Source organism: Pelophylax lessonae (genome assembly GCF_965119305.1).
Source record: "Pelophylax lessonae genome assembly, chromosome: 6".
In the NCBI taxonomy this organism is placed as follows: Eukaryota; Metazoa; Chordata; class Amphibia; order Anura; family Ranidae; genus Pelophylax; species Pelophylax lessonae.
In genome coordinates, this window is record NC_138773.1 from 222,633,159 (window position 1) to 223,209,874 (window position 576,716).

The 576,716-nt window shown below is 42.1% G+C and overlaps 3 protein-coding genes across 3 annotated transcripts in view; all 3 read right to left on the bottom strand.

The window, feature by feature from the left end:
• Positions 1-54,942, bottom strand: part of BARD1 (BRCA1 associated RING domain 1) — a 141,784-nt gene extending 86,842 nt beyond the window's left edge. The window contains exons 1-3 of the mRNA XM_082260583.1: positions 54,780-54,942; positions 48,009-48,065; positions 46,674-46,822 (exon numbers count right to left, since the gene is read on the bottom strand). Coding sequence (XP_082116709.1) covers positions 46,674-46,822; positions 48,009-48,065; positions 54,780-54,913 — 340 coding nt within the window. The 5' untranslated portion in view covers positions 54,914-54,942. The remainder of the gene's footprint in view (positions 1-46,673; positions 46,823-48,008; positions 48,066-54,779) is intronic.
• A 16,358-nt stretch (positions 54,943-71,300) lies between these two features.
• On the bottom strand, positions 71,301-72,077 carry LOC309558717 (uncharacterized protein; the record flags this gene model as incomplete). The annotated part of the gene is made up of 1 exon (XM_082261770.1): positions 71,301-72,077. The coding sequence occupies one exon, from the start codon at positions 72,075-72,077 to the stop codon at positions 71,301-71,303; it is 777 nt and encodes a 258-aa protein (XP_082117896.1).
• A 17,724-nt stretch (positions 72,078-89,801) lies between these two features.
• ABCA12 (ATP binding cassette subfamily A member 12) lies at positions 89,802-344,955 on the bottom strand. Its single transcript, XM_082262043.1, has 58 exons — positions 344,712-344,955; positions 322,637-322,730; positions 269,150-269,276; positions 263,516-263,613; positions 261,894-261,952; positions 259,009-259,155; positions 257,408-257,541; positions 251,023-251,126; positions 249,402-249,508; positions 247,646-247,757; positions 245,511-245,628; positions 238,337-242,161; positions 229,725-230,900; positions 218,319-225,569; positions 216,397-216,518; positions 216,030-216,127; positions 209,942-210,180; positions 205,956-206,032; positions 202,159-202,283; positions 201,110-201,265; positions 195,806-196,003; positions 194,528-194,720; positions 194,298-194,437; positions 192,377-192,505; positions 191,767-191,857; positions 190,137-190,316; positions 182,678-182,975; positions 180,040-180,154; positions 178,435-178,764; positions 178,222-178,291; positions 172,497-172,631; positions 172,228-172,374; positions 171,523-171,703; positions 171,098-171,316; positions 168,414-168,610; positions 167,549-167,706; positions 163,675-163,911; positions 162,486-162,621; positions 160,914-161,166; positions 159,683-159,766; positions 156,298-156,391; positions 152,601-152,728; positions 150,295-150,376; positions 144,398-144,503; positions 135,118-135,169; positions 132,863-133,040; positions 124,232-124,347; positions 120,858-121,029; positions 116,889-117,142; positions 114,455-114,665; positions 113,481-113,590; positions 113,242-113,392; positions 109,900-110,034; positions 106,822-106,925; positions 103,575-103,667; positions 101,274-101,379; positions 92,521-92,658; positions 89,802-90,401 (listed from the first exon to the last, which is right to left on the bottom strand). Exons 1-58 carry the CDS (start codon positions 344,778-344,780, stop codon positions 90,309-90,311), a joined length of 20,052 nt encoding a protein of 6,683 aa, XP_082118169.1. The 5' UTR covers positions 344,781-344,955; the 3' UTR covers positions 89,802-90,308.
• Positions 344,956-576,716: the final 231,761 nt, after the last annotated feature.

A 576,716-nucleotide genomic window follows, 5' to 3' on the forward strand; every position in this document is an offset into this window, starting at 1 on the left:
TTCTTTAACTAAGTCTGAATATACAGTACCTCATCCATAGGTACCCCTGTCCTTCAGTCTTGGCTACCACATATTTTCTAACAGATACTCTTGTATGCTGTCCTTTACCAAACCTTTAAATATCTTCCCTAAAATGGCATAAACACTTACAGGTCTTTCGTAACTGGATAAAAGCATGACTTCCTTTTTAATCACTTTGCACTGAGCCATCCATTAAAGAGTCTATTTGATAAACTATGACTTACAGGTAATTGAGGTAAACTCATAGGACCCAAGTAACCTAGGCTCTGAGGAAGAGGTTGAACCTCGAAACATGTCAGTCAATGGAATCTTCACCTCCTGTTTTGCAATTGTTGGACTATGGACTGAATATCACATTCATACTATGCATGGAATCTTTATGTTTTACCTTGTGATGAGCTTTTATTCAATTGTATATTTGGGGGTATAATGCATACCATTTTCTATATTAAAATATGGTTTTAGGATAATGCACTAGGTTATTGTGCCCCTTCTTTCTTTTGGTTTTTTTTTTTTTTTAATATGTTGTCTAATGGGTTTGTGACCATTGCAGAGCAGAGCTTCCTGAAGAACCTTACTGACATCGGAGAAAACCTGCACATCCATCTGGTAAAACTTTGTGAATGTGTGAACAGAAGATCAGATGGCAGCCTTGCAAATCTGAAAAACAGATACTGAAGCCCAAGAGACACTCTAATCTACAGGAGGGCGCCTAACACGAAACTCCCCCATAAAGATCTGAATGATAAGCTGTCTACGTCACCTAGTAATAGAGGAAAAGGGGGCAGGGTGTCCCTTATGGGGACCTACAGGAACTGTGAAGGGGGGGGGGGGGTCATTCCATGAAAAGAAGCCACTGAAAGATCGACTCAAACAGCTCTCACCACATCCAAACAATAGAGGGATATCGCTTGGAATGTATTGGCACAAGACAGAGAGAAGAAAGCACAATGTCCCGGTTAGTCATGAAAGAGTCCAACCTTAGGAAGGAAAGCAGGTCTTTGGCCTCAAGTCAACCTTTTGTGTGTAGTACCAAAAAATGGTTCTGTCTAGGATAAAATAGCTAGCACACAAACTCGCTTCACAGAGGTGATGTCAACAAGGACAAGTGTATGCGAGAAAAGAGGAATTGCTCTGATAGGTTGAAAGCTTTTAAGTAACCTCATAATTAGATGGAGATACCCTGAGGGATGTACAGATGAAGCTATGCGAGTGACACCCTGGACTATGGCTTTCACCAAAGAATGAGAGTCAATTGGTCTTGAAATAAATCCTGAGGGCCAGACTAACCTTTATGGGTACTTAAAGGCATTTGTTGGTCCAGACCAGAGAAGGACCAGGATGGTATCCTAACGCGTACCTTCCTGGGATGAAATATCCTTGCCTAACACCACGCAAAGTATACATACAAAGTGTGATGGTAGACCTTGCGTAGGAATAACGGAATCAGATAGACCATTACCTTTTAGTGCTTCAAAAGCCACTCATAAACACTAAGAAAAAAGGCATCCAAACCACTTCATCTAGAGTCCCCAGTAGACAAAATACAAGACCAAACCACCAAACAACTACTGTCAATGGGTCACCATGGAGATCATGTATGGCCTGAAAGAATAGGTTATATATAACAAAACACTTCAAACATATAAATAATGCCAGCAGCCAAATTCCAAAAAGACAATTTATAATATAAAGACTAAAAACACATAGGTTTACCTATCCCCATCTAAAACTACCCACTAACATTCCTCAGTCTAATATACAACTACTTCTATGGAGCAATAAAAATAGGAAGCTCAGTGTCACCAGCAAAACTGCCCAGGCACCCACCATCTTTTATCCATCTATGACAGCTACAGTCATTTTCATTATGCCGAAAGTGGCTGTGATCAATGCGCACACTAGTATGTGAACTTGCAACATTCTTTTGTGGGATTAAGACAAGCTATCTTTTGCACATCAACAATGATTCAACCACTCTGATCCTTGTTATTTGAAGGAACTAGTGAAGCATTATTTTAATATATTGGAGTGGTGTGTGACTTTGCCAGGGTTCAATTGGCTTGATATTAAGCAAATCTAAAGTCTGAAAGCATAGTGAAATATTCATATCGCAGGGTAAAATCTAATATGCATTTATGTTTTTTTACTCTATATAAGCAGGCATATATTACATTGAGAATTCTTGGTGGCTAGTTTTAAATGAGGATAGGTATACCCATGTGTTTTTAGTCTGTAAAATAAATGGTCTTTTTTAATTTGGCTGCTGACACAATATTGTCCAAAGGCAATTAAACAGGCAATTTACAGGTCATCAGTTTAAAAGTTAACTGTACATCATGCCCATAGGATAATTGCTCCCACTTCGGTGTGCATGACGATATATAACGTGCAACACAATCGCCATTTTCATAGTTAATGATACTGCTGCACCATGCTACAAAATATATCAAACAATCCCTAAATAAACCAACGTGATAATAAATGGAAAAAAAAAAAAGCAACACTTAAAATACACAAAATAATCCAACGAAAGCGAATATTTTAAGACTCTCATTAAGTACAGAAGGGGGTCAGAGATGATCTGTGGCAATTTTTGCATGTAGAGATTATTCATGAGGACACACTGAGGAGTGCTGCATTGAGAAGTGACACTGGTATATGGAACTGGATACTTTGTGTTATCTTGATTCATCGGTGGGAGCTTTGATCACTTTTGGGTGTGTGTACGATAAATTGTAAGGGCTCATGCACACTGCATCTCAAAGAAGCTGCTCCTACAGGCTTTTTAGCTTTTTTGAGCTTTCATTTGTTTGTCTGGAAACTCCCCTCCATGTTAGCCAATGTGTCCATGCACAGTATGGCTTTTTCAGGAGTTTACAGCCATATGCTCTTACATAAACAACTCACTCTAGCTCCACCGCACTGTGAGAAGATAAAGAGCTAAGTGTTGGTGCTCTGCTGAATGTCCAAACCAAATGTTATATAAATAAAGCCGGCACACGAAAAAGCTTCTTCCAAGTAAAATTCTTTATTCCAGCATGGATAGCGGTGACAACATGACAAAATCTGACGCATTTCAGCTTTACGCCTTCATCATAACATGATGCTATGACGAAGGTGTAAAAACGAAACGCGTCAGCATTTGTCATGTCACCACTATCCATGCTGGAATAAAGAATTTTACTTGGAAGAAGCTTTTTCGTGTGCCGGCTTAATTCATATAACATATGCTCTTACAGGCAGAAAAAAAAAAAAAAACCACCACCAAAAAACTCGTGCTTTTGAGATGAGCTTTCAAACAGAAAAGACGCCTAAGTGCCTAAAATTGCATGAAAAAGCTAAAACAAATGCACAAAGAACCTCAATAAAAACGTGCAAAAGAGCATAAAAAAGCACAAGCTTCTTCAAGCTGAAATAAAAGCATTTTTTTTAGAGCTGCAATGTGCATGAGCCCTAAGACTGAAGCGCTGATTCATGTTTATTTTATTTAAAACATTTGTTGGAGTTATTTTCATTATGCTTGGATTGTGTACACAGAGGAATGGTGTTTATATATAGTGCTGTACTTGATGAAAATCTTATCTCAATTATTGTATTTTTGTAGTTAGGTGCCCCTGATGTATGCATTTACATTTTCACGTACATGTACAAAAGGACATGCTCTTCTTTTTATTGGGGTGGGGGGTCTGGGTTGTGACTAACCTATTACCAAGTGAACAAGCTCCCAATAGGGACCTGTCCCTTCCTCTTACATTGAGAAACCTTCTCTCACTGCGTTCACTGCTTGTAACACGATCTGTGAATAGGGAAGAGACAATCCTGTGAATAATCAGATCCTCCTCCATTCACAGATCGTATTGCAGACAGTGAAATGAATGAAAGAATGGTTCTCGATGGAGGGGGTGGGTCCTGGTCAGAACCTTTTGCACAGAAGACCTGAAGCGAATATCTACTGCAGGAGAAACAGCTTTTACTACTAAAATTAAACAGCTTGTTGGGGTTAGGCCAGTCACCATACGAAACAGGTTCCATTAATGAGTGTAATGGGAAACTTTTGACAGGTTGGGGATTTCTGGAGAACCAAGATTGGTTACCTTAGAGCAGGGGTCTCCAAACTATGGCCCTCCAGTTTTTCATGAACTACAATTTCCATCATGCTTAGTCATGTCTGTGAATGTCAGAGTTTTACAATACCTCATGGGACATGTAGTTCTGCAACAGCTGAGGGGTGTAGTTTGGAGACCTCTACCTAGAGAATTTGGGACACACGTAGTTCCACAACTAATACAAGCAGGAAAGATTTCACTCTTCTGCTGAGTGCACGAGGACAGCTACAGCAGCTGGAAAATTAAAGAAAGACTCTTAAGGAAACATTCTCACACCCCCTACACATTCCAAGTCCACTATCACAGTGATTTTACTCATGAAATTCAACAAAAGTGCAGAGGCGCTACCATGTTTGGGGGAAAATAGGAAAGTCTCCAGAAGCATGAGGATTCCAGCAGGGGACAAATGTCCTGGCTGATGTAGTTGGGCCCTTAGGCAGGGACACTGTAAACCATCCTGGAGCTGGTAGTGGATCATGAAGACCAGGAAGGCCCACAAGACTGCTCCCTCTGCTTCTATGATCCAACATACTGCAAGCATGCCGATTCCCACAGGGGGTATGAATAGATGATCTGCAGATGCAGGGGTCCTTGTATGGCCATCTATTACCTAGTCACTGGTAAGGTAGCAGAATGGAGACCATGGCTTATGTTTTGCAGAGGAGCATGGTGAAAGTGATGCAGGCTTTGAGTAGGAGACCATAAAGCTGTGCGTGCAACATAACAGGTGGTGAAGCTCACACACACTGAAAAGACACTATGAAGAAGCCACACAGGCTCAACACAGCAAGCCCAAATGAGTGGGACACAATCATGAAGTGGAACGAAATTTATTGGATATTTCAAACTTAACAAATAAAAAACTGCAAAATTGGACGTGCAAAATTATTCAGCCCCTTTACTTTCAGTGCAGCAAACTCTCTCCAGAAGTTCAGTGAGGATCTCTGAATGATCCAATGTTGATCAAAATGACTAATGATGATAAATAGAATCCACCTGTGTGTAATCAAGTCTCTGTATAAATGCACCTGCACTGTGATAGTCTCAGAGGTCCATTTAAAGCGGAGAGCATCATGAAGAACAAGGAACACACCAGGCAGGTCCAAGATACTGTTGTGGAGAAGTTTAAAGCCAGATTTGGATACAAAAAGATTTCCCAAGCTTTTAACACCCCAAGGAGTACTGTGCAATCGATAATATTGAAATGGAAGGAGTATCAGACCACTGCAAATCTACGAAGACCTGGCCATCCCTCTAAACTTTCAGCTCATACAAGGAGAAGACTGATCAGAGATGCAGCCAAGAGGCCCATGATCACTCTGGATGAACTGCAGAGATCTACAGCTGAGGTGGGAGACTCTGTCCATAGGACAACAATCAGTCGTATACTGCACAAATCTGGCCTTTATGGAAGAGTGGCAAGAAGAAAGCTATTTCCTAAAGATATACATAAAAAGTGTCGTTTAAAGTTTGCCACAAGCCACCTGTGAGACACACCAAACATGTGGAAGAAGGTGCTCTGGTCAGATGAAACCAAAATCAAACTTTTTGGCAACAGTGCAAAACGTTATGTTTGGCGTAAAAGCAACACAGCTCATCACCCTGAACACACCATCCCCACTGTCAAACATGGTGGTGGCAGCATCATGGTTTGGGCCTGCTTTTCTTCAGCAGGGACAGGGAAGATGGTTAAAACTGATGGGAAGATGGATGGAGCCAAATTCAGGACCATTCTGGAAGAAAACCTGATGGTCTGCAAAAGACCTTAAACTGGGACGGAGATTTGTCTTCCAACAAGAAAATGATCCAAAACATAAAGCAAAATCTACAATAGAATGGTTCACAAATAAACATATCCAGGTGTTAGAATGGGCAAGTCAAAGTCCAGACCTGAATCCAATCGAGAATCTGTGGAAAGAACTGAAAACTGCTGTTCACAAACGCTCTCCATCCAACCTCACTGAGCTCAAGCTGTTTTGCAAGGAGGAATGGGCAAAAATTTCAGTCTCTCGATGTACAAAACTGATAGAGACATACCCCAAGCGACTTACAGCTGTAATCGCAGCAAAAGGTGGCGTTACAAAGTATTAACTTAAGGGGGCTGAATCATTTTGCACGCACAATTTTTATTTGTTAAAAAAGTTTGAAATATCCAATAAATTTCATTCCACTTCATGATTGTGTCCCACTTGTTGACTCTTCAAAAAAAAAAAAAAAAAATTTGTTTTATTTCTTTAGGTTTGAAGCCTGAAATGTGGCAAAAGGTTGAAAAGTTCAAGGGGGCCGAATACTTTCGCAATGCACTGCAATATCCCTCCCCCATTGTGTTTAGCTGGTATAGTAGGCATGGAAGAGAGAGGGGGGGAGTGAACTTCCATTTATCACCGTGTATGCACCCACATGAGATGAACTGAACAAGTCACACCAACACAGGGCGGTACTTTGGGTGCAAAAAAAAAAATAAAGCGCCACGTCCAACTAATTATAATGTGTAAGAAGCTACAGGTTGGGAAACAGACTTTGAAGGCACGATTATTATAAAAGTACAAACTTTATTTAAAACCATTAAAAATGAAAACATACATGTATACACGATAGAACATAGGGACAGATGGAAACCAGAAACAACCTTAGGAAGGAAAGACTGACAAGGGCGGAGCACCATTATCTCTGTGAGCCACCAGATTAGGTGAATGACAAGACAACGCCGCCAGCTCCGACACCCTGCGCGCAGAAGTAATAGCCACCAAGACGGCTACCTTCTGGGATAATGTAAGCAGAAGAAGCTCACAAATATTTTTAAAAGGCAGGTTACTGGAGAACCGACAGCACCAAATTGAGATCCTACGGAAGTAACAGAAACTGTACTGGGGGAGCCAAGAGGCGAACCCCCAGAATAAAGGTGCGAACCAAAGAATGCATAGCTAAAAGATGGTAAAAAGACTGCCAAGGCCGAAAACCTACTGAACACCTCGTTGGAGGAATGACAAAATCTGAGCCAGCAAAAGGGAACAAGGATGACCCCCAAGAGACCACACCATGCAATGTACGTCTTCCAGGAGCGATGGTAAATTTTCCTACAGGTAGATTTTCTAGCCTTTAACAGCATGGGAATCACAAATTCAGAAAACCCCCTATCCTTCAGCACCTGGCTTTGAATAGCCAAGCCGCTAAAGGGATGGAAGATTGGCCCTTGGGCCAGTAGAACCTCTCTGAGAGGAAGTCTCCAAGGGGCATCGGAGGCCAACTGTACCAGATCGGCATACCAAGACTGGCGAGGCCAGTCTGAAACCACTAGGATGACCAGATCCCTTCTGCCTGGAGCCTTTGCAGAAGACTCGGCAGAAATTTTAGCATGGGAAAGGCGTATATAAGATAATACTAGCCCCAAGGAGCCAACAGTGTGTCTGTGGCGTCGGCCAGAGGATCCCTAGACCTGGTCACAATTTTCTGTACCTTCCTGTTGAGACGAGAGGCCAACAGGTCCACCTCAGGAGTTCCACACCAGACACACAGCTGAACTTTAGAATGCGGGCTACCTCCCGAGCCGCCAGGACACTTCTTGTGCCCCCTTGGTGATTGACACATGCCACGGCCGTGGCATTGTCCGATTGAATCCTTATCGGGCACCCCTCAAGGATTTGTACAGTGAGCCAGTCAAATCTTATCGCCGAAGTTCCAGTATATTGATCAGTATTCTTGACTCCTCCAGAGTCCAGACCCCTTGAGCACATCCGTGCCCAAAACCATTCCCCACCCGGCAGGCTGGCAACCGTGGAGACCACCGTCCAGTACAGGGGAAGGAAGGATTTGCACTGTCAAAGAGCCAGAGAGTGAAGCCACCAGATCAGGGACCCTCTCGTATCCCAGCTCAACAGGATCAGATTGTCTAGAGACTGAATTCTTGTCCCACTTGGCAAGAATCTCTCTTTGCAGAGGTCTCGAGTGGAACTGTGCAAACAGAACCGCCTTGAAAGGTAGACACCATCAGGCACAGCACCCGCAGGCAAGTCCTGAAAGATGACCGACTGCTGGACAACAGGAGCCAAATTGCATCCTCCAACTTTTGGAGTTTTTCCTCCTGGAAGAAACACCCTAGCAGAAGCCGAGTCCAAAATCAGACCCAGATAGTCCCTGTGGTGGGTAGCTGGCTGGCTGGCACCCTGTGGTGGGTGACTGGCTGGCACCCTGTGGTGGTGGGTGGCTGGCACCCTGTGGTGATGGGTGGCTGGCACCCTGTGGTGATGGGTGGCTGGCTGGCACCCTGTGGTGGTGGATGTCTGGCTGGCTCTCTGTGGTGGGTGGGTGGGTGGGTGGCTGGCACCCTGTGGTAAGTGGCTGGCACCCTGTGGTGGTGGGTGGCTGGCATCCTGTGGTGGGTGGCTGACTGGCACCCTGTGGGGGGTGGGTGGCTAGCACAGGGGCTGTGGGTGACTGGCTGGTACAGGGCCTGTGGGTGGCTTGTACAAGGCCTTTGGGTGGCTGGCTGGCTGGCTGATACACTGCCGGCGGCTGGCTGGTACAGGGCCTGTGGGTGTGGCTGGCAACGGCCTGCTGTGGGTGGGTGTATGGCTGTGTTATACATTTCCGAGAGACTAGTCCCGACTCAAGACGAGGCTGTCCAAGGCGAGGGAGGCGGCCTAAGAAGGCAGAAGTTAAGGCCCAGTGCGCGGAGGCGCAACATACGCAATGACGTCACAACAATATCAGTAATATTGGCAAGTTCCATGGCAGATACCGATATATCAGGAAAAGTGAATATCGGCTTTGCCGATAATCGGTCGATCCCTACTTCAAAGCAATACCTACCACTTTATCTGCCTGATCTTCCAAAGCATTCAGTGACTTCCTTTTACTGACCTCCACATCACTACAGTATCCTGTAAAGAGTGGAGGTAAGCAGGAGGAACCACTGTTAGATGCAGGGAAACCAATGAGATCAACACTCCTGGAAGTGTTTGTCTTGAAAGAAACGTCAGCATCAGATTCATCAGCAATAAAGCTGAGCAGCAGCAGAAGTAAGTATTCCTTTGTAAATATTCTATTTTTTAATATACTTCAGATAAGTGACAAGAGTTGCTTTCAAATGCATCTGAAGCAGCCAGCAACCTCTACACAGGGGCAAAACCTATCCATAGTTCATGCTAAAATCAGACTTGAATGACTAAGATGAGGGTCATACAGCTACATTTATTCTGATTCGTCTAATATGGGGACTGGCATGGTTAACCTCCTCCTGAAAATGCTAGGTGTCTGGCTTCAATATCTTTGAGTCCCTGAGCTAGAATAGTACTACTGTCAGGGCCTGGACTTGAACCTGGGACATCTGCTGTGTCTGCCAAGGACTCTTCTCACTGAGCAACCAGAGATGCTGGACAGCACCCAGTCTGATCCATTGGACAACGCTGCCTTGTGTCTTGACTTCTGCAGGACCTTGAACTCTTTGCTCCTCCCATGAACTTCCTGATTTAAGCCATGTCTCTGCACTACCTATTTGCCAGATTATTTAATGATTAAGCACAAGATGTATGTGTGAAACGCGTCTACGAGACTTCATGTTGGTGTCTTTGGTGTCATCACTTGCAACATTTTGGAATTAAAAGGTATTTGAAACTTATTGGAATCCCTGGATGTGCGGCTATTTCTTTTTCTGCCAGATTATTGTGCTCGCTTCAGCCTGCATCTCACTCTTGTCTTCCCTGTTGTCCATATTTTGCTACCACTCATTATTGACCCTTGGCTTGTTTCTCAACTACGCTTCTGCCTGATCCCTGACCTTTGGCTTGTTTACTGACTATGCTTCTCTTTGATCATTACCTGCTTATCTGCTACTGGACCCCAGCTTGTGTACCTCCTGGTAGGGCGATCCTGAGGACCACAAACTGATAATAACATGCAGCAATATCCATATCCACCATCAGGAGCTCTGGTGAACACTGGTTAGTACTTAGACTCCGCACCTCAGATTAGTCCACGTCATCCATCAGGCTGACTGCCTATGAATCTACCCTGCTGGTCCCGCTACTGCTATAGCAACTGGTCTTCAAGCTTGACTCCTGATTGGGACAACTACACACTTCTGGGTCACTAACTGAAAATGACAGAGCATAAGGGTAAATAGGACAGCCAGGCAACTAGCGTCTGCAGACTGTAATATCTTATTCTCAGAAAAGGTTTCCTTTAAGATGTAACGGAATACAATACGGAATCCTATGAAGAAAAAAACACTAAAAGCAACAATGCCACTTGAAAGATGAATGGATTTTTCTCTCAAACTGGCAGACATCCAAATCTTTCCTTCATGTGCGTAAAAACTATAAGCCTAAACCAGAGTTCTCCCACCATCGTAATGTAACAAAGGAAAAAAAAAAAGTCTATGGCAAAATGAAGCAATTACAAAACTCTGCTTTAGCTGCCATTAATCTGCATCAAAGAAATATAATGATCCACACTGTGTGCCTTTCAAATTATTTCCCATTACCAACAGTAAGTTGAGAAATCTCTTTGATAAACGCGTCTCTTATTAAAAAATCAAAGGAAAATGGTTTGGTGCCATCTGGGTAACAATTTTTGCAGTCACTGTGGAATGATTATTTTGCATTAGAGAAAAAAAGGAAAAGGCAGCCGTTTAAACACTCATCTTAAGCTATTATGCGGAATGCAACACATGCAAAATAAGTCATATATAACCAAAACAAACGTTAAGTACTGCCTGGAGAAAGCAGCATATCTGAACAGAAGGGGCTATTACAATCTACTTGCTTTCAGCGCCACTAAGGCAGGATAAGTCAGGTTACAGTAACGTGGTGAAAAGTAACCAACATTTAATAGCCAATCAATACTAAAGAACTGAAGTACAACATTGCCTTCTTAAATCAAGCTTTTATTTTTCTTTTAGTACTTTCACCACAATCTCCAAAAACAATTTAACAAATGTAAATTATTCACGCACTCAGAATGACTTGTATACACAGATGCAGGCCCTGTAAGGACAGAAATACGGAAAAAACCTTTGCCGATTTATTTTAAAGCCACAAACTCCACGGCTGTCCATTCTATCCTTTTTTGTTTTGAGTGAGTAACCCAGATCAAGTATCCTGACATTTCACTGGTTGCAGGCAACTTTGATAAATTGCTCTATATTTTAGCCTGTAACCGTGCAATAAATAAGCGTGCCTAGATGCAAACCTGGCAATTTGGAAGAAAACAGCAACGTGGTCGATGTGGGATTGAAGTTTTACCTATGAGGTATTCCAGGGCACAGCGTGCGCATTTGTTACTTTTTAGAGTCTAACTCCAGCCAATTATAAAAAGAGTTAAAAGTTATTTTGGATTTTTTTGTTTCTCTCGGTTTGGCCCCACTGGGAAGATTAGACTCTTGTTGCCGTTTTCGGAGCAAGAAAACCGACAGGACAGAAAACTAAAAAAAATTTGGTACAATTAACTGTCCCTCACTGCTCTATTAAAATGTGTTTTTGGTTTTGCACCTCCTGAAAAGATTCCCCATAATTTCCTAACAAGAACAAGGCAGCAAATCAAACCTGGCAGGGTTTTAAACCCTTCCCCACTGTATCCAAGACAGAATAAAAACGTTTAGGATAAAAGGTTGGGCTTTAGGAAGAATCATTTGTGAGGCCATCCAAACCCAGCCAACTTATTATTTCTCTCTCTCCTATTTGACCACTTCAATTTCCAGGCACTTTTATCCCCTTCTTGCCCAGGCCAATTTTCAGCTTTCAGCACTGTCGCACTTTGAATGACAATTGCGCGGTCATGTAGCACTGTACCCAAATTACATTTTTTAATCTTGTTCACAAAACTAGAGATTTCCTTTTTCGTGGTATTTAGAGTTGCATGAAAAATCGTTAAAAAAAAAAAAAATCGCGATCTCGATCCCCCCCACCCCCTCACGATCCCCCCACCTCACGATCCCCCCACCTCGATTCTTTACAGAGCTGTTCTGCTCACTCACAGCTGTCAAAAAAAAAAAAAAGAGCCTCTGGCAAATGTTTATCAACAATAAGGCTGATAGATAACTATAAGTGCCGGTTCACACTGAAGCGGCACGACTTCGGGGGCGACCTGTGAAGTCTCGTGCACCGCGACTTCGGCGTGACTTGCACGAACTTCACAGAATGATTGTCTATGCAAGTCGCTCCAGGTCGCCCCGAAGTAGTACAGGAACCTTTTTCTAAGTCGGAGCGACTTGTGTCGCTCCTATTAGAACGGTTCCCGTACTACACAACGGACCGCGACATGTCAGGCTGACAAGTCGCCTGACAAGTCGTATTAGTGTGAATGGAGACTTAACAGAATGTTTTGCAATGTATTATTTTGTTCTTTTAGATCAACGGAATGAACTTCCGTCTGTAAGGGAGGGCAGTTTAACCTCTTAAAGGGGAACTTCCCCCAAAAGGGGAGGTTCCGCTTCAAGGACTCATTCACCGCTCCTCTTACACAATTGGCACTTTTGAGGAGCGGGGGTGGGGGGAGCAGGTACCCCATTTTGACAGGTACCGGCTTCCACTTCCGTTCCCAGAGCCGCTGTGACAGGTTCCAGAAGACTGCATCCACCAATACAGGATGCGCCACGTGACTCGCTCATGCGCAGTGGGTGCCGGGCTGTGAAGCCACAAGCTGTTGCAGCCGGGTGCCTATAGTGAAGATGCCGGTGCCACTGAGGGACAGGTGAGTGGCTGTTTTTTCAAAGTTAGCAGGTACACTATATGTAGCTGCTGACATTTTTTTTTTTTATTATTATTATTATTATAGGTGCCTGGAGTTCCTCTTTAAAGACCAAGCCTTTTTCTGACAGTTGCTGTTAAATTAAAATCTGTATTTTTTGCTAGAAAATTACTTAAAACCCCCAAACATTATACAGATTAGCAGAGACCCTAGAGAATAAAATGGCAAACGTGGCTATCTTTTATGTCACACTGTATTTGCACAGAAGTCTTTCAAAACAGTTTTTTGAGAAAAAATACACTTTAATGAATTAAAAAAAAAAAAAAAAAAAAAAAACAGTAAAGTTAGCCCAATTTTTTTGTATAATGTAAAAGATGATCTTGTGTGAGATCCTGCGGATGTGAAGTATCTCAAAATACCGCAATTAGAATTGTCTGTGTGTGTGTTTATACTTTATCACTGCATTATGGAGGCTACCTTCTTTTTACGCCTTTCTTGAGGAGAGTCTATGTTTGTGATGTATTTTAAGTCATGTATCAAAAAATTGTTATATTTTAATATACTCAGTGCCTTTAAAGTCCATGTTTCTCAAACAACCTATTTCTAGTCTATGTAGGATGTGGCACTTATTTACACTCATGTGCGCTCAGTATACTGCTATCTGGTAGCGCATACAAATTGAAATACCTAAAACAGATTCATAAGCACATGCCTATTAAAAATGGCTTATAAGTAAGGTTTACTTTTCTGTAAAAAAAAAAAAAACAAAAATATTCTTTAGAAGATAATGAACTGGTGTAAGTTAGTAAGTTTTCATGAAAAAAAAAGTAATATGTAAACCGATTCATCAGCACATGCCTATTAAGTAAAGTCTAGAGAAATAAAGTTCGCTTTTCCGATAAAAATTGCTTTAGAAGATAATGAACTGGTACGAGTCGACTAAAAACATGTTTCTACTGCCTTGGTTTGCATCAGGCAGCTCATCTGTATGGCATGCCCTACTGTCTCCTAATCTAATTTTTTTGTTCTAATTACCAATGTAATTGCAGTAATGATACTTTACAGAAAAAGTGGTTAATAACAACCATTTGCAGTGCAGAGTGTCAAAAAACTTCTGTGAAAGAAGGCAGAACTGCAATAGAAATTATTAAAACAAAGAAAATGAAAAACAATACTTGTAGGGTTCCGAAGTAATTATGTTATGTGCCTTTATCGTGTAAAGGCTAATTCCTACACTGTGAATTTACTGTTTAGTCTTAAAGGTACACTCCAGTCAATCATGGTTCTGCAAGATCCTTTTATCATCTGTACTGCAACTTCAGGTCTCAGACTGGCACAAATACTTACAAATGGTGCACTACCCCCATATCCCAATGCCTACCACAGTCTAGTTTCTCAACTCCGGTCCTCAGGGCACACTAACTGGCCAGATTTTAAGTATTACATTGGGGAGATGCAGACTAGAATACTGCAATCACCAAGCAGCAAATTATATCACCTGTGATGTATTTCAGTTTTCTTGCAAACCTGGCCTGTTAGGCCCCTTTCACACTAGCGGACCGTTCAGATCCGCCTGGAAAACCCATGCATCTCTATGGGGCATCGGATATCAGCGGAGACATGTCCGCTGAAATCCGATCCCGTCCATCAAATCTGGACGGATGGAAACCCTATTTTCCATCCGTCCATCGGATGGGATCGGATGAGAACAGACAGGCAGTCCATTCTCATCCGATTCCCCCATAGAGAACAGCGGGACCTGACAGCTCTGTCTCCACGCACAACGCGGTGACAGAGCTGCCATCCCGCTGCTCAGCGGAGGATCGGCGGATCGATCCCCCGCTGAGAAAACCAAGTTACGGACTCCCAAGTGTGAAAGGGGTCTTCATGTGCCCTGAGGACCGGATTTGAGAAACTGGTCTAGAAGAGCAGCTAAATCCCACTGGTTGATATCCTTGTAAATTAAACTAAAAATCGATTCCCTCCCAAACCACATTCATTTATCAGCTGCTCCCACTCTGATAATATTCTCCTTCTTTTCCACTCTCCAAACAGAGCTATCACTTAACTATATTATTATTATTATTATTAAGGATTTATATAGCGCCAACAGTTTGTGCAGCGCTTTACAATGTGAGGGAAGACAATACGGTTACAATACAGTTCAATACAGGAGGAAATAGAGGGCCCTGCTCGTTAAAGCTTGCAATCTAGAAATGTATTAAAACTTCTCTCAGCCAACCTTAATGAACTACTCAACTGATTGGTCAATCAAATAGAGTACATCTCCGAACCCAGAATATGAGGAAAAAGTCTTTATCTCACACAAACTTTCACTGGCATGTAAAGCACAGGAGAATGTATTTCCAAAGCCTGCCTAGACAGTATAGGTGCACTCTATTCCTACTTTCCCTTGGCCCCAGATACATGTTGAGGTATGCATGTACAAAAGGAAACATGACAAAAATCTGGTGGGAATGTGTTCTTATCTAACCATTTTCACCAAAGTAACAGGATCAACTACCCCGCATCCCCCACCCCCCCCAAACTAGACTGTTGCCTATGATCCCGGGTTTCTTCATACCCACTGAAAAGACATTCTCCACCACCAGTTAACAGAAGCTTATCCCTCCCCACTGAACTGAATGGATTATGGAACTACATTATGAGAATTAAACACTTCATTGCAGTTGAACACAATAGGCAACCCTTCCATACACACACTTAGGCTGCAGGGATATCTTTAGTCACATCCCCGAGTTCCAAAGATCTTTCTCAACTCAAACCCTACTGCTGTATAGATATGGCTAACACAGCCTGGAGCTAGAGAAGCGGTCTCCAAATTGCAGCCCTTTGCTTGCCTTTATTCGGCCTATTTCATCCAATTACACCAACAATGGGGCATAATTCCTGTTGCCAACTCCAACAGAGGCGCACTATTCTTCCCACTGACAAAATCGAAAAAGAGCGCAATTCCTCCCACTGGCACCAACGGGGCACAGTTCCTACCATTGACACCAATAATGGGGCACACTTTCTTCCATTGACACCAGCAATGGGGCACAAATCCTTCCATCGACACCAACGATGGGGCAAAATTCCTTCCATTGACATCAACAATGGGGCTTCCATTGATCCCAATGATGGGCCACTATTCCTCCCACTGGCACCAGCGAAAGGGCACAATTCCTCCCACTGATACCAAAGATGGGGCAGAATTCCTTCCACTGCCACCAATGATGGTGCAATATTCCTCCACTGACATTACAACATAGGGTATTGTTTACTCCCACTGGACGCCAGGACATTTTCTACTCCCTCTGTGTCCTAGTCCGGGGCTCTTCAAGTCTAAGGGGCAGTAAATTGGCTCTTTGTTTACAAAAAGTTTGACGACCATGAGCTACAGTGAAAGCTGTGCAATTAAGTTTGTTACCCAATCATGCTGGAGCATAGAAATAAACAGCCCAAACTAAAAATCTTGTTAGAAAGCAATCTCACTGGAGCATTTCAGGCTATGGGTACAATTGAAAGCTGAGCAACATAAGAAAAATGTTCTGAATGATAATCAATCTGGAAAAAATTAAAAACAGAAATAAAGATGGCCCTTCTGGACACTTAAGGGATACAACACATGGACACAAATATCACACTGCATACAACAATTCGTTCTAACACCAAATGTTTAAATTAACTAGAAATAAATAACATTATGTTGTATCATTTTTACGCTTAAAAAAGGATTCTTGCTGTGCACTAAAATTCCAAAGAAATTAGAATGCAGATTCAGTTGAATGAATCCTGAAACCTTCAGCGCTAAGCTAAATTCCAGAAAGAACCCCGCATGCAGTGCATTACTAATTGAAATATGCAAGTTTTGGCTCACAAAGGAAGGACACCACTATTTTATATAATGCTACAGAAAAGAGACTCCGTTTTCTCAACGAAGCATATGGACACATAGTAGGGTCCATTTACTAACTAAAAAGAACAGTCAGGACTGAGACATTCATCTTATCGCCAACATGGTTAGTTGTGCAAATCCCAAAATGCTAAACAAGTTTTAAAAAGGCATCAAATTTGTGACCCTGGCAGATAGACATGGAAGATCTCCTGGATGAAGAAATAAACATTAAGGGCTCATTCACACTGCGGAGCATTTAGCATGCAAGCAGCTGTCGGTTTTTAATTACAGTGTGCTGTGGTGAGGGGGTGGTTTGATGCAGATTTCATTACAGTGCACGTTTGTTTGTTTTTAATTGACGTGTCAAAAAGAACACATTATTTATATGTCTGCAATATGTGGTGCAGCTGCATTGCAGTGTGAACTGGACATATAGAAAACAATTGTTGGCTGCGGCGGGTGGCTGCAATTGCAGACATGGAAGAGCTTATCCACGTTGCCAATGACACCCCCACTAAATATCATAAGAAATGGGCGTGCTGGACTCACTTCACGACCACAGCGGAATTCTCTACTCTCAACTCTTAGTGAGGTTGGGCTTTACTGGTACTCCTTTTCTTTGACTTCCTTGATGGAGTCTGCCTTGTCCTGGTCTTCTGAATCCTGCCCTCCCTGCTTTCCTTAGTCAGCTGCTGTTGACTAAAGTCCTGCTTTTGTATGTCTATCCCACCCCCCCCTTTTTTTTTTTCTTTCCCCTTTTCTCTTCTCCTCCTTTTCTTTCCTCTCTTTTTCTCCCCCCCCCCCCTTGTCTTCCCCCTCCTTTTCTTTCCTCTCTTTTTCTCCCCCCCCCCCTTGTCTTCCCCCTCCTATTCCCGATTCCCCCCATTACCCCCCCCCCTTCCTAGGTGCTATCTAGCTGTCTGGCTGGTCCACACAGTACGCACCCCCCCCCCCCCCACTGACACCACCGCCTTACTCAGGATCTCCCCTTTTTTTTGTGACACCCCGCCCTCGCCGTGCCTGGGGCGGTTGTACCAGGAGCGCGGATACGTGCTAGGCCATGCCCCTCCTGATTAATGGGTCCAGATGTAGGGCTTGTTACCGTTTATGGTTTCTCTGATCCTCCTTGTAGTTGAGGTTCCTTCCTACTTTAGAACCCCAGAATATAGGACTATTCCCCCTCATTTATGGACATTTTTCAAGTTTGCACATGCTCTACATGGGACGCACGATACACCTTGGCCACCCTGTGTACATTGGGATTCACGTTGCCATTGGTTGGTCCTTGCTCTTTTTGGCCTTCGCATATCTATATATGCTGGTGGGGCTAGCCCCACATTACATTGTTTTACTTACTGTTACTTTCTGTTCATGCCTGTATACTTGTATGTGGTTACTTCTTTTTTCTGTATTGCTTTTTCCCTTTCTCAATAAAATGTTTTGGAAAAAAAAAAACAATTGTTTTCCATGTGACCTAGTAGTGACGATTATCCATTATGGAAAAACATCAGTCATCAGTGTGACCCAGCCCTTACTCCAACAATGTAAAGGTGACCATAGACATGAGTTGATTAAGACCAAATCCATCCAATTTTAGTCTGACTAGGTAACAATCATAGGTCTATGTTACCCTGCAGACACCAGTGGCTAAGAGATCTCATAGAAAGAATGGCTGGATTCAGTGGCGGAACTACCAGGGTCGCAACAGTCCCACTTGCGACCGGGCCCTGGCATTCCGTCATGGTCAGAGCCCCAGCAGGGTTGCTATTCCAAGCTCAGAGCCAGCATTGACAGTTTTCCCTCCTCCTTCACACGGAGGGGAAAGGAGACAGCCAATCTGCTCCTTCTCCCTCCGTCCCTCCCCTTCCTTCCTGTGTGCACTTAGGGCAGTGTGCTTCCTTCATCAAATGCAGCTCCTTAACTTCGCACTTTCCGCGGGAAACATCCCTTGTAATAGGATTATATGCAGGACAAGGCCTCTTTAATGTCAGATCTGGGGCCAAAAAGACCTCAGATCTCACATTTACATTTAAAAGCAATAAAAAAAAAAAAAAAAAACTAAATAAAAATTTCATAAAAAAAAAAGAAAAAGAAAATTATCCTTTTAAGCTTGTTGGGCTGAAGTGACGTTTGACGTCGCTCCGGTCCTCCAAGGGCATAGAGTTGAGTGGGAGCCGACTTCCTGCCCATTCGCACAGGGCATTGGATCGTTTTCCCCACTACCGAGGGATCTGGTAAGCGGGGAAAATGACTGAAGCGGAGGGAGGGGGGTGGGCACCTCTCCTGCTGACCATAAAAGTGACTCCGTGGCGAATCCGCCACTGGGACCACTTTTATGTTGAAGCGGATTGTCTGTTGTGTAAAAAAAATACCAGGGTTATGGCAGCTATCTGTTGCCATAACCCCAGCTTTTAACGTCAAAGTAGCAACGAAAATACATGGTGGGCGGTCCAGCAGAGGTTAACAGCTCGCCTTTCCTCACACAGACACAGCATTGGAGGAAAGGACTGCTGATAACCAGCAAGAAGTCTGTTTACATGTGATCACATGGTAAAGGGCCGCTGTGATTTGCCCTTTACCTTGATCATCCAAAGGACAGTCACAGAGTGTGCTGGATGCGCGACCCAGGGGGCACGTGGGAGGCAGGTTTCTAGGAAGATGTTCATGTATGCCCTCCCAAAATAGAAAGCCCGGGGCTCGGATGGAAGGGCGGGGGGTTGTTTGGTAAGGGGAGCCCATCATGGTTCTTGCACCGGGGCCCTGAAGGTTCTAGTTACGCCTCTGGCTGGACATCTTATTAGGTCGAAATAACTCCCAAAATAGTACCCAAAAAAACTCCATAGGCAACGCTTTAAAAGCCTTTACTGCTCATCAGTTTATGATTAACCATGAGCTATGGCACTAAAGTTATTGCTCTCCCTCCAACATTTGCAGCGATATATCATATGTGATGCAATTGCAATGTAGGCCCTTTTCACACTTGTGCAACTTGGGACAGCAAAGTCGCATGACAAGTCGTATCCCATGATTTCCAATGAGTACATTTAATATCTGTGCAACTTCAAAGTAGTCCCTGCACTACTTTGGTATGCCTTTGATGCGCCTTGAGGTCCATAGACCTCAAGATTATACAGGCACTGCTTCAAGTCCAGTCAAAGTCACGTCAAAATGGAAGGCAAAAATGGCACGACTTTCAGGTCGCACAAGTGGGAAAGGGGCCTTTCATACATGCACGCACTGTCTGCATTTGTAGGTTTGTGCAGGGCTATGGGTGTTTCTTTTATCAATTTTGGTTTTCTGCAGATGACAGAAATGTTGGCAGGAGTGGCACTGGGGATAACAGCGTTTTTTCTTTTCTTAGTTAAAAACACACAGTATTTTTTTATTTCTTTTTAATAAAAAGGGTAGCAACTGCATTGACTTACACTATGCTGCCTACTGTATATATGCACTGCAGGGCCGTGTTAAAGCGGAGTTCCGGCCTCAAAATCGATAAAAATCGATTTTGGGCCATCCGTTTGCTAAGGGGAACCTGAAAAAGAAATGGATACTGGCGATTTTTTTTTTGGTCACTTACCTCATTATATTAGAAAATATACTCACCTTCCTTCCACTTCCTCCCTCTGCGGTCGCGGCCTGCGTCGTCACTTCCGATTTGCGATGATTCCTGGGAGCTGAACGTCATCGCTCACAGGAATCAATGTGCCTGCACCGGCCCCGCTCGTCACTTCCAGTGCAGGCGCAGCATTCACTGCTAAACAGCTTCTGGGCATGCCCAGAAGCTGTGCAGGGAATGCCGTGCCTGCACCGGAAGTGAGGAGCGGGGCCTGTGCAGGCGCATTGTGGGACTCCGACGTCACGAAGAGGACTCAAAGAGGGACGGCACGGCTTCAGCTGCCCACACCTGAGATGGCAGTGCCGGAGATGAAATTTTCAAGGTAAGTATTTCTTCTTACAGGTAAGTTCGACCCGGGACAGTTCAGAGGCTATCCATTATGGAATGTACTAGCCCTGACTGTCCCGGGGGTATTTTTAGCTCAAATTGACCCCCGAGACCGGAACTCCGCAAAGTAGACATATTCAAAGAATATGTAGCAGGGTCCTTTACCTTCTCACAGACTGTTGTATGTCACTAGAGGCCATCTCTTCCTGACAGCTTTCTAGCAATAGATTTCAGTCTAAACCGAAACAGCCACAGCAATTTACCTCTATGAGATAGCTACAGGAATCAGACACATGCCAGCCTAGGGAGTCTGTAACAGATACAACAAACCCATGAATGGGAGCTGAATCCACAAACTTAAATTTGAGCAGCTGGAGCGGGGGGGGGGGGGTGTTTTGGGGTCTTTTTTTATTTTGCTGTGAGAGAGGCACCTGCTTTGGGGAAAATGATGGAAATGGCAGGATAGGTGTAGGAGTTTCCAGCCACTACTTGACCCCACCCAAACCATTCAGCATGACCTCCTGACACTTTTCCATGCTTGATGAAGAATATCCCAAGCCTCTGAAACCTGTTGAGGACTTCCCTCCCAAGTCACTAGAGCAGGGATCCTCAAACTATGGCCCTCCAGCTGTTGCGGAACTACACATCCCATGAGGCATTGTAAAACTGACATTCACAGACATGACTAGGCATGATGGGAATTGTAGTTCCTGAACAACTGGAGGGCCATAGTTTGAAGACCCCTGCACTAGAGGCTGCAGTAATGAGAGATGCAGCAGGAGAATGGCATATAGGGGAAGCGATGACCAGAAAGTAGATGGGGCCTTTTATTGCCGTCTTGTCTCATTGAGGTGCTGCTCCCACCAAGCTCTGTGAGTTAATTTTTGCCTACACACATAAAAGTAGTCCCAAAAAGAGACTGTTGGGTCCGCCAACAGTTGTGTGACTGGTCAATATGTATGCAGATTAGTGCTTTAGTTTTGTTTTTAAGAGCAAGCTTTGGCATACAGGGAAACAGCCTGATTTGCAACGAATTGTGCAGCGAATTTTCTTGATAAATGTTTTACAAAGGAATAGAAGCTGCATAGGTATATCTGCATAGTTAGTTCTGCACAAGGTTGGCAATCCACTATATCTGCTCCACTTTTCAGATATAACAAGGAGTAGTTTAAAGAAGAGGCATAAATAAAGTAGGCAAAAAATAGAGGAAATAGGAATGTTCTATATGCAGGAGAGGGCAAGTCTGACTTCAAAACCATAGGGACGTCAGAAAGTAGAAGACAGGTAAAAGTGTTCAATTTAAACTCTGTTCCACCTTTGTTTCTTACTCTTTTTTACTTCTAATCATTTAAAAAATGATGGGCTCATTTACATGGGTACAGAGGGTTTTTACACTATCAAGAAGGAGCATATATCTGCATCCAGGAGCCACAAGTGTTTGGGTACAACTGCGGCCAGCAGCCTGTACAAATCAATAGCAGGCAGACAGATGCTGTGACTGTACACATGTAATTGCACATCTGAGTGGTTACATACATGGAGGGATGAATGAGCAGGCCTGGATACAAACTGCATGTAACCGCCCAGATGTGCGACTACATGAGCACAGCCGCAGCGTCCGTCAGCCTGCCATTAATTTGTACAGGAAGCTGGGGTACGGTTGTACCCAAACACCTGCTACTCCGGGAAGAAGAAATACTGTTCTTCTTGTCAGTGTAAAGTCCTCTGTGCCCATGTGCATGAGCCCTACATCTCCCTCCCCTGAATGATGCAAGCGTAACTGGTGATGACTAAATAGCTAATGTTCCTAACTGAAGTAATTAAAGTGAAATTATAACATACTTTTAGGGAGCACTTTTGCTACTACTGTATTGTAGTATTTATCTCAAAATTTGTGAATTTTTTTTTTTTTGTAAAAATATTTTCAATAGTGCACTCTGCAGTAGGCTCCGTTCACATGTCAGCGTAGAGATCGCGGACAGAATCACATCGATTCTGCCCGCGATCCGGAAATCATTGCAAATCGCGGGACGCCTGTGCGTTGCCCGTGATTTGCAATGGCACCCCAAACGCTGTGCGATGTTGCCGTGATTTCCGCCTGCCGAATCGCGGTACCATCGCGCAAAAAAAAAAAAAATCGCGGGACGCATGACGCCCCAAAGAAGCTCTTGTACCTTTTTTGGGCGTCATGCGTCCCGTGATTTTTTTGCGCAATGTTACCGCGATTCGGCAGGCGGAAATTGCAGCAACATCGCACAGCGTTTGAGGTGCCATTGCAAATCACGGGCAACGCACAGGCGTCCCGCGATTTGCAATGATTTCCGGATCGCGGGCAGAATCGCTGTGATTCTGCCCGCGATCGCTGCGCTGACATGTGAATGTAGCCTAAGTTCCTGCTGCTAAAACTAGGATAATGATGATGGTAAACATAACTCCCCAGCATTTTCCTTACCATTACATAGCTGAAGAAGGCTAGGCATGATGATTAGGCAAGTAAAAATATAAGCAGCAATTTAAAAAAAAAAAATTAAAATTTTTAGGTTATGCTGTGTGAAATGGAAAAAGTAAAATTTAAAAGTAGGCGTTATCTCAACATGGCTGCAAAACAGAAAATATCCTCTAAAGTAAAGAAAATATGTCACAACATACGCTAGCTGTGTGAGAAACCTCAGATGAAGATGCCATTCTCTTGACTCCTGAGCTACATGCTGGCCCATGGAAAATGTACTTCATAAATCCCCCCCAAACAACTACTCAAATCAAAAGTCAGAAAAAGCAGCTTCAATTTGCTTTAGAGAGATTTCTTTTAAAAGGAAAACATTGCTTATTTTTAATGCAAATCCAGAATCAAATATTTTGTCCCAGGTTGGGTGATGCATGCTTAGCAAGTGTAACAATTATGTTTGCCACTTCCCGCGCAGCATATAGACAAATTACGGCCGGGAGGTACATTCACCGTTCCGGGTCGACAACATATGACATCCTCCTTGAACGGGCCGCTCGTTGGCACGCTCTGTCACCCGTTGGGGAAGGCGGACTCAATGGATGACTAATCAGTGTACTGGCCGCTGCCGGTGCCATGTGATCGCTGTGACCAATCACAGAAGATCACATAACAAGTGTACACAATTGATGGCTTTCATTAATGCCATCCACTGTATATTATTGTGGTGATCTATGGGATTGGTCACAGTGATCACATGCTACAGACAGGGCCAATGACAGCTAACCACAATAGCAAACACTGAATGAATCGAATAGCTGCTTAGAACAGTGAAATTTTCTGGTATAAGCAATTATAAAAAATCCTGATAATTTCCCCAGAGTAGTGTAGTGTTACTATGGTAACATTGTATTGCTCTGGTCACAGTGTTAAAAAAATGTTCTTTGTTACATTTTTTTTTTTTTTTTTACAAAGTAAAAAAGAAAAATTTGTAATAAAAATAGAACATTTTTTTTCTATGTACCATCACCAGTCAGTGTCCCGGATCACTGCCTCACCAGTTATTTGATGATGCTGTAACTGCACTGGTGACAGTATGTGAAAAGACATTTTCCAAAAAACTGTGACAAAAAAATTACAACTTCAAAAAACTCACCATGCTTCTTACTAAATACCTTGGACTGTCTACTTTCCAAAAAGTCTTAGTCCGTAGGGTTTAAATATTGAGTTGGCCTACCCTTTTCAGCTATAACAGCTTCAACTCTTCTGGGAAGGCTGTCCACAAGGTTTAGGAGTGTGTCTATGGGAAGGTTTGACCGTTCTTCAGGCACTGATGTTGGACGAAAAGGCCTGGCTCATAGTCTCCGCTCTAATTCATCCCAAAGGTGTTCTCCTAGGACTCTGCAGGCCAGTCAAGTTCCTCCACCCCAAACTTGCTCATCCATGTCTTTATAGACCTTGCTTTGTGCACTGGTGCGCAGTCATGTTAGAACAGGAAAGGCCAACCCCAAACTGTTCCCACAAAGTTGGGAGCATTAAATGTCCAAAATGTCTTGGTATGCTGAAGCCTTAAGAGATCCCTTCACTGGAACTAAGGGGCCAAGCCCAACCAAATGATTTGGACAAGTGCACAAAGCAAGGTCCATAAAAAAAGACATGGATGAGTTTGGGGGTGGAGGAACTTGACTGGCCTGCAGTCCTGTCCTCAACCCAATAGAAACCCTTTGGGATAAATTAGAGCGCAGACGGCGAGCAAGGCCTTCTCGTCAAACATCAGTGCTTGACCTCACGAATGCGCTTCTGGAAGAATAGTCAAACATTTCAATAGAGAGACACGCCTAAACCTTGTGGACAGCCTTCCCAGAAGAGTTGAAGCTGGTATAGCTGAAAAGGGTGGGCCAACTCAATATTGAACCCTATGGACTAAGATTGGGATGCCATTAAAATTCATGTGCGTATAAAGGCAGGCGTACCTCCAGGGGAGTCCGGAACTTAGCCGCAAGAAAAGCCCTCTTTCCTTCAGCCTCCAGCACCCTGTACCTGATAGTTGTGCCCGGCTTCGCCCCCCATGCTAGCCACTGGGGCTGACAACAACCTAGATGCCAGGCCACATTTTCTAGTCGCTATTGGGACCTGGCGCCTGGGGTTTGTTGAGGTATGTATGTATGTATGTATGTATGTATGTATGTATGAATGAATGAATGAATGAATGAATGAATGAATGAATGAATGAATGAATGAATGTATGCACACACACCATAGTTTGTGGACTTTACAACTTTCCTATATTCTAAATATTAAACACTGATTTGGCTTATTTTCACCAAAGAAATGTAGCAAAATACATGTTGGCCTAAATTCAGGAAAGATTATTTATTTTCAAAATTTTCAGAAACAAAAAGAAAAATGTGGGGTTTTTTTTTCCCCCCCAAAATGTCCAGTTTTTTGTGTTTTTTTTTTAGTTTAGCAAAAAAATGAAAAACCCAGTGGTGATTAAAAACCACCAAAATGTAACATGGGTACAGTGTTACATGACTGCGCAATTCTCCCCCCTCCAATTCTCATTCAAATTGCGAAAAACACTGAAAGTTGAACATTGGTCTGGGCAAGAAGGGGGTGAAAGTGCCCTGTATTGAAGTGGTTAATACTCTTCAAAAGTTGCAATGTGCAGTCTTCAGTTTAAGAAATAACTAGGGGAAGGGAGACAGAGGAAATATAATGTCCTGCCTGTAGCAGACTGATGACAACATTTCCTCTCACTGGAACCCAGGGACAGTGACAGTGGCACTTTATAACTGGCTTATGATGCTAACCTTTCCTCTCTAAATAAGAGTAGTGATTTTTTTTTTCGAGGAATGCATGACTGCTTTAAAAAAATATTTTTTTCTTATCCCCCCAGAGTTTAGACTTAAAGGAGTATTACACAAATTAAATACAAGCTGTAAATCGCATACAGCTATGAAAAAGACGATGCTTTTAATTGTTCTGTTATCACAACCAAGACCTTTTACAAATGTAGCGGTGTTTAATATGCCTGAAAGATGATTGTTTGACATTTGAGAGGAACTCGGCTCCATCTAGTGGCCAAAACGACACACTGCAGCTACTATGGAATTTCTTGTGATGTGATTTTCCTTTCAGGAAGTTGAGAGACTTCATCATCCATAGTGCTCTTGGACTACCAGGATGCACTGCTTCACCGCACAGCCTTCTGGGGGAAGCTTTATAAAGGAAGGGAGGAGCCAGGCTCAGTCTCTTGGGAGAGACACAGTGAGACAAGCAGGAAGCCAGCGCTGTGGGCTGATGCTGCATGCTAGGCCGAAGCCTCTGGGCCTGAAGTGACGACGCTGAAACGTTCCATGCAAAGCAAGAGACCCTTCCCAGAGGTCCCATCGCTGTTTGCAGAGACCGGAGCCATCCACCCCAAACACCTCGCGCGGCTGGGGACAGAGAACAGAGACTAAGACAGCCGTGGAGAGTTCTAAGGGAAAATCCTGTTGGTGAGAGGGCACTTGCCCAAACCTGACTTTATCTACCAAAAGAAGTAACGTTATCCACAGATAGCTATAGTGTAACAGAAGGTGATAAACCCCGGGGTAGATCAGCATACTCTCTCAGGAGATTCATAGACAAACAATAATATCTGTAAAGGAGTCGCCAGAGGCCCATCTCTCTCACAGAAGTTATTGCTCAGCTACACAGATACCCTGTGGTGACAACCAACAGCTCACTGCTCTTTTTTCTCTCTCTTGATCTTCATTCCTAATGCGGATTACAAATATATCTGCGCAGTTATCTTGCTAGCGAAGATTCAAGAAGAAGAAAGAAGAGGACTTTGGGGAAGGGACTCAGATAGGCCTATCTATCTTGTACTGTGTCTAGCATCAATGAGGGAGTAGTGTGGGATATTTCTTTTATCTTTTTAAAGCCGATTTAAGTAACCCTTTAAAATAACCGTATTTCATTGTATCTCACTTGCTTAATTTGATATACAGTAAATTAAGCTTTGGTTAATTACAATCCTGTGTGCTGTTCCATTGTGTCACCCAGAAAGACTACCATTGAAGAAGGTAATAAGTCACTGTTGCATATTGAAGTATTGTAGTCCAATCTGTGTATCCATTTGAAGGTCCAGTCCTATTCTGGTCAGTTGTGCCTGAGGAGGGATCGAGCCAGTTCTATAGGGTTGTTAGGCAGGGTGTAGACCCAATAACATAATCAGCAGCTCCTGCGGGGGTGGTGCTACACGTGGGGGCTCGTCCGGGATCTCTACAGTCCTGCAACACAACCCTCTCAGCCACAGAATCCCCCTCAACGCAGAAATGGATCCTACCGCTGCAGCCGAGTGGTGCAGGGAAGAGAATGTCGTAGTGGAAAATGGCCTGGTGGTTGAAATCAAGGGAGAGGTCTGGACTGAGGAAAAACTCCTCCCAGTTTTAAGGGCACTGTCCACAGACAGGAAATTCTGGGTGACTGACATAAAGACAGACACCACCGTTCCACACACGTATGCATTGTGTGAGTGGAGGAAGGGGGTCCCCGATTACTTTAAGGGAACCAGTGTAAAGACTACTGACCAAACAGAACTTTTTTTAATACATCCAGAAGTCCTTACTGAAGGTCCCTCATCCACCACTCCTGGGGGATCCAGCAAAGAAAAAGGTGTCCAAGAAGGAAGTCCAGAGTCACCACCTTTGTCTACCTTTAGCTCAGAACTGTGTGCTGTTCTCGGGGAAATCGTAGCAAAATGTAGTAAGGACTCCCCAAACTATCTGATGACTGGATATAGGAAGCTCAGGACATTCTCTGGGAAACAGCCTGTGCCTTCAACAGAAGATGGGTTTGAAGAGTGGTTAGATACCGCCACTCAGGCTTTGGAAGAGTGGGAGGTACCAGAACAGCATAAGAAACAGAGAATCACAGAAAGTTTAAGGGGACCTGCACTAGAGGCCGTACGTAATCTCAAGCTAAGCAAAAAGAACTGTACTGCACAGGATTATCTAGACATTCTACAAGATGTATTTGGTCGGACGGAGAACGTGGCTGAACTTCTTTACCAGTTAGACCACTGTTACCGAGAAGAGGAAGAGAAGTTGTCCGAATTTATTAGACGCCTGGATAAGATCATCCACCAGATCCTGTTAAAGAAAGGGATAGACCCCCGGAAGGTAGATGAGACTCGTGCACGGCAGGTGCTGAGAGGGGCTCAACCTTTAGATCCCATTGCCATACTGTTGCGAACTCGTCAAGACGGTGGCATTCTAGAATACCCTGACCTGATTCGAATGGTCAGAGAGGAAGAGGTCATGTTGGACAACAAAAAGAAGAGTCGGCAGTTTGACTCAACTGCTCGAGTCAGAGTGATAAGTGTAGAAGAAGGTGATTCGCAAGTTGAACTCCTAAAGACCCAGGTGTCCCAGTTGATAGAAATGGTGTCTATCCTGACTAGTCAGGCATCCACTCTACCTAATGGGAACATATCAGAGAAGCCAGATGAACCTGCTAACCTTAGAGCAGATCCGGAACCGAGACCTACAAGATTGTTAACTTGTTTCAACTGTGGGGGAGTAGGTCATGTTAGAGGAGTATGTCCCAGCCCAGGAAAGGTTGTCTCAAAACCTCGCAAGCCAGCGGAAAACTTCAGAGGGCCCCCGGTGAAGGAGTCAACCGGGTGCCCGCCAGTTTCAAGGGACTCCAGGAGGCTCACTGGTTCAGGGAAACTGAGTCAGGGAGTAAGATCTAGGTACAACGTCCCCGCGTTCTATACTCCAGGCTACTGGGGGGAGGAAAATCAATGCACACCGTGCCCAGCGGGGACTGAATCCAAGAAAAAAAAGAAAGAAGAAAAGAGCTTGGGTGCAGAGAACTGAATCAGACAACAAGGCCACTTCAAGAGAATTCCCAACTAACTTGGTCGGGCCTTCCCCTGTAGTCTCCGTCCAGGTAGAAGGAATTTACACAAGAGCCCTCCTCGACACTGGGGCCCAAGTGACTCTTCTGTATAGAGACTTCTATGATAAACACCTTACCCATCTACCTCTGCAGAAGTTGGAAGATCTGGAGATATGGGGTATCGGGACTCAAAGTTTTCCCTATGACGGGTATCTGCCAATCAAGTTGACCTTTGACCCATCAGTGGCTGGTGAAGCTGAAACCTTTGACACCCTAGCGGTGGTCTGTCCTCGTCCGCCAGGGGCCAACAAAAGCTCTCTCATTGTAGGGACCAACACTGACCTAGTAAGGCGCCTCCTGACACAACTGGTCCAGGGACAGGATTCTCCAGCGCCAAGGATTCACCCCATGCTACGGCAGGCCTATCAACGACTAGTATTGGAGCAAGAGACTCCTGCAGAAGGAGTTGGAAGACTCTGGAAGTTGGACAGAACAGAAAAGGTCTTGCAGCCAGGAGAGGTGGCTTGTCTGAAAGCTTCAGTTAAACTCACATGGAAACAGCCTGGCCCTTTTATCATCTTTGAATCAGGTCCACAGGAAGAGGAGAGAGGGATAGAAGTAATCCCTGAAGTGATCCCTTTGAAGGTGTTACAGAAAAACCGTGGAAGGGTTTTAGTGAGTGTCAGAAACACCTCTACTACACCGGTGAAGGTACCGGCCAGATTGCTGTTGGGCCAAGTTAACCCGGCTACCCCAGTTGTCCCATCTGATCTTAAAGAGGAGGGAAGTGGTGAAGTTGTCATAGAAGAGCTCTGCTCTGGAAGCGCTGCCCTCCCACCGGAATGGGTGAAGAGGGCCAAGGCACAACTTGCTCGATGGCGAGGAATATTTTCTAAGGATGAGTTTGACGTGGGCTGCGCCAGGAGTGCCACTCATAAGATCCGCCTGAGTGAGGACAAACCTTTCCGAGAAAGAGTCCGGCGAGTTCCCTTGGGTGACTTAGAAGATCTACGTCAGCAGCTGGCGGAACTCAAGAAGACTGGGGTTATTCGAGAATCCAGGAGCCCATATGCTTCTCCGATAGTGGTAGTCCGGAAGAAAAACGGATCTTTGAGGCTTTGTATCGACTACCGAACACTGAACAGAAGAACCATCCCAGACCAGTATACCACTCCTCGAATTGAAGACGCCCTACAGAGCCTGTCAGGGGCGAAGTGGTTCAGTGTGATGGACTTAAAGAGTGGGTACTATCAGATCCCCATGCACCCTGAAGACCGGGAGAAGACAGCCTTCATAACCCCCGTGGGGTTCTTTGAGTTCAATCGCATGCCGCAGGGGTTGTCAGGAGCCCCTGCTACTTTCCAGAGGCTGATGGAAAGGACTGTTGGGGATATGAATTTGATAGAGGTACTGGTATACTTGGATGATGTTATCGTGTTTGGCAGGACTTTGGAAGAACACGAGGAGAGGTTGGAAAAGGTCCTGAAGAGGCTACACGAAGAAGGCCTGAAACTTTCTCCTGAGAAGTGTCAGTTCTATCAATCCTCGGTCCATTACCTGGGCCACATCGTGTCTGCAGAAGGGGTAGCCACCGACCCGGACAAGCTGGATGCTGTCTCCTCCTGGCCGAGACCTACAAATGTGACCGAACTTCGGTCGTTCCTGGGCTTTTGCTCCTATTACAGGAGGTTTGTGGAGGGGTTCGCCAAGATTGCCCGACCCCTCAATGAGCTACTAAAGAACGAGGAAGATGACGTTCCTGAACTGGTCAAGCCGACGAAGTCCACCATGGGACCCCGGAAGGCTAAGGAATCCATCCAGGATCAGTGGACCCCAGAATGTGAAGGGGCTTTCATTCAGCTGAAAAAGAATCTAACCACTGCCCCTGTGTTGGCCTATGCAGACCCCATGAAACCATATGAACTGCATGTCGATGCCAGCCGAGATGGGCTGGGTGGGGTACTCTACCAGGAACATGAGGGTCACTTGCGACCTGTCGCCTACGTGAGCAGGAGTCTACTACCTGCTGAAAGGAATTATCCTACCCACAAACTTGAATTCTTGGCCTTGAAGTGGGCAGTGGTTGACAAATTGAAAGATTACCTGTACGGAGCTGAATTCATTGTCAAGACGGATAATAATCCCCTTACCTATCTGTTGACTACAGCCAAGCTGGATGCCACAGGACACAGATGGTTGGCTGCCCTCTCTAGCTTCAACTTCAGCCTGAAGTATCGGCCAGGAATCGGGAACAGGGATGCAGATGCCCTATCCAGAAGGTTGCATGCACCACACGAACCTGATGAAGAATGGACCCATTTGGCTCCAGAAGGGGTGCGTGCCCTATATCAGGGAACTGAACTTCGATCCAGAGGAGGATCAAGAGCCGAAGAGATTGGGGTTTCGGCTGTCGGGGTACCCAAATACTATTGCAGGGGGACCCAGGTTGAAGGGGAAGATTTACCCCGGCTATCCAAAAGGGACTTGAGGAAGGAGCAGCTGGAAGACCCTCTGGGAAAACTTCTTTTGGAAGCCTTGGAGATCCAGCGCCCTGAGTTGCTTCTAACCGATTCTCCTCAGGGGGCCCGCCTGTTGCATAGAGAGTGGACCCGGTTACAGATCCGAGAAGGGGTGGCCTACCGAAGAGGCCCATCTGAAGATCTGGAGGAGAAGTGGCAACTGTTCTTACCAGCTAAATACAGGGAGAGAGTTCTGGCTGCTCTTCATGATAATCATGGCCATCTGGGACCTGAAAGAACTTTTCAGCTTGTCAGAGACAGGTTCTACTGGCCCTGTATGAGGGCCGAAGTTGAAGGATACTGTCATTCTTGTGTCCGATGTATACAAAGGAAGACTCTGCCACGTCAAGCAGCCCCAATGGGCCATCTGCAAAGCCAGGGACCCATGGAACTGGTGTGCATTGATTTCCTTTGCCTAGAGCCTGATCTGAGTGGCCAAGGGAATGTCCTTGTGATAACAGACCATTTTACCAGATACGCCCAAGCATTCCCAACAAAGGATCAGAAGGCCTCTACAGTAGCCAAAGTTCTTGTAGAAAAGTTCTTTGTACACTATGGGTTACCACAACGCCTCCATTCAGATCAGGGAAGAGACTTCGAAAGCAGACTGATCAAGAGACTGTTAGATCTGTTAGGCATCCAAAAGACTAGAACTACTCCCTACCATCCACAAGGGGATGCCCAGCCGGAACGATTTAACAGGACTCTTTTGGACATGTTGGGGACTTTGAGCTCAGAGAAGAAACAGCATTGGGGCAAACATGTAGCTGCCATTGTGCATGCCTACAACAGTACTGTCAGTGATGCTACTGGATATTCCCCTTATCGTCTAATGTTTGGACGAGAGGCTCGGTTGCCAGTGGATTTGGCCTTTGGCATCTCGCCCGATCACACCTCTTCAGCATCGCACAAGGGATATGTGGACCGACTGCGGAAGAGTCTGCAATCGGCCTATGATAAAGCTCAGGCCACATCTGATCAACGTGGACTGAGGAATAAAAGGAATTTCGACTTAAAAGTTCGGATCCAAGACTTGCAACCAGGGGACAGGGTATTGTTGAGGAACTTGGGTGTCCCGGGGAAACACAAGTTGGCAGACCGCTGGAAGTCCCAACCTTATGTTATCTGCAAGCAACTACCAAACCTCCCTGTGTATCAAATTCGGCCTGAAGGAAGTGTGGGTCCATTGAAGACTTGGCATAGGAACCATTTACTGCCTCTCTCTGAAGCAGTTCGCATGCCTCCTGTCGTAGATTCGCCAGAGACCCCTTCGACCTCTCACCTGTCCAGACCAGTCACCAGATCTCAGTCGACACTCCCAGATGTGAGGGAGGGAAATTCTCCATCTGAAGATCTGGAAGATGAAGAGGAGGTACCTGACTGGATGTGGTCATCTCAGTTACCAGAACCCACACCTGCCTCTCTGTCTTCATCCGAATTGGCTGACAGAGGAACCCTTCGGGCGGAAGCCCCCGAATTCATACCTTTCCACATGCTTCCAGAAGAAGTAGTTGATGATGAAGATCCTGAGGAGGAGGTTGCACCTTTCTCTGAAGAAGAACTGACCACTCTTGAAGCATCAGATTCCTGTGTGTTGGAACATGAGGAGGAGGACATTGAAGAATCCCCAGAAGTGGCTGGTCCTAGTACCTCTGAGATCGTGCATCCCAAAGAACAGAGGGAAAGAAGAGTCATTCACCCACCCAAAAGACTGACCTATGACCAATTGGGTGAATGCTCGGAAGAAGCTATCTTTACTTCCAAACGATCTCTTGATCAGCCTAGTTCTTCCACCGCAGATTTGGTGGAGGACAACCCTAGCTCACCCCCAGGCACATCTGTACAAGCCACCCAAGTGTCGGGGGTCTGTGAACAGAATTACCTTCCCTCCCCTGACAATTGGTGGGAGGTTCCTATGTCGAACCTGTGTTGTAATATGCAGTTGTTGAGTTTGAATTCTGCTTATGAAAAGGAAGATAATTCCCTGTTATGCATATGTTAATGTTTTTGTTGTGTACTGCCAACATATGCACTGGAGTACATGCTGTTGTCCTCTTTGGGGACCAAAGTTTCTTAAGTGGGGGGAGTGTGTAGCGGTGTTTAATATGCCTGAAAGATGATTGTTTGACATTTGAGAGGAACTCGGCTCCATCTAGTGGCCAAAACGACACACTGCAGCTACTATGGAATTTCTTGTGATGTGATTTTCCTTTCAGGAAGTTGAGAGACTTCATCATCCATAGTGCTCTTGGACTACCAGGATGCACTGCTTCACCGCACAGCCTTCTGGGGGAAGCTTTATAAAGGAAGGGAGGAGCCAGGCTCAGTCTCTTGGGAGAGACACAGTGAGACAAGCAGGAAGCCAGCGCTGTGGGCTGATGCTGCATGCTAGGCCGAAGCCTCTGGGCCTGAAGTGACGACGCTGAAACGTTCCATGCAAAGCAAGAGACCCTTCCCAGAGGTCCCATCGCTGTTTGCAGAGACCGGAGCCATCCACCCCAAACACCTTGCGCGGCTGGGGACAGAGAACAGAGACTAAGACAGCCGTGGAGAGTTCTAAGGGAAAATCCTGTTGGTGAGAGGGCACTTGCCCAAACCTGACTTTATCTACCAAAAGAAGTAACGTTATCCACAGATAGCTATAGTGTAACAGAAGGTGATAAACCCCGGGGTAGATCAGCATACTCTCTCAGGAGATTCATAGACAAACAATAATATCTGTAAAGGAGTCGCCAGAGGCCCATCTCTCTCACAGAAGTTATTGCTCAGCTACACAGATACCCTGTGGTGACAACCAACAGCTCACTGCTCTTTTTTCTCTCTCTTGATCTTCATTCCTAATGCGGATTACAAATATATCTGCGCAGTTATCTTGCTAGCGAAGATTCAAGAAGAAGAAAGAAGAGGACTTTGGGGAAGGGACTCAGATAGGCCTATCTATCTTGTACTGTGTCTAGCATCAATGAGGGAGTAGTGTGGGATATTTCTTTTATCTTTTTAAAGCCGATTTAAGTAACCCTTTAAAATAACCGTATTTCATTGTATCTCACTTGCTTAATTTGATATACAGTAAATTAAGCTTTGGTTAATTACAATCCTGTGTGCTGTTCCATTGTGTCACCCAGAAAGACTACCATTGAAGAAGGTAATAAGTCACTGTTGCATATTGAAGTATTGTAGTCCAATCTGTGTATCCATTTGAAGGTCCAGTCCTATTCTGGTCAGTTGTGCCTGAGGAGGGATCGAGCCAGTTCTATAGGGTTGTTAGGCAGGGTGTAGACCCAATAACATAATCAGCAGCTCCTGCGGGGGTGGTGCTACACAAATAAGATTTGATATGACCAAGTTAAGTCAGTTTTAGAGATGATACGACAACCATGACAAAAATATGACGGTGAAAAAGAAGATAAAAGAACATAAAGAGATAACAAAGGAATAATTACCATCAAAGCATATTTACATATTCTTCAAATTAATTATCTCCTTGTGAATAAATGAGTTAACAAAAAGGTACTGCTGATCTAGACACTGCCTGCCATCACAATAATTATAGCTGAAAAACCACATACAGTTTTAAGTTTAAAAAAAAAAAAAAAAAAAAATTGGTTTCTAAAGGCATCATATTTGTACAAAGAATAATAATTTTCAATATAAACAGACTACACTGTAACTAGTAATTTATCTTTAGTGTGGTTACGTTTAAGTCTCCCTTCACACTAGCACGACTTGTCAGGCAACTTGGTCAGCCTGACAAGTCCTGCACCGTCGCGGACCATTGACTGCTACAGGATCCGTTCTAATAGGAGCGACACAAGTCGCTCCGACTTAGAAAAAGGGTCCTGTACTACTTCGGGGCGACCTCGGAGCGACTTGCATAGACATTAATTTTATGAAGTCTGTGCAAGTCATGCCGAATCGCGCTGCATGCGACTTCACAGGTCGCCCCCTAAGTCGGAGCGACGTAGTGTGAACCGAGCCTAAAGTTATTGATTGCATACTTGGTCATACCTTATGTGAATCAACATAAAGCAAAGTAATATCAAGGTTTTAGGTGACACACCCAGTCTGCAAACCTAAATTCCACTGCACTAATGATGTGCCTGATCAACTTCTGAGATCTGGTGGTTCAGGCTCAGTTCTGCCTTTTTTTTTTTTAACTCTATTCACTCTTTCACACTGTGTTTGTGAAAGCACTCAGGTTTTTTTAACACGTGAGATTGGGGGGCAGTAAAACCCCAGGATTGAGCCTCACTGACAATCAACACAGGGCTCTGCACAAAGGGAATGATCTCTCTGTGTTATTGTCCCTGCAAAGCAGGGAGAAGAAACAAAGATCTTTAGTAAAAAGCAGCACACAATTCACAAAAAACACTTGTTGTTAGGCACATATTTAACCCGTTAATTACCCGAGATGTTAACCCCTTTCCAGCCAGTGTCATTAGTACAGTGATAATGTATTGTATAATGTGAGTGGCAGTCGGTGTCAGATTGCTCGCCACGCTATCACAGTCTCAGTTACTGATCGCCATTAGCAGTTTAAAAAAATAAAAATTGCATACACAGTATATTTAACATAGTTTGTAGACAATAAATGGATTTTTGTAAAATCTTACCGTAAAATCCTTTTCTCTTAGCTCATTGACAGACGTAGTCCTCGGTGATACACCACCTTCGGGTTATGTTGCCTCCACAGGAGCAGGACTAGACAGGAAATTAAAAAGCTCTGGCCACACCCCAGGGGCAGTCCCAGAGGGTATATCCTCTCTCTCTCTGCCTCAGCAAATCAGTTATGTGAAAAAGCAGTCTTTAGAGATTTTAACCCAACTCAAAAAAACAGAGGGGCGGGGACTACGTCTGTCAATGAGCTAAGAGAAAAGGATTTTACGGTAAGATTTTACAAAAATCCATTTTTCTCTAGCGCTCATTGACAGACGTAGTCCTCGGTGATACACCACCTTCGGGACGTCCCAGAGCAGTATCACAACTGAGGGGTGGGAAAATGGAAATCAAATCCCAATCTAGAAGGCCCAACCGGTGCCAACTAGAAGTTTACAATGCTCATCCTTAATGATGAGACTCAACAAAAAAAGAGAAAACAATTTTTTTTTTTTTTTTTTTTCAAACAGAAAAAAACCCTCGAGGTAGACCACCGGTCTCCTCAAATTGCGGCCTGCAAAACCTTGCGGCCAAATGAGGCATCCGCCGATGCCGTCACATCAATTTTATAGAATTTTGTAAAGGTATGTACTGACGACCAGGTGGCCGCCTTACATACCTGGACCAATGACGCCTGATGGCGAAAGGCCCAGGAAGTACTGAGCGCTCGAGTGGAGTGCGCCCTAACAGGGAACGGAGGACTCTGACCCTTAATAGAATAAGCCTGTACCACCGTTTGTCTAATCCATATGGCAATGGTCGCGGCAGATGCAGGCAAACCCTTTCTGGGGCCATCCGTGATCACAAAAAGTGAATCCGTCTTACGGAATGATTCCGTAGCTTTCAGGTATACCCTGATTGCCCGAACCACATCTAAGGAATGCAACGCATGTTCCCGATGATGCTTGGGCTGAGGACACAAGGAAGGTAGTACAATATCTTCATTCAGATGAAAATCTGAAACCACCTTAGGAAGAAAAGATGGCTTAGGATGAAGTACTACCTTATCCCTATGAATCACTAGGTATGGGGACTGGCATGATAATGCAGCCAGTTCTGACACCCTGCGAGCAGAAGTAATAGCCACCAAGAAGGCCACTTTCTGGGATAAAGTAAGCAAGGGAATCTCCCTGATGTTTTCAAAAGGAGGTTTCTGTAGAACCGACAAAACCAAATTAAGATCCCAAGGCGGTAAGGGCGCGCGGACTGGAGGAGCCAGGTGCCGCACCCCCTGGATGAAATTCCGCACCAAGGATTTGGTAGCTAAAGGCTTCTGAAAGAAGATTGCTAATGCTGAAACTTGACCCTTGATGGTGCTCAAGGCTAGCTTCTGCTCAACCCCTTTGGCTGGGTTGGTCCTTTGCTTGTCCGACCAGCCCCTCTTGAACCCTCCTGGAGGAGTCTTGCCTTTCCCGCTAGTACCAGCCGGGCGCCCTTTATGGGCGGTAAAGAAAGGTCCTCGCTTGTTGCGAGGTCCCTTAGCTTTAGCAGCCTGTGGCAAAAAAGTGCTCTTGCCCCCAGTGGCATCCTTAATGATTTCATCTAGGTTGGCCCCAAATAGACGATTCCCCTGAAAGGGGAGATTTGTCAAGGTCTTCTTGGAACCTAGGTCAGCTGACCAGCATTTTAACCACAGCACACGTCTGAGGATCACCGCTGTCTTAGATGCATGCCCTAATAAGGGAGTAGTGTCCAAGGCTGCGTCACAGATAAACTGTAGCCCTTGTATAATCTGTTCCATCAAATCAGATGTCTCCTGGGGAATATCTTTTCCCCTAAGATCTTGGCGTACCATTTTCGCCCATTCCGTAAGTGTCTGGGAAACTAGACCAATAACAATTACTGGTCTAAAAGCTGACCCTATCAGAGAGAAGATGGTGCGGGACTCTGCTTCCATCTTTCGATCCACCGGATCCTTAAAGGACGAAGTGTCCTCCACTGGAATAACCGTGGCTTTATTCAGCCTGGAAATAGGCGGATCCACGACTGGTGGTACCGTCCATTTCTTAATGATGGATTCCTCAAACGGATAGCGTCTAGCAATACGCTTGGAAATAGTAAAGGTACGTTTAGAATGCTCCCATTCTCCTTTAATCTGATTACCGAAACATTTAGGTACAGGAAAAGCCTTCATCGTCTTGATGGGCTTATTAGTACCAAAAGGAATCTCTGTTTCAGTTGCCTCTGCCGGTAAAGCCTCAAGTTTTAAGGTTTCCTGCACTGCCACAACTAGTGCGTCCACCAATGCTTCTTCCTGAATAATAGCAGGAGAAGAAGCGTCCTCCTCACTGTCTGGGGGGGCTTTACCTGGGATAACAGCCCTTGCAGAGGAACCTGCAACTGCCGTGACCACCTCTGAATCTGAGTCAGAGGTGTCAGATGGTATAGGGGTAGGCGGGGGTCGCTTCCTTGACCCCCGTCCCTGACAGGCCGCCTCCACCCGAGCCACCATAGACTCCAAAATTGCTGTAAATGACTCTATACTCTGTGCACCGGCGGGTCCCGTGGCCCCCTCGAGGGAAACAGGTGGGGGAATATGTGTGGCAGGGTCCATGATAACTCCAGTTACTTCCTGGATAATATAATTCAAAAATAAAACTTTTCTTTTTTTTTTTTTTTTTCGACCCCCAGCGCCACAAAAGCCCCTTAGTGTTACCTGCTAGGGATCCCTATCGATCGAGAGAGAGAGAGAGATAGACCCCCAGGCTCACCACTTGATGCTCAGAGTTTAACTGCAACAGGTTACAGCGCTGTCTTAACAAACAGGAAGTCTTTTGGCTGGCTGCCCAGGAAGAAAGGAGGCGGCTCCGCCCCTCTGTACGCCTTCCGGCGCCTCCCCCAAGCTCCACGAGGTGTTTGGATCACCTCAAACATGGCCGCCCCCATGCTGGAGACACGAGGCTACGCCAAAATGGCGGCTCGTGCGATCCAGCAAAAAAAATGGCGGCGGCCCGTACTGAATAGCGGTGTGCTGCAGGGCACACAACACTCTCACTGCATGGGGATATGGCGTGGTTGGCGGTACCGGCCCTGGCGGACCGCATGGCCGTTCGGGAGGCCTGCTGATAGCTGGAGATCTGATTAGGAAGGCAGTCTACATGTCCGTGGCTTCTGACTGGTAGGTAGCTTATTCTTAACCCATAAGATTCCCAGAATGCCACAGATTACATCTTTAAAACATGTATACAATTAGATTGTTGGCTCCCAAACCAAGCCTCCTGGCTTTTTGCACACATATACCCTCTGGGACTGCCCCTGGGGTGTGGCCAGAGCTTTTTAATTTCCTGTCTAGTCCTGCTCCTGTGGAGGCAACATAACCCGAAGGTGGTGTATCACCGAGGACTACGTCTGTCAATGAGCGCTAGAGAAATAACTTTTACGCGAACTAATAATATACAGTTGTGCTCATAAGTTTACATACCCTGGCAGAATTTATGATTTCCTGGCCATTTTTCAGAGAATATAAATAACACAAACTTTTCTTTCACACATGGTTAGTGTTTGGCTGAAGCCATTTATTATCAAATGAACTGTTCTTACTTTTTTTAAATTAGAATGACAACAGAAACTACCCTGATCAAAAGTTTACATACCCCAGTTATTATCGTGTATTGCCCCCTTTAACATTAATGACAGCTTGAATTCTTTTGTGGTATTTGTGGATGAGGCTCTTTATCTTCTCAGATGGTAAAGCTGCCCATCCTTCCTGGCAAAAAGCCTCCAGTTCCTGTAAATTCTTGGGCTGTCTCGCATGAACTGCACGTTTGAGATCTCCCCAGAGCGGCTCAATGATATTGAGGTCAGGAGACTGAGATTTCCACTCTAGAACCTTCACTTTATTCTGCTGTAGCCAATGACAGGTCGACTTGGCCTTGTGTTTAGGATCATTGTCATGTTGGAATGTCCAAGTACGTCCCATGCACAGCTTCCGGACTGATGAATGCAAATTTTCCTCCAGTATTTTTTTTTACAATTTACTGCATTCATCTGACCAAATTTCCTGTGCCTTTGTAGCTCACACATCCTCAAAACATCAGCGATCCACCTCCGTGTTTCACAGTAGGAATGGTATACCTTTTATCATAGGCCTGGTTGACTCCTCTCCAAATGTAGCGTGTATGGTTGTGGCCATAAAATAAATTTTGGTCTCATCACTCCAAATGACTTTGTGCCAGAAGGTTTGAGGCTTGTCTCTCTGTGCTGTTTGGCATATTGTAAGCGGGGCATTTGCGTAGTAATGGCTTTCTTCTGGCGACTCGACCATGCAGCCCATCTTTCTTCAAGTGCCTCCTTATTGTGCATATTGAAACAGCCACACCACATGTTTCATTTTCAACTTCTTGATTAGAGTTCGAACACTGCTGATTGGCATTTCCAATTCCTTGGTTATCTTTTTATATCCTTTTCTGTTTTATACAGTTCAACTACCTTTTCCTGCAGATCCTTTGACAATTATTTTGCTTTCCCCATGAATCCAGAAACGTCAGTGCAGCACTGGATGAAAGATGCAAGGGTCTGTCAGGAGTCCAGAAACTCATTGACCTTTTATACACACACACACTATTAACAAGCAAACAGATCACGGGTGAGAATGGTTACCTTGATTAGCCATTCAAACCCCTTTGTGTCAACTTGTGTGCATGTCATCAGGCCAAAATTACCAGGGTATGTAAACTTTTGATCAGGGTCATTTGGGTAGTTTCTGTTGTCCGTATGATTTAAAAAGAGTAAACAGTTGATTGATAATAAATGGCTTCAGCCAAACACTAAACCATGAGTGAAAGAAAAGTTTTTGTAATATTTAGGTTCTCGGCCAAGAAATCAAATTCTGCCAGAGTATGCAAACTTAGGAGCACAACTGTACACTTATTGGGATTTTTGCCAAAGAAATTTAGCTTTTTTCATTTATACAATAAAAATCCAAGTGGTAATCAAATACCCCCTAAGTCCCAGTTTACACTACCGCGACTTGTCAGGCGACTGGTCAGCCTGACAAGTCACGGTCCATTCTGTGCTAGGGGAACCGTTCTAATAGGAGCGACTCAAGTCGCTCCAACTTAGAAAATAGTTCCTGTACTACTTCGGGGCGACATCAGAGTGACTTGCATTGACTTCCATTATGTAAAGTCTGTCCGCGGTGCACACAACTTCACAGGTCGCCCCCGAAGTCGGATCGCCATAGTGTGAACCGACACTTAAGAAAGCTCTATTTGTGTTAAAAAAAATTGATATAAAATTTTTTCGGGTACAGCCAAAAAAAAAAACATGCAATAACCAGTTAAAGTAGCGCAGTGCTACTTGTCACAATTGGTGGAGGCAATGCAGTGGCCATGAACGCACACTAATCATTGAAGTATAGTTTTCTTTTACCTACAGCTGTTCTGTCTACAAACACACCAGGTGCGAAGTTTTAGTAATTTTATGTGAAATTTTTACTTTTAACCACTTGCTGACCATATAACTTAGATATATGGCGGCAAAGTGGCATGGCTGCGCTGGATCACGTTCCTTGCACATTACCTGGTAAGCGGTGAGAGGGGGGGGGGCAGAGACAATCAGACTCCCGTCGGTCACCCTATATAATGGGGGTTTTTCTGTCGTCCAACAGGGAAGAATTCAGACAAGGCTGACAACACTACTGGGGATTCCAGTACAGGAAGTTAGGAGCTTACTGGATTTCTAGCAGGATCAAAATATTTTTATAACTGCCATTTTTAGAGCCAAAACAATGGCAAATGTGCATGTACATTGATGTTCTGTAACCTCTTGCTGCCCACATAATGCATATATATGCAGTGGAAAAGAGGGTGGGCTTCAACACCCACACACCTCCCATAGGTGTTCATAGGCTACTGGGGTTTCTGTGCTGAAAGCACTCCCAGTACAGTGACCGAGCTGTCAAAAACCACTCCTGAGCGCTAGTTATTAATTGTGATAGCCAATCACAACGTAGCATACAAGTATTGGCACACACCGTATTCAACTCTGGTGTGAAGTATGAAGTAAATAAAAGACATGGTTCAACTCAAATCCCCGCCCATTTGTGAGCTAATGACAGTGGTCACATGACTGGGCAGACCTTAGTCCTTCTCTCCTTTGCTCAGATGTAACAGCCCAGCTAAAGAAACACTGACGGGGCAGGTAGATGTTGAATAATTGAAAATGCGTAATTTTTTTTTCTCTCTTCAGTGAATAAAGTAAATCTGGTATCATGAGCTTCTCAATGTGAGTTTATTGCTTGACAGGAAGCACCTAAAAGCTTCACTGCCCTGGGGAGCCCTATCCCAACAACATTATACAGGTAAATGTCAACTTCCAAAATATGTTAATAAATTCTGATGAGACCCTTTACTCTGGGGTATCCCATATTTCAGAAAATGTATAAACTAGGCCAAAAGTCCACGAGGCTGTTTTTTGACCAAGTACAGAGTGCACTCTCTTTGCGCTCTTCCCTACTGCACAGTTCAGCAATATATCTAAGCAATGAAAGACAGAGAAAACAAAACACTTTTTGCAGTATCTGGGGAAGGAGGGGAGGGAGAGTCACATGCAACTGAAAGTCAAGTGCTACTGCTGTAGCTCGCCCTTGGATCAGGGGTCCCTGCGGCAAGGTACAAACTCTTTTATAGTGAAAGTAAGCCCAAAGTAGTATTTTCCAGCCTTTGCTTTTCTTTTTTCAAACTTAAAATAATTCTGAGACCACCTCAAATCTTTACACACTAATTACAGTGAATGTGAGACAGTATGGCAATCGCATAAAATAGCTGCATTAAGAAGCTGCTAAAATAATCACCTCATTAGATCTAAATTGGGTTGATTTACCACACAAATTACAGGTCTCTTCTGTTGGATGTTTCTCTATTTTGTCCTCTATCAGAATAATTTATTGAGATTATGTTTTCAATACAACACACACATTATATATTATATATATATATATATATATATATATATATATATATATATATATAATAATAATAATAATAATAATAATAATAATAATGTTTTTGCTAGCCCATCCCCCTAAAGCCACCTCCACCCAAGACACAAAGGACTCCAGGACCGCCGTCAGTGCATCGATGGATGGTTGGGACCTGGAGGGCCCCTGCAGCTTCAGAGAGGGGATCAGGTGGGGAGATGTGCTCAAAAGACTCCATGTCCCAGGGGGACTCTACAAAAAGTGTAACACACTGCAAAAGGGACAACCCCCACTGTGCTGGTAGCATCATTTTCCAGCCTTTGCTTTTCTTTTTTCAAACTTAAAATAATTCTGAGACCACCTCAAATCTTTACACACTAATTACAGTGAATGTGAGACAGTATGGCAATCGCATAAAATAGCTGCATTAAGAAGCTGCTAAAATAATCACCTCATTAGATCTAAATTGGGTTGATTTACCACACAAATTACAGGTCTCTTCTGTTGGATGTTTCTCTATTTTGTCCTCTATCAGAATAATTTATTGAGATTATGTTTTCAATACAACACACACATTATATATTATATTATATATATATATATATATATATATATATAATAATAATAATAATAATAATAATAATGTTTTTGCTAGCCCATCCCCCTAAAGCCACCTCCACCCAAGACACAAAGGACTCCAGGACCGCCGTCAGTGCATCGATGGATGGTTGGGACCTGGAGGGCCCCTGCAGCTTCAGAGAGGGGATCAGGTGGGGAGATGTGCTCAAAAGACTCCATGTCCCAGGGGGACTCTACAAAAAGTGTAACACACTGCAAAAGGGACAACCCCCACTGTGCTGGTAGCATCACCTGGTCGCCAGGCACAAAGCACCAAGCAATCCACAGCAGAGAGAGAAAGGACCCCACCAGACTCACCACCCAGCACAAACAGGCACCTGCAGCCACCAGGATAATCTGCACTCCACGCGCGCAGGAAGTGAAAAGATCCAGGAATCAGCACCAGGGGATGAGGAGGGGCTTCCACTGCCAAAATCGCCGCCCAGAGGGCTCCACTGTCATGGCTGTTGCTATTTTTAATGGCAAACCACCACAAAATGGCAGCTTTGAGCGCACAGGCTACAAGGAAATGGCGGTTCCACGAGGCTCCCAGGGATGCAGGCGGGATCCCTAGGCCTCAAAGACAGGCCCAGGCAGGAGCCCCCACCAAGTACAACTCCCCCCCCCCCCTCGATCATCCGGTCACAGGCGGCACACCCCCGTGCCCCATCTCCAGCATAACGCCCTGCCCCCACCACCCAAAGTGAGCCAGACCACCCACATAGCCCCAGCATAAGCGGAGGGGGATTGGGGGTAGGATGGGGGACAGATGAAGGGGGTTGCCTAACGGGAAGGAGGGGAACCCGGGGGACTTCCTGTCAAAAGGAGAGGCCCACATCCACCCTAAAACCCTCCAGGGGGGAGACAGCTACTTACTATACCAGAAACCAGGCAGGCACCGCTCCAGACAGAACCTCCTCTCCATTGAAATGTGGGGGGCTGTCGGCCAGGAGGAACGCTGCAACTTGGACCAAGACCCAGTTGTATGCGACCTCGAGAGGCGTTTAACTGGCAGGCAAGCCCCTGCACAGAGCTGAGGTTTGCGCATGCTGGCCAGACTGGGGTGACCACTGGATCTAGATAATCCAGACCGTCGCCCAGTCTGGCAGTTGACTGTAGATCTAGCAGGAAAAAAACAGGAGAAAAAGAAAAAAAATTGCCAGGACCAGAGATCCCAGCAAGGAACTTGGTCCTTACTCCTGACTAGGCATAAAAAAACTATACCTATAGCCGAGAAAGAGAGGACACCCCCTGGGACTGCCCATAGGCGTAGCCAGACTAATTTTCTGCCTAGTGTTCTACTCCTGTAGGGGGCAGTATAACCCAATAGTTAAGAAGATCAGGAGCTGTGTCTGTCAATGAACGAAAAAGAAAAGAAACCAGGGGGGAGGGGATGCTACAGTGAATACAAAAATCCAAGGTGAGAATGGTATACTGCAGCCTGCAGGACCGTAACATCTAAAACCAGCATTTGAAGATGCCAGAATATCAACCTTGTCAGACTTTGTGGGGCAAAAATCCGGGCTCTCCTGTACTGAAAGGGGTTTGGTTACCAGCAGGGCCTGCCAATAGGCATGTTTATGTTTTGTACCTAGGGCGCTATTCCTAAAGGCAGAAGTATAACCAAATCATGAAAAATAAAGAGCTGCATCTGTCAATGAACAAACGAGAAGATTCTGTTTTTAAAATAAAAAGGTGTACAAGCACAAAAGTTTGTATCACCCAAGCATGTGAGTTCATGCACTGTGCAGATAGTCTAAGTACCAGCACCGCTGCTGTTGCTGACCTTTTATAGAAAAGAAATGCTAGTTATCTGCTGGTCAAGCTGACCCAGAGGCTTTTATATTTGGTGAATAACTCCAAACAAGCAGGCAAATCAGGAGTTCTGACTTTGCTGCATGTTTGTGCTCAGTAATTCAGGCACAATAGCAGTTGGCGGCAGCAGCAGCTCCCAGATCTCTCTCTCTGCATGTTTCCTTTTAACCAGGAAAACAGCACTGACCAAGGCCTCTTATGAGCCGAGGAGAATGGCCCACATCTATGACGGGGCTCCTTGCACTTGGTAGCCTACGGAAAAAGAGTACTCTTCCCCCCTGAGAGTGCCTACAGCCGACAGTGGGTGTATACCCCCCTAGGGCTGCCCATAGGCATAGTCAAGCTTTTACCTGCCTAGTATCTTACTCTTTCAAAGGGCAGTATAACCCAATGGAGCTGTGTCCGTCAATGAACGAAATAGAAATTAATATTTGTGTCATTCTCAAAACTTTTGGCCACGGCTGTACACGCAACTGCTAATCAATCCTCTAGATGAAAGGGGAACTGATCCCTATCTGTCTGTTTTTAGAAGACCCATTTCCTTTTACACCCCCTGCTTCATAGCTGACAATGGAGGGTCCAATTTGGTCCGACTGAAAAACTGACAGGTAGACCAAATTGGACTACTAGTGTGAAAGGAGCCTTATTCAGGTGTAATGTATAACAAGCTCCAGACCTGCCCTCCACATCCCCGATCCGCTCCCTTCCTGGGAGAGGAAGTTGGGGATCTTCTTCCCGCACAGTGATCTGTGAATGGGAGTCAGTGTCTGGAACTAAGAGTCCAAGTCCAACCCCTGAAAAACAACCCTACACCCTAATCCCCCTCCACCAAATGTTTTGGATCACTGCACAAAGCAAGGTCCATAAAGACATCAATTCCTGACCTCACAAATGCGCTTCTGGAAGAATGGTCAAACATTTCCATAGACTCACTCCTAAAACCTTGTGGACAGCCTTCCCAGAAAAGGTAAAGCTGTTATAGCTGCAAAGGGTGGACCAACTCAATATTGAACCCTACGGACTAAGACTGGGATGCCATTAAAGTTCAAGTGGGTGTAAAGGCAGGTGTCCCAATACTTTTGACAATATAGTGTGTGTGTAAAATATATCAATGTTCGTAACTTTAAAAAAAACATTTAACACAAAACTCACCATCTTGTTTTCCTTTATCCAGTAGGCTGTTTAGCTTACTACATAGCTGAATAATATTATCGAGTTGCCTGTTGATCTGCACATCTTTTACCCAGGCTGGTGTGTGGCACAAGGGGCATTCATTTCCAACTTTGTTATCCACACAAGTCCTAAAAAAAAAAAAAAAAAAAAAAAAGGGTTGTTCATAGCTCAAAAATACCCAATCAAAACATTTAATATTTTGCACTCTGAAATATTGATGTTATACTGTAGCTAAATTGAACAAAGCATTGCTCTGTCACTTGTAAATAACCGGATTCAAATACATTTTACTCTATATTCAGGAGGTTGGCTTGTGTTACTTATACCAACATAGGAACTTCGAAAGTCCTGCTGTCAAGGGAAACTTGTCAAATATGGCATCTATGATTGCTGAATTGTTATTGAATGTGCAAGCTTTGGGGTTGGCAGCTTTGTCCTTGCTTCACTACTTGGTGATTCACAGAGCTGAAGTTGGAATTCCTGACCCATATAACTCCTGGTCAATGACTCATTAAAGAGAACCAGTCACAAATGGCCAACTTCAATATTTTGAATTACTATCCTTAAATGGGAAAGTATTGTAAATTTTCACTGGCACATACATTTTTGCAGTCTTGAACAAAAAATTATTAAAAAAAAAAAAAAAAAAATTGCATGGAACCTCATTAAACTAGTATGACCTACCCTAATTTAGAAAATGAGGGTTTAGGAGAGTTAGTCAGTGCACTTAAACTCTGCTGTCACTGCAACGTCAATCAGTGTTCAACCCAGGACTAAAATCCCTGACGTCACTGTAGACAAATTCGTTCAAGACACGGGATGCATTTCAAAGCCAGTTGGTTTCTTCATTGATCTCAAGGTAGTGACAGCGGCATCCTCCATCTTCAGCACACTTCACCCCTAGCCGGTGACCAAGACTGGTGGTTCTCTGGCTGCTCCCAAGTCACCTTAAGGCCCCTTTCACACATACACCATGATTTCCAACGAGCACCGGTCATATCTGTGCGCCTTGAAGTAGTTCCTGCACTACTTTGGTCCAACTTTTGATTTTTGAGGTCCATAGCCCTCAAGAATACACAGGCATTGCTTCAAGTCCAGTCAAAATTGTGTCAAAATATTGCGCGACTTTTAGGTTGCACTAGTGTGAAAGGGGCCTTATGATATGTTCTACATGTGAATGCATTTCTAGTTTTCAATAAATTGTATTTTATGTTACACTATGGGGTTTTGCTATTGTTTTTTTTTTTCTCAGGGCTAGAAATATTTACTTTTAATTACCTATTATAGGTCAGATGATAACAAAAACTTACTTACCTACAAAACACATGTTCACATCCTCCCAAGCATACAGGCTGCTTCAACATCAACAAGCTGTAGGAAAAAACAAAAAAAATAGTACATAAAAAAAGACCACAGATGCGGTATTCCACAGCTATGCATAGCAAAATAAAATCAAAAGTCATATTGCAAAATAAAGATCTAATATGGCTGCATCTATAATCCCTCTCTTTAGCTATGCTAGTATAGCCGATTTACACCTTTTCTCTCATCTCTTCAAAGCAAGCACAAGTTTGCCAAAATGCTAAGCTTCTTGACAGCCCACTTGACAAGACACATTGGATACTCTAAGCTTTCCGCCATCAATTTTTATTTGTCCTTACTGTGCTTAGAGTGAACCAAGAAACTGGCATCTAGTTGTTGCTCTAGTTATTAGCAGGCATACAAGGACAACAACGCTAGCAATATTTTTGACGGTAGCATGATCTATAGGTAAAGCTTAAAGCATTCCTCTAGACCAGGGCTAAATAAATGTGCTTGAAATCTAGGAGCCAGCTAAAAGTTAGGAGCCATTTTTGTTTTTGCGCATGCCGAATGGCTGGCTTCTGTCGGACCGGCTGCCGTACACACAGCCCAATGGCGGACAGTTTTTAATGAACCGGCCAATGTTGCCCAGCATTTGACCCGTGTGTACTTTGTTTACTTCTTCTGAGAGATATTAAAGGAACACACCAACCACCATGACTAGTGAAAAATGGTGAACAAAATAAACAACTAGCCGCGCACATAATAGATTGATAAATCGAGCACAGTGATATGTGTATAACTAATCAAATGCCATAAAATAGTGCATAAAAAAGTCAAATTCCACCGTGAAAGACCTAATGAAAAGAACAAATTAATACAAAAACAGTCTATAAAGAATAGCGATAAATGATGATCCGGTCACTTCATTTCGCCATGTTGGTGTCACCGGTAACGAGGATTGTGAGAGGACCTGTCTCCAGAATTTTTGCTCGGTCGATGTTTACAGCAAAAAAATACGACCCTTCAAAACCAAAACTTGTTTAATGTCAGCCTAGCGTTTGGAACTTCATTCGCTCTTTGGGCTCTGCTATTCAAGCAGCACAGTGAAGATGTTGCAGAATATAAAAGAAGAAATGGGTTGGAATGAACTAATGATACCATGATGTATTATAGGATGAATAGAGCTCCTTGCTTTGATGGATTTGTATGCTGTGCAGCCCATTTTGTTGTTGTACTCTTCAATAAATATTAAAATATCAAATGATGATCCGGTGAGATTCCAGTGACTCTTGAAATGAAGAACCACCCAAAAGGTCCTCCACCTCTGTGCTCCACACCCCTCAGCCAAGCCACTCACCTCCACTTATTGACTAATGCGCTTGGATGTTCCAACTCTGCACTCAGGACGTAGCTGATATAAGGTCCCTGGTGACTAGTTAGCCTTCCTTCCACTCATAGCATGTAAAAAACAAAAGAGCCCCACTAGTGCAATAACGTATGAGACCTTTAATCTAATTAATCATCCAAGAAATGCACATACATGACACAATCCTTTTTAAAAACACATAAATCAATAGATGTAATAAAAGCGGGGATTGGGGTGCGCACTCTCGTCCCGATGCCGCGGCACAATAGTAATGAGAAGCTAGAACCCAGGAGACACCTCCGCTCACCCGACCGATCCTCCGGTACGGGACTTGGCCACACGACGTTGGAACATCCAAGCGCATTAGCCCGGTCCATGAGAGTGTAGGGCAATAAGTGGAGGTGAGTGGCTTTTGCTAGAAAATTACTTAGAACCCCCAAACATATATATTAGGGATGCACCGAAATTTCGGCCACCGAAATTATCGGCCGAAAATGAGCCTATCCCATTTCGGCCGATAATGGGTTAACAATGCCGAAACTAATGGCCACCGTGAGGAAGGAGGAGGGCGCAGCGCAGGTTTTAAAAGTGCCGCCTCTGGCCGGCAGCCCGCCTCTCAATGACGTCCCTACTACTACGATGTGTGTATGAATGAACTGACCTGACACCGGGTGGGGGGGAGTGGACGCTAATAGCTGTAACTATGTGAGCCTTCACTTCCCTGTCAGGCATGTATCTCCGCTGACAGGGAGGTGAAGCGCTCACATAGTTATTAGCGGCCGCTCCCCCGCCCAATGTCAGGTCAGTTCATTCATGTACAGTCCCGCTGACAGTGAAGTGAAGGCTCACATAGTTATATCTATTAGCGGCCGCTCGCCTGCCCTCCCGCCCGGTGTGTCACTTCATTCATACACACATCGTAGTAGTGACATCACCAGGGGCGGGCCGCCGGCCAGAGGCGCTTCTTTTGAATGAAGGACACCGGAGGAGCACTCGGCAGAGTGACAGTAAGGAGATTGAATCGTTGGGATGGGGAGGGACGCTGAGGCAGCGGGGGGGGGGGGGACGCTGAGGCGAGCTTACCATTGGTATTAGTATTATGCAGCATGAGGGGGTTAATGTATTGTCACTGCTGGTCACTGATGCATGATGCATTAGTGACCGACCAGTGGCAGTTAATTAACCCCTTTGTGCTGCATTAGTGCAACCAGTGTTAATTAACACTGATACTGGTTGCACTACTGCAGCACAAAGGGGTTAATTAACTGCCACTGGTCGGTCACTAATAGATGAGTGACCAGCAGTGACAATACATTAACCCCCTCATGCTGCATAATACAAATACCATTGGTAATTAAATTAACCTCTTGCCAACCCATCACAGTACATATACTGTGACAGGGTGGCAACGACAGGTGTACGTTGCTACCTGTTTTTGGTGTATGCCCCTCTTCTATCTATTTTAAAATTTTTGGGGGGAAAAAGTCATTTTCGGTTTCGGTTTTCGTCCAAAGGGCATCCTGCATTTTTGGTTTCGGCCCAGAATTTTCATTTTGGTGCATCCCTAATCTATGTTTTTTTTTTTCCCAGAGACCTTAGAGAATAAAATGGCAATCGTTGCAATCTTTTATGTCACACTGTATTTGCACAGAAGTCTTTCGAAGTTTTTTGGGAAAAAATACACTTTAATTAATTTAAAAATAACTAAACAGTAAAGTTAGCCCAATATTTTTTTTATAATGTAAAAGATGATGTTATGCCGAGAATCGTGACTGAAAGTGCACTGCTTCTTTTCAGGAGAAATTCAAGGAAAAAAAAAAAAGGCAAATCTTTTAACCACTTAAGCCCCGGAAAATTTTACCCCCTTCCTGACCAGGGGGTATTTTGCGATTCGGCACTGCGTGACTTTAACGGACAATTGTGCGATCGAGCGACGCTGTACCTAAACAAATTTGACGTCCTTTTTTTCCCCACAAACAGAGCTTTCTTTTGGTGGTATTTGATCACCTGTGCGATTTTTTGATCATGCGCTATAAACAAAAAAATAGCGTCAATTTTGCAAAAATCTTGGTGTGTTTGTGGTCCTATAGACCCCAGATCCCTCCATAAAAAGTACCTGTCACATGCCTATTGCTGTCACAAAGCATGTTTACATTCCTTGTGACAGCAATAAAATTGGTCAAAAATAAATAAAATTAGAAGCAATAGTGCTAAAAAAAAAATGTAAGTGTCCCGACCCCCTGTGCTTGTAGGCAAAGGTACAGGTGTGTGTTGGTCCCGCGCATGCAAAAATCGATAGTCCCACACATGTGAGAGGTATTACCGTGAAGTCATCATGATATTTTACATTTTACAAAAATGAATAATGTTTTGCGCTTGTTTGCATTAATATTCAAAAAAAGTGTATTTTTTCTCAAAGTTGCGTTTAAAAAAAAGCTGCGCAAATACTGTGTGACCTGAAAAATTACAAACCCACCAATTTATTCTTTAGGACATTTGCGTTAAAATATATATGATTTTTGGGGTTCTAGGTAATTTTCTAGCAAAAAAAATAAAAAATCTGATTGCTACATGTAAACAAAAAGTAGCAGAAGAAGCCCTTCAACTCCCCCCCCCCATGCTGTGTGTTATATAGTCCTGACCCCCCCCCCCCCCATATTGTGTGTTATATAGTCCTGACCCCCCATGTGTGTTATATAGTCCTGACCCCCCCCCCCCATGTTGTGTGTTATATAGTCCTGACCCCCCATGTGTGTTATATAGTCCTGACCCCCCCCCATGTTGTGTGTTATATAGTCCTGACCCCCCATGTTGTGTGTTATATAGTCCTGACCCCCCCCCCCCATATTGTGTGTTATATAGTCCTGACCCCCCATGTGTGTTATATAGTCCTGACCCCCCCCCCATGTTGTGTGTTATATAGTCCTGACCCCCCATGTTGTGTGTTATATAGTCCTGCCCCCCCCCCCCCCATATTGTGTGTTATATAGTCCTGACCCCCCATGTGTGTTATATAGTCCTGACCCCCCCCCCCCCCATGTTGTGTGTTATATAGTCCTGACCCCCCATGTTGTGTGTTATATAGTCCTGACCCCCCCCATATTGTGTGTTATATAGTCCTGACCCCCCCATGTTGTGTGTTATATAGTCCTGACCCCCCCCCCCATATTGTGTGTTATATAGTCCTGACCCCCCCCCATGTTGTGTGTTATATAGTCCTGACCCCCCCCCCATGTTGTGTGTTATATAGTCCTGACCCCCCCCCATGTTGTGTGTTATATAGTCCTGACCCCCCCCCCCATGTTGTGTGTTATATAGTCCTGACCCCCCCCCCCCATGTTGTGTGTTATATAGTCCTGACCCCCCCCCATGTTGTGTGTTATATAGTCCTGACCCCCCCCCCATGTTGTGTGTTATATAGTCCTGACCCCCCCCCATGTTGTGTGTTATATAGTCCTGACCCCCCCCCATGTTGTGTGTTATATAGTCCTGACCCCCCCCATGTTGTGTGTTATATAGTCCTGACCCCCCCATGTTGTGTGTTATATAGTCCTGACCCCCCCCCCCCATGTTGTGTGTTATATAGTCCTGACCCCCCCATGTTGTGTGTTATATAGTCCTGACCCCCCCATGTTGTGTGTTATATAGTCCTGACCCCCCATGTTGTGTGTTATATAGTCCTGACCCCCCATGTTGTGTGTTATATAGTCCTGACCCCCCCCCCCATGTTGTGTGTTATATAGTCCTGACCCCCCATGTTGTGTGTTATATAGTCCTGACCCCCCCATGTTGTGTGTTATATAGTCCTGACCCCCCCATGTTGTGTGTTATATAGTCCTGACCCCCCCATGTTGTGTGTTATATAGTCCTGACCCCCCCCCCATGTTGTGTGTTATATAGTCCTGACCCCCCCCCCCCATGTTGTGTGTTATATAGTCCTGACCCCCCCCCACCCCATGTTGTGTGTTATATAGTCCTGACCCCCCCCCTATGTTGTGTGTTATATAGTCCTGACCCCCCCCATGTTGTGTGTTATATAGTCCTGACCCCCCCATGTTGTGTGTTATATAGTCCTGACCCCCCATGTTGTGTGTTATATAGTCCTGACCCCCCCATGTTGTGTGTTATATAGTCCTGACCCCCCCCCCCCATGTTGTGTGTTATATAGTCCTGACCCCCCCATGTTGTGTGTTATATAGTCCTGACCCCCCCCCCCCATGTTGTGTGTTATATAGTCCTGACCCCCCCCCCATGTTGTGTGTTATATAGTCCTGACCCCCCCCCATGTTGTGTGTTATATAGTCCTGACCCCCCCCCCCATGTTGTGTGTTATATAGTCCTGACCCCCCCCCCCATGTTGTGTGTTATATAGTCCTGACCCCCCCATGTTGTGTGTTATATAGTCCTGACCCCCCCATGTTGTGTGTTATATAGTCCTGACCCCCCATGTTGTGTGTTATATAGTCCTGACCCCCCCCCCCATGTTGTGTGTTATATAGTCCTGACCCCCCATGTTGTGTGTTATATAGTCCTGACCCCCCCATGTTGTGTGTTATATAGTCCTGACCCCCCCATGTTGTGTGTTATATAGTCCTGACCCCCCCATGTTGTGTGTTATATAGTCCTGACCCCCCCCCCCATGTTGTGTGTTATATAGTCCTGACCCCCCCCCCCCATGTTGTGTGTTATATAGTCCTGACCCCCCCCCACCCCATGTTGTGTGTTATATAGTCCTGACCCCCCCCCTATGTTGTGTGTTATATAGTCCTGACCCCCCCAATGTTGTGTGTTATATAGTCCTGACCCCCCCATGTTGTGTGTTATATAGTCCTGACCCCCCATGTTGTGTGTTATATAGTCCTGACCCCCCCATGTTGTGTGTTATATAGTCCTGACCCCCCCATGTTGTGTGTTATATAGTCCTGACCCCCCCCCCCCCATGTTGTGTGTTATATAGTCCTGACCCCCCCATGTTGTGTGTTATATAGTCCTGACCCCCCCCCCCCCATGTTGTGTGTTATATAGTCCTGACCCCCCCCCCCATGTTGTGTGTTATATAGTCCTGACCCCCCCCCCATGTTGTGTGTTATATAGTCCTGACCCCCCCCCCATGTTGTGTGTTATATAGTCCTGACCAGAGTGTTTACTTCCTGCTTGAAGTAGACGAATCGGTAAGCAGAGATGACAGGAGGTGATGGATGTAAGGCGCTCTTTCCTCCCTCCCCGGTGACCTCATAGAGGTGTATGGAAGAAGTGTCCGCTCTGAGGAGTCACGTGTACACTCTGACTGCAGTAACCAATCAGAATCCCCCCCAATGCACACACACACACACAGCACAGCGATGTGTATGTCCTCCCTATGACAATACACCGAGGAACAGATCACACACGGGACCTCCCCGGGAATCTCCTACCATACAGAGCAGTGCAGTCTCCCCTCCAGCTCCCGCAGTGCCGCTCGGGTCCGGCTCCATTCAGCCATGTGTTGCTCTGTGCCGGGCTCCCCGCTCTCCGGAGGACGGTTCCCGGATCGGACACGTAAAGCCATGGCGGGCGAGGCGCACAGCAACTCAGGTCCGGGCGGAGACTTCAAAAATGGCGGGAGATGGAGGAGAGGAGGGGCTTCTAGGAGGACATGGTGTGTGCAGGCTGTGGGGAGTCTGTGTATGGAAGGTGACAGAGCAGGGAGGATGTGCTCGCCCCATGGGAGACAGAGCTGGGTTTGATTTCCTCATCTACCTCAAACCTTTCTGTTGTCTGCCAGACTCAGACTCCTACAGGCTTCCCTATCCTGACCCGTCTCCTACAGGCTTCCCTACCCTGACCCGCCTCCTACAGGCTTCCCTACCCTGACCCGGCTTCTACAGCCTTCCCTATCCTGACCCGACTCCTTCAGGCTTCCCTACCCTGCCTCCACTCCTACAGGCTTCCCTACCCTGACCCGGCTTCTACAGCCTTCCCTATCCTGACCCGGCTTCTACAGCCTTCCCTATCCTGACCCGGCTTCTACAGCCTTCCCTATCCTGACCCGACTCCTTCAGGCTTCCCTACCCTGCCTCCACTCCTACAGGCTTCCCTTCCCTGACCCGACTCCTACAGGCTTCCCTTCCCTGACCCGACTCCTACAGGCTTCCCTTCCCTGACCCGACTCCTACAGGCTTCCCTTCCCTGACCCGGCTCCTACAGGCTTCCCTTCCCTGACCCGGCTCCTACAGGCTTCCCTACCCTGACCCGGCTTCTACAGCCTTCCCTATCCTGACCCAGCTTCTACAGCCTTCCCTATCCTGACCCGCCTCCTACAGGCTTCCCTACCCTGACCCGGCTTCTACAGCCTTCCCTATCCTGACCCGGCTTCTACAGCCTTCCCTATCCTGACCCGGCTTCTACAGCCTTCCCTATCCTTACCCGACTCCTTCAGGCTTCCCTACCCTGCCTCCACTCCTACAGGCTTCCCTTCCCTGACCCGACTCCTACAGGCTTCCCTTCCCTGACCCGACTCCTACAGGCTTCCCTTCCCTGACCCGACTCCTACAGGCTTCCCTTCCCTGACCCGACTCCTACAGGCTTCCCTTCCCTGACCCGACTCCTACAGGCTTCCCTTCCCTGACCCGGCTCCTACAGGCTTCCCTTCCCTGACCCGGCTCCTACAGGCTTCCCTACCCTGACCCAGCTTCTACAGCCTTCCCTATCCTGACCCGGCTTCTACAGCCTTCCCTATCCTGACCCGCCTCCTACAGGCTTCCCTTCCCTGACCCGGCTCCTACAGGCTTCCCTACCCTGACCCGGCTCCTACAGGCTTCCCTATCCTGACCCGGCTCCTACAGGCTTCCCTATCCTGACCTGCCTCCTACAGGCTTCCCTACCCTGACCCGGCTTCTACAGCCTTCCCTATCCTGACCCGGCTTCTACAGCCTTCCCTATCCTGACCCGACTCCTTCAGGCTTCCCTACCCTGCCTCCACTCCTACAGGCTTCCCTACCCTGACCCGGCTTCTACAGCCTTCCCTATCCTGACCCGGCTTCTACAGCCTTCCCTATCCTGACCCGGCTTCTACAGCCTTCCCTATCCTGACCCGACTCCTTCAGGCTTCCCTACCCTGCCTCCACTCCTACAGGCTTCCCTTCCCTGACCCGACTCCTACAGGCTTCCCTTCCCTGACCCGACTCCTACAGGCTTCCCTTCCCTGACCCGACTCCTACAGGCTTCCCTTCCCTGACCCGGCTCCTACAGGCTTCCCTTCCCTGACCCGGCTCCTACAGGCTTCCCTACCCTGACCCGGCTCCTACAGGCCTCCCTACCCTGACCCGCCTCCTACAGGCTTCCCTACCCTGCCTCCACTCCTACAGGCTTCCCTTCCCTGACCCGACTCCTACAGGCTTCCCTACCCTGACCCGACTCCTACAGGCTTCCCTACCCTGACCCGCCTCCTACAGGCTTCCCTACCCTGACCCGCCTCCTACAGGCTTCCCTACCCTGCCTCCACTCCTACAGGCTTCCCTTCCCTGACCCGACTCCTACAGGCTTCCCTACCCTGACCCAACTCCTACAGGCTTCCCTACCCTGACCCGACTCCTACAGGCTTCCCTACCCTGACCCGACTCCTACAGGCTTCCCTACCCTGACGTGACTCCTACAGGCTTCCCTACCCTGACCCGGCTCCTACAGGCTTCCCTACCCTGACCCGCCTCCTACAGGCTTCCCTACCCTGACCCGCCTCCTACAGGCTTCCCTTCCCTGACCCGACTCCTACAGGCTTCCCTACCCTGACCCGACTCCTACAAGCTTCCCTTCCCTGACCCGACTCCTACAGGCTTCCCTACCCTGACCCGGCTCCTACAGGCTTCCCTACCCTGACCCGACTCCTTCAGGCTTCCCTACCCTGACGCGACTCCTACAGGCTTCCCTACCCTGACGCGACTCCTACAGCCTTCCCTACCCTGATCCGGCTCCTACAGGCTTCCCTACCCTGACCCGGCTCCTACAGGCTTCCCTACCCTGATCCGGCTCCTACAGGCTTCCCTACCCTGATCCGGCTCCTACAGGCTTCCCTACCCTGACCCGGCTCCTACAGGCTTCCCTGACCCGACTACTACAGTCTGACCCGACTCCTGCAGGCTTCCCTACACTGACCCGCCTCCTACAGGCTTCCCTACCCTGACCCGACTCCTACAGCCTTCCCTACCCTGACCCGCCTCCTACAGGCTTCCCTACCCTGACCCGCCTCCTACAGGCTTCCCTACCCTGACGCGACTCCTACAGCCTTCCCTACCCTGACGCGACTCCTACAGCCTTCCCTACACTGACGCGACTCCTACAGCCTTCCCTACACTGACGCAACTCCTACAGCCTTCCCTACACTGACGCAACTCCTACAGGCTTCCCTACCCTGACCTGACTCCTACAGGCTTCCCTACCCTGATCGACTCCTACAGGCTTCCCTACCCTGACGTGACTCCTACAGGCTTCCCTACCCTGACCCGGCTCCTACAGGCTTCCCTACCCTGACCCGGCTCCTACAGGCTTCCCTACCCTGACCCGCCTCCTACAGGCTTCCCTTCCCTGACCCGCCTCCTACAGGCTTCCCTACCCTGACCCGACTCCTACAGGCTTCCCTACCCTGACCCGACTCCTACAGGCTTCCCTATCCTGACCCGGCTCCTACAGGCTTCCCTACCCTGACCCGACTCCTTCAGGCTTCCCTACCCTGACGCGACTCCTACAGGCTTCCCTACCCTGACGCGACTCCTACAGCCTTCCCTACCCTGATCCGGCTCCTACAGGCTTCCCTACCCTGATCCGGCTCCTACAGGCTTCCCTACCCTGACCCGGCTCCTACAGGCTTCCCTGACCCGACTACTACAGTCTGACCCGACTCCTGCAGGCTTCCCTACACTGACCCGCCTCCTACAGGCTTCCCTACCCTGACCCGACTCCTACAGCCTTCCCTACCCTGACCCGCCTCCTACAGGCTTCCCTACCCTGACCCGCCTCCTACAGGCTTCCCTACCCTGACGCGACTCCTACAGCCTTCCCTACCCTAACGCGACTCCTACAGCCTTCCCTACACTGACGCGACTCCTACAGCCTTCCCTACACTGACGCGACTCCTACAGCCTTCCCTACACTGACGCAACTCCTACAGGCTTCCCTACCCTGACCTGACTCCTACAGGCTTCCCTACCCTGACCTGACTCCTACAGGCTTCCCTACCCTGATCGACTCCTACAGGCTTCCCTACCCTGACCCGACTCCTAGAGGCTTCCCTACCCTGACCAGACTCCTAGAGGCTTCCCTACCCTGACCAGACTCCTAGAGGCTTCCCTACCCTGACCCGACTCCTAGAGGCTTCCCTACCCTGACCCGACTCCTAGAGGCTTCCCTACCCTGACTCGACTCCTACAGGCTTTCTTTCCCTGGCCGGACACCTGCAGGCTTGCCTGCCCTGGCCGGACACCTGCAGGCTTGCCTGCCCTGGCCGGACACCTGCAGGCTTGCCTGCCCTGGCCGGACACCTGCAGGCTTGCCTGCCCTGGCCGGACACCTGCAGGCTTGCCTGCCCTGGCCGGACACCTGCAGGCTTGCCTGCCCTGGCCCTGCAGTTGTAAAAGGTGGTAACAGGCAGTCGGCCTGGTGAACCTGAAGGTGTTGCTGAACACAGAGGTCCAGTGGATGCTGACAAGGGGAGTTTGGAGGCAACGATGACTCTGGAACTTGCCCAGGGGTCTTCCAGGAAGGGGACCACTCCAGCAGCTAGGGTCAGTGGACGGGTGTCAGCACACAGGCATTGAGAGAAAAGGTGGTGCCAGTTTCAGAACACTGAAGAGAATATTTACACTTAAATTAATAATTCACATTTAAAGTACCTTCATTTTGTGACAAAGTGAAGCAGCGGCCTTGCCGCATTCTACAAGTAAGCTGTCCCTCAGATTGTGAATAGTTAATAATTGGAGTATCCCACTCATCCCTTCTCCTATCCAAGTTCTCAATAAAACCACAAAAACCAACATCCCCTGGATTGATTATTGACTGAGCCAAGAACTTTTAATGCTGTTATCTGCTGTCCGTTGCTAAGGGTAACCCAGGGCAATCCAGAAGGTGTAATTCTCAGCAGTCCTCTAGGGGGCAGTGCTAAATATTAAAAAGTTATAATCCCATGTGCAATCAATCCTATTAGGTAGAAAGTCCTTAATAGGTTCCAAAGATTAATTGTGCCCGTGTGGTGTGCCAATAAGAGGAAATTTTGAAACCGCATATAATCATAAACTTGAACATCCGAGTATTGCTCAGTGCTCCTTAAGAGTGATATCCCTTGACCATTGTATGCACTCACTAAATATCAAATCACTATGAGCCTTGTATTAATATCCTTGAGCCAGGTGACATCCCATTCAGAGTTGTAATCAGCAGGGTGAACCTCATGGGAGTCTGGCACTGTGCAAAACAAAGCTCATACGTTGGGAGCCAAACCTTTGCTCACAAAGTGTAGTATTTATTAAAATTGGAATACTTAACCACTTACTGCAAAGTGATGTAGGGCTACATCGGCTCTCTTTGCGGTGTTATACTGGGGTGATGCCTCTAGCTAGAGGCATCACCCCGGTACCGTTGTTTAGAGCCGGAAGTCGGCTTTCCGGTGGTAATGACCGATGCGGCTTGGGAGCCGCTCGCTCGTTACCCCAGGCGAGCGGGAGGGGACGTCTCCCGCCGCCTTCCGCGGCTTTCCCCGGGTCTCCTGGTGGGACAAAATAAATATAAATATTCAATGTTACTGTAAAATTACACTGGCAGTGAAGGGGTTAACTTTTTTTGAGAGGGAGGGGTTATGCGTGTCCCTAGGGGCGTGATTCTAACTGTGATTGGCTGTGGCTTGAGGTGTAGGAACAGTGATCAACGGTCCTACATAGTAGAACCATATGATCACTGTTTCTACACAGAGGAGAATGACAGGCGGCTTGTTTACACTAGCCGCCTGCCTTTCTCCCTCTCCCCCGACGATTGCGAGTGACCGGCGGACATCGGGTCCGCCGGTCACACGCGCGGGGGGGTTCGTGACCACGTGGGAGCGCGCCTCTGGCGGCGCACGCTCGCTCCCTAGACCCTCACAGGCTAGCGACGTAGTACTACTTCGCTTTGCCTGTGAGGGGCTGACCGCCGCAGTAAATAGTCGTGCGGCGCTTCGGCAAGTGGTTAAGGGGTGAAGAATTCACAAAAGAAACATTTACTACTGTATTACAAAACTTGAATATGAGAAGCATACCAGACTTTGTTTTAAATTACTTAATAAATATCGGTTTTAATCAAGGCAGCATACAATTTGCCATATATAATCAGTTAGTGTTCACATGATGCAATAGATATGGCCCGTAATGCCCGTGTATGTCCAGAACCCGGAACTTACAGCAGGAGTAGTAAGATGTCTTCCGTTTAGCTCCAGTAGGTGTAGCAACATGGCGCCTGTTAATTACTGGTTGCTAGGACAGGGGCGGCTATATATGAACCGGGAGGACGCTACGATGGCGCCGCTCTAGATGATGTTGATGTGACGAAACGCGTAGGGCGGAGTTCACAGCGTCACACATCACTTCCAGTTAAGGGGACTCGGACCGTCGAACGCAGAAGCATGCTGGCGTCCCCGAACTGATTGGTGAACTACTGTAACGTTCATGCGTTTTTGTTTGTGGATGGATTTACAGCTGCAGAATTATTACACTCAGTAGCCTTGTAGAGAATCTGTTGAACAACATATCCAACTCTCAGGACTTCATCACCGTGTACAGCCTGTTATATACTATATATATATTAATAGATGTTTAATGGAGGGATAGAGTATATGAGGATATATAGATGAGAGACAGGCTATTGTATGGTGAGCACTAGAAGTAGTATTAGGAGAGTTGCAGGTGATGGTAAAGCAGATAGGTTCTGATGTCAAGTATAGTGCAGATGGTAAGAGGACACAGATGGAGTATACTTAGACAGAGTAACCTAGTGCAAGGATAGTTCAAGGTAGTCCCAAGAGCTAACAGTCTTATGCAGATGATAGTGAATAGATAGATACAGATAGTCTTGGTAATTGCAGTAGATGACAGTAGGAGATTGGTTAGCAAGAATCCCCTGCGGGGTACTTATCACTTAGATAGGTTTAGGAATAACAGTGTCCATTGGAGAGGGGTGATCCCGTAGCGAGATAGGGATCACCAGCGAGGTTTCCGGCTTCAGTTCAGCAAGGGAGGTATGTCAGCAGCTCCGACTTCTCAGGCGTAGGTGCGATGAACATGTGGGTTTGAACGAGCGATGAGTGAGAGCAAACCGGCGATTGAAATAGCCGCTCATAGCGGCGCTCGGCAATGATGTCATGCGGTCTTAAAGGTATATGCGTCCGTTGTTACACAAGATGGGACGCAATTAGGAGAGGAGAAATATGGAGACAAGGGTACCAGAGGTACCGGAACATTACAACTACTAACTGTGAGTTTATCTGCACTCGTTTTGCAATATACAGAACGTATTGCACTATGGGGCAATGTCTGCTTGTATCTTAAGTCTGCCAGACCCAGTGGATTGTCGGAAGGGGACTCGCAGCCACAGATAGTCCAGACATCAAGGACCCCGTGGAAGCAAGCACACCCAAAACCTTGCACACACAGTTAGCACCCTTGTCGCAAGGGGACGTCTGTGGGGTGAGTGCAATACCTAGTGGGGGGCCACAGGTAGTAGCACCTCAGCATGGGCACCTGGCTTGTTCCTACTATGGACTAATTGGCACACTTCACTGCCTTACACCAAGCACATCCTATATGTGTTTTTAACTGGTCAGCACCACAGCTCTCACTAATCAAATCACTACACCCCCACACAATGGGGGTATCACCCAGTACTGGTAAATAGTTACAAAGTAAATAGATGTGATATTCCTCAAACCACAGTGAGCATGAATATTTATTTATTTTATTTAATTTGTGTATTAATATAACAATATTTTATTAAACAGCACAGTTCATGAGCACAAAGAAATCTTTTATTAATTGCACAGCTGCACTTGCACCTAGCACTTTTTAGGAGGGTATTATCAATTACCCAGAATGTTTTTTACTTAGCAAGGTGCACTTTAAATGTTTATCTTTTATTACATATGGTCACTAAAAGGATGGTATACAATATATGCACAAGGGATGTACGTTCAGAATTGATAAAAACCATATGATTTAGGTACACATATATACACACAGTGCACTTAATCATTTTCAATTTTATATTCCCCTTGATCAGGTAGCGCCACATACCAACTTCTCATTGCACCTATTTTCCATACCCCAAGTCTCTAGGGGTAGGTTGGTGGCAGCTTACACCTGACTCCTACACCTAGGCTCCCCATAGCGTTGGTCATATCTGGTTATTACATTAACCAGGACTACGCATTGTAATATATTTTCGTATAAGTGTAACAGCACAGTAAAGATGTGCTGATCACATATTTGGCTGCAGAGAGATTAAGGACTCTTCTCCGCATCTTCCACTTGAATAAAGCACGTGACTGACAGTTAATTTGCTCTGAGGTTGCAGTCAGTAAAGGGGGGTTCAGTCTCCTCTCGACAAAATTCTGCATCCTGGCTGAGACTGGCACAACCCCTATTCCTCTACCACAGGCCACGCTACTTGTGCTGTGCTATTAAATAAGCCGGAATGTGTGCAGTAATCAATAATAGCTTACCAGGTTTTATGGTTGATTGCTCCTGGTTATTGTGCCTTCCTTTCTGTATTTTTGTCTTGTGATGATCCCCTAACACAGGCTTGATATGGACCTAAAAAGGAACAGAAAGCACTATAAAAAAAAAGCATGATTATAGTTCATTATGTATACCGGATATCTTCTAGGCCAAATGAAAACATATGGAGTTCTGTACCCTTTAGCTGTAGGGCTGATTGTGCTTGTTGAAGGCATGTATCATGCGTGCCTTGGTTTCGCTATAGAACAGTGATGTAGTGTTGGCAGGTGCTGTTACTGTATTTATACTGTATCTTTTGCATGGAAGGTTATAAATGACAAATGAAAGGTAGCAAACAGATAATATGCTTTGCCTGGTATTATACAAGCAGTCAATTTCTGTCTTCTCGTATTGTGTGCAGATTCCTTTCATACTTGTTCTTTTGTTTCTAGAAAAGTGATGAAGCTCCCTAATTCTGCAGTTCTCCAATATATTTAATGCCATTTATCACGCACCCTGTGCAGCTGATATATTCCTTGGCTTTTTTTCAATCTATTACACTCTTTTTTTTTTATTTTTTTATCTTGGCTTGTCTCTGGAGATTCTGCTTCAGGAATTCTGTTCCTTTTGTGTGTGTGGTGCAATTGCCCAAGCGCATAAAATGCTTATGAGTAAAATTTATCTCTTTCAGGTTCGGTAACGAAATCCCTCACCGAACAGAAGAGTGTCAGTGTTAGACACAATTTATAAAACATCATTTGACATTTTATGTCTCAAAGCAAATAAGCATCTTGCCATAAATCTGGAAGTAAATGTGATTAAGAGATCGCGATTTTTCTATGAGGAACTTAAGGATAAAAGACTGTTCAGATTCAGAGCAGTCACAATGGCTTAAAAATGATCAAAACAGCTGTCAGTAAAATGTACTAACAGCTTGATTCTCTCAGTAGGTACTGCAATAAAGCATTAACCCTTTTGTTAGGATGTAATCATTATACACCTGTCATCAGGGACCTGCGTCAGTTTGGGTTCAGTTTTTTTTTTTCCAGTGCCAATGGATAAGCTTCTGACGTACGTAATGATGGAACGGTAAGTTCTCTAACCTGTCAGGGTACGTATTGAGTCAAATTTTATTAATGAAACCCTATGCAGGACACAGTATGTGATCATGAGATCTAAGCAGTGTGTAATGCCCCGTACACACGTACTGATCGTCGGCCGAACGATCGGCCGTCTTTTGTCCAGGGCTGTCGTGTCTGTTGAAAACTGCAAAAGACTGCACACGAATTTTGTCGGCCAACAACAGCCGACTGCAGAAGTGATGTCATGTGATGGTTAACTTTCCTTGTCTTTTTTCTTTTCTGAGCATGCCCAGTCTTGCAAATCTGCTGTCTGTCGGCCGAAATCTGTACTGACTGGCGAACAATCGGCCGTTCTGGTGTTGGCCAACAAAAATTTTAATGCCTGCACGACAGATTCTGTTCGGCCGAAAATGCGCTGTCGGCTGTCGGAAGCATTATACTAACAAGCCTACAATCGGCCGATTGGTTGTCGGCCAAATATTTACGGCCGACAATCGGTACGTGTGTACGTGGCTTTGCACTTTCCATAGAGAGGCACCTTTGGAGGAGAGTTGGGAGACAAGTTTATCTTGGTATGTAATGGAACATTTTGTAGGCAAGCCTCCCTAGAGGGAAAAATAATGCAACCACCTACCCTGGGTCCCAATGCAAAATCTGAATATTTCCTTCCAGTTAAGAAAATGTTTTGCAAAGTTAGTAATCCCTTGTTTGGGACCCCTCTGTTTTCTGTCACACAGGGTAACCCAAATCAACCTTATGTTGCCAGCATACCCCAATCTTCTGTGAAAAGAATTGTCTTTATTGATGTTTGTTCAACATGTCATACAGCATAGCTGCAACGTTGCAGAACCAGCAAGGCAATGACATTAAACATCATTAAAGTGATTCTTTTCACAGCAGAGATTTATTTTGGACAATTACAGATTTAACTTAAAGATCCACCTGCTGATGTTATCTGCCATTGTGACACAGCTATTAAACTGGTGATACATGTAGTAATTTGTTTGAGAGGTAAAACTGTTAATTCTATTGTAGAAACTGCAAAGCTATTGAAAACATTCAATTGTGCTTTCAATCTATTGTAAGGTGATGGTGGAGACAAAATTACCCCAGTCAGTGAAAAAAAAAAAATACAATAGATTTTTCTAAAATCGGTGTAATTTTTTTGTTACCATTTTAATCTAGTCAGAATTTTCCTTTTTTATTAAAGCTGTCAATTTATTGCTGAGAGTTGACTTCACTAATGAAGCAATCATGGTGGCTGACTGAACTTTTATATGGTAAATTGCTTAGTTTTCAGTGATTACTTTCCATTGTGTTTGCAACTCCTGGTGGATGCAATAATTGAAAATCGACACATACGTTTTTAGCTTTAAGTCTAGGTTCACACCTATGCGGCTGCGCTTGATGTGTTTTGCATTTTTAAACCTGTGTTTTTTATGCGTTTTTGCATGCACTTTTCATGCGTTTTGTGTTTTTTTTTCTCTTTAACAGTGTATAGCTGGTTGCTAAGGAGCGGGCCAGGAAGCTGGCTGCCATGTCCTTAACAACCGATGAACGTACACTGGTCGATGACCTCACAGGGGGCGGTGCCACTAGGTGACCTCACCTGGTGGCTCCGCCCTTTAGCTATTTAGGAAATGACACAGGCAGACCACGGTAGCGTTCGTTGCGAGTGGGGCTTTTTTTTTTTTGGGTCCAGCACTGGCGGCGGGCGTCAGTTGACAATGAACCTACATCGGGGGACTTTTTTTTTTTTTTTTAATAAAGTACCTTTCAAAAACTCTTGTACTGTCTTTATTAACTTTTACACTTTTTTTTGGTGAATGGGTAGGGCTACTGGGATCTGGGGGCCCCCTTGTTAAAGGGGGCTTCCAGATTCCAATAAGCCCCTCACCTGCAGACCCCCCACAACCACAGCCCAGGGTTGTGGGTAGGAAGCCCTTGTCCCCATCAACATGGGGACAAGGTGTTTTGAGGTGGGGGGGGGGGCAGAGCCCACCTGCCCCAAAGCATCCACTATGTTGAGGTCATGGGTCCTAGTATGGTTTCCTGACCTGCATGCTCGGATAAGGGTCTGGTATGGATTTTGGGAGCGGGGAGGAGCCCGCTGACAGCTGATGACTCATCAGTTGTTAAGAATGCAGCAGCCAGGAAGCTCCTTAGCAACCAGCTTAACACAGGGGAAAAAAATGCATGTAAAAACGCAGCACTTGGTACGGGTCCATTGAAGTGTATTATGTGCAAAACCCAATCTGCTGGGGGAAAAAAGTCCCTGACCCTTTCCAAAAGAGGATAGATGTGAACGGTACCATATAAAACCATGTTAAATGGACTGTAGTGCGTTTCTGCAAGCTGCAAAACGCACTAAAATACATAGGTGTGAACGTAGGGTAAAGCTGACTTGGATAAACTTGTGTTTCACTGGTTGGACTTTTCACAAAGTGTGAGAGGGGACATGTTATTGTAAAGTGGACCCCTATTTATACTGCCACAAACATCTGTAACCACTTTGTCGCTCACACCTGTTCACCCCCTATAGACCAGAGCAACAATTTTTACAATTTTGCTATGGACTGGTTTGTTTGGCGATAACTTTGTCATTATAACTGAAGAAGAAAGTGCGTTGTCTCTTTAAGTGTCTCTATCACCAGAAAGTGAACAATTAAAACTGAAATTTAAGCACAATAGTTCATCATTTTATAGTAAAAAGTCCATCCAGGTGCTGGAAAAAGTGCTTAGTGCTCAGAATACTTAAAAAGGGCTTCAGTGCTAAAAGGTGATTGTTAAACCAAGAGGTCTCTTTAGAAACAGATACGATCTCATAGTAAGAAGATCAATAGCGCTTTATGTATTCCACCTTAGAGAGCCAATGCTCTCACCATAGGATCTCACAGGAGCTTTGTGACCCCATCAGTCAATTCCAACAGCAATGTCCCCGCCATGAGAGTGTAATATTTGGCCTCTATTCTGTCATCAAGCTCTGGCACAAGTACTGTACATATCAAAAGTACAGGAAGAAATCATGTAGTGCTATATTGTAGCAAAATAGATTTATTTAAAAAGAATAGCACTTACAAATATAGAGAAATATGAAGCAGTAAAAATCTCTCCAGCATGGTCGTGATGTCCTTGCCCATGCGTGATGCCATCACAAAGTTAGCTCCGCTCAATACGTTTCCACATACAATGCGTCTTCTGGGATTGGAAGCCTCCAATCCCAGGAGACGCCTTGTGTAGGGAAACTGTTTTAAGGAAAGGGGGGAGATCCTGGAAAACAAGCAGAGAGACTGGATGTGCTACACACATCCTGTATAGAATCCTGATGTTTTTATGGGGCATGTGTACCATGCACAAAGGCTGTAACTAGTTAACCACTTGCTGACCAGCGACGTACTGGTATTCAGTCATTTCTGTAGCAATAATCAAGATATAATTTTTTCCTGCTGGCAATTCCCTTCACTGTAAAAGTACCCCTAGTGGCTAAGACGCTGCTGGATTACTTTTACAGGCAGTGTAAGGGAGTCCCACCCCCCTCCTGCCACCGCCTTTTTCGGGCTCTCTCTTGCCAATGGGGAGCCTGCTAAGGGTACGACCGGTGGCATCGGGTTCCTGGGACAAAGCGAGAGGTAATAATGTTGCTGCTCCCACTGTGTGACATCAAATGCGACAAGGATTTTGTCACTTCCGGTTTCGGTCTGATGTAAACGGGCGAAAGGAGAAATATTAGTAATCAAAAAAAAAAGGAAAGACAGTGTAATTTAAAAAAATAAATAAAAAGAAATGATAAATATAAAACATTTTTATAGCCCTATTCCCCGTGCTCATGTACAAAAGCGAATGTGCACGCAGGTCCTGAACGCATATGTATACAGCAATCGCACCATACATGTGAGATATCTCTGCGAATGTCATTGCAAAGGAAAACATTTTAGCACCAGACCTCCTCTGTAACTCTAAACTGGTAACCTGTAAGAGCTTTTAAAGCGGAAGTACAGCCTAATACCTTAAATTCTCCCCTGAAATCATTGATGTAAGCGGAGTTCAGCCTTATGTATCAAAATGAAAAAATCCCAGTTTTTCTACTTTTATTTTGCAGTTTTCAGTGCTGTCACATAACTTCAATTTCTCTTCCTGCTGAGTTCAAAAGCAGCAAGTGGGTGTGGTTACTTAAAGCCAGTGAAATCTCTTCCAGGGAGGGGCACTGTTCCTGTGTAGCCAGTGAGCGTATACAGAATGGGAGGAGCTGAGTAAGATGTATTGTATATCTTAATTCTTGAATTCTTGAGAAAATTAAGAAATAATTCACACAGGACAATGGGGGGGGGGGGGGGTGCACATATACAGTATAGCTGTGCTGGGCTTTGAATGAAGACTACCATAGAAGAAGGAAGCTGGACACGGGGGAGAGGGCTGTCAGTGTAGCTGGAAGTGCTCTGGGGTCTCTTCTCTTAGTCTACAATGATCATAGTACAAGCAACCACACTAAGTCTATGTTTCCACTAGTGAGACTAATCAATGGCACCCGTTCCCATCTATGCAACTTTAAAAATGAGCGACTTTGAAAAGGTACCTGCACTACTTTGATGCAACTTTTGATACGACTTTCATCCAGATAGTGTAAAGTTGGATCAAAGTCACATGACAAGTCACACTCTAAATTGCAACAGTAGAAATGTAGACTAAAGCTTCATTTTCCACTAGTGCGACTTGCCATCCGACTTCGGACACATAAAGTTGCTTGACAAGTCACAGCCCATTGATTTCAATGGCACCCATTCCCATCTATGCAAATTAGAAAATCAGCGACTTTGAAAAGGTACCTGCACTACTTTAATGCAACTTTTGACAGGGATTTGTAATGAGCAATATAAATCCATCTGTATCCTTCTAAACTATATTGCACCGGTCATGTGACCCCCCCCCCCCCCTGCTCTCTCGCTCTCCCTCTCTCTCAGGAAAAGCTGTTAATCTAAGGTCCTGTTCACACCTGAGCATTTTTCAGCTCGTAAAACTCTCATCCCTTAACCACATAACGACCACCCACCGCAGATATACTGCGGCAGGGTGGCGCTGCTTTGCAAAGTGACGTAGGGGTACGTCACTCGCTCAGCCGCCTGTGGGGGGCGAGCGCGTGCCGCCGGAGACGCGCTTCTGCCCCCTCCTCGTTCCCTGGGGAGCTAGCGCGAGTGACCGGCGGCTCCGATGGCCGCCGGTCATTCACGATCTCCCGCTGCAGAGGGAGAAAGACAGACTGCTGATGTAAACACAGCCATCTGTCATTCTCCCTGATGTAAGCACAGAGGCTATGCAATCCTGCTATGTAGGATCGTATGTCTCTGTGATTACATCACAAGCCACGCCCCCTACAGTTAGAATCACGCCCCTAGGGACACACTTAACTCCTTGATCACCAATAAAGTTAACCCCTTCCCTGCCAGTGTCATTTTGACAGTAGCAGTGCATATTTATAGCACTGATTACTGTAGCAATGTCACTGGTACTCCCAAAAGTGTCAAAAATGTCAGTCAGGGGTCCAATCTGTCTGCCGCAATGTCGCAGTCCCGCAAAAAAATCGCAGATCGCCGCCATTACTAGTAAAAAAAAACAATAAAAATTACATAAATCTTTCCCGTAGTTAGTAAACGCAATAACGTTTGCGCAAACCAATCAAAATACACTTATTGCTATTTTTGTTGCCAAACATATGTAGCAGAAAACAGATTGGCCTAAAATGTTAAAACATTTTGATTTTTACATTTTTTTTTGAGAATTTCATATAAAAAAATGTGAAAAATATTGTTATTTTTTCAAAATTGTCGCTCTTTTTTTGTTTATAGTGCAAAAAATAAAATCGCACAGGTGATCAAATACCACCAAAAGAAAGCTCTATTTGTGGGAAAAAAAAGGATGTCAATTTCTGTTTGGGTACAGCATCGCACGACCGCGCAATTGTCCGTTAAAGTCACGCAGTGCCGAATCGCAAAATAGGGCCTGGTCTTTGAGCAGCCAAATCTTCAGGGGCTTAAGTGGTAAATTGTCGAAACGCACAACAAGCAAAATCCCATTCATTTCAATAGTCCCTGTTCAAATATTAGCATTTTGTCGCCTGAAGCTCAAAAAAGTACATGAGCTGCTTTTTTTTGGCAGATTACATGCTTTTTGGTAAATGTCAATGCCTGCCTCCAAACACCTGCAAAAAAATACCTGAAAAAAAACATGAAAAATGCCTGAAAATTACACATTCAGGTGTGAATGGAGCCTAAACGAGGCTATGAAGACAGGAGGAGATCATGGTGAAGGATAGGAGGGATGGGGGAGGGGCTGGGCAGATCTAGGCATGTCTAACTAAGAAAGACTGACAACCTTTTCAGGAAGTGAAAGACAGCTTAGCAAATTCAGATAAAGGGAGATAGCTTTGTCGGTGAAGAACAGGAAGAAGCTGATTGTCCAGCTTAAATAAGACTTTCTAAGCTATACAAGCAGCTACCCAGAAATATAATAATATCAAAGATAAAGATATTTAACATACTTATAATGTCTCGGCTGTGTGTTGCTTGAGGTACACAGCTTCACTTAAAGTAATAACCAAATCCCAATGAAAGAAGCGCTGGTTTCTTTGATGCAACCTTTACTGAGATATAATCCATACATGTGCCTTTACATATGAATAAGCAGATATGTGGTGGACATGAGAGGACATAAAAGTATGTGGTAAAACTGTAAAACAAACATATGAAAGACAGGTATAAGTATGGCTATTCAACATCATACATTATACATAGTTATGCAGAAGATAGGGACTAACTAACATGTGCTTACTACATACTGGAACACATATTATCTATACAAAGGTCTAACATCCCTCTATACAGGCTGAACTAGCAAATCCTTTACTTACAGGCTTTTGGTGTTCATCAGATTTGCAATAGATTAGCTTGAGAGGTCCTATGTCTGTTCCCTATGGTGGCTCACGCTGGAATGGATAGACAAGTTTAGACTTGCCCAAAGCAGAAGGGAGAAGACCCGCCCCTAGGCTACAAGAAAATGGAGGGTCTTAAAGGGACAGACACTGCTGAGTGCCAGGTACAAGATATACAGTGCGAAGGCAGCACACTCCCCACCTGGTATACTTTTTGTTATGCCACTAACCATTGGACAGAAGTAAAACGACTTCAGAAATTGGCCTAGCATACACCTTGGGAGTGCCCTGTCTAACAACTCTAACTTCAACTTTTCTAACTTTAGCATCACTACTAGGATCAGTTCCCACAATGAGTCCAATAGGCCACTCGTTCCTGTGGGCCTGAGTGTCTTTTAGTAAGACAACTTCTCCAATTTGTAAGTTGGGCTTGTCATCTTGCCATTTCTTGCGTGACTGCAGTGTCACCAGGTATTCTTGTCTCCACCTCTTCCAGAAAATGTCCGCAAGACTTTGAACTTGTCTCCATTGCTTGGTGTACAAGTCCTTGAGGTCAAAGTCTCCTGTGGGAGCTGTCACTGGTTCCATCTTCTGGAGCGAGCTGTGTCGAGAAATCTCTTCCTTTTTCAGAAGGCTTTGGATTTCTTCTTTAAAGACTTCCTGCTGGATGCATCTGATGAACGTGACCTTGGCTTGTTCAAGGTGGTCTTTGCTACGCTGATCAGTATTGGTAGCTCTGCAGGAGTATCTGGCTAGACATATAAGTTTTCTGATTGCACGGGTCAGCGACTTCCAGCTGGAAAACCTTTCAAATCTATGGGCGCCCAGACTGTCTCTTGTAACTAAAGTCTTGCAAACTGCAACTTGAGGTCTTACCTCTTTGTCTTGATCTGGTTCTATGAGCTGAAAAGTCTCTACTTGAGTAGTCTCTTTGGTTTCTGGCTTACCAAGAAAGGAAGGACCTACGAACCAGTTAGTTTGCTTGAGTACAGCGGCTGACATCAGTCTTGTCCCGTGATCAGCTGGGTTCTTGTCCGTGCTGATGTGATGCCTCTGTTCTGGACTTGTAGACTTTCTGATACGTGTCACTCTGTTGGTGACATGTATAAAATCTTCTTGAAGCGTTGTAAATATATCCTAACACAATCTTGCTGTCTGTATAAAAGTTCACTGCATGGATCTCAATGTCCAGTTCTGTCGTAATCATGTCTGCCATCTCTACAGCTAAGACAGCAGCACAAAGTTCTAGACGTGGGACAGTATGAGTGGGTCTCGGAGCCAGTTTAGATTTTCCCATAATGAACCCGACATGGCTTTGTCCCTCAGTGTCTATTACCCTAAGGTAAGTTACAGCTGCGATAGCCATAGTGGAAGCGTCAGAGAATACGCATATTTCTCTTCTCTTTGTAGCAGATAAGGAAACAGGTGCGTACGGTCTTGGGATGCTGAGTTGTTCAAGCTCTAACAATGAGTCTTTCCACAACTTCCACTGCATTTCCTTCTCTTCAGGTAGAGGTACGTCCCAGTCACTTTGTTCTTGCTCAATAGTGAACTGTCTCAAAAGAGCTTTGCCTTGCATGATGATAGGTGCTACGAATCCCAGGGGGTCATAAAGACTGTTGATTGTAGATAGGACACCTCTTTTTGTAAATGGCTTCTCTTCTCTGGCGACCTTGAAGGTGAAACTGTCAGTCTTCAGGTCCCAGCTAAGCCCAAGACTTCTTTGCAAGGGTGGTGATTCTGTTCCTAGATCCAGGTCTTTGAGGTCTTTAGCATGGTCTTCCATTGGAAATGCTTCCATAACTCTGCTGCTGTTGGAAGCTATCTTATTCAATCTTATGTTGGATTCTGCCAACATTTCTCTTGTACTTTTCAAGACCTTAATAGCTTCTTCGTTGCTGGAGAAAGAAGCAAGTCCATCATCTACGTAAAAGTTCTTCATGACGAACTGTTTGGCTTCTTGACCATGTCCTTCATCTTGCTGTGCTGCTCGTCTCAAGTTGTAGATAGCTACAGCTGGAGAAGGGCTGTTTCCAAACACATGTACCTTCATCCTGTACTCTGTGATGTCTTTGTTAAAGTCATTGTCTGCATACCACCGGAACCTTAAGTAGTCTCTGTGATCTTCTCAAACAAGGAAACAGTAGAACATCTGTTGTACGTCTGCTGTTACTGCTACGAGTTATTTTCTGAACCTGATGAGTACTCCCAGGAGTGTATTGTTCAGGTCAGGTCCGCTGAGAAGGACATCATTTAGTGAGATGCCTTCATGCTTCGCACTAGAGTCAAATACTACACGTATCTGACCTGGTTTCTGAGGATGGTACACCCCAAATATTGGTAAGTACCAGTGTTCTTGGTTTTCCTGTAGCGGTGATGCCCTTTCTGCTTGCTCGTTGTCAAAGATCTTTTGCATGAAGGCTTGGAAGTGTTTCTTCATACTTGGCTTTCTTTGTAGAGTGCGTTGCAATGACGTGAAGCGTTTTTCAGCTTGTACCATGTTGTCAGGAAGGCGATGGCGTGGTGACCGGAAGGGTAGAGGGGCTACCCAGCTGCCTGACTTGTCTCTGAAGACTTCTCTGTCCATGATCTCAAGGAAGAGTGTATCTTCCACCGAGGGTGCTGGCTTGTCGTCATCTCGTGTTCTTTCAAACACTTTGCAGCCTAGTTCATCTGTATCTCCAGTTGAGGCTAAGTCTTCCATGCACCTCTGGATACTCCGCTGATGTGTTGGGTTACCTAATCTCTCTTTAATGTGTAGACTGTTGGTACATGGGTAAAGACAAGATGTACGACCATTCTGTAACAGATGTGTTCTGTAAACATTTACCTTTGCTGGTCTGTGCAGTTCGTCTAGACATACCTCTCCAACGATGACCCATCCGAGATCAAGGCGTTGTGCAAATGGTGCGTTGTGTGGCCCATTGTACTGTTCTCTGACTTTGTGCACTCTGAGGATATCTCTTCCAAGTAGAAGGGTGATTGCAGCATCTGGATCTAGTGCTGGTATCTGGTCGGCTATTCTCACTAGATGAGGGTGATGACGAGCAACTTCAGGTGTGGGAATCTCTGACTTGTCGTCTGGTATCTCATCACATTCTATGAGGGTAGGAAGAGTCACCTTTGTCTTTCCATCTAATGACTCGATGATGTAGTTGTTTGCTCTTCTCCCTGTCGTCTCTACAACTCCAGAACAAGTCTTCAAGGTGTATGGAGTTGGACTTCCTTTGTCACCGAAGAGGTCAAAGAACTCTGTTTTTGTCAGAGATCTGTTACTCTGTTCATCCAAGACTGTGTACATCTTGATTGCCTTTTCTCTGAAACCTGCAGGATACACCTTGACTAAGCATATCTTGGAGCATGATCTAGGACGGCCCTGCTCTGTACAGATCTCTGTGCACTTGGAGGATACTGCTGGCGTTGTACTCTCGTCTTGCTCCCCACCATGATCTTCTTGAGTTGCTGGAACTTCTTGCTTCCATGGTGGTGGTCCTGGGTGCAGTGTTGACAGGTGTCTGTCACTGTTGCACTCTGTGCATTGTATGGTTTTTGTACAGTCTTTTGCAAGATGTTGAATTGAAGCACAACATCTGAAACAAATGCGATTGTCTTTAAGGTAAGCTTTGCACTCTTCTAATGTCTTACTTCTGAAACTGCAACATTTTCTTAGTGGGTGAGGCTTGTTGTGGATCGGACATATTTTGCCTGGCTCCTCCACTTTCTTACTTGCGTAGTCTTCCTGATTGGCTGCAGATTCAGTAGGGACTTCTGTCTTCCGTACAGAAACTGTTGCTCTGCGTTCTTTGTAAAGCGCTGAAGGTTTTTGTTCTACCTTTGGGAAGCTTGCCGTTCTCTTGTTCAGGAAAGCAAAGCTTGGATCATTGCGTGTTTCTGCTTGGTCTATGATGAATTCAGCAAGGAAAGCAAACGGTGGAAACGCAACTCGACAATCTTTCTTGTATCTTGATGCTTGAGTGACCCACCTTTCTTGCAAGTTGTAAGGAAGTTTCTTGATTATGGGATCAATTCCACGTGCTGTATCCAAGTATGGGAGACCTGGCAGATATCCACTAGACTTAGCGGCTTCTATTTCTAAGAGTAGGTCCCCCAAACCTCTCAGCTTCTGATTGTCCTTGTTTGTTATTCTTGGATAGTTTTCTATCCTCTCCAGAAGCGCATCCTCAATCACTTCAGGTGATCCATAGCATTGTTCTAGTCTCTGCCACACCATTGCAAGTCCTGCTGCTGCGTCATGAACATGTACTGACCTGATTCTTTGGGCTTGCTCAGTGGACTCTGGTCCTAGCCATTTGACGAGCTGGTCAAGCATTTCTCTGTCTGTCAGATCTAAGTCTTGGGTACCGCTCAGGAAAGAGGACTTCCAGGCCCAGTAGTTTTCTGGACAGTCATCGAATTTCATGAGACCAGCGCTCACTACCTCACGGCGCATCAGGAATCTTGCGACTTCTGTAGCTCTTTCTGCGTTTGGTGAATACTTCCTGGGTGTAAACTCAGGGTATGGCTGCGGTTGGTAAGGCTTATTAGACGCTTGACTAAGTCCACTTTGGTTAGGTTGTTCTCGTCTGTTGTAAATCTTTCTGCTATAATCCAGGCTTGTATTTGCTTGAGGAGGGATTACGTCAGCATCTGCTTGCACTCTTGGAGGGTTGGCAGATTGGTCTCTGAGCATGCGACCACTTGACTCCTCACGCTGAGGTTCTGATTCAGTCTTGCAGTGTTGCGTAGTATCAAAGTTGCTTACTGCTGGTGGAGTCAATGATGACCTAGGTATGTCATTGGACGGCTGGTCAGTGTACATGGTTGCTTGTGACTGTACATACTCATGGGTGCTTTGGATTGCGCTGTGGGTTGACGTCTGGGTTTCTATGCCAGCGAACTGAGATTCGGCAGCCCTTGCAAGAACTTCTGCCTCTGCTAAGGCTGCTGCAGCGTTTTTCTGCTGTTTGAATAAGTGTAAAGATGCTTGCACTTCTGCTTTTTTCCTAAGTGCCTCAGATTCACTTTCTGCTTTTTTTCTAAGTGCTTCAGATTCACTTTTTGCTTGCTCTCTCATCAATTCAGCTTTCTGTTCTGCATAAGAAGCCATCGCACAGGCTGCTTCTGCTTTTGCTCTTGCCTTGGTTGCTTTGACGCTAACTGATGACAGACTGGTGATGCTTGAATGTCTAGAACTAGTGATGCTTGAATGTCTGGAACTAGTGATGCTTGAATGTCTAGAACTAGTGCGTTTAGATCTTGCTGCACCGGCGCTAGCTGGAGTCAGATCTGTTTGACTGGATGTTCCGGACAGTGTTGTGCATCTAGACCTAGTTCTTGGCAAGCTGCATGTGTCTTCCTCTTTACAGGAGCATTGAGGGTTAACTGACAGAGTGTTGTTCTCTGTGTCCTGTTTCTCCATTTTGCTAACAGCGTGGATGATAATGATGACTGAACACACAGCCTTGTGAAATTAGTTTCACTTTCGTTTTGCTCCCACACAGACTGGATTTATGAGTCCTTTTACTGCTGTGGACGATTCAAAGCTGTTTAACTGCTTCTGATAACGTTTTAAAGCCTTTTTACTATAATGTCTCGGCTGTGTGTTGCTTGAGGTACACAGCTTCACATCAAGTAATAACCAAATCTCAATGAAAGTAACGCTGGTTTCTTTGATGCAACCTTTACTGAGATATAATCCATACATGTGCCTTAACATATGAATAAGCAGATATGTGGTGGACATGAGAGGACATAAAAGTATGTGGTAAAACTGTAAAACAAACATATGAAAGACAGGTATAAGTATGGCTATTCAACATCATACATTATACATAGTTATGCAGAAGATAGGGACTAACTAACATGTGCTTACTACATACTGGAACACATATTATCTATACAAAGGTCTAACATCCCTCTATACAGGCTGAACTAGCAAATCCTTTACTTACAGGCTTTTGGTGTTCATCAGATTTGCAATAGATTAGCTTGAGAGGTCCTATGTCTGTTCCCTATGGTGGCTCACGCTGGAATGGATAGACAAGTTTAGACTTGCCCAAAGCAGAAGGGAGAAGACCCGCCCCTAGGCTACAAGAAAATGGAGGGTCTTAAAGGGACAGACACTGCTGAGTACCAGGTACAAGATATACAGGGCGAAGGCAGCACAATACTATTAATAGGAAAAATTACATTTTGACTGGAGTTTCCCTTTAAAGAATCACCTATAGACATTTTAAGGTACCGTAGTTTGCCAAAGTGTGATATGTTTGGTATCTATTTACTCGGTGTAACATCATCTTTTATAAATATGGGGAAGTTTCACACTGCAAAGAATACTTGATCACATGCAAAAAAAAAACAGCAGAGCTTCCCCTCATTTGCTAAGGGGATATGATAGAAACTTTTAAATACATAAAGGGAATCAACTCGGTAAAGGAGGAGAGCATATTTAAAAGAAGAAAAACTACCACAAGAGGACACTGTTTTAAACTAGAGGGGCAAAGGTTTAAAAGTAATATGAGGAAGTATTACTTTACTGAGAGAGTAGTGGATGCATGGAATAACCTTCCTGCAGAAGTGGTAGCTGCAAATACAGCGAAGGAGTTTAAGCATGCATGGGATAGGCATAAGGCTATCCTTCATATAAGATAGGGCCAGGGACTATTCATAGGATTCAGATATATTGGGCAGACTAGATGGGCCAAATGGTTCTTATCACATTCTATGTTTCTATGTTTCTAAGGTAAACTAGAGTGCAACTGCATTTGCAAAGTGCACAGTCTATTTCCCTTTAGTATATCAACTCCCTCCCCTCAACTGCATATCAAACCTAAAGCTTGGTACACACCAGTAGCTTCCTTTTGCTCAACCCAGCAGGGCTGAATGAAAAGACAGCTTAGGTGGAGCAGCTGTACTAACAATCTGATGTTAGTACATCTATCTCCCCTGCTGTTCTATTGTGTTCTGACAGGGGACGGCCCCCCGCCAGACCACTCCGGTCAGGGCTGGGCTCTCAGCCAATGGCTGAGAGCACTAATCGGGACTTGGGGCACACTGGCAGACCTTTTTTGGTCTTCCCCTTCAACAAAAGCCGGACCGACTGCAGCACACACGGGCTGAATGTCAGCCGGTTTCTATTGAACTGACCAATGCCGTCCAACATTCAGCGTTTGTGTGCTAGGCTTTACTTTCTGCCTGCTGACACATGCAGCAAGCAGTTACACATGGCTATCAAAGGAAGGACAGATGTCTTTAATGTATGGGCTGTGATTGACAACCTGGCTTCACTTTCTCGATGCTAGGTGAGAGGCAAATAGGTGGCACCAAATGGAAAAATAATGGAACACATAGGTTGATTTACAACTGTAGTGCAAAATCTGGTGCAGTTGTGCATGGTAGCCAATCAGCTTCTAACTTCAGCTTGTTCAAATAAGCTTTGACAAAAAATCTAGAAGCTGATTGGTTTCTATGCAGAGCTGCACCAGATTTTGCACTCTCCAGTTTTAATAAATCAACCCCATAAAGCAGATATTTTGCAACACTGAAAAAGAAAAGGGTTCATTAATAATGTGATAGTTCCTTCTAGTTACCTGTTGTTCCTTCACTCATACATGTTATTCAGCGTGAAACGAAATCCTTTCACATACTGTACTATGTAGCCTGTTCTTTTTATACCTGTTCCCATAACCCAGCCTAAAAATATACAAAATTGCTCTGTGCTAAAAACTAAACTACCACTGCTGTGTACTAGGGTGTCCTCCTTTATCTACAATTGATATGTGATAAAGATAAATAGGATTGTGCACAGCACTGAACCTATCAATATATACAGTACAACCCTTTTCAATGACAGCTCTTAAACAAGCGCTTTCTAAAGTAATAGATCATTCCTAATTCAAACCTCATCACTCCAATGACTGTAAATCCCTTCAGCATATATTGTGTATCACACATATGTGAACCATAAATATGTAAAAGTAAAACAAAAGTGCAAATACACATGCACAGCAGAGCTTTAAAACTGTGTAGCAGGATTCCCAGCCGTTTTGCTGGATGTGGGTCTGCCATGGTTACCACTAGCACATTTAAGCATGTTCTCAAAAAGTGAGCACTGAGACAGTAAACAGTCCAGCATCTTGGGTTTTTATATTTATTTAGGAACTTGGATGGCAGAAGGGATGAGTGGGATACTCCTCTGGCTGTGAGGATGTGCAAAAGAATGGGACACTGCGAAAATGCCTCTTGACGCTGGCTGGATGCCGGTCAACGCCGGTTGGCGCTGGTTAACACTGGCTTGCTGTCTGTTAACTCTGAACTGACTTTGACACTACCAGGTGACACAAAGTCCTCTGTACTGCTTCCTTTAGCCCTCCTGTCCAAGGTAGCTACTTGTGAACACTGCTGCAACTCTCAACGCTTCAGGGCCCACACCGGCACCCTCTTTACACTGACTTCTCTTCACGACTTAGACTCTGGCACCCCCCCTTTCTAAGCCTTTTCTACTGGTTAGCTGGCTCCTGGATCCATCTGACCTTCCATGAGTGGTCCCCTATCCTAGGCAGACCCCTGGGCAGTTTACAGTACTCACGACACTGCTTTCCTGGAAACTCCTGCCCCAGCAGCTCTGCTTGGTCATCAGCACACTGGATCCCTCTCTGCAGCCCAGCTCAACCTTCCGTTCTCAGGCTGACTGCCCAGGACACTCTCCTCGCGCTGACAGGAGGAGAGACAACCATTACCCTCCTCCTGGAACTCTGCTTCCCGCCAAAGACACCCTGTCATGTGCTCCCCTCATACTTATATCCCATCCCAGGATGCATTGCAGCATATTCTGCCCTCTGGTATAGATACAAGCCCTGGTGTGCTATTGGTCAGGTTTCCTCACTGTCCAATAGGAGCCCTTGTTGGACACAGTGGGGAGACTCCCCAAGCTCAACAGGCACACCTGGAAACAAATGACAGCCTAGCTGACGGATTGTCCCTGCTTTAGTGAAGGCTCTCTTGCTCCCACCTATCTTAGGGAACAGACGCTGCAGGTTTGGAATAACTCATTCCCTTCACCTGTCTAAATAATCCCCTTTTTGGCAACCCGTCCTTTCCATCAGCCCTACGATCTTCCACCTTTGGTCCTTGGAACAAACATGACCACAGAGAGCTCTCTGAACTCCTCCAAACAGACTCCTTCTTGATTGTAACTAACCCACCTAGTAGCCCCCTGCTTACCTCCCTATAATGGCTACAGAGGCAACAAACCTTATCTTTTATTTGATCTCTCTATCCAATAATGGATACCAATGCTGGGCCAACCACATTCCAATCCCTACTATTACAGAAAGAACCACCGACATACTGTATATTTATATTGCATATTCAACTACCCTGTTTCTATTAATGTTAAACAGAAAAAGAGGGGACAGCGCTCAAATATTAATAACCAATAATCAAAATTCTGTGAATATAAGGATATCAAATAAATATCAAATTCAAATAAAGTGACAGTGCACAGTGCAAATTGCAATGCAAACAAAGTGACAATGCATGAATTCTGTGTATATCACATTCAAATAAAGTGACAGTGCACAGTGCAAAAACGCAATGCAAACAAGTGACAATGCATAAATTCTGTATAAAATAAAGTAACTTGTAGACAAGAATAACAGTCCTTATGTGCAAAAAAATGCAGGTGCAAAATATGCAGCAAAAACAGTTCGGTGCCTTTTAAAGTGCTCAGTGTCCTAAAAAGGAGTGCTTCCTTATGCCGAGATGGAAAAGGAGGAAAGGGAAATCCACCACCAAATGTTCTACACACTTTCCAGATGGCCCCTTGGGGTCTAGCATTGGTAAGTGGTGCGCTGTGTACAGGATCCCAGTATGGATGGAATACCAGCCCCAGCCTGTGTATGGATCTATCCGCTTGAAAAGATCGGTAAACTTCCTCCAATGCCTCTCCTTAGACCACACTCAGACCGATCATATAAAGAAAAAGGACTTAATGGTGTAATACGTAATTGCAGTTTAATTAAAAAGAAATGGAGCCACTTACATCAGGTTGTACAAGGAATAGCATTCAAAGCATCGCGCGCCGGTTTGCGTTCCGGCAGCGTTCCAAGGAACCGGGAGTGACGTGGGCGTAATGTGTGAATTTTTCTTTATATGATCGGTCTGAGTGTGGTTATCAGTATCTTTTCCTCTTTTGCCAAACCTATCTCAGATCTCACCAAGGGCAGCGATTCCCACAATTGGACAGCTGCTGCCATCCAAGCTTTTGAGGCCCTCAAGTCTGCTTTTGCTTTGGCTCCCATTCTGTCTCATCCCAATCCTGGTTTGCCCTTTGTCCTAGAGGTGGATGCATCTGAGACGGGAGTAGGCGCCCTCCTGTGTCAGCGTCGGACACCTGATGGACCCTTACTTCCTTGTGGGTTCTACTCCAAAAAGCTGTCTCCAGCTGATTGCAATTACGAGATTGGAGACAGAGAGCTCTTAGTCATTATCCTGGCTCTCAAAGAGTGGAGACACTTGCTCTAAGGTTCTGTGGTTCCAGTTCTCATTCTCACTGATCATAAGAATTTGAGGTATCTCTCAGAGGCCAAGAGGCTCACACCCTGTCAGGCCAGATGGGCCTTATTCTTGTCTCGTTTTATATGTGTGTATATATATATATATATATATATATAGTCTCCTATTTGCCCAGTTCCAAGAATGTAAAGACTGATGCCTTGTTTCGCCAGTATTCTGAGTTGTCCAAGGAGGTCTCTGTGCTGACAACGGTCATACCTTCAGATCATATCCTGGCTGTCATCTGCACCAACCTATCCTCTCCTCTTGGAGAACAGATCTTGGCTACCAACCTGATTTTCCCACTGAGAGACCTGCTGGCAAATGTTTTGTACCTGAGGAATTGCACAGACTTTTGTGCACGTACCACAATTCCAAGACTGCCGGTCATCATGGTAAGAACCAGTTGTCCTGGGCTATTTCCCATCAGTTCTGGTGGCCATCAGCTCTCACTGATGTTGCTGTGTATGTGGCTGCTTGTTCGGTCTGTGCCCAGAACAAATCTCCTTGGCACCTTCCCTTGAGCCTACTGCATTCCCTGCGTCCCTGGTCTCACCTGGCCATGGATTTTATTGTGGAACTTCCTGCATCTCAAGGTTACACGGTTATCTTCATGGTTGTTGACCAGTTCTCCAAAATGTGCCACTGTGTTCCATTTAAGGGACTGCCTACCGCTCAGAAGCTTGCCTCGTTGTTTAACATGGAGGTCTTCCGTTTACACGGATTGCCTAAGGAGATCGTCTCAGACCATGGGAGCCAGTTTGTCTCCAGGTTCTGGCACACCTTTTGCTCCCAGTTGGGTATTGGACTCTCCTTCTCCTTGGCCTACCATCTGCCGTCCAATGGTGCCACTGAGCATTCCAACCAAGCTCTGGAGTAATTTTTCTGCTGCTATATCTCTGACCATCAGGAGAATTGGGTTGATCTGCTACCAGAGTTTGCCAGGAACTCTGCTATCAACTCATCTTCCCGGAATGTCTCCATTTATGGCCAATTATGGGTTCCAACCCTCTGTGTTGCCCGAGGACATTCTAGCCACAGGATATCCCGGCTGTGGAGGATCATCTTCGTACCCTCCGCTCCTCTTGGGTGCAGATTCAAGAGTCTTTACAGGTCTCTGCACAGCGTCAGAAGATCCAGGCAGACCAGTGACATTTATCTTCCCAAAACGGCACCCCGTTTTGTTGGGCCTTTTCGCATCCTCCATAAGGTGAACCCGGTATGCCCTTGGTCGTGCGTATCTCCAATGTCTTTCAGGTGTTACTTTTTTACTGGTTTGCAATCGCTATACTTTTTCACTTCCTTGCCCTCGTCCCATTCCTGTGGGTAATCATGCGAAGTATGAGGTTAGCAGCATCTTGGATTTTCATCTGTTCTGAGGTCAGGTTCAATACATGGTGCACTGGAAGGGTTATTGCCTGAGGAGCGCTCCTGGGTTCCCACCGCTGATGTTCATACTCATACTCCCGCCCATCTCCGCACTTTTCATGCTGGCTCTCCTCAGAAACCTTTTTTAGCTCCGCAGAGGAGGGGCTGTAAAGGGGAGGGTACTGTCAAGGTCTTACCTTGCCCTCCTGGTGGCAGCCATCTTGGGCAAACTGATGTGGCACAGATGAGCCATGGATGTGGCACGAATGAGCACTGATGTGGTATGGATGTGGCACGGATGAGCACTGATGTGGAACAGATGAGCACTGGTGTGGCACAGATGAGCACTGATGTGGCATGGATGAGGCACGGATGAGCACTGATATGGCATGGATGGGGCATGGATGTGGCACAGATGGGCATGAATGAGGCATGATTGAGGCACAGATGAGCATGATTGAGACACAAATGAGGCACGATTGAGGCACAAATGAGGCACAATTGAGGCATGAATCAGGCAGGGGTGAGAGGTGCTGCAGTCTCTCTTCTCTCCTCGCACCCTGTACCGTAGATCTACTTGACTATATGCACGTGGTTTCGCCGGAGCCGCGCTCCCGCTGTGATTAGACACAACAGGAGGCAGACCGCGGGAGGAGCGGGCTCGATTACCGCTGGCCTCCCACGTTATTAGGCAATACTGACAGGAGAGCCGTCTGGAATGTAAACAATGCAAGACAGCTCATCTGTCAGATAGGCAGGGAAAGATTGTGTGATTCAGCTAAGCTGAATCACAGATCTCTCTCTGCCTCTGTTCAATCCTTCACCCCCCGCAGTTAGAAAGCACAAATAGGGAACACATTTAACCCCTTGATCACCCCCAGTGTTAACCCCTTCCCTGCCAGTGTCATTTATACAGTAACAGTGCATATTATTTAGCACTGATCACTGTATTAATGTCACTGGTCCCCAAAAAGTATCACTTAGTGTCGGATTTGTCCGCCGCAATGTCGCAGTGCTGATAAAAATTGCTGATCGCCGCCATTACTAATAAAAAAATAAAAAGTCCATAAATCTATCCCATAGTTTGTAAATCCTATAACTTTTGCGCAAACCAATTGTTTGTTATACGCTTTTTGGGATTATATTTTACCAAAAATATGTAGCAGAATACAAATTGGCTTAAACTGATAACAAAATTAGATTTTTTAAATTTTTTTTATTGGGAATGTTTTATTGCAGAAGTAGAAAATATTGGTGTTTTTTCAAAATGTATGCTTTTTATTTGTTTAGCTCAAAAACAAAAAAACACAGAGGTGATCAAATACCACCAAAAGAAAGCTCTATTTGTGGGAAAAAAAGGAAATCAATTGTATTTTGGTACGGCATTGCACGACTGTCCAATTGTCAGTTAAAGCAACGCAGTGCCGAATCGCAAAAAAAATGGCCTGGTCATTAAGGGGGTAAAACCTTCCAGGGCTGAAGTGGTTAAAGCTGAACTCCAAGTAAACAAAACATTGACATTTAATCTAGCTACGTATTTATAAAAAAATGTCCTTAATTAGACTCTATCACAACCTCTTCTTTTTAATTTAAGCACAGGTGCAAGAAGTATAAATAAATATATTCTCTAGTACCCCTGTCTTGTCTTGAAATAACATCTCCATGCTGATTTATTGCTGCTGTATTACTGAAGTTAGAAACAACACTTTCAGGACTCTCATCCCCTGTTGCTACATTCTTATCTTCCAGAATATGAATGTACACAAAATTTAAATGAATGGAAATCTATCCAAAAAACAGACATATACTGTTTACTTAGCTCTATGCTGCAGCATCTGTGTAACATTGCAGCTTTCCCATGTTGGCTCCAAGTGATTACCTCCATGGACCAGGCAATTTTCCGCTCTGTGCTGAAAGGGGGATCCCTCCGTCAATTAAGCAGATACAGTGCCTTGCGAAAGTATTCGGTCCCCTTGAACTTTTTGACCTTTTGCCACATTTCAGGCTTCAAACATAAAGATATAAAACTGTAATTTGTTTTGAAGAATCAACAACAAGTGGGACACAATCATGAAGTGGAACTAAATTTATTGGATATTTCAAACTTTGTTAACAAATAAAAAACTGAAAAATTGGGCGTGCAAAATGATTCAGCCCCTTTAGTTTCAGTGCAGCAAACTCTCTCCAGAAGTTCAGTGAGGATCTCTGAATGATCCAATGTTGACCTAAATGACTAATGATGATAAATAGAATCCACCTGTGTGTAATCAAGTCTCCGTTTAAATGCACCTGCACTGTGATAGTCTCAGAAGTCAGTTTAAAGCGCAGAGAGCATCATGAAGAACAAGAAACACACCAGGCAGGTCCGAGATACTGTTGTGGAGAAGTTTAAAGCCAGATTTGGATACAAAAAGATTTCCCAAGCTTTAAACATCCCAAGGAGCACTGTGCAAGCGATAATATTGAAATGGAAGGAGTATCAGACCACTGCAAATCTACGAAGACCTGGCCGTCCCTCTTAACTTTCAGCTCATACAAGGAGAAGACTGATCAGAGATGCAGCCAAGAGGCCCCTGATCACTCTGGATGAACTGCAGAGATCTACAGCTGAGGTGGGAGACTCTGTCCATAGGACAACAATCAGTCGTATACTGCACAAATCTGACCTTTATGGAAGAGTGGCAAGAAGAAAGCCATTTCTTAAAGATATCCATAAAAAGTGTCGTTTAAAGTTTGCCACAAGCCACCTGGGAGACACACCAAACATGTGGAAGAAGATGCTCTGGTCAGATGAAACCAAAATCAAACTTTTTGGCAACAATGCAAAACGTTATGTTTGGAGTAAAAACAACACAGCTCATCACCCTGAACACACCATCCCCACTGTCAAACATGGTGGTGGCAGCATCATGGTTTGGGCCTGCTTTTCTTTAGCAGGGACAGGGAAGATGGTTAAAATTGATGGGAAGATGGATGGAGCCAAATACAGGACCATTCTGGAAGAAAACCTGATGGAGTCTGCAAAAGACCTGAGACTGGGACGGAAATTTGTCTTCCAACAAGACAATGATCCAAAACATGAAGCAAAATCTACGATGGAATGGTTCACAAATAAACATATCCAGGTGTTAGAATGGCCAAGTCAAAGTCCAGACCGGAATCCAATCAAGAACCTGTGGAAAGAACTGAAAACTGCTGTTTACAAACGCTCTCCATCCAACCTCACTGAGCTCGAGCTGTTTTGCAAGGAGGAATGGGCAAAAATTTCAGTCTCTTGATGTGCAAAACTGATAGAGACATACCCCAAGCGACTTACAGCTGTAATCGCAGCAAAAGGTGGCGCTACAAAGTATTAACTTAAGAAGGCTGAATAATTTTGCACGCCCAATTTTTCAGTTTTTTATCTGTTAAAAAAGTTTGAAATATCCAATAAATTTCGTTCCCCTTCATGATTGTGTCCCACTTGTTGTTGATTCTTCAAAAAAAATTACATTTTTATATCTTTATGTTTAAGCCTGAAATGTGGCAAAAGGTCGAAAAGTTCAAGGGGGCCGTATACTTTCGCAAGGCACTGTAGATGGATCCCAACAACATTATGAGGATACTTCTGATTCTACTTGAAGTGACTCAGCTGATGGCAAGCAATAGCCTGTTATCAGCTGACTCTAGGTCACATGAGGACAAAAGTAAATGTGACCCAAAGTATGGCCAAAAAAAGGTTTGTTCATACTTCTCTTTTAAATATTATATATGAAAAAATCTTACAGTATACGAAACAGTTCACATGCTCAGATTTATAACAGTTAATGTTTGGCACCCATACCCGAATATACCTTATTCGTACATTTACTATTTATTTTATTTACGCATATATATATATATATATATATATATATATATATATATATATATATATATATATATATATATACACATATATATACATATACACTGTTCAGCCATAACATTAAAACCGAGTCTTTGCCTCGATGGGTCAGGGCTGTTTTGGTAAGACCTACTCAATATTAGGTGGTTAATCGTAATGGTATGGCTGGTATGTGTGTGTATATATGTGTATTTATATATATATAAATATATATATACATATATACAGTGTATGTATATATATATATATATATATATATATAAATATATATATATACAGTGTATGTATGTATGTATATAAATATAGTGTATATATATATATATATATATATATATATATATATATATATATATATATATATATATATATATATATACACACAGTATATGTATATTTATATAAAACTCTTCTAATTTACTTGTTGCTAGTTATGTGTCAGAATGCAATGATCAAATCTACAAAACGAAAAGAGAACAACCAGGTAACAGAAAACATTTATTGTAAACATTCTGCTTTTTAAAAAATAAATTTTGTTTTAAAACAATAACAATGGCACTGTTAACATAATTTATAAATAAGTATGCCTGTCTTGAAAATATTTGTTGCTGCTCACATTTTAAGTCCTTGTGTCACTGCATTTGCCATTTTAATCAATGGCCTTTAAGAATAAATATTGGAAAAAAAGACATTGAATAAGTTAATTTTAATGAAAATTTTTCAGTTTTATTTTAAATTTTACTAAATATATTACAAAGCAAATCTGAAATGAAATAGAGTATGTTAAGTAGTGAATTTTCTGCAAAATTAAGTGTTTTTTTTTTTTTTTCTTCCTGGCATTATTTTGATGCCATTAAACAAGATCATGTAACAAGTTTAAACAAATTAGTTTAGTGGTAGTGATAGCAGAATCAAATCATAGAAATGTAATAACACGTGTATTTTCTTCATTTTTTTACAGTATAATCATCCTAAATGTGCACAAAAATTGCATTCATAATGCTAAACACCAGCACAATTTTTTTTTTTGGTACAATCATTAAATAGAAAATGACTGAAATTGAAAGACCAGTAACAAGGTATACCTTTACAAATATGTGATGCATGCTATGGGGTATACTATTAAGACAACAAGAAATCTTTGGTAGTAGAACATGATTATATCTTTTTGGTTTTTAGCTGCATTTATTTTCTTTATCTTAAAATGTTAAAATGTTTTTTACAAAAATGCTGGGGTACCCATTAGGGCACATCATTGTGCTCCAGCATTGTTAATGCATAACTTTTGCAGGGCTACTCAAGGCACATGGATAAAACATGCAGTTCACAAAAGGGTATATTAAGCCTTAATAGAGTGTTAACTCTTGTCATGTTACCATTTTTTCCTGAGACAGATAATTGCAGACCAAAGAATCATATTTGTGCAGCATTCTTCACATTTTCTCTCTCAGCAGTGGGACTTTCATAGGAGTTCAGTGCAAATCAATAAGCAGCCGAGACCCAACATACAACATGAGCCCAAGTGCAGCACATAGACATGCCTGGTTAATGCCTGGGTAATGCTGTTCAGTTCGTTCTTCAGCACTCTGGGGTAGTTATGTGTCGAACAGAAATTGGTGCCCTGATAATTCACCACTTATGTAAGAAGGGTTTCTAGGACTAAATTAGAGATATCATATTTATACCTTAACTATTCTTCTAGTAGGTCTGACATTGAGCACAGCTGTATCTGATAACAACTGCAGCACGTGTGAGCTCTTGTGAGTTGTTCATCCTTAATCAGCCCCAAGTCAAGATAAGAGCAAATGGGGATGCTGCTAATTTATTTTAAGTAGCCAGACCTTATTATTATACTACAATTGGAAAAAGTGCAAATACATAAACAGCTGTGGACTTTCTATGCAGTGACAATTTTTAAAGTGAAACTGTAGGCAAAATGGTGTATATGATGCAGTCTGTCAATATTTACTAGTGACATAGTTTTATTACTTGTTGAACCTGCCAGTAAGTTTGTTGTTTTTAAACTTCGCTTAACAGACCAAGCTGTCCAGAAAAAGTAGAGGGTTGAGACAAACCATTTAACACCAACAGATGCGTTTTTATTCATGTAAAGCCTTTACTTTAAAAGGAAAAAGTTTTTTGGTTTAATGGCTTTACCTCTTGGCACTGGCCACGTGCAAATATGCAGCCCCCTCAGCGGGAGGGTCTTGGTACATAGCAGCTGAATATTTGCATGCATTGGTGCAAATACAGCTGTGCCGAGAGCGCGCAGCCAGCACAGTTACCGGCGGCTAACGGAAAGCTCCTGATCTCTGCTTGCGACCTGGAGCTTTCTGATGATGTGAACGCCGTGCCAGCCAATCACGGTAGTCACATGACCATTAACCATGCCCTGCCTCCGGGCATCCTAGGCCCCTTAAAGGGCCAGGAGGCTCCAGCTCCAAAAGTTAAAAAGTGTTAGCTGAAGTCATTCTTTAATTTGTTAGTCAAGCATATAGAGCCATCTAAATTCACTAGTCCATCTAACACTACCCTCTCTCCAGGTTGGCAGTTCTGCTGTTTTATAGTGGGTACATGTTTTTTCACAGATGAAGTGGACCAGTGAGTGTAGCTCACTCTAAGTCAGGAAGTGTGTTACTGGCAGGATCACCAGGTGAAAATAAAGGGAAAAAAAAGCCTAATATATAAAAACCAATGCAGTCAGGACTGGTAATTTGCATTATACTAACTGATTTTAGGTTTAGATATGCTTAAAGTCCAGTCCAACAGCCTAAGTGCATATATTTGTGTAAAAAAAAAAAAGAAAAAGGCATTCATTCATTCATACAGTCCAGATAAAGGTTCAAAAATTTTAAAGACTTGGCCAAATTCATTTTTTTATTCTAGCAAACATTAGAAAAAATGTAAACAATGATATCTTCTTTTGCTTGCAGCAATGAAGAGTCTGTTAAATAAATATTCTATTAATGGACTTTACCTTTCTCATTGTCTTGGTTTTTTCAGTATCTTTAAATGTACATTTTTTTATCACTGAACAGCGAGACAGAATTTAAGAGCCAATATATGTTCAGTGTCACCTTATATATCTGGCTCTGAGTTCATCAATAAAAGATTCATCTGTTTCTATAAATTGCATTTTCTTTCTGTTTAGAAATGTCATGACTGTCAGTCTGAATATGGCACTATCATGGAATCAATTACTACATTTCAGTAAGGCAGTTTTATCAAAATGATCAGAGACTTACAATGCCTACATAAAAAAATACACATATTGATGTTTGTTGTTAGAAGAATGTGATGGTCATGATTAATCGCATTTAGGTTTGTCTCCTTGGGTGACTTTGTCTTCATGAAGTGCCTTATTCCTAATTCTTTTTCTGCTAAAATCCCCTGAGAGGTTTTTGAGGAACATTCAGTCTGTAGAATCTTTATGCAACCACCACCTGCAAGTCCTGACTGCTACCACTGCTGAAACTGGAATTATCAGGGGTTGCCTGGGTCTGAGCAAAGTTGATGAAAACCTAGAATGAAATAAAAGGGCATATTAGAGGAAAATAGTATTACAGCACGTTCAAATTCATGGGGCACTAACCCAAAGCAACCAATCACATTTGCTGTATCATACTGTACTTTGCATAGTGTTTTTGTATATAACACAAAGTCTCTCCTAGGGGCTTAGTCATATTTAATTGTTGGAAACAGAAAAGCAGTAACATGAAGAATAATCTTTTTATAGCCCTACATGAAAGGTCCTCAGTTTCCCCCGGAAATCTTTATGTACCTTTCTAAAAGACTCACAAAAGTTTTGGAGCAAATTTTATTTTTTATATGCTGACTTTTATGAAATGTATATACAGTAACAAAGTGCACACATAACACTGCTGTCAAAGAGCATCATGGAAAATGTAAAGAGAGAGGAAAAAGGAGAATCTGCTTGTTTTTAGCAACTTCTCTCTAGTTGGAGCCATACTGAGTAGTAGGAAAGAAAATAGGAGGGGAAATGAGCTGTCTCTGCCTCATTCAAATGTCAGTAATCAAAGCTTCAGCTATTGAGGTCTGTAAACTCAAGGCAAAACAGTTCAGATAATCCCAGTAAACATGTAAAAAGGAGCATAAAGCTGTAACTGATGGCTGGAAAAAGGCACATTTGTTTTTTCCATATGTAATCTTTCATATTTGGCCAACTACATAAAACGTAATTTCTATTAAATATATATATATATATATATATATTTAGTTATAATTTATTTTTTTTTTTTAATCCTAAATGCAGTAAATAAGGAAAATCTAGACAACACCACATTCCCTTTGAGGAGGCCAGAGGAAAGCCCTAAATAAACTTGCTTTTAGCTATATATACTTTATGTCCAATGGTACCTTGATCATGGTGTGTCACCCCTAAATGTATGCACCTAAAAGCGGACTTTGGTATATTTATTTTGCTTTTTTCTGGACCAAAGCTGCTAGAGTTGTAAGACATTAAACTCTGGATGAATGTCTTCATTTTAATTACTTCCTCTCACCTGCCAATAGGGCTGAGTGACATAAAATATAACAGACCTGCTGTCACCTTACTTTACCAAACGACATCATCATTTGACCAGTTGACGAGTAGGAAATATGTTCTATACAAAAAACTATCTGTGCTGCTTACTTTCTGCAAACCAACAAAAATAACAGACAAGAGCAGCTCCCACTTTCTTGTAATTCCCACAGCAATGAAATAGTAATAATTAAGTGCGGCACTCTAAGGCCCCGTTCACATTGCAGCGACCCGACTTTGCCGGGCGACCTCATAGGTCGCGGCGCGCTGCTCGCCCCGCGACCTCGGAGCGGCAGGCACGGACTTCATAACATTGAAGTCTATGCAGGTCGCTCCGGGTCGCCCCAAAGAAGCTCCGGACCCTTTTTCTAAGTCGGAGCGACTTGTGTCGCTCCTATTAGAACGGGTCCACAGCTTCTCTATGGAAGGCGACCAGTGTGAACGGGGGCTCAAAGGTTCTAATAAATAATCCATCACAAGATACCACTACTTTTGTGTATGACTATGAAAATAAAACATCAGATCAAATTATAAATAAGTATAACACCATATGTAGAAGATAAATGTAAAATAAATTTGCAATCAAATAAGTGAAAATCAAAGTGAAAAAATTGTGATAATCGAAAATCACAATGGCAGTACTTATTCCCGTTCTAAATTGTATGAGATTTCCCAGAGTGACCTGCTTTTTGGTGTGAGGTCACTGCGGGAAATCTAACACAGTTTATAGTGTGAATAAGCAATGTGATTGGGATTTTTGATTATCACTAATTTTCACAATGATTTTCACTTATTGGATTGCACATTATTTTTCGATTTATCTTTTACATATGTATTTATATTTATACTTATTTATAATCTGATCTGATTTTTTATTTTTATTTTTATAGTCATGCACAAAGGTAGTGGTATTTAGTGATTGATGTGTGATTTATTAGAACTTTTGGGAGTTCTGCACTTTATTTATTATTATGTGTAGGAAATATGAGCAAATATTTTTAATTTCTGCATAATTTTAGCAAAATGCCTGTCGCCATGCAAGTTAGGAGATAAACACATATATATAAACAAGCATTAGAAGATATTTTTCAGTGTACCTCATCCAGAGTTGTCTGACTGACGGAAAAGTGAATGATGTTCAAGTCTGTTTTATTAGACTCAAGAAGGTCAAATATACTAGCGACCCCTCCTGCGGACATAGGGACATGGTACTCCGCCATGGTGAAGTGGTGATCCTATTTAAAAAAAATAGAATTTTCTTTTTAAATGCATGCATATACACATACAAGTACCTTTTAAAATACATTCAGAATCTTCAAAAAGTCACAAATGGAACTCTAAGAATGATTTTTCAAGGAAACTTATGAAAAAGATTTTACCTGAGACAGGACTACCTTATGCTTTAGGAAGACGATACCATGAAAGTAGTGGAGGACACATAGAAGCCATTGTTTTCATACATTGTACTAATGATGGCCAAAAAGCCTCAAACAGCTATATGCAGTTTGGAATAAAAAGCTCTATAATGTTATATATACTGTATACCCCAGTGTTTCTGGATGTGCATTTTGCTGTTGGGACATAAAGGAATCTAGGAAGGAATAAAGGCTCTATTGTCCTAATTTGAGGAATAATACTCAAATTTCTGGGATTCGTGATGGAATAAGACATGTGAATACCTTCTGTGTTAAGGCTTTACTTTGCTATGCACTGATTTGGTTGGAGGGCTTATTTTTGCCTAATTTAGTCCCTTTTCACCGTAATGTGTACCTACCATCTAACAGAATTTTGATGACCCAGAAACTGTTGTACTGTATCTGAATACTTTATATGGTGTATTGCACATGGCGATGTGCATCAAATTGTAATGAATGCCAAGCTTATTTATTACAAATTTTAAAATGCTAAGTGCAGAGTGCAGTACCTATAGTGACTCTAAGGCTCTGTTCACACCTGGGTGATTTGAATCGCGAGCGGAATCTCTACAATTCCAAATCGTGGCAAATCACAGGATGCGTGCATGATGCCATTCGTTTTAAATAGTACACAAATCGTGCAGGGATTTTGCTGCAATTGTCATATGATAAATTGTGCTGCAATTGCAGCAAATCGCAACGAGTGATGGTTGTTGCTCAAAAAAGGAGCAGGAGCTCCTTTTGGGCGACAGCATCACGATTTGCAGCGACTTTTCGAATGACAATTGCGGCAAAATCATAGTGCGATTGGAGTGCCATTAAGAAGTAATGGCATCGCACACGTGTCCCACGATATGGAATTGTGGGCAGAATCACAGCGATTCGAATGACCCAGGTGTGAACAGAGTCTAAACATACATCTTGTTTTGGCTTCAAAAACTTAAATTCTGGTTGTTATGGGTCACTTAACTTTGCTTCTTACACAATTTAAAAATAAAAAAAATTATATCTGAGAGCTAAATTTCTAGGTAACGCATTCTCTGCATTCTCTAGAACAGGGTTCTCCAAACTTTCTAAACAAAGGGCCAGTTTACTGTCCATCAGACAGTAGGGGGGGGGGGGGGGGAGCAGGCTTACCCCAGGGTGAACAATGCCACATCTATGATATTTGGGAGAGTAATACTATACCATAAGTAAAAGCCATTTTAATGGCTTCATTCATACACAGGAGATGCTATTTGCACTGTAGAAATTATATATTGTAAGTGTATCTCAAGTGAAAACTTTTTTTTTTTCAGTTTTGGATAGAGTTAAAAATGGTTAGCAAGCCTGTCAAGTTTTTATTGCTGTCCCTCTCCATGGCAGAAAGAAGGCAGATTCACCCCCTGTATCAGTCTCATCTAACCAGGGCTGAAAGTGAGGGCAAATCTACTGGAAGAACAAGAATAGAAGGGAATTAATCCATTTGGGACACTTGTTCTGGTGATAATTGCTAAGGCAATTCACAGAGGCGCACTGATCAGATTCAGTACATCTGTGCAGAGGGCTGGGTTTACCTGCTCAGGAGGTACAGGTAGTCTTTACTAATCTTTGAGGGAATGATGCAAGGCTCACAACACAGTCTGCCTGTGTTCTGAGCAATGCATCTGTCCCACAATCATAGGTGTGCACAGCCTATTGCATTAGGGTGTGCACCCCAAAGCTCAAACACACATGCTTTTCTCTGCAGCCTCAATTCACTGGACAGTGAATGAATGGGAAGTGCTCTGTGCTGAGCAGCTAATTGTTCATTCACAAACTGATGCATACTTACAGTCTACTATGCTTCAGTTATGATTGAACACAGTGAGTAGGGGCTCTTTCACACGGGCGGTCCGATCAGATCCGCCTGTCAGTTTTTTAGGCGGATCTGATCGGATGCCCCATTCAGCCCTATGGAGCAGCGGATGTCAGCGGTGACATGTCCGCTGACACCCGCTGCCATCCGCATCCGATCCTGACTGGGAAATCCGGACGGATGGAAACCCTATTTTCCATCCGTCCTGGGGATCGGATCGGATGGGATCGGATGAGAGGGACAGTCGGTCCGCTCTCATCCGATTCCCCATAGAGAGCAGCGGGGGCTATGACACCTCCCTCTCCGCACTGCAAGCGGAGACGGAGCTGTCATCCTCTGGCTCAGCGGGGATCGCGGATCGATCCCCGCTGAGCAGCACGGATCCACCTACGGAGGCGGACCGTGTGAAAGAGCCCTAAGTGTGTTCACTGGGTTTATTTAGAAAAGGAAGGGGCAGGTAACCGGTAAATGACATTATGATTAGTCTCTTTCTCCGCTCTTCATCCTAAAACATTGGGTAGGTGGGAGGAGAGAAGAGGAGGGAAGGCAGCAGCACTTCAGTGGGGGGGGGGGACACAACATGGGGGGGGAAGCCCAGGCAGTAGGGGAATTGGCACCACACACAGTGATTAGGGTGTGCCCAGGCACACCTGGCACACCCCCTACACACGCCTATTTCCCCAATGATGTACTAGCAGGGATGTGTATGGCCAAATGCAACTGCACAGACCACCTGTACCTCCTGCGCAAGTAAACACAGCCCTCTGCACAGGTGTACAGATTAGTGCAACCATGCAAATGAGGCCTAAGTCCCCGGTCACATCAGTACAACTTCAGGTACGACATGTGATTTACAAATTGTACCTGACGTAGAATCGAATGTGTTTCTATGGCAGTGTCTTAATAGATACGATTTCAAGCAGTGTCATTTAAATGTAGTTAATGTATCACTTTTTAGAACTTCAGCACAATTTCACTGCCTTAGACTATAAATGTAAATCGTGCTGCAAATTGTATCTGTATCTATATCACCACTACCTGAGCCTGAAAGAAGTTAAATATTAACCCGGTGCTAGTTAAACTTTTCTTCACAACATCACTGTTCCTCCCTGTGACATAGACACCCCCTCTCACTGAAGTAGCACTGAAGTCGTGGATTCGCCTTACTTTTTACAATAAATACTCCTCTCACTTCCCCTTATGCCCGAAGGACAGAAAAGGAAGGTAAATCTCCTAAGGGCTCTTTCACACGGGCGTTCCGATCAGATCCGCCTGTCAGTTGATCGGATGCCCCATTCAGCCCTATGGAGCAGCGGATGTCAGCGGAGACATGTCCGCTGACACCTGCTGCCATCCGTATCCGATCCTGTCCATGAAATCCGGACGGATGGAAACCCTATTTTTCCATCCGTTCAGGGATCGGATCGGATGAGAGCGGACAAGTGGGATGAGATTGGTTAATCTCCTAAATTGGCAAAAAAATAAACACCACCTGACAAGTTATTTTCACCTTTGTCTACTCTATCCAAAATTCCACCCTAAAAGAAGTTTTGGCTTACCCACTTGCCGACCAGTCACTGGGACTGTACTGCGGCAAAGTGGCTCGATTCCGTACAGCGACGTAGACCTACGTTGCTGGACTCCTCCCCTTCTGGGCGGCGCTTGCGCGCCGCCGGAGGCTCGCTCCTGCTGTTTTCAGTCACAGCGACAGTCGGGCCAGGGGAGGAGCGGCGGTAATTACCGCTGCTCTTCCCCGATAGTTGGGGATTTGAGTCTGGAGATCCGCCCGCTTGTGTAAACAAAGCAGGCGGATCTCCTAAGTGACAAACAGTGACAGATTGCAGGGTTCAGCATAGCTGAACATGCGATCTGTCCCTGTGTCACTCAGTCACCTCCCCCCACACACGTTAGTAAGCACCAGGCATACATTAGCCCCTCCCTCTCCAATAAAATTAACCCCTTCACTGCCAGTGTCATTTTTACAGTAACAGTGCATATTTATAGCACTGATTACTGTAGAAATGTCACTGGTACCCCCAAAAGTGTCAAAAATGTCAGTCAAGGGTCCGATCTGTCCGCCGCAATGTCGCAGTCCCGCAAAAAAAATCGTAGATCGCCACCATTACTCGTTAAAAAAAAAAAACACCAAAAATGACAGAAATCTTTCCCTTAGTTAGTAAACGCAATAACTTTTGCGCAAACCAATCAAAATACGCTTATTGTGATTTTTTATTTTACCAAACATAGGTAGCAGAAAACAAATTGGCCTAAAATTTAAAAAAAATTTGATTTTTACATTTTTTTGGGGGGGAATTTCATATAAAAAATTTGAAAAATATTGTTATTTTTTCAAAATTTACGCTCTTTTTTTTGTTTATAGCGCAAAAAGTAAAAATCGCACAGGTGATCAAATACCACCAAAAGAAAGCTCTGTTTGTGGAAAAAAAAAGGACATTTCGTTTGGGTACAGCGTCGCACGACCGTGCAATTGTCAGTTAAAGTCGCACAGTGCCGAATCGCAAAAAGTGGCCTGGACATAAGACAGCAAAATCCTCCGATGGTGAAGTGGTTAAAAAGATTTTAATTGTTGCTTGGGGCTGCAGATCGCTGTATTTAAATCCTACAGTTGTCATTCTGTTATTTTTTTCTTTCTGTTTTTTTTTGTTTTCTTTTTTGTTTTGTTTTTTACAGTCTGCAGACACGAATGATAATAAGCCTTGTGCTAAAAGTGCATTTATCCTTTTAAAACAATACACTCCCAAAACACAGTAAATTTCAGCTTGAATAGCTAAAGAAATGTAATTTTTCTCTGTTTCAACATCAAATCGCATACGCTATCCCCTCACAGTCCAGTGCTTTATACACAGTGGATCATCATCTGTTCAAACATGTTGTTTACACTGCAGAAGAGAATCATTTTCCTTAAAGCAAATAATAATCTTTTGTTCTGAATAAACCTTTTGCATTGCAGCAGAATTTAACTTTTTTTTTTTTTTTTTCCTCAAAAAAAAAAAAGTGAGAGCTAGGGACAGATATAGGGCCATTGATTCAAGACAAAAAATAATGTTTAAAGGAATTATTGTGAGGCATCATTGTTGAAGATTTTCCTAACTCCTATTTTCTTCCTATTCAGAAACATTTTACCTGTCTGCGGTCCATTATTCAGGACACTAAGGTAGGGCAAATGAAATTGCATCAGGAGTTAGTAATTAAGTGATCAGCATTGTTTCATCCAATACTGGAAAACCTGTCCAGAATTATTAAGATGTATTGCAGCACACAGTTTTTCTTTCTACTCTTTCAGTGAGAAGGCACGGCTCTAGGCGATGTCAAAGTAGGATATTTGTTTTGGCAGCGATTGCTGGGAGAGCATCGTTATGAGAACAAGCTCAGGGAGAAGTGCTTTGACTGCTCCAACAACCTACCACTTTTCACCTGTTTTCAAACTATAACTCTCATTATCCTCTAGTCATATGGGAATCATGTGAGCTGTAAATAACTATTATTAGAAGTCCTTAGAAAATCCCTTACATATCCCTTTCAAGTAGGGGTGGTTAGAAGTTGTTTAAACTATAATTATATGCTATGTTTCAAGCTGTTTGTGAAACACAGAGGCTAACATTTAATGAAAAATGCATGCTGTTTCCTATCCATTAGAGTGCCTAATCATGGCCAGAGTATTGTAACATTATTTTACAATCTCCCATGAGGATATTAACTCAGTGGGGTTGATTTACTAAACCAGGAGAGTGCAAAATCCGGTGCAGCTCTGCAAAGAAACCAAAAAGCTTCTAACTTCAGCTTGTTCAATTAAGCTTTGACAAAAAACCTGGAAGCTATTTGGTTTCTATGCAGAGCTGCACCAGATTTTGCACTCTTCAGATCCTTTCACACGAACGATCCGATCAGATCCGCCTATCAGTTTTTTAGGCGGATCGGATCCTCCATGCATCCCTATGGAGCAGCGGATATCAGCAGAGAGATGTCCGCTGACACCCGCTGCCATCCGCATCCGATCCGTCCGTGAAATCCGGTGGTTGGAAACCCTATTTTCCATCCATCCAGGGGATCGGATCAGATGAGAGCGGACAGGCGGTCCGCTTTCATCCGATTCCCCATAAAGAGCAGCGGGGCTCTGACACCTCCCTCTCCGCACAAAGTGCGGAGACGGAGCTGTCATCCGCCGGCTCAGCGGGGATCAATCCCCGCTGAGCTGAGAACGGATCGCAGCATGCAGCGGACCATGTGAAAGAAGCCTTCAGGTCTAGTATATCAACCCCACTGCACTAAGGTTACTTTCACACTGTTCTGTGGCAAAATATGCATATAAATTTTTTTGCCAAAATTCCCTTTAATTTCAATGAGAAGCTGCATGTTTGGTGCGATTTCCAAAAATGCACCAAAGATGCAGCATGCAGAAGTTTTCAAAACGCACTGAAACTGTAAGACAGTGGTGTAAAAAGTCCCATAGGATTTAAAGGGAAACGTTTTTCTTGCAAGGAAAAAACACAGGAAAAATTATCAGTGTGAAAGGGGCCTTATAGCTGGAGATTTACTAAAACTGGAGAGTGCAAAATCTGGTGCAGCTCCGCACAGAAGCCAATCAGCTTCCGGGTTTGAGACTAGGTTAATACTGAATGCGGGTTTGAAATTTTGCGTGTTCAGCTGAACTCGCACAATTTCAAATCAGCATTTTAGTCCGACTTCAGGGGGCGATGTGAGAGACATCTGTGTAGTGCAGGAACTAGTTCTGGGAATCTGTGTGGCGCCGCAATGTCGGTGTCGCACCGATTTGAACGGTGCCGCTGCCGGCGATTTGGCATGCGATTTGGCATGTCAAATCACCCTGATGTGAACGGGGGCTTAGTGTAGGTTCACACTGAGGGCGGGTTTGAAATTGTGTGAGTTCAGCTGAACTCGCACAATTTCAAACCGCCATTTTCAGTCTGACTTCAGGGGGGCGATTTGACAGAATCTGTAAGAGTTCCTGCATAGATGTCTATTGAAATCGCCCCCTGAAGTCAGCAAAAGTAGTGCAGAAACTATTTTTGGTAATTGGTGCGGCGCCCCATGTCAATTCGGCCCAATGTTAACGTGGGCCTATATTTAGTGATGTTGCAGTTGCATAAGCTGAAGTTAGAAGCTGATTAACTACCATGTGCAGCTGCACTAGATTCTGAGTGCTCCAATTTTTGTAAAACTCCCCCATAGTCTGCAGAAAATATTTTTAAACTGTGTCACCATACACAATGATAGATAACAAAACGTACTCAGACTCTCCCTTAAAGGGATCACCTTTTTTAAAGAGCACTGGTATGCTTTACTCTAGGTAAAAACCAGGGGCAGCCCGTCCATTGGGAGCGCAGGGGCTCCGCCCCCCCTATCCATGCATCCAGCCCCATAATCTACATGCTGGGCGCCGGATGCATGGATTCCAATGGGGTTTTTTTTTAAGCACGTGATTAGAGCCAGAGGCTCTAATAGGCTTCAAAAAAAGGGTAGGCTCGGGGCGAAGAGCACTGCGCCCTGAGCCCCCCCAGTTGTGTGACAATAGCGAATGAATATTCACTATTGTCACACGGATTCTTCTCTTGGCCAATCAGGAAGTGGGTCCTGAGACCCGTTTCCAGATTAGCCGAAAGGAGAAGCCATGCCATTGGCCGAGGAGGAGTAGGAGGGAGAAGACACAGGAGACCAATGGGGAAGCTGCCGCTGCCGCAGCTGCTGACTGTCCCCCACATGTTTGGTGGGGGGGGGGTATGGTGTGGTCCGTCTGCCACCCCCCCGTCCCATGGAGTACCAATCGCCACTGGTAGAAACAAACAAGAGATCGCCCACAGTCACATAAAAAAAAACAACAGAGACCTACAGTATTTCTCATTCACTTGAGTAGCCATGGCGCTCTGGTAAGCTGCTCCCTATACCTGTGCACAGTGGTGTCCCCATTCTACACACTTCCTTGGGTGTCACAAGAAGGATTGCTTCATGTTATTTCAGCTTGGATATTTTTTACACTTTTTTTGGACTTTCACAATTATTTCCATTGCCTTTTGGGACTTTATTCACTGTATTTTCTTTATGCCATTTTTTCATTCCCTATGATGATTTGTTGTATTGTATTATTATTCAATTATGTTTATGATTAGCGCTACACTTTTTTATTATTACAGTATATCTGAAGCTGGCCATTTACTGATGTTTTTAAAAAAAAAAAAGAAGAGATTCCTCTAGCCATGCAATACAGTGTGGATGTACTAATCTTCTTCACTGGCTGTCAAAATACCCTAGCAGTGAATGAATCTGATTGGATGCAGCTGCTGATCAGCCACACATTTTCCAGCAGGTTTCTTCAACAGAAAATTAATGTTTGACCTTTCATGGATGGAGCAGGGCCACCAGGGACAACCACTAAGCAAAATTTGGCCTGTTCCTAAGGAACTGGATGAGATTTGCAGTGTATGGCCAACTTTATACAATGGCTTTATATCTGTTGGGCCAAAGCTTTTTTCAACTTTTATTAAAAAATATACATGATAAATACCACACTTCAAAAAATGACACTTAAAATAAGTAAAACAAAATAGGTTTTAAGCTGTACCTTTAAGTAAGTGTTTGGAAAATGAAAGTGCATAAAGTCTGTGATTGTCTGGATAATGACGGAAGAGTTCTTGAGATGCATCTTCACGGTGAACCCTCTTCCAAACCTAAATATATGACAAAAACATTCATATGATTGAGCCTAATTACAGGATGTACCTTACATATGACTGTGAAAGCCCAAAGCTTTCAGTATCTCAGAAATAAGTCTGGTCTTGAAGCGGAAAGTGAGAGATGAGAGCCTCACAGCAACAGCTGAAATGTCAAGAGTTCACAGTATGTGCAGTGTGCGTCACTAAGTAACGTCAACAATGTACGAGTCCACAATACTGCTAAATTGATTACCTGCTCACTAATACATCATTGTTTGATACTGAGACAAACTGCAAAGCAGTGTATGTCTCCAAATGCCACTATTTCTATGTCTCTGACTTTTGATGTGGATACATTATTTCCTACCCAAAAAGGTATACATTTTGCTCAAAATGAATTTGGACTTTTTTGGACCTGTGTGCTGTGCTTGAAGCAGTATTAAAGTTTTACTAAACCCACAATAGTCAAATCAGTCTGTATATGCAGTAACACATGCTTGTTATACTCACTGTGAAACCTAAGGGGTTTATTCTCTTTATTGTGTAAAAAGGCAGTTTAAACCTGTCTTCTCTGATCCTCCTCTTCTTCCACTGTCCCTAATCTATCTACTGATAGAACAGAGCCTTGGGGGCAAGCTCCACATGCTTAGTTTGGTGTGCATTGAGAGTTTTTTTTTTCTTGGGAGAGTGCATGTGATCAGCACAGGGCCAATCAGCACTGTCCAGACAGAGGGTCAGGGATTCTGCAGCCTCATAGGAAAATCAGGGGAGAATGTAAAGTACTCCTACAAGCTTTAAGCAGACACTGATTGAAGTCACAAGACTGCTCTAACTGCTAATGAGAAAAGGTATTTGGCAGTTTATATTTACTAAAATAATTGTATTTCCATGCTCTGTGTATTGTGGTAAACCAGATATAGTGAATGCAGGCTCCTGGGTTTAGTAACACTTTAAACCCAAAAATGTAATATATCGCAGCTTACAAATCCTTAGATGTAGTGCCTGTATTCGTTTGTAGGCTTTTTTCCCCTCTGTTTTGGTGGTCTGACCAGTAACACACCATCTGTATGATGAATGAGCATAGGGGGCAGATTTGGACACCAGCATTGTCAGTCTGGGGGGAGGGGAGTGTTAGAAGTACTAGCAATTTTAAAAACCGTAACGAAATGCAACTGAACTCCAGCCAATACTTTATAATCAGTTACAGCAAACAGTTCTTTTTCCTTTTGGAATAAAAGGTTTTATATAAATAAATAAAAGCAGATAATTTAAAGCACCCCTGCCAGTGTTTAATGGCCAGTCTCATCCCTTTAACTGCAAGAGAGCTTTTCTGTTGAAAAAACAACAGACTAACTGGCTGGATCACAAGATGAAAATCGAAGAAAGACTAATAAGGGAAGCAAATACAGCCATCCCATCTAAGAATTGGTAATCTGCAATATAATAAATAATTATTTTTGGGTGTAATACTACTTTAAGACAGGCCAAACTGCTGCTACACTCTCCACTTGACACACTAGTACCTGGCATCATTTTTTGATGGGCAGATATCAGAATAAAAACCCCAATCGCCACAGCATTTCACAGCACAAGCATAGCAAGTTGGACCCACTACCCCTTCACATTACCCATTTGCCAGGCAAATAATTCTTCAAAAAGCTTTAGGAGCCAAGGGGTTGAATAAGAGGGTTGATTACAATATACTTTATAAACAGAGGAGCGTATGTGGTCCTAGTAATGGAATCAAGTTATAAATGCTTATTTAAAGAGGAAGTAAACCCTCCTCTGCAAGTTGTACCTATAAGTAAGCCTATGATAAGGCTTATCTATAGGTACTGTAAATATCTCCTAAACATGTACCGTTTAGGAGATATTTACCTTACAAGCAGCCAGTGACATCACTGGCGCATGCGCTCTGAAGCCCCATGCCGTGACCGTCGGCTCCCGTGCGCGGGAGTGACGTCACCGCGGCTCCGGCCAATCAGATGGCCGGATGCCGCGATCCCGGAAGACGGGCGACTGGACATGTCGCCCGTCATAGAGGTGAGCGGGCGGCACGGCGGGGGCTCGTTCTAAGGTAAGTATTTGATAATGAGCTAGTATGCGATGCATACTAGCTCATTATGTCTTTCTCTTTCAGGGTGAACAAAAAAAAAACGTTTTTTCGGTTTACAACCTCTTTAACTGACAGATATTTATGTAATGCTAACCTGCTCTTTATGTGCTGTAAGGAGCCAATGCACTGAAACTTCCCCTTCACCATAATTGCTAATCTTGTACAAAGGGCTTCACATTCTTCCATGCTGAAAAGAAAAAACACATTTGTTACTTTTGTGTATCTACAATTCACTAAATAATATACATTTTAATATTAAAACATATTAGAGCATTTATATTTGATTTTTAGACTAGTTCATGTAATCATGTGATCCTAATTGTCAGAGCTATGTCCTTTATACCACATCTCACCATATTGGGTGTCCAGAAAACTGTCACCATCCTGCCCAAAACAGGACATGTAGGAAGTTGTGTGTAGCATATGTGAGAAAGAAATAATAAGGAAATTGACACTGACAACATTGTTTCAGCATAAAATAAAGCCTTTGTATGTAGAACACCATGACAAATAACACCAAAAGGAAACTACCGCAGCATTCAAAAATTAGCCAAAAAAAGCAATAATTGACCACCTATTTTATGTGGTTTGTTCTTAGTTATGGATCAATTTTCCTATCATGGCTCATTCTGTTTCTACTACATAATTCTGCATTATGATGCTCCATTTTTAGTTATTGCTCTATATCCTAGCAAACAGCTGTATATAATTCTTTCACATCATGCCTTATGTTCTTATCCATCCTTAAAAACCAATTACCCTGACTGTTGCCCCATGTTATGACAGCCTAATACTATGCTGCCCCATATTCTCACTTCTGATATCTTTCTTACCTCCTATCAGTGATTTGCTCTCCAGCCTATTCCCACAAACCAAGAATAAAAAGAAAAATTGAAGCAAACATCTTAATTTATTGACACAGCCCAGCAATGCCTTTCCGCCTCACTTTTCAATTTCTTTAGCTTGACATGTGCACCTCAATATGTCATATTATAGTAAAGAGCAGAGGGATTTTATATGGTGCACAAAACAGTGGAAAAACTAAAACATGTACAGTCATTATGTGATGGAATCACAGCACTAAATCAAACAGAGCAAGTGTGCTGGGTCCATCTGATTTATTATCGCTTGTACATACTCTTCCATATCCTCTGAGAAGACATCGTGTATGCAATCCCAGATCTTTAATTTCAGATTCTGGAGAGGCTTATTAGGTGATAAAACAGAAATCAAGAGATAAGGGGCGAGGAAACGCAGCTGAATCAAAACCGTATAGAAAAAGAGAACAAAGAAATATACTTTTTAAACGGTTTGATTTCGTTTGCCTTGCATCCACAGTTCTGGCAATAACTCATAATGGGTAGATGTGAAACAAAAAAAACATTGATGTACCATTGTACTGTAGCAATTGCATGGCTTTATAAATAGCTGCCTTCCTTGTTTTAAAAATACCCCATTCACTGTGTGCTGTGAGTAGAGCATGCTAGCACAGCTAATAATGAGATAGCTGGTATTAGATATATATGCCTTCATTATACTTATCTGAGACGTGACTTTACAACCTTTTTTGTAAACATGGCAGCTTTCCCTTATTAACTCCTGCTTTGTACTTTAGTTAATATAATTATTTTTAAAAATAGAAGATATCTGATCAACCATATGGCATTGTATGCTCAAAGTTCACTAAAAAAAGCTTAAAAGTCCCATAAAAAGCTATTCAATGTAAAAATACCAACAGGAAATAGGGGAGCAGAGGTAAGTGAGTGGAAAAGGTGAATTTGATTCCCTATTATATTATCACTCTGAAATCCTGTTTGAAAGTTCTGATACAATAGGCTTTCAAGACTTTCTATGTACTGCATACTGACTTTTCAAAAAAACATTTTCTTCTATGCACCCTGTTCACAACAAAATGCCACCTTAAGGTGGGTTGTAGCGCAATATGTAAAAATGCAGACATGCTGCATATTCCTGCAACACTCCACAGCTCATGTGAGGTCATCATTAATCACAGCTGCTGTGCAGGGCCGGGACAAGGAGTGGGCAGGAGGGACGGCTGCCCTGGGCGCAATGGTTTATTGCAGGGATGTGGGCGCTCTGACCCTAACCCTAAGGGAAAGAGGGGGGCGCAGTTTGGCATCTTTTCCCTGGGCACTCGATGACCATGTCCCGGCACTGCTGCTGTGTATAGGAATGAAAGGAATGTCATTTGTTACATTTACATAGTTAGTCAGGTTGAAAAAAGACACAAGTCCATCTGGTTCTTGCATATTGAAAACCCAACCATACAATCCCATATACACAATCCTATACCCGCAGTACACTAAAATAGATAAACAGTGCCTTGGGTTGTAACAACCCCCTCACCACCCACACACAATGGAAACCAGTCCACATGTTTTAGCAGACTTACTGCTATAGGGCTGCTGTTCTTATCAGAATCATATATATATATATATATATATATATATGTATTTTACTGTACTTGCAGAAAATGTACCTAACCTGAAAAAAACAAGGAAACCAATGCAGCCACCCCTATCGAAGGACTGGTAAGCTGTAATATATATATATTTTGGGGGGCGTCATGTACTCTTTAAAGCGGAGCTCCAGCCACAAAAAAAAAATTTCAATGAACATACCCCCGGGACAGTCAGGGCCAGTGCATTCCACAATGGCTAGCCTCTGATCTGTCCCAGTTCGCACTTACCTGCAAGAAGAAATACTCACTTTTAAAATTTCTTCTCCAGCGTTGCCATCTCTGTTGTGGGCAGCTGAAGCCGGCGCGATCCTCTTCTGCATCCTCTTCCGTGTCTTCTTCTCCCAGAATGCGCCTGCACCGGCCCCTCTCTTCACTTCTGGTGCAGCCGCATTCCTCCACAGCTTTTGGGCATGCCCAGAAGCTGTTTAGCAGGGAATACGGCGTCGCACCAGAAGTGACGAGCGGGGCCAGTGCCGTCGCATTGATTCCTGGGAACGATGACGTTCAGCTCCCAGGAATCATTGCAAACCGGAAGTGACGGCGCGTGCCGCGGCCGCCGAGGGAGGAAGTGGAAGAAAGGTGAGTATTTCTTTCTACAATTACAAGGTAAGTAAAAAAAAAAAATCCTAACTATCCAATTCCTTTTCAGATGAAGAAAAGCAAGCGGATGGCCACAAAATCGATTATGTCGATTTTGTGGCTGGAACTCCGCTTTAAAGCAAAAGTTGGTTAAAAGAAAGTTTGTTTTTTTACATCTTTTCTACACTCTCTGAACTTAATTTGTATTGCTTTATTACTCACTCTTAAGAAACAGTGCCATAACCCTACTTTGTAAATGACAATGAAGAACGTGCACTACCTGTGAGTTGTTAGCACCACTGCACATTTTTCCTGAATTTCCTCAGAAATAATCTTCCAGAGATGCCTTTTAGTTTTCGGATCCATTCCTGAACTTGGCTCATCCTGGGAAACAGAAAAAAAAGTGATCTTGATTACAACATTTAAGGAACCAATCTAAATTATATTTTTTTTATTCGTAGAAGTAAAGGGCTTTACTGCAAAGGTGAACCACCCCCCACTCCCTTTAAAGAAACATGGACATACAAAGCACTGATGTATGAAACAGCTTTAACTATAGGGTACAGTGATGGAACACAACTGTAATACAAATAATGCACATGCCCATTGCACACCATATATGCATGGGAAGCTAAGATTGCAGGATGGGGCTCATTAATCTATATTGCCTTTGACACTGTGGGGTTTATTTACTAAAACAGGAGAGTGCAAAATCTGGTGCATGGTAGCCAATCAGCTTCAAACTTCAGCTTGTTCAATTAAAGTGGTTGTTAAGCCACTTATATAAAATTATATAATCTCCTCTGTAATAGAACACTAAGTGCTCCTGTGCCTGTGTTATAGAAAAAATATGCAGATTGGTACCTAAATCCGAGCGTCTCCCGGTGCTCAGCTGACTCCTCAGATCTCTCCTCTGCTTGTCTGAAAGCTCCAATGGGCGGCCCGAGCACTGCAGCTGAGGTCAGCCAGGGAGGCGGGGAAAAGGGGAGAGAGCCGAGCAGTCACGCGATCTTTGGGAGCCACTCGGATATACAGTATCTCACAAAAGTGAGTACAACCCTCACATTTTTGTAAATATTTTATTGTACCTTTTATGTTACAACACTGAAGAAATGACACTTTGCTACAATGTAAAGTAGTGGGTTTACAGCTTGTATAACAGTGTAATTTTGCCGTCCCCTCAAAATAACTCAACACACAGCCAATAATGTCTAAACCACTAGCAAAAAAAGTGTGTACACCCCTAATTGAAAATGTCCAAATTAGACCCAAAGTGTCAATATTTTATGTGGCTACCAATATTTCCCAGCACTGATTTAACCCTCTTGGGCATGGAGTTCACTAGAGCTTCACAGGTTGCCACTGGAGTCCTCTTCCACTCCTCCATGATGACATCACGGAGCTGGTGGATGTTAGAGACCTTGCGCTCCTCCACCTTCCATTTGAGGATGCCCCACAGATGCTCAATAGAGTTTAGGTTTGGAGACATGCTTGGCCAGTCCATCACCTTTACTCTCAGCTTCTTTAGCTAGGCAGTGGTCATCTTGGATGTGTGTTTGGGGTCGTTAATATGTTGGAATACCGCCCCGCAGCCCAGTCTCCGAAGGGAGGGGATCATGCTCTGCTTCAGTATGTCACAGTACATGTTGGCATTCATGGTTCCCTCCATGAACTGTAGCTCCCCAGTGCCGGCAGCACTCATGCAGCCCCAGACCATAACACTCCCACCACTATGCTTGACTGTAGGCAAGACACACTTGTCTTTGTACTCCTCACCTGGTTGCCGCTGAATACGCTTGACACCATCTGAATCAAATACGTTATCTTTAAAAAAGGCTTCCTTCTGGGATGACAACAATGCAGACCATTTTGATGCAGTGTGCGGGGTATGGTCTGAGCACTGACAGGCTGAACCCCCACCCCTTCAACCTCTGCAGCAATTGTGGCAGCACTCATACGTCTATTTCCCAAAGACAACCTCTGGATATGACACTGAGCACGTGCACTTAACTTCTTTAGTCGACCATGGCGAGGCCTATTCTGAGTGGAACCTGTCCTATCCTGTTAAACCGCTGTATGGTCTTGGCCTCCGTGCTGCAGCTCAGTTTCAGGGTCTTGATAATCTTCTTATAGCTTAGGCCATCTTTATGTAGAGCAACAATTCTTTTTTTCAGATCCTCAGAGAGTTCTTTGCCATGAGGTGCCATGTTAAACTTCCAGTGAACAGTATGAGAAAGTGAAAGCAATAACACCAAATTTAACACACCTGTTCCCCATTCACACCTTAGACCTTGTAACACTAATGAGACATCAGGGTGGGAAAATGGCAAATTGGGCCCAATTTAGACATTTTCACTTAGGGGTGTACTCACTTTTGTTGCCAGCGGTTTAGACATGAATGGCTGTGTGTTGAGTTATTTTGAGGGGACAGCAAATTTACACTGTTATACAAGCTGTACACTCACTACTTTACATTGTAGCAAAGTGTATTTTCTTCAGTGTTGTCACATAAAAATATATAAAATATTTACAAAAATGTGAGGGGTGTACTCACTTTTGTGATACTGTCGGTACAGATCGCATATTTTTTCTATGACACAGGCACAGGGGCAGTTAGTATTCTAATACAGAGGGTTAGATCATTTTAAATTAAATATGAGAGCAGCAGGAGGGGAAGGGGTGGGTACTGACGAGCAGATAGGCAGGGAGGGGAGGGAAGGGGGGAGAGGAGAACAGAGAGGACAGTGCAGGGCTGCAGATGATGGAGACACATACACTTACCATGGTGTTAGGGCTCAGCAGCCATGATACACTGTGGTCAGTGTACAAGGAGGAAGGCAGAAACTGGCAGGATCAGCCAGGTTTTTTAGGTGACATGGGGGGCCAAATGACACAGCACAAGCAATGTGCTATATAACATACTTTAAGGGAACAGTATCTTCTTTTTTTTTTTTTTTTTATAGGGTAACAAACGCTTTAAGCTTTGACAAAAAACCTAGAAGGTGATTGGTTTCTATGCAGAGCTGCAAATTTTGGTAAATAAACCCCTGTATATGCAGGTGAGCGTGTTATACATGGGCCTAGGCAGACTGGGCCCTCTGATGGCACTGCCTCTAACAGCTAGTTCACACTGGGAATTGCCCAGGAACAGGTCCTCAGACCAGTTTTCTACCATTAGTATTGACCACAACAATTTAAAACTTGATAAATACTACATGATGACTAACTTCAAACAAATATACAACATAGACCAATATTATATACAAATTGAACATTTTGTTAAAATATTGAAATGTACTAGTCAGGTAATGTTGCTATCTAGCTTCTTAGGTGTGGTTTAAAAATTGCTTTTTTTTACCAGAAGAAGAATTGATGGTCTTCCAATGAGGGCAAGAGCTGTTGAAAGTTTTCTTCTTGTACCACAGCTGTAGCTGGCAGTTATTCTGTCTTTGTATTGAACAAGTTGGAGTTTTTGAAGTAGTTGGTTGGATACCTATAAATAAAGAGACAAGGTAAAATATGACTAGGTTTGTCATGGTGCTTTAGGCTGTCTTGGAGACAGGGTAAATCTATAATTTTACCTATACCTGGCGTACTCCACACTGTCAGGCTAAGGTTCACACATGTGCGACCTGAGTTATGTGTGTAGAGAACCTATTCATTTCAATAGGCTGCCGGACCTGCTGAAACACAGAAGTTCCTGCATTTTTTTTTTAAATCGCACCTCACCATGTCGCATGGTGCTGCAGCACCCTGTGATTTGGCACACATGAAAACGCACTGTATTTGCCAACGCATGGGAGTATCATTAGAAATGACCGTGAAACATGTCTGTTAAAGACTAGTGCGTTTTGCCTGCAGGTCAGGAATGCGCACAATTGTGCAAGCGTTTCTGACCTGCACAAGTGTAAACCTGCAGTGTCTGTACATTCTGAAAATGTCCTTTATGAAACATTTTCTTAGTCTATGAAAACATTTTCACATCTTAGGCTTCTTTCACATGGTCCGCCTCCGTCAACGGACTCCGTGCTGCTCAGCAGGGGGATCGATCCGCCGATCCCCGCTGAGCAGGCAGGTGACAGCTCCCTCTCCACTCTGTGTGCAGAGAGGGAGGTGTCAGAGCCCCGCTGCTCTCTATGGGGGAATCGGATGAGAGCAGACGGCCTGTCTGCTCACATCCGATCCGATCCCCTGGACGGAGGGAAAATAGGGTTTCCATCCGTCCGGATTTCACGGACAGGATCGAATGTGGATGGCAATGGGTGACATGTCACCGCTGACATTCACTGCCCCATATGGATGCATGGAGGATCAGGTCCGCCTAAAAAACTGACAGGTGGATCTGATCGGATCGTTTGTGTGAAAGGGGCCTAACTGTGGTCCATAAAAGTGTTCAAGGTTTGTTACAGGAATTTTTTAATGTCCCAAAACACAACAAATTGATGCAAATGCAATTCTTGTAAAACACTTGAAGAGCTCTTGACAAATACTGGCATGTGCCTTTCTGGATTAAGCAGATATTTATATTAATGCTATGTTAACAGCCTTGCAGGGATGGATAAATAAGCAAGTAAGCAACAGAAGGGCTGAAATGTTTACCTTTTCTGTAGAAAATACTGCTCTATGCTCCCTCCAGTGCTGGTCACATTGCAAAACTCTAAGACTTTGGTCACACAATCTTTGTCATAGGATCAACCAATCTGAATTCTGATCATTTCCTTAAATAATGATTACACATCCAAATGCATGACCAGCAGTGGAGGGAGGATGCAGCAAGATTTCCCCCCATGAAAGATTAGTATTTTTGCATTTTATTTATTTTATATTTTATTCTGTCCATCTGAGCAAACCTGCACATATAAATATGTAAAATAAATTTGAGAAAAAACACTAAATATATATATTTAAAAGGCATATTCGTTAACTATTTTAGGTGGCAAAACATCTGTAATTGCTGTGCAATCTCAGAACCAAAGAATCTAAAAACCAAAGAACACCATGAGGTTGATTTACTAAAGGCATATATATATAAGCTCTAACGAACAGGGCCCTCTAGTTCCTCCTGTTTTGAACTGTATTGTAACTGTATTGTCTTCCTTCACATTGTAAAGCGCTGCGCAAACTGTTGGCGCTATATAAATCCTGTATAATAATAATAATATACTGCTCTAAATCTGAGGGGAAGCTCTGCTGGTTTTTATCATCCAATCATGTACAAGCAAAAATGCTGTTTTTTATTTTCCTTGCATGTGATTGGGTATTCTTTGCAAAGTGAAGCTTTCCCTCATTTACTGATCTCTGGAGCAAGCACACAGTATATCTGCCATAAAACAGTAAAAACAGTAAACAGCCCCAAAGCCTTGCATCAAATTTTAAGGCCATTCACAAAAAATGGAAATAACAGGAATTTATCATACAGAGCAAACAGCTACACAGGTTGAAAAAAAAAAAAAAAAAGAATCACAGCAGCTGGGTCTCTTAGGTGCTAGATTTATATACATGATCATGTTCTCTTTTGGGCATATTTATATGAGTTATATATATAAGTTAATATGACATCTACTAATCATTCACTGTAATTAAAAGCACATGCACCAGGGTACACGCTACACCTGCAGTTATTGTTCGGTGAATGTCACATTCACTGCATATAAATAAACTCCTTGATGCTAAACTGATAACCAAATGCTGCAGTATCAAAGAATAGTTTATTTAATACATTTACTGGTTTGTTTTTGTTTTAATGAGCCCTACTCTTTATTTCTTAACAAAGGCTAGAACGGTTTGTCTCTAGACTTGGCAGGCTTGTACAGTAGGCTATAGCTATACCCAGGTTATTTTTTATTTTTATTTTCTATTTACTTATTTATTAGGGATTAGTATACCATCCATTCTATGTGGCCTTAGTTCTTGAAATTCTACACTGTGCATCTCCAGTAAGTAAAGTGGTTGTAAAGCCTTACATACTGTCTACCCAAAAAAAGTGACTGGCCTCAGGTGATGCACAGAGATGAAACATATCTTCCTACATAAGCTGAACCTGTTTATCTACAGTCTTCTCTATAGCCAGTCAAAGTCCAGATTTTATAAAGCTTGTTTGAGCTTCCAGAAAAAAAGGGGCTAATAGCTGAAGTTACATTCTGCAGAGCTTATTGAGGAGAGCTTTGAGAGCTGATGGAGGAAAGAGGCACACACCCCTTCACATAGCACACAGGAACAGAGCTTAGGCTGTCAATCATCTGAAGGCCCCCCCCCCCCCCGTCACCTTTTTTCTCTTGGTGTCAGGAAAACTCGTCAAAAGTGATTAATGCTGTTAGCAGAGAAGTGAAGCAGCAGACAGAAATGATACGTAGTACTTTTAATTGAGACAAGTACACACTATAGAAGGATGTGCTTTGTTCATATTTCATGTCTGAGGTTTACAACCACTTTAACAAAGGTATGATATTATGAGAAGTCCTACCATACATACATTACTTTGACTCATATATTGTACAGTATACATAAATGCTATTTTATAAGGTTGCTTCCACTCCAACCCCAGCAGAATATTATATTATTTTCCTAATTTCCCAGTGATATACTTTTTTTATTCTGACGGGCTGTTCAACATAAAATGAGAAAAGTAAAAAGCTAATATAAATGTAAAGGGTAGAACACAGGATCTGAATATTAAAAGATCTAAAACCAATGTACTTACTGATTTGATCCTTCTTTCTGGGATTCCATGTATTCTTGCATAATAATATAAGTGCTCCAATCCAGTCATGAGTTCGTCAAGAGCATCCTCCTGAGGGCAGTACCCAAAGGATGACCAGTCTGTATTGAACCCTAAAACATTCACCAGGTTCCTGAATGAAGGAGAAAAAAAACTGATGAGTACATTCTGCCCAATCCATGTGAACAAGCCGACAAAATACTTTTTAGATTTTCAAATACCCCATGAAGTTCCTGACTTGGATGTTTCCAGTAGATGGTGAACTATCTCCTGTGAGCATCTTGAATGTTGTGGTCTTTCCAGCTCCATTTACACCAAGCAGACCAAAACACTTAAAATATAAAAACAGTTTAACTTAATGGCTGAATCACAAACAATGATTGAAATACAATAAGCAAAGAGGAAATACTCATCAGTTATATATGTATGATACATGATGACTAGCTACTTTTACGCCAAATATAACAATATGAATATAAAATTATTATAGTTAAATTTAAGCATAAACATTTTCTTCTTTAATACGTATATACTGTATATACTTTATATAATACTTACATTTATGAACAAGATGATAGACTGCAATATCTAAATGGACTACTATATAAGCACAAATTGTCGTGCAATCCTGGGGATTGCAATGCCTAGTGTTAATCATCAGGAAATACAATTACTGGGGTAGAAAATCATCGGACCATTCCTATTAGTCTCCTGATTAAGCAGCAGGAGCATTCATCTCCCCTACACTATCCAGTGGACATTGAATGAAAAAAAAAATTATAGTGTGAGGGTCTGATTATTTTGCATAGAATTGTATAAAACTCTTAACTTTACAAGATTGAGTTTGTTCTTCTGCCGTATGTACCTATACTAATATAGCACAGTGTGCAAGAAATGTTACTTCTGCTGGGTCCTGTTTAAAAGGCCAACAGGCACAACTGATTGCATGCCACAGCCTAAGACAATCAGCCAGGCACCCCTTCATGTAAAGTTCATATGTGGGGGGCTGTGCTGTTACATATTTTTAGTGTACATGTATCATGTATAATTTATACAAGACACAGAAATAAGTCCATCAGAAACCACACAGGCAGTTTTTATGTCCTGAGCAGAAACACCAGTTTAAAATTTTTTTTAAATATTATCGTCATTTGCACATGTTAAATTGTGTACTATGGCACCCAGTAATATTTACCTCTCCAGGCGGAATTCCTATACTCATGTTGTTGACTGCAAACACCTTTTTGTTGACCTGGTGGAAAACTTTGGTTAGACCTTCAAGAACTAAAAGATCTCCATTTGCACAACCAGATTCTACTCGGTCTCTCTCAGCTTTTACATCCTCGTCTTCATCTGGATCCTTCACAATAAGGGGGTACAGCTTGAACCATTTTTTGAAGAAAGTCCTAGTGCATAAAATGGGAAAAAAAATCCTAAGTTTGCCTCAAAGCATTCGTTTAAAACACATCTGGCTAAACACACAGTTAAAGTAAATTTACAGGTGCCTCTCAAGTCTCCACAAGGTCCTCTTATGTAGCAACTGCTTGGAGTGCAGACAGGGACAGAGCTTGTCCCAGCTCCAGACATTTAATGGAAAAGGGACAAGTCCTGGAAGTCGCACATCTCTACAAAACCCAGTAAGAAGGTGTATGACAGCCTCAGCCCGGGCTCCAACCAGGCCAAGCCAGCAATGCTTTCAACTCTACCCACAGAGCTTAGTCATGGGCATCATCCCCCATAACTAAGCTTTGTGGGCGGACTGAAACAAGTTGGTGGCGTGATCTGGTTGGAGCCTGGGCTGAGGCTGTCATAAAACACAGAACACAAGAGTGCCTGAAGACAGGTTTGTAGGTGAAAAAGAGAGCCCAGTTGTCAATAATCATTGGTAGCTGTTCAAAGACAGGCAGGAGTTCCATGGTAGATGACACAAAAAGACAGTTTTTATTGCCAAAAAATGAACAGATTAAAAACACAATTTAAAATCATTGGATGGCAGCCTATATGGAAAACCTTACTGTGTCACTGTGGCTGCCTCTGCATCCTTGCATAACAGCGGAGATGGATAACCATGGGTTCCGGTGGAGAGGCAGGGACCTAAACGTGACTCTGGGCAGGGGATAAACACAGTGTACCGAGGGAGCCCGAGAGGTGGATGTAAAAATTGTGCTTTGATTTGGAAACAGGACCTGGACTTTTGATGAAATATAGCTTATGTCTGAACAGTAACTTTAGTCATATCACCCATTTTGAGTCACCATAAGGGGCCATACACAGTAGCTTTTCCCAAGCTACCTAAGGCATCTCTGTATGCTTTAGGTTGTAGGGCGCAAATGCATCTTCTACAGAGACAAAACATCTTTTTAGTGCATTTTAAAAAGTCCCAACATTCACTGACACATTCAGTTCTAAATACATGCTCAAAGCTAATTTCAGCTCAGGTGTTAAAAGTAATATATAACATTGTATGACATTTGCAATCAATAAAAACAGCTACTTTTTCTATGTAAGACGTATTCATACCATCATACCATGCACGACTGTGCTTGTGATTACTAAATTTACCATTGTTACAGATAAAACTGGTGAGTTGGGCCCCGACTATGTCAATGGAAATAAAACACATTTTGAAATGAATTCATTCATGTAACTTTAAAAAATTTCCTATTTCAGTATTTTCTCTCCCTATCTTAATACATATACAACCCCCCCCCCCCCACCAGAACACTCCGATCAGCGCTCTCCACCATTAGTAAGAGCGCTGCTTGGGAGCCTGTCAGCTGCTGATTTCCCAGCATGCTTGCCTGACAGAAGCCAGCCAAATGGCTTCTTTCAGACTGAGTGCCTTACACATGGGCTGAATGTTGGGCTGTTTTTTATTGAACTGGCTGATGTTCGCCAGCATTCAGGCCATGTGTACGGCGCTTAAGTGTTGCACTGAAAACAACAGTTGGTAAGAACTCTTCCTGATATTCTATAAAACTCAGCCATTGTGGAGTGGCAATCACATATATAAGACTCCCCCTTATATAACAAAAGAAAGGGCAAATGCTGGTGTTTATTACCAGAGAATTTAAAACATATTAGAAAAATTACAGTATGTTTGATAACAAAAGATCCTACCAATCAAAAGATGTTTTTGTTGCCTCTGAAGGAAGTCCTACATCACCCAATATCACCAAATTATTGCAAGTAATGTTGATGCTTGCACTCTTTCAATAACCTATATTTTGTTTTTTATTTAAAATTGAGTGGGAAATAATTATAACCTTTGCCAGTTTTTTTATTGCTGTCTGTGTCTCTACTGGGAAGATTTTTCTTATTTCCTGCCCTGGTAACTGGCTCAATGCGGTGAAAACTCCCCAACTTGAATACAGACAAGCAATAAAACTAAGTAGCATGGAGAAACTTCAATATGACTGTTGATATTTTATTTCTGCCTATTCCTCTATTAGCAGAATTTCCTTTTATTCCCTGTCCTAGTGACAAGTGGGCACCAAAACAAAAAATTAGGGAATTCTTCCAAATGGAAATACAAGCAGAACCTAAAAAAATTCTTCCCCCTTCCCCCCTGACCTAAGTTTACAATTGGGTTTTCATTGCAGGTCAGCTTTAACAATAAGGCCACTTACTTAAAACTGTAGATTATTCCATCATTGATTAACAGTCGTAGCATAAAGCAGAATGTCCCTTGGACAGTCATGGCTACAAACATATATCCCAGTATGTCCATGTCAAAAATATTTACTTCCTCATTATTTCCAAAGATGGAATACTGGTCTTGTATAGCCTGTTGTTGTGCTAGTTCAATCAGCCCATAACCAAAACAGAACTGAGGAAAGACCTTAAAAAAGTTTGTGAGGACACTGTATGTGTTATTCAGGCTCTGTAAGAAAAAAAGAAAGAAAATCTATTAAGATATGGTAATTTACAAAATGGTATCAGCATATTTATAGGTTCAGTGGGGAGTTTTAGCTAAGCAGTAGATGGTTGGCTGAATCTGATATGCGGAGAAATTATTTATGGCGTTGGTGACACTTTTTAACCTCCCTGGCGGTATGATTATGTCAGGAATTATGTACCAAAAGCGGTACAATTTTTTTCATGGAAATTTGGCGTTATGTATTATAGGCCTACAATTCTTAGTAATTACTGACTTAAACCTGACCAAAACAAGAGTCTAGTAGACATCCCAGATGTGATAAATTTGAAACACAAACGCATGAATTATAATCGAATCAATAATATAATTTTATTATATAATATATAACATATATAATAAAATTATATTATTGATTAGATTATAATTCATGCGTTATATATTATATATATATATATATATATATATATATATATATATATATATGTATGTGGGTGTGTATATATATATATATATATATATATATATATACGTGTGTATATAGGTATATATATATATATATATATATGTGTGTGTGTGCATATATATATATATATATATATATATATATATATATATATACATATATATATATATATATATATCTATATCTATATCTATATATATAATATAAAATGTGTTATGTGTTTGTGTTTTGTGCAACGTTTTGAATTTCCCTCCCTAGTTCCGCGCTCCCATGCAGCATTGCTGCTGCAGGGAACGGAACTAGGAAGTCATCACACCGACGGAGGAGCGGCGGGGATCTCGGCTGGCGGTCACAGCAATGAGAGATCATCGCTGGATCGCCAGGAGAAGGTAAGAGACACCGCTGCGCTCTCTGCACATCTACCCTGAGCGTGACTCGGGAATACCGATCCTGGACTAAAAAATCCACCCCGAGTCACGCTCGAGATTACCGCCAGGGAGGTTAAGGAGATTTTCCTACATAGTAAAAAAGGGCATGCGGCATGAACCAAGAAGAAAACGTGACCTTGAAGTGCTTGAAGCTCTAAAAAAAAAAAAATGGATCCTGTTCCCTTAAAGCATAAATAACAGCACAGTGCTTGTGCTGTGTTATTTGCCCCCCTGTATAATGTAAAATACCTGGCTGATTATGCCCTCCCCCCTGTAAACTGACCAGGGTTTATCATGGCTGCTGAGCCCTGACACTGTTGTCAGTTTACCTGCCTCCATCATCTGCAGTTCTCCTCTCTCCTCCCCCCCCCCCATCTGTGAGCTTGTAACAGTGCCGCTCTGCTCCCCGCCCCTTCCCTTCCTGCTGCTATAATAACTGTATCATAATCCTACAACCCCTTCTGTTTAGTAATGTTATGTTCCCCACAGAACATATTTTCTACCTTATTTTGAGAGTGCCTCCCTGCGCTCACGTGACTGCTCTCCTCTCTCCTCCTCTCCTCCCCTCCTCCTGGCTGACATTAGCGGGAGTTCTTGGCCCCTCCCACTGTAGCTGTCAGACTGGGTGAGGAGTGGAGTCTTGGCTCTACAATTGAGCTAAGAAACCCTGGCACGTCACAGAATGTGTGTACACTCAACCTAGTGTGTTATAGGGGCTGTGGTATTTTGGAAAAGGTTGAGGCAAAAAACATAGGGCCCATCCTAATCAGCGGTCCTACAGGGGTAATGCTACATAGAAAATCTTCAAATATCCCTTAATATAGCTGTGGATACACAGCTATGCATCATGCATGTCTTTTAACAGCTTTGGCCTAACATTTATCAACTACTAAGGACAATTACTTTATTTTTCCAGTGGGATCATTTGTCAATGTGTCTAGGGAATTCTACCAAAATACAATCTTCTTCTGGAGATTAGATCTCACATGGTTTCCTGTACAGGATAATGGATATGATTTTTGCTGATATGTCTCATAAGATATCAACAAATCATGTAGAAAAAATTACTAATAGGACATCAGTGGAAAAAAACTTAAAAAGGAAATAGATAGTAAAGTATATCATATTTAATTGTTTTAAACTTTTATTTTTTCATTTCTTTAGTTACTTTTGGGTTTCCAGACCTAGGGAAATGATGGCATACATCCCTGGAGTCACCAGGAGGGTAGGAGAAGTTCTCTTATCTAAGCACACCCCCCCCTTCCCCTGCGTGCATGCCTGAGCTAAGGACAGATGTATTCCTGGAAGTAAATGCTACATCAATTATTTGTCCTTGCTCAAGATAGCCACGGCCAGAAATGTTAGGGGGTGATTTGCAAAGTGATTTCTTAACAAAGTAAAGCATGGAGACACTGATGGATGGGTGAGTTTGCTTTAAATATTAAAAAGTAATTAATGCATTTTTGTGTTATGGTATTTCGATGCAGTATAGTTCTGCTTACAAATATATTGAGAGATGCCATTTAAAAGATGTTTCAATTTTAACTGCAGGGAGTGAGCTCAGCTGCTGTCTGTTCTCCTAGTGCATAGACAACATTAAAGCCCCATTCACACCTGCGTGTCGCAGTGCGTTGCTTTTTTTTTTAGCACACTTTTGATGCTTTTGTCATAAAACAGCATAGGAAAGTGCACTCACTCGAATGGGCCTCCCTTCGAATGACAAACAAGCCAAAGTAGCTCAAGCACCTTTTTTTGTCACTAAAGCAAGAGCAGAGCATTTTGCGCTCCACGTTCCACAACAAACAATCACGCATTGATAGCATGATATTATATTGTCTATCTATTAAATATATTATCTTTTCATAATCCCTTGCAAAGCAGAAATCAGAATTGCATTGTACACTGTTGCCACTCTAACATGTTTTCAAGACCTGGGAGTAGGAGAAGGAGGTGTTTGCATAGCACATGGGAGGAAAGCACAGGGAGACCCCTCATAACAAAGCAAACCAGGCTTGTAAAAAAAAAATCTATAACTCTGCAGTAGTAAATAATGGTGCACAAAGCCTAGTTAGCATGACAGTGTGTGAATACAAAGAAACGCTAAACATTCAAAATATATGTGTCCCTGTTCACCAATTCAGGTGCGAATCAGGTCCGAATTTTTGTCCAAATTCACACCTGAATCGGGACCAAAGACACGCAGGACCCTTTTTAAATGCAGACCGGGGCTGCCCCGAAACTGTGTGAACTGGCTACATTGAGATCCGGTCACACTCTCCTGTCATGCGAATTGGATGCAGGGAAACCCGCATTCAATTTGCATATGTGTGAACCCGGCCTTATTTGTCTATTTGGCTGTTCAACTTCCTGAGAGACAGTTAGATTTTTCCAAATGTATTTTAGCCTTCGTTCACATTGAAAGCAGTTTTGAAATCATGCAACTTCATCTGAAATCACACAATTTCAAGGCCACATGTCAGTGCAAACTTCAGGTGCAACTTTGAAGACATCTGTGCGGCTACATGCACAGATGCCTATGCAAGTCACACCCGAAATTGCCTAAAGTAGTGCATTGCCGACTATAGGGTGCAGCTTGTCATGCGATTTGACCTATCAAATCGCATGACAAGTCGCTCCAATGTGAACGAGTGCTTAAGGTTTTGTATTCACAGTGACCACTAATAACCATTGTTGTTTTTGTTTTGTTTTTAAATCTTGCCAGAAAGGCAAATAATACAAAGACTCTGATGAGATACATACTGTGTATAAGTGTACATTGTTAACAATATACATTGTTGAAGACTTAAAACATTAAAACATTAAGTACCTGGTAATTTTTGTCAGTTGTACTTGTCTGCTGGAGAAGCATATACACTACAGAAGAAGAGATGATGGTATTGATGCCAATAAACAGGTTGATGCACACATATGTAATGAATGCCATTCCAGCGTTCTTGAAAGTTCCAGCTATGAGATACATCCAGGCAAAAGTTGCATAGCTGAGAGACACAATTGTAAAATGTAAACAACCACAGTCAAAACCTTCTTAAGATAATATCAGATATATTATTTAGCATATTTACCCACAGAGTGTGTGTTAGGATCCTTTCACACTTATGCGACCTAAAAGTCACGCAAAAGCAATGCCTATGTCAATTGACCTCAAAACGCATTAAATTCGGCCCGAAATCACACAGATATGAACGTTACTCATTAGAAATCATGGAGTACGACTTGTCATGCGACTTTGCAGTCCCAAGTCGCAGGACAAGTCACACAAGTGTGAAAGGGGCCTTAGACAAATTATGTTAACATTAAACAAACGTTTATACTATGTTGAATGGTGTACCAAAAACACTTTGCTGCACCACTAAACATCTAAAGTATTTGCAAGTGGCACAGAGGACTATGTTAATTTTCATGCTGTGTTAACCACTTCAATACACTTTTACCCCCTTCCTGCCCAGGCCAATTTTCAGATTTCAGTGCTGTCGCACTTTGAATGACAACTGTACCCAAATAAAATTTTTATCATTTTTTTGAGACATATAGTGATTTTTTTAGTGGCATTTAATCGCCACTGGGTTTTTATTTTTTTGCGAAACAAACAAAAACAAACAAAAAAAGACCGAACAGTTAGAAAAATATTTTTCTTCGTTTCTGTTCTAATTTTTTGAAAATAAGTATTTTTTATTCTTTACTGTTGGACGCTAATGAGGCTGCACTGATGGGCACTGATGAGGCTGCACTGGTGGGCACTGATGATCAGGGCCTGATTATCAGTGTTAACAATGTACTTACTGTGCCCTGTCAGACTTGCCAGTTATCGGCTCTCCTTTCCGCACACAGAGACGATGTGTGAGGAATGTCGATAACCGTCAAGTCTGTTCACATGTAACCAGCTGTGATTGGACACAGCTGATCACATGGTAAAGGGCTGCTGTGATTGGCTCTTTACCCTGATCTGTGATCAGCTGTGTCCACAGGACACAGCAGTCACAGAGCGTGCCCAATGTACTCCCCAGAAGGTACGCGGGAGGCGCGCACATAGATGTCCTCCCAGAACTGGAGGCCCACGCTCTTGCTGTCTTTTGGCTATAGCATGGGCTGGAACAGGTTAATCATTGTTAAGACATGTTTACCATTCTGAACAGCATCTTTAATGTCATTCATGTTTATAAGTGTAGCAGGCTCCTAATTAAGCTTCTAGGATGCTAGGTAAATTTACTCTTGGGCTCCTTTGCACTTATTGGAGCAGTTGTTGATTTCTTTTGGCTGTTCTGTTGCACGCTTTTTTGCTCTCCCCTGACTCCCAGAAAGTTCTAGAACATGGTATAGGAGAAAGGAAAATGGGCAGCATGAATATAAATGGTTTTTCAGCTCATCCCTGGGGATGCATGCCCAGAAGGTGACTGAGGAGCACATAAATAGTCTGGGCTGCAATCTTCCTATTCCAGGGATTCCACCTGTTTATGTGGGGGGTGGCTACCCCCCCCCCCCCACACCTCCAGTCACCTGGCTGTCTCAAGTGACTGTTCATCAAGGTCCCAACTGTGGCAGATCTGCGGAACCTACATCTTCGGCTTCACTTAAGGATCTGACCTGACTAAACTCACTGGCAGGCATCTGGAAGAAGCTGAATGGGCACAGCTACTCCTCTGGCTTTTTGAGTACCGCTCTGTTGCAAGATCCTAGTGACTGAATACTATTGGGTTTGCTGAGTCTTGTAGTTCCTCTCCCCCTCAGGTACATGCCAACCAGTCCTCTCTTGTTTTGTGGAAAGACTTTGAGCTAAGTAGTTCCTCTTCTGAGAGGTACACACATAAGTCTGGGAGGACTGTCCTGAAAAGCTGAGTCAAGAAGTTTCCCTTTTGAGGAGTTAATACCTCTCTGGCCTATTCTGCTCTCTAGGAGGATTGCATGCTGAGTGGAAGAATCGTTGCCAAAATTTGCAACTTAGAGAAGAGTGTCCTCTGTTTCTGTTAGTGGTTCTGAAGTATCTTATACTATCCTACATCCCATCCAAGTTATCTAAAATAAAATGAAATAAAATCTATCCCCTAGACTTCTCTTTGTGTCAGTGTGCCTGGAATGTGCGCTGTGTGTGCTGGCACCCTCTGCATTAATAAAAGAACTTTGGTCATCATTATAATCAGTGCTGGAAGTGTACAGTAACTATGCCTTTGACCATCATCAGTCATTGGCTGTTTCAATGGTACCACTACATAAGCATTTTTTTCAGTTGCTTCCTGCTTTCGTAGCCTCTGTCACAATTAAACATTTAGGAAGCTATTACAATGTATTTAGGGACCAATAGTTATCATTTATGTGTGTGAGATCAGCTTGTTCAGATACGTGTATCTGAAATATTTACAAAGCTTTCTTAATCAAACAAATGTAACTTTATGGACCAGCAGGAGGCCACACACTGAATCTAAATAGTAGCCAAGAACAATGTCTAAGCATCAACCAGGAGTTAGCTTTTTGAGAGGGAAATCAACACATGTTGAAGTTAAGCCAGAAAGCCAGTTAGAGATGGGACAAATTACATATTACAGACTGATGGGAGGGAAAAAGAAGGTATATGGCAGTGTTCCATATATCTTGTCAGCAGGAGGTGGAATGCATTACTTAAGGTGCTAGATCTAGAAGCTTATGCATGCTTGGCCTTCAACATAGCCCCTGACGGTGACAATGGAATTGGCCCTAGCATACTTTTCCAGACCGAGGGCTTCAGTATTACTTTGCTGGTGACTACTGACAAACAGGTAATGACTGACTGGCTACAGGCATGGGGAAAAATTAATACATGAAGTGACAGGGTTAGAAGAACACTGTCAAGAAATGTAAAGGCTGAATGGAAGAAGGGTTAAGCCAAGGTAATCATTAGACAATAATTTTATTTAGGGAATAACAAGGCTAAGAAGCCAGAATGCAGAAAGATAACAGAGTTGAACATCCGTTTTCCTGTGGAAAGTAATGAGACGTGGCAGGCTTAATTAGACAAAGGTTGCAAACACCACAGACCACACATTGGGGATATAGTGAAACAAGACAAAACACAGCCCAAAATGCAGAAAACATAGAAGAGATCATGTAGCATGAGCAAATCTGAAAGATCTTATCAAAAAACTTTATATTAAAATATATATATATAAAAAAAATAATATAATTCACATCCCACTGAGATAACCAGCTTACCCAAATAAAATAAACAGCAGAGACACTGCTCCAAGGTTGGGGTAGTTGTAGAATGCTGGAAGTTTAAAGGCTGCTATCATTGCAATGGAAAGGCCTACTGGTATGAAGTAGATGGTCTAAAGAAGAGAACACAAAATAACTTGTTTAGTTGCTTATACATAAGAATGAATCTAATCAATGAGAGAATGTATACAAATGAAGGAAATTAAAGCAGTTAGCATTGCATAACAATACAATTGTCAAATTTCTTCCTACTTTCAGATTCTTTCTGCTGGCACGTGTTAGTTCACTCAGGCATTTCAGGTAATTGGGTAAATATTGGTTTAATTATTAATGAAGCTAACATAAGGGTAAGTTTATATTCTGATTCTAGTTAGCATTTAAGAAAGATTATACAATAAAGAACTGGCAGCTCCACACCTAAGCGTTGGATATGAAGGCTCATATACTACTCCTTAGAACATAGGGGGCACTCTTTTGCACCATGTATATCAGAAAATGCCCAAGGTAGAAGCAAAAGTCAGAGCAGTTTCGACCAACAATTATGAATAAGCCCTAAACATCTTGTCAAATTTAAGGGAGATCTGCATTTACAATCTCTTTAGATTTACCAAAACTATATAATATGAGGGCAACTCTAAGCAATCTATGTAATTTGTATTAAATAAAACAGGTCTCTACAGTACATAGTTAATGATAGATATAAAGAGGGTTGAACAATCAAATTGCATAGTGTGTGGTTAGCTTTGCAGCCTTTACCTGTGTATTATTTTACATAAATAATAAAAATATAATAATAACGTCTGATTATAAAGTTGCAATATGCGATTGCAACAATTGCATGTTAAAGCCATATAGAACACATATCACATGGTCATATTGCTTGAGTCATCAAAAAGGGGGAACGTTCTAATGAGGCATGAAATGTTTTCCTTGCAATTCCTCCTGATTTGCAAAGCTTTTTCACTAGGTGAAAAAAAAGATAATTTCACATGTCAAGATTGCCTTTGTTTTTCAACTGAAAAAAAAATTATTTTTGCTTTGAAGTGTATCTCAAACCAGACTGTTTTCTTGTAGTTTTGTTTAGAATAGGGAAACATTAGTAACCCTATTAAATGTTATTGTTGTGTCCCTGCTGGGGAGATTCATCCTCTCAGTTTGTTCTAGTAACCATTGACATGGGGTTCGTTCTAGTAACCATTGACATGGGGTTCGTTCTAGTAACCATTGACATGGGGTCTGAAAATTAGGGAAAACCCAAGCAGTCAATAGAGCAGGGATAAAGGGAAAATCTACAGATATGGACACCAGGTGCAACCAAAATGGTTTAAGAGAGGACTTTCCTACTGTACTCAAAGTGTTTTGGCTTTATATTTGTTTTAACAGTGAAATGATTCCCAAGATCTGCTTACAATAAAAATAAGTACAATAACCTACTAGGTATAATATAGTTCAGCATTAGCTATTATAATTCATACAATGATGTAAGCAGGAAATTCAGACAGTCACACCCAGAGTTCCCATCACTGTTTCTCATCACAAGTCTCCCTTGGTTCTAAACAGGAGATCAGAAAGTGATAAAAGGGGAGCCTATGCACCCTTAGAAGTGGTATACCTATTCCTAGTTTTAAAGAAATATAGTAAAATAGAGTTTTAGTCGTCCCCCCACCGTAGGTTCATTCTGTTTATGCATGTAGCCTCCCTGAGCTAAGCAGGGGTGACTCGTTAAACTTAGTTCTTTTGGGCTTGTAATCAGCCTAGATAAATTGATAGTTTTGTGCTCATTTGGTCTCCCCTGAGCCCAGTATTGTTGTTTGCTTGTGCCGGCTGTCAGGGAGAAGATACAATAAAGCTGGGTTATTAATATTTATGGCTCCCTGGTCAACCACTATGAGATTTACTGCTTGTTAGTGGTGCAGGCTGGGTGAGGATATAAATGTTTGGTGCGACCATGTGAGCTCTCTCTTGCCTCCCAGGCTTTGCCTGGTGAGGACGCATGCTGCTGGCATTTTATGACCTATCAGGCATGCTGCCTGGGAAGGCCACATGTGCTGTTAATAAAAAGGCCTTGGTATAAGGCTTAAACTCACACTGCTTTGTTGAAGGTAGATTTCCCCAAAAGGAGTGGAGTTGATGCTAGGAAGGAGCAACCAGAAGGAACTTCTCCAGCCTGGCAGCTTACACCAACAATTTATCCCCCCCCCCCCCACCTCAAATGCTGGCTACTAGGACTGATTCTGTAGGTACAGTCCACCTGACAGTTCCTCACGTAGGCAACACTCATCACCCCCTTCATCACCACTGACCCAGCATTCCCCCCAATGCACCTTTTCTTGCTCTCACACCCCCCCCTTCCCCCACATGCTCTCACCACTGAAGATGACCCTCATCCTCCTCCCCCTGCACCACATTTGCATATCCACCTCTACTCTCACCACTGTGTCAGACCCCCAGCTTGAGCTTGTTGCCACTGCATTGATGCATGCCACAGTACTTGCTACTATCACATCTAAAAGCACTTCTCTTCTCTCTGCCACTGCAGCAATGCATCCTTCCTTATTCAGCCTGTTCAAAGAATGGGCACATTTTTGCTAGTTAATTATAATAAAACTTTTATATTAGATTTGTAGATCTATCAGTACCATGGACCGCTTCTAAAATACCACTTCTTACCATTAATTTTAAACTAGTATTTGCTTAAAATAAATGAAAAGTCTGGGTAAAGCATTAATAAATGTTACATACATTCAATACTATGAATAATCTTGAGTTATTATAAAACAACTCCAAACAAAATATGTTCACACTGAATTGCTTTATTTATTGATCATCCCTGAATCAATTCTAGTTTTCCTTAATATCCTTTTTAGAACTAAACATTTTGAGTAGATCTAAGCTATCCTATGTTTGAGATGTTATGTACTGTATATAGAGCAGCAGATTAAATACAGAATGGAGAATTTTATAGCTCATAGAGCTAAAGAACATTCTTGCATTTCCCCAGACTATAGCCATGTCTTAGGGCAGAGGTAGTCCTGTGTAATAGGCTGTTTTTAATCATTACTGCGCATGGCTTGCGCTTACTAAATTCATTTCTCACTGCTAATATTTACTTGTATACTCAAGATATTAGCATCATAATCCATGTTTTCGTGTGTTTGTTCTAAACAAACACAACCATTTAGCAGTTTTCCAGCAACCAAAAACAGACACATGGGAAATAGATTAAATCTGTGTCAGGCAATTTTAGCTAATGTACTTTCTAACTACAAATCATAATAAAAAAAAAAATTGGAACACCTGCCCATTATTAGCTTGTAAACGCTATAACTTTTGCGCAAACCAATCAATATACGCTTATTGGGATTTTTTTTAACCAAAAATATGTAGTAAAATACATACTGGCCTAAATTGAAGAAGAAATTTGATTTTTTACATTTTTTTATTGGATGTGTTTTATAGCAGAAAGTAAAGAATATAGCTTTTTTTTTTTAAACTGTCAGTTTTTTTTTTGTTTATAGCGCAAAAAATAAAAACCGCAGATGTGGTCTAATACTACCAAAAGAAAGCTCTATTTGTGGGGAAAAAGGACATCATTTTTATTTGTGTACCGCATCGCACGACCACGCAATTGTCAGTTAAATTAAAGCAGTGCCTTATCACAAAAAAATGGCCTGAAGGGGGGTAAACCTTCCAGGGCTGAATTGGTTAAAGACCACTGTCACAAAAGATATTATATTCTGCTAACTGTATGCAATTAATATATGTAATGGTTGTATATACAGTAAATTCCCTGTTTTTAATTTTAAAACCCCTTACTTTAGTCTCCTTATTTATATGCAGAAGTAGGTAACAAGCAAAAGTGACAGTGACAGGGGTACGAATTATAGCACTGCCAGAAGTGCTTAAAAGGGTCATCTTTTATTTATATGGGTTAAAGGACCACTATACAGTCACACATTGGCTGGCACACTATCTATCTATCTATCTATCTATCTATCTATCTATCTATCTATCTATCTATCTATCTATCTATCTATCTATCTATCTATCTATCTATCTATCTATCTATCTATCTATCTATCTATCTATCTATCTATCTATCTATCTATCTATCTATCTATCTATCTATCTATCTATCTATCTATCTCTCTATCTAATCAATGCACCAGCCACTGTTGACTGTGCAGGGTTTCATCCCATTTAATGTACATTTTTGCTAGTATGGTTTAAAGGACCACTTCAAACCATACTAGCACCTTTTACTACAACGTGCTGCTGGTGGAGACAGGGTTTTGTCTTCTGGGCTAGAGGCTCAGGTTATCATACTAAGTACTCCAGTTTTGGAAGATCCTGTGATTTGAAGACAAAATGAAGACAAAAGCAGATACATACAAATTTGTCTTTTTTCATGATTGTACCCAGTACCATGGAGATGAGATTAGGTGAATAACCTAATATGAGATGAATATCTTTCTCTCACATTAAAGTTTTCTCCACTATAACATCTCAAATTGATGGCAGCTGTGTTTCCTTTAGCATAGTATCAAATGCTCAATCTAGGACATCTATGTGATATACTTTATACATTGACCATTACACTTTTAGGCACAAACAGACAATGCAAGTTAAAGTGGTTGTAAACCTCAGCCTTGGAATCTGAGCAAAGCATATCTAACTGTAGTGTTTACTTATCTCTCTCCAATGCTCTAAGTGATGTTTCTCTCTGGTGCTTCATACTTCTGTTATGAGCATGAGTCACTTCTGAGAAGTTTTCCCCACACATGAGATAAATTTGTTGTTGTGTTGGGGGGGGGGGGAGCTCAGGGGGCAGCTTGTCTATTGAGAACACCATTCTTCTGCTGTGTGGAGAGGGGTGTGTGCCTTTCCTCCAATCAGCTCTCACACACTGTTACTGCAGCCTCTCCACCCCCTCCTTTGTGCTCCTTACAGATGAAGAAACATTTTAACATTTTTCTGCCCTTTTGAAGGGGTGTAGGCAAGAGAAGACTGCAGATAAACAAGCAGAAACTTATGTAGGAGGATTTGTTTAATCTCTGTGTATCATCTGAGGCTGTTCACACTGGGTATATGTGAGGGTTTACATCCACTTTAAATTTTGTGCACTATACAGGTATATTCAGGCTTTCCTGAAGTGTGCAAGAAGCAAAATGCAGTGTTACTGCAGCCAATCAGAATCAATGTATTGGTCTGATCTTAGTAACATGAATTATGACTGCTATTAGTTACTGCACTTTGTCCTTAGGCTTTACACCTTGCACTTTTTAATAAATAAGCTAATTCATTTTTAAAGCATTACTCATTTTGGATAATACATTTCTAATTAAAAAAAAAAATATATATATATTTATGCTTATTCCAAGGGTCTTCTGGCTGGTCCGTTGACTTCACAGGCCCCTCAACTTCTGTTCTGGTGTTAGCAGTGGGCAGTCCCTACTCCTGCACTGAACAACACCCATATAATGATATGTGAGTGCAATTTAGTGCATTAGCCCTACGAGCTTATACTTACAGTACATCCTATACTTACAGGAAGTAGGTTGAATGATGCTGGCTGTCATTTAACCCAAAAACATAGAGTGGATCATCTGCGTTAGACTAAAGTTAGGTATTGCAGCAAAAGGAGAGACTGCTGGGTTTATTATTTTGGAGCTGGGGACCTGCTTTAGTACATTTTGATTTTCTTTTATAAAATCTAAAACAAAAAATTAATAAATAAATGAATAAATAATAATAGTACAAAATAATAAAACACAATATCACAAAACTGTTGATATTGCAGTCTAGCAGTCTATCTTTTAATGATTATTCTAGAATGCAAATTCCTGGTTGTAGCTAAAAAAAAAAACCATTTAGTTGAATATTTTATGTAATTTCCAAAAGAAGTAAATATGAATTTTATTACTACAAGTCTGATTGTTTTAGTCCTCTTTTTTTTTTTTAAATGAAAGAAACTGCAGCACTGCTATATTTAATGTATAAATTCATGTTCTCCTCTCTATGGCCAAGTGCAAACTGTTCATGTTCCTCTCAACGTTATTTCATTTTTATTTTTGTGTCCACTCATGCCCAGTCAGCATATTATCTTGGTTTGTTCATAAAGTGCAGACACAAACATTTGACAAATGACAGGGACCTGTCCTTCACTGATCCTCTTAGCAATATACCCCGGCTGTCACTGACACATCCAAGGTCATCCACAGAGTTTTGGCTGTGACTTGGACTATTAGGGTTAATGAGGTGTAAGAGAAAAGTAATGTAGATACAGTAGCAAGAACTGTGTTGGATGACTGGAGAAGTGTGATTTGTCTCTGAATACAGCTTCACTTTCCTACAAGTGCTTAAGGCAGCTGTCTGTGTTACTCAGATGTTTCCTATAAAATATTCATATCAACTTTCTGAACATTATTCAGTGTACGCAGGGCAAGGCTGCAGGCAAGCATAACAATTATCAGGTTACTGTTGCTAAAAGCAAAAATCTAAACTCAATTTTAGCTACATGTTTTCCCAGATTGCAAAGCATTTGGATTAGGTATCAGTTCCCTGCAGTTATAGGGAAACATATATTTAAGGCTAGCCCTATGGTAACTATGTGAAAAAATACTAAAGCATGTAAGAACTATATTTTTTCAAATTGGTTGTGATGGTTCTATATAAATGCTCCCTATGTATCTGCTTATGCCCAAGGCACCATTTCCAGATGCAAGGATGACTTTTCAAATGGCACAGATTTTCAGATGGCACAGTTCCAGGGGTTGGCAGTAGACCTAACTAGCGTGTTAATTTTTTCTCTTCAATGGTTCGTACAGATCTCTCTGCATTATGCAAGGCTGGACTAATTAATACCTCTTCTTTCATCTGCAGACTGTTTTAGTAGGGTAACAAATACAGATTTGTGATTAGACCACAAAGACATGGGTTTGAGCAGATGTGTTTTGCGTGGCACCTGCTGTCCAACAAATAAACATGAATCTGACCTGCCACTGCTTACCTTGACCATACTCCTATTAACCAAAGTGATAAAGTAGAGGAATACTAGTACAGTAGACCAAGGAGCACATATATTGACGTAATACTGTCACTAAAAAATACTTGAAGAACATACAGTATAATGCTGAAACTAAATCGTAATTTATAAAAAATAGTTACTCATTTTGATTACAGGTTGTGTCCCCCAATTGCTCCTTCCTCTGTCCCAGCTGGAGCACACTACTCCAATACCCACCATCATTGGTTATTGGGGTCCAACTGCAAAGAAGGAAGGAGTAGTAGCTTTACACACTAGCTATGAATGGGCAGTGACAATGCCTATATAAAGGGCCATACACACAGGCTAAATATTGGTAGTTATTGGCAGATTCAATAGAAACTGGCCAACATTTGGCCTGTGTGTACGCCAGCCGGTCCGACAAAAGCCAGCCGAACGTTCAGCTTCTGATGATTGGTGTGACCGAAAAAGGTCTGCCGATCAGCATCTGATCAGCAGTCTCAGCCACTGGCTGGAAGCACTGACCAGTGCTTTCTGGCACCCTGTCAGAACACAGTACCTCAGTGGGGAAGATCCCTGTACTCAGTGGGGAAGATCCCTGTACTAACGTCCTTCATAGATTTTCAGTTTATTTTACTCAGCCCACTGGGTTAAACAAAAAAAAAAAAAAAAAAACGTGCGTACCAGGCTTTAGTCTACCTCTGTTTAGTAGAGAGTATTTTTTATTTTATTGTTCTATTATTCTATAGTGGCCCTTCTCAACCTATCTTTATATATTTTGTGTAGGTTATATGTATTCAGATATTGTTCTATTAAACTTACAATAAAGCAGCATGTATCAGCTTTCAAGGTAAACGTAAAACAGCACTAGAAAAAGCTTTCTTGGTAAATTTAATGAATAATCAGTCATTTTTCTGTTAGTACACTTTGTTAACATGATTTGCAAGCTTCTCAACCCTCCACATTTTAACTGACAGTTAAAGCATATCAACCCCAAAACCCACATTTTATATATTGCAGCTTATCAGTTCTTAGCTGTGTTGGCTGCATTACTTTTCAGGTTAAAAAATGTTAAGCAATTTCAGAAAATACCTGTTGAACTTCCCAAAAACGCAGTGACATTGTCACCTCGTGTGAGCTTAAAAGAAAGCACAATCATCCGTATGTTTTTTGTGGAAATTGCTAGTCCCATAAATCCTCCACGTAATAGAAATGGACAAAGGCAGACATGTTTGAAGTCCTATCTATGTGACAACCATGGCTGCCCCATAGTACAGTAGAGAAAACAAGCCAGAACATAACACAACAGAAAGTGTGTTTTTTGCAGGATTACCAGGTGAAAATAAAAATAAAAATGCAACCAATATATCAAAGTACAGGTAGGTGGAAATATATTTTTGTTTTTGGGTTTAGATACACTTCAAGGCCTGTGGTCTTCAAAGGATGGGACATATTTTTAACTAGTATAATAGAGTTACTAGTCTTGGGTAGAGATTAGTAGGTTCTAAGTCAGGGTTGAAATGTATTTCTTATTCTTCCTTCTCTTGGGAGGTAATGATCTGATACATGCACAGTTGAATACATTTAATTATCTTGGAGCAGATAATAAACTGAACATTTACCAAGTCATAGAGGAAGCTTGTAATCCAATAAAGGACCTCTCCAACGCCGGCGATGTGCTGCAGTCTCTTTGAACCATTGTCGTACTCTTTCACAACATAGGTAGCAAAACTTGCAGTAGTGATGGAGTAGCCAACCAGAACAGAAAGTGCCACCAACGTATTCACCAAGGTAATTGTCCTGCAGATGGAGAAGAATGATTCTCAGAGGAGGAAACATGTCCCCACCAGATGGGAGCTGTACATTTCATGGGCTCCCTCATCTCTCAGCTATTACTTATGAATAAAAATACACAGAGAACTGCTACACAGTTGTTAAAGAGATGAATAAGGGTGCCTAAAAAAACAGACAGGTAAATACATCTTCTGCATTACTGCAGCACGGCTTTTAAATTATGAGTGTGACCATAATACCCAGAAATGTATTAAGCCTCTAACAGAAAGAAGAATTTCTAGAAGTCTGGAATCCCAGAGGAGCATGAGGCAACATAAAAGACAGTAATAAATTTTGTGTGCAAGCTGATGTTTCTGTGTGCAATCCTTGACACAGGATCCATTTTTGTGCCTGTGATTTTCCGTTACCTCTGAATTTTATATAACAATCCTACTGCTGTTCAATAATTGGCTAATAATTGTGCCGCAATGCTCCAGAGAGTTTATCTATACTTGTGGCCATCATTTGCATATTTAAGGCAGTCTGAAAATCTGTCTGGTTATAGAACAAGACTGGGCAGCTTAACAATTCTCAATCTCTTATTTAGAAATAAGAGAAACATAGAAATGTTTTGGGTCAATTATTCTTTTGTTTAACCACTTAACCCCAGAAGATTTTACCCCCTTCCTGACCAGGGCCTATTTTGCGATTTGGCACTGTGTGACTTTAATGGACAATTGCGCGGTCGTGCGACGATGTACCTAAAATAATTTGACGTCCTTTTTTTCCCACAAACAGAGCTTTCTTTTGGTGGTATTTGATCACCTGTGCGATTTTTTGATCACGCGCTATAAACAAAAAAGAGCATCAATTTTGCAAAAATAACAATATTTTTCAAATTTTTTTATATGAAATTCCCCAAAAAAAATGTAAAAATCAAAATGTTTTAACATTTTAGGCCAATTTGTTTTATGCAACATATGTTTGGTAAAAAAAATCGCAAATAGCGTATTTTGATTGGTTTTAACAAAAGTTATTGCGTTTACTAACTAAGGGAAAGATTTTTGTCATTTTTGTTGTTTTTTTTTAACGAGTAATGGCGGCGATCTGCAATTTTTTTTGCGGGACTGCGACATTGCGGCGGATAGATCGGACCCTTGACTGACATTTTTGACACTTTTGGGGTTACCAATGACATTACTACAGTAATCAGTGCTATACATATGCACTGTTACTGTAAAAATGACACTGGCAGTGAAGAGGTTAACTTTTTTTGAGAGGGAGGGGTTAAGTGTGTCCCTAGGGGCGTGCTTCTAACTGTGATTGGATGTGGCTTGAGGTGTAAGAACAGACATCAACGGTCCTACATAGCAGAACCGTATGATCTCCATTCTTACACAGGGAAGAATGACAGGTGGCTTTGTTTACATTAGCCGACTGCCTTTCTTCCGCTGTAACGGACAATTGCGAGTGCCTGGCGGACATCGGGCCTGCCGGGCACACGCGCGGAGGGGGTCCGTGAGCGAATGGGAGCGGGAGCGCGCCTCCGGCGGTGCGCGCTCGCTCCCTAGAGCCTCACAGGCAAGCGACGTAGTCCTACGTCGATTTGCCTTTGAGGGGCTGACCGCCGCAGTAAATAGTCGTGCGGCAGTCGGCAAATGGTTAATATATGCATCTTGGAACTGATATTTTACATATATTAGAACTATGCAAACATACAAAATCTTTATTTTACAAATAAACATTACAATCACAGGGTAAACCCTTGACACAGGAATTACAGAGCATTTCAGTTGTGTTAAAGAGAAAGCAACAGCAGTGTTTACTTACAGTATCTCAATCTCTCTTTGTAATATAAGCTTTGTATTTTCTGGGCAAAGAAAGCAGGGAGATAAGCCACTCCCTTGACTCATACAGTTGTGTGCAAATTTGAGCTGGAGCTACTGAGCTCTGTAAACAGCACCCTTTTTAACACAGCAGTTCAGAATAGACAAAAGTAAACATCTGAAAAAATAGGCTATAGCTCCACTTGCTTGTTTAGGAAAGAAAATACAAAATATATTTGCTATATAAATTGATATGTAAATTAAAAGTTATTTCTTACGCAGAAGATTGAGCCACAGTTCCAGGGAGGGGCTGATTGTAGACAGAAATACCTAAAAAAAATAAGTAATATTATTTGAGTTTATTGTCAAGTCTACCATATGTCTATATGTCATACTATATTTTTGATCTAAAAAAAAGTATGCAACTCGGTCAAAATGACCCTGCTACCGAGGCTGCTGTATTTCTTTCGCTCCCTGCCCATCCCTCTTCGTAAAAGCCATCTGAACGCCTTACAATCCAGTGTAGTGAAATTCGTTTGGGGCAAGAATGGTTACCGATGCTCACGCTCGGTACTGTTCCGACAAAGGAAACAAGGCGGATTGGCCTTGCCCAATCTGTGGAAATATTATCAGGCAGCTCAGCTTGCCCAGTTTTCTGTGATCTATACCCGCGGTCCGAAACCCGACTGGGTTCACATTGAGAGGCAGGCTATCCCTACTTACACACTGGACTATGTCGCCTGGTGCCCACCTAAGCTCCAACCTGCGATCTTGGCACCCACCCTATCGCACTCTATCAGCCAATGTAGACAGCTCTATCGACTCCCTAGTCTGGTCTCACCCATGAGGCCATTAACTCATTTATTCCATCATCCCCAATTCTTGCCCGGGCATGACGTCAAAGCTTTTCACTGGTGGACAAACAAAGGTCTGTACCGCATAGGACATTTCCTATCGCTCTCCGGCCCACTCTCCCTCTCCCATTGCATTAACAAACTTGAGATTCCGGCGTCCGAAAGGTTCCGATTTTTTCAAATTTCCCATTTTCTGCATGCAATGTGGTCAGACAAACAGGTACCTCCAAGATTGACATCCTATGAGCGGTGGTGTTCTGAATCATCGGAGCCGAGGGGGGGGCATATCAACCATATACGCAGCCCTGATGGATCCCTTAGATAAGCCAGCTTATGCCCTCAAATGGGAAAGTGATTTACAGACAGCTTACTCGCTAGACGAATGGTACCGTATGTTTCATAGATCCTTCAAAGGCGTCATTAACATGACTCTCATTGAGGCAAATGTTAAAATTTTGACTCAGTGGTATTTGGTACCGACCCGTCTGGCACTTATGTTCCCTGGCACATCACCCTTGTGTTTCAGGGGTTGTGAACTCCAGGGGTCCTTCATTCACATTTGGTGGACATGCCCTAGAATCCGTTCCTTTTGGAATACATTTTTCCACCTGCTTCGACAAGTCACGAACCTACAGGTCCCTCAAACACCTCATGTCACCTTCCTCCATGACTTCCCACGGACATATCCTAAGAGCTTGTCCACCCTATTGTTTTTTATGCTCCTGGGCGCGAAGCTCACGTTGGCTAAGTCCTGGAAACAACCTTCGGTTTCCCTTACCGCTGCTAAACGGAAGATCTCTTGGATCATGGCCCAGGAAAAAATGGTGGCAATCTTCCAGGACCGATTATCTAAGTTTGAAGCTGTTTGGGATCCATGGGCTCAATACCTGCATATAACCTTGTAGACTTCCCTGACTTACCTACCACACCTACTGTACCCCCGGTGACTCTCCCTCCCTTCCTTCATCCTCGTCCTGCTTACTCTTCCCTTCTTCCTTACTTCTGTCTCTCTTACCCCGATCTTTCTACTCATTTCGTCTGATTTTTGTATTTTATTTTCCTTTTTTATTTATTGCTTTTAGGATTGGGGCTTCCCCCACTCCTCCTTGTGGAGCCTTTTCTTATTGCACCTGCCTCCGTTCCTGCTAAGGGTTTCTTCTGCTGAGAGCCCTGTTATGTCTTGGTGAGAGGCCTGGTCCCCAAATGTGTCGCAACCCTCCTGGGTGCTTGGGGCCAGGGTTTCCCTCACCGATTTGCTTTATGTTCACCCCTCCTCCCCACAAGATTCCGCTTGGCTCCCGGGGGGATCTGGGGAAGTCTCTCCATCACTGGTTCCGGTTTATTAGCACACGTAATGGGCCTTTTCTTTGGTCGTCGTTCTTAGTTGGCCAGTAAATGCTCTTCTGTGTACTTCATTGTTATTATACATTGTTCAGATCGATCTCTTGTTTCATTGTTGATTGCTAGCGGCTGCATTTGACAGTTTGTATTGCTTTTGTTGTATTCAAAATAAAATATTTGAAAATTAAAGTGAAAAAGGTATAGGAAGGACAAAAAAAGTATGCAAAGCACAAAGGTATTCAAATAAACCTATTCAGGTTCTTCTACCTGTACTATTTATTTATTTTTTCTATTGGCTCTCAGAGAGATGAATACTGATTGGCTATATATCTCACTCACTGAATCAACACATTGGCACGTGGCAGATAAAACAATATATTATTAAAGCACTCAATATAACAATGTTGCTGAGCACAAGTGAAATAATGATTTTCGCTTGATTCAATCACAATATGTACCTGTGCACAGACCAAAAACAAGTCAACATTCAAAATACAAATGTATTGTTAAAAAAAGCAGGAACAGTTTTGTGAGAAAAAGATGAAAGTTACCTATAACCTATGAAATTAAATCTAAGAAATTTTGATCGGATGTGTTTAGAAAGCAAGTATTACTGCAGGTTCATGTGAATCATGTACTCCATCATTTTTGCCACCAACTATGTGACATGCTTTCTTTTTGAAAATGAAAATCATAAAAAGAGATGAAAATGGCATGAATTTTATTTTCAATGCGATAGGGAATGCCAGCTACCTTTAATTTCCTCAGTAAATCAAGCCTAGTCTTCATCAAGCCTTAACACAGTGCATTCTGTGGTGATTTTTTTAAACATCTATTTTTCAGGCCGTGAAGAAGGGAGAGGCTTTTTTTCCCCAGAATACAAAAAACTGCATGTGCAGGGATATCTGTACTCAAAAACAAGCTGTGTAGCTTTGGTAAAAATTGATTAATGCCCTTGCTATATGTGTAGATAATTTACGTACCTCATGGAGCCTGATTGAAAATGGCTGCACACCAATGCCGGTCCAAAAATATTTATTCCATAAAGTGCAAAAATACTGACACCAGGACACAGTCAAGTGATGCAGATCAACCTGGATCATTTGGCTGTGCCTTGGTGTCAGTATTTTTACACTTTATGTAATAAATACTTCTGGACCAGCATTGGTGTGCAGCCTTTTTCAATTTTGTATCCAGTGTCTACGGAAGTGAACTGGGTCTAGCACCCAGACCACTGAGTCCATTTGGATATTACACTCACCTGGAGCAGCATATCATCTTTTCCCTGTGGAAATCTCCCAGGAATTTGCTAAGAGGAGTGAGGTCTTTCTTTGATTCAAACCCCCTCACATGGCTTTCTCCCCCTTGATGCAGTAGCTCTGAACTTAGCATTTGAGAGCTCGCTCCTGTAATGGTGACAGTTAACAGTATCAGCTGGCCCCCCACCCTCTCCCCCCCTTTTTGTTTTTATCCTCTTCCCCTCTCTCCTCGACCCCTCCCTTTCACCATAGGTTCGCTACTCAGCTGGTACAAGTAGTAGATACCTACAGACTGTGCAACATCACTTGTATACCATTAGTCTGCCACATTGCTCTACAGACAACTTTCCCCACCCCATGATGGATATTACTATCCAGGACAAGGGCTCACCCCAGGACTTACTCATACTAGACCTGATATCCATTCCCTGGCATCCTCCGGATTGTACATGCCCTATGCCTCCGATCCAATTCTAGGCACTGCCATGAATATTGTACTTACAAGATGCCCATACCCCTGGCCCAGCGGGATGAACCGGAATGGTACTATGACCAAATGTTGCTCTATTATGCGATTTCTTTTTGAGTTTGTTGAAAGACATTCAATTATCATTTGCACTGTCCTTACTTTTATGCATGTTTCCTTGGAGTGGATTGTTGCCAATTGTAAGACAGATGCACATTTACTGTTTTTATTTTGAGTTTGGAGTGAAAGAACTTGACTGGCCTGCATAGAGTCCTGACCTCAACCTGAAAGAACACCTTTGGGATGAATTAGAGCGAAGACTGCAAGCCAGGCCTTCTCATCCACATAGCTGCAAAGGGTGGGCCAACTCAATATTGAACCCAACGGACCAAGACAGGGATGCCTTTAAAGTTCATGTGCGTGTAAAGGCAGGTTTCCCAATACTTTTGGTAATATAGTGTATGTCAGAATATATTGATCATTTATCATGGTGTTTTCACTTCTAAGTTTAAATTGCCTAGGTTTGTCACAGGTGTACAGTACTTTAATTTGGTAATTAAAAAAAAATATATATATATCCATAATAAAAGTTGGGATGGGCTGAATCGTTTGCCAAATAATTGGAATATATTTCTCTTTGTCTTAGACACACAGTGCTTGTATTTTTCCATGACTTATATGCTCCAAAAAATAGAACACTTAGGTGTCTATTTATAAAACATTTATGTGATGAATGTCGCAAGCATTTGTCCAGGCTGCACAAATTGACCCTGTATTTTCTAAACACCACAACTTCCTATGGTTATTGGCTCCATCTAGTGGCCACAATGCAGCATATTTTTCTGAAATACCTAAATTAAAAAATATACCACATTTTTGGCCACTAAGTTGGAGCTGATGATCATAGGTAGTCATGGTATTCTAGAAAATATAGGAAAAATTGTGCAGCCTGGTTGAATACTTGTGACATTCATCTGACGAATGTTTTATAAATGGACCCCTTAGAAACACAGAGGAGAATAGGTAGCAACATGTTGAATATATTTTGTTTCCAAAACAAAACCCTAAAGACTGAAAACGAAAAGCTCATAAAGAAAATACTTGTCAGTTGTCACAAAGCCTTTCAGTGTTGTATTTTTTATTTGTTTCTCAGTCTGGAGAGTGAATCATATATGTTCTGGCATATTCCCTGAACTAGACTGCTAAAACGGAAATGTGGCACAGTGAAAATCCCTTTTATTGGACTTTTTATTATTATTTTATTTTTTTTTATAGGAAGCCTAAGTCCAACCTCGAAAATAGGATTTGATTCCCTTTCAAATCACTAAAGCTGCAGCAGACTTTTATCTGGCCATTTTAATCCCCTTTTTTAAAGTGTCAAAAGCTCTTCTACTAGGAGGGATTTTTGATGAATTGTACTTCAGAGAAGTTTATCTCCATTCATTCTAGCACAGTCTCTGTCGTTTTATTCCCAATGGGAAGCTAAAGGAACAGAAGCCACAGCAGTTACAACAATGAATTGTACTGTTTGAGCAGCAATCAGAGAAAGGCAGGGAGACTAGCTCAATGCTGAGGCTATAAAGGCTGAACTGTTGGAAATAAAAAAAAATAAAAAATAAAAAAAACAAGCATTATGTACAATAGAGGAAAGGAAAAATGTCTGTACTGCCCATAGCAGCCAACCAGATGCATCTTTTTGCTACCCTTCATTGGAAAACACCTGGAATATGGTGGCATGCTAAATTTCCAAGGGCAATTTCAGGTATTTTTAGATAAGGTTCAACATTAAGTTGGTTATTTCTAATACACACTGCCCAGGGTATAAAAAAAACATTATGTTAGAGCAAAATCATACTTTCTTGAAAGTTGAAGATCACATAAATGCATTGATTTTCAATTACTCATTGCCCTAGGGAATTAAAGGTTCCCTGATTCCTTGCTGACTCGTGCTGCCATGGTGACACATTTACATTTTACAGTCAGCTGTGTTATAGGCCATACACACTATACAATTTTCTTTAGATTTTTCCTTTAGATTTACCAAAACCAGATATGAGGTCAAACCTAAACACTTTTAATTTGTATGCAATCTGGCAGGCTCTTGCACTACATAGTTGAAGGTAAATCTAAAGGAAATCTAACAACAAAAATTGTACAGTGTGTGTCCAGCTTTAGAATCACACTATTTGCACTTTTTAACAGCTTTCACCTTCAATAGTATCCAGTGAATGGTTTGGTGGTTGTCTGCTCATTAGATATAGTGACAGTAGGCACCTGACTACAGTGATGCAGACAGTTCCAGCATAGGAGTGATGTGGTAGTCATAGGACCAACATCATCACCTTTGTGTGTTATCACAAAGAGAAAAAAGCAAAGCTTTCAGTACAAGTTATAAATATTCACAATCACAGACTACCATTTTTAATACAAGTCTGATTTTCATTGTGCCTCAGACAGGGTGAGCTACTTATCTCTTGTAAGGAGATAAAGGACCAAATGGATAGTTCTGGTTGCTGATGAATATCTTCACTGAGTGCCCGTTCACAAATATGCGAAGCGGAAACCCTGCGAGATCCACTGCGGGTTCCCGCATCACATTCAAATTGCTGGCAGTTCACACTGCCATATGCAAATTGCTGGGGGTGTCAATACAAAGTTACCAACACCCCCAGATCAGTTCACATATCGCAGTGCGAACTGTCAGTTCGGACATGAATCGGATCGCATAGGTGTGAACCACCATTCGATCCGATTCTGCTGCGGACCCAAAAAAGGTTCCTGTGCGTGTTGTGTCTGAATGCGATGCGAATTCAGCCATACAATCTGTATGGCTGAATTCGCATCGCACAGACATCGCATGTGATTTTCACAGCAGTGCGCTCCGAATCACATGTGATGTCTGTCATCGCACTAATGTGAACCGAGACTTCATGGTAAGCCATATGATTTTTGGTAGACCCAAGGCACTAGAAAACCCAATGAGAATTTTGTCTCAGATCAAATTACATCTTATCAATTTATGGAGATATGTACCCTTGTGAAGCTACCGATGGGTTACATTAGCTAGTAGCTTCTCATAACTCTCTCCCTATTTGCAATAGCTATTATAGGGAAGGTCTAATGCGAGCCTTACATCTTTAAAATTTCATTTGAATGGGAAAGTATAAGAATCAATCTGACCATTCAATGGTGCCTACATGGACTCAACTAATTTTGAACAACTTTTCGTTGGAGTACCAAGTCAAGTCAGCTGTGCCGTCAGGTCACTGTGGTCTCCTAGTTGGACTGGAAAGCAGCAGAAGGCCGTGGGAGGGAGGGGGACATCCTTGTAATAACAGCTTAGCTGCATTGGTTGTTAATACAAGAGAGCCGACTGTTGGCTCTAAAAAAACTGCAAGCATCACTCAGGTACAACCACTTGCAGTCAAATGACGTACAGGTACATAATCTGGCGGCAAGTGGTTTAAAGTAGAACTTTAGGATTTTTTTCATTTTGGATAGAGAAAGGGGGGTTATAACTCCTGTCAATGTTTCTGTCATCTGTATCTCTCCCATTGTGAGATTTCCCTTCACTTCCTGCCCCATAGCCAAAACAAGAAATGAAAGGAAATCCTTCCAGAGTGAAGAAATCCCTTGCTGTCCCGATGGTCACCAGCACTAGTGTCCCTATAGAAAGATTTCCCCCCTATTCCTGTTTTTATGACAACCCGAAATCTGTGATTTTCTTTTATTTTCACTCACTCACAAATGGAGAGGGTGAATCTCCCTGATGGGGGCACAGGCAGCAATAAAAACCTGACAGATGTTCTAATCTCTGCACTCTATGCAAAAGTAAACTAGTTATACTTTAATCTATTTTACAAACAAATACTACGCCTAGTATTAGCATGGGGGTCAAAACTGACTTTTTTTGCTTCTTTTTCTGTTTTTGTGCACAAAATACCAGTGCCAATTGCAACTACAAAGGCACTTAAAACAATGCCTGGAATAAATGTATTCCTATCACAGGGTGCTATACAAACTATTGTGCCTAGAAAGAATCAGACCCAGCTATTCTGTGCAGCAGGACCACTATGCTAAGCCATAGCCACCATGTTAGCCAACACCAGCTTGTGTTTCTTTCTTGCAAATTTCCCCCATTGCAAGAATTTAGAAAATACTTTGTATTACGTAGGAGATAACAAGTGTTATTTTTAGCACAGCAGTGGCACAAGCGCAGAAGTAGTTAGGAAACTGACTCAAGGGAATCTCCCTGGCGATCTGGAGGAGAAGCTAAAAGCTATAATCATGATGGATAGTGGTATAATTAAGCTGTAATGTCAGTGGGATTGAATGCAGGACCTGCATAATGGCCTCTCACTGCAAGATAAATGCAGGCCTAAATCTAACGTGTTTATGGAAAATAAGCGGTGTCTAGAGATCATCAAAATGCTTTATTTTCTCAGTGAAAGAATCACAAGTCCTCCAAGAATCAATTCCGGCGGCACTATTGTTTGCACTGTTGCTAAGTGACTAAACTTTTATCAAATATTTATCATCTGCTGCCCATCGCTCAGTGGGAGGTTACTGCACATAATTAAAGGTCTAGAATTTAGACAGAAAACAGGAGTCATTTTTGTACTGTAGAAGATATTTTTTGCACGGCAGTAGAATGCTTATTTAGATCCTAAATAAAAGGCGGGATACAATGCAAGTCTTTTAAGGTTTATTGGGGGGCTAGGGGCTATTTACTTTACATGTGAAGTGGATTGGAGCTGTGTGAACAGCAGGCTGCTTATTCATATTCATTGGATGGAAGTACCTTGACACATTCATGTAACTTCAAACGCTACCATAAGCATCAATTTTACATGAACTGTTAGATACTGATGTGCTAGAAGTCTTGTCTGTAAGTTGAATATTGATACGTACAGTACAGACTATCATATTGGGATAAGGTCAGTGGGTTTTCAGTAAAAATGTCTGGTCGGTACTGAAATCTAAGTTTATAATGTGATCTAAAGCTAAAAGAATACTTTATTGCATAAGCAAAAATCTGAAGAAGGTGAAAGTATTTCTTTAAAAAGGGAATATTGACCAGCTAACAAAATATTTGTGATGCAAGACACTGAATTCTCTCTCACGTGTCCATATAGGGGGAAAGGTTCTGAAAGTTGACTATATATATATATATATATATATATAATAGTATAAAAGGATATTGACAATACTGTTGCTACGATGTAGCACGGGAGTAGGCTACAACCTAAAAGCATGACAGTTCCCTTATTCAATCTATGCAAAAACTTGGGTAAGTTTTGGCTGCAGTCCCATTTTATTGTATTATTCTATAGCACACACCTTATGTGCCTCCATAACATCTGTCTAAAAAATTCCCAGAAAAGTGTAGACATGTTTTTCAGCCTATGAACTTTACTCTCCTGTAGGCTATGCTTTACACCACTCTGCATTCGTCATACACATAGCGCCGCTCAGCATTAGTAGAGAGAAATTTGATGTAATAATGCATACATGCAATAAATGCCTCGTAGCTGAACCATATTCCTATTGCCCTGACTTGTATAACTATCTTCCACTGTAATTATTTTCTGTTGCACTGTTTCAAATTTCTTTCACTGAAACATTTTTTTTTTCTTACTGTATTGTGGCGCCTCATTGCTTGGTAGATTAGCTCTCAAGAGGAAGTTGCTGAAGCTGTTTAGAAATGCTGGGAGACTGTGAGGACCTTCATTATTATACCAAACCTGGACAAACGAAAGTCAATTTTAGGTTAATGTTCATACTTTATTAACAAGCAGACACAAGCTTTTGCAACAGAAGTCTTTAAAGCACTTGTATTACCTTAATTAAATAAAAAAGAAACATAATATTGTTAGCAGACATATAGCACCCAACAATGTGTTTTCCTAAAATTTAGTCAAAACTGTGTTTAGTTTTGGACAGCTTAGGAAAGGATTAGAACTTCTGTCAGGTTTTACTGCAGTCCCAGGCTTCATTGGAGAGATATACAATATCCCGTTCCATTCTGATAAAAATGTTTTCACAGGGCAGGAAATGAGGGGACATTTCTATAACAGCAACACAGATAGAAGTAAAAACCTAGGTGATCATTATTTGGGGCAAAAGGTAAGCTGGAACAGTAGGTAAATAGGGCTTAGCATGATGATGTGGTCCATTACCTCGTGGCTGTACGGTGTGGTCATAATGTATGTGCCTTTAATCATACACATCACTTATTTACTAACATACATATCAATATGGATGTCACATCGCTTCCTCAAACTCAGTCTATCCAAAACTGGGCTTAATATTTTCTCCACCAGGTGCACCTTGCTCTGACCTCTCTGTTGAGATTGATGGCACAACTATCAATCTGTCTCCACATATCAGGGTGCTGATTATAACCCTAGACTCTGAACTCTCCTTTTGGCCCCACATCTAATTGTTGCGCAAATCATGCCACCTGCAACATCTCCAAAATATGCTCCTTCTTAACCAACGACACCGCAAAGCTTCTAATTCACTCCCTGGTTGTCAGGGTGCCAGGTAACTAGACCACACCAAAGTGCAAGTAAAATAAAGCAGTTTATTAGGGCAACAACAATAAATGCACAGCAAGACTGAGAAGCAAAATCAGTAACAGCCGGGGTCAAGTCCAGAAGCGGGTAGTCATCCAAGCCGGGATCGAGTCTAGATGCGGGTAGTCATCCAAGCCGGGGTCGAGTCCAGTAGTGGCTAGTATGCCCATACCGGATCCTCTGCCGACGATAAACAGAGTCTATAAGAGACAGCAGTCTGCACATGTCCAAGATGGCTGCAAACAAGAAGGCAAGGTAAGACCTTGACAGTACCCTTCCCTCAACGGCTCCTCCACCGAAGAGCAAAAAGATTTCTGAGCAATGCGAGCATAGAAAGTGAGCCTGGAAAGCGCGGTGAAGGGCGGGAGCATGAACATCAGTGGAGGGAACCCAGGAGCGCTCTTAAGGACCATAACCCTTCCAGTTCACCAGGTATTAAACCTGAACTTGGAACAGAGGAGAATCCAAGATGCTACTACCCTCATACTCCTCATGATTGCCCACAGGAATGGGACGAGGGTGAAGAAGTGAAGTATAGCGACTGCAAACCAATGGCTTCAAAAATGACACGAGAAAGACATTGGAGATAAACATGCCAGGAGAAAGATCAAGGGCTTAGGCCACCAGGTTCACCTCATGGAGGATGCGAAAAGGCCCAACAAAACGGGGTGCCAGTTTAGGAGTGGGCACCCTGAGGTTGAGATTACAGGTCGACAACCACATCCCTGACCTAGTATGAAGGAGCAGATAAATGTCCCTGTCTGCCTGGAGCTTCTGGCACTGTGCAGAGATCTGTAAAGACTCTTGAATCTGCACCCAAGAGGAATGGAGGGCATGGCAATCGACCTCCACAGCCGGGATGTCCTGTGGAGAGAACGACTCCACACAACGGGTTGGAACCCATAATTGGCCAAGAATGGAGATTCCAGAAGACAAGTTGATGGCAGAGTTCCTGGCAAACTCTGCCCAGAGTAGCAGATCAACCCAATTGTCCTGATGGTCAAAGATATAGCAGCGGAGAAATCTCCTTAGGCAACCCGTGTAAGCTGAAAACCTCCCTGGCATACGGCGAGGCAAGCTCCTAAGCGGTAGGCAGCCACTTAAACGGAACACAGTGGCACATTTTGGAGAAACCTTCGACAACTATGAGGATAACCGTGTAAATTTGAGATGCTGGAAGTTCCACAATAAAATCGATGGCCAGGTAAGACGAGGGATGCTTCACATTGGGAATGGGATGCAGTAGGCCCAAGGGAAGGTGCCGGGGAGATTTGTTCTGGGCACAGGCAGAACAAGCAGCCAAATACGCAGCAACATCAGTGCGGAGAGATGGCCACCAGAACTGATGGGAAATAGCCCAGGACAACTGGTTCTTACCAGGATGACCGGCAGTCTTGGAATTGTGGTACATCTGATGTGCAACCCCTCAGGTACAAAACAGTTGCCAGCAGGTCTCTCTGTGGGAGCATCAGGTTGGGCAGCCAAGATCTGTTCTCCAAGAGGAGAGGTTAAGTTGGTGGGAATGGCAGCCAGGATATGATCCAAAGGTATGACCGGTGTCGGCATGGAGTCCTCCCTGGACAACTCAGAATACTGGCGAGACAAGGCTTCAGCTTTAACATTCTTGGAGCCGGGCAAATAAGAGACCACATAGTTAAAATGAGACAAGAATAAGGCCCATCTGGGGTGATGGGGTGTGAGCCTCTTGAACTACAAGAGATACGTCAGATTCTTATGATCAGTGAGAATGAGAACTGGAACCAAATACCCTCAAGCAAGTGTCTCCACTACTTGAGAGCCAGGATAATGGCTAAGCGCTCTCTGTCTCCAACCTTGTAATTGCATTCAGCTGGAGACAGCTTCTTGAAATAGAATCCACATGGAAGTAAGGGTCCATCAGGTGTCTGATGCTTAGACAGGAGGGCGCCTTCTCCCTTCTCAGATGCATCCACCTCTATAACAAAGGGCAAACCAGGATTGGAACGAGACAGAATGGGACCCGATGGGAAAGCAGACTTGAGGGCCTCGAAAGCTTGGATGGCAGCAGCCGTCCAATTTTGGGAGTCGCTGCACTTCTTAGTCAGATCTGAGGTTTGGCCAAAGAGGAAAAGTTCCTTATAAATTTCTGATAGTAGTTGACAAACCCAAGGAAACGCTGAATGGAAGGGAGACTACTAGGGCGAGACCATTGTAGAACAGCCGAAGCCCTCTGACGGTCCATGGAGAACCCTTCAGCAGAAATTATGTAGCCCAAGAAGGCAACCTGAGACAGGTGGAATTCACATTTCTCATGCTTACAGAAAAGTCCATTCTCATGCAACCGTTGCTGCACTCATCTGACATCCAGGTAGTGTGATTCAATGGAGTTAAAGTAAATCAAGATGTTGTCCAAATAGACTACCACACATTTACCAACATATCATGAAAGACATCATTAATGAACCCCTGGAAGACAGCGGGCGCATTGCACAAGCATTGCACAAGCCAAAGGGCATCACTAAATATTCATAATGACCAGTTCTAGTACTCATCTCCCTCCTTGATCCTTATACAAGGTTATACATGGCTCTTAGGTCAAGCTTGGTAAAGACCCTTGCTCCCTTGAGGCGGTCGAAGAATTCAGTAATCAACAGAATCGGGTATGCATTCTTGACCATGATGCGATTGAGGCCCCTATAATCAATGCAAGATCTCAACTCACCCCCCTTCTTTACGAAGAAAAAACCGGCACCCACTGGAGAAGTGGACTTGCAAATGTGCCTTTGGGCAAGTGCATCCACCATGTACTCCTCCAACAATCACCTGGACAACTGAAACCCCCTCCTCGCTAGCTTTCCTTTACAAAGAGTATTTCCCCTTAAGTCCATCCTGAATGCTGCTGCCTGAATCGCCTGATTTTCTGCGAGCTGTGATGGCCACACGGGCCCTTGTTGCCCATGGCGCCCTGTGCGGCCACACAGCTCGCACACCCCAAAGGCCGGCCCTGAGCCATCTACAACGCTGCTCCAGCTACATCACTAACCTTGTCTATAAATACCAAACAAATCATGCTCTTCGGACTTTGCAAGACCTCCTGCTCTCTAGTTCCCTCATCACCTCCTCCCATGTTCAACTCCAGGGCTTCTCCAGAGTCTCTCCCATCCTCTGGAACTCCCTACCCAAATCTGTCCAACTATCCTTTACTCTATCCATCTTTAGGTGATCCCTGAACACCCATCTCTTTAGAGAAGCCTATCCTGCTTCTAACTAATAAACTGTCTTTTACTTTCTCCATTAGCCTATCCCCCACAATTATTATCTTTTGTATAACTTGACTCTTCCTCTTAGATTGTAAGCTGTAACGAGGGGGGCCCTCTATCTCAACCTGTATTGAATTGTAATGTGACTGTACTGTTTGCCTTTATTTTGTAAAGCACTGTGCAAACTTTTTAAATCCTGTATAATAATAATATTAATATCTTAGTATTTGGATAGGATGGACAGGAGAGTTGTTTTTTTACTGGGAGCTTGGCAATACAAGCTTTCAACCACCATGAAAATCCTACCTTCTTGCATCTATATGTGTTATATATTTGCATTCAGAAATGGGGTCACAGTTGACCCAAATTTATGGCCCACATATAAGTATAACTTAAGTTTCCTTTAATAAAATGCTACTGATTCCACACCTAGCTAAATATATAGAGGGGCCATTTCAAGCATTCAGCTGAGCATCACTGACTTAAGCATTTTTATTAGCCCAATGCTTTATCAACATCTTAATTTTGCTGGCTTACTCTGGGCTTGAGAGTAGGGGGTATTATAATCTATTTTGGAGAATGACCTACATGAGTGAAATGGTCAGTTCAAAGTTTTCTTTTACTAGTGCACTTAATGCTGACGATCTACAGTGGATAATCTGAATGAAGTCACACATTACTTCTGAAAATCATGCTCTTAGCACCTCCCACAACTCTCCCACAATTGCACCTCTCTCACATTGTACCTCTACAGTTCTCTCACAATTTCAAGATATACTCTTGAAAATCAGCTAGTGCTAGTGAATTCTATTTTTGACAGCAGAATCTGACATATTTGTGTATTTGAGAAAAACTGTTTTTGTAAGTTATTTAGTACTAAAGTGGGTAATACCCTACAAATGAGATCTCTAATACCCAATGAATTGACCACCCCTACTTAAACGATTAGTTGGTTGAATCTACCGATGCACATGTTGCAGAATACCTCTGACTTAAAATTGCACTAAAATAAACCTGTAACATCGGTAAACCTACAAAACTGACAGCAGGTTTTCAAAGTGGGCAACCTGGTTTAGCAGCCAGAGAACTGTTGTCCCTCCAAGACCAAGGAAAGTCTGTTATTATGGTACTTACTAGCAAGTAAACAAGCTATCTTCTAGAAAACCTGCACCAGCCTGAATTTTAACGTCAAAGGAAGTAAGAGAGAGTCATTCTCAGTCTATGTCCAATTCCAGCATTGACAGCTTTTTCATGCAGAAGACAATAACCAGCTGGCTCCTGACTGTAATAATTCACCCTTGTTCACCCTCATATATGCTTTATATTTCTACAAACAGCAAGAGGTTTTTTTTTTTTTTTTTTTCATGCCCAAGTGCAGGCTCTGCATACCCCCCCCCTCCCCCGAAGCAGAGAATAGCGCTAAATTGCTGATATCAGCCCCACTCTGGGCCTATGACTTTCTTCATTCATAGTATGTCCTCAGGTTGAATGCCACTGGGTGTCTAGACTACATCTTGTGTTGAAAAGGTAGTACTATGGAGAACGGAACTGGACAGGACATGAATATTTCAAACATATCTGTTTTTTTTTGTTTTATTATCTCCTGGGACACCTGAAGGAAATGCACCAGGTTGGGTTTTAAAGATAACAAAATACACAGGAAAAAATAAATAAATAAAAATGTTTTGATAGTTGCTAAAATACATAATTAATGTTACCTTGCTTAGAGTCAGGTTTTCAGGCAGAGGTAGAAAACTTTTTATTTGTGAGGTAGGAAGGCCATAACTCCATCCTCCATATCTGTAAATTATAGGTATTGTAAATTATAGGTATTATAACAGTATTATTGAGAGGAGTGTTTCAACAAAATAAAAAGTCATATGCATCCTTAAAGTGATTGTAAACATTTTTTAAATAATAAACAAATCATACTTACCTGCTCTGTGCAATAGTTTTGCACAGAGATGCCCTGAGCCCTTCTCTCCTGAGGTCCCCTGCTGGTGCTCATGGCTCTACCTCTTCTGCGGGGCCCCCATAGTAAGTTGCTTCCAATGGTGGTACTCATACGGGCTCAATCCTGAACCTATAGACACATACAGCATGGGTTGGCCCTGCCCCCCACTCCCTTGTCACTGGGTTTAATTGACAGCAACAGGAGCTCTCCTGCTATCAATCTGCCCAACGAGGAGGGAGAGAGAGGAGAGAGATTGCGCTCAGGTAAGTATAAGGGAGGGGGAATCCTGTGCACAGAAAGTTTTTACCTTAATGCAGAGAATGCATTAAGGTAAAAACCCTTAGGCCTATAGAACCACTTTAATGTAAAAGAACAAAATGTAGTTCAGATACAGTTATGGGAATGGTCCAACCCACAGAGTTCTTTAACTACAAGTCAGTAATGTGAATATATTTCTGATAGACCTGTCATGGGACAAATATTGGAGCTGCTATTGCTGACACTTTTCTAAAAACTGCTCATTTAGTACTTTCTGAGTCACTGGCCTGGAACAAGTATGCATATGAGCAAAATAAAGGAAACATCAGAAGTCCCTAAGCACATAATTGTTCTAGGTCAGTAACTAATAATATTTAAACAAGGGTTCAGCATGGTTGCCAATTACCCAGAATTTTTAGATCAACCTAGTGATACTTACCTGTAGACAGGTGCCTAATTGGTGCAATGTGTTTTGTTATAAATTCATGTCATGTTCTGCACTTTATTACTACTGTTAATGTAAGAGTTAAGAATTTTTGATGTGTCTTTCTTCTCCCGAGTTCATGTGTCTTCCTTTTCTGAAGTACATACATTTAGGGGAAGAGCTGTCTTGCGGTTGCTGTCGGGGATGGGAATATAAGGGAGAGGACCTGTGATACTAATGTAGCTTATTCAGTCTGTGCAAAAACCTTCCAGCAGGCCCAAGCTGAAGTTCCAGGACCATAGAATATCTGCTAAAGAAGATGCTGCACATGTTGTTCAGGTATGTGCAGCACCACAGGTCAGGACACAGAGAAAGAATATACAGCTAATTGTCAACTCGCTAATTTTAAGTGCCCAGCCAGGGTTCTGTAATCTGCAAGTGTTATTTTTTTGTCTAAGAAATGTTACTTAAAAATGTATGCACTTTCTGTAAAATGTCATTGCATGAGAAAAGTTTGTTGGTGGTTTGGTCTCGATATTGGAGCCTAATGTTATACAGGGCCTGCCTAGGGACCTAGGCTGGAATCTTGGTATGCAAGGCCTTGCTAAAGTGAAGTACAGTGGCTTCCCTGTATGACCAAGGGTGTATTATGTATAAAAGAGGTGTCAAGTACTCTAAGATGGGCTGGTGGAGTTAGGGACATACTCTGTATTACTTTTTCAAAATTCTATAGATTCCATGGTTGGGGCAGGTAGGAACAGACCAAGCTGCAGGCTGAAGAAGAGCGGGGATGTGGTCCTTGTAAGTCTATGTGTGGGGCTACAGTGAAGAAGTGGCTTCTGGCCTGAAAAGTGTTATTGTCGATATTGAGTGTATGAATTAATTGGCCTCAGGTCTGTGAATTGTTAATGTTCTTGCAGTGTAAGTGACTCCAATGTACAGAGTTATGTGACTTGGAGTGCTATCAGGTGCCCATATGGGGGTGATGCGTGAAGTTTAACACCCTACCTCTCAACATACCTATATCTGGTATCTTTCTAAGGAGACATAAAGACAATTGAGATAAACATGAATTTTTTTAGATATTTATCCATCTCTCCCACTTCCTGTAACCCATCATGCCCAGTGTAAAGTTTTCCTTACCTAGTGAGGCCAGTTATACTCACCTAAATCTCTCCATCCGGGACCGTTGCTGTCACTGTTTTCTCCTTTGGGGACTACAATCCAGTACCACACGTTAACCTGCTAAACCCCACATTAATGGGCATTTAGGGTTTTTTCTTAACCCAACAATCAGAGAGAGGGGAGACGGAGGGTGGTTTGAGATACTTTAATTCTGGAGGTGGGCTCTAACTTTAAAAAAAGTGCATTGGAATTAGAAGACTTACCGTTCCTGTATATATTGCAAAGTTGTATCCAGAAGATAGTTTTCCATGTTTGTTCCAGTGGTATTGTACAACATCTGTTTAGAGAAGGTCATTCGGTGGGGAGGAGTAGCATCAAATGAATCACAAGACTGCACAATAAAACACAAATTGCAGTAGTCAATACGACAGTGAAAAGTACAATCCATAGTATTCAATCAGACACTCTCTCTTTACAGCAAACATATATTCTGATTTGACATGGGTTGCTGCTCTTTGCAAATTATTATTGCTATTTGCAGTTATTGCTTATTAACTACCCAGAGCACATTAGGCTACAATCCACAATCCAGAGACAGATACAGAGACATTCTCTGTTGTGAACAATAGTGTATGTTTAAATATTTTTTAGCTACATAAGATGTGAAGATGCTACGTATGTTTATTAGCTACCAGTACAGGTCAAAATTCGTGTCTAATTAAAGCAATGTAATGAGAATCAGACTCAGCTTTAAAGGTCCTGAACACCAGCTGAAGTTTGTGACCTCAGCTCGACATAGTCTTGTCCAGTAAAGATACCAGCTTACATAGTTTAACATAGTCTTTATCCATTGTCAGTGCCATGTAAGAAATCAAGACTGTACTAGATTCATCTGCCTATATTCACATTAATTAGCTGACCTTCAGATAGGTTATAAACTTCTCTAGCAGGAGGTACAAAGGGAAAAACTGCAGGGCATCCGATGTAAGATAAATGTATGCAATAAAATAGCCTGAGTGTAACTGGGTCACAACCCACAACCCATTGATAAAGTCCACAATTTGCCCTCTCCAAACAGATAATGTCAAATCATTCACTGTACAGTAAGCTTTATAGCTGTAACCACTGACCCAATGTTGAGTGAGAGGTGAACTAATCATAAATATGACCCCAAGACTTAGAAGCCTATAGGTATTGAAACCACTGCACTAATGCTCCTAAAAACAAGAAAAAAAACCCAACACCCCTTCTTTCAATTGCTGGAATTTGACACATTGCTGTTTATAGGTCAGGGCTACATTGATGTTTGAACAGAGTTTGAATGCTTAGTTCACGTGACATATGCACCATTAAACAGGAAATAAGTAGAGCTTTAACTCACTTGCTGTAAAATCATTTACTAGATGTGGGCAGTTTAATCTACAATTGAAATATTTGTCTACTATATGTTCAATCATATTTGGGAACTATTGAAATAGGATGAATTTACCACCTACAGCAAGAGTAAAAACAGACATACGGTATATGCAAGCTATGGAACTAATTATACAAATACCTGATATTTTTCATAAGTATTATGCCCTATGCAGCTTATAACTAGATAAAAATGTTTTTTTTTTTTTTTTTTTTTTTTACAAATTCTGCTAATTGCTCTATTTTAAACACAAAGAAAGCAAGCTAGAGTAATTCGCAGTTGTAGTTGGTAGCCTTGAACAGTAATAATGGCTCCTCTTAATTGAATACCTAACTGCTGAATTTCCACCTTACAGCTCAGTATATGGGCAGGCTTTATTACTGAATGGTGTGCATTAAGCATCTAAGGCACGATTATAACTCTGAACTTACCAAAGAAAGCACAAGATCCATGCATCAATTTAATGTTGTGTTTAACATAATTATAGTCTGAACAGGTTTAAAGAGAACCTTTCCTTTTGAAGCAGTTTGCTACTCTGTAAGGGCTCGCCCATCTACCACCCCTATCTTTTTCAGAAGAACACCCCGTGCTACACCTGAGATCGTTAGCCAGCTATTTTGGACTGCGCATTTTGGGCCTTGCTCGACCACCACACCTCAACCTCCAAGTTCACTTAAAGTAATAAAAAACCCAAAAGCGAACATTATATTGCAGCTTACCAATTCTTAGATGTGATAGCTGCATTCATTGTTTTGCAAAGGATAAAACTCTCCAGCAGAATGTATCATTTTACAGAGTGCAAACAAACAATTTACCTCTAGCAGGGGTGCTTACAATGATCAAAATGTATTTATTTATGTAAAACCTTTATCCCAAAAGGAAAAAAAAATCTGTTTTCTGTAACTGCTTACAACATTTGAGTTGAACTTCAGTTTCAAATCTGTTAGTCCATCTACTCCCACCAGACTGACAATGCTGCTCTCCTGTTCTCCTTCATTCAGAGTGGTGGCACTCTAATAGAGGAGGCCGAAAACAAGAAAACTGATGCAGCCACTACATCTAATGCTTAGCAAGCTGCAATATATATACCATTTTTGGTTTTGGGTTTAATATCACTTTATTTGTCCCCTTGCCCAGCCTCACATTCACTTTTTTCCTTCTCTTCACCAACACTGTTCAGCCACCGGAAATTCGTAAGTAAAGATATTTTTGGGTTTTTGAAGTCTAGCCATTTGTGCTACATTTTTACTCAGTAAAGTTGTGATTACACAGAAAATAGACTGAATCGTTAATCATTGACAGAATTCACTGGGTATACTATAAATAGTTATATGCCTTAGAAAATTATTTTGCAGACATTCCAGATCTGAAAGCCGTGATCCTTGAAGCGTAGGGTATGTGAAGCTAGCTTCCTTTGTGACAGCAAAATATCTGTTGTCTAATCCATTTGTTATACCTAATAGCCAAGTTCAAAATGTTTGGTGGCCAGGCTCCAGATTTATATATGAATAACAAAATATATACACAACGCTTAAATATTTTTATTCTTAACTTTCTTAAATTCCAAAAACAAATGTAAATTACCCCCCCCCCCCACACACTCACATGTATTAAAGTATAAGTAAATCCAAAATGTAATAATTTTTATTAAGTTTGGCTTTAGGTTTCACTGTTCTCAGTTTTCGTTAGCAAATAATTTGCATAGTTTCTTACAAGGGGGTGTAAATAACAGCATTTCCTGTTACAGGCTGCCAACACTAAGCCACTGCCTTGCAATTAGCAGCAGCATTTGCATTTTGCTGTGTGGACTCCTTCAGTTGCCTATTTGGGTGCCTGTCTGATACACCTAATAGGCAGCCAAGTAAGGGACCACACGTGGCAGGCTGACAGTGCTGCTGCTATTTACAAGGCAGAGGGTTGTCAGCCTAAAACAAGAGGTGCTGCTACTGGTAGGATCTATAAGTAAAAAATGTTGCAGTAAATTCTCAGAAATGTATTTACATGAGCAAACTCCATACAATGAGACATGATGGTACCAAAAACGGAAAAATACTTTTTGGGTTTCCATACACTTTAAATAAAATACATATAAATAGTCATGCTTGTGGACTTTGGATGCTAGCTAGCCTACAAAATGTGTTTCAAAATCTTCAGTTTGGGTGCGAAGGTCAAGGTAGATAATACAGTAAATATATATATATATCAGCAGATCCAAAACATCATTCAAAATCCTTTGACCTAGCTCAGTAACACAGTACTGAGAGAAATTGTATATGATAACATGCAGCAGCCAAATAAAAATTAAATTAGCACAAGCACAATAAAAGCTGCCTAAAGTCGCTGTCTTGTTATTGCGATTTTGCCCTTTGCACTTTGTCATTAATAAACACATTTAGCTTGTTATTTAAAAGATGCATGGAAAAAAAAATAATTCTCATGAGACAAATCTGAATGTACTACATTTCTAATTGGCAAGCCATATGATTTAACATAAGGGTTCTACTTCTTCAGTCAGATGGAGAACACAGAGATCTCATTCCACCTACCATGATTCCAGCTGTGCAGTTGCAGTTGTTATATGTGGGCATCTGCTTACCAGAGTAGTTCCATGACCCCAAGCTGTTCTCAGACAAGCATTGCCTATAAGAAACATGGCAGATGAATGTAATAAATCTGCTGGTACATGTAATAATGTACTACATATTTCCCAACATGACCCTTTAAACTGACCATTCTCTCACTTATAAACTGCAATTGCCTGCACTGAACTATGTGATTAATTGCACAATTTTTATGTCATCTACTATTAATTTAATGTAATGAAACATTATAAAAACAGTGCTACTAGGAAAGTAGCTTTTACCTAAGTGAGCAGCAGCTTCAGGTAGCACTGGTTTACACATTATTATTTTTAGCGTGGGTTTTAATTTAATATTTTTATATATATTAATTTGATGTAGCTAGTTTCCTTTTCAAATCTGTAAAGCAAATCAAAACATATGACTTACTATATGCCTACAAATTTGGATTTAACCACTTTGGGACCGGAAGGATTTGCCCCCTTAATGACCAGTCCATTTTTTGAGATTCTGCACTACATTATTTTAACGGACAATTGCGCAGACGTGCAACGCTGTACCTAAAGAAAATTGTTGTTCTTTTGTTCTCAAAAATAGAGCTTTCTTTTGGTTGTCTTTAATCACCTGTGCAATTTTTTTTTTTTTTTTGCCCTATAAACAAAAAAAGAGTGACAATTCTGGATAAAAAAAAACAATATTTTTCACATTCTGCTATATAACATTCCCAAAAAAAAAAAAAAAAATCTATTTTTTTAAATATTTTAGGCTAATTTGTTTTCTGCTACATATTTTTGGTAAAAAAAAATCTAAATAAGCATATTTTGATTGGTTTGCACAAAAGTTATAGCGTCTACAAATTAGGGGAAAGATTTATGTCATTTTTATTTTATTATTTATTTATTACTTGTAATGGCGGCGATCTGCGATTTTTAGCAGGACAAAGGGTTAAGTGTGAGCGTAGGGGAGTGTTTTCTAAATGTATGGGGGAGGGACTTGTGAAATGAACACAGAGACCTGTGATCCTATTTAGGAGGATCACAGGTGCTCTGTGATCATTTCAGAGAGAACAACGGTCTGCTGTGTTTGCAACAGCAGACTGTCCTTCTCTCTCAGCGGGGAGCGATCGCTGATGCCCGGCGGCAATCAGTGTAGTGGGTCCTTTGGATCGTCATCCCTGCTGCCTATGGGGGGGCATGCGCTGCCGGTGGCGTGTGCTCACCCTCCCCCAGGACTGCTTCTGCAAAACGGTGTAGCCCATACACCGGTTTGCGCAGCCGAGCCAGCCTGCTGCAGTATTTTGTTGTCACGGCTACGGGTGAGGAGTTTACCATACAACAATATGTTAACTGTGGCACAAATTTTGTAGTCTATCTGATTATTTGTACATTATGCGACCTACAATATGTAGGCAGCACCACATGTCCCCTGAGAACCAGAATAGGGGAACACTATTGTGACAAAAATAATTTAAATGTTGGAAATATTTCCAATGCAACACGTCATTTTAGGGAATGCCATCAGTGTGATCTTTCCTTAGAGGAATAGAACGGCTGTCTCACTCACTAAGAGGGGGCGATAGGGAGAGAAGGTTACTAGGAAGAGAGGCATGGGGGATTTTTTAAACTTAATTCCAGATCACCTCGGGGGTTAAACCTGAGATGGGATCTAGATCTGCACATACATTAAACTGTCTCTCTCCAGTAGCTCTCTTCCCTTTTGGTCTCTTTATAAATTTTCTTTATTTTTTTCATTGATTGTTTTATTTTCATTTTTATCTATGTATACTATCATTGTATAGTTTTGTGGATATTAAGTGGCACATACATGGGTTTCCTTAGTATACACTACAGCTAATTTTTGCTAATTGTCTGCAATTAATTGGGATAATGAATGGGTGGAGCCTGTGATATGTAGAGTCATTATATATTTCAAAGTTTTGTGTCTAAATGTAGTTATGACTAAGGCCTTATAGGCTGAAACGCATCAACTGATCTTATCAGCAGTTGTGTACTGTGGTTCCTGAATAAAGATGAAGATTTTTTAAGAGCAACTACCGGTGTGCGGATCATCTTTCTACATATGTAAACTGCTGTGGATCGGACACCCGGGAGCTCGTTTATTGGTGAGCTGTATGGGTAGTAGCACTGCTCCTTCTGTTTGCAGCCTGCCGCAGTATATCTGGGGCTGGCATTCGGCAATCGGTTAAAACGTATCTCTAGAATTTTTTTCTTGCTTTAGATAGAATAGAGAATAATTAAATCCCCTGGATTTTTTTTGCTGTATATATCTTATTTGGGGAGCTTATTCCACTATTGAAGTGGGGGAAATCCCCTCTGAGACAGTTATCACCAGAACAGGTGTCTCCATTGAAAGAATTTTCATAGCTTTCAGGTACGGGAACAAATGAAAAAAAATTAGATTTTCCATAATTTTTCATACCAGTTTCAATGGCCACCAGGACAAATAGAAAGGTTATATAATCCTTCAGTGGAGACAGACCGCAATTAAAAATTGACAAAGGTTCTAGCCACAATCTATTTAAAACTAAAAGAAAAGTTTGGGCTAGAGACAGACTATTGACAATTAAATAGGATATCATCAGACAAAAACAAAAAAAAAACAGGTTAGATTTAAGCCTGACGTTAAAGAACATTTGTCAGCAACCTGTTAGAGATCTATGTACAAAGAAATGTTTTAGGGTGTGTGCGGATCTTCTACTGACAACAATAGACGATGAGAAATCTGCATGTCTTTGCTAAATTCAAACCTAGATAAATCTTGCCCCTGAATAAACTGGCAAATCTATATATTCCACTCATGGTAATAAATTGGTTTCCTTTTCACCAAATACAAGGGAATGACATGCGATCGGTATTAGAGAGATTTTTCAGCACGTTGGAAATTTTTTAGCGCACTTTTTTGGAGGATCTCATAACTAAAACAATGCTGAAACCTACTGTATCACTTGTACCTATAAATCTATATATGGTTACTCTTGTGCTATAATTTTCAGCTAATGTGGAGAAATAGCTCAATGCAATCACTTAAGCCTCATACACACCACTCGTTTTTTTTTTTTCGTCCAATCCACTGGGTTGAATGAAAAAAAAAAAAACGAACAGCTTAGGTCGGAGCTGCTGTACTAACAACCTTCTGTGCTATTGTGTTCTGACAGGGGGATAGCCCCCCTGCCGGAATACTCCAATCAGCGCTCCCAAGCTGTTGGCTGAGAGCGCTGAATTGGAGCCTGTTGGTAGTCCTTTTTTGGTTGTATAGGAGATAATATACAGGGGGTCATAGCCAATAGCAACCCATTAGGACAAGAAACTTACATATTAAACATTATACTTACGCTGCATTGTCCAAGCAGAAATTGTCTATACCAGGGAATGAGGACATTGCATTCATCAAACTTTCACTGCTCTTGTTATTTATGCTGAAAAACATTAAAAATATCAAGCAATACATGATAGATGAAAGATGAATTGTTGCAAAGTATATATTCTTTCATATGAAACTATTTACATTTCCAGAAATGTAATGCAGCAATGGATAATTTATAGTTCTTAATAACCTCTTTAGATTTTCAATCTGTGTGGATAAATGGATGCAAATGAACTTGACAAAAAACGATTCAGGTTTCATATAAAAAAAAAAAAAAAGAAAAAATGACTAAATTTGTCAAAATATCTGGCAGAGACCAGCTTACATTTTATAATACAGCATGTCTAACATTTCCAAAAAATCTGTATTATATTAAATACACATTTGAATAGAAAATTTTAGGCAAAAGGACAAAGTAAATGGTAATTTTATTCTAGCAGGTGAATCTAGCACAATAATTGTTATTATAATGCAAGAGAAATGTGCAAAGCAAAGTAACCCATTGCAATCAATCAACAGCTGCCAATTTTCTGGCTGTTCAAAACTGTTGAAGATTCTCTGTAGTGCATTATTAAATGATTAAATACCATTGTATTATTAAAGTAAAGTATAACATAAACATTGCACTGACAAATAGAAAACTGAACACAAAAATCGAATTATTTGGTATAGGTACATGCATATGTTTATGCTTTGCATCTTGTTAAATACATTCAGTTTACTCAACAAAATAGCACAAAGAGCAACAATGTACACTGAAATCAATCAGAAAGAAATAGTATGATGATTATTGATAGCAGCTCATTCCTGGTTGTTAAAAGTTACAGCTTACTATTCCTGTATGCACTTTGTTATTAAAGGTGCTCCACTGAGGTTATTTTAGAGGTAGAGCATGTTCACTTTGCAAGGGAATTTATTGTGGTGGAAATTTAGTTTGCAAAGATTCCAAATCATGTGAAATGAAAATTAAAAAAAAAAAACAAACAAAAAAAAAATTAATTTTGCTTGCACATGACTGAATGATGGACGATAACAAAGCTTCCTTTCATTCACTAAGATAAGGGGAAATCTGGTCCATCTTGTAGAACAGCCTTTTTGCATTTAGTCAATCAACCTCACTGTTTCTAATAGAAGGCAAAAGCTTTCCATAGAAAAAGTCAGCTTACGTAATGTAAACATTTGAAAAAAGTTATCCTTACCCAAATACCACTGCTTGCTCTGTGGCACCATACATTTCAGGAGTTAACAAGAGCTTAGGATATTCTGCAGAACTTGTTGAGAGTGACCCAAGACCCATAGCCGCAATAACAAACAACACCGGGAGGAGGATCTGAGAAATGAGACCTTTCCAGTTCCGCTTGGAATTATGAAATCTCTTAACAAATATGGCCCCAACCTTCTTAAAGAAGAGCTTCACTCCTTTCACTCGTTCTTTCTTGGTCAGAGGTTGGTCTATTTAATTAAAAAAATACAGTAGGTAAGTTATATTTATTTTAATAGTTTATGTATCCTACACGTTCCTTGGTACAAAATGTGATTCAGCAATGCTTTTGTTTTAAATGAGAACAACACATAATTATGAATGTAATTATCATGGGAGGTGATGAAGACATCGGTTTTAAAAAAAATTACCTATCTAGAGAACACAAGGGTAAAAATGTCCCTTATCACTCTCCTCACTTCAATATGCCCATTGCTTCATCTGTCAGTATATTAATGGAATTCCTCACTAAGTTTAAATATACTATTCCACAGAAGTAAATGGCAACATAAGCAAAAACATACAGAGGTAGATGACTTAAAGGTTACTTCAGATAGACACATATCAGAAAGCTATCTGCAAATCACCTTGAGAGTTCTTTCAGCCATAGGACCAGCCACACTACTCAACCTATTGCTGGCAGGGTGCATGCACACCACTATCCATCATCATTATTCCGCAAAAAAACATTGACAGATTGGGCTCCACTTATAAGAAAATGTCGCTGTTGCAAAATTTCCTTGTATAATCAAGAGCATCCTAAACATCTGGAGCTTTTGTTTCACAAATAATTTATTAGGTTTTAAGGTAGTGAACAATGTATGTTTGCACAATGGGAGGGTACACAAATGTAAAACAAGAAGAGAAGAGCACAATGGATTCCCAGCATTTTTAAAGAGCTGTAGGTACAGAAACAAGTTGGATACATTGTTGGAAGTTCAAAAACTCTGTATGTAAAACTAAAAAATAATTTAGCATATACGGTCAACGAGGATTGCTCCTCATTAACACCACAGATTGCCTCTTTTTTTGGGGGGATGGGGAGGAGGATCGGTTAATCCATGATGAGGAGGATCAGTTCATCCATGATCATCATGGAGCTGAAGACCAAAAAAGAAGAGAGGGTATGAGGGACCAGAAGGTTGAGAGGGAGAAGGGAAAAAAAGACAGGGAGGAGAAGAGAGGGATTATGTAACCCGTCTGAGAAAGGGAAATGGGGGGAAAGAGAAAGGAAGAAGGGCCCCCATCTGGAGCTTTTAATAATGTCTTAAAAACAGCCTGGGTATTACAAGTAATGTGTGATTTTAGAGCATTGCTTCCGCCATTTATGACCAGTCTAAGATAAGTACTTTAATCACAATACATTTTAATCCTCCTCCCTAAATAATGACTGTAATCAGGGAGAAGGGTAGGGTCCACCTTAAAACATATATTCTTTGATCTTGAATATCCTATTTTAGCATACTGAATTGAGCCTTTAAAAAAATCCTCTGCAGCCTTTGGAACTTACCATCTTTATCAGAAAAATTATAAGAACTTGTGGAAGATGCATCCTCCATTACATAATTGTTACTAGGAATCGGTATAGCCCTCTGGGGGGAACTATGGTCATCCTCATTAAGTCCATCAGTCAGCTTTAGGAACACCTGCAACAAAGTCAAAGTAGTCAACACCTGTAATCAGAGAAACCTTATGCTATTTTATAGGCAGAAGGACAGCAGGCTGAGCAAAAGAAACCCGACTTCTATCTGCCTGGCTGTGGACTCAAGTTCTTCTTTGAGGATTCCATGGCATTCCCAAGTCAGCTGTGAGATATAACTCTTCCAGCCTCTTCTGTGACTGGCCTATAATCTCCTCTAAGTCTTGTCTTAAAGTATATCAAACCGAAAAACAAAAATGTAATATACAGTATTGCACCTTACCATCATTAGATTAGATAGCAACCTTATTTTTTTATTCTTTCATGCTTTTTTTCCCTTTATTTTTACCAAATGATTTGGCCAGAACACATTTCCTGTTTTAGGATGGTGTTTGATGGGCTAGTAGATTTAGATGGGCATTACATAAACGACCAACAAATGAAAGCCAAACTCCAGGTAACTTTTTAAGCAGAACCTATTTTCCTTTTGTGATATTAACTAAATAAATAATAGCTGTTAGTAGTAAGCACCCCTGTCAATGCTAAATGGTTTGTCTCAGCCCTCTAATTGCCTTTTCTGCTGAACAGCTTGGTCTGTACAAAAAAGTTGAAAAACAACAGACATTACCTTTAATATCAAATGTGAGAATAAAGGAAAAAAGGCATAAAAGAAAAATAATACAGCCACCACAGCTAAGGACTAATAAGCTGCAATATATTGCATTTATATTTTTGACTTTGGACACACTTTGAAAATCCCTAATGGGAGCCAGGAAGATGGATTCATAGTAGATACCCAAGCCATCTCAGGTCCAATGAGTGAACACAATCTAAATGTGTTACAATTAACCACTACCCTTTTAAGAGTATTTTAATAAAGGTACATTCAGGTATCTATAATGTTGCAGTGGAATGATAATACACAATGTTTAGTCTTTTTAAGATAGTGCACACTGTGTGCCCTGATTGAAGAGCATGACTGTGCTGTCATTTTGGTGATTAGAGGGATTGAAAATGTTTCAATACTTTGGTTTCTCAAGAAATTCACGAGTAATCTCACCTCTTCTATAGTTGTATCTGAGATGCCGTAGCAGCCTAAACTCAGATCATGCATGTTAGCATCTAGATCTCGGAGAAGAGATAAGTAGGCACTCGATATCTCAGCTCTGAATGGTGGTAAGACATAGACAAGTTCTCCTCCCACATCTTCTTTAAGTGTTGCTTCAGGAATATGTGATTGAATAAGAGCTGTCACCCTCTCAGAATCACATAACCTATCATCCTTGTGGTTGGGGAACTGGAATAGAGCAAATTTAATGAGAACATGCAAACATTTAGTCAGAATTCATGTAATTTGCAGACAAAAGTTAGAGTATTCTAACTCTGATATCCATAGCTAATTACAGTTAAATGCATATGCAAGTCCTGTTTTAGCTACCATAACATTTGTAACTTTGTTAAGCTGAATTTTTAATTCACACAACTCTGTCCCATTGCAAAGCCATAACAGTATCATCACTCTGTATACTTGTTAATGAGCACAGTTGTATAACCTGCCTGTCATAGCTTCCTGATTAGACAGTGAAGGAGCAGCAGGACACTGCTGACGTCATTTGTAGACACTCCTTCCCTATAAGCTTGTGTTAGGCTGAGAGTACAGTACAATGCAATTAGGGGCTGGTTGGCTGATATTGCTGGACTACATTAAAGTAGGGTTGAACTCAAAAAGTGAAAATATGCTGTATAGGAAACATTTATGTTAAATGGTATTGTGCTTAAGCAGTGCCCTAAATATATAAACGTTGCCTTCGATTCCTCATATGACTAGCAGTGTACTACTCGGTGTGTGAGGAAGCCTATGCACTCAGACTGCTAGTCTCATTTGGAGTGAGATTTGGTGATGTCACAATTGTTCTACCTGCTGGATAGCAATTTGTACCTAAAGGCTTGTAATTAGTGCATTTCCATGAATCTGCTTCATTTTTAGTGGATTGTTGCTTTCTCCACCTCTCCTACTGCTTCTAACATATTCTCTTTCATGTCATCAGATCTTCAAAGCAGATGAAGGCATGGTAAGCCAGTAATGGGGACAAGTTCAGCTACAGGGAGGTCCCAGGCAACACTATGACTTGTCCTTTGCCTTATGCTTGCCTTTTCTTGAGAAAGTTTTTAGAGCTCAGGTCCTCTTTAAATTATTTTTTAGATCTTGCTATAGTGTATTGTTAAAGAGGTAGTAAACTCTGTAAGAAAAAAAAATTCCATCTGCAAGACAATATCATAATGTGCCTAGTATGAATCGCACACAGATCTGAAGGATCAGCACGGGTATGCCATTAATTCAGAGTGCATGCGTCAGTGACAGCACCAGTTGCTGCTCCCTAGAATTGCTCCCAAACAGTGCACGTTTAGGAGATATTCTTTTTACCAACAGGTAAACTTTATTATAAGCTTACCTGTAGGGAAAAAATAAATATGAGAGTTTAATACCACTTTAAAGAAGTATAGAGCTTAAATGTAATTATAGAATTAAAAATGTGATGTAATAGGATATCTGCACCTCTTGCCTATTTATGTTATTTTTTTAAGTCCTACGCTCCTTTTCATTTTAATGTTTTTTAATCAGCATGATCATGTTTTTTGTACACCCTTTCCTAGGCAACACTTGGTTCCCGGCTCTGTAGCACATCATATAAAAAGTATACATATTTATTTCCTGATTTTAATAATAAACAGCTTCTAGAAATACAGCGACAGATGACTTGTCTCCAGATTGTTACATGTGCCAAACTGTTTATATCTAAGTGTAAAATACACCCAAACAATGTTCAGCTGAATTTTATTTCCTGTGTTACTGGCAGAAAAGAAAAAAAAATAATAATTTGTACAAATGGCATGAAAACACCTTCATGTAAAAATGAAATGCCCACTAAAAGATAAAATTAGAAACAGCATTTGCTGCAATATTCCGTTTCAGTAATGTTTAGCTATGAGTTAGGCTTCTGCCGAAACGCGTTAGTTTTTATGGATTTTGCAATTGCTGTAGTGCTTAAATAAAGTTTTCTAATGAAGAAGCTACAGAGTTGCTGGCTCATGATTATTATTGACTAGTACTGAATGCCACAGCCTGAGCACAGATACACTAATTATACATTTTCCAATACTGCGGTAGAGCTTGGGTGAGTCTTCTTGAATATTCAGCTTCAGTCCAGAGATTTTGTAAGATAGTACTATTTTTTTATGCTGCTAGTTATTCTCAGTCCTATGACCAGCATTATTCAGACTACTTCCTCTGAGCCCATGTCATCCTGGACTTGCCCCAGTCTGTAACTGAACCATGAAGGGAAAAGCAACACAGGGATGAACTCATCTCTCTGTCACTGTGCTTTCTCCCCCTAGCAGCATGCTTCTTGTTAGCACATGAACTTATTGACTCGTTGTACTGCTTCTTCCTCTCACAATCCAGCTCTGCTGTACAGGAGCTGCAAGAGGCTGATATCAGGTCAATTTCAGAAACGAACACTGTATGGGTTTCAAAAATGCATTTTATAATGTATTACTGATTCCAGAGACGCGTTCATTTGTGTGTTTTTATATCTGCCTAGGGTTCACTTTAAGAGTCTGATTGCATTCCAAGCATTTTAGCATTTTTTGCTATATTTCTGTCTGCTTCACTAATCAGTCTCTGTCAGTAATTCCCATGTAACAAATAAATCTGACAAACTATTTGGGGCATCAATACAGTTAGTTAGATTTTTTTTAAATGATGAACAATATACTAAATATTTCAAAAAAATTGTAATGAACTTAAATGCCCACTTCACTATCATGTTCCATCATGACAACAAAGTTTCTTTATTTGTCGTAAAACATCACAATAATGTTTTAAGCTTTAACAGGCATTTAAAGTGTTTGTTCGCCTCATTCAAGGTCAGAATGATAGCAGAGAAGAAGAGCAGAATGGATACAAATGAGATTATTAATTGGATTGCAAAACCCTTGCATTGAGCATGCAGTTTTCAACCCACAGTTGCCAAGTTTCCATGGAAAGTGAGCGGCATGTCTGTATTTAATTGTTTGGCCTTGTATATCTCCAGTGCCTTCATTAATGTATGGTCCATGCATTCAATCACAGTTCTTTATGCGCAGGATTATAGGAGCTGTAGAAGGAAAGTTGGAATCTGTTCTATGTCCTGGCGCCCACTTATAGTTTATGCATGCACAGTGCATCATTATACTGCCTTTGCTTTTATTTCATGGCCTTGTGATCGAGGCATGTCTAGATTGTGAATTAGAACTTCTAGAGTCGATAAGCCGGTTCACACTAGAGGTCAACCCAATAAGATTCATCAGGCCCTGATGTTTTAAAATCAGAAAAGAATTAATTTAGCTAGCAACTTTGGTTCTCAGGGCTGAGCTGAGCTAAGAAAAGGATAGTTATGTGTTAACCATTTCAGCTGCAAGCAAAATGATATTTTGATCGTTTTGTTAATTCATTTATTTTGTTCAGGAGATAGATCAAATTCTGCAGCTTTAACATTCTATAAAAAGGAATCTTACTGATCCTGCTGGGATGTATTACCTGGCTACATTCTCATAAACAATTGATCTGGATATAACATGATTGTCTCTGTAAAGAATGTTAGATTGTCACTTCTTCTGATTGGCAACCTTTGTTTTAAAAAATATATATATTTTTTTATCTATTTTTTTATCTAATACTACAGATAAAATGGCAATAATAAAAAATAACCTGTTTTGGGAATTTTACTTAATCAAAGGGAACATGTAATAGTAGAAATATGGGAGTTGTTTGAGGATATATACTCTAGGGCTGTCATCCTGGTCTAGAGACAAGACCCTAAGGTGGTAAATTGTAGACTATACATCCTTGGCTTGTCTTTTTTGCTAATTCTAAGAAACAGAAACTAACTTACTTTTTTGGTGAGCGTGAGATGGTACCCACTTCCAAATTTCTCTTTGAGGAACATTGGGGTCCCGCAACACCTTAGACCCCCTTGCTCAAGAAAGGCAATGCGATCACTCAGTACTTCTGCTTCATCCAGGTGATGTGTGGACAGGATTATTGTTTTATCTGAAGTTTTATCAAATGGTGCAGTGTTAATTGTCTATTTCTTGGATGGAAAAATATGATTGTTACAGTTTTGATGTCTTATCACAACAGAGTTGAGAAGAGTTAGACAGAGTGATTGCACTGTGCCATAGAAAACTCCCCCTTGAGGCTAAATTAAAATCTATATATTTAATTTAAAAAAAATGAAAGCTTGCAAAAATGTAAAAGTTACATTAAACATGACTTAAAGATAAACACTATTAAAAGGACGTCACATATTTACGACTACTGGGAACTTATACCCCCTTCTTTAGGTGTTAGAAAGGGGTGAAAGCCATTTTAGGCTTAGTTAGTTAGTTCAAACCTGGACTTCTACTTTAATAGTGTGGTTGGCCCTGGTACCATTTGATAGCTGTGACCAGTCACAGAGATCACTCAGTAGTACGCAAGGCATCATGAATGACAGCTTTGTTTACTGCTATAACTGTGATCACTGTTATGGTCACAGCGAGCACCTGGTGCCAGGGCTGCTCACTGGGGCGCCTGTGGACTGTGCTTCGGGCAGAATGTAGATTAGAAGAAAGGGGTGGGAGCCATTTTAAGCTTAGTTAGTTCCAGCCAGGTGAATCTTAAAACATAATCTTTTCGATTTTTTTAAGTTTACAAGTATATAATGAATTGTACATTTCAGGAGTCAATATTAAACAATGTAACTCTGTAACTTGTACCTTTCTTGTTTTTGGAAATGACTTCCCAGATGCTTCGCCTGGAACATGGATCTACTCCAGTAGTGGGCTCATCTAAAACAACAACCTTGGAGCCACCAATTAGGGCTATGCAAATAGACAACTTCCTCTTCATGCCACCAGATAAGGTCTTCACAGGCTTGTGTCGATGACTGTATAGTCCAGTATCTTTCAATGTCCTGCAAAAAAAAAAAGGGTTCTATTTGAACAGAAGTCCCAAAACTGTTTTTGTGTAAATTTTTCCTTAAGAAAAGTCCCAAATCAGAAACAGCAAGGATTTCACACCTGTCAACCTGGAGCAAACACATTGTTCTTTAGGTGGATCCTTATATGACCTTCTTGTAGTGGCTGAAGCAAAAGGAGAGGTATTTACGCAGAACCTTACAAAATACATTCCCATTGGCTATATGAAAAGATCCATTAGACTTAATTGCCGTTGATTTGTTGCACAGCTTTAGTAGTTCACTGACTGGTTTCACGTGCTTGCAAGTGTTAATTTTAAAAAGAGGTACCAACAATGCCAAATATAACAACAGTAACCTAATTATTTTTTAGTAGTAGTATACTTACAACGTACAGTGTGTGTTACATTAATTGAGGAAAAATTTAAAATGATAGTAGGGAAAGCTGCCACTTCATCATAAAACTATTCTTTTCCTAGTTTAGACTTTCCTTATCTAGCTTTGAAAAAGAAGGGTCACACTTTTTAGCACACAATCACATTAATGGGTGCACCATAAAAGGTAGATTTTTTTTAGAGCAGAAGATTAGCAATTTCATCTGCATGGCATTGCAGTCGTGCTATGCAGCTAATTACACTTTTCTGAGTTCCTCTTTAAGAAAAGAAAACTGTATTACAAATGTATGGATATATACTGTATAGAAAGTGCATTCTTGCTGGAATAAAATTTTCAACAACAGTGAAAATGCACTGCAGCAGTAAAAAGACCCTAATGGGCATTTACATTTATATTGTGTTTTATATGTATACAGAATTCCAAAATGTTCCACAAACACTCTGCAATCAATATAGGATCATCCGGAAGAAAAAAAATGCAGTGAGGCATCGTTTTGCCATCACCTATCATTTTTCTGGACCATTGATCACAAAGTTCAGAGCTAGAGATATTTAACTGTGATGAATCAGTACCTCTGTCGGTAACTTTCACAAGAGACAGAGAGGAGGAAGACAGATAAAATAGTTCTTATCAGATATTAAAAGGAAAATAAAAATCTTCTAAATTACATCTGACTGGGAATTTAACTCAGATCTTGTCATGGCTGCCCTCTGAGGTGCAATTTGTGTTGTACTTTCCATTTAAACATATACATAAGAAGCAAAAAAATGTTTTTCTTTAACTTGGGAAAGGTTTTTAAAGTAAGACAAAGTTTGAAGAACGATACCTAACTTTATGTTTAGACATGCATTCAGCAAATTGTCTTTTGAGTATACCATAGTCCTGCTTACACAAAATATGTTCTTTCAAGAAGAACAGGTCTGATTCAAAAATGTAATCCATTTCAATAGACTGTAGAAAAAAGGTTTTGAAATCTAGAAGTCAATTTAATTCCTTCTAAGCATCAGTTTGCCAAATTGTTTCAATTCAGTTATTTTCACCACTAATGCCAAAATTGGCTTACAGTAGATGCATTTTTTCCAGATTAGATGTAAATGTACCACGTTTCTTTCTATTTCTTTTTTTTTTTTTTTTTATATATATAATTGTAAGACGATTGTTGTTTATGCATAAATGATTTGAATTGTTGTAAGATGTAATTATAGAGAGCTGTTGTTAAGAACATAAACTATTCAGGCTTACAAGTGACAAGAAAAAAAGACACTAATGTATTGCATTTCCCATTAAATATGTCTTAGTCACAGTAAAAGGTAATTTATAATAAAATTTATGTTGCGGAATGTCTTTAATGTTTCCTTTATAAATATGTGAATATACCAGATAATTACCAATTAAAGAAGACCTGTCAGGACTGCTGTCATTTGCTAAAGCAGGAGCTGCACAGGGGGTTGGTGTAGTCTCACTCCTGGAAAAGGCACTAGTTCCAAGTCAGGTTCATGAATTGCACTACTTTAGGCAATGCCAACAGGAGTTAAAAAGTTAAAAAAAAAAACCCTCTCATCTTTGAAATTGTAAACCTTTCTTGCACCCTTTACCAAACCGTATTATATTCTCTTGTGTCCCTACGGGATTTTCAGTGCTTACTTGACACCTAGCTTTATTATGTAACTTAAATAAGTAAGTGTGGAAATGGTATTTTAATGGTAAATATTCAAATCTGTCAATGCATGCCTTCGAACGTAAAAAAAAACCATATGTACATTATAAGATAAATACTGGCACTTGTTGGCGCTTGGTCTGAATGTTTACTCTAGTTACACACTTAATTTGTTGTGTGGGCACTTTGGCCTTTTTGGGGCAAGAGAATCCTTTCTCTGTCACTTATACCAAGAAGAAGCCAGAACAAAACTAAAACATTCTGCACGGGGACAAAAATGTCATTTGGATATAAATATAATATTTATTAATTATAAATTATTCTCACTAAGGTGTTTAACATGAAATTCCAGATCTTCCCCATGAAAGCTGAAAGTATTTTTTAATGTACAAATCCACTTCTCAGCATTCTTAAACAGTTATTACACGTACCTTTTTACTTCCTCATGGAGCTGTGTCATGTTCCATTGTGGAGCTTTAATAGATCCATAAAGCAGCAGGTGCTCTTTAGTGGTAAGGTGGTCAAACAGCACATCATACTGCATGCAGACACCTAAGTTCTTTCTGACTTTGCTTAAGTGTGTGCGGATATCCTCACCATAGACATATATAGTGCCTGATGTTGCACTGAAAAGTCCTGTCAACATCGAGCTTTAGAGGAGGAAAAGTAATTGTATTAGCACGTATGTATTACTCCAGTATATCACCTAACCATCAAAAGCATAAACATGCTGTGTGTGTATATATATATATATATATATATAAATACACACACACACACACACACATACACACACAGACACACTTGTATTTAACCAATACTGCAATATTTTTAAATATATATATCTTTTTCTTACAGTGTGGTAGTTTTTCCAGCTCCATTGTGACCTAGTAGCGATGTAATGTGGCCTTCATAGAAATTTAAATTCAGATTTTTCACAGCGGCTTTTGACTTATATACTTTTGTTAAGCCATGAAGAGAGACCCCCAAATTCAGATCAGTAGGGTCCTTCTCATTATAGGGATACAGTTCCTCTCCTGCAAAGAGATAACATAAAAATGTATATATTTTCCCTACTAAGGTTTTTTTTATATTTTAGTTCTATGGTAAATAAACTTTGAATGAGCAAGTGAGCACGTGTTCTGCCAATAATGGACAAAGTAACTGGTTTGCTTTACTGGCATCCCCTCCAGCTGCATATACCTTTCTTTTGCTTACCTCTCTGCTATGGCTACAACTGGAGGACCCTTCGCTCACTTAACAGCACTGGTTGACTCAACAGCTGATTACCAAGCATCAGTGTAATCAGGCCAAAGCATAGGTTCACGTTAAAAAAGCTATTGCCATTTTTCTTGTTTTTGTTAGATATATACAGAAACATAATTGTTAGCAGACAAACTAGTCAACAATATATTGTTTTTACTTTTTTTTTTTTTTATAGATTTTAATTGTATACATGCATAGAGGAGGGCAGGCATATTTGCTCACTACATATACTGTACATGATAACAATGTTTCCTGTTTAGTAATATTGCCTAGTGGCTGCTTTCTAAGACTTTACCCTTTTTCTCAGGAATTCCATGTTCTACAATGTTAGACATTAACAGTCCACTTGGTTTCTTGGAACACACACTTTGGATTCCACAACATTCCATCCAAAAAGATGGCAGAACAGGGAAATACCAAACAGCACCGATACCGTATTGTCCTGAAAAAAAAAGTATAACAATAACATTTTTTTTTAAAATCATGAATTGAATCTCATAAATTAATTAGATGCACTAGGCTATGATATCATGTAAACTAAGATGTATTCACCAAGTTCTTTACCTGGAAAAACTATTTTAATGTACCAGCCAATAAGGAAGTAAATCATGGCATCTATCAGCATGACCCAGCACAACCAGCCAAAACTAAAACTGTCATTAGGCAACGGAGATGAATACATATTATGCCACTGAATCCCTGCAAAAAGAAGATAACACCTATTAAGGCATTTAGTATAGTATTGGCTTGTTTAGGCATAATAGTAACTTCACAAAAAACATCATCCCCAAATCAAACCAACATGGAAATGGGTTACAGTTCAAACCAGAATAGCACAAGTACACATTAATTCACAATTTTTATAAATGTATAAATCATCAGTTCCTTTTTCTAAACCTTGATTCAACCAAAACGTTTTATAGTTTTCAACAAAGAGGGAAAAAATTGCACCTGTGATATGTTTTTACTGCTGTCTGTAACCCCATTGGGAGGACGTATTGTCACTTCCTGCTCCAGCAGCAAGTTGTCACAGGCAGGGCCGATCCTGGGCGGGTTCACGGGGTTCACCGCACCCAGGCGCCGCGAGCTGAGGCGGGGGAGGGGCGCCGAAGCTCCAGTGGCACTGAGTCCTCTCCTCCTCCAGCGGCGTACACAGACCAGCGCTGTGACACAGGGGAGAGACTAGCTGCGGCGCCGGTCTGTCCTCTCCTCCTCCAGAGGTGTACACAGGGCCGGCGCTGTGACACTGGGGAGAGGCGAGCTGCGGGCTGTCAGAGTGCCCCCCCTCCCCCTCCCCCTCCCTTATCAGTGCGGGAGAAGAGAGAGCGGCCGGTGTCTCTCACATGCTTTAGTCCACGCCTATTCTGTCTCCATTGGCCACAGCGGAGGGCCAATCAGAAGATCCACATGCAGCACTATGGACAGGGCTCCACCCCTCTGCACTCGGCTCCTCCCCCAGGAGCCTGTAGTGAGCCTAATGTCTGAGGCTGTCCCATGATGTGTCCTCATTCTGGAGCCTGACAAAAGTAAGTGTCCCCAGACAGGGGAGATACTGTAATGTAAAGAAAGACTGTAGTGTGTGAGCAGACTGGGGGGTATTTAGGGGGGTGTGATCAGAGTGGGGTGGGATATCTAGGTGGGGGGGTATCTAGGTGGTGTGTTTAGAGTGTGGTGGGTATCTGGAGGGGGGGTGGTCAGAGTGAGGGGGTATCTAAGGGGGTGTGATCAGCGTGGGGGTGGGTATATGAGGGGAGTTTTCAGAGTATGGGGGGTATCTGGGGGCTGTGATCAGAGTGGGGGGGGGGGTATTTGGGGGGTGTGATCAGAGTGGGGGCTGGTATATGAGGGGTGTTTTCAGAGTAGGGGGTATCTGAGCATGTGATCAGAGTGGGGATATCTGGAGGTGTGCGATAAGGATGAAGGAGTATCTGGGGGGGGGGGGGGCGTGATCAGAGTAGGGGGTATGATCAGAGTGGGGGGTAGCTGGGGGGCGTGTTCAGAGTGAGGGTATCTGGGCGTGTGATCAGGGTGGGGGTATCTGGAGGTGTTTGTGATCCGGATGGTGGGGTATCTGGGGGGTGTGATCAGAGTGGGGGGTATCTGAGCGTGTGGTCAGGGTGGGGGGTAGGCTGCATTTGGTGGGCACTGTTAAGGCTCCATTTGGTGGGCTCTGGTAATCTGCATTTGGTGGGCTCTGGTAATCTGCATTTGGTGGGCTCTGGTAATCTGCATTTGGTGGGCTCTGGTAAGCTGCATTTGGTGGGCACTGGTAGGCTGCATTTGGTGGGCACTGATAAGGCTGCATTTGGTGGGCACTGGTAAGCTGCATTTGGTGGGCACTGGAAGGCTGCATTTGGTGGACACTGATAAGGCTGCATTTGGTGGGCTCTGGTAAGCCACATTTGGTGGGCACTGATAAGGCTGCATTTGGTTGGCACTGGTAGGCTGCATTTGGTGGGCACTGGTAATCTGCATTTGGTGGGCACTGGTAAGCTGCATTTTGTGGGGACTGGTAAGCTGCATTTGGTGGGCACTGGTAGGCTGCATCTGGTGGGCACTGATAAGGCTGCATTTTGTGGGGACTGGTAAGCTGCATTTGGTGGGCACTGGTAGGCTGCATTTGGTGGGCACTGATAAGGCTGCATTTGGTGGGCACTGGAAGGCTGTATTTGGTGGACACTGATAAGGCTGCATTTGGTGGGCACTGGAAGGCTGTATTTGGTGGACACTGATAAGGCTGTATTTGGTGGACACTGATAAGGCTGCATTTGGTGGACACTGATAAGGCTGCATTTGGTGGACACTGATAAGGCTGCATTTGGTGGGCTCTGGTAAGCCGCATTTGGTGGGCACTGATAAGGCTGCATTTGGTGGGCACTGGTAGGCTGCATTTGGTGGGCACTGGTAAGCTGCATTTGGTGGGCACTGGTAAGCTGCATTTGGTGGGCACTGATGAGGCTGCATTTGGTGGGCACTGGTAGGCTGCATTTGGTGGGCACTGATAAGGCTGCATTTGGTGGGCACTGGTAGGCTGCATTTGGTGGGCACTGATAAGGCTGCATTTGGTGGGCACTGGTAAGCTGCATTTGGTGGGCACTGGTAAGCTGCATTTGGTGGGCACTGGTAGGCTGCATTTGGTGGGCACTGATAAGCCTGCATTTGGTGGGCACTGATAAGGCTGCATTTGGTGGGCTCTGGTAGGCTGCATTTAGTGGGCACTGGTAGACTGCATTTGGTGGGCACTGATGAGGCTGCATCATAGCATTAATCTCTTGTATCATATCCGCAGTCTCTGACCATCTCTTGTATCAAGTCTGCAGTCTCTGACCATCTCCTGTCTGGGGGCTCTGTCTAACAGACTCTCTAACAGATGCCCTCTCTGTGTCCATTAGATAGACCCCCCTCCAGTTCCCATTAGAGTACTCTGCTTCTCTTCCTGTAATTTGTTTATTGTTAAGAGATCGTAGGAGGGTCCCGGGGTAAGGAAGACTTCTTAGGGGAGCATCTCTGTGTTTGAGTCGTTGCCATAGAAACATGTGTAAAGGGGAGGAGCTAGTAAGATGACCACGCCCATATGGGGGCGCCAGAAAAATTTCTGCACCCAGGCGCCTGTGACCCTAGGATCGGCCCTGGTCACAGGGACAGGAGGTGACAACAACTCTTTCCAATTACACAGACCACATCAAAACCAGTTGAGTTGGTAAGAGATAGGACCCCTGTCTGGTTTCTATTGCTATCTGTCCCTTCTTTTTCCCATTATTTTATGGTTGCCATGGAACAGAACATAAGGGAATTCTTGCCAAAAGGGTCACAGACTGTAATAGACAGCTACAATGTTCAACCCTTCTCAAATCTACTCAATATTATAAAATATATTTTGTCTGATTATGGGTTTTAATGGATAATTTACCTCTGAAACCCAAACAGAATCCATCAAGAAAAAAACGCCTAAGAAACCTCACCTGAAAGCCTGAACTTGTTAACTGTCACATCAGTATATTCTAAATATAATCATTAGGCTTCTTTTGCAAGAAAATGGCTTTGTGACTTTAAATTGTATGTAAACCCTAAAAATGATTGTCTCTAATTTGGTCTCTTTAGGTCTGTTAGATACAATATTATAAGCGTTTTCTAATATCTGTTCAGTAGATGCAAACAAACGACCGTTGGCCTTGCTGCAGTCTTATCAATTATATTGTTCTAAGTTATCTCTGAGGACTACAAACCTTTCCCCTCTATGGTATGGAGCAGAGGGAGGTTTCTGTAGTCTTGACTTAGGGTGACAACACTGCTTTCCCATAGATACAGTATAGTAAGAGAGCAATATCAGTGATTCCTATGTCATCTATGGACTGGTGAGTGGCAATATATTACATTTTTAGTCTTTGGCTTAGATACACTTAAAGGAGAAGCACAGCCAAAGCTTGTTTAGCTATACTTCTCCTGTGGATCAAAGGAGTGCAGTTTGTTTTGCACTCCTGTGACCAGAGCCAGTCCAGGCTCGGGCAAGATTGCGACAATGAAGCCAGGATCTGCCCACATGTCTGGACTGGCACCCAGCTCAGCCTCTCAGCAATCCGCTGGGAGTCTTAGCCAGATGCTCCAGCCCCCTCTACAGCCCAGGGCTCCAGTGAGCGCAGGGGGGTGGGGGGGTGGGCAGAGCAGAGAGCTGGTGACTGACAGTCACCAGCTCTCTGCTCAGGGAGCTCTGAGAACTGAGTGGTGGCGGTGTTCAATTACTCAGTTCTCAGTCTTAGAGCCAGTGGGGGAAAGATGCAGCAATGGACCAATGCTGCATCCACCTAGGTAAGTATGATATGGAGCGGCCACTCCAGTAGACGTCTGATAACGAAACGCATAGGGCGGAGCTACGTACGCCACGCGTCACTTCCGGCTTAGTGGTTCGGAGCCGTGGGAAGCGGAAGCGTCGCGGCGTCCATCTTTGAGGAACTGAAGTGATCGGTCCGAACTGTGAGTCTGTCTACACTGTTTGTACTATTGTTTGCCACATACTACGCCATTGGAGTCCCTCTTGTTTCTGCTTGAGTACCATAGATCCGCTCCCTGGATGGAGGTAACTCCCATAGCGGCACACTTGAGCGTGGAGGAACCCCGGAACCATTTGAAAGGGAACCCCCCCTCTGTGGCTTGTCTGCACTGCTCGCCCAGAGGAGGACTACAGGGTGAGAGTGTCATTTATTATTGCCAATTTTTATCACACTCACTTCACATCTTTAAGTATCACCTATTCACGGTTGTACATATCATACACCGGGTGTGCTTTTATAAGTTTTTTTACCTACTTGTCAGTGATTTTTTATTCTGTTTTAGTTTCACACCATTGTTTACTTGGTTTAGCACATCACTTATGTTTCACTGGCACTGCTATTAAGCATTGGATTATTTATGACACTTTGTGCACATTCTTTTTAAATTTTACGTTTCTATGAGCAGTTATATATATATACATATTTATTGGCACAGGAGCACTTTATATTTATTTCTAAAGGGGTGGTGGTCCACCCACCCCTGGTATGAGCTTGGTTTAAGCACTTTATTCACCACGGGATTTGTTGTGCACATACAGCCTGTGTAGGGGTTCTGTACCCCTTTTTTTTTCTCTTTTAATAACTGCTCAAACCGGTAGCGCCCCTTACAAACATCTCTTTCTGTTATATACATTACGCCCCTGTTTTCAGGGTTGGGTTTGTGGCAGCTTACACCTGTTTTTTCATATTTTATTCGCAACTTGTTATATTTGAATACTCCATAGCGCTGGTCATCTCTGTGTTCCATTTTACTTTTGCAGGATACCTGCGATGTGGTTCCCAGAAAAAAATGTAAGGCTTTTCAGCTCTCTGTATCCTTGTATCTTCCGATTGTTCTGATATGCAATTTTTAGTTGTGCAATATATGCTCAGTTTGAATCGACCAGGTTTGTAAAGAGGATCGGACTTTGTGCAGGTAAAATGCTCTCAATTTATTAATTGCTCCATATAGTGTACCTCACACAAATAGAACCACACTTTACCAAGGTGCCTTGATGTTGCAGTGCTTTGACACTTTTATTAGTAAATGAATGCAAAGAAAATCTTTGTTTTCAACATAAATATTATAAACAATTTATTGTGGGGCCTATGCTCTGAAATACTTGTTTAAGTGCTGACAAATTACATTGCTTATGTTAAGTGCACATGTAAAGATCAGCAGCTTAGCACTATTTTTATTTCAGTGTGTCATTTTGCATCTATGGAGATGTACTGCAGACTTAGATCATTCATTGGCTCACCTTCATTTTGCTCTTCAAAACGAACAATATACTGTGTGGCATAACTAAGTGCCGTTGGAGAGAAAAGGCTCTATGGATAACAAACATAAAAAAAGAGGTTATCAAAGAGCTGGAAAGAAAATTATTTGAGAAATTTGAGCAATTCATTTGTCTTTAGCAGTGGCTTTTGCCGATATAGGAAAAAAAAAAAGCATAGAACATTGTAAAACTTACCAGCAAGGTCTTTCCAGCAAAGGATAGATTGGTTTCTTTAGACACAACTACAATAAATGGAAAGAAGGTAATTATATAGATTAGGCTGCCACTTAGACCTGCCACATTTGTGTTGTGGAAGAAGACACTGATGAGGAAGCTCATGGCAATGACCGTCAAGCTATAATCCAGGAAGAACAGGAACAGGATGAATCCATTGCTTAGACTCAGAATGTTGCCAACTTTTAAAATTAGGACAAGAACGCTAACTGTGATGGTCAGGAAGCTTGCACTTTCAATAAACCAAGCAAAAAAGTGACTGCAAGAGTTGACTCCCATCATCTTCATATACTGCAAGATAATATGGATACCAATCCATTAGTCAAATATGTTTTACAATTTATGAATAATAAATATGTTCATAGGTCAATGTAAATGTAAAGGTTGAATTCATTTAAATATTGTGTACAATGTTTCCTGGTATATAAATATCAACCAGGCTTTTGGGGTAGAGAGGCTGGCCCTGCCCTTCTCCACTTCCTAATACTTACTATTTCATACCATCATTGTGATGGACCAATAGTAAGGCTTATGTTGTGGGAAAAGACAGGGTCCAACCTGCCCCCTCCCACATTCAAAGCGGTATTGTCTGTTTGCAATTTGTGTACCAGGGCACAATTATATTCAGAGAACTGGGGGTGCTGAAATTGAAACTTGAATTTAAGTACAGGTGCCTTGAGGTGCCTGCAGTATGCTGCCAGGAGTGTTTGAAGAGATTTTTTCACTTTTCCCAAAGGTGCACTAGACCGGTAAATGATGCGCCCTAATACTATGACCAATCTTCACAACAACACAGCTCATATGCTGAGTGGACTCTTTGAAGACCCTCCTCAACCAACATAGCTGTTTGTCTCAACCACAGTAAAGAGGAACTCTGGTTCATCTTTCTACATTTTTATAACAGCCTAAACATCCCTATTACTGGTAAATTTGCTTCTCATTTCGATTTGTTTTTTTGCTGCTTCTACATTTACAAGTGGATTTCTGATAAAAAAATAAATGTTCATATGCAGTTTAGTATGGTAGTTCTTGCCATGACATTTTATATATAAGACAGAAAGGAGACCATTTTGCTGTTGTCATTTCCTTTGAAAGGCAGCAGTAATGACAAGTATGCATTTACTGCAACTTCAGCTTTTTATAAGCATATTGTACAACTGATAGTCTTTTACAAGTTAGGACTGCTTTTGGACTCATTCAGATGGGCAATAAACCCATCCTCCGTGCAGACCCACTGGCAAATACAGAGCTGTGAGCAGGCAGCCTGTAGAAGTTGATACTTGGACACAATTGCATGTCAAACTTTGGCATGCTGCTGTGTGCAGATGCTGCTACGTGAGCATCCCATCCACTTTTTTGGGCTTCCTGCACACAGCTCCAAGGTCAATGCACATGAAGTTGTAAGAATCTTTTGCAGTTGTCAAATTCTGTTGTAAAAACCTACCCCCTTTTTCATGTCCTAAGCTTTGAACTGCAATTCAGCCATCCCTAGCTATGATAATAAACCAACAACATTTTCTATAGTCATAGCAAAGATTTGAGAATACGTATTTTGTTGATCCATACCTCGTGTAGTCTAAGTTCTTTTTCATGTACAAGTTTTTTCACAAATGATGATATAAAAAGGACCCAGGCAATCATTAATACAATGGGGAGGGAGAAGGACATGCTGAAGAGGAAACTGTAGAGAGAAATGAAGAATCACAGTTTATTGATCTGCTGCCAGATGTCACCTCATGGGAGAGTTTTATGTTAAGTTACTGATGACTGTGGAAGCATTTTCTTTAACTCGTGCATGATGCTGCATGATAACACTGTGTGGCAATTTAGAAAGCTGGGTACAGAAAAGTGGCGCTGTTGGCAGGAGCAACCTATCAGGATTCTTTTTTAATTTTCCCCAGTGCAGGTTAGAAAATTAGATTTAAAACTGGATTGGTTGTTTCAAGCCATTGGGAAGTGGAACATGATCTGAACTGGGGTCACTTATCCAATACCAAATCCTCCAAATGTCCCCTTTAATAAAAGGAGGCATGGTTTGAAAAGAACAAGAAACAAATATTTAATTTGAAACAGTGATAGAACTTCTGCTAGATTATCACTGCTATCTGATTTCCTCTCCTAGTGGCAATGCGAAAAGTAAGTGGAAACCATCCCAATGGGTGCCACAGCAAAAAGAAAAATTGGCAAAGGTTGTACCCTACTCTAAGCAAAAGAAAAAAAAAAAAAAAGCTTTATCTAGGCTTTGAATAAATAATGCTCTATATGACCAAAAGTTTGTGGACACCCCTTTTAAATGACTAAAGTTGAACTCAAGGAAAACTAAGAGTCCTCCCTTACAGTGGGGCTACTCGCGCACTGAAAGGGCTGACTGCTCAATAAAGTCTAGGGGGACCTGGAAAAGCATTTTTACTTACCTAAACCACCACTCCCACAGGCTCCTCTGTGATGCTACACCAATCCCTGCAGCCTCATTTTCCCTATTCTACACAGTTCAAGGTCATCTAATATCATCAACACTGAAACAGGGACCATAACCTGCGCTGGATGTTTAGACATCAAGGAACAGTCCCCTGTTAGAGTAGAGGGGGCTTTCTCTGCTGTGGGGTGGGGGGTGGAGGATCAGCTAAGTAAAATTGCTCTTACTGTCACTTAGACTAAATGAGCAATTAGAGTTTGCAGTGTTGATGCAGCCCTACTTCAGGGAGGACTTTTAGCTTTCCCAGAGTCGGGCTGTAAGTTTTATATTACAGCATACAAAGACATATTAGACAATTGTGAGCTTACAAACTTGTGGCAATTTTTTGAGGAAAGCTCTTTTCTGTTCTAGTATGACTGCCCATGTAAATAAAACCAGATTTGTAAAAACTTCAACACTTCTGAACAACTTTGGGTTGGTTTGCGAGCTGGGTTTTCCCATCCAACATTAGTACCTTACCTACCAAAGGCTCTTTTGGCTGAATAGACACAAATTCTTTCAGATATATTTAAAAGTATTGTGAAATATCTTCCGAAAAAATTAGAGGCTCTTTTAGCTACAAGGACAGAAACGCCTTTATTTATATGGTTTTAAAATGGGATGTTCAACAAGCTCATATAGGGTATGATGGTCTGGTGTCCACAAACTTTTGATCTGATCGTGTATGTAAACATATTTATAAAATGTTTAAAATATAAAAATAAATTATAATGTTCATGTTACTTTCATACATTACTTTTTCGCAATAAGCTTAGTAGATGCTCATATGGCAGAAAAATAATTTTAAAAGCATACAGTTAAGTACACCCCTGTTAAATCACAGTAGCAGTTATAGTGGGCCCTATTACTTTTTTAGATCCTAGAGTATCCTAGGGCTGCCAGGGTGGTCAAGTCCTTTCTAGACTCTTTAAGCTATCGTTAGTCTGGATGCAGTTTGTGAGGTCCATGAGGTTACATGGCCCACCTATTGTTGCTTACTACCAAATGTGTACTATTTTTTTAAAAAAATACATACCCACCACTGTGTAAAATAAAGATTTCTTTCACATTATTTTATTTTCTAATATGTCTTATAAGCCTTTAGTGGGCTTACAATTATTTGAATGGGCACAACTGACCCAATTTATGTAAAAAATACTGCTCTAAGGGCACAGCCCTAGGTTAATGACAGGCTAGGCTATAATGACAGACAAAGTGATGGATGGGAAATATTAGTAACCCAGAATAATGATCAGATTCCATGGAAGGTTGGTGAGAAAAATGGATCAGTCTTTCTTTAAGAGGCTGGTCGTAAAATTTCTATGTTGGGCCTGCAGTTCGTGCCCCAGTTCCAAAATCCAGGATATCAGGCCTGTTAAGAAAAAAAAAAAAAGACTCAAAAGCCTCACAGGAAGAGGCTTTGCTAAGGACCTTTTAAAACAACTCTATGGATGCTGAATTAGAAGTTTGGCTGTGCAAGAGCACTTAGAGGGTTCTCCGTTAGCACATTGAGAAATTGCTAAAATAAGACTTTTTAGTTTTACTGCTAAAGTGAATTTTTATTTTCTGTCATCTGGTTACATAAAAATAGATGTTATACCAGTAACTCAAAGAGACTGTATTGTACCATGCTTTCCTGCCACAGAGCTACCATCTGAGCATGTCACAATATTTACATATATATATTGCATATATAAATCTCTAAGGCCCTATGGCCAGCAGTTGCCAGATGCTAGGAATTGCACCTACTTGTCCTTTGTGTAGCAGGGGTAAGGCATGGGCTGGAACTGTACTGCAACATCATCCACATTTTTTTTTGTCTGCATTTCAATGATAGCTCTATCAATATTCTCCTGTAGGTAGACAAAGCCACGGCTGTACATATTCACGGAATTGTGGGGTCCAGGAACCCAGAAAGAATTTCTGATGGAATTAGTGTCTTCAGAGAGTAGGGAACGCATGGTGATGCTGTAGGAGATATGCTTGGGCAAGTTCGATAGATCACGTTTCTGCCTACTGCTCCCAGATGAAAAATCGAAGGTCACAGCTGTAAGCATAAATAAAATCTTTAAACATCTTTAAAAAAAAAACACCCTAAAAAGGTAAATATTTAAATGTAATAATTTAAATAAATGAATTTCATGTTCACTATCTCGTTACCTTAAAGTAATACATTTTGAAAATGAAAGGTTTTAAACAGGACAATTTAGGAAGAGAAAAACAATCAGACTAAAAAGTTATGAGTGAATTTAAACAGGCTTGTTCACTAAAATAAAGAACAATTTTAATAGAATCTAACAAACAGTACTAAATATTTGCTAGTGAAAAATGCTTCTCTCACTCAGATAGCTAAAGTAAGTAACCAGAAATCTAACTGTAAACTTAATCACACTACACTTTGCAAATTATCATTGGTCTTACTACTGTCTTGCTGAATTGTTGTATCAGTTGTCACTGATGGTTGTAGTAATAGAAAGTCTCAGGTATAAGAAAAATGCTTTTAATGATTTAAAAAACTCTTGTCATTACTAAATTGCAAAAGGACATATATGTATTATGTTTGATCTCCAGAAAAATGCAACATTTTTGTCACTAGCAAACAGTGAGAAGCTGTTGCATGACAGTTCTCATTTCAAAAGAGAGCAGATGGTGTTTTAAAGATCAGCAATGCTGAGACAGTAGGACTGAATTACTTAATATATTGATAATCTTTCAAAAAATGTAAAGAAACTTCACTCAAAATAGAACAGGAATTTGCTTTTTATATAATTGGTTAATTAAAATGAATGTGCATAGGGGGGCTTGTCCTGGCTGCCGAGCAGTATGGCTGCATAATCCTCCACTGGTCCACTTCACAGAGAGTTTCTAGAGGCTCACAGCATCATTGCCGATTTTCACTCCCACAGAGAGGGGAAGAGCCCTGGGCATCAGTGCAGCTTAACCCGCAGAAATCCACAGGCATGTTGTCCCCGCCGGCTCATCGACTTGAAGCCGCCGCATCGAGCATGCCACCGGCGTACAGATGGCGCCGGGGAGCATTGCCACTCTCCACCGCTGCCTTCCTCACAAAACACCCCTGCAGATCAAGCCTTGGACATGGAGGAGACCCCACAAGAAGCCTCCATATCTCCATCTGATAGAGGTAAGAGCTGCAGCATCCCCATCCTACTCTCCCACTAAACTGCCCTCAGCAAAGAAACAGCATTAAGCTTCTATGCCTGCACAAGATTAAAAAAAAAAAGAGGAAAATTGTGCTGAATCTCTCTCTGCTTTCCCTGCTACTGATGCCCCAGCTACTGAAGCCACGCTTAAAGCTGTGCTGCTCTCTCTCCAGACAGGGCTGCAGAGGGAACTAAGGTCCTCAATTAACCACTTATCCACCAGAATAGATACTCTGGAGGATAGATAAATTACGTGGAACACCAAATTTCTGACATGGTAGCAGCCCATAACAAAGTAGAAAACACCCAGAAAATGCAAGCTGAAATGATTTGCAAGTTACAATTAAAATTGGTGGACCTATAAGACAGGTCCCGCCTTAACAACATCAAATCTAGAGGGATCCCTGAATCCGTCAAGTAGCATGAGCTCATTCCCTATTTGAAACAACTCTTTCTTAAGCTGATGCCTGACCTCTCACCCAGGGACCTCCTCATTGACCGTGCACACAGGATTCAAAAACCAGGGCATCTCCCGGTTTATCGGGCTGCAAGGAATGTCCGCACTCTGCCTAACCCTTATGCAGGAGTAATGCTTTTTCAGAATCTGTCTGCAGCTACCGCTCAGAGGAGGAAGGAATTTGCTCCGAAAACTGAAGTCCTTTAAGATAACAAATTGGTATATAAATGGGGTTTCCCGACCAAGTTCTTAGTTACACACCAGGGTCAACAGGTGGCCATTACTTCACCGAAAGAGGGCTATAAACAACTTCACAACTAGGGTCTTGTTCCTACCCCATTACCAAATGCTGTCCGCCATAATACGCCAAATAAAAGACTGCCACCAGGAGAGGCCAATGAGCAAGAAAACCAGAGCTCCTCTCCCCTCTAAATCTAAATTATAGCCCTGTGTGGCGGGCTCATTACCTTGGAAGTCTACATTCCACTTTGACTCCCTGGAAGCTAGGCCAACTACTTCATTACCTACACCCCAGTTAAGAAGTGTGCTAAGCTCTCGCATTGTTGTTTTGTAGCTGCTCATTGAATTATTGTAACACGGTATTATCCACTGTTTTTTGTTTTGAATATTTGTGGTTCTGTACGTTAAGGTGCTGTTGTATATATCTTTTCTATCTCCTCACAGGTATATGATAGTACAGCACCCTTTAGGCTCTTTCTGGGCCTTTTAAGTGTCACCTACACTTGATCACTATGCCACTCAATATTACCAACATCAATGAGAAGGGTCTGAACAGCCCCGTTAAGTGGTCTAGACTCTGAAGTTAAGCAATTTCCCATAAAACTGACATACTATGTGTCCAAGAAACACATTTTGCAAATACTAAAGCTCCCACATGCCACCACAAGCTTTTCCCCCACCAATTCTTCTCTAATGCACCTAACAAGACCAAAGGCGTCATGATTGCTGTCCGCACCTCAGTAGCATTCCAACTTCACCACACAGAAATTGACCCAATAGGCAGATATCTGTTTCTTTCAGCCACCTTCAATAACTCTCCCTTAATTAACATGTATGCCCCTAATACGAAACACAAAAACTTTTTCAAATCAGTTATGTTCAAATTGCAACCTTTCCCAAAAGAACAAATTATTCTGTGCGGGGACTTTAACAACATTCCTGATATGTCTTTAGACTCCTCCAGCCCTCTCAGGAAATGATCCACTGCCCTGTCTTCCTTGATCCACTCTGAAGACTTCTATGACTTCTGGCAATGCTTGCACAGCTCAGAAGGGGACTATACATTCTACTCGGCAGCCCAAAAGTCCTATTCCAGGATTGACCTTTTCCTGGTTCATAAATCTATTCTCCAAGCCATACCGCAGGAACCCAAAGGGCTCATCACTTGGTCGGATCATGCCCCTGCCACCATCACACTTGATCATGGTCTAATTAACAAATGTAGCTCACTCTGGCGTATGAATACAGCCATTCTATCTAATCCATAGTAGCAGGAACAGATCAAATAGGAAAAAGAGACATACTTCTCTCGTAACTCTGGCTCAGTCACTAATTATGCTTTCCTGTGGAACACACATAAAGCCTATGTGAGAGGCTTCTTTATTAAGCTGGGTGCCCAAGAGAAGCAGAGAGAGTTGGAGCATATACACTCCTTCTTAGAGCAAATTAAACAACTAGAACAATCTAACAAACAAAATCTGGATGATTCCTGCATGACTTCCATGCGTAGACTAGAAGAAGAACTCTGCATCTTCCTATACTCTATGTTTGACCACTTCATTTAAAAGACTCAAACTCACTTGGTATACACAAGGTAACAAATCCGGGGCACACTTAGCGAGGCAGGTTAAATGCAAAGTGGTGTTGGCCAGGATTCCTTTTATGTACAATACCCCACGCTCATAGAGTATGTAACATTGCAGACTGTTTTAGTGAATTCTACTCTAAACCATATAATCTCAAAACCTCCAACACTGACCCTTTACCTAATATGACCCAGATTAACAGATTTCTAGAACCAATATGCCTGCCCACTCTCACGGCTACCCAACTTTTGGCATCAAATGAACCCTTCTCTGAAAAAAAGATTGCAGACGTGATCCGTGACCTTCCATAAAGCACCTGGGCCAGATGGCTTTAGTATTATTATACTATTATATATTAAATACTATTATATATTATTATACTAGTAATATATATTATATATTAATATACTAGTAATATTATAAGACCTTTTATGCACTCCTCAGCCCCTCTGTAAGGCATATTCCAAATTTGCACAATCAGGCCATATTTCGAAGGAATCCCTCGAAGCGGTAATTGTCACAATACCTAAGCCAGGCAAATCGCATGCAGACCGGGCCAACTACAGGCCCATCTCATTACTTAATACTTAATATTTATGCAAAACTACTCGCTACCCTCCTCTCCCACTACATTCCACACTTGTTCCATCCTGACCAGGTTGGATTCGTACCATATAGGCAAGCTCCGGATAGCACCAGGAGATTTATCAATCTCATCCAATGGGTGAAACATCATTGGATGCCTTCTCTTTTTCTGTCCGTAGATGCAGAGAAGGCGTTCAATAGAATACACTGGCTCATCCCTATAGCAGTTATGAAGAAATTTTGCCTGCAGGGAACCTTTGCTACGGCATCTATGAGCTTACTGTATATTCTCCCCCCTCAGCTAGAGTCCAAATAGGTGGCATTACTTCCTTGCCTTTCAATACTACCAACAGTACCAGGCAAGGGTGCCCACTCACTACAAATATACGAACACTCATCCCGTTCTACTAAGGGGATCTCCAATATCTATAAGATTGTAGCACCAAACCTCAAACATAAAAAGCTCCCAAACATGGAGCAACGGGAACATAATCTTCAATTTACAGCGGAGGGTCAAGAATGGTATAAAGCAATGAACAATCACCTAAAATTTTTCAAATGTCTCTCACATTGGGAATCAGGCCTAAAAATTCTATATTTTTGGTACTATACGCCAGCGAAACTGTCCCAACTTTACAAAACGCTCTCCAACTCATGCTGGAGGAACTGCAGCCTTCTGGGGACTATTGCTCACTATGGTGGTTCTGCCCGGACCATTTTCCTCATTTTGGAAGGATGTAGACGCTCTAGTTGCATAAATCACTAAATCTAATACAGTAATTACTCCATAACTCATTTAGCTAGGAGTGGGGCTAAAGGAGTGGCACGCACAGTACCATTCTATAATTACTCGCATTCCATTAGCTGCACGGCTTGCCATTGCCCGCAATTGGAAAAATGCTTAAGCCCCCACTTCCCAGCAACTCATATCCATATTTAATCACACATGCATATGGAATATATGCATGCAAAAGCCCATCTTACGGTACGGAAGTTCTTGAATCAGTGGGCCTTCTTGCTAAGAGATCCAAGATGTAAATTTAAAACCCCATAGTCCTAAATAGTACACCTATACTGTCTAAATGATGCACCATTCTCCTACCAAAGTCCGGTAGAAATGTTATGTTATGCCCAAGTAGTCTTATTGTGGTAGCCCAGATATGACCGATCAACCCTTCTTAAGGTACTACCTGTTCTCTCTCTTTTTTTTTTTTTTTTTTTGTGTAATACTGCTTAGGATGGCTCACATCCCCAATGGTTAAGCTATCACAGAATCATATTTGCCTGTTTTTTGTGAACATTGTCCTTTACTTTGTTTCCTTCAGTGTCAATATATTACTTTGATTTCGTCCTCTGTAACATTGTTGTACTTGATTAAAAAAATAAATTAATGTGCACGTTGCACTTATTCTCTAAGGAGCTGCTAAACCTTTTGGCTCTATAGACCTTCCCAGTGATCCAACCTTAACTGGACCCAAAACTAATTTACACAACAGTAGAGTTAAATGGGTTTTATTAAGAACAAATGAAAGCTCTGCAGCGGAGAACTATTTAAGGCAGTATGGCAATAACAGGCAGGCTGAATAACAATTTCAGAAACATGCACTGTTGTAACTGGATAAAAGGGACAACAATATGGCCAATTTATAATTTGGAGACCCTAACTATACCCTAACTATACCACTGGCAAGTGGGAGGTCTAACCTGCCACCTGCAGTGTTGGGGCCCTTGACCTCCTGTTGGAGCTCTCACTCTCTCTCATGGGAGTACTTGTAATGCAAAGGGCTGATTATCTGGGCTGATTATCCATATGGCAGCAATTTTCATACAAACAGCAGCAAGCTCTGTGCCAATATAGTGGCCAAACGGTCTCTCACAAGTAATGTAATTCAGGGGTCCAAAAGTCAGAAGTCCATTCCTGGGAGGCCAGGGAAGAGGCCATGCCACACACAGGGGGTCTCTTCTGAAACCTGTCCCTTTCTCCCTCAATTTACTTTACAGTCCATGTCTCTGGTAGCCTGGCAGCTCTTGGATTTCTCTCATTACAGATGGAAGGACCTCTGTGTTTAGTAGTACAGCAGGCAAATATTTTCCTCTATAGAGTACAATACAGTTGCTTGTAGCTCTGTCCCTGCTCCTCTCTGCAGCTCTGCACACCACACAGCTCCCTCGTCAATCTACAGTCTCATAGTGGCTCTTTTGCAGGGCTCTCTACAGCTTCCCAAGCCTGCTCTCTCTCTTTTGAGGCTCCGCTCTATCTGTAGCCTGGCAGACTAACCCCACTCTAAGCTCCTTCACACAGCATAGTTTCTCTGGCAGTCTGTCCCTCTCCTCTCTCATACAGCAGTCCAGTTCTCAGCCCTCAGGTGCCTCCTTACTCCCCTGCTCCCCAGGCTTCCTTCCTGTAAAGTCCTGCCTGTGTTCTCTCCCTCCTCAAGTATGGTGGGCAGGCTAAAGTCCAACCACAGATGTGGCCAATCAGGTTCTTACTAGGTTCTAGCTCGCTTCTCCCAGAGACAGCAAGGTAAGATACAAAACAACCATGATGCCTGGATTGTGTGCCAACCACCCCTGAAAGAGGCTGCCAACAAGGGCTGCACACACAATTGTTTGAGTGACGATTCTTGACCCCTGCAAATCAGCCCTAGTTTTCTTGTAGGACAGGTACATTCCTAATCAGGTTTTATAAGTATCTTAAATTTGCTGATAAGATTTCAGATATAAAATAAAATAGCCCTAGTAAAATATTCCTATAAAAATAAATAAACTGAGACGTGTTAATTACTGCATAATCTCTGTAAGTGAAGGCTTCCACAGATATTAGATGACAGTTTCTGGATCTGGCCAGTCTGGGAATAATATGTAATGGTGGGCCAGCATGCTTGACATACGTTTTCGATGCTCTAATAACTGGGAGACCTGAACTGCACCTAGTTTATAACAGCTGAAATATATTTTGTTTAAACTACTTATGGTAAGTTGTGTTTATCATTGTAAATGTTTTGGGGAATACACAGTCCTTTATCAAATCAAATAACACACACAAAGCACTTTTACTGCTTATCCTTCTTGGTGTGACAACAATTAGGGTTATACTGTTTTTTCACATACCAAGCAATCAGATGTGTGAAAAACAGCTAATAAAATTCCATCATTGTCAGGCAATAACTGCCTGTTACCTGCAAATAGATTGTTGGTCTGCTGAAGCTGGATCGCTTTGGCCATCATTTCTTCAGTGGAGTTCATAGCTTGAATACGGTCATAGGATACGCAGGACATGAGGTTCAACAGTACATCACATATATTTTGAAATGCCCCAATTAAATTTATATTATCTCCAATAAGTGAAATGAAGCTATCTGTTGGATTACAAAAAGCAAAAGAGAGAGTTGTAAAGAAAACTGAAAAAAAAAAAAAATCCATATAAAATACGTGGAAATACCATAAAGGTAACAGAAAAAGCCTACTGGAAAAAACAAAAACATATTAAATGTCAAAGGAGAAAAAAAAAAGATTCATAGGATACCTACACAAATTTTAACATGGGCAACCTCTTTATGTGACCCCCACTGTCACTCTAAATATATTCTATAGCATATATATACTTGATGTTCCTACAAGAAGAGCTGTAATGACATGCAATGATAATGCTCAAATGCGTTGTGCATATATTACCTTAACAGTGTCAATCATTCTGCAGAACTATTAGCTCATTGTAAAGTTCTGGCATGAGGTGCATACAGATATATCACAGTTGACATCTTGGAATACCCTTCCACCTTCACCTTCTAAGGCAACAGCATGAATTTGGCCTAACTGTTAGCATTAGTCACTCCCACTACACTGCCTTCCACACTCAGTGCCACAGAAAATGGTCAAGTGAAATGCATTACTAGCATCTGCTTACACATCATAGAAAGCAAGTATGGAAGCATCACAATTACCCTTCCACAAAACCAGGGAGTATTGAGAGAATAGTGTATTGCATCACAGGAGTCAACAATAATCTAATAAAACATTCATTTATGTTATATTCTGCAGCAAATAAGCACTATTTTTATATAATAGATAATGCCTAGACCGGTTAAAGGTAAGTCTTGAGATAGACAGAGTGCAGTTCACCACACTCAGCTAGGAGTTCACAGTGCGGGCAAGAGATGACAGTCTTTACCTATCCTGCAAAATGCGTTGGCTGTAGTTAATGCTCTTAACCAATAAACATTTCAAAAAGAGACCTTTAAATGATAAGATCTTTTGAAATAGGTGCTTCTCATTACTTACTCCAGGAGAGTGCAGTTCAGAAATACAGGTATGTCAACATTACAAATACAAGGTATACAGGATCCTGTAGGGCCTTTTTATACAAAATGTGTATTTTCCATTGTGCAAATAATGGGTTAGAAGGGATTGCTATGTATTCCATTTTGTGATTGCTTAATTTTATTTTTATGTTATGCTATGCTAAAACCATTGTGACTGTTAATGAAAACATTTTTTTACTGAAAGCTGTTGGTAGTGATTATCTTGTATCCTGCTACTGCCCTAAGTTCCCTTTGTTCAGGAAATATGATTGATAGCTAGAATTTCGATAATCGTCTTACAGAATATAAAAAGGGTAATAATTTGAAATGCATGCAAGAAAACTATACGAACTGTCCAATCCTGATCCTGCCTTTTTACTTACAAGTCCGGCTTAACAGACAACTAATGTAAATAGTATTGCAGACAATTCTAACTACTTCAGGCTTTTTGTGGTAATATACTACCCTCCAGTGGAAAATTAGAAGAATGCACAGTGAATAAGCTTACCAGTTTTGTTTAGTTTTTGAGATAGGTCTGAGACATTCAGCTTCAAGAAATCTTCCAGTACTCCACTTATAACAGTATTATTCAGTAATGTCTGCAAAATTAAACACTTTAGGTGTCAATAATGGCTAATAACGTTCATAACAAACATTTGTTTATTTTTTTTTTCCTACTTTACATGCAGGAAAAGCTGTTCAACAAAAGTGACAGTGACAGGGGTTGATGCAAGCTAAACCACTGCCAGGGGTGCAGAAGATGTAAACCATGTGCAGAAAAAGTGACTGGTGTAAGGCTTCCTGGCAATATTATAGTTTGTTCCATCCCCATTCACTGACACTTTTTCTGGACAGATTGATCAACATGTAAATGAGTATCAGAATATAAATGAAGGCATGCTAAATGTAAAAAAGGAATACATATACTGAATGCTATCATTACATATGCTTATCACATACAATTATCAGAATACAATGATTTTGCAATAGTGATCTTTCATGCCCCTGCACATGACAACACATGTCCTTTTTTAAGATAGGGGCAGCTGGGAGTTATTACCGATGACAGAGAATGCACTATTACTGTATGGTGTTTGTAGAGTCAGGCAGAACCATACCTGTATTGTTCCAATGAGCTTTTGAGCTAGCTGCATAAAAGGCCAGTTTGTCAGAATTGGTTTTATGCTATTAGATATATTCTTTACTGTATTCATGTAATCTTCCACCTGAAGTATAGCGTTTTTGGTCTATAAGAGAACAGAAAGAAGAAATACTATTAATAATTGTGTTATAACAACTTTGGATGCAGCACAACTTATAGACCATTAATAAAGTATAATACAAGTTAAAGGTCTTCTCATGAGAGATTAGATCACTAGTGTTAACAGTTTTTTGCCTTATTGTTTGTACCCAGAACGGGATTTACCATTAGGCTTGGCAAGCAAGTGACTATATGCACCACTCAGGCAGGGGGCCTGAAAAACATCAGACCAAGTCCTGGTCTTTTACAGCAGCATTTGCTGTTATCTCTCACTTCCTCACGTCTCTACTGAAATGTTCCATTCCCAGCTGACTACCCCCAAACTAAGTTCTATCTGGCCGCGTGATGAACTTAAAATCTGCAGAACATCCAGCTGCTTGCATCAAGTGAACCTGCAGAAAAGATAACAAGCTGCCTGTACACCTGTTACAGCTAGTGCACTTGATAATCTGCCCCAACCCAAACACCCCCCTCACTACTGCATCTGACCCCCCACCTCCCAACATCATGCCTGCCACTTTCACTACTGCACCTTAAAACAGCCCCCACCTCCCACTGCTCTCACTGCCACTAAACACCCATCCCACTAACCTGCCCTGCTCTCACCCCTTTACCTGCCACCACTATCCCCCTTTCACCTCCTCCAATATGACCACTGTGTCACTCTTATCATGGTTCCCCCACATCCACCCTGCAGACTTTCCCCCCACCCTTACCACCACAAAAAATCAAGCTACTCTTTAAAAAAGGAGAGAGTGAGGAAACCTGTTGTCAATCTATTGCCATGGCAAAGCCACCCCTATTGCTACTTCAAAATCCCAAATCGACAAGTAGGTATTTTTAAAAAAGGCTTTGCTTAGAAGTAGCCATGTAACTCCTTATCATGGCTTCTTGGCCTGCAAATGGATTTGTGTTTGTGTTGCTGTCAAAAGACTGATTTATAGAAATGGCTTTGTTTACCTTCGAACCCATTCATACATAAGGAATTGGTCTGCAGGTAATTAATCCCTTTCATATGAACCTGAGCAGTTCCAATGAGGACAATTAGTAAATATCAGTCATTTGACAGCAGAGTATCATGAACACAAATCTATTCATTAACACTGAAAAGGTTAACATAAATATAAACACAAAAAATTAAATTGATTATACATCCTCAATTTATTTCATATTTTTTAAGTATTTTACACAATAAGAGGGAAAAAAATCAGTCTAAATAGCTCCTTTAAAATTTAACGAGACACAAGCACAAGCATGTTGTGTTTGTTGTTAAAAGTGTATAAGTTGCTATTTTCCACACTTTTTTCTCTAATGGATAAAATACCTCTAACAATAACAAAATACACCAATCTTAAAAAGGCAAGACAAAGGAAAAATACTTTTTTTCACTAAATTTGTACTTGTTAGAAATGTATTATCCAGTTACATATATTTTCATCATGTCATACACGATATTGATGATATAGTGTGCTAAAAAAAAAAAAAAAAATTAATACCATTGATAGAAAAAAATGTTTAAGCACTACAACAGGATGTGGACTGTTCATGGGTTGGGCTTAAGGCTTTGAGTTTCTGTGCCTATAGGCTCCCAAGATGTAAACCCAACCCTGTTTGTAACTTAGAGTGTATGTTAAGCAAAACAATTTTTTAATTTTTTGTGTTGGATAAAGTGAGGACTAAATAGAACCCCTGTTGGGTTTTACTGCTACCCGCATGTGTTACTTAGACTTCCCCTCACTTACAGTAACGTAATACAGACACATATAGAATAGATATACCTTATTCATAATGTTATTTGTTTCAATAGTGACTGGTGTATAAAGTATCTGTCCATATAACAGAGGCTTCAGCAACATCCAGGAGGCAGCTCCACTAGTACTCTCTACTAGGTTAACAAATAGGTTTGCGCAAAAGGCATCTGAAAACACAAAACTCCCTGTTAGTCACTTGATGCAGACAACACCGGTTGTACAATTATCACACTGTGACACTGGTGACCATTGCTTACTATCAGAAGGAATTCCATATGTCTCATAAATAGTTTTTGCTCGTTCATTCTTGAAGTTTGTAGCTGATCTGGTTGAAGTATACATAGAATAGAGGGCTTGGCTGAGAAGCGTTGTATTTCCACTGCACACAATTTTGGAAAGGGTGCTAAATGAAACTTGGCTGGCTCGAGTGGTTCCTGGAAAATCAGGATCCTGAAAATGGGCAAGAACATACACACTACTTACTGTCTTATTAGTTTAACATTTTTACTGTATCGCCATAAAGTGATCAAATCAATTGAATTTAGCTGGTAAAAAAGATTACGGTACTTAAAGCAAACCTGCCATGAGAAAAACTGGTCTGCTACTGCTCAGTGCTCTTTGAAAAATGTTATTCACCTGGATGTTATTTTATCCCACTGGCTTCAATACTACCCAAGCCATTGACCTAGAACTTGTATGAAGATCAGGAAAGTCAGAGAAAAGTCAACAGCTGTTATCTGCATACTCATGCCAGGTTGGTGTTTTAAATAATTAAGGAGTCGGCATGAGAGCCAGGCAACTATATTTTCAGAATCAGAAGTCAGCAGTAGTAGTCTCTGTGTGAAATAACTGTTGAGGGTCTTGAGCATATCTTTAGAATTCCACAGGAATGCCACAGAAGGCAGTATATAGTATAATCCTATTTCCTGGCATGAGTGCTGAGAAAAGACTGAATGCCATTTTACTTACTTCACTGTCTGGTTAAATGTGTTTGATTTTTTTTTTCTCATTTGCTTTGGCTATTTAGTTTGTTTGTTTTTGGCCTGAGAAGATAACTGTCTTTAAATACCAAAAAAGGACAGGCACCATTTTTTTGCTTAATTTTGTTGTAGAATTGGCCCATTAGTGGCCATGTTGTGCCAACTATGCTCAGGGAGTGAGCCAAGAGTCCTATACTAGATAGGCAGTGCAGCTATATAGTCTTGGTATTGTGTAAAGGCAAACAATAGGAAGACAGCGTAGCTTGTACTAAATTCAAGCGATCTATCGCATGTAACATACATGTCATACTGTATATGTCTAATAATAAAAAAAAAGTAAGTGCTAACTTTTTTCTCCTTTTGCTAAATATATGTTTGAAAATGCCATATATAAAACTAATTGAAAGGTTTAACAAAAGCAATAATGTTTAAAACATTATCTAATATTTTAGTGAAAAATATACTCAAAGAGGAAATTGTCCATTATATACTGTTAAATATAACATTGTGCTATCTATCTAATATAACATTGTGCCATCCTAATGGGATACATACTAGACTCCTCTTTCTCCTGGTACTTGAGGTACTTGAGGTACTTGATACGCCTGTAAAAGTCTTTATAAAGCTCAGCAAATTGGAGAGATCCTCCTCTTGTGGCATATCTTTAAGGAAACTGTCAACTTTATCAATCAGAGTTTGCAGTGCGGATAAGATAAGGTCAAAGCTTGTTTGCCATGTTGATGGAACTGCCAGCTGCAATAAGAAAAATAACATGACATTAAGTTGTTTGGAAATAACAGACTCTTGAAAGTTAGGTTATGATATGCGGCATCAATATATATATATATACTGTATATATATATATATATATATATATATATATATATATATATATATATATATATATATGTGTGTGTGTGTGCGTGACAATGGATTCCAAGAGAACTATGGGGTAGGCAAAGAGATTTGCCTGCTTGTGGGCTCGGTTAGTCTAAATAAATTATAGGACTGAGCTTTCCAGTGAGGCATGTGTCACTGTGATGTGTCATTCATTTGTGTGCATATGTTGCAGCTTGGAACTACACTTATTAGTGTAGGGAGGATAAGGGGGATGCCTAATAATAGTGTCCAATATTTTATATACAGTATACCTGACTAAAAATATTTTTAAATGCTATGTTTCAGCCATGACCACATTAAAAAATAAAGAAAATATAAAAACACGATGTATTCTATTTCAGAATTAAGCCGTTTGAGTATGTATAGCTTTACAAACGTGAAAAATATAATCTTAGCTATAGTCTTACTATAACTTTTCCTCTACTATAAATAAACCACATAATGCTAAGAAATTATAGAATAAGAGATCAATTACATGCCTACCAGTATGGAGTCAATCAGTTGCAAGCAGACAATACTGACCTAAACTGGCTTCCTTCCTCTTAAATTATTTATGTTAGAATAATCTAACTCCCTGACCAAATCAATGAAAGTCAAAGGGGATTTATTTATTACAGGTAAATAGGCTGTTCACTTTGAAAGAGAATTTTCCCTTAGCTTAATGAATGAGGTGAACCCCCCAGGACCACAGCAGGACCGGGGACAGGACACAGGGGGCAGGTCAGGACAGAGGACAGGACCCCCCCCCCTGCTCACTCACCCTGGATATCTGCAACAGCAGGTGGCAGCGGCTTAGGCTTCTTCCTCCTGTCTTTTGCGTCTCCTCCCTCCTCCTCCATACCCAATGGCATGGCTTCTCCTTTCAGGCCAATCAGGAAACAGATCTCAAGACCCGCTTCATGATTGGCCAGGAGGAGGATCTGTGTGACAATAGTGAATTTTCATTCACTATTGTCACACAACTGGGTGGGCACAGGGTGCAGTGCTCTTTTAGCTCTTTTAGCCTATTAGAGCCTCTGGCTCTAATCACATGGCTAACAAAAAAAAAAGCCCCATTGAAGTCCATGCGTCCGGCACCCCACATGTAGATTAGGGGGCCAGACACATAGATGGGGGGGTGGGGCGGCGCCCCTGCACCTCCAATGCACCAGCCGCCACTGGTAGAAGCAAAAATTCAGTGAAGCCTTTACAACATATTTCTGGTGGTAGTTTATTTTAGAACTACCTGCATATAATTCAGGCAAGCATGTGCATTTGCGCATTGCATTTCAATAACATTACCGACATGGACAACAAAATCAGGTAGTTCTACTGCTATTTTAAGAAACTGTTGTTATGGCAGTGGCCGGTTCTTAAAGAATGATGCTGTTTATGCCAGAATCACACCAGTTCACAGATTAAGAAACTGGTGGTAATCATGACCAGCTCTGAGCTGGGGTACAGAGGTACACCAGTGCACAGAGTGGGCCGTGCCAGTACTGGGAAGCTGTCATGAATGTGACGGCTTCCCACGCAGTACTGTATCCCTGGCCACATTCAGCTGCCTGCTGGGAGCTTCCTTGGAAAAAGCTAAATTGAAGCAAAAGGACTGGAGATACCGGTGATGCCATTATCCAAATACCACAGTGCCCATATTTGGGAAATTACCTGTCACTGGGTGGTCACAGCATGATGGGGAGCTGAGTGACAGCACACATCAGTGGGTGAGCTTTAGAGCCACCATTGGAATGAATAGCAGCTGGGAATCTGCCCACTGTTGTGCGCTGTCAATTAAAAGTAAAACAAATATGATGGAGAAATAGTCTCTCAGTTTCCCATGAAGCTGCACCCATCCCTATTGCAAAACTCCTCAGTCAAGAGCATGTAGGTGCGACAGGCGCAGTGGGTGGGGAGGGAGGGAGTGCCCTGAGGAAGGAATGTCTAGTATAGATACTCCAACCAACGTACCAGACTTCAATCAAATCATGTACCTGTCTCTGATAGGTACATAACTCAGGTGCAAATGCTGACACATTCAATGCCGCACCCCAAACTGAATTCTAAAGGATGTCTACCACACACTTTATGAACCCCATTGTTTTTTCCTAATTTTCCTTGCACATGATTGGATATTCTTTGCAAAGTGAATTTTCACTGCATTGCATTCTCTAGGTGAAAAGTGAACAGCCTATTTGCCTTTTGTAAATCAACCCCAATATTTTACCTTTTAACCTTTAAAGGAAAAATACATTTTTATATTTTGTCATTACTTTTATTAGATACATGCTAAAGTGATCAGCTTTAATATTAAATAATCTTATCAGCAGGTGTTCAAGTTTAAAAAAAAATATCTCTATCTGGTAGAGTTTAACCAAAGGGAAAACTTATTTATTTATTTTTTTTTAGTTTTGGATATAGTGGAGTTGGATTAGAACCCCTGTCAGTTTGTATTGCTGTCCCTATTAGGTAGATTCACGCTCTCCACTTGTCCTGTTTCCTGTTATCATCGAAAGTGAAATAAAAGAAAATCACAAATTTTGGGTTAACACCAGAACAGTAATAAAGGGGAAATCTTCCAATGAAGACACTACTTCTGCAGACCCTAATGACAGACCCAGATTCCCTCATTTGGAAGAATTCCTCTCACTTGTTGTGGCTATGGGACTGGAAGTGAAGGAAATACCCCTAATGGGACGTAGATGGCAAAAATCAAAAGAGATATAGGTATAACCTTCGCTTACTTTATTCAAAATAATTAAAAAAAAGGTTTTGCCTTTACTTACTTTTAATCTAAAATATGATATCAGTGCAGCTTTGACATGAATTAAAAGATATCCTTTACAGAAGCAAATTGCAAAGGACTTTGTATTAAAGCAGATGAAGATTGCACAGCCAACCAGCAACAAAGATGACTAGATGAATGCATAAGATCGTTAGCACATTGAATGGCTGGACCACTGAAGGCGTGAGACCATTTTACACTATGTTCATTTAGTAATAATTATAGACATACATCACAGCAATGATATAACAGTATCCTACTTGCTGCACCATTATTATATACCCAATTCAAGACCGCAATATGTATATATACGTTGTCGTTTGAAGTGGTTTACCGGGTTATGGCTGAAGCGGTCAACCATAACCCGGGGATCTTTTTCTTCAGCCGGCAGCTGGGTTCCTCATGAAAGCGTTCTGAGCAGCTCATTAGCTGCTGGAGCGCTTTTCAGAAGCAGCAGGAGGGGATCATCCTCTTTCAAATTTTACTAAAAAAAAGTTGGGGTATATATTGTGTTTTGTTTTTTAATTCATTAAAATATATATTTAAAATTGCATTAGCAAAAACCGCTGCTCAAATACCGTGTGACATAAAAAATTGCAACAATCGCCATTTTATTTTCGAGGATCTCTAGCTCTTTCTTTTCTTTCTTTTCTAGCAAAGAAAATACTGAATTAAACTTATAAACAAAAAGTGCAGGAAAAAGCCCGGTCTTAAAAGTTCACCCTAAAACTAAAATCTGTAAATCTACTGGCATCCACAATCTAAAACTAGCCTTTTTAGCCCTGTAAAGAAGAAATCACTATAAATCCCCTTTCAGAAGCCGATAGGGTCCGGTCTCCAGCAGCGGAAGATCTGTGCAGGAGACAGCTGACAACGACTGAAACGCCAGTAGATTTACAGATTTTAGTTTTAGGGTTAACTTCTACTTTAAAGTGGATGCAGAATAATGCTTACAAGCAATGCTCTTAGTTCATCATCTCATGTGATGAAGACCAAGACATGAATGACCGCCTTAGGAAGTGACAACAGTCACCTCTCAGAGGTGTTCTTCATCATACATGGAGACTTTCCAACATGTTGGAAACCTTCTATTCATGAAATGCCCTATCTTCACTTCTGTAGAGAAGTTCAACATATGAAGAGTAGATTGTGTGCCTGGTACATCAGCAAAGATCAGCTACCAATCCACAGCTACAGTATCTCTCAAAAGTGAGTACATCCCTCATATTTTTGTAAATATTTTATTATTTTCATGTGACAACACTGAAGAAATGACACTTTGCTACAATGTAAAGTAGTGAGTGTACAGCTTGTATAACAGTGTAAATTTCCCCTCAAAATAACTCAACACACAGCCCTTCATGGCTAAACCCCGGGTAACAAAGGTGAGTACACCTCTTAGTGAAAATGTCCAAATTGGGCCCAATTAGCCATTTTACCTCCCCGATCTCATGTGACTTGTTAGTGTTACAAGGTCTCAGGTGTGAATGGGGATCAGGTGTGTTTAATTTGGTGTTATCGCTCCCACTCTCTCATACTTGTCAATGGAAGTTCAACATAGCACCTCATGGCAAATAATTGTTGCTCTACATAAAAATGTCCTAGGCTATAAGAAGATTGCAAAGACCCTGAAACTGAGCTGCAGCACGGTGGCCAAGACCATTCAGCAGTTTAACAGGACAGGTTCCACTCAGAACAGGCCTCGCCATGGGCAACCAAAGAAGTTGATTGCGCGTGCTTGGCGTCATATCCAGAGGTTGGCTAATTGGGCCCAATTTGGACATTTTCACTTTGGGGTGTACTCACTTTTGTTACCAGCAGTTTAGATATTAATGGCTGTGTGTTGTGTGTTGAGTTATTTTGAGGGGATAGCAAACTTACAAACTTACACTGTTATACAAGCTGTACATTCACTACTATATGATATATATATATATATATATATATATATATATATATATATATATATATATATATATACTATTATTTACAAAAATGTGAGGGGTGTACTCACTTTTGTGAGATACTGTAACTCAAAATACACTTTATAGCTTTTCATACTACCTGCTTATTGGAAAGAGCAAACATTCCTGAAAGTAAGCAGTAAAGTTGTATTGTCATCGCTTACTCAGACACTATCCAGCTAATATTAAAACTCATGTCTTTAACTAAGGTTTTAGTAGGTGCTTTATACTTACTCTATAAAATAATTTCAGAAGATCCACATTCTCCAGGAATATTATGGCCATATAATATCCCTGCTCTTCAGTCATATTACAGAACACTTGGAAAGGTTTGTCCACCAGTGAAGTGTTTTTACTACACTGGTATAGAATGGTAAACCAAGTACCAATCTGTAGAAAAATACAAAGATAATTACAAGAATAAATACAATATCTGACATTTTCAAGAAGAGTGCCTACATAATTACATAGCTAGTCTGGCTGAAAAAAGACACAAGTTCATCTAAGTCAACCAATTATATAAAACATTAAAAAAAAAAAAAAAAAACAATTGAAAACCTCAATGTACAGAACCCTATACACACAGAAAGGCTAACCTCTATAAAGCATATAGCAATTGCTCCAACTGGGGGAAAACATTTCTTCCTGATCCCCTAATCAGATATTCCCTTGATCAACAATATCTGGTGTTTAATAAAAGATATTGCAAAACACAGTGGTTGTATGTATGTAATATATGTCATAAACACTAATAAACTGCCACGGCCTCCCCTTGAGCTCAAGATGATGCTCCTTCCCCAGGCCTAAACACTAAATACCAGTGTTAATATCTAATCAATGACCTCCTACAACAGTGTTTTTCCTGTTTGGTAACCTGATATTGTTTGTATCCACGTTTGATAACCTCTGTCTATCCTTTGTATGTTTCTTTTTCTTTGCAAAATTTTCAATAAAAATTATTTAAATAAAACACTAATAAACTGCAAACTAAAAGCACCATTTCTTCAACCTCATGGACCACTGATGACCTCATATATGACTATTTTGAAGACATGAAAATAATAAAATGAATGTCTAAACTGTGTGACCTACAGTAACCAATTGCAGCTCAACTCTATCCTCATTTAAAAAATGGTTTATTCATTTTTTTCGGTAACTATAGGTTATACCACTTTGCACATCATCACTACCCTATGTGTCATCTTACCCAATGGTTTAACGCTTCCATAAGTGTTTAAACAATAAGGGTATTAGAGCCACCTGTTTACAGAATAGAGACTTACATCAGTTTTGTTGTCAGGGATTGGTACATTCATCAAAGCTGTAATACTTGACTGATTCAGCTTTACAAATTGAGCTAGCTCAATCTCCACATGGCTGCTGTTCCGGAAAACATTTGCCAATATTGCTATGCAACAAGGAACATGACAAACATTGTTAGTGCATTTTTATTTCACGATAACACTGATTATTAGATTGACAATTATCATTAATTATTAATCAAACACTTTTTCCTTCAAACAATTAAAGTAAATCTATTACCATTAAAGAGGATCTTCCCTCCTGGGACATTCTCTTCCTGCAGGTCCTCTTTTGTTCTGCCTTCTTTATATTGCCCAAGCATACATAGATATGATGCAGGTCTCTTCCAATTCTTTGGAACCTGGCATAGACCTGTGGCACATCTGCAGATGCATAACAGATTCCCGCACAAGATCATACATGCCACTGGATTATGGTGCAGATAACCGCACCATATGTGCGCATGCACAGGACACCCCCGTGTAAGTCTCTGCCAGTTGCGAAATATCTTCACATGTGCAGAATCTCATGGCATGCATGTGCCCTTTAGCTCAACCCTACCTCCTGGGATGTACTGTAGCCGGGGGTCCTAAGTCATTCTCACCTAGACAAGATAGCAAGAAATCTCATTTATCACTGTTTTCCAAAATCAGTTACATAAGTGGATTAACCAATGCTCAAAGGGGTGCAACAGCAAATGTGTTTAAAGGTGGCCAAACACAGGGTAGTTTTAAAGTAAATGGGATAATCTTAATTCCTAGAGGAATGGGTTTTTTACGTATTGTAATATCCAACTGTATATTGAAAGGCTGGAATGGAAAAACTGATTGCAATAATCATGGTTATGCAGTTGAAGTGAGTAAAGTAATTTTCATTGTAAGCTTGTATGGGCAGGCATCTATTTCCTGCTGTATCTTCGTACTGCAAGACAACTGCATGAATTTTCCTAGGAAATGTTTTATGCCTATCTATTCTGTATCCGTATGGGTAAACCTTGTTTGCAATACTTAGTGATAGATGATAGTAATATATAGTCATTACACATTTGGTCTGAAATTTTGCAGTTCCTGTTGGACACTAACAGATTGGCCTTTGCATACAAGTTAACCACTTGCCTACAGGGCACTTAAACCCCCCTCCTGCCCAGGCCAATTTTCAGCTTTCAGCATTGTCACACTTTGAATGACAATTGTGCGGTCATGCAACACTGTACCCAAATTAAATTTATAATTTTTTTTTCAAACAAATAGAGCTTTCTTTTGGTGGTGTTTAATCACTACTGGGGTTTTTATTTTTTGCCGAACAAACAAAAAAAGACCGAAAATTTTGAAAAAAACAAAAAACTGTCTTTTAGTTTGTTATAAAAATTTTGAAAACAGGTCATTTTTCTCCTTCATTGATGTGCCCTGATGAGGCGGCACTGATGGGCCCTGATAGGCACTGGTAGGCTGCACTGATGGGCACTGATAGTCTGCACTGTTGGGCACTTATAGGCTGCACTGATGGGCACTGAGAGGCTGCACTGATGGGCACTGATAGGTGACACTGATTGGCACTGATAAGACAGCAGTAATGGGCACTGATAAGGCAGCACTGATAGGTGGCACTAATGGGTGGCACTGATGGGTGGCACTGATAGGTAATGATGGGCAGCACTGAAGGGCACTGGTAGGTGGTGCTGAAGAGCACTAATAGGCAGCACTCATGGGCACTGATTGGCACTAATAGGGGGCACTGATGGGCAATGATAGACATTGGTAGGGGACACATGATGGGGCACTGATAGGTGACACTGGTAGGTGGTGCTGGTGGGAACTGGTAGGTGGCACTAGTATGCACTGGCAGATGGCACTGGTGGGCGGCGCTGGTGGGAACTGGTAGGTGGCACTGGTGGGCACTGGTGGGTGACACTGGTGGGCACTTGTGGGCACTACTAGGTGGCACTGGGGGCACAAATAATACCTTTCCTCTTCAGACCGATGTCCCTCAGACAGCAGCCGGCAATCATTGTTTTTTTTCTCCTCACACTTACAGTGTGAGAAGAAAAAAACAGCTGGTCGTCGGCTGCTGTTTACTTTACATGATCAGCTGTCATTGGTTGACAGGTTATCACGTGGTAAGGGGACGGGATCGCCCCCGATCTCCGATCTGTGATCAGGCGAGTCTCATGGACTCGCCGATCACAGAGCGAGCCGGGCGCGCTCTGCAGGGAGCGCGCAGGCCACTCATTGCCAAGAGGACACCATTGTATGCCCTCCTGGCAATTCAGGTCAACGTTGTAGCCGTCATTCGTTGGCTTAGAGTCTCTGTCATATTTTATTTCCTGCTGGAGGGAGATAACCCTGGTATTTGTACTGGTGACCATTGTCATTGAGAAGTGAGGGCAAATACAAAATATTAGGGTTGATACCAAAACAAAAGATAAGTGAAAATTGCCATGGGTATACCTGATAGGGGACAACTGTCTAAGTGGGAAACTCCCCTAACATTGGAAGATTTTCTCTAACTTCCTGTTGCATCCATGGGACAGGAAGTGAAGGTAAATCTCCCTGGACACTCCCAGGACACAGATATAAAATAAAAAAAGGCAGGAGTTTTAACCCTTGCTTACTCAAGACAAAGTAGCTGCCAAATCTTTTATTTTATAGACATCTTAAAATGCAGTACATGTTTGCGGCGGGTGTTTTCACTGGATTACTTGAGAAGCTGGATTTTAATATTTGCTTGTTTTTTTTACCTAATAAATGTAAATGCATTTTATGAAGTGGGTTCTGTGTGGTGTGTTTAGCTTAATAACCCAGGTACTGCACTATTGGAGGCTGTTTTTTTCTGTTTGTTGCCTATGACCTATGTGTGAGATGTGTGGAGTCATCTTGAAGAGGGAATTCCATCATTCTTAAAGGAACCTGAACATCAGAGTTTGGTCCACCAGATTGATCTGCGTTTATGTTTTGTTGACCCTTAGGGGCCGATAATGGAGGTGAGCTTGCACTTCAACTGGTGAAAGGAGCACAAGTGGAAAATTGGCATTTTACTGTGTTGTCTTCCCTATGAAGCACCTTATTAAATAAAAACTTTTTTGATTGCACAATCCATAAGAAGCTTTATTATTTATTGCATTGGCCTTTTTTGCATTATATGTTTATTCATTTATTTGCACTGGCATTTATATATATATAAAACACTTACCTATTTAGTAATTTTTTGTCACTTTTTTGTTTTTTTACCTTTTTATTTTTACCTTGATTTAGCCCCCGTTCACATGCAGGCGACGCTACTTCGCACCGCGACCTCCGAGGTCGCGGTGCGAGCAGCGCGCCGCGACCTCGGAGCGGCCGCCACGGACTTCATAACATTGAAGTCTATGGCGGTCGCCTCCTGGTCGCCCCAAAGAAGCTCCGGACCCTTTTTCTAGGTCGGAGCGACTTGTGTCGCTCCTATTAGAAAGGTTCCTCAGCTTCCCTATGGGAGGCGATCTGCGGCGACCTGTGAGGCGACCAGGTCGCCTCACAGGTCACCCTAGTGTGAACCGAGCCTTAGAGGCAGCATGTTCACGCATTTTAGTATCAATTTATTGCGGTTGTGGAAACACATTTGGTGATTGCAGCAGCTGCACCCTGTGATTTCCTAATTTATATCACTAGGCGGCAGCACACTAATACCACATTTATATACTCAGTACATGTATGACAACCAAATTTGTTGAGCAAATGAATAAAGACTGATTTTGACAAAACAATAGCTTTCAAGTTGACCTAAATTCAGCATTGTACCCTACCTTCAAAATCTGTACTTGTAGTATTGATAAATTGGCTGAGTGCTGCAGTGATATTTGAAAGGTCGCTCACTGGAAGACTGCAACAAAATAAATACATAAGTACAATAATACAAAAAAAATTAGATTAAAAAATTCAGTGTCATTACAAGAAATGTTGCGTAGAACAAATTTAGTTATTGTATCCATTTTACAGGCGAATTTTGGCCAGTTGTTTAAAAATAAAACGGGGATCCAAGATGAGCCCATAAGCACAGAATAACCTAAAAATGACCCCAGCATCACTTATAATTACAAATAAACAGGCTTTTTATGTTGTTTTATAGTATATTAGTATTATGTTTATTACTTGGGGTAATGTTAGAGAAAGTGGTGTATTATTTGCATTTTGGTAGGTTGATTTTCTATATTCAGTTTGTATTATTTATTTTATGTTGTATTTTAGTAGTATGAATGTTTTATTAGAGTATTTATTCATTTGTTTTATTTGTACTAATTGCTGTTATTGGTGATTTTAGTGTGTCTTGTTCTGTTCATTCTTATGATCTTGTGTAGTCTTTGTGGAATGTACCTGTATCACAATAATTTCCCTTTGGGATTATTAACTACTTGCGGACCACCCCACACACATATACCGCATCAGGGCAGCCGCTCTGTGCCAGATCACGTGCCTAGTACGTGATCTGACACTTCCGGATCTGGGACACGAAGTCCGCTGGGACCTGCTAATAATTCGGTGACAGGCAGAACAGCATTCTGCCTATGTAAACAAGGCAGACTGCTATTCTGTTAAGAGGGGGATGCACTGATCCTGTGTTTCTGCTTAGTAGGAACAGATCTTTACATTCCCCCAGTCAAAGCACCTCCCCACAGTTAGTAAGCACTCCCTAGGAACACAGTTAACCCTTTTATCGCCTCTGATGTTAACCCCTTCCCAGCCAGTGTCACTAGTACAGTGACAGTGCATATTTTTTAGCACTGATCACTGTATTATTGTCACTGGGTCCCTAAAAAGTGTAAAAAGTGTCAGTTACAGTATACTGTATATATACATGCCAAATTTGGTTTTGGAACACAAAAGATTTAAAATACTACTTTATGAATACAAGGATTTGTTTAACACATTTTTTGGTACTTTATTTGGTCGATTTACAAAAGGCAAATAGGCTGTCCATCTGGAAAAAGATGTTACACTTTGCATGGGAATTAGCCCCAGAGCTTAGTGAATGTGGTGAAGTTTCACTTTGCTACACTAGGATCACACAGTTTCGTGTGCGGGAATCGGTGTAAATCACACAAATTTTTGTGCTCGCAGCCAAAATGCACTGCTCTTTTGGAAAACGCATAGGTTGTGCCATCACTTCTTAATGACAACCCCATGCATCAGGAAAGGCAGTACATTTTTGGGTGCATGAATACACATGGTGCCAAAGCATCATGTAGTTCCATTTAAAAACATATTTAAAAAGGGGTCAGGGACCTTTTCCCTGTGGAAAATGCAGGTACAGCAGCCAGCGCATGCGCAAACTACACCACCCACACAGATGTGAACTTCGACTAAAGAATACCCAATGTTTAAGGGAATGATGGAAGTCAGCTCATTCAATAAGCTCTGGGGAAAATTCCCTTGCAAAATGAACAACCTATTTCTGTTTTAAATCTCTTAGAATTAAATCCCACAATTATAAATCCCATCTGGCTCTGTGATGACTTTAACCACTTCAATACAGGGCACTTTCACCCCCTTCCTGCTCAGACCAATTTTCAGCTTTTAGCGCTGTTGCATTTTGAATGACAATTGCGCTGTCATGCAACACTGTACCTAAACCAAATTTATGTCTTTTTTTCCCTACAAATAGAGCTTTGTTTTGGTGGTATTTGATCACTGCAAGGTCTTTTCTTTTTTGCTACACAAATAAAAAAATACTGAAAAGTTTGAAAAAAGAAAAAAACATTTTTTTGTTTATGTTATAAAATGTTGTAAATAGATATGTTTTTTCATGCACTGATGAGCGCTGATGAGGTCACACTGACAGGCACTGATGGGGTGGCACTAATATGCAGCACTGATGGTCATTGATAGGCGGCACTGATGGGCACTGATATGTGGCACTGATAGGTAGCACTGATGTGTAGCATTGGTGGGCACTGATAGGTGGCACTGGTGGGCACTGATAGATGGCACTGATGGACACTGATAGGCGGCACTGATGGGCACTGATGGGCACTGATAGGTGGCACCTATTGGCACTGATGGGCAATAATGGTCACTGGTGGGCGACACTGATAGATTGCAATGATGGGCACTGATGGGCAGCACTGATATATGGCAATGATGGGGAGGGCACGGAAAGGGTCCCTAAAAACCTGATTGCCATCCCTGGTGGCCATGGGTGGGCATCCCTGGTGGTCATGGGTAGACATCCCTGGTGGCCATGGGTGGGTAATCCCTGGTGGCTCTAGTGGCACCCCCCAAGGGTCTGCACTGGTAATCAATGCTCTGATTACCAGCACAGAACCCCCCCCCCCCCCGTCAGGAGAGAAGCAGATTGGCTCTCCTCTACTCGTGCCTGTCAGGCACAAACTAAGGAAAGCCGATCAACGGCTCTTCCTAATTACTATGTGACCAGCTGTGATTGGAAACTACATCAGTAGGCTCTTTACCGAGATCGGAGATGGGGTGTGTCAGAGTGACACACCGCAGAACCGATCGCCGCTCTGCGCGCCCCCCAAGGGTGCGCAGAGCACTGTATCCTGCTGGACATCATATGACAGCCAGTCAGCATAATACAACCACTTTGCCGCCGTCAATCCGCTATAGGGCAGGCGGCAAGTGGTTAAGTAACCCCATTGTTAACCCTATAGCAGAAATGTATTGAAATTAAATGTATTTGCTGTCCAGCCAACAAAAAGTAAGGCTAGCTTTATATGGGGCAATGTTTAGACTTTCAACGAAGCGCTTTGTTATATTTGTACTACATGTTCATTAGTGAGTTATTGGAAAGGCTACACAAGTTGCAATTTTTTTTCAACAACATTAAAATTTTTTGGACTGGCGTACCCATAAGAATCTCAAATATCCCTACCATGATCAAGCCCAAAGGTAAGAGCCTCAACATCTGTCACAATCACTTGTGGCTGAAATTATATATATTTACACATCCTTCTCATTTACTGTTTAGTGGTCTCATTAGTACCAAAGATAAGGTAAATATGTTGCAGTAGGGTCATCCCTGATTGCTAAGAGCATTGGTGTGTGCAGCCTATTGCATTAGGGTGTGCACCCCAGAGCACAAACACACATGTGTGTATATCAACAGAGCAGTGAACAGTGTCAGTAGGGCAGTGGACGTTGTCAGTAGAGCAGAGATTGGTGTATTTTTCTACTTTTTTTTTTTACTTTATTTTTTTTTAATTATAGGAGCCCCGTTGGGGGGCTTTGGTGAAATGTCAAAGTCTAAACAGACCCCTGATGTCTCACTTTTGGAACAGAGAAAGGACCTGAGGACAGAGATTCCCCACTCCCTTTCTCTGCAGCCTCAGCTGCGCTGGACAGTGAATGAATAGGAAGTGCTCTGTGCTGAGTGGCTTCCTGTTCATTTACAAACTGAAGCATAATTACCACAGTTTACTATGCTTAGTTAAGAATGAACACAGGAGCGATTGGTACAGATCTCTCACTGTTTCTTATTCAGAAAAGGAAAGGGGCTGGTAAATTAAATATTTATTGACCCCTTCCTCTGCTCTCCATCCTGAAATATCTCCTGCAGCAGCCAATAGGAGAGGAGAGGAAGGAAGCTGGAAGAACAGCAGGGGGGAGACAGGGGGCACCAGAAAGCAGGGGGAATCAGCACCTCATGGGGTAAATAGGGTGTGCCCAGACACACCTGGAATAGCCTGTGCGCACGCCTATGGCTAAGAGCTATGATGGAGCTTGAATGGAGCAATAGGTTTACTTTACACAACCATATTAATACTGATCAACTCACAGTGTGCTCAGCTGGACACTCATTTCATTTTCAAAGACTTGCCATAGGCTGCTCAGAAATGATGTTATTATTGCTGGTGAACTGGTAGCTGTCTGGGTGAAATTAGCTGCTGTAGACAACAGGTTGCTCATGTACTGCAGAAGTGTAATATACTGACAGGGCATATAGCAGTATGACAGTGAGTTGTTTGAGCCTTCCAATCCACAGATTATACCGGACAGGTATTGGAGTTGGTACATCTACAAGAAACAACAGTGTTATGTTTGGTATACAACAACTGCATACGTATTATGTACTGCCTATTACCATTGTTTTGTACCTTAATCTAAGAAAAAAGGCAGAATTATTTTGGGAACAAATATATGTTGATTTAAAGAAACAGAAATTACTTGCATTGAAAAGAATTTTGAAATAGCTTGTTACAAGTTCCTCATATCAGATGTCCAGAACTTTGATTAGACAGTAAAAAATAACACATACATAACACATCATCCCATTGCAGCAGAGATAGAACGGAATTGATTTAGCGTAGATAAAATAATCACCTTTGCTGAGTTTATTTGCCTGTAAACATAAAGCACATAATGGGGTTGATTTTGTTTACTGAAACTGGAGAGTGCAACATCTGATGCAGCTGAGCATGGTAGCCAATCAGCTTCTAACTTCAGCTTGTTTAATTAAGCTTTGACAAAAAAAACCTTAAAGCTGATTGGTTTCTATGCAGAGCTGCATCAGATTTTGCACTCTCCTGTTTTAGTAAATCAACCCCACAGTATTGTGAACTTAATTAAAGTATATGTAAACTCACGCCTTGTAAAAAAAAAAAAAAAAAAACATTCAGTTTAAATAGAAATGAAAGGCAAAACATTTATGTATACATATAAAAAAATTATAAATACCTTTCTCCCCTTTTATATAAGTGATCACATACCGTCTGTTCTTCATACAGAGCACAGGGAGGAGAAATAGCAGCACACTTGTCTTCCCAGTAAATGGCTGTACAGAGAGGTGCATGTCAGCACAAGCCTGATCATTGGATTAGCTCCCAGCACAGCCAGAACACTAATCATGCTGTGCTTCCATGCCTTGTGTGGTCATTTTTCACTTTCAATAATTTTTATTGATGATTTTACAATTAACATACAAAACTGAACAAGAAAACAAGACTGTCAAAGTTCCTTCGAGCAATCACAGTAGAACATAGTAAAACCCAGATTTGCCACGCAGGGCGCATTACAAGAGTTCTAAACCAGATTAAACCTAGGCTCAACAAGCGTCATGTCTAAGGCCCATCAAGAGGGATCGAGAAGGGCCAGAGTTGCCACACCCAGTCCAGCCACCCCAACTGGGAACTACCTGTGGCATGGGCCAGGGGCAACCCAACCCCAATCTAAGCGCTCCCAGGACACAGCCTGTATCATTCACATCTATGGCAGCGCCACTGCGTGGGATAAGATCAAACGGTCTACCACTGGAGAAGGCTGCAGAGTACAGGTGAGACAGAGTGGGGGGGGGGGGGGAGACAAGGAGAAGGGAGGGTAAAAAGGGAGGAGAAAAGAAGAAGAAGAAGAAGAAGAAAGGAGGTTAAGGAAGATAAGGAATAGACAACAACAAACGCAATGAAGCCACACCTCACACCTTGTAATGGGATTCAAACCCATTTTTCCATATTTCCCATGTAACTGCCATCTTACCAAAGTTACCGTTAGCTGAAGCAAACGTGAGTTTGTAGGTGGCGTGCATTTGCACAATATTAGTGACTTCGGCTAGTTTTGTGGGGTTAGGGTCCTTCCAGTGCCTGACTAGGGAAAGACGAGCTGCTAACAGAATGTGTGTAAGGACCGTATGGAAGTGGTAGGGGATTTGGTCAATACCCAAGCAGCACAAGGCCATGTCTGGGGAACCCGGGACTGAAAAGCCCAGCACCTGCATCATTAACCCAAAGGTCTCCTTTCAAAAGCTAGTCAGTTGGGTGCAAGAGTGTGGTCAGTTTTTAATAGGAAAGCAGAGAGACTGGCAAGAACACCAGCGATTTCACTTAAAGGAAGCAATTAGAAGAGAACAGGATACCTTTACATACAAGTACATGGTACAGCAGACACATATCAGGAATATGTAGGTTTACATATTCTTTAAAGAAGTACTCCAGCCAATTTTAGCAAAATAAAAATATAAAAGTACAATTGTTATCTTAGATATTCAGCTTCAAACCAGTGATTTCCCTTGCAGTATTATTTCCTTTGCCACTAGATGTCCTCAACCCACTTTTCAGAGCACAGGTCATTCTGGACCCACCCTAGACTGTTATTGGCAGTGAAAGGGGAAGCAGCAGAGGGATGAGCTCATCTCTCTGTCCCTTTGCTGCCGCATCCAAGCAGCATGCTTTTAGTCAGTATATGCTTCTTGTGATACCAATCAGCTTCTTCCTCTCACAAATACAAATGTAGACGCTTACATCGCTTGCATTAAAGACACATTTAATATTATATTAAAGCTTATCTTACCCCCAAAACAAAAATGTTATATATTGCAGCTTACAAATTCTTAGATGTGGTGGCTGCATTCATTTTCATCCAACCACCATAAAATAGAAGTGAACATGCTTGAAATTCAGCCTGGGTGGGAACAATGGCTGCCATTATAGATACAGTAGAGAAAAAAGCATAGCTGTTAATGGACAGGAAGTGTGTTATAACCAGGATTGCCAGGTTAAAATAAAGAGGAAAAAAGCCTGAAAAAAGAAAATTACTGCAGACACCAGGTCTAAGGATTGGAAGTTGCAATATATTACATTTTCATTTTTGGGTTTTAATACACTTTAAAGGTGAAGTTTGGGTTTGCAATTTTTCTATAGTTAGATTGGCTCAGCTTGGACCAATGTACAGTAAGTATGCATGTGCCATACCTGTGAGATCCCCATGGAAGCTGGAAATCACTGTTGTAGGCACCATTGCTATCACTGTAGTAACGGTGCCTACTAAAATGATTTTTAACGTCCACGGGGATCCCACAGGTATGGCACATAGGGGGAGATTTACTAAAACTGTAAAACTGGAATTCTCTGAATCTGGTGCAGCTTCAAACTTCGGCTTGTTCAATTAAGCTTGAACAATAAAACCTGGAAATGAATGGGTTTCTTTGCAGAGGAGCACCAGATTTTGCACTCTCCAATTTTAGTAAATTAGCCCTATAGTATATATACTTATATAGGTCCAAGCAGGGCCTATGTAAAAATTGCCATATCTAAACTTTATCTTTAATAATACTATGGTACTGTACATGTCTTTTAGATCTGCCTAGAGTTCAGCTTTAAAGAGTAACCCCACTTTTGTTGAGAAAAAAACAGTCCCCTCTAGGTGGTCAACATACATTTTAACAAACTTTGTTGCAGAGTTGTACCTGTTTCTGCTCTAAAGGAATAGCTATTTGTTAGATCATGTCTTGTGCAGGACTGACTCTGAATGGGTTTAGTTTTTCATTTCTGATCAGCTGATGCACCTGCAGGGGTCTAATGAGGAGGGTGGCAGGGTCTACATTGCAAGTGATTAACCCTTTAAGACCTCACCAAAACAAATTTTTATGTTGCAGAGGACACCTAAAATCTGGAGTGAAAAAACATTTGCGCCAAAGAATGAATTAACAAAAGAATAAATGTGTAGAATGGTTGGACTGCTGCTGCTACAACCCACAGTGGTGTATAGTGAACATGATGTAATATAGATATTACTAGCAGCGCAATACCTCAATAGTGATATAGGAAGTTACCACCCCTAACACCTTTCCAGGTGGTGGGGAAGGGATGTATTACGTTATATGCTAACTGCATAAAATAAAACATGTGTATGGTATTGAAACAAGTTTTGATGTGTTGAACGTCAACTTATAGTGCATCAATAATAAATAAATATCAACTTAAAGTTCATAAATATTAAATTAATAATAATCATATGGTATCCATATATCCTAAAGCAATATTGCAAGTGCCTATATAAAGTGCATCAAAGTAAAATGATAAAGAGTGCAAAGGTAAGTGCTATTGGTATTCTTATGCAATCAGCAATAAAAAAGTGCATTCAGTGTCCATATACGGTGCATGTAAATAAATTGCTGGTATGTACAAAAGTCTCTTCAAAGTGCTATAGTGGACTGATACCTATCCGTCTTCCAGTCACTATGGAGTGCGATTCAGAACAAAGGTGATGACACCCTCCGTGCTCGTGGAATATGATAGAAATGCACACACACCAGAAGGTGTTGACCTCCACTACCATACGGCAAAGGAGGTCAAGAAAGGCTTAGGACAATAGTCCAGATCTTTGTCTCGTCTGTCCTTGCCCGAGTGGTCCTGGATAGTTCTAAGGATAGGTGTGGGGACACAAAAATCGGACTCCTCATGGTGTAGTAGATATAAAAATTTCCAAAGTTTATTAGAAAATTTGCATAATAAAAATGTTGGTCGTACAGTGGAAGAATGCAAAGGAAAAAACCTCAATAAAACACACCACCAGGGAGTAATGGGGAACTGGCTCTCTCAGCCGAACACAGCTTGCCGCTGCTCTGAGCTTTCTGGTGTGTGAGCGGCTTGCGCTCCAATGCAGGTACCAAAACAAAGCTACATGCGTTTCGTCATCATGTATGACGTCTTCAGAAGCTAATAAACTTTGGAAATTTTTTATATCTACTACACCATGAGGAGTCCGAATTTTGTGTCCCCACACACCTATCCTTAGGACTATCCAAGACCACCCAGGCACGGACAGCTGAGACAAAGATCTTGACTATTTTCCTAAGCCTTTCTTGACCTCCTTTGCCGTACGGTAGTGGAGTCAACACCTTCTGGTAAGTGTGAATTTCTATCATATTCCATGAGCACGGAGGGTGTCACCACCTTTGTTCTGAATCACACTCCATAGTGACTGGAAGACAGATAAGGATCAGTCCACTATAGCACTTTGAAGAGACTTTTGTACATACCAGCAATTTATTTACATGCACCGTATATGGACACTGAATGCACTTTTTTATTGCTGATTGCACTGCATACGAATACCAATAGCACTTACCTTTGCACTCTTTATCGTTACTTTGATGCACTTTATATGGGCACTTGCAATATTGTTTTATGATATATGGATACCATATGATTATTATTAATTTAATATTGATGCACTTTAAGTTGATATTTATGTATTATTGATGCACTATAAGTTGATGTTCTACAAATCTCAACTTGTTTCAATATCATACACATGTTATTTTACGCAGTTAGCATATCATGTAAGACATCCCTGCCCCACCACCTGGAAAGGTGTTAGGGGTGGTAACTTCCTATATCACTATTGAGGTATTGTGCTGCTAGTAATATTTATATTACATAATTTTCACACCTAAAATTAGACTTGTATCTTAACTTCAGACTTCTGGGAAAATCAGTGAGCCAATCACACAAGCAGGAAATGACATCTCTGGGGATGTTCCATGCACCAACAGTGTACAGATTACCTCCAGGTTGCTATATTACTTTGAATTTTACAGAAAATGGCAGCACAGCAGACTGATAAGGAAATATAACTTTTAATTATAATAAATTACAACATGGCTTGTGTTGCAATTGTATATGCTATTTATTTTTTTATTTGCAAATTACCCCTTAAATATATTGTTCCCAGCGTGCTTGTTGCAGAGGTGAACCACTCCTGCTTGTCCAAAGATATGTCATTCCCATCATACACCAATTATATAAATATAAACAGTATTCTAAAAAAATTTACGGCTATATATGATTAACCAAATAACATATTATTTGAGTCACATGATTTAGTTTGATGATATAATTCAAGACATTATTTAATTAACAGAAAGTAGAGATTTGTGGTCAAGGGGTAAAAACAAAATTGATAGTGAAACTGCTTTGCCTATCCCACCCTAAAAGTTTAAAGGAATGAGATGGATAACATTACTGACCCTAAATAAAGGTAATAGCTAATTCCTGTCTGAAAGAGTTATTGTTGTGTGACAGCATAATTCTCAGGTACTGTGAAGAGAATTATATACAGTACATGATGTGACATTGCTTTAGCTAACTTGCCTTTTGCTTGAGTAAGTCTGGAATCGCTGATGCATTTGCTGATTCATTGCTTTGAGTAAACAAATCCTTGGCCAGCTGAATTGCTTCTTCAAGGTGCCCTACAGAAGATAAGATGATTAATCAAGAACCCTTAACCACAAGGAAATCCATACTGAAATCCTTTCTTCAGCCCAGATTCTTAGATACTCAGTAAGTGCATTAATTGCACAAAAATCTATATCACATTATAGAATGCTGCTTAATTAGTGGCCTGCTTGCCTTGGTTATAAAAGCTATTTATTACATTTTAGTGCCAAGTTCAGTTAAACTTTCTAAAACAAATGGCTGAAAATGGCAAATATTGGTCACAAATGGATATTTTCTATACCGCTCAGATTGCTGGAGAGGTCTTGAGTCACATTCTTCAAGCAGTTCATTACAGTTCCATAAGGTTCTGTCAGTGGAGGAACTTGCACAGTAACTGTGAATTCTATCATACGGTTCAGAAGTCTGCAGCAGAAAAGAGTTGTGTTAATGTCATACAACCCTATGAAAAACAATTAATTACAGATTTTGCCATGTAAAAATACTAAGGTGCACTGTTTTGTATTAAGCCGTGTTTTTATTGTAGCATGAAAGAGCAAATACATAAAAGTTCTATGTTGTATGATGGAACTATGCAAATGATAATATTAATAAAAATAAAAATAATAGCATGGCCTCAATTATTAAAAATCAAGTGCATTCTTTCTGGTTGACACTAAAGCCTTGAATCCCTCATAGATTTTGTTTCCTAGGACTCCATCAACTATATCTTAGAACCTGAATTCCCAGCTATATGTGTTTGCCATACAAGGCATTTAGGAAGGGGATTACTCTTACTGCTAGATTTATTTTATATTCCAGATATTGGATTATGACCCCTCATTTAGCTTTATGATGACTGTGGTGGTTAGGCAAAGCTGGAAATTCTAGCTTGAAGACCACACTGCAGGGGCAGTCTAAGAATCCAGTAGGTACTTCAATCTATTGTCATCCAGCCATGTTATTTTTTGAACCTAGGTGGAATTTGAGGCAAATGGGCTTTATAAATGATTGTTCTACTAAAAGTAACTTACATAGATGTGCTTTTGTTATAATTAACCATCCCAAAAATAATACATTACATTGAATGCACACTAATATATTTGATATTATCTAAAGGAATTATGCAATTAGACAAATATGGGAGCTATCATTGCTGGCTTCTTTTTATATTTTCTCGATGCCTAGCTTTCATGTTGATCAAATAGTTTTGGTGTTTTTTAGTATCTTGCCTAGGTCAGAGACCTAGCTAGAGATAGCCAAGTAACTGGCATTTGCAAAAAAAGATCAGCACTGGTAGCCTAAATATTTTTCTTAGCAGTTGTTTGCTTTAATCTAGCCTTAGTGATCTAATAAGTGCAAGCAAAGCTGCAACTTGAAACACTTTTTTAGGAAATTGATCTATATGAGAGGCGATTACATGGTTATAATGAGATTCTTCAAGCATCAAAATTACTGTACATGTTATTGCAAGCACAGATTTCCTGACAATTTCTACAATTGAACACAACAGTACACTGCTTACAGTGCATATGCTAAATGCTTAAGAAAATAAAGGGCAAATATCATGGCAGATCATGCAGTTAAGGGGATTAGTCTAAGGACCTGTGCCAATGGTATTTTTTCACATCAGAACTGCTTTTCTCCACATACAAGACTCTAAGAAGGCAAACTTAGATTGAAGCAGACTTAAAATCAACTGATAGTCAGAAGGAGGTCAACTGCAGATCATGTTGCCGGTCAAAAACTTTGAATTATCCCAGAAGCCTTTTTAAATTAGCTTTGAAATGCAAGTTAAATGCACCTGAAAGTAAACTGCATTGGCCAATTGACACAAGCCCTAAGGCTACTCATACATATGATACTGCTTTTTATGTGGTACTCATTTTTTGGTAAAAGTTTTGGCTTATATTAGTGATATTTTTCAGGTAAATGTAACCAGAAAACTCAGTCTGTCGACTTAGAGAATTCTGTAACGAGAGATTTTTTTATCCAAAGAATCAGTCAAGCATTGACTGTGAGATGATTTAATGATAACTATACAAAAGGCCATTTTCTATCAATTTCAACCAAAATTAAGCTGATTGAAATCACACGATTCAATTTGCATTTTAACAACTGATTGAAATTGCTAGAAAATGGCATATGTAAGGTCAGCTTTAAGCATAGAATAACACTAGAACACAAAAGTATTGGACATGTAACAGGTTAAAAAGGTCTACTTACTGCTGAGTGATACCGGTGGCTGTACCTTGGTTGAATGTGCTGCTGGACAAATTAGCCACTAGGTCAGATAACATGGAAATTCCCTCTGAGTATGAAGTAGCATTGAGGGTTCTTGACAGCATAAGCAAAAGATCCCTTTCTGTAGCAAGTATCTGTCCCACTGTGATACTTTTTGTAAAACTAGGGATTATTTGATTTACAGGTATATTTTCTATCCAGTCCGCAATATAGGATTCATTACTAAATATCTTCAGTTCTTGGATAAAAAGTTTATAAACACCTCCAAGCATGATCTCCTGGGAAATATTTTGGGAGCTAATGGCATCAGAAACAAACAAGATGATCTTCTCTAAACCAGTAATGTAATTTACTATATCAGCTGATGTGTTGATTGCCAGGTATGGCAAAATGTTCTTAAATGTTTCTAGAGGTGAAATCCAGGTAGTTATGTTTTCAGGTTGTATATGAAAGCTATCACAGACCAGTAGACTGAAGTTAGAAAGTAATCCTTTATCCAGATATGTGTTTGTTGGATCAAAAGCTGTCCAGATAGAGTGAAAGACGTTGGCCACTGCACTTAGGGCAGAAGCACATTCTGATGTTGAGGACACAGTGTAATTTATTACTGGATAATTTTTCATTAAAGAAACAATTGCCTGATAAATCTGGATTGTTTTTATATCCAACCCACTGTCTATGAGTATAATTGCTTTTCTCAGTTGATCCAATGCAGCCAGGGAAACATCAATATTGGCAGCCGTCCAGTTCATGGCAAGAAGTTTATTTAAGATTTGCCATGATTCAAACCATCCTGGTTGAACAGTCATATTCACAGTTGCTGCAACTAGCTCATTAATGTATGCATCCAAAGATGAATTTATCGGGGCAAGAACATTGATGATCTTTGAGATTTGTGTCCACATCTGCTGCAAATCTGACATTTCTACGGGGGAACTATAATGGTCAATGAGAAACTGAATTAAAATGTGCATTGGGTTGGATTGGTTTAAAAACATTATATTTAGAATATTTAATAACTGAGTTTCCTGCTGAAATGTAGAATTGTGAACTGGCATGTTGTTACAGATAAAAGTCAGGCTATCATTCAGTGACTGGATGAGTGGTATTTGTAAACCTGATATCTTTGTTAAATCTGCCAGAATGCTTATGGAGAGCCTCATTGCTTGCATTAGGCATGCCAACTCTTCAGCCAGTGGATGCAAACTGTCTTTACTGCAGACATCATTGAAAACAGGAGAGCTCTTCAATGCCAGATAGATCATATCTCCTAGTGAGTGGTTACTGATTGAGCTAATTTCAGAACTGTTATAGATTAAATGCCAGTCACATGTTGTGTTCTCTAGTGTCAGGTTGGTTGTGGCATTTTTGAAAACTGTTTGCACAAGTATTTGTAGAACGTCCTGTGGGGAGCAGCTACCAGTATAAACTTGGGTCCAATTGCCCCCTAGGAATGGTTTCATAGCCATATAGAAGACATCCAGCAGCTCAGCTTCCATTGCAGAAATGTTTTGGAATGGTACCCAGTTCCAGTCACCCTGAACTAACATGTACGTAAAGTTGTATATTTCATAGATGGCTTCTTTTCCTATTGTCCCTTTTGCCTCAATTTCATTAAGGATCCTCATACCTTCCTTTACTATTGTGAGGATTTTCTCAGTGGTGATATTGCTGTAAAATTGGTATGCCAATTCAAGCCCCTGTACACCTTGTATGGTTTGTAGTACTTGATTAATGGATGATAGGATAAATGATATGTTGTTTCTGTTAATTTCTTGTAGTAGCAACAGAGCTATTTCAGCATCTTTTTGGATGCTCTGATTCATAAACAGATTTCTAATAAAAGAGATATTCATAAAACTCTGAATTTCTGTGCCAGTTTGCTGGATAAGACCTTGTATTGGCTTATCTGACATAGTTAAACTCAAAATGTTCAGCAGATCTGTTACAATGGAGGTTCTATTAAATGAGGTAATCAGTTCAGAAATGCTGATTAGCCATTTTTCAGTTGCATTAATTTGAATGATTGCTGTTGAACTATTGAACCCTTCAGACTTGCTTTTTGCCCAAAGTAGCAACCAATTGAGAGTATCCAACTGAAACTTTATGTTTTCCAGAATATTACTGATATTATGTTGTAACACATCAGTAAGGGAGTACATACTGATTTCAGAATCAACTTTTTGTATCACATCAAATAGAATGCTGATGGCTAGGTCTGTTGTATTCAAACTGAAGTTAAATATACCAATATCCTTTACGATTGTAACAGTATTGACCAGAGATGTGTTTATTGCTTGAAGTATTGGGTAGTGGTACTGAAGTGCTAGCATTGTGACATTATAGAGGTCATCAAGTTGTTGAGATGCTGACAAATTACTACTGAGTTGACTTAACCATTGTTCAGCAACAGAATAGATGATTCCTACATTTTCCTGAGTTGACTGTGCTAGTGGTACCAACTGAAGGAGATGTATAAGTTGAAATGTTACATTCAATTTGCACTCTATATCAGTTTGATTTGTACAAGTATAACTGTGGATTATATTTTCTGTTTGAAGAAGGAATTGTGTGATGTTGGTAGACGTTAGTACTTGGAGAATATTCTTCAGAGATGTAGATATTGTGTTATTTAGATTATCTTTCATTGTTGTGTTAAGTAGCAACTTCGTGAGCATAAGAATTTCTTCATAAAGGTTGGTTTGATTTGTAGAAGCATTCAACGAATACCCTGTTGCATATGACAGCACCAGAAACACTTTATTAATTACTGCAATCTGTGACTGGTTGTAGGATCCAAGCTGCAGAAGAAAGCTGTTTATTAGAGTTTCATTCTGTGTTATTAACTCCAGCTGTGTCACATCAGAGACAAACTTCTGTACTCCATCAATTAGTCCTGTACACATCATAGGTGTGGTACTACACACCTGCATGGATTGAATGAGGAGGAGAGTGGCATTGGCCACTTTTTCAAACCTGTCCCGTTCAGTTGGTTGTATGTACTGTGAAATTAATCCAACAAGCCAAGAAGACAGATTGTAGGTGTCTGTGCTTTCATTTAATAGAATATGTGAATGGAATAATGGTAATATTTCAGCAACAGCTTTACTGAGATCACTTGACTGTGTATTCATTGAACTTAGAAGATACTGTAAAAAGTTAAAAATAAATTTTGATGAATTTTGCATCTGGTTACTTACATCCATGTAAATGGGCAAGTACCTAGTAATAATGTTAGAAATATCCTGAATATTTATGGTGTTATTCAGCTGGGCCAAATCATTGAACATATTTAGTGCATTCAGATAGACTTTTATATTTGGGATGTTATTGGAAGCAATGACACTTTTTACCAGTTTGACTATTTGCAATATACGATCTGTTTGATTCAAAGAGGATAAAATATTGACTATTTTGTCTTGGTCAGTTGATATATCAAATTGGAATATTAATGTCTGCACAAATATTTCTAGCTCCCTGATTGTATCCTGATTAGTTACTTCAAGTAGGATTCTGGTCACATTCAGCACAGTTTGTAAAATCTCTGTCAGCTGTGCATTCTCTGTTTGTGGAAGGAAAGCTGTAAGAAGATCTTCCAATACTGTTTTCAGCGCAACTACTGATCCGTTGGGTGCAAGAAGGGTAAATGAATTACTTACAGATTCTATATCTTTTATTATAAGACTTATCTGTTGGTAATGATTCATAATCCACTGCCTTATAGTCTGCATGGTGTAGGCACCTGGGGATGTAACTGAAGCGCCTGTCTGATTTTCATGCTGAACCAATAACCAGTTTACTGTATCCAACTCCAGTCGTAAAATCTCCAAAACTTCAGTGAGGTTTAATTGTGACAAACTGGAAAGGATAAAGATGTTTAGTTTAGAAGTAACTGTTGTCATCTCAGAGAGCAGGTTCATGGCAAAATCCGACTCATTTAAATTTAAATTTAGTACACCCATATCCTGTAACGCTTGAACAATCCCTACAAGAGATGTGTTTATTACTTGCATTGTCGGCTGGTACTGAATCGCAAGAATTGTGACATTATAGAGATCGGTGAGCTGCTGATATATGGAAATGTTACTATTCAGTTGACTTAGCCATTGTTCTGCTACAGAAGATATAGCTGCCAGTTTAGTTAGTGTTGTCTCCTCCAGTGGCAATTTGTTCAAGAATTGTGTGAAATGAAATGTCATATTTAGTTTGCACTGTAATAGTTCTACATCAGAATTGATTCTACAATTGTAGGTGCGGAGCAGGTTTTCTGACTGAAGAAGAACTTGTGTGATGTTGGTCGATTTTAGCATTTTTATGATGTTCTGCAGGGATGTAATAGATGTGATGTTTATATTGTCCCCATTAGTTGCATTCAAAAACCATCTTGTCAATGTGAAAAATTCTTCAAAAATTCCACTTCCATTGTTAAAAAAATCATATGGAGATCCTGATGCCTGTGACAGCATCAGAAAAATGTTATTGATCAGTGTAATCTGTGACTGATTAAAGGATCCAAACTCTTCCAGAAGAGAACTGTTTACCAGAGTTTTGTTCTGGACCATTAACTCCAGTTTTGTCACATCAGATACAAACTTTTGTATGTCTTCAACAAATCTTGTGCAGGTCATTGGTGTAACACTGCATGTCTGTATGAGGAGCAGACTGGCATTAGCTGCTTGTTCAAATCTGTCCTTTTCTGATGGCGGTATGTACTGAGAGATCAGGTTGACAATCCTAGAAGCCAGATAACTAACATCAATGCTTCCATTCAAAAACATATTGGATTGGAAAAATGGTAGTATATCTACAACAACTTGGTTAAGGTTAGATTGTTTCTCTGTCAAATTATTAAGATACTGCCATAGATTAAGAATGACATGTAGATCTGCTTGTGTCTGGTTCATAGAGTCTGAAAAAATGGATAGGTATTTAGTAAAGATTGCTGAGAGATCTTGCATATTTGTTGTGTTATTCAGTTGGATCAAATCGTTATACATCTTCAGAGCATTTATGAACATTTTTCCATATTGCATGTCCTTACCTATGGCACCCTGGATAACGTTGGCTATTTTGAAAATAAAATCTGTCTCATTTAACCTAGAAAGGATATTAAAAAGTGTGGATGGATCATTTGATATACTGAACTGAAATACAGAAGCTTTCAAGCTGTTAATAAAAGTTTCAAGTCTTTTTAATGTATCCTGGCTAGTTATTTCTAGCAAGAGTTCTGTCACATTTAGTACAGTTTCTAAAGACTCTATTAGCTGAGCATCTTCAGTTTGTGGAGGAAACAGCGTCAGGAAATCTTCCACTATTGCTTTTAGTGCATCAATGGTTGTATTGGGGGATATGCTGTTAAAAGAACGAATTAAATCTTCCATGTCTTTTACTATTATGGTTAATTGCTGGTAGTTCTGTATAATCCATTGGGTTACTGTGTGCATTGTATAGGCTCCAGGAAAACTGGCTGAAGTTCCTGTCTGATTTTCTGCTTGAAGCAGTAGCCAGTTTATGGTGTCCAACTCCAATTTTATTATCTCTAATAGTTCACTAATATTCAACTGGGATGAATTGTAAACACTGTACACAATTTTGGATTCAACTTTTACCATCTCAGAGAGCAGGTTTACAGCAATATCATATCCAGGTAAACTTGTATTTAGTAGTAAACCCATGTCCTGTAGTATATGCACAAAATTCACCAATGAAGTGTTCATTGCTTGTAGTGTAGGATAGTACTGAAATGCTAAAACTGTGACGTTGTAGAGATCAATAAGCTGTTCATAAACTGAAGCATTGATATTAAGCTGGCTTAGCCATTGCTCTGCTATCGAAGTTATAATTGTTAAGTCTTCATGAGTTGATTGTGCCAAGGGCAGCAGATTCATGAGTTGAGTTAATTTAAAAGTCACATTAAGTTTGCACAATAGTGGGTCTGAATCAGTTTGGTTCATACATATATAGGCATGTAGAAGGTTTTCTGTCTGAAGAAGAATTTGTGTAACATTAGCAGAATTGAACACATCTACAATATCCTTTAGGGATGAAAGAGAAGTGATATTTAGATTATCCACTATTGTGGTGTTTAAGAGTAGATTTGTCAAAGCTGAAAACTCTTCAAAAAGTGCATTTCCATTTGTAGAATTATATGGATGTCCCAATGCATATGACAACACCAGAAATACTTCATTGATCATTTTAATCTGAGACTGGTTAAAAGATCCAAACTGTAGGAGGGAGTTATTTACTAAAGTTGCATTCTGTGTCGCCAGCTCCAACTGTATTAAATCAGACATGAACTTCTCTACTACTTCAGTAAGCCCAGTACAGGTCATGGGTGTAATATTACATTCCTGGATAGACTGGATGAGTTGGAGAGTAGCATTTGCTGCATTTTCTAATCTGGTCTTTTCCTCTGGTGGTGTTAACTGAGAAATAATCCCAACAAGCCATGAAGAGAGATTACGAACATCAATGCTTTCATTTAGCAGAAATTGGGATTTGAAAAGAGGCAGTAAATCTACAATTATTTTGCTGGTATCACTGATCTGTGTATTAGTTATATTAGTAAAATGTTGCCACAAATTGAGAATGGGCATTAGAGAAGTTTGTGTTTGGTTGCTTGTATCTAAGTAAATATGCAGATATTTAACTAGGATTGAAGAGAATTCTTGAATGTCAGTGCTGGTATTTATGTGGACAAATTCTCCGAACATTTCCAATGCACCCATAACCATCTTAAAGTACTTCATATTATCGTAAGTAGGTACAATCTGCATAATATTGCCAATGATATTCATGAAATCTGATTGATTTAGGGTATTTAGAAGATGTACCAGTATTGCAGATTCATTTGAGATGCTTTGTGGAATATTCATGATGGTCAGGCTGTTAATTAACGTTTCAAGTTCACTCAGAATTTTAGTCATGTTAACATACTGAAGACCCTCATCAAGTAAGAGTGAAATGTTCTTATTTTGTGCCAGTAAGATCTGAAATAGGTCATTTAGTACTATGTTCATGGCTTTTTCTATAGTATTAGTAGTCACATTTGACGGGGTTTCAGAAATGATCATATCAGTAATATTGAAGACAAGCTGTAGGAAATGTTCCAGTATGAAGGCATTCTCAGAGCTGGCGGAACCATTGGTAGGCCAAAGATGACTGATTGTAGAGATGATCACATTCTCCAAACCATTTTGTTTAAAGGAATCCCACACTTTATTCAGGAATCTAGAGAGAGAAGAGTAACCATGCTTATTATGTAGTGGTATACAGCCACTTAATTGCCTTTAATTGTAATATATTTAAGAAAAGCTTATTCATACATTTAAAGCAATCTAGCAGCTACTTGGGTACATTCCCAAACACTATGCCTTTAAGTAGTAGAGAAATATTAATTCTTCTTTAATCCAAACACTGCTCCACTTTGTATAGTAAAATGAATCACTCACCAGACATTTGTGGCCAATAGAGGCCTGCCAAGCCTTAAAATTAGAACCATGAAGGTATCCCCACTAAGCAGCAAGGCTGCCACTTATCACAGGATTTGAAAACCAGTGGAGATTATTGTAGAAGTGTTGCCTACTACAGTGATTTCCATTTTCCACTAGGGTCCCACAGGTATGACACATATATACTTAGATTGGTCCAAGCTGGATCAATGTAAATATGTAAAAATTACTATACCTGCATTTCAGCTTTTTTCTTCTTTTTTTTAATTTTTTCTCTTTATTAATGTATTTTTTTTGTTCATTTCCACTTATATATTACAAAAAATTTAATATGAATAACAAGTGTCTAATTCCTTCATCATCATAATCTTGTAACTGTACTTTTCTAGATAAAACAGTTAAACATGAGCAGAGGTCTTAGCTTGATATACTAGTCTCTCCAAGTAGCTAATTCTATAGCTAACCTTTTATATTTATATATAGTGTTAAAGTCTAAGTTTAATCACATAAATAAAAAATAAAAACTGAAATCAGCACAAGGGACATTACTTACTACTAATCCGTCCTGTCCTGCTTTTCTTGAAATCTTCATCCTCAGACCCACCCCTACCCCATGTTTGCCCTTTCTGTCAAGCTCTAATTATACTACAGCTTCTATTATTGAAATTTGATGTATGAATGAAGGAGGTGGACCTTTTAATCATCTGCCTGTCCTCCAATTATAGATAACATTATTTTTATAGTAAGCATAGTACAGCTTCTATGAGTTGAGGATCTGTGAGGAAAGGGTGGGTAAAGTTAGGCACACTTGATGAGTCTCTGTCACAGTTCCCTCAGATCTATTAACCCCCGCCCTACCAAAAGTTGGTGGGGGCAGTTGGAGGATGAAGATTTCAAGGAAAATAGAGACCAGCAGCATAAGGGACACAGCAAATTAAAGTGATAATAAAGGCTTATGTGTTTTTTGTAAATGTTAAACTTACCTGCGCTGTGAAATAGTTTTGCACAGAGCAGCCTCGATCCTCCTCTTCTTGGGTCTCCTGATTCCTCCCCCTTGCCGATTGCCCCAAAAGCAAGCCACTTGTTATAGGGGCACTCATGCATGCTCACTCCCCAGCTGCCTCTGTGTGTCTATAAGACACACAGAGCACTACTCGTCCCCCCCCACCCCCGCAGCCGGCAATACATTACAGCAGCGAGCAAGTTTTGATGACATTTTTTCCTTCAGAAATGTCAGTATTGCTGCAGGCTCCATACATCGTACAGATGCACCACTTTACAGGCAGACTAAGGGTCCCCCCAGGCACGATATTTAAAGGAATTTTTCATTGTTATTGTTTCACTTTAACTACTTGCCGACCGCCGCCTGACTATTTACGGCGGCGGTCAGCCCCTCCCAGACAAAGTGACCTACCGGTACGTCACTAGCCTGGGAACGAATAGGGGGCTCCCGCGCGCCGCCGGAGGCGCGCTCCCGCCCCCGCTCGTACCCGACGAAGCCGGCGCGTGTGACCGGCGGACCCAATGTCCGCCGGTCACTCGCAATCGTCGGGCAGAGAGGGAGAAAGGCAGGCGGCTAGTGTAAACAAAGCCGCCTGTCATTCTCCCCTGTGTAAAAACACAGATCACTCGGTCCTGCTATGTAGGACCGTTGATCTGTGCTATTACACCACTAGCCACATCCAATGACAGTTAGAAACACGCCCCTAGGGACACACTTAACCCCTCCCTCTCCAATAAAGTTAACCCCTTCCCTCCCAGTGTCATTTTTACAGTAACAGTGCATATGTATAGCACTGATTACTGTAGTAATGTCACTGGTACCCCCAAAAATGTCAAAAATGTCAGTTAAGGGTCCGATCTGTCCGCCGCAATGTCGCAGTACCGCAAAAAAACCCGCAGATCGCCGCCATTACGCGTTAAAAAAACAACAAAAATGACAAAAATCTTTCCCTTAGTTAGTAAACGCAATAACTTTTGCGCAAACCAATCAAAATATGCTTATTGTGATTTTTTTTACCAAACATAGGTAGCAGAAAACAAATTGGCCAAAAATTTAAAAAAAAATTGATTTTTACATTTTTTTTTGGGGGGGGGGGGGGAATTTCATATAAAAAAATGTGAAAAATATTGTTATTTTTGCAAAATTGTCGCTCTTTTTTTGTTTATAGCGCATGATCAAAAAATCGCACAGGTGATCAAATACCACCAAAAGAAAGCTCTGTTTGTGGGAAAAAAAGGACGTCAAATTAGTTTGGGTACAGTGTCGCATTATCGCGCAATTGTCCGTTAAAGTCACGCAGTGCCGAATCGCAAAATACCCCCTGGTCAGGAAGGGGGTAAAATCTTCCGGGGCTTAAGTGGTTAAGCATCATTAAAATAACTGCTCCTGTAAACACGATAATTAAAAAAAAAAATTTGTATTGATATATGTCCCCCAGGGCAGTACCCAGGTCCATATACACTTTTTATGGCAATAACTTGCATATAAGCCTTTAAAATGAGGACTTTTGATTTTTCATGTTCGTGTCTCATAGACTTTAATAGAGTTTGCATGTTCACTAGAACTTTTTCCCTGTTTGAGATGTTCTGGTGGGAACTGAACAAGGGGGTGTTCAGCCCATCATTATTCATTGCTAGTGGTACAAGCTGGGGGAGGATATACACATTTTTCGTGACCTTGTGAGTTCCCTCTTGCCTCCCAGGCTTTACCTGTGAAGGATGTATACTGTTGGAGTCCTCTAACCTCCCAGGTCTGCTGCCTAGGAAAGGGTGCATGTGCTTTGCGGTGCAGGTCTAGAACCTAAAGAGCCTGCACTAACATGCCGGGCGGTACAACCAGGAGGAGTGAGACTAAAACCAGGATGGAAGCCCTCATCCATACGGACTGTGATCATTTCTGTAGTCTGTGATTAGTTCTCTTTTGGGTTATCCTGTGCCCTAGCCCTCTTTCCTTTCAGGCTTGTACGAATATATTTCCTTCAAGCAAAAACTAAAAGAGTGAAATTCAGTTAATTAGTCACCTTACAAGTGTTGGAACAGCTGTGGGACAGTTTACCTCCTGAAAGATTAGGAGGGCCAAATTAACTCAGCAACTCCTTAGGGGGTGAGCACCACCCATCTGCATGAGTGTAGTACAGAGCTAGAGAAAATAATATTTTCCTTGGCCAAAATACTGAAGTGACATACTTATCATCAGTATGTTAACACAATGGGCAGACTTTGCCAGAGAAAACTTCTTTCTAGAAATGAAAAAGGTTTGAAAAGTCAGGTTTCCATTCTTGTCTCTGACTCCACTGCAGAGATTTCGTTTATACCCTGGGACACCAGGACAATAAATTTAATTTATAAGTAAAGTTAACATAGGAAGACATACACAGCAATAACATTTTCACAGAGGTTCTAACCTTTTGCTACTCTACTAAAAAGACTTTTGTTGCTATCTCTGTTTACCTTGGAGAAATTACTAAAGCAGCCCATAGATAATTCATTTATTTTTTGTTCAACCAAATGTGTGGATGGGGGAATTCTCCCCGCTGTGCCTTTGTATTCCAACAGTGAGGACACTTCCCTGCTGTCAGAACACACTGATCATTGCAGGCTATAGTGGGGAAAATTTGAGAAGGCGGTTGTACAGAAATAGATTGGTAGATAAACTACTGTACAACCAGCCTACCCCTTACATGAATCAAAATTCTGCTGAACCGGCCAAATTTTGATCCATGGATGGCTGGCTTAATCACTCAATGTCCATCTGATCCCGTATCAGAGGGATAGGAATTTCAGAGGAAGTATCACCAATGGAGACACAAACATTTAAAAATTCTGACAGAGAATTTACTCTCTTTGACATTCTATCCACAACAAAAATAATAGTTTTGGTTGGATTTGAATTTTAAATTACAACAATTCCTAGAACAATTCAAGAACTAACCTTTCTTGTAGAGATGCATTTTGAGTTGTGTTTATAGAAATTCCCATAACATCCAGGGCAAAGGATATCCAAACATCATATGATGAACCATTCTGTAATTTAAGCATATTTTGTATGTCCTGGATTATTTCCAAAAAGAAATTCTGTGTTTTGAACAAAATAAGTTCTTTGTCAGATGAAGATGTCCAGGCAAGATCCACTAAGAAATAAACCAGTTTATTTAAAACTGTGTTCTGTGCCCAGTTGGGTGAGCTTGATGTCTTATTGAACAACTCATTTATATCTGATACAATGTTCATAATGGAGGTTATCTTGCTCTGGGATATAGTTGGGTCTGCTATTAAGTCACTTGCCACCTCGATGATGTTATCTGCTACAGTAAAATACTTTCTTACACTGTCTGGTACAAGAGGTGTTACAAAGGCAACAAATTCTCTGGAGGTGTGAAGAATGTTGATCCAGTTATTCTGTAAATTATTCCCTTGTAATAAGTTACAAATATCCATTGTAAAATTTGAAACCAACGTATTGACTGGCCATGTGGTAGAGGCACTGGTCATTTGTATCATTATATATACAGAATTAATTACTTTGGAAATGCCTTCACAGTCCATAGTTAAGAAAGGTTGTAACATTTGTGTTAAATTCATGGGTCCAATACTAATAGTCTGATTGAAAATATCTACAAACAGCTCATAGAGGTGAAAGATGTCTGACCCATCAGTGATGTTATGAGAAGACAAGACATTCTGTAAAGCCTTCAGTATTTCTTCAACCTGTGAATTATTTAAATTCCCTTCCATTAGACTGTTTATAATTTGCCAAACTGTTGTAAATTCCGACCTATTGAATGTGTTGAGACCTTGAATAGGGTTGTTTTCATTGGGAATATGTGTTGCATTTATCCAATTTCCCAATTGGCTCAGTATAGTTGTGTTTGATTGGTTTTCAATTAACATTTGAACAAGTTCGAACAAAGTATTGGTTTTATTAGCCTGTGGCTGTAGTGCCACACTGGATGCTGTTCCGTTAATAGCTGACATCACAATGCTTAAAATGTTTTGAAGAATTTTCTGTTCCTCTGAAGATTGACTGAAGATTTGATTTTCCAGTGCTTGAATGGTAACATTTTCTAGGCCACTTTCTTTGAAAGATGTTAAAATATGTTCCAGTACCCTTATAAAAAAAAAAAAGAAAACATTTCTTCACTATAGATATGTGCATTGAACAAAAATATTGTGTTTACTTAATTAATTCAGCCACTACACAGAATCAAACCTAGCTTTGGTGTCAACTTTATAATGTTCTGTTACTTTTAAAGCAGCTTAAACCTATGTTTTCTTCCTACCGTATTTGTCTGGTATACTTTTTCAGGATTTACGTATAATTATTTTGTTTCTGTGGAATTTCTCTTAGTTTTTAAGAAACTGGTTGGCCACTTTCAGTATCTGAAGACCATTTATGTTGCCCCCAGATTTTTGGTCTGACTGTTTCTGAGAAGTTATAATCCCCTGTATCTAAAATAAAAGTTTTTTTGCCATCTTTGTCCTGTTCATGAAATTTCCTTTTGTTAGTGGGAATCCCTCCAAAGTGAAGTCAGTCTTTTATACATCTGTCACCAAAACAAGTGTCCCCATTGGAAAATTCCCCCTCTATTTCAAATTTGGTGGCAACTCAAATTTTTAGATTTTTCCTCACTTTCAAGCTCAGTAACAATGTTCATATGAACATATATGACATGTATAGAGAATGAATCTCCCTAGTAGGGATACATGCAGCAAAAAAAAAAAAAAAAAGCTAATGTAACTGTGATTCTAATCCCTCCCCACCCAAACCCTAATAAAAGGTTTTTCCTTAAGACAAACTTTAGCTTGTCAAATTGGCCTATCAACTAAGTGTATATGTGGCACATAGCTGGGGGTAGGTATTATTACATCGGTAGCTAGGATCCAAAAATATTGTACATATATCTGACAACAGAGTAAGAGACAGTCACCCCTGTGTTTGGTCATAAACTGTTTAGAGACATGGTGTGAGCCTGCGTTCAGGTTATAGATTGCCTTCAACTAGAGATATTTAAAAAAGTAAAACTTTAGAGGTTACTGTGTCTTTAAAGTGTAACTAAAGGCAATATATATATATATATATATATATATATATATTTTCATTTTGGATAGAATAAGAAAGGGCTTACAGCAGAGATTTCCTTTTACTTCCTGTCCCATAGTCCCATATCCAGAGCAGGAAATTAGAGGAAATTAGAGGGGGCACAGACAGCAATAAAAACTGACAGGTGTTCTATTCCCTCTTTACAATATCCAAAACAAAACAAAATGTTGCCTTTAGTGACATTTTAGAAGTTTTCCTTGCTTGTTGTAATGTGCATTTTTCTACTGTGAATGACAGTAAAACATGCAACAATTAAACATGGGAGCTACCTGATATTCAAAATTCTGCTAGTCTGTTAAATCACAGAAGGAACTTGATACCAGCTACAAGTACATGAGTACCACTTATCCAAGGGTGGCCATACACGGAGAAATTTTTTTTCCTGCAACCACGGGTTGCTGTAGCAGCCACTAGCAATAATCGCTGGTAAAAACCTGGCATGTTGGTTGTACCCCAGCTCATTAATCGATCAACATGGTTCAAATCTCGGGGCGGTTCAGCATTCGAACCGTCTATGGCCAGCCTTAGCTACCTGTAAAGATGATACTATCTATCTTTTTCCAAGCCTGTCCTATCCAAAATTACTTTCTCTTGTTACATTTGGAAAAAGTAAGCCTATTCAAGTATATATGCACCCATTGTTTTAGCTTAGATGGAATGACTAGTCTTAACTGTAGTTTTTTTAAAAGTTGATGGCTGCGCTGGAATGACCTGCTCGATAGAGGGTCTGTGGGTGGGTGGTAGGTGAGAGAGGGCCACTTGGGGAAATTAACTCCCAATCAATCTGGCCCGACTGGATGAAAAAAGGCAGTGGACCCTTGTTAAGGGGTCTAGGCTGCTACCTTAAGATACAACCTAGTGGTCATTTCCAAAGTTTCCAGTGGTAGTCGATTAAAGAAGTGCCCAAAATCAGCAATAAGAATCCCGCTTAGATCAAAAGATCATCATTTTTTTAGTAGCTGAACATGTTAAAACCAACGCATTTCAGGGGAACAGAGACCCCCCCTTCTTCAGGGCGTAAATGTTGCTATTTGAATCTGCAACTGACAGCAACAACAATGATCATTGGCACCAGTGAAAATTAAATACAGCTGTTGGATGGGGTTTAGATCTGACAGGTAAGTAAGTAGTCTGAACTGTGGCATTAAGCAGTTGTTTGAGGGCATTAAGCACTATTAAGCAGTTGTTTGAGGGCATTAGGCAATAGGCACTATGTAAAATGGCATACTGTGGTTTTAGAAAGCCACAATGTAGAAACAGTACTCTTTACGGTGGCAGACAACTAAATATTAGATGCATGAAATGCTTTACCTGTCAACATTGGAACAAAATGCATGGAAATGTAGCAATTGTGCTGAACACTGGTCTGAACATTATGGAATAATATATTTAAAATACTCCGAATTTTTCGTCATGACTGCAACATTCTATACTTTATATAGCTAGCATGCTCTTGTTATTATATTTGCTAATCTGCAGTCATCTATATGAAAGTAGAACGCAAGTGACACAGATTATTAGATTCAAATGCCCAAGAAACAATTTAGTATTTATAAAATACTTAGTTGCTTCTGTAAAAAAGTATACATTTTAATGATGTTTCTGGCTCGATGCAATTGTTGAAAGTAAACAGCCAGAAAAAGCAACATGAAAAGGATCCGTCAGAGTGCAATGATTTAAAAGACTGATACGTGTGTCATTTTTAAAGATTCTGTTTGCAAGACATGCCAATCAATTCAATGACATAAAAGAAAGTACCCAACCCTTTGTAAAGTGACAAGATCTGCAAGAATCAAATGATTTTCATACTTTAAGTTAAGCTATACATGTCATTTTGATGGGAAGAATACATGCTATCGTTTAACATGAAATATTTCACTGAGTTGGTTAGCAAGGTTATCTGTGCTATCAGAATGTATTCTGTATCTTTATTTAAACATTCCCTTTTGTTTTATTGTAGGTTAAAAAAAATAAAAATGGGAGAGGGGGTGCACGTGCGCATAGCTGACCAAGATGGTCAGAGATTTAGAGGCCGGCCCTGCTCAATGGATGCATTTCTTTTATAGATCACCCATAAATATATGTACAGCAGTTCCTAGGGAACCTAAAAAACAGGAACAGGCAAAGTTGCAGGAGGCGCTGGGTCATGAATCCTGCAAAATGGCACGGCAACATTCTTAGCTGAGGAAGAGACCTAATTTTTAAGGGAACTCTGCTGAACTAGGAATACTATATTCTTGCATTAAAATACATAGAGCAGCGCTAATTTAACAAGAACCAATAATGATAATAAAGTTGGTTATATAAAGTCCATATTAAAATCACAGGAAATGGCCGACCATTTTTCTGGTTGTCCACAGAAGCAACATCGCTGCTGAACTGTGTTTTTGATGCCTGTTACCTGCTCTAATACTTGTATCTGGGTGAGTGCATACCCTATGAGTTTTTTAAAAAAGAATTGGTTTTAAAGGATAATGCACTATGGGCCTATTTCTTTTCAATCTCTCCCCGATCTATGAGGTGTAAAGCTACTCAAGGAGGATTTGGCTATATGATATGCACCATCTCATTGGTATGTTTGGACACTGAAGATTGATAAGGCTGTGTTTTCTTATGGAGGTTTTGGCCTGAGAGGGTTTTAGCGGTCCCATAACCTCTTGCTGCTGCATCCCCGCCATCCTCTGGTAAGAGTCAGTATGTGGTGGCTGGGATTTCACTTCATGTCGTGTTGACTCACATTGTGGTGATAATATGCGGACCCTTCACCTGCACTTCCTGTGATTTTAATATGGACTTTATATAACCATATGTTATTATCATTATTGGTTCTTGTTAAATTAGCGCTGCTCTATGTACTTTATCTCATTTTGGACCTTCCAGTGTTTTGAGTTTAGCTGCTGATGTGTTTTTTCTAAAGGGCGCGGGGTGCTTTATTTATATTCTTGCATTGTTTACACTTTCTTGGGCTTTCTTGACATTGGAATGGTTATTCCCTTAGCATGATTGCATGTTTTTACAAGCTTCAGCTATGCTATTGCAATGGAGGTTTACCCCTCAGTTTCATCAATATGGTGACAGGAAATGCACTTTTGCCATTGTCACAGATATTTATTATGCTATGAATCCCCTCACACAATTTTGGTGTGTGGTACACCCTGCTATCCTTCCACACTGCTCTATGGACATACTTCCCCCTTTTGGAATGGTTCATTGGTTTATGGCCTTGAACAATGAAACAGACTGGGCTTCTTGGTCCCTTGCTCTGGATACTGTTTTTATATAATGGATTCCTACCACTGCTTGATATATTACATGTTCCTGGTTAGATTTAACACCTATGACTAGTGTGTGTTTCCTTGATGTACAGGAACCACAACATTATTTTATAGTTCTTACATTTGCTGTTCACAAAAGACCCTCACACACTGAAGCAAAATGTCTGCATACAGCTTTTGACTGAGGGACAGATCCTTTGGGAAAGGTGCAGACTCCCTGTAGATAGGAAAGCAAACCCCTCACATTGGAAAACAGCCTAATGCTTGACAGGTGTATTGGCTGCAGGCGCCAATTACGAACTCCATCTCTAATATTATACTTTAGGTATACTCTAAAGACCAGCCCACTCCATATGGTATTCTGGTAACACATGCTCTGCAACATGCTTTATTGTGCTTTGCAGAATACTGTGTTACTAGAGCTTATTAAAGCCATGCTTAAGGTTATTGGTTCTTAGTCCTTTCATGTTATGTTAAAACAAGTTACTTTTGACAAGGTGCACACCAGGATCACTACCCATTTTTTTTTAATTTTCATTTTCACTTAGCTGGATAGTATAGCTCATGTTATACGTCTGGTCACGTTTGTTAATGAGAGCTACTGCTCTTATATATGGAAGTGCAGTGTTGTTTATCTGCTCCTTCTCTCCCCTTACCTATTCACAGAATGTCTTGTATTCTGTGAGCTATAATATCCAGCTGAATGAAAGTGTAAATTTATATATACAACAGCAATGAAATAAATCTGCTTTCTTTTGAATAGGTCTCAGAGAAGGAGCAATTACCATTGAGCACTGTGGTGTATTGTAGCACAAGTTGATTCTGTAAGTGCACTGAGCCACCATTCAAAATGAATGCCACAGCAATGCACCACTCAGTGCTTGATGCATTACCATGCATCGTGGTAAAATACATGTTTTTCCAGGTATGAACAAGCTATGAATGTCCTTTAATTTCTCACCATACAAGGTTCTCAATAGGTAAAGAATAATTTCACCTTTGGTATCATGTCACATGTTCCACCCATTGCTAGGGTGGAACATATAACATGTTCCCACTCCTGCAGCCGCTCCCTGATCAGCTGCCTCTAGTGACAACAAGCCAGGGATCTTCTCCCCAGTCTTGCTGTCAACATTTTTTTTTAAAATGCGATCGTGTGGGGCTCCACCTGCCTGGCTGTGTCATTCATTCATGTGAATGGGAGAACTACAACTACCGACAGCCTTTTTGGCTGTCAGCTTGTAGTTCTCAATGAACTACCAGGGCGGTGTTGAGTGCTCTAGGTAGTTCATTGTCTTTTCCTGTAAGAGTGCCTACTCATATGAAGTATGAGGAGACAGCGTACACAGACAGTTTGCAGGAGTCCTATATTGCTTTCCAGGCTCTTAGTAAAAAAAATAGATAAATGTACATTTTTTTACCTGCAAAAAGATGTGCATTTATTATTATTTTTTTTTTTACAAAGGTGAACTTATCATTTAACCCCTTCTGGACCGGAAAGATTTTCCCCCTTAATGACCAGGCCATTTTTTGCAATTCGGCACTGCATTACTTTAACGGACAATTGCGCGGTCATGTGACGCTGTAACTAAATAAAATTGATGTCCTTTTTTTCCCATAAATAGAGCTTTCTTTTGGTGGCATTTGATCACCTGTGCAATTTTTATTTTTTGCGCTATAAATAAAAAAAGCGACAATTCTGAAAAAAAAAAAAAAACAATATTTTTCACATTCTGCTATATAACATCCCCCCCCCCCCAAAAAAAATGTAAAAATCAAATTTTTTTAAAATTTTAGACAAATTTGTTTTCTGCTATATATTTTTTGGTAAAAATAATTGCAATATACGTATTTTGATTGGTTTGCGCAAAAGTTACCACGTCTGCTAACTACGGGAAAGATTTATGTTTTTATTGTTTTTTCTTTTACTAGTAATGGCAGTGATCTGCGATTTTTAGCAGGACTGCGATGTTGCGGCTGACAGATCGGACCCCTAACTGACATTTTTGACACTTTTGGGGGACCAGTGACATTACTACAGTAATCAGTGCTAAAAATATGCACTGCCACTGTACTAATGACACTGGCAGGAAAGGGTTACCACAGTGGGTGATCAAGGGGTTAAATGTGAGCCTAGGGGAGTGTTTCTAACTGTATGGGGGTTGGGCTTTTGAAATAATCACAGAGACCTGTGATCCTATATAGAAGAATCACAGGCGCTCTGTGATCATTCCAGGGAGAAGAACGGTCAGCTGTGTGTTTACAACAGCTGCCCGTCCTTCTCTCTCAGTGGGGAACGATCGTGGGTGCCGGCGGCAATCCTAGGCGTGCGACCGATGTACAGTTACATCCGATCGCACAGGAGGGGCTGCCTGCCGCACATTTACATAAAGTAAATCTGCGGCCGGCGGTCCTTAAGTGGTTAATTGACACAAAGGGGTTTATTTACTAAGTTAGGGTCCTTTTCTACGGGCTTTGTGCCCGGCAGACTCAGTTTTGCTCAGCATGGTTTGATACACCGATCCCCACTGAGCAGGCGGATGACAAGTCCGTCTCCACTCTGTGTGCAGAGACCGTCCTGCCAGATCCCCGCTCTCCTCTATGGAAGATTAGATGAAAATGGACCGCCTGTCCATTTTCATCCGATCCTATCTAATCTGATCCTCCAGACGCACGGAAAATAGGGTTTCCATCCGTCTGGATTTAATGGTCAGGTTCAGATTGGGAGCAGCGGGTGTCAGTGAAGATGTCACCACTGACATCCGCTGCCCCATAGAGGTGCATGGAGCATCTGATCAGGTCCGTCTGACAAAACTGACAAGTGGACCTGATTGGAAAGCCTGTGGGAAAGGGGCCTAAGTGAGTGCAAAATCAGTCACAATTCTGCAGAGAAATCAATCAGCTTCCAGGTTTTATTGCCAAAGCTTAATTAAATAAGCTGAGGATAGAAGCTGATTGGTTTCTCTGCTGAAGTGTGACTGATTTTCACTCTCTAGCTTTAGTAAATAAACCCCTAATTGCCTTGAAGTAATAATATAGGAGCCAACCCATGAAAATAGTTTTCTCCTGTTTAAGAAATTTTCTGAACATATGCAGACATCACTTAGCACAACAACTCAGACTATACCCAGACATCCCCACATAACTGGAAACAAGAGTCTAACTTACTTTTGGGCAAGGCTTTCCGGGGGTAATGTGCTGTTCCGATTATTAAAGTAAATCTGTAATATGTCAGAAGCAATAGTAAGGATCTCTTCATAGCCTGTGATATTGAGGCTTCTAAGAAAGCTGCTCAATGCTCCAATTACATTGATAGTGATCTTGTCATCCATGGGGTCAGATCTGTTCAACAATGCTTCTTTTATTATGGCCTGTAAAGAGCTATGTAACACTTGGATAGATTGGTATACATCCGAGTTGCTTGTTGGTTCTTTTTGTTGTAAGAATTTCACTATGGATGTCAAAAATGTCTCAAAAGTGTTCATATTGGTATCATTCACGAACTTAGTGAAGGATGTTATGATCTCCTTAGCAGAATCTGCTGGTAACCCTGATGTTGATGTTATTATCATACTTGAGATGCTTTCCAATTCCTCTAGCCAATTAAATCCAGAGTTATTGCCAAGTATTAAATTGCAAGTCCATGAACTAAGGTTAGAACAAAACATGTCATTGACGGATAGGTTCATCGTATTGTGGTAAAAACTAAAAAGGTTCTTAAGTGAAATTACACAATTATCAACTGATGTGATATTCATATCAAAAAGAATCTGTTTTAGAAGATTATTTATCATGGAAAAGTTTCTGTCAAAAATGTTAACAAGTGATATATGTGGCAGGCTTGCATTCAGTGTGACAATGTCATCTGTAAGGTTCAGAACTCTGTTGACAACATTTAATAAACGAAGGATCTCTATGGGAAAATCTGTAGTCTTAAGGTAGGATGAAATATTGTTGACAGTGTTCAGCATTGATGATGCCAGTTGCCACCTAGTGGGACTTGTGCTGTTTTGAGTGACTTCTAGCAGCTGCAGCATTGTGTTGTACAAGAAGTTAACTATGGTTTCATTTAGAAGTATCTGCTCATGCATGGAGCCATACAGTTTTAAAATATTAAATACCTGAATCAAGTATTTTGAATATTCTGATGGATTTTGGCTATACAGTTCTGTCTGATTCGTAAATACTGAAATCAGAGACTCCAAATAACTTGACTGATTATCAAGTGTCTGATAAATGATATGTATAATTTGACTATCCTTTGCTTCACAGGTAATGTTTTTTGTTGAAAGTTTGTTGGTAACCATGACTAGTGCTCCATCAATTTCTTGAACCCAAGGACTGTTAATACCCAATAGATTATTTATGGTAGAAGTTAACTGGAGGGTGGATGATAGTGTCTCAACAAGGCATGCCAGTTCTTTTTTGGTGTTTGAGTTTTCTATGGCACATCCATTAAGATGTTCTTCCCATGTGGTATTAAGGGCATATTCAAAGATGTTTAAAAGTGTAACATTACCATCAATTTTGGGTGATTCCAAAATTATCTGACAACCCAAATCATTCAGTATGAGTTGCAACAGATTTATGATATCTGTGCTTGAACAGTTCTGCTTTAGTGAAGGCATTGTTGGATCTGTTAAACACTGCATGCTTGAATTCAAAAGATTCATCAACTCAGTTTTCAACAAAGGAAATTCAAAAAAGATGCTTCCACTCCAGTTGTCCAGCAATAAACTGTAAACATAATATAGAACACTCTGATTCAGTCTGTTTTCAACAATACCCAAGATCTGATGGGATATGTTGTAGATTTCTTGTAAGTTATAATTTAATGTTGAGATTTCAGTTATGTCTTTCAAAACACTTTCTGCTGCCAGAAGGACCTTTTCTGTGAATAACATAACAGAAGATAGATTGTTCAGTCCTCCCCTATCATATTCCTGTAATAACTGCAGCACAAACTTAGCTTCACTGTCTGTGATTTGATTAAAAAATGAGCTCCAGGGACTTCCACTGACAAATGCTTGTTGAATAATCTGCTGAATAGCAACTGTAATGTTATAAATAAAGGTTTCGCTGGTATGACCTCCATTTTGCAATGCCATATTCATCATGCTTTGGAGCGCAGGCACAATGTGAGACATTTCCAACCAGCTAATTACAGACTGTATTTTATTCACTGTAGGTACAAGGGAAGGATTGCTTTTCATAAGAGACAGAGTATTGTTTATCATGACTTCTATAAGTGTTACAAAGCTATCTATATTACTAGAGGTAGTGAAAGTTTCTGTCTCATTTTTCATGTAAAGGATGTACCACTTAATAGTCTGCAGCTGAATGTTTATGTTCTCTAGTTCCTTCTTAGTTTGAGAAACTAATGTTGAATTTGTGCTTAATTCCTCTAAAGTCTGCACAATTTGAAGGAGAGTTGTTTCGATTTGCTGTAGTACAGACTGATTTTGATATGTCAAGCTTGTTAAATTATACATATAAATTAGTTGTTGGTAGACATCCACTGTTCTATTAACTTCACTGAGCCAATTTTTAATAATAGAAGAAGCCGCAACAAGAGTGTCATTAATAGGTTGAGGAAATGGCAACATGTGAAGGAGATCCATTAGACTTAAACTTAGGTCTAAGGTGCACTTCAAAGGATCAACAGATTTATTTGTATAACATTTAAGCAGCCCACTTACATAATCCAGTTGAGAGATTAGCTTTTTAAGGTCAACAGATCCAAGAACATGAAGGATGTTATCAACATTCTGTTTAAATTGCTCTGAAGCAGAATAGATGGACATGATGTTAGGGTCAGCTCTCAATGTCATGTTTATAATATAGCTCAGTTCTCCATAGATATCCTGGACATTGTTGCAGGAGGCATTGTTAAGATGTGCTTGAGAACAAAGAATCATTGAAAACATGCTATTGATTATTTTGATCTCACTATCAGTGAACTGGTTTAACTGAGGAAATTGTTGTACATCTCCACTAGTTGTTGAATTTATGAACTGTATAACTTCATACAACTGCTGCTGGTACTTGAGAACAGAACTTGAACACTTAGTCAGTTCTACTTGGCAAGTGGAAATGGAATCCAGAAGAGCCACCAAAACATTTTCTACTTTATTAAACAACTGTTGGTCTTCAGCTGGAATGAAACCAGAGATGAGACTGAGCAATGCCAAGGGTGCATTGCTGGGGTTAGAGCCCACAGCCTGTAGATTTGATGGTGTGAAAACTGAAAAAATAGCGGCATATCTACTGAAATCACCAGCCTGGCTGTCATTGAAATAAAGATTTAGCAATCCAAGGGAATCCCGCAAGGTAGTATCGCTGCTCAACAAATTTAATATCTGTTTTAAGTAAAAGTCAGCAAGTACAACACTGTTGTTGTTCATATTGGGGTTACTTATTATATCACTAAAGAGAACAATTACATGATTCAGTGTTGCAGTTATATTAGAAGTAACTAGATTTAAGTTTTGAAGTTTTTGGAGACTTTGTGTAAATTCTTGGATTGTTGTCTGGTTAAAGCCAAAAAGAATCTGGAGAAATTTTGTGAAGTAATTAACAGTTTCTGTGCTGCTGGTAGACAAGGAATTGATAATGGACTGCAGTTCTACTAAAGTCTGGAGAGACACATTAGATGAAGATAACAGGCCACTCAGATGTATCCAGTATTGAATGTCATTAATGATACTTTCTGTTATGTTATTGATTAGTCCAGTGTTGTTTCCTAATTGTTCTGATGGAACAAGTCTTTCCAGCTGTATTAGAATTGTCTGAAGGGCTCCAAAATATTGATCAGTAGTGGATTCCGTAGTCAGAACATCAGTAATGTTCAGTAACAGGCTGACCGTTTCTCTGAGGATACTCTGTAACTCTGTCTCTAGAGGATAGGTGTTGTTAATTTCCTGCTGAAGTTTCTCTATGATTATCTGGTTTACACCATTCTGTTTGAAGAGAGTCCATATTTTCTGCACATATCTGTAAGAATAAACAAAAAAATTGAATACTTCTATAGGTCATACCCTTAAGCAGTACATAGATCAAGTGCTATTGGATGTAAGGGCATATACTTTTGCTTCAAACATCCAACCGTGTGGGAGAACTATCCTTATTACTTCCCTTCCATGTTATTGGAAGTTTTGAAGAAAATATATAGTTAACCCTAACTGTATTACATTGTACGAGGAAGCTTCGCTTGTTTGCTTTGCTTCCACACCCCCCCCCCCCCTCCACTGCAACATCTGGCACCTTTCAGAGGTGAGGGGGAGCGGATACCTGTCAAAACCTGGTACCTGCTCCCACTTCCAGGTGGTTAGTTTGTGATCTACGCAATTTCCAGCCCCTCCTTCTTACCTTCTTACCCCCGCTGACTCGCCCAGGCGCAGTAGGAAACAGGCTGTGATGCCGCAAGGTTGAACTTCTTGTTTCCCTTAGTGAAGATGCCAGTGCCTGCACCCAGAGCTGATAGATGGATCGACTTTGGGTGCCAACATCGCGGGATCCCTGGACAGGTAATGTCCTTATATTAAAAGTCAGCAGCTACAGTATTTGTAGCTGCTGTCTTGTATCCCCCCCCCCCCAGGCTTGAACTCCTCTTACTAATCCTGAATTTGATAGGGCAGTCACAAGAAGACTAGGTGTGTTTCTAGGCTGGTAGCAGAGTTTAGGTAAGGCTAATAGAATTGCCATTTAAATGGTGAGGGGGGAGGGGTGAAGGGGAGTGAGGGTTGAGATTAAATATTTTTTTTGCTGGGAGATGGACTTTAAAGGAAAAAATGGTGAGGGGTGAATGGGAGTGAGGGTTGAGGTTAAATATTTTTTTTGCTGGGAGATGGGCTTCAAAGGATAAGAATTAAAGGCCACAGACAATTTATGTTGTGCCAACATATTAATTTGATCTTCAAAGAAAATTACAATGAAGCTTTCCTAAATTGTTAATAACAGACAGAAAAATTAAGAAAGAATTAAAACCTTTGCATTAAAGATTAAAGAGAAAATACTGTATTAATGTAATATAACCCAATAAAAATGAAAAGTACATAAACATTAGGTTCACATTACAGTTTGTTTCTTAAAAGCTCATCTTCTTTCAGCTGTCAGTTTGCAAAAAATATGATGCAGCCTATGTACGTGTAATGTACATTAATGATGTTAATCTCCATTTAACTGCCGATGTGCACACTATTTAGTTAAATTATCTCTTCAAAGCACGTGCATGGGAAACCTCCATAAACCTGTGAGTGGGGCTCCAAAGTTTCAACTGCCTAGGGGCCTCCACAAAGTTTAGTCATCTGGTATTGAATCGTACAGTATTTACAGTAATCGTTTTGCTGTTTGACAATAAGTCTTTGAAAAGAAAATACTTGAAAAACTTGTACTGCCTCATTCCCAGGGCTTTACTGGATGCTGAATGTGGAAAGCATTGTTCTAGCCCTTACCTTGAAACTTGTGGATAACTTCAGTGTGAAAAAATTCTTGGGCTGACTCATCCTGCTTTTCCTTATTCTTACTAATAATTTGCTTGTCAGCGTGCTCAAGAACAACCTTGCTGGTGTTTGAATTCACCAGGGATACTCAAGTACTATACAGTATTTAGATATCTCAATTGTAGTTACTGTATACCTGATAAGGTAAAATAGGGGAGCTACTGTATATGTAAATCCAAGCCAAATAAATAAATAAAAACATTTTCTATTTAAAATTCACTTTTCCTAGCTTGGCTTGAGCCTTTCAACAATAGTGGCTGATTTTCTAAAAGAGTAAAGCTTGTTTACTTTGCAAAGTGAATTTTCACTTAGCTTAACCCCTTGTTGCTGTCTCCTATCGGCCCTTTAAGGGATTTGGCATTCCAGGCTTGTGACCATGTGACTGCCATGATTAGCTGTCACGGCCGTACCATGAACGGAAAACTCCTGATCGCTTCTTACGAGTCACTGGTCACTGCACTCTCGACACAGCTCTATCGGTACTAATGCATGCAAATATGCAGCCCCTCTGCGCCAAGGCCTGGCCTCCAAGAGGCCACATATTTGCTTGCGGTTGGCACCTAAGGGTTAATAAATAAGGGGGATCTGTGCTAGCTTCTACTATCCAAGCATGTGGAAGCAAAATATTTTTTTTAAATTTCCCTTACACAATATTAGGTATTAGGTATTATATTACAATATAATAAAAATTTTACTAAATGAAATATATTATGTGTATCTAGATATAATATTTATGATGGCTTCTTCTATATATGGCAACATTTATATGGAAATGCCTGTGGGTGGGAGTGGTGGAGGCACTATGAGCCTATTTGATTCTGAAACTGTATAACTGTGTGATCCTGTCAGCGATCACACTGACAGGAATAAATATTAGGATGATAACCTCAACAGCTTTAATGTTCAATCAGCAACCTGGGTTTGTGTCTGGGTTCTGCTGTAGCTGCAGTAGATATCCTACTAATTAGTAGAACAGGTGAAAGGGGAGCACAGTTTGAAAACAACCATTGTTCCACCATTATAAGGTGTGGGTCAGATTACCTAAATACCAAAACCAGGAAAAATAGGGGAAAAGGCCCCCCCCCCCCCAAAAAAAGAATGTATAAAGCGACCCCAAATGGTATGCAAAGAATAAAAAGATATAAGTTTATTAGACTTGTAATTAAATCACATCACAGAGAGATATCAACAATTCTAAACATTGTAAACACAGGGGCCCAGACAAAGACAAACAGACAGTAGGCAGTATGGGGCATAGAACCATCTTCAGACTATGTGCACCAAGCATGTCAAAAGCTCAACCAGCTTTGAGATGATAAATGAATGTCTTTATGTCATCTGATGACTGGCATTGAGGATCTATGAGAGCCGGCTAATTATCGTGTATGGGTGGAAGTTGATGTTCAACTGTGCATGTGTGGATGAATAACAATGTTACAGTGTTTGGTGAAGGGTTGTCGATAATTCTCTGTGATGTGATTTAAATAACAAGTCCAATAAACTTATATCTTTTTATTCTTTTCATAACATTTGGGGACACCTTATACCTTTTTTTTGGTGTATTTTCCTCCTATTTTTCTTTGGATGTCCCACACCTGGCTAAGCTTCCTTACAGGGGTGCCTTGATCACAACTCCAAATCCTATGCAAATAAATTATTCCCATATAAGAATTTTGACTTTGCATTCAGCTGCCTACATGTCTGTTTTAAACAAAAATAGCGACCTTGGCTATTCCCTTGGAAACTTGTATTTGTTCCTCAAATTTTTATCAATGATAAATTTTATTACCACAATATTTTTTATTACATTTTATTGCCCACCTTTTTATAACCATACCCACCTCGTAAAGGCTGTTGAAGAATTATCAGATACTTCTTTAAAAAGTGTCAGTGAACTTTGTAGGAAAAGGTTCCAATCGACGAAGCCATTGCAAACCAAACTAGTTGAATTGTATTTACCTAGAAAAGAAAAGAAATAAAGTGGTGAACATCTAATACACACCATAGCCTACATGTCTCAAACACAAATGTATCAATGAATAAACTAGTATAAAAGTAGGCAGGTCAGATTATTGAAGGATAGGGCTTTCATTTTAGTCATTTTCAGAAAGGAATAGAGGTGCCCAACATTTATTCCTTTCTGAAAATAACCAAAATGAAATTAGAAGGATAAAAACATTCTGATCTGCTATTTTCCTAAACACATCCTTCTAAACAATCAAAGGATAATAACAAGAGGCATCTTATTTTACATTTACTGTGTTAAAAAGACACTAAACTTGCAGCAAAGGAGACATAATCCAGGTCTCATTAGCTGTTATCAGAGTTGTCCTAAAGAGTGCTCGTATAAAGGTGATCCACAAGAATTCCTAATTCCATACCTTCCATACCTGAAACACAAGTTGTTGTTGTTTTTTTTGGGGGGGGGCATTTAAGTAGTTTGAACAGAAGAATTAAAGTTTTTTAGTAGCACAGATGAGGGGCAGCAAGTTAATCTGAGCTGCTGAGTAAACAATTTCAGTGCTTCTGCTGTAAAATTAGGGATGAATTACACCACAGTGCCTGCAGGTACAGAGGTCAGAGAGGAATTATTTTAAAGTCCATTTACTGCTTGTTAAGAATATGTTAATACTTTAATGTTCAAGCCTGGACAGTGGGACAGCTCACCAGTTATAGGTAGATGGAAGTGGACTGAATATTTACATTATATTTTCAAAAGTACTGGGACGCCTGCCTTTTCACGCACATGAACTTTAATGGCATCCCAGCCTTTAAATATTGAGTTGGTCGAACTCTTTGCAGCTATAACAGCTTAAACTCTTCTCGGAAGGTGGTCCACAAGGTTTAGGAGTGTGCCTATGAGAATGTTTGACCATTCTTCCAAAAACGCAGTTGTAAGGTCAGGCACTGATATTGGACAAGAAGGCCTGGCTCGCAGTCTGCGTTAAATTCATCCCAAAGGTGTTCTATTGGGTTGAGGTCAGGACTCTGTGCTGGCCAGTCAAGTTCCTCCACCCCAAACTCACTCGTCCATGTCTTTTTGGACCTTGCTTTGTGCACTGGTGCGCAGTTATGTCGGAACAGGAAGGGGCCGTCATCAAACTTATCCACACCTTATTCCCCCCCGCAACCAAATGATTTGGACCAGTGCACAAAGCAAGGTCGATAAAGACATGGATGAGCGAGTTTGGGCTGGAGGAACTTGACTGGCCTGCACAGGCCTGAGTCCTGATCTCAACCCAATAAATCATCTTTGGGATGAATTCGAACGCAGACTGCGAGCCAGGCCTTCTCATCCAACATCAGTGTCTGACCTCACAAATGCACTTCTGGAAGAATGATCAAACATTCCTATAGACACACTCCTAACCTTGTGGACAGCATTCCTTGAAGAGTTGAAGCTGTTATAGCTGCAAAGGGTGGGCTAACTCAATATTGAACTCTACGGACTAAGACTGGGATGCCACTAAAGTTCATGCGCGTGTAGAGGCCCAAATTCTTTTGACAATATAATGTATCTGACCAGATTAATAGAACTAAGTACTCCTAAAAACAATGTCTCTGTTACACGTACACAGTAAAGCTTCCCTGGTTTTATATAATATTATATATATATATATATATATATATATATATATATAATAGTCAATGTTTGCAAAATGTCTTCTGATTTTCCAAGCACATTAATTACACAATTGAATAACTTGAATACTGGAATATAAAAATCAGTATTTGCTTGCAGCTAAAGGCCTGCATTCAGCCATTATAAAACTGCCCAAAAAAACCTGTAATGGTATGCATCGTATGCAGTGCGGTCCAAAAATACAAAACAAAAACAGACACCGATGCAATGGAACTTTTGAAGCATTCAAGTACAGACAAGAATATTCTGATGAAAGCCAGATCTGGTTCCCCCCTGTGAAAGCCATGCATGTGCATTGTATCATAAAAAATGTGTATGTTATAGATGACTTACAAGCATTACTGGAATTCTCATTTGTCAAAGATACCACCAGCCAATAGATTATTTGAAATGTTTGTGTTTGTTCCACCGCAAGACAGCCATAGCTGGATTCACAAGGCAACACCTACAGAATGGAAGTATTTAGGTTACAGGAAATGGTAACAACACAGATACAACCTGTTATTACCCAATACACATCATACATGACAGCTGGAATCTTATTTTGCTATTGTTCTTATTTACTTGGTGACTTAAAACTATCCCTGTCAGACAAATAGTCTAAAGCAGGCCATACATTATGCAATTTTCGTTCCTTCTACCATGGGTAGAAGGAAACAAAATTACTTGATTCCCCTATCAATGCAGTCAGTGTTGATGGGGGGAATCCCTCTTGCAGTGCTACTGTAGTCTGGCAGAACACAATGATCGTTGTTGCTGGCTAAACCCGACAGGCTTGTTTTACATTTAGATTGTTTAATGGATTGACTTGTATACAACCAGAGTGCCCATACATGGATCGAAATTCAGCCAGAACCTTCTGAACTGGCCAAATTTTAATCCGTGTATGGCTGGCTTAATACATGCAGATATCATTAAAGCCCAAGTGAACTCTCAGTTTAAATCCACTAAGCACATTCTAGGTTCATCCAAACAAAAGGTGTTTAAGGTCTTACAGTTCATTTTCTTTTTATTGCAGCTATAGCCTGTCCCCTGCCAGCAGATGCAGAATGGGACACCAGTCGAAAAATCATTTAAACACATTTTCAAAAAATGAACACATGGTCATGAGAGCAAACCATATTGCCATCATGTAGTGACTGAATTTTGAACAATAAAACATTCAATGGACATAAATGAATCAGTTTCTTGTTAATTTTTTGCTTCTGAGTCACATATGTGGAGTACCAACCGTTCAATTTTTAACAGGCTAAAAACACATTAACTTTTCAATTTATCGCCCTGTGGGCAGAAGTTTTCCAAAAAAGATTTTTTGGCTCAAAAATGTAACAACTGATTTTTGATTTGTGCCCATTAAAACGGTTGAAAACTGCTGCAGTAAAAAAAAAAAAAAAAAAAAAAAAAAAAACGTCCCCATGTAGGACAATTGCATAATGAGCTAGTATGCAATGCATGTTAGCGATTTATGAACTACTTACCTTAGAACGAAGGCCCGCTGACGGGGCTTCCATCTTCCCCCGATGCGCAAAGGAACCCCCCGGTTCCACCACAGTGCTCTGAAAGTCCTGTGCGGAATGCTGGACCTTCAGAGGGCTTGTGCGGGTGATGTCACCGGCTGCATCCAGTGTAAATATCTCTTAAACTGTGCCCATTTTTACCTACAGGTAAGCTTTATTATAGGCTTACCTGTATGTAAAAATCACAAAGCTGACTTTACTACAGCTTTAACTGGACAAAAAACGTGCAAACTGTCCGAATGACAGATTTTCCAACAGTTTTTCTTCTAGTGTATGGGCACCATTAAACTTCACAAAAAGTTGTTGTTTCAACTAAAAGTTTATATTGTAGTCTACAAAAATCTGAGGCCTCCATGGGGCAGAATAAGTATTAAAATGAAAAACTAAAATACCAGTTAATAACTGTTAAAACTTAAACTAGAGGAGTAATAATAATAAAATGTTTAATTGCACACATGAAAAGTAATGGTATCTCTTGTGTATACTATTTGATGATCAGAGAAGGCTGTTATACATTTTGGTAATTATATCTCACTGGATCTAACTATGTATCAGCAAGTAATTATTCTTACCTGAAACAGGGAAATGCATGATTTCATCTCAGTGGCCAAGGATTGGTTAGACAGCGTTTGCAGGATATTAGATACATTAGTTGTATTTGTATTTGCTGCCATGATGACTGTCGAAAACACAGAGATTTAATAAAGAGAACATTGAAAATTAAAAAATTGATTTAAAAGAACCTACTTTATTCTTATAGACACTCATACGCGCACACATATCATGGTTTGAACTGGATGTGTCTTTTTTCAACTTAACCAACTATGTACCTATGTGTTACAAATACTGTAAATCTTAGCCAGCAGTTTGAGTGATCCTGTGCTAGGCAATGTTACATGTTTGCTGCATAGGAGGTATCATAAGGAGCTTTGCATGCACATCAATCTGCATTTTGATATGGAGGCAGCATAGGCTTGCCCTGACTATACACAAGTCAACACTTGGCACCTTAGCAGTCAATCACTAAACTCAAATGCAGTCACATATGCCAGTATGTATTACTCTGTGCATGTTTTGAGTATCAGAAAATCAAAACAAGTAAGAACTTTATGGTAGTTTGCTGGTGGCTAGAGGGAACACAGAAAATAAAAGCCCTGGTTGCTAATGGTTGGTATGGTGCCTCTTATGAAGCAGAATTTTGCTAGTATGGGCAAAGAAAAGGTTAGATTTAAGGTTCCTATTGACATTAGGCCACAGTCTCTTGACTTGATCAAGCAATCCTTGCGGATGCCAACTGGCTTTTGCAGTTACCAACTGTCTATGGTCAGGCTTAGACATCATCCAAAGTTCTGATCACTAAAGGAACTTAGAAATGCCTAAAAAGCTCAAAAATGTGTTTCTTCTGTGATGCACACATTTAAGTGGATGGTTCAATGATTCTATAATTTCTATGGACACCTTAAAAACAAAACCATTGCCGAAACTGTCACCCTAATGGGTTTATTTGTCAACTAGTGCAAGAAGCAAAGTGCTTTAACTTAGCACAGAAAATCCTATGAATGACAGCTATTAAAAATGTATTTTTGCAATATAACCTGTTTTACTAAAAAGGCTCAAAAATTATTCAGCAGCCAATCCAGGGTTGTTCAATTGTAGACCCCATTGTTGCCATACAGGTTTACTTCTTTCAGTTAATGATTCATGCTATTGCTAGTGAAGTATTTGTTTTAGAGAAAAATGAATTTGCTCATGAGCTCTAGAATATTCTCTAAAGTGGTATTAAACCCAAAAATGTATTATATTGCAGCTTGCCAAACATTTTTTTTCCTTTTGGGATAAAGGTTTTACATGACTAAATAAAATTTAATTTTAAGCACCCCTGTCAGTGGTAAATGGTTTGTCTCATCCCTGTTACTGCAAGAGAGCTTTTTCTTTTGAAAAATAACCGACTTATTGGCTGGATCACCAGATGACAGTAGAAGAAAGAAAACCTAAAAAATAATCTATTGCAGCCATAACATCTAAGAATTGGGAAGCTGCTATAAAATATATGTTTGCTTTTGGGTTTATTACTGCTTTAAACATAACTATATGAAAGGACACTGATCTGGCATTATAATCCAACCCTTAAATACTTATATGCTTGTATAATATATTTTTCCAAACATATGAGATCTCAGTCATTTATTTTACCTGGATTAATAATTTTGAGTATGCTCTTTACACAAGGTTGTATGTAGGAAAGTTCCTGAGGAACTGTTGAAAAATTGAGGACGAACTCTCCAGAATATGCAAAACTGAAAATAAATAATAAATTAATAAATACATTCACATCCTTTTACAAATTCAGAGTAGATTATATAGATAGGACTTAAAAAATGTAAAACAATCATAATGTCAAAAATGACTGTTGCTCTCCTAGTTACTGGCCTACAGAGTATTTCTTTTCCATTTTAGGTTTACTTAAAAAGTTTGTATCAACCACCAATAAAAAAGAAGTGGTCAAATAAGACAAGTGGAAAGATTTAAAGTACAATTATTTTAGAAGGAACTCATCAAGATGTAAACATAGTCAACTACTAAATGACACCACCCTGGAATACTTACCTGATATATACTTCTTCTATGGCAGCATAGTTATAAGTACTTCAAAAACAAATCAGCAACTGCAGCTGCTGTCTTTTCTTATGAAAGTTTTGTCTTTAATAAATACCTTATTGATTTCAGCTTAATTTAGGATAGTCTTTAAATCTAAGACTATTATATTTTCTCCAAAAGAGTTCTCCCATTGGCTGCATGTGAAAACAATGGGGTTGATTTACTAAAGGTAAATAGAAAGTGTATTTTGCAAAGTGCAGTTACACTCTACAAGTGCAGTTGCTCCAGAGCTTAGTAAATGAGGTAAAGCTTCACTTTGCAAAGAATACCCAATCACATGGAAGGAGAATTTAAAAAACAGCATTTTGCTTGCTCATGAATTGAATTGGATGATGGAAATCAGCAAAGCTTCTGCTCTTTTACTAAGCTCTGGAGCAACTGCACTTTCAGAGTGCAACTGCACTTTTCAAAGTGCACCGTCTATTTTCCTTTAGTAAATCAACCCCTCTGTCTTATGTAAAGGACCTCAGGTATTTGCAATCCTGTTACCTGACCTCACCTATGTTCCTAAGCTACAGGTAATGACAGAGAGAACAAGGTCTCAAGGTCATGCTGTAGAAACAAGGTTTCTCCTTCCACTTCAGCAGTGAACAATTGTGACTCCCCACACAACTAATACAACTGATCCTACTATTCACAACGAATGCCATTGACTGACTATGACTATTTTAAACCAAGGAACATGGATTCTACGTTTTTAGTCCAAAAAACAAAATTTTTTTATATAGGAGGTATATAACTAGTACAAAGCTCACCTGCGAAAAGACTGGGGGACCTATCCTTTTGTTTCATGAAAATATGAAGAAACATCCTTTTATATTCATATTCTACAATCTGCCACATTACAGACCTTAACGGATTCAAACCTATTTTACCTGCTTGCTGACCGTATACTGTGTATATACAGCTGCAAGTCGGCTCTCCTGGGCAGGATCCTGCGCCTGTACGTGATCCTGCAATTCAGGGTCTGGGACACGCACGCGCCCTGCTGGCAACCTGCTCTTGCTGTGGTTGGGCACAGCGGGAGCCAATCAGCGGGTCCAGTGGATGCAATGTCCGCTGTTACCCGCGATCGTTTGAGAAACAGGCTGAAAGGCAGATCGCAGTTCTGTGAGAAGGAAGGTTGCGATCCTGTGTTCCTGCAAAGCAGGAACATGGATCTCTGCCTTTCCATAGTACAAACACCTCACAAAGTATACACAAGCACAGGTTAGGCACACAGTTAAACCCCTTGATCACCCCTGATGTTAACTCCTTCCCTGCCAGTGTCATTAGTACAGTGACAGTGCATATTTTTAACACTGATAACTATATTAGTGTCAATGGTTCCCAAAAAGAGTCAGCGTCCAGTTTGTCTGCTGCAATGTCACAGTCCCGCTATAAGTTGCTGATCGCCGCCATTAGTAGTAAAATAAAAAAATAAAAATAAAAATTCCATAAATCTATCCCATAGTTTGCAGATGCTATAACTTTTGGTGCAAACCAATTAATATAGGCTTATAGGGATTCTTTTTTTTTACCAAAAACATGTAGCAGATGATAGGGAAACCCCAAAACTCAAGGGGTTTCAGTAACATTGCTTGTTGCTCTCCCTGCATTAAATTTAAATTCGGCTTCAGCAGTCAACGTTACTGAAACCTCTTGAGTTTTGGGGTTTCCCTATCACAGAATACATATTATTTTTTTTTATTCATTTTTTTATTAGATATGTTTTATAGCAGAAAGTAAGAAATAATATTTCGTTTTTTTTTTTTTTTTTTAAATTGCCTGTCTTTCTTTGTTTCTTACTGCAAAAAATAGAAACCACAGAAGTGATCAAATATCACCAAAAGAAATCTCTATTTGTGGAAAAAAAAAAGGACATCAATTTTATTTGGGTACATCATTGCATAACCACGCAATTGTCAGTTGAAGTAATGCAGTGCTGTAACCCAAAAAAATGGCCTGGTCATGAAGGGAGGTAAACCTTCCGGAGGTCAAGTGGTTACATTCTGAATTGACTCCATCACAAGTTCATCAAATTGATAGGCGCATTAACTTTACCCTCTCACCAGTACTAGCTGACCACCATACAGAAGCTGACACATTTGAGACTTTTTCTTGAGACTGCTGTGTTCCGACCCCTTCCCCACCTCGTGTAGCCTGTCTTGTCTTTTCTAGTTCTGTTCTAATGATCAGTTCATTTTCTCCATGTACTGTAACCAATTTCATTGAACTGATATCTACTGTTCTATGCTTTTATTAAATAATACCATTTTTTAAAAGGAATAAAGAAATAGGAAATCTCTGCAGGAATGTTGGGTTAATTTATGTATTACGTGTGGCAATCTGGGAGCTCCTTGAAATAGGGAGGTACCAGTTAATACTACTTAGAAATTAGGTATGGCAAAGGTGAGATAGATATTGCACAGTAGCATTAAAATTAATTATTGCACAGGAAATCCCAGTGTAAAAGGAAGGTATTCACCATACAATATTTTTATATGAAAGGAATATGTGTTGAAGCACAATATTTATATTATGTCATTTTTTCACTATTTCACTTTTGTACTCCATACTCCTTTATCCAGTGTAAAAGGAAATGCTTAAAATATTCACACTCCGCCTATTGTTAGACATTCCAGTGTGACATACATTCTTTAGATGGCTACAACTTGTAATCGCTTTGAGACATTTGTCAATATCTTAAGCAACAGAAGCACAATGATTGCAGCTTAGTCATCGTTATGTATTGCCAACAATTATGTAATCTAATTAATTGAACATCCGCTAATGCTACATTATGTGACCTGGCTTCGAGTGTCTGTGACTAAGCAGGTAGATTCTGAAACAATGTCAATAAGTCCTGTATTTCAGGAGTAGAGATTTCATAGGACAAGTGTCAACCATTCACTGTTTACAACACATAGTGTGAAGAAAAAAGTTGCCAGTAAGATATGATCGCTGGGCAATTATTTTGTTTCAAACAATTGGTACATGAACATTAACCACTTCTGAATCAGAAGATTTTCCCCCTTAATGACCAGGCCATATTTTGCGATTCGACACTGCGTTAATTTAACCGACAATTGTGCGGTCGTGCGACGCTGTACCCAAATCAAATTGATGTCCTTTTTTTCCCACAAATAGAGCTTTCTTTTGATGTTAATTGATCACCTGTGCGATTTTGTATTTTTTGCGCTATAAACAAAAGAAGAGCAACAATTCTGAAAAAAAAAAAAAAAACAACAATATTTTTCACATTCTGCTATATAACATTCCCAAAAAAATCTAAAAATCAAAATGTTTAAACATTTTAGGCCAATTTGTTTTCTGCTACATATTTTTGGTAAAAAAAATCGCAATAAGCGTATTTTGATTGGTTTGCGCAAAAGTTATTGCGTCTACTAACTACAGGAAAGATTAATGTCATTTTTATTGTTTTTTTTTTTTTTTTACTAGTAATGGCGGCGATCTACAATTTTTAGCCGAACTGCGACATTGCAGCAGACAGATCAGATGCCTAACTGACATTTATGCCACTTTTGGGGGGACCAGTGGCATTACTACAGTAATCAGTGCTAAAAATGTGCACTGTTACTGTAATAATGACACCGTCAGGGAAGGGGTTAACACTGTGGGTGATCAAGGGGTTAAATGTGAGCCTAGGGGAGTGATTCTAACTGTATGGGGGCAGGGCTTGTGAAATGATCACAGAGACCTGTGATCCTACATAGAATCATTGCAGGGAGAAAAACGGTCAGCTGTGTTTACAACAGCTGACCTTTTTCTCTCTCAGCGGGGAAAGATCGCGGGTGTTAGGCGGCAATGGGAGTCCCCGCTGCTGAGTGGGGGCGGGAGCACGCCGCCGGCAACGCATGATCTCCCCCTACCTGCAGCCGGGCGACCGATGTAGCCCTATGTTGATTCGCGCAGAAGGGCCAGCCTGCCGCAGTATATATGCGGTAAGCGGTCCGGAACCGGTTAACGCTTATACCACCACAATGATCTTATCTTAGTAAAACAATGGAAATTCAAGCTAGTTTATCAACTATTTCCCAAACATCGATAGGTCTCCATAGTCATAAGGATTATTATCTAAATCAGGTAAAATTCCTTTTATGCTTATATATAGAAAAAAAAATTAAGCCGGTTCAGAAGGAACTGAATGAATTTGGATCTGTCTATGGTTTAGCTGGTTGTACTGAATTTTATACTGGTTTTTTTTTCGTCTGATCACTGCTGGTCACTCCTGATCAGTTGTGATCATTGTATTCTGCCGGTGGGGAAGGCTCCTTGTACTCCCCACTGGCAGAACACAATAGCACAATTTTTATTCCTTCAGCACATGGATGAAAGGAAAGAAAATTGCATAATGTATGACCTGCCTTATGAATAAAGCTAGCCATACATGTATAGATTTCTCCTATTCATCCTGCAGGCTTTTTGAGAGAAATCGAATATATTCCTCCACAAACTCTGTTTAGCGAGGATGAAGGAATTTCCCTTGCAACTGTATTCAGACATTCAGCAACCGCAGCTGTCTGAATACAAGAACCATGACTGCATCTGATTGGATGCAGTAATGGTTTGGCCAACCACTTTCCACCTGGCTAGACAAGGCCACCAGCCAAATTTGAATTGTGTTTGGCCAGCATAGGACAGCACCTTCTACCAACTTTTACCAAGTTAAATCAGCTTCTGTTTATTAATTTCATATTTTAGCTCTTATTTATATCAATAAAATACAAGAAGCGGGGAAAATACAGTAGTTCAATGAGTAGTTTGTCAGCATGATTTGGTTATACTTACAAACAAGCAAGGAAAATAACAATGACTCATTAAGCAGTCTCTTGTGGTCACCCTTACTCTGACAAGTGACTTAATGCAAATTCATTGTAGTTGTTTATGATAACATTTTAGAGAAACATACAGTAATTACCCAAATGATGCATTTGCATTTTTCTTTTCTTTCTGTATATTTGATTTACTAATACTTTGTTAATCATAGAGGCCATTAGTAACATGGGCAATAAACGGCTGAATGTTTCTAACTTTTCAACCAGTGTGAGCATATCTAGAAACAATCTGGCAGTGTAGTAGATTGTTAATAAATCTAAACTCAGCAAAAAGGAAATACTCTTTCTATAAGTATGTGTCAAAAATTCCAGGATTTCAGTTATTTTTTTCAATGCTCATTTTAACAGTAACATATTTATTATGTGCAATGCACATTTTTTCTCTCTAGTTTTCAGAAATATATCTTAGTGAGACTAGTGATGGTTCAGGGGAAAGCAGCTGCCCCAAATCAGCACAGTTGGATGGGCCAAGGCACCTCCTTTTCACAAGAGCCCCCAAAGTATCTTCTCCCCACTACAGGGAATGTGTGATCATAGAGACAAAACAACATTATGGGCTACAGATTGAATGATTACTGTGATAGCCAATCAGAGTCTATCACAGCGACCATGTAATCAGGATCTGGTTCCCCCGGGTCCCAATTGTTCGTAGAGAACCTAAGCTGTCACCAACAGCCCAGTCTCAGCTCTGGGAGAGTGCGATTAGGTGTGTTCCCAGCACAAACACAAGAACACATACATACATGGCCCACATTTAAAGCCCACCTCCTGGATGCTGCATATATGTGTTACCCAGTCATATGTTACCCGGTCATGTGTTAAAGGTATGCCTTTGAAATCTCAGGAAAAATATTTGATATAAATGATTATATTATTACATTTTGCTGCTCACAGATTCATCCATTCCTGGAATCCAATGTCACATAGAGAAACTCCTAACCTCATAGAATATTGAACTATAAAATGTTCTTTGTACCAAACTGGGAGGTTACCCTTTTTCAACTAAGTGAAATCAGACTTTAGAAAAGAAATATATTTGTTCCCCGAACACCTCCATTTAAACTTAGTTTTGGCTTGTTTACCTTTGTGGGTTCCTTAAATATTCTGGTAACATCAGCAGAAAATTCCATAGTTCTGTTTGACTTTGTAACACTTCCACCTTTGTGGAGATATCCGTTACTAATCCAAGGATCTGCGTAGATGACACGGTGCTTGCCTTCATAGCAAAACAAGAAACAAAGCTATTATGTCATAGCATGAATTTGTACAGATAGAAGAGCCAAATCTATTATGTCATAGCATGAATTTGTAAAGATAGAAGAATGTATTAATCAAAAATAAGGATGGGATGGCCTACTTCTAACTATCTAACTACTCACCCAGACTGGAAGCTCTTTTTCCTTAAAGTACCCTTACTCAGGAATATATGATGATCCTCCCGCTTGACAATGCAGGACCTCTGCCTTCTTTCAATTGGTATTTAGAAATATTCATAGTTTTATTGTCCTTATGCCTTTTGAATCACACATAAAGAAAAAGAAGGACCTGTACTTCTATGTGCAGTAAATGTATTTCATGAGAAAAGCCTAAAAACAGTGAATAGTATAATGGCAGAGAGACAGGCGTTTGGAATGAATCATTGGTTTATTGTAAACGTAGGCGATTTGCTTAAGGAAACTATCAAGGTTGCTTATTGCTTGTTTTTTCTATAGTGGCAGAACAGCTTTAATATGATTGGATTCTTTGGGTTTCCTTCAATTTTTATACATAAGGTCTGAAATGACACCTTTGAAAAAGGTCACCTGCACCAGTAAATAATAGAAAAGGCCATTTTTTAAATTTAAATTTGGATAAAGGGGTTGGATTCCTAACAGGTTTATTATTGCTGTCTGTGTCCCTTCAGGGTAATTTACCTTCATTCCCTGTCCCAGAGACAGAGCAGGAAGTAAAAAGAGAGCTCTCCAAAGAGAGGGGATATCCCTTTAAAACTGTAGTTATGAGTCCACATTGAAAATGTTTCCTGTTCCTGTGACACTCAAAAGCTTTGTAGTTTTTATCACTTTCTTTACCAAGTGACAATGGCCACCAGAACCAATAAAGTGGATGCATCTCTCTAAAGATGGCACAGACTAATACAAACCTGAAAGAAATTCTAATGCTTGCACATTCCATCTAACACAAAAGATAAAAAAATTAAATAGTTTTGGCTGTGCATACATTTTAAAGTATACAAACTAAGAAATGTCAGCTGCTCAGGGCTCATGCTGCTTGCTAAGTAGAGGGCTCAAGCTCTGACTCACAAGAGGGAATGTTGGACTACAGCATAGCGATTTGCTACTTTCATATGGACAGCAGCGGTCTGGCCCTACTGTATGATGGCTGGGGAAATAGTTATGGCTGAGGTCTGCTTTACAACCTAAATGAACAGTAAAACTCTGCTTACTTACCATTGTAATGCACTAGGAAGCTATTGGTAGAGTTGAATTGTCCCTAAGAATTTTCAAGGGGAAGTTGAACATAGGTGGGGCAAAACACTTAACAATGCAAAAATTCTAAAAAAAAAAAACTTTATTCCAGATCAGAAAATTCAGGTTCCATTCAGATTGGGTTGCTCTCATTGAGCTTTATCTATGTGTGCTCCAAACAATTTACTTACAGTATTTACAATATATGCATAACTTACCTGTGAAAAAAGTGCCCCCATCACAAAGGTGGCCAGTGTTTCATTAGATTGACAAAACTGCTGTAAAGCTTGCTGTGTAGGGTACAGGTTGATGGTACTGCACAATGCTCCTTTCAAATCCCCTGAACTGATGCCCTCCATCACTGACTAGAAAAAATCAAAATCAAAGTGTTATTTAGGGAACCTTGCTGCAGGGTCTTACACTCCAATTCCATGATGATCTCTATAAAGGGATTGAATAGAGACCATCACAATTAAAAGCCATATAAAATGAAAATACATCACATAGTCAAACCGCATGTGTCTGTCCCTGGAAGACCTCAATACTCAGGTTCTCCCAGTGGTGGGCACTGTGGATAAGGCTGAACAAAGACTTAGATGTAGGTTCTAGCTCGGCATGTTTCGCGCTGTGTTGCTTCTTCAGAAGCTCATCAGAACATTCTACATGGATAAATATAATACACATAAATACACAGTTCATATTATCAAAAAGACAGATAGTGATAGAAATCCCATTAAAGTAAAACTCGCTGTGCCACAAATCGCGATGGGAGCCAGCATGCATTGGATAAAGAGTGGAAGTGGGGACACATAAGGTAATAGTGATTAAATAGTATGTGGTAAAATATCCTCATGCGGAAAAATAAGATAAAACCACTGTGCAAAAAAATTAATACACACCGAATGCGAACCCGCACGATCTCTACCTTGGGGCTGTTGCAGCTCAAGCACTTCAAATGTTACATCACCCTTCCACGCCCTCATTGGGGAATGAAAGTCACTTCAGGCACTAAGGCTACCTCATTTAATTCGAGCACACATACTATAACACCGTCTCTCACTCCATCCACTCTATCCCAGATTGGATTTCCTTCTTCCACAGCTCCGTCACCATATTTAGCAGGTTTGCATGGCCAGAATTGGTATACGGTTGCTTTCCCCTTTTATATATGGATGTGTATTTATACTTGCACATTGATATATACTTACATATTTTCTGCCCCCTAGTGGCTGAAACCCTACTTACTATCAGATGAATGGTTCCTGAACCAGTTTGGTCTTACTTGTACCCACATTTATGAACCAAGAAAACCAGTAGGGCTCTGCATTCCTACTTCTACGGGTTTTTTTCTGTGGCATGTAAGTGTCATGTGTATGGATTTTTTTGCACAGTGGTTTTATCTTATTTTTCCGTGTGACGATATTTTACCACATACTATTTAATAACTATTACCTTATGTGTCCCCACTTCCACTCCTTACCCAATGCATGCTGGCTCCCATCGTGATTTGTGGCACTACGAGTTTTACATTTATGGGATTTCTATCGCTATCTGTCTTTTTGATAATATGTACTGTGTATTTATGTTGATTCTGTTTATCCATGTAGAATGTTCTGATGAGCTCCTGAAGTGCCGGTTCACACTCATGCGATCACAGACATCACATATGATTCAGAGCGCACTGCTCCTAAAATCACATGCGATGTCTGTGTGGTGCGAGTTCAGACATACAGTTTGTATGGCTGAATTCGCATCGCAATCGCAGTGAACTCGCACAGGACAATTTTTTTCGTCCTCAGCAGAATCGGATCGCATGGTTGTGCTGCGGATGCGATGCGGGAACACGCAGTATATTTGCAGTGTTCCCGCATTGCAATAGTGTGAACTGGCCCTAAGAAGCGACACATTGCAAGCGAAACATTGTCTTTGTTCAGCCTTATCAGCAGTGCCCACCACTGGTAAACCCTGAGTATCAAGGTCTTCCAGGGACAGACACATGCGGTTTGGCTATGTGATGTATTTTCTTTTTATATGGCTTTTAATTGTGATGTCATGTGTAATTTTATTATATACTTAATAAATTTTGTGATATTTTTTACTATTGGTGACTATAAAGTCCATGTTATGCTGATCTCTATTCAATCTCAATGATGGGACATGGCACAGGTTATTATGTTATACGCACTCGTGGTACCACCCCACGGTAGCGTATACAATTTTTCTGATCTCTATAAAGGACCTTAATACAGACATGGAAAAACGTTACTCCACTACAATAAAAAAAAAAAAAAAACAAGATAGATTAGAAATATAGAAAATTCTGCTGAAATCTTTCACACTTCAAATAAAGATGGAGATTGCATCAGTAAAGCCCAGTTTCTGCTGCTCTCTCTTTCTCTTGGTTCAAGGTAATTGATCTTGTATCAGCCTTCTTTCTGCAAGAAGCTCTTTGTGGTTCACCCTGATGGGAACTAGGCAGATTGCACTGGTGGGCCGGTTGACAAACTTTTACATACAAGTTATTGTTGACTATCAGTGACATCAATCGTAGAAAGGTGTGTGCTACCCCTGGCAGTCCTGATGACCAATACGATACTGACCATATATGTCAAAATACAGCCTTAATGAATAAACTGTTGGGTTGATCCTCACTATATATTGTCCTATTCCTCTAATAGTATAATAACTATAAAAGTCATGAGTAAGCATAGAAAACTATATTGTTTATGGGAGATTGTGGCTTGTAGGATTTATGTGGCTCTTCGAACCGGGATCAGGTCAGACACTGAAGTGTTACTAGTATCATGATACTCTTCTGTGTGATGTACTGATACGACGTTGCTCAATGTCAGCTTGAATGCTCTAAAATGTGTTTGCTTTGTTTTGTTTTAATAAAGGTTTCTCTGATTCAAATAAATACAACATTGATTTTAACAGTGTGGAAACTGCACAGAAAAACAATTTTATCAGTGAAAATATAGAATTTTAAAAACGGTTTTAAATTCAACCAAAAACACTGCTTTAGCGTTGAGGTCCTTGGCTATTCACCTGCTACATTGTTACCAGAATGGCTATACTGTTTACTTTTTGGCAGCCCATTTACCTTTCCTGTATTCATTATTTCTACAGCAGCTGTCCAGTTGTCTGCCAATGTTATGTACCCTAAAACAAGAAATAAGAAATTGATGTGAGTCTCCTGTGAAATTCTAATCAGCACCACTAACATCATAGGATATTATGTTATTAAGATACCATTCTAAAGCTCTAACAGCAGTCTTTATATAATTTTTTTTTTCACTTTGGATATTGGCAAGCAGTTATGTTTCATTTTTAAAATGAAGACCTTGTTCACACAGGGCCTTTTGTGTGGCTTGAGCTGCCAGGTGTTGCATGCAGGAAAGCTGTAAAAGTTTATGGGGATACAGCAGGTGCATGGACACATCCGCTTATCACAATTTGATAGGCACATGGGCGAGAGACCTCAAATGCACACTATCTGCCCCTTAGTTTGAGACAAGTAGTCCATGCAGTGCCTGCATACCTGTATACCTGTACAATTACACGGGATGCCTGCATACAGCACCTGGCATCTTAATCTATATAAACACACAAGCTATTCAGGGTCTACAGGCCTCAGTGCCCATATGAATGAAGCCTTAGGCTTCTATGCTGTGGGCTACAAAAATAAAGATTAAACTGAAACCTGAAAGGTAACTACAATGGTATTGTATTAAACTGACAGCCTTTAGAGGCTAAATTTTTAAAGACATAAACAGTACACACAGCTGTGCTCATAAGTGTACATGACCCTGGCAGAATTAGTAAACTGTTAGCCTTTTTTGCTGAACCAATACCACAACCAACTTACTATACCCCAAGCAGCACCTCAAAATTCTGCATCAAAAGCACATGAAGTAATGAGCTGCACTTTATGATTACAACCATATATAATATGTTTGAAGATGACTCATCAAGACTTAAGAAGATAAGCAAATCATTCTTACTGTGATCTTGGTTCTTTTGGAGGTGTGCAAGCTTCAACAGTACAGGGTATTAACTCAAATTTGATGTAAAAATAAATGCAGCATACTTTCAGAAAATAATGGAGGAATATTTGCATTCTCTAGCCTGCAAGTTGTGCACAGGGTGCACTTAGACTTTTCAACATGATAATGGTCCGAAACATAAGGTCATGTAGAACCTTTATTACAGTAATGGGGGGTTCTTGAATGGCCATCACAATCTTCTGACCTGATCAAAGTCTGTGAGCCATTTTAGAGAAGAATGGGCAGCCACATGAAAAAATAAAGGGCCTCATTCATAACTATCAAGCAGTTATCACTGCAAGTTATCATTGATGCGAAAGGGAGCGATACACAATACTAAGAATAAGGGAATACAAACTTTTGAATAGGATCATTTAATTATTTTCCTTTATTGTTACAGTTTGATTACTAATTGTGCTGTTCTATGATGCATAATGGTTTATTTAAATTATATTAAAGATATAAGAAATGTGTTAGGTGTGATCACTCATGTTTTCTTTAAAAAAATCTGCATCTTACAAAGGAGAAATACAAATGACTGTGCGCAGTTATTGAATATTTGGTGATAAAACAAGCTTTTTATTTGTCAGTAAATGTGACTTCTTCTGTTTGTGACAAATGGGAACTAAGGAATGTAAAGCACAGTTGGTTCAATAAAATCACAATAGAAATAGCTAACATGAGCTTCCTGTCTCACCAGTAGCACTTCTCATCAGGAATGCTGAACCTCCTCCACCTGAATCTCCTCCACCTGAATCAGCAAACCGTTTTTTTAACCTGGGGTAATGAAAGCAAACAGATTATAAAAAAAAAAAAAAACACAAATTATTCCAGTTATATATTAATTAAAACATAATTAAAGTGACAATTAATTCAGATTTTTATCAAATAAAATAAATGCACACACTTCCTGTTCTAGGGTGGCTACCTTCATTCTCCATGACCCCTTTGTGTATGTAAACGTAACCACCCTTTTCTGCTCATCCCTTAAATCAACTACACATCTTCGTGCAGATACATTCAGTTCTACAGGGCAGGAGAATGTTACCAGAAATACTAGTAGCTGTTAGGTGCATTAATGGAGGATAGGAAGCATGCAAAGCACAAATTAAAGCCTGAAAACTATTGTAAGTACATTTTTAAGCAAAAAATAAAAAATAAATAAATAAAAAAGAAAACAGGACCACTGTACACTTGATATTTTAGAATGATTGATTGAGCAGCTACACAAAGCACACATGATTTGCAAACATGCGTTGTATGAGAAAATAAAAAACTGCTTTCATTAATTAATTATTTATCCATGGTTATCACTGGATCTCCTTATTCCCCCCCCCCCTTCCCAGCTCTAAAGGTGGTGGGCTCACAAACCCTTAGGGCTCTTTCACACGGGCGGTCCGATCAGATCCGCCTGTCAGTTTTTTAGGCGGATCTGATCGGATCCTCCATGCAGCTCTATGGGGCAGCGGGTGTCAGCGGAGACACCTCCGCTGACACCCGCTGCCATCCGCATCCGATCCTGTGCTGAAATCTGGACGGATGGAAACCCTATTTTTCCATCCGTTCAGTAATCGGAGCGGAGCGGATCTGAAGAGAGCGGACAGGCGGTCCGCTCTCCTCCGATCCCCCATAGAGGGCAGCGGGTGCTGAGACACCTCCCTCTCTGCTCTGCAAGCGGAGACGGAGCTGTCATCCGCCCGGCTTAGCGGGGATCGCGGATCGATCCCCGCTGAGCAACACGGATCCGCCTACGGAGGCGGACCATGTGAAAGAGCCCTTAGGCTGTAGGCAGAGGTACGGGGATATACTGATGTGAATGTGTAATGTATATGTAAAGCGCTGCGTAAATGGACTGCGCTATACAAGTACCTAAAATAAAATAAATAAAATAAATATACAGTATATCCCTTGATACTCATTGCCTACAGGAGTGCTGTCTGTGCAGAGCTGGGGTATAATGCGTCAGCAGTAATTAAACTACTAGAGTACAGGCAAATAGCATCTTGTATTTCATCTTGTAAGATACAAACTGACTATGCTAGGATGTTGCTGCTTCTGCAGCATGATCAGAAATAAACAGGAAGGGAATATCTCTGATTCTGGCAGGATCCCCATGTATTTACTACGTTTGGCAGTTTTTGCATACATAAAATGTTTTACTATTAGCTTTGTGAGGGACAAGTTAAAGTAAACCGCAACTTTTAAATTTAAGGTTTACATACTTTTTTTACAAACTGTTATCTGCCTCCTTTAACCCTCTTGGCAGCTTAATTCAGAACGGCAATCCTAGCCTCTATTGCTTTACACAGTTTTATCAGTCCATGCTATGAACCTGCTTACAGAAGGAATGACATGCAACCTAAGGCTGACCTCATTAGTGTGCTGCTGGTCCTTCCCTTCCAGTCTAGGCTGCAGTGGACCCTTGACCAGAGTGTATTGCTTAACGGCAATGTAAGATTCAAAACACACAGGACATGGCTGGGCTGTCTGGATTTTAAGACAGGCTGAACAGATTTATACAGCCTTCAGCAGATAAGTTCATTACACATACAGTATCTCACAAAAGTGAGTACACCCCCCACATTTTTGTAAATATTTTATTAACTCTTTTCATGTGACAACACTGAAGAAATGACACTATGCTACAATGTAAAGTAGTGAGTGTACAGCTTGTATAACAGTGTACATTTGCTGTCCCCTCAAAATAAATCAACACACAGCCATTAATGTCTAGGTGGAAATGTCCAAATTGGGCCCAAAGTGTCAATATTTTGTGTGGCCGCCATTATTTTCCAGCACTGCCCTAACCCTCTTGGGCATTAAGTTCACCAGAGCTTCACAGGTTGCCACTGGAGTCCTCTTCCACTCCTCCATGATGACATCACTGAGCTGGTGTATGTCACAGTACATGTTGGCATTCATGGTTCCCTCAATGAACTGTAGCTCCCCAGTGCCGGCAGCACTCATGCAGCCCCAGACCATAACACTCCCACCACCATGCTTGACTTTAGGCAAGACACACTTATCTTTGTACTCCTCCCCTGGTTGCCACCACACACACATACACTTGACACCATCTGAACCAAATACGTTTATCTTGGGCTCATCAGACCAAAGGACATGGTTCCAGTAATCCATGTCCTTAGTCTGCCTGTCTTCAGCAAACTGTTTGTGGGCTTTCTTGTGCATCATCTTTAGAAGAGGCTTCCTTCTGGGACGACAGCCATGCAGACCAATTAGATGCAGTGTGCAGCAAATGGTCTGAGCACTGACAGGCTGACCCCCTCACCCCTTCAACCTCTTTAGCAATGCTGACAGCACTCATACCTCTATTTCCCAAAGACAACCTTTGGATATGACCCTGAGCATGTGCACTCAACTTCTTTGGTCGACCATGGTGAGGCCTGTTCTGAATGGAACCTGTCCTGTTAAAATACTGTATGGTCTTGGCCACCATGCTGAAGCTCAGTTTCAGGGTCTTGGCAATCTTCTTGTAGCCTAGGCCATCTTTATTAGAGCAACAACTCTTTTTTTTAGATCCTCAGAGAGTTCTTTGCCATGAGGTGCTATGTTGAAATTCCAGTGACCAGTATGAGAGAGTGGGAGCGATAACACCAAATTTAACACACCTGTTCCCCATTCACACCTGAGACCTTCTAACACTAAAGAGTCACATGACACTGGGGAGGGAAAATGGCTAGTTGGGCCCAATTTGGACATGTTCACTTAGGGGTGTACTCACTTTTGTTGCCAGCAGTTTAGACATTAATGGCTGTGTGTTGAGTTATTTTGAGGGAACAGCAAATTTACACTGTTATACAAGCTGTACACTCACTAATTTACATTGTAGCAAAGTGTAATTTCTTCAGTGTTGCCACATGAAAAGATATAATAAAATATTTACAAAAATGTGGGGGGTGTACTCACTTTTGTGAGATACTGGATGTGTAATGAACTTATCTGCTGAATGCTGTATAAATCGGTTCAGCCTGTCTTAAAACTCAGACAGCCCAGGTCCTGTGTGTTGTGGGGGGGTGTACTTACATTTGTGAGATACTGAATCTGTCTCTCAACTTTGCTGTTTGCCTGGATCAAAGAGGTATCAACTCTTCACCCCCATGTTGCTCAGTGGACAGGTAAAGAAAACCAGCAAGCTGACCACATTTTCCCTGTTTTTTCCTTCCCATAAGTAACTTCACATCATTAGATTGACAGCACTAAGTAAAACAATACAACCACATTCTTTGAACTTTAAATGAATATCTTTAGGGAAGCCTATCCTGTCTCTATCCAAAAACTGTGCTCCATTAGCTCATACCTTACAATTAATGCCTTTTTTCAGTGGGTTCTCATTGAATGTCTTTAGACTGTAAGTCCTTATAAACAGGGCCCTCCTAACCCCTATGTATTGAATTGAATTGTAACTGTACTGTCTCCCTTTATTTCGCAAAATGCTATGCAAACTGTTGGCGCTATATAAATCCTGAGTAATAAGAATAAAGGTAATGAATGCACAACCAAATCTTGAATATATTGACTGTAAACTTTGTTCTTGAATCAATTTACGGTACTTCATAAACCATGGTGTAATGATGTATTGTCGTCCTAGCTATTTGTGTCCAAAAGGAACCACATTGAGTTTTTCTTTATTCATATTTCATATAACAACTTTATAAGGGCTTGTGATTATTGTAGGCACCAAAATTACTTTCCTCCCCATACAATTCAGTTGGAATACAAAAGCAACTTACAACACCTTGAGGCAGGTCAACAACACCTGTGAAGGAACTAAAATGATCTCATAATCATCTCAGGCTGCTCAAATACACTGTGCTTATTTGCCCATTTGTACAAGCCTTTAGACATATTAACCAAAAAGCATGTATGAATGCAAATTTCTCTTTGACAGTACCCATTCACATACAATGTGTACTTGTTTGGTTCAGCTGATCTTGGAAAATAAAAGCTATTTGATGACTATTTTATGCATTTTATGCAAATGTTCCATGTAAATATTAGTTACTAAGCAATATTGAAAACAATTAAGGTGCTTTGTACCGTATATGTCCAGCCAGTTTTGGATAGAGTGAGAAAGGGTTAGAACTTATATTGGGTTTTACCACTATCCAAGGCTCTGTTAGGGTAGATTTACTCTCAGTTCTTGTCCAGGTGTTAATAGTTTTCTTTCTTTCTTTCTTTCTTTCTTTCTTTCTTTCTTTCTTTCTTTCTTTCTTTCTTTCTTTCTTTCTTTCTTTCTTTCTTTCTTTCTTTCTTTCTTTCTTTCTTTCTTTCTTTCTTTCTTTCTTTCTTTCTTCACCGGGTGTGTATTACTATCTGTATCCCTGTTGCAGTTTTTTTGTGTGTTGACAATATATTATCCAACCAGTATCTGGTAAAAAGTCAGTTGCTTGTTTTGGAAATCATTGTACCATATTTATTCGAGTATAACGCGCAAAATTTTCTACCAAAAAAAGAAATCAAAGTTTGGGTGCGCGTTATAAACGAGGGCTGGGGTGGGGTGGCAGTGGCGGGCGGTCCATTGAGGGCGCAGGCGAATTGTGAGTTCGCACTGCGCCTTTTCCGGGCTGCAGCCGCTCACTGTACGCGAAGGCGAAGAAAAAAAAACGTCCCCTCGTCGCGTACAGTGGGCGGCCCGAACTGGGGGTGAGAATTCTTATTATCCGCTGTATGGTCGCCGCTTCATTTCCTCGCCTCGCCCACACGTTACGGTAAGCATTGCTTTTGTACAATTCAGTGTTTTGCGTACCGTAATTCAGTGTTCTTCATATTTTAAGCGAAGAAACTGGAGAAACAGATGTTCCTGCCAACTGGGACACTGATGAAAAATTAACTCGAGAAGAATGGGAACAACTCTTTATATTGTTACCGGTAATTTTATTTCGGTATTGTGTTTATACCAGTTTACGTTGTCAATAAATTATTTTTATCATGGCCACACGTGTTCAACAACGTTTTTTTGTCAATTACAATGCTTGGTGTGAAACAAAATTTTATACCGATTTTTAATCGAAAATTAGGGGTGCGCGTTATACACGTGTGCGCGTTATACTCTAATAAATACGGTACATGTATTGAAGATGGCAGTTGATTACAAAATTCAAAGCACGTGTATGCGAAAGTCACACCAGAATTGTAAAACTACGAAATGTAAATGTGACAGTGTGTTCACTTATGATGTTTATGTGCATGTACTTCTATGTAATTGATGAACAATACAACTCTAAAAACTACAGCCAGATTGATTCCATGCATTGTCTAAAAAAATAACCTCAGAAAATTAAATTCATCTTACCTGCTTGTTGTAGTAACTGGGTTTGGTGCATAAGATTTGTTACTACATGTTACATCTGTGTTACATAGGAAGCTCTGTAGAAATGGAACCATCCCTGTACTCTGAAGATTCCTGGGAGCCAGATAACCTGAAAAAATAAACCTGCGCATGAGAATTCAAGGCTGCATAATATATGCTAGGAGCCTACTTTTAGATACAGTATGCTAAAAGTTTTTTTTCTTGCTCAGTAATGCTGTCTCTACATGTGCATGTCTTACTTCAAGTTATTCTCATTGTTTCTTCCAATGGCTACCTAAGAAACCAATGCAAATTGTGAATGTATTTTTAACCAATGTTGGATGTTTATTACGTTATATTTTTAACTGATCCACCTAAATCAATAAATGTTTACTTTGATTCTGTTATATATATATATAACCATTATTGATTTACTTTTTAAATGAGAGTTACACTGATTGACAGTAACAATACTACAGTAAAGAGATAATTGTTTATAAAACTAAGAATGAAAGCTTCCCTTTGTGCTAATAATTAGTGATAGGTGGGTTACAAACAGATGAAATATACAACTAATTATATGTAGCGGACCCCCAGAACCCCCTAGGGCCTAGTGATGACCTTCAGAGGCAAAGAGGGGCTACATACCTCCTGTGGGTGTGGATTGTCAGGCATGGTGGGTAGTGATGCAGGTAAAATAAATGATGTTCGCCAGTCACTTTTATGCTGAAGGAACAGGATAGTTTATTTCTTCTCAACAGGTCAAAAATAAACTGAGGGAGAGAGGGGTAGGGTCCAGGACACCCTTTAAGAACAGTCTATTAGGCAGACTCCCATTGCAAAAGACAGGTACTCAGACAGCGGTACAGGATAACAGACCTAGAGAATCATTAGGTATCCATAAAACTTCAGATCGATCTGGGAGGCAACTTCTCTCCACCAGATTCAATCCCTTTTTTGTGGTCTGTACTGTCTGGACAGCTGTCCTCCATAAGAAACAGGCAGGTTACTCACACAGGTTGCTGGATGTCTGTGGATGATCTTTCCCATGTGGGTCGCTGGCTCTCCTCAGCAAAATCCCAGGCATGTGACCAGGCCTCAGACTTTAGGCCTAGCCAGCAGCAGCACAGCAATACACACCCTCCCCCAAGGGGGTCCGGGCGGGAAGAGACCGATTATTGGACCTCCCCCCTCTTAAATAAGATCTCCCAGAATGCCGTAGTGACACTGTAATTGGCTGAGAGAGACATGGACATTAACAGTTTGTTTAACTGTACTTCTCACACTAATGTCAGAGGCAACAGTGCCACCTACTGACGGAAGGGAGAAACGCAGTCAAACCAGATTAAGAGGGGAAGTTCAATTAACCATAGTAAAATTACAGCCAGGCTAGTTAAGGCCCAGCAACTAAATTTAACAGCAACCTTGCATTAAAACAAGGGTGCTACATATACTTCAGTCTGGACCCAAATCACACTTCTAAAGTCAACAGAAACCTAAAGAAAAAAACAAAAAAATCTAACCCTTACACTGTGCAGAAGGCACTTTTCGTCACCTTACTCACCTTTTCCCTTCCTGTACATGACCTCAATCCACACTGTATGCCTTGTGAAAATACCAGTATTTCTTACCTTTTTTCATGCCTAGAAGCATTCTGACCATAGAATGCACATATTATTTGCATGATAGCACTAGGAATGAGTGTGTGGAAGGCAAGTGAAGGTACCAGAATATGTCTCCTACACAGAAACATGCGCAGCACACAACATGGCACAAGGCCCAGCTTTTAGAGTCTCATCCTAAGCAAGCATGCATTTCTATGCATATGTACCTCATATTATGAGCACAGATGAGTGTGCATGCCCAGCATTTATTTGTTGCTACATGGCCTACTGAAACATGGCTTTGAGAAGCTACTGACTATTCCTGTGACCCATGTCTTGATCCTGTTATTCTTATGCATCTTCGTATATACTTTCTGTCACTGACCCGACTTGCTTTCTTGACCTTGCTTACTGCCTGCTGATTTGGTATCCCGAGATATTCTCATGTTGCTGACCCTGACCTGCCTCCTGTTCTCGCTTGCTATCTGCTCATTTGGTCCCTCTTGCTATCTGGCCAATCCTGACCTCGACCTGTTTCTTGTCCTTGCTTACTGTCAGCGGACTTGGTACCTCCTGCTGTCTGCCTGATCATGACCTTGGCTTATCTCCTAAACTTGTTTGCTGTTTGCTGATTTGGTACATTGTGCTGTTTGCCTGATCATGGCTCCAGCCTGCACTTTGACTCCAGCTAATATGATCCCAGCTGCAAAATCCAGCTGCATTTAATTCTTTGTTGTCTCCTGGTTACAGTCTGCCTATGCTCTGCACACAGTGGGTTTCACCACATAAAAATGTTTTAGTCCACTCCCTCAGTTTTACTTTTGACAGTAGTATCTCAAATTCATCTGTTGTTATTACTAGGACTTTATTTATATTGTATTTATTTTTTTAGGCACACATGAGTGGTGACATCTGACTTCATAGGTGACGATAAAGTTGCTACTTAATTGGGCTCCTTGAGATATCTAAAGGTGTGTGCAGATATCTCTAGGGGTCTTCTTTAATGGTATTCCAATTCAAAGCTGATACTAAAAAGCTTGAAAAACTCATTATTTTGATGCCCTGACTTAGAATATCAACCAGCCAGAAAAGTGTATAAAGGGGAAAATTCTCAAACACGGCCCAGCAATAAACAAAGTCAACAGTATTTACCAAAGTTATATTTTAGTTATAGCTGACGTAGTATACAATAAATTTAAGGTTAGTGGTTAGACTTATGTTAGGAGTTAGTTCAGGTGTTATGCTTAGGCTAAGAGTTCAATTTACAGATTCGCATCACATGCTCCTGATGAAGTGAAATACTAGTCCACAGAAACGCGTCGAGCTTAATTTGATGCAGACCTATACCAATTTTCTTTTTAAAGCCCGTAGCGTGTGCAACACACTCAAAAGACTCCACCCGGTGCATAAAAAAGTGCACACACACAAAGTGAGAACACAAAAAAGCACAGGGTGTGCGAAATCGTATGGTCTTCCCTCCGAAGAGGTAGGACCCCGAAACCTCGATCCCCCGGGGCGCAAGACTCCTGACAGGGATTTAAGGTACTCATGGTCTGTCTGGCCGAAACCAGACCGACCCCGTTCTTCAGGGGGACTGCCGAAACAGCCCCCACTGAGTACTAAGTGGGGCTCCCCCGAAGGGAGACCCCATGAGAGAGGGCGAACTAAGCCAAAAGGCCATATCCACCCCCTCCCAAGACTCAAGGCTGGGCCCGAGGACCCACACACTCCAGTCGTGCAAATAAAGAAAAAAAGGTGAAAGTGCAGTGACAAACTCCAAAGAAAAAGACAAACAAACAAAGAAGTGGGGAAAGGGAAGTGGGGAAAGTGCAATGGTGCCATGTGAGGAACCAAGGCAGGCCTTCCAGCCGGAATAAAAAATTCCTCTGGTGCAAGCCAAAAGGCCTGTCCCAAGAGGCAGGTGCGAAAAAGGTGTGCATTGACCAAGGTGCCGAAAAAACTCACAGCGAGCTGCCCCTCACCAGTGAGAAATTAAGGCACCCCTGGGCTGTCACCCCAGGGGCACTTACACTACGGGCTTTTTCAATCTCAGCCCCCGGCCAGACCGAGTGTAGCCTATCCCCACCAGCAGACATCAGAACCTGGACAGCTTAGAGAGAGCTTGCCTACCACTGGGGACAGGCCTTTTGCAAGGCCAGATCAAAACCCAGGAGAGAAAGCCCTCCCCTCGCTATCCTGTTCCTCAGCCCATTACATCCAGGAACAGTTCCACCGGCCCCCTGAACCGGCTTTCCTGCCCCCTTCAAACTGGTTAGGACAGTTCAACCCATTCGAATCAGAAGGCGGCGGGCCCCACATGCTTTCCCAGATGACCTAATCCCCATACCTCAATACTCTGAGCGCTCCGGGTTTCGGTCATACTGGTACTAGCTAAGGCCCATACCAACTGATAAGAACAGATACTACACTTGATCTTAGCCAAAAGGCTATACCAATACCATGTTACTCTTACATATTTATTTTGTACAATTTTGACTGATGTATTGTGCAATTTTGATGTATGTATGTACTCCAGCTCAGATTCATTGCCTTCTCATTTTACCTACAGTTGTTATGTATATGTGCATTTATGCAATTTGTTATTACTATTTTTACCATCATGGCCTTTGTCACACGTCTTATTCAAAGTCTCAACCTTCCCCTCTTATGTAAAGAGTTCAATTTAGGTCAGGGATAAGTTAGGGTTAACAAAGAAATGGACAATTTGCTTTGTCCTTGTGAAATACGTACTTGTTTACTGAAAATACTTACAAGGAAATAAAATCCTTAATCATTCTAAAACAGACACAAACACGTCAGAATCATAAACTCTTCACATAAATTCTGTGCCTTTTTTATTTTTTTCCTTAATCAGTGAGTACATTTAAATAAGTATTTTCAATAAACAAAAACATGTTTCATGAGGTACTTTGTCCATTGCTTTGTTTTTCAGAAGTGTAGTAGAGATAGTAAGCCTGGCATTAAGATTTATTTTTGGTAGCAATAAACAGAATGGTAATCAAGAGGGGAAGTCACTTTTATGTTAAACCAATTAGGAATCTGGTAATAGTTTTCTCTTTGTAGCAGTGAGGACAGAGCTTGCTGGCCTGGTTCTATGAGCAGGAAAGGCTGACAGCAGAGAAATGCTTTTAGAAGGAGTACACCTCTGAAATGCGTCGCCTAGACACCAGCCACATCATCTGATTACCTGGAAGCACCTCCCCCTCCTCTCCCCACAACGTGCACGCTGCAACACTGGGCTCTGTTTTGTGAGTGTTTAGTGTTCTGCCCTCCTCTGCTGTCAACCTTCCCCGCTCACAGAACCAATGCCCAGACAGCTCTGCACTGCTACAAAGGGAAAACTAGCACTGGATCCCTGCTTACCGTTTAATATCTAAGTTACTTTTCCTTATGATTACCATTCTGTTTATTGCTTTTAAAAAAGAAATCCTGGCACCAGGCTTACTACTTCTAGTACATTTACTACAGGTAATTGGCCACATCCCAGTCACTCTTATAAAGCAAAAGCTGTGACTTTTCTTTTTTGCTGTGTGCCTTCCTCATCTAAAAGGGTTTTGTCTTGCTCCAATACACTACTTATGCAATTGCCTTCTTTGTTTTTTGTAAAACAGACCTCCCTGTCTGTGGCATGAGCTGCCCATCCTCAGAGACATTTTGAACACTAAAACGTAGTCCACTGTGGCTGTTTGTGAGAAAACTCTGATAATTACTGCAAACACTATGGCAATCTGTGTCGGAAGCTTTTCAGTTTATGGATTTTGTGTAGGGATTAGGTTCATATTTAAAGAGAACTAAAGCATATTTTGTGGATAGATTAGGGTAGGGGTTATAACTAGGGATGATCGAACTTTTGAAAAGTTCGGTTCGACCAGAACACCCGAACTTCACGAAAGTTCGGCCCGGATTTCAGAACCCCATTGAAATCAATGGGACCCGAACTTCTGTAATCAAAAAACACCATTTTTAAGCCCTAAAACCCAATAAATGCCCCTAAAAAGTGCCTAGGGTTCTGGGTCATGCCCCATTAACTATTAATCACACAAAAAAAGTTCTTAAAAATTGTCATTTTTGATAAAAAAGCCAATTATTGAAAAATTAAAAAAAAAAAAAAAAAAGAGATTTTTTTGATTTTTACTTTGGATTTAGTATCTGGGGGGTCTAAAAGGTGTGCATGTGAAGTTTCAGCTCTGTAGCATGTCCAGAACCATGAAAAAAAAAAAAAAAGATAATTTTTCAGTAGAACAGGGATGTGGTTCGGGAGCCTCCTTTAACTTTAACACCTATATGATCTTTTTTTCTGGTTCTGGACATGCTACAGAGCTGAAACTTCACAGGTACACCTTTTAGACCCCCCAGACACAAAATCACACAAAAAAAGTTCTTAAAAATTGTCATTTTTGATAAAAAAGCCAATTATTGAAAAATTAAAAAAAAAAAAAAAAAAAAAGAGATTTTTTGATTTTTACTTTGGATTTAGTATCTGGGGGGTCTAAAAGGTGTACATGTGAAGTTTCAGGTCTGTAGCATGTCCAGAACCAGAAAAAAAAAGATTGTTTGTATTAGAAAACTTTAAGCACAGGAATATGGCTTCTCTGCTGTAACACCTTGCCGGTTTAATAGCAGGCATTTTTTTGGGTTCTTTGCAGTCAGGAAAAACATCTGAACTTGTGTATAGTGGTACTGTGCACAAGTTCTGATGTTTTGCCTGCCTCCAAAACCCTCCAAAAAATGCCAGCAAAAACACACCTGGGCATTTTTTTTTTTTGACGCTAGCGTTTTTTTGGCATTTTTTGGGGTTCTTTTGAGGCAGGCAAAACATCTGAACATGTGTATAGGGGGGATATATAGACATATATGTCTGAATATATACCCCTAGACATATATAGGTGTGATAGTAGCAGAAATAAATGCTTGCGCTAATGAAATCATTTACAGTAATATATTTCTGCTACTATCACACCTATATATGTCTAGGGGTATATATTCAGACATATATGCCTATATATACACCCTATACACATGTTCAGATGTTTTGCCTGCCTCAAAAGAACCCCAAAAAATGCCAAAAAAACGCTAGCGTCAAAAAAAAAAAAAAATGCCCAGGTGTGTTTTTGCTGGCATTTTTTGGGGGGTTTTGGAGGCAGGCAAAACATCAGAACTTGTGCACAGTACCACTATACACAAGTTCAGATGTTTTGCCTGCCTCAAAAGAACCCCAAAAAATGCCAAAAAAAACGCTAGCGTCAAAAAAAAAAAAATGCCCAGGTGTGTTTTTGCTGGCATTTTTTGGGGAATTTTGGAGGCAGGCAAAACATCAGAACTTGTGCACAGTACTACTATACAGATGTTTTTCCTGACTGCAAAGAACCCAAAAAAATGCCTGCTATTAAACCGGCAAGGTGTTACAGCAGAGAAGCCATATTCCTGTGCTTAAAGTTTTCTAATACAAATGATCTTTTTTTTATGGTTCTGGACATGCTACAGAGCTGAAACTTCACATGTACACCTTTTAGACCCCCCATATACTAAATCCAAAGTAAAAATCAAAAAATCTCTTTTTTTTTTTTTTTTTTTAATTTTTCAATAATTGGCTTTTTTAATCAAAAATGACAATTTTTAAGAACTTTTTTTGTGTGATTTTGTGTCTGGGGGGTCTAAAAGGTGTACCTGTGAAGTTTCAGCTCTGTAGCATGTCCAGAACCCCAAAAAAAGATCATATAAGTGTAAAAGAGGGGTCCCACCATCCCTGCTCTACTGAAAAATTATCTTTTTTCTGGTTCTGGACTTGCTACAGAGCTGAAACTTCACAGGTACACTTTTTAGACCCCCCAGACACTAAATCCAAAAAAAGTCATGCCTGCCTCCAAAAATGCCCGATAAATGCAAGAAAAAGCGCCGTAGAGAAGCCGTATTCCTGTTCTAATAAAAATTATAAGAAAATGCTAATTTTTGGGGGGTTCTGGACATGCTACAGAGCTGAAACTTCACATGTACACCTTTTAGACCCCCCAGATACTAAATCCAAAGTAAAAATCAAAAATTTTTTTCAATAATTGGCTTTTTTATCAAAAATGACAATTTTTAAGAATTTTTTTTGTGTGATTTTGTGTCTGGGGGGTCTAAAAGGTGTACCTGTGAAGTTTCAGCTCTGTAGCATGTCCAGAACCATAAAAAAAAAGATTGTTTGTATTAGAAAACTTTAAGCACAGGAATATGGCTTCTCTGCTGTAACACCTTGCCGGTTTAATAGCAGGCATTTTTTTGGGTTCTTTGCAGTCAGGAAAAACATCTGAACTTGTGTATAGTGGTACTGTGCACAAGTTCTGATGTTTTGCCTGCCTCCAAAACCCCCCAAAAAATGCCAGCAAAAACACACCTGGGCATTTTTTTTTTGACGCTAGCGTTTTTTTTGGCATTTTTTGGGGTTCTTTTGAGGCAGGCAAAACATCTGAACTTGTGTATAGTGGTACTGTGCACAAGTTCTGATGTTTTGCCTGCCTCCAAAACCCCCCAAAAAATGCCAGCAAAAACACACCTGGGCATTTTTTTTTTTTGACGCTAGCGTTTTTTTGGCATTTTTTGGGGTTCTTTTGAGGCAGGCAAAACATCTGAACTTGTGTATAGTGGTACTGTGCACAAGTTCTGATGTTTTGCCTGCCTCCAAAACCCCCCAAAAATGCCAGCAAAAACACACCTGGGCATCTTTTTTTTTTGACGCTAGCGTTTTTTTGGCATTTTTTGGGGTTCTTTTGAGGCAGGCAAAACATCTGAACATGTGTATAGGGGGTATATATAGGCATATATGTCTGAATATATACCCCTAGACATATATAGGTGTGATAGTAGCAGAAATATATTACTGTAAATGATTTCATTAGCGCAAGCATTTATTTCTGCTACTATCACACCTATATATGTCTAGGGGTATATATTCAGACATATATGTCTATATATTCCCCCTATACACATATTCAGATGTCATGTCTGACATCAAACATGTCCTCAAAAAAGCACTGGCAGTGGCAGCCCCTGCAGCATTAAAAAATGCTTGCTGGTGAGAAGCCACATGCCTGTCCTGAAGCAACACAGAGAAATGATCATTTCTCTATAGCGGTCACCCTGCTATGGAAGGGTTTTGTCACCCTGCCATAGCAGTCACTGTCAGTTAACCCTACACTACACTACGGTCCCCTGACACTTAACACTTTCCCTACAGAAACTAAATTTTTGAAGCTAACTTAAGTGTAAAGGAGCACTCTAACTACACTAGATATTCCTTTCCTCACACTAAAAATAGCTAAATGACACTTTTAAAGTAAAATTAACAGAACTGCTTCCACTCTCTTCCATGTCCAGTATAACAATGCTGGGAATATGGCGGGGGCGATCTTATATACTGGGGGGCGTATTCACTAATGATTGGTCTAGGGACCCCCTAGTCACTCCAATCACATTCCTAGCATTCTCCTGCCCCCTCAATTGGCTTTTGCTAATGGTTCTGGTCCAATCACGGGCTTTTAAAGCCCATTTCCTGAAGCATTGCATTTTGGGCGGTTCTGGTTGCCGAATTCCGAACTTTTTGGGCAAAAAGTTCTAAATTCGGCCGAACCTCGAACACCCAATGTTCGGGCCGAACCGATGGTGGACCCGAACCGTTCGATCATCCCTAGTTATAACCCATGGCATGGGTTTTTTTGCCACCTGTATCCCACTGGGAAGATTACTCTTCACTTCCTGTCTTGTAGTCACAACCAGAAGTGAGAGGAAATCCTTTTAAAAGTGAGGGAATCCTTGGTTGTCACCAGGGTCACCAGAACTAGTGTCCCCATTGACTCTATGACTGTTCTGGGGCCAACCCAAAATTTGGGATTTTCTTTGACTATCAATTATAATAGTAAATAGGACAATTAGAGAAGCTGAATCTCTGTAACGTTATACTTTAAGGGTAACTTTTTGGAATAGTTTGAGCTTTTTGTATTTAGACAATGTTTAGGGGTTATGCTGAGGTACATATAAGCTATTGAGGCCATAAATATGAAATTTTAAAGGGGCCATCTCTGTCATTCTGATACTGGCTTTACTACCTAGTATGGCATTGATCTGCTAAAACATTTAGCCAATTGTTGAAAGTTGAAAAGTCTAACTTCTATCCTGCATGCTTGTTTCGGGTCAGTGAGACACAAAGTAGTGAATACATCTGATATTTTCTACCTTGCTGATTCTCTTAAATATTAAGTGTGCTGAATAACTTTTTTGGGTGCCTGAATGCATTACTATGTGATAAAAATAGATAGGCCATATGTTTTTATGCCACAATTTCTAGCACTGAAACCCCCTCAACAAAAACGAATTTCTATATGCTGAATATTAATTTATGAAGGTCAGATACAAAAAAGATAATCAGCGTCAAGTTGCAATCTTTCACGAACAGCCCCCTAAAATAGGAGACTGTCCCTGAAAACTTGGGCCATCTGATCCCCCTACTCTACACTGAAATCTCGCTAGCAGATAATGGAACCTAGTGCATTGTACTCTGTACTCCACGATACCAGAAAAGTGTCTGTATTTACTGGACAAGTTACCTTTTTTAAAACTGCAAAAAAGTTACCAGACCTGATTGGACTGGGTCTACAACATCACAATTTTAAACACAGCATTATACAGTATGTTTAAACACAGTATTAAAAGACGCAGTAACAAAACTCCTAACCTAAATACAACTTTTTTTTATATGTCTGTTATTAGAAACTGTTTTATTTATTAATAGCCTTTTTATAGTTTAGTAATAGCTTTTATAGTTTTATACTAACCCCCTTCAGAAATCTGGTATTTCTTGCGTGCAACCAGTTTTCAGGGCTGTTCTAATTTAAGACTAGTCACACTGGTTTGTTCAGCTTTTATCATACATGCCAGTAAATCAGTCTGTTACACTATTATGCCTAAAATCACATGCTGCACTGCATTGTAAGAGGTGACAGGTCCCAGGACATCCTTTCATAAATCTCCAATCCTCTTCTTCCCTTACAGCTGTATTGACAATGTGTCTCATAGCAAAGCTATGCAATCTAAAATGTAAAAATAAATATCCGATTCATTCTGAATTTTCTTTTCTTTTTCAAATCATTTTAATTAAGCAAATTTTCTTATATATATATATATGTATATATATTGTTAAAAACAGACTGCTAAATCTCATTAAGGCTGGCTAGCCTGAGTTCGTAAGCTGTAAACTGTCCAGAAAACATTCAAGTTCAACTGTTGCTAGGGCTCAAGCCCTAATTCCATTACCCATTCCCGTTCTACCCTTGCAAAAGGGGTTGAGGGACCTACAAAACACCACTTCTAAGTGGGTTCACCTAAGAGGGCTGACCCTCTAAACATCCAAGGAGAGAGACTCTAGGAAAGACTGAGTTGTGCTATTAAGAGGATCCTTTAGCCCATCGGGCCAGGATCAGATGTCATAAGCAAGTTAAAAGAGCACTCCGCAGACTAGTTTGGGCCAACGGGCCGAAGATGGAACTATGTTAAGTTTCCACCTAACAAAAAATATAGTGGGTAGCAGCCTGAAGTTTTTGGTGGGGTGTGCCCTATGGCCAGGGACCCCTGAAGAACTCATTGTTTCCCGCAGGTCAGATAGGTTGCTCTGGCTCCAGCAAATTAATTCCTGTCAGAAAAAGAGACTGGTTGTCACAGTGCTGTTGCAGAGAGGACGCTGCAGGCGCTGGTCTTTGGACATCTTATGTCTTCTTGACCTGAGGAGCATGACCGGAGTAGATAGCCAGTGATAGGGTTAGTGTCACCTTGAAGGAGTGATACAACATTGTGTCAAGACTGGCGGATGGAGGAAAGTGCTGGATCCCTTAGTTACGGAGGTTGGGTGAGAAGGTCGCCTCTGCGGACAGGGCTTTCTCACTGTCATCAGTTAGTCACAGTGTCATTTGGGAATGTACCTTTGCAGAAGTGCTTAACTTGTCTTTTTTTTCACAGGTTGCCTAGGCCCCATGTAGTAATAGTTAGCCAGGATGTTATGTTACCCACCAGAACAGAGTTTTGTTTGGTGGGGGGGGGGTGCATTCTCTTAATGCACTTGCTCTCTATATAGATTGTACAGCAGATATATCTATATTTTTCTATGTAATTTATTGACTGTAAAATTAGTTTTTCCCTTTTCCCCCTTTTCCAGGTTTGTGGGATACTCGTTGTAAATTTTGATAGGATTTTTGTAGGGGGCGGCTGCCCCAGAGCCAATGGGGACATGGCTCATTTTTGGTGGGGGGTAGATGTAGCACCCTCCTAGATAGGTGCTAGGTAGGAATATATAATTAGTTTTGCTCTGCCTGCTTATCAGGAGAGTAGAAGGCAACATATAGTTGCTCTCTTTGCCTATCAGGGGAGCATTATTAATAGTTAGGCCTGCTCTATGTGCTCAATGTGCAATTCATGTGGGCTGAGGGAGTGTCCCCACTGTATCCAATGAGGAGGTTTGTTGGACAGTGGAGGAAACCTGGCCAATGATGCACAGGCTTTTGTAACTATCCAAGTGGGTTGGCACAGTGAGAGGTGCATCATGGGATAGGGTATAAAAGCCAAGGGCACATGAGGCAGGGGGTCTTTGAGTGGGAAGCCAAGTCCCAGAAGGAGGGTGATGGCTGTCTCCTTTTCTAAAGTTGTGGAATGTGGTCACAGGCAGTCTTCCTGATGAACCAGAAAGTGTGACTGAACCCAGAGGTCCAGTGGAGGCTGACTGGTGGAGTTTGGAGGCAACGATGACACTGGAAAAACAGTGTGTGTGAGTACAGAGGAACTTGCCCAGGGGTCTGCCAGGAGGGGGGACCACTCCAGAGGCTAGAGTAAGCAGACGGTGTCAGCACGCAGGCAGTGAGAGTATAGGGGGTGCCAAGTTTAGAACCCTGAAGAGAATATCCAAGCAGGAATATTTAAAGCAACTTCACTTTAGTGGTAGAGTGAAGCAGTGGCCTTGCCGCATTCTACAGTTAGCTGTCCTCAAGACTGTGGGTGGTTTATAGTTGGAGTATCCCACTCCTCCCTTCTCCTATCCAAATTCTCAGTAGAACCACAGAAACAACATCCCCTAGGCTGATGATTGACTGAGCCAAGAACTTTCATTGCTGTTTATCTGCTGTCAGTTGCTAAGGGTAACCCTGGGGAATCCAAAAAGTGTAATTCTCAGCAGTCCTCTAGGGGGCAGTGCTACAGCATAATGCTGTAATGTTTCTGTTGCTGCATGGAATACTCCAAACAGGAGGTAACATATCCAGAGATCGCTACATGTTTATTAGATATAACTGGAAGAATACTCCTTTTAGGTTTGTTAGGTAAGCCTGTAAATTCATCCATCTGGATAGGAAGGAGCTGATAGGAACCCATAAAGTTACAAGAGCAAACTGTGTGTTAATGCAGCAGAAAATCACTTCTTTGGTTAGAAAGGGGTTAATAGTAGATTTTTCCTTCACTTGGATACAAATGGTTATGCAAAGGAGTGATAGAGATTTCTATAGCTCTATACAAAAACCTCACATGACATAAAAAGACTGCACGCACAACACCTTAAAATAATCTGCAAATACTGTTGCTGTTCTAAGAGGGTATTTACTCTTGAAAGGCACACACACACTTTAACCTGTATATCTGGATAAAAACATGTTTGGTAGTCATGACACTTAGCGGGTGTACATTCACTGTACTCAAACACCTTTTATAACCACTGTTGACTGGTTATATTAGCACTGCATATGTCCACATACCCTATTTCCACGTAAATATTAACTAATAATGTCACGAGTCCCGAGTCATGAGTAAGAAACAGTCACATTCGGTCCATTTTTTTGTATAGTATCTGAATACAGCCACTTTTTAACATAGCGGGGGAAAACCTGAAAAATATTATTTATAGGAAAAGACAACAGCTATATTCGAGTTAAAAGGAGAAGTACAGCCATAGCTTGATTGGCTGTACTTCTGTGGATCTCGGGAGTGCAGATAGTTTTGCACTCCATTTTCAGCAGACAGCGGGCTAAAGCCCATTGTCGGCTGATGTATCGGAGCCAGTGGCTCAAAGAGGAAAGGGGTGATCCCTGATGCCGCACATCTAAAGAATCCTATGGAGGTGGATAGAGTGGCAACCTCAGCCTGGACTCCGACCAAGCAATGTTCCCAATGCGTTTTGCTCTGTCCCCTGGAGCTTAGTCATGGGGGTAGAGATCACATGTGTGGGGGGAGTATTTAGGCATCATCGGTAGTCACATAACTAGTGTGAAGAGCTAACAGGTGTGTGTAATTTCTCATGTCTTGCTATTTACTATGAAAATCAACCAATTAGCATAATGAGAACAGATTTGCCTCGCCCTGTACAATAAAAAGTTATGAGTGCAAAAAGAAGCACTTAAACACTTATACTCCCAATTTAACCTATTAGAAACAAAAACTTTATGAATATGGTAAATTAAGAAAGGAGTCTTTGGTTGTATATGTGACTGAAACATCAGTCACAAAAGGTTTTTGATTTCACAATGTGACAAAGAAATGTTTTCCCTAGAGAACTCCAAAATGTACTCATATTTATTCAGGAATAGGTCACAATTGTTGTCACAATTGCCACGAAGCCAGTCCAGGCTCGGGAAATATCGTGACCATATGTGCGGGATTGTCCCAAATGCCAGCACCCAGCTCAGCCTCTCAGTGAGCCGCTGAGAGCCTGAGCTGGCTGCTCAGGGGCAGAGCAGAGAGCCAGTGACTGTAACTAGCTCTCTGCTCAGAGAGCTCTGAGAGCCAAGCAATCCGTGGTGTTTAATCGCTCAGTTCTCTGTCTTAGAACAAGCAAGGAACAGATGCTGCATCCACATAGGTAAGTATGATTAAAAAAAATAATAATAAAATCCCATACTTCGCTTTTAAGTGTTAAATCAAATATTACATTTAGGTTCACCGCTACAAGCCGATACCCTTACAAAAACCGAGCTAGGGCTCATACTTACTGGCTGTGTGTATATTCCATAAACTAATGTTGTTACATGATATCATATTACCATGTATGTGTGTTGGACAAATAAAAACACAACTATTAACTTACTGGCTTTTACTAAGAAAGAAAAACATTTTTAAAGCTTGCCAATGCTTATATAGTTTCAGCAAAATTTAAGAAGGATTTTTTAAGCTCTTCAAAGTCTGCACCAGCCAAAGCAAAAGGGTTGGGAATTTCAAATATGATGCCAAAGAAAACCCTTTAAGGCATTTGCTATGTGTTTACTAGGCATTTAGTCAGCATTCTCATGGACTTACATTATCAGCGCCGATGTGGCCAGAACCCCAAACACACTGCAGCAGATATTTTCTTTAATGTGATGCCATGCTGGTGCTAAAATATGGGCATGCACTCACCTAAGGTTGTACACACGCAACTATACTTTATGGCATGTTGTATTTGGTGGGGAGTATCGCTGCTAAAAGTGACCCATTCAAGTAAAAAGGGCCGTGCTGCATGCAGTTGCGGCTTGGTAGGATGGCATTTTCAGGCTTAAAGTATGTGGGGGGAGGTGACATATGACCTTCTCACTGCCTGTCAAACTCCTCTGTAAAGCTATTCATAAGGACGACAAGGGCTTTTTGCACATATGAATGAGTTAAATCAAGAGACTGCTTTCCATCTTATTTATACAGCTATAGGGGCTGATTTACCAAAATAGAGTGCAAATCGGGTGCAGTTCTGAATAGAAACCATTCAGCTTCCATGTTTTTTGAGCAAGGTTAAGTTTAGAAGCTGATTGGCTACCATGCTCAGCTTCACCAAATTTTGCACTCTCCAGTTTTAGTAAATCAACCCCATAGGCTCTTATTATATGTATCTTTGGACAATTTAAAATTTAAAACCCTTGTCATTTTTTTTTTTTTTTTTTTTACTGTTTCCATTGGGGAGATTTCCCTTTACCTCCATGGAAAGTAAGTAGAAATCTCCCCATATTAAAGAAAAATCCTCCTTAGACATCTGTCATGGCAACAGGGTCTCTCCCTCCCAACCCTACCCAGAAGATTTCCTCACACTTTCTGTGTTGGTGACACTGGCTACCACATGGGTACTCAACCTAAGAGCCGGTTCACACTGGGGGGGCTTCAATGTCGCCCGACTCTGAAGCCGCTCCGTGCAGTGCGACTTCAGCGTTACTTGCAAACGACTTCTCAAATAGAAGTCAATGCAAGCCGCTCCAATGTTGCCCCCAAGTAGTGCAGGAACCTTTTTCTAAGTCGGAGTGACTTGAATCGCTCTGATTAGAACGGTTCCATTGCACTGAATGGAGCACGACTTGTCAGGTGACTAAGTCGTCTGACAAGTCGTGCCAGTTTGAACCGGGACTAAGGCCCTCCAGCTGTTGCGGAACTACAAGTCACAACTACAAGCACTGTGTGCATGATACCATATGCTACATTTTCATAATACCTATAGTAAATATAATAAACGCATATGTATAATAAAGAACAGGATGTGCTTTCTTTCTGAAATCAGATATCTAGTTGATGCAGATATTATTTTACATATAACAGAAAACTTTGCTTGCTTTTATGCTTCCATTCTTTATATTGCACATCGACCCACCAAACAGGAAAATTACAAGCTGACAAACCTTTCTAAAGATACATGATATGACAATTCATACACACTGCTACCTGTCTTTTTTATTGCTCTTTAAATAAAATCTTATTTGTATGTGTTTTATTTTTATTTTTATTGGACATTGCATCATTATGACTATTATTTTCTCCTTAATGTAATGTAGTTACATAATAGTTACATAGTTTGTCAGGTTGAAAAAGTCAGTCTGGTTCAAAAGAACGTACTCAAAACAGAATCCTCATAGACAAACATTTATTGTTAACCCACTTAGTAATTATCATGCAATCCCCTGTATTTCATAATACTAAGTGCCCTGTATATGTGCCTTATTAAAAATTTGCTGTTCTAGACTAGGGATCGAGACTAGGGGACGATATATCAGGGGGCTGATATGCACTTTCCCCGATATATCGGAATCGGCCACCAAGGTGACCGATATTGTCGATATTTCGGGAAAGTGCTTGTACCGGAGTGATGCCTGCAGCTAGAGGCATCACCCCAGTACCGGCGTCAGCTCAGCTGTCATTACAAGGAGCGGGAGGGGACGTCCCCCCTCCCGCAGCTCACCGGGTCTCCCGTCCTACCACATTCGGCTCTGATCGGGTCTCCATGTAAAAACCCAGAAGTAATGTCACAACATCACTTCCGGGTACTCTGTGCCAGATTCAAAAAAATTACAGCATTCATAACAGCCAATCTTGGCGTTTTGCATGATTTTAAGTGCAGAGGAGGGGTTTGGGGTCTTTTAGACCCCCAGATCCCTCCACAAGAGTACCTGTCAAGTGATAAAAAAAAAAAAAATGTTTTAAATGTACAAAAATATCAACCAATATTGGCCGATACCATTAAAACGATGTTGGTTGATCACCATTCTAGACCATATTTTATAGCACCGCTCAGGGCTCACGTGACTGGCTGTCTGTCCCCTCTCCCGATCTGAAAGCTAGTGTGGAAGGGGCTGAAAATCCCCCGCTTACGCAGTCAGGAGGAGGAGAAAGCCGGCCGGTCACGTGAGCACCGAGTGGCGCTATAAAATATTATATAGAACAGCATATTTGTAATAAGACACATAAACAGGGCACTTAGTATTATGAAAGACAGGGGATCGCATGAAAACTACTAAGTGGGTTTACAATAATGGTTTGTCTATGAGGATTCTGTTTTGCGTACGTTTTATAATTACTAAGTTATTTCAGCAGCAGGAGGGGGGACAGGCCCTGACACAGAGCTGTCAGGCAGGTAGGGGAGGAGGGAGGAGGACAGAGGAGGACACAGGAGAGCTGCAGTTAGCAGCGGATGAAGGAGGCACATAAACTGACCACGGTGTCAGGGCTCAGCAGCCATGATAAACTGTGGTCAGTTTACAGGGGGAAGGCAGAATCAGGCAGGATCAGCCAGGTATTTCAGGTTATAGAAGGGACCAAATTACACAGCACAAGTACTGTGCTGTATAACATGCTTTAAAGGAGCAGGATGCATTTTTTTTCTTTAGGGTAACAAACACTTTAACACATCTCCTGACTTTGGCAGATAGAAAAAATAGTTCCTGCCCTTTGGAATTCTCAAACAACTTCTAGACTAACATAGTGGAGCTGTAAATTATATCCCTGACCTAGACATGAGCAAGACCAGCCACTCAGTGCAGGATTTAATTCTATATATTATGGCTAGTAACTTTAAGTGATCTTTCTATTCTTTTACCTCTATTCCATAAATATAATTTAGTTATTATTATTTTAAGTATGAATGTTATATAAAAAAAATCCATACATAAAATGATATACAATACTAAGATATCCTATTTAAATCTGAATTCAAGGTTTGTCATTTATGCATAGATACAATAATCTAGTTTGGTCCAATGTAAGTACGCATATGCTATATCTGTGGGATCCCTGTGGAAGGTGACAATCACTGTAGTAGCCGTGGCTCATACAGTGATCACTGCTGTATTCCAGGCTCTGTTCCAAGCTACTGCCCTGCTGTATAGTAACCACAGTGGGTTGCCCACTCAGCACAGGTGCCTTGTATTTTGCCTTTGTATTTAAATGCAAGGTGCTCTCTGACTGAACAAGTTAGAGAGACTGGGTGGTGACATTATGATCTCCACCTAGTCCAATCAGAGAACAGTCTGCATTCATTGACAAAAATACAAACCATTTTGTGATTGGTGCAAATACGGAGTAAGTGATTTCCTTTGTGCATAAGACAGCAGGCCGCTGCTTGGTGCAGGACCCAAAAAATAACAACACCCAAAATGGAGAACACTATAACGATTTACAAACAGGAAAATTAAATCAGCGCAATCAAAAAATAAATACATGAATTAATAAATAACGATTACAGCATACATTCAGTGCTTTCACTTCACAAATAAATACCAATGAACCGTAAATAATGCAGCGCCAAAATTATAGTGAAAAAAGTATAAATAAGTGCAAAAAACTTGAATAAATCACATAAAATCACATAGGTAGTGAAATAATAATTAAATAAGAAAAAATATTACAAATGTCCGATATTATCCTCTTATAGTGAAGATCAAGAATTCAATAAACTCAAAATATGATAAATCAATCGTTCATCAAAAGGAATAAAATTGAGTGAAAAAAGGCCCCAAAATTAGATAATCCTTCTGTGCCGTGCTCAGAAAAAGTGCTGGTGCTTCACTCCACTCTCGAGTGCTCAGTGTATACATGCTCAATAGCAGCTCATCCACAAGTATGGAACATCCGTATTTACATTGGTCCAATCTGGATCAATGTAACTATTCTATAAAATCCATATCTGGAATTCTAATTAAATAGGTTATTTTTAGTATTGTATATCATTTTGTGTATAGATTCCTTTTGTATCCAGCATCTTTCTTGCCTTTTGGCAGAACATTGGAGACAGTGGGGGACATTTATCAAATGAATTAGTGACACGATTATACTCCTATCAGGCTGCCTTTTATTTAGCCAATTTGGTCAATGCCACATATTTTCAGTGGATTATTGACTCCTGTGCCTGGAATCCTGGGCAGTCGGTTAATGGGACAGATTTTCACTCCAAACAGAAACACAGGAACAGCCATGGCTGGGTTTCTATCCAAAAGCTACTTTAGAGCAGCAGAGGAAGAAATTTATGAATGAAGCTGCAACAATATAATACTGTATATCTCTCTCATAATCTATCCCTTCTCTCCTGCTTAGCATTGCCACGCTGTGCTACAGAGTCGATAAATGTCCTCCATTCTGGTCATCGTTTTTTTTTTTTATCATATTGCCTACACAACATTCCTTTACAATTTGACATAATAGGTTAAAAATTAAAATCATCAAGCATAAGACAGTGATGAATAAAGAAACCAAGGGAGTGGCTTTAGGATACAATAGGCAAATGTTTTTAGTGTATGTGAGCTTGAGAGCAGTATTTTCATTGAGGCTGTGGCATTTCAAGGTGTATAGCTTATGATTACGCACGTGAGAAGCCTAGCATTTTTTACAGTGCTAAAATGAACCTTAGTAACCTTTTGTTTCTCCTTTAACAGAGTTTTATCAAAGGTTAGCAATATACGAACATAGGGGAACATTTTTTTTTTGATAGAGGGGGGGGGGGGGGGGGGGTTATAACCTCCGTCAGGTTTTTTTTTTGCCATCTGTGTCCCATTTTGGATATTTCCCTTCACTTCTTGTCCCATAGCCAAACAGGAAGTGAAGGGAAATCCCTGCAAATTAAGGAGATTACTTGGGGACCTCCAGGTTACTAGAACTAGTGTCCCCACTGGAAGGTTCCCCCTCTAATACTTTTTCTGGGGACAACCCAAAATTTGGGATTTTCTTTTACTTTCACTTTCAATGATAATGGTAAAAATAGAGTGAATCTCCCTAACAGGGGCACAGAGAGCAATAAAAATTGATAGATGTTGTAATCCCTCTCCCTCTACCAAAGTTTGGCCTTTAGTTATACTTTAACAAAAAAACAAAAACAAAAAAAAAAACTAGAAGCTGATTGGTTTCTATGCAGAGCTGTACTAAATTTTGCACTTTCCAGTTTTAGTAAATCAACCCAATGGATCCTTTATGACATATTCACTAATAAACATGTGATTCGGAGCTTAGTAAGTGAGGTAAGGCTTCATTTTGCAAAGGGTACCCAATCAGGAGCCAGGAAAATATAAAAAAAAACAGCATTTTTGCTTGCATATGATTTTAAGATGCAAGTCCGCAGAGCTTCTGCTCATTTACTAAGCTCTGGAGCAACTGCACTTACGGAGTGCAGTCTTTTTCCCTTTAGTAAATCACCCCTATATGATTCTATATGGGTCTCTAGAGGGCTAGAAAATTCTAGTCTCAGCATAGAATATTCAGAAAATGTTGAATATTTTGCAGAAAAAATAGTTGTTGCCTTGTTTGGAGGGCAGAAATATTTCTGTCTTGTTGACAGAATTGTGGCTGGAATTTTTGTAATCAATATTTATTAATTCTATGCAGACAAAATTGTAATTCAGATCCCCTCACCATGCACCATAGCCAGATCCTTGATCATTACTGCAATGAAGTTCAATGGATAGGTGTAAATGAGCACTAAAAGTTGATTTTTGAGCTTGAAAAATATTATGTCTCAAACTGTCCGAACTGTGCCAATAGCAAATAACACTATGTCATGCTGCACATTGATAGAACATGATATAGGAGACAAGATGGTGGTGTTGACCCACAGGGAATAATTACATTCTGGTTGCATCTTATGGTAAGAAAAGTGTAGTGAGTAGTGATGCCCTTGATAACTGATACAATGTTTTTAGTTTTCATGCCCAGGAAAACAACAGGATTACTTTAACCCTGAACTCCAGTCACACAAACTTTAAAGTGATTGTAAAGTCTTGTTTTTACAAAAAAAACATGCATGTTATACTTACCTGCTCTGTGCAGTTGGTTTTGCACAGAGCAACTCAGATCCTCTTCTTCTCGGGTACCTCTTCAGCTCTCCTGGCCACTCCCTTCTGTTGAGAGCCCCCTACAGCAAGCAGCTTGCTATGGGGGCACCCGAGCCGAGTCACAGCTTCCTGTGTTCATTCAGATACGGAGCCATGACACCGTCCCACCCTCTCTTAGGGGGCTTAGGGGGGCTGTTGAACACAGATTTTTTTTTAATGCAAAGAATACATTAAGATAGGAAAATCTTCTGCCTTTACAATCGCTTTAATGTAAATATATTCCTCAATAGCCACAACTGATTTTGTGTGCACCAAATGTCTTTGCCAGTTCAGATATTATATTGTAAAATTTAGCAGTGATATCACCATTGTGCTGTACATATCCTGTGCAGAGAGCAGAGCTGTTGGAGGGACCCAGCAGGCCCCACCCACTACAGGTTGCCTGCAAAGAAACCTACAGGAGGGGGCAGAGACAAGATCAGTCGCCCTGTAGAAGGAAAGAGAGTGGCATTGCCTGGTCTTTACTACAGGAAGCTCCTGCACAAAGGCAACATTACAGACTGGATTACTACATAGATCTGGAAGAAATACTCAAAGCCCACCAAGATTTAGGTAAAATACACATGATACTTTTAGACAATATTTGCTTATCCTGGAGTTCCGATTTAAAGTGAGTTTAAAGGCAATTTTTTTTTTTTAATAACAAACATGCCATACTTCCCTGCTCTGTGCAGTGGTTTTGCACAGAGCAGCCCGACCCTCCTCTTCTCAGGTTCCCTGCTGGTTCTCCTGGCCCCTCCCTCCTGCCAAGTGTTTCTAGAGCAAGCAGCTCGCTATGGGGGGCACCCAGCTGCTGCTCTGCATGTCCATTCACACACAGAGCTGTGGCTTGGCTTTGCCCCCGCTCTCCTCTTTGGCTCACTGGCTGTGATTGACAGCAGCGGGAACCAATTAGGAGGGAGAGTCCCTGCAGAGCCAAGGCTCTTGTGCACATCGCTGGATCATGATGGGGTTCAGGTAAATATTAGGGGGGCTGCTGCACAGAGAAGGTTTTTTACCTTCCTGCATACAATGCATGACAATAACAAACCTTGTGCCCTTAGAGCCACTTTAACTCCAGAGGAAGAAGAGATGAGGAAAAAGGGAGCAAGATGACAGCAATAGTACATATTAAATTACAAAGTATCTCAAAGGACCAAAGACAGCTCTGTCTTTTAGAATCCTGGGTTGTGAAAGGATAAGAAATAAAATGGCCAATTGTGATGAAAGAAAGTACTAGAAAATTCTAATCCAGCAGCAAGGGATTCCAGCAGAGGTTACACCCATCTAAATTCACCTGAAAGAATAATACCAGCTTTTGTTGTAATACAAGCAGAAAGTTTCTCCCCTCCCAAAGCACCTCCTAGCACATTACACCCCCCCTTCCCAAATGAATGAGATGCTGGCTGCCACAGAGGGGACAGCCCTAGACACTCCACAACAGATTTGATACAATTGCTCTAGGTGCCCAAGCTAGTGCCCCCCCCTTCCAAACAAGTTAGTGTGGGTTCCAGGACACAGAGCTGGTTCACACCATGAATCCCACAAGAACACGCTGTGCGTTCTGTGTGATTCACATGTGACCCAGGGGCAGTGTGATTTCAGCGGGGTAAACAGTGTTCTTTTTTTTTTCTTCTACCCAGCAGGTGCTGGTTTTCCAGCATGCAAGTCCAGCAAAAGCTGGCCAAACAGACGGCTCCCATTGGACAGACTGGGATACACATTTTTTTTTTAACCGGCCGTGGTTTCCCGACATGATTTGTTTTTGAGGGGGAAGATCATTTTTGCTGGGAGAAGAAATGTGGGGGGATTTGTTGTGCTGGAAAGGATTTGTGCTCAAAGGGGGAGGGAGTGTGATTTTTATGCTGAAAGAGTAAAGTGGGGGAGAGTATTGCTTGTGGGAGGGATTTTTCCTATACCTTACCCCTACACTGTGCGCTACATACCCCTGATCCCTGCACTGTTTTTGTTTTGTACTCCTGACTCTTACTATGCATTACACACTCCTGTCCCCTGCATTCTGTACATTACATACTCCTTTCCCCTGCATTTTGTACATTACACACTCCTGTCTCCTGCATTTTGTACATTATGCATTGCTGTCCACTGCATTCTGTACATTACACACTCTTGTCACCTGCATTCTGTACATTACACACTCCTGTCCCCTGCATTCTGTGCATTACACACTTCTGTCCCCTGCATTCTGTACATTACACGCTTCTGTCCCCTACATTCTGTAAATTACATACTCCTTTCCCCTGCATTCTGTACATTACACACTCCTGTCCCCTGCATTCTGTACATTACACATTCCTGTCCCCTGGTTATGGAATTCAGTTTACCTTTAAATAAATTGATTTATTCTTTCTGGACCAGTCACGAAGCTTTGCTAAAACATATTCAATCACTTCTAGGTCTTTTGCTTTGTGGCCGGGGTCATCCCTGTTACGAGGATATTTTCTTTGAGGTTTGCATTGGCCACAAAGGACCTTAATAATCCTTACTCACATATTACTATCTCCAGGAGCATATAAGAGAATTAAAAAATGTCAAATGATTTTCTAAGTTGTAATGGTTCCACCATGTGGCAGGATTTTATTGACAATTTTGGTTTTGGTTTATTTACAGATATACTATATTACCAAAAGTATTGGGACGCCTGCCTTTAAACGCACATGAACTTTAATGGCATTCCACTCTTAGTTTGTAGGGTTCAATATTGAGCTGGCCCATCCTTTGCAGTTATAACAGCTTCAAATGTTCTGGGAAGGTGGTCCACAAGGTTGTCTATGAAAATGTTTGACCATTCTTACAGAATTGCATTTGTGAAGTCAGGCACTGATGTTGGAGAGAAGGACTGGCTCGCAGTCTGTGCTCTGATTTATCCCAAAGGTGTTCTATCAGGTTGAGGTCAGGACTCTGTGCAGGCCAGTCAAGTTCCTCCACCCCAAGCATGCACATCATTGTCTTTGTGGACCTTGCTTTTTGCACTGGTGCACAGTCATGTTGGACAAAGAAAGGCCAACCCAAACTGCTGGTGCCTTAAGAGTTCTCTTCACTGGAACTAAGGGGCCAAGCCCAACCCCTGGAAAACAACCCCACGCCATAATCCCCCCTTCAACAAATGATTTGGACCAGGGCACAAAGCAAGGTCCATAGGACACGGATGAGCGAGTTTTAGGTGGAGGAACTTGACTGGCCTGCCCAGAGTTCTGACCTCAACCTGATAGAACACTTTTGGGATGAATTAGAGTGGAGACTTCGAGACAGGCTTTCTCATCCACATCAGTGCCTGACCTCACAAATGCGCTTCTGGAAGAATGTTCAAACATTCCCATAGACACACTCCTAAACCTTGTGGACAGCCTTCCTGGATGAGTTGAAGCTGTCATAGCTTCAAAGGGTGGGCTAACTCAATATTAAACCCCTACCGACTAAGACTGGGATGCCATTAAAGTTCATATGGGTGTAAAGGCAGGCGTTCCCATACTTTTGGTAATATATATTGTACCTCAGGGTCAATTGATTTTGCTGCCTTCTTAAATGGGCATTGGTGTGCCTCTGAATGGCATGCCTCTTGGAGTAAAATGTTTCCAAAATCGTCAAATTATATTACATACCGGCAATAAGGGTGTGTTTTGTGCCATAAATTGCTTATCATTAGGGTTGAGCGGACACCTAGATGTCCGTGTTCGACGGGTTCGGCCGAACTTTAAAAAAAAGTCCGGGTCCGTGTCCCGGACTTTTACCGAACTTTTCCCGGACACCGAACCCCATTGAAGTCAATGGGGACCCGAACTTTAAGGCACTAAAATGGCTCTAAAACACCAAAGGAAAGGGCTAGAGTGCTGCAAATGGCAGCAAAACGTAATTAAGAGCATGGCAAGTGCTCTGCAAACAAATGTGGATAGGGAAATAACTTAAAACAACAAAAAAAAACAGAAAAATAAAACAATGTTCTTCTTCATCTCTGAAGGACGAGGCCCCTATGGAGTAGGAGGGAGGTTGAGGTGGTGGTGGATGTGGCGGTGACATAGGCGTGCGCACAGGGTGTGCTGGGTGTGCCTGGGCACACCCTAATCACCTAGGGCACATAGCATTGCCAGTGAGGAGATGGGAAAGATCTCCCTGGGACCTGCTCTGCTCTATTTCTCCTTGCCTACAGGTACATGGCCCCGATACATTACTCTCCCTGCTGGCAAACACATGCATGTGTATTTCAACTTTGGGGTGCACACCTTAATGCAATAGGCTGCGCACACCTATGGGCGGTGTAGGTGGAAGCGGCGGTGGAGGAGGACCAGGGCCGGATTAACAGCATCATGGGCTTGGTGCTGAGGATTTTGAAGGGCCTTAAGGGCCGTGCCTTGCCATGCACCCAGAGGAGGAAGGGTGCAGCCATGCATGCCTAATTCAACATGGGATGCTGTCTCTGAAGCCCATAAACACATCCATGCATCGCCAACTGTCCCTCCTTGTCCGGCCTTCACGCTGTGTGGGGAGGTTCTGAGGGTGCTGCCTGGGGAAGCGAGCATAGAAGCCAGACTTCTGTGTTTACAAGTGACAGAAGAGCGGTAACAGTGAATATGGCCAACCCGGGGCCTATATAAAAGGTAGGGGCCTGGAGCTGCAGCTCCAATAGCCCCTACATTAATCTGGCCCTGAGGAGGAGGACGAGGTAGCCAACACTGCTTCTTTTCAAAAATTTTAAATGAGGGTACACCCCAAAAGAGTGAGAAAGAGCAAAAATGGAACAATGGGTGGGTAAGGTCGGTATCCATTGCTATTCTGCATAAGGTACGGAAAAGTCCCGTGGGATCCATGCCTGGTTCATTTTAATGAACGTGAGCTTGTCCACATTGTCTCTGGACAGGCGGCTGCGCTTGTCTGTTATAACGCCCCCAGCCGTGCTAAATACCCGTTCAGATAATACACTGGCTGCAGGGCACGCCAGCACCTCCAAGGCGTAAAGGGCAAGCTCAGGCCATGTGCCCAATTTGGAGACCCAGAAGTTGAAGGGGGCAGACCCGTCATTCACTACATGTAGGCGTGTGCACACATACTGCTCCACCATGTTGGTAAAATGCTGCCTCCTGCTAAGACGTTCCATCTGAGCTGCTGGTGCTGCTGTTTGTTGTGGCGTGCTGACAAAGCTTTTCCACATTTCGGCCATGCTAACCCTGCCTTCTGAGGTGCTGGCGGTGCCCTGGTTGCGTTGGCGACCTCCTCCTCCTCTGCCTTGTGCTTCCACTGTGGCCCCGCTGTCAGATGGGAATGCCAGCAGCATGGCGTCTACCAGCGTGCGCTTGTACTCGCGCATCTTGCGATCGCGCTCCAGTGAGTGAATTAAGGACGGTACGTTGTCCTTGTAACGGGGATCCAGCAGCGTGGCCACCCAGTAATCAGCACAAGTTAGAATGTGGGCAACTCGGCGGTCGTTGTGGAGACACTGCAGCATGTAATCGCTCATGTGTGCCAGGCTGCCCAGAGGCAACGAAAGGCTGTCCTCTGTGGGAGGTGTATCGTCCGTGTCCTCTGTATCCCCCCAGCCACGCACCAGTGATGGCCATGAGCTGGCCTGGGTGCCACCCTGCTGTGAACATGGTTCCATCTCCTCCTCCAGCTCCTCCTCCTCCTCATCCTCCTCATCCTCCAGAACTGTGCCCCTGCTGGACAATTGCGTCCCTGGCGTTTGCGTGTGCAGGAACCCACCCTCGGAGCCCCTTGCGAATGACTGCCCTGAAAGCCTTGGAAATGTTACCTCTTCATCCTCCTCCTCCTCCTCATCCTGTGCCACATCCTCTTCCATCATCGCCCGAATTGTTTTTTCAAGGAGGCATAGAAGTGGGATAGTTAAGCTGAGAACGGCGTCATTGCCACTGGCCATGTTGGTGGAGTACTCAAAACAGCGCAACAAGGCACACAGGTCTCGCATGGAGGCCCAGTTAAATTAAATAGCGGAATAGAAAATATGATCCAAAAAAAGTGTATGTATATCACACGTACACAACCACACTGGGCCCCAATTACTATTGTTTGTACCCCTAAAAGGCTAGATGAGGAGTAGGGGGAGTATGGAACAGGCAGCACCCTCAAACCTTCAGAAGTATGAGATGAACCCCAACAACTTGGAAAGGTGGATCTCTCTCACACGTACCAACACAGACTATCCCCCAATTTAACTGATCCCCAAAGGTTTTTGATTAAATAGCGGAATAGAAAATATGATCCAAAAAAAGTGTATGTATATCACACGTACACAACCACACTAGGCCCCAATTACTATTGTTTGTACCCCTAAAAGGCTAGATGAGGAGTAGGGGGGGTATGGAACAGGCAGCACCCTCAAACCTTCAGAAGTATGAGATGAACCCCAACAACTTGGAAAGGTGGATCTCTCTCACACGTACCAACACAGACTATCCCCCAATTTAACTGATCCCCAAAGGTTTTTGATTAAATAGCGGAATAGAAAATATGATCCAAAAAAAGTGTATGTATATCACACGTACACAACCACACTGGGCCCCAATTACTATTGTTTGTACCCCTAAAAGGCTAGATGAGGAGTAGGGGGAGTATGGAACAGGCAGCACCCTCAAACCTTCAGAAGTATGAGATGAACCCCAACAACTTGGAAAGGTGGATCTCTCTCACACGTACCAACACAGACTATCCCCCAATTTAACTGATCCCCAAAGGTTTTTGATTAAATAGCGGAATAGAAAATATGATCCAAAAAAAGTGTATGTATATCACACGTACACAACCACACTAGGCCCCAATTACTATTGTTTGTACCCCTAAAAGGCTAGGAGTAGGGGGAGTATGGAACAGGCAGCACCCTCAAACCTTCAGAAGTATGAGATGAACCCCAACAACTTGGAAAGGTGGATCTCTCTCACACGTACCAACACAGACTATCCCCCAATTTAACTGATCCCCAAAAGTTTTTGATTAAATAGCGGAATAGAAAATATGATCCAAAAAAAGTGTATGTATATCACACGTACACAACCACACTAGGCCCCAATTACTATTGTTTGTACCCCTAAAAGGCTAGATGAGGAGTAGGGGGGGTATGGAACAGGCAGCACCCTCAAACCTTCAGAAGTATGAGATGAACCCCAACAACTTGGAAAGGTGGATCTCTCTCACACGTACCAACACAGACTATCCCCCAATTTAACTGATCCCCAAAGGTTTTTGATTAAATAGCGGAATAGAAAATATGATCCAAAAAAAGTGTATGTATATCACACGTACACAACCACACTAGGCCCCAATTACTATTGTTTGTACCCCTAAAAGGCTAGATGAGGAGTAGGGGGGGTATGGAACAGGCAGCACCCTCAAATCTTCAGAAGTATGAGATGAACCCCAAAAACTTGGAAAGGTGGATCTCTCTCACACGTACCAACACAGACTATCCCCCAATTTAACTGATCCCCAAAGGTTTTTGATTAAATAGCGGAATAGAAAATATGATCCAAAAAAAGTGTATGTATATCACACGTACACAACCACACTAGGCCCCAATTACTATTGTTTGTACCCCTAAAAGGCTAGATGAGGAGTAGGGGGGGTATGGAACAGGCAGCACCCTCAAACCTTCAGAAGTATGAGATGAACCCCAACAACTTGGAAAGGTGGATCTCTCTCACACGTACCAACACAGACTATCCCCCAATTTAACTGATCCCCAAAGGTTTTTGATTAAATAGCGGAATAGAAAATATGATCCAAAAAAAGTGTATGTATATCACACGTACACAACCACACTAGGCCCCAATTACTATTGTTTGTACCCCTAAAAGGCTAGATGAGGAGTAGGGGGGGTATGGAACAGGCAGCACCCTCAAACCTTCAGAAGTATGAGATGAACCCCAACAACTTGGAAAGGTGGATCTCTCTCACACGTACCAACACAGACTATCCCCCAATTTAACTGATCCCCAAAGGTTTTTGATTAAATAGCGGAATAGAAAATATGATCCAAAAAAAGTGTATGTATATCACACGTACACAACCACACTAGGCCCCAATTACTATTGTTTGTACCCCTAAAAGGCTAGATGAGGAGTAGGGGGGGTATGGAACAGGCAGCACCCTCAAACCTTCAGAAGTATGAGATGAACCCCAACAACTTGGAAAGGTGGATCTCTCTCACACGTACCAACACAGACTATCCCCCAATTTAACTGATCCCCAAAGGTTTTTGATTAAATAGCGGAATAGAAAATATGATCCAAAAAAAGTGTATGTATATCACACGTACACAACCACACTAGGCCCCAATTACTATTGTTTGTACCCCTAAAAGGCTAGATGAGGAGTAGGGGGGGTATGGAACAGGCAGCACCCTCAAACCTTCAGAAGTATGAGATGAACCCCAACAACTTGGAAAGGTGGATCTCTCTCACACGTACCAACACAGACTATCCCCCAATTTAACTGATCCCCAAAGGTTTTTGATTAAATAGCGGAATAGAAAATATGATCCAAAAAAAGTGTATGTATATCACACGTACACAACCACACTGGGCCCCAATTACTATTGTTTGTACCCCTAAAAGGCTAGATGAGGAGTAGGGGGAGTATGGAACAGGCAGCACCCTCAAACCTTCAGAAGTATGAGATGAACCCCAACAACTTGGAAAGGTGGATCTCTCTCACACGTACCAACACAGACTATCCCCCAATTTAACTGATCCCCAAAGGTTTTTGATTAAATAGCGGAATAGAAAATATGATCCAAAAAAAGTGTATGTATATCACACGTACACAACCACACTAGGCCCCAATTACTATTGTTTGTACCCCTAAAAGGCTAGGAGTAGGGGGAGTATGGAACAGGCAGCACCCTCAAACCTTCAGAAGTATGAGATGAACCCCAACAACTTGGAAAGGTGGATCTCTCTCACACGTACCAACACAGACTATCCCCCAATTTAACTGATCCCCAAAGGTTTTTGATTAAATAGCGGAATAGAAAATATGATCCAAAAAAAGTGTATGTATATCACACGTACACAACCACACTAGGCCCCAATTACTATTGTTTGTACCCCTAAAAGGCTAGATGAGGAGTAGGGGGGGTATGGAACAGGCAGCACCCTCAAACCTTCAGAAGTATGAGATGAACCCCAACAACTTGGAAAGGTGGATCTCTCTCACACGTACCAACACAGACTATCCCCCAATTTAACTGATCCCCAAAGGTTTTTGATTAAATAGCGGAATAGAAAATATGATCCAAAAAAAGTGTATGTATATCACACGTACACAACCACACTAGGCCCCAATTACTATTGTTTGTACCCCTAAAAGGCTAGATGAGGAGTAGGGGGGGTATGGAACAGGCAGCACCCTCAAACCTTCAGAAGTATGAGATGAACCCCAACAACTTGGAAAGGTGGATCTCTCTCACACGTACCAACACAGACTATCCCCCAATTTAACTGATCCCCAAAGGTTTTTGATTAAATAGCGGAATAGAAAATATGATCCAAAAAAAGTGTATGTATATCACACGTACACAACCACACTAGGCCCCAATTACTATTGTTTGTACCCCTAAAAGGCTAGATGAGGAGTAGGGGGGGTATGGAACAGGCAGCACCCTCAAACCTTCAGAAGTATGAGATGAACCCCAACAACTTGGAAAGGTGGATCTCTCTCACACGTACCAACACAGACTATCCCCCAATTTAACTGATCCCCAAAGGTTTTTGATTAAATAGCGGAATAGAAAATATGATCCAAAAAAAGTGTATGTATATCACACGTACACAACCACACTAGGCCCCAATTACTATTGTTTGTACCCCTAAAAGGCTAGATGAGGAGTAGGGGGAGTATGGAACAGGCAGCACCCTCAAACCTTCAGAAGTATGAGATGAACCCCAACAACTTGGAAAGGTGGATCTCTCTCACACGTACCAACACAGACTATCCCCCAATTTAACTGATCCCCAAAGGTTTTTGATTAAATAGCGGAATAGAAAATATGATCCAAAAAAAGTGTATGTATATCACACGTACACAACCACACTGGGCCCCAATTACTATTGTTTGTACCCCTAAAAGGCTAGATGAGGAGTAGGGGGAGTATGGAACAGGCAGCACCCTCAAACCTTCAGAAGTATGAGATGAACCCCAACAACTTGGAAAGGTGGATCTCTCTCACACGTACCAACACAGACTATCCCCCAATTTAACTGATCCCCAAAGGTTTTTGATTAAATAGCGGAATAGAAAATATGATCCAAAAAAAGTGTATGTATATCACACGTACACAACCACACTAGGCCCCAATTACTATTGTTTGTACCCCTAAAAGGCTAGATGAGGAGTAGGGGGGGTATGGAACAGGCAGCACCCTCAAACCTTCAGAAGTATGAGATGAACCCCAACAACTTGGAAAGGTGGATCTCTCTCACACGTACCAACACAGACTATCCCCCAATTTAACTGATCCCCAAAGGTTTTTGATTAAATAGCGGAATAGAAAATATGATCCAAAAAAAGTGTATGTATATCACACGTACACAACCACACTAGGCCCCAATTACTATTGTTTGTACCCCTAAAAGGCTAGGAGTAGGGGGAGTATGGAACAGGCAGCACCCTCAAACCTTCAGAAGTATGAGATGAACCCCAACAACTTGGAAAGGTGGATCTCTCTCACACGTACCAACACAGACTATCCCCCAATTTAACTGATCCCCAAAGGTTTTTGATTAAATAGCGGAATAGAAAATATGATCCAAAAAAAGTGTATGTATATCACACGTACACAACCACACTAGGCCCCAATTACTATTGTTTGTACCCCTAAAAGGCTAGATGAGGAGTAGGGGGAGTATGGAACAGGCAGCACCCTCAAATCTTCAGAAGTATGAGATTGTGTTCACTGTACCCCACAAAGATTGAGTTCACTGCACCCCACAATGATTGTGTTCACTGCACCCCACAAAGATTGTGTTCACTGCACCTCACAAAGATTGTGTTCACTGTACCCCCCAAAGATTGTGTTCACTGCACCCCACAAAGATTCTGTTCACTGTACCCCACAAAGATTGTGTTCACTGCACCCTAAAAGGATGTTGTTCACTGCACCCCACAAAGATTGTGTTCACTGCACCCTAAAAGGATGTTGTTCACTGCACCCCAAAAAGATTGTGTTCACTGTACCCCCCCAAAGATTGTGTTCACTGCACCCAACAAAGATTGTGTTCACTGCACCCCAAAAAGATTGTGTTCACTGTACCCCCCAAAGATTGTGTTCACTGCACCCCAAAAAGATTGTGTTCACTGTACCCCCCAAAGATTGTGTTCACTGCACCCCACAAAGATTCTGTTCACTGTACCCCACAAAGATTGTGTTCACTGCACCCCAAAAAGATTGTGTTCACTGTACCCCCCCAAAGATTGTGTTCACTGCACCCCACAAAGATTCTGTTCACTGCACCCCACAAAGGATTTTGTTCACTGCACCCCAAAAAGATTGTGTTCACTGCACCCCAAAAAGGATTTTGATCACTGCACCCCAAAAAGGATGTTGTTCACTGCACCCCAAAAATGATTTTGTTCACTCCACCCCAAAAAGATTGTGTTCACTGCACCCCACAAAGATTGTGTTCACTGCACCCCAAAAAGATTGTGTTCACTGTACCCCCCAAAGATTGTGTTCACTGCACCCCACAAAGATTCTGTTCACTGTACCCCACAAAGATTGTGTTCACTGCACCCCAAAAAGATTGTGTTCACTGCACCCCAAAAAGGATGTTGTTCACTGCACCCCAAAAAGGATGTTGTTCACTCCACCCCAAAAAGATTGTGTTCACTGCACCCCACAAAGATTGTGTTCACTGCACCCCAAAAAGATTGTGTTCACTGCACCCCAAAAATGATTTTGTTCACTGCACCTCAAAAAGGATTTTGTTCACTGCACCCCAAAAAGGATGTTGTTCACTCCACCCCAAAAAGATTGTGTTCACTGCACCCCAAAAAGATTGTGTTCACTGCACCCCACAAAGGATTTTGTTCACTGCACCCCAAAAAGATTGTGTTCACTGCACCCCAAAAAGGATGTTGTTCACTGCACCCCAAAAAGGATTTTGTTCACTGCACCCCAAAAAGATTGTGTTCACTGCACCCCACAAAGGATTTTGTTCACTGCACCCCACAAAGATTGTGTTCACTGCACACCAAAAAGGATTGTGTTCACTGCACCCCAAAAAGATTTTGTTCACTGCACCCCAAAAAGATTGTGTTCACTGCAGCCCAAAAAGATTGTGTTCACTGCAGCCCAAAAAGATTGTGTTCACTGCAGCCCAAAAAGATTGTGTTCACTGCAGCTCACACACAGAAAAATAGATGTGGATCACTGACACCTGCCTATCTCCAATCCCACACCACACAGCAATATCGATTGTAGTTTGTAGAACACAGTTTCCCTAAAATTCAGCAGACTCTGTCCCTAACAGGATTGAGAAGAGATCGTAGATCAGGATTGAGTGCAGATTCACCCCACCCCCCACACAGCAATATCGATTGTAGTTTGTAGAAGACACTGACCCTATAATTCAGCAGACTCTATCCCTAAAATGCCTACAACTCGCCCTGCCTAAACACTCCGACCTGTCCCTCAATTCTATCCGGACACAAATGGTTTTTTCCTGCCTATCTTTCCCTAATCAGCAGCCAGCACATTGATGTGTGCTCTGTCCCTTAGCTAAGCAGCAGAATGACGCTGCTGCGGCGGCTGCCTCGAACTTATAAAGACTTGGTCACATGCTTCAGACGGCCAATCACAGCTACTAAGACATTTGCAGGCATGGCTGGGATGGCTTAAGGCACACCAGTTAAACGATTGTTGATTGGCTGTTGAAAGCCCGCCATGAAAAGAGCGCCAAAGCATGCAAAACCCGGAAATAAAACGACCGAACACGGATTTTTACCCGAACATACAGTAAAGTGTCCGTGTCCGTGTTCGGGTAAAAAAAATCAAATTATTCGGTACGAACACGAATAATACAGTCCGTGTTCGCTCAACACTACTTATCATCTAAATCTGAAATTCTTTCAAATTGCTTCATTTTTTAGTTTTGCATTGTATTAAATATAGCATATGGCTAAAAGCTAAGCATCTATCTGATGTCAATATAAGCATTGCTCATTCGTTACCTCATTTACAGTTTACGAGGTTCCAAGAACTGGCTTCAGAGGCAGTTCATTTCGATTTTCTATGCCCAGATTTCCTGTGGGGCTTGATCTGGGTATAATTGCATCTAATCTCAAGAATTCAATTTCAACTAAGACGTGGGAGGACTACCTTCACACTTTGTCAAAATAGTGTTAATTTTGTTTCTAAAGATTCTGGGCCTTTCAACTCTATCCTCCTTTTATCGGGTCTGCCAGATCCTTTAAGGTTTTAGTAAGTCTCACCCAGATATAGATGGTAGACCTGTTCCTGTTAATCTATTATCCAACCTGATTCTTATTTTAGAGTTTGTTATTTTCCATATGAGTTAATCAATTTCCGAGCTGCTTTTACATTAGCTTTTTTGGGGGCTTTGAGAATCGGGGAGTTTAAAGCATCCAGAAAGTCTTCAAGCTCTTTTCTTTTATTTTCTTATGTTTTGTTTGTGGACAATTTGCTGAAGTTGTGCATTAGCAGATAAAAAAACAATCAAATAAGTAATGGTCACTGTGTTACCATAAAAATATAATCAAATTTAGTTATCTGTCCAATTGTAAATGTTTCAGAGTATAGATTAGTTAGGTTAGATTAGTCTTTGATGGCTCCTTTTTCATTCATGCTGACCTGTCTCCTCCTATAAGAATTCTGTTTTCAGTTGTCCGGTCTGCTTGTCTTAGAAAACCTAACCTCTCTGTTTATACGTTTCCTCCCACTCATTTAGGATAGTGGCAACAACAACAGCTTGTTCTTTAGGTTCCCCCCCCCCCCGACAAGCTTAAATGGGTAGGGCATTAGGATAGTGATAGATATCAGTCCTTAACTATTTCCTAAATGTGTTTCTTTCAGGTTTGACTAAATGCACAATATGGATAGTTAGTCATTCTTTTGTTTATTGGGCCAGGAAACAAACAGAACCCAGGACTTATTCAACTAATCTGGGTTTGGGCAGTAGTACATTTCAGATCCTATGGTGGGTTATTAGAGGCCTTAGATTGGGAAATGTTAGGGACCAACTTATTCATTTGTCAGGAATTTAGCCAGATGTATTAGTTATTCATGCCAGGGCCAAAGTCTTGGTCAAAGGTAAAACTTGGTACCTTTTATGTGAAATAAAAAGAGATCTGTATTAGTTTAAGCTTTTGTTCCCACTTTCAGTTATTGCATTTACATAAAAGATGATATATTACTTATTTGGTCTTCTTCTGGCAATCTGTTTTATTTAGGGAGAACTTGAAGATGCCTCAACAGGACTTTTCATAACTTTCTTGTTTCTTTTGAAGGGTTGTCATATCGTTGCTACATTGGAAGGCTTTTCATCAGGTTTATATAGGCTAAAACTGGTACAACTATTGGATGTAGGTTTGGATATTTTCAATATGGAAATACAGAAGCTAATTGAAAAGCCTACCATGTTGGGGGGGGGGGGGGGTTAGCCAGTTGGTTTTTGGCTTCGGCTGTGGGGGTTAGTCATCCATTTTAATCTGGATAGACATTGTGACTGGATTTTCTGGATTTTATTATTAGGGGATTTTTAAGCCAATAAGAATATAATTATTATTTATTTGGGTGTTTTGTAATGTTGTTATTGGGGTTATCCCTAAATAAACACGGTGGCCAAAAAAGTGTGTTGTCTCATTATTCATTCTTTGTATTGCTCCTTTGTGCTATCCAATATCGTTGGAGGGGCCCATTTCCAGTTCATACTCCGAGCTGCAGTGGCATTAGAAGTGGCAGAATAGTACTTTTTTTTCTTGCAGTTCCACCAAATCAGTCCATACATACTGTTATCCAGATCTAGATTTAGTGGCTGATATGGACTGGCTTCTTGTTTCAAAGCAAAAATCATGATATTAATACACATTGATTAGAATTTCTACAGTTGACTTTCACTTTAAAAGAAGAAGCAGACACATTGTGCTTTTCTTTCAGTGAAGATTTCATTTCTGGACTCAGAGGCCCAAGATAGAAAGCTGTGACGCATTTGTGTTTTTGAGCTGTACATTGTAGGTGCCTCAAGAGAGAGTCATTGTGTTCATTGTTTTGTACAACTAATGGACCTTCTTTAATATGTGCTGCTGAATAATATGAGTCATAGGATTATTAGAGATAAAGGGCATCCCTAGAGAGAAGATGGAAATACCCTTTGAAGCAACTTTTATTGTTAAACCACATTTGCTGTTCCTTCTCTCCATGTAAAATATATAAATGCATGGTTATAATAAAAACATCAGAAGTAAGAAAAGAGCATACCCGCAATACTATAAGGTTTTTAAATCAGGGTTTCAAATATTGTTTTAACTATTCAAAACTTTTTTGTGTATAGTTTTTAGTCTTATTTTTAAACTGTGAAACCACAACCATTGTTATTATAATAACAATGGAAATGTTCAATTAGAGGACCACGGTCACAAAATATTCTGTATACTGTTCAATGTGTGTGGTTAGTTCATGTATTTAATGATTATATTCAGTATATACATTCCTTTTTTATTTTGCATTGGTTGTAGAAGTGTTTATTGCCACATACTGTAAAACTGATGCTTGCAAATGATAAATGACAGTACTTAGCTCTTCTATTACCTTGCCATAGAAAATTGGAAACAGGTAAATGGTAGAATTAATAAACTTCTGTGTGATAATGCAGGGCTGCTGATAATTGGAAAGTGTCCTCCTCATCCAGTCACTGCAAAAAATTCCTGAACTTCATTGCTTGTACTAATTTGTATGAGGACAGTAACTCCATGCTAAGCCAGGTAAGTACAGAAAAAGATGGTGGGAGGTAAGTGCCATATAAATCCCACCTCTGTGCCTTTTATCACTAAAAAAAAGTTGCAGTCAAGGTGCCTGAGACTGACCCTAAGTTCACATCTCTATGTTTTTGCAGCCTGCTTTTGCATGGATACAGCAGCCCATTCACTTGAATGGGCTGCTGTGCCTGTGCTTCCCGCTGAAAAAAGTGCATGCACCTTTTGCAAAATGCAGGGAAATTGCATGGTCATTTTGACCATGAGATTTCCTTGTGGTTTCTGCACCTGCAAATGCACTGCATTTTTACATGCATGGGGGTGCCATTCAGATTAAATGACAGCCCCACGCGTTTTTACACAGCAGCGCATTTTCAATGCATGTGATTCCTGCACCCGCAGCCACACCCATAGGTGTGAATAAAGTCTGATGGGATGCACCTTGATTTTTACAAGTGTTAAAGACTTCCCCATACATATTCATGAGCCCAGCAGTTAATGGAAATGAAGACTGAGACATATTTTCTGCGTCCTAAAAATTTTTGAACCAGGACATGGTGTTTTAGAGGATTATAGATTCAAGCTGAGTGTAAAATTTACAAGTAGGGAAATCAGTGCAGATACGATATGACTGATTGAAGAATACATGTACAATATATAAAACATACACAAACATGCATACTATGTGTACTATTGTCAGTGTGCATATCTATATATGTAGCAGGAAGGTGGAGTATGGTTCTTCCCAGCTTATCTCAGGGAAGGATAATAGCCATAGGTGTCAAACTTGGCCAACTGCAATTTTCACTGAGTTTGGCTGCTCTGCTGGTTCCCATAGTCATGGTGATTATCAACCATGACAGTTAAAGGAGTTGTTAAGTCAAAAGGTTTTTTTATCTTAATGTATTTTATGCATTAAGATAAAAAGCCTACTGTGTGCAGCAGCCTCCCCAGCACCCCCTAATAGTTACCTGAGCCCCCTCTCTCTCCAGTGATGTCCACAAGTCCCTCAGCCATTCAGGACTCTCCCTCGTGATTGGCTGAGACACAGTTGAGGAGCCATTGACTCCCGAGGCTGTCAATCAAAGGCAGTCAGCCAATCAGGAAAAAGAGGGGTCAGGGATGAGCAGCAGCTCCGTGTCTGAATGGACACACGGAGCTGCAGCTCGGCTCGGGTGCCCCTGTAGCAAGCTGCTTGCTGTGGGGGCACTCGGCAGGAGGGAGGTGCTAGAAGCAGCCAAGAGGGACCCTAGAAGAGGAGGATCCTGGCTGCTCCCTGCACAACCACTGCACAGAGGAGGTAAGTACATTATTTTTGTTATTTTATTTTATGTTTTTAAAAACAAAACTTTACAATTTGTTTAAATCAACAGATGATCATCTTGTGGTTATGGATGCTTGCAATACTACAAGCACCTACTTCTACTTCATTGTTACCACTTTACGTATATGTTTTTTTGGTATTTATAAATGTATGAAAATATGTTTTTACATTTGAATTTCTTATGGTCTGCATATTAGACATGTTCTACATTTTTTGCCTACTAATTATTGCTCTTTAAAGTGTCCCTCTTTCCAATTTCAGAAATTTCTTCTAGATCAGATGCTAAACAGAGGCACTGCAAAATTCGCGACCATTTACTTGAACCATGGTAATAGCTAAAAAAAATGTATGAATACCTGCTATACTGCAGTATTTATTGACTTTAGATGATTGATAATAAAAATACAGGCAGTTAAAATCACCAGAGGTCAGATGTGTAAACACAGGCTTCTAAAAAAGACTGAACGTGTTATTGAAAAGATTTATTATAGTTTAATCCTAATAACTTTTGAACAAGTCAATTGTTACCGGATCTCAAAAAGATGTTGTGATAACCTTTTCCTTATGATAGTATAATGTGTGTCAACAGAGATTGAATGTAATAAATACAGGCTGGTTAAACTTCTATTCCAGTCTAAGTACAATGTTTCGTAAGCCAACTAAAGAAGACTATATAACCTCCCTGCATTGGAAAAAGAAGAATTACCCACTGGATATGTTGACATTCTAACATCAGTCCTTTAGGTCAATAACCCGGAAAAGTAGGCAGATAAGCACCTCTAACTTTCCTGACATGCATATGTGTTACTGACCAATAAATCAAAATGTACTGAAGCAAGAAATTCAGTACAAAAAACAGTCAGATAACGTTATCAAAAGTTCAAAAATGGAAGCCCCCATAATTCTTTCAGAAAGGTGTTCTTTGACCACTTGCCGACCAGCCGCTGTAGTTCTACGGCGGCAGGTCGGCTTTATTATGTGAAAAGACGTACCTGTACGTCGCTTCATGTAACAGATAGTAGGGGCGTGCGCTCACTGCCAGAGGCGCGCACACATGCTGATTGACCAGAGGATGAGCCAATCAGTGGGTCCAGCAGATGCAATGTCCGCCACCCACCCGCGATCCCTCCCCATGGACACAGAATGGCGGTTTGGCAGACCGCTGTTCTGTCAGAGATGAACACAGGGATCCTGTGTTCCTCCTATTTAGGATCACAGGTCTCTGTGTTCATCCAGTGAGTACAACCCCCATACAGTTAGAAAGCACTCCCTAAGAGCACACTTAACCCTTTGATCGCCCCTGGTGTTAACCCCTTCCCTGCCAGTGCCATTAGTACAGTAACATATTTTTAGCACTGATTACTGTATTAGTGTCACTGGTCCCCTCAAAAGTGTCAGTTAGGTTTCTGATATTTCCGCTGCAATGTCCTAGTCCCGCTAAAAATCGCTAATCGCCGCCATTACTAGTAAAAATATAAATAAATAAAAATTACATAAATCTTTCCCCTGGTTTGTAGACGTGATACATTTTGCGCAAACCAATCAATATACACACATTGGGATTTTTTTTTACCAAAAATATGTAGCAGAATACATATTGGCCTAAACTGATGAAAAAATTTGATTTTTAAATTTTTTTTATTGGGAATGTTTTATAACAGAAAGTAAAATATATTGTTTTTTTTTTCAGAATTGCCGCTCTTTTTTTGTTTATAGCGCAAAAAAAAAAAACAAAAAAAAAAAAACGCAGAGGTTATCAAATACCACCAAAAGAAAGCTCTATTTGTGGAAAAAAAAAAGACATCCATTTCAAATTGTTAAAATAAGTTCAAATAATGCAGTTCCGTATCGCAAAAAATGGCCTGGTCATTAAGGGGAGAAATCTTCCAGTCCTTAGGTGGTTAAACAGGATATTTGTGCTGTGAAAAAACTTACTATTATGCCACCTCCCTCAGTAAGCTATGTCCAGGCTTGTACTGAGGATCTGTTTCTGTGCTAAAGTGCCAGCTTTATGTGCACCTAGCAGCAAGTGTAAAATACATGCCCACTTAGGCTGGCCATATATTATACAACTTTCTTGTACAATTTTCCTTTAGATTTACCAAAACCATAGAATATGAGGCCAAACCTAAATACTTTCTATTTGTATACAACTAGGCAGGCCCTTGCACTACATAGTTGAAGGTAAATCTAAAGGAAATTGATTAAGAAAATTGCATAATGTATGGCCAGCTTCAGTAATGTGAAATTTAACAGTTTTTACTACCATTGAAGAGATCACAGCGCTCTTCCTGTTCAGCCTCCAGCTGCAACCTGTCAGTTTGGTACAAAGTGCAGTCTGACTGAGAGAAAATTCACACCAGCAGTGTTGGACTGTGTTGCCCAATGCAAGAACAAAGCCATTTGTCATATGTCCTATTTCTTCAGTTCACACTAATGTACTGTATTGGTATGCGCTAAACAAATTAGGAAATGTTGCATTTTTGTAAAGTTTGTTCTGACATTGCAATGTGCCACAGGACATAACAATACCATTGAGGTTTTTAAAAAACATACAAAAAATAAAAAGTACTGCTGTGGTGTGCATAGGCTTCAATAAGGACAGGGATAGGGAAACTAAGAATTACTTTTCTCCTACCTTCAGCAAACGAATTTTAAATCTAAAAATTTTGAGAGTGTAGCCAGGTGCTGGGCTACAGCAATATGGAAAAAGAGACATCGCCTTTTTTTCTTCTCTTCCTCTACTGAAACATCAATGTTATGCTGCACCATTCTCCTCCTGCTAGTAGGGGGAGAACTAAAGCCAAGCAAGCCCATAGACATCTAGGCACAACGCTGAGAATCCTGGGAGTTGTAATGTGAGACTGCAGCCATATAATGGGATGAATACATTCTTACACTACATATTCCAATAGGCACTGTACAGTAGGAGGAGTGAAGAGATGGATTTTATTAACCTGCCCAGGAAAGTTCTTCCTCTTGGCACTGAGGGAGTTAGAGAGGGAGCACCTCTGTCTGGATATTCACCTGCTATACCTGGTATAGACTATACCAGTGGGGATCTAAGCATGGGACTGGGAGTGAGGAAACTCAGGGGCAGTGCAGCACTGCCCACTTCACATCATCTGCACAGCTGGCACAGGGAGATTGGAATGTCTGCTCACCCTCTGCTTCCCATCCCTGATCACAGGAGGCTTTTGAGGAGAGATCAAGGCTCTCCATTGTGCAGCAGAAGATCACCACAACATCCCAGGGACTGATGAGGGGTCTATTCACCCATTGCTGAAACTGCTAGCAGGGACTGATTGAAAGCAGAACACCAAGTGTACCCAATACATACCACATCCATACTGCACTCTATACCTCACTTATTTCAAACCTGAACTGCACCTATCCCAACCCTATACAACATTACTTTCAGTGAATTCCTGTCATATTGTATGTTTGAACACCCAGCCTGGTGTGTCAGAGGAGCTGAGGTTCTTGAGAAGGTCAAGGCAAAGAACAGAGGACTCACCCTATCCAAGGGCTCTTACAGGGGTAGTGCTACAAGAGGTATTTGTCACAACTGGTGAGGGGATATAAAGTGGTTTATACACTATTTGGTCTAAGTTTCAATCAAGACACAAATGAGAGCAAACTTTCTGAACACTCTCTACAAACAATTTCTGCTATTTAGTCATTGTAAATACTGATGAGTGAACCAAACAGAGTTCAGCTCGCTGGATGTTCCAATGCAAAACAATAAATTAAAATTACCATTTAGCAGGGAGCTGTTCTTAAAATAAAGCCTGAAGTACATGGGATGTTCTCTCACAAAGGTGACATTAAATAGACAAGGTGACATTTTTCTATTTTTATTTGTGGGGTTGACATAAAAACTCCAGCAACAATAAAAAAATGAACCAAAAAGTATTTTTATGATTGTGAAGCCTGCTCGCCTCTTAGGCTCAGTTCACACTAGTGTGGGCCGTGCATTCCAGTTTCAGGTGCGGGAATCGCATTGATTGATTGAAAATGCAGCATGTCTGCATTTTATTACAGCACACTGCAGCACAGCTCCTGGTTGAATGGGACACACAGGGAACAGTTGTTTTCTGTGTGTCCTTGTGGTGACAGGCGTTTTACAATTCAGTGAAATGTCTATCAGCACACAATGCATGAATTAGCCCTTAGTAAATCAGACTTACTACTCACTAGTGGTAGAGGCAGGTACTGTCTTTGTATTGAGTCTGTATATATATATATATATATATATATATATATATATATATATATATATATATATATATACACACACACACACACTATATTGTCAAAAGTATTGGGACACCTGCCTTTTTACGCACATGAACTTTGATGCCAATCCAGTCGTAGGGTTCAATATTGCGTTAGCCCACCCTTTGCAGCTATAACAGCTTCAACTCTTCTGGGAAGGCTGTCCACAAGTTTTAGGAGTGTGTCTATGGGAATGTTTGACCATTCTTCCAGAAGTGCATTTGTGAGATCAGGCACTGATGTTAGAGAGAAGGCCTGGCTGGTAGTCTCTACTCGAATTCATTCCAAAGGTGTTCTATCGGGTTGATGTCAGGACTCTGTGCAGGCCAGTCAAGTTCCTCCACCAAAAACTCGCTCATCCATGTCTTTATAGACCTTGCTCTATGATTGACAGCCTCAGCTCTGTTCCTGTGTGCTGTGTGAAGGGTGTGGGGGGGGGAGGCATGTCCCTTCCCTCTAATCAGCTCTTAAGGCTCTGCTCACTGAGCTCTGCAGTGTGTAATTTCAGCTCTCCACCCCCTGTTTTCTGAAAGCTCAGGCAAGCTTTATAAATTCTGGACTTTGAACGGATGAAGATAAGCAGGTACAATATACAGTATGTAGGAGGATTTGTTTAATCTCTGTGTACTATCTGAGACCAGTCACCGCACTGCAAGGGTTTACAACCACTTTAGGATTAGCGATAAATTAGCTCATACTGTTTTAAAAAAAAAAAAAATATGACAAGAAATAGCATGAGCTATTTCTAGAAGTGATGCTGTATTTTAGTATTAAAAACTTGATTTTCACACTTGATTTTCACACTTCACACTATTTTTCACACTGGCACTTCACACTATTTTTCACCCCGCAGGCATTCTTACCAACCAGTTTATAGCTGGATGTTAAGGAGTCGGCACCCGCCGCGTTCTTAACAACCATGCTTCATCTGCTGTCAGCGGGTTTCCCCGCTGACAACAGAATGTAAGCGAAGAAGCACTGGCATAAAAAGATTTTTTGTAAAAAAACAGCGTGGGCCCCTCAATATATGCCAGGTCCTTTGGGTCTGGTATGGGTTTTAAGAGGAACCCATGCTAATAATAAAAAAAGTCTATACCAGACCATGCAGCCTGGCACCCCCCAGAAAATACCAGGCCACCTTCCTTCAACATGAGAGGTTGTTTCTTGGAGGATTTCCCCCCTAAACCACCTTGTCCCCAGGTTGATGAGGACAAGGGCCTCTTCCGCACAACTCTGGCCCAGTGATTCTGGGAATGTAGGGGGGTGACATATCAGAATCTGGCCCCCCTTGTGGATGAGTAGGGGTACACAGTGTGTGTGTGTGAAAGGAGCCTTAGTGTGTTTTAGTTTAAAAGACTTATAATGAAACTGTACTTCTTTTAATGTTGAGATATTTTTTTCTTGGTTTTTACATGTAGCTGAAATTAACTTTTCTGTATTGCCTACTTTTACATATCTGAAAACAATCCTCATGCTTGTAGTAGTTCTTAAAGAGGTATTAACTTCTTCATGCCCACGCTATAGACGAAAGTCGGCCACAGTGGGGACCTAAATTGCCAGGAGGGTGTCCATTTATGTCCTCCCATGAGCATGAGCTGCCTACGGGCTCCCTGCGGGGTGCTCGCGGCTCGCTCTGTGATCAGCTGTCAGCCAATCACAGCTGATCATGTGATGTAAACAGCAGCCTGGGATCAGCTGTTAGCATGAGGAGAAAGAAAAGCCAATCGCCGGCTGCTGTCAGAGAGACATCGGTCCCAAAGAGTAAAAGCAACTGTGCCCACCAGCGCCACCAACCAATGCCCACCAGTGCCACCTATCAGTGCCCAGCATTGCCACCTATCAATGCTCACCAGTGCCACCTATCAATGCCAATCAGTGCTCAATAATCAGTGCTGCCTATCAGCGTCACCCTCCGTTCTCACTTGGTGATCTGGCCAGTAACATACCTCCTGATTTAGAGTGCCTTCCCTCAGGATGAAGGAGCACAGGGGGCACCTTTGGATAGCAGTATTGTCAGTCTAGGGGGAGGGTAGTGTTAGATGCACTAGCAGATTTAAATACACAAACAAATTGAAGCTAAATTCCAGCTCACAGTTTATAATCAGTTACCAAAAACACTTTTGTTTCTTTTGGGATAAAGGTTTTACATTAATAAAATATAAGCTGAACATTGTAAACACCCCTACCAGTGCTAAATGGTTTGTCTCATCTCTGTAACTGATACATTCTGCTGGAGAGCATTTTCTTTTGAAAAACAACAGATATACTGGCTGGAACACCAGATGAAAATAGAAGAAATATAACAATGAATGCTGCTATCACATCTAAGAATTTGTAAGCTGCAATATAATAAATGTTTGCCTGTTGGTTCAATACTATTTTAATATATGCTGCTGCTAACTGTATGCCTTAGTTACTGACCTTTGTTCAAAGTGTGAACATTTTAAATAGGTGCCGCTCCTTGCTACAATGTTTAAAGATAAACCATGTGACAAGTTTATGCCACTGGTCACAGAGTGCACAATCATAGTGATGAAAGGAGTGTTCATGGATCATAGCATGTCTATACAGTATGTGTACATGTGTGTGTATACTGTATATGTTCACACACTGGTGCTGCTTTACTAAAACTGGAGCATGCAGAATCTGGTGCAGCTCTGCATAGAAACCAATCAGCTTCCAGGTTTTGTTTTTTCAAAGTTTAATTGAGCAAGCTGAAATTAAAAGCTGATTGGCTAGCATGCACAGCTGCATCAGATTTTGCAATCTCCAGTTTTAGTAAATCAATCCCATTGTGTATATACTGTAGTATATACATATATATTGTACTGTATATATTCTAGGGATCGACCGATTATCGGCAATGCCGATATATCAGGGGCTGATATGCACTTTCCCCCGATATATCAGAATCGGCCCCTGAGGTTACCGATATTGCCGATATTATAAGTGCTATACCGGAGTGATGCCTGCAGCTAGAGGCATCACCCCGGTACCGGTGTCCATAGCCGACGGTCAGCCTTCCGCGGCTCGCCTGGGTCTCCCGTCGCACCGGGAGACCTGGGCATTCTACCTGCACTACCACTGAAGAGAAGACCTGATCAAAGCCACATTCAGCTCTGATCGGGTCTCCATGAAAACGGAAGTGATGTCATGACATCAATTCCGGGTACTCTGCGGCAAATTCAAAACAATGCGAGCATTCAAAACAGCCAAACTTGGCGTTTTGAATGCTTTTAAGTGCAGAGGAGGGGTTTGGGGTAATTTAGTCCCCCAGATCCCTCCACAATAGTACCTGTGTAAAAAAAAAAAAAATAAAAACATTTTTTTTTTAAATGTCCGAAAATATCGGCCAATATCGCCTAATGCCGATATCCGATGACCAAAATAACGGTATTGGTACTAAAAAAAACGATATTGGTTGATCACTAATATATTGAGAGAGTGAGAAAGAGTAATGTACAGTAGGCATTTTTGATAGACTGTATTAAGTAAGCACATGATGAGGGGATGGACAGCTTCAAAAGAAAGATATCTTTGTGTGATCTTATGGGAGAGGAGGATGCACCCATTTCTGCAAGGAAGTTTTACCACTAGAGTCTCAAAGAGTAGGGAAGAGCTTGGGTGTGTGCAGATGCTCCTGTGAACCCATGTGGCAAAGCCCCCAAAGAAGCTGTCACCTGTAATAGCAGCTGAGGCATTCCCATGCCCTTTGTATATTCGTGTCTGTGGGCTGGGAAATGCCATCAGTGCAGATGATGCTTTCTGGTTTTATTGGCTGCATGGCTTTGGAAGAGAACCTGAACTTGCCTAATATCTGGTACACATGATGAGATTTGACTTTTTTTTTTTTTTGCACGCTAGTCTCAGATCGCAAATGAAGGGTTTACTAAACTTAGGAATATCGTTCAACAGAATAAAAGTTTGGAAGTGATGTAATGTGTTGTAGTGTATTTGTATTGTATTTTCAAGCGAGAACTGTACTGATTAAACAGAAATCAGACATTCTAGTATTGTACGAGAACATTTTTCGTGCTTGTCCCATCAGATAATATTGGATGAACTGTCGTGATCGGCTCTTAAAAGCTCTGTACTAACGGTCAGATTATCGTATGATCGATTCCAAAGCGGTATTTTTAGTACAATTTTCTGATCGTGTGTACGGCCTTAAAGTGGATGTAAAACCTCACATATACCCACTGAAGTGAACAGCCTCAGATGATACACAGAGATGAGATAAATATCCCTACATATGTTTTACATGTATACCTGCTGTCTTCAGCTTTCTATATTCTAAAGAAAGTATGCATTATGTTAAAATGTTTTATTCCTGTTTCAGCAGTGGGAGGGGAGTCTAGGCATACACTGTGTGAGAGCTGATTGGAGGAAAGGCACACCACCTCCACATAGGCAGAGGAATGAAGAAACGTGCAGAGCTGTGCTGTGAATAGACCAGCTCTCTGCTTATCTGTCTCTAAGTCCCTTCCCTGACACAAATTTCCAGCTGCTTTTATCTCCTGTGTTGGAGAGCTTCTCATAAGTTATCATGCTGATAACAGAGGAACAGGGCAGCAGAAAGACACGGGACCTTGGTCTTTGGAGAGAGATAGGTCAGTACTACAGATATATGTGCTCAGGTCAGATTTAATGAATAGGGTTTACCTCCACTTTAAGGTCATCCCTACCCAAGAGAAGGAAGCCACTATTGCAACCCATCATTGCCCATTGGAGTTAAAATGACATTTAGGGCAGATGTGGCATGGAGAAATTATATCTAGTTCTTTGTGTTCACCATGCAAATTGTACCAGTTGACAAAAATACATATTTTTTAATGCACCAATTTGCCGATTTGTAAAAAACAAAAAAAAAAACAACAATATTGTAATTACAGGATACACTCTAAGGATCTAGTCAAAATATTACCCGTAGCTGTAAAATGCATGCCTTCCTTCTAGTACTACCTTACCCCCCACCCCAAGTGCAAGACTTTGCTTTGCACATGTCTGACTGATTGAAGTGTACACAGCTTTTCTTTATTCATTTCGCTAACTGAACATTCTCTGTAAGTAAAAATGAATTGACTAACTACTACTAGATATGACCCGGATTAATAAACCTTCACACTGTATTCTGTTAGTAGATGAAGCCCAATCTCTTTGTCAAGAATATTTCTTACAAATGCAACAGCTCTCGCAGTCATTACTGCTCATTTATCAGATCTCCCATGTCTTATGGGCAACTGCAATGTAGCAACAGTACACAGGCCACACGCACACTTGGAGATACAACACATGCTTGGAAATGCTTGGAGATACAACACATACCAGAGGGAGTAAATATAAAAACACCATTTCCCAGGAGATGAAATCAGCTCATCATCCTAATTAGTGTATTTCATGGATATCTGAGAACTATTATGATGCACTCCTCAGATAGCTCTGCTGTTAGCATCTCTAGGAACTCTCAGCACGTGCCTTCTTGCAGCTCATCCGCATGCAATGTGAGTAGAGCCTAGCATGCAAATGTATTGTTTGGCTTCCAGGTAAAACTACTTATTGCTAAACAAATATAAGTATTTCAAATAGGCACAATCCATTTCTATAACTGACATGAACCAGACACTGAAAAAGCAATTTAAACTGCTTTAAAGTACCCCTGTAACTACATCAGACCTGAAATTAGGATATATACACAGCATGATAATAAAATACGATCTATCATGGGATAAATACAGTATTTAACCTCCCTGGCGGTATGATTGTTTCAGATTTTAGGTGCTGAAAGCAGTACTATTATTTTGCATGTAATTCATAAGGACGAGCAGCCCAAACCAACTATTTACATATGATTTTTTTTTTTTACTGTGCGTTCTTCTTATAACATCTCGGGTATGATAAAGTTTGAAACACTAGATCTTAAATTATAATATAATAAATAACTATAAATAAGTTAAAGTATATATATATATATATATATATATATATACACGTGTATATATATATATATATATATATATATATATATATATATATATATATATATATATATATATATATGTATATATATATATATATATATATATATATATATATATATATAGATCTATATATATATATATATATATATATATATATAAAGTACAGTAAAACTGCAGGCAAGGGCACTGGGGGGCAAACTAAGGTCAATTTATTTTATTTAGTAATGTAATCCAATAGTATTACAATATATCAGTGTGTTTGTGTGTCTTACTTTTAGAATTTGCCGCCGGTTCCACCCCCTGTGACGCGACGCGACGCTCGCAGAAAACGGAAGCCAGGGGAACACAGCATCAGGCGGAAGATCCGGCCGCCGTACACTGCCGGAATACATTGCGGGATCCTGGGGACAAGGTAAGTAACCTCTTCCAGGATCCAGCGATTTCTCCCTGGTGGTACCCCGAGTGTGGCTCGGGGTTACCGCTAATGGCACTGAAATTACACCCAGAGCCACACTCGGGAATACTGCCAGGAAGGTTAATCAATTAACCAATTAACCGCCGGAAGATTTACACCCCTTCATGACCAGGCCATTTTTTGCAATACAGCACTGCGTTTACTTACGCACTTACTTACTTACTGAAAATTGCGCGGTCGTGCCACACTGTACCCCAAAAAAAATGTATGTTATTTTTTCCCCACAAATTGAGATTTTGTTTGGTGGTAGTTGACCACCACTGACTGCTGTTGTTTTTTTTTTTTTTTTTTTGTGCTATATACAATAAAAGACCGAAAAGTTGAAAAAAAAAAAAAAAACACCTTTTTTACTTTCTGCTATAAGACATATCCAATATAAAATGTAAAAAATCGAATTTCTTCATCAATTTAGGCCAATATGTATTCTGCTACATGTCTTTGGTAAGAAAAAAAAAAATCCCTTTAAGCCTATATTGATTGGTTTATGCAAACGTTATAGTGTCTACAAACTATGGAATAGATTTATGGAATTTGTATTTTTTTATTTTTTTTTTATACTAGTAATGGCGGCAATCATACATTTATAGCGGGACTGCAATATTTTGGCAGACAATCTGACACTAATAAAACGTTTGACACTTTGCAGGAACCAATGACACTAACATAGTGATCAGTACTAAAAATATGCAATGTCACTGTACTAATGGCACTGGCTGGAATGGGGTTAAACGTCTAGGGCGATAAAAGGGTTAAAATTTTGCCAGCAAATGTTTGAGTTTACTATGTGTGCTGCTTTTACTAGAGGAATACATGTATTTTAGTCCCTGCTTTGCAGGAACACAGAATCCATGCCTTCCCCCCTGTCAGAACCTTGTTTACATAGGCAGATCCCAGTTCTGTGTAGTTTGTGCCAGAGAACTTCAAATGCCCGACACCCGCAGAGCAGTTTCTGATGTGAATTTTCATATCAGAAGTGGCCTGCTGGTGGTGTGTACACGCCCCCTGCAGGCGGAAGTGCCGGATCACATATGCAGATGCATCTCAAAAAATTTGAATATCATCAAAAAGTTATTTTATTTCAGTAATTGAATGTGTGATATATTTCAAGCAATTCTTTCTTTTTTTAATTTTGATGATTGTGGCTTATGGCTAGTGAAAACCCAAAATTCAGTATCTCAGAAAATTAGAATATTACATAAGACCAATAAAAAAAAAGGATTTTTTAATACAGAAATGTTGGCTTACTGAAAAGTAAGTCCATGTACAGTATAGTATGACTCAATACTTGGTCGGGGCTCATTTTGCATGAAATATTACATCAATGCAGCGTGGCACGGAGGCGATCAGCCTGCAGCACTGCTGAGGTGTTATGGAAGCCCAGGTTTCTTTGATAGTGGCCTTCAGCTCATCTAGATCAGTGGTCCTCAACTCGGGTCCTCGGGGCCCACTAACAGGCCAGATTTTAGGTATTACCTTGGGGAGATGCAGACTAGAATACTGCAACCACTGAGCAGCAAATGAGATCACCTGTGATGTAATTAGGTTAGCTTGCAAACCTGGCCTGTTAGTGGGCCCCCAGAACCGGAGTTGAGGACCACTGATCTACATTGTTGGGTCTGGTGTCTCTCATCTTCCGCTTGACAATACCCCACAGATTCTCAATGGGGTTTAGATCAGGCGAGCTTAATGGCCAGTGAGGGCAGGTGCCAAGTCCTGCTGGAAAATAAAATCAGCATCTCCATTAAGCTGGTCAACAGAGGGAAGCCTGAAGTGCTCTAGAATTTCTCGGTAGAAGGCTGCACTGACTTTGGACTTGATAAAACACAGTGGACCAACACCAGCAAATGACAAAGCTCCCCAAATCATCACTGACTGTGGAAACTTCACACCGGACTTCATGCAACTTGGTTTCTTTGCCTCCCCACTCTTCCTCTAGACCAGACTTTCTCAACCTTTTCAACACAGAGGAACCCTTGAAATAAATTAGTGAGACAATCAGTGGGAAGAATGCTCCTTACTCTTGTCATCATTGGGAAGAATTACCCCCTTACAGATAGCTAAAAGGAACAATGGTGTCATTGGAAACTTATCTGAGAGGCAGAAATTGCCCATTGCTCAAGGAACCCCTAGCAACCTCAGGAGGAACCCTGGTTCAGAAACCCTGCTCTAGACTCTGGGACTTTTATTTCTGGGAGCCATGCCATCTTCTGGTGTTGGTCCACTGTGTTTTATCAAGTCCAAAGTCAGTGCAACCCTCTAGCAGGAAATTCTAGAGAACTTCCTTTCCTTTGCGGACCAGCTTTATGGAGATGCTGATTTCATTTTCCAGCAGGACTTGCCACCTGCCCACACTGCCAAAAGTACCAATACTTCGTTTAATAATCATGGTATCACTCTGCTTGATTGGCCAGCAAACCTGCCTGACCTAAACCCCAAAGAGAATCTGTTGGGTATTGTCAAAGAGGAAAATGAGAGACACCAGACCCAACAATGCAGATGAGCTGAAAGTCATTATCAAAGAAAACTGGGCTTCCATTACACCTCAGCAGTGCCACAGGCTGATCGCCTCCATGCCAGACTATACTATACTGTACATGGACATACTTTTCAGTAGGCCAACATGTCTGTATTAAAAATCCTTTTTTTATTGGTCTTATGTAATATTCTAATTTTTTGAGATACTGATTTTTGGGTTTTCATTAGCTGTAAACCATATTCATCAAAATTAAAAGAAAGAAATGCTTGAAATATATCACTCTGTGTGTAACGCATCTATATAAAATATATACATTTTTATTGTATGTACTGCAAAAACTGTTTTGTTTACAAGTTGTATTTTTGCTTGCCTTTGGGCTTTTACATATCAAAATTATTTATGTCTTGGTTACAGTCGATACCTTGATCTCCTGCATTGTTTGGACTATGTAACGGTAACATGATTTGCAATAAACTTTTTTATTGTATAAAAAATATATGAATTTCACTTTTTGAATTGAATTACTGAAATATGCACCTGTATATACATGCACAGCTACTGCCCTGTAGAAGTAAAACTGCTATAGTGGTTAATATGCAGACTATCTATACCCAAAACATTTTTAGTTTTGGACAGACTAGGGCAAGGTTAAAACCCCAGTCAAATTTTACTGCTATCTAGAGCTCTGTTAGAGAGAAATTCCCTCAAGACTGCCATACATGGCTTGATTCTTAGATAGAATTGAGCCGTGTATAATGGTCAATCAATTCCCCCATCCACACTGGTGGATAGAGGAATATCCACTGGCAGCGTTTGCAGTCAAGCAGCCTCTGCATCCATAGTTACATAGTTATATAATTAATTTGGTTGAAAAAGACACTAGTCCACCCAGTTCAACAAACAGAAAACAATACCACACACACAAATAGAAAACCTCCATGTACACTACCCATGGCTGCCTGAATACAGTGGCACTGTCAAACAGTGAATAACACATTTGACAGAACGTAGTCACTGTTCGGCTGATTATTTTCCAACTAGCACAATTGATATACTCGACTGGGTAGTCTTTAAAGAGCCACCAACTAGGTAATCAAAAATATAAGGTCTATTTTCTGCATTGTATGTTTTCAAATAATCTTACTGCTGCACTGGGGCTAGCACCACACTTGCTTTTTCTGGCACAAGGTAGACCAGCCTCAGAAACATTTATAAAGCAAATAGATTTTTCTGCGGCCCAGCTATGGCACTGAAAAAAAGCCAAGCAAAGTGTTCAAGTGCTTACAGGCTGACTTCAAAATTCTAGGTGAAGGTAAAAACAACTAAAAAACCAACATTAAGGCTTGGTTCACACTGCCACGACTTGGGATCTGACTTGTGACATTACAGGAAGATTACCCAGGCAATCCCTGAAAGTCACTTCAAGTTGTACTCAAGCCGCTAGCAAATTGCCTGGCAAAGTCGCACCACAAGTCTTTCACGTCGCGGCAGTGTGAATGGAGCCTTATAGGCAAGGTGATATGCACAATTTATATGCTATATATATATATTATACACAAACAGATATGCATCACATTAAACAAGTAGGAAATAGTCACTATATTTGCTAATAAGGTTCTACACAACCTACACAGACTAATTTGAGAAGTAACATTAAACCTGCAATTTCTTCAGAAAATTACTACATGCATTTAAATGTCAACGCATAATTACGAATTATGAAATGTATGCCAGGGTATTGAGATCATTGAGGAATTGAAGTCCTTCTATAACTAAATAGTAGCTGTTACTTACAGACTGATGATTGTACAGGAGGAAATTTAATTCGTGTCATTGCCAAAATGAAAAATATGACAACAGGCCAGAAGATGAGTACGATAGACCACACCTAGAATAAAAAAGAAGATACTAAATATTAAGCGTAAAAAGGACAAAGGCACAATATTTTATCCACTATCATGAATCATGCAACAATCCCTCATCTGAATATAATGAAATGAAGTCAGTTTGAAACAACTGTCAAACAGTAAGCTGGAGCTTATTATTATTATAATACAGGATTTATATAGAGCCAACAGTTTACGCAACACTTTTTTATAACATAAGGGCAGACAGTACAACTATAGTACAATTTATTACAGTAGGAATCAGAGAGCCCTGCTCGTTAGAGCTTACAATCTAAGAGGGAGGGTCAGGAGATACAAAAGGTAAATTATTCATAATCATGTTGCAAGACAATGTACAAAGACAAATTTAAAATCCCAATCACATGGGGTTGCACAAAACTTAGGCTCCTTTCACACGGTGCGCCGTCCGACGAGGTCCGTTCTGCTCAGCGGGGGATCGATCCGCCGATCCCAACTGAGCATGCGGATGACAGCTCCATCTCCGCTCTGGGTGAGCAGACGGAGCTGTCAGATCCCCACTGTCCTCTATGGGGAGATCGGATAAGAACGGACCGCCTTTCAGTTCTCATACGATCCGCCAGACGGATGGAAAATTGGGTTTCCATCCTTCCAGATTTCACAGACAGGATCGGAACGGAGAGCAGCGGGTGTCAGCAGACATGTCTCCGCTGACATCCGCTGCCCCATAGGGATGCATGGAGCATCCGATCAGGTCCGCCTGAAAAACTGACAAAGGACCCTTAATGTTACCACATTTTTATCAATTCATTTTATGTAGCGATTTTGCTAAAAGACCATTATTATGGTAGAAATCTAACCCATGTAGTGTGGATTTCCCCACAACACAGATGAATCTCAGAATTTACCTCCATTATAACACATCACACCCTCAAAATTTGGGATTGCCTCTATAAATCAGGTACTTTCTCCTCTTACTTCTTCCCATTAATATCTTTAGGGGGCTTCCCATGGTTTAAACCGAGTAAATCACTAGCCTTCTTTCCCATGTGTTTCCCATGTGAAGAAATACGCAGTTTAGCATTAGGAAACTAGAAACGTCAAACTCTGAATGATTTACAAGAAAATGTGGACCATTTCCTATGGATGCAATTTTATCGCTAAATGGTTACCACCTATAACATCTTTGACCTCACTGTCTTTTTCAAGACCATCTGGACAAGTGTCAAACCTGAATATACACTTTTAGAGATGTACAAGTTGCTCCTGCACTCTCCTTCAAATTTTTGCTACTGTACAGAATGGGAAAGAGAGTTGGACTGTACTTTTTCCTAACATCAAACAGATAAGCTACTGCAATTATCTAATACATATCCTATTAATGCAAGAACTCAAGGAATCTTGTTAAAAATGAATTACTCAATGGTATTGACTCCCAGGAAATTAAAAAAATTAGAGTATACTCACATATATATATATATATATATATATATATATATATATATATATATATATATATACATACATATATATATATATATATATATATATATATATATATATATATATATATCTCAAAAGAAAAGATTCCCCTATATGGCATGAGTTTATGGGCAACCCAACATCCAAGAAATACAAAGGTATAAAATGTATACGTTTATTGAGTGAACCATAGTTAAACAAAACCGCATACAGCGGTACATCTGTAGATAAACACTATATTGTTAAAAACACAGACATTAGCATGGCTAACAAAGTAGATCACATGTTACAGAGGGCCAGGAGTAGAGTGCATGAATTCCAGAGAAGACCTGATGCGTTTCAGGCGTGGCCTTCTTCAGAGGTCAACTGGAATTCATTTCACTCTAGTCACTCTACAATGGTGTACAAGGCCGTGTCTGAATGTTGCCACATTTAAGCTGTGGTGTAGCAAAAAAGGCGCCGATTATGGCCAGGGCAAGAAGAGATCTTCAAGGTGTGTGAGTGCATCTGAATAAAGTAGTATGTGAGTAATTCCCAAATTATTTCATAAACACTGCCTCGCAGTCGATCCCGCAAGGATCCCAGAAAACCCACACTGGACGTATTATTATAATCCCAGGTAACTTGTATCACCTTGAATAGAAGTAAATATATCCGTAACAGACATCAGGTGATGGTCTCAGCCAGTGGAAGTATGCCATTCCGTCTTCTTACAGCAGTAGGGTCTCTGCTGAGACCATCACCTGTTGTCTTTTACGGATATATTTGCTTCTATTCCCCATATAGGGGAATCTTTTCTTTTCATATACTACTAGGGATGTTGGCAACACCCATCCAGACTCCTATAGCTGAACAAATATATTTTCTACATATACATATATATATATATATATATATATATATATATATATATCAGAGCACTGCTGAAGAGGCCAAAAAGGTACCTTCTTATACTGTATATTTGATGGGACTGTCACACGCTTGTCTAGTTTTGGACTAAAGTTAAAGCTCATATATCCCAAATCCTAGAAAGTCCACTTCCAGATGATCCTTCAGGGCTGGTTCCCAGTGTGTGCTTTCCAGTGTGTTTTTAAACACATCCAGAATACATGCACAGTAAATGCAATGTTTTCCAATCACCCAGTGATTGGAAAACACTGAAAAGAAGGAAAAGTAGCATCCAGTTTTTTCCCATGAAATGTGTTTAAGCATGTGTAAGCGTATTGGAACATACAAAAAAACACAGTGGGCGAAAGATGTAAAAAGGAGGAAAAATGCACTGAAACGCTTTAAAAACACATTAAAAGCACACGTAAATGTGCATTTATAATTGCACCCAGAAATCTGGATGTGTGCTGGGAACAAGCCCTCAGTGTACTTACGCGATACATCTCAGCTCATAATACAATATAAGAAAAGTATAGTACCACATATTCTTAATGCTATCCAAAGCCTAACCCTAGTCCTATCCACTAACCACTGGAGAATGGATTACCAAAGTTAATACTATTATGACGTGTGAACGATGGTGCCTTTCTTAGAAAGATTAGTATGATATGTTTTATGCAACTTGAGCACCATGAATACAATGCCAAAGTAAAAAATCTTTAACATCCACACAATCACCCACGCCCAATCCATGAAACTCAAGCACTTAGCTTCTAGACATCACCCATTGAAAGACTACCTTCCTTTATTCCCTTTAAAATACTCAGCCTGGATATTAATGATCCAGCAAGACCATTGTTTAATGGATAATCCCACCTTTCCCGACCATTTTTTTAGCAAGTGTTTTTTTTTTTTATTATATTTTTTTACAGCCTTACAGTTATCATGCTCACAACACCACTTCCTCCCTACTTTCCTTGTTCCCAGAATTGCTGTCAGTAATTTCCGCTTCTACCTTTTGTTAAAAAAAAAAAAGTGTACACACATATAAAGATAATAAAAAAGATCGTTATTTTTATCACAAATTACACATAATCTGTGTTAATGTTGTATATGGGGAAGCTTCTGTTTAGAATCAGGGTTATTTACATTGAAAATATTTTTGCAATAATGATGTACTTAGGGAGGTCATTATGGGCAAGCAGAGGGATTTTGGTGAATTTCATTTTGCTGTAAAATGACCATTTTCAACAGCAGTGAAATTGCAGAAACTCTTGATTTTATTTATTAAGTTGCTTAAGGGAAATTAAAAAAAAAACAAAAAAAACTTTTAGGGTTATTTTTTTCCCCTTCATTTAGAGGGTGTGTTTTTTAGGGATGTATTTGCGTTATTTAAATTTATTTCATAGAGTTTCTTGTATTTGATTTTGTTTTTAATTCTGCAGAATTTCATGTTTTTATGTCTTATTTCCAGATAAAAAAGTTATTTAAAAAAAAATAAATAAATGATAGAGTGGATTAACGTTTGAACCTCTTTAAATTTTTAATGCTACATGAGCTGCATAGTGTGTGTCTTGCAGGAGCGTGGATAGGTGTATGGAAGACTTTGGTGACGTGGGACAATACAAAAGTACAACTGGGATTGCAGTATGTTACAATGCAGCCAACAGATCAAATAGGAAAGGTTCTGTTTGTCACTGCTCAAGAGTTTTGTGCTCACCTCCTATAATATCAATGGGGATAGGAAGAGAGGTGAAAACTATGGAGACACAAACACCTTTTTATTCTAACTTTGTTCAAATCACTGCAAAAAAACATGAAAAGAGCAGATTTATAAGACAATCAATATTTAAAGTGATGGCCAGCATTTGCTCTGATAACTGCCACCCATACACTACCACAAATCTCTTAAATCCCCTGAAAACCCTCACAGGGAACCCAATGGAAATACTGTAAAAACATGAAAAGAGGGCACACCAACCTAGAGCATTACCCAAGTGATGTTTATTAATTTAAAAAGAAAATAGATGTACTCACAAACAAAAGTCATAAAAGCATTTCTGAGTCCACAATGGACACAAAGCGACCAGTGGATCTGTGAAAGAGGGGATCCTCCCTTGAAATGCATCAGCAATCTGGAAGGTCCTTCGGCATGCACGGTCTTGGTGACCTGGTCGCTTTGTGTCCATTGTGGATTCAGAAATGATTTTATGACTGCACATCTCTTTTCTTTTAAATGAACAAACATCACTTGGGTAATGCACAAGGTTGGCGCGCCCTCTTTTCATGTTTTTACAGTATTTCCATTGGGTTCCCTGTGAGGGTTTTCAGGGGATTTAAGAGATTTGTGGTAGTGTATGGGTGGCAGTTATCAGAGCAAATGCTTGCCATCACTTTAAATATTGATTGTCTTATAATCTGCTCTTGGGGTTAATACAATTCTTCTTCTCTAATCCATCAAACTGTGGGAAAACTGAGTTTTTCTTTAACTTTTATTTTTGTTAATGCTTAATTTTGTAAAATATCATAAATTGTCCAGTCCAGCCTTTTTACTGTAATTTGTTATGGTGCCAATACAGTATGTAGAATTAACAAAGCGCAGACAATAATAAAAAAAATAGTTATAACATTTCGTCATATGTCAATGATCACTGCAAAAGAAGGCACAGCAGTTGGAATGTGTTTCTTCAGGTAAACCATGCATAAAGTAGAATGTAAACTGTTTTTGTTAAAGGTGTTCAGTGCGTCATATTTGCTAAATCTCAATGACTAACACATAGCTAGGTTATGGGTGGATGCACATTTTCTTTTTGTCAAGGAACTGAACAACCTTTAGTACACTCATACACATTTAGATTTTTACAAAGAACCCCATCAATTCAGATATCACTCAATACTTTAATGATTGGTGACCAGAGTGTTCATGTTTATGCAAATAGCTGAGCCAAATCAAATTTTCAAAATTATTGACTTGTCCCCGAATATCCAACTGTCCTGTAGTTTTTATGACTTCCATGGCACTTTCACTATTTTCCTCAATGCCCATGCTTTACTGTAGCAATCTCAAATTAAATTCAAACACATTGCCTATTTCACCCAAGCTTTATTTTGCCACCAATTAAACAACAAATCTTTGCATCTCCATAACAAAATGCTGCAAAAATGGTATGAAACATTGGTTTTCTGGCGTTTTTATCCAAAAAAGAAGATTGTTTGACAACCACACCTCCAAACAGTGGGTCCAAATAGAACAAGCTTTTTCCTTCAGTGATCTTCAAGCTCTTCACTGGTGTGGACATATTCAAAGGACTGGAACATCTTCTGTTCCCAGCCGCACACTCCATCTCCTCACTCCCTGGAACAGGCTAATATCTAAACTTTAAATCTATAATATCATAGGCCCTATGACTCTTCTCTTTGCTAGTCCAGCAGCTATCCTGTCGTGATTTGATCCCACTTTCTAATTTGGGACAAACAAAGCTACCTTTGACTGATGCAAGTCACAACCCTTACACCTTTAGTGTCCATTCACACTACCGCGACTTGTCAGCCTGACAAGTCGCGGTCCGTCGCGGTACATGCAGTGCTACAGGACCCATTCCAATAGGAGCGACACAAGTCGCTCCGACTTAGAAAAAGGGTCCTGTACTACTTCGGGGTGACCTCGGAGCGACTTGCATAGACATTCATTATATGAAGTCCGTGCAAGTCGCGCCTAAGTCGCGGTGCACGCGACTTCCCAGGTCGCCCCCGAAGTCGGAGCGACCTAGTGTGAACCGAGACTTAGAGGCTCTATTATTGGGCACTATCTCAACAACCCTACAATAGTTAGCATACCAACAGATTCTGTTCTTTCTTTCCACACTACCAGACAAAAAAAAAAGCCTCTCATCCCCACCAACCCCAGTTGATACCGTTCTGCTACAAGACTCTCACGCAACACAAATTATCACCTCACTTTAGACTATCCTACTCTTCCACACCCATCCCTCTCTACCCCATTCTATTAATCAATTGAACTTGGGGTCCCTCTCTCCCCCGATGATTAAGGAAAAGCTTTTATATTGACATATATTGACTATCCCCAGCAGCCAAAGCCCAGAAAACCAACTTGAAATTCTTACTTATTGGTACCACTGTCTTATAGTGCTTCACATTATTTATCCCTCAGTAAAATAGATAAACAGGAATCCTATAACAAGTTTTGGGCCCCTTGGACTATACTATGGAATTCACAGGAATTACTTGAAAAACTGTCATCTCCCTAAACCTATACTCCCCCAAAATAGCTACGGCAGTGGAGGCAAGGGGGCCTTCAATTTCACCCCCTATAATTTTCAAAACTGCTTTATTTTAAGCAAGCAGCAACCATCTCCCAGTTGATTACTAAAACACTAACTACTAGCAATTAATTATAAATGGGTTGTGATGAGTACAATGTAGGGGTACCGCATCCTTATTGAACTGAAATTTGACAACATTAAGAAAAATTGACTTTCAAAGGCTAAGTTCATCTTTGGAACAGGTTACATATTACACCCGTGTTTAGGATGTAACCTCACCACCACCCCCTGTGATCCAACCTCCATGTAAAAGTGGAGGGGGGGGGGGGGTTCTTCTCTTTTTCTTCCCCGCCACCACCATCAAAATGGGCTCTGCCTGTACAGTAGGGTCATTCATTTACAGTGATCTGTACATGAATAAACTACAAGTTCCATCATTGAACCAGTTTCTTGATATTTCTGTGTGAATTCAGACACACCTTTCATAACTAAGCTACGGTCCTTAAAAAAAGTGATTGTAATGTTTTAGGAAAAGGAAAAGATTCATGCTGGATATCTATACTGATATAGACTGGGAAATGTGTTGGGAACAAAAGGATGACACATCGTTTGATGGAAATTAAAAATATCAACCTAGAGAGGGCTGAATTCAAAGACACCCCAAAAATCTAAGTGAAAAAATGATGCAGCAGGCTAGTCCATTGTGCTGACATTTCATTGCAGCAACTCAAAATGGTATTTTGTATGGACCCCACGTGCTTGGATGCATGCCTAACAATGTTAGGCAATGTTCCTAATGAGACGACGGATGGTGTCCTGGGGTATTTCCTCCCATTTCTGGACCAGGGCATCACTGAGCTCCTGAACAAACTGAGGTGCAACCTGGTGGCGTCGGATGGACCAAAACATAATGTCCCATAGGGGTTCTACTGGATTTAGGTCAGGTGAACATCAGGGCCTTTCAGTGGTATCAATTCCTTCATTCTCCAGGAACTGGCTGCATACTCTCGCCACATGAAGAAGGGCATTGTCATGCACCAGGAGGAACCCAGGACCCACTGCACCAGAGTAAGGTCTAACAATGGGTCCAAGGAGTTAATTCCGTTACCTAAAGGCAGTTAGGGTGCCATTGTCTAGCCTGTAGAGGTCTGTGTGTCCCTTCATGGACAGGGCTCCCCAGACCAACACCGATCCACCACCAAACCGGTCATGCTAATTGATGTTACAGGCAGCATAATGTTCTCCACGGCTTCTCCAGACCCTTTCATGTCTGTCACATGGGCTTAGGGTGAATCTGCTCTCATCGGTGAAAAGAAGAGGGCACCAGTGGCAGACCTGCCAATTCTGGTGTTTAATGGCAATAGCCAATTGAGCTCCACAGTGCCAGGCAGTGAGCACAGGGACCATTAGAGGATGTTGGCCCATCAGGCCACCCTCATGAAGTCTGTTTTTGATTGATTGGTCAGAGACATTCACACCAATGGCCTGCTGGAGGTCATTTTGTAGGGCTCTGGCAGTGCTCACCCTGTTCCTCCTTGATGAAAGGAGCAGATACCGATCCTGCTGATGGGTTAGGGACCTTCTATGGCCCTGTCCAGCTCTCCTAGAGTAACTGCCGGGCTTCTGGAATATCCTCCATGCTCTTGAGACTGTGGTGGGAGATACAGCAGACCTTCTGGCAATGTCACGTATTGATGTGCTATCCTGGAGGAGTTGAACTGCCTGTGCAACCTCTATAGCAGGCATGTCCAAAGTCAGGCCCACGGGCCAATTGCGGCCCCCGGGCTGTTTTAATACGGCCCCACAGGTAATTCGGAAAAATACATTGGCATCATTCATGACTTTTTTTTCTGCCATCATTAATCATCATCGGTGGGTTCATATAGAACTTATATGTGGTTAACCCTTGTGTGACTGATTAGGGAACACGCTTGCTCCGGATTGAGATGAATACATTGTAAAATCTCAGTTAATGTCAGTTGGTCTTAATCAGTTATCTACTGTATATATTTGGACACATCATGTATACTTGGTGTTATGTTCCTGTTCATATTTTTTTTTTTAACTTAAAAGTTGACAGATAACCTTTAATACCAATAATATGTAATGTACTTTACAATGTTCCTGACGTATATTTCAGCTTTCTGGATTTTTTTTTTTCATCTGGCCTTCAGATATGAAAGGCGGAGTGATTTACCACCTGTTTAGATTTGTCATCCATGTGATGAAATGAAAAGTATGCCCTTTGCAATAAACTTAGCCTAAAATAGTTAATTTGCATTTAATTTTAATGGTCCAAAGAATGTCAAGCAAAATGGGCGGCCCTCACGCATGTTCACTTTATCAAATCTGGCCCTCTTTGAAAAAAGTTTGGACACCCCTGCTCTATAGGGTCCAGGTATTGCCTAATGCTTCCAGTAGTGACACCGAACCTAGCCAAATGCAAAACTAGTGAAAAAGAGTCAGAAAAGATGAGTAGGGAAAAAAATGTCAGTCCTGTTTTGGAGGTCTTCTCATTGTTGCCCATCTAGTGCACCTGTTAATTTCATAAACACCAAAACAGCTGAAACTGATTAACAACCCCCTCTGCTACTTACCTGACCAGATCAATATTACAGGAGTTTTTTTTTACTTGATAGGATACTCTGATTAAAAAATGTTCCTTTAATTTTTTTGAGCAGTGTATTTATATCCTTTATTCAACTGAACACACAACCACGGGTTATGCCAATTTCTTTTTTTTTAAACTGTATCTGGGCGGCATTTTTATTAAAATGCAACAAGAGCCTAATCCCTTTACAATCATGGGCCACACTTCAAATGCCTCTTCTAATAATTATAACTATCTGAAGATATTTCTTTTTTCTGATATTATATTACTACTGTATTATCAGAGCATGACATCAAAGTATCAGATAATCAGGAAAAGTGAGTATGCCAAAGCTAAATGTACACAGAATGCCATATATTTCAAACAATACTAGAAAAATTAGATTTTTATAAATCAAACAGTTTTGGATTGATTCAGTAAATTTGTAAAAATCTAAGGTGAACTGGAAAGTGTACTAACCCATCAAAATGTATCCTTTCACTATGAAATCTGAATCTTTGCTATGGTTTAAAGTGTAAGTATTGCCAAACTTTTTTTTTTTTGTTGGATAAAGTAGGGCTCAAATTACTTTGTTTTGTTTTTTTGGTCTGTGTCCCGGGACAAAACAGGAAATCTCTAAGTGAGGGGAAGTCTGCAGACAACTCTAGAATCGCATTACCTCGTGCGTTTAGGGGCTAATTATGACGTTCTGCAGGAGACTCAGCAGGATTTCTGAGAACAGCCATGGTGGGAAGTCCCATATAAAGCAACTGGAGGCTGAGTGTCTGCAGCATTCGCACGTAACCAGACAAACTGGTTGCATCCAGGGCCAACAAACCATAAGTAATTTCTGCATGTCCGATTACATGTGAATAGCCGCAAATGGCTGTGGTCCCTGTCAGCCTCTCCTTGCCTTGTATGGGGCTGTTCTCAGAAACACTGTTGAGTCTCCTGCAGGAAATTGAAGTTAGTCCCTAAAATGTTAGATTTGCTCCCTCTTTCTCCATAACAATGGCCACCAGAATAGAAAGTGGTGAATCCCTTCAATGGGGACACAGACAGCAAAAAAATCTTAACAAAGAACCTTCCCTATTCTTCCAAAACTAAAACAACGTGCCTAGAAATACACTTTAATGCATCTTGTACTTCATTATTGTGCTGTTGTACTTAAAGCGGAGTTCCACCCAAATGTGGAACTTCCACTAATTTGCTTCCTCCCTCCCCCCCCCCCCCTTCGGTGCCACGTTTGGCACCTTTCAGGGGGGAACAGGTACCTGTTTTTGACAGGTACCCTTCCCCACTTTCTGGAAATGGCGCCGCGGCGACGTTTGGCCCCCTCCTCCTACCCCCCCGCCGCCGCATGCGCAGTAGGGACCCGCCTGTGAAGGCTTCACTGCCGGGTTCCCTTACCGGGGATGGACTCCAGGACAGGTAAGTGTCCTATTATTAAAAGTCAGCAGCTACAGTATTTGTAGCTGCTGACTTTTAATTTTTGGAGGGGGGGGGGGAACTCCACTTTAACAGGTTGGTCTGTATGTCTTTCTCTCAATCTCCCTTTGTATATTTATATATACTGTACACATATAAAAGTCTCAGGCAGGCCATACACGGTTCAAATCTCAGCAGAATTCTAACCATGAATGGGCAAGCTGAATGTACCAAGATGAGCGATTAATCAAATTTGGTACAACCAGCCTGCTGGGTTTTACCTGCAATTATCGCTAATGGCTGCTAATAAACCTTCGCCCCCGCCGGAAGAAGACAATGGCCTGGCAGGAGGGATTCCAGCATCAAACACTGTCTGTGTTGATGGGGGGATGGAGCAACTCGAGGTTGCAGAAAATAAATTTGCTCCGTGCATGAGCGATCTGAGTGCACCAATGGTGCACTTACACTTTTAGGTGATTGTCCATACATTCATTTTGATTCCTCCATTTACTAATTTTGTGGTTTTACAAAATTGTGCATTACTTTCTTATAATTCAGAGTAATTTTCAAGGCTAAGAAACAAGTTTAGGGCTACGTTTCCACTATTGCGCCTACAAAGTCACGAGATTTCAAGCGCGACTTTGTAGTGCGACTTGTTTGCGGCTTCTTCTGGGGACTTCAGTGCGACTTCCTTCTATGAGGGACAAGTCGCACTGAAGTCGCCCAAAAGTAGTGCAAAAACCTTTTATCAAGTCGCAGTAGTTAGAATGGTCCTAATTGAAAATAATAGTTTTTGACTTGTTATGCGACTTGGCATGTGTCAAGTCGAACAACAAGTCGCACTAGTGGAAACAGGGCCTAAAGGGTTGGAGTGGTATATAAAATGAGATGCACTATGATGTAATGTTGATGAGGTGTGTTATCTAATTAAACTTTTATTTAAAAGATAAAAGAGATAAAAGAAAACAAAAATGAGATATCATGGGGAATAGGGTCAAATCTGAATATGTTTAGGCTACATTATATATTTATAATACAATTTTGGCTCTGTTGTCACATAAATCATATAACCTTTTAGTCTAAATGTTAATTACTGAATCTCTAGTGTCTGCTTTTAGCAAAAACAAAAGAGAAACAACAATAGGTCTCATGCACACAAGGCGTTTTTGCAGCTGCTGTTAGGAGCGTCAGACTTTTTTTTTGCAGCTTAAAAATGCCCCTCCATGTTATTCTATGGCCTCATGCACACAGGCTTTAAGGAGCTCCAAGTGGCATAGGCGTTTTTAAGCTGCAAAAAAACCCCAGGGCCTGTGCGTTCAGGAGCAGCAGCATTAAGCTGTAAAAACGGCCAGCGCTGCTAAACGCGCCTAAACGTGGCTTAACGCTGTATATCGGCTCTTAGCAGCGTCAGGCATTTTTTTAGAATGTGAAAAAGGAAAAATGTGATTGATCACAAATAGAAGAGGGTTGTGTTTATTTAAAAATGCTGCTAAGCGCTGAAGCGCCTAAACGCGCATTGACGCCAATGCAAAATGCTGCTAAAGGTGCGTTTTTGACGCCGCTTTTTCCTGGCGTCAGAAAAAGCTTTGCAGCTCGTTTTTTTCCGAGGCCCTGTGTGCATGGGGCTTAAGTCCCGGTTCACATTTGTGCGATGCGGGAACGCTGCGAATATGCAGCGTGATCTTGCGTCGCATCCGCACCTCTGGCAGTTCACACTGCCATATGCGATATGCATGGGGTGTCGATTAAAAGTTAACGACACCCCCAGTTGCGATCGCATATCGCAGTGCGATCTGCAAGTTCGCACAGAATCGGATCGCACTAGTGTGAACCACTATGCGATCCGATTCTGCTGCGGATGAAAAAAGCCTCATGTACGTGTTTATTGCGGATGTGGTGCGAATTCAGCCATACAAAGTGTATGGCTGAAATTCGCACCGCACATGAGATCGCATGTAATTTAGGAGCAGTGCGCTCCGAATTACATGCGATCTCCGCAATCGCACAAATGTGAACCAGCACTAAGGGCGGGACGGTGGGTTGTCATGTTTGCGTGTTAACACAACATAATTATTTGCATTTTGTACTGAGAAATGCAAATGCACTTCCCTACATAATACCTTAATCCTTCAGATTATGCCTCCTATTAGACAAGTGTACATTTTGGATAGGCAGATTGGTGGGTTGTAGTTAATGATATGGTTTCCTTCATATTTATTTGGGCTGTCTATGGCTTAGGGCAGATCACAGTGCTATTTGCATGTTAAGTAGAAGAAAAAACAGCATTGAACAGGCACTGAAGATCATTTTTAGAACTCATATAACTACACAAACAGGATTGCTGAACAGGGTGTGTATACTTCCACTGACAGGTACAGAAATACATACAGGTAGATATAGGAAGAAGCAAACTAGCATTTTGCTCCTTTTTTTGATTCAATAAATTTACTTTGAAATTTGTAAATGTAAAAGACTCCCTAAATCTCAGTCCTTATGTACTGCAGGCAGGGTGACAAACACAAATTATAAATTAAGTAATTCCAATATCTTTAAATTATTGACAATTTTTAATGCATATTAGGCTACATTCACACCTGAGCGTAGCGTTTTCGCGCGTTTTTTTCCGCGATTTTACGGCGATTTTTTTTGTGCAGGCGTTTTAAGATTGAATAGAGACCAATGGAAAACGCCTGTAATCTGCCCAAAAAAAAGCTCATGTACTTTTTTGAGCGTTGAGCGTTTTGCTCACAGCGTCAAAACGCTCAGATGTGAACAGGGGCCATTGAAATGAATAGGATTTGTCTTGTTGGCGTTTTGAGAGCTGATCCTAGAGCAGAAAAACTCCCCAAAAACGCCCCAAAACGCCTACATGTGAACGGAGCCATAGTGTAAATATGCTGTATACAAACATGATCTGCATACGTGTACAGCCACAACAGGCCATGCGACAGCTACAGGGGCCCAACAAAAAAAGGGACCCAGTACTGGTTAGCTGAAAAATGATAGGGACCTAGGTTTGCTGTTGTATAAAAGCATTTGGATGTGGACTGTCTGTAAGACTGCTCCTGGAGGGTGAGAGAACCCTATCAACATTTTAGTACAGACGATTAAAGAGGAATTAAAGTGAAAATCAAAATTTAATATATCACAGCTTACATGATAGCAATTTATAAATATCTCAATGGGGATCTCAGCTTAGAAAAAAAGCTGTTCAGTCGAAGGGATTGCATGAGGACAAGAGGGCATACAATGCAATTAGAGGAGAAGCGTTTTAACCTCAGGCAACGAGGGGGGTTCTTTACTGTTAGGGCTACAAGATTGTGGAATTCTCTACCACAAGAGGTGGTTTCTGCTGGAAGTATGGTGGCTTTCAAAAGACTCTTAGGGCTCTTTCACACGGTCCGCCTCCGTAGGCGGATCCGTGTTGCTCAGCAGGGATCGATCCGCGATCCCCGCTGAGCCGGCGGATGACAGCTCCGTCTCCGCTTGCAGTGCGGAGAGGGAGGTGTCACAGCCCCTGCTGCTCTCTCTGGGGAATCGGATGGGAACGGACCGCCTGTCCGCTCTCATCCGATCCCATCTGATCCGATCCCCAGGACGGATGGAAAATAGGGTTTCCATCCGTCCGGATTTCACGGACAGGATCGGATGCGGATGGCAGCGGGTGTCAGCGGACATGTCACCGCTGACATCCGCTGCTCCATAGGGCTGAATGGGGCATCCGATCAGATCCGCCTAAAAAACTGACAGGCGATCTGATTGGACCGCCCATGTGAAAGAGCCCTTAGACGCACATCTCAAGGATCAGAGCATTCAGGGCTATGTGAGATCATTACGGCCACACACACCTACACAGGTTGAACTGGATGGACTATTGTCTTTATTCAACCTCATCTACTATGTAACTATGTATGTAACTATGTAATTATTACATTTGGTGGCTGCATTTGTTTTATTTTTTTTTAGGCTTTTTCCCCCTCTGTTTTCACCTGGTGATCTGGCCAGTAACACACCTCCTATAGTAAAGTGCCTCTACTCTGGATGAATGAGCACAGGGGGTACCTTTGGACAACAGCAATGTCAGTATGGCTGGGGGCGTTAGATGCACTAGCAGATTTAGATACACTAAGAAGTTGAAGCCTAACTTACTTTGTAAGCAGTTACAGCAAACAGTTTTTTTTTCCTTTTGGGATGAAGTTAATAAATAAAAGCCGATCATTGTAAGCACCCCAGCTAGTGTTAAATGGTTTGCCTCATCTCTGTATCTGATACATTCTGCTGGAGAGCTTGATTAGTCGAAAAACAATAAAGAAAATAGAAAGAAAATAGAGGAAAAAAAGCTTAACCTCCCTGGCAGTATGATTCTGTCAGGAATTCTGTTCCAAAAGCGGTACAATTCTTTTCATGGAAATTTGGCGTTATGTATTATAGGCCTACAATTCTTAGTAATTACTGACTTAAACCTGACCAAAACAAGTCTCTAGTAGACATCCCAGATGTGATAAATTTGAAACACAAACAAGTGAATTATAATCGAATCAATAATATTATTTTATTATTTAATATATAATATATATAATAAAATTATATTATTGATTAGATTATAATTCATGCGTTATATATTATATATATATATATGTATATATATATATATATATATATATATATATATATATCTATATCTATATATATATATATATATATATATATATACACATATATATATATATATAATATATAACGCATGAATTATAATCTAATCAATAATATAATTTTATTATATATATTATATATTAAATAATAAAATAATATTATTGATTCGATTATAATTCACTTGTTTGTGTTTCAAATTTATCACATCTGGGATGTCTACTAGAGACTTGTAAAAATTATAATCGAATCAATAATATAATTTTATATATATATATATATATATATATACATATATATATGCATATATATATATATGCATATATATAATATAAAATGTGTTATGTGTTTTGTGCAACGTTTTTTTTTTTTTTTTTTTGAATTACCCTCCCTAGTTCCGCTCCCATGCAGCATTGCTGCTGCAGGGAACGGAACTAGGAAGTCCTCCTACCGACAGACGAGCGGCGGAGATCTCGGCTGGCGGTCACAGCAATGAGAGCTCATCGCTGGATCGCCAGGATAAGGTAAGAGAAGCTCCGCTGCGCTGTCTGCACGCTCTGCCATTCACCCCGAGCGTGACTCGGGGATACCGCTAATAGCAGAAAATTCCTACCCAGAGTCACGCTCGGGGATACCGCTAAGGCGGTTAAAAAAGAAAACGAATGCAGCCATCACATCTAAAAAAAGAAAAGTGGTAAGCGGCAATGTAATAAATGTTTGCTTTTGGGTTTAATAACACTTTAAGCCTCTGGTGGTTTTAGTATGCATTATATGTCATGTATAGTTTTTTCTCCAGTTCTTCCACTGATAGGCATTCACATCAATGTTTATTTCTTTACTAGTTTTTTTTTTTATCTTACAGTGGTCAAATTAGTTGCTTACTAACCTACACTAATACACTAATGGGCCATACACACTATCAGATTTTCTGAAGACTTTTTCCTTTAGATTTACCAAAACCATAGAATATGAGGTCAGACCTAAACACTTTCCATTTGTATGCAATCTGGCAGGCCCTTGCACTACAAAGAAAAGGTAAATCTGAAGGAAATCTAACCACAATAATTGGATAGTGTGTATCCAGCTTAACCTTATTAATTTATGACCTTTACTACACTACTTATAAAAGCATAAATCCAGGTTCATCCTAAATAGCCTTAAAACCGTCCTCTCCCCAATCCCAACACCAATACTAACTAACCTGTACAAGAACGATACATATATTACCTATTTTCAGCCTGGATACTGAAGAAAGGAAAACGCTGCCCGAGGTGTATAGTGTGTAGTAATTGCCAGGAGATAGGATATCCCATAGAGTGCTGGCCCCGGCCCGCCTCCGTGGGAACACTTGTAGAAAAAGAAATAGCCGCACATCCAGGGATTCCAATAAGTTTCAAATACCTTTAATTCCAAAATGTTGCAAGTGATGACACCAAAGACACCAACATGAAGTCTCGTAGACGCGTTTCACACATACATCTTGTGCTTAATCATTACGATTACGTAATGATTAAGCACAAGATGTATGTGTGAAATGCGTCTTTCGAGACTTCATGTTGGTGTCTTTGGTGTCATCACTTGCAACATTTTGGAATTAAAGGTATTTGAAACTTATTGGAATCCCTGGATGTGCGGCTACACTTATTTTCAGCCTGCTTTGGTCTGGTCACATGATCAGGCTCCCCTGTGGCAGCTAGCATCACTGCAGGGGAGAAGAGGGAGGGCACCAACAATGGCAATGCCTGAAGTGGTGACATCACTGATGGGCTTCAATGGCCCACATGTTGTTGGTTGTCCTTCCTCTCCCCTGCAGCAGCGCTGGCTAACACATAGAAGCGGGATCATGTGATTGGGCCGGAGCCACCTGAAACTAGTTAAGTATACAGAGCTTTCCTATACAGGTTAGTTAGCATAGATGTTAGGAGGGGGGAGGCAACAGTTTTAAAAGTAGTTAAGATGAAGCTGGAATTCTACTTTACGTGAAAAATATTTTATTATTCAGCTTACACAACATATAAAACATTGTTAACAAGTTTTAAAAATACCTGTAAGATTTTATCACAATTAACAATATGCAGAGTTTAATTAAAGCAGGCCTTGAACCAAAAGCCAAGGTCCAATTACTACATCAGGCCTTCCCCTCCCCAAATCACTGCATTACCAAAGCTGATATAAAACCTCTGGGTAAAAAATGATAAAACATACTTTTCCCCTACTGCATGTCGCAATGCAGATGCTGACATCACAAGCCTTTAAGCAATATTCGTAGAATGTGGAATATCCCAGATAAGGATATTGCACCATCACAGAGCAACAGCATTTTCTCACAAGGTTTAAGATGCTCAACGTTTCCTGGATCTTGCCAAAAAGATTGTGAATTCACCCACACCTAGGTGATGCAAGTGTCACCAACATTTTTTTTCTGCAGGTTTTTTTTTTTTACAGCTTTAATCCAGGGATTTAAGGTGAGAGGTGGACGGTTGATATATAATAAGTGGACCTAATCTTTTAGCGCAAGGTTTAAGATACTCGCTGTTTTCTGGATCTTGGCAAAAAGATTGTGATTTCACCCACACCTAGGTGATGCAAGTGTCACCAACATTTTTTTCTGCAGGTTTGTTTCCCAGCTTTAATCCAGGGATTTAGGATGGGAGGAGGATGGCTGATATATAATAAGTGGACGTAATCTTTTAGTGCAAGGTCAACTTTAAAGGATAAGTGCAGTTTAAGTGCACCTCTACTTCTTAGATCCCCCCCCTCTCTTACCCCAGCATTTTGTTTTGCCATCTCTTGGCTATAATAATGTCAATAAACAGGGGCGTAACTACAGGGGTTGCAGGGGTTGCAATTGCTACCGGGCCCCATGCTCCAGGGGGCCCGGTAGCAAACCAGTGGGTGAACTTCCAGGATCTCAAAGGTCACACTTGCGACCGGGCCCTGCCATTGCACAACTGTGGGGAGGCCCCAAGATTGCAGGAAGGGGGCCCACTGCAGAACTTGTGAAAGGATCCTGCTGCGGGACTGTAATAAAAGGCCATGCAACGAGAGTAAAGAGCCCCAGGATTAGTGGGAAGAGCCCCGGGCTTGAAGGGAAGGGCCCCGGCCAGGGGTCTGGGGGGCCCTTCATGGTTTCTTGCATCGGGGCCCTGAAGGTTCTAGTTACGCCTCTGTTAATAAAGTTTGGGGCTTTGTGGAAACAAAACCTTTTTACCAAATTACTAGGAATATGCACATAATTGCTTCCCTGTAGCTGTGATTGAATATGGCTCATTATTCAAGCATCTCTGTTGACTGATATTAATCTTGCAGATTTACAGTAATCTACAGACGTGTAGCAGCTAATACATGGATGCTTAAGTGAACATGTCAGAAATAAAAACCTCTTAGGAGTGGGACTATAAATACACTAACAAAAAAATATTATAACGTCAGCAAAAAGTTGTTTTTTAAAAAAAACTTTTTACTGATTCTAAAAGTTAGTGCCCTTATAATCCCACTTCTAAGAGGGGTTCTTTTTCTTACATGTGTATTTAAGGAATGATGGCACTTGGTAAAATGCGGTCAGTTTTCTTTATCTTTACCTCTTGCCGACCAGCTGCCATCGTTTTACTGCGGCAGGTCGTCTCTATTACGTGAAACGACGTACCTGTAATAGACAGTGGGGGAGCGCGCCAGATGGGGGAGCCAATCAGCGGGTCAGGCGGAAGCGATGTCCTCCGGCCACCCGCAATCACTCCCCATAGAGACACAACGGCGGTCTGCCTATGTAAACAAGGCAGACCGCCGTTCTGTCACAGATGAACACAGGGACCCTGTGTTCCTACTATTTAGGAACACGGATCTCTGTGTTCATCTATTGAGTACATCCCCCACACAGTTAGAAAGCACTCCCTAGGAGCCCACTTCCCTGCCAGTGTCCTTAGTACAGTAAAGCCCCATACACACACGCAGATCGTCGTCATACAAATGTTCGTCTTTTCTCCCCGGGATGTCGGTGTCTGTTGAAAAGTGCAAAGACAGCACAAGGACAGCACAAGAATTTTGTCCGCAGACTTCAGCTGACTGCAGAAGTGATGTCATGTAATGGTTAACTTTCCCTGTGTTTTTTATTTTCTGAGCATGCCCAGTCTTGCAAATCTGCGGTCTGTCGGCTGATTTCTGTACTGACAGGCGAACAATTGTCCGTTCTGGTGTCCGCAGACAAAAATTTTCATGTTTGCAAGAAAGACTCTTGTCCGCGGATTGTGTGCAGACAGCTGTCGGAGGCACCATACTAACACGCATACAATCGGCAGATCTTTCGTCCGCCGACGTTTGTATGATGACGATCTGCGTGTGTGTATGGGGCTTAACAGTGCATATTTTTACAACTGATTATTGTAGTAATGTCAATGGTCCCCTAAAAAGTGTCAGTTAGGTGTCTGATCTGTCCACCGCAATGTCGCAGTCCTGTTGAAAATTGCTGATCGCCGCCATTACTAGTAAAAATAAATAAATAAATAAAAATGGCATAAATCTATCCCCTAGTTTATAGATGCGATAACTTTTGCTCAAACCAATAAATAGACACTTATTGGGATTTTTTTTTTTTTTACCAAAAATATGCTGCAGAAAACATATTAGTCTAAATTGATTTAAAAAAAATTAGATTTTTTTATTTTTTTTATTGGATATGTTTTTTAGCAGAAAGTAAAAAATATTGTTTTTTTTTGGAATTGTCATTCTTTTTTAAAACCGCAAAGGTGATCAAACAACACCAAAATAAAGCTCTATTTGTGGGAAAAAGGAACATCAATTTTATTCGGGTACAGCGTCGCACTACCGCGCAATTGTCAGTTAAAATAACGCAGTGCCGTATCGCAAAAAATGGCCTGGTCATTAAGGGGGTAAAACCTTCCGGTCCTTAAGTGGTTAAAGTATAACTAAAGTCAAAACATTTTATATAGAGGGATTAGAACATTTGTCCAGTTTTTATTGCTTTCTGTGCCCCTGGTAAAGAGATTTACCCTCTCTTTTTTTCTGTTTACCATTATCATTAAAAGTGAAAGTGAAAGAAAATCCTAAATTTTGGGTTGGCCCCAGAAAAGTAATAAAGTGGAAATCTTCCAATGAGAGCATTAGTTCTGGTGATTTGGGGGGTCCCCAAGGAATTCCCTTAATTTGCAGGGATTTACGCTCACTTCCTGTTTGGCAATGGAACAAGAAGTGAAGGGAAAACTCTGCGATGGGACACAGATGGAGAAAAAGATAAATAAAATTTTAGACAGGGGTGATAGCCCTCGTCTGCTCTATCCAAATTTTAGTGGGGATATCTGAATGGTGCCTGCTCATTTTCTTCAGCTGGTGATTCCCTTCACCATAAGAACAATCATAACGGCGGCACCCTATACATACCCCCCCGCCACCCTCCGGTGCTTCTACCGGCTTGCCCGTGCGATTGGCGAGCCAGAGAAGGAATCGGCCGCTGGTGGAAGTGTCACCATAGAAACTACGAGGACCAGATGGTCCCCCAGTCTCTATGACTCTCGGAGGCCCGGGCCGGTCAGGACGTCATGTCCGGCCTGGCAGTTTCAAATACTGCACTGATCTCGGCTGAATAGCATACGTTCGTCGCAGCCACATGTGTAAATGGCGTTCCAATCCATACATGTGAGGTATCTCCACGAACATTAGAGCGAGAGCAACATTCTAGCCCAAGACCTCCTCTGTAACTATAAACTGGTAACCTGTAAAAAAATGTTAAAGCGTCACCTATAGAGATTTTTTTAAGTACCAAAGTTTGGCATCATTCCACGAGTGTGCGCAATTTTAAAGCATGACATGTTAGGTATCTATTTACTCGGCGTAACATCACCTAAAAAAATAACAATATAATGTTTGGGGGTTCCGAGTAATTTTCTAGCAAAAAAAATGATCATTTTTACATGTTGGAGCGGAGTGCCAGAAATTGCGCGGTAGGGAAGTGGTTAAAATTACATTTTTAAAAAGTCTTCGTTCATTATTATTGATTCCCATGCCAGACAAGCCAACAGGTTACAGCGCAGACCCATATCCGTGAGTAAGAACACTGCTGAGGTTGTGCTGGTTCACACATATGCGATGCGGGAACTCTGCAAATCCACAGCGGCTTCCATCATCGCACTCGACTTGCAGGCAGTTCAAACTGCCATATGCGAATGGCTGGGGGTTGTCAATACAAAGTTAACGACACCCCCCAGATCAGTTCACATATCGCAGTGCGAATGGTCAGTTGGGACATGAATTGGATCGCATAAGTGTGAACACTCTTGCGATCGGATTTTGGTGAGGACCAAAAAAAAAAGGGTTGTGTGCGACTTTGGCCTGAATGCGATGCAAATTCAGCCATGCAATCTGTATTCGCAGACATCGCAGGTGATTTGCAGAGTAGCGCGCTCTGAATCATGTGCGATGTCTGACATGCGAACCGCCACTTAAAAGTGTTTCTGTAAAATATAACCTGAAGTACTTTTAACAGCTACATTAAGTCTAAGCTCTGAATAAAACACAGCATCAAGATTAATTCCCCAACATCAGGAAATAATGATCCAGTGGAAGATAAAGTACCGCCACTTCACTGACTGCTTAACTTAATGTACAGTGTGCCCACAATCCTGTCACAGTTTCTATAAATTCATTATAAAAGAACAAAAGGGTTCACTTACCGGCTGCCTGTAGATGCTTAGCCAATTTTTCCATAATAGCACCTTAAGTTGATGAAAAAATGAAGCCATTATTTCCCAGGTTAATGTCCCTATAAATGCCCTAAAAAAATAAATAGAATCTAAAACAAATTAGAATAGAAAAGTCTAGTTTCAGCTCCTCATACTGCGAGTTCACATAGCCGGAATTAGCTAGAAAGCATGTCTTGTTATCCTAGATTGAAGCTGTCTCTCTCTCTGGGGCCCTTATTAAGCGCTTGTATGAGGAAGGGAGATTTTGTTGCTAGCCAGCCCAGCTTGTCTCTGGTTTTGCATGTTGTGAAAGGAGAGATGCTACTGATTCACTGTTTAGCCTTAAAAGCACACCTTGACGTTTCCCCTCCCCTCTCTCTGCTACAACACACCTAGGTTCCATTCAGTCACACATGTCACAATGAAAAAGGAGATAACCCGCGTTTATGACAAGCTACAGTATGTGTGGGAGGAGATTTTTTTTTTTTTCCTTTTTATTGCAAATTAAATAAAAAAAATTATCCCCATTTTGGATAAAGTAAGAGCCCTTTTACACTGGGGCACTAAAAAACCACCTCACGAAAACCTATTGCCATTGAAATCAATGAATGCTTTCACACTGGGGCGGTGCGCTGGCAGCATGTTTGGAGCATATTTGGAGCACTAAAAAAAGTACCTCAAAAATGCCCCTCTCCATTGAAATGAATAGAAGGCACCTCAAAAGTGCTCAAAAGCGCCTCTAAGAGTCCTTTCACACTGGGGCACTTTTCAAGCACTAAAAAAAGCACCTCACGAAAACCTATTACCATTGAAATCAATGAATGCTTTCACACTGGGGCGGTGCGCTGGTAGCATCTTTGGAACATGTTTGGACCGCTGAAAAAAAGTACCTCAAAAATGCCCCTCTCCATTGAAATAAAATGGAGAGGGGCATTTTTTAAGCGCTAAAAAAAGCACCTCAAAAGCTTATGAAAACCTATTTCCATTGAAATCAATGAATGCTTTCACACTGGGGCGGTGTGCTGGCAGCATGTTTGGAGCATGTTTGGAGCACTAAAAAAAAAGTACCTCAAAAATGCCCCTCTCCATTGAAATGAATAGAAAGCACCTCAAAAGTGCTCAAAAGTGCCTCTAAGAGTCCTTTCACACTGGGGCACTTTTCAAGCCCTAAAGAAACCACCTCACGAAAACCCATTCCCATTTAAATCAATGAATGCTTTCACACTGGGGCGGTGCGCTGGCAGCATCTTTGGAGCGTATTTGGAGCAATAAAAAAAAGTACCTCAAAAATGCCCCTCTCCATTGAAATTAATAGAAAGCACCTCAAAAGTGCTCAAAAGCGTTTCTAAAGCGCCTCTAAGAGCCCTTTCACACTGGGGCACTTTTCAAGCACTAAAAAAAGCACCTCACGAAAACGTATTACCATTGAAATCAATGAATGCTTTCACACTGGGGCGGTGCGCTGGCAGCATCTTTGGAGCGTATTTGGAGCAATAAAAAAAGTACCTCAAAAATGCCCCTCTCCATTGAAATAAAATGGAGAGGGGCATTTTTTAATCGCTAAAAAAAAGCACCTCAAAAGCTTACGAAAACCTATTTCCATTGAAATCAATGAATGCTTTCACACTGGGGCGGTGTGCTGGCAGCATGTTTGGAGCATGTTTGGAGCATGTTTGGAGCACTAAAAAAAGTACCTCAAAAATGCCCCTCTCCATTGAAATGGATAGAAAGCACCTCAAAAGTGCTCAAAAGCGCCTCTAAGAGTCCCTTTACACTGGGGCACTTTTCAAGCACTAAAAAAAAGCACCTCACGAAAACCTATTCCCATTGAAATCTATGAATGCTTTCACACTGGGGCGGTGCGCTGGCAGCATCTTTGGAGCGTATTTGGAGCAATAAAAAAAAGTACCTCAAAAATGCCCCTCTCCATTGAAATGAATAGAAAGCACCTCAAGAGTGCCCAAAAGCGTTTCAAAAGCACCTCTAAGAGTCCTTTCACACTGGGGCACTTTTCAAGCACTAAAAAAAGCACCTCACGAAAACTTATTACCATTGAAATCAATGAATACTTTCAAACTGGGGTGGTACGCTGGCAGCATCTTTGGAGCATGTTTGGAGCACTAAAAAAAGTACTTCAAAAATGCCCCTCTCCATTGAAATAAAATGGAGAGGGGCATTTTTTTAGGCACTAAAAAAAGCACCTCAAAAGCTTACGAAAACCTATTTCCATTGAAATCAATGAATGCTTTCACACTGGGGCGGTGCGCTGGCGGCATCTTTGGAGCATGTTTGGAGCACTAAAAAAAAAGTACCTCAAAAATGCCTCTCTCCATTGAAATGAATAGAAAGCACCTCAAAAGTGCCCAAAAGCGTTTCAAAAGCGCCTCTTAGGCTGCATTCACACTTGAGCGTAGCGTTTTCGCGCGTTTTTTACCGTGATTTTTACCGTGATTTTCAGGCGTTTTTGGAGGCAGGTATTGACATCTTTCAAAAACGCTGGTAATCAGCCCAAAAAGAAGCTCATGTTCTTTTTTCAGCTACAGGCGTTTTGCAAAATGCTCAGATGGGAACAGGGGCCATTTAAATGAATGGCGTTTTACTTGCTGGGCGTTTTGTAACTTTTTTTTTTAGCGTTTTTGGAGCTGAAAAACGTTCAAAAGCACCCAGGTGTGAATGGAGCCTAAGAGTCCTTTCACACTGGGGCACTTTTCAAGCACTAAAAAAAGCACCTCATGAAAACCTTTTACCATTTAAATCAATGAATGTTTTCACACTGGGGCGGTGCGCTGGCAGCATCTTTGGAGCATGTTTGGAGCACTAAAAAAAGTACCTCAAAAATGCCCCTCTCCATTGAAATGAATAGAAAGCACCTCAAAAGTGCCCAAAAGCTTTTCAAAAGTGCCTCTAAGAGCCCTTTCACACTGAGGCGCTTGAAAACTGTCCATAAAACTCTTAGCACTTTTGCGGCGCTTTTCAAACGCTTTTGAGACGTTAGCGGCACGCTTTTTTTATAGACACGTGACTCAAAAACTGCTTCAAGAACCATTTTGAGGAGCTTTTGAAGCGCCTTTTGGGCACTTTTGAGGCACTGAGGCACCTAACCCCGTGCTGTAAACTAGCGGCCGCAGCATATGTGAACGAAGCCTTAGGGTACAAGAAGTGAAGGGAAATCTCCCCAATGGGATACACAAACTGACGTGGGGTCACACTGTTCACACTGGGGCGCTTTTCAAACGCTTTGGTGCTAAAAAAAGCACCTCAAAAGCTCACGGAATCCTATTCCTAGTGCTTCCACACTGGGGCGGCGCAAAAGATTCTGCAAGCAGCATCTTTGGAGCATGTTTGGAGCGCTATAAAAAAAGTACCTCAAAAACTCCCCTCTCTATTGAAATAAAATAGAAAGCACCTCAAAAGTGCCCAAAAGCGTTTCAAAAGCGCCTCTAAGAGCCCTTTCACACTGAGGCGCTTGAAAACTGTCCATAAAACTCTGATCACTTTTCAAGAGCTTTTGAGATGTTAGCGGCGCACTTTTTTATAGACACGTGACTCAAAAACTGCTTCAAGAACCGTTTTGTGGAGCTTTTGAATCGACTTTCGGGCGCTTTTGAGGCACTGAGGCACCTGACCCCGTGCTGTAAACTGCGGCCGCGGCATACAGTATGTGATCGAAGCCTTAGGGTACAAGAAGTGAAGGGAAATCTCCCCAATGGAACACACAAACTGACGTGGGGTTATAACCTCCCTTAGAGTCCTTTCACACTGGGGCGCTTGAAAACAGCCCATGAAATTCTGAGCGCATTTGCAGCTTTTCAGGCGTTAGCGGTGTGCCTTTTTTTCTAGACACGTGAATCAAAAACTGCTTCAAGAACCATTTTGAGCCCTTTCACACTGTTCACACTGGGGTGCTTTTCAAGCGCTTTGGCGCTAAAAAAAAAGCACCTTAAATTCTACAAAAACCTATTCCTATTGAAATCAATGCATGCTTTCACACTGGCAAGCAGCTTTTTTGGAGCATGTTTGGAGCGCTAAAAAAAAGCACCTCAAAAACACCCCTCTCCGTTGAAATGAATAGACTTTTCGGGCGCTTCTGAGGCGCTTCCTATTCATTTCATTACAAACAAGCTCCAAAGATGCTGCTTGTGCAATTCTTTTCACCATCCTACCAGCGCACCGCCCCAGTTGAAAAGCATTTATTGCTTTCAGTAGGAATAGGTTTTCATTAACTTTTTTATTTGGGCACTTTTTTTAGCGCCAAAGTACTTGAAAAGCGCTACAGTGCGAAAGGGGTCAAAACGCTTCTTGAAACAGTTTTTGAGTCACGTATCTATAAAATAAAGCGCCTGGAAAGTGCTGCAAAAGTGCTCAGAGTTTTATGGGAAGTTTTCAAGCGCATCAGTGTGAAAGGGCTCTAAGGGAGGGTTAAAACTCCTGTAAGTTTTTTTTTTGTCCTCTGTGTCCCATTGGGGAGATTTCTTCCTGTACCATAAGGCTCCATTCGCATATGCCGCGGCTGCAGTTCACAGCATGGGGTCCAGTGTGTCGCTGTTCACCGATTCATGTGGGAATCAGGTCAGATTATTTGCCTGAATTCACACCTGAATCGGAACCAAAGATGCACAGGACCCTTTCAATGGGGACCGCGGCCACCTTGGAGCTGTGTGAACAAGCTCCATTTACAGCCAGTCACAGTCTCATGTCATATGGGTGAATCCAGCTCAAAGGGAGATTTACTAAAGTTGGAGAGTGCAAAAACTAGTGCAGTTATGCATGGCAGCCAATCAACTTTTAACTTTTTCTTTCGTTTTGGATAGGGAGGAGAGGGATTAGAATGGCTGTCATTTTGTATTGCGGTCTGTGCCCCCCATTAGGGAGATTCCCCCTCTCTATTTGTCCTGTTTACCATTATCATTGAAAGTAAAAGAAAATCACAAATTTTGGGTTGTCCCCTGAAAAGTAATAGAGGAGAAATCTTCCAACGGGGACACTAGTTCTGGGGACCTGGGGGTCCCCAAGAAATTTCCTCAAATTGTAGGGATTTCCTCCCACTTCCTGTTTGGCTGTGGGACAGGAAGTAAAAGAAAATCTCTGCAATGAGACACAGATGGTGAAAAAAAAAAAACTGACAGGGCTTATAACCCTCCCTTACTCTATCCAAAATAAAAAAAAATGTTTTGTCTATAATTATACTTTCAGCTTGTTTAATTAGGCCTTGACAATAAAACCTAGAAGCTGATTGGCTACCATGCACAGCTGCACCAGATTTTTCACTCTCCAGTTTTAGTAAATCTCCACCAAAGCTACAAGATTTTCCCTCTATTACTGTTATGGTGTCACCCCAAAATTTGTGATTTTCTTTTACAACGTACACTTTCGGTTAGAATAGTAAATGGGACAAACAAAGAGATTGAATCTCCCTAATGGGGGCACAGACAGCAATAAAAATCTGAAATCTGTATGGGGGTTGGGCTTTTGAAATAATCATAGAGACCTGTGATCCTATATAGAAGGATCACAGGTGCTCTGTGATCATTCCAGAGAGAAGAATGGTCAGCTGTGCTTACAATAGCTGACCGTCCTCTCAGTGAGGAGTGATCGCGGGTGGCCGGCGGCAATCGGAGCTGCCGGCCCCATACATCGGAGTCCCCACTGCCGAGTGGGGGCAGGAGCACGCCTAGCAGCAGGTGCGCCACCGGCGTAGGGCTACGTTGGTTCGCGTAGGAGGGATTGCATGCCACAGTATATCTGCAGGCAGTCCGAAACAGGTTAAAGTGATAATAAACCCAAAACCAAAAATGTCATATAATATTTCAGCTTACCAATCCTTAGATGTGGTGGCTGCATTTGTTTTCTTTTTCTATGCTTTGTTTCCCTAGTTTTCACCTAGTGGTTTGGTCAGTAACACACCTCTTGTATTACAGTGCCCCCACTCTGGATGAAGGAGCACATGGGATATATTTGGCAAGCAGAACTGTCAGTCTGGGGGGAGGGGGAGTGTTAGGGCTCTTTCACACGTAGGCGGATCCGTGCTGCTCAGCAGGGATCGATCCGCCGATCCCCGCTGAGCCGGCGGATGACAGATCCGTCTCCGCTTGCAGTGCGGAGAGGGAGGTGTCACAGCCCCCGCTGCTCTCTATGGGGGATCGGATGAGAGCGGACCGCCTGTCCGCTCTTATCCGATCCGATCCCTGAACGGATGGGAAAATAGGGTTTCCATCCGTCCGGATTTCACGGACAGGATCGGATACGGATGGCAGCGGGTGTCAGCGCAGGTGTCTCCGCTGACATCCGCTGCCCCATAGAGCTGCATGGAGGATCCGATCAGATCGGCCTAAAAAACTGACAGGCGGATCTGATCGGATCGCCCGTGTGAAGTGAATTAACAAATGAAAGTCAAACTCCAGCTAAGCAGTTACAGCAAACTGTTTTTTTTCCCTTTCGGGATAAAGGTTTTACATAAATAAAAGTTGATCATTGTAAGCCCCCCTGCCAGTGTTACATGGTTTATCCCATCTCTGTAACTGATACATCTGCAGTTGAGGTTGTGCCTTTGAAAATCTACAGACTTACTGGCCAGATCACCAGATAAAAATAGAAGAAATAGAAAACGAATGCAGCCATCACATATAAGAATTAGTTAGCTGAAATATAATAAATGTTTGCTTTTGGATTTAATACTGCTTTAATACATGTGTATAATACAATCACAATGCCTTCCTTTTCTGCAGGCATAAATGACAAAAAAGTCATTGTAGGTTCAATTTACTAAAGTTACTAAATTATTTAAAGTTAATTCTCTGTAAAAAAAAAAAAAAAATATATATATATATATATATATATATATATATATATATATATATATATATATATATATTTAACAAAAAAACAGGAGGGATAACAAGAATGATTGGGAAATCATCAGAGACCAGCAGAAAACAGCAGGCAAACCCAGTCATTGTGTATGAAGGCCACAGCATTCATAGCTGCAGGGGGCTGGAAGTATGGTTTAAGCTTTCTGTCTGACTGAATGAAAACTTTATAAGAATGAGAAGTGTTTCTGGCCATGGGACACACCTTATTAGAAGTAACTTTTTTCTCATAACAGGACTAAAATCCTTTTGCCTGGAGTTCAACTTTACCTAATTTCCAGCTTGCTGATGCTGCCTCCGGCTACTTGAGTTTGAAATACGTTCATACCATATTTCTCATGGAAACATAATACTTGTATATTCAATTGAATATAAATATCTAAGGGTTTTTTATTTCTTTTCACTTTTCATATTTACCTTTTTTTGATTTCTTATACTTTATACTTTGTATACTGTATGTACAGCATCTTCAGACACCTGCATGTTTGTTTCTCAGTTGATTTTCTATACAATCCACTAAGAGCCGGTTCACACTACCACGACCAGAAAGTCGCCCCATGAAGGAGCGACTTTTTAGCAGAGACTTGTAAGAGACTTGTAAGATAGGCTGTAAGATAGGCGACTTTGTCTGTGGGGAATGCCTGGGTAATCTTTTTCTTCTTCCTGGAAAGTCTGATAACAAGTCGCTTGAAAATAGATAAGGATCCGACTTAGAGGCGACTCCCATTGAAGTCCATGTGCACAAGTCGGATAGAGGTCTCCTTGAAGTAGCACAGAACCCTTTTCTGAAGTCGGAGCGACTTCAGTAGTGCATATTAAGACGGCTCTCATTCATTTACATTGAATTTGTAATGACAAGAGACTTGGGGCGACTTGAGGGCACACGTCCCGTCCATTGTATAACTTTGTTAACCATGCTGTTTTCAATTAAAACTAAAGGCAAAGTTGTTGTTGTTTTTTTTTTTTCATTTTGGATTGAGTTTTTCTTTTTTTTTTGTCATCTGAGTCCCATCGGGGAACTTTCCCTTCAATAAAAATCTAGACCGAATAAACGTTCTGTGTCAAGCCTGCGCAGATTTATAGGGGCACATTTGTCAAACAAATTAGCAACACAATTAGATCAGGTCGCCTCTTTCTGACACATGTTGTTTACAAGGTAAAATCAGTATTTTTTGCTAGAAAATTATTTAGAACCCCCAAACATTATATATATTTTTTTTTAGCAAAGACTCTGGAGAAGAAAATGGCCATCGTTGCAATATTTTTTGTTACGCGGTATTTGCACAGCGGTCTTTAAAACGGGGAAAAAATAGATTTCACTAAATTAAAAAGAAAAAAATAAACAGTAAAGTTAGCCCAATTTTTTTGTATATTGTGAAAGATGATGTCACGCTGAATAAATAGTATCTATTTACATCATCTTTAATAGTTACATTCGTTACAGTTTAAAATTACGCAGACTTATGGAATGGCAACAAACTACGGTATTTAAAAATCTCCATAGGCGACGTTTTAACTTTTTAACTTTTTTTAATGGTTAACGGTTTAGAGTTACAGAGGAGGTCTTGTTCTTGAATGCTCTCACTCTGACGATCGCGACAATACCTCACATGTGTGATTTGAACACTGTTTTCATTTGCAGGCGCAACTTACATATGCGTTTTCTTTTGTGCGTGAGCTCGCGGGACAGAGGCGCTTTAACATTGTTTTTACCTATTTTTTTTTTTATTCATTTTTGTTTTTAACACTGCTTTTTTTAAAAAAAAAAAAATAAATCTGATCAAAAAATCTGAAACATCCTTTGTGACAGTAAAAGGCAGTGACAGATATTATTTATGGAGGGATCTGGGGTCTAAAAGACCCCAGGCCCCTCCACTGCACTTCAAAGTATTCAAAACACAGAAATCTGCATTTTTGAATACTGACAGTTTTTTAAATCGGGCCATTGGCAGCCAAGTAAACCAGAAGTGACATTGTGATGTCGCTTCTGGGTTCATGATTGGAGACCCGATCGAAGCCGAACTCGGCTTAGTTTAAGACTCCAACCAGCTGGTGGATGTGCCAGCTGCTTGCTACACCGAGAGCAGACACACCTGGGCAGAACCATGGAAGGCAGCGGGGGGATGTCCCTTTCCGCTTGCTGGGATAACTGCTGAACGACTGCTGAGCCACATCTATTGTTATTTCCTGAAAGCTGACCGCCACCTCTAAAAAATTTTACCAGGTTGATGCCTGCAGCTGCCACAACCACTTCTTCAAGCCGATGTACAGGTACGTCGGCTTGCGGGAAGTGGTTCAGACCCCCTACACCTGGATTACTAGACAGTAAATTGAAACAAACTTGTAAAGGTTTGTGAAAGATTTGTTATTGAGTCCCAGTTCACACATATGCGATGCAGGAACCCTGCGAATCTACTGCGGGTTCTCCCATCGCATTCCCAGCGCAGGCAGTTCACACTGACAAATGCAAATCGCTGGGGGTGTCCATTCAAAGTTAACGACACCCCCAAATCAGTTCACATATCGCAGTGCGAACTGACATTCAGACATAATTCGGATTGCATAAGTGTGAACCATCATGCGATCCGATTCTGGTGCAGACCCAAAAAAGGGTCCTGTGCGTCTTTGTGCCGAATCACATGTGAATTCAGCCATACTATCTGTATGGCTGAATTTGCATCGCACATACATTGCATGTGATTTTCAGAGCAGTGCGCTCCGAATCACATGTGATGTCTGCCATCACACTAATGTGAACTGAGCCTGAAGCTAAGACAGATTCAGTCCAAATAGATGCATCATTTACAAGCGGTCATCTGAAGGGGTAATTTATGACTCAAGCTGTAACCATGTGGAAAATGTGTATCAAAATATGTCTTAAAGTGATTGTAGTCTCGTTTTGTTTTAATTTAAAAATAACAAATATTTTATACCTACCTGCTCTGTGCAGTGGAATTGCACAGAGCAGCCCAGATCCTTCTCTTCTGGGGTCCCCCTTCGGTGCTCCAGGCCCCTCCCTCCTGTTAAGTGCCCCCACAGCAGGCAGCTTGCTATAAGGGCACCCGAGCTCAGCTGCAGTTCAGAGTGTCCATTCAGACAAGGAGCTGCGGTTCAGCCCGGTCCCCTCTCTCTCTTCATTAACTAACTGAATTTGATTGACAGCAGCAGGAGCCAATGGCGCCGCTGCTGTGTCTCAGCCAATCAGGAGAAAGGATCCTGGAGGCCAAGTCTCTCCTATCACTGGATAGAGATAGGGCTCAGGTAAGTACTAATGGGGGCTGTTGCACACAGAAGGTTTTTGCATAGAAGGTTAATGCATAGAATGCATTAAGATTTAAAAAAAACCTTCTGCCTTTACAACCCCATTAAGCCTGCTACGCACTATTCGTTTTTTCTGTTCGTCAGTTCCGGTCAGAGTGGCTATACTAACTATTCAGCCCCGGTTCACACTACTGCGTGTGCGGGGTTCGCATGTCATGTCGGAGCGCACTGCTCCGACATGACATGCGATCAGCTGTGCGGTGCGAGTTTAGCCATACAGTTTGTATGGCTAAATTCGCATCGCACCCGCAGCAAACACGCACAGGAGGCATTTTTGCTGCCGCATCAGGATCGGATCGCACAGCGGTTCACACTTGTGCGATCCGATCCTGTGCGAAGTGCACGATCGCACTGCGATATGCGATCAAACTGGGGGTGTCGTTAAGATTACATTGACACCCCCAGCGGATCGCATATGGCAGTGTGAACTGCCGGGGGTGCGTGTGCGATGCGGGAACAGGCTGCGAATTCGCAGCCTTCCCGCATCGCATCAATGTGAACCGAGCCTCAAAGTTAGTATAGTGATCTCCTCCGCTGAGCTATTGTGTTCTGACAGGGGGACGGCCCCTGTCAGAACACTCCAATCAGTGCTCTCTGCCATTGGCTTTCCAGCATGCACGTCCAACAAAAGCTGGCCAAACAGCCGGCAACTGTCGGACAGACCGACATAAACATGGGTTGAATGTCGACAGTTTTTATTTTGGACTGGCAAATGTCCCCCGACATTCGGCCTGTGTGTACCCGGCTTTACTGCTTCTGTTTAGCATTGTCTTATGGACTTTCCTTTGGAATTATTAGAAAACATAGCCCATGTATGGAAGGAACAGAGCTCAACTGAAATGCTGATCTGTGTAGAAAAAGCTGTCCTGCATCAGGCAGGCCACATGGTCATATGATTTTGCAGATATGCTGGGTAGGGACTGGACTGGTAGGTGGACTTACCTTTTAGTGCTAAAGTGTGGTCAAGCTGACATCAGTTTTATTTCATTGTGCAATCAATGGGTTGTGGCTATGTTCTTACCCAGGCTGTGTGCTGCTGCAGTTAGGGTTAAGGCTTAGTTCGCACAATGAACCGCATGTGAATCGCACATGAACCACAACGCGCTCGTGTTCGATTCACATGCCACTCAGTGTGGTGCAATTTGAGCCCATTCATTTTGATAGGGGTAAAATCGCACAGCATTGCACCGAAGAAGTGCATGCAGCAATTTTGGCACTGCACTGTACAATACGACCATGCAATCATTTGCAGCCTGCGTTTGGGGTGTCGTTAAGATTGCACTGACACCTGCTGTGCGGCAGTGTGATTTGAATGCGGTGGTATCACAGTGTTTCCTGCACTGTACCTAGCCTAAAGATTTGTATACTGTGTATATTATCAGACAGGTGCAATAACAGTGGTTAAACAACATTTAAACCATTTGGCATTTAAAATAGATTGCAATGGTAGGCCAGTTCAAGGTGCCATCTTCAGAGAAGAGTGTTGTAAGCTACATTTATCCACAAACTATTGTGTGTTGTGTCTTACAAGTCAACATATCTTTTATACACAAGAGCAGGGGTCAGCGACCCGTATGTAGCAAGGTTTCTAGGCCTATGGACTGATGTGGGTCTGCCATTAGTACCGGTAATTTCTCCAGCCCATGTGAGCTATGACCCTGGGTGTGACAACTGAAGCAGCGACAACTCCGGCATCTTTGTATGTGGTTTTTATTTGATTTATAGGGGATGGGAGAAGGGAATGAGTGGGATACTCCTTGAGGCTTGAACTAATTACATGTGGAACTTTACTCCTGAAAAATGCCTGTTGGCCCTTCCTTGACGCCAGCCGGCGCCAGCCAACACTCACTAACGCTGTATATATCCTGTAGAACATAGAAGTGCTGAATTCTTGACTATTAGTTCCGAAGATCCAGGACTGAGAACTGTAGAACTCCTGACACTGTTGTGCTGTAGAAGTCACTGAATACTGTCCCCCGCTTTGACTTGCTTGAGGTAGTATGAAGTAGAACTCTGGATGGCTCTACTTGCAACTGACACACTCTATACAATTCAGGGCCCAACTGCAGGTGCCCCCCTTAACTTGCACTCTTTAGGGTCCACTGACTATGTACCCCCTCTGTAGCTTCAGGGTCCTCAACCTAGGTACCCCCTTTACAAATAGCTGGCACTGGATCCCAGAACCTCTTCCGAAGTGGTCCCCACTAACTTCAGGCAGACCCCCAGGGGCAATCCTCAGTACTCACGACCTGTGTAGGCTTTCCTGGGACTGGACCCCTCTCTCTCTCCGCAGGCTCTCGGCACACCGGATCCCCTCAGCTCACTCAGCACTCTCTGGACACTCAGGCGACACCCTGAGATATTCTCTTCCTCAGACAGGAGGAGAGACAGCCGCACTCTCCTTCCTGGGACTCTGCTCCTGCCAAAGACATTGTGTCATGTGCCACCCCCAAACTTATACCCACTCCCAGAATCCTTTGCGGCATAATCTGCCTCCTGGGGTAAAAGAGGGGAACCAATGCGCTACCAATGAGGTACAGAACAATGTGGGGTCAGGAAATATAGTAATGGTGGAACACCGAAATCAGCAGCTGACTCAGTAGTGTCACAACATACTAAAAAGAATATAAAGAAAGGGAATCAGCGCTTAATTTCTAGGGATGGTGGACCACAGATAGAATGTGACTATAGAAAATATGAAATATGGCCAATAAAAACGTATAATGTAGAAAAAATATTAAATATATAAGATAATATTAAAAACTAAATCATAAGTAAAAGATGATAAAATGTTGTAAGATAACCCAATGAGTGCTAAATATAAATAATGACCGTAAAAGACAATCCTGGTATAACGGTGTAGAAGATATACACACAAAGTGCTGCAGTGCTGATAAATAAATCAATAAAGTGATCACTGATCAGTGCCAAATATTAGTAATATAAGTGCTTAAGAAATAATATAGATGAAGATAATATTGATGGTAACTGTGGACAACAGATGGATTGCACAATGCAGGTGATAAATAAAAAACAAAATCTTGTGCAGGTGAAAGTGCAACTAGTGCTCAATAGTGCAAAATATTGATCAGCAAAAAATGCTGAAAAAATCCTAAAATGAATGAACACAAAAAATCAACACAAAGTCCAAAATAAGATATGTGCACAAAATAAAGTGCCAATAATCAAGTGAAGGTAATAAAAATTCATTGGTGATCCAGTGACTTTGTTAAAAGAAACAAATCCGGTGACAGCCAAGTGCGATTATTCGTGAGCTTTGAATCCCAAATTAAGTGCAATGGCCGCTCACCTCCAATAACACTCGAATGAGCGTTTTGGTGTAATCAATCACCATAGGGGACCTCCGGACGTTCACCAATAATATAAGGGCTTAAGGATGTGAAAAGATCTTCAAAGATATAATGCCCAATCAAGATTCCTTTTCCTTCTATAGGATCAGCGCTCTGGCAGATAAGCGTCGATGTTCTAGCAGGTACCTGGGACACTCGCTCATCTTCCTATCTGACCCAATTTTAGGAGCAGTGCGCTCCGAATTACATGAGATCTCTGTGATCGCAGAAATGTGAACCGGCACTTAGAGGCTTTTTTAACATTGATTTGAATAAAAATACTGTTATTTTACCTTTATTTAGGCTATACTCATTACTGTTATCGTCTGGGTATCGCAAATTTTCCCCTTGTTGGGTTTTCTAGAAGTGTTAGTTTATTGTTATCAATAAACAAGATGAAAAGAACATGAACAGAAAATAAACCCAAATCAAATCAATTTGATGTGACCATCCTTTGCCTTTGAAATCAATTCTTCTAGGTACACTCACACACAGCCAGCCATAGACAGAGCAAATTTCTTTCATGCAACCACAGGTTGCAAGATAAAGAAAATTTATTGATGCTTTATCAACTCGGTAAGTGTTGCTGTGAGAAATTCAGAATACAGGTAGTGTAAAAGATGCCACAGCCTATTAATTACAATCACAAAATAATAAAGCACGTGGGCTTTTAGGGCACCAGGTATCAAATAATGACAACCACACATCAAAATACATAATTTTATTTTTATTTAAAGATTATACATAAAGCACATTAAAAAAAGAAGGGGAAAAGATTCTGAATCATTGGTGTAAGTGTACCCAAAACAAAAATCTAGCCCTCTACAAGCTTATTACAATTGTAAGTAAAAATAAACATAGAAACATAGAAACATAGAATGTGTCGGCAGATAAGAACCATTTGGCCCATCTAGTCTGCCCAATATATCTGAATCCTATGAATAGTCCCTGGCCCTATCTTATATGAAGAATAGCCTTATGCCTATCCCATGCATGCTTAAACTCCTTCACTGTATTTGCAGCTACCACTTCTGCAGGAAGGTTATTCCATGCATCCACTACTCTCTCAGTAAAGTAATACTTCCCCATATTACTTTTAAACCTTTGCCCCTCTAATTTAATAACCAACTGATCTATCCAAAAATGGACCATGTACAGTACTATAAATAAATTCTATACAGAGAGGGAGGAGAAGAGGGTCACCGATGAGCTCTACGCATTTCGCAGTCCAAGCTGCTTCATCAGGAACAGTACATATCCCAATCTATATTACAATTTAGAAAATAAAAAACAGTAAGTATATACAATAACAGAATACAACAATATAAATACAAATACACATCACATTTCTTGTTTACCAGTTAATTTTCTTGCATGTGGCTATCCAGGTGTAACCATCAGCCCAAAACCTTTCAGAGGGGTAGAGACACCCCCTGAACCATGTGCCATCCCCAAAGCGAAACCACTAGAGCATACTAGGACAGACTGGGCTATCACCTCACCAACCTCCAACATTTGTATCGTACCCTACATGGTGGTATAAATTTACTGTATAGTGTCCAGCAAAATACTGAGATATGTACATCCCTAATTATAACACAAATACTATGTACTAGCACTATGCACCCAATCACAGGAGTCAATAATTACTAATACATACAAATACACTAGCAATATCCCCTTAAAACTATCCAAATACCACTGCTGACTGTTTACAACAATATACATTGTCAGAAGTGATGTTCTGACAAAAAACGCTTACTGCGCATGCGCTATGCGTTCCAACATGCGTTCCATGACGGGTAGTGGTAATCTGATAAAACACCCATGCGGGCACCCTACTACATCCAGCTACATCTTGAATTTTTAGAGTAATTTTACCAATACAGTGAGTGTAAATAAATACAAATAGTTATATTGATATCTGTGATGCTGTTTTAATGTTACATTTTGAAAGAAGCTGGGCACCAGCAGTAGGAAGGTGGTGGAGGCCATGTTGGTACACTTCTCAGCACTAAACCTTTATGATTTCACAGATATTACAAATGCTGTGATCTGTGTGACTTGTATTTCTACAATGGAGTCAAGGGGATGGTAGATCCAAGCCCTCATCCTATATAACCTGTATTCAAACCAAGATAACTTGAAACTGCTACCCTCACTTGAGCATCCATCAAAAGCAAACAACAGATCCCTCTGGTCTCATATTTCCCATTGATAATATACCTGTCCTTTTTTCCCTTATACCCCATAGAAAAAAAAACACACACACGCATGTGCGTTAATAACATGAATATGCATCAATCAGGAAGAGTATATCCCTTAAACAGTTATACCCAAGTGTATAATTTACTATGTTGTCTACCCATCACCAAACTATATAAAGTATAACCTAATAGATCCATCCCCGTGATCCCTCAATTTTCTAGATTCCAATGAAGAGTGGGAGAACACAGTGATTAGTGCTAGTGGCTATAACAAGCAATAATTGCAAGGTAAAATCCAAAAGGCTGGTTGTACCCAAATTGATTGATTGATCAACTTGGGTACATTTAGCCTGCCCATACAGGATCCGAACTGTCTATCGCTGGCTTTACTTTCACTCTTTCATGCTACTGTAATATTGCTATCTTTCGATGTTGCGATGAGGAGAATTGATTATTCTGAGAATGCTTGTGATCTTATCAGAGGTGATTTACTGCTGCTTAATAAACTGACACCAAAGAGATAAACAGAGTGGCGACACCTTGTAACTAAAAAAGCGTATTTTTTCTTGTTAAATAGTTTTTATTAAGATTATTTCAAATAGTAACAAACAGGGAAAGGAAATCATAATAATAACAGAGGAAGGAAACCATAATAATAATAGAGGAAAGCAAACTCATAAAACATTGATATTATGGCCAGTAGCACATAGGTGCAGTTATGTAATCTAACTTCATGCCCATGTAGAGAAGCCATTACAGCATTAAGCAATCCAAATATATGAATAGCATTAATACTTATAAGATGGGGTCGCTGATGGCCATTCTCTAATAGGGCCACCCCCAACCCCCCCGAACACCCCAAATGGGTACACACTGTGACCAGTTGGGGAGGAGGGGGTAGACCAGTGGTAGAATTAAAAAATTTTAGTAACCAGTTCCGACTTTCAAGCATGGTGTAATTTTTTTTATCTAATGTCAGTTAGGGGTCCGATCTGTCTGCCGCAATGTTGCAGTCTCGCTAAAAATCGCAGATCGCCGCCATTACTAGTAATAAATAATCAAAAATGACATAAATCTTTCCAGTAGTTTGCAGATGCGATAACTTTTGCACAAACCAAAAATATGTAGCAGAAAACAAATTGGCCTAAAATTATGAAAACAATTGATTTGTGTGAGTTTCACCACCTCAGGGGTCTCATCATCCCCGTTGGGCAGCAGTAGGGCCCCCGGGACTCCCTGTAGGGAAAGAGTTCCTGGTGGAGATAGCCACGGAGAAGCCTTAAGGGGAGAAGGGGTTCCTGTCCTCAGGAAAGAAGGGATCCCTGTCCCCCAGGGGAGAAGGAGTCCCTGTCCCCAGGAGAGACGGGGTCCCTGTCCCCCAGGGGAGAAGGGGCCCCTGTCCCCAGGAGAGAAGGGGTCCCCGTCCCAGGAGAGAAGAGGTCCCCGTCCCCAGGAGAGAAGGGGTCCCTGTCCCCAGGAGAGAAGGGGTTCCTGTCCCCAGGGGAGAAGGAGTCCCCGTTCCCAGGGGAGAAGGGATCACTGTCTCCAGAAAAGAAGGAGTCCCTGTCCCCAGGGGAGAAGGGGTCCCTGCCCCCAGAGAAGGAGTCCCTGTTCCCAGGGGAGAAGGGGTCCCTGTCCCCAGAAAAGGAGTCCCTGTCCCCAGGGGAGAAGGGGACCCTGTCCCCAGGGGAGAAGGGGTCCCTGTCCCCAGGGGAGAAGAGGTCCCCGTCCCCAGGGGAGAAGGGGTCCCTGTACCCAGGGGAGAAGGAGTCCCTGTCCCCAGGGGAGAAGGAGTCCCTGTCCCCAGGGGAGAAGTGGTCCCTGTCACCAGGGGATAAGGGGGTCCCTGTTCCCAGGAAAAACGGGGTCTCTGTTCCCATTTTTAAAGAGCTGGACACATGGTTTATATCTGTGTAGTAAGTGTAATGATGCCTATGTTCTTTAATGCTGGAATCTCAAAGCTAGCAAAATCTGAAAACCTAAACTGCTAGGTGGACTTTTGCTATTATGTCCAAAAATCCTTAATTAAGGGCTGTCTATCCCAAGAGATTTCAAAAGCAAAGCTGCTATTATTATAGTCTCTAGTATGTAATAATAATAGAGGAAAGCAAACTCATAAAACATTGATATTATGGCCAGTAGCACATAGGTGCAGTTATGTAATCTAACTTCATGCCCATGTAGAGAAGCCATTACAGCATTAAGCAATCCAAATATATGAATAGCATTAATACTTATAAGATGGGGTCGCTGATGGCCATTCTCTAATAGGGCCACCCCCAACCCCCCCGAACACCCCAAATGGGTACACACTGTGTCCAGTTGGGGAGGAGGGGGTAGACCAGTGGTGGAATTCAAAAATTTTAGTAACCAGTTCCGACTTTCAAGCATGGTGTAATTTTTTTTATCTAATGTCAGTTAGGGGTCCGATCTGTCTGCCGCAATGTTGCAGTCTCGCTAAAAATCGCAGATCGCCGCCATTACTAGTAATAAATAATCAAAAATGACATAAATCTTTCCAGTAGTTTGCAGATTTGCACAAACCAAAAATATGTAGCAGAAAACAAATTGGCCTAAAATTATGAAAACAATTGATTTGTGTGAGTTTCACCACCTCAGGGGTCTCATCATCCCCGTTGGGCAGCAGTAGGGCCCCCGGGACTCCCTGTAGGGAAAGAGTTCCTGGTGGAGATAGCCACGGAGAAGCCTTAAGGGGAGAAGGGGTTCCTGTCCTCAGGAAAGAAGGGGTCCCTGTCCCCCAGGGGAGAAGGAGTCCCTGTCCCCAGGAGAGAAGGGGTCCCTGTCCCCCAGGGGAGAAGGGGTCCCTGTCCCCAGGAGAGAAGGGGTCCCTGTCCCCAGAAAAGGGGTCCCTGTCCCCAGAAAAGGAGTCCCTGTCCCCAGAAAAGGAGTCCTTGTTCCCAGGGGAGAAGAGGTCCCTGTCCCCAGAAAAGGAGTCCCTGTACCCAGGGGAGAAGGAGTCCCTGTCCCCAGGGGAGAAGTGGTCCCTGTCACCAGGGGATAAGGGGGTCCCTGTTCCCAGGAAAAAAGGGATCCCTGTTCCCATTTTTAAAGAGCTGGACACATGGTTTATATCTGTGTAGTAAGTGTAATGATGCCTATGTTCTTTAATGCTGGAATCTCAAAGCTAGCAAAATCTGAATACCTAAACTGCTAGGTGGACTTTTGCTACCATGTCCAAAAATCCTTAATTAAGGGCTGTCTATCCCAAGAGATTTCAAAAGCAAAGCTGCTATTATTATAGTCTCTAGTATGTAAGCAGTTACCTGGTTGGCCACCAACAATGGCCACGCAGGGCACCTCCCATCATCCTCCCGAGACAGGAATGAGATGGGGTACCACACACCTCAGTTATGGAGCAACTCCATCATTTTGGCTACTCACAAACTTCCGGCTTGAGGCCCATCTCCAGTACACTTTGATACTTCTTCAAATAAAATTATTGTCTATGTGGTCAGCCTATTCAGGTGCTTTGCTTTTTAAAAAAGTGTATTTGGTACAGAGCAGTTCCAGCATTTTCTCATTTGTCCTCTCCATAAATCTTCAGCAACTCTTACATCAGCCTTGGAGATTTTGCTAATTTTTCCCCTGCCCAGTTTCCTATCAAGTTTCCTTAAATTTGGTTATCTTTCTCCCTCCCAGAGGGGTCTCTACAAGTTTCCCATGCAACCCCTCTCTGCTATCCTGTAGGAAGCTGTTTACAAAGTGGAGGCTCAACCAACTACCACTTCCAGGGGTTGGGTCTTACAGGAGAAGGGAATTAACCCCCCGATTACACACCTCCCCACTCATCAATGGCTCATCCCTATGGTATATCCCCTCAAACATGGCATACCTATAAAAAACAAATGTACAATATGTTTTCTCTACTCTTGCTAAGGTACAAACAATAAAAATAACAGATTCATTAACAACATAATCGTTTGAAAAACTATTTAGGACAGTGGTAAATATTATAATACAGTATAGCAATAAAGTGCACATTGATTAAAAGACTAACAACAGCTCAAATACATCAGATCGGGCAAGTTACCCCACTTGCCTGAATCAGGATGCTGCTTATGCACATAATACTTTAAATTAGTGGTTCTCAACTCCAGTCTTCAGGACCCACTAACAGGCCAGATTTTAGGTATTACCTTGGGTAGATGCAGACTAGAATAATGCAATCACTAAGCAGCAAATTATATCACCTTCAATGTATTTCAGTTATCTCGCAAACCTGGCCTGTTAGTGGGTCCTGAGGACAGGAGTTGAGAACCACTGCTGTAAATCCTCACCACCTGAGTGTACTTACACTACCTTGTCTATTTAGATGTGATGGCCATAGTTCCACTTCTCATAAAACCTCCAAAAGTCTTGAGTGGCGGTGTTACCCTCCAAAAGAGAGCAAAATCCCCTAGGTACTCTCAAATGCTCCTAGATTGCCACTTCATACAGTTTCTGCCATTCAGCCTCCACAACCTGAAACATAGTCTCCATCTCAAGAATTTTCTGCATTATGAGGCCCCATCTCAAGAATTTTCTGCATCGTGTATTTTTGTAGCCATGACAGGTGGGTCAGCACATAACCTCGCCCTTGAACCCGTAGCAAAAGAGCATTGGGTGCTCTCCATTTCCAGTTGGATGACGATTCTGAAGTCTGCCCCTCAACACCCACCAGTGCACCAGAATTTTCCAACTGGCCATGGCTCTACCAGTCAGAACAGGCTGGGGACAGGCGAGATCAAGAGGTCCACCACCATTAATCCAACCCCTGATCCCTTGTCAACTGGAATCTCTTACCAGGCTCTGACCTCCTCCCAATGTATCATAAAATTCCTTGAATCCTTACAATCTGGCAGAATCTAAAACAGGTAAATATTGCACTTCCTAAAGCATGCCCATGGGGTGATCATTGTCATCACCTGGCTGCAATGCAGCCACAACAGTACCAGTGATTCATTAACTATAACAGCATAGATCCAACCCTCTCTTGGGCATGAACCTTAGCCCAGTATCCATTGTTGTTCCTTGGTTAATGGGTACCACTATAAAGGGCCAAACCTCCTAAGCTCTTTACCGAAGAAGTCAAAGCATACTTTTTACTCTAGCCACACAGTTCAACAAAATGTTGCACTCTTCAGGTGCCATGATCACTCCTCTCCCTCTTTAACTGCACCTTCTAGTAAAAGCCCAACCAGCAAAGATGACACCTGCTTTTCTGGTAATGACGTACCCTCGTCCTACGCCAAGTGTAAGATGGTCCCTGGTTGGTCACAAGCAATAGCTATGCTGGCACAAGGCACCGCCCATCATTCTCCAGAGACATGAATAAGATGGTGTACTATGCACCTTGGTTATGGAGGAACTCTTTTATTTGGGCTATTTACATACTCCTGGCATGAGGCCCACCTCCACAAAATTGATACTTCTCTAAAGAGAAGTATTTTCTGTGCGGCCAGCCTTTTCAGATGCTTTACTTTTTCCCATGTCCTGTTCCATATCATGTACAGTACCTACCTTTCCTAGAGGTGGGCATCTTTACAGGTTTCCTATGCTTCACATGCTACTGGCAGCATGTCCCTATTTCCAGTCTGACCCCCACTCCTTCCCTGCAGGAAGATATATACAAAAGGAATGATCAACCCCCTCCTCTCCCAGGGGGGCAGGGCTTACAAGAGAAAATAATTAACCCTCTGTTTACAAGTATGAATGATTCACCAACATCTTTGCTCTCCTCTTTAATATCACATTTGTGTGGGGCTTCAGATTAGGGATGATCGAACGGTTCGGGTCGACCATCGGTTCGACCCGAACATTGGGTGTTCGAGGTTCGGCCGAATTTAGAACTTTTTGCTGAAAAAGTTCGAAATTCGGCAACCAGAACTGACCAAAATGCAATGGGACAGGAAATGGGCTTTAAAAGCCCGTGATTGGACCAGAACCATTAGTAAAAGCCAATTGAGGGGGGCAGGAGAATGCTAGGAATGTGATTGGAGTGACTAGTGAATACGCCCCCCCAGTATATAAGATAGCACCGCCAAATTCCTAGCATTGTAATACAGGGACGTGGAAGAGAGTGGAAGCAGTTCTGTTACTTCTGCTTCAAAAGTGTCATTTAGCAATTATTAGTGTGAGGAAAGGGATATCTAGTGTAGTTAGGGTGCTATTTTCCACTTTAGTTAGCTTCAAAAATCTAGTTTCTGTAGGGAAAGTGTTAAGTGCCAGGGTGACCATAGTGTAGTGTAGGGTGAACTGACTCTGACTGCTATGGCAGGGTGACCAAACCCTTCCATTTCAGGGTGACCGCTATAGAGAAAAGATTGTTTCCCTTAGGTGACTTATAGAACAGCGATATGGCTTCTCGCTGGTCAGCCTGCTTTTTGCTGCAGGCGTTTATAGGGCTTTTTTGAGGACATGTTTGGAGTCAGGCATGACATCTGAACTTGTGTATAGGGGTATATATACACACACATGTATGTATATATACACCTGCACATATATAGGTGTGAAAATAGCAGAACCCTATGCTTGCGCTAATGAAATAATTAACAGGCATATGGCTCCACTCCTATCACACCTATATGTGTGTATGTGTATAATACATATAAGTGTGTGTGTATATATACCCCTATACAGAAGTTCAGATGTTTTGCCTGCCTCCAAAGACCCCAAAAAATGCCCAAAAAACGCCTGCAATAACACACCTGGGCGTTTTTTTTTGGCGCAGGCGTTTTTTTGGGCATTTTTTGGGGGTCTTTGGAGGCAGGCAAAACATCTCAACTTCTGTATAGGGGTATATATACACACACACTTATATGTATTATACACATACACACATATAGGTGTGATAGAAGCGGAGCCATATGCCTGTTAATTATTTCATTAGCGCAAGCATAGTGTTCTGCTATTTTCACACCTATATATGTGTAGGTGTATATATACATACATGTGTGTGTATATATACCCCTATACACAAGTTCAGATGTCATGCCTGACTTTAAAGACCCCCAAAAAATGCCCAAAAAAAGCCTGCAATAACACACCTGGGCGTTTTTTTTGGCGCAGGCGTTTTTTTGGGCATTTTTTTGGGGTCTTTGGAGGCAGGCAAAACATCTGAACTTCTGTATAGGGGTATATATACACACACACTTATATGTATATATACACATACACATATATAGGTGTGAAAGGAGAGAAGCCATATGGGTGTTAATTATTTCATTAGCGCAAGCATAGTGTTCTGCTACTTTCACACCTATATATGTGGATGTGTATATATACATATAAGTGTGTGTGTATATATACCCCTACACAGAAGTTCTGATGTTATGCCTGCCTCCAATAACCCCCAAAAAATTCCCAAAAAAACGCTTGCTACAAAACCGGCAAGGTGTGAAAATATCAAAGCTATATCCCTGTTCTATAAGTGACCTAAGAGAAACGATCTTTTATTTTTCTGGTTCTGGACATGCTACAGAGCTGAAACTTCACAGGTACACTTTTTAGACCCTCCAGACACTAAATCCAAAGAAATCTCATTTTTTTTTCAATAATTTTTTCAATAATTGTCTCTCTATCAAAAATGACAATTTTTAAGAACTTTTTTGTGTGATTAATAGTCTCTGGGGCATGACCCAGAACCTTAGGCACTTTTTAGGGGCATTTATTGGGTTTTAGGGCTTCAAAATTGGGTTTTTTTATTACCGAAGTTCGGGTCCCATTGATTTCAATGGGGTTCTGAAATCCGGGCCAAACTTTTTGGAAGTTCTGGTGTTCTTGTCGAACCGAACTTTTGAAAAGTTCAATCATCCCTACTTCAGATATACAGTAAAGACAGTAAACATGTAGCACTGTGGCTGCCAATACTCTTGCTGCCATCTTTGATGAGCCAAGTGCTAGCATCACCAGATTACTAAAGCTTGTATGTTGCTGTCTCTTTGACCAAATTAAATTATTTGAGCATACAAACATCTTTCATGTGATTGTGAATTGTGATATAAATTTAGTGCTAAAGCACACATTTAAATAAAACACACCATTCCTGAATTTGCTGAATTTCTGAAGCAAACTAATGCAAAGATGAAAAAAAAATACCATGAGCCTAACTTGTAAAAGTATAATACACAATATGCAACACTGTCAGACAGTGGTTTAAAGGTATAAAATCTTGCATATTTAAGGTTCGGGAAACCAGCAAACTATGCTATACAAGAATTTGCTACCTTATTTTTGAACTTAGAAGGGCCCATAATGGGGGCTGCATTATATGCCATCAAGTTTAGGAAAAGCCGACAGTCTGTAGAAATGTTAAGTTGCTATACTGTGCTACATAACTTTGTCCTGCAAATTCCCACAGCCTGAAGGAAAATAAAATCTAAGAATGTATGTCTAGCTTTAGAAAATTCTGACATTTCCGGGTTAAATAACAAGGTAACCTTATCAATCTAAGCTCCTCTGATTAATTGGAAACACTTTTATAAAGGAAACCAACAATTTATAAAACAACCAACAATTAGTGATCATAGAGTCTAACAATGACCCTTTTCATGATCAAAACAATTTCCTCATATACTGTAACATTTCAGAGTACACTGGGGTAATCTCTTACTGCCATTACACCTTCTGTCCAGCATCTCATGGGGCACCCTAGAGTTCCTGCTACTCTAAGGGTGGCAAAAAAATCTCCCCCTTGGAAACTCTAAACAAGGTCCAGCCTGGCCTAACCAGATTACAGACCCATTATCAATCCAAGACACTTCGTAGGCTTTTGTCCTTTTTGTCATCACATAAAGTTCGTGATCATGAGAACTCGCCCCCTGAAGAAGTAACAACCGTCCAGTCCAAAAAGTACATAATAACAAAATAAAGACTTTGCTGTACACTTCCAGGAACATAATTTCCAACAACTGCAGAGGCATCTATTGGCACTTTTCCACTGCAAGTACCGGCTAGTACCGGCTCGGCTCTACTCGGCCCTGCTTGGCCTGGTTTGCTTTTCCACTGCGGTACCACATGGTATAGTGTCGGAACGGTTTGGTACGGTACGGTATAGGTTTGCTTTTCCACTAAAGTAGTACTAAAGTTAAGTGGGTGGGATAACAACGGGGTGGGTGTGATTCTCTGACCAATCAGTGGCTAGTAGTGACTGCATGCAAAGGATTGTGGGATATGGTACCAGTTTGGTACCTGTTGGAACCACAATTGAGTAGGTACTGTTTTTTCAGAGCCGTACAGTACCGTACCGTTCGGTTCCATGCAGTGGAAAAGCAAACCTATACCGTACCATACCGAACCGTTCCGACCCTATACCATGCGGTACCGCAGTGGAAAAGCACAAAAGCGTGCCGAGCCGGTACGGTTCTATGCAGTGGAAAAGCGCCATATTACTTCACAGTCACGTCTGTGGTACATACTCTTTGGAAAAGTTGCAAACAACTAATTGTCCATGTCTACACTTTGCTTAAACTTGCTGATAGATACTCTTCCTAAGGGGCGATGTGGTTTCCCTCCCCTCTGAGCATTCCAGAGGTGTATAACCCAACTTTATGTTCCCCCACATGTTTTCTTAGCTGCAGGCTCTCAACGAGAAGACACCATTTGTTGTTACACTACTCACCAAATAATTAGGAGTCTCAACCAGTCTTTACCTCTTTATCCTTGTAACAACAGCAAGAGTGGCAGGAAAGCATTGCTGAACAACCTTAAAGCAGGACTAATGCACTGTACACACTATCAGATTATCTGAAGACTTTTGTCTGCAGACTTACCAAAACCATATAATATGAGGTCAAACCTAAACACTTTCAATTTGTATGCAATCCGGCAGGCCCTTGCACTACATAGAAAAGGTAAATCTGAAGGAAAAAGTCTTCAGATAATCTGATAGTGTGTACAGGGCATTAAACTGAAAGAGTCTTCCATCCCACTACAGAACTAAAAAGAAAATGTAACGTAAAACAACAATAACCCTTTCAAATAATAAAACACTTGCCTCATACTCCAAAAAAAAAAAAAAAAAATGGAAACTTTGTGTGATTTTTTCGTCCTTACTATGTCATGGACAAGCAGGTCTGGACCAGATTAGAAGTTTAGCTACCATAATTCTTTTTACTTACATTCAACATGACGTATGTGGGCACAGACATAAAACTGTTTTTGTTAGGACTGTAATTTAATGCTGTTTCTTCACAATGAAAATAGTTATTAGTGTTAATTGCTTGTGTTTAGTTATTTAAACATTTATTTGCTGTAAAGCAATAGCCTGTTCTATTTTCTGTAGACCAAAGTTCTTTCTGAAATTGATTTTTTTTTTCACATCATTCTATTTGCCCACCAATTTGATGGGTGGGCATACTGTTCAAGGGTAAGGTACAGGATATGGAGTGTGATCAGCTTCTGACAGTACAGGGAAGCAGTGAAATTTGTAGGATTCCCCAAGTTTTGGAACTCTTAGGGTGCTGGGAAAATCAGCTGAAGGCAGAACTGCCTGCATTTTATTTACATATATAGCCATTTTAAAATTCTGAGGTGAAACATGTGCCTAAAACTGTGACCTAACAGACCTAACCTAATGGCCTAACCAGTGAATTGGCAGTTGATACATGTTGATACTTAAACATTGCTTGTATAATAGAAATTGAACAAACACAGAACCAAGGCAGTTTACAAAAATGGCACTATACAGTATATGTTGCAGGTCATACATTTCTTCAGGTAGGAATGCTAAAGTTCATCAGTAAGGCTTTGCGACTTTTTCAATAGTGATATCACATGAACTTAGAGACCACAGAATTCCTATGAATCACTTCCCCTCTAGGAGGTACAAGATTACTTGGTCACCCTGCCATCCTCAAAGTCCTTGGAATTATCCGACTGCTAGTGGGAGGCATTTCCAGAAAGCTGGCAAAAGGACTTTCCTCCTCACCAAGTACCTCTCCCTTACACTGCTCCTACTTTCTCCCTACCCAGCAGGCCTTTATCTCTGTCCTACTCTCACACTGTAGGCACCCCAAATTACACAAAATCTGTCTTTTACGAATTCCAGCATAAAGATTGACATCCAAATCTTGCAGGATTTCAGTATCAGAGATGCCTTCCTCCCTTAGATAGCTGCCTGTAGCCCATGACAGTGAAAAATTGAGAAATGCACAAGACCATCTTCAGGTCGATAGACATACTGAAGCCCAACACCTGCTTAAAAGTAGTACTAAATGCAAAACCTTTTTCATTTTGGCTAGAGTAAGGGAGGGTTAAAACCTTTGTCATTTTTGCAATGTGCAATGTGTCACATAGCCAAAATAGGAAGTGAGAGTGAGAGGAAATCCCTCCAAAGTGAGGGAATCCTGGCTTGTCACCAGGATCACCAGAACTAATGTCTCCATTGAAAGTTTTCCCTCCTAATCCTATTCTGGTGTAAACTCAAAATTTGGGATTTTCTTTCACATTCACTCTCCGGGATAACGGAGTAGGACAAACAGAGAGGGTAACTGTCCCTAACGGGAGCACAGACAGCAATCTGCTAGGTGTTCTATTCCTTCACCATTTTATCCAAAATGGCCCTCAACATAACAGACAACCATATAAAAGCAACAAAACTGGTATACATAATAATTAGGGTTGAGCGGACACCTAGATGTCCGTGTTCGACGGGTTCGGCCGAACTTTAAAAAAAAGTCCGGGTCAGTGTCCCGGACTTTTACCGAACTTTTCCCGGACACCGAACCCCATTGAAGTCAATGGGGACCCGAACTTTAAGGCACTAAAATGGCTCTAAAACACCAATGGAAAGGGCTAGAGTGCTGCAAATGGCAGCAAAACGTAGTTAAGAGCATGGCAAGTGCTCTGCAAACAAATGTGGATAGGGAAATAACTTAAAACAACAAAAAAAAAAACAGAAAAATAAAACAATGTTCTTCATCTCTGAAGGACGAGGCCCATATGGAGTAGGAGGGAGGTTGAGGTGGTGGTGGATGTGGCGGTGTCATAGGCGTGCGCACAGGGTGTGCCTGGTGTACCTGGGCACACCCTAATCACCTAGGGCACATAGCATTATCGCTCTGTTTGCCAGTGAGGAGATGGGAAAGATCTCCCTCGCACCTGCTCTGCTCTATTTCTCTTTGCCAGCAGGGAGAGTAATGTATCGGGGCCATGTACATGTAGGCAAACACATGCATGTGTATTTCAACTTTGGGGTGCACACCCTAATGCAATAGGCTGCGCACACCTATGGGCGGTGTAGGTGGAAGCAGCGGTGGAGGAGGACCAGGGCCGGATTAAGAGCATCATGGTCTTGGTGCTGAGGATTTTGAAGGGCCTTAAGGGCCGTGCCTTGGCATGCACCCAGAGGAGGAAGGGTGCAGCCATGCATGCCTAATTCAACATGGGATGCTGTCTCTGAAGCCCATAAACACATCCATGCATCGGCAACTGTCCCTCCTTGTCCGGCCTTCGCGCTGTGTGGGGAGGTTCTGAGGGTGCTGCCTGGGGAAGCGAGCATAGAAGCCAGACTTCTGTGTTTACAAGTGACAGAAGAGCGGTCACAGTGAATATGGCCAACCCGGGGCCTATATAAAAGGTAGGGGCCTGCATGGAGCTGCAGCTCCAATAGCCCCTACGTTAATCTGGCCCTGAGGAGGAGGACGAGGTAGCCAACACTGCTTCTTTTCACAAATTTTAAATGAGGGTACACCCCAAAAGAGTGAGAAAGAGCAAAAATGGAACAATGGCTGGGTAAGGTCGGTATCCATTGCTATTCTGCACAAGGTACGGAAAAGTCCCGTGGGATCCATGCCTGGTTCATTTTAATGAACGTGAGCTTGTCCACATTGTCTCTGGACAGGCGGCTGCGCTTGTCTGTTATAACACCCCCAGCAGTGCTAAATACCCGTTCAGATAATACACTGGCTGCAGGGCACGCCAGCACCTCCAAGGCGTAAAGGGCAAGCTCAGGCCATGTGCCCAATTTGGAGACCCAGAAGTTGAAGGGGGCAGACCCCTCATTCACTACATGTAGGCGTGTGCACACATACTGCTCCACCATGTTGGTAAAATGCTGCCTCCTGCTAAGACGTTCCATCTGAGCTGCTGGTGCTGCTGTTTGTTGTGGCGTGCTGACAAAGCTTTTCCACATTTCGGCCATGCTAACCCTGCCTTCTGAGGTGCTGGCGGTGCCCTGGTTGAGTTGGCGACCTCCTCCTCCTCTACCTTGTGCTTCCACTGTGGCCCCGCTGTCAGATGGGAATGCCAGCAGCATGGCGTCTACCAGCGTGCGCTTGTACTCGCGCATCTTGCGATCGCGCTCCAGTGAGTGAATTAAGGACGGTACGTTGTCCTTGTAACGGGGATCCAGCAGCGTGGCCACCCAGTAATCAGCACAAGTTAGAATGTGGGCAACTCGGCGGTCGTTGTGGAGACACTGCAGCATGTAATCGCTCATGTGTGCCAGGCTGCCCAGAGGCGACGAAAGGCTGTCCTCTGTGGGAGGTGTATCGTCCGTGTCCTCTGTATCCCCCCCAGCCACGCACCAGTGATGGCCATGAGCTGGCCTGGGTGCCACCCTGCTGTGAACATGGTTCCATCTCCTCCTCCAGCTCCTCCTCCTCCTCATCCTCCTCATCCTCCAGAACTGTGCCCCTGCTGGACAATTGTGTCCCTGGCGTTTGTGTGTGCAGGAACCCACCCTCGGAGCCCCTTGCGAATGACTGCCCTGAAAGCCTTTGAAATGTTACCTCTTCATCCTCCTCCTCCTCCTCCTCATCCTGTGCCACATCCTCTTCCATCATCGCCCGAATTGTTTTTTCAAGGAGGCATAGAAGTGGGATAGTTAAGCTGAGAACGGCGTCATTGCCACTGGCCATGTTGGTGGAGTACTCAAAACAGCGCAACAAGGCACACAGGTCTTGCATGGAGGCCCAGTTATTGGTGGTGAAGTGGTGCTGTTCCGCAGAGCGACTCACGCGTGCGTGCTGCAGCTGAAACTCCACTATGGCCTGCTGCTGCTCGCACAGTCTTTGCAGCATGTGCAAGGTGGAGTTCCACCTTGTGGGCACGTCACATATGAGGCGGTGAGCGGGAAGGCCGAAGTTACGCTGCAGCCCTGCCAGGCGAGCAGCAGCAGGGTGAGAACGCCGAAAGTGCGCACAGACGGCCCGCACTTTCTGCAGCAGCTCTGACATATCGGGGTAGTTTTTAAGGAACCTCTGCACCACCAAATTCAGCACATGCGCCAGGCAAGGGATGTGCGTCAAACCGGCTAGGCCCAGAGCTGCTATGAGATTTCGCCCGTTATCGCACACCACCAGGCCGGGCTTGAGGCTCGCTGGCAGCAACCACTCATTTGTCTGCTGTTCCATGCTCCTCCACAACTCCTGCGCGGTGTGTGGTTTGTCCCCCAAACAGGCAAGTTGTAAAACTGCCTGCTGTCGTTTAGCCCTGGCCGTGCTGAAGTTGGTGGTGAAGGTATTACGCTGTCCGGATGAGGAGGCGGTAGAGGATGAGGTAGCGGAGTAGGATGAGTTAGGAACAGGAGGCAAACTGAAGCGCCCTGCAATCCTCGGTGGTGGAAGGACATGTGCCAAATTGCTATCCGCCTCAGGCCCATCCGCCACTGCATTTACCCAGTGTGCCGTTAGGGAGATATAGCGCCCCTGACCGTGCTTACTGGTCCACGTATCGGTAGTTAGGTGGACCTTGGCACAGATGGCGTTGCGCAGTGCACACCTGATTTTTTCCCCCACTTGGTTGTGCAGGGAAGGGATGGCTTGCCTGGAAAAGTAGTGGCGGCTGGGCACGACGTACTGTGGGACAGCCACCGACATAAGCTTTTTAAAACTGGGCGTCTCCACCAGACGGAATGACAGCATTTCAAAGGCCAATAATTGTGAAATGCTGGCATTCAGGGCCAGGGATCGCGGGTGGGTAGGGGGGTACTTCCTCTTCCTCTCAAGTGTTTGGGAGATGGAAAGCTGAACGCTTCCACGGGACATTGTGGAGATGGTTGTTGGTGACCCAGGTGGTGGTGTTGCTGACAGATCGTCTGTTTGCGGGGTGGCAGGTGCCGGTATGACTACAGAGGTGGCTGGAGCGGCCGAGACTGCAGCAGAAGAGGAAGCAGGATGAGCCAGAGACGTTTCTTGGTTTTGAAGGTGTGTACTCCACTGCAGCTCGTGCTTTGCACTTAGATGCCTGATCATGCAGGTTGTGCTCAGGTTGAGAAGGTTTATGCCTCGCTTCAGGCTCTGATTGCACAGGGTGCAAACCACTCGTGTCCTGTCATCAGCACATTTTCTAAAGAACTTCCACGCTAGAGAACTCTTTTGAGCTGACTTTGGTGCGCTCGTTCCCTTGCTGCGTTGGGCAGTAGCAGGCGTAGTGTCTAGGGCACGGCCGCTCCGCTTCTGCACCCTGCTCCCTCTTCTGCTGTGCTGGTGGCTCTGTGCGACCACCGCCTCTTCCTCCAAACTACTCAGGTCATCTGCATGACCTTCATTCCATGTGGGGTCGAGGACCTCATCGTCCTCCACATCATCTTCCACCCAGTCTTCACCCCTGCCCTCCCTGTCGGTCTCCACAATGCTGAACGCCGCAGCAGTTGGCACCTGCGTTTCGTCATCATCGGAGACGTGCTGTGATGGTCCTTCCATGTACTCATCTTGAGAAATAAGTGGTTGGGCATCGCTGCACTCAATCTCTTCCACTTCTGGGGCAGGGCTAGGTGGATGGCCCTGGGAAACCCTGCTGACAGAGTCCTCAAAAAGAATAAGAGACTGCTCTATGGCTTGGGGCTCAGACTGCTTGCCTGATTTGCAAGGGGGTGAGGTGAAAGACGGTTGGACATTGGCTGCAGGTGCCAACTCTGACCTTTCTGCAGTAGACTGGGTGGGAGACAATGTGAAGGAACTGGAGGCACTGTCAGCAGCAAACCAATCTACTATCGCCTCTCTGTGTTCTGGCCTCATCACTTCTAGAGGCGTATGATGCCCTACCAAATACTGATGCAGGTTCTGTCGCCTACTCACACTTGAGGAAGGTGTTTCACTTGTGCGTGTAGCTGGCACAGATCGACCACGTCCTCTCCTTGCAACAGGAGCTCTAGCAGCAGCACCACCACGACCCAGGCCACGGCCCCTATTTGACGCTCTCCTCATATTTCTGAAATTTAAGATCTTGCCCTAGAAAGGTCTTTATTGAATAGCGGAACAAAAGAACAACAGTATCGCACGGGTGTATCTCACAGTCAAATATGCAAACTATGCCGCAATTTAATGTTTTTTACACCAAAAGGGTGTGTATTGAATAGCGGAATAGGATAAAAAACTGTGTATCTCACACGTACAAACACAGACTAGGCCCGATTAAATTTTTTCCTACCCTAAAGGGAGGATGAGGAAGAGGAGTATGGAACAGGCAGCACCCTCAAATCTTCAGAAGTATGAGATGAACCCCAAAAACTTGGAAAGGTGGATCTCACACGTACCGACACAGACTATTCCGCAATTTAATTGAGCCACAAAGGTTTTTATTGAATAGCGGAATAGGAAATATGATCAAAAAAAAGTGTATGTTTTTCACACGTACAGAAGCACACTAGGCCCCAATTACTATTGTTTGTACACCTAAAAGGATGGATGAGGAGGAGGAGGAGGAGGAGTATAGAACAGGCAGCACCCTCAAAGCTTCAGAAGTATGAGATGAACCCCAAAAACTTGGAAAGGTGGATCTCACACGTACCGACACAGACTATTCCGCAATTTAATTGAGCCCCAAAGGTTTTTATTGAATAGCGGAATAGGAAATATGATCAAAAAAAGTGTATGTTTTTCACACGTACAGAAGCACACTAGGCCCCAATTACTATTGTTTGTACACCTAAAAGGATGGATGAGGAAGAGGAGGAGGAGGAGTATAGAACAGGCAGCACCCTCAAAGCTTCAGAAGTATGAGATGAACCCCAAAAACTTGGAAAGGTGGATCTCACACGTACCGACACAGACTATTCCACAATTTAATTGAGCCCCAAAGGTTTTTATTGAATAACGGAATAGGAAATATGATCAAAAAAAGTGTATGTTTTTCACACGTACAGAAGCACACTAGGCCCCAATTACTATTGTTTGTACACCTAAAAGGATGGATGAGGAGGAGGAGGAGTATAGAACAAGCAGCACCCTCAAAGCTTCAGAAGTATGAGATGAACCCCAAAAACTTGGAAAGGTGGATCTCACACGTACCGACACAAACTATTCCGCAATTTAATTGAGCCCCAAAGGTTTTTATTGAATAGCGGAATAGGAAATATGATCAAAAAAAAGTGTATGTTTTTCACACGTACAGAAGCACACTAGGCCCCAATTACTATTGTTTGTACACCTAAAAGGATGGATGAGGAAGAGGAGGAGGAGGAGTATAGAACAGGCAGCACCCTCAAAGCTTCAGAAGTATGAGATGAACCCCAAAAACTTGGAAAGGTGGATCTCACACGTACCGACACAGACTATTCCGCAATTTAATTGAGCCCCAAAGGTTTTTATTGAATAACGGAATAGGAAATATGATCAAAAAAAGTGTATGTTTTTCACACGTACAGAAGCACACTAGGCCCCAATTACTATTGTTTGTACACCTAAAAGGATGGATGAGGAGGAGGAGGAGGAGGAGTATAGAACAGGCAGCACCCTCAAAGCTTCAGAAGTATGAGATGAACCCCAAAAACTTGGAAAGGTGGATCTCACACGTACCGACACAGACTATTCCGCAATTTAATTGAGCCCCAAAGGTTTTTATTGAATAGCGGAATAGGAAATATGATCAAAAAAAAGTGTATGTTTTTCACACGTACAGAAGCACACTAGGCCCCAATTACTATTGTTTGTACACCTAAAAGGATGGATGAGGAAGAGGAGGAGGAGGAGTATAGAACAGGCAGCACCCTCAAAGCTTCAGAAGTATGAGATGAACCCCAAAAACTTGGAAAGGTGGATCTCACACGTACCGACACAAACTATTCCGCAATTTAATTGAGCCCCAAAGGTTTTTATTGAATAGCGGAATAGGAAATATGATCAAAAAAAAGTGTATGTTTTTCACACGTACAGAAGCACACTAGGCCCCAATTACTATTGTTTGTACACCTAAAAGGATGGATGAGGAGGAGGAGGAGTATAGAACAGGCAGCACCCTCAAAGCTTCAGAAGTATGAGATGAACCCCAAAAACTTGGAAAGGTGGATCTCACATGTACCGACACAGACTATTCCGCAATTTAATTGAGCCCCAAAGGTTTTTATTGAATAGCGGAATAGGAAATATGATCAAAAAAAAGTGTATGTTTTTCACACGTACAGAAGCACACTAGGCCCCAATTACTATTGTTTGTACACCTAAAAGGATGGATGAGGAAGAGGAGGAGGAGGAGTATAGAACAGGCAGCACCCTCAAAGCTTCAGAAGTATGAGATGAACCCCAAAAACTTGGAAAGGTGGATCTCACACGTACCGACACAGACTATTCCGCAATTTAATTGAGCCCCAAAGGTTTTTATTGAATAACGGAATAGGAAATATGATCAAAAAAAGTGTATGTTTTTCACACGTACAGAAGCACACTAGGCCCCAATTACTATTGTTTGTACACCTAAAAGGATAGATGAGGAGGAGGAGGAGGAGTATAGAACAGGCAGCACCCTCAAAGCTTCAGAAGTATGAGATTGTGTTCACTGTACCCCACAAAGATTGTGTTCACTGTACCCCACAAAGATTGTGTTCACTGTACCCCACAAAGGTTTTGTTCACTGCACCCCACAAAGATTGTGTTCACTGTACCCCACAAAGGTTTTGTTCACTGCACCCAACAAAGATTGTGTTCACTGTACCCCACAAAGATTGTGTTCACTGCACCCCAAAAGGATTGTCTTCTCTGCACCCCACAAAGATTGTGTTCACTGTACCCCACAATGGTTTTGTTCACTGTACCCCACAAAGATTGTGTTCACTGCACTCCAAAAGGATTGTCTTCACTGCACCCCACAAAGATTGTGTTCACTGTACCCCACAAAGGTTTTGTTCACTGCACCCCACAAAGATTGTGTTCACTGTACCCCACAAAGGTTTTGTTCCCTGCACCCCACAAAGATTGTGTTCACTGTACCCCCCAAAGATTTTGTTCACTGCACCCCACAAGGATTGTTTGTCTTCACTGCACCCCACAAGGATTGTCTTCACTGCACCCCACAAGGATTGTCTTCACTGCACCCCACAAAGATTGTGTTCACTGCACCCCACAAAGGTTTTGTTCACTGCACCCCACAAAGATTGTGTTCACTGTACCCCACAAAGATTGTGTTCACTGCACCCCAAAAGGATTGTCTTCTCTGCACCCCACAAAGATTGTGTTCACTGTACCCCACAAAGGTTTTGTTCACTGCACCCCACAAAGATTGTGTTCACTGTACCCCACAAAGGTTTTGTTCACTGCACCCCACAAAGATTGTGTTCACTGTACCCCACAAAGATTGTGTTCACTGTACCCCACAAAGGTTTTGTTCACTGCACCCCACAAAGATTGTGTTCACTGTACCCCACAAAGGTTGTGTTCACTGCACCCCACAAAGATTGTGTTCACTGCACCCCACAAAGATTGTGTTCACTGTACCCCACAAAGGTTTTGTTCACTGCACCCCACAAAGGTTTTGTTCACTGCACCCCACAAAGATTGTGTTCACTGTACCCCACAAAGATTGTGTTCACTGCACTCCAAAAGGATTGTCTTCACTGCACCCCACAAAGATTGTGTTCACTGTACCCCACAAAGGTTTTGTTCACTGCACCCCACAAAGATTGTGTTCACTGTACCCCCCAAAGATTTTGTTCACTGCACCCCACAAGGATTGTCTTCACTGCACCCCACAAGGATTGTCTTCACTGCACCCCACAAAGATTGTGTTCACTGTACCCCACAAAGATTGTGTTCACTGCACTCCAAAAGGATTGTCTTCACTGCACCCCACAAAGATTGTGTTCACTGCACCCCACAAAGATTGTGTTCACTGTACCCCCCAAAGATTTTGTTCACTGCACCCCACAAGGATTGTCTTCACTGCACCCCACAAGGATTGTCTTCACTGCACCCCACAAAGATTGTGTTCACTGTACCCCACAAAGATTTTGTTCACTGCACCCCACAAAGATTGTGTTCACTGTACCCCACAAAGATTTTGTTCACTGCACTCCAAAAGGATTGTCTTCACTGCACCCCACAAAGATTGTGTTCACTGTACCCCACAAAGGTTTTGTTCACTGCACCCCACAAAGATTGTGTTCACTGTACCCCACAAAGGTTTTGTTCACTGCACCCCACATTGATTGTGTTCACTGTACCCCACAAAGATTGTGTTCACTGTACCCCACAAAGGTTTTGTTCACTGCACCCCACAAAGATTGTGTTCACTGTACCCCACAAAGGTTGTGTTCACTGCACCCCACAAAGGTTTTGTTCACTGCACCCCACAAAGATTGTGTTCACTGCACCCCACAAAGATTGTGTTCACTGTACCCCACAAAGGTTTTGTTCACTGCACCCCACAAAGATTGTGTTCACTGTACCCCACAAAGATTGTGTTCACTGCACTCCAAAAGTATTGTCTTCACTGCACCCCACAAAGATTGTGTTCACTGTACCCCACAAAGGTTTTGTTCACTGCACCCCACAAAGATTGTGTTCACTGTACCCCACAAAGGTTTTGTTCACTGCACCCCACAAAGATTGTGTTCACTGTACCCCCCAAAGATTTTGTTCACTGCACCCCACAAGGATTGTCTTCACTGCACCCCACAAGGATTGTCTTCACTGCACCCCACAAAGATTGTGTTCACTGTACCCCACAAAGATTTTGTTCACTGCACCCCACAAAGATTGTGTTCACTGTACCCCACAAAGATTTTGTTCACTGCACTCCAAAAGGATTGTCTTCACTGCACCCCACAAAGATTGTGTTCACTGTACCCCACAAAGGTTTTGTTCACTGCACCCCACAAAGATTGTGTTCACTGTACCCCACAAAGGTTTTGTTCACTGCACCCCACAAAGATTGTGTTCACTGTACCCCACAAAGATTGTGTTCACTGTACCACACAAAGGTTTTGTTCACTGCACCCCACAAAGATTGTGTTCACTGTACCCCACAAAGGTTGTGTTCACTGCACCCCACAAAGGTTTTGTTCACTGCACCCCACAAAGATTGTGTTCACTGCACCCCACAAAGATTGTGTTCACTGTACCCCACAAAGGTTTTGTTCACTGCACCCCACAAAGATTGTGTTCACTGTACCCCACAAAGTTTGTGTTCACTGCACTCCAAAAGGATTGTCTTCACTGCACCCCACAAAGATTGTGTTCACTGTACCCCACAAAGGTTTTGTTCACTGCACCCCACAAAGATTGTGTTCACTGTACCCCACAAAGGTTTTGTTCACTGCACCCCACAAAGATTGTGTTCACTGTACCCCCCAAAGATTTTGTTCACTGCACCCCACAAGGATTGTCTTCACTGCACCCCACAAGGATTGTCTTCACTGCACCCCACAAAGATTGTGTTCACTGCACCCCACAAAGGTTTTGTTCACTGCACCCCACAAAGATTGTGTTCACTGTACCCCCCCCAAAGATTTTGTTCACTGCACCCCACAAGGATTGTCTTCTCTGCACCCCACAAAGATTGTGTTCACTGTACCCCCCAAAGCTTTTGTTCACTGCACCCCACAAGGATTGTCTTCACTGCACCCCACAAGGATTGTCTTCACTGCACCCCACAAAGATTGTGTTCACTGTACCCCCACAAAGGTTTTGTTCACTGCACCCCACAAAGATTTTGTTCACTGCACTCCAAAAGGATTGTGTTCACTGCACCCCAAAAAGATTGTGTTCACTGCAGCCCACACACAGAAAAATGGATGTGGATCACTGACACCTGCCTATCTCCTATCCCACACCACACAGCAATATCGATTGTAGTTTGTAGAACACACTTTCCCTAAAATTCAGCAGACTCTGTCCCTAACAGGATTGAGAAGAGATCGTAGATCAGGAGAACTAAGTGCAGACCCCACCCCACACAGCAATATCGATTGTAGTTTGTAGAACACACTGACCCTATAATTCAGCAGACTCTATCCCTAAAATGCCTACAACTCGCCCTGCCTAAACACTCCGACCTGTCCCTCAATTCTATCCGGACACAAATGGTTTTTTCCTGCCTATCTTTCCCTAATCAGCAGCCAGCACGTTGATGTGTGCTCTGTCCCTGATCTAAGCAGCATAATGACGCCGCTGCGGCTGCCTCGAACTTATAAAGACTTGGTCACATGCTTCAGACGGCCAATCACAGCTACTGAGACATTTGCAGGCATGGCTGGGATGGCTTAAGGCACCCCAGTTAAACGATTGTTGATTGGCTGTTGAAAGCCCGCCATGAAAAGAGCGCCAAAGCATGCAAAACCCGGAAATAAAACGACCGAACACAGATTTTTACCCGAATATACAGTAAAGTGTCCGTGTTCGTGTTCGGGTAACAAAAATCCAATTATTCGGTACGAACGCGAATAATACAGTCCGTGTTCGCTCAACACTAATAATAATAACAATGTTACGCAAAACAAAACATTTGCCACCCTCTGATGGCCCCTGCATTGTCCGAAAGTGGAGCATCCACAACAGGGGTATCTGAGGCTCTTAAAGCAGTGGAAGGCTGTTTATTCTGAACCCCTCCCCCTCCCCCCATTTGAAAATTTGTCTTCACTCACAGACAGGACAACCTCAATGGGAGGATCTGAGACTCCTTAAGTAGAGGAATACTTTTATCCTGAGTCTCTGGACTGGGTGATTGAGTCTCTAATGATGGAAAAATACCACTTCAGTTCATCCTTCAGAATCGTGGGCAAGTTTCTTTTTACTGAACCAGCAGGGGTTGTAGAGGGCAATGGAAAGGAGTCTGCACAGAAGACACAAAATCACAGCAGATTCTGTTGTAAATGCTTGCAAAAGCCCTTCCTGGTCTTCCAACACAGCATCATTAAGGGATGATAGAGAAAGAGCTGCTTTTAAATACAGCATGGAAAAGTTTCCCATCTGGGCTCCAATATATTGCCCTGCTGATATCTGGAATTATGAACAAGCACCCTATAGCAGGGTTGAAGGAATAGTAGACAAATCACACATTCATCTTCTATGGTTTGATGCCATTTTAGTGCAACTTTCAAAGCTTTCGTTAGGTGGCACCAAAGCTCCTGTACCCAAACACCAGGTGATTGTTCAGACACAAGCTGGGATGTGTCCAAAAGCAGATCCAACTGTAACCGACTACTTTGTGATTCAAAATCTGTACCTTGATCTGACAAGGCGTGGCAATGGAGGGACAGGCCAGGTCATCTCACTGGGCAGAGCAGGAGCTGCAGGGACACGGGACTGGTGTTATTATACAGGACACTGATGCAGGCAGAAATGCGCCCTTGGCACCCTCTCTGTCCCCTTATCTGGATCCCGACGAACAGGGGCAACCAAATCTGGCCAAAATATTATGTGCGGTGCATATGCGTCAGTTATCACACTTAAAGATCAGTGTGGGGGCCTTAGAGAGGAGGTGTCCCTGGTGCGGCAGGATCTTCAAAAAATCTGTGAACGAACGACTGCTGTGGAAAGCAGGGTTAGTGAACTTGAGGATAAACTGCTGCCTGTGACCAGGGAGGCCCATGCAGCCTACCAGCTAGCCCAAGAAACCAATAATAGAGCAGATGATATAGAAAATCGCCCGCACCGTAATACTATACACATTGTTGGGCTACCAGAAAAATCTGAAGGAAAAGACCCTACTATGTTTGTGGAGGGATGGCTAATTGACTTATTTGGGAAGGAGGCCTTATCACCTTACTTTACTGTTGAGAGGGCGCACCGCACTCTGGGTCACCCGCTTCCTCCTGGGGCCACCCCACAACCCATTTTGGCATGTCTTCTACATTATAGAGACAGAGAATCGGTTCTGCAGTGTGCAAGGGAGCAGGCCAATATACAACACAATGGTGCCAGAATATTCTTTTATCCAGACTTCTCTGCTGAAGTACAGAGACGTCATGCCAAGTTTGCTGATGTGAAAAGGCGACTGCGTTCCCTGCAACTTCTTTATACGATGCTCTACCCTACCAAGCTTTGTGTCACTGCTAATGGGCAATCACAGTTCTTTAATTCAGCTAAGGATGCGGTTGCATGGCTGGATCATAATATAAACAGGCCCTGCATTGCCGTACGAACAATGAGGAAGGTGATTGACACTGGAAAGATCTTTTCAAACTGGTTTGCCTTGTTACCCATCCACGTTGAGCTTCAACAGGTTCTACATGTTTCACTTGTTCATCTAAGTTACCATTCTGCTGGGAGACTTGTTTAGCAATATTTCCAGGCATTGGGCTGATGTGGGTCTGCCATGGTTACCATTTACACCAACATCACATTTAAGCTGATTGCCCAAGTGTGAGATCTAAGACAATGAACAGTCCGGCATCTTTGGTTGTTTTTGTTTATTTTATGTGGGGATGGGAGAAGAGAATGAGTGGGATACTCCTCTGGCTCAACTACATACAAATTGGGACACTTGAAGAAAAATGCCTTTAAGAGCTGGCTTCACGCCGGCTAAATGCCGACCAACGCTTGCTGGCGCTTGTAAATACTGACTTGCTGTCACTGAACTGAAGACTGACTTCTGACACTCTAGTTAGCTCAAATGTCCTTTACACTGCTTCCTCCAGTCCTTTCTGACTGAGGTAGCCACTTGTAGACACTGCTGCAACTCTCAACACTGTACACTTCAGGGCCCAACCACTGGCACCCCCTTTACTCTTCAAGGTTAACACTGGCACCCCCTTTACTCTATTCCTGCACCGGCTAGCTAGTTAGCTCCTAGATCCCTCTGACCCTCAGACCCCCAGGGGCAGTTTGCAGTACTCACGACTCAGAATGCCTTCCTGAAACTCGTCCCCCAATAAGCTCCACTGGTCCTCAACACACTGGATCCTCTCCTGCAGCTCAGCTCAGCCCTGTGTCCCCTCAGGCAAACCGCCTGGGACACCCAATTCCTTTTGACAGAAGGAGAGACAGCTTTACCTCTCTCCTGGGACTCTGCTTCCCACCAAAGATGCTGTGTCATGTGCTCCCCTCAAACTTATACCCCCTCCCAGAATGCTGTGCGGCATAATCTGCCCTCCTTGGATAGATACAAGCCTGGGTGTGCCATTGGCCGGGTTTCCTCCACTGTTCAATGAGAGCCCTCATTGGGACACAGTGGGGAGACTCCCCAGTCTCAACAGCCACACCTGGGAACCATGACAACCTAGCTGAACAAATCATGGCCCTGCTGATAAGCAGACAAGGCCCACTATATTTTACCTAGCACCTACATTGGAGGGTGCTACACTTGATATGGTTCACTGAACTGCGAGCTACAACATGATTTACCTATTGGTGCTTTATCGTGCCGGAATGAGAGAGTGAGGTTCGAGGTACCTCCATATGCTGAACTTTGTATTGATACGGCTGGTCCTGTTGATAACTGTTAGTTTTGTTCAAAACTGTTGGCATCTTTGCCTGTTACATGGAGGATCTTGCCCTGCCTGCGGACATTCCTACAATTACTGACTTACTGACGAAGGCACCGTTGTGCTGAGTTGCTTACAATCACTGACTGCAGCCCTTTTCAACCAAGAGAGAAGATGTTGGGATATTCCTACAAGTATGCCATACCACTGGCTTTAAGGCAATATTGGATTCTATGTTTTACTTTTCACGACATATACAGGTCTCAGGACCGTAGGCCATTCATGGCGGTCTTTGCTTACTTATAACTGTTTACAATGGCTGAGGTTCCGGTAGTATGTAGTATCGTGGAATATTAGAGGTTTGAGCTCCCCTCTTAAACGTATGATGGTATTTACGTGTTTAAAAAAATTCCAACCTGCCATTTTATGCTTTCAGGAGATTCACTTAACTGCAGAGGCTAAAACTTGCCTAAAATACTCGTGGGTGGGAAGAGAATACCACTCTACTCACACCTGTTTTTCCAGGGGGGTGAGCATTTTGGTTCATGGATCAATTGACTTTCAGGAGTATGATGTTCATATAGATTCTGAGGGAAGGTTTGTCTTTCTACACTGTCATATTGGGTCACTACACTGTATTCTGGCTTGTGTATACATGCCTCCTCCATTTACGGTGCTGGTGCTCCGACTCCTGCTGTCTTATTTGGAGGGGAAGCTGGACTTGCCACTGATGATTGTGGGAGACTTCAACTGTTGGCTGAGCCCCTCTATGGACAGACACCAGATTTTTCGGTCCTCTGTTACATCAAGGGGGTCTCCATTGCTTAGATTACTAAATGAGGTGGGATGGGTGGATTTTTGGAGACACAGGTACCCCAATGACAGGCAATTCTCCTGTTTTTCTAAGATGCATGGTACTCTGTCACGAATTGATATGGCAATTGGTAACTCGGCCATGCTCCCATCCGTCACGGGATGTATAAATCGCATAGTATGTTGGATCATTCACATATTGTGATATATCTGACTGTGCCCCCCCCCCCCTCAAACTTATCCAGGGTGCCCTGGAAATGTAATGCCTTTTGGCTCAAATTATTTTTATTGCATGAGGAGATGGAGCAGAGCATGTGGGAGTTTTCTGATAGCCAGGATCCGGCAGAGGATGCATTAGTTCAGTGGGATGCGTTTAGGGCATATTTGAGAGGACTCCTGATTGCAGAGATTACAAAGATTAAAAGACATTCTTCCAGTTTGAGGGAGGACTTGGAAGCAAGGGTCCACGAATTGGAGGTGTGGTATGTGGGGGATCCTACTGACCAGGCCAGAGAGGAATGGCAGTTAGCTCAGGCTGCTTTTGAGAGGCTGATGTCCTCCTCAGTGGAAAAAAAAGTAATTTTTCTCCCGACTGGCATTTTTTGAGGAAGGGGAAAGCACGGGTGGACTTTCATCTAGGATTGCCAAGTCCCAGATGCGTTCCCCTGCCATAAAAACTCTGGAGGGGGCATTGGTACTCTCCCTTGATCTAATCCTGCAGGTTTTTTTTTTGTAGCACTTTTTTATGAGAAACCTTATCTCTTCACGACTCAGTATACTCTGGAAGATCTAGATAGCTACTTGAACGGTATAAATTTCCCACAACTTATGGAGGACCAGAGGGAGGCCCTTGATTCACCACTCACTATAGAGGAGTTGTACACCGCCGTTAGTTCTTTCCCTAACTGTAAGGCCCCCGGGGGAGGATGGAATACCTATTAAGATCTGCAAGCAGTATGCTGACATACTTCTTCCACAACTTTTAAGGGTGTTCAATGCTGCAGACTTTACCGTTAACTATGTCCAAGGCCAATATTGTTTTAATTCTAAAACCCGGCAAGGAACCTACGGCTCTTATAGGCCCATTTCCTTGCTGCAGTGGGACAGCAAACTTTTAGCCAAGGTATTAGCTCTTAGACTTATTAATGCAATTATGTCTATAGTTCACCCAGACCAGGCTGGATTTATGCTAAATAAGTCCACAGCGGTTAACCTTGAGAGACTTTTTCTTAATATGCAATCCCTAGCAGATAATATGGGACAGAGAGCTCCGCTTACACTTGATGCTATGAAGGCCTTGGATAGCATCGAGTGGAGGTATCTCTGGGGGGGTACTCCAGCGGTTTGAGTTTTGCGACAATTACATTTCATGGGTATGTTTGTTATCCTATCAACCTTGGGCAGCTATTCAAGCATCCGGTGGAATATCTCACACTTTTTCCTTGGGCAGGGGCACAAGGGTGTCCTCTGTTGCCCCTGCTCTTTGCCTTGGCCATAGAACCTATGACAAAAAAATGAGAGAAAATCCAAATATAGTGGGCTTCCACTACGGAGATAGACATGAAAAAGTAATGCTATATCCGGACCATACATTAATTCTGCTTGGAGATGTGGGTGTTTTTCTCAAAGAGACTATGTCCACCATAGCGGAATTTGGGGACTAAAATCTGCATTAATGCTCATTGATTCAGGGGACAGTTCAGAAATAGAGGTCCAAGACTTCATACCATTAACAACCTATTACTCAGGTCTTAGGATAAACTGGACAAAATCTGCATTAATGCTCATTGATCCAGGGGACGGTTCAGAAATAGAGGTCCAAGACTCCATACCATTAACAACCTCCTTTAAATTTTTGGGAATTCAGGTGACGCCTAGTATTAGAGACTATGGAAGGACCAATATTTGTCCAATGCTGCAAAGGTTTAGGGACCATATTAAAATGTGGAGGTCTTTACAGTTGTCAGTAGCTGGCTGGGTAAATTTAATCAAGATGATACTTATGCCTCAGTTGTTGTATGCCCTACACAATTCACCGATAGTGATTCCACTCAAAACTGTTTGCAACGTAAACTCTGTATTTTCCGTAGCCTAATTTAGAAATATCCCCCTCACAGAATTAAACTGGAATATATGCAGCGTCCCAAGGATGAGGGAGGACTGTCATTGCCAAACCCATGGCTCTATTATATGGGGGACCAGTTGCAGCACCTGATAGACATGTGGAGGAAGCTGGCGGAAAAAGCTACTTCTGATAGTAGCTCGGCTGAAGAACTCATTTTGTACACTGTGCGGGGTCCATCTGTCCCAGTGGCACTAGAGGCCCAGGCCTTTGGTAAGCCACATAAAGCATTTCCGACATATAATTTAATCCAAAAGGTATGGAATAAAGCTAGATACCTTCAAGGAGTGACAGGATATATGGAGTGTTCTATATGAGACACATTTTTCAAAATGGTAGCCTGTTGTCTTTTGAGGAGATGCAGGAGTGATTCACTTTGCCATCCTCTTTTCGTTTTTATTACCTTCAACTAAGACATGCTATCTTAGCTCAAGCTGGGTCTTCTGAGTGGTCCTTGTCTCCGACACCACTGTTTAGGTGGCTAATACTTCTAAGGGGATTATATCTCAAATTATATCTCAATGTTATAATGTGTTGCTTCAAATATTTCTGAAAAAACACCCTCTTAATGTACTGGCTAAATGGGAGGGGGATGTGTGACCGATTCGGAGGAAGCTTGGGACGAGGCCCTCTGGGCGGTGCCGGTCTGCTCTTTCAATGTATCACAAAGACTAACACAACTGTACATACTACTGAGGGTGTATTATACTCCCCACAGATTACATGCTATGGGATGGGCATCCACCCCAATATGCACCAGGTGTAAGCGGGATCATGGAAATCTGATTCATCTGCTGTGGAGATGCTCCACGTTACACCCTTATTGAAGGGAGGTGCTGGGCACTCTTAACGGGATATTTCAGACCTCTATTCCTCTGGATCCAAAACCATGCTTGCTCAACTTATTGGATGATTATGATTTAGAGGGGGGGCCAAAGAGGCAATGACGTGATCCTTATTTTTAGCACACAAATTGATTATGATGCACTGGAAATCAGAGAATCCTCCTGCGGTAGGGTAGTGGATCAACAATGTAGGCAATACGCTCCAAATGGAAAAAATAATTTATCAACATAGGGGAAACGCACACAAGTGTGAGAGATTATGGGGACCATGGCTCGACACACCTGGGCTAGCCCTGGTGGATTTGGTCATGGATAGACTACTAGGTGGAAACGCTGGATGAACATGATAAATACAAGCTACTGAATGAGGTGGAGGATTTGATGTTGGAGATATTTGTTATTCCGGGAGGGGGAGAGTGTCACATCTGTTCTATATGTGTCTGGAAAGTGTGTATGGCACTGAGATGTTTTCTTTTTCTTCTAATTTATGTAATGCAATGTTACTGCTCCTGTGACAAACTGTATTGACTTGGGTTGTATGTATTTATATGCCTTCTTTTTTCAAATGAAGTTTTGTTCTTTGGATTTAAAAAAAAGAAATAGTTAGCAGCTCAAATGGCTCAGCCATTGTAACCGTGAAAGGAGTGGTTTACTCAGCCTGTCCTTTATAAGGAGCACAAATTTTAAACTCCTGGCAAGCTTGTCATACCTATGTTGATAGTAAAAGTACCTATGGGCATATGCCTCAGCATCGTAGCACAAAAATGTCTACTGGTACAATGCAGTATCTCATAGACTCCTAAAGCAGTTGACTGGGGAATCACTGACTGATAAATATACTGCTGTTCAGTGGTAATATGGGCCCATCCATATAAAACTCAATTGACTATCTGAATGAGAACCTTCCCACGATGCACTACAGACAATGTCCCCTTTACCTTTAGATCACGCTGGGGCTTGAACATGACAGTTGTTCCTTGTAATGATTTTCTAGCCCCCAAAGTGAGTGGAAAAACCGTCTCCTGTTGTGATGGTGTAGCACTACCCCCACAGGGGTTACTGAGTGTGTTCAGATCCTCCTCACTTCCTGGACCCTGAGTCCCCTCTGACCTGACTGACACTATGGGTTCTGACATAGTGAGTAAATAGTCAAAAACAAAGGTTCAATAATGAAAGATCAGTTTTACTATCTTATAGCAGGAAAATGAACAATTGTGAGTTCAACACAAACAGAAATTATAGCTAAAGATAACCAAACTAAGGCTCTGAGTTCCAAAACCCCAATGTCAAAAAGGGAACTCAAGACTCAAAGTCCCAAATAACCAATGTAAATATGTTACTGCTTTGAATGAGGAATGATATGCTAGTTACTACTTCAATAGATCTTTCCTCCTTTAAAGATGTGAGAGTGACCAAACAGGTATAAACAAATATCCTCAGGTTATTAAAGAATAATGGATTCAGTATTAATTAGGCTCTAACACTATATTGCAATACAATCTAATAGAGTGCACTCTGTCACCTATAGGGGGCCCCCTTCTCTATGGATTATGTGAGTCTCCTCCTGGGCAAGGCCTTGCTTATCTTCGCCGGCAGTGAAGCTCTTTAATCATTCCAAGAATGATATTTGTAATCCAGTATGAGAAAGGGAAATTTTTGTAATCCAACAGGGAAAAGGAAATATTACTATCCAGGCCCTGTCTAGGATGTATACAGTCTAAGGGCTGGCATGTGTTTAGTTGAGGCCTTCTGGTTCGCCACACACTATTACAAACTGCAGTGTACTATGGTAACTGTTCTATAGTAGAAAGTTCCCTCAGTATTTGTACTGCATCACAGGCCTGTCCTGGTACTGTATTTGTAAACTACAGTGTTTGCTGTAATCAGATGTCTCTCACCCGATTCGTTGGTGTCCTTGTTCAACAGTCCTCCACACCAGGCCAGTTACCCCCGATAACACCCGCCGCCTTTCTCTGTTGTTTCTGCGCTCAGTCCGTTACCTTTCTCAATGACACACGCCACCTCTCCCAGGTGTCTTCCACTAGGCCCGCAGCCTCTCCTTCTCTGCACTTAGCAGCAGCTCTTCCTTCCATCCACACAGCACGCTGTCCTTGAGGTAAGAGAGTGAACCTTTAGTCCTGCCTCTAATTTATAAGCTCTCCCATCAGTCCCCGCTGAACCCACAGCTCCCTGGGAGTATAGTTCAATCTAATCCGTTGTCCACAGTCTTCACCCGCTTTGGGACTACATTTCCCACAATCCAAAACATCATCCTCTTAACAGAGACCCAGATATTAAAGAGATAGTACATCAGCCTTAATCCTGCCGGAATTAATTTTGTCACCTGGCTACAATAGTATGTTCAGACCATAGTAAGGTGGCAACAACACCATCCCCACCTTCTCTGTCTGAAAAATATTCTGCATCTGTCAGGACTGAGAAGTGTTGACCAGACCAGAAGGGTCTGTTCTCTCCCATCCTTCAGGTGTGTTGATGGGCATATTTTAGCTTCTTGTAGTAGTTATTTTAAATCCATCTCCTGCAGGACATTCATGCTCAGGACGACCGGGACTTCTGCTGAGGCTTAGCCACAGGTTAGTAGCAGGACATCTAGGTAACACTTTCTACAGGAATGGAGGATTGATTGTTGGCTGCCTTTAATGTGCTGTTGTTGGTAGAAAGTATAGTTTATGGTAGTTACTGCAGATTCAGTGTCTACCAAGCAGCTTTCCCTATGTTTAAGCCCTGTGGGTGGTGTGAAATGCGTCAGTTAGTGGCCTGGGAGAAATTGGGCTGAAGCTGCTTTCACTTTCTCAATGCTGGCACCCAGCTCTCTGAACGCCAGAACCAAGCATTGATATGATTCACTGGAGCATTACAGGAAGACTGTTTAGAATTTTTTTGATTTATGATCACAGTGAAGTCACAAAGTTGCAGTTTTTTGCATCTGTGTGCAGAGGAAATGTCCTACACAGATCCTCAGCTTGTCTGGAGGTAGATAGTATTCCATCACCATAGTGTGATACGACAAAGCCCACAAAAATACATCTCTGTTGAAGGTCCAATACACAAGATATTATCCAATGATATTTCATGCAATCTAGTCCAGAGATATCACAGGCTGCCCATTCTAAAAAGGAACAAAGCATTTTGAAAAATGAGCAAGAAATTGCACAGCCTATGGGCAAACACCAATCAACAACAATTTGTCTATGCCATTATCAATCCAACAAGTAATAACAATGGGGATGTACAGGCAGCATACAAAATGCCATTTCAGTGTCAGTTTTTGCCAGCAGTGAACCCTCACAATGCCTACAAACCCATGCCTCTGTCTCATCAAATGAAGGAGAGTGTATATAACGCTGGATTATTGGCATCATTCACAAAACCCTCTCTAGGATACGACAAATGATGGATGAGCCAGTATGTATTTATTAACCACACCCAAGGAAGAAATAACCTGATTGTGCAACAGCAGGAAACCAAATGTGCCAGCCATCTGTCCGAGAGACACCTTATGTAGTTTCTATGAAACCACCCTGGGATGCATGTGAGCCAATTTAAAATGTCATTCATAGGAGGAATGACCCACAGCTGGCAAGTAGGGATGGGCTCTGTGTTCGAGTCGAGCAATCATTGCAATCCGTTAGAGGACAGAGGAGCGCACATCAAGGATAGCAGAGTGTCAGTGTGGAGAGTGGAGTGGAGAGCGTGCAGCAGGGAGCTGCAGCGTGCAGGGGAGACGCTGAGGGATCGTGGGGTGAAGCTGACAGGGAGGTGAGACTGTGACCAGGTCCATGACAGGCTGCGGAAGTAGCAGCGGCAGGGAGCAGAGGACAGTCACTGACAGGAGGAGAGGAAGCAGCTCGAGAGAGACAGCAGGGACTGTGAGTGGACGGCGGATAGGGGAGTCAGCAGGTGCTGGGCTGATCAGGAGAGGGCAGGCGGGGATCACAAAGGGAACTGTCAGGATCTGTTCTGATCAGATCAGGAGAGGCGACAGGGAGGGATCCAGGGGATGACAGGCACAGACTGAAAGAAGAAAGGCCGACAGGGGGAAGCTGCAGAAACTGACAACAGACCAGGGGTGGCCAAGCAATTGGACTGGGAATACCTTAATACCTGGGAGTACTTGGTGACTGGGAGTACTTTGCAAATGGGAGTACCCTGTGACTGGGAGTACCTGTAACTGGGAGTACCTTAGTAGTTGGGAGTACCTGGTGACTAGGAGTACATTGTGACTGGGAGTACCTTGTGACTGGGAGTACCTTGGGACCTGGGAGTGCCTTGTAACTGGAAGTAACATGTGACTGGGAGTACCCTGTGGCTGGGAGTACCTTAGTACCTGGGAGTACATTGTGACTGGGAGTACCCTGTGACTGGGAATACCTTACTATTTGGGAGTAACTGGTGACTGGGGGTACCTGGTGACTGGGAGAACCTTGTGACTGGGAGTACCTTAACGACTGGGAGTACCTTATGGCACTTTTCCACTGTGACTTTAGTACAGGTAACCAGAAATTATTTTTCTTCAAGTGTGGCTGGTGTGGTGGGTCAACTGGTGCTCCCCTCACTGGCAGGACCGCACTTACCAGAGAAAATCACCCCTACAGGGGTAACAAGCCTGTAATTTGTAATATGACTCCTATGATCCTCAGATCCTATCCTTTGGTTTGTCTGGGCAGTCTGGCCAATATGGATCCTATCCATATTAGGAGGTAGGCTGCAGCCAGCACTTAGTTTTTCCCCTATCCTAAGCGCGGATCATTCTCCATTCTTCCAACTGTACTAAATGCTTTCTTCTCCTCAGTTTTTACACAGGAAAAGGAGGGTTATATTGACCATGACTGTATGGTTAGCAGCACATCACAGGACTTGCCGCTGTGGCTAACAGATGGTGAAATCAAGGAAAGGCTCGATAACATTAACACAAATAAATCACCAGGACCAGATGGCTTGCACCCGAGAGTACTCAAGGAACTCAGTAGGGTTATATCTAGATCGTTGTTCCTAATCTATACAGACAGTATATTGACAGGAACTGTACCAGGTGACTGGAGGAAAGTCAATGTGATACCAATATTCAAAAAAGGGTGGAGGTATATTCCGGGAAACTATAGGCCGGTCAGCCTCACATCAATAGTATGTAAATTATTGGAAGGGATGATAAGGGACTATATCCAAGAATTTGCTAAGGACAACAGTATCATCAGCAGTAATCAGCATGGGTTTACAAAAGGAAGTTTTTTCCAAACCAATCTGTTAACATTTTACGAGGAGGTGAGCTGTGAGCTAGATAGGGGGAGACCTGTGGATGTGGTGTATTTGGATTTTGCTAAGGCATTCGATACTGTTCCCCACAAACTAAGGTCTGCAGGCATGGACCACAAGGTTTGTCCTTGGATAGAAAACTGGTTACAGGTGCGTGTCCAAAGGGTTGTGATAAATAAAGTGTACTCAGACTGGTCTGGAGTGGTACGTGGGGGTCCCCCAAGGCTCAGTCCTGGGACCAATTTTGTTCAATTTATTCATCAATAACATAGAGGACTGAATCATTAGCTCAATCTCAGTTTTTGCAGATGACACAAAAATAGGCAGGGCAATAACTTCTCATCAAGATATAGAAATATTACAGAATGACCTGAACAAAATAACAGAGTGGGCAACTACATGGCATATGTGGTTTAATGTGGAGAAATGTAAGGTATTGCACTTGGGGGCTAAAAACATAAATGCAAAATATGCTCTAGGGGGGAACCTCTGGGGGAATCAAGAATGGAGAAAGATCTGAGGATCCTAGTGGAAGATAGACTAAGCAATAGCATGCAACGTCACACTGCAGACTATTAGCATGCATAAGGAAGGGGATATATTCCAGAGGTAAAGCTATAATTCTGCCACTTTATAAAACCCTGGTCCGGCCACATCTTTCCATAGTATTCTGTCCAGTTCTGGTCACTGATCCTTAGAAGGGATGTGCTGGAACTGGAGGGAGTCCAAAGAAGGGCAACTAAACTAATTAGGGGATTGAAGGGCCTTAATTATGAGAAGCATTTGCAAGAGCTTAATTTATTCTCCCTGGAGAAGAGACTCCTGAGAGAGGACATGATAGCGATTTACAAATACCTCAGTGGTGATCTCAGCAAAACTATTTAGTCTCAAGCAGTGTAAGAGGACACGTGGCCACACAATGAGATTACAGGAGAGGCAGTTTACCCTTAAGCTGCGTAAGGGGTATTTCACTGTAAGGGCAGTGAGATTGTGGAACTCTCTTCCACAATTGGTGGAAGTATACCTACTTTTAAAAAACTCTTGGGCGTGCATCTCAAAGATCACAACATTCAGGGTTATGGGAAATTAATACATTACTGACACACACACACCTGCACAGGTTGAACTGTATGGACTGTTGTCTTTATTCAACCTCAACTATTATATAACTATGTAACTATCAGCTGTTCATGTGTTCACAGAACACACAAACAAACGGGGCACTCGGCGGGAAGTTCGCCCGCCAATGAGCGCCCCATATTGCACTGCGCTGTTGCAGTGCATTGATTGCTGATAATTGGCCAAAGCATGCACCTGACCTGTATGCTTTGGCCAATCACAGGACAATGTCCTGTCAGAGCCATGATCAGCTAAAGGCAGGGTGCCTTTGGCCAATCGTGGCTCAGGGGCTAAGTCCACGCCCCCACACTATATAAGGCTGCTGCTTACACGGCAGCCGTGTATAGTGTGTGACAATAGAGATTAGGCAAGTAGTTAGTGGATAGTGAGTTCAGTCAGTTTAGTGTGGTCAGTGTAGTGTACAGGCATACTTCACTTTTAAAATATATGGATATGTTGTAGTGCTGGGTTCCCTCTCAGTGCTCCCCAAGTTTTGTGTCCCTGTTACTTATAGTTTGGAATCAGTGCCATGCCAAGCTGGCCAAGATTTCCTATAGACGCCAATGTTAAAGACAGGGAGCAGGGGCATGTCAAGTTGACCAAGATGCCAATGAGCACTGAAAGCTGAAAATTGGTCTGGGCAGGAAAGGGGTGAAAGTGCCCTGTATTTAAGTGGTTAAGGAGAACCCTATGAAAGAATTAAAAAAAAAAACGGCATGGGTTCCCCCCTAAAATCTATACCAGGCTCTTTGGGTCTGGTATAGATTTTAAGGGGAACTTCATGCCAAAATTGAAAAAAAAGAACGGTGTGGGTTCCCCCCTCAAAATCCATACCAGACCCTTATCTGAGCATGCAGTCTGGCAGGAGCCTGGAAAGAGCCCCCCCCCCCCATCCTGAACCATACAAGGCTGCTTGCCCTCAACATGGGGAGGGTGCTTTCGGGTGCCCCCCAAAGCACCTTGTCCCCATGTTGATGGGGACAAGGGCCTCTTCCCGACAACCCTGGGCTGTGGTTGTCGAGGTCTGCAGGTGGGGGGCTTATCGGAATCTGGAAGCCCCCTTTAACAAAGGGGGCACCAGATCCCGGCCCCCTTTGGTGAAAGGGTATCCATTCACCAAAAAAAGTGTAAAAAAGTAAAAACCCCAGAACACAGTTTTTGACAAGTCCTTTATTAAAAAGAAAAAAATAGTGTCCCTCGATGTAAATCCATCGTCAATCACGACGCCCGTCGGACCTGAAAAAAATAAAAAAATTAAAAAATGCTTCCGCTTCTTAACTTAAAATTTGAAATTTTTGCAAGTTGGATCAGGCAGACATGATTGACAGCCCTCTAAAATTGATGTTTTCATTTACCCTTTATAAGTGTATGTGTAACACTGAACTTTCATCCTGGCCATGATCCCTCATCTATAAATATGGTTACTTTCAGTATTTTTAGGGTGACGGAATGCAATATTTCTCAGGCCACTGACATGTGATCATCTGACTGACAGATGCAGGTAAATGATTACAGAAGATAATCTATTATCTCAAGCGTGACTCCATTTATTATCCTGGTGTTTTCCGGTAATGTTATATAACCAGCAGCAGAAGGGTATTTGTCTGAGAGGTTATTTTATAAATGGTTTTCCTGTGCTAGATCTGTATGAATCAAGTCACATTTTAAATGATGGGTCGTTATATGCTAGTTTAAGATGCCTCTTTAAAATCATGAATCCATTTCCTAAATGGATTGATTGATGCTGTATAGAAGGTCACGTGGCACTTTTTACAAAGTGTTTGTTTTAGGAACGTTTATTCGATCATTAGTGGGGTCATATGACGTTCGTTTTCAACCGCAGCGATGGGAAAATACAAAAAAACAGAATGGAAAATTTTTCTTGAACTAACAAATTTCTAACAGCAATAGTGGTCTTCATTTAGTAAAGTCCATTCAAGACCAAAAAAGGTTATATTACTTTTGAATGACATTTGTCAAGCTGTCAAATGTACTAAGAATTTTCGTATGGATTTTTGTACAAATGTTATTTGAAATTCGTTCATTCAAAAATCTACTAGTGTTTGGCCAGTTTAAGGTTCCATTCACAATTGTGCGACTTGTTATGCAACTTTGTAAATCAAGGCTAAGCCCCTTTCATACTTCTGTGGCTTTCCTGCGACTTGGGACTGCAAAGTTGCACGACAAGACGTACCCCATGATTTCCAATGAGTACTCTTCATATCCGTGCGACATCCCTGCACTACTTTTGATCCGACTTTCAAGACCTCAAGATTACCCAGGTGTTGCTTCAAGTCCAGTCAAAATTGCTGCAAAAAATTGCGCAAAATCGCGTGACTTTTAGGTTGCACAAGTGTGAAAGGGTGCATAAAAGAAAAGAAAAGGAGGCGCAAACACCTAGTGTGTTACCCGTGGTTACTGTATAACATTTTTTAATAAAATGCCAAATGCATACTCACAGACATGAAGAAATAAAATCGTGTTACAAATTCCCGTCACACATGTCCTGGAACATGTCCTTGAAGATACAACCGCTAACGCGTTTCGGGAGTCAAGCTTCCTTCTTCAGAGCTGCTCTTTTTTTTTGCACCCGTTTTGGAGTTCCCTGCCTGAGGAGAGCAGCAGGCCAGTCTTCCCCTTTAGAGTGAGCGCTTGGCTGAATTGTTTGTTTGAAGTGTGAAAGGGGCCTTACATGACAAGTCGTTTCCCATGTTTTTTAATGATAACCATTCATATATATGCGCAACTTAAGGTTGCAGCGACTTTAAGGTAGTTCATGTACTACTTTGGTTCGATTTTCATGCAACTTGAATGCCATAGACTTCTAATGTTAACCCTCAGAAGGTGCATAAAAGTCATACCTGAATGTTATACAATGCAACTTGTGTGCAACAGTTGTCCTTTATCACTGGTCAAAGCCAAAGTCAGATCTACGTTGCACCCATCCAAAGTTGCGTCAAAGTTGCATCAAAGTTGCACCAAAGTTTCATTCCAAAGTCGGCGCAACTTTGAAGTCGTACAAGTGTGGAGTCAAAAGGGTCCTTTCACACTGGCTTTCTGCCCAGGGGACTCTGTTTTGCTCAGCGTGGATTGATCTGCCAATACCTGCTGAGCAGGCGGATGACAGGTCTGTCTCCGCTTACTTTGCAGAGACAGACCTGTCAGAGCCCCGTTCTCCTCAATGGAAGATTGGAAGAAAACGGACTTCCATTTTCATCCGATCCGATCCTCCAGACGGAGGGAAACTTAGGGTTTCCATCGATCTGGATTTCACGGACAGGATCGGATCGGATAGCAGTGGGTATCAGTGGACATCTCACTGCTGAAATCCAGTGGCGGCCCATGCATAGGGGGCGCCGCCCCCCTTAAAAAAAGAAAAAAAAAAAATTACAAAAAAGAACAATAAAGTTAGGAAAAAAAAAAAATCGGTTCGTCGGCCACCGTCCTATGTGGGGGCTAAAGGGGGGGTGGGGTTTACAACCCAGAAAGGCGCCGATTGACTGCCTTCTGGGGGCGTAACCTGGGCGCAGGAAAGAGCGCTTGGCCACCCCCACCTTCGTGATGTCCTGGCTGTGATTGGTCCAGTCTCCAGCCTGGACCAATCATCATCCAGGACATCCGATCGCGACGTCACAATGGGGGCGTTGCCGGTGCGTGCGTCAGTCATTCACCATCACCGCTGCTCGGAGGATGAGGGAGAAGCTGCCCGCTCACCTTCCCGCCGCCGCCGCAGAGGACGAACTGGATCGAGAAGGGGAGAACCCGCCGCCGCCAGGTAAGTGCATTCAATTGAAGGGAGTACGCACGCTGGTCTCTGCATTGATTGGGGGACAATGCTGTGGGCACTCTGCAATCATTGGGGTATGATGCTGTGGCACTCTGCAATCATTGGGGTACGATGCTGTGGCACTCTGCAATCATTGGGGTACAATTCTGTGGCACTCTGCAATCATTGAGGTACAATGCTGTGGCACTCTGCAATCATTGGGGTACAATTCTGTGGCACTCTGCAATCATTGGGGTACGATGCTGTGGCACTCTGCAATCATTGGGGTACAATTCTGTGGCACTCTGCAATCATTGGGGTACAATGCTGTGGCACTCTGCAATCATTGGGGTACAATTCTGTGGCACTCTGCAATCATTGGGGTACAATGCTGTGGCACTCTGCAATCATTGGGGTACAACGCTGTGGCACTCTGCAATCATTGGGGTACAATTCTGTGGCACTCTGCAATCATTGGGGTACAATGCTGTGGGCACTCTGCAATCATTGGGGTACAATTCTGTGGCACTCTGCAATCATTGGGGTACAATGCTGTGGCACTCTGCAATCATTGGGGTACAATGCTGTGGGCACTCTGCAATCATTGGGGTACAATTCTGTGGCACTCTGCAATCATTGGGGTACAATGCTGTGGCACTCTGCAATCATTGGGTACAATGCTGTGGGCACTCTGCAATCATTGGGGTACAATTCTGTGGGACTCTGCAATCATTGGGGTACAATGCTGTGGCACTCTGCAATCATTGGGGTACAATGCTGTGGGCACTCTGCAATCATTGGGGTACAATTCTGTGGCACTCTGAAATCATTGGGGTACAATGCTGTGGCACTCTTCAATCATTGGGGTACAATTCTGTGGCACTCTGCAATCATTGGGGTACAATGCTGTGGGCACTCTGCAATCATTGGGGTACAATGCTGTGGCACTCTGCAATTATTGAGGTACAATTCTGTGGCACTCTGCAATCATTGGGGTACAATGCTGTGGCACTCTGCAATCATTGGGGTACAATTCTGTGGCACTCTGCAATCATTGGGGTACAATGCTGTGGGCACTCTGCAATCATTGGGGTACTCTGCATTGAAAGGGGCTCGCACGCTGAACTCTGAATTGAAGGGGGCACAGCACAGTTGCATTGAAGGGGGCACGCACGCTGAACTCTGCATTGTGGGGGCACAGCACAGTGTTCATTGCATTGAAGGGGGCACCGCACAGTGTTTATTGCATTGAAGGGGGCACAGCACAGTGTTTATTGCATTGAAGGGGTCACAGCACAGTGTTTATTGCATTGAAGGGGTCACAGCACATTGTTCATTGCATTGAAGGGGTCACAGCACAGTGTTTATTGCATTGAAGGGGTCACAGCACAGTGTTTATTGCATTGAAGGGGTCACAGCACAGTGTTTATTGCATTGAAGGGATCACAGCACAGTGTTCATTGCATTGAAGGGGGCACAGCACAGTGTTCATTGCATTGAAGGGGGCACGCACGCTGATCTCTGCATTAAAGGGGGCACACACGCTGGTCTCTGCATTGAAAGGGGGCATGTACGCTGATCTCTGCATTGAAAGGGGGCATGTACGCTGGTCTCTGCATTGAATGGGGGCATATACCATCTCCTGTACCATGACCTGTGCCATGCCTATACCATATCTGTGCCATGCCTATACCATATCTGTACCATGCCTATACCATATCTGTGCCATGCCTATACCATCTCCTGTACCATCACCTATGCCATGCCTATACCATCACCTGTGCCATGCCTGTACTATGACTTCAAAGTCACGCAATTTTTTACTGCGTTTTTTGGCGCGAAGCAATACCTATTACATTTTTGTTTTTGCGCCCCCCCCCCCAAAAATTTTGAGCACCAGCCGCCACTGCTGAAATCCATTGCTCCATAGGGGTGCATGGAGCATCTGATTAGGTCCGCCTGAAAAACTGACAGACGGACCTGATTGTAAAGCCCGTGTGAAAGGGGCCTAACTGTGGCTAAAGAAGTCTTACCCAAAACACTGATAGAATCATTTATAGACATTACTGTAATGTATTTTTTTTACAGGCTTGGGAGATCCACAGTAATCCTCTACCATTTCATGTACGGGTGGATTTGTAGAAGATGTGTTCCCTTTTCTCCATAGAAAAACAAATTTAGAAATATTATTAGAATATTAGAACTAATGAGTAGAGTGGTCGCCTGCCATTGGGCAAGAGCCCGGGGACGGACAGGTTCACGAATCAGTATTATAAGGCCCTGTTCCCTGCCCTGGGATCTCAGATGTGTATGTACTTCAATGCGATTTCCCGAGAGAACCCCCTTCCTTCAGAGGCGTTGCTGGCCCATATCGTGGTGTTACCTAAACTGGGTAGAGACCCCCTTTATTGTGCTAATTACAGGCCCATCTCTCTCCTCAACACCGACACCAAGATTTTGGCCAAGATACTGGCGTTGCACCTACAAGACCATGTGGCTGCTTTGATCTATCCTGACTAGGCTGGCTTTATGCCCCTTAGGGAGGCCCGCGACAATACCATTCGGGCCCTGCATTATCTACACGGCCCGGACGAGAGCTCAAGTCTGGTCCTGTCATTAGAGAAGGCCTTTGACAGGGTGGATTGGCTGTACCTGTCGGAGGTTCTTCGGTCTCTGGGTCTCGGGACCCGCATACTGGGCTGGATCCTGGCGTTATACTGTGGTCCGGGTGCCAGGGTCAGGGTGAATGGCTTACTCTCGGATCCCTTCCCTATCTTTAACGGTACCCGACAGGGGTGCCCTCAGTCGCCCCTTCTTTTCGCCCTGGCCCTGGAACCCTTCTTGCGGAGGGTGAGGGATGCGCCTGATATTGCCGGAATCATGGTGGGTTCCGTTAAACACAAATTGTCCGCCTATGCTGATGACCTGTTGTTTTATGTGTCCCGACCCCAGCTCTCTCTCCCTGTGCTTGTACGTAAATTGGACTTGTTTGGAGGGCTCCCTAATTTCAAGATCAATTACGATAAATCTGAGCTATTGTCAAAGAAAACTCTAGTATTATAGAAGTGATGTATTGCATATCCCAGGGCTAGGGTCCAACTATAGAAGAATATATGCCTTTAAATAATTAGGTCTCTACCAAAAATCTGAGCTATTGCCCATTCGTATCCCCCCCGGGCATGGCGGAGATGTTGAGACGGTCCTTTGGCTATAAGTGGCGGGAGGGCTCCCTTCCATACTTGGGCGTGCACATTTCTTCTGACCTGAAAACGCTGTACGATAGGAACTTTGGTGACCTATTGGCGCGCATTCATCTTGATCTGGACTCCTGGGCGTTGCATTCCCTGACTTGGTTTGGATGCATCAACATTCTCAAAATGACTATCCTCCCCCGACTTATTTACTTGCTTAATACGGTTTCCATACAACTGCCTCAACTCTTTAAACGTTTGCGTAGTTCCTTTCTGAAGTTTGTATGGCGCGACAAATGTCCTCGCCTAGCCTATGCTATTCTCCGGAGACTGAAATCGAATGGTGGGGTGGGTTGCCTGACATCTCACTGTACTACAAAGCAATGGCCTTGGTTCGTATGCTGAATTGGGCACATGACACCACGACTAAACCCTGGGTCCCACTGGAGAAAACGTTAGTGGGCAGGAACTTGTCGGGCGCGCTGTGGAACCCGGGGAGCGATAGGGGGCTATCTGAATGGACTTCCCCGCTGACGAGGGCGAGGCTCCGTATATGGGATAGCCTTAATGAGGATGCAGACTTTTCCCCCGGAGTATCCCCCTTGCGCCCCTAGGAGGGTTTCCCTGGTTCTCTAATGGCAAGGATGCCTGTTTTTTTCGCGCCTGGGGTGCAGATGGGAAAACTTATTGTGGCAAGTTTGCTCCTTCTGGCAAGCTGTTGTCATTGACGGCTATGCGAGAACGCTTTGGGAACTCTTTTTATGTCTGACTGACGATATAGACAATTGACTGACTTTATGGTGAAACTCCTTCTGCGCCCTGCTCGATAGATCAGCTTTCCGCCCTGGAGAGATGGTTTGTCGACCCCCCAGAGTCCCGACATTTACTTTCTCATATGTATAAATTGATCCTAGGCACAGTTTCTCACACGGCTCCCTACTATGTTCGGGAGTGGGAGAAAGAGTTGGGAGTGTAATTCCCCCCCGCAGCTCACCAAGATCTTCCACCTAACCCATGTCTCCTCCATTAGTACCAGAATACAGGAATCTTCCTACAAATTTCTAGCTCATTGGTATAGAATGCCCTCTAAATTGCTTCGGATGTTCCCGGGTTCTGATTCGCACTGCTGGAGGGGCTGCAGCCAGGAGGGTACGTTTCTCCACATATGATGGGCTTGCCCCCTCTTGCAACCCTTTTGGGATGCTATTCATCCCTGGATACAGAAATTGGCTATTAGCCCTCCTGAATGTACCCCTCTGCAGTACCTGTTTCATGACACCCGCTCCTTCATTAAGAAGTATAAACATAGTGTAATCCCGTTTTTGCTGAATGCAGCTAAATGTTTGATCCCACGGCATTGGAAGCAGACCTCTTGTCCTACATTGTCTGAATGGAAGAGAGAGGTTAACTTAGTTATGGAGGCAGAGAGGAGGGTATTGACTTTTTCTTTCTCCTTTCTTTTCCTTTTTCTCTGTTCTTCTTGGTGGCTGTGTTATGTGCCGTCCCTCTCTCCCTCCTGCTCTTTTACCTCTTTTCCAAGGCTTCTCATTTTCCTGTGTGAGGGTACTGACTTTGCAGGGGCAACAGACTCGCTTCAAGGACACATGGACCGGGTTGATGTTTTACTAGGAGGAGATCTCAGACACTTAGTTTAGACCCCTGGGAGGGAGGCCTATAGTCATCCTCACAGAGTGTTCCCCCCTAGCCGGGTGCTGCATATATACTGTCCCTGTGTAGTCCAGGTTCTCCTATTATTTTTTCTTTCTTTCTCCTTTCTTTTCCTTTTTCTCTGTTCTTCTTGGCGGCTGTGTTGGGTACCGTCCCTCTCTCCCTCCTGCTCTTTTACCTCTTTTCCAAGGCTTCTCATTTTCCTGTGTAATATGGATTACTCCAGGATACCTTTCAAGCTCTGTACATTATTGCAAAGCAGAAAACAGTACATCACCCAACTCTAGTATTATAGAAGTGATGTATTGCATATCCCAGGGCTAGGGTCCAACTATAGAAGAATATATACCTTTAAATAATTAGGTCTCTACCAGATACAGGGGTACCATCATCCTTGTAATGGCAATGTTGGTATAGCTAAGGGTTACTCCCACTGAACCCTCAGCATAGGGAGAGTGGACTATCTTGGTACCTAGGAAGTAGCACAAATTATGTGATAAAAATGTTTTTACATTTTATTTATATAAGAATTGGTTAAAAAGGCACATATCTCCATATACATAAAACAAACAATTCTTGTATAGCATATTTGTTGCATTGGTATTGCTGGTAATGGCGTGTCCTCAGGTGAGTCCTAAGGACATAGGATGTAATTAACTCTTAATGTACAACGAATCCTCTACATGTTTCGCGGGAACAACCTTGCTAGTTCCAAAAAACCTTTTGATAAACGCTATGTTGTATTTTACCACATTTCCTAAAGCAGTAGATACCACTTTATGAATGGAGCCCTATGTGACTTTAAGACCCCAATGTTTACTTTGAATGCTGTATAAATACAGGGTCGCAGGGGTCCTGTGAAACATCGCAATTCTTTGCTATGATGGGATCACTTAACTTTTGAATGCTATTTTTACGTTCCACATTATACTGGCAATATATGCTTTAACCTTCTGTAAAATAGGTCCCCTTTTCTCTGTATTTCGTCATTTGAGATTAAGCCCTTTTGGCTAAAACATGTCAAGTAAAGCTTGGTCAGGGCTGACTCTTTTGTGATATTGTTCTGGGATAATAAAATTTTGTCAAGGCTGGCTTGTTTGTGAATTCTTAGAGGAAGTGTACTAAGGCTGGGTTCACACTGGTGCGAACACAGACATCACATGTGATTCGCACCACATTGCTGTGCAGATCACATGCAATGTCTTTGCGATACAAATTCAGCCATATACTTTGTATGGCTGAATTGGCATCACATTCAAGCCAAAATGGTACAAGACCTTTTTTGTTGGTTCACACTGGAATCAGCAGTGAACACCCATGCAATCTGATTCCTGTACCATTTCACAGTTCGCACTGCGATCTTCAAACCGATCTGGGGGTGTCCTTAACCTTATAGTGACACCCACAGCAGTTTGCAGATGTCAGTGTGAACCGTTTGCGATTCAGGTGTGATGCGGGAACCCACACAAGATTTGCAGGGTTTCCTGCATCGCACCAGTGTGAACCCAGACTGAATGATGCTGGCTATCATTCTAGGCTTTTTTTGACTATGGTTGTGCTTTAGGCATATCTAACAAAAACAAACCTAGAAAGTGTTTTTCTTTTTCTTTTTTAGATGTCATGACTGTAACCTAAACTGTAACCTATGTAAACTATAAATTCAGTATAACTGTAACGTGTAACAGCAGCTAAAACTTTGGTTTTCAATTTTGCATAGAGTAGGGGAGGGTTAGAACCTTTTTACAGCTTTTATTGCTCTCTCTGACCCACTTGGGAAGATTTTTTTTTTTTTCAAGAAAAATAAACCTTTATTGAGCATAAGAAAGTCATTGTACAAGTAACATGCCACAATATAACACATAAGTAAGACATCCAGTACAATGAAAAAAAAAATGTAGAAAACAAGCACAGCATGGTAAAACAGGAGCAAACTATAAAGGCAATGTGCTATCTCGCAGTACATGGAAATATGCTCAAGAACCGCCATAACAGAACAGGAAAAACAAACCTAATGGTAGAGGAAGAAAGTAGAGGTAAGAACCCCGAAGAGGCGTGTAAGAATATCATAGGACTAAAGAGGGGTAAAGGAGGATGGGTAACAGTGGGAAGAGGGGAGGAAAGAAAGGAAGCCGGGGAAAAGGAAAGGGGGGAACAGGGTAGTACATTCCACTGGGATCTACTGTATATAAAAATACAAAACATCACATCAGGCCACCAAACACCTCAACCCTCTATCCATGACCAATTGGTGTGGCGCCAGGGAGGGGTCATCCAACCAGGGCCGCAAGAGGGAACTGAACTTCTTATTAGCATTGCGGTGTTGGTAGGTCACCTTTTCTCTAATCAGCAAATTATTAACTTGTGCGATCCATTGAGCCAGCGTTGGTACACGGGAGGAGATACAATACCTGGCTATAAGTTTACGAGCCAAGTACAACAAGCGTATAATAGCTATATGATCATTCGGAGTCAGGGTCTCCACCTCCAGAGCACCAAGTAAACACACTACCGGATCCTTAAGCAACTGAAAATTATAGACTCTTGAGATTGTGTCAACCACTGCAGTCCAATAACGAAATAGGTTGGGGCACCTCCACAATATGTGTATAAGATTACCCTGCTCCCTCATACATTTCGGACATACAGGTGTAGGTCTGCGACCCCATTTAAACAGCTGAACCAAAGTTCTGTAAGCTCCATGAAAGAGAAACAGGTGGGAGACCGCCTGCAAAGCCGGCACAGAAACCGTCGGTATCGAAGAGAGGCATAGCTCCCAAGTCTCCCCATCGATGGGGCCCAAGTCTCTCTCCCATCCCGTCCTGGCCGGAAGGCTGGACTGGTCCTGCATGGAGCTCAAGAGAATAGTGTATGCAATAGAAATCATACCCTTCTTTTCTGTATTGTGGAAAACCTCCTTTAGCAGGCTATGGTCAGTCAACCTAAGTCATGAAATTCTGGACTGAGCTGACAGGGCATGCCGCAACTGTAAGTATCTAAAAAAATATTGTCTGGGTGCTCCAAACTCCTGCTGCAATTCCAGAAAAGACTTAAGTACATCAGCTCTATACAGTTGCGCCACAAAGTGCACCCCCAGGGCTTCCCCTCAACCCTAAGCAACTCACGATAGTTAGAGTTTCGCCAAATTGAAGTGTGTAGAAAGTATCCTTGTACCTTCAATACGCATTTGACACGTGACCATAACATTGTAAGCAATTTAACCGTTGGGAGTGCGGTCGAAAGATGCATAAACTCAGCCTCTAAATGGACAAATGCAGTGTGCGGGGAAGTCGGGGGGATCAGGAGGGCTCTAATCGGGTCAGTCAGGTCATGAGCTCCCCAGCCTCCCAAATGTTGCAACTGGGAGGCTAGAAAGTACACCCTAGGATCAGGGACTGCCAGTCTTCCACTATCCTTTCCCATCTGCAGAGTAGAAAGCCTAATCCTGGCTGCCTTCCTGCCCCAAATCAAGTCGCAAATTAGCGACTCTATACTTGGGAAGAGTTTACCTAACTCCTGGTCCTGGTGAACTTAAAGAAGTTGTAAAGTGCACCTGCCATAATAAAATTTACCATCGCTGAACCCCATGGAGAATATTAGTTCTCTGGCTGGCATACTGATGCTAATACTTCACTTTTTTATAATTCACTGACTCAAGATAGTTATAGAGATAAGGAATTCTTACATTAACTTAGAGGCTCCTTGTTTTGGGTCTGTGTTTGCAAAGTATTGAAGGAAGAAGGCAGACACAGCCAGGCAAAAAGCATTTTCATAAGTAGGCCAGCAATGGCAGCCTCTGACTTATTTTATGACAGTTACACCGCTCAAAATATATGGATATCTATACTGATATGGACTGGGTAATGTGTTAGGAAAGAAAGGATTCCACATCGTTTGATGGAAATCAAATTTATCAACCTACAGAGCAAAGACACCCCCAAAATCAAAGTGAAAAAATGATGCAGCAAGCTAGTCCATTTTGCTGAAATTTCATTGCAGCAACTCAAACTGGTACTCAGTAGTTTATATGGCCCCAACATGGTTGTATGCATGCCTGACAACATCGGGGCATGCTCCTAATGAGACGACGGATGGTGTTCTGTGGTATTTCCTCCCAGATCTGGACCAGGGCATTACTGAGCTCCTGAACAGACTGAGGTGCAACCTGGTGGGGTCGAATGGACCAAAACATGTCCCAGAGGTGTTCTATTTGATTTAGGTCAGACCATGGGGGCCATTCAATGGTATCAATTCCTTCATTCCCCAGGAACTGGTTGCATACTCTCGCCACATAAGGCCGGCCATTGTCGTGCACCAGGAAGAACCCAGAACCCACTGCACCAGCCTAGGGTCTGACAAAGTTAGGGTGCCATTGTCTAGCCTGTAGAGGTCTGTGCGTCCCTCCATGGATATGCCTCTCCAGACCATCACTGACTCACCATCAAACCGTTCGTGCTGAATGATGTTACAGGCAGCCTAAAGTTCTCCACGGCTTCTCCAGACCCTTTCACCTCTGTCACATGTTCTCAGGGTGAACCTGCTCTCATCTGTGAAAAGCACAGGGTGCCAGAGACAGACCTGCCAATTGTGGTGTTCAATGGTAAAAATGCCAATCAAGCTCCACGGTGCCGGGCCGTGAGGACAGGGCCCTCTGGAGGACATCGGGCCCTTAAGCCAGCCTCATGAAGTCTGTTTCTGATTCTTTGGTCAGAGACATTCACACTGGTGGCCTGCACAGCTCTCTCTCTAACTCTCGTGAGAGTTTGCCAGCAAGGGAGGTAGGGATTTGTCATAGGAGAGCCAAGGAGAGCTGGAGGGGCTGGATAAGGGCGGAGATAACAAGAGACTGCAGAGATCTATGAGTATTCATGAAGAGAGGAAAAATGTGCAGGCAAGAAGTGTGAGTGTGTCTGTCTGCATATACGTGTGTGTGCCTGAATGTATACATATATATATATATATATATATATATATATATATATACACAGTATCTCACAAAAGTGAGTAAACCCCTCACATTTTTGTAAATATTTTATTATATTTTTTCATGTGACAACACTGAAGAAAAGAAACTTTGATACAATGCAAAGTAGTTAGTTTGTATAACAGTGTAAATCTGCTGTCCATTCAAAAAAACTCAGCACACAGCTGGATATCTATACTGATATTGACTGTGTAATGTGTTATAAACGAATGGATGCTACATTGTTTAATGGAAATGAAAAGTTTCAACATACAGAGGGCTGAATTCAAAGACAACCCCCGAAAAAGCAAAATGAAGAAATGATGCAGCAGGCTAGTCCATTTTGCAGAAATTTATTTGCAGCAACTCCAAATGGTACTCAGTAGTTTGTATGACCCCTACGTGCTTGTATGTATGCCTAACAACGTTGGGGCATGTTTATAATGAGATGAGGATGGTGTCCTGGGGTATTTCCTCCAAAATTTGGACCAGGGCATCACTGAGCTAATGAACAGACCGCGGTTCAACCTTTGGGCGTTGGATGGACCAAAACATAATGTCCCAGAGGTGTTCTATTTGATTTAGGTCAGGCAAGTGTGGGGGGCCATTCAATGGTATCAATTCCTTCATCCTCCAGGAGCTGGCTGCAAACTCCCCATATGATCAGTGGCGGAGCCAGAGGGTTAGCTGGGGTGGCAATTGCCACCCCAGAAGAAGTTCTTGCCACCCCTGTTGCCACCCCAATCCTGGGCGGGTTTATCCTGGGCAGGTGCATGGCAGCGGAGGAATCACAGGGATTGCCCTACGGGAGCTGCGAAGTGAGGAGGGAGGCGGATGGAGAGCTTGCAGGCAGAGGGAGGGAGAAGGAGCGGAGTAATCACACAGGGGAGCGCCGATCCATCCCACACCAAGTAAGGAAGACCGGATCTGTCATGACATGAGCAGTGTTGCCAATCGTCCTGTCATGAGCAGTGTTGCCAATCGTCCTGTCATGAGCAGTGTTGCCAACCGCGCCGCCCACTGATGATGTCATGCTGCACGGGCGCCGGCCTAAAAAATGTAAAATGCCAGGAGGCGCCAAGCCGCGGCGGGTGGATGGGAGGAGTCGGAGACTTGACTTGTTGTGGTGTGAACAGTGCAGGGGGGAGCCGAAGGACTGTGGCAGCACCAGCAAGAAAGACAGACAGCGCGGCCCCGACCACCCCGAATGGATTGGACACACAAAGCCCTGACCAGTGCCACTAGCCGACACCGAGCACACCCTGCCTTGGCTGCCGCCCCCGGGTAAGTGAGTGAGTGGAGTCAGGAGTGTAAGCTTTGATCAGGTCTTCGGCGGCCGTTCAGGCTTTTTGCCTGGGTCTCTCGGTGGAACGGGAGACCCAGGCGAGCCGCAGAAGGCTCCTTGTGATGACAGCTGAGCGGCTTCTTAGCCGCATCGGTTGCCATTACAAGACAGCCGACCGTCGGCTATGGACGCCGGTACCGGGGTTGATGCCTCTAGCTGCAGGCATCACTCCGGGACAAGCACTTTCCGAAATATCGGTAATATCGGCGAAAGTGCATATCGGCACTCGATATATCGGCTTTGCCGATAATCGGTCAATCCCTAATTTAAAGAAGGTAAATAGTCACAAAAAAGTACTGCCCTCTCCTTCAATAAAGTGCATTCAAATTATAGTGCATAATTAAATATCTATAAACAGTGTCAAAATCATCTTTATATAATACATTTATGTGAGTCCATCTTTTCTTTTAAATATAGATACAGTTCATAAAAAAATGATTCAATGTCCGTGAAACAAACTGCAGTCCCATACACCAAAAACTCTTCAGTAATCGCCTCTGATCACCAAAGTGCCCTTCACCCTACCTGTGGGTGTCTTCTCACTTGCTTGAATGGACCTCACTAATGAAAGAACGCTATATGTGCTTTGCAGTGTTATAAGTGGCACCGCCCCCACTGGCTGTACACTCCAAATCCGTAGTTCTCTGCCGCTCTAAACATGGTGTCAATCATATAGGAGGCAAGAAGAAAGAACCGTAGTGGAAATCGCTAATAAAAAGTCTTTTTTTTTTCACATAAAAATCCGCTCACATTTCAGAAGTAAAAAACAGGCATTTCACAATACAATCCTCGGGATACACAGCTTCACCTAGTCCCAGCCTGATTAAGTCACCACCCACCTCACATGTAGCGCCCAATAGGCTTTCTCAAAAATTCAGGTTCTGTATTATTTGAATACACTTTATTGAAGTAGAGTGCTGCACTTTTTTGTGACTATAAATATTTTTTTGCATTTTGTACAGGTGGTTGGATGCATAGTGGTGCTAGCTACTTCCTATATTACTGTATATAGAGTTGAGTAATAGGTGGATTATACACAGGGATAGAGCGTACATTTTTTTCACATTTAAATTGAAAAAGGTTGAATTGCGTCTCTGTTCACTGGTGCAGGAACGAATCAGGTCTGAATTTTTGCCTGAATTTGCACCTCGGATCGGACCCAAAGACACACAGGACTCTTTTGCAATGCCGACCGCGGCAGCCTCGGACCTGTGTGAATCGGCTCCATTGCGAGGTGGGCACACTGGCATGTCATGAGAATTGGCAAACCGCATCCAATTCGCAGATATGTGAACCTGGCCTAATAAATGGGAACAAAAGGGTATAACTACTATTGCACAGCTTAAATCAAGGGGTACAATCATGATCATCCCATTTGAAACCTTGTCAAACTGGTTCTCATTACCAAATAATGAGCAACTTTTATATCTACAAATAACCTTGTTTATCAAACAACACCCTTATCAATCAATTCATAAACCTAATCTAGTGTGGCCTTTTTGGAATTCCACCAAGAGACCAGTAAAAGGCATTACATTATTTTACAATATTTTACAACATAAACGGTTATATACCAAACCCAACCCTCTCCTTAAATGGTAAAGAGATCTTTCGGGTCCAGTTAACTATCAGCAATGGCAAAAAGCCATTACAAATATCTTGCGCTATTCCAAATGTGCATTATATTGGGAAATGAATCAAAACGTATATTTACGATGGTATCTCACTACATTCACCATTGCAAAATTTACTCCAGAGAAGTCTAACTTATGATGGTGAGGATGCGGACAGATGGGCACATTAGTGCACATGCTATGGACATGCCCTCATGCACAGCTTTTGGAGAGCTATATTTAGCTTGATCTCCACAATAACAGGTGTAATCATTAAAGATAATATTGAGCAAGCAATTTTAAGTATTAATACTGACCACTTCCCACCCATTGTATGGCCAATTACTATGCAGATCTTATTTTCAGCATGAGTTGAGAGGTAGGAAGTTTATCTGAGTTCCAAACCAGTCCTATTTTTTCTTCTTTTTGTACATGTAGTCAAAGTAATTGACATCAGTCCAGTGCGAGTATGTTACGTTTTTTGTTTTTTTTTTCCTGATTAGCTACAAACTAGTTTTTTACTGGTTGACTGCACCAGACCGGAAACATTCTCCTCACACTAGTGCCTATAAGTACTTATTGTTCAAATATCAAAACGACATGTTTGGATACCCTCTGTACAGATTTGTTACGGTAAACTATTGTTGGAGAAACAGGCAGGAGAAAAATTCTGTTAAACTGACTGATATCCATTTCTGAACGCTTCTTATATTGTATAATGAGACTGTAAACGAGATATGTGATCCCTTTCATGCAGTTATTTGATGTGATATAACTTTGAAAAAAATACAATGTTCTGAAAATAATGTAATTTTCTTTGACAAAGAGTCTGTGGGTCGCATCTGAATGTGTACTAGTGTGAACCAAGCCTAAGGAACATCAGAGGTGAAGGTGCTCAAGCAGATGGCAAGGAAAACTGACTTAGTGCCAACTTCCAGGACCTGGAACAGCTAGTTGGCTATGAAAAGTGGAAGGGTTTTCTCACTGAAACAATTCATTTTACCTTCTTTTCACTTTTTTTTCCGTAAGGGTCTTTTCATACGAGCGGTCCGCTCAGGGGACTCCGCTTGACTCTGCTTGACTCTGGATATCCCCACTGAGCAGGCAGATGACAGGTCCATCTCCGCTCTTTGTGCAGAGTGGAGAAGGACAGAGTCCTATGGGGAAATCGAGTAAAAACGGACTGCCTGTCCGTTTTTCACCCGATCCTATCCGATCCTCCAGATGGATGGAAAATAGGGTCACCATCCCTATGGATGGCGGGAAGGATCGGATCAGATAGCGGCGGGTGTCAGCGGACATGTCACCGCTGACATCCGCTGCTCCATAGGGGTAAATGGAGGGTCCAACCAGGTCCGCCTGAAAAACTGAATGGTGGACCTGATCGGACTTCCCATGTGGAAGGACCCTAAAGCGTTTTCCCTCTGGCTTTTAATGACAGCCTTAGCTGAACTGTATATGTTCAAATCACCAACAGATAATAGAAATGCATACTAATCCTAACAAATGCCACAGAGCACACTGCTTTAACACAAGAACTAACTGTGTGAGCCCAGAACTCCCAGGCTAAAAACTCGATGGCGAAAACCTATAATTATGGATTTACTGATTTACCCAACCCCTCCTTTCCAGACTGAAATAAATACTAGCACTTACCAAAAGTTGCTGTAAAATACAGCAAAAGGTTAGCAGCCTGAAAGCAATACAAGGCAATTATATAACCTTTACATTGCTATGTTTTCTGCTGTTCAGGTGGATACAGCGTGCTCATAATAATGACACCCTTTATCTTTAAATGAAACACCAAACTCAGCTGCAATAAACACTGGGAGCAATATTACATTACACAGACAGGAAAGTTTGACAACAGGATCTTATAAAAATCATGGTTGAGGATTGTTTGATATATACATTTTCCATTTCTTTAAACTTCTGCTTAAAATTACAAGTCCACACTGTAACAGCTTACTTACAAGCTGACCCATAATAATACTCCTAACTTGCTCCCTTCTGCCTGATACTATACTGTTGATCTACTAAAATTGGAACATGCAAAATCTGGTACAGCTCTGCAATCAGCTTCCAATTTTTTATGTTAAAGCTTATGTAGCACCCTCCTAGGTAGGTACTAGTGAGAAAGTATAGTTTGAGCTCTGTCTGCTTACCAGAAGTGCTGCAGGTAAATCTATATTGTTCTCTACCTACCAGAGAGTAGGATCTGTTAGTGAGGTTTGCTCATTGTGTTCAATATGCAATTCATTCTGTCTGGAGAGAGTTTCACACTGGTCCAATAGGGAGGCATGTTGGACAGTGGGAGAAAACCTAACGAATGGGTGCATGGGCTTTTGATACAGTCGGGATAGGGAAAGTCTCCTCGGTGCATGTTGGGATACTGTATAAAAGACAGGAGCACAGGTGCTTGAGGTCTTTCGTTGGAGAGCGGAGTCCCAGAGGGGGGGGCGGGAGCGGCTGCCTCCTCCTCTGTACTGTAGAGGTGTCATGCGGCCTCAGGGAGTCGGCCTGAGGGTTCGGAGAGTAGCAGTGAGGAGCTGAACCCAGAGGTCCAGGGAAACTGGCTGAGAGGGGAGACACTGGAGGATCTGTCTCTGCAGTACAGTGAGTACAGAATCTCTTGTTAAGGGGCCTGACCTGAGGGTGGCCACCCCTGCTCCTAGGATAGTCAGTGGACAGGTGTCAGCTGAAAGGGGATGCTAGTGAGAGTGTCCTGAAGATAAGATATCGTTCGTTCACCAAGTCATCTTGTCAGAGAGTAAAGAGAGCAAGAGACTTAACCCTTTCTATACTTGTGGCAGTGTGGATTAACAGCCTGGCTGTTCCTAAGTACTAAAGAAGTTCTGAAGATAGAAGTCCTCATCTATGTGAATAGTTCAATTGGAGTATCCCACTATTCCCTTCTCCTATCCCAATTACCAATAGACAACGAAAAAACCAACACCCCTAGACAGTTTATTTCTGCCAAGAGCCAACAGGAGCAAGGAGGGATCCAGGAACTTTATCTAATTATAACTGTGTGCTGGTAACCAGGGGAGCCCACAAAGTCGATACGATATCCAGCAGTCCCTGCTACACTTAATTGAACAAGCTGAAGTTAGAAGCTGATTGTTTACCATGCAATGCTGCACCAGATTTTGCACTCTCCAGTTTTAGTAAACCAACTCCTATGTCATTACAAAAAGCAGCAAAAAGTGACTTTGCCCTGCACCCCAAGTCCCTAATGATTATTCATGCAACAAATGATTGGTGAAAAAGTCAGATGCATGTCCATACCTGCATAATTGTTCTGGGTCAATAACTCAAAAAGTAAAGAAACAAGTGGATCAGCATGCCAGCTAGGCAACTAGCTTTTCAAGGGCTCCTGTTTCTTTTTGATTAACCAACACATCCACGTCTATGTGTTTAAGATACCTGGTGCACTGCCGCGTGCTGTGGCTCCATCAATAAGCCCCACAGAATGCAGGGGCTGACAGGTGGAACCACAACATGTAGTGGTGGACTGAACATCTGACACACCCTGTAGCATTTCAAATACAGAACATTCTTCAGCAGTAAGAGCACTGACAATAGCTCCTAAGGCCTGATTCACAGCTATGCATTTTAGTGCTTTTTGCATTTTTACAGATTTGCACTACAGAATGTGTTCCATAGAAAACCATGTTAAATGGACTGTAGTGCATTTCTGCAAAAAGCACCAAAAATGCATAGGTGTAAATCAGGCCTAAGAGGGAGTTATTGAATCTAGGCTCTCAACCTTTTCTTTTAACCAAACCCAAACACTTTAGCGGCACATGGCAAACTTTTTTTTTGGGCGGGGGGGGGGGGGGACACTGTGGACCCTGGTGTAAAAGGGAACTCTGATGGAAGAGGGTTTTTGCTCACCAAAACCCCAACTTACTCCGGAGTTTCCAGCATTCCCCCTTAAATCAGGTTCCTCAATGCCCCCCATCTTACATCATAGTGCGCAGAGCCCCCCTTACATTTGAGTCCCCCTTACCTTAGTGTACTCACTTGCTCAGAGGCAGGAGAGAGAAGGGAGAGGGGGGGAGACTTCACTCACAGACAGTGGATGGTGAGCTCACTCACCCAAGAACGGAGGCTCAGGTATCGGCACCTTTAGACCATGATGTATCTCCTGGCTTCTGGGCTTCTGGGCAAATATCCTGCCCGCACATCCTTTTTTTCTGAGGCACAACATGCCAGGGATTGCAGTGTGGATGGGCAGACACTGGGGTAGGAGCAGAAGAAGGAGGAGCAGATCAAGTCCTCTCCCATCAGTGTTTGTGGAGGGGAACTGTGCTGGCTCTGGGCAGTGTTTTAGAGATTGTCACAGACACTCAGATTAGACAACTGCAGCCATCCCTCCAGTTGGCAACCCTGGTGATTAGTGTGTGCCCTGGCACACCCGGTCCATGCATTTGCCTATGTACTTAGCGATTGTTGTACCCGGTTACTCGGGAGCATAGGTGTGTTCAGCCTTTCGTGTGCACCCCAAAGCTCAAACACACATGTGTATGTATTTACAGTATATATAGGTAAATAGATATACAGTATATTGGTTATTGCCAGTGGACAATGTCAGTAGTTTTATATTTTTAATTTACTTTCATTTAATTTTTTTACAGTTTTTTACCCTATTTTTTACAATTTTCTTTTATTTATGTTTTTTACAGTTTTTTCAGGAGCCCTGTTGGGGGGCTTTGGTGAAATGTCAGGGGTTTACACAGACATATGATGTTTTACTTTTGAGACTGAGAAGGGGCTGAGGACAGAGACTCCCTAGTTCCTTTCTCTGCAGCCTCAGCTGCACTGGACAGTGAATGAATGGGAAGTGCTCTGTGCTGAGCTGGTTCACGTTCATTCACAAACAAAAGCATAGTAGACACAGTTCACTATGCTTCAGTTATGAATTAACATGATAAATAATCATTACTGATCACTCACTGGGTTCATTTAGAAAAGAAAGGAGCCAGTAAATGACTTAATGACTGGCCTCTTCCCCTGCTCTCCATCTTGAGACATCACCTGTGTGCCTGCAGCAGCAGCAGCCAGCAGGAGAGCAGAGGGGGGGGGGAAGTCAGCAGCACTGTGGGGGGCACTCAGCAGGGTGAACCTGATTAGGGTGTGCCCACGAGCACCCAGCACACTATGTGTGCACGCCTATGTTGGGGAGCCACAGTCCCATCTTAATAATGTGTCTGGCCACATGATTCAAAGCCCGGACTGTCAGGGTGAATCCTAGATGGGTGACCCCCCTAATGTCATCCCAGACCAGGCAATGAAGATGGCCCAAGATGCCGAACACAAGGTGCAGCAGTAAATGCTGGTGAGGGAGTTTGCAGGCATTGAAAATGTGAAATACAGCAGGCTTTAGCTCTTCTGAGCTCCTCTTCAAATTTTATCTTTAGGTAATCCTAGTTTGACTTTTAGTTAAAGCTGCTCCTGTTTTTTGTTAAAACGGAACTCTAGACAAACATCTAAATAAACAGATGAACTGTCATTATTCTGTCAGCTCTTAGTCTTGTGTTCTAGAGCAGTGTTTTTCAACTCCGGTCCTCAGGGCACACTAACAGGCCAGATTTTAAGTATTACCTTGGGGAGATGCAGACTAGAATACTGCAATCACTGAGCAGCAAATTATATCACCTGGGATGTATTTCAGTTTTCTCGCAAACCTGGCCTGTTAGTGTGCCTTGAGGACCGGAGTTGAGAAACACTGTTCTAGAGTACCAAGAGTGGTACTGAATTGAAAAGGAACAAATAAAATGTGTCCTTAACAAAAAAAAAAGGAAACATTTAAAAAAAAAATGTTTTATGAGGGAACTGTTAGTGCATACACTGTGTGCACAATTATTAGGCAAGTGAGGATTTTGACCAAATTACAATTTTTTTTGCAATTTGTCAATCTCCAAGCTGTATATATGTAAATGCTTATTGGATTTAGGCATATCAGGTGATGTGATGTGTATTTGTGTAATGAGGGAGTGCCTAAGAAGATCAACAACCTATATCAAGGTGTGCATACAGTACTTATTAGACAGCTTCTGCTCCTCTCGCAAAATAGGCCAAAAAAAAAGAGAATTTACTGACTCTGAAAAGTCAAAAATTGTAAAAAGTATTTTAGAGGGATGCAGCACTCTTGAAATTGCTAAGATATTGGGGCGTGATCACAGAAACATCAAAAGTTTTGTTGCAAATAGTCAAGAGGGTCACAGGAAACATGTTAAGAACAAAAAGACGGAAATTAACTGCCAAAGATTTGAGTAGAATCAAACATGAAGCTACCAGGAACCCATTATACTCCAGTGCTGTCATATTCCAGAACTACAACCTACTTCGAGTTCCCCGAAGTACAAGGTGTTCAGTGCTCAGAGACAGGGCCAAGGTAAGGATGGCTGAAACCCAACCACCACTGAACAAGACACATACTCTGAAACGTCAAGACTGGGCCAAGAAATATCTGAAAATAGATTTTTTTAAAGATTTCATGAAGAGAAGAGAGTGACTCTTGACGGACCAGATGGATGGTTGTGGTGGGATTGGTAACGGGCACAAAGCTTCACTTCGACTCAGACGCTAGCAAGGTGGAGGTGGGGTACTGGTATGGGCTGGTATTATTAAAGATGAGCTAGGTATACCTTTTCATGTTAAAGATAGACTCAAAATCAACTCCCAAACCTACTGCCAGTTTTTAGAAGACACTTTCTTCAAGCAGTGGTACAGGAAAAACTCAAGCATCTTTCAAGAAGACCATGATATTTATGCAGGACAATGCTCCATCACATGAATTGAGGTACTCCACTGCGTGGCTAGCCAGGAAAGGCCTTATAGATGAACGAATGATGATATGACCCCTTATTTCTATGACCTTAACCCCTATTGAGAACTTCCAGGCCCTTCCTAAACGGGATATTTACAGTGAAGGAAAACAGTACACCTCTCTGAACAGTGTCTGGGAGGATGTGGTTGCTGCTGCGCAATAAGTTGATCGCCAACAGATCAAGAAACTCACAGACTCCATAAAAAGAAGGCTTATCACTGTTCCTGAAAAGAAAACTTTTTATATTGGTCACTGATTTTTTTTTAAAAAATGCCAGAAATGTTTATTTGTAAATTTCGAGTTATTTGTATTTTTTTTCTCACTTTAACAGATGAAAATAAACAAGTGAGATGGGAACATTTTTGTTTTCTTTTAGGCCCGTTTCAAACTTGTGCGACTTGTCCAGCGACTTGGGACTGCAAATCGCATGACAAGTCGTACCCCATGATTCCCAATGGGCACCGTTCATATCTGTGCGACTCCAAGTTGCAGCAACTTCAAAGTAGTTCCTGCACTACTTTGGTCCAATTTTGATGTAACTTGAGGTCCATAGACCTCAAGATTACACAGGCATTGCTTCATGTCCATTTAAAGTTGTGTCAAAATCAAGTCAAAATTGCAGCAAATTCGCAGCAAAAAATTGCAGCAAAGTCGTGCTACTTTCAGGTCTCACAAGTGTGAAAGGGGCCTTAGTTGCATAATGATTCTGCACACTGATAGTTGCCCAATAATTGTGCACACATAGATATTCTCCTAAGAAAGCCAAAACCTCCCTTTTACTTTCTTAAATATTCAGGTGTGAAGTTTATTATCATTTTGGATTGACCGAGAGCACTGTAGTTGTTCAATAATGAAATGAATCCTCAAAAATACAACTTGCCTAATAATTGTGCACAAAGTGTACATACATGAAGAAAGTAAAAAATCATAAAAACCAGACTGAGCTCAGCCTCAATATGCAAAAGTTTAATGTATCCCCTAAATGGATATATACGTATATATATATATATATATATATATATATATATATATATGAATCCCAGCAAAATAGCCTGACACATGTAACAACTGGGAAAATATCTTTATTGCATCCCTTTAACCTAGAACATACAAAAACCCACTATCTAACTAATAAAATCCTAACTGGGTAATTATTAAAAAAAAAAAAACAATTATGGCAGCTGCAGGAAAATTGCAGATCTAAATCATTTGGTGGAGGGGGGGTTATATTGTGGGGTTGTTTTTCAGAGGTTGGGCTTGGCCCATTAGTTCCAGTGAAGGGAACTCTTAAGGTGTCAGCATACCAAGACATTTGGGACAATTTCATGCTCACAACGTTGAGGGAACAGTTTGGGGATGGCCCCTTCCTGTTCCAACATTACTGCGCACCAGTGCACAAAGCAAGGTCCATAAAGACATGGATGAGCGAGTTTGAGGTGGAGGAACTTGACTGAGTCCTGACCTCAACCCGCAAAGGGACCACCTTTGGGATGGTTTAGAGCGGAAACTGCAAGCCAGGCCTTCTCGTTCAACATCAGCGCCTGACCTCACAGATGCGCTTCTGGAAGAATGGTCAAATATTCCTATAGAAACACTCCTAAACCTTGCTGACAGCCTTCTCAGAAGAGTTGAAGCTGTTATAGATGCAAAGGGTGGGCCAACGTAATATTGAACCTTACCAACTAAGACTGTGATGCCACTAAATTTCATGTGTGAGTAAAGGCAGGTGTCCCAATACTTTTGACAGTATAGTGTATGTACTGTATTTTCCCCAAGCTATTTCCTACAGTCATATTTCTTTTCTTTTTTTGTTCACTTCTTTCCTTGTATACTGCCAGTCTACCTATTTAGTAACTGGCTTTTTGTGATGGGGTAGTTTTCCATTATGCCTTGAGAATTAGGTCCTGGTAGGGCCACCAAAGCCAAACAAGTCAAGGGGAAGGGACATGACAATGTAGCATTCCACAGGAAATCTGGGGTTGCAGTTTAAAAGTGGTGAATGCAACTTCCCCACAAGGGAATAATTCTGACTAGATATGTGCAGAATAGAAAAATGTGTTTAGTTTAGTTTCAGGTAAATTAGTTATGTTACTAATTTTGTTTTTGTTGATTTGTTTTGGAATTAGTTTAGGCTAGTTTCATTTCATTTATTCATTTTCGAACGAATTCCAAATTTTCAGAACGATTTGAATTCGGATTGATTGAAAAATGATCGACCAATCCAAATTCTGTGTGAAGAATAGCTGGTTGTTAAGGAGCCGGCACACTGTGTCCTTAACAACTGAGAACTCATTAGCTGTCAGTGGGTTTCCCCGCTGACAGCTGAATGTAAGGAAAAAAATAGACAGCCACTTTAAAAAGAAAACTTCAGGAAAAAAACAGCGTAGGGGTCCCCTCCCCATCTATACCAGACCCTTTGGGTCTGGTATAGATTTTAGGAGGAACCCCAGGCCAAAATAAAATGGCATGGGGTCCCCCCCAAAATTTATACCAGACCCTTATCTGAAAATGCAGTCCAGCAGGGCAGGAAAGGGGGGGTGCAAGCGCCACCCCACCTTTTGAACCCTACCAGGGCACATGCCCTCAACACGGGGGGTACTTTGGGGCAGGGAAATCCCCCCCCCAAAGCACCTTGTCCACATGCACCTTATCCCCATGTTTTTATTTTTGGCATGGGGTTCCCCTTAAAATCTATACCAGATCCTAAAGGCCTGGTGCTGATTGGGGGGAGGGGGGCTCATGCTGGTTTTTCCTTTTCTTTTGTCATGGGGTTCCCCTTAAAATCCATACCAGATCCAAAGGGTCGGTGACGTAACTGGGTGAGCCCGCCCCCATATCTACCTCTCATTGGGTGAGTGTAATTCCTGAATGAAAGATAAACATATGGCAGGGTTACCTGGTGACATCAGCAGGTGATCCTGCCCCATAATGACACTCGAGCCTATGAGAGTTAGACATGGGGTGGGGTCACCCAGTTACATCACTGAGTAACCCCCGCCCTATGTTTACCTCTCATTTGGCTGTGTCCCTGGACGAATGGAGTTGTGTTTGGCGGGCAGGGTTTTTTTTTTTTTCTTCAGTCAGGTCGGTGCTTTTAATGTTTTTTTTTAAATAAAGGACTAAAAAAAAAAAACTGTTGTATGTTTATTAACTTTGACTTTTTTTGGTGAATCAGTAGGAGTATGTTCCTCATACTTATTCCCCAGGGGTATGTATCCCATACTAACTCACATAGAGGGTCTGGATCTGGGGGCTTCTGGATTTTGATAAGTCACCACCCACAGCCCCACAGCCACCAGGCCAAGGATAAGGTTCTGGTATGGATTTTGGGGGGCCTCACGCCATTTTGTTTAAAATTTCGCCATGGGGTTCCCCCTTAAAATCCATACCTGTACAAGAAATATTATGGTCTGAAGCATCATGAGCGATATGCCTCCATCCCTTAATTTATACACACAGTAAAAAATACATTGGTCATGGGACTTTACATGAGGCAAATCACATCCAAAACAGAATATACGGTAATTGGTACACATGATTTCAAATTTATTAATAAAATAAATGGACATGTTGAGTCCTAAATACACATGATCATAAATTTCATATACAGTAAGTAGACACATTAAAATTCCAATGAGCTGATTTATATTAAAATTGCATGATAACAATATGAATTCATAAGAGATCCTGGTATTTGTATACATGATGTCATTTTACAGATAGAGATACATGATTAGAAAACATATGGCAAGCAAAATTGTAGGCATCCTAAGACTCTGCACGTTTCGTGGATCCCTGTCCGCTTCATCAGTAGATGATACAAGAAAAATATCTGTGGGAGTAAGTAAATACCAGAGTGGTAATATCATATAAAAGGTAAGAGGCTCCCAAAAAAAGGGGGGGGGGTTGAAAGGCGAATGGCCTTATTACTTACAGTACAAGTCAGCTCAAGGATAAGCAGCCTAGTAAGCGGTGAGTGCCAAAGAATGTCTATCCTGGGGGCTGTCACCCCCACAGACCAGAGAGACAGCTGGAGGGCAGACCAGCCTTCCAAATAGTGTAGAGCCATGGAGTGTGTGAATATGTGGTTGCACATCTAGCCAACACTGGTCTGTAAAACAAGTTAAAATATGTAAGCTATATACTTAAAAATGCCAGTGTTGCTATCCAAATGATGTGACATGTGACAAAAAGAAACTCCCAGATTGGTGGGCAAAAAAAGAACAGAGCAAAATGGTGGTGAGCCCGGTGTCCAAGAGAAAGGAAAAATGGTGGCACTGACCCAGATGGTCGGTGTAAAAGTGAATGCTAGGTAAAAGCAATAACAAAAGTAGCCACTCTATAATCTTAAATAATATCACCCATAGTTTCATAGAAGGTCCACAAAAACCCACCACCAGGAATGAACGAGGGTCTTTTTATGTGACTTTGAGGGAAATATTGAAAACACACAAATACTTTAAAAAATATTCTTGGGGGATGCCTTAAAGCTCTATGTGGTGTTACAGAACAGTATGATTTTTATGACCAGTCTTACTGACAGTGTACAGTGGCAGCTCATAGCTTACAAACAGCAGTAGCACCCCAATCTGATACGTTTCAGTTTGAAAAAAAAAATAAAAATTTTCAGGTAGCTTTAGGTATGCCCACATTTACGAGAGACACAGGCTAGATCACAGGCTAGGGTTTTACTACAGATCTTAAAGGGTAACTCCACTTTCGTGGGGGAAAAAAAATAGCAAAAAAAGAAAAAACAATATAGCGCATACAATTGCGACACAGATCGTATTGATATTGAATGTTTTTAATGCAATGCAATATGGCTACCTGGAGCTGTTCTGTACACAGAATGTGTACTAACCACACCCCAGAAATATATTTTCCTGCTTGTGTGATTGGCTCACCAATTTTCCCAGAAGTCTGCCTGAGATACAGAGTCAGATTTCTGGCATCCCCTGCAATAAAAATTTCATTTTTGGGGAGATACTTCCAGTAGGAACATGTCTAAAGGAATGCAGGCCCAGCAGACTTCCTCATTAGAGCCCTGCAGCTGCCACAGCTGATAGATAATTAAGAAATCACTCCCATTTGACCCACTCACCACAGAGGCACAGAGGAAGAAACAATGATTTCTTCAGAATAACAAAAGGTAGGAATCTGCAACAAAGTTTGTTAAAATCCTTGTAATGTACATAAACCACTCAGAGGGGAATGCTTTTTTTCCTCAACAAAAGTGAAATTGCGCTTTAAGGTCCGGTTCACACTGATGCGATGCGGGAAGGCTGCGAATCCGCAGCCTGTTCCCGCATCGCACACACTCCCCCGGCAGTTCACACTGCCATATGCGATACGCTGGGGGTGTCAATGTAATCTTAACGACACCCCCAGTTTGATCGCATATCGCAGTGAGATCGTGCAGTTCGCACAGGATCGGATCGCACAAGTGTGAACCGCTGTGCGATCCGATCCTGATGCGGCTTCCAAAAAGGGTCCCTGTGCGTGTTTGCTGCGGCTGCGGTGCGAATTTAGCCATACAAAGTGTATGGCTAAACTCGCACCGCACAGCCGATCGCATGTAATGAAGGAGCAGTGCGCTCCGACATTACATGTGAACCCGGCACTCGCACAAGTGTGAACCGGGGCTAAATGAATTGTAAACTCTGTTTTTTAAAATCTTTTTAAAATAATGAACAGGATTTTACTTACATGCTCTGTGCAATGAAATTAATTATACACATAAAAATGATATAAAGATGATTGTTACAAATAGCTACCTACTAAAAATGCCCAATATTATATATCATTAAATATAAATAAAATGTATGATAAATGTAAAAAAAAATATTTAAAACATTTTTTAAAATTTAGCAATTAATTAAAAATAATTCATTAAAAAAATTAGAAATATTAGTAAGTTAATTATGATTTTAAGTTTAAAAATTTGTTATAAAGCAGTTTATATCTAGATCCAATCAGATTAGATTTAATCCAATCCAATCAGATTTAACCCAGAAGGTGCCATCGTATGTAACTGGTAAATCCATTTTGTTTTATTCTGCGAGACAGCATTTTTCATCTTTGTATCCCTCCATTATTTATCTATTTTATCTATCGCACAAAAGGACAATTCCCTATTATGATATCTTCTAAAATGTTTTGAGAGGCTATGGAGACGTAAACCTTTTTTTAATATTGTTCACATGTTCCCTGAGTCTTTTAGTCTTAATTCTCTTGTGGTTCTGCCCACGTATTGCAGCCCACACTCACAACCTAATAGGTATGTAAAATGTGTGCTGCCACATGTGATGAACCTTGATATTTTGTATACAGTACTTGTCCTTTAGCATTGGATTAAAAGTGTCTTGGTTTTTTTTCACAAATTCTGCATGTGAGACATTTACCACATCTGAAAAAACCCACCAGACCTAAAAAGTAACAGCTTTTTTAAGTGGGTCAGGGATACTTTTCACGATTTTTTCTTTCAACGTGGTGGGCGTCTATATATAATTCTCAGACATTTGGGTAAGGTTTTGGCAAAAATGGGGTCCCTGAGTATTATTGGCCAATGTTTTTCAACAACTTTTTCTATTTGTCTGTTGTATTCCGTACAGAATGCTATATCAAGCTCCTCGTTCTTTTTTGTTTGGGAACGAGGAGTTATTCTCTGTTCATAATGTTCACTTCATTCTGAACCTTTTGTAAATATGAATTTTTGTATCCTTTTTTTTCCCTGAACCTGTTTATTAATGTTTGTGATTGTTTATCATAATCTTCAGGTCAATCACAATTTTTTCTTAGATACATGAGTTGTCCTTTAGGTATTGCTGTGATCCATTTAGGATAGTGTCCGCTAGAGGTGGGGATGTAGCTATTCCTATTGGTTTCTTTGAAATGGATACATGTATACATCTTGTCCCCATATTTATATAATTCCATATCTAGATAATTTACTTTCTCCCTGCTGTAGTTTGCTGTAAAAGATATGTTGTACTGATTTATATCAATCCGCTGCAGGAATTCTTTCAATGTTTCCTCTGATCCCTTCCATACAAGGAACACATCATTAATGTATCGCCTGTATATTTTAAGCTCAGGAATAGATTTAGCATATATTTCCTCTGACTCCCATTTGCTCATAAAAATGTTTGCTACCATGGAGGCATACTTAGCCCTTAGCCCCCATGACTACACCCTTTATTTGTTTGTAGAAATGTTTAGCTTGCCAGAAATAGTTGCCTCCCATTGCCGTCTCTAATATGTCCAACATAAACTCTATTTGGGTACTTTTGAGACTAGTTTCTTGTTTTAGGGCCCATTCAATAGCTTTAATAGCATCCTTTTGCCTGATGTTGGTGTATAGTGAATTAACATCTATACTTATCAGTATGGTATTATCGATGATAGGAATGTTTCTAATGTGATTCATTAATTCTCTACAATCTTTCTTGTATGATGGATATTTCTGTGCTATCGGTTGTAGGTAGTATTCTCCAACTCTGGAGAACAAAGAGTCCACCCCATTAATAATTTGTCTTCCTGATGGGTTCTTTTGATCTTTGTACATTTTTAGAACTTGATATATAAGAGGTGTTTTAGGTGCTTCCGGAATAACGTATTTAGCCTCCTTCTTATCCAATATTCCTTCCCTTTTTGCTTTTTTGATCCTTTTTGTCAATTTGGCTTTTAGTTTGTTCCCAGGATATCATTTAAGATTTTTGGTAAGTATCTTTGTCCTCAACTAAGCAATTTAGTTCCTTAATATAGTCCTCCTTATCCAGGACAACTACCCCCCTTGTCTAATGATAATATTTTCCTTTTTTTCAAGTTCTGCTAGGCCTTTTTAAACGCGTTTATTTCTCCTAATGGGGTGCACGTTAATAGCTCAATATTCTGTTCAACCATCATTTTAAAAACATCTAAACATTGGTTACTACTTTGTTTCGGGTTAAAAGTGGATTTGTTTTTCAATCCGCTATGGACAAATTGTGAATCTATCATAACTTCTTCATGAGTTTTTGTGGCAAAATGCTTCTTTATATTAAGTTTCCTTATAAATTTATGTAGATCTATAAAGGTTTTGAATTTATCTATACTTTTGGGAGGGGCGTATTTTATTCCTAATCTTAATACTGCTAGTTCCTCTGTGTTAAAGTTATCACTGCTTAAAGTGGAGTTCCACCCATTTTAATAAGTTTAGATGTACATAATCCCCTTTAAAAATGCTTTTACCAATGTAAACAATTTTTTTTTTTTTGCAAGGAAATACCTATTTTCTTCTTTATTCATCCACATTTCCGGGTCCGGCTGCCTACAGGGGATTACGTCACTAGGCGATTCACAAGGGCTGCTGGGATGTATCCCAGCAGCCCTTATGAATCGCCTAGTGACGAAATCTCGCATTATTACACCGGCACCAGCTGCACTCAGGGATGGATTGCTTGGAGTCCGCGCTCTGCCCCGCCTCCTCTCAGTGAGCTCTATGGGATGTAATGCTTTCAGTCCGCGCTCACTGAGAGGAGGCGGGGCAGAGGGGGAGCGGAGCACGGACTCTAAGCAATACATCCCGTAGAGCTCACTGAGAGGAGGCGGGCGGAGTGCGGACTCCAATTTGCCTTTCACCGAGGGGGTCTCCAATGTCCAATGTCCTCACCTTCCACTGTTTCCTCTGCATGGGGGTCTGCCGTGTCCCCTGTCCAAAACTCCCCCTCAGAATTGGGTGGGTGGCCATGATTCCCATATGATCCAGGGTCTGACCCTCTTGATCTGGGGGATGGAGTATATGATCTAATAGGATTGAATCTATTATAAGTAGGGAGATTGTATTGGGGTGTTTGTGGTCCGTTGTATGATTGGTTCTGGGAATGGTGTGTCTGATTTGGAGCATTCCTTTAAGTATGGTGTTGTTCTACTGCAATGTTGCTACTTCCTCTAGCTGGTGTCTGAGGGGTATGTGTACATTCATCTAATTGTATGTCTCTCTCTGCTGAGGATTCTCTTGATATTTTCTTCTGTTTTGTCTTTTTGTCGAAACAGAATATATATACCAAGCCCTTTTTATACTCATTTGAGTCTCTATGAAATGTTTAGATTTTTTTATTTCGGGTGTCTTTATCCATTTTGGTGTTATATTCTTGTATGTGTTGCATTTTATCTTTATATTCTGTGGTGTTAATCACTGGATCCAATTGTTATTTGAGTGATTTTATTTTTCCCTTAAAACATTTTAATTTAGTTTTCCTTATTAAAATAATCAATTCTAAGAGTCTTTGTTTACTTACATTAAAGAAATTGTACAACTCATCCCTAATCTCTTGGCTATCTAAACCAGTGTTTCTCAACTCCGGTACTCAAGGCACACTAACAGGCCAGATTCTGAGTATTACCTTGGGGAGATGCAGACTAGAATACTGCAATCACTGAGCAGCAAATTATATCCCCTGTGATGTATTTCAGTTTTCTTGAAAACCTGGCCTGTTAGTGTGCCCTGAGGACCGAAGTTGAGAAACACTGATCTAAACCATCATTAGGGGGCCACATCCCAATGGACCCTTTCTGGGGTGATACCTTCCTTGACATATTGTTCTAATGTGGTGATGTCCCACCATGTCCTAACTTGTATATCTAATGTATGTTTTAAATTATATTCTGTACCTGTGATAACAGTGTAATTAGAAAAAAATTCCTCTGTGTTATTTCTTTTATTATTAATAAAATCAAAAATCTCCATTTCTGCTGGGTATAAATTGTGGAAATCACAATTAAGAGTGTAAAAAAAAGCAGTTTAACCCATGCTATGGGGTTTTTTGATTGGTGTACTATCAATAAAATGTGTACAAAAAATACAGGGGATGAAAAGGAGCTGCTGCTATTATAAAAGGGAATGGGAGCCTCAAACAATAATCAAAAATGGTTAAAAAAGCGCTGCTTCCTTAAAAGAATAAGCATATGAACATTACATAACCTGTAATTCAGTCAAAATACACAAAGTGCCAGTGTAATCAACTGGTGTATGCCTAACTTTTCTTTTAGCTATAGGGATGCGGGATAGTGAATGTTAACCACTTTACGACCGGCGCACGACGATCTACGTCGGCACTCAGCCCCGGCCAGGCAAACTGACGTAGGCCTACGTCAGCACAATTTGCCGGCCCTGTGCGCGCTCCCGCGCGTCCCCGCCGCCGATGATGACTCGATTGGGTTCAGAACCGATCAGTCATCAGGTCCAGGCCAATCATTTTTGGTCTGGACCTGTTGATCGGTCCTGCCCAATCAGATCATCCTCTAAGCCTGTGAAATGTAAACACAGGCTTAGAGGAGATGTGCCCTCCCCCCACAACGGTCTTTTTGGATCCAGCGTGAGAGGAGAGCACATCTTACTGTGAGTACTGCACCAAGCACACCCACACACAGTTAGATAGGCACATTTCACCCCCGATCGCCCCCCCAATTAACCCCTACAGCACCTGACACAACACACACTATATACAGCATATAGCATATACCTATATACCTGTATAAGTGTGATTTGTGAACAGGTGTAGCACTTGCGACCCCCCCTTTTCCACTCAAATTACCCCCCACCCCCCCTAATAAAGATTTAACCCACTGATCTCCCCTGACCCCCCCCTGATCACCGCCGTTAACCCCTACACCCTCTGTCACATCAGCACTAATACAAACGCAATATACGGTGTTATTGTATTTTTGTATTAGTGTCATTGTGATCAGAATTAGCGCAGGCGACTAAGTTTCTGTCCCAAGAAGGTTTAGGGTCCCCGCCACCCGCCCAATAAAGATTTAAGCCCCTGACCCCCCCCTGATCACCCCTACACCCCCTGCCATAACACACACCGTATACAGTATATAGCATTTTGCTATATACCCGTATAAGTGTGATTTGTGGTCAGGTCTAGCGCTTGCGACCCCCCTTTTTCCACTTGAATTACCCGCCACCCCCCCCTAATAAAGATTTAAGCCCCTGATCCCACCTGATCCCCCCCTGATCACCGCTAGTTAACCCCTACACCCTCTGTCACATCAGCACTAATACAAACGTAATATACTGTGTTTTTGTATTTTTGTATTAGTGTCATTGTGATCAGAATTAGCGCAGGCGACTAAGTTTGTGTCCCAAGGAGGTTTAGGGTCCCCGCCACCCGCCCAATAAAGATTTAATCCCCTGATCCCCTCCTGATCACCCCTACACCCCCTGCCACAACGCACACTGTATACAGTATATAGCATTTTCTATATACCCGTATAAGTGTGACTTGTGACCAGGTTTAGCGCTTGCCACCGTTCCTTTTATCCTTAGGATACCCGCCAGTCCCTTCCAATAAAGATTTAAACCCCTGATCCCCCCCTGATCACATCCCGTTAACCCCTACACCCTCTGTCACATTAGCACTAATACACACATAATATACTGTTTTTACTGTATTTTGTATTGGTGTCATTCTGACTTGAGGTTGCGCTAGCTAGCTAGTTTCTTTCCCAAAGGAGGTTTAGGGTCCCCGCCACCCCCCCCCCCAGATCCCCAGCGCATAGTTTAGAAGTAACCCCTTGATTGCCACACACGCACGCACGCACGCACCTACACTTCCATTTCTAGTATAGTGTTTGAACAGATCAATATCTGATCTGATCAGAACTATACTAGCGCCCCCATAGTTTAGGGTTCCCAAAACGCGGTGTTTGCACGATCAGTACTGATTCCGGCCAGCACCTGCGTTTAACCCTTTCACCCAGGCAAGTGTAGTAATCAATAGATTACTGTCACTTGCAAAAAAACACAAGACACAAAACCGCTGTGTTAGCAGAGTCAGGCCTGATCCCTGCTAGCATTAGCAGTTTTTTTTTGTAGCGCTTGAAATAATCTTCGACAACCAGGTGCTTTTATTACCTGTGAGTCGCATCACTGTACGAGTAAATTTAGTTACCAAAATGACCAAACGTTCGTACAGGGATGAAGAGCTTATCAGTTTTATGCTGACCGAGTCATCTGATAGCGAAGGGGAAGCTACAATGACCGAATTAGTGTCAGTATATGAACCTGATGACGGCAGCGGCTCCCTGACAGATAGCTCCGACGACAGATGGGTCCCTGTTAGACCCAGGCGTACCCGACCCCATTCTGAAGTTGTTGTGATGCAGGAATCGCAGGGTGCTCGTATGGAGCAGAGTGTGGGTACTAGTGCCGCTCATCCTTCTGGCGACCTGGCAAGCGCCAGCGGCCTAGTACAACCTGGACCTAGTACAACCAGCACTGCAGTAAGACCTGGTGACGTGGCGAGTCCCCTAAGTGCTGTTGAAGCTGGTGCGGTGGCTAGCACAAGTAGTGGCCCGCAGCCACCGCGTATTCGAAGACAGGCCCGTAGAGCCCATAGTGCCCTCCCTGATGCGCTGGCATTTCCTAATTGGCAACCCACTGATACTACAGCGCCAGTACTTCCCCCATTCACCGCCCAACCTGGAATCCACGTGGAGACAGCTGGTTTTACGCCCCTGAACTTTTTTGAGCTGTTCTTCACGGAAGATCTTTACAGATCTATTGTGGATCAATCAAATTTATATGCACAACAGTTCATCGCCGCCAACCCAAATTCACACCTTGCCAGACAATTCGGCTGGAAACCTATAACGGTTTCCGAATTTAAGATCTTTCTGGGCCTTTCCCTCCACATGGGCATAACTAAACAGAGTGAATTGCGGCTATATTGGTCCACTAGCCCAGTTCACCATATGCGCATGTACTCTGCCTCTATGTCCAGGACGAGATACGAGCAAATTCTGCGATTTATGCATTTCAGCGACAATGAACTCTGTCGTCCTCGGGGAGACCCTGCATACGATCGGCTCCACAAAATTCGGCCCCTCATAGACCACTTCAATCAGCGGTTTGCAGCCTTGTTTACCCCCGAACAAGTTGTCTGCGTTGACGAGTCCCTGATTAAATTTACTGGCCGCCTTGCTATGAAACAGTACCTCCCCAGCAAGCGTGCCAAGTACGGGGTCAAACTGTATAAATTGTGTGACAGGGCCACAGGCTATACAGTTAGTTTCCGGGTCTATGAGGGAAAAGATAGCTGTGTGGAGCCCCCCAACTGCCCAGACTACATAGGGAGCAGCGGTAAGATCGTTTGGGACTTGGTGTCACCCTTATCCGGAAAGGGGTACCATTTGTACGTGGACAACTTTTATACAAGCGTGCCACTATTTAGTCACCTTCTCGATTTACAAATTGGCGCATGTGGCACCGTGCGACCTAATCGCCGGGGCTTCCCCCAACGGCTTGTAGATTCCCGTCTTAGTCGGGGGGCGAGAGCCTGCTTGAAAACGGACAAATTACTTGCGGTGAAGTGGAAGGATACACGGGATGTTTATGTTCTGTCCTCCCTTCACCCAGACACGACGATCCAAATTCCTACGGCAACTGGCGTTATGGGGAAACCCCTCTGTGTCCACGAATATAACCTTAATATGGGAGGGGTGGACCTTAACGACCAGCTTTTGGCGCCGTATTTAGTTGCCCGTAAAGCCAGACGCTGGTACAAAAAAGTGTCTGTTTACCTATACCAATTGGCTATGCTGAACGCCTTTGTCCTATACAGGGCGTCAGGACGAACTGGATCTTTCCGCGAATTCCAGGAAGAGATCATCCTTGCCTACCTGTACCCAGGAGGCATGCCTGCCCAACTTCCTCTTCCAGATGCAGTGAGCCGGCTGCATGAGAGGCATTTTTCACATGTCCTCCCGAGTACCCCTACCCAAAGATGGCCCCAAAGAAGATGTTGTGTCTGTAGCAAGCGCGGATTTAGGCGTGACACCCGTTATTATTGTCCCAAATGTCCTGACCAACCTGGTCTCTGCATCGGGGAATGTTTCGAGCGCTACCATACACTAGTGGATTATTAGCGTAGGGTACAGCACGACACAGTGTAGGGCACATAAACACAGGGTCTCGAAGGATGTTGGATGTCCATCGACATTTTGAGAGACCCAAGCTGGAAGAGAAGATCGCAGATGATCGCAGTCCCTCCCAAATCAAGAAGTAAAGGAACAGTTAGAAAGAAAAATAAAAGGATCCAAAAACTGTTGTGGTGTCAGTAATTTTATATGTCCTTCTACTCCTTCCTACTATACTTTTTTCAATGTCCTTTGTTTGTTTTTTCATTCTTTTGTGACCTGTTTCTCTTGCAGGTACTTGTCGGCTACCACGCATTGATTTTATATATTCTGACACAAACAGTGTTTGCGCTCAGCATATATGGATACCTTTGCTGATAGCAGCTGTGGTGATTTTCTGATTTCAGCACTGCAGTTAAAATCCTATTTTGGTATACGTGGATAGCGCCGTGTATACCCATCATTAAATTCAGTGGGTGGTTGTTTGGGCGGTTAATGATGAAGATCCAAAAACTGTTGTTGTCAGTCATTTTATATGTCCTTCTACTCCTTCCTACTATACTTTTTTTCAATGTCCTTTGTTTGTTTTTTCATTCTTTTGTGACCTGTTTCTCTTGCAGGTCCCTCGTCGGCTACCACGCATTGATTTTATATATTCTGACACAAACAGCGTTTGCGCTCAGCATATATGGATACCTTTGCTGATAGCAGCTGTGGTGATTTTCTGATTTCAGCACTGCAGTTAAAATCCTATTTTGGTATACGTGGATAGCGCCGTGTATACCCATCATTAAATTTAGTGGGTGGTTGTTTGGGCGGTTAATGATGAAGATCCAAAAACTGTTGTTGTCAGTCATTTTATATGTCCTTCTACTCCTTCCTACTATACTTTTTTTCAATGTCCTTTGTTTGTTTTTTCATTCTTTTGTGACCTGTTTCTCTTGCAGGTCCCTCGTCGGCTACCACGCATTGATTTTATATATTCTGACACAAACAGCGTTTGCGCTCAGCATATATGGATACCTTTGCTGATAGCAGCTGTGGTGATTTTCTGATTTCAGCACTGCAGTTAAAATCCTATTTTGGTATACGTGGATAGTGTCGTGTATACCCATCATTAAATTCAGTGGGTGGTTGTTTGGGCGGTTAATGATGAGTAATACTACGCATTATTCCTGTGCTGATTTCTGATAGGTTCTCTTTTTTTCCGTTCAGCCCACAGGCTGCATGAAAAAAAAAAAACCTATATGCCAAACAAGGACCAGCAATGTACTGGTACGTTGCTGGACTTTGAGTGGTTATACCAGGATGATGCCTGCAGATTTAGGCATCATCTTGGTATCGTTTTTTACAGCCAGCGGTCGGCTTACATGTAAAAGCAATTCTAGCAGGTAATTGGCCGCTAGACTGCTTTTACATGCAGTGGGAGGGGCCTCCCCCCCCCCCACCGCCGCCTTCCGCAGCCTTCCATGGTTTTTCTCTGGCTCTCCTGTCCCACCGGTTAACCCGAGAGTGCAGCCGGTGGTTCAATTATCTAACCATAGAGCTAATTGGAGATGAGAATGGCTCCAATCATCTCTATGGCCTAAGATGCCGGAGGCTACGAGCATTTTATGACTTCTGTTTCGCCAGAAATAAACAGGGCCATTGGGAAATTGGGAAAGTATTTTATCACACCAATTTTGGTGTGGTCAGATGCGTTAAGGTCAGAGGAGAGATCTAGAGTCTAAAAGACCCCAATTTTTTTAAAAAAGAGTACCTGTCACCACAGATTGCTATCATAGGGGATATTTAAATTCACTATGATAACAATAAAAATGATTTAAAAAAAAAAAAATTAAAGGAAAGGTGTCAAAATAACATAAAAAAGCAAAAGAAAAAAGAAAAAAAAAAAAATTGAGCCCCCCCCCTTACCCCTGGTGCTTGCGCGCAATGGCGCACGCAAGCGGTGGTCTAGTGTCATATGTAAACCACAATTGCAGCATGCATGTGAGGTATCGCCGCGATCGCCAGATCGAGTGCAGTAATTCTTGCAGTAGACCTCCTCTGTAAGTCTAAAGTGGTAACCTGTAGAGACTTTTAAAGGTTTTCAAAAATGTACATACGTTTTTGTCGCTGCGCAGGCATGCGCAATTTTTAAAGCATGTCATGTTAGGTGTCTATGAACTCGGCATAAGATCATCTTTTAAATTTTACCAAAAAAATTGGAATTATATAGTGTATTTGTGCAATAAATTAAAAAAAAATGTATTTTTTTCGCAAAAATTGCGTTTGGAAAATCTGTGCGCAAATATCGTGTGACAAAAAAATTTGCAACATCCACCATTTTATTCTATAGGGCCTCTGCTTTAAAAAAATATATAATGTTTGGGGGTTCAAAGTAATTTTCTAGTAAAAAAAAAATATTTTTTCATGTAAACAAAAAGGCACAGAAAAGGCTTGGTTTTCAAGTGGTTAGAAGAGTGGGTGATGTGTGGATAAGATTGAGTATAAAATGCCGAAACTGTTCAAACACCCCCCAAATGACCCCTTTTTGAAAAGTAGACACCCAAAGCTTTTTTCTGAGAGGCATGGTGAGTCCATGGAGTATTTTATATTTTGCCACAAGTTTCGGTAAAATTATTATTTTTTTTTTTGTTGTTTTTTTACAGAAAGTTGTCACTAAATGATATATTGCTCATGCATGCCATGGGAATATGTGAAATGACACCCCAAAATACATTCTTTTGCTTCTCCTGAGTACAGGGATACCACATGTGTGAGACTTTTTGGGAGCCTAGCTGTGTACGCGCCCCCGAAAACCAATCCACATCTTCAGGTTTTCTAATGGCGTAAATTGCTGATTTTACCCCTGACTACCTGTCACAGTTTCAGAGGCCCTGAAATTTCAAGATGGCACAAAACCCCCCCAAATGACCCCATTTTGCAAAGTAGACACTCCAAGCTACTGGCTGAGAAGTATGGTGAGTCCATGGAATAGTTTATATTTTGCCACAAGTTTCGAGGAAAAAAAATGTTTTTATTTTTTTTTATTTTTTTACACAAAGTTGTCAGTAAATGATATATTGCTCACACAGGCCATGGGTATATGTGAAATGACACCCCAAAATACATTCTGCTGCTTCTCCTGAGTACAATGATACCCCATGTGTGAGACTTTTTGCCAGTCTAGCCGCGTACAGGACCCGGAAAAACCAATGCGCACCTTTAGGCTTTCTAAGGGCGTAAATTGTTGATCTCACTCCTTACTACCTATCACACTTTTGAAGTCCATAAAAAGCCAAGATTGCACAAACCCCCCCCCAAATGACCCCATTTTGCAAAGTAGACACTCCAATCTATTTGCTGAGAGGCATGGTGAGTATTTTGCAGCTCTAATTTTTTTTTGGAAAATGAAGAAAAAACAGGAAAATGCATTTTTTTTCCTCTTTTTTCAATTTCCAAAACTTTGTGACAAAAAGTGAGATCTGCAAAACACTCAACATGCCTCTCTGCAAATAGCTCAGGGTGTCTACTTTCCGAAAAGGGGTCATTTGGGGGGGGGGTTGTGCTGTCTTGGCATTTCATGGCCTCCAAAACTGTGATAGGTAGTCAGGAGTGAAATCAACAATTTACGCCCTTGGAAAGCCTGAAGGCGATGATTGGTTTTCGGGGTCCTGTACTCGGCTAGACTGCAAAAAAGTCTCACACATGGGGTATCCCTATACTCAGGAGAAGCAGCAGAATGTATTTTGGGGTGTCAGTTCACATATACCCATGGCATGTGTGAGCAATATATCATTTACTGACAACTTTGTGTAAAAAAAAAAATATATATATATATATATATATATTTCCCGGAACTTGTGGCAAAATATAAAATATTCCATGGACTCACCATGCCTCTCAGCAAATAGCTTGGGGTGTCTACTTTCCAAAATGGGGTCATTTGGGGGGGTTTTGTGCTATCTTGGAATTTTAGGGCCTCCGAAACTGTGATAGGTAGTCAGGAGTGAAATCAACAATTTACGCCCTTGGAAAGCCTGAAAGTGGGGACTGGTTTTCGGGGACCTGTACTCGGCTAGACTGCAAAAAAGTCTCACACATGGGGTATCCCTGTACTCAGGAGAAGCAGCAGAATGTATTTTGGGGTGTCATTTCACATATACCCATGGCATGTGTGAGCAATATTTCATTTACTGACAACTTTGTGAAAAAAAAATATATATATATATATATATATGTATTTCCCGGAACTTGTGGCAGAATATAAAATATTCCATGGACTCACCATGCCTCTCAGCAAATAGCTTGGGGTGTCTACTTTCCAAAATGGGGTCATTTGGGGGGGGTTTGTGCTATCTTGGAATTTTAGGGCCTCCGAAACTGTGACAGGTAGTGCAGAGGTGACATGCACAATTTACGCCATTAGAAAACCTGGGAGTGTTGATTGGTTTTCGCGGTCCTGTACACAGCTAGGCTCCCAAAAAGTCTCACACATGGGGCATCCCCATACTCAGGAGAAGTGGCAGAATGTATTTTGGGGTGTAATTCCACATATACCCATGTCATGTGTGAGAATTTTATCTTTTAGTGACAACGTTGTGTAAAAAAAAAAAATAAAAAAAAAAAATAGTAATATTCCCAAAACTTGTGGTAAAATATAAAATATTCCATGGACTCACCATGCCTCTTAGCAAACAGCTTGGGGTGTCTACTTTCCAAAATGGGGTCATTTGGGGGGGTTTTGTGGTATCTTGACATTTCAGGGCCTCCTAAACCGTTAGAGGTAGTGAGAAAATGCAATGAAAAATGTACGCCCTTTGAAATTCTGATGGTGGGGATTTGTTTTTGTGGTCCCGTACACAGCTAGGCTCCCAAAAAGTCCCACATATGTGGTATCCCTGTACTCAGGAGAAGCAGCAGAATATATTTTGGGGTGTAATTACACATATACCCATGGCATGTGTGAGCAATATATAATTTCAATGACAACTTTGTGTAAAAAAAAAAAAAAAAAAAAAAAAATTTTTAGTAATTTTTCAAACACCTGTGACAAAAAAATGAAATATTCAATGAGCTCAACATGCCTCTCAGAACATTCCTTAGGATGTCTACTTTCCAAAAAGTGGTAGTTTGGGGGGGTTTTGTACTGCCCTGCCATTTTAGCACTTCATGAAATGAGATAGGCAGTCAAAAATTAAAGCTGCGTAAATTTCTGTATTTACACCATAGTTTGTAGACGCTATAACTTTTGCGCAAACCAATAAAAATACGCTCATTGAATTTTTTTTTGTCAAAGACATGTAGCTAAATATATTTTGGCCAAAAAAAAATACATAAATTGAGTATATTGGATATTTTTTAAAAGACAAAGTTGAAAATGTCATTTTTTTGCAAAATTTTCGCTCTTTTTTTATTAATATCGCAAAAAATAAAAAGCGCTGAGGTGATCAAATACCACCAAAAGAAAGCTCTGTTTGTGGGAAAAAAAGGACGTAAATTTCGTTTGGGTACCACATTGCATGACCGCACAATTGTCAGTTAAAGTCACGCAGTGCCGAGTCGTAAAATACCCCCTGGTCGGAATGGGGGTAAAATCTTCCGGGGCTTAAGTGGTTAATTATATAATCTGGGGTGGTTTAGGTGCACACTGTTCTTGCATTTATTTTTTTTTTTTTCTTCAAACAAAAGGCAGCTCCAAGAACTGACGGACAGTTACCAGTATATGCTGCGCTTTGAGCACTCTAAACTTTTAAAGAAGGTCCTTTCCAAAATATTACAATAAAAAATGAAAAATACCCACAAAAGAGGTGAAAACTTCAACATATCACTCCCTATACAAAGCCCATTTATTAAAGGGAAGCCTTGCAGTAAAAAATAAAGCAAAAAAGGTTTGCTATGAATGGGACGGCAGCTAAGAGCAACCACTGACCTCAAATCAGCCACAAAATGAAATGAAAGATAAAACAGCCCCAAATAATAATAACAAAAATGGGTTGATTGCCCAAAGAGTTAACAATGAGTATTAAAGTACAGTTTCCCAAATTACTCTAATTTATTTTTAAATTAATTCTTTGCAGTTTAGTCTTGTCTATATTCCCATCGCATTGCCATCGCACAAGTTCCTGGAAACAGGGCTCATCAATGGTGGGTGCTGTAGCGATTACCAGCTGGATCCTGGAGATATCAAGAAATTGTAAATATTCACCAGCACACCATGGATCTACAATCACCATCCAAAGGCTTTGTTTGCAGAGAGATCACATCACAAAGACATGTGCAATGTTTCAGAGTCACGCAGGACCCTTTTCGTCAGGCATGTGATAATGTACACTTTCTCTGAAGTTTGTCAGCTTTCCCTGTGCTTTCTATTTAACAACTTCCAATTTACTGACAATATGGCTATCCTATGCCCCCCTTTTATAGCAAGGGGATGGCTTAACCAAATGCCCCCTATTGGCTCTTCTATGTCTACTGGCTATAGTTTAAAGGCCATGCAGTGCATTAAGGTTTAAAAAAATTATCCTGGGCCAATCTGCACATAATTCGCCAGAACCATAATTCGTGAACCTGCAGAGTTTGCCTCACACCCATGAGAGCAGTGAACTCAAACTGTATTTCTACTTACCATTGTTTGCTGTGAGGTGGCAAGATGGCTGCTTGTTCAAAAATGGCTGCAAAAGTATTAATCTCTTCTCTCTCTGTCTTGATTTCTTTCATGTTTCATGAGCTTTCAAAAGCTAAAAATATATCTGATAAGCTAAAATATTCTGCAAATTTCAAAATTCCCAATCTCTCATAAAGAGGAACTCCGTCTGGACATCTTGACCACAGAACAATTTATATCTGAATCAAAAGTCCCCGGAAAATTCCCTGATGAAAATCACAGATATCGCAATATAGATTTTTAACCTTATGCTTACCATAATAAATTACTAACCCTGATTGGACAATAATATCTTAATACAACCTACCTTTTATACGTCAGATGATAATACAACCTACTTTCTATACGTCATAAGGAATATTTAAACTGCAACACGGAATAATAAATCCAGATCATTTTGATTCAGCCATTTTGAGTCTTATCTGATCTCTATGTAGCTACATATTTCTGATTTGGTATCACTGACTAACAGGTAACAGGTAGTTTGTACCTATAGGAAAAGATTCCACGACAGCTGCCTTAAAGAGAAGCTCCTGTCAAATTTCTAAAAATGAAAAGACAGCAGCTACAAAAACTGTAGCTGCTGAATTTTACATAATTACATAGGTACATAATTATTCTGGTTGAAAAAAGTCCTTCCTTATTGGCAATCAGATATTCCCTGGATCATCTTCACCTATAAGTATTAGTATCCAGTTATTTTATGTGCATTTAGGAAAAAATTCAGGCCTTTCTATAAACAATCTACCGAGCTGGCAAGAACCAGCTATTGATGGAGTCTATTCCACATTTTCACAGCTCTTACTGTAATCACTTACTGAAATCTCTTTTCCTCCATATGTAAAGAGTGCCTCTTTGTCCTCTGTGATGACCCTAAAGTGAATAACCCTACACCAAGTTCACTATATGGACCACTTATGTATTTATACATGTTGATCATATCCCCTCTTAACCTCCTCTTCTCAAGAGAGAATAAATTAATGTGTTTGTAAAGGCACACCTTCTGTGTGCAACAGCCCCCCTAGTGCTTACCTGAGCCCCCTCTCAATCCAGCGATGTCCACGAGAGCCTTTCCTCTCTGGGGACTCCCACTTCTGATGGGTCATTGGCTGTCAATCACAGCCAGTGAGCAAATCAAGAGACGGGGGGGGGGGGGCAACTGCAGCTCTGTGTGTGAATGGACACACAGAACAGCAGCTCAACTTGAGTGCCTTCATAGCAAGCTGCTTGCTGATGGGGCACCTGACGTAGGGAGGGGCCAGGAGCACCTGCATGGGTCCCGAGAAGAGTAGGATCTGGGCCACTCTGTGCAAAACCACTGCACAGAGCAGGCAAGTATAACATAAAGGAAAAGCATGGCGCAAGGAAATTGCCAATAACAAGCAAGGATAGATTAAGAACAAAATCAAATATAAACTGAACATGTGTTAATGTAAGCCAATTTTTAAAAGTTCATAATGTCCTTGGAGTATGAGAGTACAACACTAGTGGTAGCTCCCCTGAGAGTAAAGCAATTCAATGGAATAAACAAAGGAACAGCAAGGTGGGCCAAACTAAGTGTAGCAGTGAAGTCAAAAGGGAATTTATTCAAAAACAGCCAAATGGCTACTCACATAAAATTGAAGCTAAAAAAACAACAGCATGCAATGTCAAGCGGCAGCTGCCAAAGCCAGCAGAATATTAGCATGCATAAAGAAAGGGATGTATTCCAGAGATAAGACTATAATCCTTCCACTTTATAAAACTCTGGTCCGACCGCATCTGGAGTATTCTGTCCAGTTCTGGTCGCCAGTCCTCAGGAGGGATGTGTTGGAGCTGGAGAGAGTCCAAAGAAGGGCAACTAAACTAATTAGGGGATTGGAGGACCTTGACTATGAAGAGCGTCTACAATCGCTCGATTTATTCTCCCTGGAGAAGAGACGTCTGAGGGGGGACATGATAGCAATTTATAAATATCTTAATGGGGATCCCAGCTTAGAAAAAAAGCTGTTCATTCGAAGGGATTGCATGAGGACTCGAGGGCATACAATGCGATTAGAGGAGAAGCGTTTTAACCTCAGGCAACGTGGGGGGTTCTTTACTGTTAGGGCTACAAGATTGTGGAATTCTCTACCACAAGAGGTGGTTTCTGCGGGTAGTATGGTGGCTTTCAAAAGACTCTTAGACTTACATCTCAAGGATCAGAACGTTCAGGGCTATGTGAGATGATTACAGCCACACACACCTACACAGGTTGAACTGGATGGACTATTGTCTTTATTCAACCTCACCTACTATGTAACTATGTAACTATATATGTAACATTGTGAGTACCCATTTTTTTTTTAAACAAATGGCTGTTTTTGAATAATTTCCCCTTTGACTTCACTGCTACACTTAGTCTGGTGCACCTTGCTGTTCCTTTTTAGGTATACCATGTTTTTTATTTTAATAAAAAAAAAATTAAAGCTTTACAATCACTTTAAGTTCAGCTAATCTTTCCTCATAGCTAAGCTACTCCATGCCTCTTATCAGTTTGGTTGACCCTTTTCAACTTTGGCCGTGAGCCACGTAGGTTTTTTTTTAGCCTTTTCAAATGTATTGCCCTAGGCCACATGTGTCAAACACATCTCCTGCAGCTGTGCCCCTCATCTCTGCTTCCACCTTGTCTCGGCAGTCTGCAGCAGAGAGGAGGACAGAACTTCTCCATCATATCCTGCACTTCTCTGTGCAGCCGTGGAGAGGCTTGTCTCCTCTCCCCCTCGTCTTAGCAGCAGAAAAGGGGAGGACAGAACTCTTTCTACAGATCCTGCGCCTCTCTGTGCAGCCAAAGCACCCCCTCATCTCCGCCTCCCCTGGTCTCAGCATTCAGCAGACTCGGGCAGCTGACTCTAGCACTCCTCTGTTCCTCCTTCAGACCCTGCACTTGCTGCTTCCCAGCTCTGTGTCCAGATTATTTCTGGCAGCAGCACAAGGTAAGGGGGGTGCAATGTGATGAAGGGAGGGTGGGGGACACTTGACATCTGATGTAAGGGGGGTAGTGTGCCCTGGGCATCTGGTCTTACAGATACAATTGGACCTTTAAAGGCAACTATAGTGCTGGCCCACAATGAAATTGAGTTTGACACCATTGTCCTAGGCTAACCATGTGGCAGTGTGAGTGGGTACCCGTCAAAAGTGCCATTTAATAAGTGGGGGTGGAGGCCTTAAAGCAAAAATTGACCCTATGGGTGAAGCTCCGTTTTAAAAATTTGCAGCCAAAATGTTTTAAATGTTTTGGATAGAGTAGGAAAGAGTTACAACTGTCATGTTTTATATGGTATGTACCCATTAAGCTGACATTTTGTCAGATTTTTAATGCTGTCTGTGTCCCCAGACAGAAGATTTATCTTCTCTTTATGTTCTGATCTCCTCTCCTGGACAGGAAGGGGGATTTTTTCTCATGAGAGTTGTGTTTTATGATAACCACAAGGTCTATGCTATATATGCAATGGACAGGGCACAGTATATTTTTAATCTCCCACTGAGCAAAATGTTGTCAGGCCAGTATTAAAAATGAAAAAGCCATCAATGATGTCAAAGTTATCTAATCAGAACTGCCATTCAGTATTAAAACACTGTTTTCAACGAGGTGGAACATAAATATGTAACGAAAATCTCTACATGAACACATTTGTTGACCTCAGCTAGCAATTATCTTGGTTAACCCAATATAAATTCACATGACTATGTATGCATGATTCAAACTACCAATGGTGTTTGGTGACTTTATCTATGTTGTGTGATAGAATTGAATTCATAAAAGTGGTTTAAATTATCTTTATGGTAACAGCCCATTGTCATATAATGATAAACTTGAATTTGGTGATCCACATGACTGTGACACATTGTATAATATAGTCACATGGCAACACCACGCTATGTACTTTAGAGGACCACAAAACCAATAATGTCAGTTGATCTATTGTGAACGAATCTTTACATATTTCAAAAATATCACGTGTGATGACAACACTTGCTATGGTTGCATGTACTGTTGCGACGTGGTGTAATTTATTCTAAATTCAAAGTCCTTTTCAATGGATGTGCATTACGTTGCAGTGTGCTGCTGAAAATGATGCATGCATGAATTTTGGTTAGTTGGGGTCCATTTGTAAGCCTGTTCAAATGAATAGGCTGCCCTAATGCAACAAGCATTAACGTGGAAGTGTTTAACACTCCACAGCGGACCAGGTTGGTCTGAAAGATTCCTTAATTTATAAGAAACATGCATGAAAAAAAGTGTTTAAAATCATAGCTAATATAAATCAGATTAGCTTTCTTACCAACTAGCTATAAGGTATAAATGTGTAAATATGTATTTGTATCAAGGAAGTTAGGGCTTGGTGATCAGTTCTCAAAGTAAACTTTCTACCAGAATCTTTCCATCAGAAAGTGATGCCCATATAGAAGCCAATGCCTCACATTGCTCAGCTGGGGAAAGAGCTCTAGAAGCAAAAGCAGTAAGATGTCCCTCTCCCTTTGTGACAAAATTGCACCTAAAGCAACAGTAGAAGTATCACAAGAGGCCAATGCTGGTGCATTAAAAAAATTGGCAAGTGTTGGTTCAGATGCTATACAGTGCATCCAGGATTTATTCATAGCGCTTCACTTTTTCCAAATTTTGCTAGGTTACAGCCTTATACCAAAATAGATTAAATTCATTATTTTCCTCAAAATTCTACAAACAGCACCCCATAATTACAATGTTAAAGTTTGTTTGAAATTTTTGCAAAATTTTATAAAAATAAAAAATGAAAAAAGGTAAGTATGATCAGTATGATCAGTGGAAACAGAGTGTACCTGAGCTTAATTTTGAGTGTCATGGCGAAGGCTGTGAATACTTATATACGTGTGATTTTTTTGTTTTTTATTTTTTATAAATCTGCAAAGATTTCAAACAAACTTCTTTGATCTTGTCATTATGGGGTATTGTTTGTAGAATTTTGAGGAAAATAATGAATTGAATCCATTTTGGAATAAGGCTGTAACATACCAAAATGTGGAAAAAGTGAAGCGCTGTGAATACTTTCCTGGATGCACTGTACAGTGTTTCAAGACACCGTCAGCCTCAGATCAGGCTTGTGTCTGCTGCCATTCTGCATCCTTTTTGAGCAAGGCATGCAAAGGTGTTAATTTCAGCATAGTCAGTTACAAACATTAAATAACAGTTTGTAAATCCTAGAAATGAAGCAAGCTTTGCTTTATCCTTTGACTTGTCAATGTGTGTATAGCCTCAATGCTGGATTGAGTGATGAGAGACTATGGCCTACAAAGTCAACCTCAGTTTGCACAAAAAAACACTTTTCTAAATTTAGGGTGATGTTTTCATCAGTCTCTAAAAAAAAAACTTGAATAAGGATTGGATTGTGTTCCTCCAGAGAGGGCGCATGGATAAGGATACCATCCAAGTAAATTGTTACTCCAAGTATTCCTAAAAAACAGTGGCCATTGTTTCAGAAACAGCTCAGAGCTGAGCAGAATTCTAAATGCATGCAGTTAAAGAGGAAAAATAACAAATGTCTAATGTAAGTTGTTAGGTTCTTGGCCTTCTATGCAAGCGGGATTTGTAAATAGAGTTTACTTTTATCTAGTATAGTGAGGATTTTTCACTTATGGTATTGGGAAATGAAAGTCTCTGTAATGAGTAACAGTCTAGTACTATTGATTTGTTCACCAGGTGAAAGTTAACACATGGTTAAATGTGTCCTCTCTTGCTGGCTATGACTAGGTTAGAGACCCATGGCCAGGAGTCAATTCTGCAATATCCTCTTGAGCTCTCCCTCGACCGTGGCCTAAACTGCTAAGGAGGGGCTTGTGCATTGCCTGCATCATCGGAGATATTTGAGGGTTCAACGCTGAATTATCTGATAATTTATGAATGCAACCTAGTCCAGTAAAGGCCTGGGGGTATCTTTTTTTCCAGACACTGTCTATCAGGCATATTTCAAAATCTGTTTGATCCATGACTTTAAATCCCAGTGCATGACACAAGTTTAACTCTAAGAGGTTGACATAAAATGCAAAAATGCCAAAATTCTAGTTTTGGTGTGTGATAGGTAATGTTATCTTACCCAACACTGAAATATGGTCATTACTGTAGTCCGCCAGCTTAGTCAGTGTCTCCTGGAGTGGGTAATGATGAAAATGGGCATTGTAAGTTGCTGCACTCAAAATGGAAACCTTTGCTGCTGTGTCTAACAGCAGTGGAATTTTGACATTAGTGATTACACAGTGACGGTAAGTTTAAAGTTTGTATGATCCTTTCCTACTCCATAAATCTGCATGTCATGAGGCTCATGGTCTGCCTGCTTTAGGTTATGAACAGATGTATTTGGAATGGAAAGGCAACGTTTTGAAAAGTGGTTAAGTCTGTTTTTGCACCTGTGGCATTTGCCTTGTGCAGGTATCAGCTTCAGGGTCTGCTGCCATTGTGTGCCGAGCCTCCTTCCCTATTGTAGGTACCAGCTTCATGCCTCTCTTATAGCTATTACCTCCACAGTTAAAACCATGTGCATTTGGTCTGCTGTCAGTCAGCTTTGTACATGAGCAGGAGCTTCATTACCATCCAAGGGTCACAGCATATTGCTGGCTTCCTTCACAGCCAATTCCATCTACCACTCCAAAACCACAGCACTTAGCAAAATAACTATAACTGACTCCATATCCACTTTTGGACCAGCGACGTACCGCACGTCACTGGACTTCAGGTGGTTATACTGGAATGATGATCTCTGTACCATTTTTTAGAGCTGGCAGTCATCTCTCTTGTAAAAGCAATCCTAGCGGCTAACTAGCCGCTGGACTGCTTTTTTCAAGCCGCGGGAGGGGACATCCCCCATCCCGATGCCTTCCCGTGGCTTTCTTCGGCTCTTCTGCCCATTTGGGAGACCCAAGCAGCAATCTGGCAAAACTGTTGGTTGGTTGGAGAGCCAAACAAAGCCGGGATCTGCTTTGATTGGCTGTCCACTATGGTAACCCGGAAGCGATGACCTGACATTACTTCCGGTTCACCTGGATGTCAACTGCAATATTTTTTAAAAGTCAAAAGCATTCAAAAACACTGATCTTGCTATTTTGAATACTTTTAGGGCAGAAGAGGGATTTGGGGTCTTATTGACCCCTGATCTCTCCATAAAGAGTACCTGTCATGTGTCAATTGCTGTCACAAGGATGTTTACATTCCTTGTGACAGCAATAAAAGTAATAAAAATTAATACATAAAGCAACCGTGTAAAAAAAAAAAATGAATAATAATAAAAAAAAAAAAAAACTCACCAGTCCATCCATGTTTTCATGCTTTATTTTAAGTAAGAGCAGATGATTCACGTAGAATTTACTTCCTGGAATCCATGGGAATGAGAATAACAAGGAGGAGACAGACGTAACTAATTTTATCAGAGAAGACATCATCTCTACTGGGTACATCTCTTGACCTCCCAGTGTCCAGCCTTTGCTATTTAACCTCATGTGTGAAGTCATTTTTTAATTGGAATCTCAACAGTATCAACAATTGTGCATGAACCTTGTCTCGCACTGTGGAAAGAAATGAAGAACTCAGTAATGGCAGAACCAACAGCCAGTTTGTGGGAAGAAAGTGCTGATGAGTTTTGAGAGAAAACTAACTTCCAAAATTGCATTGGGGAATTAGATGGAAAATATGTCCATCTGATCAAGCCACCCAATTCTGGATCCCGCTTCTTCAACTACAAAAAATATTACTCTATATTTCTGCTGGGACTCAGTGACATCAATATGAAATTTAAAGCGGTGGATGTCGGGGGCCTATGGAAGTTCTAGAGATTTAGGAATTTTCTGTAATTCTGTGATGGGCCAGTGTTTCCAATTCCAATTCCAAAATGGGAATTTTGACATGCCACAATCAAGGCCTCTGCCTTACACTTATGGGCCAGATATTCCTCTAGTGGTTGTAGCAGAAAGGCATTTTCTTTACCCACCTACCTCCTCAGGCTCTACACAAGGCATGGCTCAGATTCTAGGAAATGAAGGGGCTATAAGAGAGAATATACAGTAGTTTTTGAATCTTTTCTGCTTACCAGAGAGATTGCCAGGTAAATGTATATTGCTCTTTGCCTACCAGAGAGCAGGATCTGCTAGTGAGGTTTGCTCATGGTGCTCAGGGTCAGCTCAGTTTGTCTGAAGTGTTTCACACTGGTCCAATGGGGAGGCATATTGGACAGTGGCAGGAAACCTGACAAATGAGTGTACAGGCATTTACTACAGTCCTGGTGATTGGCAGAGGAAAGTGCCTTGGTGAATGCTGGAATACTGTATCAATGCTAAGGGCACATGTGCTTGGGATCTTTCAGCTGGAGAGCAGGGTCCCAGAGGGAGGGGGCGGCTGCCCCTCCTCTGTAGAAGCTTCCATGCCTGAGAGTCAGAGAGGCCCTGAACCTAGATGTCCTGCAGAGCTGACTGGAAAAGAGACAATGAAGGGGATCTGATTCTGCCTACAGTCAGTACAGATCTGTGTCCTGGGGCCTGTTCAGAGAGGGACACTCCTTCTGCTAGAAGAGTCGGTGGACTGGTGTCACTGCACTGTCTGTGTTCACTATATTATTTGTGACCAAGAAATTTGAAAATATCTAAACATAAAAACTTCATAGAGTGTTAGCAAAACTTATGCATAAAACCCATATACATAAAAAGTTACAACATTTTAAAACTTGTGCAAGTAGAAGTTCATAAATCCAGGTGATGTGGTTCCTTTGTGCCACAATTATTCCTTAGAAAGTAACAAACTTTGTAAGCAAAGGACAAAGACCTTAGTTCTTGGAAATGCAAAATCTTAAAAATACATATTTCCATGTATTATTATTACAAAATGAGGGCAGACATTACAGTTACAATACAATTTGGTACAAAAGGAATCAGAGGGCCCTGCTCGTTAGAGCTTACAATCTAAAAGGGAGGGTCAATTGATACAAAAGGTAATAGCTGTAGGGGATGAGCTGATGGAGAAAGTGAAACAGTGTATTAGTTAGTAGCCAAATAGGCTTCTTTAAAGAGAAGGGTTTTCAGGGATTGTCTAAAGATGAATAGTTTAAGGGGACTGTCGGACAGATTGGGGTAGAGAGTTCCAAAGGATGGGAGAAGCTCTGGAGAAATCCTGGAGGCGAGCATGGGAAGAGGTGACAAGGGAGCTCGAGAGCAGGAGGTCTTGGGAGGACCGAGGAGAGCGGCTTGGTTGATATTTTGAAATCAGGTTAGTGATGTAGGTGGGGGCAGAGTTGTGGATGGCATTGTAAACTATTGTTAGTACTTTGAATTGTATTTGTTGGGTGAGTGGAAGCCAGTGAAGGGATTGGCAGAGAGGGGTGGAGGACACTGAACAGTTGGTAAGGTGGATAAGTCATGCAGCAGCATTCATTATGGACTGAAGGGGGGATACTCTATGTAAAGGTAATCCAATGAGGAGGGAGTTACAGTAGTCAAGGCGAGAGATAACCAGGGAGTGAATTAGAAGCTTGGTGGTGTCGTTGGTTAAAAAGAGGCGATGTTGCGGAGGTTAAGGAGGCATGATTTAGACAGGGATTGGATGTGGACCTAAAAGGACAGTGCAGAGTACAGGGTTACCCCTAGCACCCTGGCATGTGTGGAAGGACCGATAGTTGTTCCATTGTTCTTGACAGAGAATTCAGGGGAAGGGGCACATGGGGGAGAGATAGATAGATTCAGTTTGAGGAAGTGGTGTGACATCCAGGCTGATATGTCTGTTAGTAAATCAGTGATGTGGGAGGAGACTGATGGGGTGAGCTGAGGGGTAGAGAAAAAAAATGTTTTTCCTTTGAAATGTTGATAAAACTTTTTATTTTCAGGTATTCAGCACTTTTTAAAATCAATATTGCAGGGGTGATAAGATAAGTCACATTCGTTACTTCCAGAAATCACAAGACGTTCAAGTATTCCAATATCACATGTGATGTGATCAATATTTTTTTTATTGTTGTTGTTAATGCATATGGGCACTGTGAGCACAGTAAGTACAGTAGTTTTGTGTTTTCTAAATATTACAGGAACAACCCATTTTCTTTAATTGTCAATAATTACTATATACAGGAAAATTTGTATCCATGCAAGACTTGTTCTGAATTGCAGGGGTGTAGATTGTGACATCAACCACCTACCTTGGAATCTTTGATAACATTATCAGATCATTAAAACTACAGTTTCTCCGGGCAGTGGATGAGAAGTGCCCATACCTCTGTGTAAATCCAGATCTGTCTACTGCATGTAGTGGATGCTACACACTGTGCTCACAGTGGTCACATGTATTGGTAGAACAAAAAAGGGCTTTTGGTTCTGAGAGTCACAATCACGCTTCAAAGTGTGTCCAACATTCTGCTTAGTGCTATTATGCCTCCATTGATGATGTGGCATTAAATTGCCTGTGGTGAAGTTGTTTCCTATCCTCTACTCCATTCACAAAACTTCAGGAATTGGTTTGCCTGAATTCAACATGTTTTGTGAATAGTGGAAAGTATATTGTCATTCATCCAACTGTCACCCATTCAGGTTTTGGAGGCTGTGTGCTCACAAGATGTCTTGTGTTTGGAGCAGAGGACACAAAGGGGGAGGTTGAAATTGTAAAATCGGAGCAGTGAACGCATGCAGTGTAAAAAATGTAGGTGCCATGAAGAATACCTGTTTTTAGTGGGGAGAGGATATGGAACAGTTAGCAAGAAGATGGATATACCTAATGGATAGAAGGATGGATAGAAAAATAAAACAGGTATTTAAATAACATAAATTTAGAATTGTAAACAAAACTTTAAATTTACAAATTTTCATAAACAGGAATCGGGGACTGTAGGAAAGAATGGCTTGGTTCCCTGCCAACATCTATGGGTGATTTAGATTGGGAAGATAATGATGCGGGTGGTCGGCATAGATTTGACTGAAAACCCTTATGAGATGAGTAAGGTGTGTACATTGGTGGGGGTCCTGAGAAAGGCTGGCTCATGGCAGTGGTATAGCCATGGTAATGATGGCCAGGCATTGATTTTGTAAAAGAGCCACTAGATATATTAAAACCCAATCCCCAGGGCTGAAATCTAGGAAATGGATGTTGCTCTTTGTAAGCAGAAACTATGTACATACATTTTGTGTTACAAAGCAATTGAACAGGTGTACCTAATAAAGTGGCGGGTCTGGTTGGTGGTGGGTTCCCTCTTACGGGACCTCACGGATCATGGCATCCCTGACACTCCGGCCTTCTTTATCTTGCAATTATTGAGTATTCCGATGAGGAAATATAAAAAATCTATTGTACCCCATGTGCTGTCCGTGGCGAGGTCTTGCATCCCACTCTATTGGAAGACTACCCAACCACCCTCCATCAGGGATTGCATGCGCAGATTGGAGGATATCAACAAGATGGAGGACCTGACCCTCACGGCGCTCCACAAACGAGACAGATACGAAAAAATATGGGGATACTGGAATAGGTTTCTCATCTCTGATAGGGGGAATGCTCTGATGTGCCCTTAGCTCCGCTGAGATATCTGCCTTAGATGGGTGGCCTAGCCCGGCGCGGCATCCCCCTTCCCCCTGCCCCTCCCCTCCCCCTCTTCCCCCCCCTTGTCCTCTTTTCTCTCTCATCTTTTCTTCTCTCCTTCTCTTTTTTTTTTCGCTCTGGTGCTGTCCTGTCTCTCTGCACCCTGTTATGTCTCCCATGATGCCAAGTAACATTCCGTTTGCACTGAAAGTGGAGGTTTTCCTCCCCATGTTCCACCACTTGATTACAACCTGGTTTACTCTTGAATATAATGTCTTGGGCTGTATTGTCTAACTTAGGGTCTTAAGATCTTTTCCCACTTCGGTGGGGTCCATCTTCAATGTTTTTTCTTTGCATACCGATGACTCAGTTGTGCCTTTACCTTTATGATGGCTTTGCCTTCTTAACATTTTGCCTTACCTTCACTGGAGGATTGTTCACTGTGGTTGTTTTATATGTACCCTGTTGTTACTACTCTTTGATCGTTTCAATAAAATTTCATATTTGAAAAAAAAAAAAAATAAAGTGGCAGGTGAGTGGATATCATATCACCTTTTACTTCAGTATGCTTATCCGGAGGGACCTCTCTGATTACAGACAGCAACATTCTGCAAAACATTATATTTGGGTTTGAGCTATTGAGGAATTCCTCAGCAACTTTTGATGTAGAGGTTTGCAAATGTTTTGGTAATTATTCAAGGAGGTAAGCAAAATATTCTTCAATGGGAGGCTCTTGCTGAGGGCGGTATGTTTGATGGGTGGGGGATCTTGAATGGACTTTAATCCATATTTGTCTGTAAATAGAATGAGAATAAAAATTATGCTTTTCTACAAAAATATTACAGCACCAACACATCAGTTCACTTTTTTATGAAGGTGTCAGTAGTAATAACAATTGTAGGTTTAGGGTGTTTTTCAGAAGCTGGATTGTGACATGACAACTGTGATATTTTGAAAGAAACATACCACAGCTACGTAAGCAAGTGGTTGATTTTCCCCAGGAGGAAACTGTCTGCAATTGTTGCTTGGTTTGTTTCTTCTTCAATTCCATTGTCCGAAGGCACACTTGCACACCTTGATCTTGCTGGGATGCTTGAGAGGTGAGGTAAACATATAGCATACAACTTTGAGTATCAGGATTCATGAAAAATTTTTGTGCAAAGCGTATAGTTGTTACAGCAGTAATCTTTTTTTGTCACTATTCTAGCATAAAGTACAGGATTGCCCCCTAGCAAGAGCTGATGGAGAAAAATAGATCAGATGCCATAAGGATATGACATGATTATAGGGATACTATGCTGGACTAGTAAGTGGTGCTAAGGATAGCAGCGTGTAGGGCCACCCGCCTTGCATGTGCATCAGGGGTACCTCTGCACTCGTGTACGTGCTCATCAATACCTGGGACCAGGCAGGGCTGATTTCATCTGAAGTCCAAATTATGGCAGTACTCTGGCTTAGAGATGAGCCATATACTTTGTGCAGTAATGTAAAGCACAGAGTCTCTCTTTAAAACATATTGTCCCATGTTACTACACACCTTCCTCGATGTATGTTGCATTTATTACATCCTATTTCAGTTATACTGATACTGCACTATGATTTATAAACAACTTATATATTTCAGAAAATTGGATTTATTTTATTCTGTTTTAAACACATGGTAGCAAATGCTCTTTTCTATCGATTTAATGTTTACATTGAGTTTTTGCGGTTTCTGTATTGCCCAGAAAGACTCCCGGTGCTTCCACAGCTGCATCTGAGCAGAGTTGTATAAAGTACTCAAAACCCATACTTGAGTAAAAGTACAAGTGCTCGATCAAAAAGTGACTTGAGTAGAAGTGGAAGTGCTCGATCAAAAAGTGACTTGAGTAGAAGTGGAAGTGCTCGATCAAAAAGTGACTTGAGTAGAAGTACTAAAGTATTCAACATTTTTTGTACTTAAGTATTGCAAGCAGTTTTTTTTTAAATTTTGCTACTCAAGTACTCAAAGTAAAAGTACCAGTAGTTTTGAAAAATAAATTGCTACTCAAGTACTGAAAGTAAAAGTACAAGTACTGTGTTATGTAGTTATTAAAGAAATAAGTCAAAAGTTTGAACATCATATTGTTTTTTATTATTTCAAATGCAGCTTTTATTTATGCATACAGTAGCATTTTTTTTCGTATGCGCTGATAATACACATGTTTTGAGCTTCATGAAACCTGCCATCTACTGTTCTGGCAGTGGTAATTTTTATAATAGTAACGAGTAACTATGCAGCACAAAAAAAAAATATCTGAGTAGAAGTATTGAAATCATCGAAAAAATGTAGTGAAGTAAAAGTGGAAGTAGGAGAAAAAAATTCTACTCCAGGAAAGTACAGATACCGCCTTTCGGTACTTAAGTACAGTAGTGAAGTAGTTCTACTTAGTTACTATACATCTCTGCATCTGAGGCTACGTTCACATGTGGGCCCGCGATCCGGAATCATTGCAATTCGCGAGAAGCCTGAGCGATGCCCGTGATTTGCAATGGCACCCCAAACGCTGTGCGATGTTGCCGCGATTTCCGCCTGCCGCAAACAGAATCGCGGGACGTATGACGCCCAAAAAGGTACAGGAGCCGCTTTTGTGCGTCATGCATCCCGCTATTCTGTTTGCACGATGTTACCGCGATACGGCAGGCAGAAATTGCGGCAACATCGCACAGAGTTTGGGGTGCCAATGCAAATCACGGGCATCGCACAGGTGTCCCGCGATTTGCAATGATTCCGAATCGCGGGCAGAATCGCGGTGATCACAGTGGTCACATGTATCCGCTACACCCGCATGTGAATGTAGCCATATCATCCTCGTTAGGGAGCTGTGCTGTGTGTCTCACTCCCCACGAGTCCTTACAGCCCCCCTCCTCCAAGATGTATTTACAGCATAGGATAGCCCAGCATCGACAGACTGATGAAGAAGCCAAACGACTTTGAAATGCGTCTCATGTCTACTATGCATGTGTCTACAGTGACCTTGTGGATTCAAGCCTTGGGTTGAACCCCAATTGTAGTCAGGGCCATATTACTGAATAGGCACGCTGCGCAGTTGCCCAGGGGCCCCACCTGCCCAGCGACCCAGCCCCAGCCAAGTATTAGTCTCGATTCCCACATGCATCCCGCCACCGAACTTAGCCTGTGTCAAGTGCCTGTCGGCCCTGCACTGCTGGCAGGCCACTTAGGCCGTGGAGGGGGACCCCACAACTGAAGGAATGCCTGTCCGCCCCACGGGGGGACAGTCGAGTCTGACTCCCGTCTGTGTGTGTTTGCCGGACCCAGCTGCCGAACTTGGAAGCTGTCATTAGCCTGGCACTGCTGTACCAATAAATAAAGTCTTATCGAGAATTTGCATTTTTATTCTCGTGGGTGATTGTGTAGGCAGGGCCCCATTGCACTGCATTGCCTGGGGCCCTTTAATGCTCTTACAATGGCACTGATTGTAGTTGCAGTGAAAGTGGCTTTCTCTGTCTTCAGCATGCTTCATCCCCAGCCGGTGGCCAAGGCTAGTGGTTCTCTGGCTGCCCCTTTGACATTTTTGACTCCCAAGTCACCCTTATGCCATGTCCTACACATGCATACTTTTGTGAGTGCATTTCTATTTTTTAATAAATTGTCATTTATTTTATTCTTTAAAGGGTGACTCCACTTTCATGGGAAAAAAAAAAATTGCAAATAAAGAAAAAAATAAGATGGTTTATACAAGTCATATTGTAATTGAATGTTATTAAAAAATAACCTTTCCTTTTCAATCTGCAGGGTTGTATTTTCTGAAAATGCAATGCAATATGGCAACCTGGAGCTGTTCTGTACACAGAATGTGTACTGAACATCCCCTAGAAACATAATTTCCTGCTTGTGTAATTGGTTCACTGATTTTCCCAGACGTCTGCACTAAGAGGCAAGTCAGATTCCAGGCATCCCCTGCAACAAAAATTTCATTTTTGGTGAGATACTCCCAAAAGGAACACTTCTAAAGGGATGCAAACCCTGCCACTTTCCTCAGTAGTGCTGTACAGCTGCAGCAGCTGGTAGGTAATTAGACTCACTCAGCACAGGGGTGCAGAGGAACTAACAGTGATTTCTTTAGAATAACAAAAGGTAGAAATCTGCAACAAAGTTTGTTAAAATCCTTGTAATGTACATAAATCACCCAGAGGGGATGTTATTTTTGTCAACAAAAGTGGAGTTAAGCTTTAATGTTGCACTATGGAGTACTGTTGCACTGTTGTTTCTTTCATTTTCTTCCAGTGGTTGGAAAGTGAGCGCCCTCTCTGCAGCCTCTAGTTTTAGCTATATTTAGCACTGTGAGCTATCCTACTACTGGCTCATTTTACACTGCAGTATTCAGTGCAAATATCTTAAATCTTGTATTAAAACCCATCTGTGCTCTTTGTTCCGTGGCCCCAATAGGGGCCTGGCTTTGCTAATTAACCACTTGCTGACAGCTACAGCGTGGTTGTCCAGTTCTGAGGGGGGCGTCTATTGACATCTCCCCAAATCACCCCCCCTCCCCCTTCCCCACACACACACCCACTGCGGTGTGCACCCGATGTGCTCTGTTAACAGGGTAAAGGGTCAATCACAGCGGCCCTTTACCACATGATCAGCTGTGTCCAATCACAGCAGATCACGATGTAAACATGTAAACACTTACTGGGTATTGGCATTCCTTTCCTCACTCTGACAGCCTGAGGAGAGGGGAGGAGAGACAATAATTGACTTGTATGAAAGTGGACATCTACACTGATAATCAGGGCACTGATTATCAGTGTCCTGATAATCAGTGCAGCCCCAAAAGTGTCTATCAGTGCTGCCTATCAGCACCCATCAGTGCTGACAATCAGTGCCAATCAGTGCCTCCTCATCAGTGCTGCCTATCAGCGCTCATCAGTGCTGCCTATAAGTGCCCATTAGTGCCACCTATCAGTGCCCAGCAGTGCTGCCTATCAGTGCCCATCAGTGTCACCTATCATTGCCCTTCAGTGCTGTCTATCAGTGCCATCTAATCAGTGTCGCTCTGTGCCATGTCCTTCGGACACAGCTGATCACAGATCGGTGTAAAGGGCCAAACATAGTGGCCCTTTACAATGTGATCAGCTGTGTCCAATCAAAGCTGTTCACAATGTAAACACATTCTACAGGTGGCTATCAGTGCAGTCCCAACAGTGTCCATCAGTGCCACCTATCAGTGTCCATTAGTGTCGCCTATCTGTACCCATCAGTGCCCATCAGTGTTGCATATCAATGTTGCCTCATAAGTGCCCATCAGTACAGCCTCGCCTCATGTGTGCACATCAGTGAAGGAGAAAATATACCTGTTTGCAAAATTTTATAACAGAAACTATAAAAACATTTTTTTTTTTTTGTTTAGCACAGTACAATTTGGGTACAGTTTTGCATGACCGCACAATTATCATTCAAATTGCGACAGCGCTGAAGCTTAAACTTGGCCTGGGCAGGAAGGGGGTAAAAGTGCCCAGTAGGCAAGTGGTTAAAATTGTCCTGTTGCTGTCTATCTTTACACTGTTGTACTCTTGATCTTTAATACATTTGAGTGAATTCTCCATCATTAGAAGTGCGATAGCACCCATATTTCCACCCTGACATTCATTTTATTTAATTTAATGTATCCCAGTGGCATCACTAGGGGGGGGCAGAGGGGGGTCATAGCCCCCCAACATTATACTGTGCCCCTCATGTGCCCCCCCAACACGATCCGGACTCTGCTCTGGGATGGTGGGTCGGTAAGACCAGATTGTAGGATCCCGACCCGCCATCCCCGAGCATTACTGTGGTGAACGTAGCTGGCACTAGAGGAAGCAGAGCTGATGCTTCTTGTATACTACCAGCACCTGTCACAGGCGGCTTGATAGCAAATGTACTGTGCCTGTGAAAGGAGCAATACAGGAAGCATTGGCTGTGCTCTCTACTGCAGCCGCATGCTTCCTCCAGCACAGCTCCTGTCACACTCTATTGGTGTCTCAGAGGAACCAGCTGTCCCAGCCAGCAGTACCCACCAGCAGTACCAGCCAGCTGTCCCAGCCAGTAGTACTAGTTAGCAGTTCCCTCTAGCAGTACCAGCCAGCAGTACCCACCAGTGGTACAAGCCAGGAGTACCAGCCAGCAGTACCCCCAGCAGTACTAGCCAGAAGTACCAGCCAGCAGTACCTGCCAGCAGTACCAGCCAGCAGTACCCACCAGCAGTACCCACCAGCAGTAGCCACCAGCTGTACCAGCCAGCAGTAGCCACCAGCAGTACCCACCAGAAGTACCTGCCAGCAGTACCAGCAAGCAGTACCCACCAGCAGTACCCACCAGCAGTACCAGCCAGCAGTACCCACCAGCAGGACCTGCCAGCGAAGTGGGTAGTTGTGGGAAGAAGTGAAGATTGAGGTTAGTTGAGGTGAAGGTAAACGGCAGTGTATCAGTGTGAAAGCCCCTTTCACACGATCAGTCCAATCGGGTCCGCCTGTCTGTTTTTTTAGGTGGACCCAATCAGACCCTCCATTCACCTCTATAGAGCGGCAGATGTAAACAGACTTTTGTCTGTTTACACCCGAATATCTCCAATACGATCCACTTCGATCTGGGCGGATCGGATTGAAGGGCCCATAGAGTAGAGCGGGCTATGTCCGTGTCTGCTCTGCATATGCTGAGTGGACAAAAACCCCATCAGCCGCCTTGCTCATTGTGGCCGGCGGACGGTTTCCAAGTCGCTAGAGTGGCCCTCACTCCTCAAAGGGTTGGGCACCCCTGCTGTAGGACATGAGTCCTTGATGGAGAGGTGCGCTGTAACAGCCTTCCCCCTTAGTTTCGCCACGGTGTGTGGCGGAGGGAAGGAGTCCTGGATAGAGAGGTGCGCTGCACTGTAGCGCATCAGGAGATTCACAGGGAAATCATAAACTTCCATGGAGTTGATAAAAGTGTTAAGACCGCCTCCACTGTAACGGCTGGCTTTAACATTTTCATCATTGTGGTTGGAAGGTCTCACTATTCTTCCCTACTTCCGCTTCGCTGAGAGCATGGCACCAATACTAGGGGTTATTACTGCGTAAACTGGCACCAATACTGGAGGCTTTTACTGTGTAAACTGGCACCAATACTAGCAGCTAAAACTGTGTAAACTGCCACCATTACTAGGGGTTATTACTGCATAAACTGGCACTAGGGGCTATTACTGCATAAACTGGCACCAATACAAGGGGCTTTTACAGTGTAAACTGGCACCAATACTAGTAGCTATTACTGCGTAAACTGGCACATAAACTAGGGGTTATTTCTGCGTAAATTGGCACCAATACCAGGGGTTATTACTGTGTAAACTGGCACCAATACCAGGGGTTATTACTGCCTGAACTGGCATCAATACTAGGCTCTATTATTGCGTAAACTGGCATCAATACTAGGCTTTAATACTGCGTAAACTGGCACCAATGTTAGTGGTTTTACTGCGAAAACTGGCACTAATACTAGGCTTTATTACTGCATAAACTGACACCAATGCTAGTGGTATAACTGCAAAAACTGGCACCAATACTGGGCTTTAATACTTCATAAACTGGCACCAATACTAGGGGTTTTTACTGCGTAAACTGGCACCAATATTAAGGGCTATTACTGTGTAAACTGGCACCATTACTAGGAGCTATTACTGCGTAAACTGGCACAAATACTAGGGGTTATTTCTGCGTAAATTGGCACCAATACCAGGGGTTATTACTGTGTAAACTGGCACCAATACTAGGCTTTATTACTACATGAACTGGCATCAATACTAGGCTTTATTATTGCGGAAACTGGCATCAATACTAGGCTTTAATACTGCGTAAACTGGCACCAATGCTAGTGGTTTTCCTGCGAATACTGGCACTAATACTAGGGGTTATTATTGCGTAAACTGGAACCAATACTAGGGGTTTTTACTGCGTAAACTGGCGCCAATACTAGGGGCTATTACTGCGTAAACTGGCACCAATACTAGGGGCTATTACTGCATCAACTGGCACCATTACTAGGGGCTGTTACTGCGTAAATGGGAACCAATACTAGGAGTTATTACTGCATAAACTGGCACCAATACTAGGGGCTATTACTGTGTAAAGCTTTTAGGAGCTTTTCCTCTTTCTCAGGACTGAAGCAATATCTGAGGAAGTGTATATAAGGGGTAGGGAATTGGCGCTGCCCAATAGGGATATGCAAAGGTGTTACTATAAAATCAAATCAATAAGAAGTATGGTGCTGATATGCATAGAATCACAAATACATAAATATATAAAAAATATAGAAAATATATATATATATAAAACCACCAATATCAATCGCAATGTAAATAAATATATAAATATATAAAGTGTTAAGTGGTAAAAGGTGCAATAAAGTATTGTGATAGTGTGCAAAGAAGTTTATGATTTCTGTATCGACATTTATAAATACATTACTATATGTATATATTAAACCAAGTGACAATGGTGAATAATTATATCCAGTATGTATATGGTGCTTGCCTCTTATACATTAAGGTGCAAAAAGAAAGGTGAAAGTAGAGGTGCAGTGGTCACCAAGTGTAAACACTGATAAGTGTACAAGTGATTGGTGTATATTTGATAAGAATGTACCAAATGAATCCAGAAAAAAGACGGGGAAGGGGCTTTGTGCAAAAATCAGAAGGTGCACGTTGAAAGGACTATGTATTAAATATACTATTTATTAAAAATGTAGCAACAAACAAGAAAGTATGTGTATTAAAGTGCTTAATTTTCTAGTGGCAGTGTTCAGATTTCTTTGTGCACTAGGGAAAGTGCTCAAAATAATGGGTGTAATAGATTTGCACTCACCAGAATGCCCAACCCCACACAGGGGTATTAGGCAGCGTATTTTATAGCTGTATACCTCAGCATGGGGATAAGGTTCCTAGGGGTCCTCTGCTTCCTTGTAAGTCTGTGTAAGAGGGAGAGGGAAGGGACTGTGCTGTTCTCCGTATTCAGCTATCCTTAGGCAATGCTCCGGTGATACAATGTGTACAATAAACAAGGGGGGACAAATAGTGTAATCCCGTTTTGCAAAATGTATTTTAGATACGTAGGGAAAGGTACTCCTATTTAAATGTAGGAATATAGCATATAAAATGTCTCCCTCTCGGGGGAGAAAACAAACAAAGAACCGGCGTCCTTGTGTGTAGTGCTCCGGAACGCAATGCGTTCCACGGCCGGTCTGGATCAGGAAGTGACGTAACTACGCTGTACGCATTTCGTCAGAGATGTCCTCAGCAGCGTCACTTCACTTCCCAATCACATCCATCTATACGCTGCGGTTGCTCGGCAACTAACCACGGTGGCCCGCAAATTGAGGAATCCGTGTCAGTTAACTCTAATATCTGAGGAAGAAAGGAAAACTCTTGAAAGTTTGTCTTTTAAGTGCTAGGTTAGTACAATAAAAAAGGGATCATTGCATACTGCATTACTCTCATATTTTGTAACCTTATTTATATATATATATATACTTATTTAGCTTTTTCAGTGGTATGATATAGTGGTGAAAATTATAAATGCCCCCCCCCCCCCAGTTTTGACTGTGGTAGCTATGTGCCCTGCCATATATTGTTCCTAGAGTCGCCACTGATGTATCCACTTACTTGCCATCCATACAGCCATAAATGTAAGTATATCAACTTTCCTGGTTTAGATGAGTAAAATGTCAGTACATGAGTATGTGTTTGTGCAAACATAAATGGAATGTCCACAAAAAGCTGATCCTCAGGAGATATTGGAGGAAATTTGGCACCTGTACTTGTACTACTACAACAGGCAGTGTTATGCTATTGGATTTTTACAACAACATTTTTTTCCGTCTTCAGCTTTTTCACTTCCAGATACAAATCATATTATCTCTATTAATTAAGGATAAGCCACCCAAGAACTGAGCATATGCACAATGTAATATAAACAGTGCACATCTAACTTCACCATATTGCAGTCTAACACGGCACACAATAGGACTAATAGAGATAATACAATTTAAATAAAATAGACATGTTGCCAGAAGCAATCAGGTATTAACTTTAATTTAAGGAAAATGTATCTAAAGCCAAAACTCTTTTTTTTAGTTTTAGACAGAGTGGTAAGGAGTCAGAACCCTTATCATCATGTTAATTCTGTGACCCTGTTAAAGAGATTAACTCTGTGGTGATGACCACTGTTACTGGGAATGAAAATGAGGGTAAATTCAACATTTTTAGTTGTTAACAGAGCAGGAACAGAGGAAATTGTTCAATAGTGACATGTGTTCTGATGACAACTAAAATAGGTTTTCCCTCACTTTTGAGAGATTTCTTCCCACGTCCTGTTGTGAAAGGAAATCTCCCCAATGGCACACAAATGCCATTACATGAGTAATAGACAAGTCTACAGTGGATTTGGGTGGATGAAGCAGTCGAACTTCTGTACCACAGACCCACAGCCATAAAGTCTCAGGTTGGGTTCACACTATTGCCAACTAAATGTGGGTTTCCCCGCATCCAATTCGCATGTCAGGAGATTGTGACCAGCTCTCTATAGAGCCGGTTCACTGTAACGCTCCTGCGTTTTTATATGGTGTGGATTTTCAGCTGCAGAAATAGTTCCACGTCAGTAGTCATGTAAGAGATATGCTGAGATACCATTCCCAACCTCAATGACTCATCATGTGTGGAAGGTCTTATTTCAGCCAGTAAATACACACAATTAGCAAGCTGGTTCTTAGAGTGAATTTATGCATGTGGTAACACAATGATGAAGGTTGAGGGATAGGTTGAGTGGAGGTGGTAGGTGATAGACACTTGAAGGTGAGACAGTAGCAGATGGATGCAGGAAGGTTTAGCAATGTTGTATGATAGAATAGCAGGTGGACATACAAAAGAGATTAACCCAGTGCAGAAAAGTAGCAGTAGTCTCAAGAGCTAGCAATCTAGTTTATGCAGATGTGATAAACAGTCTCTACTATGCAGAGCTAGATAGTGTAAGCTTAGTATAAGTTTATAGAGAATTCCCCTGCGGGGTACTTAGCACTATTAGCGATACAGCCGAAGGGTGGTTCAGGAGAGGCGGATGATCCAGTAGCGGGATACAGGGATCAGCGCAGCGAGGTTCCGTCAGCGAAGTAAGCTTGCAAGCATGGAAGCTTCAAGCAAGGTTAGCATCCAGATAAGGGTGTTTGAACGAACACATGTGAGTGAGAACCGACACCTTAAATAGCCATCTAGTCCGGCGCTGAGTGATGACAGCTCCAGTCTTAAAGGTGTATGCGCACCTTTCCAAAAGTAAATGGTAGGGCGCATACACTTGTGGAAAGTGTAATTTAGGGTACCAAAGGTACCGGAACATTACAATACCCCCCCCTTAAGGCCTGCTCCTGAAGGCCTCTGGAGCTGGTTTGTCTGGGTATCTCGCATGAAAATTGCGGATTAATCTAGGGGCATGTATGTCAGAGGTGTTTAGCCAGGTGTCGTCTTGGGGCCCATAGTTCTTCCATCTAACCAAGTACTGAAGTCTTCTTCTGTAGATACGAGAATCCAGAATCTCTTTTATCTCGTATTCTTCTCCACCTTCAACTTGTACAGGAGGGGGAGGTGGAATATTAGGCCTTATTCCTTGGTCCGGAACATGGGGTTTCAGTAGCGACACATGGAAAATGGGATGGATTTTTAGGTCCATTGGCAATGTAAGCTGCACTGCAGCTTTTCCAATAAGTTTCTTGATTGGGAAAGGTCCCAAGAACAGAGGTCCAAGCTTTTTGCTAGGGATCTTCAGTCTCAAGTTTTTTGTTGAGAGCCAAACGAGGTCCCCGATAGTATACTGTGGAGAAGGTCTTCTACGAAGATCATAGTACTTCTTTTGTTGACTGTGAGCGTGTGCAATGGTAGTATTTAGTAAACCCAGAGAATCCTTTATTTGGGTAAGATAGTCTGAGGCTACTGGGTTATTTGAAGGAAGGATGCGTGGAGGGAGAATAGAGGGATGGAACCCATAGTTCAAGTAGAACGGACTCTGCTTGGTTGTACTGTGAGTTGCGTTGTTGTCTGCCAGGGGGAGAAGATCCAACCAATCATCCTGTTGGTAAGAAGTGTAACAACGTAAATACTGCTCGATGCATTGGTTGACTCTTTCAGTCTGTCCGTTGGTCTGCGGATGGTAAGGAGAAGTGAGCTTCCGCTCAATCCGTAGTATGTGACATAGTTCTTGCCAGAATTTAGAAATAAATTGGGATCCACGGTCAGACAGAAGAGTTTTTGGGATACCATGTAATCTGAAGACATGTTTCATCAGGAGTTCTGCCGTTTGTTTGGACGAAGGTAGTCTGCGAATAGCAATGAAATGTGCCATCTTTGTCAGATGGTCCACTGACACCAAGATGGTATTAAATCCTTTGGAAGGAGGCAATTCTACGATGAAGTCCAATGACAAAACCTCCCATGGAGTTTGGGGTATTGGTAGACTGCATAGTAGACCGGATGGTCTCGTAGTGTCAATTTTGGACCTGGCACAGACATTGCATGAAGAGACGAATTTTTGTATAGATGTTTTCATGTCAGGCCACCAGAATTGTCGAGAAATCAAATTGAAAGTCTTTGTCATACCCATATGTCCTGCCATAGGCACATCATGCGATAATTGATCTTGGTGCGTAGTGTAGGTGGTATGTAAAGTTTGTCGTTGTAGTAGAGGAAGCCTTCTGCATCAGTATTTAGTTGTGGTGGGGGTGAATCCAAACTTATACCATGCAGAACCTCTTCCTTTAAGGAACGGACAACTCCAATAATGCGTTTGTGAGGTATTATAGGAACGGAAGGGATTTCAAAGTAGTTTTCTTCAGTTAGTCGTGATAGTGCATCCGCCTTTTTGTTCTTATCTGCAGGTGTGTAGGTCACTAGGAAGTTAAACCTTAGAAAGAATAGTGACCATCGTACCTGTCGATGCGAGAGAGTTTTGCTAGTCTGAAGATATTGGAGGTTTTTATGGTCCGTGTATATAATTATTGGTAGTTGGGTGCCTTCGAGTAAATGTCGCCAATTCTCCAGAGCCAGTTTTATAGCAAGCAGTTCCCTTTCACCCACGGGGTAATTTATCTCGGGACTGCTCAGGGATTTAGAAAAAAAAGCGACTGGATAAAGTGGTGAAGTGTGGGTAGGTCGTTGGGAGAGTATTGCTCCTACTGCCATGTTTGACGCATCTACCTCCAGAATGTATTGGAGGGATGGGTCTGGATGGCGTAATATGGGAGCGGAAGTAAACCTTGTCTTTAACAAGTGGAAAGCCTTGTTTGCTTCTTCTGACCATTTAAATGGTATTTTTATGCTAGTGAGCTGTGTGAGGGGTCTCACAATAGCAGAAAAGTTTTTTATGAACTTCCTGTAGAAATTTGCAAATCCCAGGAATCGCTGTAGCGCCTTGCGTGTAGTTGGTGTAGGCCAATCCTGAATGCAGGATATTTTACTCATGTCCATCTCGATTCCTGTTTTGGATATGATGTAGCCTAGAAAGAGTACCTCATCTTTATGGAACAAGCATTTCTTCAGCTTCACATAAAGATTATGTGCAAGCAATCTCGATAATACAAGTCTTACATGTCTTATGTGTTCAGACAGGGTCCGTGAATATATAAGTATATCGTCCAGATATATCACAACACAGACATCTAGTAAGTCTTTAAAAATATCGTTTATAAATCGTTGGAAAACTGCAGGGGCATTGCATAGGCCGAATGGCATCACAAGATATTCGAACAATCCATATCTAGTTCTGAATGCAGTCTTCTACTCGTGTCCATCACGGATTCGAATGAGATTGTATGCTCCTTTCAGGTCTAATTTTGAAAAATAGGTAGCTCCACGCACCTGCTCAATGAGCTCAGGGATAAGCGGTAGAGGATAGCGATCTTTTATTGTGATAGCATTCAATTTCCTGTAGTCGATGATAGGTCTGAGACTTGAATCTTTATTGCGAACAAAAAAGAGTCCTGCTGCTGTGGAAGAAGTGGAAGGTCTAATAAAACCTTTTTCCAAGTTCTCATCCAAATAGGTTTTGAGATGGGCAAGTTCATCCTGTGAAAGAGGATAAACATGACCGAACGGCAATTTGCTATTTGGGAGTAGATCAATGCTGCAATCATAGTCTTGATGAGGAGGTAATGCTTGAGCATTTTTCTCAAGAAAAACCTCAGAAAGATCCTGATAACATAGTGGTGCAATCTCATCTGTCACCACAGACAGAATCTTCCCGGAAAACGGGAGGTTACACGTTTCCTCGCAATAAGAAGAAGGGAAGGTCAAGGACCGTTTCTTCCAATCTATGGTTGGTTGGTGTGTGTGCAACCAGGGAAGTCCCAACACAATGGGAAAGTGGGGTGATGGTATTAAATCGAAGGTAGAAGTCTCCCTATGAGACTCGTTAATAGTGACTAGAAGTGCTTGTGTCTGATCGGTGATCGGACCAGAGGATAACGGAACACCGGTAATAAGACTTACTGAGACAGGTTTGAGTTTAGAAATAATAGGAATTTTATTTAAAGCAGCAAAACATATATCCATATAATTTCCACAAGATCCTGTGTCAATCATGGCCTTAGTAGTAATCCTGTTCTGGTCCCACTGTAATGTCAAAAAAACAGAAATGTAGGGGTTAGTGAATGAAGTTGTCAATCCTCCTAGAGAGACATGTGAACACTCACCCTTCTTTTTGTTGACTAGGGGACAGACGTTTATCTTGTGATCCGGGGATGCACAGTACAAGCAGAGATTTTCATATCGTCTTTTGGCTTTTTCCATAGTTGATAGCGGTGGGCGTATGGTTCCTACCTCCATAGGAGCGGCCAGACTCCGAGAGGAAACGGATAATGGCATTCCCATCTTTTCAGCCTTTCTTTCTCGTAGTCTTCTATCTATGATAATACTGAGTTGTATTAATGCATCCAGGGTTTTTGGCAGATCCGCTCGGGCGAGCTCGTCCTTAACGGCTTCTGATAGGCCAAGCCTAAATTGGGTTTTCAGAGATGCATCATTCCATTCTGAATCAAGGGTCCATCTCTTGAACTCTGCGACAAAGTCTTCCACAGGCCTCCTTCCTTGTTTCAAGGATCTTAACTGAAGATCAGCAGTACTCTGCCTATTGGGGTCATCATATAGGCTAGTGAGCTCTGCCAGGAACAAGGCATAGGAGTTGAGAAGCTGGTCGTTTTTCTCAAAAAGAGAATCTGCCCAGGCTCGAGGATCGCTTGATAGGTAAGAAATAATAGTACAAACCTTAATGTGATCAGTAAGGTAGGTACGAGGTTTTAGCAAAAAAAGTAACTCACATGCGTTTTTAAATTCGCAAAATTTTTTGCGATCGCCTGTAAATACCAAAGGGGGATTTATCTTGGGTTCAGGGGACTGAGCAGAGGTAAGTTGTGTCAGTCAAATTACCTGCTGCGACAGAGCCTGATTGTCTTCTTTTAATTCAGCAAGTGCATGTATTAACGCAGATACTTGCTGTTTTAATTGTGTCACCTGAGTGGTTATTTCTGGAACTATTTCTGCTGAATCCATTTTTTTGGGTTCGTTCAATCTGTAACGCTCCTGCGTTTTTATATGGTGTGGATTTTCAGCTGCAGAAATAGTTCCACGTCAGTAGTCATGTAAGAGATATGCTGAGATACCATTCCCAACCTCAATGACTCATCATGTGTGGAAGGTCTTATTTCAGCCAGTAAATACACACAATTAGCAAGCTGGTTCTTAGAGTGACTTTATGCATGTGGTAACACAATGATGAAGGTTGAGGGATAGGTTGAGTGGAGGTGGTAGGTGATAGACACTTGAAGGTGAGACAGTAGCAGATGGATGCAGGAAGGTTTAGCAATGTTGTATGATAGCAGATGATAGAATAGCAGGTGGACATACAAAAGAGATCAACCCAGTGCAGAAAAGTAGCAGTAGTCTCAAGAGCTAGCAATCTAGTTTATGCAGATGTGATAAACAGTTTCTACTATGCAGAGCTAGATAGTGTAAGTTTAGTATAAGTTTATAGAGAATTCCCCTGCGGGGTACTTAGCACTATTAGCGATACAGCCGAAGGGTGGTTCAGGAGAGGCGGATGATCCAGTAGCGGGATACAGGGATCAGCGCAGCGAGGTTCCGTCAGCGAAGTAAGCTTGCAAGCATGGAAGCTTCAAGCAAGGTTAGCATCCAGATAAGGGTGTTTGAACGAACACATGTGAGTGAGAACCGACGCCTTAAATAGCCATCTAGTCCGGCGCTGAGTGATGACAGCTCCAGTCTTAAAGGTGTATGCACACCTTTCCAAAAGTAAATGGTAGGGCGCATACACTTGTGGAAAGTGTAATTTAGGGTACCAAAGGTACCGGAACATTACATTCACATATCTCTGGAGCAGCTCTGGTGCAAATTGCACAGGAGTCCTTGGTCCATTTCAGCTCTGAATTCAGACACAAACTTGGACTAAAATCAGACCTGAAACGGTGAACAGGGACGCACTGGACCCCTGCTGTGAGCCTCTCCGTGCGGCAGTGTGAACCCAGCCTCAAAGTGAATGAAGTCATAAGACTGACTATAACATTTTTTTTAATGAAACAGTAAGTTAAGTTTTATTTGTATTTCACAGCCAATATCCTGTTGTAAAATAAAATTATCTAGGGGAGATGTTTATTACTAGAGAAAACAAGGACATTGCCAAATTTATGTTGACTTAACCTGGAACTGAATTGAGAAATTTCAAAGCAAGATTACAATGGTGGTAATGAAAGGGTAATCAAAACACTAATAAAAAAAATGTGAGTGGTTACCAATCAAGTCTTTGGGTTTTCCCCACAGTAACCTGCATCAGGAGATCGGAATGATCTGCAGAGGGTGCTGCAGCTGCAAGGATAAATTTACAGGACACAAACATACTTGTTGCACTTGGTGGGATGACATTTACAGTATGTCCCCAGGACTTATTACACAATGGTATTTTATCTGACCAAGTAGTAAAGGAGGCTGAAGGGAGGTGTAGCACCCTCTAGCTAGTGTGCTAGCTAGACAAAACTAAAACAAAGTACTGGAGTGCTAACAAAAACAAAGTACTGGACCGTTTCCTGACTCTGACATGAGTGTGAAAATCCGGTGTGCCTGGCTGTGCAGGATGGGGATCCCATTCTACTTGCGGCTCCTTAGGGGGTGCGCTACAGAGGTAAAATAAGAAGCTTACTGTTTTACATGGGAGAACCAGGTGCCTGGTTAATTGGGAAGACTAATGCATTGGCAGTTGTGTGTCATAGGGATATGCAGGTAGTTTAGTTCAGTCAGCAAGCAGAACACATACACCATAAAAAAGGAAAGATGTTGATCAAGGTGTCAGACTGAAAATGTGTTCAGTAGATGAGCAAATGATCGGTCTAGTTGGCAAGAAGAAGGTGTGGTCAGTAAACAGGCAATGGATTGGTCCATTTGACAGGGAAGGTCAGTAAACAAGCAGGCAGCAGGCAATAGATGTTATCAAACACAGAGAGGGGTCAGTTAAGGCAGCAGGCAGATCAGGATACAAATACAGGTTAAAGAGATTGTAAACTCGTTTGATTTTTTTTTTTTTTTTTTTACACCCTGCAAAAGAAAGACATAATGAGCTAGTATGCATCGCATATTAGCTCATTATGCAATACTTACCTCAGAACGAGCCCCCACCGTGCCGCTCACTCACCTCTATGACGGGCGACATGTCTAGTCGCCCGTCTTCCGGGATCGCGGCATCCGGCCATCTGACTGGCCGGAGCCGCGGTGACGTCACTCCCGCGCACGCGCGCGGGAGCCGACAGTCACGGCACGGGGCTCTGAAGGAACGGCACGATCGGCCGTTCCTTCAGAGCGCATGCGCCAGTGACGTCACTGGCGACATGTAAGGTAAATATCTCCTAAACGGTACATGTTTAGGAGATATTTACAGTACCTATAGGTAAGCCTTATCATAGGCTTGCCTATAGGTACAAGTTGTAGAGGAGGGTTTACTTCCTCTTTAATAGGCAGCTAGTGGGGCATATGGAGAAACCTATCACAAGCCCTGGGTACAGGAATCGTGAGGTTTAAATCAGACCTCAACAGAATGTATGACCAAAGGAGATGTGAAGGGAGGAGTATGTAGAGATCTGTTGTCTGGCAAGAGGACACCAAGAGTTTATTTTGGCTGCAGACTGGTGTCAAGAATCAGCAGTAGCTATGACCAGATCTGGGTGGCTACACTTCAGAAACTGGGATCAGACTATATACATCTTTTAAGTAAGATTTATTTGAAATCAAAAAAATCCTTTTAAACAGCAAACATTAGCATATAAGTGAACCAGTAACACAAAATAACCTAACAGAGTAACAGAAAGCCTAACAAGCAAACTAAAGCCCCGTACGCACGAGTAGAAATTCGGCCGGGAAATTTCGTCCAACGACCGATCTGCCGATTTTCGGCTTGTTAGTATGGTGCTGCCGACAACCGACTCCGACTTTTCGGCCGAAAAAATCCTGGTGTGCAGGCTATAGAATTTTTGTCGACCGTCAAAACATGTCCGATTTTCATCTCATTAGTACAGATTTTGATGGGGAAAAATCTTATGAGCAAGTCTAGGCATGCTCAGAGAAGAAAGAACACAAAGAAAGCAATCCAACACATGACATCACTTCGGAAGTAGAATGCTGTCGTGCGGGAAAATTCGTGTGCAGTCTAGAGCACATTCCAATCAACAGACACCACTCTGGACAAAAGACGGACGACCGGTCAGCGGAAATTCGTTGCGTGTGTACGAGGCTTAACTATATACAATATACAGTATACAAATGAGGAACACAGATAAGCAGGGTAAAACTGGAGGTGCAGGGAACCCGCCGCTAACATTGGTGCCAATGGGACTATTTAAATTGCAGTGCTGTCTAATCTACAGTTGTTACTCGTGTTCTTGCATCTGTTCCTGTGTTTGACTTCTGTGATTGACCTGGCTTGCCCTGACCATGCTTGAACGCTACCTGTCCTGACCTTGGCTTGTTTCTGGACTCTGCTCTGCCTTCTGCTAATCTGTCTGCTTCAAGTGTTGCCGACTTCTGCCTGTACCCTGACTTTTCTCTGCCTGCCGTCTATGCGTGTACTTTACCGTCTGTAGCTGTTTTGGCTCATCTGACCACACATCCAGTTATCCGTCTTTCCCACTCTGCATGCTACCTGGTTCCTCCTGGTCCTTCTGTGTGCTGCTAGCCTCCTGCAGCTGTCTGCCTATCAACTGCCACCTGCTTTCCTCCCAGTCCAGGGTCTTTTGCTTCTGCTGCCATCTGCTGTGCTTGCCATCTTACCCACCTCTGGAGATGCAACTACTACCACCAATACAATAGGCAAAACATCTTACACGCACTCATACCTCGCTGCACTCTCATTTCCACTGTCACAACATCAGTGGTCCTTGAGCTGTGGCTGTAAGAGAGGCTGTCCTCTACATGCTAGTTGTCGCCAGTTGTCGATGAAAGGACAGAGGCCAATGTGAGGCCTGGATAAGAAGCCCAAGGTTTGGCCATGTTGCCTGGGCAACAAGAAGTTGAGTGGTGTGGTGGCTTGCATCAGAACTGTACTGGGAAGAGGAGCAATCAGCAAGGGACACAGCGGAAACCAGACAGACAGCGTAGGTTGTTACAGTGTTTGTGGGACAACAATGGTGTGGTAAAGCTTGTAGTAAACTTAAAGCGGAGCTCCATCCAAAAGAGGAAGTTCTGCTTTAAGTCCTCTTCCCCCCTCCTCTTTAGGAAATGGCATTTTTTTTTGGGGGGGGGGAGCAGGTACCTGGTTTTGACAGACACCCACTCCCACCTCTCCTCCCCTCTTCCCTCCCTGCAGTCTTCTGGAACATGTGCAGTGGGCACCCGGTTGTGAAGATGCAAACTGTCATAGCTGGGTGACCACAGTTCAGATTCTGGCACCAGGGACTGAAGATGGACTGAAGATAGGGGGAGAAAACAGCTTGGGTGAGCAGGTCGCTGGATCCTGGGACAGATGAGTGTAGCTGCTGAATTTTAATTAACACAAATATGACTGGAGCTCCTTTAATAGAATGTGTTTCTACATTTCAACCTTTAATAAATAATTATATTCACATTGGAGACATTGAGGGCTATTAAGGTCTGGAAAGAGCCAAGCCAGTGTTTCCAGGTTCCAAATTTTGTTGTAGAGTTATGAAGGGGTTTCAAAATTCATTTACGGATTTCTATTGTATGACGTCACAGGCTCGGCTCCTCCCACCTGACATCATACATTAGAAATCCGAATATCAGCAGTGAGCTGAGTATCTTGTAACGTCTGTTTTTATGTTATCTGTGTAAGTGAGTTTAATACTTGTGTAGAAGGATTTCCAGGCATCGGGCCTGAGATGGGTCTTCCATTGTTACCGGTGACACCTTCAGCCCATTTAAGCTGAGTACCCAAGTGTGAGAGTTGAGACAATGACCATTCCGGCATCTTTGGTTTGTTTTGTTTATTTTATATTGGGGATGGGAGAAGGGAATGTGTGGGATACTCCTCTGGCTCAACTAGGTAAAACTGGGACACTTTGTAGAAAAATGCCTGTTAGCGCGGTCTTGACGCCAGCTGGATGTCGACCAACGCTTACTGACGCTTGAAGATTGCTTTATTATTTAACTGTGCTAGAACTTGACTTATAACCCTCTGGTTAACTCAAAAGATCCTGGACTGTAGTGAAACTTGACTCTTGACACTCTATTAGGCTCAAAAGTCCTGTGAACAGTTCCCTCCAGCCCTTCACTGACTGAGGTAGCTCCTTGTAACTGCTTGTGCGGCTGCAACTCTCAACACTGTACACTGCACACTGCACGCTGTACACATTAACTCTTCAGGGCCCAACCACTGGCGCCCCCTTTGACACTTTAGGGTCCTCTCACTAGGCACCCCCTCTGGCACTTCAGGGTCCTCTCACTAGGCACCCCCTCTGACACTTCAGGGTCCTCTCACTAGCCACCCCCTCTGACACTTCAGGGTCCTCTCACTAGGCACCCCCTCTCCCGCTAGCTAGCTCCTGGATCCCTTGGACCTTCACCAAAACGGTCCCCTCTGTCAGCTAGGCAGACCCCCAGGGACAGTTACAGTACTTACGAACTTGGAATGCTTTCCTGAAACTGGGCCCCCCTCAACTCTGCTGGTCCTCGGCACACCGGATCCTCTCTGCAGCTCAGCTCAGCTCTCTCTGTATCCTCAGGCAACCCGAGACACCCGATCCTTCTGACAGGAGGAGAGACAGCCATACTCTCCCTCATAGGACTCTGCTTCCCGCCAAAGACGCTGCATCATGCGTTCCCCTCAAACTTATACCCACTCCCAGAACCCTGTGTGGCAGAATCTGGGGTAGATACAGGCCTGAATGTGCCACTGATTAGGTTTCCTCCATTGCCCAATGAGAACCCTTCTCAGGGAGCCAGTGGGGAGACTCCCCAGTCTCAATAGCAACACCTGGGAGACATGACAGCCCAGTTTAAAATCTGCTGGTAGGCAGCAAAGGCCCACTATAGTTTGCCTAGCACCTACCTTGTTGGGTGCTACACTTGTTTTTAAAGATAATAAAATTTTGTGAAACAGAGAGCACTATGGTTCTCCCCCTTTTTATCTCATAGTATGCACTAATGAATGAGGAACAAGTCTGAACACCTGAACTGGATCCAGGAGGAGGAAGAGTGCTATTGAGACACCCACAGAAGGAGTGTGAAAAGTTGAATGAGACTCTGTAGTAGGGTCTGATTCTGGAGGTAAGTGGGCACTTCATACAGAGGTGGTGGTTCACAGGAAACACTTGTGAAGAATTTGCTTTGTCACGTGTTATGAACACAGTGGTGTGATCTTTGAAGATCTTATATTTATTTTTACATAGTCAATTGAGAGACTATTAGAGACACTGATTATTTTTTTATTTTTTTTATTTTAGTTTTTTCACTTGTGCGTTGATGAATAAGAGAATAAGAGTATAACAATATAACAAGGCAAGTGGGGAACATAAGAACCCTAAACTTCAGAAGGGCAGACTTTCCAAAATTGTACTCATTGATGGAAAGGGTAAACTGGGACCAAACCCTGGGATCCCTGACCACAGAGGAAAAATGGGAAAGCTTTAGGACCACATTAAGCAAATGCATCTTGCAGTGCATTCCTATGGGAAATAAATTTAGAAGAGACAAAGCCAAACCTGGCTGGCTAAACCGTAGCGTTAAAAAACTTATTAGGGGAAAAAAATTGGCCTTCAAGAAATATAAAGCAGAGGGCACAGTATCGGCTTTCATACAATACAAGGAGGCAAATAAGAAAAGTAAACACGAAATCAAGATGGCTAAAATCAACTTTGAGAGACAAATAGCGGAGGATAGTAAAAAAAACCCAAAGAAATTCTTTAAATATATCAACAGCAAAAAAACTAGGGCAGAGCATATTGCACACATAATTAACGATGGGAGGATGGTTACAGAGGACACTGAAAAAGCAACCGTGCTGAATGCTTTTTTCTCGTCAGTCTTTACACAGGAAAAGGAGGGGTACACTGACCATGACTATATGGTTAGTAGTAATACACAGGACTTGCCACTATGGCTTACAGAGGGTGTAATCAGGGAAAGGCTGGATAAAATTAACACAAACAAATCACCAGGCCCGGATGGCGTACATCCGAGAGTACTCAAGGAACTCAGTAAGGTTATATCTAGACCACTGTTCCTGATCTTTGCTGACAGTATTAGGACAGGAGATGTACCAGGGGATTGGAGGAAAGCTAACGTGATTCCGATATTCAAAAAGGGGCAAAGGCATATCCCGGGAAATTATAGGCCGGTCAGTCTGACATCAGTGTTTTGTAAACTTCTGGAGGGGATGATAAGGGACTATATCGTAGAGTATGCTAAAGACAACAACATCATCAGCAGTAATCAGCAAGGGTTTACAAATGGGCGTTCTTGTCAAACCAATCTCTTAACATTCTACGAGGAGGTGAGCTGTGAACTAGATAGGGGCAGACCAGTGGATGTGGTATATCTGGATTTCGCAAAGGCATTTGATACAGTTCCCCACAAGCGCTTAATTTATAAAATAAGGTCGGCAGGTATCGACAGCAGGGTTTGCTCTTGGATACGGAACTGGCTAAAAGGGCGTGTCCAAAGGGTTGTAATAAACAGCGCATACTCAGACTGGTCTGAGGTAGTAAGCGGGGTCCCCCAAGGCGCAGTCCTGGGACCAACCTTGTTCAATTTATTCATAAACAGCATTGAGGTCGGGGTCAGTAGTTCGATATCAGTTTTTGCAGATGACACAAAATTGGCCAGGGCAATAACTGCACAGCATGAAGCAGATATTCTACAGAATGACCTGGACAAAATAACGGAGTGGGCAACAACGGCAATAGCATGCAATGTCAAGCAGCAGCTGCCAAAGCCAGCAGAATATTAGCATGCATAAAGAAAGGGATGTATTCCAGAGATAAGACTATAATCCTTCCACTTTATAAAACTCTGGTCCGACCGCATCTGGAGTATTCTGTCCAGTTCTGGTCACCAGTCCTCAGGAGGGATGTGTTGGAGCTGGAGAAAGTCGAGAGAAGGGCAACTAAACTGATTAGGGGATTGGAGGACCTTAATTATGAAGAGCGTCTGCAATCGCTTGATTTATTCTCCCTGGAGAAGAGACGCCTGAGGGGTGACATGATAGCAATTTACAAATATCTCAATGGGGATCTCAGCTTAGAAAAATAGCTGTTCAATCGAAGGGATTGCACGAGGACTCGAGGGCATACAATGCGATAAGAGGAGAAGCGTTTTAACCTCAGGCAACGTGGGGGGTTCTTTACTGTGAGGGCTACAAGATTGTGGAATTCTCTACCACAAGAGGTGGTTTCTGCGGGAAGTATGGTGGCTTTCAAAAGACTCTTAGACGTACATCTCAAGGATCAGAACATTCAGGGCTATGTGAGATGATTACAGCCACACACACCTAAACAGTTTGAACTGCATGGACTATTGTCTTTATTCAACCTCATCTACTATGTAACTATATGTAACTATGTAACTATGTGATGGATGGAATTGTGCTGCACTGTATTAATATATAACATACATCATTTAGGGTGGAATAGTGGAAAAACTTCACAGTGCGAGCGGCAGTTTGGTTGCCCTGGTGATTAGGCACAGAAATATTTTGTAAAAGTTGTATCAACATATTGATTTATACTTTAATTAGTGAACAATTACTGATTCTCAGGATATTTAACCACTTGAGGACTGCCCCACAAATATATCCTGAGGCAGGGCAGCCCTCCTGCATGAAATCATGTACATGTACATGATTTCCTGCACAGGATGTGGGGCGCGCCCTCGGCGACCTGCTCCCGCTGTAATTAGACACAGTGGGAGGCAATCAGCGGGTCCGGCAGACACAGAGTCTGCTGGGATCCGCCGAACATTCACAGGAGAGGCAGATTGGCATTCTGCCTATGTAAACAAGGAAGACCACCGTTCTGTCAGAGAAGAAGATGGAGATCTTGCTAAGCAGAAACACGAGTCTCTGTCTTCCTCTAGTTGGGCCATCCTCTACACAGTTAGAAAGCACTCCCAGGGAACACACTTAACCCTTGATCGCCCCTGATGTTAACCCCTTCTCTGCCAGTGTCATTAGTACAGTGACAGTGCATTTTTTTAGCACTGATTACTGTATTGGTGTCATTGGTCCACAAAAAGGGTCACTTAGTGTTGAATTTGTCTGCCGCACTGTCGTAGTCCTGCTTAACTGGTTTCCGACCGCAGCACGACGATATACGTCGGCAGTCATCCCCGGCCAGGCAAAGTGAAGTATATATACGTCACTAGCCTGTCACTTCCTTGTGAGCCAATAGCGGGCGAGCGCGCGCCCGCGGAGGAGCGCGCCAGCCCCGGCTCGTTCCCTGGGAAGTCAGTGCATGTGACCAGCGGACCCGATGTCCGCCGGTCACTCGCGATCGTCCTCCGTGAAGGGAGAAAGGCAGGAAGCTAATGTAAACAAGCGCCTGTCATTCTCCCCTGTGTAGGAATGGTAATCATACGGTTCAACTTTGTAGGACCGTTGATCACTGTTCCTACACTAGTAGCCATGTCCAATCACAGTAAAAAGCACGCCCCTAGGGACACACTTAACCCCTCCTTCCCCAATAAAGTTAACCCCTTACCTGCCAGTGTCATTTTGCAGTAACAGTGCATATGTATAGCACTGATTACTGCAGTAATGTCACTGGTAACCCCAAAAGTGTCAAAAATGTCAGTCAAGGGTCCAATCTGTCCGCCGCAATGTCGCAGTACCGCAAAAAAATCGCAGATCGACGCCATTACGCGTTAAAAAAAACAACAAAAATTACAAAAATCTTTCCCTTAGTTAGTAAACGCAATAACTTTTGCGCAAACCAATCAAAATACGCTTTTTGCAATTTTTTTTTACCAAACATATGTAGCAGAAAACAAATTGGCCAAAAATGTTAAAAAATTTAGATTTTTACATTTTTTTTGGGGAATTTCATATAAAAAAATGTGAAAAATATTGTTGTTTTTGCAAAATTTACGCTCTTTTTTTGTTTATAGCGCAAAAAGTAAAAATCGCACAGGTGATCAAATACCACCAAAAGAAAGCTCTGTTTGTGGGAAAAAAAGGACGTCAAATTCGTTTAGGTACAGCTTTGCACTACCGCGCAATTGTCCGTTAAATTCACGCGGTAAAAAATCCCAAAAAAAACCCTGGTCAGGAAGGGGGTAAAATCTTCCAGGGCTTAAGTGGTTAAAATCCCTGATCGCCATCATTACTAGTAAAAAATTAATAAATAAAAAAAAAATTCCATAAAAATATCCCATCGTTTGTAGATGCCATAACTTTTGCGCAAACCAATCAGAATACACCTATTGGGATTTTTCTTACCAAAAATATGTAGCAGAATACATGTTGGCCTAAAATGATGAATCAATTCGATTTTTTACATTTGTTTTATTGGATATGTTATATAGCAGAAAGTAAAAATAATTTTTCACATTTTTTTGTTTATAGCACAAAAAATTAAAACCTCTGAGGTGATAAAATACCAGCAAAAGAAAGCTCTATTTGTGGGGAAAAAAGGACAGAAATGTAATTTGGGTACAGCATCGCATGTCCGCGCAATTGTCAGTTAAAATAATGCAGTGCTATATCGCAAAAAATGGCTTGGTCATGAAGGGGGGGGGGGGTAAACCTTCTGAGGCTGAAGTGGCAGTTTGGGCATAAACAGTAAAACAGCACTCCTCCCTTGTCAGCCAGAGACTAAAAAGAAGAAGGATTCTCTACACACAAATAAATTCAGTTTAGATAAACCTAGTAAATGCACAGAAACATAAAATGAAAGGGGAAGTCTGAATTCCCCTCACAAGAGCTCAGCTAGATATTGCCAAGTTACATATACACAGCCGCAGAGAAAATAAAAGAAAACGTCTTGAGCACAGCATACAGTACAGCCTAAAAAAGGAGAGAGAATCCGCGCTAAGGAAAGAGATTAAGGGTCAGGCTGAGGCCCACTTCAGAATATAGCCCTTATAGGGATATATAGTAAATAGGTTTAGGGGGTGTGTGAAGTGATTGGCGCTCCCTATGTTATATCAATGAAGGTGTAGTATGTAAATAAAATGTCATCCAAATCCTGCTACCAACATATTAATCACAAGTGATTAAATAAATAGTATCACATGAACCATATATACAAAGGACATATATATAACGTGCAAATAGTGCAATAAAGTGACAAGTGGTAATTTTAAACAGGTAAATGCTGATAATAAATATATCAAAGTGGCTCAAATAAATAAAGTGCTGAGTGGTGGTGCAAAATTTTCTGGATAAGATTAAATAGATATTCTGATGGTAATATAGGTGGGTATTTAAAAAAAAAATATAAAATATATAAATTAAATATAGACAAATAAAGTGCAAATGCTACAAAATTCTGGTGTTAGTGCCGGTTCACACTGATCCGACTTGTCAGGCGACTTGGTCGCCTGACAAGTAGCGCTCCATGCTGTGCAATGGAACCGTTCTAATCAGAGCGACTCAAGTCGCTCCGACTTAGAAAAAGGTTCCTGCACAATTTTTTTGCAAAGTTGAAGCGACTTGCATTGACTTCCATTATGAGAAGTCGTTGCAAGCCGCACTGAAGTCACGGTGCATGGGCGACTTCATTCGTTGCCCGAAGTCGGGGCAACTTTGAGTCGGATCAGTGTGAACCGACACTTAAGGTGACAAGTGTGAAAAATGGCAAAATCCACAAACTTGTTGTGCAACAATATAAAGAAACAAAATATTAAAGTGACAGGTGTGAAGATTCACTGTATCCACAAACTTGTGGCTCAGCAAGAAAATATCAAGGAAAAAATTTGAAGGTGAAAATTGATGATAAATCAATAGGTGATTAAATTAATATTTAAAATTTAAAAAGGTCCATAAGTAGTTGATAAGTGCAAAGTCCAAAAATATATATATTATAAGGGGCTTTCTTGAGGTGATCCGGAGTGGGTGGGCGGGTGAGGAATTTTGTGCTCCCCTCTCAATACAGCCTGCACTTACCAGAGCTAAATACCCCTTCAGGAGTGGCCAGCTTGTAGTTAATATTGGAGTTCACTCCCGTATGGCAGGGGTCCTGGACCCCGATAACCTTAGCTGTGGTCCTTCTCTCAGATCATCTCTCAGGGGTGCAATTTAGGCTCATAAACATCAATGGACATCAGTATCCCAAGGGTAATAGAAGGTAATCCCAGGTCATATATAAAGGAAGAATGCTTGTGATGACATCACATTGAGCAATGAAAGCTGCTTCTTGAAACAGGAACGAGATCTTAATGTTCTAGCAGGAGCAAGGCTACAAGGGCAGGCAGAGGGATTGCAGGCAAATCTATATTTTTCTCTGCCTACTAGAGAGAAGGATCTGCTAGTGACTAGCCTTCCTTTATATATGACCTGGGATTACCTTCTATTACCCTTGGGATACTGATGTCCATTGATGTTTATGAGCCTAAATTACACCCCTGAGAGATGATCTGAGAGAAGGACCACAGCTAAGGATATCAGGGTCCAGGACCCCTGCCATACGGGAGTGAACCCCAATATAAACTACAAGCTGGCCACCCCTGAAGGGGTATTTAGCTCTGGTAAGTGTGGGCTGTATTGAGAGAGGAGCACGAGATTCCTCACCCGCACACCCACTCCGGATCACTTCAAGAAAGCCCCTTATAATATATATATTTTTGGACTTTGCACTTATCAACTACTTATGGACCTTTTTAAATTTTAAATATTAATTTAATCACCTATTGATTTATCATCAATTTTTACCTTGATATTTTCTTGCTGAGCCACAAGTTTGTGGATACAGTGAATCTTCACACCTGTCACTTTAATATTTTGTTCCTTTATATTGTTGCACAACAAGTTTGTGGATTTTGCCATTTTTCACACTTGTCACCTTAACACCAGAATTTTGTAGCATTTGCACTTTATTTGTCGATATTTAATTTTATATATTTTTTTAAATACCCACCTATATTACCATCAGAATATCTATTTAATCTTATCCAGAAAATTTTGCACCACCACTCAGCATTTTATCTATTTGAGCCACTTTGATATATTTATTATCAGCATCTACCTGTTTAAAATTACCACTTGTCACTTTATTGCACTATTTGCACGTGATAGATATGTCCTTTGTATATATGGTTCATGTGATACTATTTATTTAATTACTTGTGATTAATATGTTGGTAGCAGGATTTGGATGACATTTTATTTACATACTACACCTTCACTGATATAACATAGGCAGCGCCAATCACTTCACACACCCCCTAAACCTATATACAGTACAGCCTGCAAGTCACTAACAAGAAGTTAGTCTTCAGAGATGGAAACAGGAGAATTGTCACCGCTCCGGCAAGGACTCCCCGCTAAAGTGGCCTAACCTGAAAAGCAGAGGCCTGTGTTAACTGAAACAAAGGCTGGTTGTCAATGCTGACTGTTAGATGGAGTTCAGCTTTAATTACTTAGTCAAGTCTATATAAATCTACTAGTGCAGCTAACAATACCCTACTCACAGACTCACAATGCTGCTGTTCAAAGGTATCTCAGCTGCTCCTCCAGTGGAGTGGGGATACCCAGAGGCTCCATTCACACTTGTATTCACACAAAGTCAAACAACTTTGGTGCAATTTTTGAAGGGATGTGACTTGGATGTGACCCTCTGCAAAGTCAGACCCACTGTTGCATGTAAAACATGCAGTTACGACTTCCATGCAACTTTTGCGGTTTAACATTGAAGTTTATGGCCCTCAAGCTGCATAAAAGTCAGACCAAAGTAGTGTATGAACTACTTTGAAGTCGCTGTGATTTTAAGTCTCACATATATTAATGGTTATCATTGAAAAACATAGGGTGCGACTTGTCATGCGACTTTGATGTCCAAAGTCGCGTGACAAGTCTCACAAGTGCGAATGGGTTGTTAGGCTCCATTCACACCAATGCGTTTTTTTCATGCTATTTGCAGAAACGCAGGAAATTATTTTTAACATGGGTTCCTATGGAACACATTCAGATCAATGCATTGCTGTGCCTCTGCGTTTTTGGAAAGGGTCAGGGCCCTTTTTAAATGCAAAATGGTGCTTTTTTTTTTTTTTGCTTTTTTGCTTTTTTTTAATAGAGATGCTTCAGAAAAGCATGTAGTGCGTTTTTACCATGATTTTGCCGCAATTTGCATTTTGCATTTTTTAATCTGTCCAGCAACAAATTTGCCCTAAAAAAGCATAGAAAATGCAAAAACACAAATCGTGGCAAAATTGCAGTATAAAAACGCAAAAAGCACAGCAAAATGCACTGGAGAAACGCTCAAAATCAAACTACATAGGTGTGAATGGAGCCTAAAAACTAAAGGAAAAAAGCCTTCAAAAGAGAAAATAAATACAGTCACTATATTTAGGCTCCATTCACACCTCGCAAAACACAGGACGCATTTGTGATTCCATTACTTCTCGCGCTGCAATCGCGGCAAAATTGCAACACGCAAAATTGCAACACACAAAATTGCAACACGCAAAACTTGTCACTCAAAAAGCAGGTGCTTCTTTTTGGCAACAGCGTCGCGTGTTGCGATTTGCTGCGATTGCAGTGCGATTGGGGGGCCGTTAAGGAGTAACGGCATCGCAAGCGCGTTTCGTGTTTTGCCTCAGTTTGGAATCGCGATACAAATCCCCTAGGTGTAAATGGAGCCTTAATGATTAGTAAGCCGCAATATATTCAATTTTTGTTTTTGAGTTTAACAAATTCCCCTCTGGAGAATTTTTTTTATTTTTCGCACACATTTTAGGATCTGTATGTCTGGCTATAACATTACTTAAAACCCCCAGAACATGATAAACTGTAATTTCTCAATGCAAAGGCTCTGTAAAATAAAAAAGATGGTAGTTGCGATTTTTTATGTTGCATGATATTTGTGCAACTGTTTATCAAATCTATATTTTCATTAAAACACTAACATTTATTTTTTAGCAAACACAATTCATAAGACAAGTGCATTTTCTAGAGCATGTTACACATTATACCCTTCTCCCCACACCCACTGTCACAATTTGAATACAGATTGGCTGTGCGGGGCTCCGCCCTCAAAGCGGCATCATTTATTAACAGATTCCTGCGAATGAATAAACTACAAGTACCATCTGGCACCACAGCAGATGGACTTGAGGTATGAGTGGGCCACAATCATACTGATTAGCTTGCTCATAGTCCATTCACATTACAAGCTGACACCCCGTATAGAGTTAGGCCCCTTTCACACGGCTCCTTTCCGTCGATGGAGCCGTGCTGCTCAGTGGGGGATCGATCCGCCGATCTCCCACTGAGCAGGTAGATGACCGCTTCGTCTCCGCTCTGTGTGCGGAGACAGAGGTGTCAGATCCCCGCTCTCCTCTATGGTGGAATCGGATGAGAACGGACCGCCTGTCCGTTCTCAGCCGATCGGCCAGACGGATGGAAAATAGGTTTTCCATCCATCTGGATTTGACGTACAGGATGTCAGTTGGATGTCAGCGGACATGTCTCTGCTGACATCCGATGCCCCATAGAGATGCATGGGGCATCCGTTCAGATCCGCCTGAAAAACTGACAGACGGATCTGAACGGTCCGCAAGTGTGAAAGGGGCCTAAAGCTGGATACACACTATACAACTTTCTATAGATTTTTTTCCTTTAAATTTACCAAAACCATATAATATAAGGTCAAACCTACACACTTTCAATTTATATGCAACCAGGCAGGCCCTTGCACTACATAGTTGAAGGTAAATCTAAAGGAAATCAAACAACAAAAGTTGTATAGTGTTTGTCCAGCATTAAGCTGGATACACACTATCCAACTTTTGTGGTTAGATTTCCTTCAGATTTACCTTTTCTATGTAGTGCAAGGGCCTGCCAGATTGCATACAAATTGAAAGTGTTTAGGTTTGACCTCATATTATATGGTTTTGGTAAGTCTAAAGGAAAAAGTCTTCAGAAAATCTTATAGTGTGTATGGCCCATTAGGAGACTGTGAAGGAGCCTGAAACTGCATGCTCAATCTGTTGATCAAGGGTGCAATACTTTGCAGACTCCTCTTTAAAAAAAAAATAAAAAATGCTCATTTTTTTAACCTGCAAAAAAAGTGCATTTATTTAATTTTTTTTTTTCATAAAAGATGTGAAGGTTTTCTTTAATCCTCAATTTATTTAGGTAAAATAAAAGATGAGATAGTATCAAGTAAATAGATACCAAATACATCAAGCCTTAAAACTGCATGTACCCACAAAATGACATAAAATTGCAATATCCAAAATCATCTTTAGGTGAAATTTTAACTTTACTGCTCCTCACAAACAAGTAAATTGTAAATGAGCTTTCACGTATACGCTTGGGATGATGTACAACATGTGTGACGCAATTACTGTTTACATACACGTGTGCACCCTATGCACTTGTTTGCATTTGTGCACAGGACAGAGGTGCTTTTAAATTATTTTTTTGTTATTTTTATACATTTTTTTATAATTTATTTTTTTTACTATTTGATTTTTTTTTTTACTTATTGCTATCACAAGGGGGCTAATAAGACCACCCCAATGACTTCCCTGCCTTCTTCTGCAGCTATTTAAGTCCAGATTGTGCTTGATTAGCTGCTTCCCCAGCCGCAGCAGCTGGGGAATCACATTAACGAAACTAGAAACACTCAAAACTGAACTCGTCTGGCTTCATACGCATCAGAGGGGATCAGGGAAGGCTTTTGCCCAGGGTCTTCCTGATTGCCAACCTGAACATAATTGTTGTGGGTGGAGTGGGAGAGCTCATCACGGTGGACAATTAGCTGCATGAGCAAGCAGCCTTCCATTGCTTTCAATAGGTCTGCCTCCCGGAGCTAATTGCAGGAACCCCCACTGGAAATCTTGCATCCAATCAAAGTGGGGATGAATTTGGAGGATTAAATGCTCCCTCAGTGACAGCCGAAAACAGTTTGCTAAAGGAAGTCGCTGACGGTCTCTGTATTTCTCCCAAGAAAACATTCTTATCTACAGTATAGCTGTCACATTACCATTTATCTTAGATGTAGTTTAATGTAATCATAAGTCACAGGTTCTCTATGTGACCTTCTGCAAATAATGTTGCAATGAGGATGGTTCCACCCATATTTGCTATGTGTAGAACTTATATTTTTCTCAGAATACATTTCTCTAAATAGCTTACTTTACAGTTTGCACAAGATTTGCTATACATCAAATGATCCCAGCCTGTGTAAATATACTGTATATAAGACCACCATTGTTCCTCTTCATTCACTTTTCAGAATGGGTGTGATATACAGTGACTTGCGAAAGTATTCAGCCCTCTTGAACTTTGTGACCTTTTGCCACATTTCAGGCTTCAAACATAAAGATATAAAACTGTAATTGTTTGTGAAGAATCAACAACAAGTGGGACACAATCATGAAGTGGAACAAAATTTATTGGATATTTTGAACTTTTTTAACAAATAAAAAACTGAAAAATTGGGCGTTCAAAATTATTTAGCCCCTTTACTTTCAGTGCAGCAAACTCTCTCCAGAAGTTCAGTGAGGATCTCTGAATGATCCAATGTTGACCTAAATGACTAATGATGATAAATAGAATCCACCTGTGTGTAATCAAGTGTCCGTATAAATGCACCTGCACTGTGATAGTCTCAGAGGTCAGTTTAAAGCGCAGAGAGCATCATGAAGAACAAGGAACACACCGGGCAGGTCTGAGATACTGTTGTGGAGAAGTTTAAAGCCGGATTTGGATACAAAAAGATTTCCCAAGCTTTAAACATCCCAAGGAGCACTGTGCAAGCGATAATATTGAAATAGAAGGAGTATCAGACCACTGCAAATCGACGAAGACCTGGCCGTCCCTCTAAACTTTCAGCTCATACAAGGAGAAGACTGATCAGAGATGCAGCCAAGAGGCCCATGATCACTCTGGATGAACTGCAGAGATCTACAGCTGAGGTGGGAGACTCTGTCCATAGGACAACAATCAGTCGTATACTGCACAAATCTGGCCTTTATGGAAGAGAGGCAAGAAGAAGGCCATTTCTTAAAGATATCCATAAAAAGTGTAATTTAAAGTTTGCCACAAGCTACCTGGGAGACACACCAAACATGTGGAAGAAGGTGCTCTGGTCAGATGAAACCAAAATCAAACTTTCTGGCAACAATGCAAAACGTTATGTTTGGCGTAAAAGCAACACAGCTCATCACCCTGAACACACCATCCCCACTGTCAAACATGGTGGTGGCAGCATCATGGTTTGGGCCTGCTTTTCTTCAGCAGGGACAGGGAAGATGGTTAAAATTGATGGGAAGATGGATGGAGCCAAATACAGGACCATTCTGGAAGAAAACCTGATGGAGTCTGCAAAAGACCTGAGAGTGGGACAGAGATTTGTCTTCCAACAAGACAATGATCCAAAACATAAAACAAAATCTACAATGGAATGGTTCACAAATAAACATATCCAGGTGTTAGAATGGCCAAGTCAAAGTCCAGACCTGAATCCAATCGAGAATCTGTGGAAAGAACTGAAAACTGCTGTTCACAAATGCTCTCCATCCAACCCCACTGAGCTCGAGCTGTTTTGCAAGGAGGAATGGGCAAAAATTTTAGTCTCTAGATGTGCAAAACTGATAGAGACATACCCCAAGCGACTTACAGCTGTAATGGCAGCAAAAGGTGGCGCTACAAAGTATTAACTTAAGGGGGCTGAATAATTTTGCACGCCCAATTTTTCAGTTTTTTATTTGTTAAAGTTTGAAATATCCAATAAATTTCGTTCCACTTCATGATTGTTTCCCACTTGTTGTTGATTCTTCACAAAAAATTACAGTTTTATATCTTTATGTTTGAAGCCTGAAATGTGGCAAAAGGTCGAAAAGTTCAAGGGGGCCGAATACTTTCACAAGGCACTGTTACTATCTGGGTCAATGGAGAAAGCCAGTCAAGGTATAAAAAAAAAAAAAGCCACCAGTTAGCCTATATAATAGCAGCTTATGAGCACAATTCACTAAGCAATATTTTACCTCATCCGAGTATGCGGTAAAATCCTGCACAACTTTCAGAAAAAAAGTGTATTTCACAAAGACACTCTCCTAAAAATCTTGCATGCAATATCTTTTTGGAGTATGCCTTAAATAACGCATAAAAGTATGCGGTAAGATATCGCACGCATCTGATATGATGCTTTTCCAAAAAAAGTGTAAGGCACTGTTCAGAATGAGGCAATTAAGGCCTCTATAATTTGTCCAAAGGAAGTCTATTGATTGCTGTCTCCTGAGGCTGTGTAAGCTGGGGAGAGCAGTCAGATGAGAGACTTCTAAAGGTTAGGTGTTGAACTTTTTCTGTGTAAAGAAAACACAAATGGACATTTGAGTGTTTGCTGTAGGATCAGCAGTGTCTGCCCAACAGTAGGTTGGGAAGACTCCTTAGGTAGGTTCCTGTGTGTGAGAAGGTAGACGCCCACAGCGGCCAGGATTTATTTTGTGTTTTATTTTATTTTGATGTTTTTGCTGCATGCACTTGTTTGAAGAAATTGGAAGAATAAACCATAAACTGTTGTTTTAAACCACTCCTCTGCTATCTCCCTGTGTGACGAACCCCCCCCCCCAAAGGGGTTATCCACACCTGCTACCGAGCTAATCCCTCACATATGGTGGAGTGCCGCGGGCAGTTAAAGTAAACCCAAAATGGAGGAGATACTGAAACAACTTATTATATCAAATGCAGCCCAACAGCAGGCAAATGCAGCTCAACAGCAGGCAAATGCGGATTTTCAGCGGAGCTTTGCAGCTCAACAACAGGCTCACCAAGAGAGCATTACAGCTCAACAACAAGCTCACCGAGAGGCCATTGTAGGCTTGGAACAGAGACACCAGCAGCAAATGGAGGCCATTGTGAAACAGCTTCAGAGACAGCAGACCGAGGCTGGGAGTCAGGCCAGTAACATACCGACTTTTCGGGTAAACCACTTATTGCCAAAGATGACTGCAGATGAGGACCCTGAGATGTTTCTGACCACGTTTGAAAGAACAGCGGAGAAAGAGAGTTGGCCTAAAGAACAGTGGGCTGGACTAGTGGCCCCCCTATTATCTGGAGAAGCCCAAAAGGCATATTTTGACTTGGAACTTGCAGATGCAAAAAACCACGATCGATTAAAAGAGGAACAGCGGCCGTTAGGGTTGGATGACCTTAAGGTACACCGAGAAAATTTTATCACTGAGCAATTGAGGGACCCCACATTGCTAAGAGCCCGGGAGAATGTAGTGAAGATAGATGGGGAGCTAGTTAACCCTGACGAGAGGATTGCCCTCCCTTACATCATTATTGAAAGGGACCTCTTATATCGAGTGTCACAGAGGATAGAAGACACCGTTGAGCAACTGGTAGTGCCTAAACCGTACCGCAAGATGGTTTTGGAACTGGCCCATGGGCACATTCTTGGGGGACATTTGGGAGCAGAAAAAACCCGGGAGAGAATCACCCAGAGGTTTTATTGGCCTGGGATCACTAAGGAAGTGGAATTGTACTGCTCTTCCTGTCCAGTGTGTCAGATTAATGCACCCATGCCCCATTTCCGCAGTCCGTTGGTACCCCTGCCCATTATCGAGGTCCCTTTTGAGAGGATCGCCATGGATTTGGTTGGGCCCTTACTGAAGTCCACTAGAGGGCACCAGTACATCTTGGTAATAATGGACTATGCCACCCGTTACCCAGAAGCGATTCCTCTCCGAAATACCTCTGCTAAAACCATAGCCAAGGAGTTATTTCAAGTTTTCAGCCGGGTGGGTCTGCCTAAGGAAATCCTAACTGACCAGGGCACCCCGTTTATGTCTAGGGTGACAAGAGAACTTTGTAAACTCCTGAAAGTGACCCAGTTACGTACCTCAGTATATCACCCTCAAACAGATGGGTTAGTGGAGAGGTTTAATAAAACGTTAAAACAAATGTTGAGGAAGGTGGTGGATAAAGACAGAAAGAATTGGGATTATCTGCTCCCTTATCTGATGTTTGCCATAAGAGAGGTTCCCCAATCATCCACAGGGTTCTCTCCGTTTGATTTGCTGTATGGGGGGCACCCCCGTGGCCTACTGGACATTGCCAGGGAAACATGGGAGAGTGAGAGTTCCCCTCATCGAAGTGTGATTGAGCATGTGGCACAAATGCAAGATAGAATTGCCCAAGTGATGCCGATTGTGAAGGCACATTTAGCCCAAGCCCAGTTGGCTCAACAAAGGATTTACAATCATGGGGCCCAGGTCCGTTCTTTTGCACCTGGTGATAGGGTGTTGGTGTTGGTCCCCACGGTCGAAAGTAAATTCCTAGCCAAATGGCAGGGGCCCTATGAAGTGTTTAAGAAAATAGGGATGGTGAATTATAAAATTAGCCAACCGGGAAGACGAAAACCTGAGCAGCTCTATCACGTGAACTTGTTAAAACCATGGAAGGATAGAGAGTCCTTGATCGCTGAGACTACCCGAGTTTCTGCTCCATTTAACCTGGCTGTCCCTGAAGTTGGGATAGCAGAGACTCTGTCCAAAATTCAGAAACAGGAGGTTAAAGAATTTGTGCTCCGTAATAGGGAGAAGTTTTCAGACCTGCCAGGTTGGGTCTCGGGAGTTAAACATGACATTATCACCACACCAGGGGATAAGGTAAAGTTAAAGCCTTATAGAATTCCAGAAGCCCGGCGAGAGGCCATTCGCCAGGAAGTAAAAAAAATGCTTGAGTTGGGGGTGATAGAAGAGTCAAATAGTGATTGGTCCAGTCCCATTGTCTTAGTGCCCAAACCAGATGGAAGTTGGCGGTTTTGTAATGATTTTCGCCGCCTGAATAAAATCACTAAGTTTGACACCTATCCTATGCCCCGCATAGATGAACTAATTGATCTCCTAGGCACTGCCCGGTACATGACCACGTTAGACGTTACCAAGGGTTATTGGCAAATTCCTCTCTCGGGGTCGGCCAGGGAAAAAACAGCATTTGTAACTCCAGACGGATCTTTCCAATATCGGAGGATGCCTTTTGGGTTACAGAATGCTCCTGCCACATTCCAACGCACCATGGATAAGACCCTTCGGCCTCATCAAGCCTATGCTGCTGCATACCTCGATGACGTGGTTATTCACAGTGAGGATTGGGACTCACACTTACCAAAAGTTCAGGCTGTGTTGGATTCCATCTGGAAAGCTGGGTTTACAGCCAATCCGAAAAAATGTACCATTGGGTTAGAAGAGGCGAAGTATCTGGGGTATACCATTGGTAGAGGTCTAATCAAGCCCCAAATAAACAAAGTTGAGGCTATTAGGGATTGGCCACGTCCCACCAACAAGAAACAGGTTCGGCATTTTTGGGGATTGCAGGTTATTATCGCCATTTTATTCCCCATTTTGCCTCACAGGCTGCTTCCCTGACCAATTTGACCAAAGGGAAGGAGTCTCTCATGATCAAATGGACTCCCGAGGCAGAAACAGCTTTTCAGGCTTTAAAACAGGCCTTATGTAGCCAGCCAGTTTTAAAGTCGCCTGATTTTTCACGAGACTTTGTGGTCCAGACAGACGCATCAAATGTGGGTTTAGGAGCTGTACTGTCCCAGATTATCAATGGGGAAGAACACCCTGTTATGTACCTCAGCCGAAAGTTGAAGGTCCATGAGGAGAATTATGCCACCATTGAGAAAGAGTGTTTGGCGGTGAAATGGGCCTTGGATTCTCTCCGGTACTACCTCCTGGGTAGACAGTTTGAACTGGTGACGCATCATGCCCCATTGAAGTGGATGGCACAGAACAAGGAGACCAATAGGAGAATAAATAGGTGGTTCCTAGCCCTTCAGGAATTTAGTTTTGTGGTAACGCATCGTCCCAGTGTTCAAATGGGGAATGCAGATGGTTTGTCCCGTGCACATGCGTGCCTGGCAACCTGTGTCCCAACCCTAGGGTTGAAACAAGAGGGGGGGTATGTGACAGGAAGTCAGGTAAATCTATGGGTGTTGTCACCGACGGGAGATATATTTCTGCTTGGTTTAGACAATTCACCAATTACTATCAGGTGTCGGCTGTAGAGGTAGGCAGGAAGGTGTACGGAAGTTGAGAAAACTTTCAGCTGTTCAGAATGAGGCAATTAAGGCCTCTATAATTTGTCCAAAGGAAGTCTATTGATTGCTGTCTCCTGAGGCTGTGTAAGCTGGGGAGAGCAGTCAGATGAGAGACTTCTAAAGGTGAGGTGTTGAACTTTTTCTGTGTAAAGAAAACACAAATGGACATTTGAGTGTTTGCTGTAGGATCAGCAGTGTCTGCCCAACAGTAGGTTGGGAAGACTCCTTAGGTAAGTTCCTGTGTGTGAGAAGGTAGACGCCCACAGCGGCCAAGATTTATTTTGTGTTTTATTTTATTTTGATGTTTTTGCTGCATGCACTTGTTTGAAGAAATTGGAAGAATAAACCATAAACTGTTGTTTTAAACCACTCCTCGGCTATCTCCCTGTATGACGAGCCCCCCCAAAGGGGTTATCCACACCTGCTACCGAGCTAATCCCTCACAATATGTTGAGCGCTCAGATCCAGGCTATCTGGGGATGGGTTGAATGTGGGGGTTCTGTTCAGTAGACTGGGAGTTATGCATTTCTGTGTCTTTTTGTGTTTCTTTAACCATGTGGCTAATGAATTCTTGCCTCTATCCTGGAAGCTAAACCGTATTCCTGTAAACTGTAAGGCACAGGAAGTGCACTCCTAATATGGCCATTCCAGGAAGTCCAATGAGGAGACGGACTGTCTGAGGTGGCTCTCCATTCACCTATTGTCGGGTGTGCTAATGAACTTGCCTGCTGTCTGCTAAGAGATGTATTGACACTCAGAGTAATGTGTATTGAGGGCTCGTTAGGGAACCATTGTTCTGTGTCTGGCTATTGTGTACATTGATTACCCCCTGGGGGCTTCTGTCTCCTTGCACATGGCAGTCCTTCTGGTCAAGCTATCTGACCAATCACTGCTGACTCATTTTCAAGCCCTCATTTGCATGGCTGGAGAGGACGTTATGGGGAACTGCAGGTACTGTGCAATTGACCAATGGGAAAACGGTTGTTGGGGGAAGGATGTTCCAAATTCTGTATAAAAGTGTGCTGTGTCCTTCCAATAAATGTTGTTCCTGTTTTACCCTCAACTCGGAGCTTTGTCTCGTTATTGGGGGGATTAATTGTATGCTGTTCCAGTTGGACTGCTAGGAGTGCAAACCCTTCATATGGTTTTTCCTATTCAGCTGTATGCAGCATTCATAAGGTTCCAGCTACACTGTTTGCATCATTCCTTGGTTTCCAGTTCGGGAGTTTGGTGTCCTGCAAGTAGCTGTGCCTGTAGCTCTGGAAGGCTAAGATCTCCTAAACGGTTTTAACCCTTTTGTGTCCGGGGGTGCCGTAACAATTGGTGACAAGCGGTGGGATCGTTCCCACACCCAGAAGGACAGCTACAGGAGACACCATTCCGTGGATTTACAAGTTGGGGGCAACGCATGTCTCAGTACAGCAACCCTTAAAGCAACAGGATGGAACCAGCAGTGGAGTACAGATATTCTCTGAAAGAATATGACCGTATGGTGTGGTTACGGCTGAGCTTCTTCGGACCCAATCCACTGGAGAGATCCAAGCAGTTCGTGAGGAACTCAGTGTTCATGTCTCTGCTAGACAGGGCAGAGAGAGAGGGCCAGCTAGCACGTTGGGAGGAACTCCAGCGGCAGGTACAGTTAAGGGAAGAGGAGAACCCAGTCTCCATTCCCCAGCCGCAGCCTGATTTATTGGGAATTGGGAGCCCAGTCTCCATTCTCCAGCGGCAGGCTGAGTTACAGGGGGCAGAGACAGTCGGTCCTGTCACCCAGCAGCAGATTGATTTGTTGGGAATTGGGAGCCCAGTCTCCATCCCACAGCAGCAGAGTGTCCTGCAGGAAACAGAGAGCCTAGTCTCCTTTACCCAGCAACAGGACACTGTATTGGGAGCAGAGACAGTCGGTCTCCCTCCCCAGGGGCTGGAAGTATATTTGGGAGAGGAGCTTGTTACCCCCTCTCCCCATGGACAGTTTGATTTGTTGGGAATTGGGAGCCCAGTCTCCATCCCACAGCAGCCGAGTGAAGTGCAGGGAATTGAGAGCCCAGTCTCCATTCCCCAGCGGCAGGCTGAGTTACAGGGGGCAGACACAGTTGGTCCTGTCCCCCAGCAGCAGATGGATTAATTGGGAATTGGGAGCCCAGTCTCCATTCCACAGCGGCAGAGTATTTTATTGGGAATTGGGAGCCCAGTCTCCATCCCACAGCGGCAGAATATTTCATTGGGAATTGGGAGCCCAGTCTCCATCCCACAGAAACAGGGCTGTTTAGCCAAAGGGGAGACAGTCGGTCTTCCCCCACAGCAGCATGGTGGGTTATCTAAAGGGGAGGCAGTCAGTCTCTCCCTACCGCAGTATGGTGGTGTATCTAAAGGGGAGACAGTCGGTCTCCCCCTCCAACAACCAGGCTCCAACCAGGCTACTTTCGTGGTAGCGCTTGCAACAGGGCAGAGTACCGCTGGTCTCTGCCCACTCAGCAACCCACCAAGGCAGTCTACCAGTCCCCCACACAGCCAAGGTGAGGCACCTGGACATGGACAAATTTCTCTTCTACCCAGGTGTAGTAACCAGTTATTTTGGGTGGGCTGTACTGCTGTTTCTGTTTTGTGGGTGGGCTGCTGGACTAACAAGGGCACTGACCTGCAGAAGGTCAGATACCCTGTTAGTCTGTTTGGAAAAGGGGAGAAATGTGATGAGACCAATCTCGCCACTGGGCATTGGAGAAGCCTGGTTGCTCGCCTCCTGCAATGTGACTATGGACCCTCTCATCAGCCCATGCTAAACGTAAACCCCATGGCGATTTGACTGTGTTTGTGGCATCTGAGCGCTGTTTGGATATGTTGAGCGCTCAGATCCAGGCTATCTGGGGATGGGTTGAATGTGGGGGTTCTGTTCAGTAGACTGGGAGTTATGCATTTCTGTGTCTTTTTGTGTTTCTTTAACCATGTGGCTAATGGAGTCTTGCCTCTATCCTGGAAGCTAAACCTTATTCCTGTAAACTGTAAGGCACAGGAAGTGCACTCCTAATATGGTCATTCCAGGAAGTCCAATGAGGAGACGGACTGTCTGAGGTGGCTCTCCATTCACCTATTGTCGGGTGTGCTAATGAACTTGCCTGCTGTCTGCTAAGAGATGTATTGACACTCAGAGTAATGTGTATTGAGGGCTCGTTAGGGAACCATTGTTCTGTGTCTGGCTATTGTGTACATTGATTACCCCCTGGGGGCTTCTGTCTCCTTGCACATGGCAGTCCTTCTGGTCAAGCTATCTGACCAATCACTGCTGACTCATTTTCAAGCCCTCATTTGCATGGCTGGAGAGGACGTTATGGGGAACTGCAGGTACTGTGCAATTGACCAATGGGAAAACAGTTGTTGGGGGAAGGATGTTCCAAATTCTGTATAAAAGTGTGCTGTGTCCTTCCAATAAATGTTGTTCCTGTTTTACCCTCAACTCGGAGCTTTGTCTCGTTATTGGGGGGATTTATTGTATGCTGTTCCAGTTTGACTGCTAGGAGTGCAAACCCTTCATATGGTTTTTCCTATTCAGCTGTATGCAGCATTCATAAGGTTCCAGCTACACTGTTTGCATCATTCCTTGGTTTCCAGTTCGGGAGTTTGGTGTCCTGCAAGTAGCTGTGCCTGTAGCTCTGGAAGGGGAAGATCTAAACGGTTTTAACCCTTTTGTGTCCGGGGGTGCCGTAACACATGGCTTCTCTGAATTGAGGACTCAAGGTACCCTATGGGTATAATGCTCCATGATAAGTGGTTTGATAACCTGAACTTCTGCAGGGTATCAGCATTCGTGAATTGATCCATCAATGTGTGCTCCCTAAAGCTTCTTTCTTTCAAAAGGACCAGTTGAGATCTTCTTGCTTTGTGCACTGGTGCGCATTCATGTGGGAACAGGAAGGGGGCCATCCCCAAACTGTTCCCACAAAATTGGGAGCATGAAATTGTCCAAAATGTCTTGGTATGCTGAAGCCTTAAGAGTTTCCTTCACTGAACTTAAGGGGCCAAGCCCAAGCCCTGAAAACCCCACACCATAATCCCCCCTTCATCAAATGATTTGGACCAGTGCACAAAGCAATGTCCATAAAGACATAGATGAGCGAGTTTGAGGTGGAGGAACTTGACTGGCCTGCACAGAGTCCTGACCTAAATCCGAAAGAACACCTTTGGGATGAATTAAAGCGGAGACTGTGAGCCAGGCCTTCTCGTCTAACATCAGTGCCTGACCTCACAAATGCGCTTCTGGAACAATGGTCAAACATTACCATAAACACACTCCTAAACCTTGTGGACAGCCTTTCCAGAAGAGTTGAAGCTGTTATAGCTGCAAAGGGTGGGCCAACTAAATATTTAACCCTAAAGACTAAGACTGGGATGACATTAAAGTTCATGTGTGTGTAAAGGCAGGCATCCCAATACTTCTGACAATATAATGTATTACATATTTTATTTTGGATTTAATACCACTTAGCTGCCTAGGATGGTATTAGGTGGCTCTAAGGAGGCACTACGGGGAAGATTTTTTGCAGAAGCAGACACAGGAAGGTAATGGAATACACACCAGTACACATAACTAATATCACAAAAATATATACTAAACTTCATCTTTAACATTTTTGGAATTACTCACTCGGAACAGCTATTCTGATCATCAATTCTGACTTCACTGGCTGCATGCTTGTTCAAGGCGAGTGCCTCTGAGTGTATTGAAGCATTGGCATTCTCCTTATTTATTTGAGCAGAAAGCAATTTTTTTTTTCTAGTTACAAAATGAATTCATCACCATACCACATGACATGAATGACTGTTTTGTGCCAAGTGTTAGTGGTGGCTTAAGTCAATATTTAAATTGTGCACATTTTTTTGGAATCCAAGAATGTTACAGTAGTTTAGAATTACTTTGGTTGGCCATGAAACGTTTTACTGTTGTTTAAAAAGGGTTCAAAAGACAGCTAGTTTAGTCATTGGTTCTGTTTCTTAATAGCAGTATGGCTTCATTTGCATGGATCCCAGCTGCAAGAATCTACTGATGTGCGGATATCTGTAGTCAGAGCTGGGACACGGTCATTTAGAGCCCAGGGCAAACAAGCCAAACTGCACCACCCCCTCTCCAAGATTTATGAGCATTATGCGTCACCAAAAATCCCCCCCCCCCCCAAAAAAAAAAATTTGAGCACTAGTCTGCAGGCTTACCCCTTAAGCATAAATTCCCCCTCCTCCCAGGACAAATCCACCCACTTGCTAAATTCCCCTCTCCCAGCACAAATCTTTTTCTCCCCATCACTCAAATCCTCACTCCCCCAAAAAAAATCACTCCTCCTAGCACAAATTCTTTACCCCTTAAATTTCCCCTTCGTGTATGTACCCATCCTCTCCCCGAACTCCAAATCCCCCCCCCCCCAATCCTCCCTCCCAGCACAAATTTACCCCAATCCCCCTCCTAGCACAACCCCCCCCCCCATATCATCCCTACTAGCATAAATCCCCACCCCTTAAATAAAAAAAAAACATTTCCCCTCCTAGCACAATTTCGCAACCCCCCCCCCCCCCCCTTAGCACAAATCCTCTTTGCCATCTCCCTTCCAACACTAATCCCCCCAAATCACAGCTCAGAGCATTCCCCGCCAAAAGTTCCCCTTCCACAAACCCCCTCCCCGTCAGCCTACTCACAGCGATACCCCCCCCCCCACCTCACATGATATCACAGTACCCAGGGCAGCCTTCCCTCCTGCCCACCCCTTGTCCCAGGCCCTGTCTGCGGCCACTGAGTATGTACACAGCAATGGCAGGCTGTTGGCAGTCAAAGTTATTTTTGACTGGTCACACAGCCACACACAGCTGTCAATCCCAGCATCGGGAATCAGTTAATTATTTGCTCTGGGATTTATTGCTTTGCTAAACACCGCTGTGAATGAAGTTTCCTCTCCTTTTCATGACACCCAGTCAACCAGTACATAACATTGACCATTCACGATTGTCTTGTGGTAAAGTATAGGGTGAAGCATTGCCTGGTGCCCAATAAAGCCAGGCTGATTAGAACAGTAGTATTTTTTATGCAGTTCCATAGAGAAGCCTATTCCAGCATATGGGTACATCAGGTAAGCATATTCTTTGTTTGTCCATGTAAAGAACTGACACAAGCCTGCAATGTGCTAGATGCCAGACGGATTTGTGTATTTAGGATTACCTGTGCTTTGATGTGAGCACTCAGTCTCAATCAGTCCTTTTTTAATAAAACGGATATTTACTAAAGCTTAAAGCATTCCGTTTGATAAAACACTGTGCATCAAATCATTTTTTTCCTTTTAGAAAATACTTGTTTTCACCTGTTGTATCCTTTATTGCATCTTGGTGCTGCTAATCATCTCTACAGGAGTAAGTCTGGCCATACACAGTTCGAGTCCCGCTGAACCAACCGAGATTTAAACTGTTAAGCCCCGTACACACGATTGTCGGCCGTAAATATTCTGCCGACGACCGATCGGCCGATTGTAGGCTTGTTAGTATGATGCTTCCGACAGCCGACAGCGCATTTTCGGCTGAACAGAATCTGTCGTGCAGGGATTACAATTTTTGTTGGCCAACACCAGAACGGCCGATTGTTCGCCAGTCAGTACAGATTTCGGCCGACAGACAGCAGATTAGCAAGACTGGGCATGCTCAGAAAAGAAAAAACACAAGGAAAGTTAACCATCACATGACATCACTTCTGCAGTCGGCTGTTGTTGGCCGTCAAAATTCGTGTGCAGTCTTTTGCAGTTTTCAACAGACACGACAGCCCTGGACAAAAGACGGCCGATCGTTTGGCCGACGATCAGTACGTGTGTACGGGGCTTAAGACTCCGTTTACACCAATGCGTTTTTTCGTGTTTTTTGCTTTTTGCAGAATTGAATTACATTTTTTAAACATGGGTTCCTATGGAACATGTTCACATCAATGTATTTTTGTGCCTCTGCATTTTTGAAAACGGACCTTTTAAACGCAAAACTTTTTTTTTTTTGCATTTTTGGTTCAATAGACTTCAATTTAGAAGCTGCAGAAAAGCATGTAGTGCGTTTTTACTGCATTTTTGCATTTGCGCTTTGCATTTTTAACCTGCCCAACAACAAATTTGCCCAAAAAAGCGTAAAAAAAAAAGTGCAAAATGGAAAAAGAACTGCAGAAACACTCAAAAGCAACATGTATAGGTGTGAATCAAGCCTTAATGTGTAGGCTGAATGTCCCAAGTTGATCGATTGATCAACTTGAGTACAACCATCCTGCCGGATGCTCTTGTGACTATTACTAGCAGCTGCTATAGCCACTAGCGATAATTCCTGCCTTCTTCTATGGGGATAGCTTCCCCCACCCACCCAGGAGAAGACATTGGGGCACTGTCTGTGTTGATGGGGGAATCAAGCTAATTTCTTTCCTGCAACCCCTGGTTCGCCCTGTGTATTGCCAGCCTAAGCTCCAGCAGCAACATTGCTCAGCATTGGTTTGCTGTCGGTGACAACAGTGTACCATACCTGTGCAATGACTGTGGGAGCATCAGCTTATAGTCTCCAGAAAAGTGAAAATGCATGTGACAGGGTGACAAAGTAGAAGAGAAATTGGGAAAGAGTGACTCCACTGTCACCCCATCAGAATGTGCCTGAACTAGAATTGTATTGGCAGAATCAGTAGGTGTTTTCTAATAAGCTGCAAAGGTAAAAAAAAAAAAACACATTATTTTTGAAATGACATTATATTTATTAAAGGTTACTGTCTATGAGATTTTAGTGGTTGCATTTACATCTACTCTATATGTACAAGTCAAATTAAAAGTTGGTTTATTAATATTGATTCACTGAGCTTAGCAAATTTGGTCCTTAAATTTGGTGTAAATGTAGGCTTCATACAGTATAATACTGTTTGTGGTCGGCTAATTAAAGATGATTAGAAACTGCGAGTATGGATAAAGTCGGTGTGGTGTGCTGGAACCGACGTAGGGGGTAGGCCTGTAAATAAAAGAGGGCCCCCCGAGGGATAGTGTATCAATAAAAGGGTGAAGGTGGGTGGGGTGACAGCGTTGTGACGCGGCAGGCAGGGAGGGGAGGAGCAGCGTCTTAAAGGCACGCTAGCTCCTCCCACAAATAAAGGCCTGCGGCCTAACACTTGTGGTCGGCTAATTAAAGATGATTAGAAACTGCGAGTATGGATAAAGTTGGTGTGGTGTGCCGGAACCGACGTAGGGGGTAGGCCTGTAAATAAAAGAGGGCAAAAAGGAAGCAGTAAACACACTTAAACATGACACAACTATGATACACGATACTTGAAGGCTAACCTTACCTCCTTCCCCGGTTGTGGGGTGTAAGCGTGGAAAACAGCTGATTCCCACCGCCCTAGTTTTTTTTTTTTTATTATGTGCCCTGGCGTATTGGCACTAGCAGCAGCTGAAGCCGCCCCTGTTCTGAATGAATGCGATGAGGGGTCCCAGCCTAATTCAATGCACAACGAGCGAAAGTAAAATATAAATCGAGTAGTGGTTAGGGGACTACCTGACAGGGAGAATAGCGGAGAGCAGAGAGCAGCTGGGAGTGTCCTGAGTTGGTAGATGTTCAGGATTCCAATTGGGCACCAGTTAGCCTCAGACGGGTAGAAGGGGATGCCAACGGATGGTATGTCTGCCCGGCCTTTGAACGTCGGAGTGAAAGGACAGTGGTCCTCTACCTACCTAAAACCTCTTTGAGGAGGCTTAATTGCCTATCTGACTGGGTAGCAAAGGTGAAATCCCGGGACTAAGGAACCCATGGAGGCTAAATAAATGGAGGTTGATGACTTGGTTTGTATGAGGTTCGAATGGCGATGTGTCCAGTACGCCAGAAAGGTCCGGAATTCCCATCTATGGGCAAACGTTTGTAGTCTCGTGATGATCTACCTTGCAAAACCTTTAGTACATCCTTCGCCGGGCAAGCCCTGAGGCGTGGATTGTATTCCAGACAAAGTAAAGTTTGAACGTGTTATATGACAGTCTGAGCTGAAAGGTGGCAAAACAGCGAATGCGACCATGGTTTAACTGAACGACCGTGTAAGACGAATTCTACTGAGGACCTTGGGAGATGGTCGTGGCTCTGTCGTTAGCCCTCCTGGTGTTCGCAGACAAGGCTACCCGAGACAATTGACACTGTGAGCAAAATCCGGGCTGGCCCAGGATCAACTTGACGAATTTGGGGAACTCGTGATGTGTACGCAGAAGAGGAAGAACTGAAAGGTGGCCGCCAACCAGGTCAGCCAGCGAACTAGCCTCATGATCAAGGAAGATGAACGGCCCTTGATTACGTCGCAGGCTGCTTAGTTGACACTAACACTTCACAGCCATACCTGTCCAGGATTTGCCCCCATGCAAACGCTGCCGTCACTATTGGGTAAATTCCGAATAAGGCCGAAGTCTCGTGAGAGGCAGGTAAGCCAAGAGACTCAGCCGGCCAACAAACACCTAACCAAGAGTTAATATGTAGCTGCAACCCGGTACCGGCGGCTGCGTCCGTCCAGACACTGGGGATTGGGCGGATCACGGTGGGATGAACATGGAGACCCCAATACCAGTGTACTAGGAATCTGTTGGGGAATCTGAGTGACCAAAGTTCATCTGCAAGGCCCGGTATTAAGCCCAACGGCCTAGAAATAAATGACCTACCTTGGGGAATAATGCGCATGACGAAGTTCAAAGAACCTACCAGAATGAAGATCCTTACGAGAAAGTTCCCACTTGTAGGACCTTGACTACGTCCTAGCGAAAACGCCCGAGCTTGACCACGGGGAGACTAGCCTGCGTGGTGTTGAAAACAAATGTGATGCCTAAGAGGACTAGTCTAGTGGTGGGTACAGTAGTCTTGTTTAGTGACAGGGGGACGCCTAAGGTAGTACAGTGCTACAGTGCCTTTGACTGCCAGGGTTGCAGTCGCTATGTACGACCAACAGGAAATCAACCACGTGATGTAACATCGTGGGGCACCTCGAGAAAAAGAGGAGGAACCAGCAGAGAGTCTCAGCAAATCTGTAGAATCTTCTCGGGCTACTCTAGGCCCCAACGTGGGACTAACAGCAAGTACCTTCTTCTGCCCTTGACACCATGAACATGCCATAAGGAGGGACGAGGGGTAACACATCAAAGGCGTAGGAGTAATCGGACTAACTGAGCCATACGCCCTACCTGCCTTCAAGATTGCTTGAATGGCATTAACCACGGTGAAATAGTAACGAGAGAATTGGTAGATGGAATGAGGGCAAATACAGGCTCGAGTTAGTGGACGGACGAAGAGCAGACAGCTTGATGACAAGATGTTTATTGGAATATGCGCTGGTGGCTATCCCAACTGAGCTTGTGCGCCCGGAGGCTTGGAAGGCACATGGATTTGGCATGGGCCCCGAAAGCATATGGAACAGACGTATAGTCTGCAGGTGCTAAAATTACAGGCACCTCCATTAAGGTTATTGCGTAATTGAGCCAAATAAATGACGGGGCGACCAAGCTTGTCCCTTAGGCTACATTGATCAGGCTTACTAGCTCCCCCCTGAGGAACCAAAAAAGGAGGGATCGGCCTCCGATGGGCACAGGTCAGCAGTATGAGAGGTGGAAGAGCAGACTGCCCAAGATGGGGGCACTAAGCCTGCAAAAACTTGAAAAAAAAAATATTTAATTAAACCCAAGAGGCTCCAGTGAGAACGGACGTTAAACTGGGCCAGGGCTGCCACTGCTTGCTGATACAGACTTGTGGAAGTCGTAGAACAAGAAAACCCCCCGTACTTGAGGCCCAAGTCAACCACTGCGAGAAGGTAAAACCTAATACCTTCCGGCATTGCAGACGCGCGGAGCGCGCAACGTCCCTGTAGATGCCGAAGGCTAGGACAAAATCTGGTATGGAAGCTTGTTGAGTCTTGGGTCTCTGGCCTTCGTCACGATGGCCAAATCCCCGTAATTGTACACCCAGTTTCCTACAACGTCTTGGAGGCAAATGGTAAGGAAACCAGATACATGTCCTACCCCTCTAAGATGTCCTTAGAGGCGAGGCTGGAGGCCTGCTCTGTCAGCTGTTAGGAGCGAGAGCCTGTAACGGCTTAGAGGGAGGTGAGACCATGTGGGATGGCCAGCGTTTCCAGTTTGGACAGTCTGTCACTGTTTGATAGTAGTGATCACGAAATGGTGTCTAGCGTCCCTTGTAAGTCCGTCCTAGCCCCCCCCCCCCAGAGCTGGTACCCAGTCCAGGATCCCCGGGATGTGCTGGGAGCCGTTCGCAGAATTCAGCCTTCTTGCCGTAGCTGAAAAAGGGGGGTGCCCCTGTGGTGCAAAACAGACGAAATCCTGGGGATGGTCCAGGGTCTTAAAAGGGGGCCTGGCATGGAAGGTTCTCAGAATTCCCTGGGGGTACCAGTTCTCACAGGGGAGGTAGGCCTAGCGGGTGTGCCCGGGGGAGACGACCCTTCACCTACTTGACTGCTTGAGACATGCTGAAAGAGAAAATAACACACAAAGGAAAACTTGGTTAAACAAACACTGTTGAGTTAAAACAGAACTGGCTGGCTAACTAGTGCCGAGGCGAAAAGCTGACTACCCCGTGACAGGTGAGGCCCTGCTAGTTGCCGAGCGGCAGGTGAGAGGCTCTATCTATGATTTGGTCGTGGGGCACGAGCCACTAGCGTGGTGGCGGGGGGTTGGCCTCTCGGTGACGGTAAAAGATTTAAAACGTGTGGCCCTGACAGGTGAGGCCCTAACTATGACCCCAAGAGATGGGTGGATGCGAGGCACTAACTATGATTTGGCCCGAGGGCGAAAATCTCTGTGTTGAGATTGGGGAGTTGGCCTCGCGGAAACATGCATAGTAGGTTTTGAAGCCGCACACAGGTAGATGAAATAAAAGGTGTCTTTATTCTTCAAAAATCATCAAGGACAAACAGACAGTGCGGGAACAGATGAGTCCAAGGTAGACGCGTTTCACAGCACAAACGGCCGCTTACTCATTACCACGGTGGTAATGAGTAAGCGGCCGTTTGTGCTGTGAAACGCGTCTACCTTGGACTCATCTGTTCCCACACTGTCTGTTTGTCCTTGATGATTTTTGAAGAATAAAGACACCTTTTATTTCATCTACCTGTGTGCGGCTTCAAAACCTACTATGCATGTTTCCGGATGGCGGATCTAGCCAGCACCAGGTTGGGCTTGCACCTGAGCGGCTTCCTCTCCCCCCTTTCTTCTACAGTTGGCCTCGCGGAACCAGCTACCAGGGAGACTAAGGCCAGCGCCTAGCCCTAAATAGTTAGTTAGTTCTCTAACCCTATACGGGGGCTTGATGAAGGGGTAGTGCAACATACCAACGAAGAAGTAGTAGTAGTACACACGGTAGTAGCATAGGTAGTGTAGTAGTATGAATGCGATAATACATGCGGTAGCGATAGTGTTAATAGTCATGTAGTGTAGCAGCGTATGCCGTAGCACAGGCGGTAGAACAGCGTTTAGTAGTGATGAAAATAGTGTCTAGCAGTAAATAAGGCAGAAATAGTATCATCAGTGATGTAGCGTGGCCGTATAGTAGTGTCGACAGTAGTAACATGCGTAGCATGTATGGCAAGGTACACGTAAGGTAGTGGTATTGGCCGCGCATCCGTAGGTGTAGGGCAGTAGCGCGTGTGGTAGTAATTGATGCCATGGTGCATACAGTAACGGCATGGCAGTGTATCGGTATGCAGTTTAGTTGTGGTATTAAACAGTATAGTCGTGTAGTTGTAACCAGTGGAACACAGAAATAGTAGTGTGGCGGCACGTATAGCAACAGTCCAAGAGGTAACAGTAGTGTAACAGTAACATTGCGGCAGTACCCATAGCATCAGAGTAGCAATACCTATAGTAACGATAGTTTTTTTTGTTTTTTTTTTCTTGAAGTAGCAATACTCATAGCAAAGTAGTATAAGCAGAGTAGCAGTACCCCTAGTAACAACAGTATTAAGTAGCAGTACCCAAAGTAACAATAGTATAAGAGTAACAAACCCATAGCAAGTATTAGCAGTAGCAGTACCCCTAGTCACCAATAGTATTAGAGTAGTACCCATGGTACAAGCAGTGTCCATGGTAGGGCAACAGTACATATAGTAGAAATAGTAATAACAGCATAGAAGTACACAGCTAGTAACAGTGGTAAAGCCAGAGAGTGTAGTAAGAAGCAGGGCCGTGGCCTGGTGCAGGCAAGGCAGAAACAAGACCCCCCCAGAAACCCTTGTATGCAGCATGCCGTGGCCTGGTGCAGGCAAGGCAGGACAAGACCCCCAAAAAAACCCTTGTATGCAGCATGCGGTGGCCTGGTGCAGGCAAGGCAGAAATCAAGCCCCCGCAGGAAACCCCCCCAGGAAACCCCTCCCCCCCCTCCCAGCGGTACCTGCCACCCGGCGCGGCCGGATGGATGGACGGGCCGCCCGAGCGGAGGATGATAGTGCAGGAGGCTGGCAAGTTGGAGGCAGGCCGGAGGGAACCTGCGGCAGTGGCGGGGGTGTCAGCGGAGTCGGCGGTGCCAGCGAGGTCGGCGGTGTCAGCGGGAGTCGGCGGTGCCATCTGGAGTCGGCGGTGTCAGCGGGAGTCGGCGGTGTCAGCGGGAGTCGGCAGTGCCATCTGGTGTCAGCGGGAGTCGGCGGTGTCAGCGGGAGCCGGTGGTGTCAGCGGGAGTCGGCGGTGTCCGCTGCACATCCCGCGGGGCCTGGGGGACCGGAAGTTCGGCTGTCCGGTGACAGCGTTGTGACGCGGCAGGCAGGGAGGGGAGGAGCAGCGTATTAAAGGCATGCTAGCTCCTCCCACAAATAAAGGCCTGCGGCCTAACACATATCCTAGAGCTGATGTTCAAAGCAGGACTTCACTCTTTCAATCAACATTTTTAATTATTTATTTATTATTTATTTTATTTATTTATTTTAATTATTTTTAATCCTTATGCTGCTAGCTAGTGAGTATATTGTAAAATTCATTGTATTTACCTTTTTCATTTATTTTTTTTCACATTTCCTTATTTACGTCTTGGGTTCAAGGCCTAGGCAAATTATGTCATACATCCTAGGAGTCTTCAGGAGGGGAGGAGGGTTTTTTTCACCTAAGCACACCTTCCTGCCTACATGTCTGGGCTAAGGACAGATGGTTTCCAGGAAGTAAATGCTGCATGAGTCATCTGCCCTTACTCAAGATGGCCACAGACAAAAATGCTAGGGGGTGTTTTACAAAGTAATTTCTCATGAAATTAAAGCATGGAGACATGGATGGATAAGGGCCAGGCTTTTTCTGGCACTTTTTGTTTACATGTAGCAATCCGATTTTTTTTGGTAGAAATTTACTTAGAACCCCCAAACAGTATATATTTCTTTAAAGCAGAGGTCCTAGAGAAAAAATTGGTGGGTTTTGTAGTTTTATCAACACACTAATTTTCCAACACACATGTTCCTGTAGAGATGGCTGTGTAGGTAAGCGGGTGCTGAAGCGGCAGTGAATAGTCAGAGAGATGTTACCAGCACACCAAGATCTCTAAAATGGGTCCAAAGCTTTATTCAGCGATCACATAATTACAGCAAATTGCTGTAATCACGATTTGCTTTAATGATGTGATCGCTGAATAAAGCTTTGGACTAAGGGCGTGGCTACCGTGCGGCTGTATGGAAGCATAGCTCCGTCAGACCGCCAGGGATTATCGCTAGCAGAGGCGACTCACCGCTCGATAATGTGCCACACGCTACCTACTGGAGCCCAGCATACCGGAGGATGACCTGCAAGAAGAAAGACACTGGTAAGCCGATGAAGTTACAGCACTTCTTCCTCCGTGCTGAACGACCGCATGGCCAAGATGGCGCCCGCAGCAGTTTGCTGACCTCCTCCAGCGGATCTTCTCACTTTGCACCCAGCCCCAGCACCTCAAGAACTTGGGGTAAGAATTGATTACATATAGATGAAAATTAGTGAGTTTGCAACCTCTCATAATACCCTAATTGATGCACATAATGGCCAGGATGATGAACTGGAGAAGCTCAGGGCCAAAGTTGCTGATTTAGAGGATCACTCAAGACGAAATAACTTAAAAATTTGCGGCACACCTGAGTCTGTACAAAATACACAACTAAACCAATATGCATGCGACCTCATTCGAGCTGCTTTACCATCTATCCCTACATCTGAAATAATAATTGATAGAAGCTACTGCTTGCCCAAGCCGCCACAAGGGATGTCATTATGCGCATCCACTTCTATCATATAAAAGAGCAACTCTTTTGTCCACCTTTTGCAAAATGACTCATATTCCTAAACAGTACTCCCATATCCAACTTTATGCGGATCTATGGCAGTATACACTGCAAAAGAGGAAATCGCTCCTGCCAATTACCAAATTGTTGAGAAACCATAGCATAGTTTATCACTGGGGTTATCCGGAAAAACTTCCAATCACTCACAATGCCACTACTTCCGTGATCACGGAACTCAATGATGGTATCGCACTGCTTAGATCCTGGGATATCCTCCCAGAGCAAGAACCTCCAGGCAGGGCATCACCTCCCAAATTAAGCACTCAAGAAAATTGGCAGATTGTCTCATATAAGAGGAAGCATAAAAATCCTACTAAATGATCGCCTCAACATATCAAGTATTGTCATTTACACCCCCATGCGGCCTGGCATGTGTAATCCATGATAATCCCCTCAGGAGAATTGTGCAGTAACCCTGCAATCAGGTTTCATTTGAAATGGTAATTTCATTACCTTTTTATTGACTGTTCTCTTTACTTCTTTTTTCTTGTTGCAGTTTTTTCTCCTTTTGTTCTTTGTTCTCGGTCGGTTCCAGGACCACCCATGGCAAACCCTATATCCAACCCATTCTACAATCAAGATGGCCCATAGGCTTACTTTCAGACGACATCTATAACCACCATCCTCGCAACATTGTTTTCCTCATCATGGTGATCAAGGTAACATCCTTTAATGTATACGGGTTAAACCACCCAGTAAAAAAGGGCATCAATGTGGAAAGAAGACATTAACCTGGGTTGTGACTTACTTTGCGTACAAGAAACACATTTTCAAGCCGCATCTACCCCTTTCTGTTCCACAAGAGTTTCCCACATATATTTAAGGCATCCGCCTCACAGAAACACAAGGTCGTATTGATCGCTATCAAGAGCTCTGTGGCCTTCACCCTACAGGACTCAATCTGCAACCTGGATGGTAGATACCTAATTTTGTTGTGCAAGATCAATAACAAACCCTTCATTATAGTGAATGCTTACACCTCTAATTCGCACCAAATGTGCTTTGGAAAAAACTTTTCAATAAAATCACAAAAATAAAAAAAGGCTCCACCATCATATGCGGAGACTTTAATCTCACAGCTAACCAACAGTTGGACATGTCTTCTAAGCCAAAATGCCCACCTCTGGCACTCCAATCACTGTTCCATTCAGAGGACATGTTTGACGTATGGAGATGTCACCACACCGAGGAACACGACTACACTTTCCACTCGTCACGACACAACTCCTATTCAAGGATAGATATGATTCTAGTGGACAAGGTGTTGCTTCAATTGACATCCTCCTCCAATATACATCACATAACGTGGTCTGACCACACACCAACCTCTATAAGTATCACGAAAGAGCATTCTCCCAGCCCTATGTACATATGGAGGATCAATACGCGAGTGCTTGAATCCTCCCAACATACCACCACCATTGCCAACCACCTTCGGAAATACTTCTCCATGAACTCCCAATCTATTTCAAACCCGACTACTGTATGGTGTGCCCACAAAGCCTACAGTGCTTTGCGAAAGTATTCGGCCCCTTTGAACTTTTCAACCTTTTGCCACATTTCAGGCTTCAAACATAAAGATATAAAACTGTAATTTTTTGTGAAGAATCAACAACAAGTGGGACACAATCATGAAGTGGAACGAAATTTATTGGATATTTCAAACTTTTTTAACAAATAAAAAACTGAAAAATTGGGCGTGCAAAATTATTCAGCCCCCTTAAGTTAATACTTTGTAGCGCCACCTTTTGCTGCGATTACAGCTGTAAGTCGCTTGGGGTATGTCTCTATCAGTTTTGCACATCGAGAGACTGAAATTTTTGCCCATTCCTCCTTGCAAAACAGCTCGAGCTCAGTGAGGTTGGATGGAGAGCGTTTGTGAACAGCAGTTTTCAGTTCTTTCCATAGATTCTCGATTGGATTCAGGTCTGGACTTTGACTTGGCCACTCTAACACCTGGATATGTTTATTTGTGAACCATTCCATTGTAGATTTTGCTTTATGTTTTGGATCATTGTCTTGTTGGAAGACAATCTCTGTCCCAGTCTCAGGTCTTTTGCAGACTCCATCAGGTTTTCTTCCAGAATGGTCCTGTATTTGGCTCCATCCATCTTCCCATCAATTTTAAACATCTTCCCTGTCCCTGCTGAAGAAAGGCAGGCCCAAACCATGATGCTGCCACCACCATGTTTGACAGTGGGGATGGTGTGTTCAGGGTGATGAGCTGTGTTGCTTTTACGACAAACATAACGTTTTTCATTGTTGCCAAAAAGTTCGATTTTGGTTTCATCTGACCAGAGCACCTTCTTCCACATGTTTGGTGTGTCTCCCAGGTGGCTTGTGGTAAACTTTAAACAACACTTTTTATGGATATCTTTAAGAAATGGCTTTCTTCTTGCCACTCTTCCATAAAGGCCAGATTTGTGCAGTATACGACTGATTGTTGTCCTATGGACAGAGTCTCCCACCTCAGCTGTAGATCTCTGCAGTTCATCCAGAGTGATCATGGGCCTCTTGGCTGCATCTCTGATCAGTCTTCTCCTTGTATGAGCTGAAAGTTTAGAGGGACGGCCAGGTCTTCGTAGATTTGCAGTGGTCTGATACTCCTTCCATTTCAATATTATCGCTTGCACAGTGCTCCTTGGGATGTTTAAAGCTTGGGAAATCTTTTTGTATCCAAATCCGGCTTTAAACTTCTCCACAACAGTATCTCTGACCTGCCTGGTGTGTTCCTTGTTCTTCATGATGCTCTCTGTGCTTTAAACTGACCTCTGAGACTATCACAGTGCAGGTGCATTTATACGGAGACTTGATTACACACAGGTGGATTCTATTTATCATCATTAGTCATTTAGGTCAACATTGGATCATTCAGAGATCCTCACTGAACTTCTGGAGAGGGTTTGCTGCACTGAAAGTAAAGGGGCTGAATAATTTTGCACGCCCAATTTTTCAGTTTTTTATTTGTTAAAAAAGTTTGAAATATCCAATAAATTATGTTCCACTTCATGATTGTGTCCCACTTGTTGTTGATTCTTCACAAAAAATTACAGTTTTATATCTTTGTGTTTGAAGCCTGAAATGTGGCAAAAGGTTGTAAAGTTCAAGGGGGGTGAATACTTTCGCAAGGCACTGTATATAAGAGGAATCCTAATACAATTATGCTCACGTGTCAAGAGGCAGAGGAGGTGGCAGCTTGATCAGCTACTGGGAGTAATACATACCTTAGAGTCCACAAACAAATCTAATCCTACACAATTGATATCTCAACATGACATGCAAAACTTTACAAGTTCTCACCTGCAGGTTTGAACGCTCCCATTGCCCCTCAAGAAATTGCCAAAGCAATACGCTCTCTCCCTCTAGGGAAATCCCCAGGATCTGATGGTCTGTCAAATGCTTATTACAAACAATTTTGTTCTATTCTGTGTCCTAATCTTACCCAGGTGTTTGCGGTTGCCTCCTTCCCTAACAAAATGTTACAAGCATACATAGGGACGTTGCCGAAGCCCGGTAAGGAACCCACTTCCCCGGCCAATTTTCAGCCAATATGAATACTGATTGTTAAACTGTATGCAAAGATTTTGGCACATAGACTGACACCTATCCTGCCGGCCCTGATCAAGTTGGACCAGGCTAGGTTTGTGACGGGACGACAGGCTGCAGACGCTACAAGGAGAGTTATTGATATCATTGAAAGTGCAGGCTCTGGCCAGGTGCCTTTTTTGCTGCTCTCTTTGGATGCAGAGAAGGCATTCAACCGGATCCATTGGCGGTATATGAGGAAGACGCTTGAAAGGTTTGGTTTTGCAGGTCCTATATTGTCAGCTATATTGGCCTTATATTCCTCACCCTCTGCAAAAGTATACACATCCCATATGTTATCCCAATCTTTACCAATATCCAACGGTACCAGGCAAGGATGCACTTTGTCCCCCTCAATTTTTAACCTCTTAATAGAACATCTAGCAGAAGCTGGAGTATAAGATCCTCTCCAGGCATCAAGGGATTTCAGTTTCACACCACTCATCATACCTTAAATCTTTCTAACTAACCCGGAAACCTCCCTGGTGGCGACCCACAAAATTCTCCAAGAGTTTAGCAAATTGTCCTACTACAAAGTAAACTTTACGAAATACCTACTCCTTGACTTAGGTATTGATGCCAAATTAAAAGCCATAGTTGGAGCACAGATGGTATACCGTATCTGGGGATTCGTCTGATGCCAAAAGTATCCCAACTAGTAGACAGTAACTACCACCCCTTGATTGATAAAATAGCTAAAGAACTCCAAAATCGAAATGTTATGGTCAGGTCTCCTTGCATCCTCTAAAATGTTGGTGCTTCCTCAGGTACTATACTTGTTTAGGACATTATTTATCCCTGTAAAACGTAAACACCTGATGACCCTTAACTCTCTACTTAAAAAATGTGTATGGAAGAACATGAAACTCCGAAGTTCTCACTCCCAACTCATTAAACATAGGTTGGCTGGTGGAATGGGCAGGACGGATCTCTGTGACTACCTTTTAGCGACCCATTTAATGCAACTAAGACATTTAATATCTCCCTTGAATGATATATTATGGAGTGATATAGAAACCTCACTTTGCCCAATATCTCTATTTAAAAAACTACTATTAGTCGATGTCTGGTGGCCCTACCCTTTGAAAACTCTTCCCTTAGCTATGCAGGCATCATTGTCAGTATGGAGAGCATTTCACTCCTTCACCCCCTTGGAGACACACAGAAAAAAAATCACCATCCCAATAAATGGTATTGAATCCATTATTCCCAATATATCTCTTCAAAGATGGGTAGATAAAGGAATCTCCTCCCTTGACACCATTCTCACCGCTGGTTCCCTTAAGCCCTTTTAACATCTCCAACAAGATTTCCATATCCCCATAACAGATCAATCTCTACACCTCCAAGTCTTCCACTTTATAAATTCACTTTCATCACCGACGATATGGGTGCTCACGCAGGGGGTGGCTGTTTCTACAAGATTTAGTACCATCTGCTAAAGGCACCTCTTTATTTTTAGAATCTTCTACAAAATAAACTTACCTTCCAGAAATCAACTCCATATTTGAAATGGGAAGAGGAATTGGGTGCTTCTTTTACCACTAAACAATGGCAATATGCCTTCAGGTCTATCTTCCAGATATGGTAAATAAATAGGTGCGCTAATGGTGATGAAAGCTGCTACCAAAGATCCAATTAGTCAATTGGAAAAATAAATGTGTAAAAATTATCTGGTGCGCTAAAAGTGAAAATAGATGAAATGTGTTTACCAAAACAAACACAATAAAGATGATGGGGTGATGTAAACAATATAACACGAATTGCATATAACGACAAAGAAGATTCATAAAAAACCCCAAAGTCCGTGAAAAACAAATCTCCAAATCAACTGTGAATCTTGTTTTTCAAAACAAACAGTGAAAGTCCATGAATCCAGACAACTGTGCATAAATCCAACCACCTTGCAAGCTGTTCCCTTACCAGACGGAAATAATAAGAGTGCAAACAAAACTTTTCCCAATTCTCTCCTGTGCGGTGTAAGTAAGTGCTCCAATATCAAATCTGTGCACACCCAGCAAATAAAGCCTCTTACCAAACAGCAACAGTATTGGGCATAGATGTACCCCCTGAATTATGTCTCTCTCACAGCGTGAATAAGGTAGACCCGGGATATCTCGATAGATTGTTTTCAGTGATCAAAAGAGCCTTGAGACACAATGCCATCCATGAGCAAGATAGACAGTTTATTTTACCTGCGGGGCGTTCGTATTTTCTTACGGGAAGAAGGTATTATCTTGAGAATGACGTCACAAGGGAGTGTATGAGGGAGCAGGATTTCCTATTGAGATATCCCGGGTCTACCTTATTCACGCTGTGAGAGAGACATCATTCAGGGGATACATCTATGCCCAATACTGTTGCTGTTTGGTAAGAGCCTTTATTTGCTGGGTGTGCACAGATTTGATATAGGAGCACTTACTTACACCGCACAGGAGAGAATTGGGAAAAGTTTTGTATGCACTCTTATTATTTCCGTCTGGTAAGGGAACAGCTTGCAAGGTGGTGGGATTTATGCACCATTGTCTGGATTTAGGGACTTTCATTGTTTGTTTTGGAACACAAGATTCACCGTTGATTTGGAGATTTGTTTTTTACGGACTTTGGGGTTTTTCATGAGTCTACCTTCCAGATGTCCAAATGCACCAACCATTGGGAACTATCCCAAAAGATTGCCCTTAGGTGGTACCTGACCCCCTACAGGATCTCTAAATATCTCCGTCACAGTCTCCCCTGTGCTGGAGGGGATGCGGAGCAGTAGGGCATCTCATGCACATACCCTGGTCTTGAAGACACCTAACAATCTTCTGGAATAAAACATTCCACATATTATCTGATATCACAGGAATCCTCACCCCTCCCTCTCCTGCACTGGCGATACTTAACTTGGGTATTGATAGATTCCCCCTGACTGCCGCAAAATTGTAACCCATGTCCTACTAGCCGCCAGAGGACTTATAACCAGACGATGGAAATCGAACACAGCATCAAACGCCTCAGAGGTCCTCAACATAGTAAAAAATAATTATACCTTTGAAAGCTTACTGGCATATAAACATGGTGGAAAACACCTGTTTGACCAGCATTGGAACTTATGGAATTTATGGATTGGGAAGCATTAAAGCTATTGTACTAACATTTATCATATATATGCTGACTTCCCCTTTCTTCTAACTCTCTTTCCTTTTTTTCTGATATTCACAACACGACACATACCTATCACAGTTTGTGACCAGCCAAACTGCCTTCTCCCCTCCTTCTTTCAGTTCTTCTTCTTCTTTTTCTATGTCGCTTTGTTTGACCTATTTGAGTTGCTTTATTATTATGCTCATATGTTAAAGCATTGTTCATACCTATTTGGAGAGAACTAAAATTGTAATACTATCTTGTATTCCCTCCGGGGCGTGTGCCCTAGGTTCTGCTTCGCATTTGTTATTGTATTTTTATTGCTAATTTTCAATAAAAATTTATGGAAAAAAAAATAAATAAATAAAGCTTTGGAGTTATTTTGGAGATCTTAGTATGCTGGTAACATCTCTCTTTCTCTTGCAATTTTTTTATGTTACCTGGTATTTGCGCAGCAGTTTTTCAAATGCAATTTGTTTTGAAAAAAAAAAAACACTTTTTTGAATTTAATGTAAAAACACACAATACATAACCCAATTTTTATGTAAAATATAAAAGATGATGTTATGCTGGGTAAATAGATACCAAACATGTCATGCTTTAAAATTCCGCACACCTGTGCAGCGGCAACACTCGACATACATTTTTCTATCCATAGGCTCAAAAAGCCTTTACAGATTACCACTTTGAATTTACAGAGGAGATCTGGTGCTAGAATTACTGATGTTCACAGTGATACCTTACATGTGTGGGGGACGATCGCTGTTTGCATATGGGACTCACTCATTATTCATTTTTACACTTTTAATGCTGTCACAAGGAGTGTAAACATCCTTGTGACAGCAATAGGCAAGTGACAGTTTGGTTTGGCCCTGTGGAATATAACGGTCAGGATGCAGCTGCCCGATAATCTGTATTGACACTACACTGGAAGATGTGTGGGACAGCCAATTGCACTGCTAAGCAATCCGCTAGGATATATGATATGCCTTTGACATCCTTATGTTTGTGAGTAGTTACTGAATGTTTAATACTAGTGATGAGCCGAACACCCCCCCGGTTCGCACCAGAACACCGCGAACAAAGGAAAAGCTTGTTTCGAACAAACAAACCCCATTGAAGTCTATGGGACTTGAACCTCGAAAATCAAACTGCCTCATTTTGAAGGCTTAAATGCAAGTTATTGCCCCAAAAATGTGTATGGGGGTCCGGGTCCTGACCTGGGGAAAATGAAGCAAAGGAAAAAAAGTTTTTAAAAACAATCGTTTTTAAAGGAGCACTGATTTACTGATTTTAATGAGGCTTAAAATGAAACTATAAAAATGAAAAATTCCTTCAAATATCGTGCCTGGGGGGGTCCCCTGAATGTGCCTGTAAAGTAGTGCATCTCTACGATGTATGTAGCCTGTTGCAGCTATACTGACATTTGTAAAGCCAAAAATGTCAAATACAAATATACAGTCAGGTCCATAAATAATGGGACATCAACATAATTCTAATCTTTTTTGCTCTATACACCACCACAATAGATTTGAAATGAAACAAACAAGATGTGCTTTAACTGCAGACTTTCAGCTTTAATTTGAGGGTATTTACATCCAAATCAGGTGAACGGTGTAGGAATTACAACAGTTTGTATATGTGCCTCCCACTTTTTAAGGGACCAAAAGTAATGGGACAGATTAACAATCGAAAATAAAACTTTCACTTTTTAATACTTGGTTGCAAATCCTATGCATTCAATTACAGCCTGAAGTCTGGAACGCATAGACATCACCAGACGCTGGGTTTCATCCCTGGTGATGTTCTGCCAGGCCTCTACTGCAACTGTCTTCAGTTCCTGCTTGTTCTTGGGGCATTTTCCCTTCGGTTGTATTCAGCAAGTGAAATGCATGCTCAGTCGGATTCAGGTCAGGTGATTGACTTGGCCATTGCATAACATTTCACTTCTTTCCCTTAAAAAACTCTTTGGTTGCTTTCGCAGTATGCTTCGGGTCATTGTCCATCTGCACTGTGAAGCGGCGTCTAATGAGTTCTGAAGTATTTGGCTGAATATGTAGTGTCAGAAAAGACAGCGCTTCCAGGAATGTACATAATCATAAGTTAATAATAATTAAGAAACAACAAATAATTCAATTATGTAAGGTGCAATTGTGCTAGATGATGACAGCTAACATAAATTCATAAATAATTAAAGTGCAATGGTGACAAAAATATAATTTTGTGCATTTAGTGCAAAGGTGCTGAATACAAATATTGCAGTGTGAAAAAATGTCCAAGATTTACGTAAACAGTCCACTCAAAATATAACTTCAATAAAGTGCTGCAAGAAAAAGTGCTTGAAGTGCTCCACACGGTGGGAAGGTGCTTCAAAAACCCTCTTGGGGATCCACTCACCAGAACTAAATGGTTAATAAGTCTTGACCCTTGAGCATGCAGTGGTCCTCCAGCATAATATGAGCCCTTTGTTAGGGTTACCCAACAGGATGGATGAGCCTTAGAAATGGGTGGGTCAGCAAGCCTCCAGCTTCCAGTATGATCACCCCCTCGATCACCACTCAAAAAGAAGGGAATGGACCAAGAATAATGAAGCCCGCAAAATAATTTATTGATAAATACCAGATTAAAAATACTCACATAAGTGAAAATATAAAAGCATATGAAAACCACATAGAGCAAACGATAAGCATCTCCTTCCGGGAATGCCGCCGGCGTACGTTCCACGAGGTGTAGGAAGTGACGTCGCGTGGTTGCCGTCTGCCAGGAAGACGCACTTTTACATCTTGTGGTGAACCCTCTGTATTCACTCTGGTGAAGTCTTCTCTTGATTGTTGACTTTGACACATATACACCTACCTCCTGGAGAGTGTTCTTGATCTGGCCAACTGTTGTGAAGGGTGTTTTCTTCACCAGGGAAAGAATTCTTCGGTCATCCACCACAGTTGTTTTCCATGGTCTTCCGGGTCTTTTGGTGTTGCTGAGCTCACTGGTGCGTTCTTTCTTTTTAAGGAATGTTCCAAACAGTTAATTTGACCACACCTAATGTTTTTGCTATCTCTCTGATGGGTTTGTTTTGTTTTTTCAGCCTAATGATGGCTTGCTTCACTGATAGTGACAGCTCTTTGGATCTCATATTGAGAGTTGACAGCAACAGATTCCAAATGCAAATAGCACACTTTACTTTTGGTCCCTTAAAAAGTGGGAGGCACATATACAAACTGTTGTAATTCCTACACCATTCACCTGATTTACCTGATTTGGATGTAAATACCCTCAAATTAAAGCTGAAAGTCTGCAGTTAAAGCACATCTTGTTTGTTTCATTTCAAATCCATCGTGGTGGTGTATAAAGCCAAAAAGATTAGAATTGTGTCGATGTCCCAACATTTATGGACCTGAATGTACATACTGTACAAGTTTCAAATCACGTGTACTTGTCATACGGGTGCAGAAATTTTGGGCCTTGCTTATTGATGGTGCCTGAACACCATAACCCCTCGCAGTTACTCTTGCTGGGTGCAAGAACGGGCCCTGCTGCTAAAAACCCATACAAATACTGTATGAAATCGCATGTACTTGTCATACAGGTGCCAAACATTGGGCCTTTGGTGTTGCTGGTGCCTGAACACTGTAACCGACCTCTCACAGTTACTCTTGCCGGGTGCAGGAACGGGACCTTCTGGTAAGAATTCCATGCAAATTTGAAATCGCATGTGCTATACAAGTGCCAGAAATTGGGCCTTTGCGGAAGGTGGTGCCTGAATAAGGTAACCAAGGCATCACAGTTACTCTTGCTGGGTGCAGGAACGGGACCTGCTGGTAAGAATTTCATGCAAATTTGAAATCGCATGTGCTATACAAGTGCCAAAAATTGGTCCTTCGCCGTTTGTGGTGACTAAACACCATAACTAAGGCCTCACAGTTACTCTTGCTGGGTGCAGGAACGGGACCTGCTGGTAAGAATTCCATGCAAATTTGAAATCGCATGTGCTATACAAGTGCCAAAAATTGGTCCTTCGCCGTTTGTGGTGACTGAACACCATAACTAAGGCCTCACAGTTACTCTTGCTGGGTGCAGGAACGGGACCTGCTGGTAAGAATTCCATGCAAATTTGAAATCGCATGTGCTATACAAGTGACAAAAATTGGGCCTTTGCCCTTTGTGTTGCCTGAACATTGTAACCAAGGCCTCGCAGTTACTCTTGCTGGGTGCAGGAACGGGACCTGCTGGTAAGAATTCCATGCAAATTTGAAATCGCATGTGCTACACAGGTGCCAAAAATTGGGCCTTTGGTGTTGGTGGTGCCTGAACACCATAACCCCTCACAGTTAGCAGGGCACAGGGAAAGGGCATGCTGTTAAAAATGACATACGCCATTTAAATTGTATGCACCTGTCATAACAAGTGCAGAAAAATTAGGCCTTGGGGGTTGGTAGTGACCTAAACCAAAAACATTGTTGGAAGCTAGCAGAATCAAGGTAGAGGAATATGATAGGCAGCATATGCAGTCTTCAAGGGATGACAGAACCCTAGCAAATTCAATCTGTTACATCAGCATCAGGGGCCTGATAGCTCTTGTTGATCCAGGTTTATTTTGATGAAAGTCAGCTGATCAACAGAGTCTATGGACAGACACACTCTTTGGGCTGTCACAAAACCTCCAGCAGCACTGAACATCCGCTCGGAAAGCACGCTGGAAGCAGGACAGGCCAATAGCCCCATTGCATATTGAGCAAGTTCTGGCCAGTGGTCCATCCTCAAGACCCAGTAAGCCAGTGGATGCACAGCGGGAAAGGTCTCCAAGTCTGCTCTTGTGCCTAGATAATCATGCACCATATGATGGAGATGCTGGCGATGGTTGCTTAAACCTAACAGCCCTGGGTGCTGCTGAGGACAAAAGAACTGTTTAAAGGCATCGGTCAGCCGGCCGCCTTCTCCACCACTCCTCCTTTGGCTAAACGATGCCGCAGAAACACGTCCTGAGAATGTTGACCTCCCAGTGTCTGGAAAGGCGGTACACACATTTTTTTTTTCAAGGCCTCCTCAAGATGTTTCATCCTCTGCTCCTTCTGCAAAGGCAGGATGAGCTCTGCAACTTTACTCTTGTAATGTGGATCAAGAAGGGTTGCCAACCAGTAATTATCCCTCTCCTTGATAGCACGAATCCTCGGGTCCTTTCGCAGCCTTTGCAGAATCAGGGAGCCCATGCAACGTAAGTTGGAGGAGTCATAAGCTTCTGAGTCCTCTGGGTCACTAAGGAGGACATTGTCAGCAGGAGTAACCTCTCCCCCAACCACGTACAACTCCTGGGGTTTCTGGGGAATCAAAACCATCCCTTGAAGACTGCTGTATGCTATCCTCATCCTCTACATCCATGCTGCTGAAATCCTCATCCTCCTCCTCCTCTTCTTCTGAGATCCCTTTAGAAAGACCCACAACTGAGCAATGGTTACTGTGGCTGATATCTGCAGTGATCTCTATTCCTATAGTTCTGTGATCCCTATAGAAAGATCCACAACTGAGCAAAGGTTACTGTGGTTGATATCTGCAGTGATCTCTATTCCTACAGGTCTGTGATCCCTATAGAAAGATCCACAACTGAGCAAAGGTTACTGTGGCTGATATCGGCAGTGATCTCTATTCCTACAGGTCTGTGATCCCTATAGAAATATCCACAACTGAGCAAAGGTTACTGTGGCTGATATCTGTGTGATCTTTATTCCTACAGGTCTGAGATCCCTATAGAAAGATCCCCAACTGAGCAATGGTTACTGTGGCTGATATCTGCCATGATCTCTATTCCTACAGGTGTGAGATCCCTATAGAAATATCCACAACTATCCACAACTGAGCAAAGGTTACTGTGGCTGATATCTGCAGTGATCTCTATTCCTACAGATCTGTGATCCATATAGAAAGATCCACAACTGAGCAATGGTTACTATGGCTGATATCTGAAGTTACCTCTATTCCTACAGGTCTGAGATCCCTATAGAAAGATCCACAACTGAGCAAAGGTTACTATGGCTGATATCTGCAGTGATATCTATTCCTACAGGTCTGTGATCCCTGTAGAAAGATCCACAACTGAGCAATGGTTACTGTGGCTGATATCTGCAGTGATCTCTATTCCTATAGGTCTGTGATCCCTATAGAAAGATCCACAACTGAGCCAAGGTTACTGTGGTTGATATCTGCAGTGATCTCTATTCCTACAGGTCTGTGATCCCTATAGAAAGATCCACAACTGAGCAAAGGTTACTGTGGCTGATATGGGCAGTGATCTCTATTCCTACAGGTCTGTGATCCCTAGAGAAATATCCACAACTGAGCAAAGGTTACTGTGGCTGATATCTGTGTGATCTTTATTCCTACAGGTCTGAGATCCCTATAGAAAGATCCCCAACTGAGCAATGGTTACTGTGGCTGATATCTGCCATGATCTCTATTCCTACAGGTGTGAGATCCCTATAGAAATATCCACAACTATCCACAACTGAGCAAAGGTTACTGTGGCTGATATCTGCAGTGATCTCTATTCCTACAGATCTGTGATCCATATAGAAAGATCCACAACTGAGCAATGGTTACTATGGCTGATATCTGAAGTTACCTCTATTCCTACAGGTCTGAGATCCCTATAGAAAGATCCAAAACTGAGCAAAGGTTACTGTGGCTGATATCTGCAGTGATATCTATTCCTACAGGTCTGAGATCCCTATAGAAAGATCCACAACTGAGCAATGGTTACTGTGGCTGATATCTGCAGTGATCTCTATTCCTACAGGTCTGTGATCCCTATAGAAAGATCCACAACTGAGCAATGGTTACTGTGGCTGATATCTGCAGTGATCTCTATTCCAACAGGTCTGTGAATATTATAGAATGTTGCAGAAACTGACTGATGAACAATACTATGACTAGTATCTGATGTAAAGAAAGACAGCTCTCCCTACATCACACAGGAACCTTGGCCCTCCCTACACTGCTACTCACTCACTGGCGCTATATTGTCTGATATGATGTAAAGAAATCAATCTCTCCCTAGCTCACATGGGAACCTGGCCCTCCCTACACTGCTTGGAATGTCTATCTGCACTGTCTGACTCCAAAAAAAGACTCTCTCCCTGCCTGAATCGCGTGCCTGTCCCTGTCTCATCGCCCTCGCAATGACACTACACGCTGCGGCTGCGCGAGCAGCCTTTATGTAGTGTGGGGCATGTACTTGGCCCCTGAGCCATGATTGGCTAAAGGCAGCCTGCCTTTAGTCCAATCATGGCAGAGATCATTTGATTGGCCAAAGCATAAGGTCAGGGTGCATGCTTTGGCCAATCACATAACGTGCTGCGCACGTGCAGTGCATTATGGGAAACTCCAATTTCCCGCGAAGAATCACATTTGTTTATCATTCGAAGAAACGATCGAATTAGCATTGTTCGAGTCAAACATACCTTCGACTCAAACTCGAAGCTCATCCCTATTTAATACATTTTAATGTTTTTATGGTAATACACTATGCGAGTTCCCTTTTCTTTGCCCAATATCTGAGTAACCACCGGATTATCATTTATATCGGTGTATAGGAAGATGGAGTGGTGCATTCTGAGCGATTTATGCAGAGCATTTTGGCTTGGTTCACACCTATGCGTTTTTTGCTTTTTGTAGAAGTGCGCTACAGTCTATTTAACATGGTTTTCTCTAGGACACTTTCACATCTATGCTGTATTCAGCCACTGCATTTTTGTAAAGGTTCAGGGACTTTTTGTTTTTAAAGCAAAACAGTGCGTTTTTGGTTCAATAGACTTCAATGGAGTAGCTGCAGAAAAGCATGTAGTATGTCTTTTGCCATCATTTTACCACGATTTAGCCACAATTTGCATTTTTTTTTTCAAAAAGCTTTATTAAAAGGTGCGCATAGGAAGAATACATTTTACAACAGTGGAACCAATCCGATCAACATTCTCTGTGGTTTAAGAACAAAGATAAATAGGGTCGTTTAAAAAATGCATAACAGAGTTTTAACCAAACAGGATACGTAACATTAAATGAGCTTCATAGCAATGCATAATGAGAGTGGACCAGGAGTAAGCCTTCAAATTAAGTTGAGTAGAATAAAAATGAGGATAGTAATGTATCTCAATATAAAATGGTGTGATGACATTGGATGAAAAAATCTTCTCATAGGCGAAACGGTACATTAATAATTTTATGTTTGGGGAGCAAATGTCCTGCATTCACTCTCCCATATAGGGAAGGGGGGATAGGGATAGGAGAAGAAGGGGAGGGGGAGAGAGCAGGTTAAGAGGTAGAATTTATGTGATAAGTTGTATTGGTAGTGGTTGTTAGGTACTTATCGGTGAATAATTCAGTCATGTTTCAATCCAATGTAGTTGAGCTCATTATTCGAAAGTAAGTAATAGTGGTTTTAAAGGAAATCCATGGGTTCCAGGTTTTAGCATATTTGGTGGGAGTATCGTGCGAAATTGCAACTAGTTTTTCCATCTCAGAGAGTTTTTCAATCTGTCTGAACCATTCTTTAATGGTCGGGGAAGCATTTTTTAATCCACCCAACAACAAATTGGCCCAAAAAAAACATGGAAAATGCAAAACGCATTAAAAATGCATCAAAAATGCGTGTGCAAAAACACAAAATGCACCACAAAAAGTACTGCAGAAACATATCAAAAAGCAAACTGCATAGGTGTGAACCAAGACTCTAAAGCCTAGTACACACGCAACAAATTTCCGCCGACCGGTCGACCATCTTTTGTCCACAGTGGTGTTTTGTTGGTTGGAATGTGCCTAGACTGCCCACAAAATTTCCCGCACGACAAAATTCTACTTCAGAAGTGATGTCATGTGCTGGTTTGCTTTCTTTGTGTTCTTTCTTCTCTGAGCATGCCCAGTCTTGCTCATAAGATTTTTCCCTGTCGAAATCTGTACTGACTGCACGAAAATCGGACGTGTTTTGACGGAGGACAAAAATTTTACAGCCTGCACACCAGATTTTTTTTGGACGAAAAGTCGGAGTCGGTTGTCGGAAGCATCATACTAACAAGCCGAAAATCGGCAGATCGGTCGTCAGACGAAAATTCCCGGCTGAATTTCGACTTGTGTGTTTGGACCTTTAGGTAAAGTATAAAGATGGGCTCGGGCATGTTTGAGTTCCCATGTGCTCTATCCTTCCAGGAAGCCAACACTGCTCTCTGCTAATCACAGGCAGTAAGACGTTTCCCAATCTGTGCAGCTGCGGATCAGGAAATTTGTCACTGCCTGTGATTAGCGGAGTGCAGTGTCAGATTCCTGGCGGGATCGGGCACGTGGAAACTCAAACACATCCGAGCCCATCTCAAGTAAGGCCCCTTTCACACATGCGGACCGGTCAGATCCGCCTGTCAGTTTTTCAGGCGGATCTGAACGGATGCCCCATGCATCTCTGGGGGGCAGCCAATGTCAGCAGAGACATGTTCGCTGACAACTGCTGCCATCCGATCCGATCCTGTCCGTCAAATTTGGACAGATGGAAACCCTATTTTCCATCCATCCAGCGGATCGGATGGGATTGGATGAGAACAGTCAGGAGGTCAATTATCATCCGATTCCCCCATAGGGGACAGCGGGGATCTGACACCTCCATCTCCGCACACAGAGTGGAGACAGAGCTGCCATCCGCCTGCTCAGCGGGGGATTGGCGGATCGTTCCCCCACTGAGAAAAACGGAGTCCGTCGACGGAGCGGACAGTGTGAAAGGGGCCTAAGGCATAACCATTTGGTGAGTAAAACTCACATAGGGTGAGCACTTGAGGTGATAGCTTGTGGAGTTGGATAATCACACCCTCTTTCCTGCACGATTGAAACATAGCTATTTGCAGTTATATAATGTGTGGGACTTTTGCACAAATTTTTTAATGAACTTTAACACTTCCTGCTTAGAATTTCTAGCATTGATCTAGCGCCTTCTGGAATCTATTAACATTGATTTAATTTCAGGGGAGAGATATATTTCTTATAAAGGAGGCAGGAGAATTGTTTTCACTGTTATAGATTAATTGTTTAAACACTTATTCATCTCCATTTATGATTGTTTGAGTTATATAAATTAGGTTAATTTTTTACAGCGCAGTGTTATTAGAGGTTTGTTATCCACTGCACAAAGCCATTGTCTAATCTCCCCTCTTGCCTTGAGGCAAGACTTTCACTCTAAGCCCCGGTTCACACGGTGCGACTTGTCATGTGATTTGACAGTTAAAATTGCATGCCAAGTCACACCCTGTTTGTGCCTATGAAGCCGTTCAAATTGGTGCAACTCTGTCTTTATTATGAAAAGGTTCCTGCACTATTTTTGGCGATTTCATGTGCGACTTGCATAGACATCTGTGCATGAAGTTGCACATGAAATCGCACTGACTGGCAGCTTATGGTTGTGAACCAGGACTTAGGCCCCATTCACACTTTGTGATCTGGAATCTTGGGCACAATCGGCGTAAAACTGAAATCTACAGTAAGAGATATTAACAGTATCTACCTTATTCAATGTGAAGTGCAGTAACCCATATCAACTATACAATCACGTTTAGAACACCGATAAAAAATATTTTCCTATTAGCATCTATGGACCATTGTATTTTTCACATCATCATTGCATCCTGCATAACTTTAGAAAGAACCTTGAATGTATGAATTAAAAATATATATATGAAAGGGTCCTCATCGCTAGTAATTTTCTTTGTACGATCACAGAAGAATTTGAATATAATCTATGACCAGATTCTTACAACAGCAAAACATGAACAAACCAGCATATTATTTATTATTATTTTTTTTAAATTATATCACAAGTTTCCCTATTAATCATACACTCATCTTGATGTCAGGAAAGATATAATCCTTTTGTTTCAATGTGCAGGCAAAATAAAAAAAAAAAATGTAATAAAAATGAAACATAAATTCAGCATGCAACGTGTATTCCCCTAACAATATTTAGTGATATCTTTTGAACAATATACTAACAATGTCCATTTACCAATAAATGTCTTCCTCCTATGATCACCATTCACCTATGGACAAAACGTCATCATTTTTAGTTACCTATCTGTTATGAAAAGGCAAATCATGGTATTCCTAGACCTAATACCTGTAACTTACCTGAAATTTCCTACATTCTTCAATGAAAATCTTCTTTCCATGCGTGATATGCAAACATTGTTCAAGAATGTTTCTAAATTTTGTGCAGTGATATACTTTCCCCATCTCCACTACCTCGTCTTTGGCCATTGGGCAGCCTCTGATGATATACTGTAACTCCTGCAAGCCTACATCCCTAGCATTTAGCTCTATTCTATTTTTTAACATATAATATTTTCTTGGAGTTCATGAGTTTCAACTGCCACCTTAAGGCTAGGCTCACACTTGCTGCGGCCAGGGCTCACAGCAGGGGGTCCGGAGCGTCCCTGTTCACCGGTTCAGGTGTAAATAAGGTCTGAATTTTTGCCTGAATTTGCACCTGAAATGGAGCTAAAGACACAATGAGCTGGTCACACTCTCTTGTCATGAGAATTGGATGCGAGGAAGCCCGCATCCAATTCGCAGCAGTGTGAACCCAGCCTTAAGATGAAATGGACAACACTAGAAAACAAAACAGCTGTTGGCAAGTCAAGTATAGCCATTTCCTTTACCAAGATGCTTCAATTTTAGAAAAACTTTTTTAGGAGCAGATCATAAACACAGAGGGATGAGACCCTTTTTATGATGAGTACAGGAATACAGTTTTATTAATCATTTGTGGGGAGGTGCAGCATGGTGCAATGGTAGTAAACACTTGGGGTTTAGTTGCAGAGAACAGAACATGTATTAATGCAGAACCTAGTATTTCACAACAAACCAGGCGGTAAGGCACCTGACTGGAAACACTCACAGGGGCTGATTTCCTAAAACTGGAGAGTGCCAAATTGGGTGCAGCTCTGCATAGAAACCAATCAAAATCAACTGCCAGGTTTTATTGTCAAAGCTTATTTGACTAAAGTTAGAAGCACTACTGCAACATGTTTTGAAATCACCAATTTTAGTAAATCAACCCCTCAGTGTATGACAGCAGTGTTTAGCAGAGCAGGTCTCAAGCGTCTGTCTTAAGGGGCCAAATGCGACCCGGCTGGTTCGTACCCTAATTGGGGAAGTTTCTAGGAAGGATGGTGTGTTCCTATCCTTTCTTTACTCATCTGAAGCCTCCCCCTACCACTAATCACTGTCCCTGTCAGATGGGTGACCTGTCCCTACACTATCCACATGCAAAAAAGGGTGCCAAGCCTTGGAGCCAGGGCCCTAAATAGGCTCTGCCTGACCCAAGATGGCTGCTAGAGTCACATAGGGTGGCAGCATCCAATCAGATAGCTTTCCCAGTGACCCACAAAACCATAGAGAAACCATGTTCTTCTTGACTTCCTCTCCAACTTTAATGCTACTGCAGACGAGCACCACCTACAGTGACAGATGCTGTCTTATGCATTGCAACACAGTAAGGAGCAACATGAGAAATGCAATAAACACAAAAAAGCATAACAGGAACAAGTTCAAACAACATTTTTAGAGTAAAAAATTATTGTAAAAGATTCAGCGCTGAATAAATTATCAAGGACCAGCAGCTAACACTAAAAGGGTAATCCAACACCTTCACAGTAATATAGTATAAAATAGTGTAGCGCAGTCCATATATAAATAAACTCAATTGGTAATAAATAAATTAAAACCAAACAATTAATAAAAATGGCATTATGATGAATAAAGGAGAAAGTTCATATGGTGATGTAAAAGATGATAAGATGATAAAAGAGACACAGTCCACTGGTGATCCGGTGAAAAAAATAGCAGCAAGTGTGACTTCTGTGCTCATAAAATTCCCATCACCTGGCACTATCTGCCTCTCACCTCCACAACTCGACCCCAGAGGGTCAAACAGCATGAACAATCACCACGATATTCAGCCAATGATAATCAAATGGAAAACAGGACCACACACCTATTGCGTCATGGTATTGTCTTAGGTGTTTAATCCTAAAGGGCAATAATCAGTAAATGATTAATAATTGCCCTTTAGGATTAAACACCTAAGACAATACCACATAAGTATTTGCTAAACATAAGGAATTTAATTTGTCTTATAAAGATCGTGCTGGCTGTGGGAGATATTGCAATGTCCCCATGGAGATCTATACAGTAAACAACACGATCGGGGCCCGCCCATCTGCTTCCTGTCCAGAGAGACGTTTGATCTCCGTGGCGACGGTGAAACGCCGGACATGACGCAATAGGTACCGCCCAAGGACAGTATAAAGAGCCGGACCATTGACCTATCAGCATCCCCGCTGAAGAAGTCTACGCCCACATGACGTAACGCGTACGGGGGATTGGTCACACGGTCCGAAGGCTGTCTAACAACCCGGAAATCAGGCACCATCCAGCACGCTGCAGGCTCTGCATTACATGCTCGTTTTTGTGCAATATAATTGCAATATTTTATTTGAGCAATAAATCGTTTAAACCGCAACAGAGAGCACTAGATCTGTTCTTTTTTTTCCTTATGTTTGAGCACGATCTGGGAAGCTGTATCCTCTGCCATAATCGATTTCTAGGCGGTTTTATGCTGGAGGCTGTGGTCCTGTTTTCCATTTGATTATCATTGGCTGAATATCGTGGTGATTGTTCATGCTGTTTGACCCTCTGGGGTCGAGTTGTGGAGGTGAGAGGCAGATAGTGCCAGGTGATGGGAATTTTATGAGCACAGAAGTCACACTTGCTGCTATTTTTTTCACCGGATCACCAGTGGACTGTGTCTCTTTTATCATCTTATCATCTTTTACATCACCATATGAACTTTCTCCTTTATTCATCATAATGCCATTTTTATTAATTGTTTGGTTTTAATTTATTTATTACCAATTGAGTTTATTTATATATGGACTGCGCTACACTATTTTATACAACATTTTTAGAGTATCTTGCAGGAAGCTACCGGCAGTTAGACCAAAAAGGGTGGCAGGCAACAGTGTCCTCTGGGGAGCCAGATTTGATATGAGCAGAATATTATTCTTTTATCTCTAATTTGTTGTCTGACAGAATATTCTATTTTCCAATAAAAAAAATGATTAACGCAAATTCTTATATTTTCTAAGCCAGACTTATTCAGTAATGTCCCTTAAGGAAAAAAGTGCAAGTGCAAGAATATTGTAACGCAGAGTGCTCCGGTTCCCGCGGCTTCCCCGGGGCACTCGAGGCGTCCTCTGGGCAGCAGCGCTCCTGTCTTCCTCCCCGACCGTGAGAGCTGCTCCCCGGCATCTCCTCCAACTTACCCGCCGGGTCCCGCCACCTCTTCCTCCCGGCGCACGCCAAGTTCCTTCCTGGTCTCCTCCCGGCGCGCGCGGCCCCGCTCCCTAGGGCGCGCGCGCGCCGCTGCATTGAAGTTTAAAGGGCCAGTGCACCACTAATTGGTGCTTGGTCCAATCAGTCCAAACCATATAAAAACCCACTTCCCCTTCCTGTCCTTGCCGGATCTTGTTGCCATTGTGCCTTGAGAAAGCGTTTGGTGTGTTTCCCTGCCTGTGTATCGACCTTCTGCCGTTGCCCCTGACTACGAACCATTGCCGGCTGCCTTGACCTTCTGCTTCGTCTGACCCTGCCTTTGCCTTATCCTTCTGTACCACGCCTGAATCAGCTGTCCGTGAGGTTGAGCCGTTACCGGAGGATACGACCTGGTTGCTACCGCCGCAGCAAGTCCATCCCGCCTTGCGGCGGGCTCTGGTGAAAACTGGTAGTAACTTAGAACCGGTCCTCTGGTACGGTCCATGCCATTCCCTCACTGACACAGAGGATCCACTCCTAGTGTCTTCTTTGACCGCCAGTCCGGACCCTGACAGTAGATCCGGCCATGGATCCCGCTGATGTGCCCCTGCCTAGTCTCGCTGACATCACTACCGTGGTTGCCCAGCAGTCCCAAAGGATTGCTCAGCAAGGTCAACAGTTGGCACAGTTGACCGCCATGCTGCAGCAGCTTCTTCCAGCACGGCAGCAGCCGCCTCCACCGCCTGCTTCTGCTTCTGCTTCCGCTCCACCTCCGCAGCCGGTGGCCGCCGCCACCGCTAGAATCCGTTTGTCTCTTCCGGACAACTTTGATGGGGATTCTAAGATGTGTCGGGGATTCTTGTCCCAATGTTCGCTGCACTTGGAGATGTTGGCCGACCAATTTCCTACGGAACGGTCTGAGGTGGCCTTCATGGTCAGCTTACTGTCTGGGAAGGCCTTGGCCTGGGCCACACCGCTCTGGGACCGCAACGATCCTGCCACTGCCTCCTTCCAGTCTTTCGTTTCTGAAATTCGCAGTGTCTTTGAGGAACCTGCCCGTGCCTCGTCAGCGGAAACAGCCTTGCTAAACCTCGTCCAAGGAGACGCTACAGTAGGCGAATATGCTATACAGTTTCGCACTCTGGCCTCCGAACTATCCTGGAACAACGACGCCCTCTGCGCGACTTTTAAAAAAAGGTTTATCCAGCCATATCAAGGATTCTCTGGCCGCACGTGAGATACCTGCCTCCCTGACGGAACTCATCCAGTTGGCTACTCGCATAGATATGCGCTTCATTGAAAGACGCCAGGAACTTCGCCAGGAAAAGAATCCTGTTCGCAACAGGTGATATCCATGCCTGGCACCTCTCTTCCAGCAACCTTTTCAGCCGGTTACTGTGCCCTCCGCCGAGGAGGCCATGCAGGTGGATCGGGCTCGTCTGACCCAGCAAGAAAGATCTCGTCGGAGGAACGAGAATTTATGCTTATACTGTGCGAGCTCCGAACACTTCTTAAAGGACTGTCCAGTTCGTCCTCAGCGTCAGGGAAACGCTCGTACCTAGTGAACGTGGGAGAGGCGTCGCTGGGTGTAAATTCTTCCTCTCCACGCTTGATTGTTCCAGTACGGATTTCTTCTGCCGCTAAAATCTCCTTCCCTGCGGAGGCCTTCTTCGACTCTGGTTCTGCAGGAAACTTCATTAAAGCCTCCTTCATCAACCGCTTTAGCATTCCTGTGATCCGTCTCGTTAAACCCTTCTTCATTACTACAGTTAACGGAAAAAATCTGAACTGTACCGTGCGTTATCGCACAGAACCCGTGCTCATGACCATAGGGGTCCTCCACCAAGAGACGATTGATTTTTTTGTTTTACCGAACTGCACTTCTGACGTCCTTCTTGGCTTGCCCTGGCTCCAGCGCCACTCTCCTACCCTCGACTGGTCCTCTGGGGACATTAAATCATGGGGGCCTACCTGCCACACTCGTTGCCTCAAGTCGGTACCTACTAGACAAGTCTCCATCTCCTCTCCATTGCTCGGCCTTCCTAAGGCCTATCAAGATTTTACTGACGTCTTTTGCAAAAAACAGGCGGAGGTCTTACCACCACATAGACCCTATGATTGTCCCATTGATTTGCTTCCCGGTACCACACCACCTCGTGGCAGGATTTACCCTCTCTCCATTCCTGAAACCAAGGCCATGTCGGAGTACGTTCAGGAGAACCTCAAGAAAGGTTTCATCAGGAAGTCTTCTTCTCCGGCCGGAGCAGGTTTTTTCTTTGTTGCCAAGAAGGATGGGTCACTACGCCCATGTATTGACTACCGCGGTCTTAACAAAATCACGGTAAAGAATCGCTACCCTTTGCCTCTCATCTCGGAGCTCTTTGACCGTCTGCGCGGAGCAAAGGTCTTCACTAAGCTTGACCTCAGGGGCGCTTATAATCTCATCAGAATCCGCGAAGGAGATGAGTGGAAAACCGCCTTTAATACCAGAGATGGCCACTTTGAATATCTCGTCATGCCCTTTGGGCTGTGCAATGCTCCTGCAGTCTTTCAAGACTTCGTCAACGAGATCTTCCGGGACATGTTGTATACCTGCGTAGTGGCCTATCTTGACGACATTCTAATCTTCTCCTCCACTCTGGAGGAACACCGTCGCCATGTTCGTCAAGTGCTCCAGCGTCTCCGTGTTAACCATCTCTACGCCAGAATTGAAAAGTGTCTTTTTGAACGTAGCTGTCTTCCGTTTCTGGGATACCTAGTTTCTGGACAGGGTCTACAAATGGACCCCGACAAACTCTCAGCAGTCTTGGATTGGCCACGCCCCTCGGGACTTCGCTCTATTCAGCGCTTCCTTGCATTCGCCAATTACTACCGCCAATTTATTCCCCACTTCTCCACTATCGTGGCGCCTATCGTGGCTCTAACCAAGAAAGAAGCGAATCCGAAATCATGGCCTCCCCAAGCTGAAGAAGCCTTTACTCGCCTTAAGGCCGCCTTCGCCTCCGCTCCAGTCTTGAATAGGCCCGATCCTCTGAAGCCATTCTTCCTGGAGGTGGATGCCTCCTCTGTTGGAGCCGGAGCGGTCCTTCTTCAAAAGTCTGCTAAAGGAAAAAACGTCACCTGCGGCTTCTTCTCAAAAACTTTTTCCCCTCCTGAAAAGAACTATGCCATTGGAGACCGTGAACTACTAGCCATTAAGTTGGCACTAGAAGAATGGAGACATCTCCTGGAAGGATCCCTTCATCCTATCACCATCTACACTGACCACAAAAATCTCTTGTACCTTCAGTCTGCCCAGCGCCTTAATCCGCGACAGGCCAGGTGGTCATTATTCTTTGCCCGATTCACTTTCCAAATCCATTTTCGTCCTGCTGATAAGAACATTAGGGCAGATGCCCTATCACGCTCCATCGATGCCTCCGAAGATGAAACCGTTCCTCAACACATCATTCCTCCTGAATGTCTAATTTCAACTGCCCCAGCTTCACTGGCACAAGTTCCTCCAGGGAAAACATTTGTTCTTCCACGTCTTCGCCTCCGGACTCTCAAATGGGGTCACTCCTCTCACCTGGCGGGTCACGCTGGAATTAAAAAGACGACTCAGCTAATTGCCAGACACTATTGGTGGCCTTCCTTTGAGAAAGATGTAACGGAGTTCGTTCGGGCCTGTACTGTCTGCGCACGTGACAAGACTCCCCGCCAGAAGCCTGCTGGTCTTCTCCTCCCTCTGCCAGTGCCCGAACAGCCTTGGTCCCACATAGCAATGGACTTCATCACTGACCTTCCCGTATCCCATGGCAACACACTCATATGGGTGGTTGTTGACAGGTTTTCCAAAATGGCACATTTTGTCCCGCTTCCTGGTCTCCCTTCTGCGCCACAGCTGGTGAAGCAATTCTTTTTACACATTTTTCGTCTCCATGGTCTTCCTACACATATCGTCTCCGATAGAGGTGTTCAGTTTATCTCAAAATTTTGGAGAGCTCTCTGCACCCAATTAAAAATCAAATTGAACTTTTCTTCCGCCTACCACCCTCAGTCCAATGGACAAGTGGAGAGGGTTAACCAGATCCTTGGTGACTATCTGCGACACTTCGTCTCCTCCCGTCAGGATGATTGGGTCGACCTGTTGCCCTGGGCCGAATTTTCTTATAACTTTAGAGACTCCGAGTCATCCGCCAAATCTCTGTTTTTTGTGGTGTACGGCCGTCACCCGCTGCCCCCCCTCCCCATTCCCACTTCTTCTGGAGTTCCTGCCGTTGATGATCTGACCCTGGACTTCTCCTCCATCTGGAAAGAGACTCAAAAGTCGTTCACCCTGGCCTCTTCTCGCATGAAGAGACATGCGGATAGGAAAAGAAGAACTCCTCCTGTCTTTCCCCCTGGGGACAGAGTGTGGCTCTCTGCCAAATACATCCGGTTTCGGTTCCCCAGCTACAAACTGGGTGCACGTTATCTCGGGCCTTTTAAAATTAAAAGTCAAATTAATGCTGTCTCTTACAAACTCCATCTTCCTCCCTCTCTCCGTATTCCTAACTCCTTTCATGTATCCCTTCTCAAACCCCTCATTCTTAACCGATTTTCCCCCAAGGTCACCGTTCCTGCTCCTGTCTCTGGGTCCATCTTCTCAGTGAAAGAGATCCTCGCTTCCAAGGTCGTCAGAGGTAAAAAAAATTTTCTTGTTGACTGGGAGAATTGTGGTCCTGAAGAGAGGTCATGGGAGCCCGAGTCTAATATTCTCGACAAGGAGCTCATCCACAGGTATTTGGGCTCCAAAAAGAGGGGGAGACCTAAGGGGGGGGGTACTGTAACGCCGAGTGCTCCGGTTCCCGCGGCTTCCCCGGAGCACTCGAGGCGTCCTCTGGGCAGCAGCGCTCCGGTCTTCCTCCCCGACCGTGAGCGCTGCTCCCCGGCATCTCCTCCAACTTACCCGCCAGGTCCCGCCACCTCTTCCTCCCGGCGCACGCCGGGTTCCTTCCTGGTCTCCTCCCGGCGTGCGCGGCCCCGCTCCCTAGGGCGCGCGTGCGCCGCTGCATTGAAATTTAAAGGGCCAGTGCACCACTAATTGGTGCCTGGTCCAATCAGTCCAAACCATATAAAAACCCACTTCCCCTTCCTGTCCTTGCCGGATCTTGTTGCCATTGTGCCTTGAGAAAGCGTTTGGTGTGTTTCCCTGCCTGTGTATCGACCTTCTGCCGTTGCCCCTGACTACGAACCATTGCCGCCTGCCTTGACCTTCTGCTTCGTCTGACCCTGCCTTTGCCTTATCCTTCTGTACCATGCCTGAATCAGCTGTCCGTGAGGTTGAGCCATTACCGGAGGATACGACCTGGTTGCTACCGCCGCAACAAGTCCATCCCGCCTTGCGGCGGGCTCTGGTGAAAACCGGTAGTAACTTAGAACCGGTCCTCTGGTATGGTCCACGCCATTCCCTCACTGACACAGAGGATCCACTCCTAGTGTCTTCTTTGACCGCCAGTCCGGACCCTGACAAATATGATGTTCACATCCACAACACTGGATAATATTTCTGACAATTCATCAATGAATTTCACTAAAGTGTATAGTGCTGGTGTAAATGGCAAAGGATAGCAGCTGTTAGGCAAGTATATGTAAAGTGCAAACATTTTTTTGAAAAATAGTCAGCTTCCTGGCAAATAAGTGCAAAAAAAAGTTTTTAATATTGAAAAACGGCCAGCTTCCTGGCTATTATATATAAAGTGCACAAAAAAACGCAAGCCTCCTTGCAAATATCAATGAAGTGTACCACAGAAGGGAAATGTGCGTCTGGTAAAAAAAAAAAAATGTAAGTGCATGAGTGACCTTCTGGTCAACAAATATGTGTATTTGTGACAAGTAATATTCTCTCACAAAATATTAGCCAACTACCTAATAACCATATAATAGTGTATACAAAATAATGCCAAACCACCTGTGAATAAATCAATAAACTGGTGCACATATCATATAATGATTAATCCATATAAGCGTCCATATTGTCATACAGTCCATGATAAATCTTTCCAGGTGATAAAAAGTGCAAAAGTGCAAAAAATTGCAGTAATTCGTTCACAGTGTCCACACGTGAGGGTCCCACCATCCCTTCACAACCTTTTCCCCTAAATGGACTCACCAGACATCCAGCTGGTTAAAACCAGCATTCCCGCTAAGCAAACAATATCAAGACTGGTGATCTATTTCCACATCAGAAATCAAACTGGTGAGGTCAGCAAACAAGCTCTCATCTTATAATCCAGTTCCTCAGCAGTGATATTCCCAGTTCATGGAGTGTATATAGAGGGGGAGGAGAGAGAACATATCCACATAGTGTAACTCCTTTTTAAAATGAAGTTTATTGATACAAATAAAATGGATAAACTCACATTTGTCTACCTGACACTAGGATTCCTGGCTTAGATAACTGACACCGCTCCAGCTCTCTGGAGAGCAGCCGCGGGCGTGTGTCTGTGTATTGCGGTGTTTCCTTTGGCGTCCTAAGCCCCACCCGCTTTAACCAGCTGGATGTCTGGTGAGTCCATTTAGGGGAAAAAGTTGTGCACGGATGGTGGACACTGTGAACACCTAATTACAGCAATTTGGCACTTTTTTTGCACTTTTGCACTTTTTATCACCTGGGAAGATTTATCATGGCCTTTATGACAATTTGGACTGCTTATATGGATTAATCAATATATGATATGTGCACCAGTTTATTTATTTACAGGTGGTTTGGCATTATTTTCTATACACTATTATATGGTTACTAGACATTAAGCCCGTTAAATTAACGGGCGCTAGAACATATGGCTGACTGAGCGGCTCTCGCTTATCTCTTTTTTTTTCTAACAACGCGAGAGCCGCATGACATAGCCAGCTCTGCACATAGCGTCCCTGTCCCTAGCAACAGAGACATGCGCAGAGCTGACCGAGCGGCTCTTGCGTGTGAGCGCGTACCTGCCGCGTGCCCGTGCACACCCGCCGCTTCAAGAGTTTTGGCCGGCCGCCCGACTGGGGTGTATGTAGTACATGGTACAGGGGAATGCAAGGCTGCGGGCATGGTACAGGGGAATGCGGGGCTGCGCACATGGTACAGGGGAATGCGGGGTTGCGCGCATGGTACAGGGGAATGCGGGGCTGCGCGCATGGTACAGGGGAATGCAGGGCTGCGCGCATGGTACAGGGGAATGCGGGGCTGCACGCATGGTAAAGGAGAATGCGGGGCTGCGGACATGGTACAGGGGAATGCGGGGCTGCGGACATGGTACAGGGGAATGCGGGGCTGCGGACATGGTAGAGGGGAATGCGGGGCTGCGGACATGGTACAGGGGAATGCGGGGCTGTGGACATGGTACAGGAGAATGCGGGGCTGCGGACATGGTAGAGGGGAATGCGGGGCTGCGGACATGGTAGAGGAGAATGCGGGGCTGCGGACATGGTAGAGGAGAATGCGTGGCTGTGGGCATACTACAGGAGATGCAGTGCTGCAGGCATGGTACAGGAGTACCATGCCTGCAGCACTGCATCTCTTGTAGTATGCCTGCAGCCCCGCATAACGGCAGGCAGTGCGGCAGTGGAGGAGTCTCACTTACCTGTTCTGAGGGCCCCAGAAGTAAGTCTGACCTGTGTAGTGTAGGATGGGGGAGCTCCTCGGTGTCGGAGGCCGGGTCCCGGGTGTTAGGGGTCACCCCCGATAATGGTGCGGTGTGAGGGCCGAATTCGTATGTGCTGGGGACTCGGCGGGAGGCGGAGTTCCGATCAGTTGCCTTAGATTTAAGAATGGTGCCACCCGGCGCCAACACGTCATTGCGCATTCGCCGCCGCTCGGGAAAGCTCAAATACGTTTGGCTATTCCTGGAAATTGCCGAACGTGTACAGTGTACAGTGTTAAGGGTTGCAGCAGCACAAGCAGTTACAAGGAGCTACCTTAGTCAGTGAAGGGCTGGAGCTGTTCACCAAATTTTTGAACTAATCAGAGTGTCAGGAGTCAAATGTCCTACAGTCCTGGATCTTCTGAGTTAACCTGAGTATTAAAGTCGAAGTTCCAGCACAGTTCAGCAGAACAATATCCTCAAGTGCCAGGGAGCGTTGGCCGGCATTCAGCTGGTGTCAAGACAGTGCTAACAAGCATTTTTCTGTACAGTGTCCCAGTTGAACCTAGTTGAGCCAGAGGAGTATCCCACTCATTCCCTTTTTGCATCCCCATGATGGCGGAATGGTCATTGTCTCAGCTCTCACACTTGGGTTTTCAACTTACCTATTGCTACATATATATAATAGCCAGGAAGCTGGCCATTTTTCAATATTAAAAACTTTTTTTGCACTTTACACTTATTTGCCAGGAAGCCGACTATTTTTCAAAAATTGTTTTGCACTTTACATATACTTGCCTAACAGCTGCTATCCTTTGCCGTTTACACCAGCACTATACACTTTAGTGAAATTCATTGATGAATTTTCAGAAATATTATCCAGTGATGTGGAAGTAAACATCATATTCTTGCACTTACACTTTTTTCCTTAAGGGACATTTCTGAATAAGCCTGGCTTGGGAAAGATAAGAATTTGCGTTAATCATTTTTTTATTTTGAAAATAGAATATTCTGTCAGACAACAAATTAGAGATAATAGAATAATATTCTGCTCATATCAAATAGGGGAATATTAAGGTCCTGCGCTGAGTGTCATTTTCAATCATTTTCCTGCAGATCATCTGCAATTAATTAGCTGCATTTCCTTATCCCCTCACCAACTAGCCTTGGAGTCCTAGGCGCCTGATTATTCATTTATCAAGTGTTTAGAGTAAGTTTCACATTCCTGACAAACCTAGACCCAATCTTCCAGCCGTAGCAGAAGCATCTTTTGACCAGGGACTTCGTTCTTTTGGCCCCAAAGTGTCCACTCACAGCATGTAGCACGTAGCAGACTGGGAGGATGTGTGACTGTGGGACCACAATGGGTGAGATGTCCCTCTGTTCGGTGAGAATGCACGCCTGGCGTAATAGCAAATTGTCCTGCTTCTTGAGTCAATCCCATTACCTCAGAATCACTTGAACTCCTGAATCCTTTTTCTTGAGAGAGCATAAGGTGGCTTCTGGGGGCAGAACAGTGACTTCATTGATGTCTTCTTGGTGAGAGTCCACATCCTCCCCTGAACGTTCCACCAGATAGCGAGATAGAGCATTGGCATGCTTATTAGGTTTTCCAGGTCTGTAGTGGATCTTATACTTTATTTTTTCTGGGTGGGCAACCCAACTTTGCTCCAAGCCCCTACTTTGTCTCTGTCGTTTAACGATCTTAATCTCTCACTTGGACTTGGCAATAGCCACTTGCCAAGTCAGAGCAAGTCCTTGACCTTTTGGCACAAAGCTGGGGAATGTGGCGGTATCAATCCCAAATTAGTGGAGCACCCCCCCTAGGCATTGGGTGATCAATGACTTCGGTATAGCTGTAGTCTTCCAGGCTAGCAGCAAAAACCAGTAGATGCTTTTCAAGCAGTTGGAGGAGCAGTCTCTGTTGATGTAGAGGATAGTCCTGAAAAGGAATGTCCTTACAGCACCTAGTATTGTGACTTGTCCAATGAGGACATGGCTGCTTGTAGTGGAGCACAAATGGCCTCTTCTCCAGGTTGAGCTTTGGAGATACAGTAATAGGGCACTATGTACAGGTGTGTTAGGGTGACATAGTTGGTAAGTAAAACTGGGGTTCCCAGGTTGATACGGGCCTTTCCTTTGTGAATTTTAAACAAAGTGCGTGTAACTAGCCACTCCCCTGGCACACCCGCATTTTTGAAGGGTTCCACCATAATTGTGGCTGTTTGAAGTTTCTTGTGAGCCCTAATGGGAAGAGACCAGACTAACTCTTGGAGGGACGCCAGGAGTAGTTATTGCTTGAGGAGCGTGTAGACGACTTCCATCTTTCAGGCTGTATCCTTGCTAGCTTCTGATGAGCTTTATAGCCTCGTATCATGTTGAGCAACACTGCTCGCAGACTGCAGTCCGTGCACGCCGGCGCACAGCACTTTCAAGTCTCTTCTCCCACTCAGCCAGAGGAATGTCGGAACCATTAAACTTGGACACCAGAGCCAGAGCCGATCCTGGAGGTACCAAGATGGTGCCTGCTTCTCTTTCTGCACCCGCTGCAAGAAGGGGCATATCTTGCTGACTGCCTCCAAGTGTAGGGAGGTGCAGCATGGTGAGGTGGCAGCAAACACTCCAGTTACAGAGAACAGAACTTGTATTAATGCAGAATGCAATAATTCACAACAAACCCGGCAGGTTTCACTCAGAGCACTCACAGTATATAACAGCAGTGTTTAGCAGAGCAGGTCTCAGGTGTGCCAACAGTGTCTGTTTTGAGGGTGGAATGCAGCCTGGTCAGTCCATACCTAAATGGGGAGGTTTCCAGGAAGGATGGTATGTCCCTATCCTTTCTCATCTGGAACCTCTCCCTGCCACTAATCACTGTCCCTGCTAGGCAGGTAACCTGTCCCTACACTACCCACACCCAAAAAGCATGTCAAACCTGGGACCCATGGCCTAAATAGTCTCTGCCTGACCAAAGATGGCTGCTTGAGTGACGTGGGGTGGCACCAACTAATTGGATAGTTTCCTCATGACCCAGAAAACCATAGAAAAACCATGTTCCTCTTGACTTCCTCTCTAAATGCAATGCAGCCACGGTTTGAGCACCACCGATAGTGGAGAAAGTATACTGCATCTGCCTATATGTTCATCAAGGGGCATGTTATCAGTTGAACTGGAGAACACTGGGATATCCCAAAGCAGTCCAGCTGTGGAGTAGGAAAAACAGCAAACAACAATGCTTACATCTAACAAAAAAAAAACAAGCAATGTTAACACAATAGAACGCCTGCTGCTCAAAGAGCTCCCTGCAGAACATTATGCCCAAACGTTGCATCAGTAGAAGCATGAATATCCACCTAGTGAAACTTAAAGAAAATCTGTGAACAGAGAATCAGGTGGTGGCCTTGCAAATCTGGGTAACAGTACACCTTGACTGGAAAAAGGTAAAACCTTTTTTTCTAAGTTAGTAGGCTTGTATAATGATTTGTCAAAGTCAGTGAAGAAATGGTAGAGCGAGAAGCAAGTTTTTCCATCTAAAGATCCTCAGGAATGGCAAAGAGGGAGTCAGACTGAAACAAGCTTTAGCTGAGAGGTAAAACTGAACAGCTCATACCACATCCAAAGAATGAAGGGAAATCTCCTTTGGGGGGGGGGGGGGGGGATAGGAGATGGACAGAGAGATGGAAATACTCTGAAACCCTGTCAGGAAGAAAGGGGCTCTAGGCCTCAAGACAAGATTTTTTAAAAGATAAGGATGCTTGTTCAGATTTGCCTAGCAGAGGTGATGGCAGTGGGAAATATTACCTTGTGAGTTTGAGTACACAGTGGAACCTCTCTGATAGGTTCGAAATTAGGCATTTGAAGAGCTTAGGGTACCAGGCTGAAATTCCACTCAGTCACTGGAGATTGTACTGGTGGTAGTGTATAAGTGACACCCAGTACAAAGGCCTTGACTAGACAATGAGAAGAAAACAGTCTCTGAAATAGGAAGATGAGAGCCAAGATTTGTCCTTTAAATAATAAGTACTTAAGACCGATTTTTAATCCAGACTAGGTTGTCTACAGTTGTCACACATGAGATTGCATTTTTCTATCACCAGGTAATGTATGTTTTCCATACGCAATGGTAAACGTTGCATAAAATTAACTTCCTAGCTTTTAGAAAAGTAGGAATAACCGAGTCAGAAATATCCCTGTTTCATCTGGGCCAATTCATGTGATAAAAATCACTGGAATGCCCTTAGTTTCAATATTATAGAGTACAGCTAAGGAAGGAGTTTCAGAGAGGGTAAGGCATAGATCAGGATGTACTGATCCCACAGAGTAACTAGATTGTCCACTGTCTCTGCCAAAGGATATCTGGACTTTGATACAAACTTGTTCACGTTGTTGCTAAACCTGGAGGCTTGAAGGTCTACCTATGGTGTCCTCCACCTGTTTCACACTTCCAGGTGTAGAGGGCATTCCCCCGGGTACAGGCATTGCAGGCCAAGGAAGCGACCTGCCAATTGTCTACACCTGTGACCGTGTGAATGGTAGATAAGGCTGTAATGGGAAAAAGTCCCTAAGCCAGAATTTGTGCTTCTTCCCTTTCAGCACATTCCTGGTTCCTCCCTTATGGTTGATGTACACTTCTGCAGTCTGAATGAATCCTGGTCAGATAAACATGTAGTCAAGGAGTCCAGTGTTTAAGGGTAAGAAAAAATTCTTTCAGTGACCAAGTCCACTGCGCTGTCAAGGTGTCTAGGCCTGTCAGGCTGGCTTCTGTTGTTCCAGAAAAAACACAGAAAGGACCTCCCAGATTCCAGGGCTGGGTTAGTGAGCCACCAGGCCAGAGGCAACCTGGTTCTGAGTGTCCGACATACAGGTAAATCCAGTGACTGAACCCATTTGTCCCATGCAGCCAGAATATTGAGTTGCAATGTCCTGGAATGAAAGTGAGCGAATGAAACTGCCTTGAAAGAGGCTACCATCAGACTCAGAACTCTTATGCAAAATCTGTCAATGTCAGAGATAAACTCTAGAGGAGAGGGTGTAGCAGTACACTTATAGCCCTTGTGTTCTGAGTCAGCTATCATGGCAAAGACTTTATCCATAAAACTTAACACAACTGGAAAACTCCTTCCTGGAAAGAGCAGAGGAGGGGGCAAAACTTGAGGGAGATAGAAAAGATTCAGCGGGGTGAGTAGATTCAAGCAGATGACAAAAACCCAAGCTATCAGAGTCAGGTCCTCTTTTAGGGATGCTGCAGGCCACCCTTGAACTAGAGGACCAGTAGCTGAAGAGGGCAGTTGGATTGTTCCCTTTGTGTTTAGAATCCAACACACTGAGGTGCACTAAGGCAACAATTAACAATCAAGAAGTACTTTGTGTACTTACAAACCATGTAAGGAATAAAGGAAGATTATATGGCAAGAGCTAACTAGGTCACTCCTGAGCAGCAGCAAGTATAGTCAAGGAAACCTGTGACCTTTGAGAGTAGAGCAGTGGTAGGAAATTACCTTATACTGAAAGCCAGGAAGATTAATTGCATGCACAACATAGCTGAGTGTGAAGCAGCACATAATTCTCTATTGAATTTACCCTGGTCAGGGCTATTTAAGAAAATAAAAAAAGGAATGCCATGCTGTGAAGTTTGTGCCCCAGGATATACAATAATTGCATGCCCGGAAACTTACTAAACATGGTGGCTAACAAGCAAGTAGCAAGGTACCTGGAGAGTGCCATATGCAGAACCCATTAAACATATTACATTCTGGGCAGTCTTTGCTCTGAATTTGGGCATACTGCCAAGGGAGTCTTCAGTAAACAGAAATACACCAAAGACTGCCCTGAACCTATAAAACACCCTGCGGCTAACAAACCAGTAAATAGGTGTCCGAATAGCACCAGAAGCAGGGTCCAGTACTTAATGCAGTACTTAATGCAGTGTACTGGGGCCCAGAATTGACCTCTGAGGTGGTAACCAGGATCAGTTGATCTGGATAGCACACACAGAGCAGTAATGATGGTAGAATAAAAATTAGCGTTGATTCAGAATAAAACATTTATTAAAAGCGGTTGTATCCCCTGTGTAAAAAAAAAACAAAAAAAACCCCTGCAGGACAATGGCATAATGTGCTAGTATGCATCACATACTAGCACATTATGAAATACTTACCTTAGAACGTAGCCCCCACACGGTCACCCAGACACCGGAGCTGACATGTTCCCTCTGCGTCTCTTCCGGGTTCGGAGGCTTCGTCGATGTGAGTGGCCGGAGCCGTGATGACGTCACTCCCGCACATGCGCGCAGGAGTTCACTTTCCGGCAAGGAGCCAGCAAGAGGCTCTCAAGGTCTGGCCAGACCTTCAGAGCGCATGCGCCGCTAGAGTCAGTGGCTGCATGCAGGGTGAATATCTCCTAAACCGTGGAGGTTTAGGAGATATTAATTTTACCTACAGGTAAGCCTTATTATAGGCTTACCTGTAGGTAAAAATTAGAAAGCGGAGTATACTACCACTCTAAAAATTTGAAAAATTTTCTCAGAAGAGAAAAGATGTCCATCTTCATAGGACACTGCAAAAAAAAAACAAAAAACTCAAGCATCATGGAAGAGAAAGTGGCTATAGTTGGCTGTTTGCCAGTGTCCAATTCCGCCTAAATGTGGCAGTATTACCCAGTGGTCCCAGCTTCAACTGACCCTGTATCCATTGATGAATGATTAAGAAAATGTTCTTTGTACATCTTTTCTGCCAAAAACCTTTACCTTCTGGTGACTTTTTAAAGTGAGTCTAGTTCTACTTTAAAAAAGCAGTCCAGATAGTCAGTACTTGCTGTAAAGGCAATCCTATTATGTGTGACTAAGCAACAGGGCTTAGTCATACATACTGGGATTACCTTTAATGCAAGGACAAACTATCTGAATTGCTTTTTAATTGAAGTAGAACTGCAGGTAAAACTTTTTTTTTTTTTCATTTTGGATATAGTAAGGGAGGGTTATAATCCATGTCAATTGTTTTTTTTTTTTTTTTTTTTTATAACTGTGTCCCTTTGGGGAAATTTAGCTTCACTTCTTGTCCCATAGCCAAAATAGGAAGTGAAAGGGAATCCCTGTAAATTAAGGGAATCCCTTGGGGACTCCCAGGTCACCAGAACTAGAGTCCCAGTTGAAAGTTTTTCCAATATTGGCTAACCAGGAAAAACAGAGGATGACTCAAACAAAAGTCCTACGCCTGAAACCTAAAAGGCCCCTGGGGAACTAGGCCTATTAACTCACTCGATATTGTCAATGGCTTTAGTGCATTTTATTCAAACCTTTATAATCTCACTGCATCTAATACAGGGCTGATGTGTACTGACCAAGCAATTCAGTCTTTCTTATCTTCGGGACAGCTCCCTTCGGTGTAGTGAGGAAAAACAAAGGAAAAGTGTCCCTGGGGAATTTGGGTGGACAGGGCTGATCAGTTAGTATGAAACGTAAGAGAAAAGTAAGATAAAAATATATAATTTATTTAAACAATGTTTTAAAATAGTACATCAAACATTTTATACATATGGTGACAACACACATATATAAAAACATGTGACATAATAGCGCAATGTTGGTGGTTGTGCTCAGGTCTGTCGCATTTATAACAGTGTTGGGGTATAACCACTGATTAACAATGCAGCAAAGAACCTCCAGACATGTTTCAGAATCTGGAAACGATTTCTTCTTCAGGGAAATTTTATTGAGCATGCACCAGTCACTGTTACATCGCAACGCGACTGTGTCCAAAGAAAATTGTAGCCAACGATTATGTATGCACCGGTCTCAATTAAGGTGTTCTATTGCATCTCATTAGAAAGAACAAACAAGAATATTCACAGGTGCACCAGACCAGTCTAGACAGAATGGTGACCAACTGGGCTTCTAATGGTGGCGGTACTTGAAAGATCTCTCTATTTCCATGTATCTAGGGCGACTAGGGATTGTCATGCACTCCCATCTCTTTTTACCCTGAGGATGCTCACAAGGATCATGGAAAGCAGGGGACCATCTGGCCAGAGTCCTCAATCTTTACTTGAACAATTGAAGATGTGTGCTCGTCGGTGATGGCTGATGCATAACAGTGTAAATTTGCTGTCCCCTTAAAATAACTTAAAAAAATAACTCAACACAGGCCTCAGATGGTTGGCAACCAGGTGAGGAGTACAAAGACAAGTGTGTCTTGCCTACAGTCAAGCATGGTGGTGGAAGTGTCATTGTCTGGGGCTGCATGAGTGCTGCCGGCATGGGGGAGCTACAGTTCATTGAGGGAACCATGAATGCCAACATGTACTGTGACATACTGAAGCAGAGCATCATCCCCTCCCTTCGGAGACTTGGGCAGTATTCCAACATGATAATGACCCCAAACACACCTCCAAAATGACCACTGTCTTGCTAAAGAAGCTGAGGGTAAAAGGTGATGGACTGGCCAAGCATGTCTCCAGACCTAAACCCTATTGAGCCTCTGTGGGGCATCATCAAACGGAAGGTGGAGGAGCGCATGGTCTCTAACATCCACCAGCTCCGTGATGTTATCATGGAGGAGTGGAAGAGGACTCTAGTGGCAACCTGTGAAGCTCTGGTGAACTCCATGCCCAAGAGGGTTAAGGCAGTGCTAGAACACAATGGTGGCCACACAAAATATTAACCCTTTGGGCCCAATTTGGACATTTTCACTTTGGGGTGTACTCACTTTTGTTGCCAGCGGTTTAGACATTAATGGCTGTGTGTTGAGTTATTTTGAGGGGACAGCAAATTTACACTGTTATACAACCTGTACACTCACTACTTTACATTTTAGCAAAGTGTCATTTCTTCAGTGTTGTCACATGAAAAGATACAATAAAATATTTACAAAAATGTGAGGGTGTACTCACTTTTGTGAAATACTGTATACAACGATCAGCCAAGACATTATGACCACTGACAGGTAAAGGGAATATCTCATTACAATGGCATCTGAAAATTGGTGGGATATATTAGGCAGCAAGTGAACATGTTGATTTGGTGAAAGCAAAAAAAAAATGGGCATCACAGTTTGTTGTGTATGGGGCTGTGAAGCCCATGGTGACCCATGTTCACAGTCAAAAGCTTCTACAATGATCACATGAACATTAGAACTGGACTACGAAGCAATGGAAGAAGGTGGCTTGGTCTGATGAATGACATTTTTCTTTTACATTATGTGGATGGCCGGGTGCATGTGCATCACTTATCTGGGGAAGAGATGGCACCAGGATGCAGTATAAGAAGGCATGTTGGCAGAGGCAGTGTGATGGCATGGCATGGGTCCTGCCATTCATGTGGATGTTACTTTGGTGTCCAAACCTGAATGGGTCAGGGCTGTTTTAGCAAAAGGGGGCCATACTCAATATTAGGTGGGTGGTCATAATGGCTGATTGGTGTATATGTATATATATATATATATATATATATATATATATATATATATAATGACACTCATAACACACCACACTGTCTTTAATAAATTTGGACTGACTGGCAATATTGCGTGAGCTATACCATGTCCCTACTCTACTCCTAGCGCCAGATTATGGTCGGCTTACTATTTATCAGATGAATTCCCTGTTACTTACAGCATCCACCAAGGATGCCCGTTGCCTCCCCCCCCTTATTTCCACCCTATTATTTGAGCCATTAGTGGCAGCTATCCATTCCAATCGTTTAATTTCAGATATCACTGTAAGTGACACCACCCATAAAATTGGCCTACTGTATGTGCAGATGACATTATTATCTTGCTATCCAACCCCATTCATTCTCTACCTGTTCTTTAGCAATAGGCAACTTTGGGGAACTAAAAGTGAAAAAGGGCAGCGGCTTTGACTTTTTCTGCTTTACACAAGCTCCTCTTTTGTGAGTGCATTTTTAATTATTAAAAAAATTTGGTTAACTTTGTTCACTAAACATATTGGACTAGGTGGGACTTTATATGAGACCCAAGCTGGTGTTGCCCGGCGTCTCCATCCCTATAACAAAACACAAAATAAGGTTGAAGGATTGTAAGAGGTGTATGAAAGTCAGCCAGCCCCCAGTCTGATACACTCACCTTCCAGTCTGTCACCAACCAAATAAAACCTGTCTTTTGGTACAAAGAATAGGGGTTTAGTTGACACACATTTGCAAACGCATGTGAAAGCTGCAGAGCCACTGCACGGCACCCCATTATATCTGCAGTCCTACACTCCTAATTTAGTGTCCTCCACTGGAGGCACATGGCCGCTAATGGGTGGATGGGGGAACAGGTGAGAGGGAGACAGCCCAACCTCCCCCAACCCATCCCCATCCACAAACTGGCAGTTGTCTCAAAGACTCAAATGATTAGATTATAACCATGGTGCAAACTGGAAAAGAGCAGCTGAAAATCATTACACCTCCATCCCCTTGGTGAATGCAGCATATAGATAGGAAGGGATTTTATGTATGGGGCATGGCCTGTAAAGCACACTGCCTTTGAAATCCCTAATTTCCTTTTGGGACTTTATGTGAGACAAGCAGGTCATGCTATTGGTCTCCATCCCTGTATACGGAAAACACTAAGGTCAAATCAAAACTGCATCCACCAAGAACGCACGAAAATCGCACGGTGGGACTTTATATGAGCCACCAAGCTGTAAGCAAGGCGTCTCCATCCCTGGTTGCTTAAACATATTGGACTAGGTGGGACTTTATATGAGACCCAAGCTGGTGTTGCCCGGCGTCTCCATCCCTATAACAAAACACAAAATAAGGTTGAAGGATTGTAAGAGGTGTATGAAAGTCAGCCAGCCCCCAGTCTGATACACTCACCTTCCAGTCTGTCACCAACCAAATAAAACCTGTCTTTTGGTACAAAGAATAGGGGTTTAGTTGACACACATTTGCAAACGCATGTGAAAGCTGCAGAGCCACTGCAGGGAAAAAAGGGCAGCGGCTTTGACTTTTTCTGCTTTACACAAGCTCCTCTTTTGTGAGTGCATTTTTAATTATTAAAAAAATTTGGTTAACTTTGTTCACTACACTATGGAGGTTGCACTTGTCTTTTCTCCTTTGTTTTCACAATGTCACAGCAATCTCCCATGCCTGCTTCAAGCTGCATATTCTAGCTAGTAATCAGTGGCAATGTGTATAGCAGGGGTCTCCAAACTATGGCCCTCCAGTTGTTCGGGAACTACAATTCCCATCATGCCTAGTCATGTCTGTGAATGTCAGAGTTTTACAATGCCTCATGGGATGTGTGGTTCCGCAACAGCTGGAGGGCCACAGTTTGAGGATCCCTGGTGTATAGTAAATTGGGCTACCCGGCCTCATTGTTTATATTTTGTCTGTCAGTTTTTACTTTGTAACTTCTGCAATTATCTTTTAGTGCCGGTTCACATTCTTGCGGCTGCGGCGATCGCATGTAATATCAGAGCACACTGCTCCTTCATTACATGCGATCGGCTGTGCAGTGCGAATTCAGCCATACACTTTGTATGGCTAAATTCGCACTGCACCGGCAGCAAAGACGCACAGGACCCTTTTTTTCAGCCGCATCAGGATCAGATCGCACAGTGGTTCACACTTGTGCGATCCGATCCTGTGCGAACTGTAAAGATCGCACTGCGATATGCGATCAAACTGGGGGTGTCGTTAACATTTCATTGACACCCCCAGCGTATCGCATATGGCAGTGTGAACTGCCAGGGGTGCGTTTGCAATGCAGGAACAGGCTGCAAATTCGCAGCCTTCCCACATTGCATAAGTGTGACCCGGACCTTATGGTTTGTTGCATTGTCACACATACATTTCCTTGAGACCCTTCTATTCATACCAATAAGGTCATCGCCACCAAACTTGGCACATTTTGTGCAGACTTTGCCCTCTGAAGAGCACTCTGACAGGGATTGAGAAGATGTTATGTAACCTGTTCTAACGTCTTTACATTTTATACATTTTTTTACATTTTATACAGGTTTTGCGATGGGCTTTATAACAATCCCTCTGGGGTTATGCGCTGCTGGGCAGTTTTCTCTGCCCTTTGCTTTTCGTTTCAACTATATAAACTCTATAAATCTAAATCATTCACGCTAGGCATATGTCTCACTTATACTGATGAGGCAAAATTACTCAGTTGACACATTTCTGATGTTCACTAAACTCCACCCTGACCTATCTGGGGATTTAACTAGTTTCCCCCTACTCTAACTTCTTCAAACTTATCTAGATGGCCTAACTAAAAAAAAAAAAAACTGCAAGATGTAAGTACTTCAAAGCTTTCTAGGCGGGATGCATCACCCTGAAAAAAATGTTCATGGTACCCCATCTTCTGTACTTTAACAGGATCCTGCCAGTACTTACATTGCTTTGTTATCTCACTAAACTTAAAGACATTCTGAATTACTGTATATGGGAGCATAAATGACCACAATTGCACAAATTGGCCCTTTATCTATAACCGAATCTGGTGGGTCTAGGAGATCTGGATGTCAAAGTATACTACAAAGCAGGCTTACCCAATCAAGCAAGACATTTGTGGTCCTCCTCTACCCAAATCTCCTGGAAAAAAATTGAATATACCATTATGAATCAGGACCTAACAGTTTTACAATGTGCCTCATGGTTCCTTGTTATCTTCCTCGCTCCTTTTTAGACACTGTAAAGCAATTTTGAGAGTTTGGCACTCAATACCACAATTGAGCAAAGGAATCACACATCAAACTTTGTTTTAATTTCCACTCACCACTTTGGAAATTATAACTCCACATTTATCTCCACGGCACTGGATGAAGGCTGGCATCTGTAATCTTGAAGATCTCTACAGTATATGGCTTTACCACTTTCCAGTGCCTCTATAATGCCTTTAATATTAACAACAAAACCTTAAATGTTTATCTTTGTAACCACCACGCTCTATCCCCAGTGACCTGGACTTCCACACAGCTCACCCAGGACCTTGTTAACAGCTACGACGCACAGAAATCCTCCATGAAAGAATCACCTTTACATATAAATTATTTACTAATCCACCCAATGAAAATAAATCCCCATCCATGATTACTGGGAAAGAACTTTCCACTTCTCCATCCTCACTGTAATGTGGTACCAAACTCTTGCATCTTCTCCAGGAATGTTTTAAATTGCGAATCAGTAATGAAGATATACCATTGGTGGTACTACAGCCCCACCAAACTAACAGCTATTTGTTTCACCCTCTCTCCTAAGTGCTGGAGAAACCGTGGTCTGAATGAGTCCCATTCACATATATGGTGGGATTGCCCTACCTTATGATCCTTGTGGAATGATATTAATGCTCTTATTTATTTACTTTCTGGTGTTAATGTATACTTGGTTCTGCAAATGGCTCTTCTGGGAGTAGGATTGACTGATTGGCCCATCTTAGTACACCCTGTGGTTATATATATCCTAATCACAACTCGCCCTCTACATTGCCAATAATTGGAAGGGTTCTAGCCCTCCTTCCCTCCAACATGTGACAACTATTCTCAATGACTGCTCCTTAATGGTGTTTATTAAACCCATCTAAACCCATCTAAACCCAGCTAAACCCAGCTAAACCCATCTAACAACCCACAGATTTTATAGGCAGTGTAATCTTTGGCTTAAGGACCCAAGAAGTATCTCCTTGCCCTAATATGCCAACAATCTATTAGTTTTACTGAATTTACCCCTGATTTGCTCACCCTATCACAATAATAGCTATTTGATTGAATACTTAGCAGTGGAATTGGATGTTGTGTATTATTTATCCCTTTTATTCTTTATTCCATTCTGTTGCCATAGCTAATGCCCAGCACGTGATGCAACCCGTACTCGTTATCTTCTCTTTCTTACACAGAGGGATCAGTTTATTAAACCTCTCTTGCCTCCCTGCCCAGCTCATGTGCTGCAGCCAAAGCATTTGCTGATAGTGATTTAGCACCCCTTATCTGTACAGTTGTTAACATTTATAACACTTCTGATAAGTTTATGCTAATGTTTGGTCTGTACCTGGGGACTGTGGATAATGTTTTCTCTTTCTTGCTTTTGCAAATTGTCTGCTTTAATATGTCTGTATTATTATTTTGTATGTCTTTATGAAAATTCACAATAAAAAAAGAAACGATTAATAGGTGTTCTTATTCCTCTCCATACTGTCCAAAAATAGGTGAACCTTTCTCAGAAGAGAAAAGATGTCCATCTTCATTGGACACGCAAAAAAACAAAATAACTGAAGTATCATGAAAGATAAAGGGGTTATACATGGCAGTTTGCGAGTGTCAAATTCCTCCAAAGGGTCCTAGCTTCACCTGACACTGTGTCCCTTGATGACTGATCAAGAAAAAGTTCTTTGCACATCTCTCCTGCCAAAAACCTTTATCTTTTGGTGACTTTTTAAAGTGAGTTTAGTTCTTCAGTTCTACTTTAAAAAGCAGCCCAGATAGTCAGTCCTTGCTGTAAAGGCAATCCTATTATGTGTGACTAAGCGGCAGGGCTTAGTCAAACATTTAAGGATTACTTTACTGCAAGGATAAACATTCTGAATTGATTTTTAATTGAAGTATAGCTAAAGGTAAAACATTTTTTACATTTTGGGTCTGTAGCAGGTTTTCCAGGCATGGGGCCTGAGATGGGTCTGCCATTGTTACCGGTTACCATTTGGGCTGAAACTCCAGGTGTGAGAACTGAGACAATGACAATTCCGGCATCTTTGGTTTGTGTGTTTTATTATATTTAGGGGATGGGAGAAGGGAATGAGTGGGATACTCCTCTGGCTCAACTAGGTACAATTTCGGGACTCTTCTAGAGAAAAATCCCTTTCAGTGCTGTCTTGACGCCAGCCGACGCTAGCCAACGCTTCCTGACGCTTGGATATACTGTAACACTGAAAACTGTGCTGGAACCTTGACCTTGATACAGAAGATCCAGGACTGTAGAACAGTTACACTACTTTGCTCAAAAGTCACTGAATAGCTCCCCCCAGCCCTGCGCTGGCTTGAGGTGCTTTGTAAAAATTCCTGTGTTGCTGTAACTCTCAACTGGTACAGTCCACACTGTACAATGACTCTTCAGAGCCCAAACTGCAGGTACCCCCTCTATACTTCAGGGTCCTAAACCTAGGCACCCCCTTTACAGCTAGCTGATTCTTGGATCTCAGAACCTTCTCCAGAGTGGTCCCCTCTGACACTAGGCAGACCCCCAGGTGCATTCCACAGTACTCACGACTTTTGTAGGCTTTCCTGGGACTGGACCCCTCTCTCTCTCTCCTCTTGTTTTCGGCACACCGGATCCCCTTCAGCTCAACTCAGCACCCTCTGGATTCAGGCAGCACCCCGAGACATTCACTTCTTCTGACAGGAGAGACAGCTGTACTCTCCCTCCTGGGACTCTGCTTCCCGCCAAAGACCCTGAGTCATGCACTCCCCTCAAACTTATACCCACTCCCAGAATCCTCTGTGGCAGAATCTGCCTTCTGGGGTAGTTACAAGCCTGAATGTGTCCCTGATTGGGCTTCCTCCACTGCCCTATGAGAAGCCTCTCACAGAGCCAGTGGGGAAACTCCCCTCTCAGCAGACACACCTGAGAGTCATGACACCCTGACCAAAAATAAATCATGGCCTTAGGCAAACAAGGTCCACTATACATTTACCTAGCACCTACCTGTAGGGTGCTACAGATAGAGTAAGGGAGGGTTCTAACCTCTGACATTTTTTTTTTTTATAACTGTGTCCATTGGAGGAGATTTACCTTTACTTCCTGTCCCAAATCCAAAACAGGAAGTAAGGAAATCTCTTAGGGACTCCCAGGTCACCAGAACTAGACTGTCCATGAGAAGATTTCCCCTCTATTACTGTTCTGTGGAAAACCCAATATTTGGGATTTTCTTTTGCTTTCCCTTTCAATGATAATGGTAAACAGGACAAATGGAGAAGGTAAATTTCCCTAATGGTGGCATAGGCAGCAAAAGAAAACCCAATAGGTGGGAGTGTGGTCTGGCTGCAGAGTGTGCTGGCCACCTAGTACTCCTGCCCAGGCAAGCAAGCTGTTTACGCCAGCCAGATACTAAGGAAGCAAAAGGTGGCCTAAAAGTACAGATTGCCAACAAAGCTCCTGGTAACCTTCCAAAAGCAGCCCATCCCGATCTTGACTGATAAAGATGATCTCAAACAGCTGCACAACTCTAACCTCGTCACCACAGCCAAGTACCCCTTGGCCCAAAGAACCTCAGAATATCTCTGATCTATGGGTCCCTGCCAGTAATTTCTAATTTGGTTTCTTACTGTTTTAATTTCCCGCAAGATTAATAATACTCAAGCAAATACCTCCTTCCTGCTCAATCATGTGTCTCCTGGGGAAGGAGGGCAGTTTTCTAGATCTGTTTCACCTCACCCTGACATTTCATGTGTGCTAAGCACACGTTTGCCTTTACAATGGACACAATTTGCTGGTTTTGTTTGTTGCTACTTAGTTATATTGCAAAGCATTTATTTTTGTTCAGACCCGTTCTTGATGTGACATCCAACTCTTTTTAATGGCATAATAGTACCCGAATTTTTACTCTACTCAACCTGAGAGGCGTAATCCAGTTCCGGTCCATGCCAGCATCTCTCATCCGCTTTCCAAGTGACTATCACCTGTTTTAACGCTAAGGGTCCTAAAGTGGTTGTTAAGCCACTATATTATATTTATACCATCCCACCTGTTATATAACAATATGTGTCCCAGTGCCTATACTGTATATAAAAGGATGGGCAGTGTCTCGAGCTGACAAGCAGGGAGGAGAGGGGGAAAGAGTGCAGGAGATCAGAGAGAAGAGCTGCGGATGACAGAGCCAAGTAAACTGACCACGCTGTCAGGGCTCAGCAGCCATGATAAACCGTGGTACAGAGGAGAGGGCAGAGGCAGGCAGGATCAGCCAGGTATACAGGGGGCCAAATGACACAGCACAAGCATTGTGCTGTTATTCATGCTTTAGGGGAACAGGATCTATTTTTTTTTTTAGGGTAACAAACACTTTAACCACCAATTTAAATAATCGATAATGTAGAGAGAGGCTATCTCTCAGCAGCATGCGGACATCTTCTGTGTCCAGGAGACACATTTTGCCAAGCATAAAGTTCCCTACTGCTCTCATAAATTGTACCCTCACCCTTTCTTTGCTAATGCAGATAAAAGGCAAGAGGTGTAATGATCACAGTGCGTGCCTCTGTTGCCTTTCGATTAGACTGCATAGAAGAGGACCCCTCAGGCAGATTCTCATTCTCTCAGCTTTGTTTAACAACCTTCACTGGTGATAGTCAGCATCTATTCTCCCAATACCCATCAAAAGTCCTTCTATTAGCTATTAGGAGCAAAATATCCCCCTACTCAAAAGATCGCATTTTTATCCGTGGAACCTTTAATGATGTTGCAGATCATTCTCGAGATTCTAAGGCTATGTTCATATCTTGGCGTTGCCATATACAGGCGTTTTTTAGGCGTTTTTTCAGGCGTTTTTACAGGTGTTTTTGTGCAGGTGTTTTAGGTTGACAAGTGACCAATGGAAAAAAACAAAAACGCCTGTAATCTGCCCAAATAGAAGCTCATGTTCTTTTTTGAGCATTGGACATTTTGCTTACAACGTCAAAACGCTCAGATGTGAACAGGGGCTATTGAAATGAATAGGATTTGTCTTGTTGTGCGTTTTTTGAGCTGATCCTAGAGCAGAAAAACACCCCAAAAACACCCCAAAATGCCTACATGTGAACTTAGCCTTAGTTCTCACCAGAAACATACTACTGCCTTATCTTTTCTATTCCTTTCGGAAGATTTGTATGATACATGGAGATGCATGCATGGAACAGAAAGCTATATAAATGTTTTACTCGTCTACATGAAGGTTCTATCCCAGCCTTGATCTGTTCCTAACATTTAAACCCAAGTTAAAAAACTTTTCTCCAGCCTCTATAGGACTCATAACATGGTCTGATCGTGTGCCTGTCGCCATTACTCTGTGTTCCACTTCTGCCTCCAAATCTAACACCACCTGGAGAATGAACATCTCCTTTCTAACACACACTACAGGACACAAATCAGGTCTGAAATTGAATCTTAATTTTCTTATAACTCAGGCTCTGTCTCCAACCCTACCACAGTTTGGAATGCCCATAAATCAGTTATTAGAGGCTTGTTTCTAAAAATTGGTGCCCATGAGAAAAAAAGACGTTCCGAGACAATCGCCCATTACGTAGATCACATTTGTGCACTTGAGTTCAGTAACAGAAATTTCCCCACTGCTGAAATCTCCAGTAAGCTTTGCCAATTCTGCCTTGATCTTGGTTCATATCTCCATAAGTGTGTTGATTTATATATTAAACACCTACGACTCACTTGGTATCCTCAAGGAAACAAACTGAGTAAAATCCTGGCCAACCAAAAAAAACATAGGATGACTCAAACTAAAATCCCATACCTGAAGGGTCCCTGGGTAACTAGACTTACAAACCCACTTGATATTGCCAATGGATTTAGTGCATTTTACTTGAACCTTTATAATCTTACTGCATCTAACACAGGGCCAATGCCTAATGACCAAGCAATTCTGTCTCTTATCTTCTGTGCAGCTCACTTTCGGTAATGCACAAACCAGCTCAGTGAGCTTTCTTAGCCATTTACTGAACACTAACAGCTATTAAATCTCTCCCTCTTCAAAAAGCCACTGGCCCGGACGTGTTCTGCAACGAGTACTACAAGGAATTTCCTTACCTTTTAACCCCCTATCTTTGTAACTCCTTAAATAGATTTGTCTCTGCAGGAGATATTCCCAGGGAGTAATTAGAAGCCTTAGCTATTACCATCCAAAAACCAGGTAAATCCTTTCAATACCCGACTAATTATCGCCCCATCTCCCTACTTAATTCAGACCTGAAATACTATGTCAAATTAATAGCGACCCCTGTAGCAAAATATATTCCTACCCTCGTACATACTGACAAGGTTGGGTTCATCCCCAGCCATCACGATCCTATGGCACCAGGGTGTTTATTAACACCATCCAATGAGGCAGAGCATTACTGAACGCCTTCACTGTTTATCTCTTTGGATGCAGAGAAGGCATTTGATAGAGTTCATCGGAAATATTTGGAAGCTGTCCTCATTAAATTTGGACTGACTGGCAATATTTTGTGAGCTATACCACTCTACTTTACTCCTAGTGCCAGAGTATGGTCAGCTGGCTATCTATCAGATTCATGTGCTACTACTAACAGTACCTGCCAAGGATGCCCATTGTCCCCTCTTATTTTCACCCTATTAATTGAACCATTAGCGGAAGCTATCCATTCCAATCCCTTAATTTCAGATATCACAGTAAGTGACACCACCCTCAAAATTGGCCTATATGTCAATGACATTATTGTCTTGCTATCCGACCCCATCCATTCATTACCTGTTCTCCAAAAATAACTAGGTGACTTTGGGGATGTATCATTATATAAAATCAACCACTCTAAAATATTTATGCCAGGCATATGTCTCACTCATACTGATAAGGACACAATTACTCAGTGGATACATTTCTCATGGGCATCAAACTCCACCCTGACCTATTTCGGGATACATCTAGTTTCCCCCTCCTCTAACTTCTTTATAATAATCTAGCTGTCCTAACTAGAAAACTGTGAGCCACTGGTAACGTAACTGTAATAGTTTGGCACTCAATACCAGAACTTACCAAAGGAATATTACATCAAACCTTGTCTTACTTTCCACTCACCACTTTGGAACTTAGAACTCCACATTTATCTCTACAGCACTGGGCGACAGCTGGCATCCAAAATCTTGGAGACCTCTATACGCCCGAGGCTTTACCACTTTCCAGTGCCTCTCTAATGTCTTTAATATTAACAACGAAGACTTCTACTTTATATTTATCTTTGTAAAGGAATCTCCATCATATATAAATCGCTTACTAATCCCTGTACTAAAAGTAAATCCACACCCATGGGTTACTGGGAAAGAACTTTTCACTTCTCCATCCCCACTGAAATGTGGTACCGAGCTCTTGCATCTTTTACAGGAAAGTTTCACATCAGTAATGAAGATATACCATTGTCGGTACTACACACCAACCAAACTAACAGCTATTTTTCTCACCCTCTCTCCTAAATGCTGGAGAAACTCGAATCTGGTTGGGTATCCTTTACATATATGGTGGGATTGCCCTACCTTATGATCCTTGTGGAATGATATTAATGCTCTTATTAGTTTGCTAACTGGTGTTAATGCAAATTTGGTTCTGTAAATGGCTCTTCTGGGAGTACAGTAGGGAAAATAAATATTTGATTCCCTACAGATTTTGTAAGTTTGCTTACTTACAAAGAAATTAAGGTCTATAATATTTATCAAAGGTGTATTTTAAATGCTAGAGAGAGAATATCAACCAAAAATCCAGAAAAAATACATGATACAAATGTTATAAATTGAGTTGCAGTAAAATAAGTATTTGATCCCCAAGCAAAACATGACTTAGTACTTGTATATATAGAGGAGATTGGTTGTTGGATAGACTGTGGTTACATGGTATGATCACCCTACAATCCCAAGATATACAGATAAAACAAAACCCGGATAGTGAGGCCCCCCTACTGGTGAGTGGGGTCCCAACTAGACCTATAAAAAGAGGGGATGGTGAGGAGGGTATCATAAACCAGTAAGTCAGAGCATCAAAACATAATAGTTTAGAAAATAAAGAACAGCACTGATATATAAAAATTCATTTTATTGAAACATACATAAGAATATAAAAATGGAACCAAGTCCATAACCTGACATTTAATTGTCTTACAATAAGCAACAGGCACTTGTAGTAGTAGCAACCGATGAGGATCGGTCTAACGCGTTTCGCTTAAATTGTGCTTTCTCAAAGACCGCTTAACAATCCTCAGTTGACAAAGTGCTAGTGTCGCAAATGCATGGATATAAACCAAAGGCGTAGGCTGTGCTGGACACCTTCCAGAGGGCCGCAAACATAAGGGGGATACAACCAGGTGGGGACTTCAGGGTATAGAACCCCTAGCACCTCACTTGTAGAGACAGGAAGAGTGCCGAGTCCCGTATCCTCAAACTGCAGAAGGTACACACACCCTCACATGAGAGGTCACCCAAACCAAGGGGAGAATCCCATCTCGTGTGTGCACATAGAAAGGTCAACGCAACAGAGGCTGCATCGAGGAACTAAGTCCAGACCCGAGGTATTCCCCGCATAGATGGATTAGCCCCCAGTAGAGAAGGTCCCCCTGCACGTCCGAGGGGGAGAGAGACAGCCGTGTGACTTAGTACTTGGTGGAGAAACCCTTGTTGGCAAGCACAGAGAAAAAACGTTTCTTGTAACTGTGGACTAGGTTTGCACACATCTCAGGTCCACTCTTCCTAACAGATTTTCTCTGAATTCTTAAGGTTTCCTGGCTGTCCCTTGGCAACTCCAAGTTTCGGCTCCTCCTTAATTTTTCTATAGATTTAAGGTCTGAAGACTGGCTAGGCCACTCCATGACCTTAAAGGGCTTATTCTTGAGCCACTCCTTCGTTGCCTTGGTGGTATGCTTTGGGTCATCATGCTGGAAGACCCATCTATGACCCATCTTCAGTGTTCTGGCTGAGGGAAGAAGGTTCTCATCCAAGATTTTACAATAAACAACCCCATCCATTGGCCCCTCAGTGCGGCAATTTTGGTCTGTACCTTTAGCAGAGAAACAGCCCCAAAGCATAATGTTTCCACCTCCATGCTTAACTGTAGGGATGGTTTTCTAGGGTCATAGTTAGCATTTTTCTTCCTCCAAACACGGCGAGTCCCCCTCTTCAAGAAGGCACAAGTAAAGTCATGCCAATGAACTTCTAAATAATTCAGAGAAGGATTGGGAGGAAGTGCTGTGGTCAGATCAGACCAAAATTGAGCTTTTTTCTGGCATTACCTCGACTCGCCATGTTGAGAGGAAAAAAAATGCTGACTTTGACCCTAAAAACACCATCCCTACAGTCAAGCACGGAGGTGGAAACATGATGCTTTGGGGCTGTTTCTCTGCTAAAGGTACAGGCTGACTTTGCCACATTGAGGGGCCAATGGACAGGGCCATATATTGTAAAATCTTGGATGAGAACCTTCTTCTCTCAGCCAGAACACTGAAGATGGGCCGTGGATGGGCATGACAATGACCAAAAACATACCACCAAGGCAACAAAGGAGTAGCTCAAGAAAAAGCACATTAAGGTCATGGAGTGGCCTAGCCAGTCTCCAGACCTGAATCCTATAGCAAATTTATGGAGGGAGCTGAAACTTCAAGTTGCCAAGCGACAGCCAAGAAACCTTAAAGGTTTGGAGAAGATCTGTAAAGAAGAGTGGACAAAAATCCCTCCTCAGATTTGTGCAAACCTAGTAACCAACTACACGAAACATCTTACTTCTGCGTTTGACAACAAGGGTTTCTCCACCAAGTACTAAGTCATGTTTTGCTTGGGGATCAAATACTTATTTTAGTCACCGAACTGCAGCTCAATTTATAACATTTGTATCATGTGTTCTTTCTGGATTTTTAGTTGATATTCTGTCTCTAGCAGTTAAAATACACCTATGATAAAAATTATAGACCCTTTATTTCTTCGTGAGTGGGCAAACTTACAAAATCTGCAGGAGATCAAATAATTGTTTTCCCCACTATAGGATTGACTGATTAGCCTGCCTCTGTACACCCTCTGGTTACTTACCCTCTGGTTACTAATCACATCTCAATTCTCCATTGCCCATAATTGGAAGAGTCCTAGCCCTTCTTCCCTCCAGTATGTAATAACTCTTCTTAATGACTGCTGCTTAATAGATTTTACAGTGGGTACAGAAAGTATTCAGACCCCCTTAAATTTTTCACTCTTTGTTATATTGCAGCCATTTGCTAAAATCATTTAAGTTCATTCTTCTTCCTCATGAATGTACACATAGCACCCCATACTGACAGAAAAACACAGAATTGTTGACATTGTTGCAGATTTATTAAAAAAGAAAAACTGAAATATCACATGGTCCTAAGTATTCAGACCCTTTGCTCAGTATTTAGTAGAAGCCCCCTTTTGATCTAATACAGCCAGGAGTCTTTTTGGTAAAGATGCAACAAGTCTTTCACACTTGGATTTGGGGATCCTCTGCCATTCCTCCTTGCAGATCCTTTCCAGTTCTGTCAGGTTGGATGGTAAACGTTGGTGGACAGCCATTTTTAGGTCTCTCCAGAGATGCTCAATTGGGTTTAAGTCAGGGCTCTGGCTGGGCCATTCAAGAACAGTCACGGAGTTGTTGTGAAGCCACTCCTTCGTTATTTTAGCTGTGTGCTTAGGGTCATTGTCTTATTGGAAGGTAAACCTTCAGCCCAGTGTGAGGTCCAGAGCACTCTGGAGAAGGTTTTTGTCCAGGATATCCCTGTACTTGGCCGCATTCATCTTTCCCTCGATTGCAACCAGTCGTCCTGTCCCTGCAGCTGAGAAACACCCCCACAGCATGATGCTGCCACCACCATGCTTCACTGTTGGGACTGTATTGGACAGGTGATGAGCAGTGCCTGGTTTTCTCCACACATACCGCTTAGAATTAAGGCCAAAAAGTTCTATTTTGGTCTCATAAGACCAGATAATCTTATTTCTCACCATCTTGGAGTCCTTCAGGTGTTTTTTTTAGCAAACTCCATGCGGGCTTTAATGTGTCTTACACTGAGGAGAGGCTTCCGTCGGGCCACTCTGCCATAAAGCCCCGACTGGTGGAGGGCTGCAGTGATGGTTGACTTTCTACAACTTTCTCCCATCTCCTGACTGCATCTCTGGAGCTCAGCCACAGTGATCTTTGGGTTCTTCTTTACCTCTCTCTCCAAGGCTCTTCTCCCCCGATAGCTCAGTTTGGCCGGACGGCCAGCTCTAGGAAGGGTTCTGGTCGTACCAAACGTCTTCCATTTGAGGATTATGGAGGCCACTGTGCTCTTAGGAACCTTAAGTGCAGCAGAAATATTTTTGTAACCTTGGCCAGATCTGTGCCTTGCCACAATTCTGTCTCTGAGCTCTTCAGGCAGTTCCTTTGATCTCATGATTCTCATTTGCTCTGACATGCATTGTGATCTGGAAGGTCTTATATAGACAGGTGTGTGGCTTTCCTAATCAAGTCCAATCAGTATAATCAAACACAGCTGGACTCAAATGAAGGTGTAGAACCATCTCAAGGATGATCAGAAGAAATGGAAAGCACCTGAGTTAAATATATGAGTGTCACAGCAAAGGGTCTGAATACTTAGGACCATGTGATATTTCAGTTTTTCTTTTTTAATAAATCTGCAACAATGTCAACAATTCTGTGTTTTTCCGTCAATATGGGGAGCTGTGTGTACATTCATGAGGAAGAAGAATGAACTTAAATGATTTTAGCAAATGGCTGCAATATAACAAAGGGTGAAAAATTTAAGGGGGTCTGAATACTTTCCGTACCCACTGTATGTTTGCTAATGCGAATCTAACAACCCACAGATTTTATAAGCAGTGGAATCTTTGGCTTAAAGACCCAAGAAGTATCTCCTTGCCCTAATATACCATCAACCTATAAGTTTCACTGAATTTATCCCTGATTTGCTCACACTATTACCATAAGAGTTATTTGATTGGATACTTAGCAGTGGAATTAAATGTTGTGTAATTTGTAACCCTTTTTTTCTTTATTTCTTTCTGTTGCTATAGCTAAGGCCCAGCACGTGATGCAACTCGTACTCATTATCCTCTCCTTAGATCACTTTTGTTCATTAAACCTCTCCCACCTCCCTGCCTAGATCACATGCTACCAAAGCATCTGCTGATAGTGATTTAGCACCCTTATCTGTATACATGTTAGCATTTATAACACTTCTGATAAGAATATGCTAATGTTTGATCTTCACCTGGGAACCGTGGATAATGTTTTTTTCTTGCATTTGCGAATTGTCTACTTGTATATGTATGTATAATTATTAAAAATATGTCTTCATGAAAATTAACAATAATAAAAAAAAATAAAAATAGGTGTTCTATTTACTCTCTACTCAAAAAGTTAAAAATAAGTTTTGCCCTTAGCCTTTAGTTATATTTACCTGTGGCTGGTAGTGCTTGTATGCATTTAGCAAATATGTGAGTAGTGTTTTTTTTTTTAATGTTTCACTACTGATAAAACTGTTTTATGTTTGGTGTATGGGTATGTGTATGCTTGGAGTGGAAGCTACACCTGACAAGAGATTAGGTCCAGAAAGCCCAAAAGTATAGTTACCTTTCCATAACACAAAGGTATTTTATAAAGGTGATGTTTTGCCCAAGAGTAGTGGACGGTAAAGGAATATCACTGCACATAATTTGGAAGAATGCTGGAACACTGTTTGAATATCCCATCCAAGAACCATGACCGTATTTTGATCTTCAATGCATTTCAAACATTGAAACAGTCATGGGAAGAAGATTTTCAATGTTGCTAGGCTGATGTTAGCATTTCAAGGTGGAGGCTACACCTGAAATACTGTTTGCATATTTGTTATTAAATGTTCAAAATTAATATTTTTTTTGAAAGATAAAATTAAATTTTGTGAAGGGGAAATACTGTATGTTGCATACTGTGTTTATTGATTTAAGTTTACAGTGGTATTAAACCCAAAAGCATACATTTATTATATTGCAGCTTACCAGCTTTTAGATGTGGTGGCTGCATTTGTTTTCTATTTTTTAGGCTTTCTTTTCTTTATTTTCACTGGGTGATCTAGCCAGTAAGTCTGTTGTTTTTTAACAGAACTAGCTGTCCTGCAAATGTTGCATTTAGAGGGTTGAGGCAAACGATTTACCACTGACAGTGATGCTTATAATGATCAGTTTTCATTTGTTTATGTAAAATTTGTTACTGTATCTAAATCTGCTAGTGCATCTAACACTCTCCCCAGATTGACAATGCTGCTCTCTAAAGGTGGCCCTGTTTCCTTCATCCAGAGTGTAGGCACTCTAATATTGGAAGTGTTTTACTGGCCAGATAACCAGCTGAAAATAGAGGGTTGAAAAAGATAACTAAGGCAACCACCAAATCTAATGATTTTTAAGCTGCAATATGCTACATGTTTGGTTTTGGGTTCAATACCATTTTAATTTTGTCTGCACATTGAAACAAATGTGGTTATATATATCTGTTTTGGCATTTTTTGGAGTGTGTGATTAACCACGTGAATACAAGCCTTTATATACCCTTCATTAGCAGGCCATCTTAAAATTTCAGTACTGTGTTTGACAATTATTTGGATATGTAATAGTGTAACCAAATCAATTATAAATCATTTTTTAAACCAATAGAGTCTTCTTTTTGTGGTATTTAATAATCACTGTTGTTTTTTTTTTTTTTTATTGTTTTTACCATATAAAGGAAAAAAGGCAAAAACAGTTGAAAAATAAATCACGTTCTGACTGTCTATTGCATTTCTTGAGGCCACTTAAATGTGCCCGAAATTGTTTACTTTGGCACATGTCCCATTGGGGAGATTTACTAAAACTAGAGAGGGCAAAATCTGGTGCAGCTTTGCATAGAAACCAGGTTTTATTGCCAAAGCTTAATTTAATGAGCTGAAGTTAAAAGCTGATTGACTACCATGCACAGCTACACCAGATTCTTAGTGCACAAGTTTTAGTAAATAACCCCCATTGTGTCTCTGCCGTTGAGAGTCATGATTGTGGCTGTCACAGTCTTGCAATACCCCATGGGACAGCTGGGGAGTCAAAGTTTGCCTACCCCTGGCTTAGGACATAACATATACAGTACAGCAGTCAGAGTCTAGGGGTTGAGCTAGTGATGAACCAAACAGGCCCTGGTTCGGTTTAGAAGGGATTTGCCAAATTTAAAGAGAATTTCAGATGGAAAACTAAATTAATTAAAGCTGAATCTGTTAAAATAAAAATGCCAATTTTCTGGGCTTACAGCATGCCCTGGGAACAAGTACCAATGCAAAAAAACATTTTTTTCTAATTCCATGCTGCCAGGTGTAGTTATTTTTAGCAAAGACATTTACAAAGAAAAAGAATGTAAAAATTAACTTGACAGCTAAAAATGCCAGCTTTGTTTAAAAAACAAAAAACATACAGCTACCCCCCCCCCCACCCAAAAAAAAAAAGGGTCTTCTGGGTGTTTGGGGACCCTTGGAGGGTTTGTGTGCCGTTTTCATATATTGACAATTTAAATGTTTTTTTTTTCTTTGCAAATGTCAGTTTTCTTCTGTAGCATGAATGCATAGGGACCCCATCCCAACTCTCCCCCTCCCCCACCCCACCCACCCCCACCAAAAATGCATACCAGGTTCTTTGATCCTGGTATAGATTTTAAGTAGGTAACACAAAGAACAAAATGAAAAAAGCATGAGGCTGGGTTCACACCTCCATGTGCAGCGGCTCACAGGAGGGGTCCAGTGTGCCCCTGTCCACCGTTTCTGGTCCGATTTCAGCCTGAATTTTTGGCTGAATTCGGACTTGAATCGGACCAGAAGACGCACAGGAGTCCTGTGCAATTTGCTCCGCAGTCGTCCCAGAACTGTGTGAACTGGCTCCATTGAGAGATGGCCACAGGCTCCTGACATGCAAATTGGATGCGGGAAAACACGCATCCAAATCCCATACGTGTGAACCCAGCCTGGGGCCGCCCTTAACATGCATACAAGGACCTACTTTGAGCATGCAGTGTGGCAGGTCAGGGATGAGAGTGCCCCCTCCCCCCTTCCTTTAAGCATATCAGACCACATACCCTTAACATGCGAAGAGGTGCCTTGCTGATGAGGACAAGGACTTCTTCCCAATACCCTTGCGTGGTGGTTGTGGGGGGTCTGTGGGCAGAGAACTTATCAGAATCTTGAAGCCCTCTTTAACAATAAGGGAGCCCCCAGATGCCTGTTTCCCCTGTAAGTACATAGTACCCCTACTCATTCACAAAAAAAGAGTTGTGGCCTAGTCATACCTCTTTAGTAAAAAAAATAAAAACACCAGACAATTCTAGGTGGGTGCCTGTAAGTGCTAACTTGTTTTCTGTGGTACACCGTGGTAACTTGTTTTTTTGTGCTGGAGAGATTACCCCCTTTGGGGGAGGGAGGGGGTGATAGGAGCCTAATCATTGTTCCTGGAATAGGTCTCAAGCCTGGGAAACTTTTGGACTTACAGCAGCTAACCATGGACTTGCTCCTTTTGTGGATTACTAGGAGACGGGGGGAGGGCTCAGAAGTAGAGTCAGTCAGGAGGGAGCAAAAGACTGAAGGCAATTGTAGAGTCAGCAGCGACAGTAGTTCCATAATGTCAATTGGTAGGTCTGTGCAGGAAAACCTCAGACCAAACAGGAATAAACATAATCACCAATCACGATTAAAATCCGTAAAACTAAGAGGGGTATATGCTAATGCCAGGAGCCTGGCTAATAAAATGGATGAGTTGGAAATATTAGTACATGAGGATGACATAGACCTTGTGGGAATAACGGAGACTTGGTTCGACCCCTCACATGACGGGCTGGCCAATATCCAAGGGTATTCGGTGTACCGGAAGGACAGGGTAGGAAAAAGAGGGGGAGGGGTATGTCTCTATGTCAAGAACAATGTAAGGGTGATTGAGAGGAGTGACATTACGGAAGGGATGAGTATGGATTTAGAATCTGTGTGGGTAGAACTCCATAGGGAAGGAGAAAAGGGAAAAGTAATTGTGGGGGTTTGCTATAGGCCACCTAACCAAGGGGAGGAGGTAGAGCTGGAATTTTTAGCACTATTGGATAAAGTGGCAAAACTGGGATCAGTCATCATATTGGGGGACTTCAATTATCCCGACATTGACTGGGAAGAGGGGACTGCACAATCACAGAAGGCCCGTCTATTCACGGAAACCTTACAGGATAATTACATGTCACAGTTGGTGGATTCTCCGACTAGAGAAAACGCAGTCCTGGATCTATTGATCACTAATGACCCAGACCTAATCTCGGAGGTAGGAGTCCAGGACTACCTGGGCTCTAGCGATCACAGGATGATCACATTTAGTGTAAATAACAATATAACAAGGCAAGTGGGGAACATAAGAACCCTAAACTTCAGAAGGGCAAACTTTCCAAAATTGTACTCATTGATGGAAAGGGTAAACTGGGACCAATCCCTGGGATCACTGACCACGGAGGAAAAATGGGAATGCTTTAGGAACATATTAAGTAAATGCATCTTGCAGTGCATTCCTATGGAAAATAAATTTAGAAGAGACAAAGCCAAACCTGGCTGGCTAAACTGTAGCATTAAAAAATGTATTAGGGGAAAAAAATTGGCCTTCAAGAAATATAAATCAGAGGGCACAGTATCGGCTTTCGAGCAATACAAGGAGGCAAATAAGAAAATTAAACACGAAATCAAGATGGCTAAAATCAACTTTGAGAGACAAATAGCAGAGGATAGTAAAAAGAACCCAAAGAAATTCTTTAAATATATCAACACCCAAAAAACTAGGGCAGAGCATATTGCACACATAATTAACGATGATGGGAGGATGGTTACAGAGGACACTGAAAAAGCAACCGTGCTGAACGCTTTTTTCTCCTCAGTCTTTATACAGGAAACAGAGGGGTACACTGACCATGACTGTATGGTTAGTAGTAATACACAGGACTTGCCACTATGGCTAACAGAGGGTGAAATCAGGGAAAGGCTGGATAAACTTAACACAAACAAATCACCAGGCCCGGATGGCGTACATCCGAGAGTACTCAAGGAACTCAGTAAGGTTATATCTAGACCACTGTTCCTGATCTTTGCTGACAGTATTAGTACAGGAGATGTACCAGGGGATTGGAGGAAAGCTAACGTGATTCCGATATTCAAAAAGGGGCAGAGGCATATCCCGGGAAATTATAGGCCTGTCAGTTTGACATTGATAGCATGTAAACTTCTGGAGGGGATGATAAGGGACTATATCGTAGAGTTTGCTAAAGACAACAACATCATCAGCAGTAATCAGTAGGGATGATCGAACGGTTCGGGTCCACCATCGGTTCGGCCCGAACATTGGGTGTTCGAGGTTCGGCCGAATTTAGAACTTTTTGCCCAAAAAGTTTGGAATTCGGCAACCAGAACCGACCAAAATGCAATGCTTCAGGAAATGGGCTTTAAAAGCCTGTGATTGGACCAGAACCATTAGCAAAAGCCAATTGAGGGGGCAGGAGAATGCTAGGAATGTGATTGGAGTGACTAGGGGATCCCTAGACCAATCATTAGTGAATACGCCCCCCAGTATATAAGATCGCCCCTGCCATATTCCTAGCATTGTTATACTGGACATGGAAGAGAGTGGAAGCAGTTCTGTTAATTTTACTTGAAAAGTGTCATTTAGCTATTTATTAGTGTGAGGAAAGGGATATCTAGTGTAGTTAGAGTGCTCCTTTACACTTAAGTTAGCTTCAAAAATTTAGTTTCTGTAGGGAAAGTGTTAAGTGTCAGGGGACCGTAGTGTAGTGTAGGGTTAACTGGCAGTGACTGCTATGGCAGGGTGACAAAACCCTTCCATAGCAGGGTGACCGCTATAGAGAAATGATCATTTCTCTGAATTGCTTCGGCACACCCATATGGCTTCTCACCAGCCAAGCATTTTTCATGCTGCAGGGGCTGCCACTGCCAGTGCTTTTTTGAGGACATGTTTGATGTCAGACATGACATCTGAACATGTGTATAGGGGGTATATATACACATATATGTCTGTATATATACCCCTAGACATATATAGGTGTGATAGTAGCAGAAATAAATGCTTGCGCTAATGAAATCATTTACAGTAATATATTTCTGCTACTATCACACCTATATATGGCTAGGTGTCTATATACATATAATTATGTGTGTATATATACCACTATACACAAGTTCAGATGTTTTGCCTGCCTCAAAAGAACCCAAAAAAATGCCAAAAAACGCTAGCGTCAAAAAAAAAAAATGCCCAGGTGTGTTTTTGCTGGCATTTTTTGGGGGGTTTTGGAGGCAGGCAAAACATCTGAACTTGTGCACAGTACCACTATACACAAGTTCAGATGTTTTTCCTGACTGCAAAGAACCCAAAAAAATGCCTGCTTTGAAACCGGCAAGGTGTGAAAACCGAGGAGAGAAGCTAACCGAGGAGAGAAGCAGAAATATATTACTGTAAATGATTTCATTAGCGCAAGCATATATTTCTGCTACTATCACACCTATATATGTCTAGGTGTGTATATAAATATATGGATGTGTGTACAGTGGGTACGGAAAGTATTCAGACCCCCTTAAATTTTTCACCCTTTGTTATATTGCAGCCATTTGCTAAAATCATTTAAGTTCATTCTTCTTCCTCATGAATGTACACACAGCTCCCCATATTGACGGAAAAACACAGAATTGTTGACATTGTTGCAGATTTATTAAAAAAGAAAAACTGAAATATCACATGGTCCTAAGTATTCAGACCCTTTGCTGTGACACTCATATATTTAACTCAGGTGCTTTCCATTTCTTCTGATCATCCTTGAGATGGTTCTACACCTTCATTTGAGTCCAGCTGTGTTTGATTATACTGATTGGACTTGATTAGGAAAGCCACACACCTGTCTATATAAGACCTTCCAGATCACAATGCATGTCAGAGCAAATGAGAATCATGAGATCAAAGGAACTGCCTGAAGAGCTCAGAGACAGAATTGTGGCAAGGCACAGATCTGGCCAAGGTTACAAAAATATTTCTGCTGCACTTAAGGTTCCTAAGAGCACAGTGGCCTCCATAATCCTCAAATGGAAGACGCTTGGGACGACCAGAACCCTTCCTAGAGCTGGCCGTCCGGCCAAACTGAGCTATCGGGGGAGAAGAGCCTTGGAGAGAGAGGTAAAGAAGAACCCAAAGATCACTGTGGCTGAGCTCCAGAGATGCAGTCAGGAGATGGGAGAAAGTTGTAGAAAGTCAACCATCACTGCAGCCCTCCACCAGTCGGGGCTTTATGGCAGAGTGGCCCGACGGAAGCCTCTCCTCAGTGTAAGACACATGAAAGCCCGCATGGAGTTTGCTAAAAAAACACCTGAAGGACTCCAAGATGGTGAGAAATAAGATTATCTGGTCTTATGAGACCAAAATAGAACTTTTTGGCCTTAATTCTAAGCGGTATGTGTGGAGAAAACCAGGCACTGCTCATCACCTGTCCAATACAGTCCCAACAGTGAAGCATGGTGGTGGCAGCATCATGCTGTGGGGGTGTTTCTCAGCTGCAGGGACAGGACGACTGGTTGCAATCGAGGGAAAGATGAATGCGGCCAAGTACAGGGATATCCTGGACAAAAACCTTCTCCAGAGTGCTCTGGACCTCACACTGGGCTGAAGGTTTACCTTCCAATAAGACAATGACCCTAAGCACACAGCTAAAATAACGAAGGAGTGGCTTCACAACAACTCCGTGACTGTTCTTGAATGGCCCAGCCAGAGCCCTGACTTAAACCCAATTGAGCATCTCTGGAGAGACCTAAAAATGGCTGTCCACCAACGTTTACCATCCAACCTGACAGAACTGGAAAGGATCTGCAAGGAGGAATGGCAGAGGATCCCCAAATCCAGGTGTGAAAGACTTGTTGCATCTTTACCAAAAAGACTCCTGGCTGTATTAGATCAAAAGGGGGCTTCTACTAAATACTGAGCAAAGGGTCTGAATACTTAGGACCATGTGATATTTCAGTTTTTCTTTTTTAATAAATCTGCAACAATGTCAACAATTCTGTGTTTTTCTGTCAGTATGGGGTGCTATGTGTACATTGATGAGGAAGAAGAATGAACTTAAATGATTTTAGCAAATGGCTGCAATATAACAAAGAGTGAAAAATTTAAGGGGGTCTGAATACTTTCCGTACCCACTGTATATACACCACTATACACAAGTTCAGATGTTTTGCCTGCCTCATAAGAACCCCAAAAAATGCCAAAAAAAACGCTAGCGTCAAAAAAAAAAAAGCCCAGGTGTGTTTTTGCTGGCATTTTTTGGGGGTTTTTGGAGGCAGGCAAAACATCAGAACTTGTGCACAGTGCCACTATACACAAGTTCAGATGTTTTTCCTGACTGCAAAGAACCCAAAAAATGCCTTCTATTAAACCGGCAAGGTGTTACAGCAGCGAAGCCAACCCCCTGAGCTGAAAGTTTTCTAATACAAACAATCTTTTTTTTTATGGTTCTGGACATGCTACAGAGCTGAAACTTCACATGTACACTTTTTAGACCCCCAGATCTGAAATCCAAAGTAAAAGTCAAAAGATCTCTTTTTTTTAAAAAATGTTTTCAATAATTGGCTTTTTTATCAAAAATGACAATTTATAAGAACTTTTTTTGTGTGATTTTGTGTCTGGGGGGTCTAAAAGGTGTACCTGTGAAGTTTCAGCTCTGTAGCATGTCCAGAACCAGAAAAAAAAGGATTGTTTGTATTAGAAAACTTTCAGCTCAGGGAGTTAGCTTCTCTCCTCGGTTTTCACACCTTGCCGGTTTCAAAGCAGGCATTTTTTTGGGTTCTTTGCAGTCAGGAAAAACATCTGAACTTGTGTATAGTGGTACTGTGCACAAGTTCTGATGTTTTGCCTGCCTCCAAAAACTCCCAAAAAATGCCAGCAAAAACACACCTGGGCATTTTTTTTTGACGCTAGCGTTTTTTGGCATTTTTTGGGGTTCTTTTGAGGCAGGCAAAACATCTGAACTTGTGTATAGTGGTATATATACACACATAATTATATGTATATAGACACCTAGCCATATATAGGTGTGATAGTAGCAGAAATATATTACTGTAAATGATTTCATTAGCGCAAGCATATATTTCTGCTACTATCACACCTATATATGTCTAGGTGTGTATATAAATATATGGATGTGTATATACACCACTATACACAAGTTCAGATGTTTTGCCTGCCTCAAAAGAACCCCAAAAAATACCATAAAAAACACTAGCGTCAAAAAAAATGCCCAGGTGTGTTTTTGCTGGCATTTTTTGGGGGTTCTTGGAGGCAGGCAAAACATCAGAACTTGTGCACAGTACCACTATACACAAGTTCAGATGTTTTTCCTGACTGCAAAGAACCCAAAAAAATGCCTGCTATTAAACCGGCAAGGTGTTACAGTAGCGAAGCCAACCCCCTGAGCTGAAAGTTTTCTAATACAAATGATCTTTTTTTTATGGTTCTGGACATGCTACAGAGCTGAAACTTCACATGTACACTTTTTAGACCCCCCCAGATACTAAATCTCTTTTTTTAATTTTTCAATAATTGGCTTTTTTTATCAAAAATGAAAATTTTTAAGAACTTTTTTTGTGGGATTTTGTGTCTGGGGGGTCTAAAAGGTGTACCTGTGAAGTTTCAGCTCTGTAGCATGTCCAGAACCAGAAAAAAAGATCATATAGGTGTTAAAGGAGGGTCCCACATCCCTGTTCTACTGAAAAATTATCTTTTTTTTTTTCATGGTTCTGGACATGCTACAGAGCTGAAACTTCACATGCACACCTTTTAGACCCCCCAGATACTAAATCCAAAATCAAAAAATCTCTCTTTTTTTTTTTTATAATTTTTTCAATAATTGGCTTTTTTATCAAAAATGACAATTTTTAAGAACTTTTTTTGTGTGATTAATAGTTAATGGGGCATGACCCAGAACCCTAGGCACTTTTTAGGGGCATTTATTGGGTTTTAGGGCTTAAAAATTGTGTTTTTTGATTACCGAAGTTCGGGTCCCATTGATTTCAATGGGGTTCTGAAATCCGGGCCGAACTTTCTGGAAGTTCGGATGTTCTGGCCGAACCGAACTTTTCAAAAGTTCGATCATCCTTAGTAATCAGCACGGGTTTACAAATGGGCGTTCTTGTCAAACCAATCTCTTAACATTCTACGAGGAGGTGAGCTGTGAGCTAGATAGGGGCAGACCAGTGGATGTGGTGTACTTGGATTTCGCTAAGGCATTTGATACAGTTCCCCACAAGCGCTTAATTTATAAAATAAGGTCTGCTGGTATCGACAGCAGGGTTTGCTCTTCGGTACGGAATTGGCTAAAAGGGCGTGTCCAAAGGGTGGTAATAAACAGCGCATACTCAGACTGGTCTGAGGTGGTAAGCGGGGTCCCCCAAGGCTCAGTTCTGGGACCAACCTTGTTCAATTTATTCATAAACAGCATTGTGGTCGGGATCAGTAGTTCGATATCAGTTTTTGCAGATGACACAAAATTAGGCAGGGCAATAACTGCACAACATGAATCAGATTTCCTACAGAATGACCTGGACAAAATAACGGAGTGGGCAACGACATGGCAAATGAGGTTTAATGTGGAGAAGTGTAAGGTGTTGCACTTGGGGACTAAAAACATAAAAGCACAATACACGTTAGGAGGGGAACCCTTGGGGGAATCAAAAATGGAGAAAGATCTGGGAGTCTTGGTTGATGATAGACTAGGCAATAGCATGCAATGCCAAGCGGCAGCTGCCAAAGCCAGCAGAATATTAGCATGCATAAAGAAAGGGATGTATTCCAGAGATAAGACTATAATCCTTCCACTTTATAAAACTCTGGTCCGACCGCATCTGGAGTATTCTGTCAAGTTCTGGTCGCCAGTCCTCAGGAGGGATGTGTTGGAGCTGGAGAGAGTGCAGAGAAGGGCAACTAAACTGATTAGGGGATTGGAGGACCTTAATTATGAAGAGCGTCTGCAATCGCTTGATTTATTCTCCCTGGAGAAGAGACGCCTGAGGGGGGACATGATAGCAATTTATAAATATCTCAATGGGGATCTCAGCTTAGAAAAAAAGCTATTCAGTCAAAGGGATTGCATGAGGACTCGAGGGAATACAATGCGATTAGAGGAGAAGCATTTTAACCTCAGGCAACATGGGGGGTTCTTTACTGTTAGGGCTACAAGATTGTGGAATTCTCTACCACAAGAGGTGGTTTCTGCGGGAAGTATGGTGGCTTTCAAAAGACTCTTAGACGTACATCTCAAGGATCAGAACATTCAGGGCTATGTGAGATGATTAAAGCCACACACACCTACACAGGTTGAACTGGATGGACTATTGTCTTTATTCAACCTCACCTACTATGTAACTATGTAACTATGTAACTGCTAATCATGGACTATAAAGGACTTATAGTGCCTCCTGACATTTATTGCTTAAATGAACTATTGCCTTAAAAAGGATTGCTTTCTGGGCGTGCCTTTTGCATAAGGTAGGCACACTCTATGGATTGTTAGAGAATCTCTGTACAGGTGAGGTTGGTGTCTAAACTGCTTATTGAGAACTTTACTGTACCTCAGTAAAGGATTTTTGTTTACTTGCTATACCTGGTCTGAAGTCTCTTAACTACTTCCCGCCCAGTCTATAGCAAAATTATGGCTGGGCGGGTGTTCCATTATCCAGAATGGACATCATATGATGTCCATCAGAATAAGCTGTTCATGTGTGCCACCAATTGTCCTCCACCATTTGGCACCATTTGGGGGGGAGGGGGGAGGGGGGAATTGGTGCCTGGTTTTACCCCCCTCCAACTCCCCACAGCTGGCCTATTCACAAAACACAGTGCACTTTGCGCATGCGCTTTAGGAAACCAGCTGTGAAGCTGCAAGTCTACCTTAGCCAAGATGGCGGCAGCAACACCCAATAGCCGATTAAAAAATTGGCTCAGATGAGGACACCCGCTGGATTCCTGGACAGGTAAGTGCCCTAATATTAAAATTCAGCAGCTACAGTATTTGTAGCTGATGACTTAATTTTTTTATGAAGGAGCCTGGAGCTCCTCTTGAATGTAAGGAATCATTCCTAGAGGTGAAAATTGTTCCTAGAAATAAAAACAACAAGATAAGGGTATACCATATGCCATGCTATAATCAGCCAAGCTTCAGATCTCCCATGAGTGTAAATTGGTATTCTTTACATCAGCTGCAGAAGCCTCTGGGTAGCTAGATCAATGAGGCCTTTTTCTTCAATGCAGTCAACAGTAACACCGACAGGCCCCACCGGAGAACTGATCACTCTTCTATTCGATCACTTGTATGGTCCCAACATGCTCTTACCTGTCCTGTGTCTATAGTGGGATATAACATTTCTGCTTACTCATCAGAATCAGAATACCTTATCAATCCCAAAGAGAAATTATTGTGACACAGTCACACTCAACAAAAACAACACAAGATCACAACAATAAACAGAACAAGACATAATGACACAACATAATTACCAATAATAGCAATTGGCACCAAATAAAACAAATAAAAACTATACTCTGATAAACCATTCATACAATTAAAATACAACATAGATTAAAAAATAACAGAAAATCAAATACCAAAATGCAAAAAATACACCACTTTTTCTAGCATTACCCCAATAATAATTAACATAATACCAACATACTATACAACAGGGATCCTCAAACTACGGCCCTCCAGCTGTTGGGGAACTACACATCACATGAAGCATTGTAAAACTCTAAAAAAAATAGACCAAACAGGTCCACCCTGCGCATATGTGAAAAGATGTAATAAATTGAAAATAAAGTATAAATAAAATAAATGTTAAAGCTGCTGTTCATCAACAAGTGAAAAATATTAAGTGAATGTATAAACACAGCGCTATAACAGTGAAAATATTTTTGAATTATCTTAAATAACTAGTGATATAAAGTGTCCAAAAAATCATTATATATATATCACACAATCTTAAGCAATCAAATCAGTGAATAAATCCAAATCAAAGTGTCCAAATATAATTCCGTGCTGACAGAACCAAAAAAAGTCCACTTTGAAAACATGAAACAGAAGTGTGTTCCCAAGTGCTCAACAAGTGAAATCCACACGTACCCTTGTACCCCACACGTGAATCCACTTACCGGATGTTGTGGACCCCTATAGGCCTTATGGTCTAGGGGTCTAGTAAGCTTAAGGGTAAGTGGATGAGCTGGGTGCCTTCAGATTAATCAACAATAGACATGTGCAAAAAAAGCATAAAAAGCCAATATATATAGAGGGGGGGAAGTGATTGGCGCTGCCAGATGTAGGGTAAGAAGCGAATAGATAAGGTATGTTCTCTAGTGATAATAAGTCTCTGTTATGATGCGCAAAAATCAACTTTTATGGAGCAAGTGATGGTGGATTCAAAGACTGTATAAAAGTCAAAGGGACTATGTATAAAATCCTATATGTGGCATAAATACTAACAATATATATACAATGTGCCAATGTGTGTGTACCGCTTTGACCCAAATACAACCATATTGCAAAAAGTGCTAAGTGCAGAAGGTGTGATCACCCAACGTAAAATTGTATGTGATTAAATAGAAAAAATCAAATATATGTGTCCATGGTTGTGTATAGATTTGGTGCTAACTACAATCTCTGAAATTTTGAAAATTAAATATAATGATGTGACAATTAGTGCTTAGTGCAATATTGTGCAAAGTGCAGTAATAAATAGTTTATAAAGTATACAAATGCACGTAAAAATCCGAAATGTCAGTGTCACCTACAGGGTAACAAATTATGTGCAGAAATAAATAGTTATATGTATACCCCGCATATAAACATATAAATAAACCTGCATAAATATATAACATCTAGCAATAAATATATGCAAATCCAGCGGTATGAATAAATATGTGCAAATCTAGTAATAAATAAATGTAAAACCAACAATATAATAAGTATAAAAATATGATCAGATATGCACAAAAACAACAATAAATATATATCAATCCATCTATCGGTGAAACGTGCAATGACAAATTAGTGCAAAAAGTGTCCAATAACTATTATAGTGGTGCAAAGTCCATAAAGAAGTATTAAGGTGCTCTTTTTTGCATTAGCCCGGAGTGCCGTGAGTGGGCGGAAAGTAAGGTGCTCCCCCTCTCCTGAGGTCCCACGCTTACCAGAATCAAATACCCCTACAGGGGTGGATCACGGGTCGATATTGGGGATCGCTCCCATACACCAGCAATCCAATCTCTATTCCTATCCGTCCTCGCCCAATCAGCTCGGTCACACTCCAGATCTCTAAGCAGTGGCTTACAGCATCAGTATCAAAAGGAAATATCCAGGGCAGCCCCAAGGCATATGTGGAAGAAAAAATGCCTCCAATAGTGAAGAATCATTTGAAAATCCTTTATTAAATATCCTTTATTAAATAAATGTAGACAAGTACTCACATAACAAGTTAGAATGTAGCGTGTCTGTATGGCATAGGATCCGCAACCTCCTCTCTTGCGGTGCGCGCTTAGAGACAGTGTGCGTCCCAACCGCCGGATGTGCGTTCCAAGCCTCAGGATCAATAGATGGAAGTGATGTGATTACGCTCTCGACGTGTTTCGTCACACTGATGTCATCTGGAGTAGCGTCAACCACATCCATTCCGTCTGTCTATATACCGGGGCGTACACAATTAACTACCCATCAGCCAATCATAAGAGCACTTCTCCTTGCATCACATGTTGCCGGGTAAATTATCAGGATAAGAGGAAGAAAGAAAAATAATTAGAAGGGAAGCGGCCAGTCAAAATCTGCTGATAGTGACATCCGCTGTTACCAGGCAGAATAAAGATGGGCTAATCGCTAAACCCGAAATTGAAATTGAAAACAATTGCACATCTAGGGAGTTACATAATTTTAGAGGACAAGTGTTAATGGTTTCCAATCATAAGAACTTATATACGGGAAGGGACCCAGCATGTTCATTACATATTTATTTATAATAGTCCGTAAGGACATATATGTAGGAAGGCGTTTAGCACAAGCCGGTACATTTAAATGTATGTCATGGCTGCTTTCTATGTACATATAAATGTACTGCAGGGGGGAGGTATAAAAAAATCAAGAGAAGTACAATTAGCCACAATCATAATGTTCCGTAAGGACATATATATAGGAAGGCGTTTAACACAAGCGAGTACATTAAAATGTGTGTCAAGGCTGCTTTCTAAGTACATGTAAATGTACTGCAGGGGGAGGTATAAATAATTAAAAAAATGTTTTTAAATTAAAAAGGTACAATTAGCAACAATCATAATGGGGGACATATAATTAAAGCACCAAAGGCATGTTCACATAGCCAGCTGTAATACACAGCCAATAAAATTATTATTATATAAAAACATTAATTTAAGTGCCAGCAGACTGGTAAACATTTGGTATCCTATTCTTGCTTCATAGCACCCAAAACATTATTATGCATCACTAGAGATTAAATACATTATGAATTCCTTATGATATGCATCTATTTTTCAATATATTGACCTTATGCATCCATTACAGTTGCTTTAAATTCCAACACTCGAATTCATATGTAACTGTCATTTAAAACTATAACTTCCCCTGATTTCTCCGTCAATATCAATGGCATTACCATCAGCCCATCCCCACATGCCAAGGTCTTAGGTGTTGTCCTGGACTCTGAACTCTCCTTCAAACCCCACATCCAATCGCTGTCCAAATCTTGCCGCCTCAGCCTCCGCAACATCTCCAAAATACGCCCCTTTCTAACCAAAGACACAACAAAGCTCCTAGTGCACTCCCTGGTCATCTCGCGCCTTGACTACTGCAATTCCCTTCTCATTGGCTTACCTTTACACAGGCTATCCCCCCTTCAATCCATCATGAATGCTGCCGCCAGACTCATCCACCTCACCAATCGCTCAGTGTCCGCTGCTCCTCTCTGTCAAGCCCTCCACTGGCTTCCGCTCACCCAACGAATTAAATTCAAAATACTTACAACATCTTACAAAGCAATCCACAGCCTAGCCCCCAGCTACATCACCAGCCTCATCTCAAAATACCAACCTAATCGCTCTCTTCGTTCCTCTCAAAACCTCCTGCTCTCTAGCTCACTCATCACCTCCTCCCATGCTCGCCTCCAGGACTTTTCCAGAGCCTCTCCAATCCTATGGAACTCCTTACCCTTATCTGTCCGATTATCCCCCACTCTATTAGCTTTTAGGCGATCTCTGAAAACCCTCCTTTTCAGAGAAGCCTATCCTACCAACCCCTAACAAATGTACCTCCTTTTTCTCCATCAACCCCTCCCCCACGGTTATTGCCTTTTGTTTCACTTGACCCTCCCTTCTAGATTGTAAGCTCTAATGAGCAGGGCCCTCTAGTTCCTCCTGTTTTGAACTGTATTGTAACTGTATTGTCTTCCTTCACATTGTAAAGCGCTGCGCAAACTGTTGGCGCTATATAAATCCTGTATAATAATAATAATAATAATAATAATAACTTACATCTATATCTTGAATTAGATAAAATCTATGAAAAAAGCCTGCCAGATATATGATGCTGCTATTGTCCCTGTAATAATTGGACATGGTGTATATGGCAAGGGTATATATGTAAATAATATATTATTATGTAGGTATGGTTCTAGATTCTTTAACAGCAAAACTTTGATCAATAAAATCAGATACTTTTAAATAAGAAATGTATTCAACCCAGTTTATATATGGATATGTATTACATGGGACTAATGGGTATATACTTCAAAATTAAAAATTAAAATTAATTATGAAAAAACTTTGACATTTATAGGTAAAGTGGGGATATGATAGAAATATGTAAGGTGTAGGAAGATAAGAATATTAAGAGTTCTCACATAGAGGTTGACCCGTTAATAAAACGGGTAAAATTGAATAAAAATAAATATATGTTTTAAGTACGATAAAATGTATATAAGTTAATATTTGTTAAAACCGATTAAAAGGATATATACCTTACCTATATGGGTAAGATCAAGATGCGAGGATATATAACAATAATACATTTTTGGAGAGTTGTAACGCAAAACTAGGCCCGTTAATAGAACGACTAGAATTAAATAGTGATAAATATATATTTTTTATAAAAATAAGGGTAAACAGATTGTTAAAAAGTCAATTATTAAAAATTATAAATAAAACAATTAAGATCTATGTCGAGGTTTAACCCTCCAGGCTGAAGAGATTCTAATTGATAGATCCATTTTGTCTCATTCTTAGAAATTTTCCTAGTTTTATTTTCCCCCTGCCAGTGCCCTTTTATGGTGTCAATACCGTAAAATAATAGTCCTCTTGGATTTTTATTGTGTGTTTCCAAGAAATGTCTTGACAGGCTGTGTTTGGGGAAGCCCTTTTTTATATTCTTTATATGTTCCCTTATACGTACGTACAAAGGACGGGTGGTTCTACCCACGTACTGCCACTGGCACGGGCACTCAATAACATATGTTACATTGGTGCTGGAACAAGTTATTAATTCGTTAATTTTGAACCTTCTTCTGTTCACACTGGATCTGAATTCAGTCATCTTCTTGGGTTGTAAAGGATTATTT

Excerpts from the sequence above, each read along its gene's own strand:
- ABCA12 (XM_082262043.1), bottom strand. The coding sequence starts at position 344,780 with ATGGCTTCATTTTTTCATCAACTTAAGGTGCTATTATGGAAAAATTGG. Across the intron at positions 161,167-162,485 it reads TAATTTTTCTGATAAAGATG|ACCAACCTCTGACCAAGAAA; the intron begins GTAAGTTCCAAA and ends TTAATTAAATAG. Across the intron at positions 114,666-116,888 it reads GGAATAATCTACAGTTTTAA|GACTTTCTTCAAAAAATGGT; the intron begins GTAAGTGGCCTT and ends TTTATGCACTAG.